Source organism: Ambystoma mexicanum, chromosome 8 (assembly GCF_040938575.1).
Source record: "Ambystoma mexicanum isolate Mex_15411 chromosome 8, UKY_AmexF1_1, whole genome shotgun sequence".
Lineage (NCBI taxonomy): Eukaryota > Metazoa > Chordata > Amphibia > Caudata > Ambystomatidae > Ambystoma > Ambystoma mexicanum.
Window position 1 is genome coordinate 1059246576 of NC_090929.1, and position 576716 is coordinate 1059823291.

Here is a 576716-nt window from a genome sequence, read left to right on the forward strand (position 1 = left end):
CAGCCAATGATGTTATTAACATTTATACATACTATAGGTATATATGTTCCCTTAACCAATCTCTCCCTTCAATAGGTTTTACAGTTTGCCATGTAGGATGACATCATAGCTGACGTATATTGAAGTATAAAACCTTTGTATAGTCAAGTTTGAGTTTTAGTGCGTGGAGTACAGCTTGTTGTTCGCCAGATTGTCCTACTTTATTTTATGCTGATAATAAAGTAGTACTTAGCCATATGATATGATATGATATGATACGTTATTTATAACACGCTTAATACCCATAGGTTTCTAAGCGCGGACCCGGGTATCGAACACGTGGTGCTCCGTGTCGTCTTGCTTCCAAGGCGAGCTTGTTGCCCCTGAGCTATCCTTCTGAGATTTTCTCTGAGTCTGTCCGGTTATTTGGGTCTGAGACCGATATTGGTAATTCCATCTAGTACATGAGACACTTCAAGGTGCTAGAGAACAATGTGGAGATACTCTGGTGTAGCAGTCATTGTGGGAGTGCAGGTGTTAGTGATAACAAGAAGTGAAGGTTGAGGGGCATGAGAGTCAAAGTGGTCAGTGATGTAAGAAGCCTTGTTGCAGAGGGATTTGTGCATTTCAGAGCCCTAGTGAAAGAGTGACAGGAGGTGGGGGAAAGGAGCAGATGTTGTGTGGGAGGTGAGGGGGATAGAGGTTGGAGATTCTGAGAGTATGGGGGAAGGATGGAGAGTCTGGAGGCTGATACAGAAGTAACACTGAGGTGAGGAGGAAGGTTATGAGAGAACAGAAGGAGAAGAGTGAGTAGAAGGAGGAATGGAGCGAAATCAAGATGCATGATGGAGGGTTGAAGAAACAGGCAAGTGAAGACATTGTAGAAAGTGTGCAGTCCCAGAAAGATGGAGGGTAGGTGGGTGATTGGAAAGGGAAGGGTTGGATAGTTGGCTAAGCATAAGCAGGTGTAAGTTCTGAGTTGGGCTTGAACCGGGCTATAGGTAAGAAAAAGACAGTTAACAGACCCAAAACAGCAAGTTTCCTCAGTTCTATGAGGTAAAGGAAGCTCTGCAATGAATGCATAGTAAATGGGTGGAAGGATCCCTATTTGTGGAAGCAGAGGGTCAGGTAAAGGGTGAGCTTGGTGAAGTCCTGTCTTGAACAGGGATTCTGGTCTGAGTTTCTTTCCAACCCCAACAGGTCCAAGCAGGGACCTGCTCTTTGCTGCTTTTGGCCCCTGGCCCGCAGACTCTGGGGCTGGATGCCCAGGGGAGACTAAAGAAGGGAGGCAGTGTGTCATATGTCCTCCTGGGAGCCAATCACAGTGTTCCAGATGTTTTCCATACTTGCAGGCTGAGTCATGAGTGTTGTAGGGCCAGGGAGATTCGTCATGCTTTCCCAACAGGAAGATTTGTTTTGTAGGCAGGATCCTCAGATGGTGCACATGGTCCTCTTGCAAAGCAGTATGCCGCCAAGGGAGAAAAAAATCATTCTTGAGAAATGTACCTCCAGACAGTCACATGTTCCACTGGTAGCCAGGCACAGTGTTCCAAAAATGCTTCCACGCTTGCAGGCAGAGTCCTGGGTGTTGTAGTCCCAGGCGACCTTATTTTGTAGGCAGGACTCTCAAATGTTGCAGAGGGTCCTTTGGTAAAGCAGGATGTGATCAAGGGAAAATCTATTTATGACTGAAGCATACCCAGCCATTGCTTGCTGTCATGCTGACTATTCACTTTACCTGGCAAATAGCTCTTGACCTTGCCTGCCACCCTCAAACAACTGACTGAGCCCATTGGACATGCCCTGCAGCCATGACCAGCTGCAACTTTGCGTGGGTAATGGCCTTAGACCATGCACCTCCAAGCCCCCATCTGTGGCCACCGATCAGGGCATGGCAGTTATGTTATATTAAGTTGTTTTATACCATGCAGCGTTAACATTGCATAGTCTCCAGGGCCTCGCGGGGCTCTGTAAGAAAGAGGATGGGGTAGCGAGGGAAGAGGGTTAGGATAGAAGTTGTGCTCTTCTGCTGATGCTTGAGGAACCAGTGGGAACTGGCATCCTGTGTGAGTTGGTTTTCTTAGTGAGTTGGTTATGTGAACTGGCTTGATGTATCCCGAGGGGTAAGGCCCAGTGTCAGGGATTGCTTGTTTGCAAATGTTTGTTATGTTAGATGAGTGTTTTGCGTGTGATTTGGCTGGGCCATAGGCATGTGTGGTACTTGGGAGGTATGCTGGAGAGGAGCAGGAGTAGGGTGGTTAATATTTTGGCTACTCTCAATGTTTCAATATATCTGTTACCTTCACAATACTTCTGAGTTGTTATAGATGGGCTAACTGTCATAATTCTTCTAGGTTAAATACATTGGCTAATCTTCACAGTTCTAATTGTAATACGTTGGCTATCCTCGAGAGTTCTCTTAAGTGCCATGCATAGGCTAATTTTACAACTCTTGTAAGTGCTACACATTGGCTAGCTTTGCAATTCGTCCGGGTGCAACACATTGGCCACCCTCAAAAAACCTTTAAGTGCAATAGATTGTCTATCTTTACATTTAATGTAAGTGCAGTGTAATGAGATCCTCATAATCTATTGTGTGCAAAGCACAGCCTAGCTTTACCATTCTTTTTAAGTGCAACATATTGGCTACCCTCAAAAATCCTTTAAGTGCAATACATTGCATATCTACACATTTCATGTAAGTGCACTTTAATGAGACCCTCGTAATCTACTGTGTTCAATGCACAGGCTAGCTTCACCATTCTCCTAAGTGAAAAATATTGGCTACCCTCAAAAATCCTTTAAGTGCAATAAAATACATCTATCTTCACATTTAATGTAAGTGCAGTGTAATGAGATCCTCCTAATCTATTGGGTGGGACACATAGGCTACCTTTACCATTCTTCTAAGTGCAACATATTGGCTACCCTCAAAAACCCTCCAAGTGCAATACATGAGCTATTTTCACATTTATCTACGTGCGGTCTGTTTCAGATCTTCATAATTGTATTGTTGCAATGCATAGACGCATAGGCTAGCTTCACCATCTTCTAAGTGCAATACATGGCTACCCTGTACATTTCTTCTGGCATTTGCCAGTGTTCCTTGGATATCTCCGTCAGCCTTGCCCTGGCACTACCAAACAACCCACTGTGTCCACTGAGCATGGTATGTGGGCATGCCCAGCTGCTTCTTTGCCCAGGGGACGCCTATGTAACCTGCCGAGCCTACTAAGCAAGGCCGGTGGCCATTCCCTGTGGCCACTTTGCCTCCTCCACACCAACCCTTCAGCTGTGGCTTCTGTACATAACCAGTTTCCAATTTGTCCATGAGCATGGCATCAGCCATACCCAATTAACCTGCTTGTTGCCTTTATAATTTATTTATGTATTATTATTTATCTGTTTCTCCTTTGCTCCGCACTTTCCACTTCTCCACCCTTCCATGCACTTTTCCCCTCCCCCTCTCCCATGCACTTGCACGTTCTCAATGTCACTGGGCCTAGTAAGATCGTTGTTTTGTTTTCCCCTGTTCCCCTCCCTTGCCTTGTTGCGCTCTGAAACACTTGTGTAGGAGCACGATAGAAATAAAATCTCAATTCAATTCAATTCCAAAGGCAACCTGAGTTGGCCATGTCTTTGTGGTAATGGTCTGGAACACCATAGCAGCAGCTACTTCAGCAATGTTTCACTAACAATTGTCTACAGTGCATCCAGTGTTTCTGTCAGACACACATTTCATTGATGGCAACGTCCATTATCCGTTGCAGAGAATGTGTACTCTTGCATACGAGTCATCAGAAATATAGGAATAACTACTGTATTCCGCTTTTGCACTTGCTTGTAAATCCTATAGATTTGTAAGCAATATACTCCGTATACTATAAAATGCAGCATTTATTGGCGGTAAAAGTCCCCAACACCTTGCGTGGGGATCACGCTTCCTCACTTTAATTCTGGTGGGTGTTTTACCCCACTTTGTAGTACACCAGCCGCCGCTCAGAGGTGGGAGGGGGACGGTGAAAAGTAAAGAGGAAGGAGGTATAGAGGATGGGAGTGGGGTGATAGGGAAGGAAGAAGAGAGAGAGGGGGAGCGTAGGATGAATGAAAGGGAACGAGGCAGATGAGAGCAAGAAAGAAAGAAAAGGAGGGGTGTATAAAACATGTGCGAGTTGAAGCTTCCCCCCATTATCTTGTAACGGCCTCTCCCGCCTTTGATTGATCGGCTATGTCCTTGGACGCACGGTGATTTTGGGGCGTCACATCGAGCACCGCTTTCCAGTATTCGTCCATTTCCAGGCAGGATTGAGCTCCCGCCTTCACCTTCTGGCGAGGGTCCTTCAGGATATTCCGAGTTCTTTCTTACCTTCCTGTCAAAACTGATCTCATCCCCGTCTAATTAGAGGATGACATCAACCCCAGGCAGGCCGATAAAACGCGAGGAGCTCGCAAACCCATCGACCCCTCCGCTACCTAGAAATGCTCGCCCCATCTCTTGCACGGCGCCGCCTCCACATCCCCCCTATTCTCGGAGCTGGACTCACATCACGCCTGTGTTCTTCTGGATCAGTGATATAGGGGATGATTGTGACTCAGTGCGGGGTATTCCTTTGCAAGTACCCCATGTGCCGTAATTCTTCAATGCATGCAGCATTTCACTGGCCAAGGACCCAATAAATTGACACTATGGGGATAAAATCATCCCAGGTGTGTGTTTTTAAGTACAGCCCGTGCGAAATATATTACCGCATATATGGCCTGGTTAATGGCATTTTTAGCGCAGTTCCAAGTCACTTTGCACTGCCAAAAACACGTTGCACTGCTCGAATGTGTTTGTTGGCAGTGCAAAGCGACTTTGCAGTGTGCAAACAATTCCACGAATCACCCCATAGCCAGGTTTCCAAAATTTAAAAATATATATCTCTACCCCTGTGGGAAGGGTGAAAATGCGTGTGGGAGAGAAGAGGTTCACATCACTCCTGTCTGTGGAAAAACGATGAGCGGTCTGGGTACTGGGCCTTGTTTCAAAGAGGCAGAAGGAAATGCTTGCCTTTACCAGACATGATCATGCATAACCTGGATGTGTGTGTTCAAATGTAACGAGATGGCCCTCCCACCCTTCATTAACCACAAATATACAGAGGGGTTTAACAAGGGCATCAGACTGCGCATGTTTGATGCCATAGGAAGTCAACTTTTTGGGAGAAAGTGAAGGGGGGTCTGCTAACAGGTATCCTGCTTCTTTTGGGTGAAATTATGGGCCCAATTCATGGAAATGTGTGTAGAAATCCTGCAAGGGCCGCGCACCGAGAAGGACACCTCGCAAGCCTGTGTGCAGAATAAAAAATGCTGCCCCACATAGTCATGGAATTCACTGTGCAAGGTAACCGTATTCGCATGGTGTGGCTGAAAGGCCCCCGATACACATAAGCATAAAGAGCCAGAACAGCTACCCTTGCGTTCTCCCTGGGCGCGAATACACGCATTCAACGATTGCGTGTGGATCCCCCCAAGCAGGTCTGCATCTCGCGGACCCTCTGCAGGGAGCCCCGTAACTGTTGCTGGCACCCCAACAACATGCGTAAGAAAAATAATTGCTGGGTAAAAACTGAGAAAATCTGCGTGCAAACCCCTGTAAACCGTTTGTGCACCCCGCCACACTGCGTTTGCGCACCCTTAAGTTAGATCGGAACCCTGGTTGTGTACACACACCCCTATATCCGACATGCAAACCCACTTCCATGCTGCGATTCCTACGGGCAAGTGTACTTATGTCGGCCTTCGGGTGGCATAGAGATTGAGGGATTTGCGTGGCCATTACTAAGCAGTGCGGGTGGTTCCATGAATATGTGTCGTTTGGCGCAATTGTGGGCATGCGAGGGATAGCCTGCAGGCCGTCCCTCTGAATGCCCACTTTTTCGCATGTTCTTCCCCATTTTCTGTATTCCGCCCCCTTCCCAGCTCTCTGCGAAAGCCATGCGCATGCTCTGCGTGGTGTATCGCCTAGGGTGTTCAATGGATCGCAGACACATGCCGAGCCTGCGCGAACTCCACCCGAGTCCAGGAAAAGTTCTGCATAGTCGATTCCATAAATCGATAAACAGGGATTTGCGTGCAGAATGGCAAGCAAAACCCAGATTGTACATGCAACCATTTCAATGGATCGTGCCCAAAACATTCAGGTAATAGTGCTGATTCAATCCCTAATCAAGCAGCATTTATTCGTTATAGTATTTCCAAAAGACTGGTATTTCTAAAATACCATATAGAGCAAATACGTAATTAACGTGAATAGGTAAAAAGAGGAGGCTTCAAGGGACACCTGCCGCTTTAATCAGGAACCACAGAGAGATCAGTTAAGCAGAGAGACTCTTTGATCAGCAACAGACTGGAAGATGGGTGGGACTTAGTCTCACAAGTTTTCACCCATTTACCTTTCCTGTTGCAAAGCACTCTGGTTTTGACCTCATGCAAACAGGAGCTTGTGGTAAGGTAGGCTTAGCCTACATCAATCACTGTGGCCCACTTGGCTTTAAAAGAATGCCGAACCGCTCTTTTGGCAGATTATCTTATACTCCACTTGAAGTAACAAATAAGAACTCAACCTTGGACCCTGGCTGAAGGTACAGTCTGCATTACATCTTTCGATAGTGTGGGAAGACCAGGATATCCAAAGTGGGTAGCAAGATACCTCCTCTAAACTTCTCTCAGGGAACAGAGGGAGAAACAGAACTCAGAGGACCCTCCAGCCGCTCCGAACCGGTACCCAGCCAGCACATATTGTGCCCTGCTAGGCTCTGCAGCAAGCTTCCTGGATAGGAAGTGCCAGATGTTCTCTGAACCTACAACAAAGGACAAGGCAGCTGCCTGCACCACACTGCTCAGCTTTGGGCCATCCACCTTAAAGAACGACACAAGCCCATTGACGGAGATGGGAGAAGTGCCTGGACGACCATCTACTGACATCCGCCTTAAAGGACATTTTCAAGTCAGTCGAGTTCCTCCATCTGCAACCGACTTCAATGCTGACCGTTGTAAAACAGCGGTCAATTTAAGACATTTGTGGTTATTAAACATACTGACTACCCTCTTGTCAGTATTCAGAGGGCATCCCTTTTACTTCTTTGAAAATGACTGCCCTCTGCATTCCTATACAGGGGGAGTTGTATTTTGTAGTGTTGCTAGAACTGTCTGTTGCAATATAAAGTCAATATTTTTGATGCGACCTGGATAGTCCCTTTTATCATTAGGTAATAATTGTATTTTTGCTGTGTTGCAACTAACCAACGACCCACAACCTTTCAGAGATAAGCCTGCCATTCTGTCCACGTTTACAAAATTGGACAAGGAGTTTTATCATTTGCTTCTTATAACAATCTGTTTGGATCCCTTCTGGTGTATTAGAGGTGTATGACTGATTGATGGTTTAGAAATTGATATTCACCCCTGCACCACTGGTACCCCGGAAGTTGATTTGTCGCATTGGTGGCAGGCAGTCAGATCTAGTTGGAGACTTGCACACTGCTTAGTTACCCACGATAAAAGTACTGTTGCAGGCAACGTTTAGACACTGCTAGGTATTTGGTAATAATCAAAATCTTGACATAGAGACTGTGAAAGTGATGAGTTAAGAGTGGACTTCCCCACAGCACAATGATTAATAAACCTGAGCTGCTGATCAGCCTCCAAGCTATGGTAGAAGTGAGGGCGGCTGGGGAAGTGACCCCAGGGGACGTGCAAGGCACCTATGTACACAAATGAAGAAGGCTTTCCAGAAGGTGTTGTGGAAGATGGTGAGGAAAACAACATGAGTAGTGTTTCTCACCGACCATCCCTCGGGGGCAAGTGTGGTTATCCAACACTCCAGAGTGTCAGTGAGGTCATCGGCTAGTGTGGCATCCCGCAGGTCTCAGCACAGCCTTGAACCCTTATGGTTCTTTTAATTGAGGTAACACATTGTACGATGGATGGGATGCAGAATAACTCTTATACCAAATAATAAGACCTACTCAGGAAGTTTGCAAAATGTCCCATCAGACTGTTTTATTTTCAAATGTCTAAAACAGGGAGTTACAACCGACATCAACAGACGTTGCACAGCTTGCTCAACATATTTCATAAAAATCCATTCTTATATAACAAAAATGTGTCATTTGTGATATCATACTACGTGGCAAACGATAAAACTATGTGGGATTGTGGTTGGCCTAAAGGGAACATCTAAGCATACTTTCTATCCTGGGTGGGATTGTGATTGGGTCTCTACAGTCAGATGAACAACTTATGCCCACCACTAGTGATATTATATTTTATTTCTATTGCGCTCATACACAAGTGTTGCTAGTGCAAGTCATCTTTGACTGTTATTAGATACACGGTACATCATTGGCTATCAAACTATAAGGCCCTTCGTTATAGGGCCTTCTACAATTGGTTGGCATTCTTGTAGCCTTCTAGAACATTAAATTCACTAGCAGCATGTAAGCTAGCACCCGAGGTGTCAGTGGGTGAACTTGATGGTGTCTCTCCACCCAATTAGCCCCATATCTCTCATCGCTCATGCCTTCTACCATTCAAGTTGTCTTTGAACTTGGCCTTGCAGTTGCTTCTTTCTCCTGGCAATACAAGGGAGTATGGGCACCTCTTATCACAGTTCTGGTCTGTGTGCCCCAACTCCTATTTCCATCCTTGCTCACATGACAGTAGACCGTGAATTGGTCCATTTCATAGCATTTAATTGTCTTGAATTAATAAACTTGCCACTCATGATATTCTCTCTTTGCAACTTAACAAGGGATGCCTCGGCTTCTCAGATTCACTGTGATTCAAGGACTGATAACCAGTTTTGATGCTTCAGCCTTTGACAACATGCCAGACAGCCTTCTTGGTCTTGCTCTGAGCACCAGCTAATTCTCTGCTGCTAAATAGGCATAGCTATCCATCCTTCTTTCTCCATGGGTTAAAACGTACTAAAATGTGACATCGAATATCCAGAATATGTATATATAGTGGTGGTACTGCCTGCAGTCCATTTCACTACATATAGCCAGCCTTATGGCTACTTAGTCTACTTGCCTTGCTGCATCTGTACAGTTATAAAACGGCTGGCATTTTCTGCAGTGCTCTTCACACGTGCAATCTTCACTCCGCATATGAAAGTTCACTTGATTCTTTACTTCGTCATCAGATTCTATAAGGTCTATACATCTTCTTCTTTGACCATCCTTCTTAGTGCGTCATGCTCACTTCTTGTGATGCAACCAACTCCTTATTGCTCTTATTTTCATATTTCTTCGGGCACTTCCTCCAGGAGACTATCAGTTCTCCAGGATACTTCAGGTAATGTTTTCTTAAAGGATACTTTGTCTCAAAGACTCTCCTCTGAATAGTTACAGTTACTGGTATTAAACTTGGCATGACTTCTGATTCCAAGCATACAGGTAGCATAGGGGTGGGACTTCCTGTAGAGGCATTCGGCTCCTCCTCTACACTCCACCCTCTGGCTCATCCATCAACCACACCTTCATTGGTCTTCACATCCAGACATCCTCTTCTGAAGAAGTGCTTCTTCAGTGTCCAGATCTTTACTACTCCCTTCAGGGATTCTGCTGATTTCATGTGTTCATCAACACTCCAGGTCATGTAGCTGCAGTGTCTATTCTGATTACAGTAGACTCATCGGCCTACATACTCCTTGTGATTCTTTGGATACAGGAACTTCATTCCCTCAGGTACTACGATGCTGGTCTCTATGCACTTTCTAATTTCTTCATCTGTCAATTCCTTGGGTCCAAACCCTCATTAAAAATCGATCATGATCTTCATTCCTACAGCCTTCTTCGTTGTCTTTTTACACTGCGAGATTTTTATCCTAATCATGCAGAATCCAAACATGATAATCACCAAGATTGCTCCAAGAAACTTGAAGATACTCGCCATCCAGTGTGGAATCCACCAGAAGATAGATGCAAACCAGCTGTCGTCTGCAATATCTTCTGTCTCATCTTCCATCTTGTTGTGCAAGTTCTTCAGCAACGTTACGGCCTCTGTCAGGGTCCCATTCACGTCATTGCAAGAAGGTGTGAATGTGCAACATGATGGCCCAATTTTGGCGCAAACACCTCCTTCCATAACTGTAATCAGGTCAAGGATATTGCTCTTAATTCTTCTCTGATAGCATTGAATTCCTTTATGGTAGGGTTGATCATCTGCAGGAGCTCCCAGTGAGTGATTTGCAACCACATTTGCCATCGTCTAGATCCCTGGCATAAAGATAGTTGTGAGGATCGAAGCAGTTTTCCTGAACAAACTATGCTCATATGGAATAGCATCAAAAGCTTCTATTGATTTCGCAGAGAAGTAATTCTCCCTTTTTGTTTGATTGAGGAATCGCGCAATCTCCTTCTCCTCAAAAGGCATCTGCCTTTGGAAAGTCACCAATGTTCAGGTCCCTTTGAGGAATCACTAACGGCGGAACATGAATGATCACAATGGAACATGTTCCTGCCCAATCTTTGGGCGGCTTAATTTATGCTCTAGATCCACAAGCCCAATATCAATCCATTAAGTCGGCTGTCCCTGCTCCCATCTTGGAGACATCAACTGTTGTTTTTACAGCCTCTGTTAGTTCCCACATGCTTCATTCCTTCTCTTCGGAAACACAATGTTGCATTCAACAACGGGATAACCAACCTTTGACCTTATTCATCTTCTACCCATATCAGCAGTTTAGCATGTAAGTCCTATGATTTCAAGCACTCATCATTCACCTTTTCCACTTCTTGTACGTATTCTGACTTCAATAGTTGAGCTGCACAGGACATCAGTCGTCCTTTCTATCCTTTCTTGGTTTTCAGTTATACATAGACTAATGTCTGAGATCATTCCCAGCATCCAGATGCCCAAGGTGTTTCTATTTATAAGGACAGACCATCCTCTTCATCTATGTTATGACCACTGTGTCCTGTACTGCCCTAGGATATGCAATCATCTTGCTTTTCGTTGCAGGCTTCTTCTCCATTTGCATAGTTTTTATACAATCCTCCTGGAATGGGAATGACCATTTCGACCTCCATCGTAGAGTTGCCCAACTTTCTTGGAACTGTCCTTGATTCATACATGCAGCAAGGTGAGCAAGACATCTAGCATCATGCTCTGAAATTTCTTTAGCAATAAAATTACGAGCAGCATTCATGGCATAAGGTATGAGAGCTCAAACATACCAAGTCTCTTTTGATGTTCTCTCCCCCACCTGTTTCATGTGCTAGTAGCACATGCTATGACCCAAATGTGCTGTGCTGTCTAAATAATTACGTATCCCATCAATGTCTTCCTCTGCACGTCTCTTGTGCCTTCCCCTTAAAATGTTATCAGCCCATGGAAACAATTATAAAGCAGCTTTGATATGGGAAGATAACACAAAGGACTTTGACTCCTTGTAACTGGGTAAATCAATATTAGTTGCTGGAGTGGGGACTTCTGCCTCTTTTGAATCATAATAATAGAAAATATGAATCATAAGAAACAAAAGGGCAAAAAGCATAAATGTGCATATGTATATTGCAAACCAAAATAATAGTCCCCACCATTTGTGCCACTCTGGAATCTCTTGAGCTTGCTCATTTTCTGAAATAGTACCATTTTCAACATTTCTCATGTTTGCTGCACTCAATTAAGGAAGGAAAAACACTGTTTATATAAGGCTTACCTCTGGTGCCATGCAGGAGTGCCTGGTCTGGACTGTTAGGAGTATTGCCCTCAAGGTATGGACTGGATATGATGGGTTCCCAAACCACTCCTTCCCAGCTGAACCACTGAAGAGCCGTAGCCCTGTGACCAGTGTAGTTGGGAGTGGCCTTGTAGGGTTTGGAGCCTCTGGCAAGGTGTATGCGGGACATGGATGAGGACCTATAGGTGAACAAGTGGAAGTATTTAGTATATGTTCCCCTGCATTACCCCCATCTGCCCTCTATGCTTCCCCTAGATTTGCTGACTGACATGCAGGCGGTTTTGCTCACCATTTTGTATGGAGCTAAAGACTGAAGGTACCAGGTAGTGGCCCAGGCCAGCTGCGGTGCACATGATGCCCTGGAAAGGTGGAGGTAAGTGTTCATATAGCGCTGCTTGTGTTCTTCTTGAGTTCCTGCATCTTGCGGCGCAAAGCGTGGCTTGGTTTGTATAGTTCACTCTTGTGTCCTTGTTTGTTGGTGGCGCTGAGCGCGTTTAATGCAAATAATGTCTTGTTTTCCTTTATTTCTTCAGATGCGGAATACGCGAAATACTGTGCCAAATTGGAGCCGCTACAGGAGGGATGATTGGAGCACAGCTGATGAGATTTCCAGCTGATGGGCAATGTGCGCAGGTAAGCGAGTTCTCGGGGAGAGGTTCAAGTGGGTGTTGTTAATATGAGGCTCATACTGCACCTATTTCTCGTTTCAGAAGCTGGAGCCACTTTAGAGCTCCATCGGTGAAGCCTTCAAGTAAGTATCGACATCGGAACGGTTTTGGTGCACAGAGGAGCTTCAGGAGTACACTGGTTAGGTTGCAGGAAGCAGCAGGAAGGCTGGAAGTCTCTGTGTATGTGGAAACAGGAGCGGTAAGCATTACACTGCTTCCACAGGTAGCAGAAGAAACACTAAACACAGGGTGCGGCTCAAGGCATGGTTTTATAGCCCCGGCCTGCAACCTGTAACACTAGACGACCAGGAATTCCAGATACAGTTCTGCTCGAAGTCCTGTCTTGGAGGCCATGTTGGTGGGGGTTAAGGCTACCTATGCTCTTTAATGAACGCCAGCGCCAGCCAGCTACTCTCAATGGCCAGTGCTTCCCCACGCTGCCCTGTGAAGGTGTGCCCTGTGTTTCCAATGGGTCATGATAGTTTTATCAGACAATTATGGTAGGTCTGGTAGTTGCAGTATTTCTTCTACTATTGCTACAAGTAGTTTCCTAATCATAGGACCCTTCTTAGGATCATGTAAGAAAGTATGAATGTCCACATCTCTTCTAACAAGGGTAGGATAAGCTTGAAGAATGAACACAAAGACAGCAAGTAGAAGTCTATGGGCATCTCCATTGGTCAGAACCATAGGGCTGGTTACATAAATGCCTAGTGAAAAACAAGTCGGGGTACTGCTCACGCTTACAGTTATCGAATCTGAACTCAAAATCTAGTTCTGGCATATTCGTGATACATCAGCAACTTTCTAAAGTTAATTTCCAAAGATTCCTGTGGCTCAAGCAAAGAATTGCCCTCCTGCTAAAATATCTATAAAGAGTGTCAAAGCCACCGTCCAAATGCAATCTGCATTTATTTATCAGTAACGTTATCGTCCTTCTTCTGTGTCATCGATCGAGTTGGCACACGCTGAAGTTCTTCTTCTTGTCATGCTTCTGATTCGATTGTTGGGGGTACTGCAGCCTCGCCGGTGTAGAGCTTTGCATCATTCAGATGGATCCAGGCTTGTCTGCCTTGGACTTTAACTGCTGAAGGAGTAATGTTCTCAACGACAAAAGGACCAACAAACCTCGGCTCGTGCCAATTCCTAGTGAAGTTTCTAATCAGCATGGTGTCACCGGGAAACAATCTTGGAGTTGATTAAAGTTCAGAAAATCCAGTTGCTGAATGGTCTTCATCTGTGTTCTTAGACCGACCCCCCTGGCGCTTGAGTTGATCTGAAATGACAGTGATACTAGCGGTCATAGATGTCAATTACACACATAGCTCATTTTCTAACAGTTCCGCAGTATTCTGGGTATCACTTCTAATCCTCGATGGAGGAATCAAAGGCGTTCTCATTCGCCTTCCTACCACTAGTTCATGGGGTGTGAGGTGGTGGTCTGAGCCAGGCTGATTCCTTAGGGCATACAGAGCTAGGGGCAGGCAATATAGCCATCCCTTCTTCAGAGTTAACTTGAGCTTGGCAATTCTCTCTTTAGGAGATCATTGAGTCTCTCACATATCCTGTTCGCTTGCGGGTGATATGCAGAAGAAAACTTGTGTTTAATATTTAATAACAAACATATCTGCTCAAATATTTCATTGACAAAATGAGGCTCAACATCGGATCCCAGTACCTCACACACACCTCATCTTGGGAAGACTTCACATACTAAAAACTTCACTGCACAAGTGGCATCAGGGTGTCTACATGGACCTGCTTCGATCCACCTGGAAAAGGGACACACCTCCACTATCAGATACCTGTATTCATACATACTTGCAGCATATCAACATAATCGATATGTAAATGCTGAAAAGGACCATTCAGTCAAGGAATTTCTCCTCTAATCGTTCGCAGTGTATGCCCAGCAGTAAACATTTGACATACGATGCAATTTACTACATAAAATGCAATGTGTTCTAACAAATTTGGCACAAACCAGTCTTCTGCAGTTGTTGCAGCAAGACTTTCCCTAATTACATGTACAGGGTAGTGCAGCTGTTCAAGTGCTACCTTTAACAATGCTACTGGCATTACAGTTTTTCCAGTGTTGTCCTGTTGCCATAATGCTTCTGTGGGGGATCAAGAACACCCCCTTTGTTTTCACAATTCCTGCTTTTCCTGTGGTGCACTGCCTTGAATCTCCATTAACTGGGATCTTGATAAATGATTACATCCTTCTGTGACTACCATAATTGTGACAACTTTCTCCTTTACATCTGGAGTATCAAAACTTGAAATATCTGGTGAATATGCAACCCTCTTGGCCTCTTGGCCTCTGTGTCTGCGGCTTTGTTCCCGTAAATGATAAAATCAGTTCGCTTAGTATGTGCTGCGCGTTTAACTATTGCTATGGCTACTGGGAGTTGTAGTGCCTTAATAAGCATGTCCAATAAGGATGCGTGCTGCACTGGGGTGCCGTCCGCTTGGAGGTAGCCCCTCCTTTTCCAACACGCTAGCCCTGCGTGTATGGTTGATGTCACATAGGTGGAGTCCCTGTACATCGTCACTTCCTGACCTGCATGGATCTCGAGTGTGACAATAAGCGCTACCAATTCAGCTGCTTGCGCTGAAAAGTGTGATATAGTTTTGCACTTGCTACAATCTCAAACTCGCCATTTGCTCTATGCCTCACTACAGCTGCTCCAGAATGCCTTTCTCCACTTGTTTGATCAATTTTCAAAGAACCATCAATAAAGAGAATCTCCCCTCCTGCTAATGCATTTTCTCTGATGCGCGGTATATCATCATAAAACTCTACATAATTAGGGCAGTCATGCACGTGCTCACCTTCAGCTGCTGGCTCAGCTACAAATGTGGCGGGATATACTATTTTACATCTGACAACTTGAATCGCTAGGTTTGAGATTATTACTTTGTACACAGAAGCTCTCTGAGATGTCAAGGTGCCTTTGGCTTTCTCTAATATGGCAAATAAAGCATGTTCTACAAAGAGCGTCATAGAGCAGCCCATTCCAATACTTGCAGATTTCTCAATTGCGAACGCAGCAGCTGCCAATGACTGTTCACACAGAAAGTGTCCTTTCATAACTGGGTCTTATATCCCACTGTAATATGCTAGAGGGGTGTACCCTAATGTAGTCCTCTGTGTAAGCACTGCAGTCATGACTGTCCCATTTGTGTGCAAAAACAGGAAAAACTCCTCAGCATGATTGGGAATTCCTAAAATAGGAAGTGTACAAATTTCCTTCTTCAATTCTTTAAACCCTTCCTCCATTTCCTCAGTCCATTCTATTTTCTCTTTGTTCACTTCTGCTTTCTTTAGAGCCGGCAAAGGGGTCTTGTGTACCGACTATAGTCAAACACCCATACTGCCACATAATTACACAATCCCAAAAATTGTTGCATTTGCTTCACCGTGTGCGGTTTTGCAGTTTTCATGATCGCCTCAGCCCTTTTCAGGAGTCACTTTCTTTCCCTCATGCAAGATCAACTGTCCTATGTATAATACCTCTTCCTGACAATACTGTGACTTCTCTTTGCATACTTTGTATCCAATGTCTGCTAGGATAGTCATCAACTAAATCGAGTCTTGTCTACACTCATCTACTGTCGTACTACAAATCAAAATGTCATCTACGTACTGTATCACAGTGCTTTTCAAATCAATATTGCCTAGGTCCATCTGTAGGACTCTGTTAAATATTGATGGAGACTCGTAGTACCCTTGGGGCAGCCTTGTATGTTTCAGACGAGTCTGGAAAAATGTAAATGATGTAAAGTCCTGTGAGTCTTTGTATAACGGGATTGAGAAAAACACATTTTACAAATCAATCACAGTGAAATATCAAGCTTCCACTGGGATACTGCATAGTATCATCGCAGGATAAGGAACTAAAGGAAACTCTGCATTTACAATCTGGTTGATCAGTCTCATATTTTGTATGAATCTCCACGACCCTCCCTTTGATTTCTTCAAAAGGTACACTGCATTATTACACAAGGATTCTGATGGTACCAGAATAGCTTGTTCAATCAGTGCTGAAATAGTCTTGAAAATTCCCTCATCCGCCTCTCAAGACATTGGGTACTGTCTTACTCGAGGTAAAATTGCTCCTGGTTTCAGCATTATCTTGATCTCGCCTATTCCCTTTAATAGGCCTACGTCATAAGGGCCTGTAGTCCATAAAGCGCTTGGCACTTTCCCCAAGTTTTCCTCAAAAAAATGGTTGACACTGCCATACTATCGTCATTCACTGTGGGATCTCCCTTTTCTCTTTTCTGATCCAGTATGTAATGCTCATGAAGAACACCACATCTGTTGGGTCATCCCTAAACATGTCATTATCAGTGACGTCAGTCAATCTATACCCTTCCCCAATGGCAATCACTGTTCTCCATGGCCTACCCTCATCATCTGTCCCTTCAAGCATTACTGTGAAAGCAAAAAAAGAAGATATCAAGGCTGAGTACCCCAAAAGGAAATACATCAAACGCGGGTTCAAAAGATACACAGATCTTTATTCTACAACTGAACAGTTTCAAAGGACAAAGCAACAGATAGCTATCAGGCCCTCAGTACAACACAGCGAATACCAGCCCTGTCCGATGTGTTCAGTGAGTGGGGCTGTACAGTAAAATAGTTGTGCCTTTTATACAGTATATAATCTGATGTTCAGCCCACTTGCAGGTTAATGAATCTCGGATCTAGGGTTCGTGCCGAGTTTGTTCCTAATTTATGCATCTATACATTTAGAGGTTATCCTTAATACATTCACCAACAAGTTACAATATCAACAGTGTGTCTTTGGATTTCACGTTGAGCCTTCGCACATATCTTTATACAATATAGTAAAACAAGTGTTCATATAAGATGCTCAAACAGTATTGTGCACAATATTTGTTCATGGATTAGCTTTGTTGGCACAGGTAATCCTCTATACAAAGGTCAACGAAGGACAAGGTCTCAGTACATGCAGGCAGTTTATACATTAACTTGTACACAGAGGTCAAGACGGCCATGTTACATTCAAAACGACACTGTCCACCATCTTAGAACACAGGGTGACTTAAGAGAGAGAATCTAAAATGGCGGATGAACCTAAAATGGCGGCTATACTGATCTAAGGTCAGGACCTTGCAACGTGGATTTCTTCGCAGAGCGACTGGTTTTAGGCCAATAAATACAATAAAGGTGGCATGATATGATTTCTCATTCGACAAACCCTCCTTTTGGCCTAAGCCAATCACTAAACTACTTCTAGTCACTCTACGAATAACTCCACGTCTCAACGTCCATACACCCTGAATCACCATCGGAGATATCAATTGCCATTAGATCGGTGACTAGAATTTCCTTCAGCACATATTCATTAGAGTTCTTGTCTGGGGCGTATACCTTGTGTCCTAATGTACCCATTGCCTGTGCACAACATCCTCCTAACATCGAACATATACCAGGAAGACACTGTATACAGCAGCAAAGAAACAGCAGGATTCCTAAAATAATCAACAAGACCGAGAGTAGCTTCCAACCCCAAAATCGCAAGAAGTTCCAGAACCAGACGCTAAGATCCCAGTTCCCTTCAGGAACATGCACTTCTGAATTTAAGACATGCAAATTCTGTATTGCTTTGAAAATAGTTGGGGAGGAGTCGGGAACGGAAACACAGCAGGCGGACCCCACTAATTTATATACCCCCGCCCACGTTCAGCCAGTATGACATCTAATGCCATCCTGTTCTGAAGTGCTACCAACGTTATTGCTTTATGTTCTAACGTCATATTATAGAGTATGTCAGTGGTCCGGTTTATGGTTCTCTCCAGCATTCTCGCTAGTCTCCTGATATCTTCAGAATTCATTATTTGTCCCCAAAATGGCACAAAGGACTTAGCTACATCACCCAGAATTTGCGCTGAAGTGTCACCATCCTCGTCCCACTGTGGACGAGCCTTTGAAACCTCTACAGTACCGGCTATGAATACCCCGGGTAACAGGATCCCTAAATAACAAGTTCCCTGCCAATCCCTGGGTAATCATGGAAATGCTACATTACCGCAAACAAAGTAGACATGTTCGCCTACATACAAAGGTCTGTCTTCCCCAGCCAAACTCGCAATGTTGGCGCAACCTTTAAAATCACCCATTGACTGAGTACCATTCCTCTGTATGCAGAAAGAAACTGAATAGGGGCTATGGTTAACAGTGTTGGAATGAGGCATGGCATCCTTATTGCCTATAGGAGCCATTTTGAAAGAGATCAAGGATTGAAATGGATGAGACAGTCTATCAGCAGGCCTAATAGAAGCAACATTAGGCTTACTCCTATTTGCGAAGAGCGTGCATCCCAGGGGAGTCAGAACACGTTTTTCAAACTGATTCAAATTAGTCCCATCAAAGTTCGCTGAGAAGCTATTGTTCCAGCGACCAAAGAATAGTGCTCTAAGAGAAGCATAGCATTCAGTTGTCAAAGGTAGAGGATGAATATACCAACCTAGTCCCTTATCTCCATGTTGTGGTAAATGTGAGCAGACCCAACATTTGGACTTATTAAAGATGGCATGTGTAGCATTCACAATGAGTAATAGCGTATTGTCATGATATCTGTGTCTATGCTGAGAGTCCCTAGGAGATAGAGTGTGCAAATCCACGAAAGGAGTAGAAAGAGTAGGTACATTTTCAGTCGGCAACAAATTCTCAAGCAGATGTACTTCTTCTAGATACCAGAAGCCTAAAACAATGACTATTATAAAACCAATTAACATTCTCACAAGGCAGCAGTACGTTTTCTAGGCCCACACAGTTAAATGTTCATTCCCGTAGCTGGTCACACAGTCTTTTCCCTTCTCCATATGAGCGGAAGCGGTTGCAGGCATTGTAGTCTTCAAATGAAAAACACCAATGTTTTTAGCTGGCGACCTCCAGGCCGAGCGTCTACTTAGTCCTTCCACAAACCCTAGCCAATAGAATCCCCCTTTCAAACAATTGATCAGGCCAAAAAGCAAGCCCTTTATGACTTTCTTCTTCTCCGAGTGCACAGCCGAACCATGCCGTAAGTCTATTTCCTTGGACGCAGATCGTACCGTACGACCCCTGGTACTAATTGATCCATGAACAATGTGTCGTCACTTCCCACTGGAAGCGGCGAATGAAGTGGCGAATGAACGAAAGTAAGGTTAGAGGCACAATTGGGGATCGCCTCTGGAAACAAAATGGTTGAAGAGTGTGGGGATGGAATGGCTGTTTCCCCAGACCTCAAAGGATCAGGGAGAATCCCTGACACACTTTCGATGCCAGTTAATGCTTTGGTTGCAGTACTGGTGAGGGGTTCTGCTTCTTCTGTATCGTATTGCACTGGATGTGGAATTTTCTTGGTGTGTGTCGCATGGATCCAATTTTTTTCTGGCCTGACACTTGCACCGCCGTCTGTGTGACCAGTAGGACCTGGAACGGGCCCCGCCAATGAGGTGCAAGGCAAGATGATTGCTCAAAGGACTTTACAAGGATCCACTCCCCAGGTCATATGCTGTGACCGGGGCCCTCGTATCGTACAGGTAAAGCCTCTCGCACCTGGTGATAAATCAAATACAAATTTTTAGTCAACTGGCTACAGTAATCTGAAAGAAGTACATTTTCAACATTTCTCAAGGAACAACATTTTCGAATGTTCCAGATATTAGCAGGCCTCCCCATTACCACCTCAAAGGGAGAGAGCCCAGTCTTAGTTTGCGGGGTTGGACACATCGATAACAACATGATCGGTAAGGTGTCCGGCCATTTTAGTTTGGTGCCGGCACACGTCTTAGCGAGCTTGTTTTGATGATGCCATTATGTCTTTCCACTAGTCCGGCACTCTGAGCGTGTCTGGCCGAATGGAAACGCTTATCGATCTGTAATCCCACGCATATCTGCAGAATTACAGCAGCAATAAAATGTGGACCATTGTCCGACCAGATGACTCTAGGTAGCCCAAACCTTGGGAAGTACTCTTTTAACATCGTCTTTGCAGTAGTCATGGCTGTAGCGTCTTTAACAGGAAAAGCCTCAACCCATTGCTAAAAGCACAGATGACAACTAACATGTACTTCAGGTTGTTACATTGTTCCATTTCAATAAAATCAAAGTGTATAACCTCGAAGGAGACAGAAGGTAGACCAAAACTTCCCCTAGGAGTTGATGTGCCCTTTCCCACATTATGCTGCAAACAGATTATACACCTCTGAATGAAGCGTTCAGCTACTTTAGAGATTTTATCATTTACCCATACTTTTTCCAACATCTTTTTGATCTTGCGGGCACATATATGTGTGGGACCATGAGCCATAACAACCATCATCATATTGTACGCGTCAGGAAGTAGCCATTTCCCTTCAATTCTGTCCACCCAACACCCAACATCATTGAGTTTCCCCAAGCCCTCAGCCCATTTTTTTGATTCTTCTAACGAGGCATCGGCTTGGATATCCCTTACGGAAACAACACCCTCATCCATTGTACAGGAATTTGTGGCTTCCCTCGAAGTATACATGTCTGAAGAGAGCTCAGTGGCAGTCTGTTTAGCTATCTGATCAGCGAAAGCGTTCCCTTTTCCTACATTATCTATAATCTTTTGATGCGCTGCACATTTTACAACAGCTAACTGAGTAGGGAGTGTAAGTGCTGAGAGTAGTCGTACTATCAGGGAGCCATGCTGGATCTTTGTACCATGTGAAGTTAAGAACCCTCTCTCTGACCAAAGTTTCCCAAAGTTGTGAACAACCCCAAAGGCATACTGACTGTCAGTGTATATATTCATGGTAAGCCCTTCCGAAAGTTCACAAGCTCGGGTCAATGCTATAATCTCTGCGGCCTGCGCGGAGTTATGCGTGATTCTCTTGGTTTCCACGACCGTGCTCAACGTAGTGATTGCATAAGCAGCTGTGGATGTACCATCCGGAAGTTTGAATCAGGAGCCATCACAAAACAGCTCCCCTTGTGGACTATTGAAAGAGTATCTTTTAGATCAATTCTACCCTTTGTCTCTTGTTCGGTAGTGTCAAGGCAGTAGTGTGACTCTTCGTCACTGCAAGCAGTACCTTGTGGGAAAGGTAAGAGTTCAGCCAGATTAAGAACACAACACCTCTTAATTTGAATGTGTGGTGCAATTCATATCTCGTCAACCGTGCGGAAGTGAGGTGTTGCGTTTGAGTTCTGTTCAGTAGAGCATCCACAGAGTGAGGTACAGTCAGGGTTAAAGCATGGCCTAGGACCATTCCCTCACTCTGTTTTACAGATGCAGCAGCAGCAGCGAGAGTTAGCAAACATCTTGGCAAAGCGCATGCTACAGGATCAAGGGCAGAAGAAAAGTAACCACATGGCCTATTCTTCCCTCCATGTTCCTGCATTAATACAGCCAAAGCACATCCATCACATTCATGCACAAGCAACACAAAGGCCTTTTCATAATTTGGTGTGCCCAAAACCGGTGCCGAGCACAATGCAGTCCTTAGCAAATCAAATGCATGCTGGTGCACCATGTTCCACGGCAATGGCGAAAAAATGCCCTTCTTCGTCAGAGCCAACATCGGCTTAATCGTTAACGAAAAGTTGGGGATCCACTGCCTACAGTAAGAAGCCATACCTATCAAGGCTCTAACTTCTTTCTGCGTATTTGGGACAGACATGCCAGAAATGAGTTTTATCTGTTCATGCGTTAATCTTCTTCCCTCCTTTGCCAGCAGATAGCCTAAATAGGCGACCTCCTGACAACAATATTGACATTTTTTAAGCGAAGCTTTGTGTCCATATTTAGCCAGGTGAATAAGCAACAACACAGTGCCCTCCTTACAAGCGCTCTCTGAGTCAGTGGCTAACAACAAGTCATCAACATACTTGAGCAGTGTACAAGTAGAGGGCAACTCAAGGGTATCGAGCTGCTCTTTCAAAGCCCTACTATAGATGCTAGGACTTTCTGTGTAACCTTGTGGTGCACAAGTAAATGTGAAGGAGTGTCTCCCTAAGGTGAACGCGAACAAGTATCTACTGTCCTTGTGTATAGGAATACTAAAGAAAGCATTCTTTAGATACACAACACTAAAGTGAGTAGCTGAAGCCGGGATCATAGTTAATATTGTTGTCACATCAGGCACAATTGGAAATTGTGGAGCGACAATCTTATTGATGGCACGTAAATCAATTATGAAACGAAAAGGAATTGCATTATTGCCGTTTTTGTACACGGGCAAAATCGGACTATTGCATAAACTACCTGCAATTTCCTCAATCACCCCTTGATGCACAAAAACGGAGACAATGCATTTCAAAGCTTGCTCACCCTCGACTAAAATCTTATACTGTGAAATACGTGGCAGCTTTACTCCATGTTTCAAGACAATTTTAACAGGCTCAGGTTGCAAAACACTGACATCATTGTCGTCAATTGCCCACAAACACTGCGGAACATCACTAAATTCCGGCAGAAAAGGTCTAGTCAAGAATTGAGAGACAGAAAGTTGCTGTGGTGAAATCGTCAAACGCACTCCATCAGAGGAACAATGAATTACCGCATTTAATTCCTCAACAGATTCAACCCTAGCAAATTTTCTCCACAATTCGAAGTCAAAAGGAATGGACAATGCTCCGTAAATGGACCCAAGGAAATAGGTACCGGTGAAGAAACCGGACAGACAACTGGTGTGCCAGAAAACCCTACAGAAACGTTAGTTTGCCCTGACAGTGGAATGTTTGGAACCCGAGAATGATCAATGGAGCACTTCTTTGCCCCTGTATCTATCAAGAATAGATGTTTCCTATTTCCAACTATCATTTCAACGTAGGGACCTTTCTAATTAACGGGAATAGGCATCGGTTCCAAACCCTGCTTCGGGCAATCCTAATGAAACAGAATGTCGTCAAAAGGAAGTACTTCAGAGAGGTAAGCGGCAGAAGGATCATCGAATATGTTTCTTGTATCCACACTTGGTGCCTGATTATCCTGTGAAAAAGGTTGCTGTGAATCTTGTGTAAACTGACCTCTACCAGGGCCCCCTACACCCGGGTGAACTCTGGGTTGTCTACCCATATTCCCAAATGTGTTATTTGACCTCTGTCGGAGGATCGGGCATTGTGCACGCCAATGACCCTCTTGCCTACAATAGGAACACTGGTTAATGTTTACAGGACCCAAGGGCACATTTCCTTGTGGAAAATACTGACCTCTAATTTATGAACTACCCCCTCTAGGGCTTCTAACGATTTGCTGTAATAATACTTTTGTCTTCAAATTGCCTTTTCACTTTTCGACCCTTTCCTTTTCATTATTGACTCAATTCTCATAGTACTGAGCCATGTGCAGTACTTCTGATTGAACCTTCGCTTGCAAATCGCTCTCAGAAGACATAATTGGCTACTGGATGTCAGGCAGCAATCCACGCACAAATTTGTCTATGAATAATCTTTTCCCAGACTCTATGCCTGGGTCTTGTCCACTGAAATACGAGAATACCTGTTCGAACCGATTAAAGAACTCCGTAGCACACTCAGATTTCCCTTGGACACAGGCCGTAAGCTTGTCCCAGATCATTCTCTTTTTGGGAATTATAGTTTTTAATTTCGCAACGATTCTGTCAGGTAAAGTTAATATTACCTGAGGCGGTCTTTCGCCAGTTGGCCTTTCCCCATCGAGTCTAATTATGTTAGCCCATGTATCTCCTAACCCTGCTACATCGTCTATAGTTCTAACCTGTTTCCACAGATCTACGGGCAGGAGTACGGGAAATAACAGATCAATATCACCTAAAGTGAATACTGAGGATTGCAAGACAGACGCTATTTCTTTACAGAACCCTGTTGGATTTTTCCTAATGTCGGGAATAGATTGCCTAATGGTGTTCACTCCCTGTCTTGCGAACGGGACGTGAACAAACTGCGACACATAATGTGCAGGAATATCCTGAGGAGCTACACCCGTTGCAAGATTAGCTGGAATCTCAACTTTTGGGACAAATGTCAGAGTAACCTCTCGCATAGATAACTGAGAAGTAGGCAACTCCGAACGCTTACTAAGCAACAAAGCCAAATCGAGCACTAAAGCAGCTGAAGAAGTGTCAAGTGAAAAAGCTCTCTTGTAAATACTCAATAACTCTGCGGGACAACACATTTTTCTTTTTACGCACACATCCTGTAGGTATTCTACCATTACCTGTATCACTTTCCTCTGCATTTCTGGTGTATACTGACTATATGTGTCATATACTTTGACAGGAGTTATCGACGTGTCTGAGATCCATCTAATAGCGTCTTTCGTGCAAATTCGCATTTCCTCAGATATCGATTTACGACAAGGAAGGAATCATTTCTGCACATACATAATGTCCAAACTATCCCCATATTCATCCTCATTCTGTAGTCTATCCAACTCCTTTCTATACTCAAATACCCTCTCAACATGCTCTTGTACTTTCTCTGCAATGTCTCTAGAGAATGCTAAAGTGTTCAGATCCCTCAACCCTTGTGGGAGATCTGTATAGTTTAATCGGTCCCACATTACACACAAATTAATCCCTAATCCCTCAATAAAAACATTTTTCTCAGGAAAATTGTCCATATTAGAAATTGAGGCAAAAACATTAGCTCGATCACCCTTCTGTCACGACCCGTGACCCAGAACCCCACTGGCATGGTCACATGCCAGGTAGGGGTAGGGCTCAGGGTTAATTTGGGGCCACAAGGGCTTTGCATTTTCACCGGAGACTCTCCTGGAGTCAGTCCTGGCACCTTTGGCACCCCGCTCATATTTGGAATGGGGCTTGAAGGGACTACTTTTTATATGGAGGCCTGCAGCCAACATGGAGGCACCCACACAGTCTAGTCCCTAAGAACCAGACTGTGCGGTGCATTGTTTTAGGGTGTGATAGCCCGGACTACTTTACCTGGACTACTTTGCAGGGTAGGCTATATAAACCACACCCAAGCTAAAGAACGTGCTTCGCGTTATTCTGCAGCCAGCAGTGTAACGCTCACCGTGTTCAGAGACCAGCACCCGGCGTTCCTGGAATCGCGGACCTGCAGAGGAGACAAAAGAACATCATTAGCAGTTCCAGGTTACCTGCAGTCTTCCATCCTAAGATCCCAGCTGTTTGCGGTCTTCCATTCCGTTGGCAGCCTCTTCAGGACATCGCGCTCGCTCCAGAACGAAGAACCTGTGGAGGAGAGACAAAGGGACAACGTTAAACAGGTTACTCATGGCAATCTGAGCAGCAACCAAAATCTCCTCACCTGGCTGGGCATATCTTGACCGGTTCTGCTCCAGAAATCACTGCACGCCCAGAAAGACCATTGTAACCTGAAAAGGAATAAAGAATACAGGTTAACCCAAAAAGACATTAGCGCGTCGCACTTCCCGCTGAACCTTTCTTCATACGCTCCGCCTCCATAAATCACAGCAGGAGCCGAACCCAAGCAGCGCACCCAGCGAACCTCCATGTACCTAAGGGGGAAACAATCAGGGAAAGACATTAATAGCCCGAAAGAAAGCAAAGGCCCTCAAGGACTACTATAATCGAACTTACCTCTTTAAAGACACTTGAATGGGTTGGCATCAGTGAAGTTAACCCGGTCGCTTCAACCCGCAGAAACTACGTGCCCCTGTGCAGAAAGCAGGACGGAGAGCACGTCAGAAATCATAACAAGGTGAGGAAGGGGGCCTTCAGGTCGAGTATGCCTCCTGAACTCAATTATGCCATTACCGATAAGGAGCTGCTTGCTATAAAATCCACCTTCACAGCATGGCGGCATTATCTCTTAGGGGCCAGGCATACGGTCACTGTAATTACGGACCATCAGAACTTACAATATTTAAAAACAGCAAAGGCGAAATCCTCACGCCAATTACGATGGGCCCTTTTCTTCACCGAATATGACTATATAATCACTTATTGTCCAGGCGTAAGAAATGGGAAAGCTGACGCTCACTATCTCGCATGGGCATCGATGAAAGAGAATATGCAACTCCAGATCCAGTGGCCATTATACCTGAGGACAAGCTTTTCGGCCTCACCACAGCTTTAACACAAACTGAACTTAGAAATGCGATCCAACAGGAAATAATCCCAAGTGAGTTACTGGAATGGCATACCAAAGGAAAACAATGCGTTGTCAAAAATCAACTGCCTTATTTTGGCGAACGCCTGTACGTGCCTAAGACCGAGCTACAACAACAAATCATATCAGAATATCACGACTCTTTGATGGAAGGTCATCCCGGAATCGCCAAACCCTTAGCCAAAGTAAAATGCTATTATTGGTGGCCCACTTGGCGTCAAGACGTCATCCGATACGTTCAGTCATGTGGAGTGTGTGCACAAAACAAGTAATTGAAACAAAGACCAGCTGGCCTCCTGCATCCATTAGAAAAACCTCCGGCACCATGGCACACACTCTCTCTTAATTTCATTACTGATTTACCTCCCAGCCAAGGGTTCAATACCATTTTAGTTGTAGTGGACCTATTTTCTAAAATGGCACACTTTATCCCTTTCAAAGGCCTTCCAGATGCTTCGCAGCTAGCAAAGGTGTTTTTAGAAAACATTATCAAACTGCATGGATTCCATTCAGTCCTGGTCTCTGATCGAGGGAGCCAATTTGTATTAAACTTCTGGAAAAAGTGCTGCGCTATAGATCACATCGACATACGGCTATCCATCAGCCATCACCCCCAAACGAATGGTCAAACATAGAGGACCAACCAGACTCTCGAACAATACCTGCGATGCATGCTGCATCAAGTTGAGGGAACCTGGAGAGATCTATTATGGATAGCCGAATATGCTTATAACAATTCTGTGCATTCCAGTACTGGGCAAACACAATTTTTCACCCTCTACGGCAGACATCCAGATACTTCTGAACTTGACAGCCCTCCCAGCCTCGAAACACCGGCTGTAATTATGCTTCATGCAAACATCACTCAGACCTTTAAAAGAGCAACAGAACAATTCTTCCAAGCCAAAAGTAGGCAAAAAAGGTTTGCAGACCAACATCGAAAAAAGACTCCTAACTATCAGATAGCAGACAAAGTTTGGCTAGCAACAAAGTACATACCACTAAAGGGAACCCAAACTTTTCGTCCTCGCTATTTGGGGACTTATCCTGTTCAAGCCATCATCAACCCGGCAGCAGTTAAACTAACATTGCCAGCTAACGTGTGAATTCATCCAGTGTTCCATGTCTCACTGCTAAAACCAGTACAACCCGGTACACGAGTTAAACCACCACCTGAACCCATCATGATCGATGGAGAACCCGAATACGAAGTGAAATAAATCCTAGACTCCAAATATACCAGATCCAAACTATACTATCTAGTTGATTGGAAGGGTTATGGCCCTCAAGACAGATCATGGGAACCTAGTGAGAACATTCATGCACCACGTCTAATTAGAACATTTCATCAGAACTTGCCAGACAAGCCTGGACCAGGCAGAAGAATCACCTTAGGAGGGGCCTTGGGAGGGAGTGCTGTCATGACCCGTGACCCAGAACCCCACTGGCATGGTCACATGCCGGGTAGGGTTAGGGCTCGGGGTTCATTTGGGGCCCCAAGGGCCTTGCATTTTCACCAGAGACTCTCCTGGAGCCAGTCCTGGTGCCTTTGGTGCCAGGCTCATATTTGGAATGGGACTTGAAGGGACTACTTTTTATATGGAGGCCTGCAGCCAACATGGAGGCACCCACACAGTCTAGTCCCTAAGAACCAGACTGTCCGATGCAGTGTTTTAGGGTATGGTAGCCCAGACTACTTTACCTGGACTACTTTACAGGGTAGGCTATATAAACCACACCCAAGCTAAAGAACGTGCTTCACGTTATTCTGCAGCCAGCAGCGTAACGCTCACCGTGTTTAGAGACCAGCACCCGGCATTCCTGGAATCGCGGACCTGCAGAGGAGACAAAAGAACATCATTAGCAGTTCCAGCTTACCTGCAGTCTTCCATCTTTCGATCCCAGCTGCTCGCAGTCTTCCATTCCGTTGCCAGCATCTTCAGGACATCGTGCTCGCACCGGAATGAAGCACCTGGGGAGGAGAGAAAAAGGGACAACGTTAAACAGGTTACTCTCTGCAATCTCAGCAGCAACCAAAATCTCCTCACCTGGCTGGGCATATCTTGGCCGGTTCCGCTCTGGAAATCACTGCACGCCCAGAAAGACCATCGTAACCACCCAGCGAACCTCCGCATACCTAAGGAAGAAACAATCAGGGAAAGACATTAATAGCCCGAAAGAAAGCAAAGGCCCTCAAGGACTACTATAATCGAACTTACCTCTTTAAAGACACTTGAATGGGTTGGCATCAGTGAAGTTAACTCGGTCGCTTCAACCCGCAGAAACTAAGCGCCCCTGCGCAGAAAGCAGGACGGAGAGCACGCCAGACATCATAACAAGGTGAGGAAGGGGGCCTTCAGGTCGAGTCCAAGGGGCCGGTGGGAGGAAACGAGATCTGAACCTAAACCCAGTCCTCCTATGTTTTCAGGCCCACCTGCCATAGAAGACATCATCCCGAATTGAGTACATCTGGGGGGAATCCGGCAACCAGGGCATACAGGCGTCCCCGTGGATATCAGGTGAGCGTAATACCTTCTCCGTACAATGCTTAGCCCACGCAATCAACTCACATTTCTTCTCTGGAGGTACAGTATTGCGAGTAACAACCCTCGATCCCACTCCCTGATCTACTACAAGCGGTGCAGGACCACTTGGCAGAGGGAGAGTAGGCAAGTTCAGTGGAGGAGTTAACACCGGTGCAACGGAAAAAAGTGGAGGAGCAACTATGAAAGGAGGACCAGCAACTGGAGGAAGAGGAACAGCAGGAGGAACGATAGGAGCAGCAGGAGGAGCAGGAGGAGGAACAACAGCAGGAAGAGGCAAATCAGCAGGATGAGGAACATACGGAGGTGGCGCAGTGGCACCAGGCCTTCGTTCATTTAACAATTTATCGATAAGTTCATCGGAAACATGAAAGTCTTTAGAAGGATAGATTTTCTGGATACCAAGTGAGAAAGCCCTATCCATATTCCTAGCTGACTCCCACTGTTTATCTTGGTCATATATCAACGCTTTTTCGGCGTTCGTTTTATGACGGCGTGCATGTTTTTCTCTACTCTTAAGCTGCTGTAAAGCTTCATTTTTCCAATTCTGTAATAAATCAAACGCTGCAGGTATAGTCTTTTTCTTTAATAAAATGGATTCTAAGTATTAAATACAAGGAATTTCAAAACTACCATTGATTGGCCACTGAAGTTCGGAAGCATGTCTAGTTTGTCTGTGCCAAATATCATTAAACATTATACTACCAATGGCATGCTTACAGTACATAGTACATAGTACATACAGTACATAGTACAAGCCTGCGACCCCTCCTGTGGCGCCGGGTGGCTAAATTCCAAAGATTGTCGCTGCGGAATAACGCCCTGAAGCAGGTAGACAATTTCCCAGGCATATATGAGAATCCTGGTGTTACCTGGTCAGTAATTGAACTCGCGAGTGCAATGCACCAAAACAAATTATCAGGATACTTAAGAATCGGGTCACGACTCACCTGATCAAGCCTAAGGAGGTCCGATCGGATTTCAAAGTTTTCTCTAACAAATGTTACCTCGTGTTTGGTGATTTCGGCAAATCTGCCCGCCTCGATAAGTGGACCCTTGTCAAGATGCTGACTAGGACCACGTGCTCACCGTCCAGGGATCGGGCCACGCGCAGTACTGCTGAGGTGTCACTTCTCATTCAGGAAAGGGGCCCCTTTTACACCATCCAATCCCGGTCCGATAGCCGCGTCAACCTTAAACGAGCTGGCTCAATCTTGAGGGTCCCTATTCGGGCACCATCTGTGAAAGCAAAAAAAGAAGATATCGAGGCTGAGTACCCCAAAAGGAAATACACCAAACGCGGGTTCAAAAGATACACAGATCTTTATTCTACAACTGAACAGTTTCAAAGGACAAAGCAACAGATAGCTATCAGGCCCTCAGTACAACACAGCGAATACCAGCCCTGTTCGGTGTGTTCAGTGAGTGGGCTGTACAGTAAAATAGTCGTGCCTTTTATACAGTATATAATCTGATGTTCAGCCCACTTGCAGGTTAATGAATCTTGGATCTAGGGTTTGTGCCGAGTTCATTCCTAATTTATGCATCTATACATTTAGAGGTTATCCTTAATACATTTGCCAACAAGTTACAATAGCAACAGTGTCTCTTTGGATTTCACGTTGAGCCTTCGCACATATCTTTATACAATATAGTAAAACAAGGGTTCACATAAGATGCTCAAACAGTATTGTGCACAATATATGTTCATGGATCAGCTTTGTTGGCACAGGTAATCCTCTATACACAGGTCAACGAAGGACAAGGTCTCAGTACATGACCCTAACATTTGGCCTGCAGGCAGTTTATACATTAACTTGTACACAGAGGTCAAGACAGCCATGTTACATTCAAAACAACACTGTCCACCATCTTAGAACACAGGGTGCCTTTAGAGAGAGAATCTAAAATGGCAGATGAACCTAAAATGGCGGCTATACTGATCTAAAGTCAGGACCTTGCAACGCGGATTTCTTCACAGAGAGACTGGGCTTAGGCCAATATATACAATAAATGTGGCATGATATGATTTCTCGTTCGACATTACCATTTCCCCTCGTACTATGGCTGCATCTAATTCTAGGGGGATAGTCTGTCCCCCCTCTTTGTCCATAGGTATCTGTGGTCTAAACAAGAATTAATCAGGTTTACTCATAGTTCTTCCACTAAGCCTGGAAGCCATGTTAACAGAATACTCACCCCATGAAGGAAAACTTCTGGCTCTATCCATACACCTCACAGAGCCACTTGCCCAGTGAATGCCAACATAAATTCACCCACATTCATGTAATGTATTCCAGGAGTGGAACACACTATGCCTTCGTCAGTGAAAGAAATCGTCATGTTAAGCTTTTCATTAAGTCTCTTCCCAAAATATGAACTGGTGTCTGCCGTGAATACAACAATGGAACCGACATGTCACATTCTCCTATAGAGACTTGTAATTCATCAGCAAAAGGACCTCGACTCGTAGCTTCAGAGAACCTTTGAGGATTCATGGCAATTCCCGACATCGGATATTTTCCCTCTCGTATATGTGTAACTCCAATGTCTTCTAGAAACGCAAAAAATCTGCCTCCTATCGTTACATCGACCCTTGGTTCCTCTTGGGGGTCTGGTGTCACAGATAGTACTGAACACATCAAGTCGTCCTGTGAGCTGTCCTATTGTGGATACATGCATACCCCTGTACTCGTGAAAGGATTTCCTCCCACCAGTGAAACCCTCATTCTAGGTGTCACTAATTGTTCCATGTTCATTCTGCTGCATCTGCATAGGGGCATGCTGTGACTGCCCTTACGGTGGATTTAATGGTGCTTGCTGTGGTTGCTGTGCCTGTTGCATTTGCGGCGCTTGTGCCTGATACACTGTTTGACCTTGGGCAAAACCTTCCCTAGCTTGTGAGCTATCTGCAGGAGGGTAATCTGTCCCCCCTCGTGAGAATCGGCCATTCTGTACGTACCCTTGGCTCCGACATGTGTGCGCAATGTGCCCTGTCATCCCACATTTCCAACATATAGGAAAAGCCCATTTGATTAGTCCCCCTTGGTTGAACCCTCCTTGCACATTCTGATTCTCATTCTGCGTGTTCTGAAACCCGCCTTGATTATTTTGGAATCCACCCCTGCCTCTGTAACCGCTGATTATTTGCCTATGATGTACCCACTGCTTGCTTCAATACCAATCCTTCCCACTTGTCCATACCGCCCCCTTCTATGGCATATTTTGACAATTTCTTCTGAACTAACTTGGCGTCCTCAGTTTTTCTAGCCTCGTCTTTCTTCTTATTTTTCTCCTGCAACAGCCGACATCGATGCACAATAGACAACTGTATCTCAGCCCATGGTTTCGCTTCCATTCACACTAATTTCTTGAGTTGCCTCTGTACCCACTTGGCAATCCTTGACATAAAATGTGGTAAAATACTGCCACTGTTTTCCCCACGGCTCAAGTTTTTCAAGAGTCCAGTGCTCTTGAATATCCTAAATATAAGCAAGAGGATCCTCGTCTTCTTTCATTTTACGTGCCATAATTGCACCCGTATCTGACGTGTCAGGATACTGTACTCTGAGAGCCCTCCAGACATCTGCTCTGCATTCATTAAATGGCGCTCATTCATGTGCTATGTTTTGTGCTGTCACACTCGAATAGCCTGCTCTCTTCAAAATGTCATCAGCTCTTTCCCCAAGAATGGCTGCTAGGAGACCCCTTATGTCCCCTATTGCCAAGGTATTTCCTCCTGTCATTTTTTCTAATGCATAAATCCATTTTGCCACACCCGCCATTAAACTCGGGAGCTTGTACCTTACATTATCCTTGTCCATTTGCAGACATAGAATATACTGTGGTCTCGCTCCTCCGTTTTCCAATAAGGGAACTCTGTAAATCCTGACTCACGATCAGCTCCCATCGTCTGCCTATCCATAGTTGGGACAATAGTAACTTATCGTCTCCTTCCAGGCAATAATCTTAGCCTATTCACATATGGTGATGATTCTCCCTTCTCACTATACAATCGTCCTTTGGGATGCTCTGGATATGCTATAGGGTCTGGTGTCCTATACTTAGGTTGCTCTAGATCGGACGATCTTACTTCCTTGTCCACTTGCAGGCTTTCTTCTGGGGCACATGCCCCTCCTCCCTCTTCCTCACGGAAGGATTCTCTCTCTTCAACTGACATATCTAGTCCCCAACTAGTGTGGCTCTCGTCCCAGATACCCTGATCTAAGGTTAGTCTGCTTATGGATAAGGCTCTATGCTCAAGACTGAATGGGTTTTCCCCTTCACCTTGTGATTGGAAGACCAAAATGTGATCCTCCTTCCCTTGGGCTCCTGATTTACCTTGTTCCTTTAACTCTTGATAGGCTTTATCAAGCCTGTCTCCCATGCTTCCTATGTCAGAATTATCTTCTAGGGTTACTCTAGATGGTCCTGATGTTGCTCCCTGTAAAAGGCGGAACTCCTCTATACTGCCCCATGTTATTGCTGGACTTGATTCCATTAACTCCTTTTGAATAAGATTGATGTCATGTTCTAGCTGTCTCCTCTTACGTGCTAATTCTTCATCTAAATTTCTTTGCTTCCTTGCTTGCCATCTAACTCTTTACTCTTCTTGTCTTATCTCTTCTCTCCTTGCCCCTGCTCTCCTTTCTTCCTCTTCCTTTCACCTCTGTATTCTTTTGTTTCTTAATTTCTGCACTTCCTCTGCTTCTCTTTTCCTTTCTTGCCTATCCTCTTCTTCTATTTTTCTATGTCTGTTATTATACCTTCTTTGCTCCTCTGCCCTTTCTTCTTTCCTTTGATGCTCCTCCTGATACATCCGTGCTCGTTGCTGCCCACTCTTTCTTTAGATTCACCTTCCTTCAATCTTTATTCTCATTACCTGTCCTTTCTTTCTTGTTCGTCCTTATCTTTCTTTTGCCTTACTTCCTCTATCCTTTTCCCATCTAGCTTGAGTAATATCTGCCCTTGCATCCATTCGTTCTGTATGAGCGTTACCTCGTCAGCTTTATGCTTTTCTTCTTTCCACCTCCTGATTTCTCGTTCTATCTCTGTCGATATATTTGATTGTTCACCTTTCTCCTCTCTATCTTCTGTGATCTTAAATGTCTCCTCTTTTTTCTTATTCTCCCCTGGACTATTGTCACTGCTCTAAGCGGGCGGTTCGCATATCGGATTACTATACCGAGTCGCTGCTTTCTGTTCCCTTAAGGGGTACAACCCTTCATCTTCCGTACGAGCGTCTTTCACTTCATCTGAGGTAAGGGGAGCAGAAGGCTCAACACCTCCCTCCTTATACTGATTAAGCTTCCATTCCTCAGGTGGCAGATCCTCTCTCTTCTGCAGTCTATTTCACTACATATAGCCATGCTTATGATTACTTAGTCTACTTCCGTTGCTGCATCTGTACAGTTATAAAACGGCTTGCTTTTTCTGCAGTGCTCTTCACATGTGCAATCATCAATCCACACATGAAAGTTCACTTGATTCTTTACTTTGTCATCAGATTCTATAAGGTCTAAGCATCTTCTTCTTTGACCATCCTTCTTAGTGTGTCATGCTTACTTCTTGTGATGTCACCAACTACTTATTTCTCTTATTTTTATATTCCTTTGGGGACTTCCTCCAGGAGACTATTAGTTCACCGGGATACATCAGACAGGGTTTTCTTAATGGATAATTCGTCTCGAACATTCTCCTCAGAATGGTCACAGTTACTGGAATTAGACTTGGCACAACTTCTGATTCCCTATCATACAGGTAGCATAGGGGCGGGACTTCCTGTAGAGGCATTTGGCTCCTCCTCTACAGCCTCAAAGTGGCCTAGTAATTGTTCTGGCTGTTAACGATGTAGCGGCTAAAAAGCTCCTGCTGGAGGAGAGGAGACAAGCGCTGGAGGAACAAAAAGAGCAGAACAAGGTCACCATAGAACTTTGCAAGCTTGCGCTAGAAGAGAAGGAGGCCAACAGATTCATCTCTAGCGAAAGTAATGGTGGAGGATCAAACCAGGGTGCCCGGGATAAGCACCGGCACCACATCCCCAAAGGTTTAGTGCACTTCATAGTTTGCCTATGAATGGGGAAGGATATTTTCGACTAGTTTGAATAGCTCAAGCTTGCTTTTCAGCTACAGGAGGTGGAAAAGGTAATGTGGGGTGCATCCCTGATGAGTCACTTACCGACCCAGAGGACTGATGCAATCCTTCATTTAACTCCTGAAGATAGGCCCATTTATGAGACCATGAAGGCGGCCCTTCTTGGGAAGTTCCTTAAGAACCCATAACAGTATCTCAAGAGCTTAAAAGAACTTGGAGAAAAGTGGGCAGACATTTGAAGCGTTAACACACTTGTCATTGAAATATCTGAGCAGGTGGGTGTCTGGTAACAAACTTAACACATTTAAAGGGATGTAGAATTTGATTGGGTGTGAGCATGTCTTGATGAATTGTGAGGTTGAGCATCATCAGCATCTTGTGGACAAGACTATTACACACCCTAGGGAGCTTGCAAATGCTGCCAATAAGATTGTAAGTACTCGAGTCCAGAAAAAGGCTCATGTGAGCCCACTTACTGAAAGAGAGATCTTTGGACAAAAAAGTTAACAAGGATGGGAAGGATAAAGGTCCCCAAAAGAATGACAAGAAATCGCACAACTCTAGCTCAACAGTGCACTCCAAAAAGCAGGGTGTAGGAATACCTAACACTGGGACACCTACCTTCTCACCACCAAAAGCTTGTTCCATATGTGAGGAGCTGGACCACCAGAAAGGGGAGGATCCTTGCAAAGGTTTGCCCAAGCAAACCATAGTGAATGTTGGACTTGTGGAAGAGGTCATCATTAGTGTCGGCCTCCTAGAGGAGAACTTCCCACTAGGCCAAGGAGTGGCTGAATGTGGATTGGTTACACTGAGTGAGAACAGTACCGGGTCTCCACAAGAGATCCCAGTTCCCAATAATACTCAACTCTATCCAGAATATGTGTATATCAATGGACAATAAACTCCTGCGGTCTGAGACAGTGTGGCTAGCCCCACTGATGCCCCGCTGGCAGTGGGTACAGCCAAGCAAGTATATTGATGGGCCTGATTGTAGCATCAGTGGGTTTGACGGAAAGAGTAAGTGCTTCTTGGCATTACGAGTGTTCAGCTGGTGAGGTGAAATGACCCAGCTCCGCGTAGTGGTGAAAGACTCCATCCCTGTCCCATGTCTGTTGGGTAACGATCTTCCTGACTCCGAGATTGTTGCGGCGGCTACCTGATCAAGGGCCAAAGAGGTTGCCTGATTAAACACTCTCAGAGCCTTAGGACCTGGAGTGCTTCTGGAGGGACTGGCGTGGACGGCAGCCTCTGTTCCAGTTTCACAGACTGCTGAGTTGACTACTCCTGCGGGAGAGGGGCCAATAGCCACTGAAGTCCCTTCTTTGGTAGCAGGGGACTCCGTGATTTCAGAATTGTCTGGCCCAGTGCAGGAATCTGGGATGGAGGACCAGGTGAGCACAAAACAGAGGGTTCTGCCCAAGCTGGATGAGTTTGCATCAGCTAGGGACCCAGATCAGCCTGACTGCTTTAAAGACCACAAAGAGAATCCCACTCTAGTGGGTCTGTGGAAGCAGGCTGAGGAGCAGGCTAAGGGCGAGGCCCCTGGACTGTTCAAAGTGTATTGGCAGGATGGACTCCTGTACAGTGAGCTAAAACACTCTGAGGGTGAGGGCACCAGAAGGTTGGTGATTCCTGAATGCCACAGAAAGTTCCTTTTGGACTTGGCTCACCAAATTCTTTTAGCGAGTCACTTGGGAGTGACTAAGACATTGGAACAGTTTTTTGTGTCCTTTTGCTGGACGCAGTTCGGCATGAAAGTTAAGGAATTTGTCCGGTGCTGCCCGACTTGTCAAGCGTCGGGCAAGTCAGGTGCACCCACAACGGCTCCCTTAATTCCACTACCTTTGGTTGGGAGCGGCCAGTCTAGTGAAGGAGGGATGGGAAAGCAAACCTTCATCCCGACACGAGATGGGGTGGCCTATGCACTGAGCCTTTGATCTAGAATGGCAAAGTGCATGGAACAGTTGACAAAAAACCTAAAGGCCAGCCAGGAGCTGATGAAGCACTGGTATGACCAGAAGGCCAGAGTGACAGTCTATTTTCCATGCCAGTGGGTGTCGATTATGGAGCCTGTCAAAACCAGTGCCCATCAAGACAAGTGGTTTGGGGCTTACTGTGTGCTGGAAAAGGTCAGTGAGGTGAATTATCTCATTGATGTGAAAGGACCTAAACAGGTGTGCTTGGTCTTTCATGTGAACTGACAACAACCCCATTATAGCTGGAATAACTTGGTTTTGGCATTAGTGACTGATGGAGAGACTGAGGAAACATATCCCCTCCCAGACCTCCTGCACACTGAAGCCAGAGATGGGTCAGTTGAAGGTGTCAACTTTGAAACAGATCTGTCAGAACAGCAACTGACAGATTGTCACAGTTAACTGGGACAGTTTGTCAGGCTGTTTTCACTGACTACAGGTTGCACATATTGGTGCACTCATGATGTGGAAACTGCAGCCAGTAAGCCAGTGAAGAGTTGGATTCACCGGATGTCCAATAAGGTTAGTGACATCAAAGAGGACGTTTCCAAGATGTTGTTCCTAGGAGTGATAGAGCCATCCCACAGCTCCTGGGTTAGCCCAGGATTACTGGTCCTTAAAATGACCAGTGGTGGGAAGACTGAAGTTCACTTTTGTGCGGACTACAGGAGCTCACTTCTGTCACAAAGACAGATGCTCACCCTATTCCTCAGACAGAGAGGCTCATTGACAGGCTCGATGCTGCCAATTACATGAGTACCTTTAACCTCACGTCAGGGTATTGGCAGGTTGGCTTAACAGATGGAGCGAGAGAGAGGTCAGCATTCTGAACCCCAGAAGGACATTATCAGTTCACTGTGATGTCCTTTAGATTCAAGAATGCCCCTGCCATTTTTCACCAATGGTTACCCAGGTTTTGTCTGGGCTCGAAAACTTCAGTGTAACCTACTTAGACAACATTGCTGTGTTCAGCCACAACTAGGAGGATCACTTATCCCACCTAAACAAATGCTTCAGGCACTGCAGAATGCAGGTCTGACTATTAAAGCCATGAAGGGCCAGATAGCGCAGGGAACAATGACTTACACAGGTCACCTGGTTGGCGGAGGTACGAAAAAACCTCTCAAAGCAAAGGTACAGGTTGTGAAGGATTGGGACATCCCCACCCCACAGACGCAGGCAAGAGTCTTTCTAGGTCTCACCGGGTACTACTGGTCCTTCATAAAGGGATATGCGACCATTGCCCTGCCCCTGAATGATGTAACTTCCAAGAAAATGCCAAAGAAGGCAACTTGGACCCCCGCCTGTCAAACCTCCTTTCAGGATTTAAAGGATGGATTGTGCAAAGGCCCCAGTTCTCATAGTGTCAGACCATGGTCGAAAATGCATTATTCAGACAAATGTCTGTGATTTTGGGATTGTAACAGTGTTAGCTCAACTGATTTCTCTTGGGGTAGAATAACCTGTCGCCTACATTAGCAAGCGATTGACAAAAAGGGAAAGGAACTGGGCCATAATTGAAAAAGAGGCTTATGCAGTCATGTGGGCCATAAAGAAGCTGAAACCCTACATCTTTGGGTCACACTTTATGATCCAGGCAGACCACCGGCCTCTTCGATGATTAATGGCGATGCAAATGGGAACCCTATACTTTTGCATTGGGCCATATTCCTACAAGGATTAGATATGTACATCCAGCACAAGTCAGGCTCCCAGCATGGAAATATAGATGGCCTCAGCTAGTACTTTTGTCTTGATGACGAACCAGACCCTCAGTATGGTGGTGGTTCACATGCTGAGGCTGGGGGGCATGTGAGGAATTCCACCATCCACAAAGTGGGTGTCCGCCCACCTTTTTTTTAAAAAAATGTTAAATAAAATTGAATGATGGAAGATCTACCTCCTGAAAATGTGTGTGGCTAATACACACACATTTTACTATGCTCATCGCACGACATACGCATAGACCTGTGTACTCTGGATGGACACAGCCTACAGGCACAGTCCCCACTGTCATATTTAGTTGAGATATGACAGCCAGGAAAACACCATGTCATCTCAGAAGGGGAAGGTCCAAATCTCCCCCCTGTCATGGCCAGCCTAATTAGCTAACAAAGTTTCCATGGATCTGTCCTGTCCTTTTATTGAGCCCTCCAAATGGTGGCACCATTAACATACTAACTTATACAAAGTATGGCATGCACACCTATATTAACGCCAATTAGATTTAGAATTAAAGATTATTTTATAAATTAAGGGTGCACAGGAGAAACATGTGACTCTGGCACACAAACTCCCTTACATAATTAACAAAGAAGAAGGAGTGTCCAAAACTCTGGGACACCCCCGTCCCATTGCGTACCTATGAAACTGTGGATAACCTCAGTCAATTTTTTAAGATACAGTAGAATAGTTTAAAGATCAATTTTAGTATAATAATTTTAAAGAACAATGCTTGGTTGTGAGTGTGAGTTAGATCATTTTTTTTGTTATATCGCAATCCATAAATTCTGACATAATGCATAAAAACAGAAAATAAATATTGTAAACAAAGAAGCTAATACAAAAGATGAGCTCTACGTGATATCCTGAAGCATGTAGAGCTCATATTTTGTATTAGCGTCTTTGTTTACCATATTTAATTTGTGTATGTATGCATTATGTCAAAATTGATAGATTGTGATATAATTAAAAAAAACTGATCTAACTCAGTACAACCAAGCATTTGTTCTTTAAAACTATTGTGCTAAAATTGATCTTCAAACTATACTACTGTATCTTAAACATTTGACTGAGGTTATCCACAGTTTGATAAGTGTTCATGGTACGGGAGTGTCCTAGCATTCACATAAGAATCAGAGTTTAATTCAAACAGGCCCACATGGGGCCTGGCTGTAGAGGCTAAAAAAGGAGACGGTTAACCCCCAACACCTTTTCATATGTACTGTGTCAACCTGATGCCAAGCTCCCGCCTTCAGTATCGATTGGCAGGTAAATGTCAGGTCTGGAACTGTATGTTTACAGTAGTGATCCCTGCAAGGATACCCCATTCAGAAGGTAGGAGTATGTGGTTTGATGGAGAAAGAAATTCTGGTCTCGCCACAGCTTTAAGGGAGACCTGCTGCTATAATCAGGAACCACAGAGAGCTCCATTAACCAGAGAAACCCTCTGATCCACCACAGACAGGAAGATGGGTGGGCCTTAGTATAAACATGTTATCACCCCTTTACCTTTTCTGTTGCAAAGCACTCTGGTTATGACCTCACACATACAGGAGATTGTTGGTGGTGACACAGGATTGGTCCATTAAGGAAGGCTTGGCCTACACCAATCACTGTGGCCAATTTGGCTTTAAAAGAGGGCTTAGTCCCTCTTTTGGCCGATCATCTGAAGGCTTCACCAGAAGCAGAAGGAAGAACTCATCATAGGACCCTAGCTGAGGGTGCAATCTGCCTGAGTCTTCCACAAGTGATGTAAAGCCAAGACCTCCAAGAGGGAAGCAAGATCCCTCCATTAAACGTGTGCCAGGGAACTGAGAGAGATACCAAATCTAGTGGACCCTCCAGCAAACTCCAGAGCTGGTATCCTGCCAGCAAACAGTGGGCCCTGCAAGGCTCTGCAGCAAGCGTCCTATGTAGGAAGTACCAGAAAGTCACTGAACCAAACCAAGGACAAGCCATCTGCCTACAACACTCTACTCAGCTTTGGGCCATCTGCCTTAAAGAACAACACAAGCCCAGTGAAGAAGCTAGGAGGAGTGCATCAACTAGCATATGCAGGTGTAGAGGAGGTCCCAAGCATGACCCACACTCCAGCCGTCCATTTTGAAGTGCCAGGAACGTTAACGCCAAAATATGTGATGTATGATGAGCAAAAAAACCAGCAGAGAGCTGCAGTGGGGCTCTGTCCAGGACCTATCAGAAGAACAACACTTGTTGAAGTACCGACATCTAAGAACACCTGGACAGTAAGGTACCCATTGAGAAAACCATATCGAAAAATGAAACAGAATGAAAATTGTCAGAATGCAGTCCCTGAAGAAGCTAAAAAGATACTGAAGGAAGACAAATGGTGACGTCACAAGAACCGGGACTGACTCACATACAGAAGATATGACTACCTGCGAATGATGAAAAGAGACGAAACACCATGGACAAGTGACATCATGAACCTAAAGGAAAATAACGATGTCAAATGTCAGAATCTTATGCCATGAACGCGATGAGGATATTCAGTTAGTTTACACATGTACATATGCATGGAACCGCAAGAAGCACAGAAATCGTGAGGCTTGCTTATGCTTAGTAGTAAAATACATTGCGGCAAGCGCCAACTATACATATCTACCTCAACTACCTCAAAAGGAGCACTTTATATAAGTATACTTCCACTATGCACAAAAGCAGAATCTACCAAAGGTTACAAATGGTCTCAAGAGGAGAGCTTCGCAAATGAACAAAACGAGAATTAAAGACAGAGAGAAACCCAGACTACGCAAATCGTGCCATGAAGCCAATCTCGTATTGGCTGAAATAGAACAACAGTGGATTCAATTTATGAAAGAAGAACCGAGTATCCTGTTCAGAAAGGTCAAGATAAGACGCAGAAGGCAGGTGGCTGGCAAAAACAAATCAAATACACGAATTGCATGAAGAATAAGACGATTTCACGGTGTCTGAATCACGTGACCAGCCAAGCAAAAAGGGATTAAACTTTCACACCTATGCCAGGCCTTGTGCCATGCACAGATATCGTAACTTTTCCAGACCAAGAAGCAGTCTCGAGGCCATCCACACAGAAATAATTGACACATGACCACTAAAGTGATGATTGATTGTAGCAATAATTGGAGAGAAGCTGGGGGTGCAGACAAGCTCCCTGCACCTTGCCGGCTATTCTGCACACTGCTAGGCAAGTGGAAAAGTATGAGTGGGACTGTTGCCAACCCAATCATAGTGGACCAAGTAATCTAGGGCCCTACAGTTAGTATAACCAATGAGACGTTGTACCTTTAGTGACGTCTACAGTAGCCATTTTGAAGGTAGGGCTTATATGCCCCATCTGAGAGTGTTTGTCCAACATTTTAAGCGTTACACGTCAGTGATGATGAGTTTTTAGTATAAATTGTGTGTTTTTTATGAAGTTCGTTGGAGTTGTTGAAGCGAGAAGGAAAATCGAGAGACTGCTGATATTTATGAACTCCCGTTTTTTGTACTTGTCATTAAATGGACTCCCTTTGCCAAACTGTTAATTTGTCATTATTGATTTGATGCTAGAGTATTAATCTGCATCCCCATCCATCTCACGGGTGCTGCTGCCTCATCTTAAAGTGCTATTGGGCAACCCCCAGCTTTATGGGCCGGTTGGGGTCCTTATGAACACTTGGTAGCAGAGGATGGTTTATCGACTATCGATTAGTTAAGACACCCATTGGCCGTCGACATAAGTAACTCTGAGTCCTCGGCAATATCATAAGATAGATAGTGGTTAGAATAAAGTGCAAAAACTGCAGGTTGAGGTCTGAAGGAACCTGTGCTTTCTCCCACGAACCCCTTCCCACTTCTACGAGCAGCCGATCGAGTGAAAAGCAGGAGAGTCGGTAACAAAAGTGGTGATCCCGAGCATCCAGAGAGGAAAAAATGCGAACAGTGAGTGGAATAGACTAAATGCTTTAGCAAAAAGTGCATGCCTTAGAACAAGTAAGGTAAGGCAATGGAGGGAGGTAGGGCAAAAATAATGTCAGAGGTAGAGTAGAATGTATATATATATATATAAGGAAAAAGAAATATTGACTCAAGGGGGGGTGGAGCTAAAGAGAGAATACTGGGAAGGGTACCCGAGCAACAGAGGATACCGGGAAAGGATACCCGAGTAGATACCAGAGGATACCTGAGCTAAGAGAGAGGATACATCCAGATACCTGCGCTTTAATATAGCACTAGAAGAAGCCTGCATTCAAAGTCCTGAAACATAAGGGCACACTAGGAAACCAGAGTCGATGAAAGAGGCAATCTGAAAGCGATGGGCTTACATTCCATGTCAGAATAACGATAGAGGACAGGAGATTAATGTAGCCGGCCAGAGTCTGTCTAGTCTGTCACGTCTGTCTTGTGTTTTTTTTGCTTTCTTTTCCTCTGACGTCATAAAAGTAAGAAATTGTTTGGAGGAATTAACATGAAAATTGTGCGATTGTTTAGCTAGGATGCTGTATAATATGAATTGATGGTTGTTGTGTGGAAAAGTAAAAATAAGTTTGGGTGAAAAAACGGGTTTGTAGCTTGCAACGAGTGGTACTCGCTCATATTGTTGGTTTTGTTTAAGAAATGTAAAAGCATAACTAAGTGTTATATGAGGAGAAGGTAAACAGATTTAAGCATGGAAGACGTTACACCAGTAATACACTTATGCAAACAGTTGCCAAAACATGCACCTAAACTGAAGAAGTACAGTGCAGAATGGGTTAAAGGAACCGCAAACAAAATGTTTATGCCATGGCCCCAGGGTCGATCGCTCTCTAAAACGATCCTGCAACACATGACAGCATATTTGCACACCACATACACAGGCAAAAAGTTGGACAAACACCTAGCTAGTTTAGAACTTTGGAAGATGTACCAAGAGGAGAAGGAGGAAGAGCCGCCGTTAGATTGGATAATTAAAGTATGCACGGGGGGGTGAGATGCCTTCCGCGCCACCCATCCCGTCTGAAACAAAAACTAAAGATGAGGGATTATACCCATTGAGGGAGCTATAACAACCGGCATATGAGTCGCCTACGCAAAGTAGTGATGAAAACCCAGACAAGGACAAAGACAGAGATATCACATCCAATGTCCCAAGGTACAGGGAGAGATCCAGAAAAGGAATGGAGACCATGCACGAGCAAGTACATCTCTAGATACAGATAAAGAGAGGGCAAGAGATGGAAAGGAGATGAGGACAGAACTGATGAGGTATCATTCACACAGAACAAATGGATGGGAGGTCAGATTCTATTGAGACTCGATGGTAAAGGCATTGAGGACATGAGACAAAAGGGGGAACTAGTCGATTCAAAAAGAAAAGAGAAGGAAAAGGAAAAAGGATTGAGAGACGAAAGAATAAGGAAAAAAAGAAGAAGATAGGGTCAGAGAGGAAGCGATGAAGCGCAGAGAATTTGATGATGACATAGAACGTAAGCGAAGACAGAGACCACATGATCTTGAATATCTGGAGAGAGAGGTTAAAAGACCCAATCAAGTAGTAGATTGGGAAGACATAGAAGAATTTTTTCCTGAGTATGATGCAGTACAAGGCACGTCTAGGGCAAACATGGAAGATTACTTTGACACCAGAAGCATCAGAGAGATGATCGTTAGAATATATGAGGAAATGGGGCTAGAACAAGTACCACAAGGGAAAAGAGATGACGGGTGTCTGGAGAGCACTCAGCTTTATGACACTGAGGACGCCTCCCGAAGTAGCAGAAATAGAGAGCTGTCCGTAGATAGGTTGACGCTAAATAGAAATGAGGAAGATGAGAGGAGTTGTACGAGTTGGGCACAGACAATATCAGATGCAGAAAGAAAGGAATGTGAGGAAAGAGACGATGAGAGAAGATGCGAAAAACACTTCTCTGGAGGAAAAGGGATAAGATGGTCAGATTCTAGTGAGTCTGCAGCCAAGGTATCAGAGTCAGCCACACAATCAGACCGACGCGAAGGAGTATCTTACGGTCAGAGGGTGGTGTCTCCACCACCCTATGTGAGCCAACTGAGGACATTGCCAGGTAGATGGCGATGCGGGAATATTACCCCTGCAGTGGATAGGAAAATGATGAGAGAAGAGAGGAGTGCCATGTGTTACAATTCCTGTTGCTCGAAAAAAGGAGGAACAAAGCCACAGTATATACCTTGGCCACACATGGATCGAGAAAATCTGAAAAATAAGCTTCCAATGTTAACATCAGGAGCCAGAAAATGGATACGTGAGCTAGAAAAAATGACGGGAGGAAACACATTAGCTATCGGGGATATTAAGGGGCTTTAAATCACTGTACTTGGTAATAGAGCTGACGATGTGTGGACACGGGCAGGTTATCCTGGCGTGACTACAGTTAACACTGCGCATGACGGAGCGCCATTTAACAATTGCAGAGCTGCGGTATGGAAAGCATTACGATTGATATACCCGGACACTTCAGACATGGGAGCTATAATGACACGTAAAATGAAGGAGTCGGAGGATCCTTTGCTTTACATTCAGATTTCCAAGACGCGTAGGTGCTTGAAACTTGTGAATCTTGGGAGAAATCTATACCCGTGTTTTACCATATATTATGTCAAGGGCTGCCAGACCAAGTGCAGAAGCAGCTCAAGAAATTGGTAGGAATCGAGGCCAAACCGTGGTCTGAAATACAGTTGACCATAGCTCACTATTGCAGGGAGGTTTCCAAGGTAATCAGGGAGGTTTTCAGATCATGCAAAATGGCAATCAGGATATGTCCACTGGGCATATAATCAGACCACTGCCGATATGTTGGACGTTTGAGATGACAGGGCATCTAGCGCGCACATGCAGAAGTCAAGGCATGATACAAAACAACCAAGGAACAAGAGTAGGAATGGTGAATCCATCTGTGTTTGTACAGCAGGGTGGAAATGGAGTTGGACAAAATCACACAGTGCAGCAGCGAGTGCCAGGAGCACATCAAAGCTTGCAACCTCAGAATATGATACATTTTCCACAAGGACAGTCTCAACAGTCGCCGATGCAACTTTCACAGATAGCAAGTACAGGACAAGTACAGAATTCTGGAATGGGAAATAACTCTGGTGATGGAGGAAACCATTCACTCAGCATGGGACAAAGTTATATGTGAATTAGGACAGCTCACTGGGTAACCTGATGTGTTCTATCTTATCAGTGACACTGAACCCTCACGAGAAACCAAGAGTGGATGTCGTTATAGGGGTAAAGAATATTCCTTCTTAGTTGACACAGGTGCAACACCCTCGTGTATACGTGAAGGCAAGTTTTCCTTGTTCGGTGATTCTATAAATACTCAGGGCTTTACAGGAGCAACAAGTTGTGTTCCTTTTACAAATGAACTTCCAGTCTCTAAAGGAGAATGTGACATGAATGGTTAACTATTGTATTCAATGCAAACCCCAGTGAATATATTGGGGCGTGACCTAATGATGAAGTTAAACATGATGATCTTGTTCACAGAGAAGGGCATAGTATATTTGCGTATGGAGTGCGAATATTAATGGCAGGGCTAACAGGCTTTGCAGACAAAAGCATGAGGACCCCCGATTCTATTCGGGCCAAGAATACCTATTCATGAAGAAAAGGGACAAGTATTTCTTTGGCAATATACACAGCCATAGTGCGAGGGAAAATGGCATTGATAGATGGTTGTGATGATGAAGGCAGACCATGGTGCACAGTAATCACCATTGAGGAAGGGTACAGATTGACTAACATCACTGATGACGATCTGTTTGACGAACAAACAGGTGTTGAGGAAACAACAGTTGAGGTGAATCTCATTTTCTGGGTGAGAATGATCAAAAGAGAGGTGCCCCAGAGAATGATGCTGGCACAAAACCGTCCTGAATATTTTGATGATGACATGGCCCAGGTGCCTGTCTCTGTGTGGACCACAGGCCCCTATGACATAGGCTTACTGAAAGGAGTCAGAGAAGTAAGGATTAAATTAACACCAGGAGCAATTTTATCAAAGGCACGACAATATTCCATGTCTAGGGAAGCAGATGAGGGGATTTTCAAGACAATCTCTGCCATGATGGAGCTGGGCATTTTGGTGACGTCAAGTCGACATGCAATACCGCAGTGTACCCTATCAAAAAATCAAAGGGAAGGTCATGGAGACTAATTCAAGATTTACGCCCGATAAATGATATTGTAGAGGCCGAGTTCCCTCTAGTCCCTAACCCGTCCCTAAGGCCAGCTGATCTCACATGAGGGGAAAAGGGTTACCCCTAAAAGGGCTGAGGCCATATTGAACACAGCCAAGCCACACATGATAAAACAGATGCAGAGTTTTCTAGGCCTATGTAATTATGTCAGGGCAGGGGATTTTGACTACAGCTCATATACCAAGCCCTTGTTACAGGCCCTAAAGAAAGCACAGGTGACAAAAGAAAAAATTAAATGGACTCAGACCATGGAAGAAGGGTTGTTGAACTAAAGAAAGCCATTTCCACGACACCAGTTTTAGGGATTCCCAATTATGAAGATGAATTCTACTTGTTTTCGCACACGAATTGCAGCGTTATGACAGCAGTACTCACACAGAGAACCACATTGGGCTACAGGCCCCTGGCATATTACAGTGGGAATTTAGACCCAGTAATGAGGGGTCACTTCCCGTGCAAACAAAGTTTAGCTGCCGCAGCATTCGCCATAGAGAAGGCTACAACCTTTGTGATGGGATGCTCAATGACGTTGTTCATCGAGCACGCATTATTTGCTATTCTAGAGAAACGAAAGGCACATTGATATCTCAGAGAGCTTCTGCTTATGAAGTGATCGTATTAAATCCATCAATTAAGATAATTCAATGTAAGATAGTGAACCCAGCTATGTTTATAGCAGAGCCAGTCACTGAAGGAGAGCCAATCCATGACTGCACAAACTATGAAGAATTCTATGATGTAATTCCCAGAGTGAAAGAGAATGCATTGGCATAAGGAGAAATTGTCTTCGTTGACGGTTCCTCCCAAATTGATCAAAGTGATGGGAAAAATATACAGACACTGTTCTGGTGAAGCACATAGCAAATTGAGAGTTTTGAGTACTCATTAGTGCATGATTACCTTCACATTATTCAGCGCAAGCTGCAGAATTATTGGCGCTGATACTCGCACTCGGGAATCATGCAGACCAGGAAGTGACAGTGTACAGCGACTCCGCCTATGTGATGTGGACAGTGCACGTAGGCCTAGCGTGCTGGAAAAGGAGGGGCTACCTCCGAGCGGACGGCACACCAGTGCATCACACAGCTGTATTGGACAGGCTCATTAAGGCACTACAGCTCCCAGTGGCCATAGCGGTTGTGAAATGCGTCGCCCACATGAAAGGGACAGATTTTATCTCAAGTGGAAATCAAGCAGCAGACACTGAAGCCAAGCGTATGGCATCCAAGGACGAAGAAATAATGAATGTGGAAATAACCAATGTACATGAAAAAATGTTTGTTGCACGAAGTGAACCTGAGGGTTATAATAACATGGGACAAACCCAGTTAATGGAACTCCAAAGGGAAGCACCACAGGAGGAAAAGAATCTTTGGAAGCGGTGAGGGTGTTCTTTAAACCCCTCCGAAAGCTTGTGGTGACAAGACAGCACTATTAAACCGGTGAAGCCAATAGCCCTATTGAAAATAGCATTGGAACAATAGCATTATCCAGCACACATGACAAAAGAGAATCTAGCAGCAACGATCGCTGAAGACTGGTTTACACCAAACTTAACAGAACACGTTGCATTTTCTATGGTGAACTGTAAAATCTGCCAACAGTTCACAGCTGGGCATACACTAAGAGTAAATAGAGGAGTCATCCCAAGGCCCAATGGGCCTTTTCAGCACTTGCATGTCGATTATGTCAATATGATTCAAGTATGTAACTGGTACAGGTATCTAATTGTTGTGGTGTGTCCATTCTCTAGAAGGATAGAAGCAGGTCCATGTACACACCCAGACTCTACCTGTGCGGCCAAATATCTGGTGAGAGAGGTATTTCCCAGGTGGGGAGTATGTGAGGTCATGAGGTCAAATAATGGTCCTCACTTTCTTAATGCAGTCTTTGAACAGATTAGCTTGCTGCTTGATATAAAGCACAAGTTCTCATTGGCATATCATCCGCAAGCTAATGGGATATGTGAGAAGCTCAACTGCTGGTTAAAGGAAGGATAGCCAAGTTGAAGCTTACTCTAAAGAAGGGATGGCTACACTGCCTTCCACTGGCAATGTATGCACTCAGAAACCAGCCTGGTTCTGACCATCATCTTACGCCACACGAAATAGCAACAGGCAGAAGGATGCACACTCCATTGACACCTCGAGCTAGATGGGATGCTCAGCCAACAGGGGAAGTTTTAGGATCAGAAATGCAAGATTACTTGAATTGCATGACATCTTGTCTTACTGTAATTTCAGGACAGCTGCAGCGACGACAAAAAGGGTGCAGGACAGCACAGAACACAGAAGGAGATACTATAACAGTCCTGATTCAAAGTTTACATCTATCACCAATCTTCCCTGGAGATACGGTCCTGGTGAGGAACCACACGAGAAAAAAGTGGGACGAGCCCAGGTTCAACTGACCCTTTACAGTGGAAGACGCCACTCCCTCTGCAGTCAAGCTACAAGGAAGAAGAGCTTGGATCTTCCTCTGTGACATCAAGCCATACAACGGAGAAGGCCCCCTGTCCACACCCCAATGCATAGAGACTACAGATGACTGGGAATAACCGCAGCATGTGCAGACGAGATCCATGACGAGGAAGAAGGACGCATGATCAGCAATGCAAAGACAAAGAACTTTTCTGCAAAGTTGTGGCTTAATTTTGGACATTTCCTCTGAGCAAAGAAGGGGATAAGGACATGAAAACGGGCACTCTGTGCATCCTAGTTGCAGGGTGAAAAATTACATGTGTGAGCCAAAACTTATGTTATTAACTTTGAACCTTGGACTGAGGCACATTGAAGCCTTGATAAGAAAAGGATATGCCAAATTTTGATCGAGGACACACAATTTGGAAGAGGATACAGTATCCAGACTCGTTTCAAATAGGAGCATTATTTGGACTCACTTATGGTGTCCCACAGCAGTGACATCACTAAAGACGTCTTAATTTACTTTGAACTAGTATTGAGATCATTCCCGTCGTTAGAGGCAAGGCTCATTAACATCATTGAATTTCTTGATGACCCTGAAAATTAAAAGACAATAAGAAGGCTGCTCACTGTGATCGCCAAGCAGTTCCTCCTGCTTCTGGAATACAGAGAGGAAAAAACAAATGTCCCAAGCGGAAGATGAAGCGAATAGGCTTGTCAGCATGCTATACTTTCATTTAATTGAAGACTGCCCAGATCTTGTCAGGAGACACACTGACGTCTTGACATTTCTGCGAGATCCAGCAAACACAGAACGTTTGAGTATAATCCTGAATGGAATCATAATAAAAGGTTGCTCTTCACACTCATCGAAATCACAGAAGCTGCTCACAGTGAGTGCAGAGCAGTTCCAGAAATCAGAAAGGACAGTACAAATGTCCCTGTCACCAGAAGATAGCAGACTAGCAAACAATGTCTTCTTTCGATTAATTGAGGACTTTCCAGAACTTGTGGGGAGGCCCGCCGGGGTTGATGTCCTCACTTACATCAGAGACCCAGCTAATTCTACACAGATGAGCATGCTCCTGCATGGCATAGTGATGCTGGTTGAACTTTCTAATCATCATCAGAATTTCCGGAGAAGGCTGTAAAACTTTCCGCCGAGGGACAGATCGAGAAAGTGTTGGAGAAGAAACCAACAGTGACAGCATTGATGAGCACCCCTGACCCAGCACTGACAGGGGCAAGCGCAAGTCCAGCAAAACTATCACGTGCACAGATGATAGCAGAATCAACATGGCCATCCATAGCCAGGGCCAGGAAAAGACAAAAGGACAAAGTAAAAATTGCCAGTCTTTCTCCTACTCAAATGGTACAGATGAAGAGACCTGAACCATGGATGAAAGTACCTGAGAATCCTCTTGAAAGAAGAAGCTACACAGACGTGTTCAAGGATGTGGTGATAACAAACTACATGAAAACATTGAGAATCAAGAGAAGCATACAAGGAGATGATAATGAGCTAAACAACTACCTGGACAGCACAGCACACTTTGGAAATAACATCTGGTACCAACATATGAAAGATTTGGACGACGAAACTCAGAGGAGGAATGTTTTGTTTGTGCACTCCTACCTTACAGCATGGGGAAATCGAAGATCTTTGTACCTGTTGAAATAGATGTGCAGGCAGCACACTGTCTATCACACATCACAATGTGCAAGACCAGAGGCCAATTCATGGGAAGTGAAGCCTCACTGAAATGGGCAAATGAAGAAACTGATCCAAATCAAGACGATTATGTCCAAAACATAACACCAGAAACAATGGAAAAACAAAGCATATTGTGATCAGATATGAGAAGCCTTGAGTGAAAGGAGCAGAGATCAGAAGAGAAGCAAATCAAAAACTGAACATTCAAGCAAAAACTCCAGAAGGAGCTTGGAGTTGTAAGAACAGAGGCCAAATGCAATTCTGGGGAACAGTGCTTTCACCAGACGGACGGGAAAATGGAGTAGTGATTTGCAGAGCATGGATGGTCATCGGTCGTTACCAGGGCACCATTGACATAGTACAAAATAGATGCAAGCCACTATAGCCAAAGCTTTCTAAACTATTTACATGGGTCAAGGACAGAGGAGGACCCTTGCCAATAGTTCCATTGGAGAGCCCAAAAATCTGCTTCAGGAATAATGGCACAAGGAAAATGGGGGAGAATCAGAACTGTGGCCGAGTATTTGACACCCCAGAAATGGTACATGGTACTGCATTGATCATGGATCATTATTGGGCATGTGGATCCAAAGCATATATCAGACTGCCGAGAAACTGGGGAGGTATATGCACAATTGTGAATGTCCATGTTCCAGCGTTGGTGATTCCAAAAAGTGATCTGAATATTGACAGTTTCCCGAAAGCAGATGCTCACCTTAGGAAGAAGAGATCTGTGGAACTGATGAATCGAATGAAGAGAGAGAATTACTTTTCTGCTAAATCAGAAGAAGTTTTTCATGCAATCCCATATGAACACAGACTGTTCATTCTAACCTCATCAGTGTTCACAACCATTTTTATGCCAAGAGTTCAGGTTGGAGCAAATAATAAATGGTTGCAGATAACCAGATGGGAGTTGCTGCAGATCATCAACACGACCATAAAGGGATTCAATGCAATCAAGGAAGAGTTAAGAGCAATCCGACTAATGACTCTCCAGAACAGATATGTCCTTGACATGATCACAGCTAAGGATGGATGTGTTTGTGCAAAAATCGGAGAATCATGTTGCACATTTATACCATCTCACGATGAAGAAAATGAAACTTTAACAGAGGCCATAGGTATGCTGATGAAACTACAGAATCCTGATTGATGAAACTGACGAAGTGGACGATGACAGCTGGTTTGGATCACTATTTTCATGGGTCCTACAATGGATGGCAGATGCATTCAAATTCTTATATATTTGCTCGGATTCTGTGTAATAAAGATAATAATCTCTCAGTGCCATAAAACTGCGAAAAAGTCCGCAGGGATGAAGATCATGATTGATGTTAAACCAGGATGGAAACCCAAGGACTTGACTGATGAAGAAATAAGAGACTTTGTAAAAGCCAGCATTTCTGCACCAGAAGGAACAAAGTTTTGATATCCCAGCAAACATAGAAAGTATGTGGGAAAATGGATCTACTGTAGTCCAAGTGGACAATGTCAACTAATGACATGGAACAAAGATGAACACATGAGAACAGCAGGAAGCCTGAAGGGAGTCATAAAAATATGGACCCCAAAGGTGTATTTCTTCAAACCTCTATGTGTGGATCGGGAGGGGGAAGTAAAAGTGGATCCAGAGGATGAAGTAAAAGTGGATACCAAGGAAGAAGTGAAAGTGGTCAATGAATCGCCCAGAGGGGCGAGTGTAGAGGACGTCCCAAGCATGACCGCACTCCAGCCGTCCATTTTGATGTGCCAGGAACGTTCACGCCGAAATATGTGATGTATGATGAGCAAATAAACCAGCAGAGAGCCGCAGTGGGGCGCTGTCCAGTACCTATCTGAAGAACAGCACCTGTTGAAGTACCGACACCTAAGAAAACCTGGACAGTAAGATACCCATTGAGAAAACCATATCAACCAATGAAACAGAATGAAAATTGTCAGATACTGAAGGAAGATGAATGGTGACATCACAAGAACCCGGACTGACTCATATATAGAAGATATGATGACCTGAGAATGATGAAAAGAGACGAAACACCATGGACAAGTGACATCATGAACCTAAAGGAAAATAACAATGTCAAATGTCAGAATCTTATGCCATGAGCACGATGAAGATATTCAGTTATGCTTAGTAGTCAAATAAATTGTGGCAAGTGCCAACTATACATATATACCTGAAAAGGAGCACTTTATATAGGTATACTTCCACTATGCACAAAAGCAGAATCTACCAAAGGTTACTAAAGTTCTCAAGAGGAGAGCTTCGCAAACGAACAAAACGAGAATTAAAGACAGAGAGAAACCCAGACTACGCAAATCGTGCCATGAAGCCAATCTCGTATCGGCTGAAATAGAACAACAGTGGATTCAATTTATGGAAGAAGAACCGAGTATCCTGTTCAGAAAGGTCAAGATAAGACGCGGAAGGCAGGTGGCTGGCAAAAACAAATCAAATACACGAATTGCATGAAGAATAAGACGATTTCACGGTGTCTGAATCACATGACCAGCCAAGCAAGAAGAGATGAAACTTTCACACCTACGCGTGGCCTTGTGCCATGCGCAGATATCGTAACTTTTCCAGACCAAGAAGCAGTCCCGAGGCCAACCACAACGAAATAATTGACACATGACTACTAAAGTGATGATTGATTGTAGCAATAATTGGAGAGAAGCTGGGAGTGCAGACAAGCTCCCTGCACCTAGTCGGCTATTCTGCACGCTGCTAGCCAAGTGAAAAAGTATGAGTGGACTGTTGCCAACCCAATCATAGTGGACCAAGTAATCTAGGATCCTATAGTTAGTAAAACTAATGAAACGTCTTACTTTTGGTGACGTCTACAGTAGCCATTTTGAAGGTAGGGCTTAGTGTTTGTCCAATCCCCTCATTCCGTTACCAAATACAGTTATAGTACCTATATTTAAGTTACCTTGCTAGAACCAATAGAATTGTATGCAACATGTTAAGCTTTACACATCAGTGATGATGAGTTTTTAGTATAAATGATGTGTTTTTTATGAAGTTCGTTGGAGTTGTTGAAGCGAGAAGGAAAATCGAGCGACTGATGAGATTCATGAACTCCCCGGTTTTTGTACTTGTCATTAAACAGACTCCCTTTGCCAAACCCTTGAGTTGTCATTATTGATTTGATGCTAGAGTATTAATCTGCATCCCCATCCATCTCACGGCTACTGCTGCCTCATCTTAAAGTGCTATAGGGCAACCCCCAGCTTTATGAGCTAGTTGGGGTCCTAGTGCACACAGGGTCTGTCTTAAAAGACATTTTCAAGCCAGTCGAGCCTCTCGAGCTACAACTGACTGCACCAGTGACTGTTGTTATGTTGCAGTTGCTAAAGCCAACTGAGACCCCACGACCAGTTCTTCAAAACCGCTGAACAGCACTGAGACAATGATTCCTGACCCTGAGCCGCCATGTGACAGCTTGCTGCCGGCCATCTGGCTTCACTCGCCAAACTGCATGTCTCCTGTTACCCGGAACTGTCTCCCATCTTTAACTCTGACGCAGAAGTTGCAAAGTGCCCTGAAACCGACTTGACCCTACCAAGGTCCAAGAACAGCTACAGACACAAGGTACTTTGTGGTTCTGTCCCCCTGGTCCTTCTCCAAAGGCCCATAGTGACATTTTATGACCCATTGCTCCCTTTGTGTTGAAACCAAATATCCTTGAACTATTGTGATGAATTACTATACCGACTACCCTCTTGTCAGCATCCAGAGGGCATCCCTTTTCCTTCTTTGAAACTGTCTTTCCTCTGCGTTCCTTTACAGGGTGGGTTGTATTTTTTATTGTGATAATATTAAAGTGAAAGTTGTATATAACCTTGACTGGACAGTGCCTTTTATCATTGGTTAATAATTGTATTTTTTGCTTTCGAAGATATGCCTGCTGCTCTGTCCACGTTACCAAAATTAGACAGGGAGGTTTATAGTTCACTTATGTTTCCAATCTGTTAAGATCCCCACTGGTGTGCTAGAGGTTTGGGGCTGATTGATGGTTTAGAAATTAATATTCATCCCTAGACCACTGGTGCCCCAGAAGTTGATTTGTCACACCATCTACCAGATGCACTCAGATATCAATAACTGATTTTGCCTACTTTTGAGCACTTTGAAAGGAAACCAACTGGATGAATTTTCACCCAACCACAGAAGGCTCACTTGTCAGCCCAGATGTAAGTGTGACGAATCAACTTCCGGGGTACAAGTGGTCCAGAGGTGAATGTTGTTTCTTAGCTTATGGCCCTTTGGAATGTGCATATGTAATGGATGGAGTTACACCAGAATAATTCTGAGTCCAAATAACTGGACAAACTCAAGAATATGGCAAGGTACTGTTTCATTTACAAGTATCTAAAATAGGGAGATTACAATGAACATCAACAGACATACACTCAGTCTCTCAATGATCTCCATAAAAAATACAATTCTTATACTTATTAAGATGTCAGAGTGGCGTGATACTATGTGGCAATAGTGAAAAACCTATCCAGGGTCAGGATTGGTTAAGGAAACATCTAGATATACACTTCTATAAGAGCTAGGATTGTTATTGGCTGCCCAGTATCAGGTGGACAACTTATGTCTACCTCTAAAAACACGTCATTTCAGAAACCTTTGATACCCAGTTTCTCATTGGTGTTACAAGCTATAAGGTCCTTAGTTATATGGATGAATGCAATGATTTGGCATGACTGTGCCATGTCTAGAACATTCTGTTAATTTAGCAGCACGTAAGCTCAGAACCAGGTGCATGGTAATAGGACATGAAGCTACCTCACCACCCAATTAGCCTAACATCTCTCATCACCCATGCCTTCTGCCATGAAATAGTCTTTGCACTTGGCCTTGCAGAGTATTCTTGGCTTTGTGAATGCACAGGGGTGAGGGCACTCGCTATCATGTCTGTAACTCCAAGTTCAAGCTCCATTTCCATCCTTTGCTCATGTGACACTCAGTTCTTTACTTTGCGATTAATTCATACATTATCTTCCATTAATATCTCAGGAAGTGGTTATGCTTTCTTATGATGTCATCAGTCATTTGCATGCTCTTTCTCATATTCCATCAGAGAGTTCCTCCTACAGGTTGTCATCACTTCTTCATTCCCCTCTCTGGTCGAGTCCTCGACCACCTCCTCAAGTGTTCCTGCTTCTTTGTATATTTTCTTGAAGAAGTATTTCTTGGGTGTCCATATCTTTGTCTTCTCCCTCAGACTGTCCACTGTTTTAACGTGTTAATCCACACTCCAGGTCATGTAGCTGCATTGTCCTTTCAAGTTGCAGTAGACCCAACGTCCTCCACAATTCTTATGATCCTTCGGATACCAGAATTTCATTCCTTCGGTGCCACAATACTCGCATTTATTTAGCCTCTGATGGCATCATCAGTCAGCACCTTGTCTTCCGGTTCATCCTTTGCATCAAACATGATCTTCATTCCAACTGCTTTCTTGACATTTTCTTACATTGTGCAATTATTATTTTGATCATACAGAATCCAAATATGATTATCAGCAATATTGCTCCAAGGAACTTGAATAGGATTGCCATCCAATACAGAATCCATGAGAACCGGAGCGCGAACCAACTATCATCTGCAATGGAATCTGTCTTATCCACCATTTTCATGTGTTTATCTGTCAACATAGATATGGCTCCATCAAGGTCCTGTTCTCACCGTCATGAGATGGTATTAATGTGCAACATGATAGCCTGATCTTGGCACAAACACTCCCATCCATTGCTGTAATCATGTTGAGAACATATCTATTCCGGAGGGTCATCCACTTTATGGCCCTCAACTCTTCTCTTATGGCATTAAATCCTTTTTAGTGCCATTGATTGTCTGAGGCAGCTCCCACCTGGTCATCTGTAGCCATTTGGCATTCATCGCTGTTTGGATTCCAGGCATGAACATAGATGTGAGCATCAATGAAGTTCTGCTGAAGAATTTGTGCTTGTCACAAATGTTTTTATAAGCCGTTAGTGATTTCGGTGAGAAATAATTTGTTCTCTTCATCCGCTGGAGTACTATGGACCTTTTTCCTCTCAGGTGTTCGTCCACCTTTGGAAATTCTTCAATCTTCGGGGTTTTTTTTGTAGAATCACCAATACTGGAACATGTATATACACCAAGGAACATACTCCATCCCAATTCCTGGGCAGTTTCATATATGCTCTTGATCTGCAGGTCCAATACTCATCCATTAGGACAGCCATCCCTCTCCTCATTCCTGGAATGTCAATTATGGTTTTGTACCCTTTATTATGTCCGACGTAGTTCTTTCCTTTGCTTTGGAAGCACATTGTTGCATTAATCCTTCCGACTACAGACACTGGACCTGCTTCATCTTCCACCCATATCAGCAGTTTGGAGTACTTGGCTCAAGACTTCAGACATTTTTCATTACTTTACTTTTACTTTAGCACACTTATATAGTGCAACCCTGAACCCATGGGCATCAGGGCACAGACAAAACACTCAACAAAAACACAAAGAGCTCTCAGAAGGGAAGATTCATCAGTCTAGATGGCCAGAATAAATCAAACAAAAAACATGTTTTCAGTGTTTTCTTGAAAAGGTCCAGAGAGTCCTGGCATCTAAGATCAAGGGGAAGTAAGTTCCAGGCTTTTGGGGCTGCGATAAAAAAAGTTCCACTTTCAGCCTTTTTAGTCCTACCTCTAGGGAGAGTTAAATAGTTCTGGTTACTGGACCTAAGCGATCTGCTGTTCACTTTATTAGAAATAAGGACTTGCAAATAAGAGGACATAAGGCCAAGTTTACATTTGAAAGTAATAACCAGAAGACGAAAGAGAGTACACGCCTCCACGGGAATCCAATGCAGAGATCGTCTGGCAGCCGATACATGGACGCAGTGATATAATCCTGCAACTACCCCAACAGCGCCAATTTTACCCACTTGTAGTCTATTAGTATCAGCTTTACTAAGACCGACCAACAAACTACTACAATATTCTATTTTTGAACAGCTAATTTCTCTAGCAATGCTCTCTGCGTTGGCCTGAGAAATGAAGTGTCTGAGGTGAGCTAAAAGCTTCATATAATAAGCTGCCAAGGAGACAAGGCTCCCAGCATGTGCTTTCATATTAAGCTGCTGATCAGAATCCACTCCCAGGGTTTAATCTTTCTTCAGGGGGATAATTTTTACCTCTCCAAGTAAAAAGCTATTATAGGGTGATCCCAACTTTGCCAGCATGGATGGAGTGCCCACAATCAGTAGCTGCGTATTAACACTATTGAATGCTAAGTTATTCCAAACCATCCAGTTCTCCACAATGGAATACACTCTATTCAGTTCTTCTTCGTCCTATGAGCGGGAACCTGCAATAGGGACGACACACTGTGTGTCATCTGCGTAGTTACTACATACAACCCCCTACTGCTCCAAGAGGGCAAAGAATGGAACCATAAATATGTTCTATAAACATGGGGCGATGCATGCACCCTGTGGTACTCCAAAGTTGACTGAGACAGGTTTGGCCTCCGCCTCCTCAGAGAAAACACAACTTTCTCTGTTGTCCAAAAAGGAACTGATCCATCAAACCGCCACCGGGGAAAAGTTAACCACTTCTTCCAGTCTGTTGACCAAAACGGAATGGTCGACCAAGTCGAAAGTGGCCGACAGATGAAGTAGCATAAGCACATAGGATAGGCCCTTGTCAACACGCTCCAAGAATCTCGATTTCAACTCTAACAGTGAGGTCTCAGTACCAAAGCCTTGTCTAAAGCCTGATTGGTGGCCGTTAACAATCGGATGCTGGTTCAGGCTTTGAGAACTCTGGCTATAAAATCCTTAGAAAGGGATGGCGGTCTATAAATTAAGAGAAAATTGAGAGTGGATTCAGCATTGAGACCCAACTTAACATGCAAAGACTCAATGCCATCCATAATTTGACTGTGTATTTCCCAAATACTCAGATCAGCCTTGGAAATTAGAGCTACACCGCCCCCCTCTGCCATCCGCTCTATTCTGCGGTAACATGACAGATCCCTCTGGAATAGCGAGATTAAGGGACAGGCCTGCTGCACTGGAACCCTCAAGTTTCACTCAGAGTACACTCATCAATGTTGTTATGTTCTATGTAGGTGTTCACCTCATGAGCATGTATTACCAAAGATCTTGTATTCAGCAACATACATGATAAATTCTGAACAGGGGTGATACAACGAATAGCAGGTAAAATAACTGCCACCCCCTCCTCCAGCTTTTGCGAGTTAGAGCTAGCAACAACATTAGCTGAATCAACAGCCTCCTTTTTCACCCTCCTAACAGGCCCATGTCTGTTGGGGAGATGGGGGATGGACGAGAAATGGCTCCTGCCTCCGACTCATAAGTCGTGCCTATGAGAGTCTCAGACATTTGTCTTGTTATATGAGTGAGATGCCCACTACATGAGAAAGCGTTACCCAATTGCACAGAACCTACTGTGTGCTCTGCAACTGGGCCGGAATCAGGGTTATTAAAAATGTTTCTTGCTGCCTCAATTCCTGCTAGTACTTCTGCAATCCCCATAACGGGTAAGTAAGGAGACACAATGTTTCTGTCCTCACAGCCCATTCACCTTCTGTACTCCTTGCACTGCTTCCTTCTTCAGCAGATGAGCTGCACAGGACATAATTTAATCTTCCCATCCTTTGTTTATACCCACTCGTCCATAGATCAGCAGCTGCGAACTTTCCCAGCATCCAGCCATCCCTGTCTTCTCTGTCATGTCAGGACAGTTATTCCTTTAATTTCTTCAACAATCACCTTGTCTTGTGCTGCTCTTTCTCCATTTTTGTTGTCTTGATGTAATCATCCTGGTGTGGAAACGATTGTCTTGATCTCCATAGCAAGGTTGCCCAGTTCCCTTGAAACTGTCCTCACGCAGAGAGATGACTGAGGCATTTTGCATTGTGCGCTGGCATATCCTTTGAAAGGAAGGTTTTTACTGTATGCATGGCATAGGGGATGAGAGAACAGACATGGCAATTCTCATCAGATGCTCTCTCCCCCACCTTTTCATGTACTGGTACCACATCTGATTCCCCAGGTGAGCTGCATTATCAAGATAGGTATTTATCCCATGGTTGACTTCTTCTGCATCCTTCTTATGTCATCTGACATGCCCACAGAGGTTAAATAAATTATCATCATTTGTACTCATACTAGGGAAAATCATAGGCACATTTTTTTTAATAGGACCATTCGGACAATAAAGACTTTGAAATGTACAGAAAGAAAAAGAGGATCATTAAACCTAGGCTCGTATCATTTTCTGGTGGAGTTTTTAACGACGATTAAGTCACCAACGTATAACTTTGGTGATGGCAATAGTTCACTTGGATTGATCACTGGACTGTCCTCTTCCTTGTTCCTTGACCCCTCCCTCCGATACTTGACTTGATCTGCAAGGAAAAAAACACTGGTAGTCATGTATGTCAAATAAACGTGCATCTCATCACCTAGAGCATTCGCTACACTCTGGGTATCACTCCTGACTCTGGATGGAGGCATAAGAGGCATTCTCATGTGACGCCCTATCACTAATTCATGGGGAGTTAGATGGTGGTCAGACCCTTAGAAAGGCATATAAGGCTAGGGATAGGCAATATAGTATTCATTCTTCAAAGATATTTTGATCTTGGCTATTCTCTCCTTGAAGAGACTTTTGCGTCTCTCACATATCCCTTTTGCTTATGGATGATAAGCAAAAGAAAATGTATGCTTTATGATCAATAGAAGACCTATTTGTTCAACTAGCTCATTAACAAAATGTGTACCATTATCGGACCTTAGTACTTCACACACACCCCTTCTTGGAAAGATTTTGAACACTAGAAACGTTGCTGCGCAAGTGGTATCAGGGTGTCTACACGGATCAGCTTTGATGATCCACCTAGAGAAGTGACACACCACCACTAATAGATACCTGTATCCATTACATGTTTGCAGCATATCAACGTAATCGATATGTAAATGTTGAAACAGACCATCCGGTTGAGGTATTAATCCTCTAATTGTTCTCAGTGTATGCCCAGCAGTAAACTTTTGACACACAATGCAATTCACCATGAACTGTGCAAAGTGCTCCAAAAAATTGGGAATAAACCAGTCTTCTGCAATTGTGGCAGCAAGACTTTCTCTGGTTACATGTGCAGGCTAATGCAGCTGCTCGAGTGCGACTTGTAACACTGCACAGGTATCACTGGCTTTCCAGTGCTTTCCCGCCTTCCTAATACTTCTGTGGGGGATAAAGAACACCTCTGCACTTCCATAGCTCTTGATCTTCCTCTGGGGCTCTTCCCTGAATCTCTATTAGTTGCGTTATTGGCAGCATATTAAACCCTTCTCATGCTAGCATGCTTCTATTCAAAATTTCTTTAGTATCTTCAGTATCAAAACTCGAAATTTCTGTAGAATATGCAAACCTTTTGGCTTCTATGCCTGTGGCTTTGTTTCCGTGAGAGATACAGTCTGTTTGTTTACTATGTGCTGCGCAATTTACGACTGATTTGGCCACTGGGAGTTGTAGTGCCTTAATGAGCCTGTTCAATAAAGATGCATGCTGCACTGGAGTGCCGTCTGTGTGGAGATAACCCCTCCTTTTCCAGCGTGATAGCCCTGCATGCACAGTTGATGTCACATAGGTGATGTCACTGTACAATGTCACTTCCTGCCCTTCATGTTTCTCGAGTGCAACAATAAGTGCTACCAATTCTCCCGCTTGTGCTGAAAAATTTGACGGTAGTCTTGCACTCGCTACTACCTCAAATTTGCCATTTAATGTGTCTTACAAATGCAGAGCCTGAATGCCTCTCCCTACTAGTCTGGTCAATTTTCAAAGGACAATCAATAAAAATAATTTCCCCTCCCTCTAAAGCATTTCTTTCACATGGGGTATATCATCATAGAATTCAAGAAAGTTTGAACAGTCATGCACATGATCACCTTCTTCTATAGGTTCAGCTACAAACATGGCTAGGTTCACTATTTTACACCTCACTATCTTAATCACTTGATTAGAATTCATTATTTCATATACTGAAGCTCTTTGTGAAGTCAATGTACCCCCTTGGGATTCTCTAAAGTGGCAAATAAGGCATGCACCATGTAGAGAGTTATGTTACAGCCCATAGTAATACTTGTGGATTTCTCAATTGCAAATGCAGGAGAAGCCAAAGATTGTTCACATGGAAAATTTCCTCTCATGACCTGGTCTAAAATCCCACTGCAGCATGCCAAAGGCTTATGCCCCAACGTTGTTCTTTGTTCTTTGTGTGAGTACTGCTGTCATTACTGACCCATTGGTGTGTCAAAACAAAATAAATTCCTCACTATAGTTGGGAATCACTAAAACTGGAGCTGTACATATTGCTCTTTTTAATTCCTCAAATCCTGCCTCCATTTCAACAGTCCATTCTATCTTTCCATAACCAGTGTACGCTTTATTTAGTGCAGTCGAACAGCCAGGCCCTGCAATAATTTCATAAACCCAGAAACTGCTACATTTGCCTCACTGTGTTTGGCTTTGGTGTCTTCATGATAGCCTGAGCTCTTTCAGGTTTCACTTTCTTTCTTCTTGCAAAATTAACTGGCCTATGTACAATCCCTCTTCCTGTCAATACTGTAATTTCTCCTTGTCTCCCTTGTATACTTTGTCTGCCAATATAGTCATTAACTGAGCACAGTCTTGTCTACACACATCATCTGTTCCAATGCAGACTAGTATGTCATCTACGTACTGAATTGCAGCACTCTTGAGTTCAATGTTACCTAGATCCATCTGTAGGACCCTGTTAAAAATCAATGGGGACTCACAATACCCTTGAGGTAAACAAGTATGTTTTAGTGTTTTTTGTCTGAATGTAAAGGAAGTAAGGTCTTGTGAGTCCTTGTGTAACGAGATTGAGAAAAATGCATTTTTCAAATCAATCACTGTGAAATACTTGGCTTCATCTGGGATACTACACACTATTGTTGCAGGATTAGGAACTAATTGAAACTCTGCTTCTACAATCTGATTAAAATGGTGCATAAATCTACATGACCCCCTTCTGTTTTTTTTTTTATCAGATACACAGCAGTATTGCATGGGGATTCCGATGGCACTAGGATTCCCCGATTCGTCAGTGCTGAAATAGTCTTGAATATGCCTTCATCAGCTTCTCGGGACATGGGGTGCTGTTTTCCTTGTGGTAAATTTGTTCCTGGCTTGAGTTTTATTTTAAACTCTCCTATTCCTTTCAATATGCTATGTCATATAGGACTGTAGACCCAAGGACACTTGACACCTTTTGTAGGTCTTCATGAAAGAGTGCTGGCCATTGCTACATTATTGCCATTCACTCCGAGACCTCTCTTTTCTCAATCTTTATCCAATATGTAATGCTTATTAAAAAAACTCCTTGTCATCGATATGTTCATCTCTGAACATAGCTTTGTCTGTTATGTCAGTCAATCTGTATCCCTCTTCAAGAGCTATCACTGTCCTCCATGCTCTGGCCTCATCATCCACTCCTTCAAGCATTGCTATTTCTCCTCATACTATAGCTGCTTCCAGTTTTATAGGAATAATCTGCCCTTCTTCCTCATCCATAGGTACTTGTAGTCTCAATAAAAACTCATCAGGTATCCTCACACTCTTCCCTGCTAGTCCAGGTAGCCATGTCAATACAATGCTCACCCCATACATGAAGAATTACTGATCTACCGCGACTCCATGTAGAGCCACTTGCCCTGAAAATGCCAGTAAAAACTCTCCCACGTTTGAATAGTGTATTCCCGGGTGGGGGCACACTATTCCTTGATCAGTGAATGAAATTGTCATGTTCAGTTTCGTCATTAAATCTCTACCCTGGATGTTCACTGGCATCTGTATTGAATATAGCAAGGGCAGAGGCATGTCACATTCCCCTATAGAAACAGGAAATTTATCAGTAAAAGGAACTAAATTCATAGCTCCAGAGAAACATTGAGCATTCATGGCAATACCTGACATTGTACATTTTCCATTTCTTCTACAAGAGCGAGTTGCCCCCTTGTCTACAAGAAACAAACAGGATTTGCCTCCTATTGTCATATCTACTCTTGGTTCCTCTTGGGGGTCTGGTGTCACAGATAATACTGAGCACATCAAGTCACCCTGTGAGATGTCCTATTGAGGGTACAAATTCAACCCTGTCCCCGTGAAAGGGTTTCCTCCTACCACAGTGATACCCCCTATCCTAGGTGTTAATATTTGTCCTGCATTTGCATTCTGTTGTGTTTGCATAGGTGCTTGTTCTGACTGCCCTTGCAGTGGGTGCATTTGTACTGACCCCTGCTCTTGTGCTTGCTGTACTTGTGGTGCCTGTGCCTGATAGGATTTGTGATCCTGGGCAAAATTCTCACGTGTTTTTTGTACTGTATGGTGGTGGATAAGCTGTCCCCCCTCTTCAAGGTTGTCCATTTTGTTGCACATTCCCTCGGCTTCTATATACATGTGCAACATGTCCTGTCATCCCACAATTCCAAAATACTGGGGGTGGCCCTCTGGCAAACCCTCCATTATATCCTCCTTGAATATTCTGACTTCTATTCTGAGCATTTTGAAATCCACCCTGGGCATTCTGAAATCCAGCTTGGGCATTCTGAAATTCACCTCCTCTTCCTCTGAATCCTACACTTCTACCTTGTGGCCAAAACCCATACCCACTTTGATCCATTGGGTGTGCATTATTCACATGTTATGTACCCATTATTTCTTGCACTCCCACTCCGGCTCCGCTTGTCAATACTGCCCCTTCTACAGCAAACTTTGACAGTTTCTTCTGAACTAACTTGGCTTCCTCAATCTTTCTACTCTCATCTTTCTTTTTATTCTTCTCTTGCAATAACCGACAATGATGCACAATAGTTATTTGTATCTCAAGCCATGGCTTCGCTTCCATCAACATTGTTTTTTCATGTGTCTCTGTACCGGTTCTGTCAATCCCTGACACAAAATATGATAGAATAGCGCCACTGTTTTTTTACATGGTTAATGTATTTCAAGCTGCCATCTCTCTAGAATATCCTTAATGTAAGCAATAAGGTCCTCATCTTGCACCCTTTCCCTCTGTCTCACGGCCTGACTCTCCTTCTTTGTCTGACATGGATGGACCCCGACTAATGTGACCATCATCCTTCTCATCCCTATCTAAATTTAATTGACTTAAAGGCAGTGCTCCGCGTTCATCACTAAACCTGTTTGCCCACTCAAACCGTGATTTAGGTACCAGGGATTGACTGACACTCCCTCGAGTTCCATACTCACCTCACTGTCCTGCCTTATTTGCTGATATATTTTTCAATCCGTTCTCCAATATTTATTGCATCATATCTTTCCTCTTCTAGTGCTACACCAGGTGTTTATAGCACTACTTCTTTTATCAGGGGAATTTCTCTTATTATATCTCATCGTATTTCCATGCTTGGCCTCATTCTTTCCTTGAGAATGACACTGGCATCCAGACCTCGCTGCCTTCTATTCTGTTATCTCTCCGTCCACTTCCCTTCGCTTTCTCACATCTCTTCTTACCCTCTCTTCTTCTTGCCTTTGTTCTTCCCTTCTCACTTCCTGTCTTCGATCTTATTCTTTTCTCCTTCTCTGTAATCTTGTGTCCTTTACTTTTTGTGCCTATTCTTCCTCTCTCTTCCTTTCTCCCCTGTCTCTTTCTTCTATCTATTTCTTTCTAATGTCGTACTTCCTTTGTTCTTCTGCCAGCTTTTCGTCTTTTTCTTGTTCTTCTCTATATATCTGTTCCTGTCTTTCCCTGCTTTTTCTTCCTTGCTCATCATCCCTTAGTCTCTTTTGTCATTGTCCTTCTTTTCTTGCTCGTCTTTGTCTTCTCTTTGCCTAACTTCTTGATGCTTTTCCCATGTAACTTAAGGAATATCTGTCCTCCCATCCATTCATTCTGTATGGTTGTTACCTCATCAGACCTATCCTTTTCTCCTTTCCACCTTTTCTCATATGGACTTGCAGGCATCTTCCTTCCTTATGCTCTCTTCTGGACTGTCATCACTACTGTAAGAGGGGGGTTCATATGTTGGGTTACTATACCCTGCCACTGCTTTCAATTCCTTTAGAGGATAAACCCCTATCTCATCTGTATCTGCGCTTTTAATTTCAGGCAAGGTAAGAGAAGCTCTTAATGCCTTCCCCTTTATGCTGTTTGAGCATCCACTCCTCTGGTGGCAAGTCCTCCTTCTCATCTTGGTACATTTTCCAAAGTTCTAAAACTGCCAATCGTTTCTTTAATTTCTTCCCTGTGTAAGCAGTGTGCACATATGTGGTCATATGTTGTAATACTGCTTTTGACAATGGTCCTCCTTGTGGCCATGGCATGAACATTTTATCAGCTGTACCCTTTACCCATTCTGCACTATACTGTTTTAGCTTGGCCATATGTCTTGGTAGTGTTTTACAAAGGTACATAAGAAGTGTGTCCTCCATAATGACAAATTGCAATTGTCTGTCGATACTCACCTGATCATTAAGTAAAATCTCTATCTCAAGGCTAATCGACCACCACTTTTAATCTCAAAACAACAAATATGAGCAGGTACCATCAATCTCAGCTCAATCCTTCTTTGTTTCAACAACAGATCTGTCTCCTGATTGGCACCAATCTTTTGCTGCACCTTAACTTCAAACAACGTCAATCCTAACCTTAATAGCTTGTTAATTATCAAAACTTCACACAACAAATAATACTCAAAATAATAACACACTACACTTTAATAACCCCTGTGATCACCTTCCCTTATTTTATAGCATTTTATAAGATGTATACTTCCAATGCCCCAATTATATTACCCCATAGAGGGTTTAAGACGTCGCCTTACACTGTCCTAACTGTGCGTATTCTCTTTCTTAATATTCAATTGGAATTTCATACTTCTTCTTCTATCTCCTTTGAAATAGAATTACTTAGGTGTTCCTTTATCTCCTAAAAATGGCCTGTTACTCAAAAATATCACAATCCCAACCCTTTATATTGCAATTTCCTTTAGTCTACTTAAATCCATTAATCAACTCGAGGCCTTCGGTATCGGCTGCCATCCAGCCACTTCATCTTCCGTCTGTGGAGCGCCCATGTAAACCGATTCTTCTTGCAAGTTTATTTCTATTGGCCGCTCTCCACAGGAATCTCCACGACCTTCCAGCTAATGGCAGAGGATGACCGATCGTCCGAAACTCTGGAGCGAAACTTGTTTGGATCTGAAACTATCCGCACTGCTACCATGTGAGTTTATGGCCCTTTGCAACAAGCATATGGTAATGGATGAGATTACACCAGAATAATTCTGAGTCCATATAACCGGACAAACTCTTGAATATGGCAAGGTACTGTTTCATTAACAAGTATCTAAAACAGGGAGGTTACAACAAACATCAACATACGTACGCTCAGTCTCTCAATGATCTCCACAAAAAAAACAATTCTTATAGTGACGTTTTACTACGTGGCAATAGTGAAAAACCTATCAAGGGTCGGGATTGGTTAAGGGAAACATCTACATATACACTTCTATAGGAGCTAGGATTGTTATTGGCTGTCCAATATCAGGTTGACAACTTATGCCTACCTCTAAAAACATGTCATTTCAGAAACATTAAATACAGTTTTTCATTGGTTTTACAAGCTTTAAGGTCCTTTTTTATATGGACTAATATAATTGGTTGGCATGCCTGTGCCATGTCTGGAACATTCGCTTCATTTAGCAGCACGTAAGCCCAGACCCAGATGCAGGGAGATAGGACCTGAAGCTACAACACCACCCAATCAACATTGCATCTCTCATCCCCCATGCCTTCTGCCATGAAAGTGTCTTTTTACTTGGCCTTGCAGAGTATTCTTTTCTTTGAGAATGCACAGGAGTGAGGGCATTCACTATCGTGTCTTGAACTCCAAGTTCAAGCTCTATTTCCATCCGTGGCTCACGTGACAGGAGACCAGGATATGGTCCATTTTGCAGCTTTTAAATGCTTTAAATGAATTAAAATGTGGCATCCACTGTGTTCTTTCTTGCACCTTAACCTCAGAAGATCCATCCTCTGCACACTCGTTCTTCTTCATAGTAGATTGCTGACCTCGATTTCTAGGATCTTGAATTCCGGCCAGGCAGCCTCGCCACACAGCTCCATGAGCCTATTGTTATGCTGCAACATAGTTTTCCACTCTCCCTTCATGGTTTCTGGCTTACTTAATTCATGATACCAATGTGCAGTTTCTGTATAATGACGGCTTCACCTGCATTCTATTCACTACTCATACCTATCTTCTATGAGGACTTGATCTACCTTGCGTTTCAGCGACTGTACATTCATTGAGCTTTTCGTTTTCTGCTGCACTTTGTGCACATGTAATCTTCTTCCTTTACAGTTGAGAGTTTACTCAGATCTTTACTTGGCAATTCATTTCTTTAGTATCCATACATTATCATCGTCAATATCTCAGGACGTTGTGAACACTTTCTTATGACATAATCCATCATTTGTGTAGCCGTTTCTCATATTCCTTCAGGGTGTTCCTCCTCCAGGTTATCGTCACTTCGAGGGTACATTCCATGGGGTTGTCTCAATGGGTATCTCCTTCCAAAGACTTGCTGCAGTATTGGCGCAATAGCTGGTGTAAGGCAAGGCACAGTCTCATCTGTATACAGAGGTATACAGCTGCTCATCTACATTTTCTAAACCGTCAATGAGCCCCGACACCAATACACCAGAAGGGATCCGAAGAGATTTGAATAGCATGCAAATTATAATCCTCCTTCTCTAATTTTGGTAACGTGGATGGAATGGCAGGCTTAAGTCCACAAAATTGTGGATTGTTGGTTAGTTGCAACACAGCGAAAATACAATTATTACCCAGTGATAAAAGGGATTTTCCAGTCAAGGTTGTATAGAAGTTTCTAATTTATTATTACTACAACAGACAGTTCTAGTACACTACAAAATACAACTCGCCCTGTTGAGGAATGCAGAGGACAAACAGTTTTAAATAAGGAAAAGGGATGCACTCTGGCCACTGACAGGATTAGTCAGTATGGTTAATAACCACAACAGTTTAAGGTTACTTGGCTTCAGCACAATGGGAGCAATGGGTCTCAATGTGTCTCTAGGGGTCTTCCGGGAAGGACCAGGGGACAGAACCACAATGTACTGTCTGCTGTAGGTGCATCTAGTAATGTGTAGAGGGGTTGATTAGCAGCTCCAGTTAAGACATGCACGTTCCAGAAGGACCATCAGTAAGCACAGGGGGAAAGGGGAAAGGGGGTAGTTCAAGAAGGTGTGGTGGCAGCTTGTGATGTGGACCAGACACTCTGGGAGCATATGCACACACCAGGAGTTAGGTCTAGGTATCAGCATAGCTGAAGAGGAGGAATGATACCACAGGGCGATAGGGGCCAGGGGGCCCCTACCTATAAAGGTAGTGGTACTGAGCCCTGTCAACTGCAGGGTGGCCCTGGGCAGCACCCCATACAGGTTATTTGAGGGTATGACAGCAACTGTCAAAGAGCCACCCAGACAGAGGAATGGTAATGTCAAAGGGCCACCTGGAATTGTCAGGGAGGTCCAGGGCCACCCAAAAGTGAGTATGGGATAATGGATGGGCATCTCTAACTATAGGGGGCAGTTGGGACTCCTCGACGTCTGCTAAACGGCCTGGGGCCCCACTCCATCCGGGATATGCAAGATTTTCTGGGAATGGTAAACGGATACCCAGAAGGAGGGAGGGTGAGTAGATTGGCCTGAAATGAGTGGGCGCATTGGTATGGGAGTGACTGACGTGGCATTCGGATAAGAGAGGTGGGCCATTCTTGCAACAACGGAAACAGGAGTGATCCATACAAAGGTTATGGGAGTGGCTGATCTGGCAGTCTGATACCAGAGAAGGTCCTTTCTCACTACAACGCAAACAGAAGTGATCCATAGGAAGGTTTTGAGAGTGACTGACCTGGCAGAAGGATACTAGAGGCTCTCAAGGCAGAAATGTGTGTTAACATATGGCACAAGGTTTTCCTTGTGGAGGTGTTCACATCTATAAAATGGGTAGGATATGCGTAAGAAGACATTGTGAGTATAGGTGCATGAAGATAAGGACTAAAGTAGGCTGGGCCATTGGGGGCAGCGGAGAGGCAACCTCCACAGCATGGCGGAGTTACAGGGCGGTTCTAGCCGGGGAGGAGTTTTCACTGCGGTTCCAACCAAAAGCGGTACCCAATGGCCACAGGTTTGGGGTTTGACGGGCACTGAGCCCCTCACGGACAGTTGAGATTCCTCGTCAACTGAATGTAGTGGTCCCAGGTTTATTCGGTCCAGGCTGGGCGCGGGAGCTACTGCCTGGCACTTTGCAACCAGAGGCGGACATCCGCTATGTAAAAAACGGAAGTGACACAGGTCACCCGAGGACAATAAAATACTGGTGAAAGCCAGGGAATTGAAAAGGGTCACATAAGAGGTGCTGTAGGCCATTACGATAAAGGAGGCTGGAACTGCCCCATTTTGTCTGTTGACTCCAATAAAAATGTGATCTGTTTGTTCCAAAAATATAATTGTCCCTGTGGTCTATTTTGTACGTGCATATTACCTTTGGGTCTGGGGCAGGTGGCCAAAGTAGGGGGTTGCCCCGCCACGTTAAAGCAGCACAGAATTTCTCATGAATCAATGCCCACAAGTGAAAAATATGGCGTAAGCCTGTGCAGTCCTTATAGTAAGCTAAAACAATTGCCTTTGTCAATGCCTCTTCCATACTGGTGTGACACAACTGTTTTCCTTATAGTGTGTCATGATGCTTTTATAATTTGCGAGCGGCCGCTGCGCTTATATTATGTCACCAGTACCTTTTTCTGAGAAACTGGTGCATTGTGTCCCCACCCAGTTTAACAAGACGCAGTTCACTGGCTTATTCTTTGAGCCCAGCCTTGCCTGTACGGCCTCGCTACCCTGTAGAGAGCAAAGCTCACTCCACCAAAGGTCTTCCAGGCGGTAAGGGCCTCCTGGCCAACCGGGTCTTTTCAGTACCTACTCGCGCACGCAGGCTCTTCATGGCCACCTATATTACTCTGTCAGTTCGCTACTCTGGTCCCACACTTTCTGCTCCATGGATTCATCGCCACGGGTCAAGTCCTAAAAATTAAAGTGCGGGGACTCATCAATAAACACAATGGGATGCGACGTCACCAGAAATTAACATATCAAGGTGAAATATTCACATTTCACTAAATTGGCTTTGCATAACCACCCAAATTGCACAGAACGAATGGCATTTGCCTTTCATAAAATCAACCCACACACAGAACAAAGAGAGGATATTTTCTTCAAATAGTGTTTTTGAAAACGTTAAAAGGTGTGCGTGTTTTAAACTCTCAGAACCAATACAAATGTTTTCCCTGGAACTTGCAGTACCGAAATGAGACATTTCACCTTTAGTTTATTTTCATCAGGTTATATAGCAGTGGTGAAGTGTCCGGCTTGCAAATCTGATGACTGTGGGTCGATCCCTGAGGTCGACTTTAATTCATAATTTCCAAGAGGACATTCAATGTTCTCATTTTAGCTGGGGGGACTGAGTACACCCTCTGAAAGAAGTGGGTGGACTCCGTCCACTCACGTGTACCCTCGACTTGAGCCCTGGTCGTCGCTATCTACGTCATCGAGCCATGTGCGGCGCAAAGCAAGTATTCGGGCGCAATGATGACAGGGGCAACCTCCGCCTCTATCAGTGCAACAGAGCGTTGGCAGCAGGGCGCTCTGCAGAGCCTGGCCCTTCTCTCTGCATCCTGGCAGAGCCGTACATGTTCCTTCGGCCACGGTTCAGCAGACCTCAACATCAGTACGGTTCCACTTGCACGCTGTTCCATTTCTCCTCCTCCCCCTCCTGCTCCCCCGCTCCTTCTCCAGTCCTCTTTGCTCCTGGCTGCAGTTTATTAATTAAACTGGGTGTAGCTGAGTGCCCATTTGCAGCTCTGGGGCGGGGTGTGGGTGGGGAGAGAGGAGGGGGTGTGGGGAGTGGTATCACAGACCCAGCACAGGAGGGGAGGAAGAGTCCGGTGGGCACTGGCCAGACTCAGTAGGACGGCTGCAGCGCGCCACTGGAGGGACCCAGGCACCTTAGCCACCAGGAGCAAGCAGAGCCCTCGGCACCTCGCCAGCTCAGAGGGACCAGCGCTAGCCAGTGCGTTATCCGTGCGCAGCACCTGCTTCCAAGCATCACCGCCGGCCTCGCATCACTCCGGGGAAGCCGTAGAAGGGGAAACTTGTTTCTGGAGAGCGCCTAGGCTAGGAGGGATAAGACCAGCTTACATTCTGCGCCCACTCTTAAAGTAGATCCTCATTTTGCTCGTTTTTGATTCCAGGTAAACAGCCAGAACATGGCATAAAATGGCATAAGAACACAACATCCTTGTTTCTCCTGTTGGATGTCCCAGGCGTGAGTCCAACCGCCAGTTCGCTGTGTCAGGTCCGGAGCCCAAGGAGGCAGGTCACAGCCCCATCACCCTCCCGAAGACGCCTGGCAGGTGTGGCCGGACCCCATAGCGACTCGTCCTAGACACACCTTGCCCGGAAGCGGCAGCCGTGGACAGAGAGGGCCATAGTCTCGGAGGAGAGCACAGCACATCCGATGTGAGCAGGTTCACGGCTCCACCCCGGCACCCTGCAGGGGACGCGGCTCATGCAGACGCACTGCCTGCCACACCATGGGGCCGCATCCCGGTTGAGGAGCGCACACGCGGAGCAAGAGATGGCGCGCAGCCTCAGCCTTCCCGTGAGAGAACCCTGCCATGACTTGAAGGCAGCGGGCCAGGGGGGAGTGGGCACTGCCGGGATGCCTTCCGCAAGGTGGACGCTCATGGCCTTGCTGCTCGTCTTTCAAGGTGAGTGTCTGCGTTTCCCTTCGGCCGGCCTTTGAGCCGTGCCCGGTTGTGTGTGGTGTACTTGTGTAGCGCTACGTGCGAATCGAAGCACTGCTTTGGAAAGTGTTCTAGCAACTTAAAAAGCCAACATACTCTATCACCACCGTTGACACACATGAAATAGTAGTGTAGTTCACAGCACACTTGCTGTCAGAGGTTTCGCTTTTCCGTGGCTTTGTGGGTAACCGGTGTCACTCTTGCCCTGTTTATTGAAACCATCACGGAGGCACGCGACCACCTCCTCTCCGTCTTTTATTGGCAACCCCATCATATGAGCTCGAATCTGCTTTTTCACTTAGACCACGTTTTGGAAGAACCCTGCTGTTGGGAATAATGTGCGGGCTTGGGTTGAGAAGGCTCGCGATGTTACATTGGCGCCCGGCTTCGGGGAACTTTGTGACCCAGATACAATCGATACAATAGCTGCCAACCATCCCCCCCGCCCCTGTTCCCTCGCCGGCCAATATTGAGAGTGCTTAAATCGGCCCCTTTGTCCCCAGAATGGACACATTAAAACCGGGCATAATAAATAAATAAATAACAAGGTGTGTGCCTTTCCCTTCGTCGTGAATTAATAGCGCATAGAGGAACAGAGTGCGGGGTATATTTTCATTTTTTCCGTATATAATGCACTTCGCTTTTTACCAAAATTAAAAAGAGCGCAAGGTGCGATGTCATTGGCTGAAGCCTCGGGGTGGAGTCCCGCGCAACTGGCCGCTTCTCAGTGTAAACACGCGGGGCTCTTTCTCTTATCGCCATCTGCCCGTGTTTGCTGAAAAGGTATGAGACGGCAGGTGAACACACCGGGCTCGTTATTTATATCTGGGGGACGGACACTACTCCCGCTCCATCCGTTCCAGGCTTTATGCGAGTGCGTGACCTTATGCAAAGCGGCCATGCACGCAGCACGGTACCCAGGGACCCGCAGGCGGCGCCCGAAAGGGCGATAACTGTTCGCAGTCGATGGTCGTGTCCGCTCCGTGACTGACAACCCTCCCGCCTTTTCGCACAATACCCAAGTATTCCAGTGGCCCCCCTATTATGCCTGTCATGTGTAATCTGTCATTTGTTTTTACAAACCACAAAAGGGGCCACGGATGCGGGGTCTCCTATCAGATCCCCACCCCACACAACCTTCCTCAAACTAAAATAATGATGTTTATTTAAAGCACTTCCGCGCCTCAAATGGCAGCAAAATAGCCCACTGGGTTATCCACCCGCTAGAGGGATCTTTAAGGACCGTCGGTTTGAGTGCCAGCAGGGAGCACTCCCCCTTTCATCTTAAGTCATCACAGCGATTTTCAGCCGACAATGCGCTCTGCCATAGGATGTTATGCAAGTGGGCTATATTCGCACACTTCCCTGGACTCTGTCCTGCTCTGCCATTGCTTGTCTTAAGTTGCACCCCCTTCGTTTACGTTTCCACAATTTTCCACGATGTTGTAGAATAAAGGATGGGCACCTTTTTATTCTGAAAAACACCCCCTGCATTTCACTTTCTGACATGTGCCATTTTTCGAGACGTGTAAGCTGTATATGCAGTTGTTCTGCAGCAAACAGGTTTTTACAGACCATGCCGATGAGAAACAGCACAGCCGCACCATGTGTTGCTGAGATCTGTGTTGGCAGAAGTGAGACGGGAGGAAGAGCGCGTGTAAACTTTAAATGCACATCTCACCCTAGTAAAGTGTGACCAACACACCAGATTATTCCTCCCGTGTAAATACCGCTATTCACGATATTTTGGGAAATGCATCGAATTCAAAGTGGTGCATGTTTTGGACGTCCAGAACTGAATGGAGCATGCCTGTGTCATTAATACCAGCTGGTTACACAGGCATGGGATCTACTTTCTTTTTAGAATTGAAGATATGGACACTGTGTGGGCTGTCGGTGGCCTTGAAGAGCTGTGGGCAGCATTAAAAAAAGAAGACCTCTGATTTACAATCGTGTTTTTCAATGCGGAAAAACGCTTGGTAAATCAGTCCCCTGGCCTCTACTGTGATCACCACTTGGGAAGACTGATATTGTGTGCAGTTCTAGGAGGTCCCATCGGGAGTATCGTTTGCAGTTCTGAAAAACACCTAGCATATTATGGCCGTTTCTGGGGGTCTCATCTGGAGTACCGTGTCCACAATACTGGAAGTCTAGAGTACTGTGTCCAGTCCTGGAGGCCCCTTCTGGTGTATTGTTTCTGGTTTTGGTGTGCGGTGTCCATTTATGTGTCTCGTATCTACCATACCGTGCCTAGTTCTGGAGTTCCCATCTGGCATATTGTGTCGGGTTCTGAGGACCCATCTGGCATACTGTGTCTAGTTCTGGAGTCCGTCTGGCATTTTGTGTCGGGTTCTGGAGTCCTCGTCTGGCATACTATGTCTAGTTTGAAATCCCCATCTGGCATACGGTGTCTAACTAGTTCTGGGGTCCCCGTCTGGCATACCGTGTCTAGTTCTGGGGTCCCCAACTGGCATATTGTGTTAGGGTTCTGGGGTCCCCATCTGGCATACTGTGTCTAGTTCTGAAATCCCCATCTGGCATACTGTATCTACCTACTTTTGGGGTCCAAGTCTGGAATGCTGTGCCCACTTCTGGGGTCCTTGTCTGGCATATTGTGTCCAGTTCTGGAGTCCCCATCTGGCATGCTGTGTCTAGTTCTGGAGTCCCCATTTGGCATATTTTTTCGGGTTCTGGAGTAAGGTGTAATTTTCGGGAGGTAGCGTGCTGGGAGGGGGGTGGTATCATCTATAGCTTCAAGCCCAGTTCCGGAGACTCCATTTGGAGTATTACATTTAGCCCTAGAGTACTGTTTCCATTTCTGGGGCTCTTATCTATAGTATAGTCTCCAATTTAGGTGGTTTTAAGTGGAATAATGTGCTCATTTCTACGGTTATATCCAGAGCAGTGTGTGTAATTCTGGTGGTCTCATGTGGATCACTCTGCCAGTTTAAGGGTCTCTTATGTATGGAGTCGTGCTTCCTTCTCTGGTGTTCTCTTTTTGAGTACAGTGTCCAATACCGGAGGTCTGATTTGGAATAGTGTATCCAATTCTGAGAATCTCTTTTGGAATAATGTGTCCATCTCTGGAGACCCCTTCTAGAGTCTTGTGCCCAGTTCCGGAGTGCTATTTCCAATTCTGGGGGTCTTATCGAGGGTATTGCTTCAGTTCCGGTTGCCCTATCTGGAGTATTTTGTCCAGTTGTGGAATAATGGCTCACGTTCTGTTGATCTGATCCAAACGATTGAGTGAATTTGCAGTATTGTGTTTATCCCTAGAGTACTGTTTCAATTTGGGGGGATGTGGGAGCTCTCATTTGTACCACCATGTTCAGTTCTGTGGAGTTCATCTCGAAAAATGTGTCAGGTTCTAGGCATCTCATTCAGTGTATTGTGTATAATTCCGCAGGTCTTGTGGAGCACTTTGCCTAATTCCTGGCTCTCTTAAGCCATTGAGTTTCCATTTTTGGGGGTCTCCTCTAGTTTCAGAGTCCAATTCTGGTGGTCTTCTCTGGAGTATCGTATTTTGTCTAGTTCTGGTGGTGCCATCTGGAGTATTTTGCCAAGTTCTAGATTAGTGTTTCAATTTCTGCGGGACACACCCAGAGTATTGTGTCCAGATGGAGTGACCTTATCATGAGAATTATGTGCAGTCAGAGTACTGTTCACATTTCTTGGGTCTCATGTAGAGCAATTTGTGCACTTTTGAGTGTCTGAACTTGAATAAAGTGTCCAGCTCTGGGGTTTAATGTGGATGATTTTGTTAAATTCCGGGGGTCTCATTTGGAGTATTGGTTAAACTATGTCAGTGGGATCTATACTGCACTCTGCTGCAATGTGCATGGTCTCCAGGTGCTCCTGGAATAATGTGTCCCCTTCTAGGGGTCTCACCTGGAGTATTGGGTTACACTATGTCAGTGGGATCTATACTGCACTCTGCTGCAATGTGCATGGTCTCCAGGTGCTCCTGGAATAATGTGTCCCCTTCTAGGGGTCTCACCTGGAGTATTGGGATACACTATGTCAGTGGGATCTATACTGCACTCTGCTGCAATGTGCATGGTCTCCAGGTGCTCCTGGAATAATGTGTCCCCTTCTAGGGGTCTCACCTGGAGTATTGGGTTACACTATGTCAGTGGGATCTATACTGCACTCTGCTGCAATGTGCATGGTCTCCAGGTGCTCCTGGAATAATGCGTCCCCTCCAGGGGTCTCACCTGGAGTATTGGGTTACACTATGTCAGTGGGATCTATACTGCACTCAGCTGCAATGTGCATGGTCTCCAGGTGCTCCTTTAATAATGTGTCCCCTTCTAGGGGTCTCGCCTGGAGTATTGGGATACACTATGTCAGTGGGATCTATACTGCACTCTGCTGCAATGTGCATGGTCTCCAGGTGCTCCTGGAATAATGTGTCCCCTTCTAGGGGTCTCACCTGGAGTATTGGGTTACACTATGTCAGTGGGATCTATACTGCACTCTGCTGCAATGTGCATGGTCTCCAGGTGCTCCTGGAATAATGTGTCCCCTTCTAGGGGTCTCGCCTGGAGTATTGGGATACACTATGTCAGTGGGATCTATACTGCACTCTGCTGCAATGTGCATGGTCTCCAGCTGCTCCTGGAATAATGTGTCCCCTTCTAGGGGTCTCACCTGGAGTCTTGGGTTACACTATGTCAGTGGGATCTATACTGCACTCTGCTGCAATGTGCATGGTCTCCAGGTGCTCCTGGAATAATGTGTCCCCTTCTAGGGGTCTCGCCTGGAGTATTGGGATACACTATGTCAGTGGGATCTATACTGCACTCTGCTGCAATGTGCATGGTCTCCAGGTGCTCCTGGAATAATGTGTCCCCTTCTAGGGGTCTCGCCTGGAGTATTGGGATACACTATGTCAGTGGGATCTATACTGCACTCTGCTGCAATGTGCATGGTCTCCAGGTGCTCCTGGAATAATGTGTCCCCTTCTAGGGGTCTCACCTGGAGTATTGGGATACACTATGTCAGTGGGATCTATACTGCACTCTGCTGCAATGTGCATGGTCTCCAGGTGCTCCTGGAATAATGTGTCCCCTTCTAGGGGTCTCACCTGGAGTATTGGGTTACACTATGTCAGTGGGATCTATACTGCACTCTGCTGCAATGTGCATGGTCTCCAGGTGCTCCTGGAATAATGTGTCCCCTTCTAGGGGTCTCACCTGGAGTATTGGGTTACACGATGTCAGTGGGATCTATACTGCACTCTGCTGCAATGTGCATGGTCTCCAGGTGCTCCTGGAATAATGTGTCCCCTTCTAGGGGTCTCACCTGGAGTATTGGGTTACACGATGTCAGTGGGATCTATACTGCACTCTGCTGCAATGTGCATGGTCTCCAGGTGCTCCTGGAATAATGTGTCCCCTTCTAGGGGTCTCACCTGGAGTATTGGGTTACACTATGTCAGTGGGATCTATACTGCACTCTGCTGCAATGTGCATGGTCTCCAGGTGCTCCTGGAATAATGTGTCCCCTTCTAGGGGTCTCACCTGGAGTATTGGGTTACACTATGTCAGTGGGATCTATACTGCACTCTGCTGCAATGTGCATGGTCTCCAGGTGCTCCTGGAATAATGTGTCCCCTTCTAGGGGTCTCACCTGGAGTATTGGGTTACACTATGTCAGTGGGATCTATACTGCACTCTGCTGCAATGTGCATGGTCTCCAGGTGCTCCTGGAATAATGTGTCCCCTTCTAGGGGTCTCACCTGGAGTATTGGGTTACACTATGTCAGTGGGATCTATACTGCACTCTGCTGCAATGTGCATGGTCTCCAGGTGCTCCTGGAATAATGTGTCCCCTTCTAGGGGTCTCACCTGGAGTATTGGGTTACACTATGTCAGTGGGATCTATACTGCACTCTGCTGCAATGTGCATGGTCTCCAGGTGCTCCTGGAATAATGTGTCCCCTTCTAGGGGTCTCACCTGGAGTATTGGGTTACACTATGTCAGTGGGATCTATACTGCACTCTGTTGCAATGTGCATGGTCTCCAGGTGCTCCTGGAATAATGCGTCCCCTCCAGGGGTCTCACCTGGAGTATTGGGTTACACTATGTCAGTCGGATCTATACTGCACTCTGCTGCAATGTGCATGGTCTCCAGGTGCTACTGGAATAATGTGTCCCCTTCTAGGGGTCTCACCTGGAGTATTGTGTCCGGTTCGAATGGGTACGTCCCCAAAATAATAGTCATTTAAGAGGCAGTCCACAGGTAGGATAATAACACGTTGCAACGTTTGCCAAACACCCCTTATTGAGATGAAATTCAAAGATGTCCATGCGTTCAGTCTGAAGGTGGGAGTAGGGAGGAGGAAGGGAGATTTAGGGCCAGATCCATGGAATGTTTTGCACGGTTCAAAGTGACTTTGCACGGCCAACACAAACCCTGATTCATGGAACTATGCAAAGTGTATTTTTGCAGTGCAAAGTCATTTTTGCAGTGCAAAATGACTTTGCACTGACTTTGCACTGTAAAAATACACTTTGCACGGTTCCATGAATCAGGATTTGTGTCGGCCGTGCAAAGTCACTTCTCAGCCGTGCAAAGTCACTTTGAACCGTGCAAAACAGTCCATTAATCAGGCCGGAAATGAGAGAGTAGATCGGTGCGAGCTCCATGAAAGGTGTGCGGTTACTATGATGTAATGTAAAGTAGATCTATATAGCACAACTGGGGCCAGATTACAGGAAATGTGCACCCGGGCAAGTGCAACGTGGCATGGTATTAGCACTAAGGCCACATTTGCCCTATTTCTAAAAACGCTTGGCTATTTTAGAAAACCATTGCACCATGAGCAGTGCAGCTTGGCACGTTATAAGCGCCAAGGCAAAAATTGCCCTTGTGCAAAAAAGATACATTTTCACTGCATTTTTACACGTGGGCAAAGTTTCCACTCCTGCTAATACGGAATGCTATTAGCACTAGGGCAAACTTTGCCCTGGTGCAAAAATGCAGCAAAAATGTACTTTTTTTATACCAAGACAATTTTTGCCCCAGTGCTAATACCATGCTAAACCACACCCGTCATGGAGCAATGGTTTTCTAATCTGCCCCAGTGTTTTCAGAAATAGTGCAAACTTTGCCCTAGTGCTAATACCGTGCAACTTTGCACTTACACCGGTGCAAAGTTTCTGCAGTCAGCCTCCCCATATGGCATCTTGGTGCGATGGTGAAGGATTAAGAAATGAACAGCCTATATTGAGGAAAGCCCATGGGCGTAATTTTAGGGGGGCACGGGGGTGTTTGTCCCCCCTAACTTTCATGGCACACTATTTTGTCCCCATTCATTTGAATGGGGCACCTTTTCTTCAGCGGTCATGTCCCCCCCAACATTTTCAGCAAAGTTTCTCCACTGGGCAAGCCGGCCACAAACGCAGGATGCCAAAGGGCGAGCTGCAGACCAGGTGGGGTGTGATCCACGCAGCAGGCAGGGGCATGGGCAGAGCACACCTGCGGGGCAGTTCCATCGTATATATGTATTAAGCATCATGTCATCGTCTTCCGCCCACAACCCCACACACGGCTAACAGCCTATGCATATTTCAGGGCACCCCGGCTTCCAGCGGTGCGTCGGGCGAGAAATCCCCCCGCACACCATGGCCTGGGCAAACGCTTAGCAGTTCTAGGCGAAGCAAGGCTCTGCAGACAGGCATCTGGGCAGGGCTCTCTCTCGGAAGGGTCGATATTATTTGAAGTTGCTGAAAGACGCTGCCGAGGGGCGCCTTAGAACGAGCCATGGTGCTGCGCTGCTGTTTCCCGTCAAACAAGAACCCCCACACCCTATAGACACCCAAAACGGAATCACAGTACAGGAGTCCAAAAGAAGACGTTTTTAAAAGAGATGGCGTGCCACAATCTAAAAAGCAGTCAAGGCGAGGAGCAAATCCATGTATAGCAATATGAAAGGAAATGATAACGCACGGTTGACCGAGAGTCCACATATATAAAGCACCTTGACAACCGTACACGGGTACTGGAGAAGAGGTGGACACAGCGTGGGAGCGTGCCCTGATCCTTTGCAAGCCTAACTGGGCACTGGAGAAGAGGTGGACACAGCGTGGGAGCGTGCCCTGATCCTTTGCAAGCTTACCTGGGCACTGGAGAAGAGGTGGACACAGCGTGGGAGCGTGCCCTGATCCTTTGCAAGCTTACCTGGGCACTGGAGAAGAGGTGGGAACAGCGGGGGAGCGTGCCCTGATCCTTTGCAAGCTTACCTGGGTGCTGGAGAAGAGGTGAACACAGCATGGGAGCGTGCCCTGATCCTTTGCAAGCTTACCTGGGCACTGGAGAAGAGGTGGACACAGCGGTGGAGCTTGCCCTGATCCTTTGCAAACTTACCTGGGTGCTGGAGAAGAGGTGGACACAGCGTGGGAGCGTGCCCTGATCCTTTGCAAGCTTACCTGTACACTGGAGAAGAGGTGGACACAGCGTGGGAGCGTGCCCTGATCCTTTGCAAGCTTACCTGTGCACTGGAGAAGAGGTGGACACAGCGTGGGAGCGTGCCCTGATCCTTTGCAAGCCTAACTGGGCACTGGAGAAGAGGTGGACACAGCGTGGGAGCGTGCCCTGATCCTTTGCAAGCTTACCTGGGCACTGGAGAAGAGGTGGACACAGCGTGGGAGCGTGCCCTGATCCTTTGCAAGCTTACCTGGGCACTGGAGAAGAGGTGGGAACAGCGGGGGAGCGTGCCCTGATCCTTTGCAAGCTTACCTGGGTGCTGGAGAAGAGGTGAACACAGCATGGGAGCGTGCCCTGATCCTTTGCAAGCTTACCTGGGCACTGGAGAAGAGGTGGACACAGCGGTGGAGCTTGCCCTGATCCTTTGCAAACTTACCTGGGTGCTGGAGAAGAGGTGGACACAGCGTGGGAGCGTGCCCTGATCCTTTGCAAGCTTACCTGTACACTGGAGAAGAGGTGGACACAGCGTGGGAGCGTGCCCTGATCCTTTGCAAGCTTACCTGTGCACTGGAGAAGAGGTGGACACAGCGTGGGAGCGTGCCCTGATCCTTTGCAAGCTTACCTGGGCACTGGAGAAGAGGTGGACACAGCGTGGGAGCGTGCCCTGATCCTTTGCAAGCTTACCTGGGCACTGGAGAAGAGGTGGGCACAGCGGGGGAGCGTGCCCTGATCCTTTGCAAGCTTACCTGGGTGCTGGAGAAGAGGTGAACACAGCATGGGAGCGTGCCCTGATCCTTTGCAAGCTTACGTGGGCACTGGAGAAGAGGTGGACACAGCGGTGGAGCTTGCCCTGATCCTTTGCAAACTTACCTGGGTGCTGGAGAAGAGGTGGACACAGCGTGGGCGCGTGCCCTGATCCTTTGCAAGCTTACCTGGGCGCTGGAGAAGAGGTGGACACAGTGCAGGAGCGTGCCCTGATCCTTTGCAAGCTTACCTGTGCACTGGAGAAGAGGTGGACACAGCGTGGGAGCGTGCCCTGATCCTTTGCAAGCTTACCTGGGTGCTTGAGAAGAGGTGAACACAGCATGGGAGCGTGCCCTGATCCTTTGCAAGCTTACACAGGTACTGGAGAAGAGGTGGACACAGCGTGGGAGCGTGCCCTGATCCTTTGCAAACTTACCTGGGTGCTGGAGAAGAGGTGGACACAGCGTGGGAGCGTGCCCTTATCTTTTGCAAACTTACCTGGGTGCTGGAGAATAGGTGGACACAGTGCAGGAGCGTGCTCTGATCCTTTGCAAGCTTACCTGGGCACTGGAGAAGAGGTGGACACAGCGTGGGAGCGTGCCCTGATCCTTTGCAAGCTTACCTGGGTGCTGGAGAAGAGGTGAACACAGCATGGGAGCGTGCCCTGATCCTTTGCAAGCTTACGTGGGCACTGGAGAAGAGGTGGACACAGCGGTGGAGCTTGCCCTGATCCTTTGCAAACTTACCTGGGTGCTGGAGAAGAGGTGGACACAGCGTGGGCGCGTGCCCTGATCCTTTGCAAGCTTACCTGGGCGCTGGAGAAGAGGTGGACACAGTGCAGGAGCGTGCCCTGATCCTTTGCAAGCTTACCTGTGCACTGGAGAAGAGGTGGACACAGCATGGGAGCGTGCCCTGATCCTTTGCAAGCTTACCTGGGTGCTTGAGAAGAGGTGAACACAGCATGGGAGCGTGCCCTGATCCTTTGCAAGCTTACACAGGTACTGGAGAAGAGGTGGACACAGCGTGGGAGCGTGCCCTGATCCTTTGCAAACTTACCTGGGTGCTGGAGAAGAGGTGGACACAGCGTGGGAGCGTGCCCTTATCTTTTGCAAACTTACCTGGGTGCTGGAGAATAGGTGGACACAGTGCAGGAGCGTGCTCTGATCCTTTGCAAGCTTACCTGGGCACTGGAGAAGAGGTGGACACAGCGTGGGAGCGTGCCCTGATCCTTTGCAAGCTTACACGGGTACTGGAGAAGAGGTGAACACAGCATTGGAGCATGCCTGATCTTTTGCAAACTTACCTGGGTGCTGGAGAAGAGGTGGACACAGTGCAGGAGCGTGCCCTGATCCTTTGCAAGCTTACCTGGGCACTGGAGAAGAGGTGGACACAGCGTGGGAGCGTGCCCTGATCCTTTGCAAGCTTACACGGGTACTGGAGAAGAGGTGAACACAGCGTGGGAGCGTGCCCTGATCTTTTGCAAGCTTACCTGGGTACGGGAGAAGAGGTGGACACAGCGTGGGAGCGTGCCCTGATCTTTTGCAAGCTTAACTGGGTACTGGAGAAAAGGTGAGCACAGCGTGGTAGCGTGCCCTGATCTTTTGCAAGCTTAACTGGGTACTGGAGAAGAGGTGGACACAGCGTGGGAGCATGCCCTGATCTTTTGCAAGCCTAACTAGGTACTGGGGAAGAGGTGGACACAGAGTGGGAGCTTGCCCTGATCTTTTGCAAGCTTAACTGGGTACTGGAGAAGAGGTGGACACAGCATTGGAGCATGCCCTGATCTTTTGCAAGCTTAACTGGGTTCTGGAGACGAGGAGGACACAGCATGGGAGTTTGCCCTGATCTTTTGCATGCTTATCTGGGCACTCTAGAAAAGGTGAACACAGTATGGGAGCGTGCCCTTATCTTTTGCAAGCTTAACTGGGTACTGGAGAAGAAGTGAACACAGCATGGGAGCGTGCCCTGAACTTTTGCAAGCTTAACTGGGTAGTAGAGAAGAGGTGGGCACAGTGTGGGAGCATGCCCTGCCCTGATCTTTTGCAAGCTTAACTGGGTACTGGAGAAGAAGTGAACACAGCGTGGGAGCGTGCCCTGAACTTTTGCAAGCTTAACTGGGTAGTAGAGAAGAGGTGGGCACAGTGTGGGAGCATGCCCTGCCCTGATCTTTTGCAAGTTAAACTGGGTACTGGAGAAGAGGTGGACACAGCATGGGAGCGTGCCCTGAACTTTTGCAAGCTTAACTGGGTAGTAGAGAAGAGGTGGGCACAGTGTGGGAGCATGCCCTGCCCTGATCTTTTGCAAGCTTAACTGGGTATTGGAGAAGAGGTGGACATAACATTGGAGCCTGCCCTGATCTTTTGTGAGCTTAACTGGCTACTGGAGAAGAGGAGGACACAGCATGGGAGCTTGCCCTGATCTTTTGCAAGCTTACCTGGCCACTCTAGAAGAGATGAACACAGTATGGGAGCGTGCCCTAATCTTTTGCAAGCTTACCTGGGCACTCTTGAAGAGGTGAACACAGTATGGGAGCGTGCCCCAATCTTTTGCAAGCTTACCTGGGCACTGGAGAAGAGGTGGGCACAGCGTAGGAGCTTGTCCTGATCCTTTGCAAACTTACCTGAGCACTGCAGAAGAGGTAACCACAGCATGGGATTGTGTCCTAATCTTTTACAAGCTTACCTGGGCACTCTAGAAGAGGTGGACACAGCATGGAAGCTTGACCTAATGTTTTGGAAACTTACCGGGGCACTGGAGAAGAGGTGGTCACAGCCTGGGCGCTTGCCCTAATCGTTCTCAAGCTGACCTCGGCACTGGCGAAAACGTGGCCAGAGCTTGCCCTAATCTTTCCCTGCTGGTGACCTGTGCAGTGTGCACAGGAACAGCGTATCTGCAGCGAAGAAAGCGTGTTTCGTCATGCGTACTTGACGATCATTTCTTGAGGTATTCAAAAAGTAATCAAATAGCTAATTGGGTTAGGATGCAGAGAATACTTTCCCTCATTTTCCCTCCAAGGATGCTGAAATGTGCACCGCTAAGTAGGGTTAGTTACACGTGCGACACCCACTGATTGGAGGTCTGGGGATAAACGATATTCGAATGTTAAGTTGTCTCAAAATTAATTTATCTAACATCCACAAAAGGAGAAGTGTACTCAGCCAAACAGGTGTCTGGAATCAGAGCTTGAAACTGCTTGTGTCAGCCTGGGTTATGCAGCCACCCTACTGGCCTCTTTTTTTGTACCATGGTCTCCTAGCCCCATCTTGTTCCTTCCCTCTGGCCCCTCCAGACTCCCAACCACCATGACATCTGGAACACCCAGGGCCCAGCACTTACTTGCTGGCTGGGGCTTTCACACCTGCCTGCTTCACTTCCTCGCTGTCTGCACCAGCCCGCAACCGAAATGTAAAAGGGAATCTGTCCCTTTTCTATTTACTGTGGTGGCGCATATTTTTTTGTTTTGAAAGGTGATTGGGCACGAGCAGATGCCACGCCCCAACCTTTCTCCCATCAAAATAAAACGTAAAATCATGTAGGGCCGGAAATGGTCCTGAGCCCCAACCAAGGCCTTCTTCACGCGGGTCTTCCTGTTCGTGGACTGGGGGGCATGTACGTTCCTAACGCCAAGGGATTGTTATATTCCTTTCTCCCCGTCTCTGTCTACCTCACTCTTCCCCACTCGCTCTGTTTCTTTCGTCCTTACAGTATAGCTTTTCAAAAGTTTCTTTTTCTCTCCAAAATGTATAGTCATTACACAAGCTCTTTCATGTTATAAATTAAAAGCGCGTTTGGATTTCTTTTCTCTTCCATTTGGACCGGCACACTCATGCACTGGGCAGGGTTTGAGTGCGGTTTTGAAAAATGTCCTGAGTCCTGGTCTGGCTGCTATACTTTACCCCCATTTCTTCCCCTGAATTTTTGCCTCAGGCCCTGCCATGCACTTTGCTGTATTCCTATTGGCCGCGCTTTTCAACGCTGAATACTGAGTGCCATTATTAGACCTTTCCAAGGAACCCCATGACCCCACCCACACACACCGGAAGTGGTTGAATACCTACTGCAAGGAAGGTGCACAAGGAAACAAGAATGCATGGCGTTCCTGCTGTGGTGAGCTTGACCACAACCGAGCAGGGCATCCAAAGCGCCAGGCACTTTCAAGGCGCATTCGGTTGCTTTGATTCCAGTTTTGGCGCGGAGTGAGGGGGTCAAATGTCCACGCGGAACATTTCACATCAGCAGCGCTGTGTTCATCGTGTATTCCTGCGCGCTATTTCTGTGGTTTTACCTCAATTGCTTTAACATGGTTTTCAGATGTGGTTTTACAAAAATCCGCTCCATTCTTGAATTGAAAATGAAATGGTAAGTTACATTGCGTGTAACAGAGCCCCGTGGCCAGGCCCACCCCACCCCACGGGTTCCTTCGGGAATATTACATTTCCTAACGGTGCTCTGTAGGCCCCCTTAGCCCTCAAAATGGGGTTTCCCAGAACACAGGTGACACATCCATATTTCTGTAGACGTGTACAATTGGGGGTGTACAGTCATATTTGGGGAAAGAAAGCCCAGGCCCAGGGGCTTTGCATATTTCTTAATATCCTGCGCTTTAGTCACTTTCTAAGCTCTCCCAGATGTGGCAGACGGCGGCACTGGAGCAGGGGAAGAAGCGACGCGAGTTTGCCACGATAAAACCATGTGAATAAGATGGGGAAGTCAGGATTCGAACCGCGGTCCTCTGGTCCGATAGTTCCCTGCTTAGCCACCATACAGCAACATTCAAAAGGGCATCTTGCGTGGTGGGTCACAGACTCCTGAAGGAGAGGTAGAATGTGGGATGAGACCATTATTTGAAGGTTCTAGTTGGGTGTGTGATTTGTTCTAGTTGGTTGTGTGATTGTGTTTGTGCAGGTCTTTGACAACCCGGTGAGCAGTTTTGAGAACAACCCTTCATGCAACTTTTAGCCAGTGCAGTTTCTTGCCCATTTCTGCCTCTTCCTTATCCGACCTGTTTTTTTAAGTACTTTGAACCAATGTTCTGGCAAAACTGATCACTCATGCCATGATGACTTTGCAGGTCTCTTCTTGAGGGGCTTTCAGAGTGGCTGTGTTGCGTGTCTTTGTTTTTTTGCTAATGCATGCTCTCTTTGGGGTCAAATAGATCTTGGGTCCAAATTTTATCTGAGATTGTGGGCCAACTAGCATAAGGGGCAACAGGCCGGTGTGTTTGACAAGATGTTACGCATGCTAAACCTACTTATGTTTGGTTGCAATTAGCATGCAGCCAGTTTTTGATGATCTCAGTATGGATGTCAAGTGTGGATGAGTTGGTGGACAGGTTCCCTGGTATTGCGTATAATATGTGTGCCTCACCTGCTTGTGCATGGACACCATTTGCTTATTGACAACAAATAAGCTGTGACCGGAGGTAATTTCCATGCAGTGATAGAACTTTTTAGAGAGTACAATTGCTCAAAATGTGTATTGGTATCCACCTTTATTTAGACAGATTTGTTCTACTCACCTCAATGTGAAAGCAGTCCACATTTATTTCCAGTCACTTTCCCAACACTCCTCATTAGAGAATTTGCTCCTCACTTGAAGACCTTGCATGTGCGGCTGCAGGAATATCTATTTCCCCCCTTCTTCCCTCTTCCATATTTTCTTTTGTGCTCCCCATGTTCACTTTTACGCAGGCAATTCTTGGCTCTATCACTTCTGTCAGTTGTTTTGTCAATCTAAGATTATTTCTCATAGGATTAGAAGGAGACACTTAAAACTCTAGTGGACAAATGTGCATTTGATAGTGCAGTGGCCAGACCGTGGAACACCCTGCCACCGGATCTGAGGAGTAGGTCCACGTTGGTTTCCTTTCAACGTAGCTTGCTTAATTGAATGGTTCATGTCACCGACCATGGACATGGCGATCATGTAGTACTGCTTGGCTGGCTTTTTACTTCTCCTTTGTTTGTGTGCTATGTGTAATTGCTGTATCGTGAGCACCCTCATGTCTATGGGCTCGTTTTGACGCAATACAAATAAATAAATAAATAAACATGCTACCTAGTAATCAAGCCTCCACACTTCCAGGGCACGCTTGAACACTGCGAGGTAATCATACAAATGTGTGCTAACTCATTCTCGCACCACCCTCCAAATGTTGGAAACTGCCTTCACTGGAAAATGCTTGTTACCACAAGATGTATATTTGCCCCCTTCTTTTGATGAGCACCCCCGCCGATTCACTTCCAGTGAGTACACATGTGCCCCGACTACTACAATCACATACCCTGTCCCGCATCCGCCATCTGTTAGTGGGTGTGTTTTCACCTACTGCCACTGCCCTCATTCTTCCACCCTTCTGCCTCTTCCTTTCCTCCGCAGTCAATGGTTTGGTTACCTCAGGCAGAATCACAATAGACCACTTTCTGGACAAGCCCTGGCTCCTTAAAACCACTATGGTGGTGATTGGCGCAGGAAAACATCCTATTAACGTAACATAACATAAACCCAACGAAGTTAACAGTAATTTAGGAAGAAAACCCTCACTGGGTCATCAATGTGATCTTAAGTGTTTCCAAACTGGTGGTTAGTAGAATGTCTTGATCTATGGAGTTGAACGTGGCTGATAGCTAGGCCCAGCAGTACTGCTGTGAGATGCTGCCCAAACAGGTGAGCAGTCCAGGTTGTTGCTGTCCATGTTCGGGTGTGGCATTTTATCTTCTTTGGGCTAGTGTTGATTTGCTTGGTTTGTTGAATGGAGGACACATTTTAGACTATGGTAGATGCCCAGGAGATCCTCATGTGGATGAAGGGTGCGCTGCTTCCTAGAATGGACTTCATCAGGAGGGGGGCTGGGGGTTCATACTTGGTTTTCTTTAGTGGGGCTTCTCTGAAGGAGAAGTAATTATTGTCTGGTTCTGTTACTGTTCATGCAGGTCTGGCTGCACACCCCTTGCTCACTTGTGCTAGGTTAAGGTGTCTGAAGGGCCGTCCATTGTGTTCACGTGGTACAGGGGTTTGGGTAAGTTTGACCGAATTCTATTTGCTTGTGGCAAACTGACCGTAAATCATTTTGGTCGGTGCCCAATTTAAACGCACATTGTTCTTTTTTTTGTCCCCCGCCTCCAATTTTAAAGAAGCGGGGGACACCCCTGCACCCTTAAAATTGCAAAATACGAACCCTGTATAGCGTGGGACACCCCTGCAAACCCTGCTCTCCGGGATTTGTTTTTTGCAATATATGCGACCAAACTGGCCCGAAGGCCAAATCACCCATGTAAAATTCAACCAAATTGGTCATTGGGTCAATTGTTTTCGGTCAGATAGGCTAATACCGGTACAGGGCATGTATTCCTTTCTGGGTATGAAGGTGAGCTCAGGGAGCTGCCTAATAAGCTTCATTTTGAGAAGTGTTGCTTGTGATGTCTGTTCCGATGGTTTGAATATAGAAATTTATTTACAAGGTCCTCGTGCAGCTCAGATGGTCATTCTCATTGTAGGGAGCAGGGCGTTCATTCTGTGGGCTTGGCATTGACGCAATGTTTTCCAGAGTCTTTGATGTTCCCTTGTTGGAGCGGTCCACTAATGACCCTTTAGGCTGTCAGTGGTGGCTATTTTGTCTGCTGAAGAGAGGTTTAGTAGTTTGTGTAATGTTCGGAGGAGTTGTGTTTACTTCAGACCGAAGTCCCTTTTTGCAAGGCATTTTCGCAATCCCACCTCTTTGCCCACCTACTGAACCATTGTTAGTAGCGTTTTTTAAGCCTCTGTGTGTTTTTTAAAATGGTGACATCTTGCTATTATTAATATTCTGAAAGGAGCCAACTGGATCAATTTGCACTGTTTCCACAATGTGCACAATTTATGGTACATTCATATTTGAGTCAAAATCTGTTTTCCCTAATTCCTTATTTCTTTGTATGCCAAAAACGTAAACAATCTGCTTTCCTATTTTTTGTCCAGTGTACGATTTTTTGGAAGTATGACATGTAATGTCTCTTTCTGAAATGCATTTTGACATGTTTATTTTTTCCACAAAAATCTCAAAGCTACGTTTGTCAAGACCAGCTTCAAACATGAAGGGAAGTTGGACTGTTCCTTTAAAACATTTTTATTTTTTTTAGGGTAGCAGCGTCAATGATTTTTAGCAGTGGCAACCGCAAAAATGATGTTGCAGAGGTCACAATAAAACAAGCGGACACCATAACATACAAGAGATTAGCAACCTAAATTCAAATTTAAATTGTTTTTAATGTCACGCTTCATGCCGCACGTCAGTCTTTAAGCACTGGACCTGTTATCGAATATCTGCTGCTCGGTGGTGTCTTGTTTCCAAGAAAAGCGCATCACCCCTGAACTACTCCCCCGACGTGTATGTTTCTGTCACGGGCAAAACCACACAAGGCTTCATAGCTAGACATAAATTCAGGTACATCTAGCCCAAATTACAGAGAGTTCTCATTTTGTTGATCTCGGATAAAAGACTATGGCCCTCATCACAAGTTGGGTGGTATCCCGGTGGTAAATGCGCCGGGATACCACCCAACGCTATTAGTGTTACCGCAACTTGGTCCAGTGCAATTTGTGCCAGATCCCGAGTTGCGGTGGCGTTCTTAATCCCCATTTATTTTGAGTCCACAGGACTCAATGGGGCTTTTTGGCACTATTACCGCTGGCGGTAATAGCACCGAAAATGGGTGGAAAGCTGGAGATTTTAAACTGAGGATTGGGCGGAGTGGTAATACGGCAGTAATAGCGTTACTGCCGCATTTGTACTGCTCCGCCCAACCTGTGATGAGGCCCTATGTAGGCTAATCAACAATTGGACATATGAACATATGGCCCCTTATTCTAAGTATGGCCTGGTGATAAACAAAGGCAGTGATGGAGTCACCTCTGTTTTTACCGCCCCCACCAAATTCCGAGGTTTGGGGGAAACGGGGGGAAATACCACCAGCCCATGCACAGAGCTATTTTCAGCAGAACAATTGAGGAATTATTGCAGACGGATTTACCTCTGGCAGGAATTCCTCCAAACCTTAATGGAATCCAACAGGTTAAAAAAAATGGGAGATAATGCCGCCTCCCCTGAGCTTGTAATATGACACATTTACCAGCAACACGTGTAGACCTATCAGTATACAGGTTCGGTGATTCCTCCAAACTTGCAGTGAGGCCCATGAGTGAGAGAGACTGCCTGTATAGCTCACACTGCTGACATGACTTTCTGCGTAGGTACACTAGAGGGGCAGCCCATAATGGCGGAACCAAAGGCAGAAGTAAGCAATGTGTCACATAAGGGGGTAGCCGCCTAACAAAGTTACACCATACTATGACTTATGTATGTGGTGGGTATTATAAAATTGGTGGTCTATGCAGAAATTAACCTTTGATTCATCCTAGTGATGTAATCTGACATCCCCTGGGGGTTGAAAACAAGACAATATAATTAGTATTGTATAGGCAAATTCTATTACAAGAAACAAGTTTTATATGGTGCAATTTTAAAAAAATGTTTATTGCACTCAATTTTCTTTAACAAAACAACAGAAACAGAAGAGGATTGTATCTCCCTGAAGCTTGGGTCCGGACGGGGAGAGGGAGAGAAGAGAAGGGCGGAGTGGAGAGTGCAGCAGTCCCGTCTCGAGAAGCTGTGGTAAATCAGTGGAAGGTTTCCAGTTTACACCATTTCAGATATCAAGTGGGGACCCCACTCAGGGACCACGGATCCTGCCGCCTTGCAGCCACTGATTTACCACGGCTTCTCGAGACGGGACTGCTACCCCCTTATGTGACACACCGACATGACTTAGTGGACCTGGAACATAGTTTTTTCTCTCCAGAATAAACATCTGATGGCTTTATCTGCTCAGGCAGCTCCCTGAGTAAGATTTAAACAGTGTTGCTATATTTTATCATGGTTGTTTAACCCATCACGGGTGCAATATGTTTTGTCAAGTTGCAAGGTCCTGCTGCACCACTGCTTTTGCATGGACATTTGGCACTTTTGGGTCCCACAGGTCAAGGTGGGGTTATTGGCGGGCTAGTGAAAGCAGATGGAGCAAAGCAGAGGTTGCTATTAGATCATCTGAGGGAGGCAGGGGGCACTCTAGTGCACCCTGCATGCAGGTGTGCATGTATTGTGTGTGCCCTACCTGTTAGTGTTTTGCTGAGTATTGGTGTTCGGCAAGGAAGAGACCACTCACTGCCTTTGTACGGGTCAGGCTTTGGCAATATACCAAGGGTGTGTGAAATGGTTGGGGAATCTAACAACTGCTGGAATCGTGTGGTGCTTTTTACTGTTAGTGGATGGAGGCAGGGATTCAATGCTATGGTGCAGTTTGGAAGATGTCGTTTAGGGCAGCAGGTTGAGAGTTAGCTGTTAGCAGCAGAATAGAATTGTTGAAGATCTTATAGAATACTTGCAATGTTGACTGAGTGCTTGTGTCCATACTTCAGCTCATTGCATCTTAGCTTCTCCTGGTGCATCGTGGTGCAGTCCGAGATAGCCCTTTAAAACGGAGTCATTACATGCATTGGATTATGGTATTATTAGTGTTATCGGTGTATTGTGATGTGTCACAGGGATCCTTGCTCTGACATACTTCTACAATCCTAAAGAGAACTCTGACTGTTTCTCCCAAGAAATGTGGGTGCCCATGTGGGTGTCATGCTATTTGCAGGGCACCTGCAAATCTGAATCCTGTTTCTCCTGGTGATTGGGCCGACCTGCTGTTTCCAGGCTATCTTTAATTGCATGTAACATAACTTTTAAAATCATTTTCCACATGAAAAGTAATCTTGATTGTAGTGTATTTTACTCTATATTTGGAAATGTATTGTACTCTCGGGTGCCATCTACTGGGAGTGACTTTCTCACTATTGCTCCTAAAAATAAATATTTTCTAAATTGCACCAAGCACTGATTGTTACTCACCAGTGCAGATTGCCCACAACAATTGCAGTACATTAAATGTGAAAGGATGATAATTAAATATTGATCGGGGAACTGTCGCTCCACTGATGATATATATGTATATATTTATCCATCCGATGAAGAGTATTGCTAAAAAAACCTAGTTTGACTTGGGCCAAGAACTCTTTTGCTATATCAATCCCTTCTTTATTTATTTTGAGGTGCACATTTTTATCATTTTTGACTGTCATTATTTTTCTTTTCGTCGTGTTTATAATGCTCTTGGTTTCTGTGAAAATAATTTGTTTTCCATTTGGAAGTATTCAGCACTACACTGAGGAAACAAATTCCCCGGGGCCCGAGATGTTATGAGAATGTCAAAGATGTAGGCTGGCACCATTGTTAATAGGTTTCATAAATGATCATTTCCCTTTTCCAATAGCGGGCATCTGGTCTTTCTGCCAGAGGAGCCATTTCCTCGTTAGAAGCAATTTGCAATATTTGTACATTTCTTGATACACGGTATCTGTGAAACCTTTTGTTCTGTTGGCTAAAGTTGGCAGTGTTTTGACTGTCTAGTTCTTTTCATTGACACATGCCTACAGGACATACTGACCTGAATGGTTGAATAGTTGTCAAAAATTGAGACATATTTGAAGCATGAGGTTTTTTAAAATGAGGTTTTTTAAAAATTGATTACTTTCCATCCTTTGAAGGAGATGTAGAACACAATGGACACTTTAGAGTAATGCACACTGAGGGTTGGTTTGCTTCTATTGAAAGATGGCTGCCTTACAAAGGACATCCTCTGTTGTGAAACTGCCTAGATCACTGAGTTCACCGGTTTATTAGTCGTCAAGAATTTGTGTCATAGGGTAAAGCACTTTATTGGTATCGTGGATTGGGTCCAGTGAAAAGCCCAGACAATAATGTACTCTACTGATGCACGTTGATTGCCATGGCTGAGGGTGGTTTTCTGTATTTGAAGAACCTATACCGAATCATAAAAAGAGGATCACTAAAAATAGATCTTTAAACATAAAAACGAAAGGACTGATGTGAATCACAAAGCCAAACATCTTTCTAGTAGTATCTAATTTCATCTATTGGGGACATTGAAATATACCCACTGCATGCCCTACCAAGAGAATCATCTTATCTTAGGTGTGATGCAAATTAAGCATACATCTAACATACATTCACAATGAACACCGTTTTGTTGTTAGGTTTACCAATATATGGAATGCATGCACAAATTGACCTCCACATACATGCTATGCAATGATCAAGTACATCAACGAACCATGTACAAGTAAACATATATAACTGGAAGGAGTGACATCAATTCTGAACTATCCCTAATCGTTGCATGAGCTGGTCACTAAATGTCCAGAAGATATTGATATGCTGGACATAGCTTTCAGCAATATGATTGCAGTTTATTTAGGTTGTATTTGGCATATGTTGATTTCCACACAATATTACAACCAATGATAGACCCAGATAGCAGGCCTCAGTTTAACTACACAAAGTGTATAGGCCACTGAAGAATGTAATTCAATAAATTAGTATAACTATACATCACCCAGAAAAGAATGGATCTATGGAGCGTTTTAATCATACATTGAAATAAGGTAGTAGTTTCTTTGTTTTTATGAACACGTTTAAGGTGATTTGGCTAATGGAAACTGCTATCAAATCACTACATATACCACACCAGTGGAGTTACCTGAATTAAATATGATGGGATGAAAGTCTAGTAAACCATGTAAACCAGGATTGAAACTGCATCAAAAGGAATGAGGATTAAAGTGAGGGGGTTGCTGCAGCAATTGAGGCATGTGATAAATACGTCAGTCAAGGGTAGAAAAAAATCATTGTCATTATCATTTTTGGAATGGAAAACCTAACTACAAGGCAGATGGTGCTAGAACAACGAATTAACCAGAACATCTATCATTTGAACTGATATGTCTTAGGAAGTTTGTATGTGGGAAAGTATTAGCATTGTACACATCCACTCTGGAAAAAAGGGGCCACCAGCAGAATAATAAGAAGAGCATGAGATGAGAAGTTAATATCCAGTGCAAGGAAAGAGGGAACGGCATGTCCATGATGTCCTAAGTTTGACTCATGAAAGAAGACATGTAAAGGTGTTGCTCAAAACTGAACTGTATGAGAAGGTTCCACTGGATTTTAATCTCCCGGCTGGAAAGGGGGGCCATTTCATGTTCACCATTCCATACAATAAATTAACAGAAACGCTTAGAATCGGTTCACACACTGCCAAAGACCCAGATCTAGTTGAAAACGGACTTCTTTTTTAGCCTTCTTAATAACATTTGTGAGAGCAGAAAGGTTAGACAATATATACAACATCGAAAACAGCAGATGTCGCTGGCAAAATGATTAGAGCATTGCTCTGAAAACAACATCACAAATTGCTCTGAAAGCCACCTTTTAAGTGCTCTTTGCAATTTTTAAGGGTTTTGTAACACATTATAAGTGCTTTCCTTTTTCTTGATCCCAAGGCGACAAACGCCTTCCCGTAAATCCTACCCTGTTTACAGATTCAAAATTTGCATGGACCTTTTGTCTCTACATTATTGTTTGGTTGTATTTTAACTAGCTACCGCATCCATGTTGATTGATAGTGCTTTTCTGACTGGCTGTGTCTTACAGACAGTAGGGCTGCACATTAACCAAGGTCTCTTTCACTCGGTCATATGATATTATAGGTTATTTATAACACGCTTAATACCTAGAGGTTTCTAAGCGGGGAGCTGGGGATCGAACCTTTGGTGCTGTGTGTCGTCTTGTTTCCAAGGCGAGCACATTGCCCTTGAGCTATCCTCCCGAGGCAATGTTTGAGTATGCATCGACTTCCTCCAAAATCTTTTTCTGCTGCCAGAATCAATACCTACATTCTTTCATTAACATTTTTTATTGCAGATGTCAAAAATATCATTTAATTTCCTGGCATGATAAAACGTTGTCAAAAATGTGCTTCTTTATAAGGAGAAGAAATTACAGTTTTTGGAATAACAGGGATCGAAATAAAAATTGTATAAGCAGGAGCCAAATGCAGCTCCTGGGTTTCCAACATTAAACAATTACCAGGAGCTACCACTGGGGATGGAGGAGCTAGCACCGCGTTCTGCAAATCTAACTTCCACATAAGATACAAACGAATCATGTTGTCCATATTGTATGACCTTGTGTGGTTAATATTCGGCTTTCGGGAATCCTCTCTTTGCATTACTACGTTTAACCAACACCATGGTACTTTTTGTATGTACTGGTGTTGTCATAATGAAATATTAGAACAAATGCAATGAATTTGTACCTATTGCCCCAGGACTCCCACCTTTCTCTTCAACAGGCGCATAAACCCACAGCACTGTTTTACCAGTTTAAAGAGACAGACTTGAGAGAGAAGTGTGCAGTCTTGGGGAGATGGACATTTTCTTGTTAGTTTCCTTTGATATGATATGGCATTTGTAAGGCGTCTATACACAAGTGTTTTAAGGCGCGACGAGGCAAGGAAGGGGGAACAGAGGGAGAACAGAGACAACAATTTTACCAGGCCAAGTGACATTGAGATCACACAAGTGAGAAGACCTTTTCATTAACTATCTATTAAGCAAAACTCAATCAGATCATTTCCAATTGCAATGATTCTTTCTGCCTGCTTCGGATCTCAGAACCACAATTTATTTCTTAGTTTGTGCAATATTTTCCACATTACCAATATCGCATTTCGAATGCTTTTAGGGAGAGTTTTCGGACTTTTGCTTTTAGTACATCATAAGGTCACAAGGTAAATCTGCAAAATCTGCACAGGAAATGTAATGATGCATGAATTCTGCATGTGTGTGCGATGCATTGGGCAATTGTGAATTCTGTTGCAGTTCTAAGAATCCAAAAGAGTGAGAGGAAGGGCTTTAAAAGAGACAGGTTATAATGATTGTTCTTTTCATTATTATAATTATGAGCATGGTTGTTATTAGTCTTGCTGGCAATTGCGCATGGCTAACGGAAATTCCTGATTAAAGATACGTTGCCGATTGGTGTTTCGGAAATTTACTTGGTACTGTAAAAAATGATTTTAGAAAATTATGAATATGTAGATTTGTTGTGGAGGGAGTGGGGAAAAGGGTAGGGAGGGCGGAAAAGCCATGTCAGTGCAGGCCTTTTTTGGAGCGGCACTGAGCAATGGGCTTAGCTTCAGAAAAACCTCTATGTTTACTTCTCGACAGAAGGATCATCTGTCATTCCAATCATCTTCATGGAATTTGCAGATGAAGTGTAGAAATTCCTCTTCAGCGCTAGATTCTTTGATTGAAAATCTCATTCCAGATGCATTTTCTGAGCTGAGGTTCATCTTCAAAGTCAGTCCGAGAGTTGTGGCAACTTTTTTGTCTTGTCAGGACCTGGAAAAATTGATTCTGGCCTTTGCGTGAGGATGACATTTGTACAATAGTGTCACTTAATAAGAATCCCTCACCATGGTAGTTCAGGCCACCTGCAGCTCAGATGCCGAGCGAGATCTCTGCCACTGAGCAAAGACCCCTACCCTGTATGACCTACTATGGTTACTTGGGCTCTAGCATGTTCTCTTTAGGGTGGCAGAGGTGATCTTTAAAGCTGTGAGGAGCTTTTATCCAAGCTATTTGTAGGTCTGGTTGGCTTGCCAGAGTGCTACCAAATATGGCATTGGTGACTTAGAGGAGGGCCTGGACCTTACCCCCCAGGGTAAGTACAGCATCTAGCACTGGCTAGCACTGGCCACAGCCTCAGAATCATGCAACTCCCGCTTTTAATAAGCGTACATCTAATCTCTGTCTGCCATGCCCTCATTTAAAGACCTTTTCTTTTCTTTCAGCTTTTCCCATTTGATATTTTGGTATGATTTCATTGTGTGTTTGGGTTCAACCCAATGTATTTGTTTCTGTTATTCTATTGTTTTTTTAGAATATATATGTAATATATGTAGCTTCCATCATAAGTGTGGTCTTGTTTTTACCCTAGGGAAGAAAGTAGAAATCAAACCATTAAAATTCCAGGGAACATGATTCCACAGCAGCTAATATCTTGGAGGATGTGGGGTCCAGGCAGACGTCCTTACAGAGTCTTGGTTCTTCAGCCAACATCCTGCTGCAGGGGGGGTTTGGCAAATGGTGGAGTCCAAATTCCACGTGCTTGTAACATGTTCAAGATTTTACCCCCAACCCCAGATGTAATATTTGGGACATCAAAGAAAATGCACAGTGGGATGAAACACCTTAATTATACCATGTGAATACCCCTATTCATAGGCTGTTCTTTTGCTGCTCTTCGCCACCCCACTACTCAAGGTACTCCATTGGAATAGTGACTACATACAGTGATAGAGATAGTGATTGTGGCAAAGGTTAGGCAGTGTTGCCAGGAAAAGTGTGTGAATGATGCAAAAATACCCTTGCCTGTGGGCAGAGATCTGAGCCAGATTACTGGCTACGTGGCTAACGCTGATAGCCGAGAGAGGGCAAATTATGCTTACTCTTGGTTGTAATCAGTCATTGAATGGTGGACCACATTTACATGACCCCCTACATATTCCAACTGGTGTTTGCTGGAACAAAAAACAGATGGAATTCTATGCAAATTCAAGCATCCCTCCTGGCAGGAATGCTTAAGGTGGGAAGTGACTTATGCACGTTTGCTGCATGGAATGGCTTGGAGTCGTGGATGCAGTCTTTACACTCTGCATTCCTTCTTCGTTCAGCAAATGCTTGAAAATTGCCTTGTTCCTAATCTCTCTGTCAGTAAATTGTGATCCGCGCAGCACTGCGCCATGATGAAAATTAGCCTAAAAGTTTAATCCTGGCCAGCTCTGCCACCCGCCATGCCTCTTTGACCAGCGGTAATTCATGGTATTCCCTGGAAACCTCCATTATCTTTATGTGTGGCCCGTTTTGGAAATTGAAATGTCTCTGTGACCTTATGCCAATAACATCTAAGGAATGTGTCAATTCTGCTCCTCCCCTCTGCTCCTCAGCAGCACTGGCCTGTCGGGAACTCTCTGAATTTCCCACCAGGACAGTCCGACTGTGCTGAAAATAGGCCACGTCTGGGAAATTGATTTCCAGGCAGTCGCACACCTTGGCCACTGTCTAATTTGCATATCTGTTATCCCAGAATGTTTCACTGTTAACAGTCACTGCTTGCACAATACATTTTCTTCTCTCTTTCTCGTAAGTTCTATAAATTTCTAAGAGAGTACTGGGAGTTGGCATCCATTTCACAGAGGAGGCAGAGGACAAATCCATTTCAGGCAGGCTGTGCGATATTCGCAGATAGAGCGAGATCGCCAACCAATCAGGCGGCCTGGCCCAAATGCAGGGAGACTTGGACTGTCAGGCCTGGGATCAATGCCAAGAACAGTGTGCACCACAGGGCTCCGGAAGCAACGAGAGGATGGTTACGGCCGCCTATGTTCCTTGCAAATCTGTCCCAGGATGATAGATGGAACAGTACATTTGGGATCAGGAATATTTTGTGATTAATTCCATTTGCTAGGCTTTCCTATTTTACTGTCAAATAAGATTATCATTTGGGAGCACTTTTCCAGATTAACATAATTCTTTACTACAACAGAGAAAATTGATGCCACATATGAGTTTGAACTCTTGACGAACACTGTTTCAACGGGTTAGCAGTATTGTTCTCTCACAGAGGATCCAATAAGATATTTGACAAACTGGCCAGCATAAATCTCTAATCGAGCTACCAGGCTCTTCTCTTTTCTCATATGACAGGTTTTGATTAAATGTTCGGTGAGATATTCCAGAATTACTATTTTGCATTTTAAGTATGTAAAATGATACTTAGATTTTCTTTACCAATACCCAACAGACCCTGCGTGCATCCATTCAACATTCATGCAGTGGTCACGTGGTGTATGTTATTGTTAAATCTTCCAGCCCATAGCATGTGGATTGATTGTGCTCCGATAGTATCTACAGTAAACTCCTGAATTTCAACTTTGAATTTTCAGTAATTTAATAGTTTTTTTATAACGTGCCTAATACCGTACCTGAGTTTGGTTTCTAAGCGCAGATCCAGGATTTGAACCTCTGCTGCTCCGCGTGGTCTTGTTTCCAAGACCAGCACGTTGCCCCTGTGCTATCCTCCGTTCGCTTTCCCTTTTATCGAAAGGGAAATTCCATTAGGTCCTTATGGTAGCATAGGCATCCTACAGAATGACTGTGCAAATGTCAGACCAGTGTACTGACATGGTTTGCAGGTATTTGGTAAGCAATATTCATTAAATGCTTGACCAAGCCAGGAATTCCTGCCGCAATGCAGGCCGCGCAATAAGTGGATGGCGCACGGACATGGACGGTCATGTCCCGGTCAATCCATAAGGAACGCTGAAGATGTGAATGGCGACGTCCTCTGAAATTAAGTTGTTAATGCTCATAAAGTAAACATGTAACAAGCGTAAATTCCAATTTTCAGATCTACTTCAAACAAATGTAAGAGATGCCAATTTTTAATTTTAAAACCTGCAACATCTTTTGCTTTTCCTGCATTGCATTTTAACTTCTGTGCTGAGTGCAAGTATTCCATGTTATTCCCAAATTCTCCTGTTAGACCAGACCCGGCATCCCCTTTATTTTAGCCAGGCCATTAAACAAAACTAGGACTGCAAGTGAGCATTCTCTCGGATATAAACTTGCATAGGAAGACTCTTTGCCACGCAACACTCTGCCCACAAAGGGCTCGTAGTTAAATAGGGAAATCAGTTAAAAAGGGCAAATAATTCTGCATTGTCCGGAAGTTAGATATCCCAGACTGCTGCCTCCAAACTCTGCAATTGGGTATCTCCAATGGTGCTGCCTCAAAGGCAGCCGTTCTTTGAAAGAAAGAAAGAAAGAAAGAAAGAAAGAAAGAAAGAAAGAAAGAAAGAAAGAAAGAAAGAAAGAAAGAAAGAAAGAAAGAAAGCCTGCTATAAAGAACAACACTCTGCTATTGTGAAATTTGGAGGAAGTAGATTGCAAACCAAAGATCTCGAGATCCTTACAAATTGAACTTTCCTCAAAGGGGCATAGGTCAGCTTAAAGGATGCTCAGTATTTGCATTTTAGGACGACTTGAAATGTGCCCAAACACAATGCTGAGGTTTTGAATACGTTGCTGAACTGGGGCCATGCACCAGGGTTGGTGAGGGAATTTGCCTTGCCTACGTGTATCCTGCTTGCTGTCTGTTTGAGACCCTGAGTGAACCCTGAGCGAGGCAGTAAGACATTCCATCCTTGAATCTCTTGCTCTTGGACCGGCTCTTTGAAGACTGCTAGAGATGTCATCATCTAGCATATTAAATGAAAGTAAGGGGTGGACTGTGTTGCTTGCGCTATCTGCCCCCAGTCCAAATGGTCTGTGTGATGAAACAAGGTGCAGCTCTAGTGGACACCAAGAAGTGTTCAGAATTTCTGTTAATGTATCTTGCTTTCAACAGGGCTGTTGTGGAGCATAGCGCTTTGGATATACTCACTAAAAACATGGGGAGTTTTTCATCTAATTATCAGTGGTAATTGCCTAAATAATTGCTATTATTTTTGCCAACTTGCTTTTAAACTCCCATTATATATTTTGTAACTGTAGTCCTTTTTGGGTAATCTTTCCTTTCTTTCTTACTCCAGCATTTCCCTCAGATTAAGCTTTGAGCTTGGCCCACGCTACCCAAGTGTGAGGCAAGGATACTTGCAAGGTGTTAGGTTCCTATGACCAGATTGTTGCAGAAACATTGTCGTCAGCAGAATCAAAGTCTCTTCCCACTTCTCCGCTCATCTGTCAAGTAGTCCAAGTGAGAAAACACATACTTATACATAGTCTTAGGCTAAGCATGACCATGCCAGACAGGCCCTTCCTATATATTGCTGACTCTAATCCACCCCTACCTGCCTCTTAGATTTGTAGGCATTCTGCCCCCCCCCCCCCCACCCCCCGGCCTGCTCAATGATTGGCGTGTTTCTGCTAAAGTTAGGCCAGCGGGTTGTATCATCTTGTTCATACTGCTGGTCCGTTTTGAAGATTTCTGTACAACCTTTACGTTTTGATACAAATGTATGTAGAAGGTTAACACTCTTGCTTTAATCATTTGTGTCACGGTGTCACGCTAGGTTTTAAAGGTTAACCGCAGACTTTGACACAAATAATGAGAGCGGAAGGCATCCTCGTTATCGTTATCGCTAAGTATGTCATTAAGGCACAGGAAAATCACTGGTCATTAAGTATTTTGTTTTTCAGTCTGCAGATGCCCTTTTGGGACATTAGTTAGACCTCAACAATTCTCCAACATTTAGAGCTGACGTACAGGACTGAACTTATATTACCGAAAAGAAAACAACAAATGAATTGTTACCAAAAAAACACTGAAACCTAAATATATAGGGGTTGGCGGTAAAGGGATAGAAGGTGTGGGGGTGGTTCGGGGTGGGGTTAGAAGCATGGGGAAACAGGGGATTTAGGGAAATGCCCCAATAAAAAAATTTAAATCGAGGGTTTTTTTCCCAGTAAAATTTAATTTGTTAAAATTGTTTTCGGTAAGATCATATTGAACCTATTTTTGTAAGCCTATTACGCACAAACCCATGTACATCATTGACGGATTCACAACTTCAAGCACAGCAGCAGTAGCTGTCAAGGAACCCATGTCATGTGTGACACTGTCAGCCAGTCGTAGCTCTCAGCCAGTAGCCCTTTCAATGCCCGCACTTGTAGGTCCTTTTTGTAATCGGAACAGTCAATTTACAATCCTGAAAAGTCAGGACTTGCTGAATGTGTGGACCCGCCGGGTCAATCACTGTGAATTAGGTTGGCTCTGGGCCACTTCTAGCTGGAGAAATGAAACAAGTGTTGAAACAGGCGCGTCCTCGGGTAGTTTCAGGAGGCAGGATGATATTCTGCCCCGTGGATGAGTGCAATGAACCCAGCACACCACTGAGCATCAGCACACTTGGCAAAGATACAGAGTAGGTCATGGATTCACTCCAGTCACTCCTGGTGTCAGGGCGCTGGAATGAATTTCTGACTCCTGCTTGTATTGCAGTTTCTTTAGATTTGCGAGAACCAGCTAGCTTCAGACCAACTGCTCACCAGTCATGAATATGAAAGATTACAGATCAGGTGGCTATCAGTCAGATGGGAGTCTCTGTCGAAGCCCTTAATCCAGGGGCCTACCACCTGTGGCTCTCTAGATGTTTTGGACTATGACTCCCATGGTCCCATGCCTTTAGCTTTGCTGTCTAGGGCTGATGGGAGTTGCAGTCCTAAGCAACGCAAGAGCCAAAGGTTGCAGACCTCTGCCCCTGTTCTGTTCGACGCCTATCAGGCTGGATCTCATGCCAGGTGAGGTGAGGTATGAAGTCTGTCCTGGTGATCAGTTCTGAACAACCATTAATGAAGGACCGATGGTGGAAATGTTCTCCCTCTTGTCCCACTAGACTTAGCAGCAGTCTTTGACCAGTCGACCGCTACATTGTAGTCCATGGCCTGGTCTGGCTTGGGCTGGGAGCCAGTTCTTTCCTGTGTAGTCCTTCCCAGACTGTGCGGCCTCACCTCCTCTGGCCTCCCAGTTTCTCCATTTGACACCTACAATCCCTTTGGGCTTGATTTTCCACTGCTTTAGTCTAGAACAGGTGATGCACTTGGTTTTGCATCGACGCGTGATGACACGCTGGTCCTGCTACGCTTGGATAGGATCCAGGTCAACTGCTGTAAGATTCTGCAAATGTGTGGTGGCTATTTGGAGCTGGATGTCCACCAACGCAAACTAAAACTCGTTGGAGATATCTGGGAAATAATATGTCAGTCAATAATAACCCTGACTTATAATAACGAGGACATATAAATAATATTGCATTCATGTTAATGTATATAGTAGAAGCAATGTTAAAATAAAGAGAGTCAAAATATTTACACTCACCATAGTGCTTTTATTTTTTCAAATAGTTTGAGCAGTATAATGATTTTTGTATAAAAAAAGTTGCTAACTTTTTTTTAACTATAACAACTCGACAGAAAACCAGTTGCCCCCACACTACTTTTCACCCCTCCAATAATGTTCTTCTTTTTGCTATACTGTTGGATACTTTGGGACTGTAAGGGGTACTACGAGATCTCCTAGAATAATGCATAACTTCCACATCCTTCCCCGCCATCTGTAGTAAACAGTGTTAACGCTACATTCATTTTGCTTTCCTCCTTTTTAGTTTTGGCTGATTAGTGGCATATGCACCAATTGCTACCTATGATCATGTACCCGGGAGGAGGCTGAGGAGATCCCTGGCACTAGAGACTAACATCCCATATTCCGTGTATCCTTCAGCAAGAAAAGTGGTGCCTTACAAAGTGATACACGCAACACACAATGTGTTGGAGTGGATAACAGGATGCACCCTGGCAGCGTAAGGATTCAGGTGTGGTGCAGCTGTGCAGCTCATGTTTCACTTCTCACCCCAATGTCCCAATACCTAGCCAATGATGGCAGTAACTGGGCATAAGATAGTAGTAGCTGTCACGTAGTCGCTGGCACATGGTGAATCCTTGCAAATGTCTATACAAACAATACACCTAAGCAACACTATAGGTTTTGTCAATGCTGGTTAGCTTAGTCATTTAGGCATTAGTTATTTTTTACTTTATTTTCATAATCATCATTTTTGTTGGCATTATATGTAATGTGTCCCAATAAGACTGAGAATATAGTTACGAGTGGTAGAAAGGACCTCAACTAATGGGTGGGTTCCATTGGAATACATTGTGCCACATTTCAGCGATTAACTACTTAAAGGCTTTAAGATGGACACTCATCTATCAAGGGACCTGCCCCCGTGGACTTGGTGAGTGGCTCTCTATCCATCCATGAAATGTTTTGAAGAAAGTGTTTGCTTTCCTGCCTTTGGACAGTCACATTTCATCACAAATTTTCTAAGATCATGCCCTTTCTGAAAGTGTGTCACAATACTTGATCAGCAAATCCTAAATGATCATTATTATTATTATTATTAGTATTAATATTAATATATTGTTTTTATTGAGCACAGACTTCGCTTCGGGAACCAACAGTGTGCTTTCAAGTTCTAGGGGGAAGTACACAGTAAGAAATGCAGGGATACACAGGAAAAGGGAGCTAACAACGAGGGGGTAGGGGAGTCAAGGACACAATAAGAAAACATGTCCAAACTGGCTCCAATGAAAGCCAGTCTAGATGCATCAGAACACTTATCATCCTTGCTTCTTCGTGGATGCTCAGTTAATAAAATGTCATGATAGAGGAAGAAATGTACAGGCCGCTACACCAAAACTCAATCTAGAGAGGTAATGCTACTTATCATGCTTGCTTCATCAAAGAGGATGAGTAATACATGCCATGCCACAGTAAGCAATGGCTAGACTGGTGTACCAAAATGGCAGTCTAGCCAGGTAATGACATACATGAACTTGGCTTTGCCCGAAAATACCAGTAAAAAATGCAAAGTCAATAAAGGATGTGTCAAAAATGCTCTAGTGATCCCCAGTTCCCCAGGGCCTTACACACACACACACGCGCAGGTATCCCTTTCACCCACCCATAAATCTCCTCTCACATTCATTCACACTGCATTCTCCACACAGAGATGCACCCACCCGCCCAGAACATTCACACACACAATCACATTCATACCCATTCACCCACCAGCCACTCGCCCATATACCTTCTGTCACATACACTTACACTGACACCAACCCACAACATTTACACACACACACTCACATTCCTACCCACTCACCCAACATTCACTCACCAATAAACCTCTCACGTATACTTGCCCTGCATTCTCCACACAAGAACGCACCGACCAAACCAGAACATTCAAACACACACTATCTCATTCCTACTCATTCACCCACCACTCACTGACACCACATACACCTTCTCTTGCATCCACTCACACTGCATTCTCCACACAGACATATACCAATCCAGAACATTGAAACACACTATAACATTCATACAAATTCACCCACCAGTCACTCACTCCTACACCTTCTCTACATCCACTCTCATTGCATTATCTACAGAGGTACACACCAACCCACCCAGAACATCCAAAAACACACACTACCACATTTTATCTCATTCACCCACCACTCATTGACCCATAGTACATACGTACATCTGACACGCACTTCACACATGCATTGATTTAAAATAAATCCTTACCTGTTTCTCCAGCTTTGGTCCGCCACTCCAGGCCACCCTCGGCTCCCCCGTGCTGCTCACAAACAGGAACCAGGAAACTGGGCTAGCTTCCTGGTTTCTGTATCTGAGCCGTGAGGAAGCCGGAGGAGAAGGGGTTGGAGCTGAACATGGCATGAGACATGTGCCACATGTCACGGTCAGCTCCAACCCCTCCTGAGCAGTTCCTTCTCGCGCTGCATGGGTGAAGGTGAGGGGTGCCCTGATGGGTGAAGACTGCACCAAGGCACCCCAATACCTGGTGTTGTGGGGGCCCCGCAACTCCAGGAGCTTCTGTTTAAAAAATATAAAATACAAAATAAAAGAAATTATTTTTTTTAGAGGGGTAGCTCGGGAGATTGCAGGGGTAGCAAGGGAGAACACAGCGGTCGTGGCTGCGAACCCTGGTGACCCCCCAAGGACCCCCTGTTATATACGTCACCATAACCATCTTCTGCTTTGACTTCAACAAGCTCCACATGTGGCTATTTGCCTCAATTTCCATCTTTTTACCTGTCTATCAGTGTATTACCTTTAAGATATTCTCCATGGTTTGGCTCTGTAATATCTTAAAGAGATAATTCAATGATACCAACCTTCTTGGCCCCTCAGATTGGTACAGCTACACCAACAGAGGAGGTCACTGATTATCTGTGATAGGACCTCACCTCTGGAAAAAATTCTCGTTCACCTTTGCTCACTGACCTGACTGTTAGGTTTTCAGTGAAATCTGAAAACTTTTATTTTTTCTTAATTCATCAATCCCTGCTTAATGTTCCAATCTTGCTCCTCTGTGCAATTACTCATCTTGATGTTATCTCTGCCCAGATGCAGAGAATTCTGCGACGTTACCCCATTTGTTTAAATTTGATTTATACTGAGCAGAACCCTGCTCATTATAAATCAAATAAAAACAAAATTTCCCACACTGACACTAGAAATGGTAACTGACCACCTCACCAGCACTCAAATTGGTACAACTCATCGACACCATACCTGACGCATGGCATTTTACACCAGTACCCAAGATGGTATTGGAATGTCCTGCATGCACTTGACAGCCGACTTGGTACAAAACTCCTTCTCACCTCGGCGACAAGCAACAGAATGTACAGAATTGATAGTTTCCCCATGTCTTAAATCAAGAAAAATAGTCATGGTTTTCTCGGTTCTTGAACCAGCCTTCTGGAACTCTGTCTCTGATATCTTGCAATGTTATAAAATCCTGTTTTATTTCAAGCTATCTGGCATTCTTCGATTGTGCAGTCAGTTAACCGCCCTGCTTCATCCGCAATTAAGTGCCCCCCAACAGGGCTCTATGAGTCAATCCAAAAGAAAAATGTTTAACTGGGTCCCCAGCGCTAACTAATATAGCTAATGATACAATTAAGTTATCGGACATCTCCTATGACTTTATGTATGTTAAACCTATGAGATGTTTAGAAACATGTCTGAAAAGGTAAGTGAGTGTTGCAGGAGTGCTTGAATTTGCTCACAAACATGCTGTACAGGCTTATAGGTTTGCATCAGTACAACAACCAGAGGATGCTTTGAAGAGTGGTGGCGTGTTTGCAGGCCTGGGTTCTGGAGAGGGGGAAGGGGAGTCTGAGAAACTTTTATATTTTGTAGAGCGAGGTTTGGACTGCCGATTTGAGGGGGTTGATTGAGTTGTTGGGCCTTGGGTTGAGTGTCAGGAAATTCCATTGGTGTAGGGAAAAGGCAAGAGAAAGAACAACAGGGACCACACCGAATCTAGGGTGTGCTGAAGCAAAGGGGATCACCGGGATGTTAGGAGGTGTGGACGAGGAGGGGTTCACATATCTAACAACTGTGTGGTAGCTCGAGCCAAAGGACAGATTTAAAAACGGGTCGTATTTTGGCTCTGCTCTTCAGCGAGACCTGGCACTGCCTGCCTGGTGATGGAAGGCGGAAGTGGTGTGATATGGAAGGACGCTAAAGTGTGGTCATGTAGGTGTGCTGAGGTTTTCTCATGGTGGGACTGCGGGAAGACCTAGGGATAGAATGCGTCGAAAAGCAAGCTTCCTGGTGGCTCGTGCATCGAACAGGGTTTCGTCCAAATGGAAAGTGAAATGGGGGTGAGTCATGAGGACTATTGAGGCTACCGGCAGTGCAGTCTTTTTGATAAAGGGGAACAATTGTAATTTCTCTAGTATGGGTGGACGATGCAGGTGTGGTGAGGTTGTTCAAGGGGGGGGATAAGTTGGTTTTAGGTGCTTTAGATAAGGGGGCATACATAAGCGAATGTGGGCCTCTGTTGAGCAACTGGCAAGGCAAGACCATCTAACGCTAGTAGGGATGCCACCAAGGGGTGGCCAAGGGGGGAGGGGGTCACGGCCAACCTTAGAAAAAGCGCTGGCTCCCCCACCGGCCCATTCAGTTATGTATGTTTGTTTTGGTGTGCCACCCCAAGATTTCCAGTATGGCCACCCTATGAAAAATGTATGGGGCACCACTGATTACACTAGATGCCAATGAGCCAGTTGGTAAGACCCAACGGAAGCGAGCGGGTGAGGGATGTGATTGGGAAAGTGTGTGACTTAGCAGCAAAGAGGTCGCATGAGAGGTTGAATGAGATTATGTCAGAGAGGCGGTGAAGACCTGAGAAACGAAGTGAGAGCCTTGCGGATGCCCACGGGGAAATCAAGGCTGGGGAGGTTGTGGTGTAACAAGGCATTGAGTTTGATCCGTAGGCAGTGACATCAGAGTGCTGAGACAATGAGGCCTAAGTTGGTAGCGGGAAGCGTGACATCGAAGTTGGAGATTTGCACCAGGGCGGTTTCGCAGGATTGGCTGTTATGTAGCTTTGCATGCTGTGGTTGTACAGTTTCCAGGGTAGTAGAGGTTGGACAGTCAAATGGAGTGTTTGAAGAAGATGAAGAGGTAGGAGAGAGAGGTTGGCGGCTGGATCAAGCGAAGGGGTCAGATGCTGCTTTTTGAGCACGGGAACAAATAGTTCTGTTTTGAAGCATAAAGCGTAGCATCAGGGTGCCTGTCCCAAAGTCGGGAAAAGGGGAGCCAAAAGAGGCCCTGGAAATCATTTTCAAAGTGCCCCCATATTACGCATTTTGAGCCAGCCCAAACCTTTTCCTATGAGAACATTTTGAAATAAAATAGGTAACCACACAAAAGATGCCCAGGGTGCGGAGGCCTACCAGGAAATCTCCTGAGTTCTACAAAGGCCAGTCCACCCACGGGTGGGAGCAAGGAATGGGGCAGTGCAGATCTGCACGCGATCCATGGAAACCAGGGAGAGATGGCAGAGCAAATTATGAGCAATATTCTTTGGCTGCCATGTTCGTTTTGGTCATGTCAGACTTTAGGCCAACTGAGGGTCTCTCTTCTCTACAAAGAGCAGAGGCGAGAGGCCAAGGTCACAGGATAAAGGGGGGTGGGGGGTCTGAAGAGAATACAGATCATCCATCCCTGAAAGTAGCTAGAATTAAAAACAATCAGCTGCCGCTGTTGTTTACGCAGAGATAATCCATGTTATTGCAAACCGAAGATGTGAAAATGGTATGAGAACGAATTATTGGGTGACAAAGTTAAAACCTAAATGTTAAACGTTCAGGTATCGGGTGGATAGCTCATGAGTTAAGCTTTGGTCTCTCACATGGTGCCAGCCTGTACCTTGTAAGTTTGTTTCCTACGGCAGAGCTGACTCAGCCCTTCATCCTTCAGAGGTTGATAAACCTAGTGCTACCAACCATTAATACAGCGCTTAGAAGCAGGAGGAATTCGCCATTAAGTGATATATTAGAACACACATCATTTTATGTTTGTACGGTTATGATGTGATATATTTCTAGATGCTGACACTAGAATTACTTAAATGATTGCCTTCAAATAGCTCATGGTACAACAGTTTCCCGACCTGCATCATGTTTGTGGTAAGCTGGTTTGTCAGCAGAGGTGAGTCAGAATGCCTGCGTTGTTGACTCTGCCCATGACATCATCAGCCTACTAGCTGTGCCGTTGACTCCTGATGTCATGAGCAAAATAAGTACAGCCTGAGCGAGGCAGTCCATTATCATTCTTTCCCAGCGATGACAGATAGTCGGAGAGTGGGTTTCAGCAGAGACATTAGCGGACCATTCCTGGAACACATCCAAGGCTGGGCTGATTGATCTCACGGCAGCCTCGCCCACCTGCAGCCATTAGCATCAGAGAAAAGAGACTTTAAAATCAACGCGGCTGCCCTTCTCCGGTTCAAGCCTCGTCCACCTGCAGCCATTTGCATCAGAGAACGGGGACTTTAAAATCAACATGGCTGCCCTTCTCCGGTTCAAGCCTCGCCTACCTGCAGCCATTAGCATCAGAGAATGGGGACTTTAAAATCAACAGGGCTGCCCATCTCAGGTTCAAGCCTCGGCTACCTGCAGCCATTAGCATCAGAGAAAGGAGACTTTAAAGTCAACCTGGCTTCCCTTCTATGGTTCAAGCCTCGCCTACCTGCAGTCATTAGCATCAGAGAAAGGAGACTTTAAAATCAACATAGCTGCCATTTTTAAAAATTGGTGACAAGGCAGGCGCTCTGTTGCCAGTCAAGTTTTCCTGCATTAGATTCTCCTCCAAACGCACGTTTTCATGACTCCATCAATCTTCAGGGAGGCTGTTTCTTTGCTTTTTCAGGCGTGTCTTCATTTCCTTTTGAGGTGTGGCAAGTTAATTGACTCTAAGGATTCTGGTACTCGTATTTTTCACACTTAATTTTTCTTACAGGTGGCTGGAAACAACTCCCTCCATAGCACAAATCTTCCCCTTGATGGGGGGACAGGGAAAGCCATGGTTGTGGCTCTCCATTGTAAGGCATGGTGGCCCTGCTGCTGCTGCCTTTTGAGCCCGGGACTCCTGGAACAATGTTTAAAAATTGGTGACAAGGCAGGCGCTCTGTTGCCAGTCAAGTTTTCCTGCATTAGATTCTCCTCCAAACGCACGTTTTCATGACTCCATCAATCTTCTTTGCTTTTTTTTAGCATCAGAGCGAAGGAACTTTAACATCAAAATGTCTGCTATTCTCTGGTGCAGGAAATCTGGAAGCGCTGTTTTCAGAAGAATGGAGCAGGAGCTAGAACATGAGCCAAACTTGCTTGCTCCCAGCAACAAACATAGTCAGAAACAGACCTTTGAAGAGTGGATAGGTATTGGGGTACCCCTCAGACTTTCTCTATGCCCGACGAGAACACTGCCTAAATCCTGACAACTTTTAACTCACCAACTCTCAAGCTTTACCTGGGTTTTTGAATTATATGTTTTTGGTGGCCCACGTCCTGTATTTTATGGGACTGTCCCAAATGTATAGGTTGTGTCCTGCAGCCTGCACACACACTATCCGGGTGTGGAAAAGTCCTGATTTTGGTTCTGGTGGATGGGATCAAAGCCTTCCCAGTGAAACATTTAACATGTTGTGCTCTGTGCCAACGGAGGACTATAACAGGAGCATTGATGGGGGAAGGGTGGGTGGCTATTTAGAGGGACTATTGTCCCTTAAGAAGTGTGAATGGTGGGTGATAAGAAATAAGAATGGTGCATAATGCTTCATATGATATAAAATAAGGACTACAGTTTTACAGCCATGTGAGATTTTATTTACGCTCCGATTATTTTGCATCAGTACAGTGACCTTCCATTCAGGATATGGAAAATTAAGCTCCACATGTTTCTATGATAATTTATATTGGGTAATGTTTATTTATTTATGAAACATTTGTAAGGCGCTTATACAACGTGTGGCGTTTCATGATGCCACAACACAAAAAAGAGCGGGAACAAGGGAGAAAGATAACAATAACGGTCCTACTAGGCCTTGTGACATTCGGATCATGCAAGTGCAGTAAGAAGAAGTGCGAGGGGTGGGGGGGAAGGCAGGGGTGGACTGGCCTATAGGGAACTCTGGAGATTTCTGGGCCTCTTTTGTGTGGCATTTCCAAATGTTCTCATAGGAAAAGCACTGGGCTTGCTGGAAATGTGTCATATCGGGCCACTTTGAACTTTATTTCCAGGGCCTCTTTTGGACCCCAGTAATTTTTTCCAGGGCCTTTTTTAGTTCCCAGTCCAGCCCTGGGGGAAGGCCATCTGCGCAAAATGCAAAGTGCTAGGGTGGGAGGGAAAATGCAGGGTAAAGAGGAGAGAGTGCAAGTGAGGAGGGGACGGAGAGGGCAACAGGGGTTTAGCAAGTGCTAAGGGGAGGCCAGGAGATCAAGTGCCAGGGATTGCATGGGGTGCAAGGGGTAAGGGTCCACATGCTAAGTGTGAGGAGGGAGGTAGACTGGGTGGGGTGCCTGGTGCTCTATAGGACTCAGAGGGAACCTGGCAGCCAATCACTGTGGCAGAAGGGAGTGCTAGCATGGGAGGGGGAGAGGGAAGGTAGAAGAGAAAAGGTGGTTCTTGAGGAGCTTCCGGAATTTAAGGAGATCGAGCTCAAGCCTGAGAGGGGCAGAGAGACTATTCCAGAAGGAGTCTCCTGTGGAGGAGAGATCTACCGCCCATTCTCAGCTTAGAGAAGCATCTGATCTGCAGAGAGTTGGAGCTAGAAGACCGAAGGGCTCTAGCAGCTAGGTATTTAGGGAGAAAGAGTTGGATGTAGTGGGGTCCCAGACCCCAGAAAGCCGTGTGCATGATGCAGAGGGTCTTGAACTTGATCCTTGCAGCAACCAGGAGCCAGTGGAGAGAGTTTAGGGCTAGAGAGATGCATCCCCTGGGCTTGAGACCAGGGCAAAGGGAAGATAAAGGAAGAGTGAGGAAGGGGATGTTACAGTAGTCCAGCATAGAGAGGACCAGAGCTCTGGAGACATTGAGTTTCTGGGGGAAGGTGAGGAAAGGGAGAATGCCTCTGAGGGGTGCAGCTAATAGTGGGCCTTCCTGGCAAGGTCTGTGGTGTGAGGAGAGAGGGGAGTCAAAGATGAATCCAAGGTTTTTGGCCTCACAAGAGGGGAGGGTGGGGAAGGGATCCATAGAGGGCAGCCAGAGAGCAGGAGGGACGGGAGTCCCAATGAGAAGGATTTCAGTCTTAGTGGCATTAAGGCAGAGATCATTGGCAGCACACTATGACTGAATAGCTGTCAGACAGGGATGAGAGAGGAGGAAGAGGATGCAGTAGAGGGAAGATTGAATCAGGGCTGCGTGTTGTATGCATAACACTGGAAATGAGGTGAGAAGAAGGAGATCAGGTGGACCAGCGGGGCAAGGTAGATGTTGAAGAGCCATGGTGAGAGGATAGAGCCTTCGGGGACGCTGCAGGTGGAGAGTGTGATAGGAGAGAGAAAGGGGTCCGTTGAACCTGGGAAGGTCAGTCAGAGAGGAATTAGGTCAACCATTCCAGTGCCAAGCCTGTGATGCCAAGGGTGTCACAGAGCTGATTTGTCAGGGTGGCATGAGTTATCACGCTGAAGGCAGAGGAAAGATCCAGGTGGATACGAACCGATGGAGTGTTGAAATTGAGATTTGAGAGCAAGTCTACACGTTTGTTCAGTAGAGCATCTTTCGTGCCTCTGGCAGCTCTAAAGCCAGACTGGTAGTCGTGGAGACAGCCGACAGATTCGGTATGCTGAGGCAGTTGGGAGATGACCAGCTTCTCCAGGAGTTTGCCCAGGGAGGGGGCACTGGAGATAGGCAGTAGTTAGCGGGGCAAGAGGGGTCGGCAGAGGGCTATTTTAGGAGAGAATGCACAAGGGAGTGCTTGAGGGCTAGCGGGAAAGAGCCAGTTGCAAAGCAGTGATTGCAGAAATCAGCCAAGACTGGAGCAAGGGAGGCAATGTTGTCCTTGATAGTTCTGGAGGAGTAGGGGAGCACCTGTTTGGAGGAGACTTTCCTAGAAAGGACTTGTCTAGTGACCTCATCCGATGCAATTGGCGAGAAAGAGGAGAATATGAGGAAAGGGGAGAGGGGGGCCAATGTAAGTCTGAGAGCTGGGGAGGGAGGATGGAGGGGAGTAGAAGACAGTGAGTACAGGATGTCCTGAGTTTTGGTTAAGAAGTGGGAGGTCAGTAAAGAACAGGGGGCCTGGGATGGCCGGCGAAAAGTGGAGACTGCAGTAGGATTGGCGAGTCCCTTGCAGATTTTCAAACGTTTGCCCATCTTTTTGGTGGCCCCAGAGATTGGGCTTGGATATGTGCCCTCTTCTTCGAGCGGCTGCAGTTTGTTTATTATGCAAGGTTAGTTTATTAAGTAATGTGTGTTAGTTTGACGACATTTCTAAAATATTATTATTTAAGCACATGAAACTGAAACCGTAACAAAACTTGATATGAACTAAACCTGGGGCGATATGTGATCAAGAACTTAAATCACATACATCTCGGCTTCACCACTTAACCAGTGATCCTTGGCTAATTATTTAGTCTCACAAGTTCATAACTGGAGGAAATTTAAAAGAAGCAGTTCACAGTTTATTACATATGCAATTAAACAAAATGCCTCATTCAAGGATTACTTGACAGTACAGTTGCTTCATATAAAATAAGTGACCTTTCATATATTGCAAACCATAACTATATTTGTCTCTCCGCTTACACATGGTAACTTCCTGCAATGCCATTTCCCATGGTGCCTCTAAATATTGATGGTGTTCAATGCAACGCCCCTTTCTGTGAAGTCACTTATGCTGGTGTCAATGCCTATGACAATTTGGAGGTTTGCATGTCTTTTGCCCACACTGCCTGGGCCAACCTCTAACAGGTGTGTGTTCTGCATGCATAGTGGTCCTTCAGTTTTGGTATTTTCTGTGTTTTGTATGTGTTAAAACATCATCTGCTACTAAAGTTACCAAACACGTGATAGGGGAGGGGAGATGGGGCAAATGGCAAACCCCACTGACTGCAGGCAGCTTCTGACGTGCTACCTCAGTGGCCTGCAAAACTATTACATAAAGTGCCACCCTAAACAGACCTTTTTTTTGAAATATCAATGTGGCTTCTACCACTCCTACTAAGAACCTAACACAAGCCTTAATTGCACTTATTGTAACACGAATAATCCTATATCCTGTTGCGCCCAGTCTTGTGGCATGAGTTGGAATCATTTCTACGCGCACTTTTGGTTGGTCTCTTGTACGGAGTACTCTGTTTATTCCTCTAATGAATATGGACATTCCAGTCATGTCCCCTTCTCCCCCCTGCATTCTATGCACACATATTTACATTTTTGAATACCCCTCATATATGTTGGTGAGAATGGGAGCCCAATAGGGGAAGGACTGACTGCAGCAGTGAGAGTTGCATGGGGCAGAAAGATCAGCACAGGGCAGAACTTGGAAAGGGAGAGCAACATGGGGCGTAATTGTGGTAATAAGAAGCCTGGACATGTGCTTTACAGTGTCAACGCTGGCAGATATTGTTGAGACACGTCTCATGGTTTTCTCTGGGCACAATAAGCATGAACCTGTGCTTTACAGTGTCAACGCTGACAGATATTGTTGAGACACGTCTCATGGTTTTCTCTGGGCACAAGCAGCATGAACCTGTGCTTTACAGTGTCAACGCTGGCAGATATTGTTGGGACACGTCTCGTAGTTTGCTTTGGGCACAAGCAGCATGAGCCTCTGTGCTTTACAGTGTTAATACTGGCAGATATTCTTGAGACAGGTCTCATGGTTCTCTTTGGGCTGAGTCAGCATAAACATATGTTGACAAATTCCCTGTGTAATGTTGACGAACTGGCATCAATTGGATGCATTCATGTGTACCCCTAGATAACTGATAATACATTATTTTGCTTTATATGAAATGTATTTGAAAAGTGTTCTGTGAAATGCACTATTTGCACCATTATTTAAAATACATTGGGGGTAAGGGAGAAACACCACAAACCACCACATTTGGTTTGGGCTCTCTCCGCACTTATTTTGACCAATTAGAGGAGCACATTTGTGCCCACCATTTTACAAATTCCTCAGCTGCCACCGGTGTGATGTGAATAGTGACATCATAGCCTGTATTTTCTGAAGGTTATGCTCTTCTTAGCCTTCAGGTCTTCCTTAGCTCTGAAGATGACTCCAATGGTGGGGGCTCCGAGTCCTCCGCTTTCGGGCAAAGTGCACTGCAGTCATGTGAGGTTTCTCAACTGAGTGATATACAGGGCCCTCCAGGACAAGCTGTCCTTTGAGGCCCGAGCACTAGGCTTAAGCACCTCGAAATGGGGGAAGGTCTTTATATTGGGACTACTGTACTGGGTGTGGCCGAGTGCATTTTGGGATAAGTCGTCCTGCACATCCTTCTGCTCAACATCACTTGTCAGGATGCTCATTTCAATTTATAAAACACTCCTCCTAATATTCATGTGTTTGTAACCTTGAACCATATATACTTATTCAGGCAGTCTTCAGAATTGGATTTGAAGATGACATGTTTGTGATACCAGTACTCTCTATTCAGTGACAAGGGTCAAATCCCTATGTTGGGATGCCATTTCTTATGACATCTTTGATGTCCTGGTTCTGCATGTCGGTGGCGTGAGTTGTGGTTGCTTAGCATGCAATAACTTGCGCATTTCTTTGGTTTTTCGATTTACCTTGCAACTAAGGTCCCTTTAACAACGTTTTCAAAGAATTCAATATGTTTTTATTAGTGCAACTTAACTATAACGTCCCTTTATCATCACAGTTTTTTCAGTGAATGTATATATATGTATGAAAAACAAAACTGACACCATGGTCGCACTAACAAGGGTTTTGAATGAGAAAGAACAAAACAAGTAAAAGTTCCTTGAAACTATGTTCTTTAATGATAGAAAAGACATAGAAACTAAGCAAGGGAAACAAACAGCAACGCGTTTCGAGCACTCATGAGCCCTTGATCACACTTTGAATCAAATTTGCGAATTTGTTTGGTTTTTCGATTTTATCTTGTAACTAAGGTAAGGTCCCTTTAGCAAAGTTTTCAAAGAATGACACATGTTTTTGTTAGTGCAACTTAACAATAAAGTCCCTTTATCACAGTTTTTTCAGTGAACACACAGATATATATATATATTCAGTAAAAAAACTTTGTTAAAGGGACGTTATGGTTAAGTTGCGCTACTAAAAACTTATGAAATTCAGTGAAAAAACTTTGTTAAAGGGACGTTATGGTTCAAAGTAAAACCGAAAAACCCCTGAAATTCGGCAGTTATGGTAACATAAGCAACCATAACTCGCGCCACCGTGCACTGCTAACACTAACACCCAGGACATCAAAGATGACATCACAAATGTCATTGATGACATCACTGATGACATCACATGTGCATTTACTTTTCATAAAAACTCTGTACAAGGGGTTCTTATAATGCTGACCAAAAACTGTCAAGGATGATTGGGATAAATATCATAAGCTAATTAGTGCATTAAGCAATGCATTGATATAAATAGCCTTCTATTATGAAGTTCTATCCAGTATACTAAGCTACTCATGCAGAAACATAGGCAGTGTGTGCAGCTTACATGATGAAGGTGCCATATTCATAATCTTGCCATGTTGAATACTGAAATGACAACTGCTTTCTTATTAGAGTTTTGCGTACTGTGAAACATGTAATAGGTAGATAATAAAACCCACTTAATACATAATTATTACAGACAAAACACAAAGAGACAACAACCAGAGACATACAAATATGAGTATATACAGGGACAGTGAAGTAAACAAAAAAGCAGAAGTAGTAGCAGAAAGAGTTCATAACCTAACTGATTGTCTTTATGCAGAGAAACTATTGCTCTGTTTCAAAGCGGCTACTTACCATATGTATGTGTATCACATGATGTGACTGCACCCAAAGGAAAGGAGAGTGAGTATAATGTATACAAATATGAGCATATACAGGGAAGGTAGAGTAATAAAAATAAAACTATGAGAAAGTGCTGATAACCCTAATGATTATCTTCATGCACAGAAAGGATTGCTCTCTTTCAAGCCTGTGTCTTCCGCTATGTATATGTTTCATATGATGTGACTTGACCCTAAGTCTACAAATATAGTACCTTTTCAATTTTTACTTCCTGACTGTTACTGAAGAAAACTATGTGGCTTCGATATGTCAGTAAAGGATAAAAAGGGAGAGCCAGCATGTGATGTCATCAGTGATGTCATCAATGACATTTGTGATGTCATCTTTGATGTCCTGGGTGTTAGTGTTAGCAGTGCACAGTGGTGCGAATTATGGTTGCTTATGTTACCATAACTGCCGAATTTCAGGGGGTTTTAGGTTTTACTTTGAACCATAACGTCCCTTTAACAAAGTTTTTTCACTGAATTTCATAGGTTTTTAGTAGCGCAACTTAACCATAACGTCCCTTTAACAAAGTTTTTTTACTGAATTTCATAGGTTTTTAGTAGCGCAACTTAACCATAACGTCCCTTTAACAAAGTTTTTTCACTGAATTTCATAGGTTTTTAGTAGCACAACTTAACCATAATATCCCTGACTTCATATACATGTAACATAGAACATACTAACCCCCTCGTACTGATTTTCATGTCCGCGGACTACCGCCATGTCCGCGGACATATCAAAAATCTGAGCGTGGTGAATGTAAATTTAAATAGTGTGCCTCATTTCCCCTTTGAAGTTGGCTCTGAAAAGAGCCGTTTTTTTTTTGTTTTTTTGACAGATGCTGGACAGACACCTGTTATTTTGCATTTTTTTTCTTGTTTTTCTTTCTTACTTTACTCCTAAAATCTTCACATAACCTTCTCCAAAGCAACCCTTACATTCCAAAATAGAAAGGCATTTCCCGTAAAAGATAAAGAAATGCCATCTTCTTTAAAATTAACCGCATTACTGGCATCAATATTCTCATTATTACAGAAGAACATACCAGCTCTAAGCATGAAGGCACACATGCCTCGGTTGATGACACACCTAGCAATGTTTTGCTGAGGACAAAAAACTGAACTATTGTCCCATATTGCCCTAGGTAGTAATCCAGAAAAAATTACTTTCGCATTTGGAAGGATCTTCATTACGGCTTGAACCAAGCATTCCAAATCAGCAAACAAAGTAGGGGCACTGACGTTGCCCAAATGGAAAGCACCATAGTGCAAAACTACCACATGCGGATTGTTCATCGTGGCCATATCCTCACAAACTTGTACAATTCCCTGTACATTGCAATCAGGCACAGTGCTCCACACCACCTCCACTCCTTTCACATCAAAGTTCTTTGCAACATGCCTGCATTGAGCGTACAGTTGTAAACCATACACAAACATATCTCCAAGCACCAACATCCTGACTTTCTCTACTTCTGCCATCTTCACCACACACAGTCTATTTCAACACAAATCCACAACCTCGACATCTGATTGGCTGATCCGTACAGTCTTCTTACCATGTTGGATTTCCTGGAAAAACCCGGATGTAGCACGCCCTGTCCACCAACAGCCGCGGTGTCCGCGGACGGCGTCCACTTTACTCTCTGTGCCATTCCCTCATTGCATACAGCTAAGCAATCACACAATACGAATAACGTCCTCAGAACACCCCAATTTTGTGAATTTTCGAACATTTCAGGACAATTATCATTTCATTATTCAACATATTAACATTACAAATATTATACTTTCATCTTGTACTCTGCACACAATGCTATGTTTCTCCATTAGTAGCTCAGTATACTAGATAGAATCCCATAATACAATGCTATTTATATCAATGCATTGTTCAAAGCACTAGTAACGGTATGATATTTATTGCAATATCCTTGACACTTTTTTCGCAACATTATAATAAAAATCCCTAGTACACAAATTCCATGAAAAGTACATACACATGTGATGTCATCAGTGATTTCATCAATGACATTTGCGATGTCATCTTTGATGTCCTGGGTGTTAGTCTTAGCAGTGCACGGTGGTGGCGCGAGTTATTTTTCATAGCTTACCATAACTTGCGATTTTCAGGGGTCTTTCGGCTGTACTTAGAACCATAACATCCCTTAAACAAACTTTTTTTAATATCACGCAAACAATATACAAACATGGCGTGCAAAAACCAACTTCTCACAGATGGCTTTACACAGAATGTTGCAAAGTAAGAATTTATGCTCGTTCACAGTGAAGGTCAGCTGCTTCCATTTTTTTCTCGGGCCCCGGAGAGGCTCACGAAGCGGACTATAAGGTTGTATTGTGTTTTGACCTTGACAGACAGAGATTGTGATGAAAGACTTCTCTTGAAGGAGTGTTGCTAAAATGTAAGAGAAGATAAGGATGACATTTCTGAAACGAAACCACTTTTATATATTATATCACTATGCGAAAGATCGTTCGCACACGCGGAGTCGTATTTTGGGACTGCACTACTCGTAGACAATGGAAATTGCAATTGTACTGTAAGTAACCCTTTAGATTATTTTATACCAAATATAATTACAATAGCGTAGCATTAAAGACCGCTCAAGTTGAACTTGTTTGTTGAAAGTGGCATAATGTTTTCTACCGCGCACTATCACCGCCGAATTGATCCCCTGTCGTTTAGAGGGCTCTGAAAAAGGCAGATGACACAGGGTGGGTTAATAGAAATAATTTAACCGGTCTATAGGCAGTCAAGCGCTCTACTCGCTGTGCCACTTCACTGTAGCCTGTCAAGTGGCACAGCGAGTACAACGCTCGCTTTGACATCCGTGCACAGCTTGCTAACGCAAGTTCGAATCCCAGCAAGGCCAAACTCAGCCTTTCATCCTTCCGTGGTCAATAAATGAGCACCACACACTGTGGTTAATAATAAGCACTGCTTAGACACCTCACGGTTCTTAGCGCTATATGAATGGGAAAATATTATTATTTTATTATTAACATACTCCGTTGCACTATCTTCGATAGCAAATAGTTTCACGCCCTAATAAATAAAATGATAATTTTTAATGAAGATCGGCTGGTGAGACTAATTTATGTTTTTTAAAACAGGTATGTGGCCCCATTTTGCCTATGTCACGATTTACAGACTCCAGCGGATGGGGTCTTCAACTGCCAGGTGCAGGTCCAAATATGCAACTACATGACCCTCACCATTTTATGGGACAATCGCCAAGGACCAATATGCCCTTACGCAGTACTAGCGGCTACAAACAACATACCAACCAATAGGGTGGTCTAATGGCTCGTTGTTGGAGCAACCTTCCGATTATCAGAGCGACCATTCACTGCTTTTATCATAAACCAACAGCCTATCTACCGCAAAGGAACAACGCGTGGCTCAAAATAAACTTTTGCTGATCGACAACAGAGACAATAGCAAATCGCTGAATATTCACTAAACATTTCATGTGAAATAAATGTACTTTACCAAATGTACAATCCTGCTGTTTACTTTTAAACCACAGTTTCATATTCCGAATTGTGGCGCACTGAGTTGTAAGCTGATCTAACACCCTCTGTACCGCAAAGGAACATCGCGTGCCTCAACATGAACTTTTGCGGATCGACAACAAAGACAAATGCAAATTGCTGAATATTCTCTACACATTTGATGTCAAATAAATGTACTTTACAAAATTTACAATCTTGCTGTTTGCTTTTAAATCACTGTTTCATATTGCGAATTGTGGCGCGCTGTGTTGTGACATAATATGTGTTGTCTTCCGGGTTCTGTGTAAAGTCACTTAGGACTGCAGAGGACTGGGCGCGTTTGATGACGCACCCTGTAACGTCACGGAGAGAGGCGGGGAATATGAATGCTTTGATAATATCAGGCTTAGGGGCGGGAGATATGATTTAGTGTCGCAAAAGCAAGTCAGCCAGGTCAATAGCGCCAGTCATAGGATTATCACATAATGTCGGCGCACACCAGCCGGATTTATCGTTTCTTTAGTGGACAAAAAGTCGGTTGACGCCCATAGGAAATTAGACTATTAGCGGACAAAAGGAGTGGTTTTAAAACACTTTCACCCTGACAACGAACAATACAAACAACGTTCTCAGAACACCCCCATTTTGTGTAATTGCAACCATTTCAGGACACCGCGAGTGTTCTTAGAACACATTCAACTAGACAGATTACAATACGGACAGCGTCCTGAGGACACCCCCTGTTTGTGTATTTATGAACAATTAAGTACACCGCGAGTGTTCATAGCTAATTTTTACCTTCCTTGTGAACAAAAATGACACATACTCCGTCCTCTAAACACCCCACCATTTAGTTTATTTACAAAATGTCAGAACAGCCGTGTTCTCCGCAGACAAATCGAACGCAACAAAAACGTCTAGCACATAAAAAAACAAAACATTGAACCTATCTCATACTCCCCCACCCTCCCCAAACACTCTTAGACACCAACACACGGCACTAAATACAATTTTTTATCCACGTTTCACCGCGCTGTACGCGGTCGACGGCGAATACAAGATGGCGGGCGCCACAGAAAATCTGACTATATCCACGCCCCTCGCCGTCCAATCAGCGAACACGTCGCATGTCCGCGGACATGACGCAAGGCCATGGGCCAATCGGGGTGCTGTCCGCGGAGCGAACAGGGAAGTCCGTCCGCGAAGCGAACACAGATATCACTAATTTATTTGCTTTACGTTTTGGTCATTTTATAAATAACTACTGGACGGATTTACACCAAATTTGCAAAAGCATGCTTTCGGGACCAAGCCCTCGCTCCTGCCGCAAATTTGGTGTAAATCCGTCCAGCGGTTTGGCCTGTGGCCGTGCGCAAAGTTTTTTCCCATTATGTCTATAGGAAAAAACACAAGTTTTGGGACCTCCCTTATAACTTTTCCCCCCCTCGACGAATCCTCACCAAACTCTGCAAAAAAATTTAGAGGGCCATGTACTTTTTTTGCAAAGTTTGGTGAGGATTCGTCCAGAGGGAGCGAAGTTATAAGCCACCCAAAAAATGCTCTTCCTATGGAAACACCAACTTAACCATAACTACATGGACGCTACTGCGTCCATGTAATATATAAAAAAACTTTGTTAAAGGGACGTTATGGTTAAGTTGTGTACCAAAAACCTATCAAATTCAGTGAGAAAACTTTGTTATAGGGACGTTATGGTTACAAGTAAAACCGAAAACTCCCTGAAATTCATCAGTTGTGGTAAGCTAAGCAACCATAACTCGCGTCACCACCGTGCACTGCTAAGAATAACACCCATGACAACAAAGATGACATCACAAATATGATTGATGACATCACTGATGACATCACATGTGCATTTACTTTTCCTAGGAAGTCCCTACAAGGGGTTGTGAATGTAATGTTGGCAAAAAATTCAGGGGTCATCTGGAGATGTGTGATGAACTACATACTTGACTGTGCAATGTATTGCTCCAAAGAACCTTCCATTGCAGTGTTGTTTCTAGTACAGGAACCTACTGATACAGAAACATAGGCATTGGCTGCAGCATACACCATAGAGATGTAATATTTCTAATTTTCCAATGTTGGATAGTAAAACGGTGAATGCTTCTGTATCACACTTTTGCGTACTGTGAAACATATAGTAAGCAGGTAATAATGCACCGCTTACTACATACTTGTACTACTACACACAAAACATTAAGAGACCACAATGTATACAAATATTGGGCTTACACAGGGAGAGTAAAGTAAGTAAACAAGAGGCAGTATAATGAGCCACTGTGTATAACCAACATGATTATCTTTACGCATATAAATGACTGCTGTGTTTCAGGCCTGCTTCTTCCCCTATGTATGTGCATCATAAGATGAGATTGAATTCTAATGAAAGTACTATAAGAAAATGTGAGAATAGCAACGTCTACAAATGTAATACCTTTCGAATTTTAAGTTTTTGACTGTCAGTGAATAAACTCACCTGGCCTAGATATGTCAGTGAACAAAAAAGAAGGGGCTAGACTTGTGATGTCATCAGTGATGTCATCAATCATATATGTGATGTCATCTTTGATGTCATGGGTGTTATTCTTAGCAGTGCACTGTGGTGGCGCAAGTTATGGTTGCTTAGTTTACCATAACTGGCGAATTTCAGAGGGGTTTCGGTTTTACTTGTAACCATAATAATTCATTGAATTTGATAGGTTTTTAGTAGTGCAACTTAACCATAACGTCCCTTTAACAACGTTTTTTCATAGAATTACGTAGGTTTTTATTACTGCAACTTAACCATAACGTCCCCTTAACAAACTTTCTTCACTGAATTTCATAGGTTTTTATTAGTGCGACTTAACCATAACGTCCCCTTAACAAAGTTTTTTCATTGAATTTCATAGGTTTTTATGAATCCAACTTAACCATAATGTCCCTTTAACAAAGTTTTTTCAGTGAATTTCATAGGTTTTTATTAGTCCAACTTAACCAAAACATCCCTTTAACAAAGTTTGTTCAGTGAATTTCATGGGTTTTTACCAGCGCATGCTATTTTCCTACAACTTACTAATATCAAGTATACCAGCAACTTATAATATTATAACACTTTGTAATAATAACAAATTTCCCAATATAGCAATATTTGTGTCCAATTTACAAAGTGTCACCTTAAAACTTTGCCATTTCCCACCTTCTAGAATCATTTTTAACACTTCTATACACATTTTGCAACAATTTCAACTAGTTTTGCATCCGTAGACGTCTACAAACATCTGACTTCATTGCGGACCTTCCGGACAGTGCCACATGACCATACGCTGGCACGCAGCATGATGACATGTCCGAGAAGCCATCCGCACTTCACGATAAGATCTGTACTTCGCGGACAGTTCGGAACTGCATTTTCTACTGATCTAGGAACTTTCAACTTCAAAATTTCCCTTGCACAGCTCCAACACCTATTCCTACTCATCCATTAACAATCTAGTAGACAGTACATACTTTTAGCAAAACTGCTATTTATCTTAAAATGGAATCAGCTAATGCCATCCATCCTCCCCAAGAGACGCTGCCACTGCTGTAATCAAGGAGCATGAGAAACACTGCCCCCTACCTTAGAAATAACACATGTGCAACATTTTCCCCTGTCCACCTGCCCCTCCATATTAGTGTTTGGTGCCTCTTCCGTCATTTCCCTTCCCACCTTTTGTTCTAAGTTCTCCTGCCAAAAAAAAAGAATACATCCAAAAACAATTAAAGAAATGTTCCTTTAGGAACCACCTTTCACAGTTAAAAAATAGAACTAAAGAAATATCTTATAGACTCCATCGACTTTATATTTCTCGGTAAAGTACATAGACTCAATAAGATTTTCCAACATTTCCATTTGCATTTTGTGTTATGCTAATGGAAATATTGTGGCATTTATCCCCCGTTCCAGGGACTGGAATGGTGGATACCGGCCTGTCAGCCCAAGTTATCAGCCCAAGCAAAGCAAGGGTGGATAAGGAGGTCTCCGGACCATTATCCCCCATTCCAGCCCCTGTAATGGGGGATGAAAGCCATTAGCACCCTAGGTTCCCAAAGCGGGAAGCCAGGGTGCTAAAAAAGATTTTTTTCTTCCTACACCGGGACTCCTGTGGTATCTCGGTGTAGGAAGGAAAATCCTTTTCCAAGATGGGCACCATGGAAATGGAAGTCGGGGTTCCGTGCAGTGCCCCTCTTCGCTTTCCATGGCAGCCTGCAGAAGGCGAAAAGAGATCCCTATGACCATATTACCACGTGCACATCTTTCTTCCCTTTCAAACCTATCCCAATTTCGAATAACTTTACCACAAAGCCAGTCCCAGGTGGACATGGCCACTTTAACCCCATATGTTGTCACTCATGGTCATGGCCAGTAGCCAGATTGTCCGGATCATTACCTTATTCCCAGACCCGGACAATCTGGCCACTGCCCATGGCCACAGGTTACACCTCAGTCACCAAAGGTATATCACCATTTTTTGTACCTACATTATGACACTTGCCAAAAAACAAAATCCATTCAGACTTTACAAAAACCTTTATATCTAGATCTATAATCTTTTTGCAAACCTTTGTGTAGATTTGTCAAATGGCAACACATTTATAAGCCTTTACAATATTGTGGGATCCCTCCTTTAAGTTTGCTCCCTCTTGACAAAATCCCACCAAACTTCACAAAAACATTTATATCTAGATCTATTATCAGTTTGCCAAATTAAATGTAGATTTGTCAAATGGCACCTCATTTATAAGCCTTTACATTATTCTGGGACCCCCCTCTAATTTTGCCCTCTCTTGATAGAATCCCACCAAACTTTGCAACCTCATTCAGAATCAGTTCAGGTATAAAATTGCAAAATGTCATACAGTTTCATTAAGTGGCCCCAAAGTTATAAGCCATCCAAGAACTGCTTTTCACAAACCCTGTAATGCAGAGGTGTCCGCGAACTTCAAAGGTCTGTGAAGAGTTGGCTTCAGGGTGCTTTGTAGGCTTCTGTGACAGAGTTCGAGACAGGAGTCAGTGCTGGGTATCAGGCGGCAAGACAGTTTGGCGAGCCAAGCCTGCCGAACGGCTTCAGGCTGGCCTTCACGGCGATTCGGAGTTAGGAAGCATTGATTCAGTGCTGATTGGCAGATCTGAAGCACCGTTCGAGACATCTCGTGATCTTTCAGTGACTGCGGCTTGATGGCAGTCAGCGTTTCAGGCGAGACTGCCCTTTAAGGTGGACGCCTGTAGGTGCTTGTCATTGCACTTCTCCCAGCTTCTTCAATGGGCTTGCATTGACCTTATTATGTTGGATGGTCCAGAACAAATGGGCCACAGTGATTTATGTAGGCTCAGCCTACTTTAGTGAACCAATCCTGGGGTCCCTTTAAACAAATTTCAGTATGTGTGAGGTCATAACCAGAGTGCTTTGCAAACGGGAAAACATAAAGGGGTGAAACAGGAACAAGGGATGTCCTGGAACCAATATGGTGGAACCCTCCTCTCAACAGAAAGAGCTCTGGGCTCACTCCCTTGCCATACAGGGTCTCACCCATCTTCTTGTCTGCTGTGATCAAAGAGTCCGTCTGGCTTATGGATCTCCCTGTGTGGTTCCTTTTTAAAGTGCCAGGTCTCCCTTCAAGCATCTCAGAGACCAGACTCTCTGGCTTCTGCAAACCACGTTCTGGTATTTTAGGAATGCGGTCCATCTAGCGAGGGTGGCCTACTGCACACTAGACCCAGACATGTCAATTAATTGATACTGACGGGAGAGCTGGCTTCAGGTTGATACAGTTACATATGAAAGGTTTGTTGGGTTTGTTTCATGTCTCCTTTGTTATCCTCTGCATTCAGGCCCCCCTAGGGGCCTCTTTGAAGTACCTTCTATTGGTATGTTAATCGCTACCACCGGCTGCAGGGCCTACCAAAAAGGAGGTTCCATGGAGCCTTTGTTCATTAATCAAGCTGTCCATTGCAGGGCAAAGTTTGTCCTCACTCTTCCTTAGAATGGCATTATGCCCTTCTCTGCTGTCACATTCTAACTAAATAAGACAGGGATGGACTGTACCTGTAGGCGGTGCCCAGCCCGGAGTACACAGGCCCTTGCGTTTGTCGTGGTGTGAGCATAGGAAAAGGTGAGTGGATTAGCCCCACACATTTTCATGAGTTCGGTCTACTGTCATCCATTTGGCTAGAAGACCCACAGCTCAGTGTCACCATAACATAGTCAGTTCCCATCTAATGAACAAGACATCTGTGCCTTTAGCTGCTTTTGAGCACACGCTCCTTTCATAGAGGGCCATTCTCCTTGCTCTGATTCCTGCCACCGCCAGACACGCCAGTGAGCTTCAGGCCTGGCCTGCCTCAAAAACATAAACAGACTTTCACCAAGATACAGTGACCCTCAAATCAAATCCCTGCTTTATGCCAGGGGTCTCATGCCACTGTACTTCTCCCCATTCAATACTGCTTCAATCAAACCAACCATCTACATTTGCGGCAAAAAAGCGGTAAAATATTATACAGTGAAACAAACCTTGGTGAATATTGGTTGGTAAAAATGACTGTGTACCGCGGTGGTGGTTGCCTTCACGCATCTGAGCAAATGTGATTTCCCAATGTCCTAAGTACACACCCTTCTTCCTGTTCCTGGCCAACTTTTGGAAAACTCAGTGGCTCAGATCCAGGATAAACTGCTTCAAAATCTACAATCACGAGATATATGAATGGTTGCACCCAGAATTGCACCAGTCTTCTCACCTCCAGAGATGATCAATCTTCACTGCAACAAGCTAAGGCAGCATCTGTTGTGTTCTCTGTACATGTCCCGATCAGGGACTTCTGAAGGACAGCTGAACTGGCCAGACCATAAGCTTTCTGCACAGAACTATCCACCTGACGCACCCTTCACTGGTGATGAAGAATTTGACCAATATGCCTTATGGAACAGGTTTGTTTAAATGATTTGCAGCCCAATGCTGCTTTTATCCAATTCGACTTTTTCTTTCTCCAATACTCGAAAATATGCACACATGTTTGGAATGGTACAGATCCGGGTTATGGTAGTGCAGTACTCTAAAGTTACCTTTCACTGCACTTGGCTCCCATTTTACTGAATATTCGTGTAACATCAAATTTTCCATCACCAGTCAAATGAGCAATGAGGATTGGCTTCAAAGAAGGGAAATGTGCGCCGCAGAGGATTTGGGCATGCGCACATTGCTTGTGTGCTGTGTTGTTTTGTTTAAACAGATCCTTGAAGCAGGTCCCATTGATGAAGTATAGGTGGAGTAGCAAAGATGACTACAGCCTAAGCACCCCGAGATAATCACTGTTTCAAACTCTACACCGCCTCCCTTGTGACCAGCGCGCCTGCTGCTGTCCTTTTAATTGTATTCAGGTTAACGACCAATTACCTTTGTGTGCCGCCTCCCTGTCCGGCAGAGCGCCAGGTGGAGCAGGCCCCCGGTAAACAATGGGAGTATGTTTTGCAGGTGAACAGTTCGAATTTAAATGATGTGCGCAGACAGTATTTGTGTGCGGAGAACTGTGATGGTCTGCTGAGATGGTTAATGGCGAGTGAGAGAAAAAGAGGAATGTTGATAGAAATGTATAACTTAGGGGAAATAAAAATAAGTACATACAAATCAATTTAAAAAAAAACAGACAAATACTGCGAACGCTGGAACTTTGGAGCTTGCACAGCTTCAAGTAAGGAAAATAAACACGCAAAGATGGCTGCCACGGAAAAGCAAAACCCTCCAAGAAAGGCCGAGCGCCTTTTCAACGCAGACATGCCTGCAAGAGAAGAGTGGGTGGGGTAATGGATGGCAAAGGGTGGCCTCCAAAGTGAAAAAGAAGCCAAGGGGCGCTGCGAAGAAGGCATGTGGATGGAGGAATATCGGGGTACGCAGAGCTGCTTTGAGGGCTGGGAATTCAAGCTTACAGCTCCAGTGTTCCTGCCCACTTCCCCACCCATTTCATTGGCTGCACTGCCCGGAGCAAGCAAGAACTAATTTTCATCGTAATGCAGAGATGTAGAGGTTCGTCAGGCCATGCAAATGGCCATGACACGCCCACTGTAAAATTTAAATCATTGCATTGAATCCCTCAGAAAGAGCCCCGTCGCTTACACAGAGATTGTGTCCTGAGGAGGGCGTTTAGAACCGCATGCAAGAATGCACATTTAAATGAAGGCCAATCAGATGGTGAGAATGTATAATGAAACGCCACTTTCTCAGGTGTAAATTACCCACTCCTCCTCCACAGAACCACCAACAACTCCAGCCTAGGCATACAAGTGGCAGGGAAGCAGCACCAGTTTGAAAAGGCCCCAATACGAAGAACACATTTATTTTCACTAATGACTTATTTTTCGATAACCTGTGAGCACTTTGCATGTTTTTCGCAGAAAGTTCAGGGATTATTATTGCTTGCAGATTCAGTAAATGTTTTACATACATTCAAGTGTTCCGTGAGGTTGTCTCTGGGTTTCCTCTGGGGTTTTCCCACCGAATTCTGCTTCTCGTCTTCCAAGGATTGGATAAATTGACCCCCTACAAAGACAATGGAAGAAAAGCCATATTAACACGCACAGCCAACACCACACGGGCTAAACACCCTACAACTGCACTCATGCCTTTCCCGGGCAGGCAATGATCCTGCAATTACACATTTCGTAGAGCCAATCCATTTAAAGCGCACAAGTAACTGTGATTGGAGACAGCGCAGAACAGGCTCATGGCCAGATTATCCAATGGACATCCGGCGCTCACTCCTGGGAACCCAAGGTGGGGTGCAGCCAGCATCGGTCATTGGCTTGAGATCAGTGCTTCATTTGTAAGAAAATACGTGCCAGGGCCCACATATGTTCTAGCAAGCTTGTGACACAGCAGGCAAGCAGTTTCCCACCATTGCTGCCACCACCCACATCTGCTCCCCAGAGTGTCGACACATTTGGTGTTAAACTACATCTCACACCTGCTCATTGGGGTTGATGGATGCTCTGGGGTGTCATTACCTCATATTCAATCACAGTCTGAGACAATAAGTGCTGGGGCTCAGAAATAGTGCCAGGGCTGAGCCCTAGCTAACACCCCCACAAATTAGGCACTGCTTCTGATCTGGCAAAATATGTCTCCCAGCATCTCGGAAAAACCATTTTCACCCTAGAACGGGTTTTAATGTTCTTGATGTGTTGTGTTGCTGAAACCAGGATTCCAACATACAGCCTGACCATAAAAGTCGAGAGACTTACCCACTACACCACTTGAACATCTGGCCAGAACACATGCAAATATGCTTGCTAGGATTGCAACCTGCAGAACATATTGCAAGCTCTGTAGGCATAAAAGGTGTGCACCTTTTATTCTTTGCTGGCAGCATCATTGAAATAACTCCTCCACTCTTTTGTTATTTTCCAGGTGATAATAATTAATGAATCTCCTAACATAGTTTTTTTTTATTTATGGGGTGTGGGTGGGCTTAGAAAAATCTCCTGCGTTCTCCAACTCCCCTCCCACGCCCACCCCGGCCTGCCGCCACTGATGTAATCGCATAGTTAATATTTTCAATTTCCAGCACTGAACGTCGCAGCCCTTACCTCTAGAGCCGGCCTTAGGGAAGGGCGAGCCAGGCAACTGCCCGGGGTGCCTTAGTCTGCTAGGGTGCCATTAACCCCCCAAGAGCGCCAGCTCGGGGAACCTTTCAAGGGCTACCCGGAGCTGGTGTGGTTGGAGAAGTGTCATTTTGAAATTAAATGCGCTCGCAGGAGCGGGCACATTTAACAACAAAAGGGTGCTGGCACCCTATTGAGATAATACCACCCTGCTCCGGCGAAGGAGTGGGGCAATAATCATCTTAATAGGGCGCCGCAGCACCCTATTGTTGTTAATTGCGCGGGCCCCCACGAGCACACTTAATTTTAAAATACATTTCTACCACCACAAAATGAAACATTTCGCCCCCCCCCCCCCCCTATTGACCAGGGGCGCATAGGGAGGGGACTGGGGTAGGCGCCAACCTGTTCTTTCTCTGCTCGGGGCGCAGCTGCCTCTAAGGCCGCCGCTGCTTGCACCTATTTGTTCCTTGAAAGTTGTGACGCAGCAGCACACTCTGCAGGCTGCACGAGCCGCACTGAGAGGCTCAGGGCTGTGATGCTGCCGCTGCATCAATGGAAACCAGCGGGGGTGCGCGCGGAGGGCAGTTGTTACAGGGCGGGTGGATGCGCGCTTTCAGCAGCCTAGACAATCTAAACCTATGGAAACGCTTTGACTTGCTAGCTTATGTAAACGCTAAAAAGCAACGTATTTTCAACGGGAAAAAAAAGTACTATTTAAAGAAAATGGGCTGGTTTACAAAAGCATTTTACAATGGCGCAATGCCATTCAAAAACCTTTTGTAAATTAGGTCCACTGTCTTTTCAGTACAGTGCCAACGTTTTTTGTAAATAATAATCGTGCCTAGAGGCCCCAGAAGTTCTTATCCCGTCACTGGCAATAACAGGTGCAAGCAAATATGTTGCTTAGACATACAGCCTTATCAGTTACCTATGCAAACCACGCTATCTATGCAACTGCTACAGCTGTGTAATTATGAGTGTAAGGCGCCATCACTTATTTAATAGAAGGCCGGTTCGTGGCTATGTTTTTGCTGATCACTTAATGAGAAAATAAATAAGGCAGCGGATCATTCTGGATTCGACAAAAAACACACCCGCTATTACTTAGCTTCAAGAGACAGTCAAACATGCATTTGCAGTAATGTTTTTTTTTATCGCACTGACAGCTGCACGTTTGGCATCCATGTTGCTCTAGGCAACAGATGTCGCCAGTGCCCATCTCTCTGCTTCCTACTTTAGCGGCCTGGCCCACAGCTCATCGGTACAGTTTACTAGCCAGGGCACACCCATGGCCACCTTACACGCTTTATTAAAAAAGCGGGCAGGAAGAGACAGTCAAACATGCATTTGCAGTAATGTTTTTTTTATCGCACTGACAGCTGCACGTTTGGCATCCATGTTGCTCTAGGCAACAGATGTCGCCAGTGCCCATCTTTCTGCTTCCTACTTTAGCGGCCTGGCGCACAGCTCATTGGTACAGTCTACTAGCCAGGGCACACCCATGGCCACCTTACACGCTTTATTAAAAAAGCGGGCAGGAAGAGACAGTCAAACATGCATTTGCAGTAATGTTTTTTTTATCGCACTGACAGCTGCACGTTTGGCATCCATGTTGCTCTAGGCAACAGATGTCGCCAGTGCCCATCTTTCTGCTTCCTACTTTAGCGGCCTGGCCCACAGCTCATTGGTACAGTCTACTAGCCAGGGCACACCCATGGCCACCTTACACGCTTTATTAAAGAAGCGGGCAGGAAGAGACAGTCAAACATGCATTTGCAGTAATGTTTTTTTTATCGCACTGACAGCTGCACGTTTGGCATCCATGTTGCTCTGGGCAACAGATGTCGCCAGTGCCCATCTCTCTGCTTCCTACTTTAGCGGCCTGGCCCACAGCTCATCGGTACAGTCTACTAGCCAGGGCACACCCATGGCCACCTTACACGCTTTATTAAAGAAGCGGGCAGAAAGAGTTACCATTCTCTGAAAGGTTCATTATCTCCTCATGTGAAGCTCACGTTTATTCTGCATGTTAGACAAAACATGCATGTATTTTGCTCTTTTGTTCAGACGCCCAGCACTGTTATAATTAATAAAATACTGTGTATCTCATGATTGGTACCACAGTTAAGTAAAAAGCACAGTTACTGCTGAGGATGCACAGTTTCTGTTTTTTTCTGCAAAACTTTTGATTCTGCCCTTTTTGCAACAAAACTCAAGAACTCTGGGGTGGGGTTTTGGACTATTTGAGACATTGACGCGGTTTACTCAGAAGGATATTTTCCATGTGAAATGCTGCAGAACTCGTTTTATTTCCTAGAAATGTATGGAATTGGGGTTTTGACTCCTGTATATTTAATGTTGCTGGGTCTGTGGCTCAAGAGTCCTAGGCCCTGATTCATGGAATTATCTGTGCGGAAAATAGGGTACTTGCGTGCGCCACTGCGCACAAATCCGCCTTCGTCGATTAATGGAATCGATTGCGCAGTACTTTTTCCGGACTTGCGTGGAGTTCGCCCTGGCTTGGCACATCTGTGCGAGCCGTCGAGGGCCTTGGCAAGACTCCAAGCAGAGCGTTGGCGTGGCTTGCGCAGAGGGTTGGGAAGGGGGAGGAACACAAAAATGTGGAAGAACTTTTTAAAAAGTGGGCATTCCGAGGGACAGCCTGCAGGCAGTTCCTCGCACCCCACAATTGCACGGCACGAGACGTATTAATGGATTTGATCATGCAACGTCTGCTGGGAAATGGTTACTCGAGTCCGTCATACAATACGCCACCTGAAGGCAGGCATAAGCACACATGCGCATAGGATTTGCAGTGCGCAGGTGGGTTTGCATGTCAGATTTCGTGGTGCGTGTACTCAATCGGAGTTCCGATGTAACTTAGCGGTGCGCGTAAGCAGTGTAGGGGGGTGCAGGAACGTTTTATGGGGTTCACACGCAGATTTCCTGAGTTATTGCAGAGTTACAATTTTGTAGACGCATGTTGTCGGGTTGCCAGATAGAGTTATGGGGTAGCATGCGCAGGGCCCCGGGTCGCATGTCTGCTCATTGGGGACCCCATGCACTGTTTGAAGGGTGCATGTATTCGTGCCCACGGAGCACGCAAAGGTAGCTGGATTGACTGTTTATGCTTTGCGTGTACGCATGGAGGCGTGCCAGGGGGTTCTGGGCGTGACTTGAAAATACGGTTACTTTGCGCTGTAAATTCCATGAATACATGGGCATTTTTCTTTCTGGGCGCAGGTTCGCGCAGCATCCTTCTTGGCACACAGCCCTTGCAGGATTTCTGTGCACATTAATCGGGCCCCTAGTGTATGCATTAGACTCATCTGAATTTGGTCTTTTGGTCACAGGTTTGCATTTGGGTAGGCCCACTCAGACGTAAGCATTCTGAAGTCAGTAATAGGTTTGTTATTGATCTTGGGTACAACACACATCTGTTGTTAGCACCTAGATACACTTCCGACTCTATATGTGCACATGTTATGTTAAGATTTAAATATTTGCTGGTTCAACCTAAAGTTCAAATATTTTGTAGAAATTGAAGGCGTTCCCAAAATTAGATGTGAAGGCTGCTTTTAGTTTAGAAAATTGATGGACTCTTGATTCTCTCTTTGAAAAATATAAATAAATATAAATAACCGGGGTCCCGATTTACAAAAGCATTGTACTTTTGTGCAATCCCATTGAAAAACGCGTTGTAAATCAGGCCCAGGGTCTCTTGTATTGGTAATACCATTTTTAAGCTGACTGGTGTATGGTTTCTTGATATCAAGACTGTACAGATAGATCTCTTTCTCGGTTTGAGGCAGGGACCATATTGGTCTTTCAATCAAGCATTTGCTTATTGGAGGCAACATCCCCGGAAGAAGTTCTGGGCAAACTAGTTTGGGGCTAAATCAAACCATCTGAATGTCGAGTCATTCAAGGTTTCATGAATTTTTAAACTTTTTGGGATATTATATTCATCCAGAAAAGTTTGTGATTTACCGATCTATTAGTGCTTTGATGTACTGTGCCCTCAGATGCTCCTGCAGGCAGTAGAGCACACTAAACCTTTTTTTTTTCGGGTTCAAGTGCTCTTGTGCAGAAAAGAGAGAAAAGGTATAACAATTCTTGTGGTGCTGTGCGGCGTGAGGCCAACAAGTGCAGTTAGGGAGTTGCCATAGGGCTGCTTTGGGGATTGATTAGTTGCTGGTTTGTCCCCCAAAAGTGATCTTAGAATGTAGGTGGGCCCCTGATCATGCACAAAATTCCATGTTTATTACATTTGACGTTGTGTCTATCCAACACTACAGGGATCCTGCTATTAGAAAATGGAATAAGTCCACAGCTACTATAGCCAGAATTTCTACGAACAAATGTAAAATGTCTGCATTTTTTAAAATAATACTTTGTGTATTATGTGTTTCTGCAAATGATCTAAATCTTTGCCAGACACACTTAATAGATGGTTTATATGCACGGGCAGAACTCCAACAAGATTACATTAAAGATCCTCCATGACTCATTGCCCAATGGTCAATCAATCTGTCACGGTGCATCTCTCTGGGTCTTCTGCAGACACAATTACAGATCCCAGGCATAAAAGCTACATTTCAGGGAATTCAAGGGAGATTTCATTTGCCCGTGGAACATTTTATGATTTAGATTGATTGCTGTGATAACCACAGAAATAAGAAACACCTTTAACCCTTTCACTGCCCTTAGGATTTATATAATATATATATATATATATATTTATATATATGTTCCGATTTCCACAGGAAAGCATTAAAGCCCCATCAGTTTAAGGGTTAAGACCACTACACAATTCAAATAAAACCTGTGAACAGCCTTTCTGCTTCCTTTATTGCAAACCAATTTTTAGAGTACGACAGATAATACAATATTTCCGTACATGCCCTAACGAATCGAAACCGGCTTAAAGCTCAAAATCTGTATCGGACAAATTGTCAGAAGTAGTTTGTGGGCTGATCAGATTTTGACTATTACTTGTGTAGGCTTATGCTATGGTGGCACCGGGAGGATTTTCCAACTATAGGCCATACGAGCTGGGGGAAAAGTCTGACACTTGCTAGAAGAGCAGTAGCATCGTAGGGAACGCTTGGCCACCTCCCCACAACCGAGCAGTACATTTAGTTCAGTTCAAGGCGGGTAGGCTGCCAGGTGATCGACTTTAATGGGCCCATGCCAGGATGTATCTGCATTCCTTAATGCACAACATTGGGCCTGTGAATTGTGAACCCAGCGGCTATGTAAGCTAAATTGTGCCCTGTTAGCCCATCAGAGCGGCGGGGCACCCCTTCACAAACCCCCCGCCTGCGCAGCCCTTCTGCAGAGGCATTGTTTTGGTAGTGTGGCCAACAAGTCTCCATATTGAGACCGCAAACACACAAAAGCTTCTGGCTTCCTAATTACTTAGCGCTGTACATATCCCCAGAAGTGTATTCGCTGTTAATGCATACTCATAAAGAAATGCCGTAAACTAGGTAATAGGGCGGGAAGTAATCCACTGGCTAGTGTTAAAAGATATTTATTGTAGTTAGTTTAGATTGCGACTTTCTATATACATTTATTTATTTTCTTGGATTTAAGCTCAGATCTTTATGGCACTTAACAATATGTCAATAATTCTGCATGATTGTGTACAGGAGAGGGCTATGTCCTGAGTATTGGACAGATTTTAGTATTGTTATCCCGAGGCTTGTTTTTGGGAAAAATAGACTATTTCTGGGTCTTAGCTCCGATTTGTATCTTCTTATGTATTTTAGGAATACCAGCTATATATTGCATAAACCATTACTACCAACATATGCACCTACTTTATAATCAATAGGTAGATAGTTTTGATTCCTGTTATCAGCCCATTTGAGTTATTAGTCACTTCCCTACATTTTGCATATTTCTTGGTATGTCTTATACAAAGAACACACTACATTGGCAATGGTCACATATAAATAGGCTGATACCTACACAAATACCCGAGATTGCTTCAACCCCTCCATATCTTCCCGCTTAGTCATTTCTTTTCAGACACCGATGCTCATTTCTGCCGCACTACATGGCTCGTAGTGTGTCCTTCACCATTCATGTTATGGGAAGCGCTTGATATGTTCATGTGTCAGGCATTCACTTTTTCTGTTTAGAAGACGATATGGAATATGTTTTCTGTTATTAACCATGCAGCCTTGAAAAAGCATCTGTGCTGTGAAACACGTGTTAGCAGCACGGCTCAAAGACAATATGTAGACCACCTTCATAATGATTATTTTGATGGCACGAGCCAGTCCTTCTGCTTTTCTGAATAGAGGTTGTTTTTAGTTTTTGAACCTTCCCCTCCCTTTTCACCTGGGCACCACGGGGCCCCTTCAAACTGCTTTGCCCTGTCAAAGTTGCTCCCCTTTGCGGTTTGCAGTGAAGCAACCACAGTGAATTGGGCTGGTACCGTGGTGCTTTGCTGCTAACCATGTTCCTGTCATGACCACCCAATAGATCTATGACTTCTGCAGGGCACGCCTTTTACACGAGTCAGGAAATGGGCACTACCTAATTGTGGGGCGTGTTGGTACCGCCCAACAGCTATTTCAATATAACCTTAGATAAGGATTACCAAACCGAAAAGAGGGTCTTGGTCTAAAGTGATGCTTTCATTATTGACATTGTGTGCAGGTTCTGACTTGCAGGTCAGTTTAGTCTGGCCACCTATTTGCCTCCTGTGACGTAATTGACGCTTAGGCTCCAGCTCTGTGTTTGCTCTCGTGCTACCCTTGCTACCTTGTGTGTGTCCATTGATGCAGTGGTTTTGCCCCTGCAGTTGAGGCAACTTCAGGAAAAAAATCTCAGAGGTGCTCATTTATTACATCAAGAAAGAAACCCGGAAAGGTCAGGAATAAAGGGCCTAATTCACAGAAGCGTTTTATAATGGCAAACCCCCATTGGAAAACACTCTGTGAATCACGACCTAAGAACGGTCTATGCATTGCCAGGACCGCTCACTTCATTGATCCTACAAAACTATACTGTGGGGTCCCAGCCAGGGTTCTATGTGATTATGCCAACATTTTTTTATTTGAGGTTTTTTTTTACCGAGACATTTCTACAGAAAAAATACAGATTTTTAATTTCAGGGCTCACCCCACCACCCCCAAACACCCTGTTTCCACATGCTTTAACCCCGTCCCCCCAACCCCTCCCCCACCTGTTTAAACCCCTTACCCCCATATATATATATATATTTTTTAATCTGTATTTTTTCGGTAAAAAATACCTTGAATAAAAAATTCTCGTTAAAAATCACTGGATACCCCATCCATCAGTGATCATGGGCACGGCAGAGGTACGCTTTATAATTCGTTAGCAACATAACAAAAGTGTGTCATCTCTCATACTACGAATGACTACATTATTTCATTACATTGCCAGGCGGGATCAGGTTTGGCAATTCCTCCGGGCATGTCTTTCGCTCTTTGGCAAATCAGTTTATCTCCCTGGGCGTTAACTATTCAGTTGTAAAATTAGATAATGGAAGACACTGTGTCTGCAGGGGTGGGGTGGGGGTATGGCGAGGGGGGCGGGGCAGGAGGGGCTAGATACGAGCTTCCGAAAGCACGTTACCAAGGTTCGGACGAAGCTCCCACAATATCCATGCAAGCAAACCCTGTGGCTGATATCCGACTGCGGGACCGCGCACCTATAATAACCATAGCAGGCTGGTTCTCAGCATCTTCAGCTTGGAAACTGGAGAGGAAGCGGGGCAGCATGGTCAGGATTTGGACCAGCCAACGACAGCGCTGCACAGATGTCAAAAGGTCAATAACTTAGACACCCGAGATCCCTTTGAGGGTCACATGCGGCATCAGACTACCAGTCTATTGATCTCTGGGCAGATGGGGCAGGCAGGCCATGGATTTCTCTGTCCGTGTCCAGTCTGACATGTCCGTCTGGAAGTGTCAGGTTATCCCAGGATCCTGGGCTTGGGCAAAGTCTTCCACTGTGTGTGCTGTGTCCGGCACCAAGGTCACATTTGGATCAGTCGAGCTGGTTTAGCGGACAGCTCCCCTTCAACCCAAACAGCTCCCCTTCAACCCAAACAGCTCCCGTTCAACCCAAGCAGCTCCCCTTCAACCCAAACAGCTCCCGTTCAACCCAAACAGCTCCCCTTCAACACAAGCAGCTCCCCTTCAACCCAAACAGCTCCCCTTCAACCCAAACAGCTCCCCTTCAACCCAAACAGCTCCCGTTCAATCCAAACAGCTCCCCTTCAACCCAAACAGCTCCCCTTCAACCCAAACAGCTCCCGTTCAACCCAAACAGCTCCCCTTCAACACAAGCAGCTCCCCTTCAACCCAAACAGCTCCCGTTCAACCCAAACAGCACCCCTTCAACACAAGCAGCTCCCCTTCAACCCAAACAGCTCCCATTCAACCCAAACAGCTCCACTTCAACCCAAACAGCTCCCGTTCAACCCAAACAGCTCCCCTTCAGCACAAGCAGCTCCCCTTCAACCCAAACAGCTCCCATTCAACCCAAACAGCTCCCTTTCAACACAAACAGGTAGCACCCTTTAAACCCAAACAGCTCCCTTTCAACCCAACCAGCTCCCTTTCAACACAAACAGGCAGCGCCCTTTAAACACAAACCAATTCCTTTTAACCCAAACAGACCCCCCCCTTTAAGCCCAAGCAGCTTCCTTTAAATCTCCAAATATGGCTGCAGTACACTGATGGTGAGGGGCCAATCATTACGCATTTAATGATATTGTATTAATGTGCAAAGCAAGTGAAAGCAAATGAGTATATATGTTTTGGTTTCATTCGTTTTTAATTGTAAATTAGTGTAGAAAGTTTATGAAATGTAACTGTATGACCATTTTAAAAATAAGAATAATTAAGCATTCAATTAGGAAAGGCGAAGAACAGAACATATTTTTTAATAGAATGCATGTATGTATTATTAAAATAAATGATGGAACGCCCAAACCTTTACATTGAAAATTAAATGAAAATCGTTTAATAAGTACTAATCCGTGTTAGGTTGCTTATAAGTCGCTTAGAGGATGTTCTAAACTTCAATTGGGTCAGAAAGAAAGTGCAACTGGATAAAGCAAAGAAGGTAGCACGAGAGGGGCAGGGTGAAGTTAGTGAGCGTATACAGCCTGCAGCAGCAGTGGAATTCACAGCAGTTTCAAAGGCCTCGAGGGTGAGCTGGCAACCATCAATAACCGTCATAAAGGTACAGCTACCGCCTTGGAAAGGTTGTCTTGTTCTCAGTCAAGCTCACACCCAAGCCTTTACTGTCTGTGGAGCACAGCCCCAAGTGGTAGCGTGAAAACCAAGGCCTCTCTCTGGCACAAGATGGCTGACTGACTCTGCTGCCTGTGAGGCCTGTGACACTGGAAAGCCCATGACCAATCAGTCCCTGCTCCATTATTGTGCTCACAGACTGTTGGGCTGACGTCAAAGAGAGAGCGTCTCCATTTCTAAAATTCAAGAATCTAGATTAATAAATAGCTAGGAGAAACGTCGGGTTCTAGTTTTGGAACTCTACTGTGCTAAATTCTGTTTGTTGGTGTACTAGTCCTGTTTTTAATGTGTGCAAGGTCACAAGTAGGTAGGGGTTAACTCACACATCTGGAAAAGTTAAACGAAACAATCCTGGTTACCTCGCAGTTCCACACTTGAGAAACATGTGTATACATTAGTTCCCACGCTTGTTGCAGTGTTTTACAGTGACATTTTTATTGTAGTGTAGACACATAGTCTCATGGTGGTCCGCCAACACGTGTTTTGACCTCAAGGGGTCTTTATCAAGGCAAGAAATAGGATGTAAGATGGGGGAATTTTAGCCCCTGGTCGAGCCCGAGTGATTCAGATTAATTCCCAGTTTTGGGTCTTGAGATTATAGCTCGGACATGTCCAAGCATGCAGTTAGGATGAGGCAGTCCGCCTGGACGTGTCAAATGGAGAAGCTCTTTCCACATCACCTTTACTCCATGTTCAAGTTGGTCTCAAGGAGCTTAGATCAATTCCTAAAACAGTTAGTGAACCCTGAAAGTGTCAATTTCGGCATCACACTGAGCGCACATACACTGCGTGCCAAAGACTCTCCCTGGAACAGGCTACAATGTTTTTCCTCCACAAACCACAGTTTGGATTCCTCAGGCAGGGACACAGTACACACCTTTGCCGACAAGCCTTGGTGATGTGAGAGCACTCTGGTGGTAACGGGCGCAGTGTACACGTCAGTGCCAGATGCCTCTGAAGATGGTGGCAAAGAATCCTGTGCATCGTATTACACAAGACTAATTAATACGTGTGGATGCTTCACTGGGCAGTTGCATTACGGGAAAACCAGCTGCAGACACGAGAATGGCTATTCCATGGTCAGGAGCAAAGGATCCACTCTCACCCAGGACGAAAATCCAGGAAAATATGCATCCAAATCTGGTGATGGCTCCATGGGCCGATGGATGAACCACAATCAGACACCTTTATCGGTGGGGGAGTTGAGAATGCAGACCTTTCTTCTTGGAATTCACAGGAATGGTCAATAGTACTGAGGAGTGATCTTAAAACAAAGGCCAAAGGGATTCTCAACAGAGGTCCACCATTTTACTCCAATGGTGAAAAACACAGGTATTCTGATTCACTCATATTTACCCCGTTGCCTACAAACCCGCTGTGATGGATCCCACTCCTGACCCGTGCAACTCTTGTACTTTAGCCACAGCACCCATCAGACAACCACTGAGAAAAGCACCCCCCTCCAGACCTGCAAGATACTGGCACCATAGCCTCAATGCATCTCATGTTAGACTTGCAGCACCCACAGCACCAGACCACAGGTCCCCCAATGTGCCTCCCTCCAATCCTGCCTCAGCTCTGCCAGTTCTTCTTACAATTCCACCAATGCACCTCACTCTTGACGTAGACGTGCCTGTTTTTCCACGGCTCCACCAATGCACCTCACTCTTGACATAGACGTGCCTGTTTTCCCACAGCTCCACCAATGCACCTCACTCTTGACATAGACGTGCCTGTCTTTCCACGGCTCCACCAATGCACCTCACTCTTGACCTAGACGTGCCTGTTTTAACACAGCTCCGCCATTGCACCTCACTCTTGACCTCCACTTGCCTGTTTATCCACAGATCCACCAATGCACGTCGCTCTTGACCTCCCCTTACCTGTTTTTCTACAGCTCCACCAATGAACCTCGTTCCTGGCCTGCTTTCTCCTACTGCTAAATTCACAGCACATCGCATATCTGCGCAAAACATTGCACTCCTGCCCGTGTTACATTGCTTCTTTCATCCAACGCCACTCCTGTGCACGCACGCACGCACGCACGCACGCACGCACGCACACACACACACACACACACACACACACCACCCCCCCCCCCCGTTCGTTCTAAACTCATTATTTCCTGTCAAAGAGATACAAGATGGGTACATATTTCTAGAATGCTTCGTTATTGTGTATCCTTGATGAATTCAGGAAAAAGTACAACTAGTTGAAATGTCAAGCGTTGTTGACAAAACTTGGTGAGATGCCAAAGTACCAGCCACAACTCCTTTCTACTACCTCCTTTCTTCCTCATCTAACACGAGAGCTTTGTAGTCCCCAGGCTGTACGGTTGGGATTTCAATAGGCATTTGATGAAAACGGGGGGAAAGGTAAGGCAATCAGGGAAGAGTTCACACGAAAGGGGAAGGGACATTTACATCTCACAGGACATTCCATCAGGGCAAATGCAGCGGCATGTCCATAAACTGCCGGCCATATACTCACTGGGTTTCAGCAGGTTTCATGCGTTACCGTCAATGCTTACAGGTAATTATCGTGTGGAAAGATGGCGAGTGTTTTGTTTCCATTCATGTGCCATTATTTTTTCTTTCGATATGTTGTTTGAAGTGGTGGCGCGAGCGGCCCATAGGGGATGGCGAGATCTCTAGCTTGGCCCCTGATTAGGAAAAGCTGATTTGGAATACCCAGTCCCTTTTCATAGAAGTCTCTGAAAGCCATTGGGGTATGGGGCCATGACGTGTCAGGTGAGCCCCTGGAAAGTCGATGTGGTTGGAGCGGCAGCAGTCACTTGTTTGGCTGACATATTCCTTAGATATTTCCTGGCTCGATAGAGGGCACTCTTTCACAAGATTCCATTTCATGTTGGGGGAAACCAGCCTCGTTTTTGACAGCTTCTTTCCTCATTCAGCTAGTTTTTACAGAAGTAAAAGATGGCAGGGGATCTTGCGATGTGGAAAGCCGTCTCTGTGTTTGAGATAAAGAACAAGGTCAACCTAAAGTGAATAGTTCAGGCAGCAATAAACCCATACCCTCCCCTTGCCTCTGCCCGGTCGTATCCTCCAATATTCTGCGAATTAGCACACATGCTCTGTCACACTCCCAGGAGAACCTTTAAGTGATGTATCCCACCCCTGCCACCAGTTATGTAATATTCTGAAAGGATGGGGCATTCTGGATATCATTTACAGGATGCACGCTTCACGCAACAGACTTTTTCTATTACAGTGGTGAGAACATGCTACTATTAGCCGTCTTCTATAGTATTCCTGTCTCTCACAGTTCCAGAATGACAATGTGCCACTGATTCATGCTGCTCAGGAGGGTGGACATGGCTGGTAACGGCCCGCCAGCCTGAGCAAAGGCAGGCAAGAAGCAAAGCGAGGGCCTCCGTTCAGGCTGTGGGCAGTTACCGGTCATGTTCGCCCTCCTGAACGGGCATTTATTTATTTATTTTTATTTCCATTTGTAAAGCGCACAAACGGCCCTTAGGCATCATGGCGCTGTTGCAGTGGGCTTACTTAGTTACAAAAGCGATACAGAAATGACAGCCATTCGCATCCCGGGGTTCATCCGGGGGGTGCGAATTGCTTTCATTATGTTTCCTTGGGAGATTTGCGCTGTTTGCTCAGGTGATTGTTTTAAAAAGATGGCCGCTGCCATTTTGAAAAGAGATGAAGTCCCTTCTCTATGTCTATGGCGGCCGCCGTGAGACAGGAGTGCCAGGACTGGAGCACAGAGCTCCGGTCCCGCAGGTAAGTGGGGATGGAGGGAAGAGGTGGGAAGGGGGATCAGGATTTTTTGGGAGGAGGGTGGGGTGCTAGGCAACAGGGAGAGGCTCGCTGGTGCTGCCCCACATTAACTTATAATGTTTGTACTACGTTCGTGGTGGCAGAGGTTTTCCTTTGCAAAAGATTCTAAGAGACTGAGGAGAACTTGTCATATTTTGGAGGCATCAATGTTGCTTCCTCTGTATGGCAGCACATTTTCATCACTATGTTATAGATATATCACAAATGGATAAATATAACAGGGGTACGAACTCCATCTGTTAATTTTTCAGAATCCACTTCGCAACCACTGATTTGGGGAAACGATTGCATCAAACCCCATCACTGTTGAGGAGTAAACATGTTTCCACTGTCTGGGAAATATCCCCTTCCATGATAAAGGTTATGCTGAGCTTGATTTAACAATTGTTTTCCAGGTGTTGGGAAATATCAGTGTTATGAACCAGAGACCCTGGGTGTAGGTGCGTACACAGTCCTAGACATATGTCAATAGGTCATTTCTGATAGTTGACTTTGGGCCCAATTCAAGGATTTTTTTGCACAGTTCAAAATGACTTTTCACTGCTGAAAAGTGACTGCACTGCCGACACAACCCCTGATTCATGCAACTGTGCAAAGTGTATATTTCCAGTGCAAAGTCAGTGCAGTCATTTTGTACTGCAAAAACGGCTATGCACTGACTTTGCCCTGCAAAAATACACTTTGCGCAGTTGCATGAATTAGGGTTTGTGTTTGCAGTGCAAAGTCCATTTTCAGCAGTGCAAAGTCAATTTGAAGCGTGCAAAAAATTCCATGAATCAGGCCCTATGTGAGCAGAAGAAATTAAGGTAATATTTCCTTACAACTGACATAACTAAGAAGGAAATGCCGGTTAGATATCGGCAACCCGGGTGTCAACATTTGTGTTTGTATTTGTATTTGTTTATTTATATTGCGCACCTTGCCCTAGGGCATCTGGGCGCACATTTTACAAGTTAATGGTTACATACACGTTGTTTTCCCAGGAGGGAGGCAAGTCATATTTATCTAGGAGCAGTCATGCTGGTAGGGTTGAGGTAAAAGTTTGCCCAGGACATGGAGATTGCTGTCCACTTATTGGCTTTTGGGGATGCTCTCTCTCTACTGGCCCCACTCTCACCCCCTAATTGATAGCAGTGTGTTCGTATTCTGGGATGGTTGGGGAGTCCTTAAAAGTTTCTGTAAATGGAGACACTTGTGAGGAAGCCACTCAGATGAATGTACTCCTACCGAACAGGCAGTGCGAGCCAATGGCCTGTCACTCAGTTACATGGCTTTTGGCACAATGCGATGCCCTTGGCGATCAGAGACACACATCCCAAAATAAAGGCTATGAACGGATGGTGGTGCGTTCTGCTCTGGTAGCTCTGGGAAGATACCCCCAACTGTGAGATGATCGGCAACTTCACTCCCACAGAGATTGGCTGGGTACTCTCGTGCTCCATGATATTGAGTGATCCTGAGATGGACACGGTAAGGCCTTCTGAACTCTAACTCGTGGTGTGGCCCGGTCATCAGACTTTGGCAAGCCGACCAGCCCTCACTGAGAAGCGGGCACCTGAGAATGTTTGGAATGGATGGGTAAACAAAGAAAAGAGCAGGAGCATGACAGGGCTGGTGGGACCTAAACAGTGGAACCTTACATCAGACCGCGGCTGAGAGCTGCTTATTTAGGAAATGGGCCGCTAACGTTTGATGGTTCTGATGGTTGAGGAGCAGACTGTGCAGCCATGGAAGAGGGTGGGCTATTCCGCGGCATGGTAGTCAGTATAGGACAGAATGATCCTCCTTCTATAGGGTTGATGATGTAATATATGTGGACGTATCAGTAGAACGAGGAGGACAGACAGCGGACGGCACACTGAAGCAGGGGAAGTTACTCAGAGTGACCGTGGCTAATTGATGCATGATCCCAATTACAGGAAGTAAGGGTAGGGGGTATTGCTCAAAGGTCAATTGCCAAATGGGAACTGCGCCAAGCATTCGTGCAGCCTATTTGGACCCCCATGACCTTCATGAAGCACCAGCCTAGACATAAGTGGGATTGCACATGGTAATCCATGTCAGCATCTGTGTTGTGATAAGGGGACACGTTGGTCTTTCTGGTGGCTTTGCATGCAGCAGGCTCAGTAGTGGATATAGGCACCCCCCCATTCAGGAAACCCACAGGGACTCTAGCTCAGCCCCCTCTCCCTCGATAGGTCCCCAGTGTGGGCTGGTATGGGAACAGTGCAAACATGAGGATGTCAAGGTTCAGCCTTCCTATGATGGATATCTGAAGCATCATACAGGCATCTTGCTCACCACACGCTCATAAATTATCTTGGTAAGGACACGCTTCCATGCTTTTCTACACCGCACTGTAAAGATCTCAGTAAAGCATTCCGAGGGCTGCTTTGCAGGACTGTGGGTCTTCGTTGCAGAATTTATAGAGATGTTAATGTAATATGTAGCCATGGGAATTGCTATGAATACTACAGCCATTTTTACATAGCACTATGAGTACTGCTTCATAGCACTATGGAGGATTGATGTGGAGCTCTATGAGGGATTTCCATGCAACACTATGCGGACAGCTATGCAGCACAGAAGTTGAGTGCTATGCAGCAAAATAGGAAATTGCTATGTAGCACTAAGGCGGATTTAACACTGCAGGTATTGCTATGTCGCACAACAGGGAATATTGTATTTTAGCCCCATGGGGCCTGAGGGACTGGTGTGCAGCGCTATATAGCTTGCTACATAGCACTATGGTGTGATTGCCATGTAGCATCATAGGCAAAACTGTCTAGTCTAGAAAAGTCTGTGATGCAGCATTGTTGTGATTGCTTTGTTACACAATGGGGAGCACTATCCAGTTCTATGGGTATTTCTATGCATCGCTATGGGTGTACTATGCATTTCTATGGGGTTCTCTGTGTCACCGTGAGGGTGCTAGGCAGTTCCATAGGGATTTTCATGTATCACTTTGGGGATGCTATGCAGTACTATGTGGATTGCTTTGTAACTCATTGAGCGTGCATGCAGTTCTATGAGGAGTCCTATGTATTACTATGGGGAGAGCTTTGCGATTCAATAGGGATTTCTATGTATCGCTATGGGGAGTGCAATGCGGTTCTATGAGGAATTCTAAGTATCACTCTGGGGAGTGGTATATGATTCTATGGAATTCTATGAATCACCGGGAGGAGTGCTGTGTGGTTCTATGGGGAATGATATGAATCACTATGGGAAGTGCTATGCAGTTATATGGGGATTTCCATCTTTCACTATGGGTAGTGCTATGCACTTATACAGGGTCGGGCTGGGGCATAGAATTGTGTCGGGAAAAATTAAAAAGTGGCTCATATTTGCAAATGGCATTTTATTGCTGTTGTAACAGACTGTTTGGATAGTACCCAAGGGGGATTTTCTTGATATAATGAAATACAACCTGTGAAATGTAACGAATAGTTATTGAGCAACAATGGTCAAAACGAATAGCCACATCTTGAAGTAACTCTTCTAAGTGGCCCAAATTGGCCAAAAAATAGGCCGACTTTGAACAAGAAAATTGACACACACTAGCATTTTGCATTTTTGTTTTTGGCATTGCCCTATAGGCAAGCCATTTTGTTGGAATTTCTAACTTTCTCTATGGGGAGTGCTATGCAGTTATATGGGGATTTCTATCTTTCACGATGGGGAGTGCTATGCATTTATATGTGGATTTCTATCTTTCACTATGTGGTTCCATGGGGAATTATATGAATCACTATGGGAAAAGCTCTGCCGTTATATAAGGTGTAAGTTGTCTATGTACCTGCAAATGCAGGTGAATCGAAGCCGATACATGCACCGGAGGATTACAGGTATTTATGTCTTCTGAGGCTTGTGGTTCTGCTTTGAATCGGATGCTGTACTTAGACTAGCAATCAGTACCTTCAGAAGGAAGTGGGTTGTTAGAAGGTACAGGCACAAAAATATGCCTCAACACCGCTTGACCCACTTGGGAATCTGATCTCGTATTCACAGTAGTGCATTGTGACTGGAACTCCATGTAGCTGCTTTGCAAATTGCTTCTAAGGATACCTTTTGTACTGAATGCTAGAGTAGCCTCAGTTCTTCGAGTCGAGCTTTGTGTGTGAATGGTAATGATTTCATTGAATAAAAATGGCAGAGTTGAGTCCATCGGGAAATAGCTGATTTAGAGATTCAGAATGTACCTGATTTCCTTACTGGTTTTGTTTGGTCTAGCTAGTACTGATCTGACCCTAGAGAACTGTGCTATGTGCTGCCGCCTACCACCTTCCTGACTGTGACTTTTGCCTCATGCAGCATATGATCACGTTCCTCACCTATTTGACTTGAATCTCGCGCCTTGAATCACTTGTGTATAGGTGCGTTATAAATGTCATATCATATCATAATCTTGCCTTGCGTTATCTCCCCAATACTGCCCACCTGATGTAGACCCCGCACCATGAGGTGAGGCTTTGCCAGGTTGTGTTCACCTTACCTATTGTGATCTCTGTCAAACACGCAAAAAAACAAGCTCAATTGCCCCTCTTTTAGTTCACCTCGGACTTGGGTCTGGGAAAAGGAGATAAGGATAGATTATCTATTTCATCCATCTGAGAGACACATAGAACAAATGTTGTTTTCAAAATAGTAAGCAGAGTGCGAAACACATTTTTAATCACATCAATTTAGTAACACAAAAAACATGATGGGTGCTTTCCACAAGACACCTCACAAGTTTAAAACACATTCAAAGAACTTAGAAATTAAGAGGTCCAGCATAAACACATTTTTTTCTACTGTTGTAACAGATCACCTTGCTAAACTGTTTTCAAAATGTTGGTTATCTCACACCATTTTTTAGGGGAACAAACTAAATATACACAGCTTGACAGTTCTAATGCTGTAGGGGAGAGACACATAGATTGTAGTGTCTACAGGATGTCTACATATGTTTCGGCCCACAGATTTACATCTGTGAGGTGTCTTGTGGAAAGCACCCATCATGTTTTTTGTGTTACTAAATTGATGTGATTAAAAATAATCTATCCTTATCTCCTTTTCCCAGACCCAAGTCCGAGGTGGACTAAAAGAGGGGTAATTGAGCTTGTTTTTTTTGCGTGTTTGACACTCTATAACCAGTCCCTACTTTAGCTCAATCCCCCTGTAACAAAAAATTGGGACTCACCCTTTGCTTACGCCTATTGTGATCTCTGACTAATGTAATACGTTGTATTTTACTAATGTAATACGTTGCATTTTACTAATGTAATATGTTGCATTTTACCTACCTAGTTCTGCACACTTGATATTGCCCCCCCCGCACAATGAGTTGAGGCTTTGCAAGGTTGTGTTTACCTTACCTATTGTGATCTCTGGCTAATGCAATGCCTTGCATTTTACCTACCTAATGCTGCATACCTGATATTACCCGTCTACCATGAGGTGAGGCGTTGCTAGTATGCTGACCCACACCTATCATGGTGTCTGTAACCATAACCCGTATTCCTGCACTTCTCTGCTGTACCTTGCACTTTCTGTTACTAGCGCTTAGATGCCTGAGGGCTTGGTGTGCTGAAATAAATGCTAAATAAATAAATAAGCAAATCACCATGGGAAGTGATATATTCTACTTTGGGGGTGCTTTATAGCACTATGTGGGGTGTTATACAGCATTACTAGGACCTACCTAGCATCATGGAGGAAAACCACATAGCTCCCATTCTGCTCTTCACCCATGGCCAGAGACCACGCCCATTGGTTCCCAGACGTATATTTGTTCAAACCCTTACACGTCCGTCCGGTGCTCCCGGGAAAGGCTGAGGGTACTGTTTCAGTGGACGGCATTTCTCATTCGCCCCAAGCCTGTATAGTGTTAAAGCAGGGTGACCCTTCGGGTCAAAGGTCCCTTGACCTGAAGCCAATCTATTGAGCCGTTCAGTCCCACGTAATCGTATCCTACACAAGCGCACTTACATGAGATTGCCAGGCACAGGGAAATGTGGTTAACTCAATACAATTGACATGTGTTTCCCGTATAATATTATTATGTCATGGTGCATCTGTGCCTCATTACACGCATAACTATGAGTACCCCACATGCACACAGAAAACGATTAACAAATTAACAAAGCAGTTTTACTCTTCAAAAACATATTGTAACCTATACATTTAAAAAATAAATAAATAAGTGAATGAATCACACATGAACCAGGCAGACATATATCATCTCCGATCTATTATCCCACGGGCGACGTGAAGCACTATGAATAGACACATTTATGTGTGTAGAATTATGATGTATTTAAAATCATATTCCATTGTACATGGGAGAGGAGTCCTTTTTTGCATCTTTTTATGACTTGTTCATTTGGTGCTGATATTAGATGAAGGAGTTTTGTGATCTGCAGTATGTTGATGTCGATGAGGATTTCATACTCTTTCCTAATGCTGAGAGTAGCAGGCGTTACTCGTATCCAACGGTACTCGTTGTATCAGATACTTTGACACGTTGTTGAAGGGGTGATTTAGAGTTCACACACGAATCTCAGAAAAGAACGCCGCAACTCACCGAGATGCGTCACCAGAGGCGGTGGTAACCCCACTCACATGCCGCTTACAGTAGCACACGCGAGGAGTGAGCGAGCGGCCCGCCCTGCAGAGCTCACAATCATGGTACGGGCCACACTGGGAGCACTCTAAAAACATCATCCAGGTGGTCAGGATGTGAAGAGGGACCCCGCAGAGCTCACACTGGTACGGGGCAGACTGGGAGCACTCTGAAAACATCATCTAGGTTGTCAGGATGTGAAGGAGGACCCCGCAGAGCTCATAATGGTACGGGCAGCCACTGGGAGCACTCTGAAAACATCATCCGGGTGGTCAGGATGTGAAGGAGGACCCCGCAGAGCTCATAATGGTACGGGCAGCCACTAGGAGCACTCTGAAAACATCATCCGGGTGGTCAGGATGTGAAGAGGGACCCCGCAGAGCTCATAATGGTACGGGCAGCCACTAGGAGCACTCTGAAAACATCATCCGGTGGTCAGGATGTGAAGAGGGACCCCGCAGAGCTCATAATGGTACGGGCAGCCACTAGGAGCACTCTGAAAACATCATCCGGGTGGTCAGGATGTAAAGAGGGACCCCGCAGAGCTCACAATGGTACGGGCAGCCACTGGGAGCATTCTGAAAACATCATCCAGGTGGTCAGGATGTGAAGATGGACCCTGCAGAGCTTAGACTAACACTTGCCATATGGGCGCCTGGCATAAGAGCGGGGAATACACATATATGGTATCGGATCATATAGTGAACTGGTGTAAGTTGCTTCTCCACATTGTACAGGGACGTGAGCAGCCCCCACACAGGGTGTGGTCATTGATTGCAAATATGCGGTGCCCGATTTCAGAATGGCCACTGTAGCTTACCATTCAGAGCCACAAAGCTCATTTCCCCTCCATCTTCAAGGTCTTGCCTGGTATACGAATGGCCTTGCCTTACAAACACATAGAACAGCACAGAAGGCTTTATCATTGACTCAGGCAATTCAGAATTTCACCCCGGAATCTACATGGGAGCCAACTTACCCCCTTAACTGCCAGGCTATTATGCAAGTCTATGCAAAAAGGACGAGCATACTCGCCCTTGGCACTTACCTTCTATTAAAGTCAGAGACATAAACAGGCAGCTGCACTCCCAGTGCTGGACTGGACTACAGGGTACACAGGGGGTTTCCCGGTGGTCTTCAGCAACATGAGCCTCTCTTGAGTGGGATGAAATGAATACTTTGCTACAGAGCTGCCAGTGTATGTTACCATAGGGCCACTTTGAAAACATGCTCAGGGCCTTGTTAGGTACCCAGTCCAGCCCTATGCACGCCTGCACTCAAACAGAATAAATGTGATTACCAAATGCCTTTAAATAGGATAATACAGTAGTCCAATGGAGATTTAGATTAATGAATTACTAAATTAATCTTGTATATCACGCTCAATACCGGAGGCCAGTCTCTAAGCACGGGACTGGGATTTGACCATGTGTTGCTCTGCGTTGTCTTGCTTCCAAAACAAACGTATTGCCCCATAACCATACTCCTGATGGGGTGCCACTTACAGCAGGCCCCAATGATGTGGGAATAAAAGGGTACATCTTAAAAGGGAAAGTTGGCGGCAAATCCTCTGTCAGCAATTCAGAACTCACTGATTCTTATGTTTCTGCACCCTATTGTTCCATTCCACTGAGTGTTTGAAGCCTGTGACTTTGCTCAACGTCACACGCCCATCTGTGTGATGCACCACGTCTTCTACACAGTTGCAAGTCACACTGCTAGCATGACCAGCCCATCCCTCTTACAAATGTGATAAACACACACTCTATCCCAAAAACAACAACCCCAGAGTGCAACTCATTTAAGATCAACAAAGAGTGTCACCCCAGACTGCATTAAAAAGTCCCTTGAACTCAACATCCCCATCTCTGCTCCACACCATAGCAAGCATCAAATATGCTCAAAATACTTGCCAAAGGAGCACCCCTTCAAATGAGCAAACAGAAATCCAATGGCAAAGTCGCCAGCATTGATTTCTTCCTGACCTCCCCATAAAGTGAGCTGCTGAAACTGGGTAGGGCAGCAGTGAAAAAAAGCAATTCTAAGAAGGCTTTCATTCCTTGTAAGTGAAAACATGCAAATTAACAGAGAGCGGTATAAAGGACACACAACTCTACAGCAAAACCCAAATCAATGAAATATCAAATGAAACCCAAGAGGTCTACTGCCAAATCCGCAAACAACTACATTTACAAAACTGTGGGCCCGATTCATGGAATTTTTGGCACAGTTCAAAGTGACTTTGCACTGCTGAAAAGTGACTTTGCACTGCTGACACAAACCCTGATTCATGGGCCTGTGCAAAGTGTATTTTTGCAGTGCAAAGTCAGTGCACATTCATGTTTGCAGTACAAAATGACTTTGCAGTAACTTTGTACTGCAAAAATACACTTTGCCCAGTTCCATGAATAAGGTTTGTGTCGGCAGTGCAAAGTCACTTTTCAGCAGTGCAAAGTCACTTTGAACCGTGCAAAACATTCCATGAATCGGTCCCTGTGAGCGCAAAGGGAAGTGGATACTGTCCATCGTGACACTCAGCCGGGTGCCGGGACTGCAGAAGGATGGGAGAATACACTGGCTGATATCAAAGAGGATTGCATGCGTCCTAAGAGAGGGGCACTACCCCGGTGCTGATTCCCCAGAACGTTTCTCCCTATGCACACTGTTGGACTGCATGGCCAGGCTGCATGGCTCTATGCTGACCTGTATGCAAACATTCCTCAACAATCATCCCTGCGAGATATGGATAAGCACGGAACACTCCTACATGGTGGAAGATTGCCAAGGGCATCACAGTATCATTTCTTTCGTGCAACATCACTGGCCAACGTGGTAGAACAGAACCACATCACACACCCACATCTTAAATGCAATATTCGCCTCCAAGCCATTAGCAGAGGCTACATTTGTCATGTAATGGTGTTCTGTCCTGCCCATAAGGAGAAACATTGAGAAGCCTGTTTGCACTGCTCAAGTGTGCGTGTCTAACTGTTGAATTGCCCTGAGACTGTTGGGTTGAACCTGCTGAGGGGAGGAGTAGGAAGACATTCACTGAAACTGAGAACGGGGCCACATACTATAATGATGTTGGTTCCTTGCATAGCCCCGAAATGCAGAGGTCTTCAACCTGCACCACTCCAGATGTTTTGCACTACAAATCCCATGATTCCTCACTATTGACTCTGCTGGCTAAGAGCGAAGGGAGTTGTAGTCCAAAAAGCTTGGGAGACAAAGGTTACTGTCCCATGCTAAATGCCCTTCGGCCGTCTCAGAGCACTGTAGGGTAAAGTGAAGAAGGGGACAGAATTGAGTCCATATCAAAGGCATTTGTACAGATGGTAGAAATTGCATATGAGGAAGGACACACGGCGTGTAGGTGTTGTTTGGTTATTTGCCCACCCATTGACTGCCCATGGCCATACTAATCCCTATGGCCATTCTCACCCAGTTCCTGCCCCTCTCCACCAAAAACACCTCCTCGTGAAAACCCTTTGAGCTCGCTTTCATCAAGCCTTACTATCATATTTTGCAATCAAAGTGCCGGACAGTATTTTTTCAAAGCAGTCTTCTTAGAGTTAATGACTTAATTTGAGTTGTAAACCCACTACTGGTGTAATAGAAATGTCTTGACCAGGTCTGTCGACAGCCACTAGATTTATAGGCACTATGCGTGCCCTTCACTGAAGTCCTGTTAAAACCAAACAATAGCAAAGCCAACTGTTTTGGCTTGTGTTTAAATATTAGGCATCTGCCAGGAACTGCAGTTATATGCCCAGGTACTCTCTCCATTTTGCCCCTGCTACATTCGATGACCATTTAATACCACTATGGCAGTGGCTGACGAATGCCTTTCCAATGCCTACACAAAAGCCCAACATGTTGGAATTGGCAATGCTTGTTTTTTTTCTTACTGCTTTAGTCACCACAGTAATGGTCTAACAGTGCTATGCCCTATAGTGCAGCTCCCAAAGGTACAAAGCAGTACAAATACTCCACACTGACCCCTAACTGTTCAGCTGCTGCACATGCGCTATGGTACAGCACCCGAAAGCACAGAACAGTACAAATACCCCACAATCATTACTAACGGTGAAGCTGCCGTGTGTGACCTGTGGTATAGTGCCCTCAAGCATAGCGAAATACCGCACCAATACTCCACAATGATCCCTAACTGTGCAGATACTATATGTGACCTGTGGTGTAGCACCCAGAAGCACAAGCTAGTATAAGTGCCTCACGCTCACCCTCAACGGTGCAGCTTCTGTAGGTGCTGCCTGTGACCACAAACACAAAACAACATTGCCCTTTGTTGTGCCATGCTAAAAAAGCTGAGAAACTTAAAAGCAGAGAAGAACAAGTTTGCAACTCCCTGTAAACTGCGCAAAACAGCTTCACTATGTTTCCAACGTGTGTGACCTTGGACATTTCCCGTTGGATTTTGGAACTGTTAGTAAAGCATCATTGCTGGATCAAAGTGCTCTCATTGGCTGGTCGTGGGCGCCCATCATGGTTCCCAGGTTTCTGACAGATGTTGTGGACAGGAGGCTGGCCAGAGGACTGCTGGAGGATTTGGTGGTGTTGTGCCGCAGTTCATGCGCTCTATTTTGGTTGGTTTAGGTTTAAGTCTGTTTGTAGTTATCCAAGAGTTCACATGTGCAAGACATGCGCTGAGGTCCGCTGTGTTCATTGTAGTCATTAGTTAGCTTGTAACGGATGTGCGGGACCAACACATCAGAGATTTGCTATCCCAAGCTGGACACAATACTGAAGCTGTGTCAACTGGACACAATCCTGCAGATGTGTCAGCTGGACACAATAATTTAAATGGGCACCTCAAAGCTGGACACAGTACCCCACGTATGCTCTAGGGGATTGGCTAAAACCCCACAAAAAAGCAGAGACCTCACAGAGCAATGTTTTCATTGAACTAATGTTCAGAGCCTCTTTTTTGACTGCCGTTCCTACCTTTCTATGTGCACCCCATCAGGCAGACTACTTTCCCCCCCAACCCTGCTATTTATCATAGCCATTTTTTCGTTTACTGAGCATGAGAACCAAAGACCAGCTTCCTGTATGTTGGAGAGAAATGTTATGCTTTTGTCTAAGCAGGGCCTACCTTAGAGCAGGGCCAGCTAAGCATCCGCCTGGGGCGTCATTAGCCTCCCGCCACGCCAAAGACTCCCCGGGCTGGCGTGGTAGGAGAAGGCGTGGCATGCGTCCTATCGGGAGCAGGTGTATTTAATAACAGTAGAGCGCTGATGCTTTTGTATTGGCTCCTATTGAAAAATGTGCCCTTACTCCCCCTGCATGACCAGGGGCGCACGTGGGGAGGGGGAGCACTATATTTTTGTTTTGCAGCCTGAGACGCTGCTGCCGCTATGGCCCACCCTGCTTCTAGGGCTGTCTTTTTTATCCTACAGGCAGCTTTGCTATCAGGAGACATGCCAAAGCCGGGTGGGTTAAAAATTATCTGTCTGGGGACTTTGGCGTATACTATAGTGGCTACTATATGCGATTAAGAAGTTCTTCTGCAGTGACAGTTTATTTCTGACTTTTGCATGATGGGATAGCGTGGGAAACCACAAGACAAACACAGAACATCATTTCCTAGCATGTGCAAAGAAAGGGGCAAAAACATGCGAGGGGCAAGTGCAGGGACCAGCCCAATAGGTGCCGAGGGACTGGTTTGGTGATGGGCGTGGCTGCTCCCCAGATAACCCTCAATAAACCATCTAAAAATAAGGCTGCAGAGTGTAAGTGGATTTACACTAATTCCGACTAACTTAATGCAGGGTGATGTCATTTCTCCGCTCCGGTAACTTTGTTAGGCGGTCGACGGAAGTCTGCGCGGGCGATGCCTGAATGTGCCTCTTTCTTCAAACTCTTCATACACTAGAAGAACGCCTGCTGGCATGTTCCCTCGGGCAGTAATGCACATGTTTATGCACAGGAGAGCGCGCCCACCCTCCTTCAATGTATGTACAAGGTTATATGTTGTTACATTAGCAGTTATTTTCTCAATGACTTTTCTGCCGAATTTCTTTTCTCTAAAAAACTCATCAACATTTTTTTATATATTTGTGTGGGTCACCCCTAACCCTGTCTCTCCTATTATTTACTCTCTAGTCCCTACCCCCTTTACCCAATATTTCCGCTTGCCCACCCCCTATATTCTTCAACCAGTTTTTTCATTGCACATTTTTGGCAAACAACTCATCGAAAAATATACTGGCGATGTAACAACATACACATACACATAAAAATAGAAAATAAGCATTTATTTGAAGATTTGCGTAGTGAAACACTGGTGAGACAGGTCTATAGTATATAGCAGTAAACATATTGATTTTCGAAAGATGGTTTCAGAAGGTGCCACTCATCAAAAAAAATATCCCTAACCTCGAATGCATGCCAACTATACAATCAAGTTGATAAATGCTAGTGATATGCTGTTAGAAAGTAACCTAGGCAGAGCTTCTCCGAGGGCGTTGCATGTGACGTCATCCACGGGAATTGTGATGCAGTGTTCTAGTTCTGTACTTATGAATATATGAGATTTCTGTGTTGGGGCCCTAGGTTTGGAACTGTCCTTGCTAAACTCTGTTACTTGTTATGGTGTCCTTATTGTTAAAGGCAAGGTCACAGGATGTGTTTTTGAGCTGAAGACCACACCTCCTTTGTTGTATTGTCAGGGATTATCCTGGATACCTCGCTGTTCGCTTGTTTTTACAGAAATAGATTTTCCACAACGTTTATCATTTGGTGATAAGTGTAAAAAGAAAATGTTTATTCATCAATTTGTTTGTTGCGTGGGCTCATGGTCGCAGTTATGGTCAGCCTGAATATATGGACTAGATGACCAGCTTCTGTTCTGACATAAGCAACGCTGTTATCATACTCTACACGCTTTCTTGCAGGCCACCTTCTCTGCTATTGTGTTGTCTTCTATGCAAACAAACATAAAGAGCCTGCCATTATGTAAGTGATGCCACGAATGGTGTTCTATTTGGTATCTCACGTTATGTATTTTGTGAACATACTGTTAATATAACTTGTCTCGTCCTGTCTGGTCATCAGACAAGCAAGCGATGGAAGAAGGAGTGTTCTCGGGTATCCAGTAATATGGTCGCCGACAAATTGCTGTTTTTACAAATAATCGCAACAAAAACGCTGTGGTGTGACCAAGTAAAAATGTTTGCATTATACCACACAAGGGGAGCGAGGGGCACCCCCGCTCCCTTTGTGCGGTATAATGGGTCCAGAGGTTGCGGGGGTGACCCCCGCATCCATTACATGGGTTAAAAACCTGCAATTTTTGCGGCAACATTATTGCAAGGAACCTGGAGAATAGCAATAGACTGTACGTAAATTACTCAAATCAGTTTGCCCCATCATAAGCCATCAAATCGACTCCTCTCGGGCGCTGTCAAAAGCCATTATACAATGATTCTTTGCCACTCTGAACCAAATATTAAAAAGTAGAAAATATAGACTGATGACTGGAAGCCTGACCTCGTTCAGCTCACATCGGAGCATGTCTGAAACGGTCACATTTTATCACTGAGCAGAACAATAGACCAGGGGTCTGCAACCTTTGGCTCACCAGATGTTTAGAAGTACAATTCTCAACAGCCCCATCCAAGCTAGCCAATAGTAAGGGATTGTGAGAGATACAGCCCATAACTGAGAGCCACAGGTTGCACTGTGTAGGTGTCTCTATCCATCTCCGGCTGTTGGAGAGCCTGATCAGAGGTGTATGCATGCACACAGAGGTTAGAGAGCGCATATAGAGGTGTGTGAGCACATACATGCAGTGTCAGACCACCGAGGATGAACACACACACACACACACACACACAGACTCAAAACCTGGCTATTTGCTCAAGCACCAGAAGGAAACCACTAGGAACCACAAACCCATCTGGAAACTAGACTCCCAATGTGGAACCCACAACTTCACTTAATCTTCCCAATCCAGTGGGCAGGAGGAGGATACACTTTCAACCCATGTCCACATACCGCTAACACTTAGTGGAAACCTAGATAGGTAAGAACCCCCACACTGATGGGCAGGGAAGGACCAAAATCCTCTGACCTAAACCACGAATCCACTTAATCCTCCCTAACCGGAGGTCGGGAGGGCATGGGGGGTTGAATACCCCGTGAACCCTTGTCCTCATTGCAGCTATCTCTCAGAGGAACTTAGAAAAGTAAAGACCCCTCACTGGATGGGCAGGGAGAATAACCCAAGCTAAATCGCGCTATCCCTGGACGAGGGAACTCACCAGGACCAGCCAGGTACACATCCCGCTAGAATAATACAAAGGAACCCAAAGAATCCACTTAATCCTCCCTAACCGCAGATCCCGGGGGGAGGGAGGGTTGGATACCCTGTGAACCCTTGTCCTCATTGCGGCTATCTCTCAGAGGAACATATAAAAGTGTAAACCCCACACTGGGGGAGAATAACCCAAGCTAAATCGCACTATCCCTGGATGAGGGATCTCACCAGGACCAGCCAGGTACACATCCCACTCGAATAATACAAAGGAAATTGCCACTCTGCAACATGCATGCTAACTAGACGAACAATTTACACATGCCAGACACACAGGATAACCATACATGCTGAACGCAGAAACGCAAAGAAAAAGGTAAGACAAGCCAGCTAACCAAAACTTTCCGCTTACACTCCTCATACTGAAACTCACACAACCACTTCTCTGCACAGCAATATGCACATACTTGACCACATTGCAACAACAGGCGACCAACACATAACCCAGAACAACAGCAAATAGGAATTTTCACCAACCAGAAAACACACTTAAACTCGGCGAATGGTGTAAACCGAACCAAAGCAGCCAACAGAACATCACTACTCTCACTATCCTATTCCCACTACACCCTACTAACCACTCCCTCCCTTTTCAGAACTGCCAGAGCACGTGGGGACCACTTCCGGTGGTCCAGGTGCGGTATAAGTACCTTTAACATTAACAGCGCAAACACCTACTGCCAGAGAACAACATAGACTCGGAAATGTGCAGTTATATTGACTATTGTGTAGAGCAGTCATACGGTGTGGCCATATGCTCCATTTCAGACAGGATGTGCCCCAGCTGAACAATGTCAGGCCTCCACTCACCATTCCATTCTTGCCACTTTGTTACATTTGCTTTAGAGTGCAAAGATTCATTCAGAAAGCAGGATTTAATGTGCACACTCATTTTGGGGGCTCATTTACACACTTGAACACAGCAGACTGCTACTCTCCAACGTGCGCTGTTGATTACTTCAATGGTCAATAAAGACATCAAGCAACCCCTTTGTATTATACAGTAGCATCCACAGATCTCACCCTTGATTTGCTTGAGGGGTGCCTTCAATATCACACTCGCTGAAACGATTGGAATGAACGTAGGTGTTGTAGTTTCATGGTTTGTGTTTTATTTATAAAAACATAAACATACACCAATATGTCTCCAGAGAAAGGATTTGTGGCGCACTGTTAAAAAGGAAGTAGCGGTCATCAACCCACCAATTAATATATCATTAACTTGATTTCAATAATGGGAACACACAATTAGAAAATGAGAAGCGGAAAGAGGAAGACTCTGTCCTAATTTACGTAGAGGTCAAATCGAGGTGCCCTTGGATGTCAATTATCCAATCTTTGCAAAGAAAAATGGAAGCGGATTAAAATTTCCACGTGACTTCCTGCCTGCTGTTTACATGTTTTTTGCAGCTTCTGGATTTCCCATTACGTTTTGCTGGGGATTTGATGTTTGTGGCAAGGAAGAGCAAGGACGTCTCCCGGTGCTCCTGCTTCGAAATTGGCTTGGGTGGAGATGAAAATGGTGATCCTAGGCAGCCTGGCAGGAGAACTCACTTTCGACTTCAGGAGTGCTGGGTTTGCAGCAGGCCAGTGCCAGGATTCATGCTGCCTAGTCATCTTGGGCCCACTTCTGTGATGTAAACGCATAGTTTGGCAGGAGCGGTAAAACACCCAGTAACTGCCATTATCAGGTTTATAACCACTCTGCCAAATTCCGAGTTTCATTTCCAAAACTCTTATTTAAAGCTGTTTTTATGTGGAGCTACTTACCACCAAACCAAAACAGTACCAAATGTGGTAATTACTGGTTGTGGTAATTACCACATGCAGTAATTACCGGCCCATATAGAGTCTCATGGTACTCCAAAATGGGGAATAAAGGAAAGGTCTGCAACACTTGGAATCATAGAGACCTTTCTGGGCATCCAGTAATTACGGCACGTGACAACGGTCACCGAGTTTAGCGATAATACCAAAGGTAATATAGTCCAAATTCATAATCAGGCCCCGGATGTTCCAAATTCCTGCTACCTCTGATTATCAGAAAAGGATCTATTGAGCTCTGGGTGGACGCTTCCACTCCTACGCTGGGCACCATCGTTTCCGGTGGAGACCGCAAGGCGCACCTTGTGGTGACAAAGCTTTAGGTAAAATACTTTGTTCTAATGTGAAGTTAAAGGTAGAATCTTCAATGCACCTATCTCCACTTCTGCAAGGTAGCACAGTCTATATCATCTGACCACTATAAACGTGGTGTCACAATTGGACTTTCACATTTAAAGTACCCTAATCGCAAAAAAATGCCCACAAAAACTGGTGAAAATACACAACCAAGCAGCAATACTATTCTTCCTGAAGTTGAAGGGTTGAAAAAATATATTTACCGCAGACCAACCCTGAATCAGTAAACTGGATGACAGTGGAATACATGTTCAAATTCAGAACATTATTCACCAGGCACAAAGCATTAGGGAGAACAGGAGTAGTACGAGTGTTTACCTACATTCATACCCTTCCAAGTAGGGCTGTACCGAACTTCGGCTTCGAGTCCCTATTCTGCCGAAGTTCGGCTGAAATACAGCTATCCGGCTTCGGCAGAATAGTTTCTGTTTAGGGACTCGAAGCCGAAGTCCACTTTCTATGATTAGCTGCCCTCTCCCTGTTTGGGAGATGACAGCCAATCATAGAATGTTTGACAGTGTTCAGGCTGCAGAAGCCAAACAAGCTGTTTGCCTATTGGCTTCTGCAGTCTGACCACAGAGGAACCAGCCTAACGTGTTGAAATAGGAAGCGAGGGAAGGGAACAGTTCTTCCCGTCCCTCACTTCCTATGCCAGCACCCGGACTCAATCACCAGGTAAGTGACGCCCCCCCCCCATACCCCCTCATCACGGTGAGGCCGCGGGGCCTCAGGGAACCCCCGCGGCCTCACCGCAATAATGTTCTGTTTGTCGGGCCACCGGTGCAAAGCCGGTGGCCCGACGTTTATTTTGCATTGGGGGGCCGCTCCTACAGGAGCGGCCCCCCCAGACTCATGAGGCCGCCGGGGCACTTTGCCGACCCCGGCGGCCTCGGTGCCCCCCATCCCCCTCACCACGGTGAGGCCGCGGGGCTTCAGGGAACCCCCGCGGCCTCACCGCAATAATGTTTTGTTTGTCGGGCCACCGGTGCAAAGCCGGTGGCCCGACGTTTATTTTGCATTGGGGGGCCGCTCCTACAGGAGCGGCCCCCCCAGACTCATGAGGCCGCCGGGGCACTTTGCCGACCCCGGCGGCCTCGGTGCCCCCCATCCCCCTCACCACGGTGAGGCCGCGGGGCCTCAGGGAACCCCCGCGGCCTCACCGCAATAATGTTCTGTTTGTCGGGCCACCGGTGCAAAGCCGGTGGCCCGACGTTTATTTTGCATTGGGGGGCCGCTCCTACAAGAGCGGCCCCCCCAGACTCATGAGGCCGCCGGGGCACTTTGCCGACCCCGGCGGCCTCGGTGCCCCCCATCCCCCTCACCACGGTGAGGCCGCGGGGCTTCAGGGAACCCCCGCGGCCTCACCGCAATAATGTTTTGTTTGTCGGGCCACCGGTGCAAAGCCGGTGGCCCGACGTTTATTTTGCATTGGGGGGCCGCTCCTACAGGAGCGGCCCCCCCAGACTCATGAGGCCGCCGGGGCACTTTGCCGACCCCGGCGGCCTCGGTGCCCCCCATCCCCCTCACCACGGTGAGGCCGCGGGGCCTCAGGGAACCCCCGCGGCCTCACCGCAATAATGTTCTGTTTGTCGGGCCACCGGTGCAAAGCCGGTGGCCCGACGTTTATTTTGCATTGGGGGGCCGCTCCTACAAGAGCGGCCCCCCCAGACTCATGAGGCCGCCGGGGCACTTTGCCGACCCCGGCGGCCTCGGTGCCCCCCATCCCCCTCACCACGGTGAGGCCGCGGGGCCTCAGGGAACCCCCGCGGCCTCACCGCAATAATGTTTTGTTTGTCGGGCCACCGGTGCAAAGCCGGTGGCCTGATGTTTATTTTGCATTGGGGGGCCGCTCCTACAGGAGCGGCCCCCCCAGACTCATGAGGCCGCCGGGGCACTTTGCCGACCCCGGCGGCCTCGCTGTGAAATGTGCCTCACCCCTTGAGCACGGTGAGGCCGCGGGGCCACAGGGAACCCCCGCGGCCTCACTGCAATAATGTTCTGTTTGTCGGGCCACCGGTGCAAAGCCGGTGGCCCGACGTTTATTTTGCATTGGGGGGCCGCTCCTACAAGAGCGGCCCCCCCAGACTCATGAGGCCGCCGGGGCACTTTGCCGACCCCGGCGGCCTCGGTGCCCCCCATCCCCCTCACCACGGTGAGGCCGCGGGGCCTCAGGGAACCCCCGCGGCCTCACCGCAATAATGTTTTGTTTGTCGGGCCACCGGTGCAAAGCCGGTGGCCTGATGTTTATTTTGCATTGGGGGGCCGCTCCTACAGGAGCGGCCCCCCCAGACTCATGAGGCCGCCGGGGCACTTTGCCGACCCCGGCGGCCTCGCTGTGAAATGTGCCTCACCCCTTGAGCACGGTGAGGCCGCGGGGCCACAGGGAACCCCCGCGGCCTCACCGCAATAATGTTCTGTTTGTCGGGCCACCGGTGCAAAGCCGGTGGCCCGACGTTTATTTTGCATTGGGGGGCCGCTCCTACAAGAGCGGCCCCCCCAGACTCATGAGGCCGCCGGCGCACTTTGCCGACCCCGGCGGCTTCGGTGCCCCCCATCCCCCTCACCACGGTGAGGCCGCGGGGCTTCAGGGAACCCCCGCGGCCTCACCGCAATAATGTTTTGTTTGTCGGGCCACCGGTGCAAAGCCGGTGGCCCGACGTTTATTTTGCATTGGGGGGCCGCTCCTACAGGAGCGGCCCCCCCAGACTCATGAGGCCGCCGGGGCACTTTGCCGACCCCGGCGGCCTCGGTGCCCCCCATCCCCCTCACCACGGTGAGGCCGCGGGGCCTCAGGGAACCCCCGCGGCCTCACCGCAATAATGTTCTGTTTGTCGGGCCACCGGTGCAAAGCCGGTGGCCCGACGTTTATTTTGCATTGGGGGGCCGCTCCTACAAGAGCGGCCCCCCCAGACTCATGAGGCCGCCGGGGCACTTTGCCGACCCCGGCGGCCTCGGTGCCCCCCATCCCCCTCACCACGGTGAGGCCGCGGGGCCTCAGGGAACCCCTGCGGCCTCACCGCAATAATGTTTTGTTTGTCGGGCCACCGGTGCAAAGCCGGTGGCCTGATGTTTATTTTGCATTGGGGGGCCGCTCCTACAGGAGCGGCCCCCCCAGACTCATGAGGCCGCCGGGGCACTTTGCCGACCCCGGCGGCCTCGCTGTGAAATGTGCCTCACCCCTTGAGCACGGTGAGGCCGCGGGGCCACAGGGAACCCCCGCGGCCTCACCGCAATAATGTTCTGTTTGTCGGGCCACCGGTGCAAAGCCGGTGGCCCGACGTTTATTTTGCATTGGGGGGCCGCTCCTACAAGAGCGGCCCCCCCAGACTCATGAGGCCGCCGGGGCACTTTGCCGACCCCGGCGGCCTCGGTGCCCCCCATCCCCCTCACCACGGTGAGGCCGCGGGGCCTCAGGGAACCCCCGCGGCCTCACCGCAATAATGTTGTGTTTGTCGGGCCACCGGGCCAAAGCTGGTGGCCCGAGATTGTATTGCATAGGGGGGCCTAAAAAAAAAAACTATTCGGCTCACTATTCGGCTCCGGCCGAATAGTTGACAAACTATTTGGTATCCGGCCGAATACTAAATATGCTATTCGGTACAGCCCTACTTCCAAGACAGAATTCCTACTTCTCACGGACACCACTGAACATCCAGGCATCCAGGCCTAGCCCTCTGCCATGAACCGTGAGTGCTTCATAGACAAGCGGACTACCTGCGCCAAGCTTCTTGGATTCAACATCGACAGCCAGCTCTCTTTCAAGACACACATAACTAGAAAGACTCAAATGGTATGGTTCACCTCTCTGAGGAAAATCATACCCTTCATGCCAACAAGCAACTTTAGATCGAGTCTCCATGAACTCATCCACTCCAACCTGGAACGGGTCAATGCTCTTCATGAAGACTCCATAACGACAATTCTAGCTTCCCTGAGAAGTATTCTACATGTGGCAGCAGGTCTCATGAAAGGACTCTGCAAATTTATGATCACACAGGCCCTTATCAATCCGCACTGAGTCCCACTGCACGCACGGATCCTAATGAAATCCTGCTGTAGCAACTATGCAGCAGTCATCCGCAAGTGTCACAGCTACCTCGCCACAAAGCTCAGGATCTCTGAGGGCCACCAATCAACCAGAAGCCGGGATTTGAGCAGACTAGAATAACGCCACTATAGGAAGGGAAGGACCAGAAGACAGGACTTCTCTTCACCAGCAGACTCTGGAGCCTCCTCCCAATCAACATCAGACTCATCCTGATTCTTCTGTAATTCAGGGAAGAGCTCAAGACCTTCTTCTTCAATGACTTGTTTCTCTGCAGCATATAGGGCTTCACTCCTGCACTCCCCATGGTCAGGATCCCTGTGGCCGTTTTATGTACCCCCCACCTTGTATTAGCCCCTCCCTCCTTTCCCGCTCCAGGCGGCTGGTGCAAGCACTCACCCCATCACTGCTGTGATCCCTGATCGTTACATCCACTGCTACTGTACCCACTTCTATAATAACACCCCCCTCGAGTGCTAATACTTTTCCCTATGTCCAGATCTTTGGATTGCCACTCTTTCCACTTCATCGCTCCGTCCCTGCCCCTATGCTACACCCCCTATTATTTTCCCCATCTTGTAGTTTCCCCTATTACTCTGCAAAGCGTTCCATTGCTTTCAGAAGCTAGGTTTGCACTCAGTAAATACCCACACATAATTATTGTAACAATAATACAATTAATAATTATAAAAATTCTACTACTTATAATAATTATTATAATAACAGTAATAATAATACTAATATTACACCTCATTATCATATCCGTCTCCTCATTTCATCTAGCAGTAGCAGCAGCCGTTTTCAAGAACAGTTTATTGTTGAAGCTCCTCTCCCTATCAAAATAAATGCAAATGTAATAAAAAAATACAATGGCTTTATACCCTGCTAGTAAATGAAACATACATGATCTTCCCAGAGACCTACCTATACAGGTCGGCATACAGAACTCAGAAATGGATACCAAGACAGCATGACAGAACGTTAATCAGTATAGAGTTATGTAACAATACCTTTCAATGTGTAATACAAATATGCTGAACATTAGTTACGCAGTAAAAGTCTTTTCAGTGTGTGTATCTGTTTAGAATCGCATGCAATGCATGTTCTGTTATCTAACATTGGTATGGAATATTGCAGGTGTCTATGGGAGCAAAGTAAAACCAAAGGATTTAATTGTTGCACCTTACAGTACTCAAGTTTGAGCTAAAAAAGATGGCTTGTGTGATCTGCCCAACTCCCTGGAGCTCAAGTCGGGGTTTAACCTCTCCCGGAAAAAGCCACTAGAAAATAATTTGAGCCCCCACCTACAATCTACTGTAGCTTTCTAAGCCTGCAGCTAAGTCCAAGAAATAAGATTCAACACAGGGGGATTCCCTAGCTCTGCCCAGCGCAGGGATCCACCTCAACCAGCAACAGAGCACCTTCAGCCCTGCATTAGAAGGAGAAATCTGCCCAGATTTTCCAACCTTCGCTACCAGCCTGGGCTAGTATTGCCACACTCATTTGCCCAGTATGACATGTGTGGCCCAACATCAACTCTCACTTCTTCACCCCGAAGCGCAAATACACAGACAATCTATGCCAATGACAAGTAGCAATATAGCCTCTCTCCCTACAGACATCAAGCACCAGAACTCTACACCGTAACTCCCAAAAGGCACGCAGGGCTCCCATCTGGAAACAAATGGCTCTGTGTGTAATGGACACACACCTCTTAGAAGCAGACCCCCACACAGAGTCCGGGTACTTCCAAGCAGCACGCATGAACACAGCAGCTAAACAGTCTTGCATTTCCCAAGGCTCCCCAAAACTCAAACCACCACCCTTTTCCTTTCCACCAGAGTGCCTGGAAACCTTGCAAAGGGCAGTTGTGTGCAGATTATACCTCACTAACATAACATGTGCGTAAAATGGAGTGTGAGCTATGAAAGACTCCTGCCGGCTTAATTGAAATGGGGGCTTATAGTACGGGCATTGCACATGGCCCCCAGTAGCAATAGCATGGTCATTGTGTTTAATGGTTAGCAAATGCAGCTGCATGTGAATACACGGGCATACATGTGGAAGTGAGTGTACACGTGAACTTCATGGTGATACATGCAGAGGAGCCGTAGAAACCAAGGTTAATGGCCGGTCAGGATAAAGAGGCGTTGCTAGGGGAGGCTTTGGTGGCTGTAACCCCCCCATCTTTTTGTTGTAGCCCCTTTGTTAGGACACTTACCTGGCCCTCTCGTCACGTCCGTCCCCGGACCTGGCAGTTGTACCCATATTACCGGCTTGGGAAGCGTGGCTGTTGGCAGCGGGCCGGCGCTCGGCATCCTCGCTTGCATGCGCGGACCTCGCGGGTAACCAGGAATGGGCAGACAAGCTTGTGTTCCAAGCCTCGTTCTGGTGCCCGCTCGGCCGCCACGCATGCGCAGCCCCGCTAGCGCTCCGAGCCTCGCTTTCGTGCCGGACGCTGTAAATAGCGTCCGGCCCTCTACAGATCGCGTCTTAACGCGGTTTGTTCCCACTTACCGTCGCTTGGTGCCTTGCATCAGGTTCCTGCTCCTTGGCTCCTGCTTCCTTGTCCTCTGCCTCCCGGGCTGCCTTAGCTCCTGTTGGGTCCCTTCCAGTCTCCCCTCTCTTCCGGGGTTCTTTTCTGCTGGGATTAGTTTCCCCTGGCTCGGTGGCCCCTTAGAGGGTGTGGGTCCCCCTTCCCGGCCCTTTCCCCTCTCCTTGGGCCTTCCTGTTCCCTGGGTACCACTCTCTTCCTGATCTCCTTGTTTGCCTGGATTTTCCTTGCCTGTTTGGCTCTGGGTCCCAGCCCTCCTGACTATCAACAGCCTTGGAGGATCGTGCCTGGACATCTTGAAGACCTTCTCCATCCTCCTGCTTGTGAACCTCGACCAGCTCAATACCTCATCACCTCCCTGTCAGTGCTTGCACTGTCCCGACGTCACTTTAATCCACAGGGAGGTGAGCCAGTGGCGTTGGGAGGTGATTCCTATCCATCCCTGTTCCATTAGGGTTGGGTCGGGGTCACTTCCTAGCGTTACAATTTCTGCATTCTATTTGAAGGTCTACCAGTCTGGCGTCACCGGCGAGACCAGCGACTGAAACTTCAGGTACGCAGCGCTCCAGAGACGCGCAGCTTAACAGATTAAGACGCCTAACAACCGGTTCCGATTCTGAAATGGAGGATTCTGAGGAATTGAGGAATGAGATCAGGGCCCTATGCGCCGAGATGACAGTATCGCATCAGGAGAATTTGGCCTTACGTCAGCTGGTAGCTCAAGGGACTAACCCCAGTATCTCTGCAGAGTCTGTGATGGCTCAGACCAGTCCAATAAAGTTTGACGGAGATCCTAGACAGTGGCAGAATTTTGCAATCATTGTAGAATACATTTTCTGTGCCGCCCTACGCATTTCAACCTGGATAAGGCCAAGATTGGGTACGTTTTGGGAAATCTAACCGGAAACGCATTGGCCTGGGCCACTCCTTTGGTAGCTGCCAAGAATCCGGTTCTGGAGGATTTTGTGGCCTTTGAGAAGGCTTTTCTGGAGGTCTTCCAGTCTCCCAACCTCGCCGCTGCTGCGCAGAATCAGCTCATGGACCTGAAGCAAGGATCCAGTGATATAATCACCTACATCAGCCGTTTTCGTCAGCTGGCCACAGATTCACAATGGCCTGAGATTACTCAGAAAACCCTTTTTCGCAGGGGGTTGAGAGAGGAATATAAGGATGAACTTCTCCATATTCCAGAACCTGAAACCCTGCAAGCATTGCAAGAACAAGTGATGCGGATCGATCACAGGTTGTCTGAGAGAAGGGGTGAGAGGCGCCGTTTGGAAAGGTCAATTCCAAGATTCATTCCAGTGCCAGCCAAAGCATCTACCTCGTCTGAACCAACTCCTGAACCTATGCAATTGGGAGCGGTCAGAGGTCCCCTATCTGATGCCGAGAAGAAACGTAGACGTGACCTACGGTTGTGCCTGTATTGCGGGGCCTCCGGCCATTATCTCGGTACTTGTCCATTAAGACCTCTACGGAAGTCGGAAAACTGAATGGCCTATCGTTTAGGGGAAAGGCGACGATGGGCCTCTCTTCTTCTACAGTCCTTCCCGATTCAGCACAGGCCCGACAACCCATGCAACCAGTCGTGCTTATGGTCTTAACACTCAAGGTCTCTTGGTCAGGAAAAGAACTCATTAAGGTACTGGGATTATTGGATTGTGGAGCCTCTGGAAATTATATGGACGCAGATTTCGCCATCAGGAATGGTATTGCCTTGATTGAAAAGAATTGTGCTTCAGTGGTGGAAGTTATTGACGGCACCCCGTTGTCTTCGGGTCCGGTCCATCAACACTCCGAGACACTGAGTTTGTGGATTGAAGAACATCACGAACAGATCTCTCTGGATGTCATCAAGACTCCCTCTTATCCGATCATTTTGGGATTGCCTTGGTTGTTACACCATAACCCCAACATCAACTGGCAGACTCGGACCTTGGTTTTCAGTTCTGACCGTTGTATGCAGGACTGTTGCCATATCGGTTCCTCTTCAACACATTCATCGATTGCCACCCAGACTGAAGGGGTTGGTGTGCCACACTTACTCTCTGTTTCTTCAGTTCCCTCTGAATATGCTAAATTTCATGAGGTTTCTTCTGAACCTAAGGACATTCCCTTACCTCCTCACAGATCTTTTGATTGTACCATCGACCTATTGCCCGACGCTGTGATTCCACATGGCAAGGTGTACTCCCTGACCGCTCAAGAAAAGGAGGTCTTGCAGGAGTATCTTGAAGAATGTCTTCAGAAAGGGTATGTGGCTCCTTCTAATTCACCGGCAGGATTCCCATTGTTTTTTGTAAAGAAGAAGGAGGGTACCCTGCGCCCGTGTGTTGATTATCGCCAACTAAACGACATCACTAGAAAGGATAGATTCCCACTTCCCTTGATTCGATCCATATTGGAATCTTTACGTGAGTCAAGAATATTTTCCAAGTTCGATCTCCGCGGAGCCTACCATTTGGTACGGATAAAGGCCGGAGATGAATGGAAGACGGCCTTCAAGACTCCAAGCGGGCACTATGAATACAGAGTCATGCCTTTTGGGCTATGTAATGCCCCTGCTGTTTTTCAGCGTCTAATGGATCATATATTTTCTGATTTAATTGGAACCTCAGTCTGGGTTTATTTGGATGACATATTGGTGTTTTCAAGTAGTCTCGAAGAGCACATAGTACATGTAAAAGAGGTGCTTCGGCGGCTACATGTGAATAACCTTTATGCTAAGCTGGAAAAATGTCTTTTTCACCAAGACCACATTGAATTTCTTGGGTATGTAATCAGTGCGTCGGGTATACACATGGATCCAGCCAAGGTTCGTGCAATCCTAGAATGGAAAGTTCCCAGCGAAAGAAATTCTCTTCAACGTTTTCTTGGATTCATTAATTTCTACCAGAGATTCATTCCATCTTTTTCGCAGTTATCTGCCCCCTTAACCTGTTTGACCAGCAGTAAGAGAATCTTTGTTTGGGGGCATGATGCTGCCGCCTCTTTTGAGCAATTAAAGAAGGCCTTTAGTTCCGCGCCTATTTTACATCATCCCCAAGACGACCAGCCGTTTATCGTGGAAGCCGACTCTTCGGATTTTGCTGTGGGAGCCGTTCTACTTCAGATGGATTCGAGCATTGGAATGGAGTTCCCTGTAGCCTACTACTCCAGAAAACTTACGGCTAGTGAACGGAACTATCCCATTATCGAAAAAGAACTACTGGCCATCAAGACCGCCTTTGAAGAATGGCGCCATCATCTTCTCGGAGGACGCTTTCCGGTGGAGGTACGCACTGACCATCGAAACTTGCAATTTCTACGCTCTCTGCAGTGTCGGACCTCCCGCCAAGCTCAATGGGCCTTTTTTTTCTCCCAGTATGATTTCCATATCACCTATGTACCCAGTAGCAGTAATGTGAAGGCGGATGCTCTTTCCCGTTCTTTGGCTGATGACGTGCGACGTGAAGGACGAGACCAGCCTGTGATTGCTCCCAAGCATTTTCTACTGGCTTTGCCATCATTTTTGCATAGGGTGGTACAAGCTACCTTGTCTGATTCTTCTCGGGATACGTTGCTGAGAGGTCACCAGTTGAGGGAGAAGGACGGATTGCTTTTTTTCCAGAATAGGTTATATCTACCCACGGATGAGCTTCGCAAGACAATCCTACAAAGCTTTCACGACTCCAAGATAGGGGGTCACCGTGGTATTCGGTCTACGCAAGAACTCATTTCTCGACATTTTTGGTGGCCTAAATGGGCCTTACAGGTCAGACGTTATGTGGAATGCTGCCCCATCTGTGCCCAGATCAAGGTTCCACGCATGAAGTCTGTAGGTCTTTTACATCCCATGGAAACACCGCCTTTTCCTTGGCATACGATCGCCACTGATTTCATTGTCGACCTTCCGCCCTCCGAAGGTCATACCTGTATCATGGTTATCGTCGACTGTTTCACCAAGATGGCCCACTTCATTCCCTTCCCAGGAATCCCCACAGCTGCTCTAGTAGCGAGTGCCTTTTTGCACAATGTATTTCGTCTTCATGGATTACCTGTCAAGATAATATCTGACCGTGGTTCTCAGTTCATCTCTTCCTTTTGGGGTCAATTGTGCCAGCATTTAGGCATCCATAGGGCACTCAGTTCGGGCTATCATCCACAGACCAACGGACAGACAGAAAGGACAAACCAAACGTTAGAACAATACCTCCATTGTTTTGCCAATGCCTCTCAAACAAATTGGATGTCGCATCTCGATTTGGCCGAAGTCGCGTATAACAATTCAGTTCATTCTGCAACCGGACTGAGTCCCTTTTTCTGTACCTTTGGCCTCCATCCCAGATTGCTGCCTTTTACGCCAGTACAAACAAGTAATGTTCCTTCGGCGGATCACCTTGTCACCGATGTCCAGAATCTGCAGCGTCGAGTGGCTGGTACCCTGGCCAAGGCACGTGAGACCATGAAGAGACAGGCCGATAAACATCGGAGCCCTGAGCCACCATTCCGGGTGGGAGATCTTGTATGGTTATCTTCCAGATATTTACCTGCACGGAACGTACCCTTGAAATTAGCTCCCAAGTTTTTAGGCCCCTTTCCGATTGTCAAGAGGGTGTCTTCAGTTGCTTTTGAACTTCGGTTGCCAGAAACCTGGAGGGTCCACCCTGTTTTTCATGTATCTCTTTTAAAGGCTTATCGTTCAGATCCCTTCCATCTTGCCTGCCCCCGACCCGCTGCCATTGACGTTGAAGGTTTCCCTGAATTTGAGGTGCAGGAAATATGTGATTCCCGTCTCTTTAGGGGTAAATTGCAGTATTTGATTGACTGGAAGGGCTATCCTGCCTGTGATCGCACTTGGGAACCTGTTGAAAACGTTCATGCCCCTCGTTTGGTTAGGGAATTTTATGCCCGTTTTCCTTGGAAGCCGGGTTCTTCCGGTCTTTCCAGAGGGGGGTATGGTGTTAGGACACTTACCTGGCCCTCTCGTCACGTCCGTCCCCGGACCTGGCAGTTGTACCTATATTACCGGCTTGGGAAGCATGGCTGTTGGCAGCGGGCCGGCGCTCGGCATCCTCGCTTGCATGCGCGGACCTCGCGGGTAACCAGGAACGGGCAGACAAGCTTGTGTTCCAAGCCTCGTTCTGGTGCCCGCTCGGCCGCCACGCATGCGCAGCCCCGCTAGCGTTCCGAGCCTCGCTTTCGTGCCGGACGCTGTAAATAGCGTCCGGCCCTCTACAGATCGCGTCTTAACGCGGTTTGTTCCCACTTACCGTCGCTTGGTGCCTTGCATCAGGTTCCTGCTCCTTGGCTCCTGCTTCCTTGTCCTCTGCCTCCCGGGCTGCCTTAGCTCCTGTTGGGTCCCTTCCAGTCTCCCCTCTCTTCCGGGGTTCTTTTCTGCTGGGATTAGTTTCCCCTGGCTCGGTGGCCCCTTAGAGGGTGTGGGTCCCCCTTCCCGGCCCTTTCCCCTCTCCTTGGGCCTTCCTGTTCCCTGGGTACCACTCTCTTCCTGATCTCCTTGTTTGCCTGAATTTTCCTTGCCTGTTTGGCTCTGGGTCCCAGCCCTCCTGACTATCAACAGCCTTGGAGGATCGTGCCTGGACATCTTGAAGACCTTCTCCATCCTCCTGCTTGTGAACCTCGACCAGCTCAATACTTCATCACCTCCCTGTCAGTGCTTGCACTGTCCCGACGTCACTTTAATCCACAGGGAGGTGAGCCAGTGGCGTTGGGAGGTGATTCCTATCCATCCCTGTTCCATTAGGGTTGGGTCGGGGTCACTTCCTAGCGTTACAATTTCTGCATTCTATTTGAAGGTCTACCAGTCTGGCGTCACCGGCGAGACCAGCGACTGAAACTTCAGGTACGCAGCGCTCCAGAGACGCGCAGCTTAACACCCTTATAGAAGCTTGAGGGATACAACCAAATGGCTAGCGAGCCTATAGACCCGACAGTCGCGACAGTAGCGTAGCACCAGATTTTTTGGTTGTAGACCCGGATAGAAGCATGGGGAACACAACCAAAAGGCTAGCTATCCCAGAGACCCGACAGTCGCGACATTAGCGTAGCCCCGGGTCTTTTCAAGAACTAGTAACACCCCTGTCGGGGAACATTGGATCTTTTTTTAGGGAAGAAGGATTGTATGTAGGTGTTCCAAAAAAAGGGGGTTTCCCTAGCTCTGTGGAGATCTCTCCTCGATCTCTCAGCTGCCTTTGACACTGTCGATCATCCCCTCTTTCTCCACACTCTTTCCTCCTTTGGGTTCAAAGGCTCTGTTCTCAACTGGTTATCCTCTTACCTCTCTTCCCGCTCCTTTACTGTCTCCTGGGGTGGCCGGTCCTCTCCTACCCATCCTCTTGAATACGGCGTAACCCAAGGTTCGGTGCTTGGTCCTTTCCTCTTCTCTCTTTACACCTCCCTCCTTGCCCCTGTTATCTCCTCGTTTGGCATCTCCCAACATTTCTATGCCGACGACACTCAACTCTTTCTCTCTTTCTCCTCCTTCTCAACTGACCTTCACCAAAAACTCTCTTCCTGCCTTACTGCCATTAAGAACTGGATGTCTTCCCGCTTTCTCTCTCTTAACACTGACAAGACCGAAGTCGTATTCTTTCCCTCCAACTCTCTTCCCTCTACCTCTCCTCCCCCATTCATTCACTTTCCTCCTCTAATCTCCCTATCTCTCTCCATGCTCGTAATTTAGGCGTTCACTTTGTCTCCTCTCTCTCCTTCTCCCAACATATTTCTCTCACTTCTCGCACCTGTCGCTACCACCTCTTCAATATTCGTAAAATCCGTCCCTCTCTCACCTTCCATGCTACCAAACTCTTAATCTCCTCTCTCATCTTCTCCCACCTCTTCTACTGCTCATCCCTACTCTTTGGACTACCTACTTCTCATCTTGCCCCCCTCAAATCCATCTACCACTCTGCTGTTCGTACCCTCTGTCTCCTTACCTCCCGTGACTCCATCTCTATTTCCCAATCTCTTACCTTGGCTGGCTTCCATTTCACTCCCAACTTAAATTTCACTTTCTCTGCCTTGTCTTCAAATCCATCCATGGTCTTGCTCCCCCTTATCTCTCCTCCCTTCTCTCTTTCTACTCCCCCTCCAGTTCCCTTCGGTCCACTGACCATTTCCTTCTCACTGTACCTCCGTCCCCCTGTGCCTCCTCCCGTTTCCGCTCCTTCCAACTCCTAGCGCCTCTGCACTGGAACTCCCTTCCTCTTGCAATCCGCTCTACCCCTACCTTCACCTCATTCCGGACTTTGCTTAAACTATATTTGAGGAATACTTAGTTCCTCATACGAAAATTCCCCCCATTTCCCAGAGTACGCAAGAAACTTACAGAAGTAAAAAAAATACATATTTTCCCCAAAAGGCAACCCCGGATTACCCCCCAAACCAAATACCCTCATCCTCGCCCATCACCCTCTTTATAAATTTAGGAGTTGTACAAACCATTTGTAAAAAAAAAATAAAACGGTTACCTGATCGCGTTTCGATGAGGGGAGGTGTAGAGCATGGGAGTGCGTGTCAGAATAGACCGTTTTGGCAAATGATGGTCAAAGCGAACACACGACCCGAGCAGGAAAGCAGTCACACCAAAAAAGAGGTAGCGTTTGTGTTAGAAAGATTCATTAAGTGATGTATATGGCGCGGCTTTGATCCGATCTATGCGTCTCATCGAAGCGCAACTCTACCAATTGTATTTCTTTCCAATATGTTTTACAGATTATTCTACCACCAAATGTGGGGAGAGACCCCACCACCCTACCCCACTCCCCTCCCCCTGACCCATCTCCACATCCCGAACCCAATATTGCCTGCCCCCAACTCACCATTTATCTTTCGGTGTTAAAAATGGTAAAATAATGTAAATAATAAAGAAAAACACATAATCTCCTTTATCTTCTCTTCTTTATAATTGTTCGTGACTCAAACCAACCAATTGCCACCACATGTTCCATGGACCTGACCTGGTGATAAGCGGAGGTTTCTCAATGGACTCACACATGGGTAGCGGGTGGCTTGAAGTGTCACACCTCGAGCAATGAATAAAGCAGTGTGGTTACACAGACACAACACTTGTGACTGAATCACGGTTCAAACCTGTAACACAATTAGTCACCTGCCCAGCACCTTGTTCATGCACACAGGTGTGCCTTATTGGTTTCATGACCCAATGTAGGGAGTAACCTAGTTATCTATGCAGAATTCAATGTTACACCGTACAGGTCATGTGGGGTACCCACATTAAAACCGGTGAGGGGGACGGGGGGTGCGGAGGGGGGGAGTTGAGGGACACTGTTGAGTCCCAATGTTCTTGTTTAAAACAAAATGCCAATAAAAACATTTTTTTTTAAAAACGGGGAAATTGCGATATCTTTGTATGCTATCATAAAGTTTGAATTACAAGATTTGTTTTCATGAGCTGCAAATGTACGATTACTTTGACAACCGTTCATATCAATAAATGCCAGTCACTTGTGCAAAATGTGCATGGCTTTCCAGGTCCCTTCCTGTACTTAAGTTACAAAAAGCGAGTAATGGTAACCAGAAATATAGCCTGAATTGTCCTGGGTGTGAGCATGTCCCTGCCACGCTCCTGCACAAGTGGTGGACCTCCCTATCGTTATACACAATAATTATGGATTGGAGTGGCATGACAATTTTTCTGACTTGACGCTGACGCCACCAACATACTGTGTCTCCTGTTTTATGCCACCTGTCAGAAAGAAAAGTCAAGTACTAATTCAATGCTCTGGGACTGATGTTAGATAAATGATATATTACTTTAAATTGTAAATTAGCAAACGTATTCCCCTAGGATGCATGGCGTAGAGCCCTGAGGAAGTGTGCCTCCGTAGAGAGTGATTCCAGGATCGAAAAAAAGAAAATCTGGGAAGATCAGCTAGACACAACCTAGGATATTTTTCTGGATGACTCTGGTGGCATGGTGTGGAACACAGAGGTAGTGTGCCTCCCTACAGAGTGACTCCAGGATCCATAAGAGGGAATTCTTGGAAGATCAGCTATACTCAACCTAGGATATTTTTCTGGATGCCTCTGGCGGCATGGTATAGAGACCTGAGGAAGTGCACCTCCTTGGAGAGTGATTCCAGGATCTGAAAGAGGGAACTTTGGGGTGGCTAGCAATACTAACCTTGGGATCATTTTCAGGATGATTATGGAGCCATTGTGTAGATCCCTGAGGAAGTGTGCCTGCCTTGAGAGTGACTCCATCATCTGAAAGACAAAACGCTGGGACGGTCAGCAATACTTACCCTAGGATCATTTTCAGGATGATTATCTAGGCATGGAGTAGAGCCCTGAGGAAGTGTGCCTCTCTGAAGAGTGACTTCAAGATCCGAAAGAGGGAATTCTGGGAAGATCAGCAAAACTCAACCTAGGACATTTTTCTGGATGACTCTGGACACATGATTTAGAGCCCTGAGGAAGTTTGCCTCCCTGGAGAGTGATTCCAGGATCTGAAAGAGGAAACTCTGTGGCAGTCAGCAATACTTACCATAGGATCATTTTCTGGATGATTCTGTGAGCATGGAGTGGAGCCCTGAGGAAGTGTGCCTCCCTAGAGAGTGACTCCAGGATACGAAAGAGGCAATTCTGGGAAGATCAGCTATACTCCATCTAGGATATTTTTCTGGATGACTCTGGAGACATGATTTAGAACCCTAGCTCCTCCCTGGAGAGTGATTCCAGGATCTGAAATACAGAACTCTGGGGTGGTCGGCTATACTCATAGTAGGATATTTTTCCGGATGACTCTGAAGGCATGATTTAGAGCCTTGAGGAAGTATGCCTCTGTGGAGAGGGATTCCTGAATCTGAAAGAATACACTCTGGGAAGGTCATCTACACTCAACGTAGGACATTTTTCTGGATGAATCTGGAGTCATGGTGTAGAGCCCTGAGGATGTGTGCCTCCCTACAGGGTGATTCCAAGATTTGAAAGAGGGAACTCCCCGGAAGATCATCTATACTCAACCTTGGACATTTTTCCATAGAACTCTGATCAAGCATGGAATCCTTCACCACTGTGAATTGGACATTGAATAATAGATGCTTGCCCAACCTGGACTTTTCCAGAGTCACCACAGATGAAAGGACAATGGGTCCCTACAATGTAGCCTTACATTTAATGCTGTAACAAGTATGGCACCTGTGAGGTTGTCATACTTGTGTGTCACTAACCGGATGCTTTGTCACTTGCAGTGTGGTATGAAAGTAAAGTGGTGACATAATTTCTGGGTCACCTTGCACCCATCTTGGGACCTAATGGATGCAATACCCTTCCATGCATCACTATTATACTCCTATCAAAATGTATGCCACGCCTGAAAGTGACACAGTGAATGGTTGCACTATTTTCACAAGGCAAAGCTCCCTTAAAACCAGGGCGACAGTGGGATTTAAAACAATGTTTATTGCTTCAAAGTCACAGACAGTGACTATGAGAGAGTTCCATCTCATGATGGCTGGGTAGCCTGATATATTTTGATTTTTAATAATATAAAATATTGAGCAATTTTGTTGCTGAAAGTGGGGTCTGCTGATCAGACCCCACTTTAATAATGCTCCAGGCCAAAAAGCATAATTCATATATGTACCTTGCTGCAACCATCTCCTGTCATCCTCAGCAGCTGCCCTGCAGTGGTAGCAAGGAAGGTTCAAATGTCACTCATGCATTCCTAAACATAGCTGCTGTACGTCTGAGTTCCAGTAGGCAGATGTGGCTCTTTAAGCATCTGCACCACTGGCTCAAAACATCATAATTGTGTACCCTAGCAGATTTGTGGCATTGTGGCAAGTGAGATTACTCAATTAAACTCCTACAACCATTGGATGTCATATTTTCATCTGGATGAGCACAGACTCATACATGGCAGTGCCCGGTGTGTTAGCTGTCTGTCCAGGCAAGCCAAGCAAGACAAGCAAGCCTCCTATGATCCTTTTGAAGAGGGGTGACATCTTCCTCTAGGAAACAGGGAGCCTCCCCAAGAGGTCCCCTAGTGAACAGTGTTTAAACAAAGACAGTCCAGTCATTGCAATGGCCACCTCACAACAGGATGCTATTACTGGAGACCTGTTGATATAGGCATAAAGAGGAAAGGGGCTGGGGAGTTGTTCAGTCCACAGTCGTTCATCACCAACTTGGATTTTGCAATTGCTCCCAAACTTCCTGTGCCCCCAAACAGCCTCCTGCATACAAGGCGCTCTGGGTATGACAACAGCAGACAAAGGATACTTGTTACAGCAGCCAGGATTGGACCCTAACAACAGGCTTGTGGTGGACCCATCTGCTATATCATTTTGTTTATATAAGGGAGTGATTCCTCCTTTTAGTTGCTTCATCTGTAGAACACATTTGAAGGATTCTTCTGAACGTTAGTTGGGCATTCTTTTATTGTGGTGCCACACTACTATTTTTATTTGGATTGCTTCTGTACCAGATCACACCTCTCCTGAAAAGTATAGCCTGCCCTTGGCCCCATGAAGGAGGTATAGCTGTCAGGCTGCCACTGTTTACATTTTATGACTGGGATCACTGCTGGTTTAATACTAGTGTGGGGCTGAATGAGAGCTTTAGAAGGAGATTTACCTGTGAGGTGGTGCTTGTTTCACCTTTATTATTGAGATCATTGCTGGTTAAGTAATATTGACTTCAGAGCATCAGTCATTTCGTCACAGCGACCCTTATGATGCATAACATTTTAAGTCACATGGGATGGAACCGAGTACTTATAAAGGAATCTTTGCAAATTTGCTATTTTTCTATGATAAACCGATTATCTAAATATGCATTGTGATACAGAGAAAGTGAATAGATTTTGTAAAATTATTTCTGAGTGCATCTGTAATTCGCTATCATAATGTCCCTGCAAGTATAATTGATCATTTCTTATTTTATAATGTTCAAACACTCGGAATAATATGAATACCAATGCCTCAGCATCAATTAAAAGGCATAGTCTAAAATTGATTACTTAGGAAAATGGATTCAGCATGTGACCCTGATATAAAGGGCACCCTTTCTCTGATCTCCAGCTACACTTTTCTCCCTGGGCCTGTCTCCTACTTCCCCCCATTCACAAATTAAAATTACAAATTACTCAAATGTTTATTCTCACTTTTGCTAATGGCCCTTATAATGAACTACTCAGTGGCTTGAAATGCTTAATTACATACTTTGCACAAGACCGTTTCATGACTAGAAAGAACTAAGCCCTGACATGCAAGGTGGGTCTATGAGATTAAGGGCCCGATTCGTCGAATATTTGCTCGGTTCATTGGAATTTGCACTGCTGAAAAGTGACTTTGCACTGCCGACACAAACTCTGATCCATGGAACTGAGCAAAGTGTATTTTTGCAGGGCAAAGTCTGGGAAAGTTTAGCACATAGTCATTTTTGCAGTTCAAAATGACTTTGCTCGGACTTTGCCTGGCAAAAATACACTTTGCACGGTTCCATGAATCAGGGTCTTTGTCGGCAGTGTGAAGTCACTTTTCAGCAGTGCAAATATTCCATGAATCGGGCCCTAAATGTCCAGTTCATAGCAGAAACACATTCGGAGTCATGCACATAGAGAAATACCTCCTCCACAGTGAATACTATATTTGTACAATTCAAGAAGTACATCGTTGTTTTTGAGCTAGAATGACTCTGGTGTGCTTTGTTTTGGAGGCTCTTCGTGTGAGTCGAGGCTCTCAAATAAAATATGCGTGAATTATATTTGAGGAAAGGACCCATAATGACCCGTAACAAAGGTGAAAGGGACGACCACATCACTTAGAATGAATACAAATGTACTACTTAATATCTCTTTTAGAAAAGTAAGCACTTCTGAGTGGCTTTGGCTCAAAAAGACTGTAACGTTTTACACCAATTGACCTAAAAATACTTATTCATGAAAGTACCAACAGACCGCAAAAGGTCTTGTGTGATATTGTGCAAATCTTTTGATGTCGAAGCCAAACACATATTCACCTGGAAGAGGTAAACTGTTTAAGAAGTTAAAAAGCTTAACCAATCTTTATCAAGTTTGATGTACCTAAAGATTGCAGAACAAAGAACCTGTGTTTCAAACCCATACAAGTTTGATACTCTTTAGGAAGTGTTAGGGGTAAATGAAAGTACGCAGTGCCCAAATAACCTCAATGGAAGCCTTACATTCTAGTCAGAAGCAGGGGTGTTGCTACATAAATACTAATTTCAGCAAGGAAAAAAAAAACAACCAAAACTATGAAAAGTAATATTAAGAGCCCTGTTCATGGACTTTTTAGCGTGGTGCAAAGTGAATTTGCACTGCCAACATAACCATGATTCTCAGAGCAGTGCAAAGTGTATTTGTGCACTGCAAATTGACTTTGCACCACTTCTGCACCAGTGCAATGCAAAATGCACTTTGCTTTGCTCTGTAAATCAGGGGGTTTGTTGGCAGTGCAAAGTCACTTTGCACCACGCTAAAAGTTCCATGAATCAGGCCCAAAGTTTAAAACTGCAAAATGAAGTAATTCTATTTTTTTAAAAGAATAATGTCGTTGAACCATTGAATTTAAAGTTAAATTAAGTCTTGCCAGGCACAATAAAGTCATGAATTCAAATGTTCAGATGTTACGTAAGTAACCCTGTAGCAGCCCATCCCCAATACTATGGTGATGCCATCCCTCACGGCACAACCAATTACATCACCAATTGCATCATTCATGACCTCACACAGATAGGACAACATACATGTATTAATTCTCCACTCGGAGAAGTAGGTGGTAAAGAATTATATAAACAGTTATTTATGATGTATTATTATGCGTATTAGGCTTATAATTATTGTTATTATTAATATTCCTACGTGTACTAATGTATAATATGCTGATCTAGAGATCTCTCTCGGAATCACCTTTGTTCTCTGTCTCACTGCACTCTCTTTTTCCCTCTCTCTCTTAGTCTCTCTCCCCAGCTGTTGCTGAAAGCAGAATCAAAGTGTCTATCTTGATGGGTGGGAGAGCTGTGTTTTTATAGTTAAATGGCAAGCGAGAGCAGCAGAGACAGAGGCATCCCCATTGGTGGGGACCGGCCGGTTATTTGAGACATATATTGGCAGTGTGTGTTTTGCAGGAATGTCGCTATTACACTGAGTGTGCATTGTACTTACGGGGAGGGGTCAGGGAGAAGGTTCAGCTCTGCGGGGGGGATTTGGGGGGGGGGAGTGCTGCAATTCTGACAGACCTTGTAATGATCACAGAATGAGGCTGCAGTGTCTTAAATTGTGTTTATTTTTTTTATTTTTTGCAAATTATAAACGCCGGTGCATAATGTAACAAATGCAAAGGTTCAGCACCATACCCAGCCAATTACTGCCCAGCATGCAACATTAAAGGGTGCCTTTGTGCTCACAGAAGTAACAGATCATTTATTCTAATCTGAGTGTGACACTTTCCAAGGAGAAGGAACATTTTGAGATACAAAATGTTGCGTATTCTTGGCAAAAGACGTGATTTAAATAGGGGCATTGAGCCTCATTCCGAGTTTGGTGCTAGTCATGGCGCTATTAGCCATGACTAGCACCAATACTGGTCCCGCCACCGACTTGGTGGTATGGGGATTTACCGGTCTATTCCGACCATTGCGGGACCGGTAAACCCCCATTTGATAAGCCATTCCCCATTCCCATTCGAGCCTCCATAGGACTCAATGGGAATGGGGAAGGCGGCAATAACGGTACCGTAAATTACGGTACCGTTATTGACCCCGGTATCCCTTTGCGGGTCCCGTCCTTAACGCCTACTAAAACCAGGTGGTAAGGAAGGACCCGCAAAGGGACCTCGGAAAAGGGCACAAAGGGATTACCGGCACCAGTGTCATTACCGGTGCCCGGTATCCCTTTGCGCCCAGCTTGTAATGAGGGCCATTATGTAATTGCACTAAAATTGACAAAGGTAATGGGGATAAATGCCACTAGTGAGGGTTCCTAGCTCTTTCATATAAAATCAAAGAGCATTTTGGGTACTATTAGGTCAAACACTGGGGTCAACAGACATGACTGTCAATTATAATGTGTATGAAGGATCTTTTTGTGAATATGATTGAATTGGGGTCAAAATAACTAACGTGGTGGATGAAAGGATCTTCCTCCTACAGCCTCCTGGAATGAGTGTTCACCTTTGTACATTGCTCAGTGCAGGTTTGCTTGGGATGGTCTTAAAACCCCGATTTCCTTGTGTTGTCTACACGTAGTGGGGGAACCATCCTTGCTCTATGGTAGTCTCTCGTCATCGGGGTAGAGGTGCTGACTGGCTGCGTCCTTGGTCATGTCTGTCAAGTGTGTTTGAGTGAGGTCTCCAGGGTGGCAGAGTGTGGGTGGCCCGTTGATAGGCCCAACCCCATGGCCCCCACGGCCTAGGGAGTACAACAGAGCCTCAGTTGGTCCTGTGCTCCTCGTCAACATGCCACCTGCTTGTGCCCCCTCCAAAATTCCAAAGGGGCATTCATAGGCGGCTCCTGCCCTTCACATTGGGGCCTCAGACCTAAACCAGCCCCTCTCCTATTTGGTTTGCACTCGCAAGCGCTTCCCACCTCCTCTTGGAGTATTTAACCTCCCGCTGTGGTTCCTTCCCAAACTCCCCTCTCTGACAACACTGTCTCCTTCTGTTGCAATTCTCCAACTTACACCTTAAACTCTTCAACCACCTCCTTAGGTTCCACACCATCATCCAGTAACTTTCCCTCCATACATTCTCTTCCTTCAACCCTCAACCACCTTTTTAACTCTGCAGCCTCATTCATCAATTCTTCTCTAACCCCTGTTTGTGAGGTTACCAGTTCCCCACCACACACTGCTGCTCTAGCCCCCTTCTCTCTGCTCCACACTGCCTATTTGCTCCTTCTCTAACACTCTCCATTTGCTATCTGCACTCCTTTGCAGCAACCCAAAAACTGCCTGGGTTTGGGGCTGTTTTTATAGTGCCCTGGCCCTTGCTTTTCAAGACAACAGGCTGCAGCTGTGACTTTAGAGGAGGGCTATCCCAGGATAGGCTGCAGCGTCTTCCTTCCTGTAGGTGGTTTGGAGGTGGGCTCAGTGAGACCGACGTTATGGGAGCCATCTTAATTGCACTTATCTTTCCTTCCTCTTACTGTCTACCTACTGCCTGCTCCCACTCCTGGAAGGGTTCTGGAAGGCTCTTTTTGTCTGAAGCTGGTTTGGGCCATCTCCTGATTTCCTCAGGTTGCTAGGTATATGAACAATTCCAATAGAGAGTAAGCAAGGATGTAATTTCGTGTGTCCCCTTTGTTGTTAAGAGGGGTGAGGGTACACTTTCTCCTAGTGTATGGGCGTGGGCCTGGGTCACCCTGTGGTATGTTCCCCAGGGTTTGGAAAGTATATCTGTGAGTTGGCCCAATCTCCCTCACAGGTCTGCTGGCTCTTTGACAATGCATGTGGTTTCCTGATTTGTTCCAGTCTGGGGTTTTCTTTAGGAAACCAGGGGGATCATGAGAGATCGAGTCCTCTTCTCACTCGGTAGACACGCCCTTGGTGATCTGGCTACTTGGGGTTCTTTAAATTGGTCATTTGCTATGATGCGAGTCACGTGACTGCCTCCTCCCATGAGGAGAGGGTGCTGTGGAGGTGATGCAGAGGGTTTTACCATCACCCCGCTAGGCACACCGAAATCCCAGCAAGAGACACTGTCATACAGCGTAAGAATGTCCACAAATCTTTAAATTTGTCCAACGTGTCTTGCATCACTGAGAACATAATGTACACTGGGCTTGGTGCTCACATCATTTTTTCACCACTCTCATTAAAGTGTGTGTAATCATATATACTCATTCAGATAGTCTCTGTGGGCAGATGTGAGGATGAAATGGCAGTGCTCTCCGGAACATCATGGGGGTCTGAGGGCCGTCCTACTTCTTACCAGAGATAGCATCTCGCTGGATTTTGGAGCCTTGCAGACATTTAGAAGAGGAGAGGCTGGGTCTATGGCTAAGGATATCTATGCCTATGGGGCGGTGTGCATGCCCTGTCCCCAATGCACATCATCCTTAGAGAATGATATATGTGAGATTATGCAGTGAACTATCTTACGAGTGACATCATTGACACCACTGATTACCAAGAAGGGAAAGCATTGTTCCAAAGCTAGATTTCATTAGACACTTTGAAAAGGGTGAACAGCACCATCGCCTTTGTGTCGCCTGTAATTCCGCGTATCGCAACCCCTCCGCTTCTCTAACATTTTTGGTCACATGTTCTAGTTTTCATTCGGGACCAGTTGTCAATTATGATTTGATCCCGGTTCTAATGAACTTTTATTTTTATTTTTACAAAGACCCTTTAGTCCCACAAGCCCTTCGAGAAGTCGCTGCCCGTTCTTCACCCTTAATTCTGTTGAGTCATCGATGCTGGGATAAAAGAGCTTCCTGCACTTCGGCTGCACTTAGTGTGCACTTGTATGAGGCATACTTCTATTTTCTTTTATGTTACAACTTTCTCTGCACCAACTCTTTTTTTCCCCCTAATGACATTTGTTTTTGTACTGGGCACTTTCTTCCCGCATCTTGAAAGTCCCTTGCTTGCCATATATAACGGCGTTTAGGGGTTGTCTTCTATGCCGTCATGCACACCTCAATAGCACTCTCTATCCCCACTGTGCCTTTTATAAACGTGCAATCACAAAAGCATGTGATCTCATTTTAAGCAGACATGGCATTAGCGTATCCTTCCCGTGCGGCCGCGCAGACTTCTGTCTCGCCCTCACTCGCTTTATCAGCCTTGCTTCAGCCTCTGATTCTCAGCAGTGTATGTGGGCCATAACGTTTCAGAGGCTGCTGGTGTTCATTGTGGGAGGAGTTGCCATTGCACTGCTGATACCACTCAAATAGTGATGCTTTTAATATCGTTAGGGATGTGACACTATTGGCATCCGTCTCGGGAGGATAGCTCAGGGCCAACGTGCAAAACGACACAGGGAACCACAGGTTCGATCCCTGGGTCCGCGCTTAGAAACCTCTGTGTATTAAGCGCGTTATTAATAACCTGTAATATCATATCCGTGATGTTGCCGGTTTAGTGATGCTGTTTGGTGATAGCACATATGCTGTCATTTGTGTGTCATGTGTGCTAACATGTGTGGAAAACCAAACTACCCTGGTCATCATTGATGTTTATCTCATTAATAGCTGCGTGTGGGTATTTTCTTTTGTGAATGACCTATGGGGATTTTATAAAATCTTTGAAATCCGTTGCTTCTCTCAACTGGTGCTGCTCTGTGACCTGCAGGGCGAGAGCACTCACTAAGCACTCGCCTTGGGCAGCAGTGAATGTGGGCCATAACGTTTCAGAGGCTGCTGGTGTTCATTGTGGGAGGAGTTGCCATTGCACTGCTGATACCACTCAAATAGTGATGCTTTTAATATCGTTAGGGATGTGACACTATTGGCATCCGTCTCGGGAGGATAGCTCAGGGCCAACGTGCAAAACGACACAGAGAACCACAGGTTCGATCCCTGGGTCCGCGCTTAGAAACCTCTGTGTATTAAGCGCGTTATTAATAACCTGTAATATCATATCAGTGATGTTGCCGGTTTAGTGATGCTGTTGCATGATAGCACATATGCTGTCATGTGTGCTAGCATGTGTGGAAAACCAAAGTAACCTGGTCATCATTGATGTTTATCTCATTAATAGCTGCGCGTGGGTATTTTCTTTTGTGAATGACCTATGGGGATTTTATAAAATCTTTGAAATCCGTTGCTTCTCTCAACTGGTGCTGCTCTGTGACCTGCAGGGCGAGAGCACTCACTAAGCACTCGCCTTGGGCAGCAGTGAATGTGGGGCCCTGCCAATGCATTGCAAGGCCATACCACCCGTGCCACTATCGTGGGACCATTTTAAAATGGCACTCTGATTGCTCTGGGATCAGTGGCCTTTGATTGGCCTATGTTGGTCACCTGAGAGCAGACCAGCGTGCATGCTGGAGTTGTGTCAGAAGTCGGCTCACCTGCAGTCATCCACGCCAATGATGCACCCCTTGTCCCTAAGACCTCTGAAATGGCCCGGTCACTCATGATTATAGCATCTATTGTCATCAAACCACCTAGCCTTTACCTGCCGAAAGTCAGAATACCATCACGTGGCTTGCTATTGCTCATACGCCTCTTGTTTTAGACTCTATTCACATGGTCTTGGCTCCTACAGGCTGCCTTTTAAGGCAACTAGGCAGCACACATAGGGTTTGAATTCAGTAATGTTATACATGCTCACTACTTAAACATAAAGGCAAGTTTACATGTTCTCTTCACACGTGACATCGCTCTAATTTTGCTCGCTAAAAAATGGCTAACAGATTCCATGGGACCTGATCTTTCTCAAGCTAGTCCGGCTGGCTACAAAATTATCTGGTTAACTCGTCCTTCTCTATCTGCGTAACTCGTCCTTCTCCCCGGGGTGATGACGTTGCCATAGTGTTTAGAGAGAACTTGAGCAGAAATAGAATTCCATGTAAGCGTTTTCCATATGTAGAACTGGGGTTGTTAAATTAATCTGGTAGCTCACCTTCTTGGACACAATTCTGATAACCTATTGTCCTCTCAGAAATCTAGATCATTTCGGTCAATTCTTGATTCTTGCTGGCCTGCTGTGGTGGCCAGAGACTAAGTTCTGGGCTGGGGATTCTTCATTGACTCTGGAATCCAGTTTTCTCAAGAGTTGCAAGGCCTTTGGACTCTCCCAAAAAACGATTGGCCATACTTATATCAAAAGACATTGGGCCTCATTACACGGTAGTCGGTAAACCATGGCGCTATTAGCGCCATGGTTCATGCCGGTAAAATACCGGCACCGCCTTGGTGGAAAAGGGAATTACCGTCCTATTCCAAGGTTGGTGGAGTTGTAATTCCCCCTTCCGCCATTGCCCTTCCCCATTCCCATTTTTGCCCCATAGGGCTCTATGGGAATGGGGAAGGCGCTAATTACGGTACCGCAGATTGCGGTACCATAATTAGCTCCACTGGTCCCTTTGCGGGTTGGTTTTCAACATCTGCAAAAAGCAGGCGTTAAATTCCCCAACCAGCAAAGGGACCTCGTAGTAAGGCGGTAAGGATTTACCGGTACCGGTAAATTACCGGTACCCATAAACCCTTACCGCCTACTGTGTAATGAGGCCCATTTACTTGATTTAATCTTTGCCTCCCTGAGCCTTATTGAGAAAGTCACTCCTTATCCCCTGGTTTGCTCGGACCACTTTGAAATCATCTTTAAAGTTTCCCTTCCTTCCTCCCACCCTCAGAAAACCTTTCCCAGTTTCTTGTCCCGCAATGTCCAGGAACTGGAAACACTTTGGCAATAGCAAATTTGAAGAAGCCTGGTAATTTTCAACACCTCAGGAGGATAGCTCAGGTGCAACGTGCAAGACGACACAGCACAACACAAGTTCGATCCCGAGGTCCGCGTTTAGAAACCTCTGGGTGTTAAGTGCATTATAAATAACCTATCATAGCATATCACCTCTGACTGGCCCTTCCTGAGCGTCTCATCGGCTCTCTGCCTGAATTCCGGATAACGTAGAAATAACTGCACCTTATGGTACCATTAATCCCAAGAGTTCCCCTGAAATGGCACCATTTTTTTACATCTCACCTTCAGGGATAGACTGGGACCCAAAATAGGCCCTGGAAATAATTTTTAAAGTGATATTACAAATTTTCAGCAAGCCCAACCTTTTTCCTAGGAGAACATTTGGAAATATAATAGGATTCTACATAAAAGAAGCCTAGTGCTCAGAGGCCTACCGGGAATTCTCCAGAGTTCCCTGTAGGCCAGTCCGCCCCTGCTCACCTTAACGAAATGAAGAGAATGAAACGCTGGTTGGAAAGCAAATGGCGACAACATTATGACAGCCAAGCTAACGTGGATGATAGTATCCAGCTTTCCATCTTCAAACAGGTGTCTTCACACACAAAATGCGCCTATATTTCTAAAAGAATTGGCAAAGGTGCCACTAGTTATAAAGAGGCGTTTGTGATCTCTCGTGCGCTTCCCCGTCCCCCAGCACTGACCTCAACTGTCGCTCCGTCGCAAGGACAGGTGATTTTTTTCTTAATATAATCCCAACTCAGAGAATAGATCTGTCAAATGAATACAAATCTCCCAGCTACCTCTTTGGCTGTAAATATCATTTCAACAATGCTATCATGTCCAGAGGTCACTAGCCTAATTAGCCAAATTAGGAGTGGTTCGCCAATTGACCCCTGTCCACTTTCCATTGTGAAAAAGCATCCGTAAACCCTGCTGCCTTTTGTAACCTCTACGGTAAATGCCTCATTATCTTCAGGTGTAGTACTGCATGATTTCAAGTGCTCGAGAGTAATAACAATTCAAAATAAATCCTTGGCCGCTACTAACCCTAGCAACCGTAACCCAATTTCTCTCCTTCCATTTATTTCTAAAATAAAGGATCATGCTGGGACCATCAAACTCTTTGACCACCAGCAGGAACTGACTCTGTCTTGACCTCAGGGTTGGATGACCTCTGCCTGGTAATCGATGGTGGCCACCCAAATGCTAAGCCATTCCTTTAAATTAAAAGGAGCATGCTAGTTCTTTTTAGACGGCTGGCCTTCAAAACACCCAAGGGGAGGCAGCTTTCACCCTCCGATCATGGTGGCTGGATGCTGTCGATCCGTGTGTCACGTGCCACTCTAGGTGTGTTCCTTATAACCAGACAGCCTGCAATGCAGGAGCATTGCTAGGAGGGGCTCGAGGGGTGGGGGGATGAAAACCCAGGTCTTTTGGTTGTGGCCCCGGATAGAAGCTCAGGGGCTACAACCCAAAGGCTAGCTAGCCCCGAGTCCCGAAAGTCCCAACATTAGCCTAAACCGGGATCTTTTCCAGACCTAGCAACACCCCTGCTTCTGTTCTTCCTTTCAGGAATACTTTTGTGACCTGTTCTGAGTGATGGGGACTTGCAGTGCTGTGGTGAATGCTATTCTTATTAGAAGAAGCGTATGTAGCTATGCCCCAGGATGTCCCGCTCTGTGGGAAGGAAGCATGCACTCTCATGTCCCATAACGACCTATTCAGAGGTAAAGCTTCAATTGATGCACTCTATGCTGTCCTTTTGTGAACAGTGGAGGTTAGGGGAGCTCGCACTGCTTACTACTCTCCCCATGCCACACAACCTTCTATTAAGGATGTTTGCTTTGATGCCGCAACCAATGCTTTCCTGTTTTTCCATTTTGACTGCTAAGCCTTAATGCTGCCCTCCTTCCGATTAAGGATGTTAGCTTTCCTGTAACCGCCCTCACCACCCTACATTGGGTGAAAGAATCTGGAGCTGCTTGGGCCCATGTGTTTTACTACTGGATGAAGGAGTCACGCACAGCTGCGAGATTGCGACCATTCTCATTATTTCGCAGAGCTGTTTCACTTGCTAATGAGTTATGGGTGAAGGAACCACCTTGCCCTACTGCACAACCCTACTCTTGAAAAGATCCCTGTGTTATGGAAGCTTGCATCACTGCTGCCATGCTTGTGTGAAGCTTGATCTGCTGTCCCATGTGCACGACCTCTTCTCTTGGGTGGGGGCTGAGGGGGCTCGGGTGGGGGGCTTGACCATGCCGTGCATGTCCTGTGGATGGCAGAGGTTAGGCTGCTGCTTTTTATGAATGTGTTCTTTATATAGGAAGGTTATATGTCTAGTGGGGGTTTCTTTGCACTGCTGCTGCCCATGAGGTAACCTCTCTGTTTACGCAAGAAGAGCTGCATTGCTCTTGCTCTTCTTGTGCCTATTATATGGGTGAAAAGAAGCTTGCAGAGCTGTTGCATGTACTGGGTTGGTTCAGAGCTGTTGCATGTACTGTTGTGGTTATTTGCGAGGGAATTTAAAGTGTTGATGCACGTGCTGTATTGTCTGTGTGTCGGTGAATCTTACATTTCGTACACGAATTTGACCAGTTCAAATAGAAGATGTCCATTCATTTCAAACGTCTTCCAGCCCTTCCACACACATGTGACTGATTGGCATAAGTGTGTGGTGTAAGTGTACGTGTGGCGGAAGCGTGCTTCGCTTGTAAGTGTTTGGCATGTAGATATGCGTATAAATAGTGTTTAGTGTGAAGTCGTATGAAATACACATGTCCTGAATGTTTCATACAAATATGAAAACTAACATTAAAGTGAGGTATGACTGTGATGTGAGTTTATGTACATTTAGGAGGCATATAAAAGTTCTACAGTTTGTACATGATCACAATGTACATCTCCTTTATGTTGTATATACGCATGAAAAATGACTCCAAAGTCTGTCCTGTCTTTGATGTGAGTTTTGATATCTACATTAGTGTGCATGAACCAAATGTACATCTCCTGAATGTATGGGCACAGTTTGAATAGAATATGTACATTGATTGTGAACGTGTGTCTTATTAGCGTGTGTTGTAAGAGACTATGCCATAGATCTGTGACATGGCTTTAGAGCCCATGGATTAAGAGGCTGTGCTGTAAGAGTGTATGTCTTAAAAGCAAGTGGCATAGGAGTGTGTCATAAGAGTGTGTTGTAAGAATGTCGGTAACAAGTGCACGCAGCATAAGTGTTTGTGTTGTAAGAGTCAGTAGTGTGTCTGACATAAGAGCATGTGTTGTGAGAGTGTATGTCTTAAGAGCAAGTGGCATATGGGCGTGTCATAAGAGTGTGGTGTAAGTGTGTGTGTCACAAGTGCACATGGCATAAGTGTTTGTGTTGTAAGAGTGTCATATGTTTGTCTGACATAAGAGCATGTGTTGTAAGATTGCGTCATTAGAGTGTGTGACATAAGAGTTTGTGTTACGTAAATGTGTGTTGTACGTTTTTGTGTTGTAAGATGATCTGCCATAAGTGTGGATGTCATTCGGAATGTGTTGTAAGAGTGAGCTTGGTAAGAGTGTGTGTCATAAGAGTTTGTTGTAAGAGTGTCTCATAAGTGTGTGTGTTATAACAGTGTTTGCCTTAAGGGTGCGATATCTAAGAGTGATTGTCGTACGTGTGCATGCCGTGTGTGTGTGTGTGTGTGTGTATCGAAAGTGTGTGTATCATAAGTGTACATGTTGTGTGAGCATATGTTCTAAGAGTGTATGGTGTAAGGTATTTGAGGGTTTGGTGTATACTTGTCTACCATAGAAGTAGCATATGATTGTTTGGTGTAAAATCATGCCATGCACATGACCTATATGCCTCCGTTAAATATGAAACCTCACATTAAGGTGAGGTTTGATTTGCATGTGAATTTTTCAAGGCGTATTACAGTTGTACAGTTTGTGCAAGAATGCAATGTACATTTCCTACACGTCTCGTATACATATGAAAACTGACATCAAGTTAGTCCTGAGTGTTCATGCATATCATAGTGAACATGTACAAAGTGAATATCTTCTACACATAGGTGTACAGTTCATATAAATGATGCACATTCGTTCTGCGCATGCATGATATATAGATAAGTTGAATATCTCAATTTGCCAAAGGTTTTTTTCAGTGCATCAATTCCAGATAATATTTAGGTGCATGCCACAAATCTTGAAAATTGAATTGCCCAATTTTGTGATATCTTGGCAGAATGTGTTTTCCTGTGAGAAAACCCTTTAATAAAAGCTGTCCAAAACGCAATAAAAAGAATATTTTTTACACGTCAATCTAGCATGCAATGTTCCTCCACAATTGCACCTTCTTTTGGCTCCTGAATTAACAGTTCAAAATTAAACAATCATGGGACACAATCTTGCACTTTTTTTATCATCATGTGGCCTTCCAGATGCTTTGGAGTTTAATTCTCGTCAGCCCTAGCAAGCATAACCAGTGGTGAAGGATCATGGGAATTGTAGTCTAAAACGTCTGGAGGGAAACATAAATTAAGCCATTATATGTTGCTCGGATGATTCTGTTAACACTGACAACCCGGGCCAAGATGAAACAACTTCATTGTTAAGTTCAGCATGCAGCCATGAAGCCATGCACCCATGCAGCCATGCTGCCTCTGCTCCAGTTGTCTTGCCATTCCCGAGCTTTAAATCTTTCAAGTCTGTTCCAGACATTGGTTCCAGTGGTTGAGCTTCTGGACAGCCTTGCGGGACAAAGGTCTTTTTGTTCAGGAGCTGTCAGCTTCCGCCTCCTGCTCTCTGGGGCTCTGTGTCTTAGATCAGTGGCTTGGAACAGGGATCAGCGCAGCAAGTGTATGTTCCTTTTCTGAAGAGCTGTATAGTTTGGGATTGAGTCACAGGGCGATGCTCAGACGAATTCCCTGTGGTTTAAAGATGTTCGGAGAAACATTTCCACTAAATGTCTTGTTTCCTGTCGAGCCTCACTTAGTGAAGTGGTCATGTTCACACGTGGACCCCTCGCTTGCTGTGCCTAGAGACTCAAGCTGCGCCTCGCTGGGGAGCTCCAATCGGCTCTAAGAACCGGTGGAATTGCTGCCTGCATCATGCAGGATAAGGTGTGGCTTAGTGTTCATGGCAAAATGCCTCTTTTGGGGAGATATATCACAAATAAACATGTATTGGCGATGGATCAGAAGATGCCAGGGCTTTCTAGGTTATCCAGTCCTCTTTCTGCTGCCATGGTACAGCTTGTCCTTAGTATCCAGCTTGGTCTGCGCTCATGAACTGTGGATCCGCTGTGTTCGTCCCATCATCACCCCAGCATGCATTTTCATCCTACCAATGTACAAGCATGCTTATGTTTTTGAAAGACTTCAAACACGTGTTTTGGCCATTAGACACAAGAGCACCCCAAAAACAAGCCTGGGCTCAGAAAGTTTTTTTAAGCAGCATTTGAGCTCAAAGTACAATTTGAAAGTTATTTTTTTTTTCATTGGATAACTTTTATATTTGTCTTTCTTTCTTTAAAAATGTTTTATTATTTTTTGACAATATTATGCATGCACCTTGCTTTCTCTGGGCCAACCATGAGTTAGCTTACTCCTTTCAAGCCATCCATTTCTGTTGCTATTTATTTCACTCTTTCTGTGTTTTTTCTGGGCTCAAGTTGAATTTGACCAAGGAAATTACAATGTATTCCCAAACCACATCTTTTTTCCTTTATTTTATTAATGGCTGCAAATGTCGCTCTCACCCCCAGGTCGCATTTGGATTCATAGAAGCATCTGCCATATACAGTTTATGAATGTAGGCGGCGTTGCTACCAGTTAGCAAATTGTATATGTATATATTTATTTATTTCATTGCTTTATAAAGCATGAACCAGGTCCCCAAAGCAACGGAGCTGTATGAAAGAAGTGTTGGAGGCATGCATACATCTATAAAGGGCTCATTGGGATCAAAGACCTTAATGGAGAATAAAGCAATGCATTAGAAGCATTAAGGGACTTTAATTATGCAGGAAATGTTCAGTAGATGTATGCATAGGGGGCTGTTCATATGAAGACTGTGACGAATCAACTTCCAGGGCACCAGTGGTCCAGGGATGAATATCGGTTTCTAAACCATCAATCAGCCCCATGCCTCCAAGACCAACAGAAGGGATCAGAACAAATTGGAAAAACAAATCAAATATAAAGGTGTGGGTTTACAGGAAGTGGAGTTGGCTTACAGAGGGGAAGAAGATGGAGAAGGAGGTGTACATATTACCATTGAAGCCAATACATGTAAAGCTGGGGGGATGAAGGACAGGGGAGGCTGGCTGACAGACCCTTTCTGGATGGGAGTGGGAGGTCTTGCGGTGGGTCTTGACGGTGGGGAGGGTTTATGGAGGATGGGTGATGGGGGTAGAGCATGCACATAGTGACACCATGAACATGTAACATGACATAATTGAAGGTGCCATGGAGCGGGAACAGGAGTATAGGCCGCGGCTGGAACATGGAGGGACGTTTGAAACATGATAGAGCATCTGTAATCTGGGTGGTTAGTGGGAAATGAGCATGCACGCAAAAAGCCATAGACATAGAAAGAGGCGAGAGAGTAGGCTGCACTGAAGCCATATTCCTAAGGGGAGGAGGGTGAGGTCTGATTGGGCTGGAGGATGACTGACAGGTCCTAGTTGCAGGAGGCAGGAGGTGAGAGAAGAAGGGCAGAAGGGCAGGTTTGAGGATGAATTCTCAGATGGCAGATGCTTTCCATGGAGAGGAGAGTTGCACAAGGGTGGTCGTGAGGTGCGGTGAGAAAGGAAGTTTTTGAGCAACAGCGATATTTGCACAGGGTGATGGGGCAGGAGTGTAACACAGTGCAAAGAGTAAAGCGTTTTGCTTCTCGTGATTGTCCAGAGAACCCTTAGTTCAAAATGTACCTCTTCTTAAATCTGGTAATAGCAATGGAGCTGCGGTCCCCTTAACACAGCCCAGGCTCTTCCACAGGCTCGACAGCAGAAGGGAGATGGATGTATGAAGCTCGCCTGGACACACTGCACTGCAATTCTGCTCCCTTTCAGAAAGCGTGAACTCAGAAGAAAATAATGGCTGGCAAGCGGAAAGCTAATGGAAGGCATACATATTTAAAATGAAGAAGTACATTTGAAATATGCGAACCACGGCGATTAAAATACAAATGATGGAGTGCCTGTTTACAAAATAAATGAAAATCGATCATGTCACATGTCGATCTGCTAACACAATTCCCAATTAATAACTCTCACCATTAAAAGCATCCCATATTTGAATTCGAAGCTGCTATCTCTACCATTCTTGGGCAGAGTGCGTTTATGGTCAGTACCGAGCAGGGATAAAGTAGGAGTGTTTCCAAAACAGGCTCAAGAATCAAGCAAAACCACTTGTATTGCCTGGTTCTTCCTGGATATCATCCTTAAGATGTCAAGCCCCTGTAGAGTCTGCCTTTATGTTGCAAAGTAAGAAGGCTGGATACAGTGATATCCCTGCTGATCCCAAACTCAGGAGGAGCATGCCCCTCCCATGCAGTGACACGTGAGAAGGCAGGCTGCAATGTTACAGCTGTGGACCTGAACTTTTAAATCAGGGTTAGTCATTAGGTGTCCCTTCAGATGTTTTTTACTTCAACTTCCATGAGCACCAACAAACTCACTGCTATGATGGGGATTTGGGTCAGTATAAAAGCCTGTTAACAAAAGAGTACATAACATTTGAAAAAGATCGCCATCGCAGGTTAGTCACTTCGCTGGTGGAAGGTGACAGGGCCTATGATTCGGCTTTGGTCCAGAGTCACGCCTCTTCCAGGGTCAGCAGACCTGTGCAAAAGACTCCCTCAGTGAAGAGGTCGAGATCACAAGAGGACACTTCCCTGGGGAAGAAACCTAAAAGGGGACATAGGTTGCACGCTTTGGCTACCCCCATCTACGACAGCGGCAGCTGCCAGGGCACCACCTATGTCATCTGTTTCTCCGACAGCCCCGCCCCCAACCAATATTCCTACAGCCAAGTCAACATCCATGCCACCCATGACCAAATCATCGTATTTGCAATTTTCAGAGAAAAGACATCCCTCAACATCAACGACTATGAAACTGTTCACAAAAAACACTCAGTTGAAACATAAATTGTCATCGACTCCATCTTCTTCATCAATGGCAATACCAGCGACGACCCCGCCGATGACCCGTAGGCCCAAATATACCCCCTCCTTGTCGACAACTGCACTGTCCATGATTTGCTCATTGACGACCTCGTCGACAATTGCTACTATTGTTTTAAAGGTTGTGTTGCCTCCCAGACCAGTGTCTACGGCACTGTTGACAATTTCAGAGCTCCTGTACTCGCTTCATTTCCGAGAGAGGCCAGGGGGGAAAAGGTGATACCATTTTACCAAGGCTCACAAAGGCAAAGCCACTTTTTACCCTGGTGCCTTCAGCCACTGAGACACCACCTGTCCAGGTGCTGCAGAAAGGTAGCATGCCAGAGGATGCGGATGGGGAACCTCACCCAATTCAATGGCACCTCACCAGCCAGTGCCACCACTAGTTCCACCCACTGCTGTGCCACGGCTTGTTCCAACCACTGCTATGCCTACAGTTCCCTTGAGATCTGTCATTAGACATCTTATCAACTTCACAGACTTTAGTCAGAGAACTGTAGCAGCGACTACCTCCTCAGGCCCCTCAATGGGCCCCTGGTAGTAGCCCTCCAGCGTTGCCTTCACATGGGGATGTAATCTTGCTGTTTCGACCTCCTCAACCAGCACCTCAGTTGTTCTCAGTGCCAGTCACTGCTCTTACGGACACAAACAATGTCCGTAAGAGCAACTCTTCAAGAAGGGGGACTATCGAAGACATGCCATTGCAGCTCTGGGGCTCTGGAGTGTACTAAAGATACTTCCTAGTGAGAAAGACGTCCAGTGGGTGGAGGTGCATCCTCGACCTCAGCCAACAAGTACCTAAAATCGCACATTTTCATCATGGTCACAGTACAACCTATTCTCGATCAGGTGGAACAGGGAGACTTCCTCTCCTCTCTGGACTTGGAGGATGCCTACTTCCACATCCCCATACAGACACTTTCTTCATTTTGTGGTGCAGAGCAAGTATTACCAGTTCAAAGCTCTGCTCATCGGCCTAAAATCAGCCCCAAGATTCTTCACACAATTCCTAGAACCGTTGGCTGCCCATTTCCGCTGTGCAGACATTTACATCTTCCCCTACCTAAACAACTGGCTAATACACACCCCCTGACAGGCCCTATCCCTGCAGCACACTTAAGAGACCATGTGATGCCTGACTTCTCTGGGATTCTCCATCATCTTTCCAATGACATGCATATCGCTTTCTCAGAATGCTCTGTTCCTAGGCTCACGCCTGGACACACTGCAATGTCTAGCGACTCCCTCTGAGGAGAGAGTCCAAGCCATTCGCCACAAGTTCTAGCAGCTGTCCTCTCTCCAGCTGACAACAGTTCACTCCATCAAGTCGCAAATGGGAATGATGTCTTCCTGCATTCTTCTAGTACCTCACTGCAGGTTGCATCTGAGAACTCTTCAGGAGTTCCTAGATGCCAGGTGGAAAAAGGTGTCAGGCTCTTGTAGTGACAAATTCAAGCTCAGCCCCGCATTCCGCTGAGCTCTGCATTGGTGGGGTCATTGACAAAACCTCCCTGGAAAGTTGGAGAGCACACACATAAACATTCCACGCCAGAGGCCTCTGGCAGCTGGAGGACAAGTTGCTTCACATCATATGTTGGACCTACAAGTCATTCAGACCCCAGCTACAAGGCAAGGGGGCACCACCATCATGTTCTACCTCAAGAAGCAAGGATGTACCTTCTCTATCATTTTCTCCAAGGAAACGCAAAGGCTGTGGAACTGGGCGATCTGGCACAATACATTCCTCATTTTGTTTCATCTGACTTGGATCCACAACACCATTGTAGATTTCTTCAGCAGGGAACTGCTATCATGCCATGAACGGGAACTCTGTCAAGACCAGGTTCTCCATCTTGTCTCAACATGGGTCCAGCCAGACCTATTCACCACAGAAGCCAACTCAAAGTCTTCCCAGTTCGCTAGCAGGTATCCTCAAAGGAGGAGGAGTCTGGGGAACGCCTTCTCCATTCCATGGGAGGGCATGTTCATCTATGCATACCCTCCAATCCAGCTCCTTCTACGAGTAATCAAGACACACAAACAGAGCCAACACAAGATGATCCTCACTGCTCCAGAGTGGACACACCAAATTGGGTACTCCAACCTTCTTCATCTGTTGGTAGCACCTTACATCAGACAGCCTCCTATTCAAGACCTGCTCTCTAGAAAAAAAGGATCTGCGCTGCACCACGATCCAGCATCTCTCAAAATGACGGCTTCGCTCGTGCAGCCATAGAGATTGCACATTTTGAATTGCCTTTGGAATGCTATGCAATTCTGGCACAGGCTAGAGCTCCATCCACTCTATCATGCTACAAGCACCATTGGAAGCGTTATACTATATGGTATCATTCGCAACAGCTCGACCGTCTTCGGATCAAATCTTTTCAGATTCTGCCTTATCTGTATCATTAGCAAAGGCAGGCTTATGACACACATCTATGAAAGTCCATCTGGCTGCTATCTCTGGTTACACTAGCACAACAGGCAGGCCATCTCTCTGGTCTCATCGACTGGACAAAGAATTCCTAAAGTGCCAGATTCAGGCTTTCCCGCCAGTAAAGGCACCTGCCCCAGCTTGGGAACTGGGTGTGGTCCTCTCCAAATTAATGGACACGTCCTTTGAACCTCTGCACCAGGCTCCTCTGAAGTTTCTTTCATGGAAAACTGCCTTTCTATTGGCTATTACTTCTGCCAGACATGTCATAGAGTTACAAGCTATTTGCTGCAAGCCACCGTATTTAAAGTCCCTCAATCCAGGGTGGTGCTGCACACTCATCCCTCATTTATGCCAAAGATACTGTCAACTTTTCATCTTAACGAACCTTTGGTCCTATCTGTGTTCTTTGGCTCTCCCACGTCTCTGGCAGAGAAGGCACTACATTCACTGGACGTTACCATTTCTAAGTTCTCTTTAAAAACTATACTTGTGTTGATATTAAACTACAAGGATTCAAAATGTCCCCCTAATACCACAATTGGGCGCTCTCTCCTTCAATCCCTGTGTTCCTATACAATTGTTTGTTCATTCCTACCCTACCCCCGTGGTATGTAGATTCTCATATCATTGCCCTCTCACATTGACCCATAGGCCACTGTTGGGTAACATCTGGCAAGGGCACAACATGCCACTATCTGGACAATCCGCAGCACTATGAAAGCGCAGCAGTAGTGATTGCGACAGTAAAGCTAACATGAAAGAAAATAATATACTTAAGCGCACTACAAGATTACAAAGTGATGTAATGATCCAATGATTGGCTAATTATTTTGTCTCCCAGTACCTGAGTATCTTATTTGCATACATTGAGACATCTTAGATGAAGTCTAACCTCCAACTTCTGTTTTCTTGGAGTAAAGAATTAAGTGATATCTCCCACCAAATATGCATAATTCTTGATGGGACAAACATTAAATGTGGCATTCCTATCATATATGAAAACATACATAAAATAGAGCAATTTCTCTTGAACAGTAGTGTAAAGGGATCTGGAACTGTTAGGTGAAAATCACACTGAGGTAAGAAATGTCAAGTCCACCAATGGCGGCCCTCCATGAAGCAGAACTTTCATATTTTGTCATTTTAAAAAGAAACACACACTTGCATTGTGCCAGAAGGCAATACCGATTCTTGTGCAGAGAACATTATGCCATTTCCTCAATAGATTAAAAGGAAAATAGAGAGTGTGTGAGTAATATAAAATTGGCATAGTGCTGCATAGGATCAGGCTCGTAAGTATGGTTAATGGTCCAAAAAGTGTCAAGGGGCTGGGTTTATTATACGGTTCAAACTGCAGGAGCTCCCCACTGTGCTGGTCTCTTCTCTAACTTCTTTTTCCTGCATTAAGAGCAGTACCGTTGGCCCTTGCAGTGAGCTTTGTTCTCCTTTGAATGGGTTTGGGGTGATTACATTGAATACATTTGGTTGAATTAGAACTGGGCACATTGTGTTTTGTCAATGGTTTGACTTTGCCAAATTTATATGCAGGAGAAGACCCCCCACATCCCACTCTTAACACCCCTACAGTAATTATTTCCCTAAACCCACCACTCTCATATATATGCAGCAACATTCATCAAATGAATTTCAAACAATTCTCATTCAACCTAATCTGCAGCGCAAATAATCTGCCATTCCCCTTTGAATGACATCCACATGGTAGACAACCTTTTGGCTTGGATATTGGTTGTTTGATCTAAAAAAATTTACCAACTGCCCATTTGACCACATTTTTTTCAATACAGGAGGACACACCCCACAACCCTCCTGACTTCCCCCCACCTCAATCTATCCCCTTACCCCACCCCACATCTATTTCTTAATTAAAGTGTATAATTTGTCCTACCGAATTAGGCAAAAAAGATGTGGTCAAATGTTAGTAGGTCAAATTGGCATTAGCTCAAATTGGACAATACCTTTGGCTTTCTGGGACGCTGATACATGTGTCACGTAATATTGCAGAATTCATTCTCCCAGTTCTGCTTTCCATTTGAAACAAGACTGTAACAGCTAAGGAAGCAACCAAACCTTTGAGATTGGTTTGATAGAAAGCATGGAATCTGTGCATGCATTTGCTTCTCTGGCTTTAAACACACCTAGGAGATTTCAGGTGCACAAAACAGACACTATGATGACAAGAGCTGATCTAATAGCAGCAGCAACAACAGGCAGAACAAAGGCATTCTATTGGTTTAAATTGAAATGGCAAGGATGGCCTAGTGGAGATTGCCCGGTCCTTGAGCCTGTTGGGCGTCAGATAGAGAATACATGGGCAAGCCATGAAAGAGGATCCACTCCTGGAGCGTAGGGGGCGGGTGGGTGGGGGGGTTCGGTTGAAGCCCCGAGGGACTGGTGCAACATTTAAACCATCCTAACCATTTTTCACATTACCAAATTTCTTTCAAAAAGTATGGAACTCGCCTCTCACAGTACAGCACATTATGTAAAATAAGAAATGACATTAAATACCAATAATAATCAAAACAAGAACTTGCCTTGAATTCCTCCACAGAATTTCTCATTCAAAGATGTTCTAATTAAACATACATTTTTAAATAAGTAGACAAAATGATTTACTAAATGTTCACAAACCAGCCCAGGCATACTGCCGATTATGGGAGGTGGTTCTGTTGGTGTTGTTCAAGACCACGCTTGCTTCATATTGCATTTGGTGTTGGCGTTTGCCCTGTTTCTCAACACTTCCAATTTTGGCATTTGAATGAAATGAGGAGCTGGGAGTTAAATCCATTTGCGTGGGACAGCACAGTTTGTCCGAAAGCAGAAACCAGAGCTAGAACCCAGGTTTCTGGCTCCATGCTACAAATAAGGACCATTGCACAACATTGCGAAGAGGTGTTGGAAGGGTATCGCGTTGTTGCAACGTGGACATTTACTTTCACACAATTATTTCGATGGGCGATGGAATATATGTGCGTTTGTATGCCTGGGTGTAAAGGTGGGTTGGGGGGGGGCGTTGGTGGTGGCAGTAGGAGTGGTGCAGAAAAGGGGGTGTGTGGAGGGGAAACCCTCCCATTTTGTCGAAAGTAAATGACCACGTTGTAATTTATTTCGAAAAAAGAACATGAAACAGTGCTGCGTTGTCTTGTGAGTCATAAGGGAGTGTGCTATCGCCCAGTTCTCACACTTTTCACTCGCCACACAATAAGCTATGATATGGTACTTTACTCTACAAGGCCCTCTCGTGCTATTTGCATGGTCCCTTGGCACTTTCACAGATCTGAAAGAGGGGGGGTGGGATAGGTTTCACAGATCTGAAAGAGGGGGGTGGGTTACGTCATTAGGGACAGAGGAAAATACATTGGCCCTCATTACGAGTTCGGCGGTTTGGTGGCATGGCTGCCACCGAAATGGCGTTGGGGTCCTGGTCCTCGGAATGAGGATTTACTGGCCCATTCCGAGTTCGGAAGGCCCGGTAATTCCTCCCTCTAAGGACCCAGACCTTCCCCATTCCCATTTCAGCCCCCATAGGGCTGAATGGGAATGGGAGAGGGAGCAAACAACGGGCCATTACGAGTTGGCCCATTGTTTGCTCCCTCTTCCCCTTGCGGGACCCGGTAAGCACGCCTGGTTTTGCCAGGCGTGCTTACCGTGTCCCGCGAGGGGACCTCGTGATGCGGCGGTACGGAGTGAACGGCGCCGTTCACTCCGTACCGCCAGGGTCGTAATGAGGCCCATTGTCTTTAGTCTTGATGTGTGCAGTATGGAACCTGGGTACCTTCTGCAAGTCCATTTCTGGTTGTTTTGTGTCGAGGGCATAGAGTCATTTGTGCACAGAGGGGCGCCTCGTGAACCTGTGGTGCCAGGATGCATCAGTCAGAAATGTGGCATCTAAGTTGGTTGGTGAGGTTTAGCTTAGAGCTATTTTTACTTCTGTTGCGAGGAGTGTGCTCTTGGGTATACAGTCTTTATAACTAACATTTTATATAGAATGAATATATAGCGAAAATTATATAATGAAAAACATAACGAAAATATATGTGGGGGTGGGGTAAAGGGTTACATCGTCTGGGGAAACGGTGGGGTGGGTTTTTAGGGGTGGGAAAATGAGGTTTAGCGAGGGGCCCCCCAAAAAAGACAAAATAAAATAATGTATGTTTTGTCGTTATGAAATTTGTGTTAAATGTGCATTCATCATAACATTATTCGTCATAAAGACGTGTAACCATGCCCTTGCTGTGTGATTGGCTTAGTTTGATTGCGTATAGTGTCGTGAACGTTAAAGTTGGGAATGTCAGTGCCTTGAAAGCTTAAGTATGTAGCTGGTTTGGCCATGATGACATCTCATTAAGGGTGACCATCAGGTAAGATAATTAAGAGCTGACTTTCGGAGGCACAATTGGATGGGTTGCCAGCTCTGGCAGGGGAGAGTGTGCAGGGTCGTACTGGGACATAAAAGTGTGTCGGGCACAGGCAAAAGGTGGCCCACAGTTGCAAATGTCTATTCATTCCTTTTGTGACACTGTTTAATGCCCAAGGGGGAGTTTTTTGAAAAAATGTGATGATTGTGCATTTGAAAGAATATTGATTCAGCAACACTGGACAAAACTATTAGCTGCCTAGTGAAGTAACTGATCAAACTGGCCCACATTGGTCAGAAAAAGTGGCCCACTTTGACCAAAAGAACTGGCCCACGCCAGCATTTTGTGTTTTTGGTTACACCATGGGCCTATTGCCCTACATGCCAGTCCCAACCTGGCAGTGTATAATGACTAGTCCTGAATAAGGGAAATGAGAAGGGTGGGATTAGATACCCATGAGCAGACAGTAGTGGATACTAAGAAAACAGTGGCATAAACTACTTCCAGTGGGAGCTCTCAGTAGGTACACCCAGTGGTAAGTAATAGAGGGTACTGGTGGTGTCCTAGGAGCAACACACAGTGATCATGGTCACAGTGATCTGAAAGCAATTTACATGATTGAAATCAATTGCATTGGGACACTTGGGAGCCAATCACAGTAGGGAACACGTTATTTTGGGATACATATGGAAGAATCACAGCAATGCTTACATTAAATTGTTAAACCTATTAGAGAAATCACTGCAGGATATGAATAACATTGCAGCAAATCAGAGTATTGCACAAGTTATACTGGGGTCCCTGGTAGGAAAATCACATTAGAGCATGAAATCACGTTGGGACATCGAGAAGCATAATCATGTTAGGACACACATTACATTTGGGCACCTAGGACCAAAAGCACAGTAAAGCACAAATTGCATTGTGGCACTGTCCCTAATCTGATCATAAACTGTTCTGAGTCTGGATCATTGGTGTGGCGGTTCAAGGTGAAAAAGCAAATAAGCGTCACCTTTTGCCTTTTCCCTTCCCTGGCTGCCTGGGCAAGGCTGCTCTGAGGGTTTGGGATGTGTGCGGATTGACCATGCAGCATAACAGGTTGGACCCTGTTACTTCAGATACAGCCTGCAATGGAACAGAAATGAGTGCAGGTGTAGGGGTTGGGGGAGAAAGAGGCTTGTTTAGTCCTGCCCACGTGACCTGTTGAGCAGACGATAATGGGTGTAGGGAGGTTGTGAGAAGGTTGGTGGAAATGCACAACAAAATCAAAGATACATCAACGATGTTAAAGGGCTTTACCGGGTTGGTCATTGCTCCATCAAGCTCAGCCTGCAATGGAGCTGGAATCACCGCGGGCACAGCAGGTTTAAAGGCACTATAAACATTGTGATTCGCAGTGGTACTTACGAATCGCAATGTCCAGTTTTTGCACATTGCAAATTTTGGGCTTGCATTTTCAACCAGTGCATTTGCTCTCCACTTGTTTTGCAAGTTTAAATGCACCTTATCAATGTGCCACCTTGTCTCTTATCCGCTCACTGCATTCTGCACGGTTGGCCAATCAGCCATAATTAGTGGGCAGTGGGGCTTTTCATCCCAGAGCTGCTGCATATGCGCCCCTGAGTTTACAGAGCGCCTAGGTCTTCCATTTAGAGGATAGGCTTTCAGTTTCCTTTACCTAATGCTGTCCTTGTGCTTTCAGGGGTCATGCTCTTGGCTCCAGTGCTATCTGTGGATTCTCATTGCCTGCCCTGCGCTTGTTTCCTCGGTTTCCCGGCGTACGCGCGGGCGATCGATCCATTCTGGGCAGCCGCAGGTGGCTCCTTTTATGAAGTCAGGAGTGTCAATAATGGTGTTTGTTTTTTATTCTCAGCCCTATATTTAGACAGATTTAGAGGTGAGCCTTCCCACGACTGATGGGCCGCAAAGCACCGCAAAGGGCACCCGCTTCCCGAGGCTCCACTGGTACCAGCCTGATTGAATTTAATGCGCGCCTGAGTGCATTAAACAGCCTTCAGGTCTGAGATTTTCTGAAGGCCAATTTGCTAAATCTAGTTCTTTGTATGATGACAGGCGCAAAAGTGCTATAATCGGACGGTGTGGATCCCAGTGAACCGCATATCCCATGTTGCACTTTGCTCTGTTGGAATCTGTTTTCTGATGGTGTCTAGCCTCTGTATAATCACCGGCTTTAGAGGCAGGAGCGGGGGCTAATGGCGCCCCGGCGGTCCCCTGGGCGGCCCTGCCCAAAGGCCAGCCCGCTTACCATTAAGTCCCATTTTAAAATTCCTAAAGGTAAATTTGTGAAATTTAGATCTTAAATCAGTGCATTGAGACTTTGGAGAACACATTCATCCCCCTCTCTCTTGCTACTTTGCCAGCAACCAGCAGCACAAACATCTACAGCTTAACACTCTTTGCAATGTTTTTAGTAACTCTGCTTTTATAAATGCACCAAATCACCAACATAATAATTTCAAAGCACCTGGTCCTCGTCCATGGCGAATTGGGCCCCCTCCCAGGCGTATCCAGACGTAGTCTGCTGGACGGAGGGGTGAGGGAGGGGCAAGTAATAGGGAAACTGAAAGAGAAGGAAGAAGAGAAGGGAAGAGATCAGTGGGTCGATTCGGCAAGGGAAACAGCTTTGTTTAAGGGTGGTTGCATGTTAGTCCATCCCGTGTGGATTGTCTGAGGGAGAAGATTGGCCACGAGATATATATGTTGAGTTGGCATTAGGATTCCCAGGCAGATTTTGAGAATTATAAATTAAAGTAGTGTTGCGTGCCCAATGGAATCGAGAAGGTGCTGGGGCACCCTCGGTAGGTTTCTACATACATTATTTTCGTAACATTTACTGTGTCTCGTGCAGGAGTGTGGCAAGTTGGCTGCCGTTCGGGACAGGGTTGATAGCTCATGAGTTAAGGGCTCACCTCTCACTTGGGGCCAGCATACACTTTGAAATTTTAAATCCTACGGCAGGGCCGACTCCGCCTTTCATACTTCCAAGTTTGATCAATTGAATACCATGAAATGGGGTCCTCATAACATTTGTTAATAGAGTGCTTGGAAGAGGGGGAAATCAACATGAAGCACTATATAAGAACACACATATATTTGGGTGTCCTGGTTATCAGGACTTTGGAAGGCAACAATAATCGCATGTAGACTTGGTCCTCTGTAAGCTGGGGTTGAGGGATACAGCCTAATTGCTGCTGTGGCCGTGAGAGCCTCTGCCTCAGAGGGGATAATAATAATAATAATAATAATAATAATAATGTATTTCTTATATGGCGCTACACACCCAGAGGCCTCAGAGCGCTCAAATAACAGAAGACATTATTATACACTACCACCCCCACCTGTCGAGGAGCAGGGACAGTTCAATAGGGGAACCGCTGGCCTTCTTAGAAGGAAGGTCAATGCCTGCTTCTCACCACCTTAATTAAGTTTGAAATTCCTTGGGTGCTGCCCTGGCACTTGCTTGCAGAAATACATACATATGGGGTATGCTGTGATGAAGCGTTATGGCAGCAGCATATACAGGCATAGAGAAAGAGGGGATTAATGTCTGTGATTCCAGAAAGGGGGGCTAAGGTGATCCAAAACTCTCCTCCCTGATTGGCTGCATGGCCCTGCAGCTAACTCAGAGGCACCCGCGACAGCCTTGGATGCTACTGCAGAATGTTTTTGTTCTGCTTTGAAAGGGCACAAGAATCGTGGAAAGCGACAGAGGTTCGCAGAGGTTGGATAACCTCAGGGACATTTGGGGTTGCCAGGGGTCGCAACTGCGACCCCTGAGGTTTCCCTTGCTATCCCTGTGGTCTTCCTTGCTACCCCTAAAAAAAAAAAAGAAAATAATTTTTTTTTTTTTTACATTGAAGCTCCTGGGCTGTGGCCAGTGACATGTGGCTATTTATTTTTTGGAGAGGCTGGAATTTATGGTGCAGCCTCTTTAAAAAAAACAGGGGGTTCCACAAGTGTAACACTTTGTGCAATTACCCTAAATAAGAAAGCGTAGGAATAACAAATACTTTGTCTTTCTGGAATTCTATACAATAATTGCTAGTCTCATTAAAGCAGTGAAAGGTCATTTTCTACTGCTTCCCATGATGTCACTTCGGGGTAGGGTCAAATGACATCACTTCCCGTGATGTCATCAGAGGTCAAGGGTCATGTGATGTTAGTACTGCTACCCCTGGCATTTTGGTGAAATGAGGTCCCTGGATAGCCTCTTCGAGTCCAAGGACATGAGATCCAGGAGAAACATTCATCCATTCATCCCGTCAGGGAATGTATGTTTAACGCTTGAAATAAGAGTGGGCGTGTAATAACTGCACAGCAAAAAACGGTGAAAGCAAGCACTTCCTTATGAAAACATTTTAGCAGGGAATATAGACAGCTTGAAGCATCTAGGCCCTGTTACAAGCTCCCTTTTGGGATCAGACACCCTGCATCTCTTACTCCAGAAGAGAGCCTACTAACACCGGCCTCTCCAATAGCTGGTCAGCAGACCCTGTCTGGAGGCAGCACGCAGCAATGCAGCGCCAGCCTCTGATAATCACCCATGTGTGGTTCACCAGCCAGTGCGCTGACCTAGACACAGGATCTAGGCGAGACACAATGCCTTAAGCAAGTACGAGATATAGAGAAACAAGGCTAAAGTAACACGCAAGCATGATGTAACAACTGCCGTACAATTGACACACAAGACCCAGCAGCCAGATCTGCCTCCTATGTAATTCCCAGCGTGATTACTGCAATGGCCTTCTTGCAGGTAGTCCATCAAAACAGGCTCCGCGGTTGCAAAGAGCGCAAAATGCCGCAGTGAGATTGAGATTTAGAGTGAGGAAGTCTTCTATCTGAAATCTGCGGTGATCTTTACACCGGCTTACTGTAAAGGACAGGATAGCATTTAAAAAAATCCTCTGTTTACTTTTCAAATATAACCTGGCACCACTATACCTGTCGAATAAAATGTGTAGCTACCAACCTACTCATTGGTGCGTTGAGGGGACACATTGCTGTTGGTAATCCCTTCCTCGAACTGTGCTTTTAGGGGTGACCAAAGATGCCGAGTTTATGGGACCAAATTGTGTAACAGTCTTCCAGTGGAGATTCGTGCTCTGAAATCCCTTTCTTCAAAATCTGCAAAAAGCCCTAAAAACATAGCCGTTCAAGGGATTGACAGGCGGTCATTTTATCAGGGCTGGGTTCTGATTGCCGTCACGGTTTCTTAGTCTGCTTTCCTTTCATTGCCTATTGCTTAGAGCTACTTCAATCTGCGCCTAGATACGATTTAGTTTGTTTAGTGCGCTATACGAATGCTACAAATCACAAACCAAATGCGGAAAAGCATTCCCTTCTGATTGGTCCATCACCGATGATTTCTAAAATAATTAAACCTGCAGGCGTGCTGCGCAGCAAATATAGGCATTCGTTTTGAGGTGAATTCTGGGAGAAATACCTAGTGAATTCAGGGAATGAGCATAAAACCTGCTTGCATTGATAAAGCACGAACCCGGATTCAAACATGTGACCATGGGGAACCCACAGATAACGTGGACACTGATTCAGCATGCAAACGTATTCATCCCTGTGTAATTCAACTCTCTAAAGGTAGAGCAATTCCACCTTAATACACCAAGGTCACACCCGGTGGATCGCACCGCTTCCAATCAGCAGATATGATCCTCCTTCGATTTCCAAAGCACTACTCTGTCATTGCTCCGCAGTGTTGATGGGGATGAGTGTAAAGGGGGAAACATACTGAGATCTCTAGTAAGACCTAATGCATCCTAGTTCCTTAGATCTGAGCAGATGCAATGATGCCTCTACCTTCAGAAAACGGTGCAGAAACAATATTGGCATCCCCTTAAAAGCACAGCCCTAGCTCACAGAGAACTCAGGGGCGGGTGTTTTTGGGGCAGGATGGGAAGGTTGTGTGTCGGAAAGGCCACAGGGACTAGTATGACAATGTGCAGTCAGTGGGTAGGTAAAATGCCATACAACGCCAACAGGGGGTGTGTCCCTCATCACATCCTATCGCTCTTCTATATTCACTTCCCATGCTAATAGTTTCTGTTTCTAGGCAGCGATCCTAGCACTGCTTATTAGTCCAACTAAAAATGACACAGCACATGACAAAAGCAGGACAGCCAAAACCCAACTGAAAGCAAAATCTTATCAAGTGGACTCTCAATAAAACATACAAAGACACTAAGCAGAAAAACCAGGTGAAGAACACTAAAAGTGCAAGTCAAAAGGCGCCCAGAAGAGTTTTTTGACCAGATAGGCACTAGAAGTTACAGTGCCCGAAATGCAACAAAGCCTGTGGGTGTTTGTGTCAAAATCGTAGACTTTTGACGTTTCCTGCCCTCCCTTTCTGCACCCCTCTCCCTCACCTTTTGTTCCTGCCCTCCCTTTCTGCACCCTCTCCCTCACCTTTTGTTTTCTTCTATGCACTTACTCTATAAGATTTGTCCCTGGCCCTAGTATGATAGCAACCTCGCCTGTCTCCTCCCTTTACTTGTCCCCCTCACCCCCCCAGCACCATCTGAAATGTCGTCAGGCCTAGTACGATAGTCGCTTGTTTTGTTCCTGTCTTCCCTTTCTGCACCTCTATCCCTCACCTTTTGTTTTCTCCGGCTCTAGCAGAAATGTTGTCAGGCCTAGTACGGTAGTCACCTGTCTGTTTCCATTTCCTTCTCACTCTCCCCCTCCCTTCCTTATCTATGTCTTAGCTCTTGAACTATCTGAAATGTTGTCAGACCGAGTATGATAGTTAATTTCACATCGTTACTGTTCATGGCCTGTAAGAATGTCATTGTATTTTCTCTTGTTCCCTCCCTTGCCTCAAAGCGGTTTTAAAAACCTTGTGTATAGGCGCTATATAAATAAACTATCATATCACATCAAGGCACTCATAGAAACTCCTGATAGCCAAGACATAACTGGTGTTCCGCCAGGTAACAGGTTACATCTGATAATCCAAACAGGGTCATTTGCCAGGTCCGTCTTCATTGCTTCCCATAGCCATCAGATGCAGCAAAGCTGCTGAGTGCATGAAAGGGAAAGAGGTGCTGGTGCAGAATCAGTGTACAGAATGAATTGGGAGTCCCTCCGCTGTTCTATTCTAGCTCTTGGGGAGATCTGAGGCTGCAGCTCCTGCTCCAAGCTGCTGCATCCTAGCAGTGGGCATGTCTGTCACGCCCCTGCGAAGACCATGGTCACTGTGGCATAGATGTTCTATTAGACGGATTGCGGCCATCTTTACTACCAAGATGGCCGCCGCTACAGAGGGTGTGGGTCTAGACGTACACCATGGCCCCGCGGTGGAAGGACCGCCCCCCGACGCCGGAGCCGGTTCATCTGATCCTGCGGACAACGCGCGGATGCGTTGCTACTCCTCCACAACAACGCTTCGTGAGTTCGATACTAGGATCTATTGCTTACCAGAGTGTGTGTCATTCCTTCTGCGTAACTCTACCCCTTTTTACTCACCTGTTTTCAGACCTGAATCCTTCTCTCAACTTTTGCACAACATCTAAGACTCGAGCGGATTTCCTCAGCCCCATTCGTTTCGAGCTGAACCTCACTGATCGGTTCGCTAGTGAGACTCCCTCCCTGGCGTGCGGTACGTGAAGATAGATATTCAGTCCCTAGTATACCCGGGGATAGATATAGATCAGAATTGACACCTAACCTTGTTTTACCTATGCAGAAGCAGGGAAAAGCAGGGTACGATCTGCAGCATTGAGATATGAGAACAATTCTCTTCCTGGGACGCCCCCGAGGTTACTCCTGTCCGCGTCTCATCGGGAGAGCTGCAATCTAGCTTGATAAGTGGTTTCCCCATTTCAATCAGGTACTCCTCATTTCCTCTACCCATATTCTGCCTTCTAATATCCTTGCCTCAACTTACCACTTTCCTCTGTCTTTATTCAGACGGCTCACCTTCAGCGGATATTCTGGGTACCAAGAACCTCGCCAGACAGACAACATCTATCCAGGGGCCATCAACACAGGGTTTTCTTCCCCAGAGGGTTTCCCTGGAGTCCTTCCCCTCCTTAATCTTTGTATTTGAGGCGGAGGAAGGGTCTCAGGGAGGCACTCATTTTCTACCCCTGTTGGAAACCATTTCCGAAGAAGGAAGCGTAGGAGAGATAACGACTGGTGTTTCTCTAAGGTAACCCTTTGGTCATTTCAATTCTCGTAATTAATCTAAATCATTACAGTTAGCAACGCCAAAGAAAAGGAAAATACTGGGTCTTCCCAGGTGCTGAACGGTTGCCTTTAAGAACTCGATAGTTCTAGGAGATACCATGGACGCAGCCCAACAGCAGCAATTAGTTTCTGCTGTCCAGTCTTTGACTGCGGAAGTGCAGGCATTAAAGCAGGAAAATGCATTTTTGAGACAACAGGTTGGAAGGGTACCTAGTTGTTCAGAATTACCTCCCGGTCCTATTCCAGGGGGTTTATATGATGGGAATCCCCACAAACTTAAAGCCTTTATCGAAGCATGTACTGTCCAGTTTTCATTTAAAACGGCCTTCTTTCAGAATGATCGTGACAAGGTGGGACATATGATAGCTAACTTGACTGGACCGGCATTGGCATGGGCTACACCTCTGGTTGTGACAAACAACGCTCTGCTTGACTCCTATCCCGCCTTTCTGAACAGTCTTAGGTCCATGTTTAGCAGACAAGAGATCACTGTTTCTTCCCAAGAGCAATTATTAGACTTCAAACAGGGATCACAGGATCTACTGTCATATATCACCTCTTTTAAACAGCTTGCTGCTGGAACCTCTTGGGCTGATGATGCTCTGATAACACTATTTCGTAGGGGTTTGAATGAGGAACTTAAAGACGAGGTGTCTAGGGTGTCTCGACCTCCCAACCTAGCGGAAATGATTACATTAGTGATGCAAATGGACTACAGTCTACAGGAAAGGCTCAGAGAGCGACGTCGAAACCGTTCTGTGAGACCATTTACTATGCACCCTTCTAGTCCTATGAAAACCCCAATTGATGAACCTATGCAAATAGGGATCACAAGAGGAAGAGGTAGACTCACCTTGGAAGAACGTAATCGACGGAGGGCTAAGGGCTTGTGTATGTATTGTGGGTCCAAGGACCACCCAGTACAGGATTGCCCCCTCACCCCTACCAAACGACAGGGAAACGCTTCCTCCCAACCGCTTGGGGAACCGCGGCTAGGGGGCAAATAACAGGTTCCTCATCCATGTCAGTAACTTCTCAAGTCACAGACACTCCCGATCCTCCCATGATTGCCATACAGGTTTCATTGGAATGGGGCACTTCCGAGCCAATATTGGTTCCTGCATTGATTGATTGCGGAGCCGCGGGAAATTATGTAGACACCCATTGGAAGAATGACAAGAATATACCATGCTCCCTTAAAACCATTGCTGTTCCAGTAGAATCTGTTGATGGAAGTCCACTGACTTCCGGTCCTATCCGGGAACAAACAAGACCTATTCAAATGAAGATTGCTTCTCATCAAGAGACTATCGTATTCGATGTCATTCGCACTGCACATTATCCCTTGATATTGGGATTACCGTGGCTCAGAGCCCATAATCCATACATCAATTGGAAGGCCGGCACAATTTTTTTAGGATCGGAACATTGCCTTACTCACTGCCTTTCTGGTGGAGCGTTGGGGTTTTGTTCTACACACTCCGTCCAAGAAAGGAATTGCACTACTTCGGTGTTACATAACATCCAGGAAATACCTCCTGACTACCAAGAATTTCAAGTAGTATTTTCCAATTCTGAGTTCGCCGAATTACCTCCCCATCGTAGAGATGATTGCGCCCTAGAGCTAGATCCGGGTGTTCCAATCCCCTTTGGGCGCATGTATATACTTTCAACACGCGAACGGGAAGTCCTAAAAGAGTATCTCCAGAAGAATTTACATAACGGCCTCATTCAGGAATCCACTTCTCCTGCCGGCGCCTCACTGTTCTTTATCCCCAAGAAGGATTCGACAGAACTCAGACCATGTGTAGACTATCGGGGTTTGAACAAGATCACCACTCCGGATCGCTACCCGATGCCACTAATCCCAGATATTCTAGAGGCAGTAAAGGGTGCCAAGATATTTACCAAGCTAGACCTACGCGGAGCTTACCATCTTATCCGAATCCGCGCAGGGGATGAATGGAAAACCGCCTTTCGTACTCCCTTGGGCCACTATGAATACAAAGTGATGCCATTCGGACTTTCCAATGCACCAGCTGTTTTCCAACGTTTTATGGATCACATATTCTCGGATATCCTTCTACATACCGTTATAGTCTATTTGGACGACATACTGGTCTTCTCAGTTTCCATATCGGACCATATCCGACATGTGAAGGAAGTATTACAGAGACTGGAGGAGAATCATCTTTTTTGCAAACTAGACAAATGTGAATTCCACAAGGACAGAGTGGCTTATCTGGGTTATATACTATCCACCGAAGGAGTTGCCATGGATCCCAGAAAGGTCTCTGCTATAACGGAATGGCCAGTTCCACAGTGCGTTAAAGACCTGCAGAGATTCTTAGGTTTCGCCAACTTTTATAGGCGTTTCATTCCCCACTATTCAGAGAAGATTCTCCCTATGACGGCTCTCCTTAAGAAAAATGCAAAGTTCTTTTGGTCAGACAAGGCTCAAATAGCCTTTGAGAGTCTCAAGGAAGATTTCACCAAGGAACCTATACTCCTGACCCCAGACCAAAACAAGAAGTTCATTGTAGAATCGGATGCCTCGCATCATGCTGTAGGTGCCGTACTACTGCAAGAAAATGAACAAGGAGAGGAGTGCCCTGTGGCCTATCTATCTAAGACACTCTCACCTTCAGAGATTAATTACTCGGTCCTCGAAAAGGAATTATTAGCTATTAAGAGAGCCTTTGAGGAGTGGCGCCATCTGTTACTAGGGGCCAAATTTGCCATCGAAGTACGGACCGATCACAGCAATCTCCGAGCCTTACAATACTCTCAAACCCGAAATAGTCGCCAAGCTCGTTGGGCCCATTTTTTTTCGCCCTATGATATCATCTTCTCCTTCATACCGGGAAGAGTTAACCTCAAGGCAGATGCATTGTCCAGAAAGGATTACAACTCTACCACTCCTTTCCGTTCCGAACCCTTGTTTCCCAAAGCCAGATTTTTGCAGGAAATCACCACCTTTCTTCAACTGGTAGCTATGGATACCTCTCGATTTATACAGGCCAATCCACGGTTTGCCGCTCTCTGGAGGCTTAACTCCTCTCAAGGAAGCCTCTATAGAAACAAACAGTTATTCATTCCCTCCGAAGAATTAAGAAGAGTGGTACTTCAACTCTGTCATGATTCTCCGATGGCAGGACATCGCGGTATGACTAATACCAAGGATTTGATTCAACGCCATTTCTGGTGGCCAAAGATGAGCAGAGATATCAGAGACTATGTGTCGGCATGTGCCATGTGTTTACAAACAAAGACCCCTCGGTCGGGCCCAGTGGGTCTTCTATCATTGATGCCGATTCCTGATCGACCTTGGCAGATAATTTCGACAGATTTTATAGTCGAACTCCCTATCTCAGATGGTTGTACGGTAATCATGGTTACAATCGACTACTTTACGAAGATGGCACACTTTATTCCTCTACCTTGCATTCCCACTGCAGCCCAGATGGCGAAAGTTTTCCTTTCACGCATCTTCACGCTCCATGGGCTTCCAGAAACTATCATCTCCGATCGTGGTTCCCAATATACTTCACGTTATTGGCAACAGATATGTAAAAGTCTCAAGATCTCCCGAGCATTGAGTTCTGGCTTCCATCCTCAAACCAACGGCCAGACGGAACGACTGAACCAGACATTGGAGGGCTATTTGCGCTGCTACATCTCAGCCTCACAGGACAACTGGGTTTCTCTATTACCATTGGCGGAGTTTGCCTATAATAATTCCCGTCATTCCGCTCTGGGTTCCAGTCCTTTTTTTTGCTCATATGGATTTCACCCTTCTTGTTTTCCTACTGGCCTTCCTTCTTCGTCTCGATTTCCAGATGTGGATAACCTACTTCAAGCTATCCAGTCAGGTCATTTGGCGGCCAAATCCTCGCTACTTGAAGCTCAGGATAGAGTCAAACGGTTTGCAGACAAACACCGTTCTCCAGCACCCTCCCTGAAGGCGGGTGATTTGGTATGGCTGGCCTCTCGTTTCTTACCACGGCATCTGGTCCCATCCAAACTGTCTCCTAAATATTTCGGACCTTTTCCCATTCTGCGGAAGTTGGGTTCCTCTGCTTTCAAACTCAGGCTTCCTCCTTCTTGGTCCCGGATTCATCCCGTGTTTCATGTGTCCCAACTAAAGAAGGATGTGTGTGATCGATTTTCAAGATTGAAGAATACTCACCCTCCTCCGGTGTCTACCCCGTCGGGTCCTGAATATGAGGTGGCGGATATTTGTGACTCTCGCATCTTTCGAGGTCGCCTTCAGTTTTTGGTTGATTGGCAGGGTTATTCTCCTGCTGACCGTTCCTGGGAACCTGCATCTGCAGTGCATGCACCAGCTCTTATTCGCCGATTCTTCCGTAACCATCCGGGAAAGCCGGGGGCCCCTGCCCTTCGGAGGGGGCATACTGTCACGCCCCTGCGAAGACCATGGTCACTGTGGCATAGATGTTCTATTAGACGGATTGCGGCCATCTTTACTACCAAGATGGCCGCCGCTACAGAGGGTGTGGGTCTAGACGTACACCATGGCCCCGCGGTGGAAGGACCGCCCCCCGACGCCGGAGCCGGTTCATCTGATCCTGCGGACAACGCGCGGATGCGTTGCTACTCCTCCACAACAACGCTTCGTGAGTTCGATACTAGGATCTATTGCTTACCAGAGTGTGTGTCATTCCTTCTGCGTAACTCTACCCCTTTTTACTCACCTGTTTTCAGACCTGAATCCTTCTCTCAACTTTTGCACAACATCTAAGACTCGAGCGGATTTCCTCAGCCCCATTCGTTTCGAGCTGAACCTCACTGATCGGTTCGCTAGTGAGACTCCCTCCCTGGCGTGCGGTACGTGAAGATAGATATTCAGTCCCTAGTATACCCGGGGATAGATATAGATCAGAATTGACACCTAACCTTGTTTTACCTATGCAGAAGCAGGGAAAAGCAGGGTACGATCTGCAGCATTGAGATATGAGAACAATTCTCTTCCTGGGACGCCCCCGAGGTTACTCCTGTCCGCGTCTCATCGGGAGAGCTGCAATCTAGCTTGATAAGTGGTTTCCCCATTTCAATCAGGTACTCCTCATTTCCTCTACCCATATTCTGCCTTCTAATATCCTTGCCTCAACTTACCACTTTCCTCTGTCTTTATTCAGACGGCTCACCTTCAGCGGATATTCTGGGTACCAAGAACCTCGCCAGACAGACAACATCTATCCAGGGGCCATCAACACAGGGTTTTCTTCCCCAGAGGGTTTCCCTGGAGTCCTTCCCCTCCTTAATCTTTGTATTTGAGGCGGAGGAAGGGTCTCAGGGAGGCACTCATTTTCTACCCCTGTTGGAAACCATTTCCGAAGAAGGAAGCGTAGGAGAGATAACGACTGGTGTTTCTCTAAGGTAACCCTTTGGTCATTTCAATTCTCGTAATTAATCTAAATCATTACAATGTCTAAGTCCCACCCTCAGGGTGACAGAGGCGGGATATCCAGAGGTATTGTGCTATCACTTTTGAAAGTCTCGGAAAGCAAGAGCTCCTGGGATATGTAACATGCGGCCATCATTTAAACAAATTACAGTACATTCATCAGACAATTAAATTAGATTAAATAAGCAGCAAACATTGCAGTCAAAAGCTACCAGAACAGGAAATGTAATAATAGAGTCGGAACATTCCATACTGAAAACGAACCCAAGCTCACCCTTACGATTGGAGCTGGAGCTGCACACATCAAGCATAGGCCAATGGCAGCCAGAGTTGAAAGCCTTGCAGCTCAGTCCCAATTCCCGTTGAGCATCAGCTCTTCTGCTGCACAGCAAAGCCTATAACATAGAGCGCTTGTTTGTACCATGTCAACAGTTTGTAGCTTGTAAATAATGGTGCACAGTGGGGGACACAGAGAGGGTGCGATAATGTGGTGTGGTTACATGGGGCGCTGCGCCTCTAGAGCGCGCCGCCATCCCACACAATGTAAAGTGACACTTTACATTGTGTGAGCCAGCATCACCCTTTACATGACACTGTCACTCACTAACAGAACGCCATTGAGTGACAGGCACGGCACCAGCGCCGATTCAACCATCACGCCGCGCCGGGCGAACAGTAGGGGGCTCGCCCTGTGTGGAAGATCTCGCACAGGACGCTCATAGACCGGTGGCCGGCTTGGAGGTGGAAATATGGCTGGACTGGAGAAGAACTCTGTTGGTATTGATTCACTGGTTTAGGACACAACACATTTGGCTTACAGATTTCACCAAGGAGATGGGGAGAGGTCACTGAAGACCAGGTGGCAGGATCAGCAATGACAATGGATAGATTAGTGGAGAGGCCTGTGAAAGGTGGATATAAAGTGTGCCATTATTTGCATGTTCCATGCGTGAATGAATGAATGAATGAATGAATGAATGAATGAATGAATGAATGAATGAATGAATGAATGAATGGATGACCTTTGTGACGCACTGACCTATGAAGTCATGCATACGCCTCTAGGAGCGCAAGTCTCAACAAACCCCTATCTCGTACTGACACTCTCCCCAGAGCTAGGTCTATCACGACCTCGCTTCTTTATGTCCTTGCCTACTTTCTGTCTGTTTTTCTGTATTTTCTGTTTTCAATCTGTCTTCCTATGGCCCGCTTTCCTTTTCTCCATCTGATGCATGTGTCCCCTACTATTGTCACAGTTCCTATACATTCATGTATGTCTGTCTCTTTTGATATATTTCTCGTTTTCTCTCTCCCTTTTTCTTTCATGCTTTTGTTATGTAATTTGATTAGTATCCTTTTGCCTGCTTCGTCTTTTTTTCACTCGTGTCTCTTTTTTTAGTTGTATTTCTGGTGTACTTTATTTTATTTTGTTTCACACTTTTTTGTATTCTTTTCCACCTTTCCATAGTGTCTAGCAGAGCACAATTCCAGAAAAATAGTAAAATCAGGGGGACTCAGAAATAATTGTTTGTTGTCTTCGGTTGAACGTATGTTTTGGTGGATTGCAAAGCCACGATTCAATCTTTTCTTGCTTGGCTCTGAGTCCTATTACCCACAATTCCTGGTGAACGTTTGCTCATGGGGCATGTGAAATGTCTCATGTTGGAATTTTGCTTGAGATGAGATATTACGGTTTAAAAGATGAGCACCTTTTTATACATTGCCAGCAAAGTTACTGCAAAGTCTCGTCCCTCGAGTAATTTTCCGTGTGCTCTTGATCAATCTTCTGAGAGGCAAATTCTAATTTTTCCTGTGGACTTTCTCTGATTGCAAAAGACCAATTGAATTAAATTTGCATATTTCACTTTAAGGTATGTTCACTTCCTGTGACATCACTTCCCATTGTGAATGTTAGAGTTTCTCCACTTTTTTTAGGACTGGCGCCCTGATCAACCACAAAAAATAACCCGAGAGAGGTGATTTTCTCATGACAATGCTTGCAAAGCGTACAAAGGCACCCATCTTCTAAACCCAGTAATCTGCTTGGAAATATTCCCTTCCCAGCTAAATCAAAACATCACATTCCACACGCTATCTAATCGCAGTTCCATGTGCTCTCAGTGTGTTTTTCGTCTGGGAACTTGGCGACCTGGTGTTTAATCTTGGCACTGGACTTAATACACACTAACCTCTTTATAAAAATTACAGGAGTACCCCACGTTTTTTTATTCTCGCCCTCAAAAACACCTAAGAGGATGGCTTCTGCTCTCTGAAAAAAGTGGGCATACGCCATCCACCGCGTGTATCCGCAACTTGTGCCCTGTTATCTAGCTCTTTCTTCCTGCCAGGGGTGTTGCTAGGTCTGAAAAAGATCCAGGGCTACGCTAATGTCAGGACTGGTGGGACTCGGGGCTGGCAAGTCATTTGGTGGTAGCCTCTGAGCTTCTAGCTGGGGCTACAACCAAAAGACCCGGGCTATGCCCCCCATACTCCCTGCACATCCCGGCGAAGCCTCTGCTTCCTGCCTCTTCTGCCTGTTCTGTTTCAGTCTCCCCCTGAAGGGAGCCACCTCCACTCTATCGATCCCTCTATCTCTGTATCTAGCATTCAGTACAAATGTAGCCCTTCAGAAGTACAAGCTTGCATGAACATTATGTGGCCTGTCATGTAAATAACGCTGGAGTGTGGACTGATCGCCCTCTGGAGAGTCCACGGGAGAAGCGCAGGTCTGAGCGATAAAAGCACTTTCCTCACAGTGCTGCGCCTTCGTGGAATTGCCGCCCGCCATTTGTCTAGCAACCTGCATCTATCCCAGAGAGCTGGAGGGGGCTGGCTCTGCGAGCATCCATTACTGGATCAGGAAGGGGAGGAGGTCTATGGGGGAATCTTTATTTGCTAAAAAAGAAAACCAAGAATGCTTGCAGGTGAACCTGAATGGACTGAGATGATTGTTGCATGTCACCCCCCCCTGGGGAGAATGGTAGCTCCCAAGATATGCATCATGGGGGGGAGACAGTACTGTGAGGGGAATGATGTTATAATTACTTTTCACGTTTTCGACACAGGTTCGAATCTTTTCTGATCGTGCATTTGTGAAAAAAAATGAAACCGATAGTTTAAAAAAAATCTATTGATTTTTTATATCACGCTGGACTCCATCATCTAAGAGCGGGACTACTCAATAGCAAAGCCGTGTTTCTCAGAAAAGTTTTGTTTCCCAGACGGGTGCGTTGCCCCTGACCTATCCTGCTGGCTCAGTTGCAAGTAATATGTGAAATGAGTTATGTGCTCTCAGTGAAGGCCGTGGTGGGCGACCGCTCAGTCTGCCTGGCATTAAATAGGTCAGAGGGCTCACAAAATCACCACCACCTAATTGGCACTTCTGGCAATGAGTTATCGCCTGATGTATTTCAGAAAATCTCATGAAGTATTTGACATTTTAATGTATTCACTTCCACCCCGGGTTTCGAGGTAGTGAATGGATTGTGTATAGAGGTGGGTGACATCACTACCGTACACTTGGGATCATTACGAGTTTGCTGGTATCTCGGCGATAAATCAGGCGAGATACCACCAAATGTAATGTTAGCGCCACTTGGTCGGGCGGTGTTACTGCCGTATTACAAGTGACGGTGGCGGTGTTAGTCCCCATTTAATTGGAGTCTATTGGACCCCATGCAGCATTTTGGTGGAATTACCACAGCGGTAATTCCGCCAATGGTAGCTCAGCCCAAAATCAGGCGGAATGTTGACAAATTGACCTCTAGCTCCTGGCTGTGTGGTAAAGCAGTGGTGTACAGTAACACTGCTGCATTTAACTGGCACCGCCCAACTTGTAATGAAGCCCAATGTAAAATGATGCAGGGAAGGGTCAATGTGTGTCTGTCTCTCAGCTGCCCCCATTTTGACATCCTTTGGGGGGGGGGGCCTAAAAATGTTTCCCAAGAAGTTGAAGGAATTTCTTCTCTGACTTTGTTGAAATGTTTTCTTCCACATTGTGCTTAGCAATGAAGCCTGCGTGAAGTCAGGTCTGTATTGTACATTATCATGCCATTTAAAACAAAAACAGGCGGTATTTGAAATACTACGGGCCTCATTACACTGTAGGCGGTAAGGGTTTACCTGTACCAGTATTTTACCGGTACCGGTAAATCCTTACCGCCTTACTACGAGGTCCCTTTGCGGGTTGGAGAATTTAACGCCTGCTTTTTTCAGGCGTTAAAAACCAACCCGCAAAGGGACCAGGGAGCTAATTACGGTACCGCAATTTGCGGTGCCGTAATTAGCACCTTCCCCATTCCCATTATGCCCTATGGGGCAAAAACGGGAATGGGGAAGGGCAATGGGGGAAGGGGGAATTACCGCCCCACCAACCTTGAAATAGGGCGGTAATTCCCCTTTCCACGAAGGCGGTGCCGGTATTTTACCGGCATGGACCAAGGTGCTAATAGCACCTAGGTCCACCGCCGTCCGTGTAATGAGGCCCACATGGCCAAACTCATAATGAACCTCCAGCCCCTCTTCCAGAAAATAAAAATATACTTTTTATAAATTTTTTTTTTGTTAGGGACATCTATCCTGTGTAATAAAAGAGTCTTCTCTGTAGAACATGCGGGGAACACAGCTGACCCATATAACAATTTCGTATTGATTTTCTTATATAGATTTGATCAGAATCTTATAAGTTCTTGCAGAAGCCCTACTTCAAACTTATAAGATGTATAAGAATTCAAAAAGTATTTCTGTGTCATATATGTTCTTCTAAAGTTCGCATTATTGTTCCCTAAATCCCACTAGTGTCCCATCAAGTTTGTATATGCTACTTATAAGAATCGTATAAGGCATTTTTGTATGGGGATTGATGCCATACGCCCATGTGGGCCCTTGTACCCAGTGCAGCATTATTTACTGTGTGCATTGCATGATGTGGATGCTATGCACTTATCTTACTGCAACATTACAGTAGCACTCTCAATGATTGCACACCCCGGGAACAAAACGTTATGGAGCCCGAGCCCTTTCCTTTAATTCTACCATCGTGTCGTTTTATTTAGGCTCAAGTAGTCCCTTTTCGATACCTCAATTCTTATGGCGCCACTGTGTAATACATTACCTCCTGCCAATACATTCGATGACTGCCCAATAGAGCATGTCTCCTGGCACTCTGACGCCCTACTGTGACAAAAAATGCTTGCTTGCTTAAATGGTACCCAGTGATTATGACTAATAGAAAATAAAGAATTACATTTTAGCAAATAAAAAAACAACGAAAACATATCGATTTTTAAAAAGATATATATGTGGGGGTGAGGTAAGGGATCAAAACAGGTGGGGAGAGGGTTGGGTTTGGTTTTAAACATGGGGGGTTGCCACCCCAAAAAAAGAACATTTTGATATTTTTTCATTTTAGATTTGTTAAAAATGCATTCTTTATTTTTCAATTCGTTAAAATCACATGTAACCGCTTAAACATAACCCTTTTAGAATGCACTTTCTACCACCACAAATTATCTACTAAATTGTAAACAGGAGAGGGGGGATCATTTACCCACCTAACCCAACTGCTGATGCCTTCCCTGCACGTCTCCTTTTTCCTTGTTGAGTTTGTGCCTGCTCTTGCTACAATGTGAGTTTGTTTCTCAGTGGCCAGTGCCAGTGTTGGGGGCTTGCTTGTGAGAAACTGGAGGTTGTTGGGAGGACAGAACATGGGGTGGACTGGCCTACAGGGAACTCTGGAGATTTCCTGGTACGCCCCTGCATCATTGGCCTCTTTTGTGTGGTTACCCAGGGGTGGAATGGCCTAAGGGGAACTCTAGAGATTTCCCGGTGGGCCTCTGCACCATGGGCCTCTTTTGTACGGTTATCTAGTGGTGAACTGGCTTAAAGGGACCCCTGGAGATTTCCTGGTGGGCCTCTGCATCATTGCTCTCTTCTGTGTTGTTACCCATTTTGTTTCCAGATTTTCCTATGGGAAAGGTTTGGGTTCACCTGCGTAATGGGGGTCCCCCGCATTTCCCGCGGGGGCCCTGCCACCACATGTCCTGGGAGCCCCCTTGGACTTTTTTCTTTTGAAGTCTGAGGGTTCCCCTACCCCATGACATGAAAGCCTCCATGTCATGGGGTAGTTTATTTATGAAGTCACTCTGCCTTCATAAAGAAATTATTTCCATTATGGTTCGGTCCTTAACGAAAATAATTTCTTTATGAAGTCGGAGTGACTTCAAAAAGAAACCATTTCTTTTTGAAGCAATAGGGCTCCCCTCAACCCCATGACGTGTGCGTGGGTAGTGTATGGTGAAAGTACGCACACTTAAATGTATGGGTGGCTGCATGGGTGTGTCTGTATGGTGAAAGGGTACACACTTAAATGTTTGTGTGTCTGGGTGTGCGTGTGGGTGTGTGTATGGTGGATGGTGTGTGTGCTTGTGGCCAGGAGCACAACAAAACCTACATTTTGGGTGGCGGGGGGCTAAGCCTTCAAATGTTGGGAGAGGTGCTAACTTCATGGGCGGTGGGGGACCGGCACACCTATTTGTGTGGGGGCCTCTAACATCTTTATGCATTCTAATGAGACTATTCTAGTGCAGCTTCAATGTTACAAGCAGTTAACTCTCGCCTTTAAGTCTGAAAGCACCCACTTATGGACTGCTGTGAGCATAAGCAGTCTCCTGTCCCCTCTCTACCCTTCCATTCACTTCCCTGTCATGCAAGTACTAAACCCACATCATTGCCCAAAGAATTATGTATTTGAATGCAGATACTAACAGTGAAATGCGTTAGTAATTGGCAGGACGTTGTTAACAGTGAAACCCAGGTGCCATTTAACATCTGTGTCCTGTTCTGTCTGGCAACAGCTCTGCAGGTCAGCAAGGTAGAGTCAACATAGCCCAAAATTCACGGGGTGGGGATGGAGGGGAGTTCTGAAGCCCAGTCAGCTCAATGGTGTTTTGCGCCACTACCTGTGTTTAATCCCTTGGTTACTTATTGGTAATCTTCATTACTCAGAGCTCTACTCTTCGTCGTCCCAGTACTTGTGTATGAGACACTTTGCCTCATACAGAAGTAATGGGATGAGGTAGAGGGACATGGAGGTAATGCCTGGCTTAGTTACCTGAAATCTTCATTACTCCTTGTGTCACTTTTCCTCATCCCAGTACTTACCTATTTGAGGCAAGGAGCCTCATATGTAAGCACAGGCACAAGAAAAAGGGACCTGGAGGTAATTTGGGACCTGAGAAACTGATTTTGGGTGGAGGGGGAGGGGATGTGTGGGGCGGGTGTGACCCCTGATTGGTTGCAGAGTTGGGAGGGGGGGCCTAAGCATGGCTCGCAGGGGGGGGCCCCCAAATTTTGTAGTTATTCCACTGGTTGGGTTTGCCTAAAATGCATAATATAGGGCCACTTTGAAAATTCTTTCGAGGGCCTCTTTTGGCTCCCAGTTCACTCCTGGACAGAACATTTAGAATGTGTTGTCTGCTAAGCACTGACAGGATATCCTTAATGCAGGGTTGATACAAGGCTAGTTGGCATGGGAACTCAAGAGGAACTGACTCCTAGCTTTCAATTCTTTTGTATTTTGTAAATTCTGCCTATGTTTTATCTATAATGAACAATTATGTCCGTGCGTCTGCACGGGAGGCCTTTTTTGCAGAATAAAGTTTCTTTGTTGCGGTCACAATTAATTGCTGATATATAGATCACGGTTTTTTGCTTCCACACCTGCATCACGAAGCAAGTTCAGCTTGCTGGGTCTTGCCGTTTAATCTGAAAATAGGTAGTGGGTGGTTGTAGATTTATTTGTGTTGCTGGGGGTTGAAGCTCTTTCTATTGTTTGTATCTTTGCTCCAGGAAGAAACATGCTCCTGCAGAGGGACCTTCTGGTGAAGCGAATGTAGGTTCGGAAGGTGTGTGGGTCCCAATGAAAAACTTTGTGTGACGCATACCCATCCGTGCATATGAGGAAAGTGCCACTTGTGCAATAGAATTGGGTCGCTTTTTGTTTAGGTGCTGTTTCAGAATGTCCTCTCTCTGATCACTCGCAAAGGGAAATTGGCGATTTTGCCTTCAGTTTTGCTACACCCGTTCTGTGAAAACCATGGAATCTGCTGGTTAAAACTGTGCCACCCAAAAACTATAAGAGATGTATTTCACTCATTAATTATTTGCAGCTTTTGCTGTCATTTCGGCTGGGAAATTCACCCCAAAATTGCAAAATCGCCAATGTTTGACATGTGAAGTGGTGCTTTTTCGGTGTGGTGAAATTTCAAGTGAATTCTTGTGAAAATATCATGGACATTTTATGGAATTCGCAGACTTAGGGCCTGATTTACAGACCATTTTCCATTGGATTACATAATTATATATAGCTTCTGTGAATGAGGCCCTTAGACCGCACTTGGGACCTGATTCATGGAATTTTTTGCACAGTGCAAAGTGACTTTGCACTGCCAACAAACACCATGATTCATAGGGCAGTGCAAAAATACACTTTTCACTGCTCCGCCCTGATTCATGGAACAGTGCCAAGTGTATTTTTCCAAAAATACACTTTGCACTGCTCCATGAATCAGGGTGTTTGCTGGCAGTGCAAAGTCACCTTGCACCAGTGAAAAGTCACTTTGCACCGTGCAAAGAATTCCATGAACCAGGCCCTTGGAGTCTTGGTTCAGACACCGTTCTGGGCTTGTGACTTTACACATTGGGAAAAAAGCTGGAGACTTTGAATGCCACTAAACTGATGAGCTAAGAAGATCAGTAATGGGAGAAATCAACAAGATCAAAAAAACAGCAATAGTCTTGAATTAAATGTAGTGCCTGGATGTTAGCTTTTCAGCTCGTTGGCTTCCTAAACACTCCTCTGCACCAGCAGGCAGTGCACAAAAGGGGAATTGATTGCAGAAATTTGATGCAGGCCTGGAAATGTTGGATTATTAATAGACAGCTCCCTTGTTTGTCTGCTAATATCATTAGCCTCCCACCTAACGAATGTTCTGTCTATTAGTGCAGAAAGCGATAGGTATATCATTACATTAATAACATGCAGATCTTGGTTTTTTTCCAGTAAGGCCCACAGCTAATTGTGCGAGATGGATTTCACGCTCAGAAGGGAAAGATCCATTCCTTATGATGGTAACTCTATCCGCGGAAAAACAATCTGCGAGAGGAGGCTCAAGGGCAATTAGCTGAAAAACGCGCATTCTTTTCATGCATATTTGGTGCAGTGATGCACACAAAAGTGTTTGATTGGCTGTATGTGAATATCTGTATATATATATATATATATATATATATATATATATATTGCGCCCGGTTGCCTCCGGGCCTGGTCTGCGCTATACAAATAAAATAAAATGAATACAAATACAAATATATATATATATATATATATATATATATATATATGTGCAGTATACACACTTTTTACCATAATATAGATATATTATAGAGGTGGTGATAGCACTGCTGTAGTTATGGTTATGTTGAAGTACCTAGTAACATGACAATTTGGAAAGATTTTTTTAAAAAATATTGATGCTTCTGGACGAAAGCGCACAAATCTTTCCACACAAAAAAAAATGCCCATTCCTATCTAAATGTATTTGGCAAGTTTCATAGAGCTCTCTGCAGTGGGTCAACGTGTTCAGAAGTTCCTAAAAAATATGCAATGTGCATATATATTGCTTTGTGTTATGGTTAGGGTTTAATAATAGCTTAAACTGTAAAGTTGGCAATCTCAACATTTGTAGACGGTACACGTGTATAGGTAGTAACCGCAACTGCACATATACATCCCTTTTTCAGGCAACGTTACATACTAATAATGAAACGCACAGTCAAATATTTCACTCTGAGTGCGGCAGACAGCGTATATTGGGTGTATATTCACACTATGTTCAAAGGCTGTACCTTCATCATATTTTAAACTGACCATACATTTCTTCATGTTGTGATTACATAAATATACAAATATATAAAAGTGCAAAGCAAAATAGGGCACCCGGCCGTTCAGTGTTTTACAGCGGGTGGTAGTACTACTTTGTTCGCCACTTGATTTTAATTATATTTAAAGCAGAAGGCACTGCCCTGCCATTTTAGGTAGCACTCCTGGATTCCAGAAACTACAAGTTAGGCAGGTGTATGGAGTTAAAATCAAAATACCGTATTATATCAAAGGCATATTGAAAAGCACACCAGAGATGACAGATTTCGTACAAACCAGAGGTGTTTGATCACATGAAATACGAGTACGGTAAACAACTTAAATAGGGCCACCGCCATTCTAAATATGTTTAGTCCTATGTTGCTTTCCATGGTATGTGTATGTCAATAAGAATTGAAATGTGCCTGTTGGCGGCCCTGTTGAAATTCTATTCCAACAAGGAAATAATGGTATTACAGTGTACATTTTTCACATGCGTGTCACCAAAGCAGTTTAATTTGCATTCTTTCTAATACTTGCCATAATGGAACAAATGCCCCATTTTAAATCCTATTTTGTATCACAAGTTTGGCAATGTCATTAAAGTTCCGCCTGAACCTCTGGCCAACCCTAGACGTTTTGGTTCGTAGAAAGCAAATTCCAAAGGCTGAAAACCAATGTTGATTTTGTAAAAACTCTGCTCAAATAGAAACATTGGAACATTGCTTAATCTATTGTCCACAATTGTCTACTATTCGGAAGAAGTGTTTTAGAAATTTTTTTGAAGATCAGAATGTGTACACTCAGAAAAATAGAGCATCTTTTCGTCTGCTTCGCTATCAATGAAGATAGCTACTGTACCGTTTTTGGATGCAGTTTTTCCCGACTAGCAGTAGTATTGAATCGTGCTTATTCTAGAACTAGTACCTTGCTTGTGACATGAATGTAGTGAGTCTTGAGGTGAAACTGCCACCGATGCAATTTTACAGCAATAGTCAAAATCCACATTTTGTGTTTTTCTTTTCATATTTTTTTCTTTTTTTTTTCTTTTCCCTTTTTTTTCCTCCTTTTCTTTTAAATTGTGTGACTTTGTTGTACATGCATAACCAATTATGTAAGCCAATTTTAACAAATTGTATTGTATTGTTTTGGACATGTTGTGAAATTTGAAAGGTTGATTTTATCAACCATACAAATAAAAATATTTTTAAAAAAAAGTAATGCAACTAAAAATCTTGGCTAGTGCTCAATCAATTTATCATCATTGTATTGATTATGTTGATTGATCAAATTCCACAGGATCTACCTTCAAAAGCATGTCATTTAATAGCCTAATAAAGTGCTTTCAAAATGCTGATCGCCAAATGACAAAGTCTAAAGTATCTAATTTGCTATTATTTTCCTCTCTTTATCGGCAGTGTCACGCATACACACACGCAAACATTCACATAGTTTGTAATAGATTATTACATTTATCACTGATGTTTAACTTCTTTTTGGCAACAGTTGTGACCCTTTCTCGCACATTTAACTTGTCATATTACAAGGTATTGTGTTGAGTGCCCTTCTGCAGGTATTTTGAAACTACAGGAATTTTAAAACTTCTTTAGTACTTTACACACAATTGAACCACTTCTAACTACTTCAACAATGTGTGTAACTAACCAACAAAATGTTTTTTTTAAATATTGCCTCTCCTTTCTCACAGAGGTGTGGTCAAAATGGCTGACGAGCTTTACCTACATTCCTGAATGGTTTAATGCAACCCAGATTCTCCCCTCACGGCCTCCACAGAGTCTGGGACATGTATATCACTGAAAACAGCAATGTTTGCTATATTCTGAAATAATCCTAGCATGCTCAGTGTGTGTTTGTATATTAGCAGCCAGGGCAGGGGGCACAGCCAATCATGTTGCACGGATTGCGTGCTGAAACCTCTAATCTCAACTCGTGTTCCATGGAACCCGCAGGCTGCAACCCTCTCCATGGGCCACCATCTTCTTCCCACACTTTCCCTTTTAAAAAAAAAAAGTTTCCCTCCCTCCCTCCCAAGCCCCACTTCCCTAATTCTGGCAACGCCTGGCGCCGCATCAGCTTCCCTCCTTCTCGGTTTGTGGCTGCAATGGAAATGGAAGAGGGGCTCTGTATGGAGCCCCACATTCCATAACTATGGTGGCCATCTTTGAACAGTATTTTTATTCAATGAACCAGGCTGACCCGTTCTTTGAATCAAAATACTTCTTTTTTTAACACCCCTGGTTACCGCTTTGGTAACCCGGAGTGCTAATAGCATTAGCACCATGTTCCAAGGGCTGGAAGTGGGGGTGATAATGCTATATTACAAAAACAATCTACAGAATTATCTCAGTATTTAGTAAAGCATGCAAGGTCGCGCTGTTCTTTTATGATTTTCGATGAAGACTAGAATGTCCTCATATGCCAGGCGATTCTTTCCTTTTCAGCTGGAGAATATAGTCCCTGTCTTGCTTATGTTTTTTAATTGGCCTCCCTTCTTGGAAATCATATTCTCTTGTAAGTAAGGAGCATATTCTGCTGGGTACCTTTCGAATCAATGCACAATTAAAAGCTCAAAGCTTACAACTTGGAGAATAAGAGGCAGTGGTTGTCTTTCTTTTTCTCCTGCATGATAAGGGCGCATGATACCAGCTAAAGTAACACAGTTTTTTGCTTCTTGGAAAATAGTTGTGCTGCAGTATCTGAGTGACCCATAAAAGCTTTGAAACCAGAGGCTTCAAATGGACTTGACGCATTGCTTATTCATGTTCTCATATGCCTCCTTTACTGACGTCAAAGTGATGTTGCTTGCTGCCCCATTTCTTCAAAAAGTTGTTACAGCTCTTATTCTTGGCCCCAAACCTTCTCCACTGTAGTATCCACTGCCCCTCATTAATAAGCAATTTATAAAACAAGACCCAAATGAAACCAAAACCAAAAAGATGCCGTGCACACCTACTTTATTAGTGAAGTAAGGCCCCACAGTGCACGACTACATAACATCTCTCTGTGGCTTTCATCCTGGTCTAGACCACCTTATTTACAAGGGCCACCAGTTTGCCTGGCAAAATCCCATGTCCTAACTAAAAGAAAATACCAACTCATTCTGACGCATGTATATCATTGGAGGACCGCCCACTCTCACCATTGCCAAAAGTTCCCACGTCTAGTTCTAAGAACATCACTTGATTAATACCACATGATACTTTCACAATTCACGGCATGCAACTTCTCTATAATATTCCATGTTCTGTGCCATCTTGCCAAGACGCTTGGGAAATGTTCACCATCATCTGAAGAAGAGCTTCACGATCCAGTCCACAGCTTTTTTATTTATTTATTTATATTGCGCCGAAACCCGCAGGCATCAGGGCGCATACATTTAGACAAGGACGACATAGTATTTGATGAGACAACTGGGTGCTATTTAGTTATACTGAGAATCGGCTATAGCTATTTAAAGATGGCTGTCTTCTGCGCTTTCCTAAAGACTAGATAGTTGCTCTCTAGTATGACTGCCTTTGGCAATCCATTCCATGTTTGGGCAGCTTTTACTGGAAATTATCTACATAGCCCGTTTGATCCCTTGAAAGATGGGCAGACAATCTGTCCCAAAGATTCGGATCTCGACAAGCGGCCGGGTGTGTAGTGGCATTTCTGTTCCCTCAGGTAAGCAGGGGACTGTCCACAAAGGCATTGATGGACTATGGTCATGGCCTTGAATGTGATGCGTTCCTTGAGTGTCAGCCATTGCAGGTCTTTTCTGTCCGAGGTAATATGGTGCATTCTGGTTTTCTTCTTGACAATTCTTACAGCACTGTTATGAATAATCTGACATCGGGCAACGCACCCATTGTTTGCTCCTATCATCAGAGTGTTTTCATAATCAAGCCTAGATAGAATCGTGGCCCTTGCTATAGTGGCACTATTTCTTTCATTAAAAAAAGATTGATATGATTTAGCAGACATAGGTAGTATTGGCAGCTTCTGTTCATGTTACTTACATGGGATTCAGTTCTCAATGATGCCTCCAGAAAAATACCAAGCGTCTTTACTTTTTCAAAAACCCGTATAGGAGAGTTTCTGATCTGAAAGGTCTCATATTCCTTGCCTAATTTGGCACGTGCCTGTCATGATCCAAAGATCATTAACTTTGTCTTAGTCCCATTTAGACATATCCAATTGGCTGTCATCCAGGCCTCTATGATGTTATACATTGTCTCAAGTTTATGGGCATCTGTGTCGTAATTACCAGTCAGCTCCATCACCAGCTGAGTGTCATCTGCATAGTTTGTAAAGAATGCTCCAGTGTTATTAAGCACTGTACAGAGACATCTGAGATATAAATTGAAAAGCAGCCATTTATCTGACATGTCCCAACACTAGGGTCAGGCAAAGTCAGGCAATTGACCAGAACCGCACACACCTGACAGCCCTTTGCCTTCCCAAAGGGATAAAAGTTGGAGTACAGAAGCACAATACGATCAAAGCAGACCGCATGTCCAGGGAGCTAACTCAGCACAGTAGTTCCAGAGGATGAGAAAGGGCACACACCGAGAGGGTGACAAGGAGAGAAGTGACCTTGCCCTTTCCGACCAAGGCCTGTGAGACCTCTGCCAAAGGAATCGTAAAACCATGAACAATAGCCAGCGTGTGTTGCAGCAGATGTCTACGGTACACGAGACCCTCCTCCGCTGATAACCAAGCTGGGGAGAGACGAGTATCTCCATGGTACCAACCTTGACTCCGAGGAGAAAGAAAACCACGCGGATCATCACAGCTGGTGAGTCGAAGGAGAGTCGATAAGTAACCAAACTGTGTTGAATGAAAAGTAGCAAACGGCTAATTGAACTTTGAAAGCAAAAAGAGCAATTAATGTAAATGGGGGAAAATGAGCAACAGAGAAGTCCGGCACCACGTGGATGTTCACTCAGGAAACTCTGAGCAATTCCCAAACTATTGAATCTACCGTAACCAGAAGGCCTGCAGGCAGGCAAGAAGAGGGGTCAAAGTGGTCAAACAGGAGTCTTGTAAAATCCTCTGTAAAGTCGAAAGTCTTTGACTGACAGATGATTGTAAAGCTAAGGGAAGTGAATCCCACATTGTAAGAGTTGAATGTAAAAGACAAGATTGGCAAGAGTGAACCTGAACGAGGGATGCCGATAAAGAGGGGGCGAAGTCTAAAGTCCCGAAATGCAGTGTGTTGACAACAGTGAATCCAACTGAGGCATGCCCACAGGGGACTGTTTAAAAAGACATTAAGATCTGTGAAAGGCACAAAGAAGATGGATTTATGTAATGTGTACCATCAAATTAACCTCACAGAAGATTGCAGGAGCCTGACAACTTTCATCACACCTTTTGGCATGTACCGCTACAAAAGAATGCTATTTGGACTGGCATCTGCCACTGCAGTATTGCAGAGGGCCATGACTCAAGTGTTCAAGGTTTTAAAGGGGACTTTAGTCTACTGAGACAACATCATTGTGTTTGAAAAAGTGGAGTGTGGGCATGATGGAAGGTTGCGTGATGTGATTAAGTGAGAAGGGTTTGAAAGTGGGGCAACAGAAATGTGGGGTTAAAGAGCCTGAAGTGGAATATTTGGGCCATGTAGTCAATGGTGACAGTTATAAACCCAAGGTTGATGCTATGAGAACCATCGAGAGTGTGCCGATCCCAAGAATAAAGAGGATCTCTGTTCATTTTGAGGACTTTGTTAATTTTATAAGTTTGTGCAGGATTTTGCTAGCTTGACAGAGCCTATGAGAAGATTACGCTAGAAGGATATTACATTTGAATGGGATGCAGAATGCAAGAAATCAGCTGAATGTATAAAGAACAGTTTGTGTGAGTCTATGAATCTCTGAGGATTTGTGATTGGAAACAAAACCAAGCTGACTGTGGATGCGAGTGAAATCCCATTGAGGCAGTTTTGAAACAGGTGATGGCGGAAGGACATTAGAGAATCATATGTGATGCATCCAGGGCAGTAACTGAAATAGAGAGAAGATACTCGGTAATTGAGAGAGACCTGTTGACCTGCATTTGGCCAGTTAGCTCTTTAAGAAAGTATGTGTGGGGAAATAGGTTTACAGTCTGTACTGATCACAAGCCTCTTATTGAGGTCCTGTCAGTTTGGGACATGTATAAGGCGATGCCCAGACTTGCAAGGCTGAGCTGGAGGTTACAGTATTACCATTTTGAGGTCAAATATGTGCCAGGAAATAGGAATAAGGTGGCTGATGTCCTTTCCAGGTTGCCCCTGAAGTTGGAGGGAGAGGGGCAAGTAGGAGGTTGTTGTGGTAGTACTGGATGTGTTCCCAAGAGAGAAGCGTATTCAGGAGTTGCAGAGTGATGTGGTGTTGTGCAAGGTCATGGAGTATACTGTAACAAGCTGGCACAATAAAGGTTTGATGGATGAGGGATGTCTTCTGTTTTGCGAAGGTAGGGATGAGTGCTCTATTGAAGACAATTTATTGGTGAGGGGGACAAGTTGATACCACCCCAGAGTGTTAGAGAATGTTTAATTGAGAGGATGCATATGGGACACCCATGTTCGACAGAAACCAAGCATAATGCAGAATGTTTGGTCTAAATATTGGTGGCCTGGTGTAAATCTTAAAGTTGAAAGGTTTTTGAGATGTTGTTGGCCTTGTCAGAACTCTTACAAAAGTTGTAGAGTCAGTAAATGCGAACCAGTAACTATGTGCAGGCCAGAGGAACCATGGGAACAGATTGAAATTGACATTGTGAGCCCATATAGTAATCTGTGTAGGGAGAATAGATTTTTGATTGGCATGGTGGATTATTATTCTAAATGGCCTGAGATGATGATGGTATGCAGCCTAGGAACGTCTGATGTCATAACCTCTTTTGAGCATGTGTTTAGAAGAGAAGGTTATCCTAAGACAATCATTAGTGAAAATGGTGTGCCGTTTAGGAGTAATGAGATGGCGAAGTGCGCTGGGTTTGTTGGCACTGAGTGTAGGATCTTGGCTAATTATCACCCACAAACAAATGGATTAGTGGAAAGATGTAATAGGGTAATTTTTGAGGCTATAGAGCAAACTGTAAGAAATAACATGTCAGAAGAATGGGCGATAGAAGAAAATCTGTGGAGTAGTAGGACGTCTGTTTGAGCTGACTCTGAAAAATCCCTGTTTGTGTTAATGAGAGGCAGAGAGCCAAATACAGCATTAAATCCTGTGTTGATGAATGGAAGGAAGACAAGGAGTGAGTGCAATGGTGATTTGAGTAAATATGTGATTGGCAGTCCAGTGCAAAGACGTGTGGCACCTGGTGATTTGGTCAGGATAAAGAAAGGTTGATTAGTGAGGAAGGGAGAATCGAAATATTCCAAGCCTGTGAGAGTCAGGGATGTCTTCCACAATTCTGTCAGAGTGCAGGATGGGTCGATTTGGAATATGAATCATGTGAGTAGATGGGGATGGAAAAGTGTGAGTTTGGGCGTTGAGAGATTTAGCGATGTGTAGCTAAATGGTAATAGGTTGTTTGATATGGATGCGGTATAGGAAGCAGGATGGTAGAAGACACTATTACCAATTCAAGAGAAGAGGAGGATGACAGTACTACAAGTCAAAAGCGTGTTTCTGAAGGCAGAAAGAGGAAGCCTCTGGTGTTGTCAAAAGACTATTTCATGAGATGACACTTAAGTGCTGGTTCCCTATAGTGTGTCTTGGAACACTCTTTCAAGGACAATTGTCCTGTGTTGTATTCTGGTTTTATCATAATACGTTTTCTTGTTCATTTGCTTTTTGTTTGGATGGAGGGGGGATGTGTAGTGTATTATACAGCTGTGCGTCCATGTGAGTGTTCCTGGTGAATGGTAAGTGCGTGAGGTGTGGAATGTTTGATCTGGGGTGTGTCAAGAATGTTGGGGAGTTCGGTGGGAAGGCGGTTGTAGTGGTGGATGTCGGAAGGGAGTGCAGGGTCGTTGGGAAATTAAGAAAGGATTTTTTTTATTATTTAGTACTGGCTCCTGTGTCCATGTATTGAATGCAAGACACACCTCTTCCTGTGCCGGCCCCAATTTGATTGCTGCGCTGTGATTCAGTGATAACATAGTGAGAATCCTGTGCCACGCTAAGTCACAGGCCTCCTGCATTGGCTCATTCTGGAACACCAACAAGATGGTGTGCTTCTTCAAAATGCTCTTATTCTCCTGTCACAAGGCATGGACCCAGCCTATGAAAACTGGAAACTTTGAAGAAATCCAGTTACCACAACCTCTGTCAAATCACCTGTGTCTCCAGAGAGCCGCCAGTACATATTGCAGATTTTCTGTGGTTATGGGGCTAATTATGCAGTTCGGGGCTCTTTACAACTTTAACCAGCCTTGATGAACCTTCATAGCACTTTCCTCAAGGGCCCAACGCTGAACACTTTTAGAACAGTTCATTCAGAGTGCTCTAATGGAGAATGATTTTAGGGGCTAACAGTGGTGTCCCAAAAGTTGTACATACAATTCAAACTCCCATACAAACGTATTTACTCACCACTAGTGCAAAATAATCTGCCCAGACAGACACCAGATCTACCACTAATTGGCTGCACCAACATGAAATCATTTAAAGCTTGGAGAAAATGTGTCCAGTGAAAAAAGACTATAAAGCTATGTTGATTGGTGTGTCCGTGCCACAAGTGGTGGCTTGCATACCATTCTGCATAGCCTTGCAAGCCCGGGGTAACCAAATAATGTCCTGATATTACCACTTACGCATAGATGGCTTTAGAAATGCCAGTTTTGATAAATCTATTGATGACATCACTTATCACATAATCTGTGTAATTATTGCAGCTATGCCAGATGGTTAATGAGCATGAGGTAAACCCCACATCCATGCTACATGTGCCACTGTCATGGACATGATACCCACAATGCAGCCCACAGTACACACAAGGCTTGACCTGCAGCCATTTCCACTGTATACTGTCTGCAAAGCATGACCTGCAGCCATTTCCCCTGTATACTGTCCGGAGGCATGACTTCAGCCATACCCACTATATCCTGTCCACAAGGCTTGACTGCAGCCATTTCCACTGTATACTGTCCACAAAGCATGGTCTGCTTTATATCCACTGAATAATGTATGCAATGCATGACCTGAAGCCCTTTGCTCTGTATACTGTACACAAGGAATGGCCTCTAGCCAAGTCCACTGTATACTTTCCACAATGCATAACCTGCAGCCATTTCCCCTGTATACTGTCCGCAAGGCATGAGTGCAGCCATGTACACTGTATACTGTCAGCAAGGCATGACTGCAGCCATGTCCACAGTATACTGTCAGCAAGGCATGGTCTGCAGCCATATCCACTGTAAACCTCCGCAAGGCATGACCTGCAGCCATGTCCCCAGGATTCTGTCTGCAAGGCATGACTGCAGTCATATCTACTGTATACTGTCAGCCAGGAATGACTGCAGCCATGTCCACTGTATACTGTCTACAAGGCATGACTGCAACCATTTCCCCTGTATACTCGTGCCTAGAAACACTTGTGTACAGGTGAATTATGAATTACTTATCATATAATATTATACTGTCCGCAAGGCATGACTGTGACGAATCAACTTCCGGCACCAGTGGTCCAGGGATGAATATCGTTTTCTAAACCATCAATCAGCTCCACACCTCTAGTACACCAGAAGGGATCCAAACAGATTGGAATACAAGTCAATTATAAACCTCCTTGTCCTATTTTGGTAATGTTGACGGAATGACAGACTTATCTCCACAAGGTCGTGGATCGTTGGTTTGTTGCAACACAGCAAACATTCAATTATTACCCAATGATAAAAGGGACGGTCCAGTCAAGTTTGTATAAAAAATATCTACATTATTATTATTATTACAACAGACAGTTCTAGCACATTACAAAATACAACCCACATTTTAAAGGAACACAAAGGGCGGACGGTTTCACGAAGGAAAGGGATGCACTCTGAATACTGACAAGAGGGTAATCGGTAAAGCAATCAGTATGAACTGTTAAAGATTATTTGGTTTCAGCACCAAGGGAGCAACAGGTCATAAAAGTCACTAGGGGCCTTTGGAGAAGGACGAGGGGGACAGAACCACAATGTACCTGGTGCTTGAGATGTTCTTGATGCTCAACAGCGTCAAGTTGGTTCCAGGATGTTTTGCAGCTCCTGCAACAGAGTTCAAGATGGGAGACAGCTGTGGGTATCAGGCGGCAGACAGGTCGTAAGCAAGGCTAGAGGGACGGCTGCAGGTTGGTCTACATGGCAGCTCGGGGTCAATAATCGTTGTCTTTGTGCTGGTTGGCGAATCTGGAACTCTGGTCGAGGTGTCTGGGACTGCTTGAGTGACTGCAGCGTAACAACAGTCAGTGGTGCAGTCAGTCACGGTTCGAGGGCTCGACTGCCTTGAAAATGTCCTTGAATGATGGGCGCTGCTTGATGCTTGTGCCGCATTCCTCCTAGCTTCTTCGAAGGGCTCATTGCGTCCTTTCAAGGTGGACTGCCCAAAGCTGAGGAGAGTGATTGCAGGCAACAGCCTTGTCCTTTGTTCAGAGGCTCTCTGGCACTTCCCACCTAGGAGGTTTGCTGGCCTTCCTTCGCTGGTGGAAGCTGTAAGGTAGACTGTACCTTCAGCCAGGGTCCAAAGCTGAGTTCTTCTTTCCTGCTTCTGGTGAAGCCTTCAGATGATCTCCTAAGTGAGGGGCTCAGCTCTCTTTTAAAGCCAAATGGGCCCCAGTGATTGGTGCAGGCTAAGCCTACCTTACAAAACCAATCCAGTGTCCCCACCAACAATCTTCTGTTATGCGTGAGGTCTGGACCAGAGTGTTTTACAACAGGAAAGTTACGAGTTGGCAACATGTACTCCTAAATCCCACCCATCTTCGTATCTGTTGTAGATCAAAGTGTCTCCCTCGTTAACTGAGCTCTCTGTCGCTCTTGATTAAGGAGAAGGCCTCCCTTGACGTTTGTGGTGAGAACAGACTTCTGTCTACCTCAAATCACATACTTCATCCCTCTAAAAGGTGTTCGCTCTGCAGTGGTTGCCTACGGTAAACAGTGGACCCAGACATGCCATTCACTGTCCTTCATACAGAGGGGTGGGAGCTAGCTTCAAGGTGACACATTGCATATTAAAGAGATGTTAGTTTTCCTGGCCAGTGTTACATTCTGTAAACAGGCCCATTCGCAGACCTACTTCAATTAACTGTCATCAGTAAGTGCTGTCACCACACAGACCTTAGTTAATAAAACGGGGCGGTTTCATAGAGCATTTGATATTTAATTCGGCTGGCCATTGGAGGAGGAAGGTGTTGCCCTTCTCTGGATGTTTTTATGCACCCCTCGGTGTCACCTGTCAAATAAATGTGACAGAGAGGACTGCGTCTGTATGCTGTGTCCCCCAGAGTACACTGGACTATGTGATTGTTGTGCGGCGAGCATCAGAAAATGTGTGCGGATTAGCCCCACACATTTTCAGATGTTGATCTCCCATCATTCCATTTCCAAAAAATATTCACAAAAAGCCCAGGCGAGCGCACACTCCTCGGATGGTCGCATCCCTTCAGCCATGTCCACTGTATACTCTCTGCAAGGCATGACTGCAGCCATGTCCACTGTATACTGTCCGCAAGGCATGGCCAGCAGCTAAGTCCCCTACGCCTTATCCCCCTACCAGAAATACCTACAGGGTACGGTACGGGGCTGTGCCGATGATCGCTTGCTTACCCTGTGTGTACTGCATAAACTGCAGGACCTGAGAACCTTCTCCATTTCCACTACTTCTCCCCAGAATGTCCACTGTTCCCAACTAAAATGACATTAGTAAGGGCAATGGTAAAGTCAAGGTTGTTGACATTTGTGATGTCATCTGTGCTGTCGTGTTTGAGGCCGTGAACCGTGTATGCCAGGGGATGGAGTTATGATTACACAGCTAATGTTTTTTTAAACATTTCAATCAAAGTCATGACCTCCCTTCAACTGCATTATTTTAATAATTTAGGTCAGAATCTTAGCGAAGACCCAGAGTTTTTCTTCACCAGATAATGCTTTGCTAACAGTTACTGTTTGTAATCAATGTTCCATGTTTTAGGTTTGTGGGTGTTGAATCTGAACAACAGTGTAAAAAGTATGTTGTTCACATGTGTGCATGTTGCTTCGTATATGTGAAGTGAATGGGTGTATCATATCTGTAACGTCTGTATGCTTCATTTTAGATTTCAACGTCTATTCTAATTCACTTCTGGGTTGTCTTACATGTTTGCGTGCTATTCATGTTAATGCACGGGCATCCATTTTGAGCCCTGGCCCAGCTCACATTTCCGTTTCGTCACTCGGGTCTCTTTCACTCCCCTCCCAGTTGCAGCTCGTATTTCTCGTCTCGGTTCGGTATTATTGTCCCAGATCGATATTCTCCCATCGGGGATGTCATCCATTGACATCACGTCAGTTTCCATATCTCTGATGATGATGTGCTCTTCAGAGGCGGCCCAAGGGCCCGGGGCGGTTTCGCTGCTGACTGCTCGTCTCTCTAATGTGAGAACTGTGATATGACTGCACGGGAACTTCTGCCGCTTCAAATGAATACGACAGAAGCCGGATCGATCATGCGGAAGCAAGAGCTGTGGGGCGGTCAAGTGGCGATGACCTCTGTGATTTCTCTTCTATCCGTTTCTCTATGGTTTTTACTCTCTCGGGAGGGCCCCCGCGCGCTGAACAACATCCTTTGAGCACTTCCGGCATTGACGGACGGTTGGGCTTTGGAACTCCGTAGCGCATAATATTAACGTTCACCAGTTAGCGCACACCGGAATTCACCGCTAAAATAACAGGCGTTATTATTATTACCAAAATAATAGAGACTCGTTTTATCAGCTGTGCTGGGCTGTTATGACCCTGTTCGGATTTAATCTCTGACCTACAAAGATCAAAGACCCCTCTGGCAGGCACTTGGCCGTCAGCTCACGCCAAGTGTAAAGGTTAGTCACAGGGTCATATCAATGTTGAGCTGGATCCTGGTGCACGCAATGAACATGTGTCCCTATTCATTACGCCTGCATCATCTTATCATGTCTCACCCACATCCCATCGACTCTGGTACAAGTGAAGGGGGAACTCATTCCCTTCAAACAGAAACCAGACCCTGCTGTTGGCTTATGTTCTCTGGGCTGAGGCATAAGCATAGCAGGGGCCTCCACTATGCGGGGGTCTCGCCAACCTATGTCCTAGTGGGGATCTCCATAGACTTAAAAAATAAATAATTTCTTTCTGACGTCACTCCTACTTCAGAAAGACATTATTTCTGTCTGAAATTATTTCTTTTTTTAACCAAAACAGAAACAATTTGTGTGTAAGTCCGAGTGACTTCAGAAGACATTCTTTCTGTGCCGGTTGACATGAGATGGAGGCCTCATGCTCCTCTGCTCTGCGCATGAGAGGAACCAGAAGCTCTCCCTGCTTCCTCGTTCCTGTCTGCGTGTAGCACGAAGCCAGAGACCTGACTGTAGAGGAGTCCCTCAGAGCGGCAGATACAAAGGCATACTTTTTTATGTGGCTAGTTTGGCATTTTGGTACAACAAGTGTAGACATATCTTACTGTGGCATGAAATTTTATTTACTGGGCAACTATAATAAAGTAAGCATGATAAGTGTGTATACCTGGCTAGACTGGCATTTGTGTGGCCAGTGTAGACTTTTCTTACTGCATTGTGTATTTTTCTGGGCATCTCTGATAAAGTAAGCATGATAAGTGTAATTATGTGGCTAGACTGGCATTGTAGTAAAGCCAGTCTAGCTATGGCTTACTGTGGCATGGCATTTTTTACTGGTCATTATTAAGGGTAAAGCGAACATGATAAGTGTTACTACATTTCTAAACTGGCCTACATTGGGCGGCCAGTTTGGAAATGTTTTCTTATTGTGGCATTACATTTTTAATGGCAAAAACATCACATTAATTAAAGCATTAATCCTCGTGTGTATTGTTGACTTGCAGCTATTGGATTTTTGGATTGAGTAACCCTACAAAATCAATTCAAACCATCTGGCTTTGACCCAATTATTCCCTGAAAAAATGGGCTATATAATGCACGATTATAACCCATTGTTCTGGCATTTTTCACAGTGGGGAAACACCCCTGAATCCCATTTGGTTGGTTCGAGCTCCCTCGCTGCGCTCGTTCATCATGGCATATCTGTGGAAAATGTTTATGCCCATTCAATTAAGAAATTCACCTGCTGCAACTGGGTTTGTGACTGGTGGGTGAATGAGTATACATGTTTGTGTGAGGATGTATACGAATTGTTCGAACTACAATTGTTCGAATCACAATTGACCTTTGCACAATTGACCGAATTGTGAAGGTCAATTGTTACATATCTGCGGGGGGAAACCCCCCGCAACCCCCCGTTATATATATATATATATATATATATATACATATATGTATATATATATATATATATATAAAACCAAAGCAATATATATATATATATTTATATATATATATATATAATATATATATATATATATATATACGGTAACTTGTGCAAAGGTCAATTCGGACCCTTGACTTTCGATCAATTGGGTCATTCGAACAATTGTGTTCGAACAATTTGGGTAATACCGTGTGTGCAAGGTTGAGGCCCGGGCAAAAGGCATTGGAACTTAGATGTTTTCTTACATGTTTTACTGACATTTTTGGACAAAGACAACTTGATGAATGTTATTACATGGAGGAGGAGCTGGGAGAGAGGGTTTATAGCACAAGGTGCGGGAAGACTGGACATTTTCAGTGGCATGGCATTTTATATTCACATAAGGGGCAAGACCACTATGATGCATGTTCTTAGGTGGAGCCAAACAAGGAAATGTTTCCTTCTGTACCATTGCATGTTTTACTGGCATTGAGGGCAATGTCAACATGAAGAGTATTCTTACATGGTGATGGGAGAGTTGGGCAAGCATTTCTGCCGCCACACAATAACAGGTTTCTTTCATGTGGCAAGAGATTTTTACTGCCATTAAGAGCAAATTCAACAAGGGGATGGTCGTACATGGGGATACTGGCATATACTGGCAGAGTTAGCATGAACATGTTTTCTTTTGGTATCATTATTGTGCGAAATATTACTCGTCGTGCACATAATTGACTGGTAGATTTGGGTGCCCGGAGCCTGGCACAGCCGCCTTGTTTCAATGTTAGGTGGAATATTTAAGGTTTGATTAAAACACATATTTATATCTGTAGCCTAGTGCAATCCCTGGCGTTCCCCTGCAGCAGCAGCACGATCATCATGATGAGTATTCGTCGTGGTTCAGGCCGGCCCGAAGTGTGGTGCAGCCTGTGCTTTGCTGCCGAGCGTGGGGCCCCTCATCTTTGCTTGCAGTGGAGCGGGGGCTCATTTACGTGAGTATAGCCAGCTAGATACATGGACAACATTGATGGGGACTTTAGAACAAGCACAAAATGATATACAGAGCAGCAGTAACCATAGCATGCCCAAAGCACAAACAAAACGATACGTTCTTGGAATTTCTACTGAGCGCGGCTGCCATTTCCATCATATCAAAGCACTCCCAGAATGCAATTAAAGAACAGTGCTGGATGAGCTTTTCCCTCATGATATTGGGCATGTTAGCATCTATATGGTATTTCCCATCAAAATGAGATGCACTGGAAACAATAAGGATACATAGTGCTTAGAAATATCTGTGATTACCAAGGCACTATGGCCCCTTCTTCTTTGTCATGCAAAGATGGCATTGGACCTTTTTGTTCAATAGCATGACTGCCATTTTAGTTTATGTTTTCTTCTTATTGTAAGGATTCTATATAAAACTATCAGGATTATCTTTTTTAGTCTCGGGAGGATAGCTCACGGGCAACACGCTCGCCTTGGAAGCAAGATGACACAGTGCAACACAGGTTCGATCCCCGGGTCCGCGCTCAAAAACCTCTGGGTATTAAGCATGTTATAAATAAACAATTACAATGGGCCTCATTACGATCCTGGCGGTACGGTATGGATGGTGCCGGTATGGCACCGGCACCCTCCATACCGTATTGCCTTATTCTGAGGTTCCCTCGCGGGTCACTGACAGCCCACCAGGTGTTACCTGGTGGGCTCTGCGGCACCCACAAGCAGAACTCGTGATTGCACGGGCACCGTTATCAACAGTGCCGGTGAAACCATGCTCCCGATCCCCATTCTGCCCTGTGGGGCAGAATGGGGATCGGGAGCCCGGCATTACCCCCTCCCGTGAATGGGCAATTACCGGCCCCTTCAGCTCGTAATGGGCTGGTTATTGCCCAATCGCGGGAGGCGGTGCCGGTAGCGAGCATGGCGGTAGCCGTGCCTGCCATACAGGCACGGCTACCGCCATGCTCGTAATGAAGCCCAATGTGTGTTATATCCACTTTCCACATGGTAGTACATCACACTAACTTACATGAAGGGATTGTCTGTATTGTATCAGAATTATGTTTACCAAATTACTCTGTGCCACTGGCACACAACTCACCCGGTAATGTTTTTTTCAATGTACAAATCATTGTAATCAGGTTTTTTAGTCCTATTGTTTAAAGCGATGTGAACCAAGGCTACTCTTCCCCAGAATGAATGTGTTTGTTAAATGGAAGCCCATGCATAGAGAGGTGTCCTAATAACATGGATCCATCCAAAGTCATCGGCCTCTGTATATAAAAGGTGAGCCTAAACAATGATGATAGAAGCTGTACTTTCCAAGCAACTGGCATTTTAAGAATGTCGCAATAGCTCTGATCCTTTAACTGTGATGTAGCGCAGAGATGACAGATGTCACCTGATATCATATCCATCATTCATTCTCTGCAATTCGTGTGGCATCAAATCTATATACTCCTATCAGCAATAAGCATGTGCATAAATGATACATTCATCATGAGTCGGTCCTTCCATGACACAGGAGACCAATACCTTGAACAAAGACATTTTAAAATGGTTATGTCCTGGATCTAGTGTAAAGAATGAATGAATATCTAAGTACATGAATTAAGTGATTAATAATTAAGACATCAGGTTAAACGATTTTTATTGCAAGGGCTTTATCAATCAGCAATAAAATATAAAAATTGCAAACATTAATTTCCACAACACATGTAAATACATTATTTAGCCACATAAAATAAATGTGTATTCCACTATAGAACATAGTACAAATAGTTTTAAGGGCCCATTTAAAACATATTTTCCTAACATTGAGGAACTTTTTTGAGATGTCATAGGCCTGTACCTTTGCGACCAAATCGGGGTAACTTGGTGATTATTGGCCTTTTTAGGGTTTTTGTCTTTTGTGGTTGGTTCTTTGTCGCATGAGTGTAGGTCACTACGGAGACACTGAGTTCCTCTTCTCCGTTTGTAAACTGTAGGAAAAGTTGCAACTGTGCCTGCACTTATTTGTGCCAAGATAAATTACTGGTTTATTTCCTTTTGCTATGAATGACAAATCCAAATGTTCCGTTGTATTTGATAAAGTTTTTTATTTTGAATTTTCAGCCCCCATAACAGAGCAAATAGTTTTGACTCTTGCTGATATTGATAAACGAAACATATGTTATTAAGGATGCATGAATATGGATCATTTTTTGCAAAAATTGTAACACAAGTCAAATGAAAAAAAAATTCTAAAAACATATTCAAGGAATTAGGGTAAAGTAAATCACAAATAACCCCAATTTGAGTCAAAAGATGACCTTAGTTAAAAGTCTTCATCATATATAGGAGGTAGGATGCATCCCTATACTTATAAAGAAATGAATAAGAACAGAAGCAATCGATGTTAGTGGGCTGCACAGAGACCACTGTACAGTTTGTATTACTGTGTACGAGGTGGTTCATTTTAAATCCGGAAAGGACCACATCACTGAAAGTGTTTTCTGAAAAGTACCAGCTTAGAACTGGCTGAACTAAGAGAATAAATGTAAAATAGCTTTATATGCTGATGGATCTTTTGATCATTGCAAACACACGCCTGCTGACAAGGGAGAGTCCAGTGTCTGTCCAGGCCACAGAAAGTATAAGTGAAACTGCTAAATAATGCTACTTATTTGTCAAATAAAATGTATAATCTATTACTACATACAACAAAGTATTCCAGTTGTCAGCCCATTAAGTCAGGCAGGGTCCCCCGAGCCCTGGCTAGCTTTGTATGGAGCGCAGCTCAGAAAGTGGGCAATCAGTACCTGCTGCTGTGCTTGTCTGACTGTGACAGTGAAATTGATCTTTGAATGGCCTGGCAGGATGGTCTCTTCTCTATGATCATACAGTGATGCAAATCAGTCTCGGGCTCTCAATTAAGAACAAATATACCAAGAATAGCAAAGTTAAAATGTTTGAAGAACCCGGAGGGCAATCTACAGTTACCTTGGGACTGGGTGTGTCTCTCTGTGCACAATATGTCGTACAAGATGGCACAGAGGAATATTTAGAAATAACTTTCCAGGGCTGTGAGCATTTACTGGGCGAGCAGAGAAGTACCACGTACATTTATTGAGCGACTCAGGCTGGACTCTCCTCCCCCAACTCCTGTGCCCTATTGCTACAGCATTAGTTCCACCAATTGTAGGTATGTTCCTGATATGTTACATATGAGCTGGACTGGAACTTCTTGGTCCCTTGTGTGCAGATACAAGAATCTGAAGACTGAATGCCCACCTTGTAGTGTAAAGTACATCTTGCTAGACAAGTGAAAGGTAGAGGATTGAGAGCAGCAATGCTATAACTCCTGACAATGTTCAGGAGGCCTCCTCTAACAGACGAGCAGCCATTAAAGCACAATGGATCTAAATCTACAGCACTGGGTTCATATGTGGACCCTCTTATTGTTTTTAGTAATTGGACCGAACACACAAGTGCACAATACCAGCATATAACAGTCTAAGGAAACAAGCACAGACAAAGCCAGTCGTTTTGGTTTTGTATCGGCACTCTCTGTGGACCAGCTACTGCCAACAAATACTCTTCTTGCGAGATACGTATTTAAAATAAGGCTAACTTGGCCCTGGCCTATGGCAGCAGATTGCCAGAAGAGTGGAATTTTATAGCAGTTTATCTTCAATGCTTTTTAAACATGAAGTTAATTTTGTTTTGTTTGTTGATCCACAACAATGCATGAGTTATTTCAAGCTGTTAGCAGTAATTGAATTTTGACTGCTGAAGTTTACGCTGGCCAAACTTGTATATGTTTGATATTTACAAATGTTGTATTGTTAGGGCTACTTATGTTAAACAAAAAAGGAAAATGCTTACAAAACCAGCGTGCATTCGTTTTTTTGTGATTCAGTCATACACCTCTCACAGACATATATGACAGAAATAAAGGTCTTTGGTTATTCTTATGTTCCCAGCATGCTCTTTAAAATGCAAAACAACTAGAACCTCATTGGTTTTATTGGTGCAACTCCCCATTATAATTGGATTTTGTTCTAATCAACACACACATACACAGTGGTAAGAAATCACTTTATTTGTTCAAATACACATGATATGCATCTTTTAAACTGTTGCAAAAATTAGGGGTTTTCCCTGCAGAAAAGTAAAGGTTAAAAATTATGCATCATTTTACAGTATTAAATATGTGTCTCTGCTTAAGTCAAGCACAGACTTCCCAAAGTTGGGTACTAAAATGATGTTCAGAAGCAAGTTCTCTCTGGACCCACATTTCATAAACATGATAAATGCTATTACTTGGCAGATGGCATTTTGGGTGCAGCCAGTCTAGCCTTTTACAAACTGTGTCATTGCATATTTTTTCTGTGCATCTATGATAAAGTAAACATATGTGGTATTATATGGCCAGACAGGCATTTTGGTGCAGTCAGTCTAGCCTTCTCTTACTGTGGTACTCCATTTTATTTCTGAGCATCTATGATGAAGTAAGCATGTTGAGTGTTATTACGTGGCTAGACTGGCATTTTGTTTCAGCCAGTATAGCTATGTCTTACTGTGGCTGCCCAAAAAGTGCAACCATAAAGAGATCATACAGAAGTTGAAATAGCGAAGAGTAAATCTAAATGCGCAAGGGCATCAAGAAACCTGTGAAAGCCATAGATGGGTGACAGAGATCAAAATCTGTGTGCCGAAGATACACACTGTTTCACAGCTGCAAAGAAGAAAATTCTGTGGTATCCGTCAAGATATTCATCCTGCTATTTTTACAGAAGCTGTTCAGTGCTAAGCAGGAGAATAGCATCCCTGCTGGGTTTATCATGTGTCTTTGATGACATTCAGCTGCACACTCAGCACTACCAGGAGAACCAACTGTAAAGTATGCCACACAATGCATAATGGTTACATTTATAAGTAACCTTTACATTCATTAGATTTTAAATACAAGGTTAGACTTTTACTGTGAAACAGTACCTCAAACAACAGTAGGACATCTATATCTATAACCCACAAATCTCAAAATGTTCTTATGTATTGTACAGTCCAAACAATGGCAGACAATTAGCAAACACCCAAACCATTACTCTTCACTTTCTGGCAAAAGCACAAACAGCAATCATGTAAACAGTATGTACCAGTACATTTGTTGATAAAAGATGTCTGCAATGTGCACCGATGAGGAATGCTCGTGCTTACCACCCATGAACGTTCAGAGTCACCCTTACTCTTATTACTCCACTATGAGAATGCACAGCCAAAGGTTCCAAGAACCTTTTCCAAATGTTTTTACTCCCTTGAAGTATTTATGCCCAGGCAGAGTTTAAATATTTCACTTGTGATGTTGCCATCTTTTAATGGTGTTCCAGCCCAAGGGATTAGAGGTACATGGGCTGCAGGTCGTGACTTAAATGTTTTTCAAATTTGCCACATGCTGACACCACAGCTGTAACCATGAAAAGGGGGTTGAGTTCTTTTTTAACCAACATTCTAATAAGATGCACCTGTACCACTTGCATATATTTCATATGTAAAGTTTACCATTTGGCAAGGCTGCACGTAGAAATGTAGTAATGTTGCTTGAAACATTCATATTACAGACAAGTCTGAATGCCTCTCATGCGGTGACAGCAGGCAACTCGTGAGAAACCAGATATTAGCATTAAAACCAAAATTCCTTGTTTCAACCTTCCCTCACTGATATGATATGATATGATATGATAAGGCATTTGTAACGCGCCTATACACAAGTGTTTCAAGGCGCGACGAGGCAGGGAGGGGGGAACAAGGGGAAGACAGACAACAATCCTACTAGGCCAGGTGTCATTCAGATCGCGCAAGTGCAGGGGTAGGGGGAAGGGAGAGGTGCATGGGGAAGGGGAGGGGGTAAGTGCAGTACAAGGTAAGTAGAATAAATAAATAAAAGGGCCAGCTGGTGGCAAGTGCAAGGTAAGTGCAGAACAAGTGCTGGGAAGGGGGGGCTGTAGGGATACAGAGACAGTCCCGCAGTGCAGGGGTTGCCAGGGAGGCAGTGCAAGTGGAGAGTGGCTGGGCCCAGGACCGAGGTCGGTGAGAGTGGCCCAGTTGCAGATTCAGTGCAGTTTCAGCAAAGAATTAGCAGGGGAGAGGGAGAGAGAAAGCAGAAGCAAAGAGGAAGGTTTTGAGGTGCTTCCGGAACCGGAGATGGTTCTCCTCAAGAGGAGTTCCAGTGTCCAGTTGGCAGACAGCTGATGTTCTGATGGCACCCCCTAAAAACTGTTTTCTAACCTAACCTAAGGAGACAGTAAATATCTCTGATACTCACTTCTTTCCTAACAGATCACAAGGTCAGAGGAAAGATAGATCAGTTTTAGTCTAAGGCATGCTCCTTAGATAGTGGAGGGCCTGCGGGGGTTTGCTTGTCCCCTTTGCTATTTACTGTCTGCCTAAAACCGTTGCATGATTGGCTCGATCCTGATGCCATTTTACAGAATTATGCTGATGATACCCTTCTAATCTTTCCTATGCTCCCATTATGCATCTATATTGTGAAAGTCACAGCACACATTTTATTTTTTGTTGTTAATTTATAATGCGCTTAATACCAGCGAATTGTTTGTAAGTGCGGGATCGGGATTCAAACCTGTGTTGCGCCGCGTTGTCTTGCTTTCAAGACAAATGCGTTACCCCTGAGCTATCCTTCCTCCCCAAGTTATCTTACAGTTGATCCGTTTCTCCACCACACCTCAGGAATATTCTATGCTGGCTGTGGCTTCTTAAGCAGCTCTCCCACTCATCAGTGTCCACATGACACTGCCGGGTAGACCCCTCCCTCCCTAGTCATCCCCTCTCTAGAGGTATTCTTCCCTTCCTCTCCTTCCCCCAGAAGCTCACTGTCTCCCGAGCCCTGGTTCTCTCGAAGCTGGACTACTGTAACAGCCTCTATCTTAATCTGCCTGCCTCCACTCTCCGCCCTCTGCAACTCATCCAGAACAGAACTGCGAGACTTGTCATTGGCCTCAAGCCCAGGGACCGTATCTCTCCAGGACTGAAATCTCTACACTGGCTCCCAGTGGCTGCGAGGATAAAGTTCAAAACCCTCTGCATTGTCCACAAGGCCTTCTGGGGCCTGGGTCCTAAATACCTTCAACTCTCTCTTCCTAAATATCTTCCTTCCCGAGCCCTTCGCTCATCCGCCTCCAACTCCCTCAGGGTTAGCCGCTTCTCGAAGCAACGAGCTGGGGGTAGATCTCTCTCCGCGGCAGGGGCCTCCCTCTGGAACAGCCTTCCTGCCTCCCTGAAACTTGAGGAGAACCATCTCCGGTTCCGGAAGCACCTCAAAACCTTCCTCTTTGCTTATGTTTTCTCTCTCCCTCTCCCCTGCTGAACAGCTAATTAATTCTTCACTGAAACTGCACTGATCCTGCAACTGGACCACTCTAAACGGCCTCGGTCCTGGGCCCAGCCACTCTCCACTTGCACTGATGCCCGGGAACCCCTCTGCACTGCGGGACTGTCTCTGTATCCCTACAGCCCCCCCCCTTCCCCAGCACTTGTTCTGCACTTATCTTGCACTTGCCACCAGCTGGCCCTGTTTATTTATTACTTTACGCCACTTACCTTGTACTGCACTTCCCCACCTCCCCTTCCCCTTGCACTTTTCCCCCTCCCTCACCCCTGCACTTGCGCGATCTGAATGACACCTGGCCTAGTAGGATCGTTGTCTGTCTCCCCTTGTTCCTCCCCTCCCTGCCTCGTCGCGCCTTGAAACACCTGTGTATAGGCACGTTACAAATACCATATCATATCATATCATATCTCTCTACCCATGGCCATTTCTTTACTTATTTTTATTTTTTTTATTTTCTTTTTCTTCTTTGTTTCTATTCATGAATTTTCTCGTCACATTCTATCCTTCTATTGATTCATTCTTTCTTCACATTCTTTCCTTCTATTTCTATTCATTAGTTTCTTTCTTCACATTCTACTCTTCTTTCATTGGTTGTCTTACTGCTCTTTCTATTTCCCCATTTCTTTCTTTCCCCCACTAGGTGCCCCTTCCACCCATCTAACCCATCCCCCTTCCGCCATTCCGAGTCTCTTCTCACTTCCCCAGTGAAGAAGTATGACTAGTCTTTCCAACTACATCAGTGAATCTATAGTTATTTCAAATGCAATTGACAGGAAGCCACTGATCAGTAAAATTCCTACACTCTCTGTCTCGCATCAGGTACCCCAACATGTGTGAGCAAGGGCACAGCTCACCTTCTTCAGAACACAGTGAATGCAGAAGGCAGGTGTTACTCTGACAATGCTCGCCATAGAGCGTGCTTATGTTGACGTAGTGTCACTAAGAGTGCTCTGTCCATGCACTCGACTCTTCAGCACAGCCTCAACCCTTAGGAAAAGAAACCACAGACCCTTTGAGATCAGCAGAAACAAGCGTCAGGGTTTACACATGGGTTAGTCTTCCGCATTCCACCCTTATGCTATTGCAATACAGCCGGAGTCCGCTATCCAGGGCAGGATTTGCGAGGCCCTCTGCAAAAAGACAGGCTTATAGTCTTGACCTCACAAAAGGGAAATCACGGGGATGACGTCACAGGGAGTCTTTGATACTGAAGAACATCACAGAAATGTACATTTCAAGAAGTTGGCATGAGTAAGCCAAGAAGTAAATAGTGTTGTGTCATGTAGAAATGGTCACTATTTTTATTGTAGATAATAATATTAATAATAATGTATGTACAATTCTTCTTCCTATTATTAGTAGTATTAGAAGTAGTGGTAACAGCAGTAGGAGAAGCATTGCTATCATTACTGCTATTACTATATATGGAGCAGTACCTTGAGTTGGACCTTTTTGGAATAGCATACATTGTGAACTGAATCTCTTCTAGTGACTTCCAATTTTGTCAGATTGGGACAGGATAGATCAAATGATTTGCCCAGGTTCTCACACTTTAGCAAACTGGTGAAGCCGGGATTTGAGACTAGTTTCACTTAAAAATCATTATGTTATGCTATGCTACAATATGTTTTGCTACAGGGCCTTTATAGTGGTCCTGATCCCCACTACAGTGATCCCAGATCCTTTACGGGTGTCTGCAATTTGGCATGCTTTGCCCCCTCACCCTCAGGTTACTCATATCTGAGTCTGTGGAGGAAATTGAGTCGGGAGAAGGTAAGAGGGAAGGAAATGAAAATGCAAAGGCCACAGTCACAAGGAAGGAGTTAAGGCATGCTTTTTGACAGCTGGGGGCATGTTACAGAATTACTGCAACTTTTTTAAAGCACAGCCCAAACTAGTAATGAGGCCTATGTTTAAGTGCATGTAAAGATATGTACTAAGGGCCATGCAACATGGCGACAAGAGAAGCGTATGCACCGTGGTGGGAGATGAGGGACGGGCTATCAATATGTTGAAGGCTGTGGTGATACTTGTGAGTATGGTTAAGCGGTAATGGGAGAGGTGGTAGACAGAAGGATCTGGAAGTGGGTTGTCCAAGACCAACCAAGGAAAGAGGTCAAACAGGGGGCAGAAAGGCGGGAGTGATTACAGTAGAGCATTTGACAGGGAGGGAAAGAAAATTAGCTGTGGGCGAGGTCACGTGACACCATAGACACGTGGACGAGAGGCTATTGAAGTGAGTGAGAGAGGACAGAGCTTGGAAAACAGCAATATGGATCACGCGCCCGGAAACAAACACATGTGACAAGGGGTTAAAGTGTACAACAAAAGTAGTGGAACTATGTTCCAACTCTTCCCCGTCCCTCAGCATCCCCTGCTCCTCACTGAATCCATACCCACCATCTCTGCCCCCCACAAACAGAAACCCAATACCTGGCTCCCGTCTTTCTGACCATTCTACACTTTGTATTAAAACTGCTTTATGCACCCTGCCCTTTCCAAGCTCACACCATTATCACCTCTTATGGGACATGCCCAGGACTGTAGCCACCCCCAACCATTACCTGCATTCACAGCTGTGCCTGCAGCCACTTCTCCTTAATCGTGCTTAGTTCTAGAAAACAAACGCTGATTACTGAGTGGGGGCCCAGGGATATGTGTTATGTCCCGAGTAGGCTGTTCACATAAACAAAAGCAATTCAGCACCTGTGAGATAGCTGAGCAAGTGTCACACTATAGTGTTGCCAACCGGACCCAGGTTTGAAACCCCCGTTAGAGGGGAATGGGGGAAAAGGTGCCCTTCGCTGTCATCCAGGGACACTTCTCCAGATGAAATAAAGTAAGACAACAATGGCAGATTATCCCAAAAAGTAGAGGAACGCTGTACCAGTTAGTTGCCACCTACTTCGACCTCTGCATGTGACAGTAGAGAGCAAGAGAGGAGTGAAGGTTCTGGACATGCTGATCAAAAAGAGCCTGCTCTGATTGGGGTGGTCGGGAAGGAAAGTGGCCTTCAGATTCAGAGGAAAATGGCCAAAGATGGGTGAAAGGGGACGAGGAAGTGGATGTCAGCAGATGTAACAGCAAGGGGAAGGGAGCCGACATCAAAGCGGACGGGGGGAAGTGTGATGAAATGTCGAAGAGTAGAAACAGGAAATCGTAAATGGAGTAAAAAATGCAGAGCAGGGTGGAAGGAAAGCAGCAGGAGTTTTATGAAAAGTGATTTATTGAGCGGGCAAACGTGAGAGTGCACGGCTAAGAGCATTACACCTGCTCTATATTCCTTTGTTCCTTGTGGCCGCCATTGAACTAAAGTGCGAACCTAGAACAGAGCATGAGGGAGAGTATCCATTAGCAACAAACAACGATGGTTTGAGGAAACAAACGTGGCGCTTTCTTGCAATCTGCTTGACATGAAATGGTGCAAATGACAGCTCGTATACCAACAGCTTGCCGTAGATGGTTGCCTCTGTTCTGCCATTCCGTGGGTGCTCTAGGCTTTGCAAGAACTCGGCGGACCAATCAGACGCGGCCCTGATTGTTCTGTGCAGTGTGCGAATGGCGCATGCGTCTTCGACCTAGGAAGGTCCAGGCCGTCATGTGACGCAGGAGGCATGCGCAGCATTCACAAGCGTGAAATTGACTTTTGGATTTCTGTGCAGGGTGAGCAAGTGCATAGGTTCAGTGCAGCCCTCCTCGCGGCCAAGACGTGAAGGCCTTTCCTACACCAAAGAACGGACCTTCCCAACTGTGGCTAAGGTAGAGGATGGCCTAAAACTAGATGGATTTATGAGCGAAGGGGATAAAAGGAATGGATGAGGGGGCAGGTTGCTGAGGTGATTAGGAGGGGGAATGAAGTCACAAGGGGGAATGAAGTATGCAAGGTGTGAAGTAAGCAGGGCCTGCCGGCCAGGGTCGCTGGGGCGACTACCCAGGGTGCCATATGTCCCCGCTATGCCAAGGGCTCCCCCGAGCTGGCGTGATGGGAGAACGCATGGCTGGCTCCCTATTGAAATGAAATGCGACCCGTTCTTGTGCTGGTGCCAGGCTTTCCAGCACGGGAAAGGGGTGCATTTAGTAACTATTGGGAGCGGGGAGTTAAGGCCGGTCCTGGAAGTAAGGGACGATGCAGACTGTGCCTGAAGAGACACAAGGAGACACAAAAGTCTAAGTAGTGGGGTCAGAAAGAAAGGCTGCCAAAGGACCAGCAGGAAAATGATTGCCTGCGGACGGTCTGTCCAGAGTCTGCAAGTCAAGGATGAAAGAATTACCAGAATGCATGGAAATTGCCAACGAGGGATACCCTATACAGCTTGTGCTCTATAGGGACAGCGTGGCAGTCATTTTAAAGCTGGAAGAACAACACAGCAAGAGCAAAACCCAGCAGCCTCATATTAAGAAAAAATGTTAATTGCATGCTCAGGCCACCAGTGTTAGTGCTTACATGTTGCTGGGTTCCCTGCATGCATGCTCAGGCCACCAATGTTAGCCCTTACATGCTGCTGGGTTCCCTGCATGCATTCTCGGGCCACCAATTTTAGCCCTTACATGCTGCTGCCCCCCCTGCATGCACGCTTGGGCCACCAATGTTAGCCCTTACATGCTGCTGGGTTCCCTGCATGCATTCTCGGGCCACCAATGTTAGCCCTTACATGCTGCTGGCCCCCCTGCATGCACGCTCGGGCCACCAATGTTAGCCCTTAAATGCTGCTGGGTTCCCTGCATGCATTCTCGGGCCACCAATGTTAGCCCTTACATGCTGCTGGCCCCCCCCTGCACGCATGCTCTGAACACCAATGTTAGCACTTGCACACTGCTGGATCCCCTGCATGCATGCTCGGGCCACCAATGTTAGCACTTACATGCTGCTGGGTCCCCTGCATGTATGTTCAGGCCACCAATATTAGGACTTACAAACTGCTGGGTCCCCTGCATGCATAGTTGGGCCAACAGTGCTAGCACTTGCACGCTGCTGGGTCCCTTGCATGCATGCTCGGGCCACCAATATTAGGACTTACATGCTGCTGGGTCCCCTGCATGCATGCTCGGGCCACCAATCTTAACACTAATATGCTTACGGGCCCCCTGCATGCATGCTCTGAACACCAATCTTAGCACTTACATGCTTTCTGGCTTCCCTGCATGCATGCTCGGGCCGCCAGTACTAGCAGTTGCATGCTGCTGGGTCCCCTGCATGCATGCTCGGGACACCAATGTTAGCACTTGCACACTGCGGGGTCCCCTGCATGCATGCTCGGGCCACCAGTGCTAGCACTTGCATGCTGCTGGATCCCCTGCATGCACACTGCTGGGACCCCTGAATGCATGCTCTGAACACCAGTGCTAGCACTTGCATGCTGCTGGGTTCCCTGCATTCATGCTCCGTACACCAATGTTAGCACTTGCACACTGCTGGGTCCCCTGAATGCATGCTCCGTACACCAGTGCTAGCACTTACATGCTGCTGGGTCCCCTGTAGGAAATTTGAACTGTTCAAAAGGAGTAGAGGCCAAGGAAAGAGTAAAAGTGAAGTGAACTTGCTTTGCTCTTCCTTTTCCTCCCAGACCCATGAACAAGTAGACACTGCTTGCAAATTCCGCTTTGCAGACAGCACTTTCTAATGGTCTCCTATGCAACATGCCTGGTTTGGAGCAGGTGCTAAACCAGGCAGGTTTCACAGGAAACCATTAGTTTCACCCTTCCATGAACATCTTATGCAGGCATTGAACAAAACGTTCACACGAGACGTAGGACACCACAGTGGACATCTTATCACCACTCGGTGTCTGCCTCCCCCACCCCCATTTGTATCAGCACAAAAATGAGCTGGAGGCTGAAATGAAGGTGAAAAAGCAAAATGCCTTGTTTTTACGCCTCCATTTTACAAAGTGTCTGGAAATGTTTTTTGAAAAGAGCGGTTTTGAAGAAGGTGAGGCAGAGGGGAAAAACAGCTGCCCAAGATCCAGAAAGACTAGGGGACAGAAAGCATGTCTCTAAAACCTGAGGGTGTGTGTGTGCACGTGCCTGTCACATACAATGGAAAGGGGGCGAGAGCAAAGGGACAGTGTGATGTTCTGATGAAACAGTAAGACCATCTCTTTGTTTCCCTAATGTAGAGTGGAATCTAAAGTTGAAATATTTCAACAGGGGGGTGGCTCAAAGATTAGACTAGTAAGGGTGCTGGACAGGAGTGGGTCATTGATAATGGGGGACGGGGTGCCGACCCACTACTGTCAGCCATATGGACAAGCTACCAGTGCCAGCCCAGTGAAAAGACTGAGAACTCCCAAGCACCCATGATCTGGCATCAACTAACAAAGGGAAACATTGCTTCCCTTTGACAATTTAAGTTCCCCAGTGCGCATGTCCTATAGGCCATATAAAGCTGGGGGTGGGGGTTTGCTTTCCCAGCCTCCCACAATCCATTGGGCATGCAGGCGGGAGAACTGCAGGCATACATGTGCTTAGCTGGCAATCCTGCTCCTCCCCGCACATGTAGGTTTCATGATGGTGGTGCTCTGTCTGTAAAGTGTGCTGTACAATGCACAAATTTAACCAATTCTTTCAACATTTTTCTTGGGGGAGAAATCCCCCCACCCAGCCAAATTCACCTTCATTGGTTGGCGGCTCTGGCGATACTCTTAGTCACTATTGAATATTTGTGGGAAATATATATTCCCCTCCAAATACAAAATTTACCAGCCCCACTGGTCCTGGGAACAAAAAGATGTGGGTCCAAGAAGTGCATAGGTGCTAGTCAACCTGAATAATGACTGATGAGAGCTCAGAGTGGGTGTGGTCAAAAAAGGAAGGGAAGTGTCTGACCCCAGTGATACTCCTATATGGGGGCGGGAGGGGCAGGGTGGGGTCAGTACACTTTCTAATGAGAGGGTATTCGAAAATTGATTGGGAATTTCATATGAAAAATTGGGGGTGTGGTAAAGGAAAGAGGAAACATAAAACATGAAACAGACATGCCTTCCCTAAGAGCAGAATACCAGAGGTTTCCGGCTACATGGTAGGAAAGTGACACAGCTAAATATCACACCTGTTTGCAGGTGGAAGGACAGAGCAGGAGCAAAAGCATGCAATGCACCAAAGGTATGGAGGATGAGCGATGTTACACCAATAAGACGAGAGGACATAGAACCAAAAAGGACTAGCCAGACATGGTGGCAGACAACAGACAAGGCTGAGACGTCTGTGAGAACCCTCCCACTGACATCTGAGGTTGAGCAACACTTCACCAAAATAAGGCATAATAACGCACCGTGACCTGCATAAAAAAGGAATACATTGTCCCTTGCCTTCACGCTGCAGCTTTCCCATAGCAAGTCTGCACAGTAACTTTGCTGAAAATGTTGGGGGGGACATGACCTCTAAATGAAAGGGGCCTCTGCCAAATGAGAGGGACAAAATGGTGTGCCACAAAAGGTGGGAGGATGAACACCTGTGCCCCCCCCCTATTATTACGCCATGACAGTTACCCATGTTCCATGGACATCCGGGCAAAGACTGCAGGGAAGCAGCCAAATGTCTCCAGGTACAGGACTGACATGGGTATGTCCCAGGCATAGCAATGTCATAGGAAAAAGACAAGTGCTGCTGGCCTTGTTGCTCCCACCTCCCTGAAATGCCCACCCAGGGATGTCTAAACAGGCATTGAGGAGGTCTGATCATACCATCCACCTTCATGCACCCCAGAAGTCACAAAGGAGAGGGAGCAACAGCATGTGAGTCCAAAAGAAGAGGAGAAATGGGGAGCTCCCCATGGCCCATACCCGCTCCAAAAACATAACGCTCAGTAGGAGAGAGGCTGCCCCTAGACCCCAGTAGACAGACCAGGAGAGAGGATGTGCAAGGACCAATCCTTGCCTCAGCCCGTTTTCCCTCCATCTGGCACGATGAGAGGGTGTTCACAATACTCCAGGGTGCGCAGCATGCCAGGAGCCCACACCATACACCCCCGGGGCTTTACATACACCAGCTCTAATTTCGGTCTGCTGGCCCATCCTGCCCAACCCTCAAATCCCTCTCCACAGTCTCCCAAACTAAGGTACCAACCCCTGTCCTCCTCCTTCTCCCCCTCCGGATAAATCCTGAACCCCAATCCCACCACCCTAATGCTGCGACTGGGACCGTGTCATAGGAATATACCAGCTCCAAGTGCCAAAATGCCAAGTAAAGTGAGATGAAGAAAAAAAGCTTCCGGTTTATGAAAATGTACTTTCAACAATCAAAAAAGCATTGTAAATGATATTGTGTGGAAAACTCACCTGTTTGTAGTCATTGGTTTTGCAGGCATGGATGAAGAAAATATGATTGTCCGCAAAAAAAAAAAAAACACTTCTTGTGTGTGTGTGTGCAAATAAGCACACATCATGAAAATTAGAGAGGCAGTTTAAAAAGTGATTTAGGTGTGCGACCCAGTTTAATTCTCTTGAAAGAATGTGCTTATTTGGGTAGTGAACTGAACCTCTGTTTGGGCTTTTCGGAAGAAAAGTTGTTAGCATCCATTATTACCCAAGCATTAACACTTATTAGCCTCCTGTTATAAGCAATGGTTACTTCAATGATCCGGCGCTAGCCAAATACATTAAGAGTGGGAGGCTGCGGCGGGAATCCGTGCTGTATTTGCAGCAGGGGTGCTGTCCGTCAACCTGTCTACCACAGGTGTCGTCTCGGCACGGCACTGGTTACAGATGGTGAGTGCAGACTACGTGACCTTCGTTAGGGTGAGGCCCTGTGCTACCACCCAGGCCGCCTGCACTCTATACTGGCCCGCCATCTACGGTTCCACTGCCACATTAGGCCTAGAAACAAAGATATGGCAGAAGCCGTCCCCATCCCTTTTGCTGCTGAATAAGCAGAAGTCCCCAGACTCTGTTTCCATTGGTCCTACAACTTTAGCCTGCCCATGAGGGCCAGCCCTTTCTACCTGAGAATTAAGGAGCCAGGAGACGCAGATGTGGGTTCTCACCTGTCTTCCTGATCACTGGCAATGACGCGGTTCTGAAACGTCAAACTGTTGCAATGAATGTCCAGCAATAATACCCACAATGCATGCCGGCAGTGGCTCGCGCGTGTTAAGCATCCACTGTCAGGACCGGGTCACTCCAGGCCTTTGCAAGACAAGTTCATTGTTCACCTAATGTTTAGGCAACTCATTGTGTAGAGCAGGCCTGTTCTGGAGAACTCAAACCCCTTCTTGATGTGGCTGAATTTGACACTTTTTGGTCGGAGTGTACAAAAAGAAGTAGTGGAACCATGTTCCCTGAGGGCCTGTCCCCGCCCCGCTCAAACCCTATCACCATGCCCCCGTCCACGCCAAAACAAATCCCCGAACAAACGTGCCTGCTATTAAAGTTAATTTAAAAATGTAGAGGAGCACAGCTCCCAACCCCTCCCGCCCACTTTATTTTCGATGATAGAAAATTTTCATTTCATGTTATTATCAAAGCATGAACGAGTTTAAAAAGACTGAACCTCGAGGTGCAGGAGATGGGAAGGGATCTTGGTGTCTGGCAGTCTCTGCTGCATTGCTTGTGATGGTGCAGGTCGTGGGAATGGGCTGTGGCGTCTGGAAGCCTCTGCTGCATTGCTTGTGATGGTGCAGGCCGTGGGAAGGGGTCGTGGTGTCTGGCACACTCTGCTGCATTGCTTGTGATGGTGCAGGCCGTGGGAAGGGGTCATGGCGTCTAGCAGTCTCTGTTGCATTGCTTGTGATGGTGCAGGCCGTGGGAAGGGGTTGTGGCGTCTGGCAGTCTCTGCTGCATTGCTTGTGATGGTGCAGGCCGTGGGAAGGGGTCGTGGCGTCTGGCAGTCTCTGCTGTATTGCTTGTGATGGTGCAGGTCGTGGGAAGGGCTGTGGCGTCTGGAAGCCTCTGCTGCATTGCTTGTGATGATGCAGGCCGTGGGAAGGGGTTGTGGCGTCTGGAAGCCTCTGCTGCATTGCTTGTGATGGTGCAGGCCGTGGGAAGGTGGTGCGGCACCTGGAAGGCTCTGATGCATTGCTTGTGATGGTGCAGGCCATGGGAAGAGGTTGTGGCGTCTGGCAGTCTCTGCTGCATTGCTTGTGATGGTGCGGGTCGTGGGAAGGGGCTGTGGCGTCTGGAAGCCTCTGCTGCATTGCTAGTGATGGTGCAGGTTGTGGGAAGGGGCCATGGCGTCTGGCAGTCTCTGCTGCATTACTTGTGATGGTGCAGGCCGTGGGAAGGGGTCGTGGTGTCTGGCAGTCTCTGCTGCATTGCTTGTGATGGTGCAGGCCGTGGGAAGGGGTCATGGCGTCTGGCAGTCTCTGCTGCATTGCTTGTGATGGTGCAGGTCGTGGGAAGGGGCTGTGGCATCTGGAAGCCTCTGCTGCATGCTTGTGATGGTGGAGGTTGTGGGAAGGGGCCATGGCGTCTGGCAGTCTCTGCTGCATTACTTGTGATGGTGCAGGCCGTGGGAAGGGGTCGTGGTGTCTGGCAGTCTCTGCTGCATTGCATGTGATGGTGCAGGCCGTGGGAAGGGGTTGTGGCGTCTGGAAGCCTCTGCTGCATTGCTTGTGATGGTGGAGGTTGTGGGAAGGGGCCATGACGTCTGGCAGTCTCTGCTGCATTACTTGTGATGGTGCAGGCCGTGGGAAGGGGTTGTGGTGTCTGGCAGTCTCTGCTGCATTGCTTGTGATGGTGCAGGCCGTGGGAAGGGGTCATGGCGTCTGGCAGTCTCTGCTGCATTGCTTGTGATGGTGCAGGTCTTGGGAAGGGGCTGTGGCGTCTGGAAGCCTCTGCTGCATTGCTTGTGATAGTGCAGGCCGTGGGAAGGGGTCATGGCGTCTGGTAGTCTCTGCTGCATTGCTTGTGATAGTGCAGGCCGTGGGAAGTGCTTGTGGTGTCTGGCAGTCTCTGCTGCATTGCTTGTGATGGTGCAGGCCGTGGGAAGGGGTTGTGGCATCTGGAAGCCTCTGCTGCATTGCTTGTGATGGTGCAGGCCGTGGGAAGGGGTTGTGGCATCTGGCAGTCTCTGCTGCATTGCTTGTGATGGTGCAGGCCATGGGAAGGTGGTGCGGCACCTGGAAGGCTCTGATGCATTTCTTGTGATGGTGCAGGCCGTGGGAAGGGGTTGTGGCGTCTGGCAGTTTCTGCTGCATTGCTTGTGATGGTGCAGGGCGTGGGAAGGGGACGTGGCATCTGGCAGTCTCTGCTGCATTGCTTGTGATGGTGCAGGCCGTGGGAAGGGGTTGTGGCGTCTAGGAGCCTCTGCTGCATTGCTTGTGATGATGCAGGCCGTGGGATGGGGTTGTGGCGCCTAGAAGCCTCTGCTGCATTGCTTGTGATGGTGCAGGCTGTGGGAAAGGGTTTTGGCGTCTGGAAGCCTCTGCTCCATTGCTTGTGATGGCGCCTGGAAGGCACCTCTGGATTGCTTGTGATGGTGCAGGCCATGCGAAGGGGCAGTGGCATCTGGCAGTCTCTGCTGCATTGCTTGTGATTGTGCAGTGCGTGGGAAGGGGTCGTGGCATCTGTCAGTCTCTGCTGCATTGCTTGTGATGGTGCAGGCCGTGGGAAGGGGTTGTGGCGTCTAGAAGCCTCTGCTGCATTGCTTGTGATGATGCAGGCCGTGGGATGGGGTTGTGGCGTCTAGAAGCCTCTGCTGCATTGCTTGTGATGGTGCAGGCTGTGGGAAAGGGTTGTGGCGTCTGGAAGCCTCTGCTGCATTGCTTGTGATGGCGCCTGGAAGGCACCTCTGGATTGCTTGTGATGGTGCAGACCATGCGAAGGGGCAGTGGCATCTGGCAGTCTCTGCTGCATTGCTTGTGATGATGCAGGCTGTGGGATGGGGTTGTGGCGTCTAGAAGCCTCTGCTGCATTGCTTGTGATGGTGCAGGCTGTGGGAAAGGGTTGTGGCGTCTGGAAGCCTCTGCTGCATTGCTTGTGATGGCGCCTGGAAGGCACCTCTGGATTGCTTGTGATGGTGCAGGCCATGCGAAGGGGCAGTGGCATCCGGCAGTCTCTGCTGCATTGCTTGTGATGATGCAGGCCGTGGGATGGGGTTGTGGCGTCTAGAAGCCTCTGCTGCATTGCTTGTGATGGTGCAGGCTGTGGGAAAGGGTTGTGGCGTCTGGAAGCCTCTGCTGCATTGCTTGTGATGGCGCCTGAAAGGCACCTCTGGATTGCTTGTGATGGTGCAGGCCATGCGAAGGGGCAGTTGCATCTGGCAGTCTCTGCTGCATTGCTTGTGATGATGCAGGCCGTGGGATGGGGTTGTGGCGTCTAGAAGCCTCTGCTGCATTGCTTGTGATGGTGGAGGTTGTGGGAAGGGGCCGTTGCATCTGGCAGTCTCTGCTGCATTGCTTGTGATGATGCAGGCCGTGGGATGGGGTTGTGGCGTCTAGACGCCTCTGCTGCATTGCTTGTGATGGTGCAGGCTGTGGGAAAGGGTTGGGGCCTCTGGAAGCCTCTGCTGCATTGCTTGTGATGGCGCCTGGAAGGCACCTCTGCATTGCTTGTGATGGTGCAGGCCATGCGAAGGGGCAGTGGCATTTGGCAGTCTCTGCTGCATTGCTTGTGATGATGCAGGCCGTGGGATGGGGTTGTGGCGTCTAGAAGCCTCTGCTGCATTGCTTGTGATGGTGCAGGCTGTGGGAAAGAGTTGTGGCGTCTGGAAGCCTCTGCTGCATTGCTTGTGATGGCGCCTTGAAGGCACCTCTGCATTGCTTGTGATGGTGCAGGCCATGCGAAGGGGCAGTGGCATCTGTCAGTCTCTGCTGCTTTGCTTGTGATTGTGCAGGGCGTGGGAAGGGGTCGTGGCATCTGTCAGTCTCTGCTGCATTGCTTGTGATGGTGCAGGCCGTGGGAAGGGGCAGTGGCATCTGCCAGTCTCTGCCGCATTGCTTGTGATGATGCAGGCCGTGGGATGGGGTTGTGGCATCTAGAAGCCTCTGCTGCATTGCTTGTGATGGTGCAGGCTGTGGGAAAGGGTTGTGGCGTCTGGAAGCCTCTGCTGCATTGCTTGTGATGGCGCCTGGAAGGCACCTCTGCATTGCTTGTGATGGTGCAGGCCATGCGAAGGGGCAGTGGCATCTGGCAGTCTCTGCTGCATTGTTTGTGATAGGAAAATGTGATGTGCGCCTGAGCATGGAATAAATCACACCTGCTCAATTTCTGTGCACTGCTTGAGTCACTTTAGCTCTTTGGCCACGGCCAGCCATTGTCTTTTATGACTCTCAAGGGCTCTTCCCACCAGGAAATAAATACACACCTTCGCGGGACTCCATCAATTACCACAGAATTGGCTGCATTCAGTGAGAAAACACCGCTCCCTGCTCGATTCTTCCAGAAATCGTGTTGATTGGGCGTCTTGTTTAATTACACTGTGTTTTTGATTCATTAAAGAAAAACAGACCAAAGGTTCACCCCAATATTTCTTCTGCCATACAAGTTGTATGTTCACTTAACAAATACAAAACAGAGCAACAGTCATGGATGCAGTCGTGCTAGGCTCCAGTAAATCTTATGAGCACACATGTCTGCATTGTTTGTCAGAACGGACATGCGAACCTCAATGCCAGCAGCCTGGCTCCTCGAAATCCCTGCAGATCAGCATATGCTGCCCAGATTAACTTAAATTTGATATCCTGTCCACAGTATCTACACACTGCTTTCCCACTTGTTAAAGTGCTCATCACCGAGTTACGTCTTCCAACTCACGGCGCGCAGTCGAGTTCATCATCTCAGAATGATTTATTGAGTCAACATGGCCACCAGTCTGAACCAGCCTCTGTGTCTGAGATGGGTGCCACTCAGCCCGCGTCTCCTCCAAACTCACAAGTAAAAAGAATTTGAAAGCGCAGGACCTCATTCATGCGGGTGCTAAACTTTTCCGAGAGTGGTCTTAAATTCTCCACCTCCAAAGCATACGCAGCGGCGCTCCTGTGGCGTGCCGACGGTCCTACCATGTGTGCGAGCTGCACAAACCTTCCCTGAACATTCTCTCAGGGGTCCAGTACGTGTGTTGCAGGATTTTAGTCTGACAAGTCATGACAGCTCAATCCATCAATGCTATCTTGAAGATACCATACCATGAACTCTACTCCTTCCATGAACTCTACTCCTGAAGCATCAACCCTCTGCCCAAGTCATCCAATCAGGCTACAGTCCATCGCTCATCAGCATCTTTGTCCTTCATTAGTAAGGAGTGGATCAAAGCAGAGGAATGAGCTTTGTCCTCACGTGCCTCGAGCGAAGCCCAACACCCGTCGGTGGAGCAGTATTCTGGTGCTTCTCTAATCACCCCTTCCAGCACTTTCTGCATTTTTCTATTTTCACTGCATGTGTAGTCAATCAGGCCTGTCACCCACGGTAGTTCCTCAAATACCTCCCATCCTACTCAATTTGGGGATGTTTCATCCAAAGCATTGGTTTCCAGTCAATAGTTGTGGAGGCTTCAACCAATTAGAGGACTTCAGGGCTAAGAATGGCTCGCGTCCCCATGCGGCACATCCTCCTCCAGTTCCTCAAGAACTCTATGAGCGCGTCCTTTCCACTCTTTTCCAGGCTGACAGTGACGCTTGGCCGAATAGGGGCGGTATAGGCCTCCCTTGTGCCAAACCAAAGCCACACACCATCCTTCTCATCCTTTGCTGTGGTCCATCAGCAGAGGTGTCAGACTCTGCATGCAATATGATCATTCCCAAAATCTGGCAGGCCCATTTACCAATGCACTGTTGGCAGCTGGGGTTGCCCCAGTGCAATGGGGCCTGGTCTCCTATCCCATATGACGTCTCTCATTCGCTTGGTCATTGGTTGAAATGTTTCTCCTGGCACTGTGAGCAGGATCTTGAACAGAGCATAGTTCACCCTCAAATTGAATTGATGGTGAATTGATAAACCTGATAATGGTCCATCTTGCAAATAGGTTTCTCACCTGCACCAACAGATTACCTATGTCCAATCCCCAGATGCATGACATATCTCACTATATCCACATCCCTGGGTGTTTTTGTCTTCCTGAGGCATCCTGAAAACTAGGCCTGTCCAGACAGTGACCGGGACAGCTCGGGGAGACCAGCAGAACTACAGACTTGGACCAGTTAATTTGGTAGCCCTATACAAGTCCAACCTCGTTTGATGGTGCTTAGTAGTGCATTCAGTGATAACAATATATTCTTTGAAACCAGTTAGCACCCGTGGAGAGACGTCCGTCTATCGGGTAGCCAGGGATATGGCTATTATCTGCCTGTATTCACCCCCTCTGCTTCTCCCCTGAGTCTGCCATCTTGTTTTTGTTCAGAGTCTGCCTGGCCCTTCTTTGCTCATCTTGCATCACTCCACGTCCCTTGCTGCCTTAATAACCCCACCAGCCTGGTGTCTCCCCTCCTGTTACTTGTCAGTGCTAGCCAGAAATCTCTTTTTTCAGGTTCACCCCACTCTAATCACAACCACTAAAGTAGTAAAGGGACTTACACCCTTTACTATTTCAAGTGCCGGACATCTTGCCCTGTAGTTTTATTAGTTAAATCAGACTCACCCTATATGCACAGAGACCATTTCCCATATGTTCTTTAACACAATTAGCATCGCAGATGATAGCCTTGTGGTGTTAATAGCAATAGCTTCTGTGCTCAGTGGGTCAGTGCCGGTAATGGCCCAGAGCCCTCGCCGCGGCCCACTGACTTGCTGTAGAAAACAAAGGCAGTGAAAAACTCTGCAGCGCACACACAGACTTGAAGACTGACTAGCACATTGGGGAAAGTGTCCACTATCTATTGAACATCAACTTAAGCATTATCACCTAGTGCACTGGAAGACGGGTGGTATATGTGGTGTCTAACCTTTCTTCCAAAAATATTGTCCATACACCATATCAAATAAAGTTTTATGGGATTAGTTCAGAGATTGCGGTAGTCATGCCTAGCACTTCAATGCACTAAGACCTCCGTATATTTAATGCTGATAGACTCTTGAAGAAGTTCCTTCAGCACCGCCAGGGAACGAAACATGTTCATATACTGTATACACCACAGATAAGATCTTTTATATATATCGGAATATGTTCATACAAATGTGCAAGAATAAGGTACATTTTACATTTGTACATGTCTATTTAAGTACTGGATACTAATAGGTGAGTTTATGTTATTTCAAAGGGTGTAAATACTTTTCATATGTTATGTGGATATATGAATTGTTTATATAAAAATAAAATGTAATAATTGGAGACCAAAAAATGTATGTTCTTGGGGGACAGTTTACTTGTAGGTGGGAAACTGCAGCTTTAGTAACAGGGTACTAAGTAAGATAGACAAGGCAATCCTCCTATCTCGGGAGGATAGCTCAGGGGCAATGTGCTCACCTTGAAATCAAGACGACACGGAGCAGCACAGGTTTGATCCCCAGGTCCACGCTCAGAAACCTCTGGGTGTTGAACGTGTTATAAATAACCTATCATTTCAATAATATATAGGAGGCCACTGTGTTTTGTTAGGCATCGGCTGCTTCGCCATTACCTGCCCTGCCTCCTCCCACCCCCGAATTTGCAGGAAATCACTATGTTATGTTATTGGGATTTATACTGCACACCTATGAGGAAGTTGTTGGCGTAAAACCATACTTTTTTGCAAGGCCCTCATTGCAGCACACACCCTCGATGGCCTAGGTAGCTCTGATTTTGGCCGCTACAACCCCCACATCCAGCATGACAAGAAGGGTGGAGAGCAACCATCTTACCTCCTGCTTCTCATTTGAGGTCAGGCAAGCCATTTTATCTGCTATACAAATGTGGGACTTACCGTCAGCTTTGGGGTGGAACTATTTTTTTGCCCATCTTTTATCCTTTCCCCCCGCTTTCTTTCCTAAGAAGACTAACGTCTGGAAATCCTGGGTGGGGGCCCAAAGTGCTGCTCTCCAGGCAAGCTTCGATGCTGTAAAACCAGTACAGTGGTGATTGGTGCAGTACAAAAGCTGAGCAACATAACGTAACATAGTGATGCCATGCAGGGGGAGAGCTTGAGATGTGGGACCTCCAACGTGCCTATATTTCCAGAAACTGTCTTCATATGTGGGAAAATCGGGACAAACTCAGCCAATTTAAAAGAGTTTCACTTCATGCTAAGTAATTTGTTTTCAGGTGTGGCAGAGAGGACATTGTATTCTGCAAGAAGAAGTTATGTAACACAACTGCCTATATAAATGGGTATCCAATCAAGCAATTCATTGATTCCATGTACAAAAAATACACATTTTATTAATCACACTAAAGAAAAATTATTTGCTTATTTCTGATGCGGGAGAATGGCTGATAATTCTTATTTGCTTGCAAAGTATGTTAATATTTAGCGTATTCATTTGTACAGGCTGCAGTGCGTAGCTCAGGATTACTCTCACTAAAAGCCTGCAGCAATTCTCCGGTGATTAACTGGGGCCCCGTCATAAAATAATTAATTATTGGAAAAGCTGCAGTGAAAATATTCGATTTCCTGCTGGGAATAAGAATCTGCTATCTCGACGGCAGGGTTTGAGTCTTGCCTGCAGCCCTTTACCAACCTTTTTGGGCTCCGCCTTTTCTAGAATGTCAAATTTCTGGGTTTCCTGCACTTTCCAATATGCGCGTTCTCACAGAAACGCTCCCCGTGCTGTGGTTTCATTGGTTCTCTGTCCAGTCATTTCTCCTCCGTTCTTTTCACAGTGACAAGATGGAGTGCCCTTTCCGTAGACTATTCTGATACAGCAGCCTCTGCCATATTCTGAATAGCCACCTGGTGTCGCTGCTGTACTAATGTCTGCTTCTGTAACCCAGGACTTTGCTAAAGCTCACGCTATCAACAGCTTGCCTTGTTTGGGCAAAACGCTCACCAATAACGCATCTTCCCTAGTAAACCATATACATTATGTAGCCAGCGCTCCTCGCCTCTCCAATGCCACTAATTGGCACCTCTGCTAGCAACCTCAACAGAGGCCAAGCAAGGAATGAGCATGCAATCTGACTACTCCTCGCATCCGCCTGTGCAGCTTTTATATGAACTGACAGGCAGAAGGGGGTCATTACTGTGCCGTCCAGGGCACCAGTCGCTCGTGATATCCTCATGGCACATTTCACGAGCGTACATGTGTCGATTTGATTCATTAAAAAGCGCAATGCAAGAAACACATGAATTCTCTTAGCTTATTCCAGGATGCTGCAATGTCATTTAGTGCTTTCCTTTATAATTCTGTGGTTGTGTTTTGACTTTATGTATCCGCTGAAAATAAAGCATACAATGGCCTCAATATCGATTTCTGAGAAGGGACTGGAGTTCAACATGGGGGACCGCATGAGCCTTTTCATATGTTTCCCTTCCTAGCCCCCCGAGCCACATGTGCTTAGCAGTCGATGGGCGTATGAACGACCTGAGGAAACGGGTTCCATGTGATAATGTTGCCAGACAGGTGACTTTTTTTCCCCTGAGCCCTAAAATTCAGTCACCAAAATACAGCATATAGTCCACCGCGAAGGACACCCGCCCAGGAGTCGCGGAAGGAGCTTTTCGGAGCGGTCAAAAGGGCACCGTGTTGCCGGAGGAAGAAGATAGCAGAAGCAAGCTCCAACTCCGTCGGGAGGAGGAGAAGACGCCCGGGCTGCTGGCTGCAGTGGAGCATCAATGAGGACACCTTGCTGCTAGAGGGACCACTGCAGCAGGGGTGAGGAGCCGCAGAGTGCCACGGGAAGCGGGACGAGCGAATAGTCTCTTGGACGCCGGCGGAACACAGCTGTTCCTTCTTCAACAACCAGAACCGCGCTGCGAAGCCGCGGCGGCCCACGGAAGGGAAGCCACATCATCCGGCACCTGGTACGGGAGTAGAGAGACCTGGGAACGCCAAGGGGAAGGAGGCAGAACAAGACAGTGCAGCAACTCCCGGCGAGCTGAGCACAGACGAAGGAAACGGCCAGGTGCATGCATTTTGGACACGGAACAGTCGCCGCACCCGGCAAGGAGCTGCTCTCGCTGAGTCAGCAGCAGAGTGGTAACTTTTGGGACAAGGGCGAGGAGTTGTGTAGCAAAGGACACCGGTGGTGCTGCAAATAACATTAAAACAGACATTTCGCTTTCCGGACCCGCGGGGCTGGGAAAACACGTGTGCAACGGGGCAGCACCGCACAAGCAAACCCGTTTCTCTTTGCCGTCAGGAAACACGGGCGGACAGAGCGCATAGCTCCAGACAGCCAGGAAGAACAAGCAAGCATTGCCTAAAAATCAGCCCACGGCAAAACATACAACAACAGCATGGATATGGAGACTTTTGTCTCAATGGCCAAACTGGTGGTAGCCAAGCATGGCTGCAATTGGATGGAGGCTTTGGCTGCGCAGCCTGATGAGGAGCAGCCAGGGAGAAGTGAGTGCCCTGAATCCCCATTGATGTTCCAGAATGAGGAAGATATGCAGGAACACGAAGGAGAGGGGCACGAGGAGGAAGCAGAGGAGCCAACTGGAAAGAGGAGGAGAGTTATGACTCAAAGGGCCTTGGTGAGCAAAGAGCAAGCAGCCAAGAACAAGAAAGCTGGAGTTTCCGGGGCAAGAAGCAAGGGAAGGACACAGGCGGCTGTGGCCGTACCGGCGCCTGAACCAGTGGAAGCACCAAGGAAACAGGGAGTACCCAGCACGCCTGCAACCAGACCGGTGGCTGCGAGGGACGAAGGTCCCACATCCTTGGAAGCTGTGAAAGGTATGGTGATGCAATGTATGCAAGCTTGGGGGAGCGGGGGCAATGGCCAATTGTTGAGTGGGAACATCAATGCATTTAACCAGATGGGAAATGGGGCAGCTGTATTACAACAAAGAGGGTTGGCAACGGGTCTGGGGGTTGGGGGCACGGGGGGTTACCAGCAGTCGGGGAGCCTCTCCAGCATGGTGGTTCCAGGGTCAGGGAGCCAAGGGCCAGGAGTGTGGCCCGCGCCAACAACTTTGAATGGGGGAATGCAGCAGCCACTCAATACAGGGGTCGGCACTTTGGCTAATAGCAATGTTGGGGACCCCAGTTCTTTGCAAGCTCCACAAATACAACAACCCATACCGGTGACCGGCGCAGGCTCAATAATTGGGGGTGGCCCGGGGAATCAGTTGGGGTTAGCAGCAGGGGGTGCAGCTCAGCCACCCACATGGTGGGGGCAAGGGGTGGCTAACACAGGGTTACCTGCGGGCCTAGTTCCATTGTCGGTCAGGACGGAGTGTGGGGTACAATGACGCAATATGGGAGAACAATGCCAGGGTTTGCCCCGGTTAGGGTGGCAGTCAATTCTTTATCTTGGCACATACCAATATCAGCCAAGGAGAGGGTATGGAGGAAGGAATTTATAGAAATCCTTGAACTGGTGGGGATGGAGCCTCTGGGAAATGGGTTAAAAGAATTATCTGAGAAGGAAAAGCAAAAGAGGGATAAGGAGACACCCAAAACGGAGGCTACCATGCATAATTGGTAAAAGGCTTTTTTGGTATATACTTCAATAATGATAGAGAAATACCCCCAGGACGCTTTAGCAATGCTGGCATATGGGGTGGTGAAGGTTGGCTACAATATGATCGTGCATTCCGCTTGAAAATGCAGGTATGGCCAGCTCTATCTTGGGACGAAATGGATGTGGGCGGGTTTTTGGATAAGTTGGTGCTCACAGGAGAAGGAAGCGAAAAAGCCACAGTAGAGAAGCCCCAGGTTTGGAGGGGCAGGGGGGTTTCACCCGGCGGGGGAGGGCGTCCTTTTGCGGGCACTCCTCCTGGAACAGCAGAGGCAGCTACCAGGGGGAGCAAGCTGGATGCTGGAGGGTCAATTCAGAAGAAGCTTGCCCCTTTGGTAAATCTTGCTGATTTAGGCACCCTCGTGGAGGCAGCGGCAAGGAACGCAGCACCTCTTCTAGCGAAGGGAAGCGCAGGAGTAGTCCAAAAGGGAAAGATAAGGTCAAGAAAGAATGAGGTGGAAAACATGATGTCAAAAACGGCCCCGAAACAAAGATGTAATGGGTAATGGTTTGATTAAAATTGGGCTGCCAACCCCAATTAATTTGCAAGCAATGACTCAGTGGTTAAATATTTATCATAACTGTAATGATGCCAGAAGGTTGTGGGAAGGTTTCAAGTGGGGGTTCAGGATCCCATGTACAGAAGTAAGAAAGGGCACAGAGACGCGCAACCTGCGTTCGGCGCTAGGGATGCCGGAAGTGGTGGTGCAGAAAGTAGCCAAATAAGTGGCCCTGGGCAGAGGGGCGGGGCCTTTCAGGCAACCACCAATGCCAAACCTAATAGTATCACCGCTAGGGCTGGTGCCCAAGAAGGAGGAAGGGCAATATCGGTTGATCCATCACCTCATCGTTTCCAGAAGGGGAGTCAGTCAATGATGGGATTAGCGAGGAGAGGTCCAGAGTGCATTATACTTCTTTTGAGGATGCAGTGGAAGTGGTGAAAGCGGCTGGGAGGGGAGCCCTTATGGGAAAGTCTGACATTGAATCAGCATTTCGGTTCCTACCCATTCATGCTGAAAGTCAACATTTGTTGGCTTTTAAGGTGCAAAACCTTTACTATTATGATAAGTGTTTACCGATTGGGTGCGCCATCTCCTGTGCCTATTTTGAAGCATTTAGCGCCTTTCTGGAGTTCACAGTGAAGCAAGAATGCCCGGAGGGGGCAGTGGTCCATTACCTCGATGATTTTTTGTTTATCAGGGCGGAGGGGTCTAAAGAGTGTAAAAACCTCATGGGCACATTTGAGAGGCTGATTAAGGTAATGGGGGTTCCTCTAGCCAGGGAGAAAACATTGGGCCCAGTGACCTGTCTTACCTTTTTGGGGATAGAGATTGATTCTGTGAAAGGGGAATGCTGTCTGCCACAGGACGAGGTGGCTAAGCTGAAAGGGATCATCAAGGGTCTAAGAGGGAAGAAGAAGGCAAGCCTGAGGGAACTCCAGGTCCTGGCAGGCTCCCTCAATTTTGCAGGGAAAGTCATCCCGTTGGGCAAAACATTCGCAAGGAGTGTGGAACTGAAAATAGTCGGCCTGCAACATTCAGGACAACTCGTCAGGCTAGGGTCTGAGGTGCGGGATGACCTAGCCATGTGGGACAGCTTTTTGGATGACTTTAATGCAGTGTTAATATGGCGTAGCAAAGGGAACAGTGAGGACAGGCGCAAATTGTTCACTGATTCATCTGGAGCATTGGGGTTCGGGGCAATCCTTGGCAGCAAGTGGTGTGGAGTGGCATGGCCGAAGGAATGGCATCGGAAAGGGGTCACTAAGGACATCACGCTTTGGAGCTCTTCCCCATTGTGGTAGCATTTAAACTGTGGGGGGAACAGCTGGCGAACAGCAGAATCATGCTCTGGTCGGACAATTTAGCGGTGGTCCAAATCATTAACCTAGGTTCCACCAGTGGCAGAAGGGTTCTGCGTCTGTTAAGGGAGCTTCAGAGATGCATGCTAGTGAGAAATATAGAAGTGCGAGCCAGGCACATTCCGGGGGTACAGAACACGGCAGCTGATGCTCTCTCTCGTTTACAGTGGGAGAAATTCAGAGAGAGTTGCCCGGGAGCGGAGAAGGTGATATCCCCGTTCAAAACTCAGTGGTGGGACAGGATTGGGGTAATCTGAGTACCCTCATCCAGACGGCTCTGGCTCCAGGCACAACAAGGAGGCATAAGGCTTGCTAGGAGCGATACCTGAATTTCAGACGAGAGGTACTAGGAGGAAACCAGCAAGAGTCGCCGGTAAGGGCCTTTGTGGGCTGGGGCTGGCATGAGGGGAAAACCAGGTCTTGGATGGCTCACCATCTAGCAGCTATCGCCCACATCTGTAAACTGAGGCAGGAGAACGACCCTACTAAAGAACACTATATTGGTATGGCGATGAAAGGGTGAGCCAAACAAGTAAAATCTAGAGGGGATGAAAGGAGGCCCATTGACGGGGTCAAGCTGCAGAAGGTGGTGGTTTGTCTAGGGCAAATCTGCCAGGGGGATTACGAAGCGGCATTATTCAGAGCTGCTTTTACCTTAGCTTTCTTTGGGGCATTCAGGGCAAGTGAACTGGTACCAGAGAACAAAGGTGCAAAGGGGACGAGATTTTTACAAATACAGGATGTGCACTGTTCAGAGCTTCAAGTGACTTTATGGCTAAAAAGCTCAAAGACGGATCAGGAAGGCAAAGGGTGCACGGTGTCATTACAGCTCATCTCAGGGAGCATGATATGCCCAGTCAGGACGGTGTCAAGGTACCTCAAGCTGACACCTCCATTGGTAAAGGAGGCGCCACTACTCATCCACCAGGATGGTTCAGCTCTAAGTCGCTTCCAGTTTAAAAGAGTGCTGGAGCTGGCATTAGAAGGAATTGGGGAGTTGGAAGGGGTCTTTGGGACAAACTCATTCCGGATAGGGGCTGCCACATCCGCAGCAGCTGTTGGCATGGGGGAAGTGGCAATCAAGCAGATTGGGAGGTAGAAATCTGGTTGCTTCAAAAGATATATCAGACCCGATAAAATGTGAGGTTTAAGTGTTTTCCTTCTTTTTTCACCAGCGCCTGCTCGAAGAAGGAAGAGATCGGTATGGGTGGTAGGACACTCTTTTGTGTCTAGAGCAGGGGCAAGCTGGACAGAGGAACAAGAAAAGCAGACGGCAGGCGAGTTCAGGATAGGTTGGCACAGGGTGCCGGGTATGAAATGGGTACAATTGCAGAGGCAGGTGCACAGATTATTGAGCATTGAGCAAAAGCCTGACATACTGGTTATCCACTTGGGGGTAACGATCTGACAAGCTTGGGGAGGGGGCTCTGATGCGTGCAATGATGTGCTCATTGCAGGAACTAGCAGGAGAACTGGGGGAAACAGAAATTGTTTGGTCTGAGATCATCCCAAGGCTGGAATGGAGAGGTGCAGATAATCACGCAGCGGCGGAGAAATCCAGGAGGAAGCTGAACTGCGCAATGGCAAAGTTCTGCAGGGGCAGGGGCTTTGGGCAGATCAGGCATGGCGTGATCAATCTGAAATCCCTGGAGTACTTCCTCAAGGATGGGGTGCACTTGACCTCATTGGGCATGGATCTGTTCTTTTGTAATATCTGCACAAAAATTCTAGAAATGTAGGAAGAAGGGGGGGGGCACGGTGGGTGGCAACCCACTCGTGGCGTGGCAGTGTTTGGCCAGACAAACACGTGAGGCATACTCCGGATGAGCCAGGAGAAAGCAAAAAGGGTCTTCGCTCTTCTCAGACCCAGCACCCCTTGGGAGCCTAAGCGGCAGGGGCGTCTGGGAGGAACAACTAGGGCTCAGCTTCCCCCAAGGAAACGGCACTCTCCCCGCCCATGAGCGCCTGCAGGGGCAGGAGAGGCTCGGACGCAAAGGTTGGGAGAGTTGGGCCTATTCTGGACGCTTGGGGAAGGAAAGGGGGAAGCAGGTTATTTTGGACACCGAGCAGTCGCCGCATTTTATGAGTATTTTTTCTACAAATGTGTGCAGTGTGGTTTTGGTTTGGTGTTATTGTGGAATAAATCTGCGTCCCTTTATGCCAAAAACAAACAGGTCTCATTCTACACTTTTCTGGGGGGAAAAGGGAATGAGCTATGGATATGTTTGAATACGAATAGACGGATGCCTGGGTTATGAAGGTGATGACGAAGGCACCACAAAATGGAGGAGGCACCCCCGATAACCCGGGCAGTGGCCCCTCCTGACTTCCCTCTCTCTGGAGAAAGGGGAGGCGCTGTGCCCAGCACAGCAAAACTCTGGCAAAGCCCGCAAAAACAAGAAAGAGTGGCGAAACTCAGGGAAAGCCCACGAAGGGCAGAGAAAGGAAAGGGGAGGGGTCTCCCTCTTTATAACGGGCAGGATCTGCAAGGAAAGCAGCATCCAGCCACCGTGAAGGGACACCCGCCCAGGAGTAGCGGAAAGAGCTTTTCGTTTTCCCACCCACCAACCCTACGGACAGGACAAGCAGAAGTGCCTGGTCTTCCACGTCGCAGGACGACAAGGCAGTGTGACGGTGTTTGGCCGGACAAACACATGAGACAGACTCCGAATGAGCCAGGAGAAATCAAGAAGGGTCTTCGCTCTTCTCAGACCCAGCACCCCTTGGGAGCCTAAGCGGCAGGGGCGTCTGGGAGGAACAACTAGGGCTCGGCTTCCCCCAAGGAAACGGCACTCTCCCCGCCCATGAGCACCTGCAGGGGCAGGAGAGGCTCAGACGCAAAGGTTGGGAGAGTTGGGCCTATTCTGGACGCTTGGGGAAGGAAAGGGGGAAGCAGGTTATTTTGGACACCGAGCAGTCGCCGCATTTTATGAGTATTTTTTCTACAAATGTGTGCAGTGTGGTTTTGGTTTGGTGTTATTGTGGAATAAATCTGCGTCCCTTTATGCCAAAAACAAACAGGTCTCATTCTACACTTTTCTTGGGGGAAAAGGGAATGAACTATGGATATGTTTGGATACGAATGGACGGATGCCTGGGTTATGAAGGTGACGACGAAGGCACCACAAAATGGAGGAGGCACCCCCGATAACCCGGGCAGTGTCCCCCTCCTGACCTCCCTCTCTCTGGAGAAAGGGGAGGCGCCGTGCCCAGCGTGGCAAAACGCTGGCAAAGCCTGCAAAAACAAGAAAGCGCGGCGAAACTCAGGGAAAGCCCACGAAGGGCAGACAAAGGAAAGGGGAGGGGTCTCCCTCTTTATAACGGGCAGGATCTGCAAGGAAAGCAGCATCCAGCCACCGCGAAGGGACACCCGCCCAGGAGTCACGGAAGGAGCTTTTCGTTTTCCCACCCACCAACCCTATGGACAGGACAAGCAGAAGTGCCTGTTCGTCCACGTCGCAGGACGACAAGGCAGTGTGGCGGTGTTTGGCCAGACAAACACATGAGACAGACTCCGAATGAGCCAGGAGAAATCAAGAAGGGTCTTCGCTCTTCTCAGACCCAGCACCCCTTGGGAGCCTAAGCGGCAGGGGCGTCTGGGAGGAACAACTAGGGCTCGGCTTCCCCCAAGGAAACGGCACTCTCCCCGCCCATGAGCACCTGCAGGGGCAGGAGAGGCTCAGACGCAAAGGTTGGGAGAGTTGGGCCTATTCTGGACGCTTGGGGAAGGAAAGGGGGAAGCAGGTTATTTTGGACACCGAGCAGTCGCCGCATTTTATGAGTATTTTTTCTACAAATGTGTGCAGTGTGGTTTTGGTTTGGTGTTATTGTGGAATAAATCTGCGTCCCTTTATGCCAAAAACAAACAGGTCTCATTCTACACTTTTCTTGGGGGAAAAGGGAATGAACTATGGATATGTTTGGATACGAATGGACGGATGCCTGGGTTATGAAGGTGACGACGAAGGCACCACAAAATGGAGGAGGCACCCCCGATAACCCGGGCAGTGTCCCCCTCCTGACCTCCCTCTCTCTGGAGAAAGGGGAGGCGCCGTGCCCAGCGTGGCAAAACGCTGGCAAAGCCTGCAAAAACAAGAAAGCGCGGCGAAACTCAGGGAAAGCCCACGAAGGGCAGACAAAGGAAAGGGGAGGGGTCTCCCTCTTTATAACGGGCAGGATCTGCAAGGAAAGCAGCATCCAGCCACCGCGAAGGGACACCCGCCCAGGAGTCACGGAAGGAGCTTTTCGTTTTCCCACCCACCAACCCTATGGACAGGACAAGCAGAAGTGCCTGTTCGTCCACGTCGCAGGACGACAAGGCAGTGTGGCGGTGTTTGGCCAGACAAACACATGAGACAGACTCCGAATGAGCCAGGAGAAAGCAAGAAGGGTTTTCGCTCTTCTCAGACCCAGCACCCCTTGGGAGCATTGAGAACTGGGGGAAACAGAAATTGTTTGGTCTGAGATCATCCTAAGCGGCAGGGGTGTCTGGGAGGAACAACTAGGGCTCAGCTTCCCCCAAGGGAACAGCACTCTCCCTGCCCATGAGCGCCTGCAGGGGCAGGAGAGGCTCGGACGCAAAGGTTGGCAGAGTTGGGCCTATTCTGGACGCTTGGTGAAGGAAAGGGGGAAGCAGGTTATTTTGGACACGGAGCAGTCTCCGCATCTTATGAGTATTTTTTCCACAAATGTGTGCAGTGTGGTTTTGGTTTGGTGTTATTGTGGAATAAATCTGCGGCCTTGGGTAAGGGTAAGGGTGTCCTTGGGTATGTAGGAGCCCTTTTTTGGAGAGTATGCTGAGGATGTTACCCAAGCATTCATTGGGTACTAAAACCAACATATGGTTGCAGCTGGTTTTTTGAAGGATGGGCCTCTCTTAAGCAGTTGATGAGCCTTTAATATACAATATAATAAAAGGGCAGATGTATGTTTGTCCGATCACCTGTTGTCACCGCTAGAGGGAGCTGTTGCCTTAGGAATAATTCTGAAAATGTCTCTCCACACACACTTTGGCCCGTGTGCACATGTGCTTTCAAACTAGTAAGAAATAACCTTCATGCATACCACCCCTTCCCAGCCTTTTCTCTGTGCTGCAGTTGACCACTTAGGTCAGTAGGTGGCAACAGCAAGAACCCAGATAGCTTTAGGCAAAGGGCTCTCAGTTTACTCGACTATGTTTTCTTTGTACAGCACTGTCATGGGGCGACACAGTTCCCCAGTTGCTAGAGCAAGCAAACGTTTGCTGCATTCAGGAACCATAGCTGTATGATGCTACTATGTTATGTTTGTTATAGCGCATCCAGTAACTTTGGTGGAGTCTAGATGCATAATGTAGGTGTTTATGGCTATTGAGATGACTTTGCATCTTATCTTTTTTTTTCTGCAGCCACCTTCGGGCTCTATGTTCCAAGACGAACTTACTCAGAAGACGTGTACATGGACCAGGCGGAGAGAAGCCCCCTTGTTTACATCCGTGCCATCCGGGAGGCGCCCGGGGAAGTGCCTCACTTCCTGCTGTGCCAGAGCCGCTCCATACCCAGTGACTGGTTTCAAATTGAAGAAAGAACTGGCGTCCTCTACCTCAACAGGAGCCTGGATTGGAAAGACTTCAACTCGCTATGTGAGTGGTTCTCATCTACCATATTGCAACAGCACCCTCTGGTGAACATTGACAGTACTAACGTTATCAGCCATTTTGACGTCATCATCAAGCGGGAATGTTGGCATTTACCCTTTCTAGTTTTTTATTTTATTTTATTAAAAGGAAACAAGCAACCTCTTGCACATGTTTTAGCAGAAGGTTATTCAGTACTATTAAACTTAAAAAAAGCTACACTATAGGGATAAAAAACAAAATGTAAATATTTTAAATAATGAAAATCCTCTCTGTGTCTGCAAACTCCTTTCTCGCTTTTCGTCTCTCTTGCTTCAAACCTTCTCATGATATTCTTCCCGCAGAGTAGGTTCTGTTGACCCCGTGTAGTGCCCACTACACCTTGGACAAGGATTTGGCGCCTTGAAACTACTAGAGTGGTGATTCGGCTCTTTTCGAAAGCAAAGTGGCATAACATAATAATGATTTCGGTGTTTGCATAGGATCCAAAGTGATTGTGTCCAAGTAAAGAACAATAAAACAATTGGAGTAATAAACATTTTCATTTTTATTGAAACAGAATAAGGGAAGAGTGGAGCAGGGATATACAGTAGGAAAGGAGGAGGCGGCAAAGAGAAACAAAACAATAGTGCCTGATCAAGGGGAGTCTCACTCTGTAATGCAATCAACTAAATGAAACGTTTCTATATCTGATCAAACTTAAACTGCATTCACGTCCACAGTAGGAGTAGGCCATTGCCCTTTTAAATTAGAGTGTTATTAAGTCTCAGAGACATGTTTTCGCTTATGAGGAAAATTAATGATTACCAATATCTAAAATGGTGTTTCGTTGGGGGAATCTAGGGACCTGTTCTCCTGCTTCTTCATTGGCACCTAAATATGCAAAATAGATGAACATCAACCAATAAAACACAGTAGAAGACCTTGAGGTATTCTTACATCAAACGCCATTTCCATGCATTATGAAATCTCACCCTGCTAAAGATCAGACCCTCTCACGGGCCTTACACATCTATGTGTTTGCAGTTGCACAAATATTCTTCTAGAATAATCCTTTCTCTGGACTGTGCTGTACACTCTCCTGCTCCTGCCCAATGTGTTATGAAACAATTACCCGCAGAACCTATCAAAATGTTAACCAAGGAACCTTTGGTTGGAGGTCATTTCCCTACACAGGGCCACAGACTTGTTGATTCTGCCATACTCACTTGCCTCTCTCTGAATTAAGCGCCATCTCCACAGCTCTCATTGTCTGCTGCTGGCATGTGCAGTATTCTGTTCTCTTCACTTGAGAGAATGTATGTGTAATAGCTCCTTTGTGCCTATTCTCTTTTTCCAGCCCCCGCTTCAGATTCTGATTTTTGTAACAACCAAATTGCATTGATCCTCTGCAACACGCCCAGAAATAACACCTCTCTGCATCTAATATGCATAATGTGCAATATTTCGGACCCAATTCCTTTCCTACTCTTCTCAATGAAGGCTACACTATAGGGATAAAAAACAAAATGTAAATATTTTAAATAATGAAAATCCTCTCTGTGTCTGCAAACTCCTTTCTCGCTTTTCGTCTCTCTTGCTTCAAACCTTCTCATAATATTCTTCCCGCAGACCTGTGTAGTGCACACTACACCTTGGACAAGGATTTGGCGCCTTTAAACTACTAGAGTGGTGATTCGGCTCTTTTCGAAAGCAAAGTGACATAACATAATAATGATTTCGGTGTTTGCATAGGATCCAAAGTGATTGTGTCCAAGTAAAGAACAATAAAACAATTGGAGTAATAAACATTTTCATTTTTATTGAAACAGAATAAGGGAAGAGTGGAGCAGGGATATACAGTAGGAAATAAAATGAAAACTGTATTCCTCTGTCTATGTCATTTTTTTTAACAACTGGCAGTGTCTCCTCGCGAGAGTGCAGATACTGTAAGTAACAGGGTTGGCTCGTCATACAGCAAACACATATAAATTGAGTCTCCTCTAGTCACATTGGCACCCCCAAAAGTATGATTCAAATTGTTTTTAAAATGTGGGATTTCCCTGTTGTATAGTATGCCAGAGGACTGGGGGGGTTCGCATTTATATTATCACAAACCAGCAGAATGTCTAGGGCCCATCAGAGCCTCCGCTGGCAATAACAGAAGACTCAACCATCGGGCAAGGTTTTTCTGTCTTTCTTTTCCAATAGACAGGGATCATACAGGAAATCATACATTTATTTATTTATTCATTTATTTAAATCTCCGCAATCACAGCTCCTGAGCTCGTGTCACCCGGTTTTATACTCTAGTGACATCACAAACATCAACACCAGTCCCAAAAACATACAGGACATCCTAATTGGTTAGCTTGGGTTTATTACCTATGGAACCAGTATACATTTGGAATCGCACTGGGCTGGCATGTTAGGTGGCTTCGCCGGAGACTTCCCCAAAAAACTATCTATAACTCGGTTGCAGAGTCGCACGAAGACCTTTGACCTGTGTAACATTCTACACCTCCCCATAATCAGAGCATCTGGATTGCCTATAGTGGGTCCTCCCAGGCCTGGGACCCTGTTCTGTTCACAGCACATGGTGCATGTTTTCATGGTAATGGGAAGGGCTATGTATCCCCATTGTTGCCATTGGTCTGATCACCTAGCCTGAGAGAGTGCCTGCAGATTGCAGTTTTGGTGGGCAATGCATGTATTCATCTTCTCTGCTTCACTGGGAACTTCTTCTCTTCTCACCACGAGTGAATAGCCATTGTTCAACTCTGCTGGGTCACGTGTGTGACGTCTGCAAAATGAAGCCTTCCTGTCTGCAATTATGAGAATTTGATATTAAATTCTCGCAGGTGGCTCACTGCCACGGGAATCAGGAATACTCCACCCGCCCTTGTCCTTGGCTGTGAACGCTGTCTCTGTGCTTCGTACTGCAGAGCCTGCATCTCTTCCTCGACATATTTGAGGCCTGTGGTCTTGTGTGTATTCACTACAGTCATTCTATACTTTCTCTATGTGTTCTAATATCTTCTTAGAGGTTAGTCGCGATAGAGCCCTATAGGTTCTTTATACATTCCTGTAGCTCCTTATGATAAGGTGCAATAAAGCAGTTGCAAACATGGTACACGCATATTTGGCTTTCTTGCATTTATGCATTTGACTAAACAGAAGAAAAGTTTTTGGCAGCGTGTAAATATATTTGTCCTCTATGTACAGAGGGTGTAAGCCTGTACTTTATACGTGTGTGTGTGTGTCTGTGTATCTTCATGCAGGAGTGCAAATTTGCTTCATGACTAACGCTGCTATGTGGTGTTCTCACTAGTTATGTCATCACTGCTGGACTTTGTCATCAGTCAATTTGATAAATCGGTGAGGCACTTGTCTGCACAAAGTCGTCAATTGGATATGGTATGAAGGGCTGTCTAAGAGAACATCTCTTGTCATATCTCTGATATAGTGGTGCACCTGGTGGCTGACTGAGCAACGAGTTACACCTTTCATTCTCCATTCTGCGGGTTGGCATTTGTATAGGGGAGGGAACATGAGGGCCATTCCAGGGACCCTCTCTTCACTGTCATCTTGCCGGGTTAAGCTTTCTGTAAGCCAAGCTATTCATTAAGTTATTTTTTAATTGTGAACTATTGACAACTAGTTATGATAATCCTATTATGGCCACCTAAAATTGTGAAATATATATTTGTAATGAATTGTTCAGACCTGCGATGATAGTGTTGGGGCTTTCTCTGTAGCATCCTGAAGTGCCAGTTGAAGTTACGTAAAATAACTACAATTGGTATCTGGCGAGGGACAATCAGATTGGCCCTCGCCAGGGCTTTACCCGACCAGGAATCCCTCTCAGCCTTGTTTTTCTTTGTCCCCGGTGAAGGGAGCGGAGGGGTAAGCCCCTCAGCCAATGAGGAGGCTCAAAGCAGAGTCATCCCCGTCCCGAGCCACCACATGGCTGGAGGCTGCCATCGTCCCCCGCCGGGGATTCAGATAAGTGTTTTGTGCCTCCCTGCCTCACTCTCCCCACCCCCTCCATCCAAACAATCTCCCCCCTGCCCTTCCACCCCCACTTACCTTCTTTTTGGTACTTTTTCGGGAGCAAATGCACTGGGAACACTTTTGTCCCCAGCGCGTCTGCTCCTGATGGATGCCATGGAAAGGGAAAATAGACTCTGTTTTCCCTCCCCTGGTGGACATTTTTTGTTTACATATTTGTTTTTCTGTTCCGAAATGCTGCAGCGTTTGGGAACAGAAAAACAATGCTATTAGTACCCCAATGTGCCCGGGGCACTACCTGACTCGGTAATGCCCCCGCAGCTCGGGCCTTGTTGCCAAATTGAATCCAAAAATCGGTTTGATATAAGCGCAAAGTAACTTTAAAGTAGTCCTCGTCTGTCATCTAGCGTTCACACTTTGGAAGACATGAATGTGAGGGGATACGAAGACTGTGGTGAGGGAGAGATTTCCGCGTAATCACACATTTCGTTTCATCGCTGGATCGTTTGTTAATTAGGATAAGCTTGACGGAGACGAAGCTCCGGCGTTGTATGCTTTTATTAACCACAGCTGTTTTAATACAATAACAATGTGTTTTGTTTTTCACCCACAGCATCAGGAAAACCCGCTCTGTTCTGGCAGTTAAAACTTAAAGTTATTGTCTTGCCCAGGCCCTTCCAGGAAACAGACTGTTCTCTGGACCCTACGGCCATGGTTACTCTCACCATCAAGAATGCCACTGTGCCTGTCTGTAGCGCTCTGAAGCCAGAAGAACTTTGCTTCACTAAAACAGACCTCTCCTTCATCATCAAAGAGAACAGACCGGCCAGCATATTTCACAAGTTCCAGCTGCTCCCCATCCAGGCCCAGTGCTCGAATGCCAGTCTGTCTTACATCCTTGTAATTGGTAGGTGCCAAATGTACACTCTAATATGTATGTTTCATGGACTAACCCATACCTGGCAACCACTCTGTCTTAGATTCGAAAGCAAGTCGGCTCATTGTGTCGTGCGAAATCTTCACACCTGCGCACATATTGAGACACATTCGTTGTTGTCAGTGATGTACTGACCAGATGGCACTGATGAGTCGATGGAACGTGTTGGTGTTTGTGCACTCTCCTTAGGGAGAAGGATGCACTGTGCACTCTCCTTAGGGAGAAGGATGCACGTACAGACGAATGTTGTGCAGCTCCGCTTGGATTGCTGTTTGTAGCTGTTCGTACACCCCACATAAAGCCAAAAAGTGGTCGGTGTAACTCAGATGTACCTCTTTTCGGGTGCCAGAAAAATCTTATGTTACAACCCCAGTAGAAGGGCGAGGTTTGTGTAACTCAAAAAATAGCTGGGAACAGTAGGTGTAACTAGAAAGTACCTGGCACAGGAAGGTGCAACTAGAAAGTACCTGGGAGAGGTATGTGTAACTAGGAAGTACCTGGAAGCAGTATGTGTAAATAGAAAGTACCTAGGACAGGTATGTGTAACTAAAAAGTGCCTGGTAGCGGTATGTGGAACTAGGAAGTACCTGGGAGCAGTATGTGTAAATAGAAAGTACCTAGGACAGGTATGTGTAACTAAAAAGTGCCTGTGAGAGGTATGTGTAACTAGGAAGTACCTGGGAGCAGTATGTGTAAATAGAAAGCCTGGGAGAGATAGATGCAACTAGAAAGTACCTGGGAGAGGTAGGTGTAACTAGAAAGTACTGGGGAGAGATTTGTGCAACTAGAAAGTACCTGGGAGAGGTAGGTGTAAGTAGAAAGTACTGTGGAGAGCTATGTGCAACTAGAAAGTACCTGGGAGAGGTATGTGTAACTAGAAAGTGCCTGCGAGAGGTATGTGTAACTAGAAAGTGCCTGGTAGAGGTATGTGTAACTCGTAAGTGCCTGCGAGCGGTATGTGCAACTAGGAAATGACTGGTAGAGGTGTGTGCAACTAGGAAGTACCTGGGAGCATTATGTGTAAATAGAAAGTACCCGGGAGATGTATGTGTAAATAGAAAGTACCCGGGAGATGAATGTGTAACTAGTAAGTACCTGGGAGATGCATATATAACTAGAAAGCGCTTGTGAGAGATATCTGTAACTGGAGAGGTATGTGTAAATAGAAAGTGCCTGGATGGGGTGTGTGTAACTAGGAAGTACCTGGGAGAATTATGTGTAAATAGAAAGTAGCCGGGAGAGGTATGTGTAACTAGAAATTACCTGGGAGAGGTATGTGTAACTAGAAAGTGCCTGTGAGAGGTATCTGTAACTGGAGAGGTATGTGTAAATAGAGAGTGCCTGGATGGGGTGTGTGTAACTAGGAAGTACCTGGGAGAATTATGTGTAAATAGAAAGTAGCCGGGAGAGGTATGTGTAACTAGAAAGTACCTGGGAGAGGTATGTGTAACTAGAAAGTGCCTGTGAGAGGTATCTGTAACTGGAGAGGTATGTGTAAATAGAAAGTGCCTGGATGGGGTATGTGTAACTAGGAAGTACCTGGGAGCGGTATGTGTAAATAGAAAGTGCCCTGCAGTGGTAGGTGTAACTAGAAAGTACCGCTAGTGGTGTGGGTAACTATAATGTACCTGGAAGAGGTATTTGTAGCTAGAGAGTAGCTCTTGAAGAAAGCTTTTGATGCACTTGCATACAGGTGATGTAAGACATACATGACGGAGATGTGTATGTCTGCCTGCCTGTGAGGGACACATTTGAGACATCCCTAACACAGGCGAAAAGAACTGTGCACCTGTAAAATAAAGTTTCTGTTACCAGGAGATGGAATACACATTGAGTTCTTACCATACACCTCTATCTGACACAGGCACCAGGGCAGATTTGATAGGGATTCTAATGGTGACCCCTCCTTATTTATAAAAACACATTTGAACCCTTTAAAATAAGCACTACTATCATCTACCTCCTATTTCCACTCTAATGCCTCCTGTTGTGAATTTGGTCAAAAGGATCTGGCCCCATCAGCACCACTTCCTTGGAGGTGTCACAGGGACACCCAATGGGTGAGACTGACAGAACAGACCCTTGGCCAATACCTGGTAGCCCCCACTGATGCATGAGGCCAGAGTTTGACCTCCATGGTTGGTCCCATCTCCATGGCACCCTCAGGCAGGCCGCCACTTCCACCACCTATGCTAGGGACCACATCCCTCTAACCCTTTTCACCGAATCCTAAAATCCTACATCTACATAATTCCTACATAACATTTCCCCTAACAACCTTTTCCCCACACTTCAATACCTCCACATAACACTTAACCTACATCTAAATCTTGCCCATTCACACCACTGTGGCCCCATGGCACAAACTGATCTTCTTGGTGGCCCTAGTGGCCGGGGGTGCTGCCCGGCATCACTGCCATAACCTGCTGCCACTTTCATGACTTCAGAGTGGCCTCACCCACACCACTTCACTGTGCCATTCCAGGACTTTTCTTCACATAGGCTGACATGACGAAGCAGCTCGGGACTTCTCTGGCCTCCAGTTCCTCACACATGCTACCTTAGGGGCAGCTTGGGACTTCTCTTCACTATCCTGCCTTCTGAGGCAGAGCAGACATATCTGCTCTTCTCCTCCTGGGCCACCTGGCATGTATAGACCCAGAGGACTTCCATGCAGGGCACGCTTTGCCAGCCGTGAGGCAGGCCGTCAATGGGCATGACTATGCTACTCTGTCTGCAGCCTGTCCTTGGGAGTCTTACCCCGCCCCTCAGCCACCTCTGTGCAAACACCGGGGGAATTTATTTGATTGGGCCCCTCTGGTCTGGCCCCCAGGCAGGTCAACACCCAGCACGACTCATAGGTGCCCAGGCTGCTCCTGTCCCCCAGGGCACATGTCCCAGGCACACCATATCCTATGCCCTCAGAGTTTGCTCGGGGTTGCTCCTCCCACAAGGGAGGGTCTTACTTTTCTTCTTTCTCCCCCTTTCTTTTTTCTCACCTACTCCTAGTTCGCCCTCTCCATTCCTCTCTCAACCACTCCATAACTTTATTTTCCAAACCATGCTTTTGTCACCTGCCCAGCCCATTCTTGGGCAGAGGAGTTCTGTCCCTTTGTTTCTTTTTTTTGTTTACTTTTCAACATTCCAAACAGCCCGATGGTGGGGTAGTTGGACTAGTCCAACACACTTACACACAACCATACATACACCAGATGTAATAAAGTATTTTATTCACAACCCTGGTGTCTATGTCTTTATTTCTAGGTTTCCCCTTAGTGGACAGCATGTAGCCCATTCTAGCTGGGCCCCATTTGGGTCACAGCCTACATGTATGCCCTGCCAGGGTCTGTAACTGAGGACAATATCTGATTAATGCTGCAGGCTGTGCTCCTTTTTGCCCACATGCAATGAAAAGTGTGATATATCTTGACTCAGAGTGCAATAGGGTATTTTTCTGGATCCCTATTACCCTACATGAATTGCAGGCACTCTACTGTGTAGCTGCCCTCCTTCTTATTTTACCCGGCCCACCTTCCAAGAACCCAAGGCAAAGATATGAGAGAATTGTTTGGGTGATATAAGAATGAGGCAAGGAGGATTCAGGAGCAGAAAGAGCTCTCATGATGTATCTTGTGGGATCCATTGCAAAGCGTGCTTGGAAGGCGGTGCAGGGATGGCCACTGAACTATGACAAGCCTCTTATTAATGGTATGTGCAGAAGCATGTGTCTAAGACACACGCCCTAGATGCATAGCTTTAGTGCAGCCAAATTATGCTGCCGCGCGTTGTTGCTACCAAATGGATGCCCTTGCATTACCTCCGATTGACATCGGAACTGCTTCTGCTTTTGTTTGCCCTGGATCTGTAATGAGTTTGCTCTCCCACGGCAACATGCCCACTTCCCCCCATAACTGCGGTTTATAGTGATTGCATCGAAAACAAAGGGTTGACACAACAAGGCATTGAAAACAAAGCATCTAATGCCAAAGCATCAACAGTCTATCTTTAACATGGAAAAGTACCTTTCCACCTAAACTAGTCCATCAAATATAAATGGACTGGTTTCAATGGAAATGCACTTTTACATGTAAAAGATAGTATTTCAATGCATTTTTTCGTAACGTTAAAACGTTACATGAAGCTGTCCAGTGCTGAAATTTCGGCAGTGGCCAGCTCCTTGTAACGTTTTATGTTTTTTTGTATATTGGGGGGGTTCTCCCCCACCCCCTATGCCCCATGCCCACCCGCCAACCTTAACCTTAACCCTAAGGCAGTGGTCTTCAAACTTTTTTGGCCTGGCCCCCCTGAGCAAAATTTGGGCATGTCGGGACCCCCCAGAAATGCCAAATGGACAGTATATATTGCGCGCCGTCACCTGCTCCCATCAAAGTCGCTGGGCTCCCTCATCCCACTCCTACCCAGTCGCTGGTCTCTCCCCACCCCATCACACACCCAGGGCTCTCCCCACTCTGCTCCCATCACTATCCCATGGTTCCCGCCCATTGTGCTCCCACCATAGTCCCTCGGTTCCCCCATCCCGTTCCCAACACAGTCTGAGGGCCAGTGGCGGCTGGTGAATCTTTTTTAAGTGGAGGGGCATTAAGGGGAGGTTCGGGGGGGTTTCCCCCTGTGAATTTTTTTTTAAATAATAGGTTAAAATGTTGCATTGTAGAGCATACTTTTAACAAAAAATGGGTAAATAGACAAACAGTTTGCAATTGTTGCTGGGAGTCCAGGGGGCAGGCATTGATATTTTATTTCTATCGCGCTCGTACACAAGTGTTTCAGAGCGTGACAAGGCAAGGGAGGGGAACAGAGGAGAATAAAACAGCGATCTTACTAGGCCCAGTGACATTGAGAACGCGCAAGTGTGAGGGGAAAAGTGCATGGAAGGGGGGAGAAGTGGAAAGTGCGAAGCAGAGGAGAAACAGATAAATAACAATAAATAAATAATAAAGGCAACAAACAGTGGTAGTGCAGCCAGCAATTTGAAAGTGCTACGTTTAAGGCAGCAGACATGGTAGGTCTGATAAGTGCAGGAAGAAAGATGGTTCTCCTCAAGTTTTAGAGTGGCAGGGCGCTGTTCCAGAGGGAGGCCCCAGCCGAAGACGGAGATCTACCCCCAGCTCGTTTCTTTGATAAACGACTGACCCTGAGGGAGTTGGAGGTAGAGGAGTGAAGAGCTCGAGAGGGGAGGTATTTGCGGAGGAATAGCTGAAGGTATTTTGGACCCAGGCCCCAGAAAGCCTTGTGGACAAGGCAGAGGGTTTTGAATGATAGATGTCCGGTAAAAAGATACCATCCCTGTCCCCTGGGCCCCACTGGTCCTAACACAATGAACATGATTATGTGTATATGCAAGGCGCTGCACATTCATACAGCAATCACTCTATCATTCACATGAGCATCCATCACCATACACTCACTCATAACGCATCCATACACATGTTTAAATAAAAACAATGAACATAAACGTACCTTCTGCATTGGCCTGTGTGTGGGTGCTGAAACGGCCTGCTCCAGCTGCTCTGTCCGTATGTGCGAGGAGGCGCAGGAGCTCCCCCTCGGACATACAGACATGCAGTGCCCCAGCCAGCATTTCCAATGAGCTATGCAATGCTGGCGAAGCAAAACGCCCCAGCACTTGCATGGCTCAGTGAGCATGTGCGGCTGGGGAACTAAACTGAACTGTCAAAGGGAAACAGTGTTTCCCTTTGACAGTTCAGCCAGCCCAGGAGCACTCCATTAGCTGGATAAAGCAGCTGAGGGAGTGCTCACTGTTTCACTGGGCTGGCTCCTTAGCTCCTCCATAATGGGTGAGGGGCCACTGGGTGGGCGCCTCTTGCCATTATGGATGAGCCGCCAGGCTCGGACAGGCCTATAGGGCAATGCCTGTACCAAAAATGTAAAATGCTAGTTTGGGCCAATCAAAATGGGCCACCATTTTGGCCAATGTGGACCATTTTGATGAGTTACTTAACTATGCAGTTAGTAATGTTGACCATTGTTGCTGAATATATCACAATTTACTTACATTTTAACACAAAGCACCCCTTTGGGTACTATTGAAACAGTGGGCTTCATAACTACTCTGGCGGTAGCTGTGCCGGTAAAACCGGCACGGCTGCCACTGGAGTTGCATCCGGGTCTGGCACCCGCGAATGGGCAATTACTAGGTCATGCCGAGTTAGGCGGACATGATAATTGCCCTTTCGAAGGTGCCGGTAGATCCCCATTCCCATTTGAGCCCCATATGGCTCAAATGGGAATGGGGAGCTCGGATGCACCGGCACCGTTAATAACGGTGCTGGTGCATCCGACGAGCTGAGGTCTGGGGTCTGTGACTAAAGGAATGAATATCCATTTACAACTGTGGGCCACTTTTTCATTGTTGCCTGAGACAGTTTCATGCTTCAGCCCGCCCATGTGGGCCACCCCTGCCCATTTCTTCCAATCTAAAATAAAAAAAAAAAATCTTTTTTCATGCTGAGCTCTCAGGGCCCCCCTGGGATGCACCCGCGGACCCCTAGGGGGTCGCGACCCACAGTTTGAATACCACTGCCCTAAGGTAACCCTAACCCTAATGTAACCCTAACCCTAACGTAACCCTTAATCTAACCCCAGCCCCAACCCTAACCCTAATGTAACCCTTAATCTAACCCTAGCCCCAACCCTAACACCCAACCCTAACCCTAATGTAACCCTAACCCTAATGTAACCCTAACCCTAACGTAACCCTTAATCTAATCCCAGCCCCAACCCTAACCCTAATGTAACCCTTAATCTTACCCTAGCCCCAACCCTAACCCCCAACAATAACCCTAATGTAACCCTTAAACTAACCCTAGTCCCAACCCCAACCCTAACCCTAACCCTAATGTAACCCTTAATCTAACCCTAGCCCCAACCCTAACCCAACCCTAACCCCTAATCTTAACATTACATTTCGATGGATCCATCGAATTTTATTCAACGAAATGGCCATTCTATGGAATGGTATTTCGATGGAAAAAATGTGATGGTTTGGTGTTTGATGGTTTGGTTGTCTTGCCCTTAGTTATTGGGTGAAATCCTTGTAATGCGACATCGCGGCTCCCATGTTATACGCCGTTGGATGCTGCATGTTTACATGAACATATTGCGTTCGCCCTGATCATCCACCGGCCCCCATGCTGCCCAGCAGGGTGCAGGGGGCATTGGCGTGGGGGGGGGCGCTCAGCAGGGCTTGCAGGGGGTCCCACATGTTGTTTTGCGACAGTGTGATCATCGTTATTGTTTTTCCTTTTTCATGAACATGGGTGACCTTTGGTTGTTTTGTTGTCTCAAGCATTTTGTAACGTCTAGAGGCACCCAGAATTTGGGCGTATCTGTGAGTAAAATGAAGAAACGATGATGATAGCAATGCTCCGAGAATCGGGTAATGTTTAATCTGTTCTCTCTGCTGATTTTTAGAGGAAGGGTTCCCATTTTCCTACAACGAGGAGACCTCCGAGGTCAGAGTGTCACAGACTTTGGACCGGGAGCAACGAGAGAGATACGAGATGCTTGTGAAGTGCACAGTCCAGGTGGGCTCCATGCAGACTGAGGTCATGCAACCCTTCCTGGTCAATGTCTACGATGAAGACGACACCCCTCCATTCCTTCCTAATGGCACAAACACAGCAGAAGCTGTTGTGGAGTTCAAGAGGAAAGAGGTAGGCGTGCTGCTTAAATCTACCGTTCTAGGTCAAAAGACTTTTTAAACAAAATGGAAATTAAAAAAAAAAGATTTGAAAAGACCGCTCGGTGACCGCACAAAGCAGTCTTTCTAAATCAAAATGTCAGCCCCTGCAATGCACACGACTGTGCGCAGGCGCTGACAGGCGCGCCAGGACACGGAAGCGCCACGAAGGAGAACAGTAAGTTCATGTGTGCGTGTGTGTTTTTGTGTGTGTATAGTGTGGAGTCTTGGGAGTGGAGGGAGGCAGCATGGGCTGATGGAGGGGCAAGAGAGGGTGGGGGGTGTCGGTGTGATTTGGGGGGTTAAGAAATGTTTTTTTTTCTATTTTTGTTCAGAATATGTGTGTTTCTTAAACCTGTAGATTTGGTTCTGTGTCATTTTTTCGATTTTTGTAGGCACCTAACCAAAAGACCAATTTCTTTCAGCCGATTTTAAGCGGCCTACAAAAATCGAAAAAATGACACAGAACCAAATCTACAGGGTTAAGAAACACACATATTCTGTAGAAATGTGTGTCCAATTCAGGTCCCAGATTTGAATCTCGGTTGGGATGATTCAGTCTTTTGAGGCCAATAAATTGACTACCACTGAGTTGGGAAAAAAAATACATATCCGTTAGTGTTGCGCAGAGCCTCCAAACCCTTGTGTAAGTGCTATAAGATAAGCAAATGACTACTACTAATGCTATTATTTACGCAATAAACCCTGAGGGGCCAGGCCAGTTAGAAGCCCAAGCGAAGCGAGGGCTTTAATGTTAGCCCGGGCATTACCTGCCCCGGTAAAGCACCCGGCCGGTGGGGGTTTATTGCTGTTAGCACCCCGGCATGTTTTCACACAGCGGGACAGATTTCTAGCATTGCAAAACACACATCTACAATCTAACACTGAGCAGTCTCTGGGAATTTAGTCACATCTATGGGTCACATATAACGACAATACCGCCCTGCATGTAAATAATATTGCCCAAACATATGTCATAAATTATTATTTTCATCTCAGACTTGTAGTCATTCCACTAGAGCATTATTGTATTATATTGTATTACATTTGTATTGATTGATGTACGTATAATGCAGGTAGTGGAAGTATCGAGAACGGCACGTAGCGACCCTGCATTTCTATTTTTAACCACTAGGGAGCAGGGTTGTCTCTTATTTATGCATTCAGCAAATCATTTTAAATCGAAGAACATGAATGATTGGAGAATATTTTCCTTGTAAAATTCAGCAAGGTTAATAAACGTACTACGATTCCACTTTTGAATTGTACTATATTGCGGACTTTTAAAATAAAATAATGTATGTATTTGTACAAAAAACACCGTTTATCAGCATGTTAGACCCTTGCAGTCATTACTTCACATTACAGCTGTTTATAGTCCGAAAAATATTAAAAACATATTTTCAATCTCAAAATCATTTCAATTTTCAATTTACATTACTTTTATTTTAAAGCTGCATATTTTAAAACTTGAATGCTAAATATGTTTTTAACAAGAAATTAAAGTGTTCAAATTCTTCTACAATTCTCAGTTTTTACAATTCTCAGTTTTAAATTTAGAATAACCTAAAATTAAATATTAATGGTATTCCCTAATTTGTTGTTGAAGCATAAATTAGGTTTTAAATAACAGAGAGCGCCTAAATGTGTTAAGACTGACTCTTGCCGCCCCCCCTCCCCTGCCCCCGAGTGGCAAGTAAGGTGGCAGCGCGCGACCCAAGCATGTCGCGGGCTGGGCTGAAGGTGAGACTGGAGTGAGGTGGCAAATAGGCGATTCTGGGAAGATACTTGGTTCAGTGGGTGCTGGCGGAGTCACTGGGGTGTCTGAGAGAGAGAGAGAAGGTGAAAGGTGATGAGAGAAGGTTGAAAAAAACATAGGATTATTAAGGAGAGAAGGCGCTTAAAACGTGGGAAAGAAGAGTAATGCTGTGGGGAACTCACGTTTCCTTTAACTTCTTAAAAGGTGTTCATAAATGTTTTTGGGCTTTTCTATAATTTTATGTGTACATTTTTTATGCGGAATTTGCAACTAATTCTTAGGGCAACCCATTTACCAACGGAAGCTTGTTTAAATGAATTTCACTTGACAACATGTATTCAGAACACAGATATTTGCCACTTAATGTAGCGTAGTGACTTTCAGGCAGATCCAGATGACCTGCCATAGGCAGCAATCACGTGCTTGGTTCGGTGGGACATCCATCTATTCTGTCTGAGATCCATGCTATAGAGTCTGCTTGAGCCGCATCAGCATTCCAGAGACCGGCCTGTGGCTGAGGAAGGACAGGCCTTCACTCACTCTTCCAGATTCATCACCGTCTCTCTCTCTCTCTCTCTCTCTCTCTCTCTCTCTCTCTCTCTCTCTCTCTCTCTCTCTCTCTCTCTCTCTTTCTCCCTCTCTACCTCTCTCTTTCTCTCTCTTTCTCTCTCTTTCTCTCTCTTTCTCTCTTTCTCTCTTCTCTCTCTCTCTCTCACACACTCTCCTCCTTTCCATCTATGTCTCTCTTTTTCTCATGCTCTCTCTCTTCCCTCTCCCTCTCTCTCTTGCTCTTTCTCTATCTCTCCTTTCTTCGCTCTCTGCTCTCTGTCTTTCCCTTTCTATCTCTCTATCTCCGATCTATCTCTCGCTTCCCTCTCCTCTCTCTCGCTCTTTCTTCTGCACTCTTTCTCGTCCCCCTCTCTCTGTTTCTCTCTCTATTTCCTCTTTCTTCCCTCCTCCTCTCTCTCCACTTTCTCCCTCTGTGTATGTGTCTCGCGCTCTAATCTCTATCCCTCTCCTCCTACTCTCTTTCCCTCACCTCTCCCCACTCTCGCTTTCTCTTGCATGCTCTCTCTGCCCCTCTCTCTTTCCTCCTCTCTCATCTTCTGTGTCCCTCCCCTGTCTGCCTCGTCTCTCTCTCTCTGCTTTCCTGTCCCTCCTCTCTATACCTCTCCTCCTTCTTCTCGCTCTCTCTTTTTCTCTTGCACTCACTCTCTGCCCCGTATCTTTCATTCTCTCTCTCTACTTACTCTCTCTTCTCTCTCCTCTTCTGACTCTTTCACCTGTCTCCGCCTCGTCTTTCTATCTTTCTATCGCTGCCTCCCTCTCTGTCCTCTCTATACCTCTCCTCCTTCTCTCTATTTCTCTCTCTCTTTGTCTTTCCCCCTTTCTCTCTCACTCTCTCTCTCTCTCTCTCTCCTTTTTTCTCCCCCCCTATCTCGTGCAGGGAACAGTCCTGGCACACTTGACAGTGTGTGACGCCGACACCACATCCGCCGTGTCAATGGACAAAGGGAAAAAATACACCAGCGTCATCGACAGCAATGACTCGTGGATCAATGAAGCCTTCCGGGTTGAGCACACCTTCCAGGAAACAAAATTCAGCCCGAACGGCAGTCTGGTGCGGGGAACGCTGCATGTGTACAGTAAGGGCTTTGCTTTACAACTCGTTGTGATCCTTATTCCCTCAGCTCCACCAACACCCCATCACTTCCCAAACACAAAACCTATTTATTCCTTGAATGCTTTCAGATGTTATGTTATTTGAAATTTGCATAGCGCCTACTGCCATATGTGCAGGTATGCAATGACTTCCCTGACCGCGCGACGATGTTTGACGTTGTTGCCGGAAGTCAAGATGGAAGTGTAATAAAGCTCACTGGTACGCCGTACCACTAGTTCTTTATATTTTTACATAGCGTTCCTCTAGCTCAAATGCTCAAGAAACACGTACTTGAAGTTGTGTCTTTCCCGAGGCAAACATAGAATCGGCTCGGGACGAGCATTCAAGCACTGCAGTTTCACAAGTCTCAGACACACACACACACACACAGCGCCCTGACTCTCAGGTCGTTAAGGTGCTCAGGTTGCAAGCAGCACATCTCTTCTATCAGTGGCAGAGCCTTGCATATGCATGATGGAACCTTTCCAACTCAAAGAGCTCGCAAAGCAAATATGTGCCTGTTAAAGGGAGCAACACAAAGCACCCATTTAAATATTTGTTTATATCCATGAATTTAGAAATGTTCCTAATAGCCTCGCTGGAAAACTGAATTTGGAAGTATCCCCAATAGCCTCGCTGGAAAATGAAGTTAATAGTGCGCCCAGTAGCCTCTCTGTGGAAAATTGAATTTAGATATGGGCCCAATATCCTCTGTGAAAGCTGCATCTAGAAGTGTGCCCATTAGCCACACTGTGAAAGCTGCATTTAGAAGTGCTACCAATAGCATCCGTGAAAGTTAATTATAGAAGTGTATCCAATAGACACCCTGGAAAGTCTCAAGTAGAAGTTTGCCCAATAACCTCTCTGAAAAATTGAACTTAGAAATGTAGCCCAGTAGACGCTCTGTGAAAATTTGCATTTAGAAGTGTACCCAATAGCCTCCGCGAGTGTTACACTTAGAAGTGTGCCTAGTAGCCTCGCTGATAAACTGAATTTAGAAACGTCCCCAATAGCCTCTGTATGGAAAATTATACTTAGAAGTTCGCCCGGTAGCCTCTCTGTGAAAGTGATTTTAGAAGTTTGCACATTGAAAGAGCATATAACCATTCTTACCACACCCCACGCTTACTCTCTCCTTTACATCACCACTCAACTAGAACACAGAGATACTATGACACCATTCGGTATAACTGTTCCCATACGAACATCCACCGCTTACTCCACATCATTCTATGTAAACACTGCTGGTCTCACACCCCCAGCCAGGCGTTCTCCTCAGGCCTAACGCAGCCACATCCGTTCCGGATAAATCCTGCCAGAACGAACACATTCTCCCGATCTCTCAACCACCACACCTACCAATAAGAATCAGCTATTACTTTGTGTACCGCACGAGCTGCACACATATCCGGTGCACACACGCACCTTTTGACTCTCCCTACTCTCTATACTGATCTGAACTTCGGTTCCCAAGGGCGTTCAACCTACCAGCGCCTTCAGACCATACCAATGGTATATAAGGCGCTATATAAGTGCAAAATAACAATAACAATAACAATGTCTACTATCTTGATATGCACATCAAAAAAATTGCTTTAAGTCACTAATTAAATGTTTTGAACATCATGAATAACAACGTGCTGGATGTTTGTGACAAGGAATCTGCATATATATATATCTTTGTTTATTACACAGCTTCTTTTAATGCATGTCTTAAATCACTGAAAGTACCGCGGGGTAAACTAGATTTTTCAGGTTGGCATTATCTTGCACTCTGGGACTTATAGTTTATCAATCAGGATGTGAAAATTAAAGCAACAATGATATTTGTTTAGCTGAACATGTTGCTATAAGGATTTACATGCTGTCATGTGGCTTTCTTATGCATTTTATGTGTAGGTAAACTGCCCCCCCGCCAACTAGACCCCCGTCCCACCCCTAACCCGGCCCTCCCGGCCATCTTTGCAACCATCCCCCTCCTTCCTTTGTGGATGCAGCCAGAGTACCACTCCCCTACCCCTGGGGCTGCAGAGTCAGTATATGCTCACAATGGTAAGCAGAAGGCAATCTTAAAATGCAAATGTAACATCAGTATTAAAGCCGGGCCCATCACAGCAACTAAGGCCAATCCTTGACCCCAAAAGTCTTCATTTCATATGACTATATGGCAGAGACATCTAGAGCATTTAAAAAATGTGAAGAAATATCCAGCGACAAATCTAGTACAACATACTAAATTTACAACATTGCGATATTATGGTGAATTAAAAAGTAATCATAAACTCTCCACGTTAGTGAACAACTGGAAAACAATACTGGAAAGAAATATGCATATAGCACACACGCCCGGCAGCCAGGCGTATAGCACACACGCCCCTGAAGGCAGGCATTTATTTTATTGTTCATTTATAACGCGATTAATAGCACTGAGTGGTTTCTAAGCACGGGATCGGGATTCAAACCTGTGTTGCGCTGCATTGTTTTGCTTCCAAGACAAACGCGGAGCCCCTGAGCTATCCTTCTATATAGTGCAGCCATGCATATAGCACACACGCCCCTGCAGTCGGTCATATAGCGCACATGCCCCTGTAGCCAGGCATGTAGCACACACGCCCCTGCAGCTAGGCATATGGCACACACGCCCCTACAGCCAGGCATATAGCACACACGCCCCTGCAGTCGGTCATATAGCGCACATGCCCCTGTAGCCAGGCATGTAGCACACACGCCCCTGCAGCTAGGCATATGGCACACACGACCCTACAGCCAGGCATATAGTGCACACGCCTCTGCAGCCAGGCGTATAGCACACACGCCTCTGAAGCCAGGCATTTATTTTATTGTTCATTCATTACACGGTTAATACCAGCGAGTGGTTTCTAAGCGTGGGATCGGGATTCAAACCTGTGTTGCGCTGTGTCGTTTTTCTTCCAAGAAAAATGCGTTGCTCCTGACCTATCTTCCATACAGCACACATGCCCATGCATATAGCTCACACACACACATGAAGTCGGTCATATAGCGCACATGCCCTTGTAGCCAGCATATAGCACACACACCCCTGCAGTCGGTCATATAGTGCACATGCCCCTGCAGCCAGACATATAGCACACACACCCCTGCAGTCGACCATATAGTGCACATGCTCCTGCAGCCAGGCATATAGCACACACACCCCTGCAGTCGGTCATATAGTGCACATGCCCTTGTAGCCAGCATATAGCACACACTCCCCTGTAGCCAGGCATATAGCGCACACTCCCTTGCAGCCAGGCATATAGCGCACACTCCCTTGCAGCCAGGCATATAGTGCACATGCCCCTGCAGCCAGGCATATAGCACACACACCCCTGCAGTCGGCCATATAGTGCACATGCTCCTGCAGCCAGGCATATAGCACACAAACCCCTGCAGTCGGTCATATAGTGCACATGCTCCTGCAGCCAGGCACATATCGCACACTCCCCTGCAGCCAGGCATATAGCGCACACTGCCCTGCAGCCAGGCATATAGCACACACACCCCTGCAGCCAGGCATATAGCACACACACCCCTGCAGTCGGTCATGTAGCGCACATGCCCCTGCAGCCAGGCATATAGCACACACACCCCTGTAGTCGGCCATATAGTGCACATGCTCCTGCAGCCAGACATATAGCACACACACCCCTGCAGTCGGTCATATAGTGCACATGCTCCTGCAGCCAGGCATATAGCACACACACCCCTGCAGTCGGTCATGTAGTGCACATGCCCTTGTAGCCAGCATATAGCACACACTCCCCTGTAGCCAGGCACATATCGCACACTCCCCTGCAGCCAGGCATATAGCGCACACTCCCTTGCAGCCAGGCATATAGCGCACACTCCCTTGCAGCCAGGCATATAGTGCACATGCCCCTACAGCCAGGCATATAGCACACACACCCCTGCAGTCGGCCATATAGTGCACATGCTCCTGCAGCCAGGCATATAGCACACACACCCCTGCAGTCAACCATATAGTGCACATGCTCCTGCAGCCAGGCATATGGCACACACACCCCTGCAGTCGGTCATATAGTGCACATGCCCTTGTAGCCAGCATATAGCACACACTCCCCTCTAGCCAGGCATATAGTGCACACTCCCTTGCAGCCAGGCATATAGCGCACACACCCCTGCAGTCGGTCATATAGTGCACATGCTCCTGCAGCCATGCATACCTGTTGGATTGTTGCAGGGGAATTGAGGCGAAGATGGCGAGTGCAGGTATATTGTTTTGCTGTGAGAAAGCTCACCTTTTTGCTTTAAAGTTTCAAGACAGTGCTCTGGACAATGCAATCATGCACTCACAAGAACACTTACATGGTATTGTATTTAATAGCCACCCTTGAACCACATGACCTTTGAAGTATCCTGATGAAAATAGAACATAATAAGACTTTCACTGTTGTATGTGTTTGATAATTCTCACTCCAGCTCTACATTAAATCAAGGGACGTAACTAACAAAACCCCAAACATTCCAGCCTCATTTTAAATGTGGCGCTTTAAAAACAGGCGTCATAACGAGGCATAACGCGTTTACACTTCCTTTTTAACTTTGTGCCCTTTTGGGAGCACTGACAAGATGGAGGAGGGGCACAGGGAGGAGAACATTAACGCGTTGCGTGGTACACCTGCAGAAGAGGCAGGCCTACAAACAATGGATTCCATTGCAACCTGCCTCAGTTTTGCACCTGGTCAAGGACCAGGCAGATTCCACAGAAATCCATTCATAAATGCTGCCTGCAAAGCATATGTATTCATGTGGCATTTACTTTTCCACCAGACAGGGTGTAGATATAAGTGCTAACATTGTCGTTCCTCGACCTGCAATTCAGATTTTATGTAAAACTACCCCGTTAAGCAGAATATTAACACGCAAATTGGAACAATTTTTGTTGATAGTTTAAGTTCTCTAGATGCTTTTTCAATACACACCAGATCATGGCCTTAAAACAAAAAAAGTTTAACTCACTACCTGATCACTGTTGCTTGTGCTGTCGTTGAAAAACACACTTCCCTCCAGCCTAAGTACTTAACTGTGAGATTCCAAACCCAGTGCCAACACTAGAATTGTGTTTTAATAAGGTCATTGTGTAAAGAGAGCATTTTCTTTGCGGCAGAGCTCGTCCTTAAAAGAACCTTGGCAACCAAAGAAAGCATCTCCGTGAAAGTGGATGTGCTGGTGAACGACACAGAGTTTCAAGGCCCGGATGGCGTAGTCCGACTCCATTTTGACGTCATCATCCTCCCCATCAGCATTCAGTTTCCTAACATGACGTACCTCTTCGCGGTCAACAGGAACGCAGACCGCTTCGCTCAGGTGAGAGAACACTCCCTCATTCGTACAAGAGCCTGACGTGGCTTCCGCACAGGCCATAAGTAGAGCACTTTGGACCTCATTACCAGTTCGGTGGTATTCCAGCGGTAAATCCACCAGAATACTGGCAAACTCAATTACCATTACCGCTGCTTGGTCCTGTGAAGTTATCATGGGATTACAAGTGGTGGTAATTCCCCATTTGTGGAGTTCATAGGACTCCACAGAGATGTTTGGCAGATTTACCATTATTGGAATTACCAAGTGGTAAACCAGCCATTTTTTGGAAGCAAAGTGGAGGAATTACCTCCAGCAACACGCTGGAGGTGAAGCTGGCACATTTCCTCTGAAAATCGGTGGATTTACCTTGTGCTAATTCCTCCAGTGGTAGATACACAAACAATTTGTAATTTGGCTGTGCTGGAAAAGTGTCGGTAACTGAATTATTGCTAATTTTTTCCCCACACCTCCAAACTTGTAATGAGGCCCAGAATTTGATTTTTCCCTGTTGCCACACTGAAAAGAGAGAAATAATTTGGGGCAAAATATTTATGCTGTATTCTGTTGACAAAATGTATGTATGATTTAAAAAATCAGAAGCTAGAAGAGAAACCACAGGTAACACAAAATGTTTTCTTATGTTTTCTATGTTCTATTTGAATCTCTTAAGATACGTTTATTTCTAACCTAGTCCTTTAGTTCTACTGCTTGATTCTTTCTTGTGTCCGAAACATAATAGTAAAGGGGATTGACTAATAAGTGTTTCATGCCAAACTGGTGCATTTCTAAGGCTGGGTGAGGTATGCTTAACATTTTGCACCAGTGTGCATGCAATTATCGCATTGCCCTAGTGCAAAAACATGTTCATTCAATGAAAGTTTACAAAATGGCCATGTTGGCCCCACTCCTGCCACCAGAGTGAATTTTGCCCCGCTGCAAACATGTATTGGGCCAGTGTGTTTTTGCACAAGGCAATGTTTTACTAGGGTGCAAATTGATCTGCACCTATTCAAATTTTGTTTAATATGGGTATATTATTTTCAAACATTCCACTATTAAATCGTCATGAACTCAAATGTTTTGCTCATTGGTGCTCATGTGGTAGCTGTGGTGTTCAGAGTGAATTTCCTGTGAGAACTGCTGCTCGGTCAGACGTTTTTGGAAGCACCAATTTGGTGTAAATCACGCATTGGCTAATTCCTTTTTTGATAAATTTATCTTGTACTGATGGCCATTAAGCAATGAAAGAGGGGCAACAAAGCACGTTAACAAAATAAATGACCATATTCGAGTTAACATCATCAAATACAACCTTACAACCTTAAGCCTGCATGCTGTGGCACCTTGGAGACATTTTAATCCAGAAACTGATTTTGCAGATCACACTCGTTGGTGCAGAATGGGGGTGCCTTTTTAGGAATCTTTCCCCCATCCCTTAGCCACCAAAACAATTCATGAAGTCCAGTGATGCGAGCCTCCTACCCTTACGTTTTCCAGTACGTTCAGTTGCAAAAGTGTCGCTTTCTTTTTGTCACGGTTGCATATTTAGGGAACAAACTACAGGCATTCAATGAATGGAAAAATCCAGGGTCCATCATGCTGCATGTTTTAGGTCAAGGGTCTGCGACCTTTGGCTGTCCATATGTTTGGGACTACATCTATCAACAGCCCTAGCCAGCAGAGTCAATGGAGAGGGATCATTGGAGTTGTAGTCCAAAACATCTGGAGAACCAAAGGTTGCACACTATGATTTGTGTTCCAATATAACAATGTTCTCCAGTTTGTCCACTTAAATGAAAGGGGCACAATGCATGAACAAGCCTCCGTGGGTTTTAAGCTCTGAATGAGTGATACCTTTTCATCATGGATCAATCCTTTTAGTAAACACATTTTACACAATCCTCACTCAGTGTGGCACTAAACAAAATGTCCTTGCAAAACTTGTTAAAAGGCAATTTACGGAGGTCACCAGGGGGTGCAGGCAAGATGGCTGCTGAAAGTCGTACTCCTTCGAGAAGCAGCTGCCTCAAAGCAGTAGCAGAGAGATCCCCTTAAACCCAGAGAACCCGCTATGCCAGGAAGAATCGCTTGAAGTGTCACTGGAGTCCGACTTGGGCAATTAAGCCTTACAAATCCTTACAGTCAGCCTTCCCTGGAAATAAATATGCACCATGCAATAAAGAGACACACAGGTAGCTGGTTGAGAACATCTTGTTTAATCGTCTGTCTCACAGGCTTGAAATATATATCACTGCATTTCTGCATCCATCATGGTTTTACATATTTTAAAATATTACATCAGTTCTGTTCTAATATGAACCTTATAATGCAATTGGTCACATTTCTACAAACAACTTCCTGAAACACATGATCATTTTCTGTCACACTGACCTCATTTATGGTAATCATCATGACTGGTTGTTTTTCCAAATTTCACAAAACCACACAATATTTTTCACAACCTTAAAACTGTAAAAAGCAGGTTTTGAAAATTATGCATTGCTTCAAACTTCTTAGCACACTGTGTCCGAGACATAGACTATCTGCCTAGGTTCTTATTGGCTAATCCCCCCTTTGTATCCTTTCTCTGATTTTATGCCTGCTTCATTTGTAAGGAGCCCTTTTAAAACCCATCTTTTCTGCTATTTAAACTGCTGAATCACTGCATATTGGCTTCTACCCGATGCAATCCCTTTTTGCACGCAGCACCATATTTTCTTTTTGCTCAACAATGCTAAATCTTCATGGGGCTTTGAGGCCTGTAGCCATTTATAATACATGATGTGGCATTCATTTTGAAAGGAAAGGATCCTTTTGCTGACCTGTATTCTATTTCAGACATCTATATTCTGTGTTAATTATGTTGGGCACAATGTAAGCATTCCTTTGTTAATGTTGTCCTAAATAAATGTGTGCAGTGTCACCTATTTTCTAATGTACCAGCCAATAATAAGGGAAGCCTGCCTCCTCAATGAACAATGTTTCTGGCTTTTACAATGTTGGACAGGAGGGCGCGACACATGCCCTTGAATTACATTTTCACCTGTCTATTACCAGAGAGAGGGAGGATCTACTCCTCTTCAAATCTGTTAAATCCGGAAGGCTGAATGAGTCGAGAGGGTGCGCTGCAAGTGAGTGGCGGCACCAGCTCACACTGAAGTAGAGGCAGAGGGAGGAGAGCACAGAGGGAGTTGCAGACCCACCGGGGGCTCAGATTTCCCTGTTCCACTCAGGTGTGTCTTAGCAGGGAGGATCCCGTGCCGATGGAGTTTGAAATACGAGAAGGAGTGAAAAGTGGAGGTAGATCAGCCCCCAACTTGGAAGTAGTGACAGAAGCGGACCCAGGAAGGAGCAGACCCGTGGCCTCTGGCAGTAATGAAGGCCGACGCTTTTGGCACAGAGGTAAGGGTGGAGGCTGGGAGTTGAGGCCAGAATCTGTTGGAAGTCAGCTGATCTGAGGACAACAATGAAATTGGCTCAGCGACTGTGCGGTAAAAGAGCATAGAGCGAGCGTGCTGGGTCCGGCGCTCCCAGCTGGGGAGGGTTTATGCAGCTTTGAGTCTTGGTGGATTATGAAGGGTGGCCTGCTAATACCAGAGAAGGGAAGTATAATAGGGTGCTGTGACTGCAGGTGGAACCATACCCACAGGAGTTTGGTGTGAGGAAGGTGCCTGTGAAGCAAAAAGCCATGGAATCCTCAGTGTGTTCACCAATTCTGCAATCAACGGGAGACCAAATAGTCACAAAAGCAGATATAAACACCCTGCTAAATGAAATAAAATTCATGCAAGGAGACATTCATGCTTCATTGAGTGCTCTGAAAGGCATGGTTGAGATATTAGAGTGAAAAGTGAAAGCGCTGAAAAATAACCAACTGACGGCTGATGTTCTGGAGATGAGGATAGACATGAGGACTCAGGAACTGGAAGTCAGAGAGTATGGCATATCCCTGAAAATTGACGACCTGGAAAACAGGGAAAGGAGAGCCAATATAGATATGCTTGGCATTCGGGAGGGAGAGGGTTTGAGCTTGCAAAGTCTGGAGCAGAAAGTCAGACTGATACTGAGATCCCTCTTCGTGGAAGAGGGAAAAGATATCGTGCCTTTAGCTTTGATAGAATTCACCCTGCGGAAGGACTGCCAGGGGGCCCGCGCTCCATTCTAGCAAAGTGTCATAACCACACAGATAAGGTGGCTGAATTGGACAGAGCAAGGAAGCAACTGGATTTAACCATTGACGGTTCGATGGTCAATACATTTCAGGACTTTTCCTCCTTCACACTGGTGAGGTGGAGGGACTGTGGAGGGACCTTACTGAGTGACAGAGAGAGCGGGAGGTGAAATGCAGTTGGGGGTTCCCATTCTCTCTGACCTTTGGTGTAGGAAAAGAGGACTTTCACATCACGACTAAAGAGGAAGTGGAAGGGGCTCTGATTTACCTTGAAGAGAACCAACATGAAATGGTACCCATCGAAGAACAGCTGAGAGGCACCAGCAGACCGGTGGGACCAAATGGCTCAGGAGGAAGGGGAAAAGGAAACGCGGTCCATCATAGTGAGATTGTTCTTACGGGAATGGCGAAAGGTGCTCTTTCTGCAATAAACATTAAGCATTCCACGGCATTGGAGCAGAGTATTAACAAGCAAAATGTGTACAATATGTCCCCACCCGGGCTCTTCGCTCCCACTCTGCCCTCCTGATAGCTGTTCCTCGGTTTAGGCGCACCCACATAGGCAGTCGCGCCTTCTCTGTTGTGGCAGCCAGAACCTGGAATGAACTCCCTATTGGTCTACGGAGGGGTGTCAATCACCTTGCCTTTGGGCGTAAACTGAAAACTCTGCTGTTCTAGAACACATTCTTTTGCTGGTGCGAAACTGGACTGGTTACTCTAGCGCCAAGATGCCTTCGGGCGGGCGTCCGCTCTACAAATTCCACTAACATAACATAACAAGAAACAAGGTATAGGAGAGGTGAGGGATTTGTAATTGGGGGGCCCCAATATGGAGAGACAATATGGGCATCAGGCTAAACGAAAAAAGTGGGAGTTGATATATTATATAAATAAATCCCTAGGATTGACAATGAAAGAGGTCAAATAGGACCAGGGGGTAGATCGGTAGTGGTGAAGGGTAAGAGGGGAAACCAGGTGTTGACAATATGTGTGATATATACGCCCCAAACACAGTGCTGGTGGGGTTGGCATGGCCATGCTCAAATAAATTGAGACCAAAATGTGGGGCTGCTGATATGTGGGCGAGATTTCAATATGGCTATGTACCCATCTAAAGACTGGTGTTCAGTTAAGGAAGAGATTTGTCATGTGGGTGCCAGACCACGATGCACATTAGCTACATTGATGCAATATAATTTTCTGTGACATACCTGGAGGACAGTGAATCCCAAGAAAGAGGGATATTCATTTCATTCATTCCCACACAAAAAATACATGTTTATAGACCACATCTTCGTGGAAGCAGGACAGGAATACATGATAAGAGAAGCCTCTATTCTCCTGGCAGCATGGCTCAAGCATGATCTGGTGGTGACCTCGCTAGCACTGGGGGTTAAGATATAGCGGGAAAGGAAGTCAATTTCCAATGACACATTGTTCAGCTACAGGGTCTTTGATGAAGAAATGAGAGCTCACATAAAAAAGTTACTTTCAGATAAATGACACAGGCGAACCGTGGTTAAGCATGGTGTGGGAAGCAGGGAAAGCCACCCTGAGAGGGATAATAATTGCAGACGGAGCAACGAAGAAAAGAGAACGTGCACTAAGAGGGGCGAAATTGAAAGAGGAAATCAGAGCATTAGAGGGATGGTTGAGGAGACGAGAATTAGAGGAAGACACCCTAGCTCAGGAGATGCTGGCCAAACGGCGAGCCCTGAAAGACTTATGGTAAGACAAGATACTTGCTAAGTTTAGGTTTTGTAAGCAGTTTAGGTTTTGTAAGCAAGCCTTCTTTGAAAGGGGTGTAAAGCAAACATGATGTTGGTAAACAGGCTGAAGTGGCAAAAGAAATAAATAGGAGTGAGCGGGTGAAAGATGAAAAGGGAGGGTTCTTGACACTGAATAAGGACATAACGGGTAACTCTGGCAGGTTACATAAAGGATTATATAATGTGGAGGAGGAGGTGGATATGAGTGAGGTAATGACCTGTTTAGGCAGTTTAGAACTGCAGACACTGAGCATAGATGATCAAGCTTTACGAGAACCACTTATATCGCTCCTTGAAGTGTCCAGAGCCATTATGTCAATGAAAATATGGAAAGCCCCAGGATCTGACACATTCAAAACCAGTTTTTACAAAAGATATGTAGATATACTAGCGCCCTTCTTGCACAGGTTATTCAATTTCATTATGGGGGGAGCAGAGGCACCCCAATCATTCCTGCAAGCCGGGATAACAGTATTTCACAAGGCTCATGTAGACCAAGTTTCCTTCTGAACTGTGACACTAACATCTTTACCAGTGTTCTAGCAAAGAGGTTGGGTGGTGTCCTACCTACGTTGGCTCGCACAGATGAGGTGGGATTTGTTTGTGACTGGTGGGGTGCACACAATATTATAAAATCTCTAGACTTGATGTCTTTCCTGTGAGGAGACATAAAAGATCTAATGCTGTTGTCCCTAGATGCAAAAAAAACCTTTGACAGGATGGAGTGGGGTTCACGGTTCCCCACACTGAGGAAAATGGAATTTGGAAGGAACTAGATGAGGTGAATGGAAGCATTGTACCATTGGCCTGCGGTGGATGCATCAGTGAATGGAGTGGCCTCAGAAATGGTCCCGTTGGTAGGAGTAGAAGAGGGATGGCCACTCTTTACACTGTTGTTTGCCCTATCGATATAACCATTGGCCATGGAGGATTCACAGTAGGGGGTAAGACACATAAAGTGGCAGCAGCAAAGGAGTATGAACGTGGTTACATCATGGTCATCACCATTGAGTTGTATTTGGGCACCCCGATCAGAGACCTTAGTCATGAACCATTGCGTTTCCAATCTTGGTATGAACAAGGTCTGGTAATGGCAGGCCAATTATGGAAGGAGGCAAAGCTTAATGGAAAAGATCAACTACAACTTCTGCTGAGGATACCAAAGCTGTCACCCTTTATGTCCTATTAGATCCCAAATGCAAGGGAACTTACGGACGCTGCTACCTAGTTTTAAACAGGTACAAGACAAGCAGCCAACATCGAAGGGACTGGTGTCTAATATATATAGGGTGTTGATGGACACTGGAGGCGAGGAGAGACATAACACTATACAATGATTGGAGAAAGACATGGGGAAGGAAATAAGAGACCAGGATTGGGGACAAATATGTACGAGGACTCTAAGGTTTCGCTATGCATCTAATACAAAATTCACAATTACCGTCTTTTGAACAGATGGCAGTTCGATCCCCAGAAGCTACTGGAAAGAGGTCCTTGGTGGATAAAAGAGGTGGAAGGAGTGGAGAGAACTCCAGAGCCCCTATTGTTACTGTTTGGATTGGAAATGGACAGAAAACATCTATGTTGGCTGAGGCATATGCCTAAGAACTTGATGCTTGCAGCTAGGGTGTGCCTTACCATACACTGGAAGAGACCAAGGTTGCCTACGTATCGGGAACGGGTGGATAAAGTGAAAGAGATTTACGAGATGGAACGCACTATGAATTGAATGGACAAGCACTTAGGAAGGCATAAGAAAGAGGGAGGGAGTAGGTCAGAAGAGCAAATTGATTGATTTTGGACTTCATGGGGGTTAATAGAGTCAGTAGTCTCTTACGGGGAGAAGCAAGGAGTAAATGTGAGGTTGAGAAGCAAGGAGGAAATGAGAGGTTGTGGAGGGAGGCACAGGTGAGGGAGTATGAGGATGTGGGGAGCTAAGGCGCGTTTTGTTTTAATCACCGGAAAGGATGGAAGGATCAAAAGTTGAAGAAACACTATGTATTGGAAACTTTGCATGTTTTCTCATGGGGTTCATTGTATGATGTAATTATGTGATTATGTATGTGACGTTCAGCCTATCTAGTCTATAGATAAAAAAGTCAACATTTGTTTGTGGCGGGATTTGTGTCGAAGCGGTGTTCCTTATAAAGTTCCACGCCATTTCACCAATCTTCACCACATTTTGCATAGTTGTCTGTTAGGACCCTGCAGCCATTACACCCCACTACTTTAGTCAGATTTTAGCAAAAGTCAAAGTTTGTGGGTTTGTGGCTTGGTGAAGTAATGTTCCTTATACAATTCAATTCTGTTTCACGTATCTGCCCCAAATTTAACATAGTTGCCTTTTAGGACCCTCTGGACATTAATAGCGACATGACGTGTGGACATCCCACCACTTTCCCCAGATTTCAGCACCTTCACGCATGAGACAGCTGCTGGAAATCGGCAAAACATCAATGTGATTGTAGACGAACCGGTCCCGACACGAGGAACAAAACTCAAGTCCAGAACCTAGGATGCACACTTTCCAAGATATTTCCATCACAATGCACCACAATGAACTGTGCCATGCTAGGGTGAGGCGACAGGTGGGGAGAGAGCACAGAAGGTACCAGTATACAGCAACACATCAACACTCTCCTTCCTCCAATGCCTGCTCTGGGGTATGCCAGCCACATACGCCCATTCTTAGTGCAGTTTACTTCAGGGTGCAAAGCACATCAAGCAATAAGCGAATCGGAACAGCGACCTACAGGATCATTGTTATCATGTCTGTCTACAGAACCCATTCGGAGAGCGGGTACTTCTGCTAGTTACTTATCAAATCTGAATAAAAAATATTTGAAAAGAAAAGCAATTTACGATTGAATTCATTAATAATATACTACTACAATCTATTTTCTTTCGATTGCAAAAGCTGTGTAAATGTCAATGTTTTTTAATAGCGCGTAATAATGAGGATCAGCCTCTTTCAATGCACTCCCAATTTTGGATGATAGGAAAGCCAAGGAATAATAATATAGAGTAATATCGTAATATCTTTCAGTTTGGTCAAGTGAAAAAGCCAACACCTTGGCTTAGTAACTAGTCTTCTCCTTACACTGCCAGCAACCTCACCATTGCAATGGTATTGCAGAGCATTGCAGGAAATCAGGTTGAGAACCATTGCATATTTCCAAGGTGAATGAATTGTACACTGATTTCCTCACCTTTGATCTTGCATCCAGATTGGAAAGGTCTGCATTGAGAACTGCATGAAGTTTGCCGGGATAAATATCACCTACAGGTTGCTGCCCTCAAACGTCACCCTTGTGGCCCTTGCTCAGGAGAACACTTTTGGGACACTCTACGTGAATGACTCTGCGGCACTGCTCAACTTCGGAGGATCCGAAGTGCAGTATGTGGTCCAGGCTAACGACAAATCGACCAAAAGACATGTCAAAACCCTGATAACAATCCTGCTGGAGGGAACACGTATGTATTCACAATTCTCTTGCATTCAGAATTCTCTTGCATTCAGATTTGTTGTGTGTGTTTCTACTCTCTCCTGCTTTAGGGTTTCAATTATCAGTGACGCTTTGCATCTTTCTCCCATTCGATTTAGGTTTAACATTGAAAATCCTATGCACTGTATTAGAATAGCAAGTGAGCACAAACGTATTATCAGGTGATCAAGGGGTAGTGGAATGGGTGTCCATCGGGTACGCCTTGGAGTCTAATGGGAAGAGAAGGGATAAATAAATGTTTTGAAGATTGGAAATGGTTAAGGTTGTCCCTTCCTGGGGAAGTAACTACACTAAGAAGTAGCACAGTACTCTGCCAAGGGTTGCAACAGAGCAATGCAATATGCCTTTAGATTGCAAAGCATATCTGTTTACGCATTTTCACCATATTCTTCCTAAATTCTGCAAACATTTCCCTTTTAGTTTCTTGATGTGATGTTTTGCTCAGGGCAGGAGGGAGTATTTTGGAATACTCTCGCGAGGATAGCTCAGGGGCAATGTCATGGGAGTAGGGGAAACATGAACCAGTGGAGAGATAGGTGTGCAGCATTAGCACACCAAGAAACCTGGGGTGCAGGAAGAGGGGGTCAGAAACTGTTTAGAGGGGGCTCGGAAGGGGATATTCCGCCAAGGGGTTTGAAGCGACATCTGTTTGACGACAGGAGTGGAGCTCGAGATGTCACACGGAACTCCGAGATGAAATGCACCCCATGGTTGTACTTTACCCTTCTATAATTAATACTGCAAAGGGGAATATATTCTTTACCTTTGGATTTATGCTTTTAACTTTGTAGATTTAAATATATAAGAGGACAGGATCAAATTGTTGTCCTGTCACCAGTGCACCATGTCTCGGGAGGATCGCTCAGGGGCAACGTGCTCGCCTTGGAAGCAAGACGACATGCAGCAACACAGGTTCGATCGCAGGGTCTGCGTTTTTAGAAACCTCTGGGTATTAAGCGCATTATAAATAACCTATTATATCATATCATGTAGGATTTTAAAGTGGTAATAATGTACTAACTGTTTTTAATAATAGGTCATAAAATGATTTCCGGGAGTAAAAAAGTTATTCCCTTTCCCATTGGGAGTATTTGTATAAGCGATCAAACGTGTTTTAACTACAAAACAAATATTTCTTTGCACCTAGTTATTCATGCACATTAAAAATGAATGTTTACCTCTTCAGATCCGACAGTAATAATAGGCGTTTCTTCGTGAGGCACAACGTGTACTACTGGTCCGAACTTATCCATGGAGCTGTGCGGGTGAATGCAGAGGGACAAGCTCCTATAAGTCAGTTTCCTGTTTTTGTTGGGAGTATTGGTACTCCCTATTTTTCTTTTTAGGGGCATTTGTCAGTTTTTAGGGAGAAAAAGTGGACGAGACGCTCCTCATAGGTAGGACTCCCGTTTCTAGGACCAGTCTCACCTGAATAGACCTCCCAGCCCACCAATGTTGACTAAATAATTGATAAGGCAGTGTAGCCCAACAACATGTTTGGGTGTCGAACGTAGGAACCTATTAGGAACACCGTAGGGTGAATGCTGGGCTGACTTACACAATAGCATGGCTCTGTTGTCTAGAATTGGGAGCTACTGGTTTCCATAGAGATCCTAAAGATGTGCCACTCTTCCCACAGCTACGAATAAGGATGAAGGCTGTCCTAACTCTTGCTCAATAAGCAAGCACCGCGGCGAGTGTGAGGAGTGCGGAGCGTTCGGGGCACTCACCGGGAGTTGCCGGTGGAGGCAGGGGGATGGCAAAGGTAAGAACCCAGATCAGGTAGCATGCTCCTCTGCAGAGATTCCTTCATAAACCATAATGTATTGTCATGCAAGTGTTTCATGATTTTTAACAATGTTGTGCCATGGTGCAAACAAGACCTCGGCGTGTGTCAAATAGAGTCCTCTGTGGGCAGTATAAATCACTTTGTTGGGGAAAAGTGGCTGTTGAATGCTGTCCATCACAGTGTCCATGCATGTGAACCTGGTTGGTGAAACATGAAGCACTTCCTGTGTCGCCACCTGCTTATCCCACCACTTTACTGCACATTCGTTCAGCCCTTCCTGTTGCAGTCCTTTGGCGGACGCAACTTGGCAGACATCTTGCGGCCATCCCATTGGATCGCCCAAGTTCTGGCTGTGCCCATTTGTCTGTGTTTCCCTCAGCATAGTTTTCCACTCACCCTAGATAGCGCCAATACCACAGTTTCAGCACTATGTGGAGTACTTGGGGGATGCCCAAAGTTATAACAGCAGCAAAATAACTCTAGAATACTAGCGCAACAGGGGTTAAGAGTGATGTGCATTAAATGAAGACTGCGTTGTTGTCACTGGTATCACTGAGTCCTACTTGTACTGCTTCGATGTGACACTGTCAGTGAGTGTATACTGGTATTGTTATGCTGTCACACTTATCACCCAATCTTGATCAGTTGTGTACATATGTCATCGACTTTCCTGAGAACAGATTGACAATGATCAATTTTGAATGAATTAATTAATAGTGCTCCATTGGCACCGATGTCCCTGAGTGTCATTTAATAGTGCTTTATTGTCACTGCTGTCCCTGGCTTTGTTTTCACAGTGATCTCTGATCCATTGCCACTGGTGATTCCAGATTGGCGATTAGGTTTCCATAGCCACTGATGTCCATTGATCTAGATTAAAATTACTCTATTGAGCATCAACACATGCCTTTACCAAATTATTTAGGCAGCACCTGTTTGAAAGTGGAAGAACTTGTCCACTGAGGGGTGCCCGCTCTCGTTTCATGCCTGTGTATGGCACGCAACTCATGTATGGGCGGACTAGACTGCTCTCGTTTCATGCCTGTGTATGGCACGCAACTCATGTATGGGCGGACCAGATATTCAAGACAAAAAACCGGGATGGCCAACAACATAAAAGAAGGACTACCCTAATCACACCTCATTGCCCCCACTTCATTCCTGCACACCCACCCACCTTAACCCGAACCACCTCAACACTTCATCCCACCCCCCACCACCGGCCCACCTCTTCCACAGTATTTCCAGCACTGTTCCTAAATAATATTGCGTGATTTTGACTGTGGAGTTCAGCACCTTAATACCAAAGGAGCTACTGCTCGAATTGATATTTGATGCTTTGGTATTTGCTTGTTTCGCAGTCAGTCTCTGTGGTGCAAGCAGACAATGCATGTGAATGGGATCTGGAAGGTTGGTGGTTCGAGCTCATCCTGAGATGTTAAAATTCTAGCGTTATGATATTTATTTAGTTTATAATTGTTGCCTGATCAAGAAGTCCCCCTCCCTTTCCCCAAAACTGGGATAGGGGGGGCCAGAGCACTGAATACCAGGACAGCCCCTGCAAAACCTGGACGTCTTCTCACCCTGCTCATCCAGATGTTACCACACCTTCCCTTATTTAGGTGTCATTGCATTCTCCATTTACAGGAATCAGCAGAAATTATTCTACCTGCACACCGGACCTGCGGACGTGCCCCGACGGGATCTGTGACGCTGTTGAGAGAAAAGATCCCGCCATATGCCCACAGGATTGTACAAGTACGTGGATTAAACAACATTGGCCTTGAGGGGTTCTTGTTACACTGGGTATGGTGGAAGGTGTTGAGGTGCGGTTGTGGGTCTCCTGCATGCTCCCACTAAACAAATGCTTGCAGGTTTTTGTCTCCCAGGCCCTAATAAACTTATTTCAAATGACTTATTTCAAATCAACTCCAAACCATTGTCCCAGGTAGTTATTGAGAAGAAGGGGACAAAGGACAGTAGCAACCAGAGGTATGTTTCCTATGCTGTTGAGTTGAACCCCTGTCCAATGCCCTAATGGTCCTACCCTTAGTTCACCCCCAATGCTTGCAGCTTTCTGGTACCTGCAGCATTTCAAGACACCTGTGGCTTAGGCAAGGGCGCTTCGATGGGCTTTCCAAGCATGGCCTTCCTTCACCCATAGGGAACTTTCCAACCAGGCAGCAACACGAGGGAGTTGGCTTGCACTCCCTTGAGTTTGTGGCAGGCAAAGCATGAGAATCCCCATGTCCCTCACTCACTGTTGGATATTGAGCACCAGCCAATAAGATCAGTCTGATATTTCCTGTTGAGCTGGTTATTTGCATACCATCATGCAAACAGACCCGGGTGCAGGGTGCAAGCGCAAATAAATAATGTTCAAATAATTTTGGATCCCATGCTCGAAAACAATATGTCTTTGGTATTTCTTCCTATAACTTGTTTATTAAATTAAGTAAAGTAGGTAAGTCAACTTCCAAAAACGGCTAATACTTTATGAACATTACAGCCATTGCCTCCTCTGGGTGCACAGGGATATGGACATAGTCGCTGAGAAATACTGCCTATCATTATTACTATGCAGCAGTGGGGGTGTGGCAGTCTCCCAGATAATGAAGAGGCTAGGAACGGGGTCTTAACACACAAGGAAAGACCACGCTCTAGGCCTCCTTCCACTGCTTCATTAAAAGCCCATCTTATGCAGATGTGTCTCAACCATAAAAGGTTTTCGTAGATCCAACGCATTGGTACAGTGTGTGCCTGCCCTGATTGCATAAACCCTGTCCTGAGACCTCTTACACTGCGAAGAAAATTAAAGCCGAGCCCATAGTGCTGGCACAAATCATTGAAGTGCCACAGTCCTTCTTTTTACTAGCTGTGCCTACTTCCACGAGTGGTATATTCCTTCATTTTTTCTGATCAAATATCTAGAGCGAAGTGCTTCATATCTCCAGTGCTGGATCATTTTGCTGCCATTTGCCTGAAAATTCCCAAACTCATTGTGCGCAAATGACCGCAAATTCAAAATGTTGTTGCAAGGTTTTCGAGGCCATGTCTCACGGCTGCTTGCCTGGATCTGCTGTCTTCTGGTAGCAAAAGTGGGAGAAGCCTAATGTTTTCTGTACGGTATTGGAAGGTGGGATCAACATAACGCCTTTGTTTTTGATCTTCTAAATGTGCTTGCTATTGTCCACCTTTCTCCTAAACTCTTCCATAATATATGTTGGTCTCTTGGAGATGGGGCTCGCACTCTGGTTCCCAGTCAGATTTACCTGCTAAAGCAACAGTTAGTCTTCTCCTCCAAATGTTTTCTTGACTCTATCAATCATCAGGGAGGCTGTTTTCCTTTTCCTTTTCAGGTGTGTCTGGTTAATTCTCATTAAGGTCTCTAAGGATTCTGGTACATGTAGTCGCACACTTTTCTCGATGCAGGTGACTAGGAACCAACTCACCTCCACCTTCTTCACATCAGAATGCAAAATTGTGGGGCCCAATGTCCCAGACGTTCAAAGGGTCCAACACCTTTTAAAGGTTGGGCGGGTTGTCAAGGCATTACTCTTTCCCAAGTAATGCAACATCCATTTTTGCCTGTCATACCGTTTTTTTTTTCTTTTCATGATAAGCTACCAACTATACTGAATATGGCACGTTGTAGAAATAATTAAATGAAAATAGAATTCACAAATGCACTCCCCAAATCCTAAAAGAATTGCCCACCTGTTGACTTAATTTTATTTCAAGCATCTCCTCACGTGGCTGTCAGACAGTGGTCATATCTTTGCATGTATTCCTGCACTGTCAGCCATGCTCACATCACATAATTGCAAAAGGTTGGACATAGGTGCACACCTATAGTTCATAGAAAATTGTTAAACAATTCAAGAATTAATTTTAATAACTTTTAGGTGCGGGGGGGGACTGGGGTCATGGAACAAAACCCCAACACTGAACAATGAAAAGGAAGAGGATTCAACCTGGGAATCCTCCCGTCCCCTGCAAACTTTCAAATGTTTGGACAAGTCCAATACTGTTATTTAAACAATGGTGCAGAAAAAATAGTAATATAGATTCTGTTTGTGAAAAATGTAAACACACATAGTTGTGTAAGGCAAAAGATATTCATATCAAAGCAATGTAGTCCAAAAATGTTTTTTCTCAAACAAGATTATTTACCAAACGAAGAAACAAGACAGTATCAATAGATGACACCAAATTTGAAGAAATAGTGAATTCCAAATCAATTAACAACGCGTTTCGAGGATGATCTCCTCTTCTTCTTATGGCTAGAGTTGGACTCTTAATACAAAAGAAAAAACATTGGTTCAAAAACTTTTTTGTTGACACAAATTTCATTCTTTATATACTATATTCTGTAAATTCAACTGTAATATCAGTTTTCCATATTGTACCTAACGTGATCCCCTCAGATATAGGGGCAAAGGTTCAACTTCATGTGCATTGTCATCAATTATACACCCTTAGCTTAACCAAAGCAACTATGTTCGAAGATATGCAAAGTCACTAAGTAGTCACCATCCTGTAGTCTTGACAACGTTAGATCACCAGTGTTGCTGTTAAGTTTGCAGATTCAATTTCTCGAGTTGGCAAATAGGACCCAAACGTTGAGTACAAACTTAAGATCTTAAGGATGCCTACCAGTTAACAGACTCTATTATTCTGGTACTTAAGTAAGAGGCAATATAGATATAGATAGTTACCCTTATGAACACAAATCCAAATCACGTAGTGCAGAAATGTTGAGAAGAAATAGAAGGCGTGTCACTGAACATCGGGAGGTACATTCCTCAATACTAAGCGTATGCGATTATAGTTTCTATAAAATCAAAAAAGACAGGTAGATTTGGGCACACAACTAAATACAGATAATTGGAAGTAGTAGAAATAAATTCTGAGTAACATACCTAACGTGAGTATATATAATAGTGGATAATAGGGAGAAAATATCCAAACAATGGATGAAGACCTCTTGTCTCAGTCTGAGGCCTGCAATCGGCTGAGGCACTCGTTACTTCAGCATGCAGATGTAAACTAATAGAAAAACAAAGTTGGATCCAACTGTAAGCAACAGTCTAATAATAATAAAGGCATTGTGAAATAGTTGAGTATTAAATAGCTGTGGAAGATTACCTTAGTAAGGTTACATGCACGATGAGAATGCAGAAGCCAGTTATAGTCAAAGTTTGTAATACAAGCACGATCGGGCATGCAAATGCACGAGTGCTGGTCTGTGTAATCTTTCGACTGTGAAACGAAAAAAAATGGAAGAGCAAGGCTTAAAAAAAGGAACTTTCTACCAAGTCCCTAAAGGCGAGTAATGTGAATTAACACGCGCATACCTGAAGAGCGGGGGGGACAGCTCTTAACAGGGTCTGCTCCGCTGCTATGCGTCTTCCACTGGAACCATGGAAATGCTACGGGCCTTGTGGAATCTAATTAGAGGCTAGTACGGGACACGAAATGAAGGTAGGACTTAAGAACGAATGCTGGAGAATCGGCCATTTTAGCGTGGTTAACTCAAATATTGACGTGCTATGTAATGGGTGCCAGAAAAGGCGGTAGATAAGAATGAAGTGTTGATCTCAAATGGGGGTCAAGATTTATCGAATATGCTGACTAAAGGGCAATCTAGATGGAAACGTAAAGAGCACACCGTAAAAATGACCAAAAAAAGCATGTGAAGCATATGTAGAAAGGTGCTAATGCCACTCCGCTAACGATTAGAGAAGAGACAGATAGAAGTAAGTGGCTGTAGAGTATGATATTGACATGGATGCCAGAAATGGTCATCAATGATGACTCCTAGGTTAAAGTCAATTAAGTCAAAAGGTAGGCAAGAACAAGTATATGTCTATGTTGTCAAGCCATCAGGGTGAAGAGTACTGAGGCTATTATTCAACCAAAAGATGGCAGCATTAAGCCTCAAAATCCCTGATTGGTAAAATGAGGTAATTCTCATTATGCAATATGTAGTGAAAGTGACCATAAAACCATACACATCATATGAATAACCTAGTGCAGCGGTTCCTATCAAAATATGTACAAATAGTTAAGCATGTAATAAATGGACATCAAGGTGAGTACAATTATTTCTTACAATTCACAAGGTGGCGTAAAAACGTGCAAACTTTGAAATAGGCTTAATTCTATAGAAACAAATTAGGCTCTCCCTACATTACAGATCAGACACAAACATTGTGGTACAATCATCGGGTTTCTGTTATTCTTTAAAATCAAACATTCCCTATTGAATAATTCAAGATCATAAGAAGCAGTTCAAGGTTAAATCCTCATTAAGGCCCCAAGGCTGTAGAGAACTCGTTTTGTCAATCCAGTGTGCCTCTCTTTGCAGTAGGAGGGATTGGTAATCACCTCCTCTTGTAGGTCATTTGACAACTTCAAGTACCTGAAATTTTAATTGTGCAAGCCACTGGTGATTGTTGGTTATTGCATCTTATGTTTGACTTGTGTTCAGTCAATCTCGATTTGATGGGTCTTTTCGTCTGCCCTACATATGCTTTTCCACATGGGCACTTCAACAGCTAGATGACTCCCGATGATAAGCAAGTAGAGTAATCTCTAAGTTTAATCTTTTGACCATTTCTCGGGTGAGTAACCACATTGCCTTTAATTACATTATTACAATGTGTGCACCCTAAACAGGGAAAGGTACCCACATTTTTGGTAGCTAGAAAAAGTGGTTTCTCCTTTGGTATTTTTTCGGCCTTCAGCAACTTGTCTCTTATGTTTTTACCCCTATTAAAACACATCATCGGTGGGGTGGGAAACAGATTTAGAAGAGTTTGATCATTGTCAAGAATATTCCAGTGTTTTTTTATACTTCTTGAAATTTGAAAACTCTGTATTTAAAATTTCGATATAAATAACAGTGGGGTATCTTTCACATTTTATTTGGTTCTTAATAAATCAGTGCGTGTGGTCTCTGAGGCTCTGTTTTTTGCTACTTCTATGATCTCCGGAGGGTAACTTCTGTTCTGATATTTGTCGACAAGGTTTATACATTCCTTGTCGAGATCTTCTGGGTCATAAATTATTCTCTTGAGTCGCAAAATTTGGCTGTAAGGTAAGCTTTGAAGCATTGCCGTTGGGTGGAAACTTGAATAATGTAACAGGTTCTTAGCATCGGTTAGTTTGTGATACACTGATGTTGCAATTTTGTTGTTGACAATACTCAAATTGACATCCAGAAAATGTAGGTAAGGGTTACCAATCTCAATGGTAAACTTAATTCTGGGGTGCACAGGGTTGAGCTATTCACAAAACTGATTTAAGTCTTCTCGTGTGCCACACCAGACACAGAAAATATCATCAATAAACCTCGTCCATGTGAGGATATATGATGACCATGTGGGGTGTTCCAGTACATGTTGACTTTCAAATTGAAACATAAAGGTATTGGCATAAACGGGTGCCATCGATGACCCCATCGAGTTACCGGAGGTTTGTAGGATATATTTACCCTAATGTCTGAAGAAGCTGTTGTACAAAATCAAGTTTAGTAGTTCCAAAATGAACTGTGGGGTACCTTTAACACCTGAGCTGTTAAGAAGCAAACATTCGACAGAATCTATACCTTCGCTATGAGGGATTGAGGTGTGTAAACTGCAGACGTCAAGACTAAATAATATGCAGTCTTGACTGATGGCTGAAAAATTTATAAAACCATTCAAGAAATCTATTGTATCCTTCAAATAGGTAGATGATGCCTGTATAAGTGATTGTAATAGTCTGTCTACATAGACTGCCAGAGGGTCAAAGACACTCTCTGTTCCAGCAACAATAGGTCTAAGGGGTGGATTTTGTTTGTCCTTATGAATTTTGGGGAGCCCATAAAAAACTAGTGTGATCGGAGGGGAATTAATTAGATACTCATATGTTTTATCATTAATCCATTTGTTCTCCTTTGCTTTAAGTAATGTCTTATTAATCAGTTCTCTAATTTCTGGTAATAAGTCCCTGTCTAATGTTGCATAGGTGTCTGTGTCACTAAGAAGTTCAGTGCATCTCTTCTTATAGAAGGACGTGCCCATGATTACTATTGCACCGCCCTTATCAGCCGGTTTGATAGTAATGTCTTCACTTTTGGCTAGGTCATCTATTAGATCTAATTGATGGTTCTTGATATTAATAGGTGTTTTCCTCTTGTAGTCAATTCTACTTAGGTCTTGTAAGACACCTTTCTCAAACAGATTCAAGATTGAGTTTTGTACATGAGAGTCAAATGTACTCTTAGGACGTATTTCCAACATATCCTCTTGGGTTCATTTAGGTTCCATTTCAGGTTGTGAATCAAAAAAGATCTTCGACCTTCGTTTCCTCAACACTCTGTGTAAGAAGACTTTTTCTTGAAACAACAAGGTATTACACGTTGGAACAAAAAATAGTCCTTTGTTAAGTATATTAAGTTGTTCTGCTGAGAGAATCGTACTAGAGATGTTCACCACCAAGTTGTTGTCCTTTATTTGTTTTTCTTTTTTGTTTGTGGCTTTCTTCCCTCTCCTGGTCTTTCTCTTGTACCTAAAAAAAACCCGGTGGAGGTATTAGGTTCAGTTTCTTTATTAGCTGGGGATGTTGGTACTCGTGGTCTGTTGGTGTCCTCAGTTGACTCGCGTTCACTAATGTGTTCTGAGGGAGGCCTCTGTATTGGTTCCCCAACACTGCTGTCATTGCTATTGCCTGAAATTGTTGAGGCAGTATTTTGTTGTCTGTTGTCTCACACATCATATAACTGGACAGGTTTTGTGTCACACCATAAACGTACGGTTTGCTTTACCATGCATTGATTTTGTGTCACGCAATGATGACATTTCAAGTGCTGGGCTTTCCTGCGCAATTATTATAAAGAGGCCAAATAGTCAGCGTGTGCCACAAAAGGTTTTGGCGTGGTGTGTTACATTAATCTTTGCAGGCGTAGAAAATAATTCCAGAGTTGTATGTTTACCAAAACTCCCAACTACGTGGACAGGCAGGCAAGCATTGACCTTCAAGCAGAGGCCTGCAAATGGACAGTTCTCCCTTTACCTCATGGGTACTCATGGGTACTTTTTTAGAGAGTGCCTTTTTTCTTTTTCCTTCAAGGAATGTAAATAAATTCCATATAGCAATGATAATTCACTGATGCTAGACTTCCTTAGGGTTTGTAGAGCGATTCAGGGGTAGGAATTGCCATTCCATTCAAGTATCTGGAGTCTATGGCATTGATCAGGAGTAAGATTACATTGAAGTCTATGGTGAGTGAGCCAAGTGTAAGAGTCCAATCTTAACTGCAAGGCAATTGAGGTCGCCCAATCTGGGATTTCCTTCTGCCCCAATTCAGCTTTGCTTCAGTGGCAGGAACACATAGGGCCTGATTCACAGAACGTTTTCCTATGGCACTGAGCCAATATAAAACACTTACATGAATCAGGCCCATAATGTTCAATTATCTGTCATTTAGCATGTTTACACCATACTCCCTCACACTGAGACACAACACACTGTTTGGAATCATGGCTATCATTACAAGAAGGCCAAAGCCTAGTGTATCCCATTCGCTGTGATGGGGGTTGCATTGCCTCTGGCAAGCGTTCTCTAAAGTAAGTCTACAAATTCCTCCCACTTATGCCACCATGTAAATCTGCCTGTCTAACACCATCCCTGGCAACCCTCCCAATTCCTCCCGCTGATGCCTACCTGTAAATCTACCTCTGTAACACCATCCCCCGGCAACCCTCCCAATTCCTCCCACTGATGCCTCCCTGTAAATCTGCCTGTGTAACACCATCCCCCGGCAACCCTCCCAATTCCTCCCGCTGATGCCTCCATGTAAATCTGCCTCTGCAACACCATTCCCCGGCAACCTTCCCAATTCCTCCCGCTGATGCCTCCCTGTAAATCTGCCTCTGTAACACAATCCTCCGGCAACCCCCCCAATTCCTCCGGCTGATGTCTCCCTGTAAATCTGCCTCTGTAACACCATCCCCCAGCAACCCTGCCAATTCCTCCCGCTGATGCCTCCCTGTAAATCTGCTTGTGTAACACCATCCCCCGGCAACCCTCCCAATTCCTCCTGCTGACGCCTCCCTGTAAATCTGCCTCTGCAACACCATCCCCCAGCAACCTTCCCAATTCCTCCCGCTGATGCCTCCCTGTAAATCTGCTTGTGTAACACCATCCCCCGGCAACCCTCCCAATTCCTCCCTCTGATGCCTCCCTGTAAATCTGCCTCTTTAACACCATCCCCTGGCAACCCTCCCAATTTCTCCAGCTGATGCCTCCCTGTAAATCTGCCTCTATAACACCATCTCAGGAGGATAGCTAAGGCGCAACGTGCCTTGGAAGCAAGACGACACGAAGCACCACAGGTTTGATCTGCACTTAGAAACCTCTGGGTTTTAAGCACGTTATAAATAACCTATCATAACATCCCCTGGCAACCCTCCCAATTGAAACAACACTAAGTGACCTTTCCAAGAACGTGCCATTTGATGTGCAGCATTCGGAACAAAGGCTTATTGAAGCCCATTGAAGGAAGATATCTGTCTGGTTTAGCTTTAGGTTACTCTAGTAGTTGTGACCATGGTTATTTCCTAATTTGGAGGGGGCATTGCCGGTGAACCACCCGATAGCATGGATCATTTAATTTAATAAACACCCTTCCCAAGTTCCTTTATACACTTGTTTGATATACTCTATAGCATTGCCATGGACCATATTCTTGATAGTTCTTTATGAATCCATATTTAAGCACTTTGAAACACATTGTGTATAGGCGCTATACAAATAAACAATCAATTCAATCAATCAATTCAATTAAATTCTGCTCCCACAGAGAATCCAGCTCATTGGAATGTTCAGTCCAAGGTTCCAAGACTACTTTCACCATTACCACAAAACCACAGTGCATCCTCTGGATAATTAAGTGAGTGCCATTTCCCCTCAATTTCTCTGTGTAGCTGACAATGTGTTTTTGTCTTTCCTTAGAAGAGGAGATCATTGGCGGCCATGAGAGAGGCATGGATTCATTGGGAATCAAGGCCGGACACGGGACCTGCTCCTGCAGCATAGGGAAAAACTGCTACTGCGAGGTGAATGACATTGAAGGTATGTGTCCTCCAATAACCCCTTGGCAACCCTCGGGCAACCGGCTGGGATTGTTTTTTTTTCAGTTTAAATTGAGTGGGTAACTGGAACAGCATCAATAATGACTACATGAAGGTTAGAATTTCAGATTTTAAATGTGCCCGAGTCAGTCAAGGGGGAGACTATTGCATAGGGTGCTAAAGTCACTCTATTGCAGAGGCTCCAGCCAATCCTCGAACAGATTTCCAATGATGAGTGACTGTGCAAACTGAATTTAAAAGTGTCTTGATCAAAATACCTATCTAAGTTTAGTGTGTGAAAGAGACATGTTTTTTTAATTTCAATCCTTTGCTTTACATTCCTGTGGTGGGCAATAACGAAAGCAGCGGACCTCATTACGAGCTTGGTTGTAATTCGGCAGTGAATCTGCCAAATTACCACCAAACCCAATTTCCATTACTGCCATTTGGTCCCATGGATTTACCATGGGAATACCAGTGGTGGTAATTCCCCATTTTTGTAGTCCATGGGACTCGATGGCGATTGTTGGCAGATCTACGACCAGCGGAAAAACCATGCAGTAATTCTGCCCATTTTTGGCAGTAAAGTAGTGGTGGCGGATTCACCTCCAGTTTGTTGCTGGAGTTAAACCCTGCACTTCTCTGTTACTGTCAAAAAAATAGCAGTAACAGAATTAAGACCTTTTATGTGCACTGCTGAAATTTTAATGAGGCCCAACTGCTTGCATCCCTTGATTCCAACACCCCTGCTGTCCTCATCCTCCTTGATCTCTCTTCTGCATTTGACACAGTGAACCATTTCATCCTCATAAAAAGGCTCCATGACACCCTTGGTATCTCGGAGCGGGCACTGGACTGGTTTACCTCCTTCCTCACTGACTGCTCTACCAAAGTCATACTGGGCACCTTCCCCTCCCCTACTTCCTCCTCCACCTGTGTGCATCCCGCAGGGCTTCATTCTTTTGCCTTGGCTCTTTAACATCTACCTTACTCTGCTGGCACGCCTCATTTCTTCCTTCTCCCCCAACTTCCAGTGCTATGCTGACACAACTCTTCTTCAAACTTCCTACAAATGCACTTGCACCCTCCTTCATCCCTGACTGCCTCTCAGCAATCCAGGTCTGGTGTACTTCTAATCATCTTTGCCTCAACACCAGCAAACAGAGATCCTCCCTCTTGGGACCCCTTCACCCAATGTCTTCCCTTCACTCTTGCCTTCTCCCAAGGGTTCTCCCCCTGCTCCTTCCTTAGAAGCCAGAAACGTCTGAGTAATCTTCATCTCCTCTCTTCCCTCCCTCAAAGTCAGGATATTGCCAAGAAGTCCCACTTTCAGCTTTTCCTTCTGAAAGGAATTCTACCTTTCCTTGCCTTCTCCCAGAGACTCAATGTTACCCGGTCTATGGTTCGCTCTAGGTTTGACTATTGCGATAGCCTACTTCTTAATCTACCTTTGTCCACTCTGCGACCACTCCAGTTAATCCAGAATAGGGCAGCAAGTCCTATCCTTGGCCTCAAGCCTAGGGACTGCATCTCTCCTGCCCTACAAAGTCTCCACTGGCTCCCGATCGCAGCACGGATTAAATTCAAATCCCTCTGCATCATCCACAAGGCTGTCTGGGTCCAGGAACCACTCTATCTGCAACTCTTTCTGACCAAATACTCCCCCTCTAGACACCTGCGTTCCACTGGCACCAACTCCTTTCATGTGAATCGGTTTGCTAAACAGAGTGCAGGTGGTTGATCGCTTTCCTCAGCGGGCTCCCTTCTCTGGAACAGCCTCCCTCACCCTCTTTGTCTTGAGCAGGACCTCCTTAAATTCCAGAAAGCCCTCATGATGTTCCTTTTTACCTCTTCCTTCCCCCCTCTCCCCTGCTAATCGCACATTAGTTTGACTGGTGTGCAGGGCCCTTATGCATCCTCTAAGCCCTAACCTCCCACATCTTATCATCCCAGCTGCTCTAACCTCTGCACTTGACTCGGCTCAGCCTCCACCACTGGAGGTTGCACTTACTTTTCTTCATAGCACTTCACCTGCTGCTCTCCTTGAAAACCACAGCACCTATCCCATACCCCACTACCCTCTGCACTTGCATGTCCTGAACACTCGCGAGGCATAGCAGGTTCGTCTTCCCCCTCCCTCTTATCTCTTCTTTTACTTGTATTTAATTATTTAACATTGTTGTAATTGTAATTGCATTGTCTATCATCCCATGTCCCCTTCTTGTTGCCCTGTGGGCGCTTTGAAACAGTGTTTGCTTCCTGTATAAGCACCTAACAAGTGAACAGTAAATAAATAAATATACCAAAGAGAATGGCTCATCAAATATATATTATTTCAGATTTGGGAAAATGTAATCATAAATATGGACCATTGACATATCACATGTATTCCAATTGTGGAGTAAGGTGCAGGGTCATCTCTCACCAAGTATCCATGTCCCCTCCCCTTGATCGCCTACGGCAATATGTGATGATTTAAAGATTAAAACCCCACCATTACTTAGATAAAGTATGGTCTGCAAATTATTGCAATATGGTTACTGGTCCTGTTAATTGCAAAATATTCTCGCAATTATATTATGCATTTGGAGCCGTGTGGTGGCTGAGGGGTGAGGGGTGAGGGTTTGCGATGGTGGAGGAGGTGTGTGTGTGGAACACCATCACTGTTACAATGGGTTTACAAATGCCTGAATCTCGGGAAGTTTACCTCCAGTTCCGAACCATTGAGCAATGCATATTGCTTTATAAAATTGTTTGGGTACCACAATGCTGTGTGAGGCTTGTTAGCTGAAATTGCTATGAATATATAATCTTGAATAGATTTGTCCTAATTTACCTCTATTTTGTTTAGTAAAAAATCAGAGTGACTCTCTGATCTGTGTGTGTTCGCTTGCACAATGAAAATGCATGCAAGAATATTTATTTAAGACATATCGGAAACTGTGAGAATGGGATCTAGCAAGATATTATGAAAGATTAAATTGGATAGTAGTCCTCTTGATGAGCTACTACAAATAGTGAAACACGTGTACAAAATGTAAACAAGGATAGGTTAACAAGGAAAAGAATAAGAGAACAAGGATTCTTAATGAAGAGGACAGGATAATAAATAATCTTAAGGATGAAGACTAAGTTATTGAACACCAAGGAAAACTTAACAAGAGAAACATTAAACACGGGCACTAAACAAATGGAGGTCAAGACCCATTAGGATTAATTGGATACCAAAAGATCATTTGGACTTTAAAAAAATAAATGTATGAGACCATATCAAAGGAAGAACTAAAGAATTACAAAGCTGCAAGACATTATCTCTTCAAATATACATGCTTTCTAATTTCTACATATTGTTAATATAAAAATAAACATTATTTTTACTCTTACAAGCACAATAATATTTCCTTATTTTTGATAAACTACAACAAGCAAACGACTAAGCAGATTTAGCTTAAAAGGAAGTACATTTGGCTAACTATCTGTATTATCTTCAATTCTGGGTGGAAGTTTATCTGGACAATTGCCAGAAAGCCCTAAGAATTCAAATGCATGATCGTGTTCACACTGACAGGGGCCTTGAACAGACATCATGGTTTCATGAGTCATTATTGCAACTAACAAACTTTCACTTTTCCCATAGAAATACAGTGATACCAACATCCAGACCTGACACTTTGCATCATTTTTCCAAAGCCGTTTACAGATATTCAACTGGCACTGCACTGCCGGACTCCCTCCAACCCAGCCCCATCTGCCCCAGCTGAAAAGCTTCCAGGAGACTAGTCAGGTCACCTCTCCCTAGTCAAACCCCACCTTTCCCATTGGCTGTGATGTAACACAATCCAGAAATGGTCTTTGACACAAGGTTACCGTGCCTGGCATCCATGATTTACAGGCCTAACACATAAACTGGCTGTGTATCCCCTCTTTCAGACTTCTAGAGGGACAACCCTGCTATGTTCATGATTGTTCTACCACCGATCTTGTAAAGGGTCAGACCTGACATACAGAGCTTCAACTGGACTGCACGCACAATAACTGACCCTTAACCAACCCCTCCTGCCTTCCTGAGGGCCCTGTAAAAGGGCATGCTGTTTTTTCTTTCCCTGCTCTTCAATTTCACTTCCCCCTTCCCCACTTAACACAGAGTACCATTTACACCTTCAAGATAGCAATGTGTGGGGGAGTTAAACATCCAATACATGCCTCTCTCAGCAAAACTGCAAATCAGGTGCAGACAGGCACAGAAAACCTGGCATGTGCAGGAGTGGCTATGTAAGCTGTGATGCTTTGATGTTTTTCAAAGGTTTCACTCCCTCTCTGCCTGAGGAAGTGGGGACATTCCATGAAAACTCACAAATAAGCAAAATGCATGACTTTTTTTTGCCTAATTGAGGTATCGACTGATTGAACATTCTAGTCAACCCTTGGCTAACACAGTACAAGCGAACAGAACTATATGTATATACATTATTTATATATGTGTATATGTGTATAGTTACCAACTCCTTCCAGGCAACGCTAAACATGTTCACGCATCCTGAAGGAAAAATAATTCACGGCACTCCAATGATCGTAAAATTGTTAGGGTTTAATGGATTCTATGTAATTGTATCAACAAACCATGGCAGAATGAAAAGCATTAATTGTGCAAAAAAAGGCCATTCGTTCCACCCCTGCCCTGGCTTCATCAGGCTGCTATTACAAAGTGATTAACAAGCATTCTATTCAAACTTCATGATGTCCGAATGCACGTTCAAACAAACCCAACATAGAGAAAGGACTGGTACATTACACTGGTTCCCACTACTCACATGAGTGCCATTTTAACCTAATGTTCATTACACAGGGTACATTTTAATATGACCCAGCTGTTCATCAGCAAGTATACCACAGTCCCTTACATGCGCAATTAATTACACTAAATATACAAATTACTTTACGCTTTAATGTGCAAGATATTGCAAACAAAATTAAAATCTAGGCTATGGGCCTCATTCCGAGTAGGGCGGTAAGGGTTAGCGGTCACCAGTAACGAGACCCGTGCCTTTAAACCCTTACCGCCCTACTACGAGTTCCCTTTGCGGGTCCTTCCTTAATGCCTGCTTTTAGCAGGCGTTAAAGACGGGACCCACAAAGGGACTCTGAGGTCAATAACTGTACCGTAAATTACGGTACCGTTATTGCCGCCTTCCCATTGAGCCCTATGGGAGCTCAAATAGGAATGGGGAATGGCCCTTGTGAATGGGGAATTACCGGTCCCTCCGACCTCGGAATGGACCGGTAATTACTCCATTCACCAGGCCGGAGTTTGGACGAGTTCGGAGGCAGCCATGCCGCAAATAGCAGCGTGGTTACCTCCGAACTCTGAATGAGGCCCAATGTCTCATAATATATGCGGCAAGCCATAGTATAAAAGCCCAATATTTTTCGCAGACAGCACACTGCAGGCAGTACATGTATATGCTTATTTAATGATTATTTATTTATATAGCAAGACAATCAATTCAGCTTCATGTTCATTCTCCCTGTTTTTGGACAAATGGGGGGGGGTCATGAAACAGACGAAGGAGGGTATGACACTTGCTACTGGCGTGCATTGTTTTTCTAAAATGTGTTATACTATATTGAGAATGTATGGAATAGAACTTTGTCTTGATTTACACATGTACGGAGGTGCATTTGTTTTCACTTGCCTGGCGTAAATATAGATAACCCTCCTTCCTGCTAACGCCATCTATTGCTGCCTCTCTATTCTCAGATAGGTTATGCGACGATGTCTGTAAGACGGTCATCGCCGGCGGGGTCCTGCTTTCCTTCATCATCTCCATCCTCCTCTCCTCGTATTTCATCCACCGCTATCACAAGAACTCACCCAAACCACCCATTGCCTCAGCGGAGATGACCTTCCGGCGCCCAGCGCAGTCCTACCCCATCAATTACTCATCCACCAACGTCCGCCGGCCTTCGTTGGACTCCATGGAGAACCAGATCTCTGTTGACACATTCAAGATACCCGTGAGATTCATTTGCCTTCTACAGAAATTTCAGCTAGGGATTTAATACTGTTTGTATTGTCTCCATGCATTGCCCTTGAGTGCGTGAAATCACCTGAATTGGAGCAAAAATAAAAAGGGGATGTGAGTAAAAAAGATGCACAGCATTAGGGACAACGGTATTTAGGAAAATCAAGATAAATGGTGACCAGAAGTTTAGTACCTACTTGCTTCGGGTCGGACAAGTCTCTTTGTGTAACCTGAGGGAAAAAAAACAGGGAACTGTAGCTGACTGCACCCAATGATTAAACAATATGGCATAGTGGGATTTCATGCTCAGTGAAACGCCAGGCAAGTCTAAATATTCATAAGAAGTATTCAGTAAATACAAGGGTCAAGTAGAATATGGCTCCCCATTGCCAGGCCTCTTTCAGGTGATGTTCAGTGCATATGTGATAAGTAAATAGAGCTGTTAGAGATAGTGGACCGTGAAAATAAACCCTTCTAGGACATAGTAAAAGCAATATAATTGTTAGACGAAACGAGCCATAGCGACGATATTTCATGAGCACTGTATTCACAAAGTATAGCAAAATTACCACCATTCCTATAGGACCATTTGTTAAGCCATTAAACGCCCAAAACAGCCTGTCACACAGATATACATCTACATACGAAATGGCGGGCCATGTAATATGGGTAAAACTATTCAAAATGGAAGACTGTTTCTATGGCATATCGGAAGCACTCCTTAGTTCATTGACACCCTTTATTTTATAAGAACGTGTCCTAAAAGGGATGAATCTTCATTGACTGCACTGTCAACATTGAACATTACTGTTTTGTTTTTAAAAGCGCCTGTTGCTCTCTGTTTAAAATAGGAAGATCCAAAATGGGAATTCCCCCGGAAGAACCTGGTCCTGGGAAAAACGCTTGGAGAAGGAGAGTTTGGCAAAGTCGTGAAGGCCACCGCCTTTAGGCTGAAGGGAAAAGCTGGCTACACCACGGTGGCTGTGAAAATGCTGAAAGGTACTACCACAGCTCATGGAATGGGGATTACAAAGATGTCAAAGGATATTGTGGAAGTGCACGGAAGCATTAGAGCCTGCTTCAGAGGGTTCTATTGAGATGCCCTGCCCGAAGCAGCCCTTAAATTGGACAGTGCGCTGTTTCTGGCCCGGCCGGCCCACTGCCGAGGGTCACATCGCCAGGGGGACTCACAAAACTTAACACCGGTGTTGATGGCTGAAATATATAAAAATTAAAAGAAAGTCTCACCATCTGCCCGGTGACATCAGATCTCTGACAGAGAATACGTTTTCAATGTTGATCACGTTGACATAATCAATACTGAAAACAGACTCCCTCTCAAAGAAGTGGAGTCACCGGACAAAAGGTAAGTCCGTTTATCTTTTTTACTTTTAATTTATTGTAGCCTTTATCACCTGCATGTGCTTTTTCGCAGGTGGTAAAGGCACTGTAGAGTTTTGAGAGTGGCGTGGACAGGTGAAGCACAGGGGTGAGTGGCACACTACGTGGGCTTGGAATGTGGGTTTATACCAATGAAAACAATTGATGTTCTGAGATCCCTGATTGGCTAGCACTCCAGCCCATGGTGCTAATGTTGTAGTAGGTGATCACTTTCCAACTTAATGGTCCCATGTGAAAGGTGAGGACCACCAAAAGGGGTGAAGGTCCTCCAACACACAAGAGAGCCTGATGGTTTGGGCTTTAGTGCCATTAACACTTCCGAAGGGCTAAAAAGGGTGCCCTCATCTGAGGTTTCCTGTAACCCAGCTTGTGCGTGTCTACTTGACCAATGCCTAGCGTGTACACATCAAAAATGAAAGCATGGTATGGAGAGCCTCCACTCCAAGCTTGCTGATTGGCTAGTTAGCTTGAAGCTGTGAGAAGACCTAATGAGAAGCACAGAATGCAAGCTTCTTCTGTGGTTGGAGCCTTATTCCACACTTTCTGATTGGCTACAGGGAAGGAAACATTCTGTAATGGCTGATAGGGAACTGGTGAGATGTATGTACATGTGGGTGGTTATAAAGTGCAAAACTAGCTAGGAAAAATATAAGTGCAGCACTTAGTACGACGAGCAAATGTATACAAGGACTCTCAGGGCTTTGAAAATACGTGTCCTTTCCTCGCTAACTCGTCTAATTCATTAAGAAGCCCTTCACTGCACAGTAGCATGAGGACATCCATGGCGATAAGAATTCAAAAGAAGTCCTACTCCAGTGTCCCCACTAATTGAAAACGAGCACTCACCATAATGGGAGAGTTACCGGATGGTTCTGGGTGATCACTGGATCAACGTGTCACTGTCAGTGGCTTGCCTTTCACAATCAGTTGCCTTCGTCGAGCTGTATTCTAGCTTCATCTTAATTGAACAATTCAGAATAGGGCACAGAATGCAGTAATTGGGAAAGGAAAGAGCCGGACTGGAACGTGGTATCCTCGATTTATGGGGGCATGTGGTAAGTCTACTAACAGATGCCCAATCATTGCCGCCATTTTGAATACAGAGCCCTTTCTATAGTTTCTATTTGTACTTTCAGTACTGTACATTTGTAGTATAGGAGTATATACTTGTAACATCTGCTCTGTTGGCTTCTTAATGGGTCAGAGTAGGGTTTAGTAGCAATCACTGCACTTTGGTCAAAGTGTGTGCATCCCCAGAGTGTGGTGTGCTTTAAGGGGGAGTTACAAATATTATTATTTTTTTTTTATTTATTTTTTTTATTACGAGTATATAATCACCGAAGTGATTTTTACAAGAAGATGAAGAAGGTAACGTAAGATTTCAAAAGTAAAAGCGAAGGTAAAAGCAAAAATAGTAGTAGAAAAAGTAAAGATAGAAGATGAAACTGAAGAACTGGTTAACAATGAAAGCCAGAGTGGAAACACAGATGGTAAAAGTGAGGACGAAGGCAAACAGAACAGGACAGAAGAGGATCACTCCCCACAATCTGTTTGTGTTAACCCATTCTGGGGAGGCTGTAGTGGTGCTTGTAGAAAGATCTGGTCCAAAATGTTTGTGGCTGCTATGGTCCAGGAAGGTCTCAAGCCTCCTATTAAGCGCTCCCACCAAAGATCTTCTTCCCGCAGGTAGGCATTCTTTAGATGGTGCAATATATATGGGGATCTAAATATGCAGCTTGAGTCAATAAGAGGCACATACTTGATGACCTATGAAGCCAACAACAGGTAGGCTTCACGGATACTCATGGTTTTGGATCCCACCAGGAACTATCAGAAATGATTGCAACAGTATTGCGTGAAAGAGCTGTGTAGCTCTGATTATACCGATGATATTTAACCAGGCCTAACTCAAACGCACAGAAATTTCAATTATTGAAGAGATGGAGGTCAGTTATGCCTGTCGGTCGAACCTGCCTCTGACTCTCTTTTCTACTGGACACCAAAATAGAATGGTAACCATAACAAGGAACCCCATAACAATTGGTTATTTATTTATTTTATAATTGGTTGTTTGTAACATACTTAATACCCAGAGGTTTCTTAGCACGGACACAGCGATCGAACCTGTGTTGCACCGCGTCATCTTGCTTCCAAGGCAAGCACGTTGCCCCTGAGCTATCCTCCCAAGACATGCTCTGCTTAAACAATCAAATGGCCAGAAAAGATAGGAACAGTACGGTTAAACTGTAATATATGTGGCTAAGAACCATCTAGCTAAGTATCCTTAAAGAAAGTCCAAAACATGGCTTACGGTTTGATCTGAGACCACCAGTAAAGTGCCCATTGCAACAGCCACCTTCTGGGCTTGGATCTTACTGGAGGGTTAAATAACACGCTTCATGCCAGACTTCAGCCTCTAAGTGCAGGACCTGGTATCAAACACGCATGTTTGGCACAGTCTTAGTTCCTAGGTAAGCGCGTTTCCCCTGAGCTATCCTCCCTCCAGGAAAGAAAGGCGTCCATTCCTCAGGTATAGAGGAACTTCTGAATTCAATTGATTGGTGCTGCAGAGGAACCACAGTCACAATATTCAACACATTTACTCACTAAACAAAGACCTACTACATGGAAACTCAAGTTTCAGCCTCAGGTGAACTAGTCAACAGATTAACAGCCCATCTCTACCGAAAGGTGCCTAAAATAAGAGCTACGGGGTAAAGCTCCCATGCAGGGCCATCCGCTTGAACGCCTGGGATACTATTGAAAGAAGCGTTGACTTAAAATCTGTCCATGAAACTCACCAGCACGGGTGCATCACCCTTCCCATTGGACCCGTACCCATTGTTCATGACAAGAGTATTGAATTATTCACTGCAGGAACCCACAGGCCCTCTGAAAATAAGAAATGCAGTGGTGACACCCTTCCTAAGGTATTTTGACCAATATCGAACACCCCAACTCCCCCAAGTTTGGCGGTAAAGTTTTGGCGGTTCCGACATATGGGCTACCAATCATTCTGGTGCTCACCAATATTGGGGACTGAGACATCCCTGCTTGACATCAGTCAGAAATTGGTGCGGGTGCAGCATATCCCGCTGCTAATGGTACTAAGCATGATGGATCAGTCCACAGTCTTCTATATGGGGGACCCTTCGCTACTGGTCAAACCGCTAAAAGGTAATGTAGGCCTCCTGGACATCGCCTTAAAGGGATCATTTGTACAGGATGTTCCAGCAATCAAATTAAGTTCCCGCTTGCCAAATAGAACAATTCTGAACTGTGGAGTCCCACCGGGGTCTATCCACTCTTCAGATCTTTTCAATAAAAAAGTCAAGCAGCGGGTGTAATAAGGGTGTTCCACCTGGATGCCTAAATGTGCACAGGTGATACACAGCTAGTGGTTAAAGTGAGATGTGGGGGAGGCTTCACAGCCACCTGATGGAGATCGATAGTTGGATCTGGCAAAGCAAATTAGCCCTATCAAGGGCGTAGTCATCTATAGCAGGCTGACGAGTATGCCTTCCAGATCACAAGGCATTCACAAGGGGTTCACCACGCTCCACCTGTATCTAAGTGATAGAGCTGGGGTTCAACATTTTAATGTCAGAAGTGGAACAAATATCCAATACTTCGAAGGTTGCTTATTTTATTAATTTATTTTTTCTGTAACGTGTTGAGTACCGTAGTGACTCCACTTAAGAGGGGCCCGGGAAAAGAGCAATTGGGAGCAGAGGATAGGGATGTGCTTGTGCAAAGTCCATGTACTCGGGCATGAATGAGCCATTGTCAGTCTTCGAGGCGCTAGAATAAGGAAGTCGGGGCCCTGTAAATAGAGGGCAACATGTAATTCCAAAGCTGGCAAATCTTTACTGCTTACCTGATGCCAAGTTAATTCATTTTAAAGCTCTCTGCTTGGCTCATGAAGTATTCTGAGGCGACTGTGTTCCTCACTGTGGGGGCATGTTCAGGGGAAGCAGCCCAGCTTGCAATCTCAAATAAAGCAAAGTAGGCCAGCAGGGCTCCCCAAAACATAAAACGACTGGTCTAGGTGCCAACGTCTTACAGCCCGGCTTCAGAGTGCACAGGCAGCCTCGCACCACTAAGCAAGAGTACTTACAGCTGGTAAGATAGCTCAGCGGAGTGAGCGCTCGCTGCTGCGATCTGAGTGTGATCTGCAGGTCGCAGATTCGAATCCCGGCAAGGCCAACTCAGCATTTCATCCTTCCGAGGTTGATAAATGAGTACCAATTTTGGTTGGGTGATATTGTATGTAAATATGTGCTCTGTAAAGCGCTTTGGATTAAGGCGCTATATAAATAACACATCATTATCATTACCTGACAATTTCAGAACACGCTGTAAGTGTGATTAGTACCCAGCGACGGGGGTGTGGTAGTCTCCCAGCCAACGAGGAGGCACAGAATGGGGTCTTTACCTCGCTCCGATCCTCGATATGATATGATATGGCATTTATAACGCACCTATACACAAGTGTTTCAAGGTGCGAAAAAGTGTTTCATAGCGGGAGGCAACCATTTTCGCTCACCAGGAATCAGGTAAGTGCGCAACCTTTGAAAGGTGTAAGCCACAGCCGAGTATCGTTTGCTTTGCTACTCTGCTGAAAGCAAAACATATATTTTTAGGCACGCATGGAGCTAACAAATCCTAGGTTTTTATCAAAAGGACTCGCTGGGTTGGTAAATGCTCTGCTGATGTTTTCTTTCCCTGCGTGTTACTGTGTGGGAGGGAATTGTAATTGGCTATTTATAACCCACTTAATTTCTCGAATTTTCTAAGCGCGGACCTGGGGATCGAACCTGTGCGTTACTCTGTGTCCTCTTTCTTCCAAGACAAGCATGTTGCCTTGAGCTATCCTCCCAAATGGGTCGAATGTTGTTCAAGGATTTCTCCAAATATTTCTTTAGGGTAGTTTCTAGGTGAGTCATACTAGAGTTGGACGTTTGAAATCAATAGGGCGCTGAAAAGAAATGTCTAGGGCATTGGCAGAGATCGTCCCCGACTCCCCGCCCATGTCTATAGATAGAATGAATTGAAGTGTAGCTTTCCCTTTCAGCCAGAAGGTGACACTGTTGGTATATAATTCATTTTTTTTCCAGATGCACACAGAGAAGCAGGCCGTTTTGCCGCGGCCGGCAGGGCGCAAGGCTTTATCGTCGCAGGCAAAATGGGCGAAAAATCCAGGTATATGTAAAAAATAAAAAAATAAAATAAGGAACTGCACTTGAAATACAGATCCAGATCTCGTGTTTTCAACGCTCGGCACATTGCCACAAGTCCAAACGAAGCTTATAGTTTGGTAATGCACACGTGTTAAGTCCCAGGAGGATAGCTCGGAAACAACGTGTTCACTTTGGAAACAAAACGACACGAAACAACACAGATTTGATCCCCGGGTCTGGGCTTAGAAACCTCTGGGTATTTAAGCGTGTTGTAAATACACAACTAAGACAAAACAAAACAATTACGCAACTAAAAAAAACAACAATTCCTGTAACAGCGCCTCGATACCTGCGGGCTGTGTGAGTGCTTTAAAAATGCAAAATAAAATATGTACGCTGCAACCATATATATATATATATATATATATAGTTGCAGGTTCAGTATGAAATGTGTGCCTTCAAACCATGAGCCCTGTTTGGACTTGTGGCAAAGTGCCAAGCCTTGAAAACCAGCAACGATGGTTCAAAAACTACTGAGTGCAGCTGCATTTTCTTTTTATTTACACCTGATTATGCCTAAATTTGGAGCGAGGGTGCTTTAAACACAGCTGTTAAATATCAGCAGCTGCGCCTAAATCACTCTCTCGCCGAATGAGCAGCGCTGAGTTGGCTGTCGCACCTTTGTGGCCGAGTCGAAAATGCGGATCTGCGGCCACAGTGTTGCAGCAAAATGGCCTGTGACAAAACAGGGTGCCGCGCAATAGCTAGATGGTGCTGTCCTCTGAAAAGCAGCCCCTCTGTTCTTCTGTCCCTTTCAATCAGGCGCATGCTCCACATCACACGCTGTAAAAACAAGTTTGTTGGCCGCTTCACTCTCACTTGCCATCATTAGATTTGTACTCATTGTCCGCATTATATCAATTAATAATGAGGAGAAAGGCTCTTTTGTGATAGCAAAAACATTTTGCATTCAAATAACATAAGGCTGGGTTTGAGATGTTTTTTTAAAGTCTGTTATTGGCGCTTTCAGTTATCGAATGCCCCTCAATATTGCGGTTCGAGGGGCCCCGCTTTGTCTAGTGTCTCAGTCCATCCACACCTCACCATAAAATACATTTCCTGAAATGCTTTTCTAACAGTTGTAAGGCAGTATTTTAAAATGCTCTACTGATGGCTGGCTTTTCCTCTATGCCACCTGCCATCAAACGCGTGGGCTAGCGTGTTTGGGGAAGAGTATCACTCGCTCCTGTGACTATAGCTGTTTTGCAACAGTGCCCAGACCATATATCCCGACCAGTCCACCAGTGTTCCCCCAGGGCTCAGTATCTGTGCCACCTGCATTCCTTCCAAGTGTGCCTTAGAACCCTCTCCACCCTCGTGTCATGCCTAGTGTCCCCCAAGGCCCAGTATGGCTGCCGCCTGCTCCCTCAGGCTGTCGTGTCTATTGTACCCCCACTTCTACCACTCCTGGCTGATTCAGAAAACTGCAGTTGCATGCAAATCATGCATAGATTTCATCAATAGTGTTGCACAACTTCTATACTTATCATATATATATAGGAAAATCCATTTGAGCCGAGTCACACACTGCACAGCGCCCCTAGTAGCCATCGCTGGAAGTTCACCTCCAGTTCTGAGCCACAACTGTAAGGCATTGTGGGTATGCAAATTAGCCCAAATGCCAACCTTTTCTACAGGAAATTGTCTTTGTCTAAGAGGGCAGAGCTACTTTATACTTAGCTTAATCAACCCAAGACACATTTTGCAAGGCTGTCAGGACAACTACATACCGGGATCATCAGTGAAATATAATGTTTCACAACACCAATAAAGTTAATCACAGGATAAGTATAAAAGTTATATAAATATCATGGCAGGGGAAGCACAACTTTTCTACTTATGCTGCAATGACATCTAATTGGACAGGAAGAACAACTATATAAATATTCACTAAAAGGTGCAGTAAAGTTGTGCAGATTTAATGCAACAAACCCTTGAACTTCAGCGGATGTGGGAAGTCATGACCAGCTCAACTTGGCGCACTCCCGTTGATGTACCCCATAATGCCATTTTGTAAATCATTGTCCCTTCTCTAATAATATGTATGTGCTAATGGGCTTTGCAATGGGAACGCACTGAATTACGCTGGTCATGACTTCCAACATTCGCTGAATTTCAAGGTTTTCTTGCATTAAATCTGTGCAACTGAACTTCACCTTAACTAAGGCTTTTCAGTGAATTTCAAGGGTTTTCTTATACTACAGTTTTTTTACAGGCCATGGCCAGTGTACATGTTCCCCAATATGTTTCATTTGGAACCACTAGGTGGCCACGTCCAACATGTCTTTCGGGGCTACTAGACATCCTTCAGCCGTGCCACTGTATAGTTTAAAATACTACCGAGCCACTAGCCATGGCCTTTAGCAGTGTCCACTGTACATGTTCTTCCATGTTTTTTTTGGACCGGCCGTGGCCACTATACATGTCTTTCAGGCATGAGGCCAGAAGCCATGTACACTATACATGTTTCCCCAATATGTCTCTTTTGGACCCACTAGGTGGCCACAGCCTTTGGCCATGCCCCTATACATGTCTTTCAGGCAATCTAGCCAGGGTTTTCGGACCTGGCCAGTGAGCACAGCCTTTGACTGTGCCCACTGCATGTTTTGAAACACTACCGGGCCACTATGGCCAGTGGCCATGGCTTTCAGCTGCGGCCACTGTACGTGTTCCATCAACATGTTTCTTTTGGACCCACTAGGTGGCCACAGCCTTTGGCTAATATACATGTCGTTCGGGCCCACTAGCCAGGCCGATATATTTTAAAACAATAACTTGCCATTAGCCATAGCCTTCGGCCATGGAGAGTGGCCACAGCATTCGGACGTGTCCACTGAACATGTCCCCCAATATCTTTCTTTTGGAGCCAATAGGTAGCAACGGCATTCGCTTGTGGCCACTATACATGTCTTTATGGACAACTAGCCAGGGCCTTTGGCCCTGGCCAGTGAGCAGGACCTTTGACCGTGCTCACTTTATATTTTAAAACACTGAAGGGCCACCAGCCATGGCCCTTTAGTGTGTGGCCGTGTTCACTGTACATGTTCCCCCAATGTGTTCCTTTGGACCAACTAGGTGGCCGCAGCATTCAGCCATGACCAATATACATTTCTTTTGGGGCTCACTAGCCAGGGCCTTCGGCCGTGTCCACTTTCCATATTGCACCCCTTGACATGTTGCCTCAATAGGTTTCGTTGGGGCCAACTGGCCAGTGTCCACGGCCTTCAGCCATGTCCACTTTCCATGTTGCACCACTCGGTTCCTTAAAGTAACCCAGTACCCGTATGGTTTGGCCACATCCATCACTCTCCATCTCACTGCAGCTGTACAATTCTTCTTTTTTTTATATTAATCTAATTTTCTATACTCCTATAACCATGGTTATACTTGCAGTGTACTACAAATAACCATGGTTATCCGTAAACACCCACAAATAACCATGGATATTTTCATGTGATGCACTTTTAATACTGATCAAGTGTTCTAGTATTACCATGGTTATCCTCAGGATAACCCCGGTATTGCGGAAATGTTTGGGCTCAGTCTGCCCCCATCTAAATCCCCAATTTCACATGGTGTCCTCTTTTCCCCTCTCCACCCCTAGCTTGATGCCATTTCATCCTTTTTTCTCCTCCAAATGGCATTTTTCCACTTTTTATTTCCGGCTAACCCCGGTTCTTCCCTTTTTGTTTTCGGCTAACTCTGGGTATTGCCATTAAACCCCGGTTCTCTCTTGATGAGAGGTGGATTTAAAAGAAAAAACATGGCAGGACAGTCCCAGCAAAACTATGAAATCTTGTCACAAGTTCTTCCTGGCCCCTTATAAGAGGATCAGTTATTCCCTAATTTAATGTCACTGCATTCATTGATCGTCCTGGAAAGCACGAAGGGGTTAGTTGGCTCCGCAAGGATGTGAATCTATAACTGTAGATCACACACAGATGTTATGTTATGCTGTGTTATATTTTCTTTGGTTAAATTATGTTATGTTGCTGTGCTTTGTACCGTGCACCGCTACCATTTGCATGGATCTCAGGCGCTCTGTCCAAGGTAAGCGCGCAACTCTTTCAGCTACTTTTTTGGAATAGTAAGCACGAAATGAAACCAAACACTTAAAGATGTGACTCAGTTGCTGTAGGGCTCTTACCATCTGCTATCTACGAAGAGCAAGTGTTTTTTGGGGAGAGCGCCTTGTGTTTTTCTGTATTACAGTAATTTTGCTAAATTCCATCTCGGTTTGTGTTTTTTTCTGCAGAGAACGCTTCCCACAGTGAGCTGAGGGACCTTCTCTCCGAATTCACGCTCCTCAAGCAGGTCAATCACCCCCATGTCATCAAACTCTATGGCGCGTGCAGTCAGGATGGTGAGTGTCTTCTACATAGCAGAAGCTATTGAAGTGTACCATGGAAGACCCTGCAGTAGGTACACAGGTGTTCCATTCGATTGTTAATTTGAGATGTTGACCAGTTCCATCCAGGTATTGAACAGTGCTATAATTAACCCAATGCAAGCTCTTGAAAAGATTACAGTGAACTGGAGGTAATTGGCAGTATATTGATGATCAAATAAGAGTATATTAAAAATCCAATAAGGCTATTGAACAACACCATAGATGAGCCTGTATTAGACTTTAACCAGAATGTACAAGAGCCAATCAGGTGTTGGGGTATGCAACCTGTGGTTTTGCAATGTTTTGGACTACGACCCCCCATGATATCGCGCTCTGAAACACTTGTGTATGAGCTCGATAGAAATAAAATGTCAATTCAATTCATCATTGAGTATGCTGCATAGGGTTCTTAGGAGTTGCAGTTCAAAACATCTGGAGAGCCAAAGGTTCCAGACCATTGTTAAAGAGTAATATAGGAGTTGAAACAGGAGGCTTTGAAAGGCAGCATTAAAGAGCCAGTAGGTATTAACAAACAGGACTTTGATAATTCAGCAGCTCCACAATGATGAGCCAATCTGTTGTGTGCACAGAGCTATTGGCAATATTGAAAATGGCTCTAGAAATCTTCTGTTGTGGCAATGATTTTTCTTGCATGGTTTGACCTTCTACTTAATGATTTTTTAGCTGCTCCATATCACAGTGCAGAAAATTGGGTGGTGAGGTGTAAGGAGGGTGAACGTCTCGTAACACCTGCCTTGCAGAATTCTAGGTTTGTGTTTGGGAATGAACACAGTCTTTGAGAGGTTTCAGGGCGATGGTCGATTTAGTTGCTGTTTAGAAAACTGTGTCAAAGCACATGACCTGGAGTAATTTTAATTGAATTTAATTTTAATTGCTTTTTTATAACGTGCCTAATACCGGACCTGAGTTCTAAGCACGGATCCGGGATTCGAACCTCTGTTGCTCTGCGTGGCCTTGCTTCCAAGACCAGTGTTTTGCCCCTGTGCTATCATCATAAAAAGGTGCATCACTGTTTGCCCTCTTCCCATCAGGACCGCTTTATCTGATCGTGGAGTACGCCAAGTATGGCTCGCTGCGCAGCTTCCTGAGGGAGAGCCGGAAAGTGGGGCCAAGTTACATGAGCAACGACAGTAACCGCAATTCTAGCTACCTGGACAACCCGGATGAGAGGGCACTGACCATGGGAGACCTCATCTCATTCGCCTGGCAGATATCTCGAGGAATGCTGTACCTCGCCGAAATGAAGGTAATAGCCTATTTGGGCATGGGTGGCAATGCTTGGTGCACAAGGTCCACCATAGGTACACTGTGCAATGCCAGGGTGAAAAGTTAATTTCAGACATCAGTGTTCCTTTTCATAATTTAGTAAATGACCAATTGCACATTTCTTATGAAATACAAACTACTTTCAGATCACATGAGTTCACAAAAGGGAAGAGAAAAAGGTAGCTCTGTGTTTTCTTTGGACATGACAATATGGCGTGGTGTTGATCAGATAGGCTTAGTCTTTTTGCATCAACCATCTGTTGTTGTTTTCATAACTGGGCCTGGCTACCCCGACTTGCCGCTGCATACAATTCAACAGGGCCACAGCAGAGGCATGTCGTAGTTTACCACAGCCCCTGCCATGCAGGGGAAGTCCCCACCTCGACCCACGTCATCTGTATGTTTCGACGCGGTAGCATCCTAAGGGGCACCCTCAGCACTTTTTTCAGAGCGACGCTGTCATTTTGTCTCGTGTCACTGACCCTTAGGGTTATCCATAAGAGCTTGTAAAATTCTGTTTGCATAGAGAGAGGGAAAAACATATGGCTGTGGGTGTGACATGAAACCAGCCACTTCTTAAATTACTCAATTACGCATGCATTTATTTAGTAATATGGCACTAACACATCTAGACAAATGTATACAAGTATCCTCCAGCACGAGCGACAAATAAACGTATATGCAGTGCTGCAATTGGGGCGGATTTCCCTAGATTCGGAATCTGGCAAAAATTGTCTCCACGGATTCTAGATCCAGGTGAAACAAAAACACAAAAAGACCATGGGCTTTCTGAGCCGCCGATGCTGTGCAGACAGTGTACTCGCAGTGATCTGCTGCTGCCGGCACGCGGGAGCATGCTGAGCTCAAAGGAGCTATCCTCCATCTTGCCTTCTTTTATCGTAAGCCCATTAATCTGCCCACAGGAAATTATAGGTTTTCTTTCCGTATGGGGAAATCAAAATGATACACATACTCATTTTGCACGACGACTGTGTGTCAGGTTGGTTTATTGTTCTACTTGTGCACGTTGGTTCTATGATGTTTGCTCGAGAAAATTAGCTTGTGGTCCATTTGACCGCAATTTGTTTTTTTATACACATTTTCTCACAACAAAGGTATGGGGTAAGACCCCCTGCAATCCTCCACATCCCCCACCATAATTAAATACCTAAACACAACCCGCATCCATATTTGCGAGCAAATGTGTTACAAAAGGAGAACAATTAGCCCTGAGCAAATGAGCCTGCAAACAAATGGGCCTGGAAGCAAATGAGCCTGCAAGCAAATGGGCCTGCAAGCAAATGAGCCTGCAAGCAAAAGGGCTAGATCGGTGCATGTTTCAAGTCATCTCTTTAAAACATAATATTTTAGACTTTTATTTCTAGACTTTTTAGAAGCCTGCCATTTGCCAGCCACAAATCCACCCTTAGCTGTGCCCCCATCACTTCCAACCACTGTAACCCTCACATTGGAATCCCAAGGAAAATGTATTCCATGTCTAGCACTGCTTATATGGTCAATAAAAGCACAGTCTTTGAAGAATAGATAATAGAACAGAGCCCTGTCGAGAAACACTTCCAAGCTCGCAACATTTCCTGAATCCACACTGCATGAGGGTCCATGGGAAACCGCTCCATTGCACAATTGCATTTTCAGGACAGAAACACACGAAGGAGTGTTCAGCAGTAGGGCTGGGATTCTCATTAATCACATTTATTTACAAGAAAATACCTCCATGCATTGATTAATCACCAAATAAAGTGATCACTTTTTAAGAAACTTCAGCAGGTCATTTTGATAACCCCCAAAAGCTGGAAAAATCACAAGGGACAATTTCCTTGTTGAGTCTTACATTGGCGCACTGTGTTTCTTGTAGGGTATTTCTATACACCTAGAAGGAAGACATTAAGTCAAGAAAACAAGATTTTTTTTGTGTGTGGAATTTGAAATTGATAATGTTCACAAAATGCCATGTCATTGTTTGGAGATATTTGTCATAAAAACTGGAACCATTTATCAGCATATGTTGAGGCTCAGTGGAAATGACCTATGATTGACTTTCATTTTGGTTAATGTTTCTAATATGTCTATGTAGACAAGTTTCTGCTCTTTGATTTAATTAAATTGAGATCACGGTTTGTAGTGTGCGGATTACTAACTTTGATGTCAGGGCTTCTAATCTCCCATTGACTTGCATTAGGTTCACAGATTTGAATCTCCCATTGACTTTAATTGGGTTGCATTGTATTGTATCTTGTTATTTATATAGCGCTCTTTCCCCATTTGTATGGCCTCAATGTTCTTCGTGGTTGGAACGCCCTCTGTGACTGTAGCTAAATGTGCTGGAGGCTCTAAGGGTTTTAGATTAGGAGCTGCGTGCATGCATTTTCACCGGTCTAAGGCTTAGGTGGCCGGCAAGGCTCGACTAAGCAGCCCAAAGGTCAAGCACATGGGTGGGCGCTGTCAGTGGATTGCAATAGAGTGCTATTGTTCAGAGAGTCGAATGTGTGGCCTCTATACCGAATTTCTTTTGTTGGTAGTCACTGTATGCTAGTGGCAGAGGTGTTGAGGGACGTCAGGTGTTTCAGTGTGGACGGCTATATGTGCTGTTAGACTGGATGAGCATAGCCATAGCTGCATTCTATGGTGCATGGGTTCACAGATTCTAATTTCCCATTGACTTGCACTGCAATGAAGATTTCTAGTGTTGTGTTGACTCCCATTAATCTCAGAGTGATAAAGAAAGTGGTGCCAATCCTATGACAGGCATGCAGAACAAACTAGCTGACTTGGAAGAAGGGGTTATTCCCTCAACAGATGTCAGCAGGCGAATTAACATTTTCCAGCAAATCTACCCCAGAAACAGGAGATTGGATGATGGTTCACATTGGGGCGGGGCTTATCAAGCCATTGAACATTAACATCCGGCTAGGCTTTCTAGATATGCATAATGCATATGCAGGAGAAAACAGTGTTATCTTCCACTTCATGGATGATTATTTGCACATATGTTGTTCATTATGGGCATGCACTGTTGTTTCGTCAAAGTAAATTACCCTGTGGTAACTTACTCTGCCAAAATGACCTTGGGCCTGATTCAGCGGTACGTGTTCAAATGGAAACGCTGTGTGTCTCTGCTAAGGGACACTTTTCCATGAAGTCATGGATTCTGATGTAATCCGAGAGTGGCGATAATAAATCAAGTCTGCTACTCCTGCAAAGCCGTGATTTACGGCATGGCAACAACCCTGCCAACCGCCGCACGTGTAAGGGGCTGGCAAGGACTGTATTCTGAGGGGCCTATTCTCAATTTAGCACAGTGAAGATGCCAAATAGCACGATTCACTGGGCCAAAAGAGGACGCCCAGGCTCCGCTGCTATTCTCAAGTGGGCCTGGGCGACCTCGTAGAGCACGACAGTGCTCTGTGTGGATTGCGCCTGTTCTAATGTGTTCCGGGTGCAATCCAATCTTGGCAGCATTTTTGTAAATTAACGACATATTCGTTATTTTACAAAAATGCTGCAGTGAACACAGTTCCTATACACCAAAGTGAGCAGCTTCAACATTGCAGGATGTTGAAGCTGCTTACTTTGGTGTATAGGAAAGTGTTCATATACACCCGTGTGGTGTATATGAACACTTTCATTTAAAGCAAGCAGCTTCAACGTTGCATTCTGCAACGTTGAAGCTGCTGGCTTTGGTGTAAATGAAAGTGTACATATACACAAGTGCGGTGTATATGAACACTTTCATTTACTCCAAAGCCAGCAGCTTCAGCGTTACAGAATTCAACGTTGAAGCTGCTCGCATTGGTTTAAATAAAAGTGTTCCTATACAACCGTGCGGTGTATATGAAAACTTTCATTTAAAGCGAGCAGGTGCTCGCTTCGGTGTATATGAAAGTGTTCATATACAACACGAGTGTATGCACACTTCCATTTACACCAAACACGGCTTCTTGTGGCACTCCTCCAGTTTAACGGCACCAAAAGGGTACCGTAAATGTAGGCTACTTTAGCGCACCTATTCAACAGGAGGAGTGCCACAAGAATAGGCTTCCAAAAAGCCAGTTTACAAATGTGGCGGTTGCTAGGTTGGTTTCCAACCCATCCTAGCAACCGCCACATGTATTCCGAAAGTGGCACATTCCTTCCGACTTAGGAAGAATGCGCCACCTTCAGAATAGGTCTTCAGTACCGAAAAGGTTGTTAAGCCTTTTAACGTCCTTTTCGGTACTTAACACCTGGATGAGAATAGGGCCCTGAAGCTTGGAGCACCCTTTCTGCAGCAGCCTAAAGAGGCGTTAATTAAGGGCACACTGGAGGTATGGCAAACAGGCGGTATTCATTTACATTTGATCTTTTTCAGGAAAAAAGAAAGTTTGTACAAATAATATGTTCCAAAGCTACTGCACTAAGAGACCACAAGATGGCAGACTGCACATGTAGTAAGCAAACAGTCTCAATGCCAGGACTGTCTGAAATATGTTCCTTATCACATTGTCAGCGCCGCCTTTCTACATTACAGAAAGTGCTACCAAGGATCTGCAAGCTCGCTGACACTTTCGCAGAAATGTGTCTTTGCTTTTTGTATTCCGGCCATAGGTGTTCTGCACACGTTAACGCTGCAGTGCTTCATCTGCACATGTGTTACATTTATTTTCTTGGCTGCAGCCATGACCTCTCTCCCCCACTCCTCCCATCACCCTCATAATTAAGGTGGGAGGATTTGGAGGGGGAAAGTGCTTCTATGTTGCATTTACCACCTTGTGTAAGTAACACAAATATGTTTAGGGGTAGGGGATATGGACGAAGCGCTAGGAGAAGGGTGGGTAGAAGAGGTATGGAGGACCCCAATTCTAGAAAAAATGCAACACAGTAATTTCAGTGAAGGAAATTACCACAATGTAATTTACTTTGATGAACCCTCATAGAACTCATTATGAAAACCGATAGGATTCTATGATTTGGAGGGCGACCAGCCCAGCCCTTGTTAATATTCGATCACACTGCCTGTAAGACAAACACCCTTTTAAAGGAAGCTGAAACAATCCCCTTTGGACAGAAAAGAGTTAACCAAACAGCCACTGTCAGTGCTAGTGGCATGAACAACCCGTATACGTGACAGCAGGACAGGGTTCAGGGTCACAGGTAGTTAGTTCTGTTTGCTCTGCTCAGACCCTGAATGTTGTAAAATGGCCGAGTAGGTAAACAGTCCACATGATCAGATCTCCATTTTAAAGTATTTCTTCTATTTCTTCTTTTTCTTCCACCCAAGCTCGTGCATCGGGATCTGGCTGCCAGGAACGTCCTGGTGGCTGAGGGCCGCAAGATGAAAATCTCTGACTTTGGCCTGTCCAGGGATGTCTACGAAGAGGATTCCTATGTCAAGAGGAGCAAGGTATGTTGACTTGTGATGGAAGGAGGGAAAGAAAGGGGTATATTTCCTTGTTCAAGGAAGAGCTCACATTTTGCGTGTACAGTAGGATGCTGATTTTCTCCTCAGGTCATTAAATTCTCTAAGGACTATTCACCGTCAGCAAAGCAGTGATTGCCCAGTGCTGCTCTACACAAGCGTGATGCCACTACTATAATGGGAATGATAGAGTTCCACTGAGTTTGTTCTAACTGAATATTCCCGTGGGCATGTGGGACCCTGTTTTCTAGCTCATTGGAACTCATGGACCAAAGTGTGGGTGTTAAAATCACCATAGGCTGTGTTGGGTAACATTTCCATGCCAGAGCAGAATAGAACTAGTTCCACAATATGCCACCCCCATATGCCGGTCGTCTGCCCATTCTACAGGGACTTTTCCTTCACAGCCGATTGTGAAGACATGAGCCCCACCAACTCTGCAGTTTGGTCCTTGCGACCATGAGCTGTACTACACTCTTCCTGGCTCTGCCAAAGAACAGACATACATAATGGCAGAATCTGGCATTTGCATCCACCTTTTAAGCAAAATCTGTTTCCTGAGCATTCAGCAGTGCTTAATTTGTGGGGGTGTTTGCCAGGGCCAAGCGCCATGGTGCTTATTTTTGAGCCCTGCCACTTATTGTCTCAGAATTACTTTAATTATGAAGTGGTAATAGTCAGTGCCTCCATCAACCACTAAGGGCAGGTGCGAGCTGCAGTGTAATCCCAAATATGTCGACACTGTGGGGAGCAGCTATGGGTGATGGCAGCAGTGGGGCCCGCCCGCAGTGTCACAGGAGTGCTAGAAAATATTTTGTTTACAAACTAAGCACTGGTATTCAGCAACATATTCAGGGAAGTGTGTTTTGTCAATTTCACATGACCCTAGAGAAGACTCGAGAACACACCAACCGATTAAGTTAAAAGTATCAGGTCCCAGAACGAACTGTGGAGCTTCAGTGTTGCACTCTCGAAGGAAACTCCCAAACATTTGTCCTAATCTTTGATCAACAGAAATATAATTTGAACCACTAGGACTACGTTCATTTCCCAAGAATCATTTACAAGAAATAATTTAATTTTCGGTTTTCAATTCAGAAATGACCGACGTAGCAGTGCAGTTTAATTATCCTTGCTGCTACATTTTGCACCGCTTACACTGCAACACTGACTCTACATGTTCAGTGCAGGCCTTGGCGTGTACTACTGATTAGTAGGGTCTAACGCTCGAGAACCTCAGGGGGTTAGAAGTGAGGTGCACCTGATCGAATTTCAGCAAAATATTGCACTTTGTTGGTACGTTGAAGTGCAGTCCAGTCTACACTACACATAGAATGCATGCACTGCACCATTTATATACTCATCCAGAAGAAAGTAACTTTTCAAGCTGACCCTGCACCCACACATAACATGGGGAGCTCAAGAAAAGGCTTCCACAGTAAAAGCATGACATAACATTTCCTAATCAAAGCACCCCATTATCAACATCAGATACCCCAAAATGACTGAATAGGTACACCCAGGCGCAGCTAATTGCCACGCTTACCAAGTATTGGCATGTCAGTACTCTTACACATCTTGCCTGCCAGAGGCGTGGTGGACGGGGCTATGGTCCTAGGTCTTCTAGTTGTAGCCTTGGATAGAGGTTCAGGGGTTCTAACCAAAAGGCTAGCTAGCCCTGAGTCCTGGCAGTCGCGACATTAGAGTAGCCTCTGATCTTTTCCAGACCTAGCAACACCCCTGTTGCCTGCAAACACTTACCATCACTGACAGAGAGAGTGCTGCCTATCACTGCCAAAATATGTTGCCATGCCACCGAGGATTGCCCTCATCTTGCCACCGATTCTCGCCATTGTTAACTGGGAAAGGATGCAGACCGCAGGTGTTGCAAACACATCATTGTATCTTCAAAAGACACTCAGCAGAATGGTCCAAAAAGGAAACAATGTCATGATATGACTTTCTCGAGGTCATCCAGTTTCGGGGGCCAGCTGCAAGTGAGACAGAAGTGTCCTCCATTTTGTATTTAAAAAAGTCACACTGGTAAATTAAAATAAGCTATGCAGTAGTGCCATTTGTGGCTCTCCAGATGCCTTGGACTACACTCTCATGATGCTTCACCTCGTTAGGACGGAAGGGAGTTGTGCTGCAAAACATATGGAGAGCCAAACGGTGCAGACCTCTGCATTAGGGAATAGTGGTACCACACTAGAAGCCGCCATGTCTGTACTTACTCCTCTGGCCAATTTACAGTGGTGCCACAAGCTGATTAAACCAGTTCTGCTAATCAGTAGTAAGTCAAAATCTTTTGTAGCAACCGTTTGCAACAAATGTTTGTTTAAAATGGAATTGCATCTTTATAAAAGCAACAAAATTTAAGGTGTGCTCACATGCAATTATAAGAAGGGTTCAGGGTGAATTCGGATGTGCTATAAAGACATTATTACATTAGCAGCAGGTGAAAGCAATCACATGCAAAACGTTGCATGGCGATGAACATCTCCTACCTTTCTTAGAGTGAAAATCATTTTGAACCCAATGTAAGCATTCCTCGCTATTATCAAGGATGAGCCACAAAAAGAGCCTAGGCCTAGATTAGAGGTGATAGGCTCTTTGGCACTAAGCAGTTTCTTTTCCATGTCTGTAGGTGTCTTAAGCAGCAGAAAGTGCCTAGGCCTAGATGGGAGGTGATAGGCTCTTTGGCAGGAAGAAGTTTCTTTTCCATGTCTGGAGGTGTCTTAAGCAACAGAAAGTGCCTAGGCCTTACTGTGAGGTGATAGGTTATTTGGCCGGAAGCAGTTTCTTTTCTATGTCCTTCGGATTCTTAGGCAACAGAAAGTGCCTAGGCCTAGCTGAGAGGTGCTAAGTTCTTTGGCAGGAAGACTTTTCTTTTCTATGTCCTTAGGAGTCTTAGGCAACATAAAGAAACTGCTTAGTGCCAAAGAGCCTATCACCTCTTAAGGTGATAGGCTCTTTGGCACTAAGCAGTTTCTTTTCCATGTCTGTAGGTGTCTTAAGCAGCAGAAAGTGCCTAGGCCTAGATGGGAGGTGATAGGCTCTTTGGCAGGAAGCAGTTTCTTTTCCATGTCTGTAGGTGTCTTAAGCAACAGAAAGTGCCTAGGCCTAGATGTGAGGTGATAGGCTCTTTAGCAGGAAGCTATTTCATTTCTATGACCTTAGGAATCTTAGGCAACAGAAAGTGTGTAGGCCTTGCTGTGAGGTGATAGGCTCTTTGCAGGAAGCAGTTTCTTTTCCAGGTCTATAGGTGTCTTAAGCAACGGAAAGTGCCTAGGCCTAGATGTGAGGTGATAGGCTCTTTAGCAGGAAGCTATTTCATTTCTATGTCCTTAGGATTCTAAGGCAGCGGAAAGTGCCTTGGCCTAGCGGAGAGGTGTTAAGCTCTTTGTCAGCAAATTGTTTCTTTTCTATGTCCTGAGTAGGCTTATGAAGCCATCTTAAGGAAACATCTCAGGGCATTCTGCATGGAATACAGCGCACTGCCTTCTGCTTCATTTCCCAATATAGATTTCAACTACTGTGAAGCACATCTTGTTGGATTTTTTCAGCATCACTAGTCAATATATGTGAGTGCTCACTCTGCAGTGGTTTTTCAGTTTGTCTCTCTTGTGAAAAGCTTTTATAATGTCTAGTAGAGACAGTGGTAGAAGTGTAACGAAAGAAGTAGTGGAACTGTGTTGTCGGCTGAGGAGAGGGTAGGTGGAAGCATAGCACAACATATGACAAGGTGTTGCAGCTGGGGCATTTCAATACTCTAAATGACTGGTAACTAAGGCTCCTATCACAACTTTACACTTGCACAGGGTCATGAATGGACAAATCCTATGTATAGAATGGTGAATATGGTCATAAAAAGTAGAGGAATGGTAAACAGAAAAAATAAAAGTAGTGGAACACCGCTCCTGACCGTTCCTGCTCACTTCGATCACTGTGGGGAGAAAGTAGGCACAAATAATGCAGGCAAAATCTGCAACCCCCTTGTATTTTTACAGACAATTCTGTGAAAAGTACACAGCCATATTTGCTAAGCTGTGTAATTATTTGCTAGGGTGTGTAAATGGCACAGCCTCTTACAAGTGACAAAGCCATTTGAAAATCCATCTTATCCAAGGGGGACAGGAAACTTTCGATTGCTCTCAGACAAATCACTGCTGTTAGTAAAGGTCCTTAAAGAAAATAGTGACCTGTAGCTGGATGTGTAGTTGTTTACATTAGCACATCAGTGGCTTCTGTGCTGCAACTATAAATAGTTGGGATTGTAGAAGTAATTACGCGATAAATAAAGTGTATGATATATGCAAAACTTGCCTCATACCACCCGGGAGATGCTAGTGCAGTCCTCCTTTTTTCATTGCCTTTTGTGACTTGTAGTCATGTATTGATAATGGGGAAATCGAGGACTACAAGTCCCAGAATCGCAATACAATATAAAAGCCAGGACTGAACTAGCATTTCCCTGAAGGAATGCAGCATGTTAGGACGCATACCACAGAAGGAAGATGGTGTGTCTCAGCACAACTCAGGTTCTCTGTATGGCTAGTCTGCAGGCTAAGGAGATAGCTAAAGGATGATGGAACATGGCTCTCCATGGAGCAAGGGAATGCCAAATGTGCCTCTTCAGATATTTTGAACTACAAATATTGTCAGCCCCAACCAGCATAGTCAATGGAGAGGGATCATGGTAGTCGTAGTCTCAAATATCTGCAGAGCCTCAGGGTGCAGTCCCCTGCTGTAGAAGAACACTACATTATAAAGTAGAGGACAGTGGGCATTTGTAACATCACTGGTGATATAGTCATGCCAACTCGCATGATATGCCACATCTCATTATTTTCCTATGAGAGACTATTACTTTGCGATGGTAGTGTTGGAGGCGTAAAATCCGCCGTTCAGGTTGCACATAACATGCTGGACATATATTTTTGTTTTACTCATTGCCAATATACTTTAGTCTACATGGTTACAGTTTGCAACTAAACAGGGATCTGGGACTTATATCCACGAAAGGGAATCGTACAGAGGGTGCCTGCGCACATATGCAATATCTATTATTAAATGTAGTGCATATCCGGGGGGTAGATTTGCCATCCTGATTTCTCATAAGGAATCACTGTAGGCTCCACCCACTTCCACACTTAAATATATGCAAAGTCAATGACTTGTGCGGTGCACCTCTTCAGCAAAACTTCCACCAGCAGTCAAACCCTGCAGCAGAGAGTGCGCAGGGTCACTCTGAGAGCGCATGTTTAGACATGCAGGAGGCTAGCACGCAACAGGAAGTGAAGACGTCTGGCAGTGCTGTGCTAGCAATTCTTGGCATGAGCCCCTAATCACAGTACAGAGCTTAGGGTAATTAAAGGGCGTGGGCAGGGCTACTGATGCCTTCTGTAATGGTTTGGGAAAAGCAACTGTTGACAGTGGTAGGAGTGTACGAAAAGAAGTAGTGGAACTATGTTCCCTCCTAACCTGCCCCACTCCCCACAAACCCCATCACCACACACCTTCCCACATACAATCCAAATCCCAAGCACATGCACCTGCTGTTTAAGGGAATGTTCAGTGCAGTGCACTGAAAGTGCAAGTTTCAACTTCTTCCTACACTTTTATTTTAAAACGAAACCATTTCGGAATGGTTTCTTTTTTAAATAAAAGTATAGGAACAGTAAAACCTAATAAAGAAAAGTAGATGAGCACCGCTCCCAACCGCTCCCGCTCACTTTGACCACTGACTGTTGAGCAGAATGTATTGGGTTCTCTTCAAACATGCAACATAGGACCCTTTCCTGCCACTTCAAGTCCATTGCTTCGTCAAAAAAAGACATGTATAATAGATACAAGCAGAATGGGATGGCAACATTTTGCACAAATATTGACACAAAGGGTCCGATTCATGGTATTATTTGTGCAGTAAATAGGGAATTTGCACTCCAAACTGTGTGCAAAATCACGTTTGTTGATTCATGGAATCGACTTCATTGCACTTTTTCGTACATTGAGTGTACTTCGCGCAGGCTCGTCACATCTCTGCGAGCGGCCAGTGCCTTGCGCGAGACACCACGCAGAGCGTGGGCGTGGCTTGCGCAGAGGGCAGGGAAGAGAGCAGAACTTGTAAAATGAGAAAGAACCAGAGAAAATGTGGGCGTTACAAGAGGTGGGCCACAGGCAGTCCATTGCACACCCACTATTGGGCGGAATGATATGTATTCATGGATCTGACCGTGCAACCTCTTGGCAGGGAAATGGTCACGCGAAGCCCTCATACTATACGCCACCCGAAGGTAGGCATACAGACACTTGCGCATAGGATTCACTGAGCAGAGGTAATATCAGGTGTCGGATTCAAGGGTGCGTGTATGCCCAGGCTTATGATCTAACTTAGGGGGGCATGTACGCAGTGTAGCTGTGTGCAGGAATGGTTTACGGGGTTCACAGGCAATTTTCTGAGTTGTATCCAAGTTACGATAAATCGTATGCATGTTGGCGGGGTGCCGGTAACAGTTACGGGGACCCCGCACAGAGTCCCTGAAATGCAGGCCTGCTTGCGGGGGGACCCCACACACTGTTTTAAGGGTGCATGTATTCGCACCCAGGGAGCATGCAAAGGTAGCTGCTTCTGTCTGTTTTTGCTTAGCGTGGGGGCATGTCAGGAGTGTTCCAGCCGCAACTTGCATATACGGTTACTTTGCGCAAACAATTCCATGAATATGCTGAGCGCGCAGAAAGAATTCAACGTGCAGGCTCACGCAGAGTCGTTCTCGGCACGTGGGCTTTGCGGGTTCTCTGTGCGATTTTCCATTAATCAAACCTAAAATGTCCTCTATTTTGGAGTTCTAAGCACCTCTGGACCAGTTTCCTTCTCGAGGGAGCCAGGGTTCATTTAAGGGCACTGATCGCAATGTGGCATCATGGATAAGCGGTGGATCATTTGCTTCTAAATTATTTTAGAAAAAAAAGATCAAGATATCCTGAGTATAAGGCTTGATTCACTAAATTAAATTAAATTAAAGAAAATTGTCATGAAATACTTCTATCAACTTGTTGAAAAATACACTAGGACCGTACTTATAGATTGCAGTGACGAGGTGTAAAATTGTCCCCACCGCATCGTGAAATTGCCAAGCCATGAGCATGGAGTTACACCCACACTAGTTGTGGTGCAGAGTCTACTTGTGCAAAGCAGAAAGGTAACATGTTGAATGTTTTGGATGAATCATAAACTCTGGCAACCCCCTACAGACCATCACTTTTCAGACAGATATGTCAATCCGGCTCAGTCTTACAACAAAAATAGCAGTCCGGCCCAAACTGCTAGGCCACATTCTTTCTGCATATGACTACAAGCAACGACCAACATGTTTCAGCACATTGGCCATCATCAGTAAGGTGTAGCTTGGGTCTCTGCCCATGGAACGGTTGGGGCCAGTTTGGGCATACCCATCCCGCTCGGGATGATGTGGGCTGTGAGCCTGCTGTGCCTAGATACGCAAGCTCCACCTTGCAGCTGCCATTCAACGGGCCTCATTATGAGGCTGGCAGCCGGTATTTTTTTTTTCGGCACCCAGAAATGGGCATTTACCGTGTCATTATGGCCTTGCCGGACCCGGTATTTGCCCATTCCTGGGCACCAAAAAACATTCTTCCCCATTCCCATTTGAGCCCCATAGGGCACAATGGGAATGGGGAAGCTGGATGCACCGGCACCGTTGTCAACGGTGCCAGCGCATCCGACATGCTCTGCTCGCAGGTGCCGTTATGGCCGCCAGGTCAGACCTGGCGGCCGCAATGGCACCCACAACCAGAACTCGCCGGTCCGGTAACTATGGTACTGGCATGTTTACCAGCAGGGATGTCATTTCACCAAAATGCCAGGGGTAGCAGAAGTGACATCATACGCCCCTTGACATCTGATGACATCACAGGAAGTGATGTCATTTGACCCCATCCTGAAGTAATATCACAGGAAGTGATGGAACACAACCTTTCACCCCTTGACAAAACAGGAAGTGGCATCCCATAGCATTGCTCTTAAGCACACTACAAAAAGTATGGTTACAATATCACTATAATATGATATACATTTCATACAAGAATGGATCGCCTTATGTATCATTAAGATCAGTTTGTATATGCCCATTAAACCAGATTACTGTGATTGCAAGCAGACGTCCATGACCAAATGATGATGTGCTATTATATAGCACTTATGCTTAAGTGCTTTATATAGAACAAATATACATACATACAATATCACCCAACCTGTGTTGGTACTCATTTTTCGACCTCAGTAGGATGAAAGGCTGAGTTGAGGTGTTGAACAGACTAAATCTGTGACTCGTCCCCTGAAGTGTGCCTGAAATAAACCTTTCATGAGTCTAGCAGTTATTGTATAGAATTCTAGAAAGACAAATGATTTGGTATTCCCATTCTTTCTTATTTAGGGTCGCTGCTGAAAGTGCTAGACTTGTGGAACCTCTGTTCGTTTTAAAAATAAAATGTTAAGAGGCCTGAACAAGAAAGCCGGCCACCTCAGAAGCAAAGAGCCACATGGTGCTGGCCACAGCCCAGGACCATGCAAGGGAGACCACAGTGGTAGCAAGGGAGACCTCAGGGGTCGCTGTTGCGACTCCTGGTGATCACTAAATGGCAACCCTGGTTACCGGTACCATAGTTCCCGGACCAGCAAACTTATAATGAGGCTCAATGTGTCTAAAACGTTTCTGGGGTTGCTTGTTGTCTTGTGCAAAATGGATGTGACCAAGCAATTCGGGGTGGACTGCCCCTTTAGAGGTGGGGCCAAGCCTGATTTGCATATGATCGTCCCTGTTCAGTAATAGCCTGGCAGGCTAAAGAGCAGTGGTCTGGAGGCTATCCAGAGCAATTCCCAGTGGTGAAGATCCATTCATAGCCTTCCAGTTGCCAACCTTCAGTTTTGCATTGTGCTATTTGTGCCACAATGCGTTCCTCACATGAGTGCATGCTTGCTTCTATAATGGCATTGGCTTTCCTGCGTGAGCATTATAAAAAGCTCTTACCTACGAATTAATTTGTATTGTAAATTAAATTGCTCCCAAATTTGTTATGTGAGGGCACGCCAATGACATGACATTGCCCTCTTGTTTATTTTGCAAATGCATCATTTAAGTGTGAACACATGCACCGGCCAAAAAACAAGTACACATGGTGCATGCTTCCCAAAAGTTCGTTTGTGCAGTGGCCACTGGGCCGTAAGCTTCAGCAACCACAGAGGAGCGCCAGCAATGGAAGCAGAGAGATTGTGGCAGAGTTGGTGTTGCTCCAGAGAAATCTTGCTTGTGGTTGGTTGTGTGTGATTGACAGCATCGTGAACGGCATACAGTTCCGGTATTCATGCGGCGCATGCGCAACTTCCACTGCCGTATCCACAGCAACTTGTGTCTTTCTTCACCATTCTCAGGGCCGCATACCAGTGAAATGGATGGCGATCGAATCGTTATTTGACCACATCTACACAACACAGAGCGATGTGTAAGTCTCTTTGCAGGCAAATTCTGTGCAATGATTTTGTTGTTCGAAAGTTGGCTTCCAAAATACATCATTCAGCACATGAGAATGACATTGTAGAGTGTGCTTACAATACAGACCCCCAGACACTTCTAGGACCCCACAGGGTTTTTGCATGGCACAAATGTGATAGATAAATAAATAAAAACAGGAGATGCACTCTGATTGCTTTACAGAGCTCATTGCAACTCTTTTTCTATTGTGTTTGAAGCCCCTCTTGCTGTTCATTGTAGATGAATCCATTGGCCTGTCTCAAGCGCCGCACAAAGAGATCTTGTCAACCCCCTTACTCACGCCACCCACCATCACCAATACCAAGAATCTGGGTCGGACGGAAATTGGTAGCATTCTACCAATGGACTGTTTGTAACTTTCAGAAGGTTTAGTTGATAATCCAATTGACCATCTGGGATGTAAAACTGGATTTCAGCGCATCAGCATACATGAGAATGCTAGTGGCCTTTAGTCTAGTTGGGAGCCATTACCTGGAAGTGGCTATATCCTGGAAAACAGCAATCCGGATCCGGATTGGCAATTTGTGACCTGGAGTGCAAGCAGGCCAGTTGCCAGATTGGGACCTTGCTCTGCTTAATACTAAGTTATAGGAAAACTGACGACTTAGCTGGGTTCTGATGAAAAGCTGGGCACTGCCAGTATCTTTCCAGCCTTGCTGTGTCTGCAGAGCCACCCTGCCTCCCCCCTCTTGATATTCTGAATGGGCTCTTGGGATATTTGGGTTGTCCATGCCAGATGGATCTGTCTTCACAGCAGAGGAGGGCACCTGCAGCTGTACGCCCGTCCCTCTGTACTACATCTATATGTACATTGTATACATGTGCCTCGTCATGCTCTCCTCTCCTCCCCCACTTCCGGTCTGCTCTGACCTCATCCAAACATTTCTTGTGACATTTATTATTATTGTTGCTGTGTTTATTGGGTGCGGACCTGGCTTGGGGGTCACAGTACAAGTCCTAGGAGGAAGTACAAAGTGCGGGGAAGCAGATTGCAAGGGATCACTACAAGGGAGTGGGGAGCAAACAGCAGGGGAGGGGGAGGGTTAGCAATTTGGCAGAATGGTACCTGCAAGCTACCAGGTGAGGACACAGAGGGAGCCATTAAATTATAGGTTTCTTTGAAATGAGTCTTTGAAATGAGTCTATGTTGCAGGCAGCATGTTTAGAATGTTTCCAGAATACGGGGGAGGGGGGGTGTGGAGGGGGACCATTCGGCCCGCCTCACTGCTTGTTCTTTGTTTACAGCTGGTCCTTTGGAGTTCTCCTATGGGAGATCGTTACTCTGGGAGGAAACCCTTACCCCGGCATTGCCCCCGAAAGGCTCTTCAACCTTCTGAAAACTGGTTACAGGATGGAGCGGCCGGAGAACTGCAGTGAGGAGATGTAAGTCCTGCAAGACATTTATTTGGCAGAGCAAAGTGGATGTTTGGGGCCAGTAGAGGCCAGAAAGGGATGCTTCATATTAGCCGGTGGGTTATACGCTTTGTGGAGACCAGCATTTCACACTATAATCCCAACATATACTAAGCCATTTGAAAAACTATTGGATATCCTTCTGGATTTGGATATGGAGAGGGAACAAAGATGGCTGTTACTCTGCTTTTTGGCGTCCAGAGAAGGCTTGCCCTAATGGTGAGTTTTGAAAGAGGTCTTCTGCAGATCCTGATGCACCAGTGGAGTGAATATCTGCACACGTTTTTCGTGCATGTCCCAAAATGATGCACAATCTCACAGTTCATTGTCCACTGATTATCAATTGGGAGCTCCCCATTTTCATTTTAATGGAGCCTTGTGAAAGCAGCTACATTCCAGCTACAGCAACACATAGGGCCTCATTACACGGAAGGCGGTGAACCATGGCGCTATTAGCGCCATGGTTCATGCCGGTAAAATACCGGCACCGCCTTGGTGGAAAGGGGAATTACCGCCCTATTCCAAGGTTGGCAGGGAGGTAATTCCCCCTTCCACCATTGCCCTTCCCCATTCCCATTTTTGCCCCATAGGGCATAATGGGAATGGGGAAGGTGCTAATTACGGCACTGCATAATTAGCTCCCTGGTCCCTTTGCAGGTTGGTTTTAACGCCTGCAAAAAGCAGGCGTTAAATTCCCCAACCCGCAAAGGGACCTTGTAGTACGGCAGTAAGGGTTAACGGTCACCGTTGCCATTAACGGTGACCGTTAACCCTTACCGCCGTCCGTGTAATGAGGCCCATAGTCCTTTATTCTAAGTTTACTGGTATCCCGACGGTGTTACCGGTGCCAGTCATTGCAGCATTTCTTTGCCAGTAGGGGCCTAATCTACTGGAAGATCAGGCCTGCCGGGAGATCTGTGGCCCCCATCAGCAAACTTGAAATTTGCTGGTCCGTAAAAAATGCCACCAACGAGAATTACCATCATTTATTCTGGACGGCACACTTGTAACGAGCCCCATAGTCTGAAGTGATGTACCTTCTTAGGAGACTATCATGGTGTCATCCTGCTAGGGGCATGGAACCTACTCCTATGGACCCCAGGGTTAGATGTATCTGGGTGTCAAAAGAGGGAAGAGCACCCAAGTTTATTATTTAGGAATTCCATCCAGCCCTCAACTTACATGACCACACCCCCCTCTCTAGACTGTCTTAAGTAACTGGGAGCTGATGACAATGGGTGCTGATGACATTGCGAAGTCTGGTCGCACTGTCTGGAGGGGTCTACAAACCTTTTTGCTCTCTAGATGTTTTGGACTACAGCTACCATTAGACCTAACCAGCACAGTCAATAATGAGGAAGCATGGTAGTCATAGTCCATAGCTTCTCGGGAGCCATAGGTTGGAATCCCCTGTTATAGATAATTATGCTTGGGTGCCCAAGGTGGAATTCATGGTGCCCTCTTATCATCTTAATATGCAAAGTCCCACAGAGCCTACAGTATTCCCTATGGCACCCAATGATTTTGACTTGCCACCATATGGCCTTCTGGGTGAGATCAGCGTAGAGGTTCCTACAACCGAGTGTGACACTCAACTCTATGTTACAAAAGTCCAACATTCTAGATTGCCACCTTAGTTCTGCCTTCTCACACTCAGACAAGGCCCAGTTATGCTTCTGGAAGTTATTTAGGTGCCCCAAAAATGACTCTCAGCGATCGGTATGGTCAATCAGTCATATGCTGGTAAGGACTCATATCATGACACCATTAACACTTTCTCTGGGTGACCACCCATGCGCCAACTGGTAGCACTTAAAAAGCGGACATTATGCTATTAATGCTAATATTCTAGACTGGATGGTTGAGACAGAAAACTATCCATACCTTCTCGTTTCTAAAGAAATTCTGCCTTGAAAAACCCCACTATCTCAATAAGCAACACTTTGGGCACTTGGCAGCCCAAGTCTTGGACTCATCAAAAGTGTCCATCCTTTGCTCCACTCACCTGAGATTCTACACAATTCGTGGGTTTGGATCCTCAGTCCTAGCACCGGGTCTATGTGGAAATATAGACTACAAAAATAAATAATGCAAAACATTCTGCTCCCTAAAAAATCAAAGGCTTGTATTCTCCCAGTACCCTTCTGCCAGCCATCTTCCAACCTTCTCTGCCCCAGCCCAGCTTATCCAAACCGCATAAGAGCCCTTACTATGACTTTTATCCAACGAATCTTCTACTAAGCAAACTTCCCACTCCTCCCAGGATACCATTTCTTCCACTCTTTGCAATGGGGTTCGATACTCACCTCTAAATTCTTTCAAATCCTTACTTTACATCATTGGTGGCCCACATCCAGTGTGGTGTCTATCAGGTAGACCTCTTGCACTTTGTCTGCCCAGACATTGTTAGAACGTATTGTAAAATTTGCTGCACTCATGGCACTTCTTGAAACCTTCGAGGATCTCTGTGCTGCACCTCTAGTTTAACTTACCCAACTACGTATCGCTTAAATGTAAGTACACTTTTGAAAACTATATTAGCTGGAATGTTTTGAGCCTGTTAATAACCATTATGTTCAGTAGAAACATTATTTAGAGAATAATGTTTCCATGGCCTGTCATTAGGCACCAAAGATTGCCATGATTTGATATCCTGAAATGTTATCCGGACTAATGAGTGCATGCTGTCACATCCACACCACCCTCTGATGTTGATGCAATAACGCCAGTGCTTTCAAAATGGCTGCCCAGAACTTCTTTACCTCAGGTAAAAGGCCCCATGGAAAGGTGTCGCCAGAGCCATCAGAGACCAGCTCTTCCATCTCGTGTTGACATGCTGCATGGGTGCTATTGCAAGATCTGTGCAAGGGTGCCCGGCCCTCCGAAAGTGTAAAGAAATTGAAACTATGTTGACGCTGAGACCTTACAGGAAGCGCTCTTTGTTTCACAGGTACAACCTGATGCTGCGCTGCTGGAAACAGGAACCCGACAAGCGATCGACGTTTGCAGAGATCAGTAAAGAACTAGAGAAGATGATGGTGAAGAGCAGGGTAAGAGGGGCTGACAAGCCAAGTATGGTGTTGGGAGGGGTCCCTCAAGGACCCGACGGTGGAGCATGTGAGACTTCGCCGTCTTCTCACGCAAGCCTTCCAGTGGTCATCGTGAAGAGATTGCAACCTGTATGCCTTCCTCTTGTCTGCATTTCTGTCCATAGAGCTGTGGGACTTTATATAAAAATGATCTGATTTAATGCACAGGGGTGATCATGGACCTTTAAGTGAGCAGACTGTTGTATGCTATGCAGGGGTGTTGGTAGGTCTGGAAAAGATCCGGGACTACGCTAATGTCGTCATTGTTGGGACTCAGGGCTAGCTAGCCTTTTGGTTTTGACCCCTGAGCTTCTATCCGTGGTTCCAACCAAAAGACTATAGCCCCCTCATTACCCCCACCCCGCCTAGCAACGCCTCTGATGCTATGGGTAGGAATGGACGCTGTTTGACAGGATAGAGTGTGATAGGAAGAGTCAGCAAACTTGGGAAGGGGGACAGGACATTTTGGAATGTGGTCAGGCAAGAGGGGATCCCAAAGAATACTAAAGATACTGGTAAACACGGTGAGCAAAGCAGAATGTTGCAAGACATCAAATAAAGTAGCATGACTGGTGGGAACCGAAAACCTGGCAAGAAGCATGCAGGGTTAGATAGGGAGAATCTGGCAAGACACATGCGGGGGTAGACAGGGAGACTCTGGCAAGAAGCCTGCAAGGATCAATAGAGAAATCTGTCAAGAAGAGTGCAGGGGAAGGCAGGGAGAATATGGCAAGGAGCGTGCAGGGGTAGACGGGCAGAATCTGGCAAGAGGAGTGCAGGGGAAGGCAGGGAGAATCTGGAAAGGAGCGTGCAGGGATAGATAGGTAGAATCTGGCAAGGAGATTGCAGGGGTAGGGAGGGAGATTCTGGCAGTAAGAGTGCAGGGGTAGACAGGGAGAATCTGGCAAGGAGCGTGCAGGGATAGATAGGTAGAATCTGGCAAGGAGATTGCAGGGGTAGGGAGGGAGATTCTGGCAGGAAGAGTGCAGTGGTAGGCAGGGAGAATCTGGCAAGAAGCGTGCAGGGGTAGATATGCAGAATCTGGCAAGAGGAGTGCAGGGGAAGGCAGGAAGAATCTGGCAAGGAGCGTGCAGGGGTAGAAAAGCAGAATCTGGCAAAGGAGTGCAGGGGAAGGCAGGGAGAATCTGGCAAGAAGCATGCAGGGGTAGATAGGCAGAATCTGGCAAGACACATGCAGGGGTAGACAGGGAGAATGTGGCAAGAAGCCTGCAAGGGTCGATAGGGACATCTGGCAAGAAGAGTGCAGGGGAAGGCAGGGAGAATCTGGCAAGGAGCGTGCAGGGGTAGATAGGCAGAATCTGGCAAGAGGAGTGCAGGGGTAGACAGGGAGAATGTGGCAAGAAGCCTGCAAGGGTCGATAGGAAAATCTGCCAAGAAGAGTGCAGCGGAAGGCAGGGAGAATCTGGCAAGGAGCGTGCAGGGGTAGATAGATAGAATCTGGCAAGGAGATTGCAGGGGTAGGCAGGGAGATTCTGGCAAGAATTGTGCTGGGGTAGATTGGGCATGGGGCAGATGTTTGACATCACAGTCGACAGGTAGTGAAGGACCAAGGAGAAGATCAGTGGCCACCTGGCCTCTGCCCAGGCCACTGAAGGCAGATTGCCACAGGAGGAGGCGCTGACTCCATTTGAAGAGGTTGCCACTGCATCAGCAGTGCAGAGGTGGCATTCTGCACTGCATACTCATCACACAGCCCCTCATGTCAAGGTCGTCTTCACTACAAATCCCAGACGAAATCATAGTCAACCTGAGGCAGTAGCTTTAAATTGGTATGGGACTAGAACACACATTTGCACAATGAATGCCTCAAAAAAAACATTTGAAACACAGATATTGGATTGTCTATTGCTGTTGCTCAGTGTCTCAGAACCTGACCTAAAACTGTTTAAGGTGAGTCGATGGAAGACAGGTTATCTGGTAAAAATAAATGAATGGTGTTCTCTAACGAGGAGACATGGGTAAGAGGAAGCTTTCAAGGGAAGATACCAGGGCTGTATAAAACCCTGACATGCAACTTCCATGGAAGCTGAGGGACAGATTGGGCATGCACAGCTGCCAAGCGACTACATGTCACGTGCAACACTGTGAGCCAGTCCTGGCCTTTCATTTTTCTTACTGAAACGTGTACGCCAGCTCTTAAAATAGAAATAAACTAGCAGTGCCAGCATGCATCGGGAAAAAGCAGGAAAAGTGTCACGTGTCACATGCAGCCGCGTGGCAGCAATGGTCATGAAAGTACCGATCGCAGTTGGCATGCAGCAAAATAACAGGGCAGTGTCTCAGTTCAAAACAGTAGCTGTTTTTATAATATGACCAGTGTGCAATGCAGCGATTGGATAGTCGCTCTTTTTTCTGTCTGGAAAACCTTTTCTACTCTCTTTGAATATCAAAGCTTTATTAGTAATATTAGGGTGTTTATTGAGCGCCGACCTAGCTTCGAGAAGAACAGAGTGCTTTACAATCATTGGGGGAACAACATGGTTTGGGTTGCAAGGAAACAAGGGAGTGGGGAGCTAACAACCGGGGAGGTGTAAAGTAGGCAATTTGTCAGCAAGGGATGTACAGGTAAACATGGTAGGAAAAAGTGGCAATCAGATCACTCAGTCTCATTTAGGCTGGAGAGTGGAGGGTGTGTGGACACAGGTGTAAGGGAGGAGCCATTCCTTGAAGAGGAGGATCTTGAGCTCCTCCATAAACTGTAGAAGCGAGAGCCGAGTCTGATGTTGACGGGGAGGAGGTTCCAGAGTCTTGGGGGCAAAGACAGACAAGGCCTGTCTTCTGGTTCTTTCAAGGCTCTTGTTATAATTCCCTGGTGAAAGATTCTATAGCTTAATGCTGGCCGCCCTTGGTTGCCAATGGCTTTCAAATTCCTAATACCATCTCGAGGGTTTGGAAATTGTCTGGGGCCAGACTTCTGAAAGGTGCTCTACAACTGACACAACCTCTATTCCGTTGCAGTTATCTTTGGTCACAATTTGAGTTGTTAATGGAGATTGAAAAATGTAACTTAATGTGAGAAAATGAAATTGTGGAAATATTCAAGTTCTAAAATACAATAAAATGTCTGACAATACAATATACATTTGAAAGTGATCTGCAGCACAGAGTAAAGGAGTTGGTAGGACTTAAAAAGGGGGCAGCAGGTGACTTTGAGGCGAGAGATGTGAAGGGTCAGGGATGTGGCTTTGCCTAATGGGTGGTGGGCCCCCATTAAAAACACCAAAAATAAAACAAGTGGGGTGGAACACATAGATATGAGATATTTGGCGCATGTATGGTTTAATTTTTCAGTACAGGATTACAACCTGAGTTAATATCTCCTTCATTATTTCACCTGGAAGAATGTGTGTCTAATTATTATCTCAGAATTAATTTCAAAGTTAATAACTTGAAAATGAACATATTTGCCGGGAAAAATAATATAGAATTTAAAATAGTCTATGCAATTCAATACTTCAGTTAACATCATAACCTGGTTACAGCCTTACCTCGCACCAATCTTGCACCGAATTAAAAAATAAAATAAAGTTTGATTTCAGTGGACTTTGAATTATTTAGGATTTTATAAAGATATTCTGGCCATGACATGATCACTGGATACCGTTATGTTATATGATTTGTTAATTGTGCTACAAAGCACTTGTAGCCTTTTCAGAGTGCAGGATGGTCAGAAGAAAAACAACAAATAGATTTGAAACTAGGCCTGCCGTGGACCAATGAGGGCAGCATTATTGGCTAAGTCCAATAGGAAGAGCAGGAGACATTATTATGTCTGCATTGGAGTACGTGAAGCAAATAAAAGAAACATTTAAACATATCTAAAACAAGCTTTTGCAAAGCCAATAGTGTTGCCTATTGTGTACGCAAGGGGTAGGCATTTTCCAAGCACTGCTATAATGGTATTACATACCATTAAAGGGCAACAGCCTGCAAACAGTGTTAGTACCTGGGCATATCATAGCAGTGCCTGACAAATGCTTACCTAATGCCCAAAGGAGAGCCATTACTATTGGCTTTTGTTTTTTAACAGGAATGTGATGCAAGGACACACATATTGCTAAGATGCCTGAATGCTTATAAATCAAGTGCCTGAAGGCACACTTCGTTAATAATTTTTATTACACCAGGAGCTGCTTTGCAGCTGCAATTCAGTCATTAATGTTCCGAAGACTGCTTAGATATGCTAACGGCATCCCCTTAAAAGCATAGATCTAGTGTGAAGAGATTGTCGAGGTAAGGTTTGTGCGCGGAGGGGCAAGTGGGAATGGCCATAGAGACTAACATATCCATGGGTGGTCAATGGGTTAGGAAACAGACAAACAACACCCACAGGGTGTGTGTCCCCCCTCACATCCAGTGTGTCTCTTGTCTACATTTCCACATGTCAATTGCTTTTACTTACAGCACCACCGAATAGTCAAAACTAATCAGCTCCAATGACTCTAACTACTTGCAGCTGAAAGTTGAAATGATTTAAAAGATGTGAATCCCATTTTGAGTTGCTCGACTACATAAAAGTAGCACGTGGCTCAACCTAGTTGAAATGTTAGCATTTTATGTGTTCTTTTTATTTTTTATTTAACTTCATTTTTCTCTGGTTCGGTTTCATTTAAGTTTGATTTAATTTTGATAGTGGCCCTTTTATTTAGATTATAATCGATTCAAGCTGTTTCATACTCATAAGTGCCTTTATTTCATACTGGTCAGAATGGATTCAAACCACAAACAAAGCGAATTGAGATTTTTAGGGCTCGTTATTCGTCAATTTACAAGTCAGTTCTATAGGGTTTCACCTATAGGGTTTCAAACTGTATTGACGAGACAGGCTATGTGTGTCATCTAATCCCGACGTTTTACATTGTTGGAGCAGGTGGTTTACATTTGAAAAACAAGCATTGGCTATGCCACCTGTGTAGGCTCTGGATGGGCCTATGCCAGGCATTAACACAATGGTGCAACCTGTCCATAAAATGGGAACAGCTGGAAAATGGTGTCATTATGTGTGCATGCTATACCAGTGCCTGGCAAATGCCCAATATCTGTCTTTGCACAATCCAAAAGATTTGAGAAAACAAAAACTGGTTGTTCCTAGAGATGTAGGAACTCCCGTCCCCTACACTATCTAATATCTGTGGAGCAGATCAGTAATTCAGTGTTATTTATATATAATTTCACATTAACAATTTGATGCATTAAATGCAGTCCATAGTTCAGTTGGTGGGGCAGTAGGAGTAAATACCCAGCTCACAAGATTTCATGTAAAAAACAATTCACAAATTTATTTATACAGTGTTTTTAGGCCCAACTCGTTTCAAGTATAAACTCTTCTTCAGGGGCAGAATCATATTTCACAACATTCTAGAAAAAGGAAGAAAAAGGTGCATCTTAGTATAGCTGCATATGTAGTATGCATTACAATTTCATTACGATCATTATTTATTCAATACAAAACAACAACTAATTAAATGTCAGATGTATTCAACAAGTATGGTAAAGCTAGTGAGATATAGTCAGCTATTTCTAACTGCAGTAGGATTCGATAATCCTGTTAAGAGGATTTTAGACATAGCTTCTAACCAATCTAGTCTGTAAAAAAGGGGGTCCTAGGAAGGCAGAAAGAGCAATTTGACAAAATGGAGGAAAGATTGAGCAACGTAACTTACCAACTATGGTGGTCACATAGTTGAAAAGAAGTATCAAATGGAACATAAAGTGGAAGCTCTGGAATTATCTTTCGTCTCAACGCTAAAGAAATGAAACATGTATAAACCCTAAGTATTGAGAGGAGTAACGCGAAGGAGAGAGAAGAGAAGCAAAGTCTCTACTTACAACAAGTTCAGAAAAAGTCCTGACGGACGAATTCATGCAATATAAAGAGGGATCTTTCAAAAGATAACACTCAGTAGACGGTACTTCAAATGAGTAAAGTCATCTAAAAGGGGAGAGAAGGATAAGCCAAGCTTATTAAGATGAAAAGAACGTACTGGTAAGACCAACAGAATCAGTCATTGCACTTACTTGATACTGTTCAGAGAGTCCGTGCAAGCGATCATGGTGTGCCTCGTCCCACCGAAGGAGGATGCGGTACACTCAATGAGCGCCTTCTTAAATACCTGATACTTGAATGACGTATGCACAAAACATGCGCGTAGGGAACCGTCTCTACGCGCATGCGTAACACCAAAACTAAATGATTGGGCCACGTCATGCATCTGACGACAAGGAAAAGTCGGCGTCAGAATTCCATGACAACGCGAGTTGGAGAATAAACTGATTTTGGAGAAAGGACAATGTAAAGACGTATTTTTAACAATGGGAGAAGATTTGTGTAAATCAGCATAAATATGTGAGTGAAAGTAGAGATACGTCATGAATCTGACGACACGGAATGGCTGTCGTCTAAATTTATGTAGACAAAATCACCGCTCATGCGCGGAATATGATGAGGAAAGTAGAGGAAAGAATAAGTACCCATACTCATATGAGTGTGAAGAAAGTTTGCATGAGCGGAGATATGGTGGAGTCTAGTCCGTAGAAACTACCAGTCCTCTAGGTGTACATTGGCTTTAGAGTAACAGACGTCTGTTTGCATAATTAACACTTATCTAACATGCAAAAAACAAATGACACCTTTTTCACAAATATATTCCACCGTATGTGGTAACATTTTAAACATTTCCAAATCAGATATAGCATATCTCCACAAGGTGACCTTAATGTTAACAATTTTTGTCAAAACAATAACAACCTCCACCATGTTAGGTGTCATTTGTAAAAACCAATTGTAAGCGCAGATTACACAGGGATTTGGTCATAGCAAAGGGAATGCAATCCTAAACAACATCATCCACTAAATGAGGTGTATTTTATAAAACATATGCAGGTGAGTTTAACACCGAAATTTCACCATAGCAGAGGGTAATGTAATCCTAATGAGTGATCATGGGAACTTGTGATAAAATGGAATATTCATCACAGGTAGGGTCCTAGATAGTAGTCCTCATTCATACCAAGGGGAGTGAGTGAGTCTAGGCAATGTATCCAAAAAAGTTCTCTCTGTGAAAGCAGTCTTTGTAGATCTCCACCTCTGGGAAGTGGGTGTACTACTTCTAGTATTACCATCCTCATTTGAGCCACTGTATGTTGGTGGTCTCTAAAATGTCTATACACTGGGGATTTGATGTTTTTGGTGCGAATATTAGACTTGTGCTCAATCCATCGTTCCTTGGCCTTTCTGGTAGACTTCCCTACGTAGTATTTCCCATAGGGACAGCACAGAGCATGAATTACATTTTTGGAATCACAAGTTGCAAATTGTTTAAGATGGATTTTCTTCCCGGTATTGCCATGTCGAATATGATCTCCTTTTATTACATTAGAGCAATGTTGGCAATTGAGACAAGGGTAAGTACCATTTTTGGGTTTGGACATGAGTGGTTGGTTATTTGGTTTCTGTTTTTCTGCTTTGATCAGTTTGTCACGAAAGTTTTTTTCCTCGTTTGTATGCTAGCATCGGGGGTTCCGGGAACAACCACTTTTTGTTCTCTCATTTATCCAACCTAGTTGCCAAGGTTGAGTTTTGCTCCCCCACACCTCAAACAAACCCTAATCTCTAAAAGGTTACCATAAACCCATCGTGTTAGTTTTTTTCCAAAACATAGGTGTGCCCTGGTGTTTGTGCTCATTTACAATCCAAAAGATTTGTCATTGTTAATGCTTGTTTTTAACGTGGATTCAGTGCAATGAACATATATAATTCAAGTGGTTGAAGGCACACTTGGTTAAGACATTTTATTATACCTGCAGCACAGTTGAAGCTGCAATTAAGCCATTAACTCTCAGAAAACCACTCATAAATAACAACGGCAGGCCAAAGTTTCATGTTACTGCTTGAGAGAGCTAGCTCAAAGAGGTACCATGACGATGTGTTTTGGGCAGCGACGGTCAGGTAATGGAGGGTATGGCGATGGGAAGTCAATAGGTGCGTAAATACCCATGAACACCCAAAAGCTGTGTGGCCTTTGTGACATGTCATTTCACTCAAAGCTGTACTGCAATGCAATACTTTTGACTCAGAGGTGGTGCTTAAGCGCCACTTAATAGCCAAAACTGCAGAGGTGTTCTGAACTGTATCAATGATGAATGCAGATCCATGCCTGGCCCTAACCAAACTATTTCTTTTCATTTCTCATCTGCCAGGACTACTTGGACCTTGCCGCATCCACACCTGCCGACTCCTTACTCTACGACGACGGGCTCTCTGAAGAGGACACGCCCCTGGTGGATTGTAATAACGCTCCCCTCCCTCGAACTCTCCCCTCCACCTGGATTGAAAACAAACTCTATGGTAGAATTTCACATGCCTTTACTCGATTCTAGCCACGCACACACACACACGCACGCGCACACAAAGTGATTTTTCCTCTGCACTGTCCTTCCACTCTGCCAGCTCTTTTCCTGTCTGAATGAAAACCAATCAAACGTCTGCTTGGGTGCCTTTTAATTTGTAACTGGCGAACTTCGCTTCAGATTTCTATGCTCAAATCTATAAATACTTTTTTTGCAGTTGTGTTTAAAAAAAGGATGTGAAAATAAGGTAAATTATGAAACACATACATATGCGGATATGCATATATTCGCACACATATGTAATTAACGTATTGAAGCAAAAATCCAAACTTGCATCAGGGAAGTACTCAGGGGAAACTGCAAAGTAAAAGCAAAAAATAGCGAGTACAGCTTTTCATGGGGGTAAGGGAGAACAGACAGATACGCAATGGGGCAATTATTTAAATGATGCATTATGTATATATTATTTAATTTTTTATAACACGCTTAATACCAGAGACTAGTCTCTAAGGGTGGGACTGGGATTAGAACCTGTGTTGCTCTGCGTTATCTTGCTTCCAAGACAAACGCGTTACCCCTGAGCTTCCTCTTGGCCCATATATAGGAAGGGTTTTATGTGACTCTCTTCTTAATTTAAGGGTAGGACTTTAACACATGCTCTCTGCCCTTATTAACGGGTATAGCGCCTATATAACTATTTTGCCATCTGAGCAAACATTTCCTTGGAAATGAGGGCAGGATAGTCGAAACAATCGGGTAATCAGGGCCAGACAGGCATATGTGATGATCTCAACTCTTTTTTTCGCATCCTTTGTGTGATAGAACATGATAAAACTGTCAGTCGTGGACTCTTGATTGAAAGCTGTGGCAAATGGTTTGAGGGTGAAACATACTCTTTTCTCATGTATTGGTGAATGGTGGGTGAAATGGGACAGTGATTGTGGCGCTTGGCAAAACTCCTACCCTCTGCTACTGGTTCAGCGGGGCCTTTGCTCCATTATGTTAATTGTACCACAGTTGTATTATTGGTAGTACTTTCATTGTGCAGAATCACCTTAAACAAGCATTGGGAAAGCCAATATGTTTTGAATGTTTTATGTCAAGTTCAGCCTCAATTCATCCTCAAAAGTCCCAATAAATCTCATTCCATATCGAAGAGAGTGCAATATCATTTTAACCATTAAAATGTGATATTAATTAAAGTACTTAACACAAAACAGACACACACTTCAAATAAAAACATACATAAAACAGACGCCTTCTGAAACCTCGGAATTCAAAATCTCCTTTTCACTAAAAGCTGAGGCAACAAATTGCAAATACGGCACAAATGATTCACCTTTCTGAGAAAAGCAATGCTAGACATCCACACACCGACGGAATAATGTGGCATTAGTAAGGATGTTGTGCATGCATGTAAATGTGCCATCTACAATAGTATGTACAGACAGTTTTTGCTGAGGAGGAACCTCTGTCACAGAACCTAACTGATGCCATTAGAATAATCCTCCCCTCGAATATAGCAAGCTAATTATGTTTCCAGTGCAATCTAGAAGGTTCTGCAACACTCCCAGACTACTAGTGAACATTAATATAAACCTCACTAAGCAATGTTGCAGGTTTGTCCATAGTATGTGTACTGCTTATCAAGGCCTTACTTGCTGCAGAAAAAAAACACTTGGTTCTTTATTATTCTATTAAAAATCCCCACCTATTTGTGCCGGATTTTAAGTAAATTGTAACCTAGTGAGCTTTGGTCCTTTGCTTACAACTGTTGCAAGAATGCTGACACAGCTGCTAAATCACAGTTGTGTGCCAGTATCTGTTGCAGGAATGCTGACAAGCTGTAACATTACAGTTGGTGTTTGTCGGTATCTGTTGCAGTAATGTCGGCAAAGCTGCAGCATTACCTTTGTTGTTTGTCAATAACTGTTGCAAGCATGCTGACAAAGCAGCAACATTACAGTTGGAGTTTGTCAGTATCTGTTGCAAGAATGCTGACAAAGTTACAACATTACAGTTGTTGTTTGTCAGTATCTGCTGTAGGAATGGTGACAAAACTGCAACATTACAGTTGGTGTTTGTCAGTATCTTTTGCAGGAATGTTGATCAAGGTGCCACATTTCCTGTGTTGTTCTTTGTTTGTAACGGTTTCAAGAACACTATGCAAGTTGTGATAGTGTAGGCATTCTTCCTTGCTCAGATCAACAGCAAGAATGGTAGGATAGCAACGGTAGGGAGACCATTGTTTTTTTGCATGCATCCATTTCAAGAATTATTTGAAAACCTTTCAAATATTCGTCAGCAAATATACTGGTCAAGCTGTCATGGAGCAGACGCATGCAGGCGTCATGATCTCCCATCTTTGTCTCCATCTGCATTTTCACAAATGTAGGTCAGGATAATGATTGTCCTGCCATTCCATCCTAATATGGGGCTTCTCTCATGCCCCCTGTTTTTCCCCAACCCCACACCTCTACACCCTTATCCCAGAAAGCTGATTGTGGACAGCAATGCTATGCAATTCAGAAGATAGGTATGCCTGAAATGCCACCGCCTGTCAAGTATACAAATGTGGTTGTAGATGTGGATAGGAACACTGCAAGACAAGCATATTATTAAGAGAAAACATAAACAAAAAGTGAGAAAGAGATTTTGGGTCTCCAGGTTACTTTTAAGAATATGAAGGGCCTCCAATAGATGCAGGCTTTGTTGGAGAGGATTGCTGGAGCCTATTGGTCTAAAGATGTTTTGTCATGAGCTCCCACTAGTGTTAGAAGAAAAAGCTGCAGGTACCAACAATAGATATCCCACATGTTAAAGCTTAGCCATTGGCAGGATAGCTGAATCTTGAGTGACCAATCAGACTACTCAACTAGTTCTGACTGACCTGCAGTCTCGCTGGTAGCCAGCTCCCTCACTGGCAACCTGTTATAATCTGTGGGCTAGTGCCACAAAGTATTGCCCTGCCCGTGCTGTTGAGCGTGTCTTTTTGTTAGCAGTCATTGTCACCATTTGCCACCCTTAGACATATTAGGAGAAAGACAATGACAATGCTACTCATAACTTGGATATGACTGGATAGAATTGACCCAGTTGCCAAGTGGGTGCATTCGATTGATTGGTCATGGGAAGTTTAGATTTTTAAACTGACTTGTAAATCACCAACTGGTGCACCTGCAATGAGAGGTCCCTTTATTTCAGTATCAACTGAGCTGTGTGATGCTGCGTTGATGCTCTCTGAATGTTCATGCTTATGAAATATAGATGATGGTATAAAAACAAGACTTTTACACAAAGTCTATGTTTCAATCTATCTATCTCTAGTTGATGACACACACACAAACACCAACACACCACACCACCCCCCCCCCACACACACACAGTGTCATCATATGACTCACATCGAACCATCAGTGTTGCCTAAGGGAACATAACATCCTGGCAGCTAGTGCCGATCATAGCCTGACAGGTTTGCAGCTACAAGATATAGCCGTCAAAAGCAGAATATTGGTACGCCCTGCGATGAGAGCAGGCATGGCCGTGTTGTCTAATGAAATACACGGATACATACATTAATTCAGCTCTCGAAAGGCCATAAGCCATTCAAACTCTGTGAGTGTTGTGGTTTGTGGCTGCGCAGCCACTCGAGTTAAGCGTGCCCCGATAGTTAATGGAAAATACATAATGTTCATTGTTTTTTAAAACAGTCTTGTCACAATTTGTGTGTATTTATTTATTTATTTTTAGAGGTTTTTCTTTGTAAGGGGCAGAAGGCTGCTGGGGCAAAGCGTCATGAAGGAGGAAATAGGTGTGAGTAGGAGTATGGTGGAAAAAGATAGAAATATTAGGAAGAAAGAGAAGAGAGATGGAAAAACCTTTTGAGGGAGAGCCACATTTTAGACCACATGCTAATTGGGAGCTAGTGGGCACTGGCCGGCCCTTAGGTTTCCGACTCATCAACCGTATCAGATGACAAGGTTACTGCTGAACAAAATATCATGAATTTTACATTGTGCTAAAAGATTTTGTAAAATGTGAAATGTCCCAAGAATTATATTATTATTATGTCATAATAATAATATTAATAACAATCCTGATGATAATGATAATTATAATTGTGATTGCAATTGGGTCCGCCTGGTCAGAAACTCTGCTTCCATTTTGTTTTTGCAGCATAGTACATGTTTTCTCCAGCAGGTGGCGTCCAAAGCGCCCATGCAAAATATGTAATAGACCTCCTTGGCCCATGGAATAAATGAGATTTGTGGGAGTTTTGCCAATTGCCTTACTGTCTGCACATGACGTGTTCGGGTTTTTCGGTGCAGAAAAAATTATCTGTTTTCGTTTTTAGGCATGCCCCACCCGAACTGGCCAGAGGAGAGCCACGTCTCGCCCACAAGATTCGATGGCACTAATTCTGTCTTTTCAAGATATGCAAATGATAGTGTTTATGCTAACTGGATGGTTTCACCGTCAGCGGCGAAATTCATGGACAAGTTTGATAGTTAGCTATTCCCTGTTGGACGGTAATGAACTTGCAACGGCAGCAGGGGGTTACGGGGAGGGGGTGGCGGGGTTTTTGGAAATGCAAAAGAACGGAAATTGGGCTTGGTTCCATCGTTGAGCATTAAAGGAAAGTTGAAGTGATGCTGGCTTTTAGGCCAACTCTTTATTTTTGATAGTTTTGTTTTAAAGATTTTCTACATGCCGAGACTGGTCCTTGTGTTTTACCCCCGTACTCAACATATCACACTGGGTACGGCGGATGCCCGGCACCTTCCCCTATTTGCCACGTAGGATTCTAGACTGAACAATTCTCTGGGTTCACAGCACTGCCTATGTCTCTGGGATCATCTTCCCTCCGATGAGGACCTTCCGGGCTGCCGAACGACGAGAAGCACCGCAGAATAGGACTGTGGGGAAGTGTGGGGGGGGGGCTTGTTCTCAACTGACCCTTTGTAGAAAGCACCAATGAACAGGCTTTGAAATACCATCGGTCCAATATCCAGCTGACCTTCAATGGCATCATAATGATTGTGGAGAAAATACAATGGCTCGGACACATGAGTTAAAAATGGCACTTGGAAGACTGCATTGGCAAAGGGACACCAAAGACCTTCTGTTCAAGCTAGAGCTTTCCATGTCTTTACAGAGCAGCTCTGGTCCGCAGAACGAACAGAAAATGGAGGCTCAATTCTTCTTGACAAAGCCTCTTTGATATCGAAACCTGAGATGTGGCCAGCTGCTCCACCGATCAAACAATGCCATGTCACTGCTCACAACTGGACTTTGGTGGCACCCATCCTCTCCTGCCCTCTGCCTCATGGTTGGATGCAAGTGGACCAACTGTGTCAACAGGCAAGGCCCCATCAACCTACAGGAGCTCAGAGACCCTTAAATGCCAGAGCAGGATGCGAGAACGAGCCGCCTCAGCAGGACTCTGCAACTGGGTCCCTCCTCCCCAAAGAACCCAAGACAACAAAATGACACTTCTGTACCCTAAAGCCAATGTGCAGGCCTCTCTCATTGGTGTCCCTTTTGCTTATGTTTGAAAAATTCCACGCAAGTGTCCACTTGTAAAGCTGGCCATTAACATGGGCATCTTGATGTGGTATTTCTTTGAGCTAAATAACTCTTATAGAGCTGCTATATTTTGGTAAGATTGGGTGGTGCAACCTTTCCTACTTTCTCTCTACGTCATTATTGTTGCGGAGTGAAACTAGTGTATGCTGCAAGAAGACATGATGGGGTTGGTCATTACCCCTGTCCTTCTTGTTCTGTCTCATCCATTTTGGAAATGTGGCCCTGCGAGGCTTCGGCCGACCGAATACATGAGACAGCGGCTAGTCGCTCATAGCCCCTAGCGGATATAGGTACCCTGGGGCTCTGTCTGTGTCTGCCTTGCGTGCTGCCTTCAATAAAAAGAGATAATTTCTTACATGAAAAAATGTGGTGTTGCTAAATATTATCCGCTAAGTTAGATCCAATAAAGCTGCCTGTGTGGTAATATTATGGCTGGGCATTACAACTTTCTGTGGCAGAATTACACAGTTGTGTATATGTGTATATATGTACGTATATATAAATATATGGATAGAACCAGTAAGGAATGTCTATGTATTTATATATACACTCCCTGAGGCACTGTCGGTGTAGTCGATGTATAAAGGTGTACATTTTATGATCTGTAAAATCAAAATGTCAATTGTATGCATATACAGTCACAAAATTAGTTTTCTGTTTATATCCCATAAAGATCTGACTGTAATAAGACATGAATTCTACTGTGGAACTGCTTTTAATACTCTTTTTTATCATTTGCAATGAGTCAATGAGTAAATATACATATATACTTTATATATATTTGTATATATATATATATATATATATATATATATATATACATATGTGAGAGAGAGCAAGCGAGAAAGGGCAGGGGGTTCTGTCTTGAATTGAAAAATGCTATGTATGAAATAGAACTGCCCTACAGACAAAGATATGTTTCTGGAACAAGGGTTTCACATGTGGGCTGATTTGCCTACCCACAATGCATTGCCCATCTGCCAGTGAACTGGAGTCAAAGTTCTAGTGATGGCTTCTGGGTGGCGCTGTGCTGTGTTTCTCTTGGCTGAAATGGTTAATTCTGTTTTAACATCTCTGGTAGAAAGGATTTGTATTAAGCCTTGTAAGAATTATGCTGGTGACACACTGAGATTGCAAGAGCGGGAGCACAATGTATCATTTTGTTCCTGACTCGTATTTGTTCTTGTCTTTATCTACTCCTGTTTGCTGGTCACCTGTGATTTGGATGAACAAATCTAAGTTGCATTGAATTGGTTTAGCAAGTGCTTTGCACAAGAGGAACCCGACAACTAGTTTCCAAGAGTTAACCTTGTAGAGTTACACACATGTACAATACATAAAAAAAGCACAGCTGACAAATGGAGATAACTTAGAAGTAAGACAACCACATCTGTTTTGTTACTGTCAAGAGTGAAAATAGTTACATAATTTTCAAAGACAATCTGTGGCGCCTGTGTGGAAAACACTCAACTCTGTACGTCGCTAATATTTTGAGACAGAATTAAGGTGGCCAGAGGGGCCTCAGCCATCAATTGGACCCTGCTTGCCAACTGAGTAAAGCCAAGACGTCAAAATGGCGACCCATGTCCACGGCAACCCACATAGAGTCCATGTGTCTGCATTTCTATAATCTGAACGTCAGACTCATTCACAATCCTGCATTGGAGGATCATTCTGAGGCGAATTGACACAGTCCAAGAGATTGGCTACCCGTCCAGGGAAGAGTCATTGAAACTAACCAAAAATAAGAATCCCCACACGCACTGTAATGTCTCTGCGAAGGTGTGTGCCTTACCCATGATTCTGTCACACAGTGTCAAGGTGTTAGCATTGCAAGGGTGCCTTTCTGTTTTATTTTGGTGAGTGTGCACCCCCTTCACATTACTTGCTTGATGTCCTGTGTTTTCGACTCCTAGTCGTACACCAAGCCTAACCTAACACTCCCCCCACCTTTGTTCTCTTTTTCTTTCCCTTGCATTTCTCGTCTTGTTCAACCTTTACCCTGATCGCCCCCTTCAAATTACTTATCTTTCCCTTGTCTACAATGCTTCATTCATTGGTTCTTTTGGTCATTTGTCAACAATGGTATTTTTGTTTTCTCCAAAAGATATTCATGAAAATGACAGAATAATGAACTGGGTTATTATCATTAGATTTTATTTCACTTGGTGCAACGTTATTCTGCCTCCCGTTACATGCAATCCCCAACAGTGTGTGTAATATCCTGAGTAGTGTGTCATCAGGTGTGTGCAAAATGTAAATTCCTCCTGCATAAGCGGTCGAAGTTAACAGTGAAATTGTCATTTTTCCCCAATTACTCCTCTGATGAAACTGGGCTAGAAAAAGTCCAGCAAAAGGCACTTTGCAAGATATGTGGGCAAACCAAGGGGGAAACGCTAGTAAAGAGATACCACACGTGTTATCATTCAAAAACAGGGGGAAATGTGCACAAAGTGTTGATTTCACTTGCTGGAATAATCAGCAGCAAATATTTAACTCCAGATTTCTTTCCAGCAAAGACACTGAAAACTCAATTAATTGGCTACAAAAAATTCTTGTATTCTCTACTTAATTTGCTGGAGAAAGAAACTGAAAATCAACCGTTGCTGGAGTTACTTAGCAATCTATGTGAACAGCTTTCTCATAGTTTGCTGAGAAAATATCCAGCATCAACCACTTTGCTATCTTGTTTTTCAGCAATTTGTTGGAGTTCTGAAAAGCGGAAAAAAAACATGTGTTTACTGTCTTCATCCTAAGCGCACGGATTATATTTTTTTAATTTCACAAGATATTGCAGATTTTCTGAAATAGGTCACATTAAATTCACCTGCGCTGAAAACAACCAGTTCATTGCAAAAAGAAGCAACCCTATGGAGAAAGACTTGAAATACATTATGAGCATGATTCATGGAATTCAATGACTTTGTGCTGACTTGGCACTGCAAAAATACACTTTGCACAGTTCCATGAATCAGGGTTTGTGTCGACAGTGCAAAATCACTTTTCAGCAGTGCAAAGTCACTTTGAACCATGCAAAACATTCCATGAACTGGGCCATGGGCCTTCTTATTTTGGTATTTATTGAAGGTTGGGTGTCATTTCAACCAGAAATGAAGTCCATGTGAAGCAACAGAGGAGGCTCTACCAGTCACGGGATAGAACCTGCTTTACAATAGATTGAGCATATCTGGGGATGGGTAGTCATTTATTACGGAGGACATGTAACGGATACAGCAATCTGGGCATCGCCAAGGTAGCAGACATAGCGAGCATACAGTATATAAAGATACATATTCATATCTTTGCAACCAAACATGTACATTGGTTACAGTGTCCAGGATGGATTGGAGTCAAATGATGAACATGCGGGGAAGCCACTTCTTAGGCTAGAAGGTGGAATGTGAGTCTGGTTTTAAAGCATTCAAGAAATTGGATAGTTTTGAAGTCTGGGGTGCATTCCAGTGGAGTTGGACAGGTAAGGAGAAGTAGAAAGACAATAAGTGGGTGGAGTCACAGACGGGTGGGGACAGAGAGGTTAAGGAGAATGAAAGTAGAGTGCATAAGGGAGTGTACAGAGAGATGCAGCCACCAAATTAGCACGGAAGTGGGGCAAGACCATGGATGGATTTGAAGAAAAGAAGAAGGAGCTTAAAGAGAGAGATGTTGCATTCAGAGTCATCTGGCATAGTGTCGGTGTGCAAAGGCGGGGGAGAACTGGGATAGGTGGTAAAGGGTGCAAGAAGTTTAGAACTTCATTAAGGGGAGACTAGGAGTGGAAGGGAGAGGGAGGAGCATGTTTGATCAGTAGTCAAGTTGACTGAGCACAAGTGTAGAGAAGTGTTTTGCCCGATTGGTGGGTGAGGTGGATGAGCACTTTTCTAAAGGTGAGTAGATTAAACCTTGCAGCCCTGGCAGTGCCCACATTGAATATTTGAAGTGGAAAATAAAAATAACTGTCAACGATGACCCCAAGGTTGTGAGCCTTCTGGGATGGAGTGACGATGTCCAGTGGGAAGGAGATGGGAGTGTGGGTTTAGCACTGGAGGAAGGGAGAAACATAACTTCTGTTTTTGATGAGCCCAACATCAGGATGCACGATGTCACCCAGCGACAGATTGCTGTGGGGCACTTGCTGATGTTTTATCGGGGGACTTTGGTGATGGATGGAAAAGAGAAGATGCTCTTGGTGTCATCAGCAAAGACATGGTCGTAAAAGCCAAAGGAGGTGATGAGCTTACGCAGGGAGGTGGTGTAGAGTGTGAACAGGAGTAGGATAAGGAGACTTGGGTGAAACCACAGGAATGGAAGTGGGGAGGAGGTGGAGAATGAGTGGTTGGAGCAGTAGACGACAACCCAGAAGAGTATGGTGCTCTAAAATCCAAGGAAGGAGAGGGTTTGTAGGAGGGAGTGCATAGGGTTAAAGAAGAGATTGAGTAAGATGAGAATGAAAGAGAGGGGGCAGCGAAGGGCTGTGGTTTGAAATGTGGTGTCATAGATAAGTGTTCTTTTGTTGGAGTGTTTTCTCCGGAAAACAGATTGAAAGGGGTCACAAAGAGAATGGTCATTAATGTAGCTGATAATGTAGCTGAAGATTACTTTCTTTAGGACTACGGAGTAGTGAGTCAGAAGAGAGGCGAGTGTGAGAAACCTGAGGGTGCTCTCACATCTACTCCCCTTGGATCCTCTATACAGGTGGCCATGGAAAGGCCATCACTTTTGCATCCTGCCACTGGGGGCGGACAAGTGACGGAGGACGTCCTGGATGGAGGCTCCTTGGTGATAGGAAGTGGGATGCCCTAAGGTAAGACACAGTAACCCCATATCCCAGAAGTGGTTATGAGATACTGTTCACCATGTTCCCTTTGTAAAGGAGTGGCAGAGGCTCTCTAGCAGTCCCCCCCGATTACCAGCAGTGAGATCCTCGGGCCCATCAAATCTCCCTGCCGCAAGCACGGAAGTCAAAGCCATAGGGCAAAAATTACTGTCTTTGTTATCTAACAAATGACAGTAATCACACTAGAAAAACATGCGCTCTCCAGAGCTCTTGTCTTCTGAGCATGTGTCACCTTGTTTTATCCAGGAGTGACGTCACAAAACCAAGTTCCATCCCTGAAACCTATAGGGCATGCAGATTGGTCAGTTTACGCGAAACATATTTGTTCTATAAGGTTTAGTTCTACTATTGGGTAGCCATAACTGGTGCCTCCTTCTGGGACCACCTCCACCTGTAACAAATACAAAGTTGCAGGGTCGTGAGGGAACTATTGGCTCCTGCAACATATTATGTCTTCATGTGAAAGGTGACTCCGGATTGGGCAGAATGTGTCCTCCCAGCCCTTGACCCTGGACAGTTACCAGGCTTAGTGTACCTTTTCAAGGCAATGGGAATGAGCATGGAGGTGCTGTGTGTTCCCTAATGTAGCCATCTCTGATCACCTAAGCCTGAGAGAGTGCATTCAGTTGTTAATTTTCAAGCAACATTTGTATCCTTCCACCTCTGGTTCAATGGGAACAGCTTCACTCCGTCTACCCTGAGTGAATGGGCATTGTGCTGCTCTTCTAGGTCACGTGTGTCGAGACCACAAAATGGAGCTTTGCTGCTTGCAATTATGAGGATTTTAGCCTGGATTTCTTGCAGGTGACTTATTGTCTTGGTAACTGGAACGTTCCATCTCCACTCGTCCATGGCTGGTGGTGTACCGTGTCTGTGTTGAGGGCTATTGCACACCTATCGGTTCCATATCTGTCCTTATGGCTTCCCAATCAAGGATGTGCAAGCTAGGTATACAGTTAAACAACACATTACAAACATTCCAAAATAAAAGTTATAAAAGGAAACAAACAAAAAATACAAGGAGAGCTAGGCTTGCAGACATGAAAAACAATAAATCTGCTTATCTGGGTTATAAAATAACTAGATCAAGGATTTCTTTCTTGACAGCCATGCACTATGGGTATACTGAGCAGTTGCAAATGTAACATTGGGATACAGACACTGTATTAAGTAAATAAAAGCAGCATCTAAAGTACAGATCCCTGTATATCTTAAAATTGCTTTAGGCCCAGGTATTTTCACATATCAATAAAAAGTGGAGCACTGTTTCTCTGGCAATCCCACACATTGGACACATTTCAGATGTTGCGTCCTTCCACGAATGAGTAAAGATTGCTGCTGGAAACATCCCAAGCCTCCGGTGCATATATAAACATCTTTCAAACTGGGGAAGAGATTGTATCCACTTATTGCTTTAAGCCAGGCTCAGTGTTGAAAGCTCAATAATTGTGAACCAGTCTGTGCCTGCGTGCATCTGACCATAGTTGTTCACGGGCAATCAAACCTGCTGTTAATTTTTGCTTTGCTCAAGGCTGAGTGGTTACTATCACTTGACTTGACCTATAGCTCGCCCATGCCCAGAACATACAACATTTTCTTTAAATGAGCAAACCACTTAAGGCTTTTTCCACTGTCTAGAGACATTAAATGTGACAACCCCCCTTGCACCTATCCAGTCCTGTTTGATACCAAACTCTCAACCAGAGAAAAGCAGGGCTAAACATAGCCTCAGTGCTTATAGGAATTATATCATACTCCATATGAGTAGGGGTTGAAGAGGCACTAATTGGAAGTAACAACAGTTGTTTAAAATATCTGTTTTACTTGATATTCATTTCTCCAACCTAACATGCCCCCAGAGCTCAGACCCATACAGAGCAGCTGGCATAACCTGCGTACTATATATAGGTTTAATGCGGAGGACACAGCGCCACTACCATGGCTAACAAAGTAAGACTTAATAGCTCCACCTAGCTTTCCCAGAGTTACCCCCACCTTATCAATCTGTGACACCCTTTCTAGATACTCCTGGAACCTTATCCCATGATAGTTGAAGTAATCCACTTGTTCAATTGGAACCTCTTCCACGTTTAGCCTAATCAATTTATGTTTAGAATGATAGGGACTGAAAACCATCAACTTGGTTTAATCAACGGTCGCCATCAGTCTGAGATCATTGCATTTGGCCAAAAAAGTGGATAAGGATTTCTCTAATCCCCGCAGAGTAGTTGAGATCAGGACTGCATCATCTGCAGAAAAGAAGGTCGGGTATTTACTGACAGCCATTTCTCGGGCAGTCTTGGCACCCATTTACTAATGCGCTAATTATCTCCTGAATGTATGTATTAAAAAGGAGCGGGTCCAAGACACACCCCTGTCTGACTCCCATAGAAATCTCAAATGGGTCAGTTAACTCACCTCCAAACCCGTAACAAACTCATGCACTCGTCTTTGAGTAAAGTTGAACAAGACTAGAAATCAAGTTAGCAGGAGCCCCACAAGCTGATAGTATCTTCCACAGCAGTGCTCTCAATACGGAATCAAATGCATTTTTTAGGTACAGACATACCACATACAGGTTCCTTTTCTGTAAAACAGTGTACTTTTGGATTAAAAGGGGGAGTATTAGACACTGATCCAGTATGCCTCTATTTTTCTCAAACCCGGCCAAATTGTCATTGATTATGTTGTTTTTATCCACCCAATCTTGCAGACATATCAGTGCAATTTTTGCCCAACTAGCTTGCCTACACCATCCTACAACGAGATGGGTTGGTCATTTTAGAGATTGTCCCTAACTCAATTTTTATAAATTGTGACAATCACCGCTTTATTACAGGAGGTGGAGATTATCCCAAGAGTAGAAATAGTAATAAGAACCTCTGACAGGACCGGAGCCCAAAGTTGGACCTCGTTTTTTAATAGATCTATTGGTATAAAGTCAGGACTAGAGGCCTTGCCATTTTTTAAGGAACTCAAAGCAACCTCAACCTCTTCCACAGTAGTGTATAACGACACATAACCAGAAGCAGTAGGTGAAGCACCAAGCATTGAGGAGGGGGGGGGGCACAATATAAGCCCGCAAAGTGTTGCCTTCAGGATTCTACACTAATGTAACACAAGGGAGACTGATCCCTACCAGAAACCTACTTCCAAAAAAGAGAGTTGTCCCCTCAATTAAGGGCATTATACAGTACCCCCCATCTTTCTTCATGAAACCCTTTCTTTTTGGTATTTAGCATGCCCTTATAGTTGGCTATAAGGTTGCAGAGTTTGATCCTATCCAAAACCAAACTTGAGCTAACACAATTTTCTATTTCTCTTTTGCTAATCGGCATTCATCATCGTACCAATTAACCTGGGCTATTTTCCCTTTCTTTATTATTTTAAGGCGGCACCGTTACAAGGGGAACACTTTTTGCTTTCAGTGTTTCAAACTCGGCCAACAAAGTTACTTCAGAAATATCAACTGCTAATTTGTTTTTCAAATGTAATAAAATTGAGTCTTAAATACAGGATTTATGGTCACAATCTAAAATAGGTGACCAACAGGCCTAGCATACTGCAATCAGTTGACTACTGAAGAGGACATCAGCTATAGAGCGTCTAAAATGAGAACCTAAAATACATGCTGAAAGAGGAGAATGGTCACTATCAGCTCTCTGGTGGATCTCAAACTTACCAACTCTATACCACTCATTTCCAGATATAAAAATATAATCGATAAGTAAGCTCCCATTTTGACCTTCAAATGTATGTTGTGCAGGCTGGTCATTCTTCAAGAATCTCCCATAACATGCCCTTGCATTTAAATTGAACAAGATATAGGCAGATTCTATGGCTGAGCAATGTCTCCTAGCAGGGGGGACAGAATCCAAAGGCGGGATGTCCCATGCTAAATCCTGGTCGTCACACAGACCTGGTAACTCTTTTAAAGGTTCCAAATGAAGGTTGAAATACCCGGCAAGAATTATATATTTGTCCTTCACAGATAGCGGAATAAACCTGGTGTTAATTAGAGCTTGAACACACTCCAAGGTTGCCACACCATTGGGATTCCAAGGCCTATTGTAGATGTTACATAAGCAAATCATTTCCTCCTTACTGAGTCAAATCAACAACATTCAGAGGTCAAGACAGTTAGTATATACCGCCTCAATCTCCCATTTTAAAGATACATCAATCCAAAATGATAAACCACCAGATGGTCGACCTTTAAGACCCTTAATGGCTGGTCCAGGAAACGTTTGAAAACCCTGGAACAGAACTGGCTCAACTGCCCAGGTTCCCTGTGACACAATCATATGGAACCCACGAACAAAGGAGCACCAGTCCTGGACAACCAACCATTTGCTTATTCCTGCGATGTTCCCTGATCATATTTTATGGCATTGGACAGCCACATCATTTTCATTTCTCCCTTGCAGCAGTCAATCAACTGCCTCCAATTCATTGCTGTTCCCAACACACACCGAGGGGGACCTTTATTACTCATGCTAGGGACGGGGAATACCCCATGTGTGTTTGCAGGTTGGGTCCTAATGTTATTATTCCCAATACACACCTGAATGGAGCCTTTATTACTCTTGCACAAAGCAGATAACCCATGTGTGGTTGCAGTTTGTGCCCTGGTGTCACCAGGCCCAACGGCACCCGTTTATTGAGAGTGGAAAAAATCAAAAGACCTAATTGAGAACTTAATTACATTTCCTGCATAACACCTATAATCAATGCTCAACAAGCCCTTTGCTAAGAACTCTGATGACAAAATAATTGGAATAAAGTTGAAACCTGAGCTGGAATCATGCACTGTGAGCATCTCATAATGTCATCCCATTTAACTGAAAGGTATCCGTTTGAGTGTCGAATCTAATGAAAGCATTTGTTTTCAGGGACTCAGAGGACTCATGTGCACCACTCGCCAACCTAGGGACATTCACCATAAAAACAGAGCTACTCTGCTCAATTTCTGCTGAATAAATAAATGGCTGAGAGAGGTTAGAATCCAGCATGCCCCTATAAGAGAGAGCCTCACAGGCCCTCAGACATGATGTCTCTGGGTTTCACACAATTAGAGTACATAGATGTCACCATTGCCTTAGTCTCCTTTAACTCCCTGGATACTCTGTCCAACTCACTCATCCAGAAGAATCAGCTCCTTTAGATCTGACAAAACATTTTCAACTCCAGGGGACAACGCTGACTTTTCCACATGCTCTGACCATGCTCTATCTCATCAGCAAAAATCTGGGTGCCCATATTTTGCAGTCATTTCCCCTTCAATGTCGGGGGCATACACAGGCATAACTTTTTTGAAGCCAGTTTCACTGTAGCCTTCCTTTTCTTCCAGTAATTTACGGCCTGCAATGTCGGAGCTCCACAGGAGGAATTTGGCAAGATGGGATCTGGCATGCCTTCAGTCAGACATTCAAAGCAGTTTGTAAAACCGAGATCGGATGCTAGGCGCTAGTCAATGTCCTTACAATAGTTGGCTCCACAACTCCCCCGGCATCACCGGTACAGGTACAGAGACCGCTAACAGCAACTGGGACAGAGGTGAGCCCCATAATGCCCACTTCACAAGTCACAAGCACAGGCTAAGGGACAGGCTCCAGCAAAGTCAGGCTTAAGTGGGGTTCATCCATCAAGTATGTTTCAATAATGTTACTTCCACTGACCCCAGATGCCAAACCATTTATATTTACTGGGATAGTAAAATCCATCCCTGCCTCTTGACCGGGTTGGAGCACTGTTTCAAATGGTCCTCTTTTTCCTTGACATGATTACATAAACCCTTCATTTATTGAGGGTTGAACAGGTTCACAGAAAGAAATAAGATCAATGTCCACTAAACAGGAAACACAATTGAAGCTCAGACTGCAAACTATAGACTGATCTTGAGCTGCCTGCAGGGGGCCCCCCACAACATCCATGGAATTCTAACTGGCCATGCCATCAATGTAAGTTGGTAAATCCTTTATTTCCACAATCAAGGTATTTACCTCCTGTATGGGTTTAAATATTCTAGAAATCTTATTCTAGCTCCCTCCAGATGGCAACCCCCCTTCATCTTTCCCTTTGCCCATAATACAGTAAAAAGGGGTTGCATACACACTGAGAAAACTGGTGGACTAACGTTACAGAGACTGAAAGCACTTCTCCCAGCCTTCACAATTTGTCTCACTTATAGCAATAGTGCTAATATCTTGGTAAGGCATAGTCATAGTCATCGGGTGGCCTCCAGTGTTCATCAAGGAAATCCAAAAACCAAATGCAGGTGCTGGGACACCAACACCCGCACCCTTTGCTCCCCACAGGCTAGGTATACGTATTCTTGCAATCTTGCGGTTTGGCTTTAGCAAAGGATATAGATTTCTGTTAGTGTATCCGTCATCTAACTGCATGAGTCATAAACATGTGTTTCATGTCTATATGCAATAAGCTAATGTATGTTCAAGTAACTTTCGTGAGAGGATGCCTATGTACTTCATCTCCACGGGCGCCAACATCGTGATGTCAGTGATGGCATCATTGATTTCTCGATTTACGGCCAGTCGACTTGTTCGATTGATGACACCTCCATCTCCTCCATATCATCAACTGTATATGGCTGAATGGCTGTCCAAGAGAGTAAAGTTTCTCAAATCTGCGATACATTGATGGTGGCGATGAAGGGTCTAAGAGTGAGATGCATCTTTCGTTTCTCTGTCTTCGGGCCGAGAGTTGTGGGAGGGTCATGAGGGCCATGCTGGAACCTCCGTCTTCACCCTGTCTCTGAGAAATTCAGGAGATATTATCATACCAGACATATTAGAAAGAAGAGGAGAAATAATGGGGATGTGGTTCCTTGGGACAAAACACAATGGGTCTCATTACAACCCAGGTGGTAAGTTCCCTACTTTACCATTTACCGCCCCATTCCAAGGTGAGTGGGGCGGTAAATCCCCATTCCCCATTTACCCTTCCCCATTCCCATTTTTGCCCCATAGGGCATAATGGGAGTGGGGAAGGCGCTAATTAAGTAATTAGCACCAAGCCGGGTTAGCGCCTTGCATTTTAACGCCTTCTAAAAGCAGGCGTTAAAATGGTAATCAGGCGTTAAGGGTTAACGGCGCCGAGGGCGCCGTTAAACCCTTAACGCCTGGGTTGTAATGAGGCCCAATATCCCCCTTATCCTCATGACAACTAGCCTAACCCTCCACCGACCTTTATGGGTCATTATAAGGTATTTCACCTTTATTCCCCTCTTGGGGTACCTAACAGTACTGAGACGAGGAAGAAACAACTGAGATTTATGAACATTGCACACTTTCCCCACTCTAGTGCTGAGATGAGGAAAACGCAAATGAGAGTAACAGTCACCACTTACTCTCACCACTTTGGTGTTGGGACGAAAAAGATGCATGAAGGTCAAGCATGTCCTTGTAATCAAAGCCAAGCAGCATTAATTAATGGAATACACCTGCAACCCATTAAAGGACCACATATGTATAAGAGGTGGGATGCAGAAGCATAAGGGAGCAGCAGGGGAAGAGGAAGACACAGCAGAAGAATCCGAGCAGGTGCACGAGAAGCAGAGATACAGAGACACCAACTAAGATCCAGGGAGTCCTGTTGGTGGGACTGTGCAGAACAGAGGACCCTCAGAAGGGAAGGCGGGCAGCAGGAGCTGCAGTGGAACGGAGGTGGAGCTGTGCACAGGAGCTGGCGTGTGCTGTACGAAGCACTGAGCGAACAGGCTTTCCCGCTTGGGGAGAAGCCACCAAGAGAAGCTGCTGGGTCCTGGTAAGTGTCGGGGACACTGGAATCACCCGGGCACTCCAAGGGACCGTGAATATAGTAGTGGTCCGTGAAAGTAAGGAAGAGTTACCTTTACTGAATACTGGATTGAATGAAACGAGCAAAGTTGCACTTATTGAATACCAAATTGTGTGAAACAAGCAAAGTTGCATTTATTGAATACCGAATTGAATGAAACAAGCAAAGATGCATTTATTGAATACCAAATTGAATTAAACAGGCAAAGTTGCATTTATTGAATACCAAATTGTGTGAAACAAGCAAAGTTGCATTTATTGAATACCGAATTGAATGAAACAAGCAAAGATGCATTTATTGAATACCGAATTGAATTAAACAGGCAAAGCTGCATTTATTGAATACCGAATTGAATTGAACAGGCAAAGTTGCATTTATTGAATGCCGAATTTAATGAAAAAAGCTAAGCTACCTTTATTAAATACCGAACTGAATGAAATAAGCAAAACCTGCACATATTGAATACCGAAGTGAAAGGAAAGGCAAAACCTATTCATTTTGAATACTGAACTGCACGAAACAGCAGAACTGCTAACACTGAATGGCAAATTTATTGCAACAAACAAACCTGCTAAATATTGAACAATGAACAGAAAGCAAATAGGAAAAGTTGAGAAACCTGTTGTATATTAAATTTGTGGAGCTACATTTGAGAAACGCAATTGGATATGAGACCAACCATGTACGCGCTGTATACTTGAGGAATTGTCTCTTGTATTATTGTAATTGAAACCTCTTTTAGTCATGCTCGAGAAATCATGTATTGGATTTCAAAAAGGTTTCTTTCATTGTGATTTGCTGACATGTTTTTCGACCTTCCAGGTCATTTTCAAGGCCACGAGATCTGGTAAGTTCCTGTAGCTTATTCTGCAGTGGATGGAGGCGGCCCCAATGTACAATAAAGTTGTGTAATCCACAGCCAGGCTGGAGTGACAGAGACACTGTTCAGTTGAACCTACTGACACAGACTTTCCTTAGTTTCTTTAGGTAGGGAAATCCTGGCAAGTTAGACCTTCAAACATCCTGACATTTTCTTTGATAAAAAACCTTTGTTATACATTGAATCTATTGTCTGTGTCTCCTTCCACAATGCCAATCTCACACAATTCTCTAAAAGAAGGGATTATTGGGTGACAGCAGTAGGTTTTGGTTTCATAAGAATGGCAATAAAGGTGGCTACTTAAAAACAGACAGGAAAAATGCCAGTGGAGTCGAGAGGTACTAGGAGGAGATAGGTGCAAGTATTTTCATTGTTTGAGGTGCAAAGGGTCAGTCTGCACACAAGACGGTTTTGCCGAGCAGATTATCAATTGGAGTTCAATGGGGACAGTCAGGGAAATGAGATATGGAAGAGAGGGTGGGGATTACAGGAGGTAGAAAGACAGATGTGGGAGGGATGGAAGGGTTAAAAAGGTATCACTTGTTTTTGTGACTTTGGAGGAGAAGTAGGAGACAAAGTTCTCCGGCATGAGAGAAGGGTATTGGAAAATCATTTTAGTATGCAAGCGTATGGTGTGCAGAGAGAAGACATGTGTTTGGCAGAGTCATGTGCGGTAGAACAGGCGACGAGAGAGTTTTTGTAGACTGCAAGGAGAGTGGGGCAGTGATGCTGCCACCATGGGCATAGGTGGAGGTGCCTGGATGGTCTTAATTGTTGGAAGGCTGGGGTTATCCATGTTTGGGGGTGAGATGGGTTAAAAGAGCGAGCAGGATTGTAATGGCCAAAGGACGTGGCAAGCGTGTCATTGAACTCAGTGAAGGAGAGTACAATGGAGTGGGCAAGGGGAAAAAGGGGGCTTGGAGGGAGGATTGGACTTAGTCCACTTAAGGAACAAAGGAACTAAGCTTGAATTTCCTCTTAGTGATAGGGGAGAGGGAGATGGTTGCGAGTGGGATGGGTATCGGGATAGTAAAGTGAATATGTGAATGATCAGAGAAAGATGGATCAATTGAGAGGGCGAAGGAGTGCAAGGTGGAGGATAGGACATCAAGATAAAGAGACTTCCCACCAGATTGAGTTTGGAGGTGGTAGAGGCTCACAGGTGAGTAGCCAGAGAGCGTGGGGACAAATTGTAATTTATGAGCCTTATACAGGATGTGTAGGTTGAAGATGCCTATCATGGCCAGTGGGGGCGTTGGATGATAAAACTCGAGTGGTTTAAGAAGAAGTGATTGGAGTGGTGAGTGGGCAATAACACATGTGATGACATAATAGGAACATCAACCCTATCTTCTGTGCTTTAGCATCTATCAACCTTACCCAGCCTTTCACTATCTCTGACTTATCCCTCAACTATTGCTCCTCTTAGTGCATCACAGGCATGTTGAAATAGTGTTTTATTCCCATCAAGACGAATGGAAGGTTCCTTTGTTTTAGCACAGGATGGGAAGCCTGTGGAGAAGAAAGGACGCATTTTCATCCAAAGCGTTTTCTCACCTGATGTCTTCTAATCTTTACCTCGGCCTTGAGACCTATTCAAGCACCCAGAGTTAACACAAAGTGAACTATCCCCTTTCCACTGTAGCACTCAAGGCATCTGTGGCCTTTGCCACAACTGGGCTGTCCTCTAGAAATGCAAGGGTAACGCTTGGAACAGGTTAGCGATGTCCATGGGGATACTGCTGCATTTTAGCCTTGAGACCGCTCCTAGCACGCTGCCTAGCCCTTTCAGAACCCTCCCCTTCCATACCTTATGAGTAATTATAATTGATTATTTATAACGTGCTTAATACCCAGAGGTTTCTAAGCACGACCCAGGGATCGAATCTTTGATGCTCCATGACATCTTGCTTCCAAGGCAAACACGTTGCCCCTGAGCTATCCTCCCCAGACCTTACACGCCACACCCTTCACTGCAATGCCATGTTCAGTTGTGTCACACAAGTATCTTTAAGGGGAGAACTTGATCTTAGCTATTGTGGAAAAGGAAGTGGCAAATACCCTGTGGCCACGGCTAACAAGATGGCGATTTTAGAGAATGGAAGTGGAAGACATGAGGTAAGCTGCTGGGGATGAACCAGGAAACTAACTGGCTTTTCCAATTTGGGGTGGAATAAAAAAAAGATGCCTACTCCCCGAGAGCCATAGTCATACAAGCTAGCTAACAGCAACTTACATTTTCCTGCAGGTATGTATGTTATGAATAGTCTTGAACCTACGTAGTTTGCAAACCAAGCATTGACCCTAAATGACCTATTCACTGGCTGAGGCGACCTGCAGTCAAAACAGTGGAAGCAAATGAAGAACACGATTTTCACCCCGCTATTCTCATGAAATGTCCATACTGACCGTGCACATTTATGGTTGGCAAGTAAAGTTAGGAAAACAGGAAAAACAGAGAAAAAGGGGAACAATGGAAATCGGATGTAAGTACGGTGACCAGATGTCCCGGTTTTGCTGGGACTGTCCAGGTATTTGGTGTTCTGTCCCCCTTCTCAAGATTCTGTTCCCATTGGAAAATGAAGTGGTCCCGGTTTTTTGTAGTAGATCTTCATAGCTGGCAGGTAGGAATGCACAATCTCGCACAGAAGAAATGCTACATTGTACAATTTAAGATAGTGTTAGTTTGTGTAAAATTAAGTATACTATGTTTTTCTTTGAGCAGCAACACTTAAGCCCCCTTCTCCTCCAAATGCTACTGACGTGTAGTACCTTGACAGCCACTTTCAAGAGTTAGTCCTACTTTTATGTTAGTTGCCCTGTCCTGGTTTTTTACTTTTTAAATCTGGTCACCCTAGATGTAAAGATAAGAAGGCTGTGGCTGAAGAGAATCAGGGGTTGAAACCCCCATAAAGAAAACGTAGAAACAAAGTGAAAGAAAAGTCAATTTTACTCATTTTCAGAGAGTTTGTGGAAAGAGGTAAGTCAGAAACAATCCATGGATCTAATGATACCTTTTATATCAAACCCCCACTAACTCAAATCAACAGAGCATTGGAGTTGTATAGCTTCCCGAAGGATATTTAAAGGACACATGATGACATTTTGTGATTCTGAGCTATAATTTGATCCAGACTCAATGCAGGTAATGGGCGGGAACAAGAAGGAGCAGGACAACATGCCTTTCCAAAGCCCCACTCATTCACACAGACCCAGAGACAGCTCTGCAAGATCCTGTGCCTCATCAAACACTGCATGCATAGAGAAACTTCTGAAGTCTCACATACAGTACTGCAGCTGTTTTCTTCTTCTTCTAAATAACTGAATGCGTGGGCAGACCCACGCAGGTGCTTCAAACTGGTATATATGTCCTGCATTTTAAAGACATCTCTTTATTAGGGTGAATATTGTGACCAATCAAAACAAAAGTGTCCATTATTTGCTTAAAAGGTTTTCTTAATGACTCGCTGCAAGACATGTTTAACATTTACAATTGTGGACATTATGTTGTTCCCATAATGCCCTTTGCTTTTATGCAAATCGCCAGGATTGGGTTCGATATAGGATACTGTGTTGCGCAACCTGGCCGGGGTTCACGCCCCTTGAACCCGCCACCTTACCAAAGCCCCAGTTCCGCCTATAAATGTTTTCCATTTCCAGCACTGGATCCAGCTGTGCAAATCCGATGCTAAACAGTACAGTGGCACACAAACACTTCTTTGCTGCTTTCTTTAATTTGCAATTGTTTCTTTTTTAATGTTCACATGTGTTTCTGTTTTTTGGCGGGGTCTGCACTTAAGAGCTTCCACTTCAGTGGCTGAACTAGACCAAAACTTGGGCTCTTCCTTCACACTCAGCGCTACTTCTTGAGCGCAACAGCAGTACTGGACTGACTGACATCACCCACTGCCAGCCAATGAGCTCTCAGTCGCTAATGTGTTTGGAAGAGTATAACAGCAGGACTGGACTGCCTGACATCACCCACTGCCAGCCAAGGACCTAGCAGTCGCTAATGTGTTTGGGTGAGTATAACATCAGGACTGGACTGCCTGACATCTCCCACTGCCAGCCAAGGACCTAGCAGTCGCTAATGTGTTTGGGTGAGTATAACATCAGGACTGGACTGCCTGACATCACCCACTGCCAGCCAAGGACCTAGCAGTCGCTAATGTGTTTGGATGAGTATAACATCAGGACTGGACTGCCTGACATCACCCACTGCCAGCCAAGGACCTAGCAGTCGCTAATGTGTTTGGATGAGTATAACATCAGGACTGGACTGCCTGACATCACCCACTGCCAGCCAAGGACCTAGCAGTCGCTAATGTGTTTGGATGAGTATAACATCAGGACTGGACTGCCTGACATCACCCACTGCCAGCCAAGGACCTAGCAGTCGCTAATGTGTTTGGATGAGTATAACATCAGGACTGGACTGCCTGACATCACCCACTGCCAGCCAAGGACCTAGCAGTCGCTAATGTGTTTGGATGAGTATAACATCAGGACTGGACTGCCTGACATCACCCACTGCCAGCCAAGGACCTAGCAGTCGCTAATGTGTTTGGAAGAGTATAACATCAGGACTGGACTGCCTGACATCACCCACTGCCAGCCAAGGACCTAGCAGTCGCTAATGTGTTTGGAGGATCATCGTTTAGTGGGAAAAAGGAGGCTATGAACCTGTGCAAAACGCAAATTGTTGGCATGGCCTGAGGAAGCCACGCTAGTGGGCGAGAGATTTGGAGGGGCAACGCAAACAGGATTGATGGGCAACTGCAGATCATGCTTGCAAGGAAAACACAACTACAGTAAAAGCCAGTGCTAACACACTAGAGCCTCATTCCGAGTTAGGTGGTAATTCTGGGATAAATCCGCCGAAAATGAATTACCGTTACCACGAGGGGGTACGAGGGGGTCTAAAAAAAAAAGTCTGCATTTTCACCCATCGTAATTGTGAGGACGACATTTTGGTACGGATCCGATTCAGTCTGCATTTTTATATAAACAGAATAATGCAGCTTCTTTTTCTGCTGCCTATTTGAAATGCCCCAAAATTAACCCTGCAAACCTAAAAGCAGTACAAACCACTTGTAACTGGTGAAGTGATCCCCGCCCTGCGGAATTTGGTCACTCAAAAAATACATTTTTGGGACGTGCTCTTTAAAAGCTACATTTAATTTTCCATAGTTTGGGGAACGTCGGCAACCGCCGTACACGTACCGGAAGGTGCATCGATATATTTTTTAGAAAGATGCATGAGTATATATACTAATAATTGAACACATTAATGAAAGGTGAAGTCATGATGTAATGAAGGAAAGGTCCACTCTTTTCGTTGAAGGCCATTTTATATCCGATAGCAGTCTGGTGCTACAAAAGTGCATATTTGTGTACAATACTGAGTTTAACCCTCATAAGTATATTTACATGTTCCTGTGCTTATATGTTTTAGGGAATTTGGACAGTATTGCCTAGTGAGGCTTAAATAAACGGAACATAACCCTAAAAACCTACCAATTTTTTTTTTTTAGAGTTAGACAATTAACAGAAAACAAAAACACGGACCAAATCAGAACCAGTTTCCAGGATTCATAAAACAGGAGCGCTTCGAGGCCATTCCAACGATAGCCAAGCATTGTCCAATCCCCACATTACTTAACATCACATGGCATGGCAACATACCAACACGTTCCCACTCTCCAAGCCCCCACCTGGTCTCTGCACCTCTCACGTGGAGCGGGTGCGTGAGGGGCTGTGGGCAGTAACTACATCTTAAATGCTGTAGGCTCCCGGATAACATAGACGAACAGATTAACATGCACAGGATTCTTGAGCTCACACTGTGATTGACTATAAACTCGAAATGTAAATTCTCCCCACACATTGGGTCCTCGTTTATATTCAAGAAACGGGGTTCCGCATTAGGAGAGGTGTGCAAGAGAATTAAATGTCGAATGCAGGTTTTTATCCTCTGTAGGTGCCTCCCTCTGGAACAGCCTGCCTGCCTCTCTCCATCTTGAGCTGGAGCACCTTAAGTTCCGGAAACTCCTCATGACCTTCCTCTTCTCTTCCTCCTTCTCTCTCCCTCTCCCCTGCTAACCTCCGTTCGTTTTCTCTCCACCCTCCTTCTCCTCCCTAACTCTGTTCGGTATTTGCTGACTGGTTGCCTGATTCACCTCCAGAGCCTTAGAGGTTCCAGGCTCCCCCGCCAGTCTTTTGCACTTGCCTCTGGGCCGCCGCACTATGTTCAGCAACACTGCACCCAGGGCCCTTTAGGACTGGACTCGCACCTCTGTCTGTATGCATGCTTGACCTAAAACGTACTAGGACTACTTAGCTTGTTTGTCCGGTCGCCCCCTAACCCTGTTCATCCCCCTTCCCTAGCTTGTTCGCAACTGTGAGACTTCATACACTTGCACTAAAAGAAATGCCTCAGGCCTAGTCTGCTAGTTCTTTGTCAGATCATTCGGAAACTTCAAGGCCTAAGAATGATTACTGTATTCCCTTGTTCCCTTCCTGTCTTGGAGCACTTTGAAGCACTCCACCTGTGTATAAGCGCTGTATAAATAAACAATTACAAATTCAATGATAGAATTGATGCTACTTTAAAAGTAAAATACATTCGGACATTTCAGATTCAGTGTTTAAAACACTTGCAGAAAAAAACATGTGTCCAGTTTTTTAAAACAAGTAAAGTTTAAACTTTTTCTTAAATACTAAACAAGGGACTGTAGCCCTGTTGGTGGGGGTGTGACTGGGGTGCTAAAAGAGCTGTAACAGCCCCCCATGGGAAATGCTGGACACATGAATTTACAAAGCCTAGACCCAAGGCGAGGGTAAAGCTTGAGACTGCATAGCCTGGGGAAGAGGAGCAGGTGGCAGCTCTTGACGGTTCCATGTGTTAAAATTGCAGCAAAAATGGCCGTTTACACAAAAAATTGCGGCAACAGGGCAGTGGTTTTGCTGTGCCATTCATGTAAAGGATGCGGGGGGACCCCCGCAAACCCCAGACCCATTATACCATTTAAAAGGAGCAGGGGACACCCCCACAGCCCCCGCTCCCCTTAAATAGTATAATGGGGTACACCTTTACCAGGTCAAACTACAGCATTTTTGCCACGATTTTTTGTAAAGGCGACATTTTTGCTGCGATTTTATTACTGCATACCCCCTTGACTGCCAACATCTATATTTATGGGACCATCTAATAAGGAGGGCCAAAACCCAAGATTCTTTAAGGGGCTACACATAACACATGTGGGAACTACTTTTTTTCCATGCCTCTCCTTTTCATAGAAGAGCCCGGGCGATCAAGAGAAGCGCAGCCCTGCAGGTCTCCCTCTCTGTGCACACTCAACATAGGGCACCTGGGCCCAAGGGGGTGCTAATGACCTGCAAATGGCTTACACCCTTTGGGGCACCTCCAGGTGATACACTCCAGCGCAGGGGGAATTGTGCCTAGGGATGTCAGGAGTCCACGAGGAGCGGGGGTGACGATGTGGTCACCCCACTTCTTGCAGCTTGTTGTGAGTAACTGCTGGTCTAGCCCATGAGAAAACTCCTCCGACATGGCAGTAACTTGTCTCTCCCAGGGTGTGTTGAGTCTGTCCAGCAGCAAGTAGTGCTTGGAGTGCAGGAGCCCCAGTGGAGGGCGGGCTTTTCTTGGAGATTTTTTTGTAGAAGCTTTTGTTGTGCTCTCTTTGTCCGCTGCCGCAGTCTGACGTCCACCAAGCCACACCACACCACACAGGGATGTCTCATGATCATCTTGGCTGTCAGGATCTGACCCATAATATCAGGCCGCTTTTTTGTTGATTTGGCATGGCAACTGCACTGCCCTGCTCCACTCTGCTCTACACCACAGGTTCCCCAATGATCCCCGTATCCGCTGTGATTTTCCTCAGGCTCAGTGATCGCTGCTGCCACTTCCTCTCTTTACAAGATACAAAATGGCTGTCCTCGCGCAGTCGCGTGAAGGGAGGCCTGAGATCACTCTGCTGCGTTGATAGTCAGACAGACATGTGACAGTAATCCTGATTGAGAGAAAATACGTTAAATAAGCCACTATTTGAATACATCCGTGTGCTGCTAGAGGAATTAACACTTTGTGCACCAGTATTCGTATTGCAAAGCATTTCCAGTTGCATGCGGGTGATATAACGGGACCTGATACTCACTCTTTGTGAGCACAGGTAAGTGGCAGGCACGAAATACACGCTTCTACCGTGAATAGCGGTAGCGTAAGCAATATGGTAAAACCTCATTTCCACTATTTTTACTTGAAAAGCCACACTTCCATTTTAGACTTTCGGCCTCATTGGCCCTCATTTAACTTTACATTTGAATTATTTTGGAACAGGTCTAGGGTGGTGATCTCTCAGCACCATTGATGTTGTTTTTGTTGCATAGATGAAGGTGATTTAGATGGTATCCTCACTATCAAGCAGGACCAGTGTAAACACAGGGGAATACACAGCATGTTATTGTTTTGAAGGAGTTTTTCTAGATCATTGGGCAGAATGGAGATCTAACTGGAGGCTACTTGATGTTTTTCTTCCCATGTAGTTTGAACCAGGAGTGGTTGTTGATATATGGCGTTGCACAAAGCCTTTGAAAACGTTTGTGAATATTGTGTTGATGTGAATATCCTTTTTTAAATAACTAATATTATTTTCATAATTTTGTCTTTATATTTTCGTGCTGTACTGTGTGCCTATTTGTTTTTGCTTTTTAATTAATGATGAAACACATTGTTACCCAAGTGTTCAGCCCGGAAGACGGATCTCATCCAAAATGCATAGGCAACTTTGAACCCATGCATCAGCACTGACTCAATTTGACATTAAAAACGAACTGTGTTACATACATGATGTGATATTCCCCATAAGAGAATAACCCATTACAGAATGATTCTTTAGTTACATATTTAAGTATTTGAATTAAATGCAGCTCACCTCCTGAGCTAAGCGAGAGCGCGTGGTTCATGCAGGGGCAAGCCTGGAGGTCTATGTGTGAAAGCATTTCCAGTTGTCATGCCAACTACAAAGACTGCTTCTTGGACCCCCTTCCTTCTTGTAGCAATTGTTTTGGGGATATTGTGGTGGCTTACACCACCAAAAAGTGCAAAAACCAAAAAGCACACTTTTTGGGCAAAGGAGACTCAGAATGTTGAAACCAACCCCTGATTCGTAAGGGAAAAAGAAGGTTAGTAATTACGAGAAGCACTCTTGCGGACACCAGCTATTGCACCCATGCACAAGTACCTAAACTTGGCTGTCGAAGGTCACGGAGTAAAGATAAATATCCTGACTTCTGGAATTTAGAGAGGAAGTACTTGTGCGCTAGCACCTGGAGTGTATCTGATGCACAGAATGGATTTACCATAATAATTGATCTCATACCCAAATAACTGGACAGACTCACAGAATATGGCAAAGTACTACTTTATTGTCAGCTCAGATAAAGTAGGGAAACCTGGTGATCATACACAATGCAGCTCACTCACTGTTGTCTAATTCTTATTTACACAAAGACTTTATACTTCAATATACGTTAGCTATGATATCATCCTGCATGGCAGACAGCAAAACAATATGTATACTACTGATTATAAAAAAATACTAACAATGGATTGGCTTTTTCAACACTGTATAGCATGCTGCTCTATAACCACTCATGATTGGTTGGCAGAGTTACCCAACCTGGGACATGCGGCTCACTAGCAGCTGCAGCACATGAACAAAATTAAACCCAGGTGCAGAGAACAGCGTCAGTTCCCTGCCCACCTTGGTCAATTAGCCTACCATCTCTCATCAGTTAGGCCACAAGCCAAGGAGGAAAAAAATAAATAAATAGCACTTACCGAGATTCAGCTGCAGCTTTCTGCTCTGGTCTCCGGTCCCCGTTCTCTGCCTACAGCACTAATGAAGGGAAAGCCACCCAGCGGTAGACTTTGTTTACTGCAGCTGGCTGGCTTTTCCTTCATTAGTGCCGCAAAAGCAAAAGCCAGCACAGGAGGGCCTCCATTTCACAAAATGGATGCGCCCATGTGCTTGCTTTTGCGAATTTTGAGCTTGAATAGCTCAAAATTTTACATAGGAAGTTTTAAAAACGGAGAATGCTAGTATTTTTTTTTATGTTGCCTATCTATTTTTTAAATAAAAATGTTTACTAGACCATCCCTTTAATTGTGCTGGGTGCTATTACTCGTCTTGGCCTCTGCAGACTTGGTCGTTGCACCATACATATGCTTTTTGCATCTTTAATTGTCCATTATTTGGCACTTTCAGGTGTTTTGCTTCTGCTTAGGAGAAATGTGCCCTTCGTTCTTAGCTTATCCTGGTTAACTCCCTTTGTACTTTCCTTTTATGTCCTGCTGCACCATCCTCAGTCTTAGTAAAACAGATATTCTTTGTTCTTCGCACTAAGCTGTTTCTGCAGCGTCTCCCAGTCCTGCAGCCTCGGTTTGTCTCTGAGGTAGTTTCAACATGATCCGACGTCCATCTTTCCATCATGGATGCTCTATTTATGTTAAAGTTTCAATTGCAGCATGTTCTGTATGTCTGATCTGCCTTGTGTTTCTGCATATGTACATTAGTTGAACTTCATCTCACTCATCTTTTCAACATAGAATATTTCTTAACTTCTTTACACTTGATTACTTGGTTACTTCAATTGCACCTTCATTCTTTAAGTATCGGCATATCGTTTCTATATGTCCTTGTGTCTTTCCTGTATGACGTCACTTTACTTGTGTCAGTTTGCACTTACAGCTCTTCTATGTCTAATGGTGTATGTGGACATCCTTCACTACATCAGTACATTTGATGCAGCCGTCTGAGTGCAAAACGTCGCTCATATCTCCAGTGCTGTATTGGGATGATATTTGGCATCACACACAGTGCTCTCTGGCTGTTCTTCCAATGTGCTGGAGGTGAGGGGACGGCAATTAAAAATGACATCTCCTGCTCCTCAACATTCATTACAGTGTGGAGTCCTGGCATAAATATAGATGTAAATATAATTGCTGTTTTGCCAAATAGTGTATGCTCTTCTGGAATATTATCATAAGCTTTTATCAGTTTTGCTGAGAAATAGTTCTCCATCTTCAGCCAGAGGAGGTTAAGCGACCTCTTATTTCTCTGGTGTACATCCATTTTAGAAAATTCTTCAATATGGAGATCACTCTGGGGAATCATTAATGCAGGAACATGTATGACCACATGTATGACTACAAAGGAGCATATTCCTCCCCAATTTTTAGGCAGCTTCATGTAAGCTCTGGATCCACAAGCCCAATAGTGAACCTTTGGCACAGCAGTTCCTCCATTAATTCCTGGCACTTTGAATCTCTGCTTACATCCATTTTTTCCAACTAGAATCAGGCCTTCTTTCCTGAAGCATGCTGTCTCATTCTTTATTGATATTATGGACACCAGTCCTACTTCATCTTCAACCCATGTTAGTATCTTTGCATACTTGGCCCATGAGTTTAGGCATATGTTATATGCTTACTGAGTCCTTCTTCAATAAGTGTGCAGCGAACAATAACATTCCTTCTTCTCCTCCTGTACTGGTGGCAACTCGTCCACATACCAATATCTGAGGTCTCTCCCAGTATCCTGGTACTCCTGGTGTTTCCTGTATGCCTGAACATCCCAGCCTCTTAATTTCAACAACCTTTACTTGTTCTCCAGTCAGGGATCAATATTTAAGCATCTTACTTGACCAGCCTATCTCTTTCTACATCTTTTGTTTTCACATAAGCATCTTAATTTGGAAATGATCTCCTTGATCGCCATCGTAGGGTTCTCCATCTTTCTTCGAATTGTCCTCTTGTTGTGCACGCTGCTAGATGGCTGAGGCTCTTCACATTGTGTGCAGGTATTTCACTTGCAATTAATGTTCTGGTTGCGTTCATGGCATAAGGGATGAGAGAACACACGTAACAGCTTTCCTCTAACATTCTCTTTCCCACCGCTCTCATGTGCTGATTCAATATATTATGAGTTTACATCCTCGTTATCTTCTTCAGCATCTCTTTTTCCTTGAATAATTTGTTCAGAAGTGTTAAGGAAAATATTGTTCGTACCTTTGCAAGAGATAATCAAGGAAGTATCATTACCTAACATTTCATCAGCATTAGTAACGATTATCTGTCTGAATGCCACAATAATTAAAAAAGAAAAGACACATCATGGTACAGAATGATAATACAATAATCAGTCCAAATGAACTTATTGATCTTCGTCTCACAAGCATAGTGCCTCTTGTACTGCGAAATAGTCTCATTCTCTTCTGTTCTTTCAATATGTGCTTAAATCACCTTTAAACAATGTCTTCCTATTTTCATAACAAATATTGCAGAATAATTGCAATGACAATTCTGAGAATGATGGGACCATTTTTAGGATCACCAAAAAATTTGATTGTCTCCACATTTTATCATATTGAACCTGGGTAAGACTGGAGAATATAGGTAAACAGAGCAGTTAACAATTTGGGTACTGTTATAGTTATTGAAGGAAAAGTTTTGGCTTGTAGGGTCCGGTCTGCCAAAGCGACGCTAATTAAAGCAATGTGTCAATAAAAATTGTTCTAAGTACCTGTCATGCCTGCGCCATGGGCGCATCCATTTACGCTCAATTTGGACTATATGTTTATCATTTAGTTACAACAGACTCTTGGATCCATCTATATTTACTTTGGGAACTTTATTTCTCATTTGCGAGACTTTGGTGCTTTATTATTATTTCCAACAAACTACGCATACCATAATGCACCTGGCTACAAGCATCGATTCCTGGCTGTTCCTATTGGTTATCGAAGGAACTACACCCCCCAGAAGCCCTAGGGACTTGCCCTGCTTCCACCAGCCCAGGAACAGAAAGGGAGGTGGCCGATTGCCTGCAGGTGTGCTTCGCCAGGTGCAACCAATTAGCCTGCCCCTGTGCTGGGCTAGGCAGTATAAAGGCTGCTGCCTGCAGAGGCTCAGCCTCTTGCATCTGAGAGTCCTTCCTCCACCTTTTGCATCTTCCTACGGATCTTGTATGCTGCTTACCTTCACTCCTGCTTGGACGCTGCCTTGTTGCTTGCTCCACCCTGCTGCCTTCAGCCATAGCCTTCCAGGCTCCCTGCCTCACAGCCCTGCTCCTCTGGGCTCTCCACACTGCAGCTGATCACGCTCTGCTGCCTTCCAGCCTCCGCCCTTGCCCTGCCGGGCTCTCCACACTGCAGCTGATCACGCTCTGCTGCCTTCCAGCCTCTGCCCTTGCCCTGCCGGGCTCTCCTCATTGCAGCCGATCACGCTCTGCTGCCTTCCAGCCTCCGCCCTTGCCCTGCCGGGCTCTCCACATTGCAGCCGATCACGCTCTGCTGCCTTCCAGCCTCCGCCCTTGCCCTGCCGGGCTCTCCACATTGCAGCCGATCACGCTCTGCTGCCTTCCAGCCTCCGCCCTTGCCCTGCCGGGCTCTCCACATTGCAGCCGATCACGCTCTGCTGCCTTCCAGCCTCCGCCCTTGCCTTGCTGGGCTCTCCACATTGCAGCCGATCACGCTCTGCTGCCTTCCAGCCTCCGCCCTTGCCCTGTGGGCCCTCTACATTGCAGCTGATCACGCTCTGCTGCTTCCCAGCCTCAGCCCTTGTCCTCTGGGCTCCCTGCACTGCAGCCTGCCTCACTCCGGCTGCCTTCAGCCCTTGTCTTCTGGGCCCCCTGCTCTGCAGCCTGCCTCACTCCGGCTGCCTTAGCCCTTGTCCTCTGGGGCTCCCTGCTCTGCAGCCTACCTCACTCTGACTACCTACAGCCCTTGTCCTCTGGGCCTTCCTACTTTGCAGCTTATCACGCTCCGCTGCCTACTACCTACCTTTTCCGCTGGGTTCTCGGCCTAGCAGCCTCTACAGTCCTCTGCTACCTTCTACGTTCAGCGGCCCTGTCTCTCAGGGTTCACTCCTTACTGCCCGGCCCTTACGGGATCCTTGCCGTGCAGTCTTCTTTACTCTGCTGCCCTAAGCCCTTTTCCTTTGGGCGTTTTACCTTACAGTCCTACTCCTGTGGGCTTACTCATTGCTTTCCTGCTCCTCTGAGCTCTCAACCTTGTTCCTTACTGTCCTCTGCTATCCTATCCTGTTACACGACTTTCCTTTCATTTCCTTCTGCTAGTTTGCTATCACCTCCTTTCCTGGATTTGTCTGTAGTATCTTCTCTTGTACTGTTTGTAGACCCTTTTGTACAGAGCTTGTCTGTTGGTTCCCATCAGTCAACCTCTGCCCCTTCCCTTGTCCTGTTTCTACATTACAGACACCCAGAGCTGCTGTTCCAAGTCATGAGCAAACAGCGTGGGCCTCTGTTATAGCAAACTGTGCAGAAGGCTAGAGTATTTCCAAGGTTCGTGGAATACTCTTTTCCTATATCTGCATACACCCCAAGAGGGTATTCATTCTGTATCTTTTCCCTTGCTACTCTTGCTTACTCTTCGTTCTCTTTCCTTTCCGCTGTGTGTGTTCTTATCTGTCCACTTTATTTGGCACAACCACCCAAACCCTTTCTGGGTGTCCTGTGCCACTCTTAATAGAGTGCCACTCCTGACAGAATGCAAGAGCCAAAAATTTCTTGTTCCATAGGCCGGAAAGGCACACACAGAACAAAGATGCTTTCCTTTCGGATTAAGAAACCTTTGCATAAACCTATGGTTTCCCTAAAGACAGCAAACAAGAACCTTAGTCTAAAGGACAGTCTCGCCTCAGTAAACAAAGATTTACAAGCACGGTACTATACTCACTGGCTAGCTGACCCTTCTTCCATGTACAATTATTATGACATTTGCGACTATGACCCGCAGTCCTTATCTGTTGCAGAGCTACAGCAAGATAATGAATTCTTACAGATCTTGTTAAACCAAACAGTGACAAAACACTACTGTGTCTTCTGACAAGCCTTCTAACACCGCAACAGCCAAGGATATAGCACTCATTGTGGGAGACTCTAAACCAGAATACGCTGTTGCCAGAGTGTTATGCGCAAGATCGGCTTGGCAAGCTCCCCAGAATGCTGGAAACCCTTATTTGACAGGACAAGGCAGTCATTATCCTGAGGTTTGTGCATCTGGTCCTGGGTACAAAAGACCTATAGTAACCATCGGTTGTCTTAATGCTTCCACTGTATCTACTAACCACAATAACCCTAAGGTCAGTCTTCCCATTGCTACAACCGAATTCTCTGCCACACCAGCTTCTGAAGCTTTAGATCAAACTAATGATACTTACCTGCTACACGAACAACTCCTACGCCTTAAAAGAAAGACCGAAGACCTCTATGATGACTTTGTTTATTTGTATTATAAGAATCTTATGAAGGGACACAAGTCACCAGACCATCTGACACTATGTCCAACACCTGACATCTTATCTTTAGAGATCGACATGATAAGGCCTGGAATTGCCATACAGAAAAGTATACAGACTTATACCAAGCAGATGGAAGACCTAAATATAGCATATGTATCCCTTCTAGAGACTGACACAGCTCTTTCACCTTCCAGCCACAGAAACTCAGGTTGTTGTACTATCCTATCTCACCCTATCGGGATTGAACCCTTTCATTTGCCCAACTCACTAATATACAGCACAATGGGGACATACATCCTAAGGTAATATGGATATGTAGTTTCAAATGATTATCATATCAAATCTACTGGGTGTATATCGATCTAACTAATTATGAGTTATGCTTGTACCCCCATGTTTCTCTCCATCTCTCTGTGTTTTGTTTATCTTTTTTTTTTGTCTTTTGTTTCTTCAAAAATGTATTTTCCAACCCTAACACTCCTCCCCGTTACCAACCCTTACTTTCTGTGATTAATCACTTCACATGAATATGAATGGATACTTTGTTTGCTTTGCTGTTTCTTACTGCATAATGACCTGAAATATGCAATTTTTAATTCTTTAATTTGACATTTGATTTTGATTTGATTTTTTTTTTTGGTCCATGTATACATTGTCAACAAATATTTTGAACTTGTACTTATTATATTATTTTGATTAAGAAATTACACTAAGGCCATGATTTGAAAAAGGCTTACAAGAAAAGCCGAAACACGTGTCATCATTAAGGGCAATTAAGTTTGAATAAATCTAATCTTCAAGCAAAAATTTTTGGCGCTGTCTGATTCCAGAGTATTTTTTGTTATAATTATGGGTTTCATGAAGTGATATTTGTATATGTGTTATTAGTTTAGTTTCTGGCACATTCTTCTAAAATTGCTATCATGTTTTAAGCTGCATACAATATGTTATGCTCCCTTTGTCTCACTTTGAAAATGTATGATCTGTTTTTAGTTCAGCTGAAATAGCTTCTGGAACAGCAGCAAGTCCATTTACTTTCTATCAAGCTCTAGGTAGTGTCACTTAGTTCCAGAATATTTTTTAATTTATCAGTTCTTTGTCCATGCCCTTGGTAGTCAATCTGGTCTGCATGCTTGGAACTTCTTCTCTTGCTTCTCTGCCATCAGTTGCTGGAGGGATTTGGGTCTCTCCTTTGTAGTGCATCACATCATTCAGGTGCAGCTATGCTCTTCCACCTTTCTGTTTAGCAGCTGTAGGTCTAACCTCCTCTACTAGGTATGGTCCTTCAAAACAGGCCTTATTCAAAGTGTGCACAAATCTTTGTGCTAACCACTGGTCCCCCGGGTACAAACTAGGCTGTTATCACGGTTTACTAAGATCACTGGTTTGGCTGTCTTCTTCAATCTTCTTTGACACTTCCCTCTGACGTTTGATCTGTTGAGAAATAAAATAAAGACTAGTAGTCATATTTGTCAAATAAACATGCATCGCATCACCTAAGGCCTGATGAAAATGTGTATTTTTTATCTAATAAAAGGGAGACCTGCTCCAATAGTTAATTTACTAAGTGCGGTCCATTGTCAGACCGCTGGACTTCGCACACACCCCATCTCGGAAACACCTCACATACAAGGAACCTGGTAGCGCATGTGGCATCGGGGTGCGTTTATGGACCTGCCTCAATCCATCTGGAAAAGGGAGAAACTACCACTAACATGCACCTATATCCATTGCATACTTGCAACATATCCACATAATGGTAAGAAAAAAAGAGGAGATGGCGAGGCACGCCTCGCCATCTCCCCTTTTTTTCTTACCATGTTGGAGTCCCGGGCTCCAGAGGCAGCAGCACCTGGGTTACAGTGCCCCACTTTAGAGAACCACACTGATGGTTTTCTCCCCTCCCCCAAATTTGGGAATCCTGGGATTCAACCCTGTTACTATTGCATATTGTTGGGATTTAACCCAGTTACTATTTGCATTAAGAATTTTTGACTGGGAACTAGAGTGCGCGCCTGACCTTCTTTTTTCATATCCACATGATCTATGTGTAGATGCTTAAAAGGACCATGAGCGCCGGTGCCGCTCCGGTGGTGATGGTGCATGGTACAAATACCTTTAACATTAACATTAGGCCTTGGAACTGCTCCTCTCACTGTTCTCAAAGTGTGTTCTGCTGTGAACTTCTGACATATAATGCAATTCACAATAAACTGTGCCACATGTTCTAATAAACTTGGTGAGAACCAGTCTTCTGCAATCGTGGCAGCAATACTCCCTCTTGTCGTGTGCGCTGGGTAGTGAAGCTGCTCCAGTGCCATCTTAAATAATGCTTGAGGCATAACTGGCTTTCCAGTGCTTTCCTGTCTCCATAAAGCCTCAGTGGTGGATAAAGAACACCCCGTTTTTTCCAAAGATCCTGTTCTTCCTGTGCTGCTCTACCTTGCAGCTCAATTAATTGTACAATGGATAACATACTAAACACTTCCTTCATCACTTCCTTCATCATCATGCATCTCCCTGACAATTGTTTAACACTCTCTACATCAAAATCAGAAATGTTAGGTAAATACGCTGCCCGTTTGACATCTACATCTGTGGCTTCATTACTGCAAGAAATAAAATCTGCCCTTTTAGTATTGACTGCGCATTTTATGACTGCAATAGCCAATGGAAGCTTTACTACTTTAATAAGCTTGTCCAATAGCGGTGCATGTTGCACTTGTGAGTCGTCTGCACAGAGGAAACCCCTCCTTTTCCAGCATGACAATACTGCGTGTACGGTTGATGTCGCATAGGCGGAGTCAGAGTGCACTATTAATTCCTCACCCTCGTATCTCTGGACTGCAGCGATAAGCACCACTAACTAACTCTGAAGCCTCTGCTGAACAATACAAGGACAGTCTCGCACTTGTCACTATATCAAATTCACCTTCACGGTTCAGCTTTAGTACTGCTGATCCAGTACATCTTTCACCAGTCATTTGGCCAATTTTCGAGGAATCATCAATAAAGAGAACCTCCCCCCTGCGAGAGAATGTTCTCTAACATGGGAAATATCATCATACAATTCAGCATATGCTGTGCAAACATGCACATAGTCTTCTTTTCCTACCAATTCTGCTGCAAATGTCGCTGGATTCACTGCTCTGCATCTAACAATTGAAATTGCTGGATTCAAAATAATCACCTCATATCCTGATGCTCTTTCTGTAGTCAATGCCCTTTTAGGTTTCTCTAGTGTGGCAAATGAGGCATGCTCGACAAATAACGTCATTGAGCACCCCATTGTAATACTTGCAGCCTTTTCAATCACAAATGCGTCAGCAGCTAAAGCTTATTTGCAAGGCAAGTGTCCTTGCATTACTGGGTCTAAAATCCCACTATTATATGCTAATGGTTTGTGCTCATGTCCTAAAGTCATTTTCTGTGTAAGGACTGCTGTCATCACTACTCCATTTGAATGTGAGAATAAATAAATCTCCTGATTATAATCTGGTATTCCTAACATAGGAGCTGTGCAAATTGCTCTTTTTAATTATTCAAATCCTTCAGTCATTTCCTCAGTCAACATTATCTTTATCTTGTCCACCTGTGCTTCCTTTAGTCCTTTAAAAGCGGTCGACTATATGTACGAATATAGGTACTGTAGTCAAAAACCCAGGTCCTACAATAATTACATAGTACTAGAAATTGTTGCATCTCTTTTACTGTCTCTGGTTTAGGAGTCTTTTGAATCATTTCCACTCTCTCAGGTGTCACTTTTCTCCCCTCTTGAGAAATCAACTGTGCTACGTACAGGACCTCTTCCTGGCAATATTGTAACTTTTCTTTGTCTACCTTATGTAATTTATCTGCCAACATCCATCTCAGTGCATACTAAGATATCATCTACCTAGCTCCATCTGAAAAACTACATTAAATATTGAGGGGGGCTCACAGTACCCCTGGGGCAAAAGAGTGTGTTTTAGAAGCTGATGTCTATACAAAAAATAAGTCAAATCCCGTGAGTCCTTGTGAAGGGGAATTGAGAAGAACACATTTTTTGTATCTATTACTGTAAAATACTTGGCTGTAGATGGAATATTACACAATATTTTGGCTGGATGCGGGACCAGAAGAAACTCTGCTTCAACAATATCCTTAAGAGGGCCGAGATCCTGAATAAATCTCCAACATCGATTTTCTGGTGACAAATGTACTGTAGCATAAACTACATTGAGGGTACGAGCCCATTTGTATATTAGGCATTTACTCAGCTATCATTTAAGTATAGCTTCTCAAAGAGATCTAATTTATTTATTATTTATTTATTTATTTATTTATTTATTTATTTATTTATTTATTTATATAGCGCGCAAGCAGCCCAGGGGCATTGAGGGGCTGTTACTTGTAATAACTTGGTTACAGGGTACAGGCATGATAAACACATTATGAATACTACAAAACTTCATACTGTTGTTACAGATATAGCATTTGGTCATATATTACAACTAATCCTCTACTACTGTTAACATTTCTTGATTTAGATCCAGTTACAGACCAAGCTGGTGAGTCGGTATTTAATCCGGTGGGTAATGGCTAGATGCATGGGACTTTACACCGAGTCGACACCTGGTCATCTCCTCACTTATCTCCATCAGTTAACACTGCCACCTGGGGTATAGGCCATGGGACTGCATGTGACACGCATAGCAATTACAACAAGTGATGCATCACTACACAAGCGTAAGCACAAACCCATCTCATAGGAAGCTGGCATCTCACACTTGCTGTACCTTGAATTATTCACTCATGTAATTATTCGATATTGGAAATGAATTTATGTTCTCAGGATTATCTTATCACGTGGAAAGCAACTGTATGGCATGGGGCTTTACAATGGAGGCCGTTAGTAAATGTAAGCACTGACCATTGCCTTTTGATTTTCTTTTTATCCCTCTGTACCTGTTCACCCTGCCTGACACTGATTGATATCATGGAATGTAACAACCATTGCTTGATATTATACTATTACTATCTGTGTAATATATATCAATTGCAATGTAAATCTATAATGTATGGATTATTTAAATCTTTGTAATTTGTACTTTTGAGGCAACAATAGCCTTGAGGAGGACTAACTGGTCGTAACACGTGTCGGCTGTTGATTTGTTGGAGCTTGTCAATAAATCAAAATATATGCAAAGGACAATTTTTGGATCTAATTAATAAGGACTTTGAGCACTATAGATTACGAATTGATGAATCAAATCTAGGGTCATTCTGCAGATTTACAACATACAATTTTCTTTTATGCTCACTAAAGGAGGCTTAGGGGGGCCTTTTATGCTGTTAATGCTGCACTTGGCCGTCTGTTAGAATTTAGCAGACTAGCGCACCTACCTGTTACTCGCCATAGTGTCTTTACAATTCACTGTCCTACGTACAGGACCTCTACCTGAGAATATTCTGACCAGAAGAAACTCTGCTTCAACAATGTCCTTAAGAGGGCAGAGATCCTGACTAAATCTCGATGACACCCCTTTTGATTTCTTTACAGGGTACACAGCCATGTTGCATGAGGAATCAGATGGCACCAATATCCCTTGCTTCATTAAAGCGAAAATGGTTTCAAATATCCCCTCCTTCGCTTCTCTTGAAATGGGATACTGCTTTTCTCATGGCAGAATAGCTCCAGGGTTAAGCTTGATTTTAACTACCCCTAAAACTTTTTAGTAGACCTACGCGATAGGGACTATTGGTCCACAAAATGCTTGCCACTTTCTCTAAGTGTTCCTTGAACAATGACGGTTTCATTTGCACTAATACCATTCTCTGTGGGATATCTCTATTTTCTATTTTAATCAATAGTGAGACTTATGAAAAACACTAATTCATCAACTGAATAGCCATCTCTCAACAGTTCCTCATCTGTCAAATCTGTCAGTCTGTATCCTTCACCAAGGGCTATCACTGTTCTACATCCTCTTCCCTCATCATCTGTCCCATAACAAACCACCCTCTCTTCTCTTCTAACTACTGCTGCTCTTAACTCTAGGGAAATTACCTCTCTGTGTTCATTCAATCACCTGGTACCCAAACTATTTTACCTACTAATCTGGGGAGCCATGATAACAAAATATTTACTACGTATACGAATACTTCTGGGTATAAAGGGACACCTTGCAATGCCTTATGTTTTGCAAATGCTAATATTAACTCTCTTACAATAAATAAATGTATTCCTGGAGCGGAACACACAATCCACTTGTCAGTGAAAGATATCATCATATTTAATTTTGTCATCAAATCTTGTCCTAACATGTTAACTGGTGTCTGTCGAGAGAACAATAGTGGCATAGGTACACCATGTTCTCCTATAGAAATTGGTAACTCAACAGTAAAAGGAACTAAAGTCTTTGCCCCAGAGAATTCCTGTACATTCATGACAATGCCAGACATTGGGTATTTTCCCTCTCGAACACAGGAACAAGTCACTCCAGTATCTACAAGAAATGAAACGTCTTGCCTCCTATCATCACCTTGACTCTTGGTTCCTCTTGTGGGTATGGTGTCACTGATAGCACTGGACAAATCACATCGCTCTGTAGCTGTCCTTTTGCAGGTATAAACTAATTTCAGTACCCATGAAAGGATTTCCTCCTATCACGGTCACACTACCTATCTTGGGTGTAGGTGCCTGTGGGACTCCTGTATTTGTATTCCATTGCAGTGCTGCTTCTTACTGTGTCTGTACTTGGTGTGCTTGAATAGGCGCTTGCTGTAGATACCCTTTTGGCATCTGTTCTTGTGCTGGACCTTGCTGGCCTTGATTTATTTGCAGCGCATGCGTCTAATTCTGCGTGTGATCGTGGGCATGATACTCCTTGGGTGTGAACTTGGGCATAATACTCCTGTGGGTCATAAAGCATTTGGCTGTTAGTACCTGCATTCAAACACCACATTTGTTAGGTAATTTAAATCATGATGTGGGTTTAGTACTTGCATGCCAGGGGAGTGATTGGAAGGGTAGAGAGGGAACAGGAGACCGCTCATTCTGACAGCAGTCCATAAGTGGGTTTTTTCAGACTTAAAGGAGAGAGTTAACTGCTTGTAACATTGAAGTTGCACTAGAATAGTCTCATTAGTCCCCACACAAATATGTTTGCCTCTCCTCCACCACCCGTGAAGTAAGCGCCTCTCCCAACATTTGAAGGATCAGCCACCTCGAAATGTAGGATTTGTTGCGCCCCTGAGCACACAGACACACACACCATTCACCACATACACGAATGCACACTCAGCCATCCATACATTTAAGTGTGCACTCTTTCATCATACAGGCACACCCAGTGTGCGCCCTTTCACCATACAGGCACACCCAAGCAGCCACCCGTACATTTAAGTGCACCCCATTTTGCCATAGAGGCACACACACCCAGGCACCCACCATGCATTTAAATGTGCACCCTTTCACCATGCACTCACACAGGCAGCCACCTCCACATTTAAGTTTACACCCTTTCAAAATACACACACACACCATGGGGTTGAGGGGTGCCCTATTACTTCAAAAAGAAATCGTTTCTTTTTCAAGTCATTATGACTTCATAAAGAAATTATTTCTGTTAAGGACCGAACCATAACGGAAATCATTTCTTTATGAAGGCAGAGGGACTTCAAAAATAAACTATTTCTTTTTAAGGTCATAGGGCTCCACCCACCACAGCCTGGGGTCTTCCATGTCATAGTGTGAGGGGAGCCCTCAGACTTAAAAAGAAAGTTTCTTTTTGTAGACGCTCTGCCTTCATTAAAATAAAATATTTCTGTTACAGAAATTATGTCTTTATGAATGCAGAGTGAACTCCCAGAAAATATATAAAAAAAGAAAATTGAAGAAATATTTTTATTCATTTTTTTCCCCCCAAGTGGGGCCCCCTCCCAGGACATGTGCTAGCGGGAGCCCCAGCACTGCAGGGGCTTCGGGGTCCCTGTTACGCCAGTGACTGGACAGCTTATTGTATGGGAGGGAGGGGGAAAGTAAAAGAGGTACTTTGTTATTTCATCCAGGCAGATGTAGAAGGGACAGAGACTAGGGCCCTCTCAACTCCTCCCCACCTCTGGGGCATGACTGGCTTTGTCAAGCACCCCAGTAGGATTCCTGATCCAGCTTCTAAAGGGTCCCCATCTCCTCTTGACAAGGTCAGACATTTGACCCTGTCCCAGCACCCATGAATCAAATTATTTTTAACTGCATATTCTCATGGCTTGGTATTAGGCCTTTGGTTAAATAAATAAATATATATTATAGTGGCATATGTATTGGATGAGGTACCCCTTCCGTACATTGTTAAGATATTGCAAGTCACAGAGGAGATCTGTGATGAAATAGAGGAATGAGGCGAAGGCAGAGATCCTGTATAAGATCACGGAACTCTGAGGGTACTTGCAATATGCTTGTGACATATGGTTGAGGGTAGTGAATTCCCTATAATAAATGGCCTTACCCTCTCACTCCCTTTAAAACATGGACTATTGCTTAATGTAATGTAAGAGATCTTCCATTTGCTGACACATTTTGAATGAGGAATTACTGGGTCCTCCAAGGTTGGAATGGCCCGGTAATTCCTCATTCAATGAACCCGGACCCGGTATGCGGTATGGGGGTAGCCATGGCGCTAATAGCACCATGGCTACCTCCATAATCGTAATGACCCCCACTGTCTGTTAAGTGTCACAGAAAGCTATATTATAAACAAAGAATTTAAAAAGCGTGTTACAGCTGGAATTCTGTTCTGTGCTGGCTTAAGAAGTAGGCATTGTCACTTCAAAAATGAAGCTTTATAACTGATAATAGAACAGTAAGATGTCATTTTCCCATTACAGGTCAGTACTGATGTCACAACTTGCCTGTAATAAGAGCATTCTTTACATGCCTTTATACCTGCAGGTTGCCATGTATTATCGGGAGATACGGTTAAAAATGTCAAAACAGTACGATGTAATTTTATAATTTCCATTTGCTTTCCGCTTACCTACAGCTCCATGGCCATTTGTATATTAGCATCTGGACCTGCAAGTCGCACCCAGATCAAATGGTGGGCCTGGCCCAGGAAGCTCTCTGTTCTCTGCAGGGAAGGCTTGACACTTTCCTGGCACCGCAGGCATACCTCCCTCAGGAAAGGAGTGAGGGCTGGGAGCTTCAAAGGGACCTCTGCAAAAGAAATCAGAAGTCACACCACAGAGATAATTACTGCTGATCTCAGGCAAACGAGAGGGGGGAAGTATACATGACCTCCACAAAGGAGAAGGACCCAGCCATCTTGAAATGTGCAGGACACACTTCCTTCATAACACCCCCACCCCAACTTCCTGCATACAAGATAACCCAGGAGCTGACATCACAAGGAATAAGCATTGTTACAACAGCAAACATTGGCCCTTTACAGAAGGCTTAGAACGGAACAACCCACTGTGACAAAAAGACTATATAAGTGGAGGCAACCCCACTCTTACTGTAATTTTCCTTGAACCATCTTCGTGTAAAATGTCTTCTAGAAACCTCACTAGAGCCTTGGAGCAGAGTGCCTTGGCCGCTTGTGAGTTACTGGATCCCGTCACCCAGATCGGGATCTCAAACCTGATTCAATGAGCTGTAATGCGCCTAGAAACCCAGCTTGATGGTGTCGAACTCCTGAAAGAAGACAAGAGATATAACTCAGTGTTTCTGTCCTGGATTTGTTCTATGGGCTTTGGCAACATTTACAGGTGTGGGATTTTAGTGTTGTAGTTTAAAGTCATATTTATCTATGGAGACTTGATTGGACAGTTCTTTTGTTTTGGCACCTACCCACTATTGATGTTTTGGATGCTTTCATGCTGGCTCACACCCTCTTTGAAATTATAGGCTGCCCTCGGCCCGTGCTACCTTAAGTGGCAAAGGAAGTGTACCATTCAGGATCTGCCACTTTCACCTTTATGATTGAGACCACTGCTTACAAGGGGCCGAGTAGGAGGTTCAAAACCTTCTCTCTTCCCTGCATTCCTGCAGAGTGGTATCCCTTTCATCACTCACAACACCCTGGCTGCCAGGGGTGTTGCTAGGTCTGGAAAAGATCAGGGGCGAAGCTAATGGCAGGTTTCAGGGCTAGCTAGCATTTTGGTTGTAGCACCTGAGCTTCTATCCGGGGCTACAACCAAAAGACCCGGGGCTATAGCACCCGTAGCTCGCGTACCCCCAGTAACGTCTCTGCTGGCTGCCCTACAAGCATGGGGTTATGCAGAACATGTGGCCTTCCATTCCAATTCATCACTTTGGCTCACATGGTTCTTAAGTGCTTAAGCGTCCGCTCAGCTGTTCACCTCAAATAAATAGACTTTAGGCCATCCAGGCCACTTAGACCATTATTTGCTGTTCACAGTGAGAGGTCTTCACCAGTGCAAGCAGCTTAAAATATGCATGAGCTCTCACTAGCTGGACTCAGGAGAGAGGGTGTTTACAATAAATCTAGCTATCTACTCCCCATTAGTAGGTAATATCCCATGTAATGTTTATGCATGTGTTTGCTTTCAGCTTGAGCATTACTCCTGGCGCCTTACGGGCAGGAGAACAGTTCCTGCAAGAATCTGAAAAAAATCCAATTTCTAGGGTGAAAACCATCAAAAAACACAAACATTTGATTATTCAAGGTTGCGAGTTCAGCCTCGCCTTTTAATTTGTTCGTATTCTTTTTTTTACAAAAAGTTCTCTTTGAGATGATAGGTCCCCAATGAGCAGTGCTGACATTTATAAAAAAATATTTAAAACATTTAGTGCAATGTTGTTTGAAAAGTTTTCTGTCCTTCCGGTTCGACACTAAAAACATAGATGAAGCACTTTATTCTTCTGTGTTCAGCATGTGGGTATCAAAAGTGTATACTTCTATGATGTTAGCATAAAATAAGACTACCCTCTGTTATCTATACATGCATAGCCCAATTTGAAGCTAGCACCAGAAACATTAGATAGATTGTGAATAGCTCAGAATGTATGCTTGGACATAAAGTACTATGCCACGATGTCTTCGGGCTGTTGTGCGCTATATAAATGCGAATAAAACAAATAAAACAAACTATTAAAAGACGATTGTGTTTTGAATATAATAGAATGATTACCTTCAGCCATGTTCATGGCATGTAGATAGTGGACGCTCTTCTTTCTTCTGCACAAAAATAGAAGAAAGACTGCCTTCTGCCAGGGGCGGTTGGTCCATTGAGGGCAATTGGGAACAATACCTCTACTTTTTGGGACCTTGTGGGTTCCGCAAAGTGACAAAGGGATTACAGAGCAATTGCCTTTCACTCAATGTAGTCTTTATATTTGCAAAAATCACAAAATATTTAGATTCTCTACAAATGCAAAGATTGATCCTCCTAATGCCCTGAAAAGTGTTTGGCGAATGCTAGCGCCAGGGATACCAGCAGCCCTGGTGGTGACACATGGACAGCACTGGCTATGGGTTTGGGACTACCAGGAGTCCACTGACATGATGTCTTGGCCTGGACTGTACTCGATGGATGTTGGAAAATACTGTGTTTGAGCACAAGGAATAGCATCTATGAATCTCTCCTTCTCCAGGCCTGCCTGGAACAGAATGCTGACTCCACCCCTGGTTTGATTCTGGAGCGGAGACTGGGAAGGGGGAATGGAGACTGCTAAGTCCTGCCCTGCTGCTGCTATCTGTCAAGGCAAGACGGAGACTGTGGGGCCGGGGATTGGAGGAGGACATCATCACCACCAGGACCCAAGTGACGTGTGTGTTTTAAAAAAGATGTATATGTGTGGGTGCATGTTTGTATGAACGTATGTATCTGCGTGTGATATAGAGTTTGTTTAACAAAGGTTTGTGTGTGAGTAAGAAGGTGTGTGTGTGTGTTTTTAATGAGTGTGTAAAATGAGCGAGTGGGCCTCATTACAAGGTTGCCGGTTCGGTAACAACGGTACCGGTAAGCTTGCCGGTACCATTGTTATCGGAGCGGCAAACTACGAGGGCTGCGAGCACGTGCCTTTCAGCCCAGCAGGTCTGACCTGCCGGGCGGAACAGCACCCGCTCGCAGACCATGTCGGATGCACCGGCACCATTCACGAATGGTGCCGGTGCATCCAGCCTTCCCCATTCCCATTGTGTAATTACCGGCACGGCTACTGCCGTAGTCGTAATGAGGCACAGTGTCTCTAACTGTGTGTGTGCTTTCCATGGCATGACAGGACCCTCTCCCCTACTCCCCTTGTCTGACGAGGGAGTAGTGTTCTTGCACATATGATGGAACTGTTTTTGCAGTGCAATTCTGGCAGATGTGGGTTCATTTGGCACCAGCAGAATGTACATGTTTTTACAGATGATAATATCTTCTTACAGTGGCAATGCTGGTATATGTTGTGGTCACAGGAATCATGAATATATGCCATGAATATAAACAACATTTACAAAAGGGTGGGTGCACCTCTACTGAGAACAAACATGGCCCACACAACATGTTTTGTGGGATGTTTCCCACTTAGGAGGATCTATTACCATATTTTTGCTCATTGTGTCCTACGCAGAAGTAGGATCCCACCGCAAAGGGCATTCCTCCACTGAAATGCTAGGCAATTATCCTTGGAACAAGAGTACAATCAGCATCCCCAGACAAGTGTTTCAGCCTTGTTGGGCTTCATCAGTGAGGCTAAGCTGAGCCTCACTACGGTACAGTGAGCAAGAGATCCATGTCTGTATTATCCATAGTAACTTGTGGTAAAACCATGAGCTTTACAAAATGTACCAAAGTGTGTGACTGCACCGAGAACAAACATGGCTCAAATTAGTTGTTTTATGGGATGTATCCCACCTAGGCGGCTCTCCCGCCACATTTTAATTCACTATTCCCTTTCACAGAGGAGAAATATTCAATTGCATATCAGTTTGGTCCCATCCAAAAGGGCAATCCAGCACCGAAACGCTAGGTAATTCTTCTGTGAAGAAAGTACCATTAGCAACACCAGACACATATTTCGGCCTTGTTGGGTCTCATCTGGAAGTCACTCTCTACGGCACATTGAGCAAGGGCTCCACGTCTGGATTACTCTTAGTAATTTAGGGTAAAGCCCTGGTGCTCATTTTTAAGTTGAACACAGACATGATATGGTTGTTCCGGTGCAATGCTAGAATATATTCCATTTTGCTCATAATTATCCATGTTAACTTTTTGTTTTATTTTGGTAGATATTATTATTCCTAGTACATTCTGCTAAAATGTATCTTCATTTAAATGTATTTTTCAAGTATTCATACTTGCATTGTCTTTTTCTGATGTGTACTACTGTTTGTAGATACAATGTTCCTTGTAACATGTTGTAATTACTTTTTTAATGAAGTGTGTTTTATGTCTATGTTTATGGATTGATTCAAAATAAATATTGTGTTTAACAGTGGCAATGCTAGCATAAATTGTGGCAAAGCTGTCATCAAGAACATGTGATCAGTCGCGGTTCTGTAATATATAGTTGCCACAGGTATCATGATGGATGCTTTATAGTGGTGGTTCAGTTGTGACGTGTTTTTATGATGGCAATGCTGGAATATATTGTGGGCACAAGCCTCATGAACATGTGCTGTACAGTTACAGCACTAGCACACATTGTGTTCACAGTATATATAAGGTGTTTAACAGTGGTAATGCTAGTAGAGCAGCCATCATCAAATATATTGTAGCCTTTCTAGGATATCAAGTCCAGGGTTGGAAACTAAATCAGATGCCCTAAGTCTTTTCATCCTACTCATCCTATACAAACTCTCCCATCTTGACACCTAGATAACACCCTCAAATCTCCACCTCAATGGTCTCATACTCACAAGGAGGCCATGGTGGCCTTTAGAGGATAGTGATTGCATTATTTCACCCTTGCAGCTTTCCTTGTGTGTACCCTGCATTCTCCTTTCACACAACCAAGTCTTGGCTCTGCTACCTCTTACGATTGGCCAGGCCGACCACTCTTTACATATCTGGGACAGCACAAGCTGCCTAGCAATGCTACCTGACAAACATTGGCCAACACATAATATGGGTGACAGAGAAATTCTAAGGTCCATCAGGCACCCATGCTTCGCTAATTTCCCCCAAAAACTCTCCATAAAGTCTCAGAAAATCTATCTTCATGAGAAAATATTTTGTCTTCCTGAGAAATGATATTTTCCTGGTCTTTCATCATGATCATTCTTCCAACATCACACAGTAAATGTACACATACGCATAATGACAACAAAACTTCCCTCATCCCCATCGTTCTCATTCCTTTGTGTCGTAACGTATGTTGCCACCTCTTTACTCTTGTCTCTATTATTTGTTGGACAAGAACTCAGCACCATAAGACGGCTATGGTGGTGATTGGCGCAAAGGCTTTTAGCATAACATAACATAACACATATTGCTAGTGCAAGCAGCATGGAGTACAAGCTTCATGATTGTAACACCTCTACTTGTCCAATACAATACAATATATCCTCACCCTGCCTTGTCTGTTCATTGTAAGCAAATTTCAGTATGAGCATGCAGGATGTTTTTTCACAGGGTTTTTTACTGCAGATTTTTTAACAAAAAGAAAATTCATCAAATTTTTGGGGGGTTAGAAAAATATATATTTGGAGAGTGATTGTTTGGGAACATACAAAAAATAAAAGGGGATGGGGGTTTGGGCTGGGGGGACCCCCCAAAAATAAAAAATAAAAATTAGATGAGTTTTTTCATTGAAAAATCCACTGTAAAAAAAACTGCGGAAAAACATCCTGCGATGAAGTGACATAGAACCGCTCGCAGATAGTGTTGGTTATAGTGCCTCTACTTCTCTAATAAAATACAATACAATACTAAAGGTCACATTTAAAAATGGCCTCCCAGTGGAGGAAGCATGAGGGTCTAGCATACCAGATCAGTGATGACCGAGGAAAAAGAACAGCAACATCGATTATCAGAGAGACTCTCCGCAGCCAAAATACCCAGATTACGAGTCAGCCATGGAAAAACAGCACATATCACATCACAAGCTGAACCCGGTCAAGACTGGGAGGATAGCTCAGGGGCAACGTGTTTGTCTTTGTAGCAAGACACCACAGGTTTGAGTCCTGGTTCAGAGCTAAGAGACTGGTGTATGGTATTGAGTGCCTTATAAAAGATTAATTCATTAAGTCACACATAGGCCTATTCAGAATATTTTGTTTCACATGAAATTATTGGGTTTGGAATGCCCCCCTAAAAAATGGCAGACAGGAAATGTGGCTCTGCCTGGACATCGGTGGCAGACAACACTGTGCAGAACATCAGAGGGTGCGGAGGTGAGACACTTTGCACTATGCATTTAAACAAAGGTGCAAAAAGAGGCAAAATTGCCTTTACAATTTCTTTTTGCATTTCATACTGCAAAAAGTGTAAATGCAGCCTGCAATTAAACATGGCAGACAGCATTTACAATGGATTCCTATGGAATCTGCCTGCTTTCAGAAGGTGCTAAAATTAGCAGATTGCATACAAATCAATTGGTTGGATGCCTGTATTAACATGTCACGCTGGCGTACAATCAAGTGGTTTTAAAAAACACAGCAGGAATGAAAGGTGAAACTGGTACATCCGTTCTATGTGCCCACTCCAGATCAAAAAAACAAGGACCTAGCGCAGAGTATGAATAAAGGCATACACCTTGTGTAACACTTACACGCAATGTGTTAACACATTTGTGAGGCCCATGGGACTTGGAAACCAATGCCTAAGCTGTTTTTTGAGTGGGGTCGGTGGCCCATAACAATATATTCAGCAGCTATGAGAAGGAAATGGATTTCATCATGAAATGATGGGGGCTTCACAGGGACAAGAATAGGGAACAGGTTTGAGGGCGAAGTGGAAGAGCAAGAAAGTGAAGTTTAGGGAGTAAGAGAATTTGGGGATGAGGGCTTCCTGAATTAGTACGATATAGTCTAGGTCACTCAGTCGGCATGTCTTTTTCCTTGGCGTTGGCACGCAACGTTGACCTGCGTGCCGATGGTTCTTCGTAGACACTGCAGTTGAACAGCAAGGACTTATTGCACAGCATTTGGCCAACAGCGTTTAAAGGGTGGAGTATCGAATACACATTATGAAATAGAGCAAATATTTATGGTTCCCTTTAAGAAATAGGAACTGTGCTGTTGGCCCCTCTTTGGGCCCTACCACGCACATCAAACGATTACACAGGAGCCAGTCTCCATTCCACCGTCCCTTTATTCCTCCGTTACACAACTGAACTCCCTCTTCCCTTGCCCCTCCCTTTCCTCCAGCTTCCCACTCCTTCCCATAGTAGTCTGGAGCCCTTTCCCTTAAAGCGGCTCTGTCCTTATTCCCTCACAACATGTGCAGCACACATCAATGAAAGAAAAAAACATTTTAATACGTAATTTATGTTATTTTATTGGGTTTAATATCTTGCACTGTTGCCATTTCCCTGGTCTTAGACCCCCTGGCAGATCTGAAAGAGAACGGGGTGATTACGTTACTGGGGAGAGAGGAAAAATGCAGGATAGCATTACTGTTGCATGGATACGTGAAGAGAGGAAGCACCCTGAGCTCTGCGTGCAGGTCTGTTTTTAAGTCTTATGTGATGAGAGCGTAGAGGTATGTGTGTCCAGAGCTTAGCCTTGCGTGCTCGTTCTGCCAGGAAGCATTAGCTGGGACTGCGATGTGTATGTTGATTGCAGAGGTGTAGCATTCTGTTGTTTCATGTCTATGAGGAGGGTCGTCCTAGAGCAGTGGTCTGCAAACCTTTCTGGCCTTGCCCCCCTGAGCAAAACGTGGGCAGACCAGGCCCCCAAGAAAATGCCGAATGGCCAGTAAGTCCAAATGGCTATGAACTATTGCGGCCCGTCACCACACCCCGCTGTCAGTATAGTCCTTGGGCTACCCCACCTGCTCCCATCACAGTCTCTGGACTCTCTCAACCCACTCCTAGCCCAGCCGCTGGGCTCTTGCTACCCTACCACAGTCCCTGGACTCTCCCCACCCCACTCGCAGCACAGTCCTTGGGATCCCCCATCCCGCTCCCAGCTCAGTCCCAGGCCACATCACCCTACCCCCCGCCGCTGCCCCGCTCCTCCTACCCTATTCCCTGCATAGTCCCTGGGCTCCAGCTACCCCACACTGTGCAAAGTCCCAGGACCCCATCCTCTCCAAAAACAACCCCAGGACTCCCCCACCCACTCCAAAAACAACCTCAGGGCCCCCTCCTTACTTCATATAATCCTGGTCCCGATTTGTGACTGCAACTACATTCAAACACCCTAGAAGCGTGCTTTCTGGAAAGGGACAGAGATCGTACTTCCAGGGTGTCTATTTCCTGGGTCAGCCACTCCCACTGACCCTAGTCTCTGTCGCACTGAGCATGTGTGTTGGGGGCCATATTTAGATGGCATATGCTCCCTTTTTTGTGGTCATTTCAGGCTGGGGTCCCACGCCATCTGGGAAATAGGAAATGCCAACCCCCCCCAGAGTGGGAGAATTCCTACCAGTTTGAAGACCCCTGTCCTAGCGCCTCTAAGTGACTCAGGTTCACAGCTGGTGCCTTACAAATCGACTATAAGCAAATAAATACTGCTCAATTGCCATGCGTGAGTTGCTTAGTTGGTATGCAAACAGTGGGTGTGAGCCTAGATTTAGAGAATGTTAGTACAGGGAGGTTAGTGGAGAGCCCGATGGGTAGGGCAACTTTTACCATCCATGGCGACATCTTGGATAGAGGCCCTTTGGGCGATGTCTCAACATCAAGAGAAAGTCATACAAGCATATTAACTATTTAATCACAATATTTGAAACTTTCCTCCCACAATAAAATGTTATCATACTTATGTTAAACATCCACTGAAGGAGCATAAGCTTCTGTGTCTGGTACTCATTGGTCCGGCGATAAACTCTGCCCCTGCACCAGCAACGTTCTTTAATAGGATTCTAGTGAAATATGCGCCCACGGTACATGAGTCGGCCATATTTGCTTATCTTATGAGCCCTCTCAACCACCTTGACCAAAGACAGGAGTACCACTGGCCACACAGCCAAAACATGGAGGTGTGTTGGAAATATAAATATTATATTAACAAACACACTTAAAAAGGGATTTGCCCCTCCAGGGGCACTGACAAAGACACTTGATTAAAACTAAATGCAGATGTCCTCAACAGTCTACAGAGTTAAATGAGATTGACGCCCTGGCATTACTTGCATAACTTTTTTCTCTGGGTACAGAATAAGACCTACAGTGCAAGGGGATAACAGTAAAAATGTGGTATTTCAAATAAGTATAATTGTTTCAAATACCACCTAATTATGAGTTGGGGGTCACATGGGAAATGTACTAAATGGGTTACATGCAAAGCACTGCGTGGGGTAAAAATCATATATTCACTATATATAGGATGCAGTACATATTTCAATTGATCTGACATCATAAGGTGGTATTTTAAAAGTAGGAGACATATGAAATGACATATTTTTACCCCATGAAGAACTTTCCTTGTTCTCCTTGCCTTAACTATCCCATGTGATTCCAACTCATGAATAGTTGATATTTTATAAATATAAGGTCTTTAATATATAGCATCCATGTTTTACTGGTTCCACCACCCTTATAACAAGGCCAGTGTAAGCCCATGACACAAAACGTGCTTGAAGCAGAATGCGATGAGCTGTGTCCACTGGGATGTACGCATAGTTCTCCTGACTCAAAGGGGGAGGGCTGAGGGGGGGGGGGGCGTGGAGGGGGGCATGCAGTGGGAGGGCAATGCTATGTATAGCTGAGGGAATGGCACGTGTCAACTCCAAAGACACGCATTGGAGGAGGGCTGACAACTGACCAAGAGAGTGCTTCAGCCCGCCACCCTAGCACGCCCTCCAGAAATATATGTTTATATTTACTCCCCTATTTACCCCTTAAGTGCCAAGGACGAGTGTGCGCGTCCTTTTTGCATAGACTCGCATGATAGCCTGGCAGTTAGGCCTGGCAATGTTAAACAGAAAAGAAACAGTCAAGCTGTTCCAATGAAATTTTAGGTCTGGCTAGAGAAAGTTTTAGCTTTCCACCAGTGCTTTCTACGGGCCTTCGTGCCAATCAGTTCTTCTGCATCATGCAGAAATCATTGTTATAGTGCCAGCCATTCTGCAGGAGCTAGTGCACCTATGCAAGTTGGGGTGGGGACAATTGTTGACTGCTGTGTTTAAGTGTTTCTTTTGTTTCCATGATGACACATTGATGGTTTGTTTTCCTTCTTTTTGGTGCAGCATTGCAGTGTGACTGAAGAAAACAATAACCAGGATTCCAAAGCATAACAACAGCTGTTCCGTGATGTAGAGAGTGATTTCACTGGGGTCACTGCATCTTCACCAAAGCACTATTTTTACAGATGCCATCTTGTTACGTAAAACGAGCCCGATGATGTCACTGTTACTTGTGTGTGTCAGCTCTGTGATGTTGTTTCTACTCTGTGTCAGCTATTGAAAACATTGAACTGTGCCATGTAATGATGTACCCCTATAAAATATTGCATGTGAGCATTATACCTGCGTGCATTTTAAGTGTGCGCTGTGCAATGCAATGCATAATGTAATGATACATTATGGCGAGTGAATCTCTGCATTATATTATAAGAGAACACTTGTTTTTGAAAGATGCTGTCGTAATTAGCGGTACACAACATAATGTCCACAGGCCAGATGTGGCCTGTGGGGGCATGGTGCATGGCCCTCTGAATCAATGGAAGGTTTGCAATGAAATTAAACCTGCATCTGAGTGTTTGACTCCGAACATTACAGACAAAACAAATTAAGAATGGTACTAAAACAGTTTGGTGTATCTCTATTGACTATTTATTTGCATAGGAAGAGGAGCAAAATCAGCCAACCAAAACATACAAAACATAAACTTAAAAGTTAAAGAGCAAATGTGGCTTCATCGGTCACTATCCACTTATCTACATACAGAATTCATTGAGCAAATTACAAAATCATTTTCCGGTTGAGGTTATCAAACTGAATAACAGAAGATGGACATTGAAAATGTTATTGTTTCAGTTCAATTTTAATGTAAGGCTATCTTTATTCATAAAACCTCCCAAAAATATAAATAGGCTTTTGTAGTAACAGCTGAATTAGAGCGAAGAACAGGGCTCCAATTTCACAACTTTTACAATAAAAAATGCAATTTCACAATTCATTTAAAGCACAGTGAGGCAGGCATTACAATATGATTGTGCCATAGTGGCTGAGTTGTTTTAACTCTAGTAGGTTGTCCCTTACTTTGGGAAATTCATGTATGGAAAGATTGTGCATTGATGGGAAGGAAAGGGAATGATAATCAACACATGGAGTTGGAAAGATGCAATGCAGTGCAGCTGTGTGATCTTGGTCAAGCAGTATATCGTTTAGCCTTGTTGCCCATGGGGAGCAAAGACAATTAAGCAGTACAGAGAACTGAAAGGATTTAATGGGGTGCAGCATTCTGATCTTCTGAGCACCCATGTTACACATGTGAGGTAGAAAGCAACCAGCACAGCGGTCAGTACTCTAGCTGCAGGAATTCATTACTGTGCAGCCTACTCTTCTTGGGTAAATACTACATTACATTAGGGTTTTGCAACCTCTGGCTCTCCAGAAGTTTCGGACTACGATTCCCATCAGTCCCAACCAGCCAATGGGGAGGTATCATGGTCCAAAACATCTGGAGAGTCTCAGGTTGCATGTACTAGGTCCAATCGTCTTGTGTTGAAACCAACAGGAGAACTACAAGCAATGAACACAATAAAGTAAATGTGTTATTGCACAGGAGCCTTGTGGTCATGGGCAAAGCGTACATTGTGATCTCCTATTCTTCATTATGAAACATGACACACACCAGTGTGCAGGAACCTTGCTTCCTGTCCCTTGCTTGCCGATCATTCCCAATAGCCCATCCTGCAACTGGGGCCCAGCTTCTCCTATCATCGTCTGAACCCTCCGTTATTGCCTCGGGGGCAGCTCAACCCCCCAGGGGCTCGTGCGCTGGGCTGAGGGGGTTTGTGGCCCCTTAATCTATAACCGAAACAAGGCCCAAGCACCCCATACCTGACACCTTCCTGCTTTCTGAAAGCTGACAAAGGGAGGTTTTGGACTTTCACCTGGCTATAGAACATTTTAAACTTGGATGTAATGTAAATAGCAAGAATTTCTGTTGACCATAGGCTCTAAGTACTTTCCTGCAACCGACAGCGGGTAATCATTTCAAAATGTTGGTATAAATATTACACCAATTTCTCAGAAAATACTGCATTTGTAGTAAAACGAAATAAAAAATGATAGGCAAATATAGAGCAATTAAGAAGCACACTTACGCCTACAGATCAACATCATACCATCCACCGTCTGTCACTAAAATCAGGCAAATACTCCTCGAAAAATAAAATAACAAATAAACTCCCCCCCCCCCCACCTACGAAAGAATTGAAATAACAGACACACAGGGCCTGATTCGCAAAGCATTTTTCAATGGGATTGCACCATTATAAAAGGCTTCTGTGAATCAGGTCTATAGTGTCTGCCTCCTGCCTCCACCAACAACACATCGCCTCGGATAAATTCAGCTAAATCCTACCAGCAGAGAAGGGCCAGCAGAGGGAGCTCTAAGATTATTACTGACTGATCTGAAGAAGAACTTTAAGTGCCAAAGGGGAGTATGCACGTCCCTTGTGCATAGACTTCCATAATAGCCTGGCAGTTAAGGGATTAAGTAGAAAATGCACTGGTTAATTTTCATGAATTACTAGGTGCAATGAAGTAGGGAGTACAAAAAGAAATTGATTTTAGAATTGAAATATATTTTTGCACTGCAGAAAACACCTTGTTACCACTCAACAATAGGGAGTAAAATGCTACCACTTCAAATTCACGTCATGAGCTCTGGGTACTTTAGAAATATGTGTTATATTCTTTGGTTTAAAAGCAAGCCTTTACAATTATATAAAACACATCAAATACTTATTTCATTACAATATAACAAATCCCATAATACACTATTTAAATATCACAATAAAATACAACTATCATGAAACAAGAAATAAACTCACGTCATCACACCCATCACTTCACAACAAATGAAAACGGAGATCAAAGACAGTGACTGCCCACCCTTGGGGTTTTCAGGACAGCCAACTGAGCCACACAGCTAGTGTTGCCCGCAGACCATCCAGCAGGGAAGAAACCACAGCAAAGAAGACAGCAAAGAAGACATCTCCCCACAGCCAGAGTGAGCGCCTTAGATTTACCACCCAACATGTACCACAAGTTCTCAGATTCCACAAATACCAACCTATGTACACATTTACCAACATAGGAGATATGCAAGAGCAATAGCTAGGGACTATGTAGTAGCAAGTGAATACAATTGTGTCTCCTTAGTACACAGGTTTCAATAAGATCTACAAAAATGCAGCTCCTCTGGGATTCGACTACAGAGGCGTACTATTTAATTGGTTAAAAGTACATTAAAACGGACCCGAATACAATTATTTCTAAAACCTCTATCCGGAAATGCCATCAAAGGGAATTCCACAACACCCACTCTCTTATGACTAAAAATAAGACGAGCATGTAAACTTGTCTCCCCACGTCCTCACACGTGCCTGCAGGGGTGTTGCTAGGTCTGGAAAAGAAAAGGGGCTAAGCTAATGTCAGGACTGGCGGTACTCGGGGCTAGCTAGCCTTTTGGTTGTAGTCCCTGAACTTCTATCCTGGGCTGCAACCAAAAGGTTATAGCCCCCTCAGCCCCCCTAGCAACGCCTCTGCGTGCCTGTCTAATCTCCCTGCGACGTGATGCACTTCATTTTCATAGGATTGTCAAGCAGCATCGCAGCATACGCGTCCATCTCCTTGAGCTGGCTTTTACAAGAATCCGAGAAATCCCCGGGCAGAGGCCTCGCATTCACCAACCCCATTCTGCCCAGAACAGCTTTAATGAGCAGGAGGAGGGAGAGCTTCGAAACTTGCAGTCCACAGCCACTAGTTCCCACAAAACCCTACTACGTAGGAACTGGAGTCCCAGCTCTTGGCGTATCATCGAAATCGGGACACAGGCTGGGATAAAATACAGAACCCACCTCCATATCACAGCTTCTAAGAGGTCCACCTCCATAAACCAAAGAGGTAGAAGGCCCAGCCCATAGAGAAGTTTAGGAACCACTTCCCCAGTAGCGGGAATCAAGGGAAACTTGCCATATTTGGCATCAGTCTTTACCAGCTGGGCGGCTAGCAACTTGGCTTAACTTTTAAAAAAGGACTTATGCTATTAAGAAACAATGCAACACTACAGTTCTTTCCTTTACCACAGAATTTCATTATTTGCGTTTTAGCAGGCTGACATTTCAGCTTGTTACAGTCCATATAATGGGTGGAACAAGTAATTAGTCGCTGCGGGCCAATAACAGTATGATCAAACACATGAACATTTATCGGCATGAGCCCACCACGTTAACCGAACCTCTCCCACCTTAGGGAAAATGGCTGTCGCCTTCAATAGGGCCTCACCGATATCTGCCACATATAGGTTGAAAAGGCACGGGGCCAAAATGCACCCCTGCCGAAGGCCATTATTATTTCTGTCGCCCCCGTTATTGCACAGAGGTCCCTTCGTGAAGGTAAATCAATATTTTTAACAAACCAAGCGGCAGACACCACTTCTCCAATTTGGTCCACAAAAGTGCATGATCTACCAAATTGAAGGCTTTGGATACGTCAGTCGAGGCTACGTGAATAAGATAAGCATTCTTACGCCATTGCTATCAGTACCGATAGTATGCCTAAATCCTATTTGGAATTTATCAAGGATCCCGTTACCCACAACACAATCCTCCACTTTCTCCAAGGCTGCAACGATTTTAGAGTCAGCATCTATTTCTAGGGGAAAAGTCCTGCTGGCCCACCATTTGTATTTTCTTGTGGCGAGAGAATCTCGGGAGACCCCGCGTGCAAAGCATTCTCGCGAGACGCAGCAGGCACAGAGCCCTAGGGGATTTAGGAGCCCTGATTGCAGATAAGGAGCTCAGCCGGAGCAGCAGGGTCTGTTGGCACTCTTCTTTAAAGACCATTGCAGGACTAATCTTTTAAAATGGAGGCTCCTTTTCAAAGACTATGGCAGATCTTAATGAGCAGGGATGCAACTGCTCCTTGTATATAGTTATCCTTGCACAATAAACCCAGTGATCAAAGTGAGTTGGAAAGGTCGGGAGCAATGTTCCACTATTTTATTTTTTTCTGTTTACCATTCCTCTCCTCTACTTTTTAGGACCATATTCATTAGTCTATATATGGGATTTGTCCATTTGTGTTCCTGTGCTCTATCACCTTGAAGTGTCTTTTGTGCTAGATGGAATTACAATAATGGTCACAAACCAAATAACTGGACAGACTCAAGGAATATAGCAAAGCACTACTTTATTATCAATTCAATAGACCAGGGTCAACTGGTACACATCAGACTGGGGCTTGCACACTCACACAGCATCTTGATTACATAGAGGTTGTATACCTGAATATGCATCATCTATGTTGTCATTCGACATGGCAAAATACAAAACCTATCAAGGGTAGGTATTGGTGAAGGGAACATATCTACTTATAGAACGTATAAGGATTAGTGCATCATTGGCTACCCCTTATCTGTAGAGCATGCCTCGAACTACCTCTAACACATATAGTACTGATTATAATGGACATAACAACAGTGGATTGGTTCCTGCAATATTGTATGTTAGGTTGTCCCACAACCAAACTGATTGGTTGCATACTATCACAACCTTGGACTTTTGGCTCTTTAGCAGCACGTGCGTGAAACGAAACCTAGGTGTTTGAATCCCGTCAGACTAATCCCCATTATCCCAATTAGCTAATCATCTCTCATCAGTAGGCCGCCAGCCAAAGTCTTCCTTTTGTAGTTGGCCTTGTTGCTGCTCACTGACCTGGAACATTCAAGGGAGTGTGAGCACGCCACCATTTTAGCTTAAGGCTCTAATGAATAGCCTTTGTTCTGAGTCACATTTGAAAAGACCACAAATGTGTCAATTTCAGCCTTTCATTTATTGCTATTTGATTTAATTACGTAGGGTGCTGTTGCTCCTCTTGGCCTCTATAGACTAGCTCACTCTATCTCATATGAGGTTTGTACACTTTTAATAGACCAGCAGTTTGGATCTCACAGATGTTTTCATCTTCCTTCATTTGTATAGGATGTCCCACATTCAGAGCTTATCCATGTACTCCCTTTGCGCTTTGCGCTTATCCCTCAAAATAGCATCTTCGCTTTGGGCCAACCTTGACTCCTAGTCGGGTCTGCTCACAAGGTTGTTTTCCCTGCGTCTCCTAATTTTTGCAGCCTCAGCCTGTGTGAGGTAGCTTGATTGATTTCAACGTGAGCCAGCATCCATTTTCCCACGTTATATATTCCTCTATAGCAAGCTTCTATGCGTTATCTTTCTAGCTTGCTTTACAGTTATTGATCAGTAAATTGTGTCATCTTATTTAGATGCATGATTACTTTAGCCTTAGGTTCATGTTACCCTTAATGCTCCAGTTACATTGTTATATAGCATTTTCATATTGTTTCAACTTAGGTTCATATAGCTTCTTTGTGACGTCCCTTTGTCCTCATCAGTTCATTTTAACGTCCGTCCACGATTTCCATCGATGCATTCTGACACCCTGGCATGCAAAATCCTTCCATGTGACATCCTTATGGCTGTCTGAGTGCATAACGTCTCTCATATAGTCGATGCGGTATAGGAACGATGCAGGGGGCCCAATTTATGACTCTTCTTTGACTGTTCCAATATGACGGCAGTAAGGGGGCAGGAGCTGACAAGAAAGCGTTTACCTGCTCCTCTAAGTTCCCCCTCTGGAATATATTCGACCAAATTCTCATCTTCCATGATCTTTATCTCCTCTTCATCATTTATAAGCATCTCTTCATACTGCTTCTTTTTTACGATCCAAATCTTTCTCACCCACCCTCAGGTGGCCTGCATTTTTTATGTGTACATCCACACTCCAGGTCATATGACAGCACTCTCCAGATGGTGAACTGAATATCCAACATCCTACATATATTTTCCGATCCTTGGGGTATTGAGGCTTGGTTCCTGGAGGTGCAACAGTACTTTTCTTTATATTCTCACGGGTACGGGCTTCATTTTACATCTGTTCACCTGTTCCAGCATCGATATCAGTCATTATCTTCATCCCAATAGCTTTCTTAGATGTCTTCTTGCATTGTCCCCGTGATGATCCTTATGAGACAGAATCCTAGGACTACAAAAGCTAGTATTGCTCCAAGCATTTTGAAAGCATTTGCTAGCTAGGTTGGAATCCATGAGAACAGAGATCTAAATCAATCATCATCTTCAATTTCGTCTACTTTCTCCACCATCTTTGTGTGCATAGTTGACAACGTAGTTATTGCTTCTGTCAAAGTTCCATTGTCTTCATCATGGGCGGTATACAAATGTACGGCAAGAAGGTCCGATCTTGGTGTATACGCCTCCTTCCATTGCTGTAATCAAGTCCAGGACATACCTGTTCTTAAGGGCCATAAGTCTGATCGCCCTCATTTCTTCTCAAACTGTATCAAATCCTTTTATTGTGATGTTTATCATCTGCAGCAGCTTCCACCTGGTTATTTGTAGCCATTTGCATTTGTGGCAGCCTGGAGTCCTGGCAGGAATATAAATATAAATATCACTGCTGTCTTGCTAAACAGTTTATGTTCATCTGAAATGTCATAATATTCATCATCTGATTTTGCTGAAAAATAATTCTCTCTTTTTTTCAGTGTTTGTTAACCCCTTAAGTGCCACGGATGAAGTATCTCGTCCTTGGGATTACCTCCAGGATGCCAAGGACGAGATAGCTTGTCCTTTTTGGCACTCTGTTTTGAGCGATCCCTGCAAAGCAGGGATCGCTCAAAACAGTAATCCAACCCCCTGGCTATGTGAGGTGGAGGTCCCCCCTCACTGCCCAGGGGCTGGATTACCTTCAGTTTCACGTCAGCGTGCGTAATACACGCCGGTGTAAAAGTGAAAATAATTTCACTCCTGCAGCCATTTCGGGCTGCCGCAGTGAAAAGACAAGGTGAGTGCCCGACACCTGACAGCATTGCTGGTCATGGAACGGCGCAGAACGCTCGATCCGTAGCTAGCTATGCCATTAGACACCAGGGATGTCTTTTTAAGGCGGGGGAGGTGGGGGCTGCTTACAGTAAACATGGGGGCACATATGGATAACCCTGGGGGCAGATGGCCAATCATATGCCCCCAGGGAAGGGGGCAAATTCAAAAAAACATATAAAAAATAAAAAAATGCAACGGGGTGGGGGAAAGTGGAAAGGGGGGGTACCCCTGGTAGCCCACCGTGGTAGCAAATTTCTGCCCCAGGCAGGAGTACATGAGGTGGACCCCCATCCAATTGGAGGGGGGGCACCAGGAATAAGTGTGCAGGGCCCCCAAAGGATGGGACCTGCAGGTTAGGGGCCCCCTGGGGGCAGATGGCTGATCATTTGCCCCCAGGGAAGGGGGCAAAATGAAAAAAGATCAAACAAAAAAACAAAAACAAAAGGGAGATTTGGGTGGGGGTGGGGGGGCACTAGCCACCAGGGGTTCATTTTACAGAAAAGGGAGGTGGCCCTCTCCCCCTCACCCCAAGGGGAAATGGGGGCACCCCTTGTAGCCCTCCCTGGGGGCAGAATCCGCTCCTAGAAAGGGGCATCTGACCTCAGGGAGGGCTGCATGAGATGCCCCCCTTGTATCCGCCCCCAGGGAGGGCTGATTGAGATGGCCCCCCTTTCATTTGCTGTAGGGGGGAGAGGGCCACCCCCCTTTACATTGAAACATTCCCAAAGAGGTTTAGGGTGCCCCTCAGCCCACCCTAAATTGTAATTTAAATGTTTTTCTTTGTTTACCAAACTTCCCTTCGCGCATATTGGCACATTAGAGTGCCAATCTGCCCCGAGGGTGCCCAAACCTTACTGCCCCACCCACTGGGGGGGGCCTGTCAAACATTTTTTGGTGGCCCTCTCCTCCCCCACCCCAAATGGAGGGGGTTGTACCTCACAAAGCCATTTGAAGGAGGCCAAGTGAGGCCTGCTTGAGGTGACCCCGCCAACCATTTGGGGTGAAGGGGGAGAGGGCCCCCACAAAATGTCAGATAGGCCCCCCATTTGGTGGGGCAGTAGGTTTTTTGGCACCCTGGGGGCAGAATGGCACACTATTGGGCCCATCTGCGCCAAGGGGAGTTGGGTAACCAAAGGAAAAAAAGTGAAAATGGTAGACAGCATTTTAGGGGGGCTGTAGGGCACCCCAAACTGATGAGGAATTTTCTAATGTGCAGGGGTGGTGGCCCCCTCTCCCCCACCCACAATGGAGTGGGGGCCATGTCATGCAGCCCTCCCTGGGGGCAGATATCTGCTCCTAGGAAGGGACACCTGGACCCAGGGAAGAGTGCAGGACAGCCCCCCCTTATCTGCCCCAAGGGAGGGCTACATGAGATGCACCGCCCCTCTAATTGGGGTGGGGGTGGAGAGGTGCACCTTCCTTTACATTACAAAATTCCCTGGCGGTCTAGGGTGCCCCTCAGCCCCCCTAAAGTGCAGCCTGCCGATCTGCCCCCAGGGTGCCCAATCCCTACTGCCCCATCTATTGGGGGACCTGTTCCACATTTTGGAGTGGGTTTCACCCCCCACCCCAAATGGAGTGTGGGGGGGCACCTAATGCAGCCCTCCCTGGGGGCAGATATCTGCCCGCAGGAAGGGGAAAATGTGTTTTTACTGGGGGGGGGGGGTGAGGTACAGTAGACCACCAGGGATGGCTTGCAAGGGGGGCATGCTTGGGAAGTATAATTGTAGATTTGTTTTTGCTGGGGTGACCGTAGGTAACACATGTTTTTTGTGTTGTTTACAGCTTTTTCTAGGTGAGCAGCTGCAACATTATGTGAGTACTGTTTTTTATATTATTCTATGGTTAGGGCCCACTGTCTGGGCAGATATTTTGGTGGGCTGGGACACAATTGCAGGGGCAGGCCACAAATTGCCCCCCATGCCAGCAGAACATTGGTGTTTCCCTGGGAGCGGATGCCTCCCATGTGGGTTATGCATGTGCAAGCCCAGGCTGCACCTCTGGCTATGCTACATTACAGGTATCACCTCCGGGGAGGAATGGGGATCCTGCCGGGACTCCCTGGAGCTGCCGTTGTGCTTAGAGGACGGTACACCCACATGGTACATGGATGTCCAAGGCCAGGGACATCACCTCCAACTGTCCTGGAGTTGCGGCTGGGCTGCATTACAGCTTTTCCCTTCAGGGAGGTATTGGCACACTGCCGAGACTCCCTAGTGGGGAGAAGCTATAACGCAGGACATCCAGAGCTCCAGCAAAATCGGCGGTAATATCCCTGGCCTTGGGCACCCTTCTCCCATGTGGGTCTTTGCCGGGGGTTCTGGGTAATACATTCTGGGCCACTTTGCGCAAGTCAGAACTCTGTGGACTCCCACGGGTGTCCTCATTTTGGGAAATGCATGGGGTTCCCTGTTTTCCTTGCTGGCTTCGACACCCTAGGCCCAAATCTGTAGGTTTCCCACATGAACAAAATGTGCTGTGCTGAAATGTTTGGGGTTACCAGTGGGTTATCCTTTTCCATTTGTGCCCCGGTAGGTGCACCAACACATGTGAGGTACCGTTTTCGTCGGGACACCTGTGGGAATGCAGGAAGGTATGACATCTGTAGTTGGCGACGTGTTTCAGTGAGTGGACAGAGGGAAACGTCTCTGAAATTGGCTGGAAATAAATACAATTCTCAGACATTTTGCTCTGGCCACCCACCGAAACACACCGCCAACAACACATGGCCTACCTTCACATGTCCCCACATGTGTCCTGAAGCAAACGGTACCTCACATGTGTGGTTGCACCTACATGGGCGCCAAGGGGAAAGCCTAAAACACGGCTAACCCCAAGTCATTTCCGACAGCTGAATTTCAAGATTTTTTCAGAAGGGCACTCCATATAAGTATGGGCCTACGGTGTCCAATCACCTAGGAAAACTGGGAACCCCATGCATTTCTGAAAAGAGGACACCCGTGGGAATCCACAGAGGTCTGACTTGCGCAAATCGTCCCAGAATCTACTACCCAGAACCCGTGGCAAAATCCAAATTTGGGGGTAAAAAACACTATTTTCAGATATTTTACTCTGCTCACCCACCGAAACACACCACCAATGCCACATGGCCTACCTTCCCGCGTTCCCACAGGTGTCCCAATGAAAAAGGTTCCTCACATGTGTGGGTTCACCTACCGGGGTGCAAAAGGAAAAAGGCTACACCACTTGTAACCCCCAAAGGGTTTGGAGAGACAACCTACAGATTTGGGCCTAGGGTGTCGAAGCCATCAAGGAAAACAGGGAAACCCATGCATTTCCCAAAATTGGACACCAGTGGGAATCCACAGAGGTCTGACTTGCGCAAATCGCCCCAGAATTTATTACCCAGAACCCCAGGCAAATTCCAAATTTTGGGGTAAAAAACACAATTTCCGCACATTTTACTCTGGTCACCCACTGAAACACGCTGCCAACAACACATGGCCTACTGTTCAGCGTTCCCACAGATGTCCTGATAAAAACAGTACCTCACATGTATGGGTGCACCTACCGGGGCGCAAAGGGCAAAGTCAAAAACACTGGTAACCCCAATTCTTTTCGCACAGCAGGATTGCAGGATTTTGACTCATGTGCACACCATACAGATTTGGGCAAGGGTGTTCAAGCCACCAAGAAAAACTGGGAACACCATGCATTTCTGAAAAGAGGACACCCATGGGAATGCACAGAGGTCTGACTTGCGCGAAGCGGCCCAGAATTTATTACTCACAATCCCCGACAAAGTGTGATATTTGGTGGGGAAACAAACACAAAGTTCACTTTGTCGGGGTTTCTGGGTAATACATTCTGGGCCGATTTGCGCAAGTCAGACCTCTGCGGATTCCCACGGGTGTCCTTATTTCGGAAATGCATGGGGTTCCCTGTTATCCTTGGAGGCTTGGACACCCTAGGCCCATATCTGTATGGTGTGCCCTTCTGAAAAAATCGTGAAATTCAGCTGTCGGAAAAGACTTGGGGTTAGCCGTGTTTTATGCTTTCCATTTGTGCCCGGGTAGGTGCACTCACACATGTGAGGTACCGTTTTCGTCGGGACATATGTGGGAACGCGGGAAGGTAGGCCATGTGTTGTTGGCGGCGTGTTTTGGTGGTTGACCCAAGTGAAATGTGCGGAAATTGAGTTTTTTTCACCACATTTCGGACATTGTTGGGCTTTCTGGGTAATAAATTCTGGGCCGATTTGCGCAAGTCAGACCTCTGCGGATTCCCAGGGGTGTCCTCTTTTCAGAAATACATGGGGTTCCCTGTTTTCCTTGGTGGTTTGGACACCCTAGGCCATATCTGCATGGTGTGCCCTTCTGAAAAATTCATGACATTCAGCTGTCGGAAAAGACTTGGGGTTAGCCGTGTTTTAGGCTTTTCCCTTGGCACCAGGGTAGCTGCACCCACACATGTGAGGTACCGTTTTCGTAGGGACACATATGGGAACACGGGAAGGTAGGCCATGTGTTGTTGGCGGCGTGTTTCTGTGGGTGAGCCGAGTGAAATGTGCGCAAATTGGGTGTTTTTTGCCACATTTCAGACTTTGTCGGGCTTTCTGGGTAATACATTCCGGGCCGATTTGTGCAGGTCAGACCTCTGTGGATTCCCATGGGTGTCCTGTTTTTGGAAATGCATGGGATTCCCTGTTTTCCTTGGTGGCTTGGACACCCTAGGCCCATATCTGTATGGTGCGCCCTTCTGAAAAATCGTGCAATTCATCTGTCGGAAAAGACTTGGGGTTAGCCGTGTTTTAGGCTTTCCCCTTCGCGCCCAGGTAGGTGCACCCACACATGTGAGGTGCCGTTTTCGTCAGGACACGTGTGGGAACGCGGGAAGGTAGGCCATGTGTTGTTGGCAGCGTGTTTCGGTGGCTGAGCCGAGTGAAATATGCGGAAATTGGGGTCTTTTCGTCACATTTCGTACTTTGCCGTGCTTTCTGTGTAATAAATTCTGGGCCGATTTGCGCAAGTCAGACCCCTGCGGATTCCCACGGGTGTCCTCTTTTCAGAAATGCATGGGGTTCCCTGTTTCCTTGGTGGCTTGGACACCCTAGGCCATATCTGCATGGTGTGCCCTTCTGAAAAATTCATGAAATTCAGCTGTCGGAAAAGACTTGGGGTTAGCCGTGTTTTAGGCTTTTCCCTTGGCACCAGGGTAGCTGCACCCAGACATGTGAAGTACAGTTTTTGTTGGGACACATATGGGAACATGGGAAGGTAGGCCATGTGTTGTTGACGGCGTGTTTCTGTGGGTGAGCCGAGTGAAATGTGCGCAAATTGGGTGTTTTTTGCCACATTTCGGACTTTGTCGGGCTTTCTGGGTAATACATTCCGGGCCGATTTGTGCAAGTCAGACCTCTGCTGATTCCCATGGGTGTCCTCTTTTCGGAATTGCATGGGGTTCCCTTATTTCCTTGGTGGCTTGGACACCCTAGGCCCATATCTGTATGGTGCGCCCTTCTGAAAAAATCATGAAATTCAGCTGTCGGAAAAGACTTGGGGTAAGCCGTGTTTTAGGCTTTCCCTTTGGCGCCCGGGTAGGTGCACCCACACATGTCAGGTACCGTTTTTGTCGGGACACGTGTGGGAATGTGGGACAGTAGGCCATGTGTTGTGGCAGTGTGTTTCGGTGGGTGAGTCGAGTGAAATGTGTGAAAATTGGGGTTTTTTTGCAACATTTTGGACTTTGCTGGGCTTTCTGGGTAATACATTCTGGGCCGATTTGCGCACGTCAGACCTCTGCGGATTCCCATGGGTGTCCTGTTTTTGGAAATGCATGGGATTCCCTGTTTTCCTTGGTGGCTTGGACACCCTAAGTCCATATCTGTATGGTGCGCCCTTCTGAAAAAATCGTGCAATTCATCTGTCGGAAAAGACTTGGGGTTAGCCGTGTTTTAGGCTTTCCCCTTCGCGCCCAGGTAGGTGCACCCACACATGTGAGGTGCCGTTTTCGTCGGGACACGTGTGGGAACACGGGAAGGTAGGCCATGTGTTGTTGGTGGTGTGTTTCGGTGGGTGAGCCGAGTGAAATGTGCAGAAATTGTGGGTTTTTCGCCACACTTCAGACTTTGCCGGGCTTTATAGGTAATACATTCTGGGCCGATTTGTGCAAGTCAGACCTCTGCGGATTTCCACAGGAGTCCTCTTTTCGGAAATGCATGGGGTTCCATGTTTTCCTTGGTGGCTTGCCACCGTAGGCCCATATCTGCATGGTGTTCCCTTCTGAAAAAATTGCCAAATTCAGCTGTCAGTAAAGACTTGGGGTTAGCCGTGTTTTAGGCTTTCCCCTTGGCGCTCGGGTAGGTGCACCCACACATGTGAGGTACCGTTTTTGTCGGGACATGAGTGGGAATGCGGGAAGGTAGGCCATGTGTTGTTGGCGGTGTGTTTCGGTGGCTGAGCCAAGTGAAATGTGCGGAAATTGGGTTTTTTTCGGCACATTTCGTACTTTGCCGGGCTTTCTGTGTAATACATTCTGGGCCGATTTGCGCAAGTCAGACCTCTGCGGAATCCCACGGGTGTCCTCTTTTCGGAAATGCATGGAGTTCCCTGTTTTCCTTGTTGGCTTGGACACCCTAGGCCCATGTCTGTATGGTGTGCCCTTCTGAATAAATCGTTAAATTCAGCTGTCGGAAAAGACTTGGGGTTGGCCGTGTTTTAGGCTTTCCCCTTGGTGCCCAGGTAGGTGCACCCACACATGTGAGGTATCATTTTCGTTGGGACATGTGTGGGAATGCGGGAAGGTAGGCCATGTGTTGTTGGCGGCGTGTTGCCGTGGGTGAGCCGAGTGAAATGTGCCAAAATTGGCGCTTTTTTGCCACATTTTGGACTTTGCTGGGCTTTCTGGGTAATAAATTCTGGGCCGATTTGCAGAAGTCCAACTTTTGAGGATTCCCACGGGTGTCCTCTTTTCAGAAATGCATGCGGTCACCTGTTTTCCTTGGTGGCTTGGACACCCTAGGCCCATATCTGTATGGGGGGCCCTTCTGAAAAAATTGTGAAATTCAGCTGTCGGAAAAGACTTGGGGTTAGCCGTGTTTTAGGCTTTCCCCTTGGCGCCCAGGTAGGTTCACCCACACACACGAGGTAACGTTTTCATTGGAACACATGTGGAAACACGGCAAGATATGACATTTGTTGTGTTTGTTTGGTTTTCATAACGTTTCGACCCATTTGCTGGTGTCCTTTGTCACACAACCCTTTCATTTCCCAAATGTGCCCTACATTTAGTCGCTGCTTCAGGTACCATACACTTTTGCAACCTGCACAAGTCACCTACCCTTGAAAAGGTCTGCCTGTGCTCTTTCAAAAGATGTATGCTTGCCGTTCCTCACCACATTGATTTTCCTGATTTGCACATGCTAAGTACGCCTGTTCAGGCCGTAAGTGTAAAACTCCTATATACCATGGCTCAGTGTTTGGCTTGTGGTACTGCTTGTTTTGTGAAACACTACACAAAATGTGTAATTTCCTAACTGCACGAGTAGGGGGAATGTAGCAGAGCATTGTTTTTCTCAAAATTCATAGAAGCCAATGCCATACCAGCCAACCATGTCCACTACAACATACCTTTTTTTCTGTCATTGTCCCGCTTTTTCCCCAAACTATGGAATTTTCCCCAACCTAGTTGTTGCCTGACCTGCACAAATCACCACTTCCTAAACTTGGAATTTTGTCTACTTTTCTGGAATGTATGCCTTTCTGTCCTCGAATTCGGCTTTCCTACCCTTTTCTTCCATTGCGTCCACGCATGTCCAATTGGCAAAAATGGTCAAAATCGCCTACCTCTCTCCAAACGGTTGATAACCACATCAAAATATTTTTTTTTTGTATCCACTCACCCTGTTCTTGAAAGCCAGGAAGTTGGGGAATTCAGCACAGCAAACCATTTGTTCCTAGCTCTTACAAGGAAAAAAACACAAGCTTCTTTGTACATCATTTTAGTGGCATATTTTTAAAAAACCCAACATTTTCACACTTTTTGCTTATTTTCTCTCACCCCCTACAGCAGCCTAGGATTCTTGGGTGGCGTTAATGGGCGCCTACATGTGGGAAAATAAGGGGCCAATTTTGGCCGAGATACCTCATGTAACAAAAAAGTTACAAGGCATTTAATGGCGACATACCGAAATCACCAAAAAAGGCCTTGGCACTGGGGGGAAAAACCCATGGCACTTAAAGGGTTAAACGATCTTCTCTTCCTCATGTGTACATCCTTTTTCGGGAAATGTATTGTCTGCAAGTCGCTTTGTGGTACTACCAAGGCTTGTATACTTATTAGTACTAAAGTACTAATGAGCACACTCGTCCCCACTTTAGCGGTAACTTCATATATGCTATGGATCCGCAGGACCAATAGTGATTCATTAGCACTGCTGTTCCTTCCTTCATGCATGGAACATCAAAAACTCAACCACACTTGATATTTTCTCCTACTTCTATTGTGCCATTGTTTCTGAAACATAAAGATGCATTTTTCAAAGGTAGTATTTGCAGAGGTCCCCTCTCATCATCAACCCATGTCAACAATCTTAGGCCACTGGTCTTTACATTCTTTTTCTGCATTCATCACGACTGCTTCTCATTGTCTGGTTAATGCTAGTGCTTTGCACACAACCAATCCTTCAGCCCATCCTTCAGGAGTAAGCACTGTTCCTTTAATTCACAGCTGGCCTTCTTCCCAGCATTCTCGTCTTTCCTCTCCAGTCTTGTCTTCACATTTGAGCACCTTTTTTTTCTTCTGTCTTAATTCCTGCTCCATTTATTCCAGGCTGTTCATATTTTATTATTCAGTGCTTCATTTCTTGTTTTTGTCTTGAGTTTATATCTTGCACATAATTGTCTTCTCTTGACAGTGTTGCTTTATTCACCCACACTATGGATGCTGTCCTGCCTTGGAATTGCCTTCTGGTTAGGCACAGTGCAAGGTGTGTCAGGCAATGTGCCTTTTTCACTGAAACCTCTGTAGCTATGAATATTTTAGATGTTCCCAAAGCATAAGGTATAAGGGAACACACATAACAACTTTGTCTGACGCCTCCTTCCCACCTCTTTCATGTGCTGGTGCCATAGGTTATTTTTTAAATCAGTCAAATTATCAAGGTATGTATTTATATCCTCCTGGTTTTTCTCAACATCCCTTTTAAATAGAAATAAACTCTTAGTTATATTGTAAAACAGGCTGTCTATGCCTGTATTGGGAACAATAATAAATGTTTCATTAATACCTTCTTTATTTGACCGCAACAACAAACACACCACACAGATCCCCACACAACAGCACACGACGGACTCAGAACCAAATACCACACCATTATGCTCAACAAACGGTGTTAACCGAGCTGAAGCTGCCAAGAGCGCTTGACAGCTCCCGTGCTCTTCTCCAAGCGTTGTCCTACTAACTCGCCTAACCTACCCACCTTTTATTTCAGATCCGCCAGAGCACCATGGGACCACTCCGGTGGTGATAGTGCGCGGTGCAAATATCCTTTAACATTAACGTTTGTACTGCCTTTTGCCACATTTCAAACTGCCATAATAATAAGGAGAAAAACACAAATCATAATACCAACTGATATCATCATCAATATTCCATGAAAACCTATTGTCTTTCTGGATATGATATATGATATGATATGGCATTTGTAACGTGCCTATACACAAGTGTTTCAAGGCGCGACAAGGCAAGGAAGGAGGAACAGAGGGAGGACAGAGACAACGATCTTACAAAGCCAAGTGACATTGAGATCGCGCAAGTGCAGGGGAGGGGGCAAGGGGAAAAGTGCCAGGGGAAAGGGGAGGGGGCAGTGCTGTACATGGGAACAAAACAATAACAAGAAGTGTGGCCAGCAGGTGGCAGGTGCAAAGGTAAGTGTAGACAGCGGATGTCCAAAAGTGCAGGTACGGGGACTGTAGGGTTACAGATACAGACCCAACTGCAAGGGTTGCTGGGAGGTAATGCGGATGTGCAACTGGCGAGTAGGGACCTCGGACCGAAATCAGAGGGCAGCCAGGTGACCAGTGCAGTATCAGACAGGGAAATCAGCAGGGAAGAGGAAGAGAGAAGGCAGAAGCAAAGAGGAAGGTCTTGAGGTGCTTCCGTAACCGGAGATGGTTCTCCTTGAGTTTCAGAGAGGCAGGGAGACTGTTCCAGAGGGAGGTCCCAGCCAAAGAAAGAGATCTAACACCAACTCATTGCTTGGAGAAGCGACTGACCCTGAGAGAGTTGGAGGTGGAGGAGCGAAGAGCTTGGGTAGGAAGGTATTTACGAAGAGAGAGTTGGAGGTATTGAGGAACTGGGCCCCAGAAGGCCTTGTGAACAATGCAGAGGGTCTTGAACATAATCCTTGCAGCCACTGGAAGGTAAAGCAGAGATTTCAGTGCTGGAGAGATACAATCTCTGGGCTTGAGGCCAAGGACGAGTCTTGCAGTCTTGTTCTGGGTGAGTTGCAGAGGGTGGAGAGTAGAAGCAGGCAGATTTAGAAAGAGGCTGTTGCAGTAGTCCAGCCTAGAGAGAACCAGAGCGCTAGAGACATTGAGCTTCTGGGGGAAGAAGAGGAAAGGAAGAATACCTCTGAGGAGGTGCAGTTGGTAGTTTAACTTCTTAGAGACGTCAGAGATGTGAGGAGAAAAAGAGAGTGTGGAGTCGAAGATGACCACAAGGTTCTTAGCCTCACAGCTGGGAGCAGGAAGAGGGCCAAGGGAGGCCGGCCAGAGAGAGACAGGAAAAGAGGGTGCAGGTGTGCCGATGAGGAGAATCTCTGTCTTACTGGCATTAAGGCAGAGATCATTGGTGGCACACCACTCCTGGATAGCAGACAGTCAGAGATGAGAGAAGGAGAAGAGGTGGCAGAGGGGAGCCTGAAAATGAGCTGAATGTCATCCGCATAGCACTGAAAGTTGAAGCAGAGAGCTGCAATGCGGTGGGTGAGAGGTACCAGGTATTGGTTGAACAGCCAGAGAGAGAGGTTAGACCCCTGGGGAACACCACAGGTAGAGAGTGAGATAGAGCAAAGGAAGGATCCAAGTTGGACCTAGGAGGGTCAATCAGAGAGGAATAAGGTCAGCCAGGCCAGTGCCTTATCGGTGATACCCAGGTCCTCATGGAGACGATTGAGCAGGATGGCATGGTTGACCATGTCAAAGGCAGAATAGAGAACGAGTAAAACGAGGACAGGGGGGAGATTAGAATCAAGGTTAGAGAGCAGGTCTTTGCGGATGTTCAGGAGAGCAGTTTCTGTGCTTCTGGCTGCTCTGAAGCCAGACTGATGGTCATGGAGACAACCAACAGACTCAGTGTGAAGATTAAGCTGGGAGATTGTAATGCTCACCTGACTCCCACGGAGGCGCTGGCCTGGTTTGCGCTGCTGTGACCTCTTGTAAAGTGATGCGCAGGGTTCGGAAGACGGACTGGACCGGGCCCCCAAATCTGGCTTGTCTGGCTCGCAGAAGTATCCTTCTGTAGGCGAAAATAGGGGATTAACTGTCTGCGGGGTAATGCAATCAGCCTCCCACTTTCCCCTCTCACCCTCCTCGAAACCCTTCTGTGATTCCTCGTAGCGTCTCACCTTAGGGTCTGGAAAGACGAGCTCTCCATCCTGCTTCTGATGCAGGGGCGCGTTGGTATCCAGTTACTTCACTGGATTTTCGGATTGGTGAGAACCAAACTTGCTTGGCTTCCAGGTAAGTTTTTTGATAAGAGGTTCCCCTTGTGTCCATGCATTATTGTACTAATGCTAGTGTCTTTTTCCCCATCGGGGCCGGGGTACGGAATGCCGGGGAACAGGCACCGACCCGAGATGAGAGGTGAAATCCTTGTAGAAATCAGGTAAGTCTTTAATGAGCGTTTTTTTGGTAATGTCTTTTCATTCGCTCATTAACGCTGATGTCTCTTTTTCCCCTTAGGGGCCGGGGTCCGGAAATGCAAGGATGCGGCGCGGACCCGAAATGAAGAGGGAATGAATCAACAGGTAAGTCTTAACATGGAGATTTAGCTTTCCTTATTCCCTTCTCTCTCTCACCTTTTGTTCTGGTCTTTTTCTCCCTAGGCGCTGGGGCGTGACTGCGAATCCGGATGATTGCTGCTGAACATGGAGGCGCACAGTAAAGGTGAGTGGAATGCGTCGCTGCAGCGATCGACGCGATGAGCTTTTAAATAAAAGTCTTCCTTTTCAGGATTGTCGGCGAGATGTCTCCGGGATGCGGATTTAGCAGGTAAGGACTTTTCCTTCTTCTGTTCTCTTCTTCTCTTCCTTTGCAGGTGATCCAGGATGCTGGCAGGCGTGGGAGAAGTCAGGATGCAGGAGCAGACACGGTGAGCGTCCAGCTGCTAGATGCAGAACAACGCGAAGCACGTGTGGCTGTTCGGGTGGGGTTTAAATAGCCTTGGAAAAAGTTCCAGGTATGTATCCTTCCTCCAATCAGGTATGTATCCTTCCCCGACCACGTCCGGAAGGTAAATTAGTCCCACAGGTAAAGTAGTTCCTTTCAGGCCTCAAGGAGGCCGGGATCCTGCAGCATGGTCTGCATCAGGTAAGTGCACCCACGCACATTCATAATGAGCCTGGCGCCTATGGCGCCAGGACTGATGTCTTTTATGAGCCTGGCGCCATAGGCGCCAGGACACTGTCCAAAGGGCCCCTATATGGGGTTGCTGGGTCCTTCCTTGGGGACTGGATGTCCGCTTTTGGGGAGCGGGCATCATGACAGAGATGGCCAGCTTGGAGATCGGACGATAGTTAGCTGGGCAGGAGGGGTCAGCTGAGTGGTTCTTGAGAAGAGGATGCACACAAGAGTGCTTCAGGGGGGAAGGGAAGACTCCAGTGGTGAAGGAGTAGTTGCAGAAATCAGCCAGGCCAGGAGCAAGGGTGTCAATGTGGTCCTTGATGGTTTGGAAGAACAGGGAAGAACCTGTTTTGAAAATACTTTCATAGATCAGACTTGTCTAGAAACCTCGTCAGGGGAGAACAGTGGAAAGTAACAGTAATAAGGAGGAGAGGTGGCCACAGGGGGGCCAGAGGTAGATGATAGGGTAGAGAGAGGAGGAGGAGAGGACGAGAGGGTGGAGAGGATGTCCTGGGTTTTAGAGATGAAATTAGAAGCCAGGGCCGTGCAGAGGGCCTGGGAGGGGACAGGAGAGGTAGAGACTGCAGCATGATTGGCCAGCTCCTTGCAGATATTAAAGAGTTCAGCCGAGTTGTTAGATGCTGCAGAGACGTGGTCTTGGATGTGGGCTCTCTTCTTAGTGCGGACAGAGAGCCGGTATTGCCTTTGGAGTAGGTGGCATGCCAGTTTGTCAGAGCATGCGCAAGAAGCTAGCCATTTCCTCTCAGCCACCCTGCACTTGCGTTTAAGGGTGACAAAGTCAGAGTCATACCAGGAGTTGCACTTGGCTACGGGCTTCAAGTGGATCCTCATGCCAGGGGCAAGAACATCAAGAGTATCAGAGAACAGTGGAGCATGGAAAGGGCTGTGTAAGGATGTGAGTTAGCCAGAGGAGGAGGAGGGGGAGAGAAAGTGGCAACGAAAGCCTCAAATGACACACGCTTCATGGGTCGGACGACTGAGAAGGTAGGTAGCAGCGATGGAGTTTGATTAGCCAGTTAGCCAGAGCAGGAGGAGGGGGAGAGAAAGTGGCAGCAAAAGCACTGATGGCTATGAATCTCTAAAATGTTGAAGTCTCTTAATCTTGTATTTACTTTAATATGCAAATCTATTATCTCCTTTGTAATCACTTCTATATAAAAAAAAACTGGAGTATTATTGCAATTATCACTCTGCAGACAATACAGTTGTTCTTAGGGTCCTCCAAAAATGTAATAATATGTAATCTTCTTCGTATTAGGGCTGGATATGTTTGCACTATGTAGGAAAAAAGAACAGATAAGATTGTATATACTAGTGTGACGATGGGTATCATAAACGATAGTCGTTGTTCTTTCTTCTTCAAAGTCCAAACTCTTCTCTCATTGTCTCTTGAGCATGTCTAAAAGGAGCGTTCCAAGATAGCAACAAGTCTATTTTGGAAACCAATGATGTTTAGTTGGTTTTGAAAAACATTGGGCCTCATTACAAGTATGGCGGTTCGTAAATAAGGGTGCCAGTAGCAACGTACCGGCACCCTTTCTGGACCGTTGTACTATGAGAATGTCAGCAAGGGCACAGATCCCCCAGCAGGTCTGACTTGCCGGGAAATCCTGCCCCTACCGACATGTCTCTCATGGAAGTACCAGAACTGTTAGCAACAGTGCCAGCGCTTACGTGTCCCCATTCCCATCGAGTCCAATGGGACTCTAAGGGAATGTGGATTTACACTTTCCACCGCCTGATATCCCAGGCCACCAGGACTTGGAATGTCACAGTGGCACCGGGATATCAGGCGGCGGAAACAGTGTTATGAGTCCAGCATCAACCCACCTGTAGCACCTGCGGATTACTGTCGGACTTGTAATGAGGCCCATTGAACTCTAATCTATAGTGCTTGTGTGCACTTTATTCTCCTTATTCTCATTCCTAGCCATTTGGCGAGTCTGCATGTGCGAAACTACTTCTCTTGCTTTGTTTGGATGGATCAGCACACAGAGAACTACTTCTCTTGCTTCTCTTTGATATCTTCGAGAGGGGCCGATGTTTTGCCTTTATACGGTTTGAGGTCGTGTAGATATAGCCACACTCTTCGCTCCTTCAATTTCACTGCAGTGGGGCTAGCTTCCTCTACTTCATGGGGACCATCAAAGTGGGGTGCACTACAGGTGCGTATGAATTTGCACACTAACACCTTGTCTCCAGGATACAGCCTAGGAGGTTTCAACAAATCTATTTCACGAGATTGATTGTCTAAAGCCCTCCAGATAAGGGGCATATGATGCCTTTTTATGCACTTAAAATACGTTAATACGATAAATTCCATTTTCTACTCTGTAACACTTAGGCAACTCTTCATAGCATTTCTTTATGAATGAATTCCCTATTTTTCCACTAGATGGCACTGCAGCAATCCTTTAACAGATTCTGAAGTGGCACATTCACTGTTGGGCCAGGTCTTTATAGGGTAGGTATTTACTGGTGGCTGCAGACAAGGGAGCAATTCCGGGGGACTGGGCCCCTTGTTCTTCAAGTTCTGAGGCAATGTGAAGCTGATAATTTTAGAGTCGATGGCTGTGACTCCTATTTTATGCAAACAAAGCATGGCCCAATGTGAAGATGCCAGTATGTAGGGCAGACTCCAGCGTGACACTGCATGAATTGTGTGGAATCATGATTATCTTAATTTGCATAAACAAGCCCAGCTGAAAGGTCCCATGTTTGCAGTGCTACTTTGCATTTCGGGCGGAGTGGACAGCCCAAATTCAGTTAATCTGCTGAGCTGTGGCTGAGACTTAATACTCTGCTAAAAAAGACAAAGCACTGATGACCCTCTGGCCTAGTCTCCCACCAAAAATCTGTTTTAGAGATCCATCTGCAAGCTGTGATGGGAAGGTGGCAGTAACATGAGCAGAGAGGTCAGACCAGAAAGACCATGGGCCTCATTAGGAGTGTTGCGGTAAGGCAACAACGGCACCAGTAGTACTACCAGCGCCGTTGTTACCACGCCGCAACATTCCGAGTTTGCTCACAGGTGCCGCTCTGGATGCCTGGTCAGACCAGGCGTGCAGAGTGGCACACGCGAGCAGAATAGGATGGTAGCAGCGGTACCGTTATTAACGGTACCGCTGCTACCATCCTCCCCATTCTCATTGAGCCCTATGGGGGCTGAAATGGGAATGCGGACGTACCGGGTCTGGGTCCGGGTCCCACGAATGGGAATTACTGGGCGCCCCAAGGTCAGAATGGCCTGGTAAGTCCCCTTTTGCGGGACCCGGACCCGAGTTTGTTACTAGTGATTGTTCATGAAGCGTTTAAAGTCCACTCATAAAAAAACACGAATACCACTGTGCAGTGATCTGTGGCATTACATCCAGACCCCACGCCCCCAACATTCCTTTGCATTAATCAGAAAGAAGAATCTACATATTGTTGCAACAATTGCTTTTTTAAACATGTTAATAGTGTTAGGTTGCTGCTTTCACGATGGAACGCTGGCAAACTGCTGACGTTGAGATGTTTTTTCTGATATGGTACTGGGAAATCATTTGTATTATGTACCCTCATTCACAAAAACAGGTTTTCGCACATTTAAAAGGACCCTCAGTTTTCAAGTGGAACCGTTTTCTTACATGCAAAAGGGATTTAAAAAAAATGTTTTTCAGGATTTAGTATTGCTAAGGCTACTGCCAGAGGAAGGGTATCTCAGAACCTAAAGAGATATACATGGCACTGAAGAAGGGAGAGTGGGGCAGAGATGACAGTGAACGTAATAGCCAAGAGGTACCGCAAGACCAGAGGGAGAGAGACCAGGGAGCTACAGGAGGGAGAAAGCTAGTAAGAGTAAAGAAATGAAGGTGAGGGTCACACACAGAAGTGTCTACTCTCAATAGGTTTGAGTATTAGAAGCAAAGCAGAAATTGAGACACAGGACAATTGGGAAAAACCAACAGCTGATTGGAGGGATGGAAAAGGAAAAAATGAGAACAGAGGCAGGCGAATGACATGTGACAAAGGAAAAAGATCATGAACTGGAGACAGACCATAATGGGAAAGTTTAGAGTGGAAAAAGAGAGCCAGAGTACTAACGAAAACGCGAAGGGAGATTAACGCGGGAGGGAGAGGAAATTGATATGGAAATGGGGTTAATGGGAGAGAGAAAGTATTTACAGCAAGTGAGACTGCAACACAGGAAAATAGCAGCAATCAGATGTATTCTTTTTTGTTACTGATATCTTATACACAATTTGAAATTTACGCACGCAATGGAGGAAAATACTTTTTACTCTTGCGAAAGAGAAAACTAATTTGTATTCTCTTGAAATTGGATTTTTGATAAGAAAACGTTTACCTGATCCTCTACATCCCAATGCAAGTGTAAAGTTGTTACAGGATCCTACTAGTCACTTAGACTATTACAATGCCCCAGCTGCAACACCATGTTACATGTTGCACTATGCTTCCGTCTACCCTCTCCCTTGCCGAGACTACAGTTCCACTACATTTTTCGGTACTCTTCTACCACTGACTAAACCACTGTGCAAATTGAATACACTGGGCCTCATTACGACTCAGGCGGTAAGGGGTTTACGGCGGCGTAAACAGCGCCGACCCTTACCGCCTGATTCCGAGGTCCCTTAGCGCCATGGAGGTTTTAACACCGCAGGTGTTAAAATCCATGGCGCTAAGGGACCTTGATGTTAATTACGCCACCGTAATTTACGGTGGCGTAATTAACGCCTTCCCCACTCCCATTATGCCCTTTGGGGCAAAAATGGGAATGGGGAAGGGTAAATGGGGATTGGGGACTTACCGCCCCACCAACCTCGGAATGGGGCGGTAAGTCCGCCAACCACCATGGCGTAAACGTAGTTTACGCCATGGTGGTAAAGGTACGACCCAGGCGGTAACTTACCGCCTGGGTCGTAATGAGGCCCACTGTCCGCAGTCATCTTTTGTACCAGAATTCTAGCATGGGCGGATACATTCGGCCATTCCGAAAAAGCCCTTGCATGCTTCTTATAATAAGGCATCATAATTTGCGCTAATGTTTTTCAAAGATCTGGGAAAGACAGGGGGTAGGAATGAGGTGTGCATACATTTTTACCAAAGCGGCTTATGACGATTCACACTAGTGTAGTGTACTGAACATATTTTGCTAAAGTAGAACAAATTGATGTACATAGCACCATTTCTGAAAATGTCAAAATTGAGGTGGATATTTTCATTCTCAAATCACTGTCCTTTCAGTCAACACTTTCTTCTAAACCATTTGTCATCCATCTTTTGTGAAAATATATTTTTTACAGCAAGAAAGTAGCAGTGTCTCTATTCTCAAGCAAGCCTTATTGGGTATGGCAGTGAGGCCTATCTCAGATCTGGAGCATGCCTGATAGCTGGGGGTTAGAGAAATTAAAACACAAATAAGGCTGCAGATAATAAGAAGGGAAAGCTTTGTGAATTCCTTTCAAGGGCAAATCTAAAATAATGAGAACGAAAAAGTCAATAGGTCTGGCCCCGCTTATTTAGAGAAATAACCTGTCCTTTGTAGGCCTTACAGAGTGCTACAAGGCATATTTGCTATGTCAGTGATGGTTATTACTGGCACCACAAGGCAGCAAGGGGTGTATAAAGACTTCGCCCTTTCTTGCCTTTTCCTTGAACAAGACCTGCTCCAGGTCAGATTGGACACAGATTTATGGTCGAGGAAAAGTGAATGCACATATTGATTTGTAATGAAACATACAAATCACTCTGAGCCCAGGCCCAAGATCTAACTCTGGAAGCCAAACTGCTGCAACAGGAAAAGTGGCATTTATTTACACCTATTAGGATATATTCTTCATATGGTGCATTTCCATAGAAGACTAGATTGGTGGTAACACTTATCAGTCCAAGACTGCTTTTCTGTTTCGTGGGCCGGCAAATCATCAGACTCTTTTTTGCTTGCTCATGGCGTTCCATAAGGGTCTGTTTTAGGCCTTTTTCTGTTCTCCCTTTATACTTCCCCTCTTGCTGCGGTTATTTCTCCATTTGGTCTTTCTCACCAACTTCTGTTGATGACACTTAATGTTTTCTTTATTTCTCTTCCTTATCCTCTGATATTCACCACACTGCTTGTTTGTCAGCTATGAAATCATGGATGTCTTCTCGCTATCTCACACTCAATGCTGGGAAACAGAGTTTCTCTTTTTCCCTGCTAATATTCTTCCCCCCTCTCTTCCTCAGTCTTTTATTTTGTTTACCCCATCTCAGCTTCCAATTTCCCCCACGGCTCGAAACCTGGGACTTTATCTCGGCTCTACTCTATCCTTGTCTCACCATATTTCTGTAGCATCACGCACCTGTCACTATCATCTATATAATATCCTCGAGGGTCGCCCATTTTTGTACTTTCAAGCTTCAAAACTGCTGATTTCTTCCCTGATCTTTTCCCGACTCCTCTATTGTTCTACTGCTCTTTTTGGTCTCCCAATCTCTCGTTTTACTGCTCTGAAATCTGTCTTTAATTCATCTATTCACCTTCTCTGTAAAGAGTTGGAAATGGGAACCAAAGGGTTTTAGTGAGTGGGTGCGTATGAAGGGAAGAAGGGAGAAGCTTGAGACATAGGTTAGATAGGAAATATGGCCAGATGAGAAAGGGAATTGTAGGGAGTAGACTGGGTGGGAAGGTAAAGGAAGTAGAAGGTCGTGGAGATTTAGCTGTGTGAGGGTTGATGATAGTTTGGAGGTAAAATGGTAGAAGGGAAGAGGAGTGGGATGGGTGATGAATTGGAAGAGGTAGGTAGGTAAGTAAGTAGGGTGTGGTGGGATAATGGGGAGGAGCAGTGGATGTAGATTGATTTGGGTGAAATGTTGGAGTGAGGGAGGGAGGTGAATTGATAGGTTGTGACAGGTGTATGATGTCAGGTAAGGGAGGGATGAGGGAGGTGGCTGAGGTGACAGGTATGTGGGTGTATTTGGTGAGGCACTAAGTGGGCGTTTGCAGGTGTGGTGGCTGGAAGGCTGGAGAAGGCAGTAGGGACAAATGTGAAGGTACAGAAGAGTGTAGGGCAGTGGTCTTCAAACTTTTTTGGCCTGGGTCTCCCTGACCAAAATGTAGGCAGGCCGCCCCCGCCACCTCCAAAATGCCAAATGGACAGTACGTCCAAAAGGCTATGAACCATCTAGAGTCATCACCACACCCTCCTCTCACTATAGTGTCTGGGCTACCCCACCTGCTCCCATTACAGCCTCTGTGCTCCCTCATCCCACTCCTAACCAATCCCTGGACTCTCCCCACCTTGCTCCCACCACTATCCCATGGATCCCCCCCATCCTGTTCTCACCACAGTCCCTGGGCTTGCTCCACCATGCTCCCAGAACAGTCCTTGGGCCAGTGGCAGCTGGTGATTTTTTTTAAGTGGAGGGGCATAATTATTTCTCACCGATATGTCACTGCAACTGAGCATAGCGCAGGTGTCTGAGCCAATCAAGGGAGGTTCGGGGGTTTTTCTCTGTCGAATGTTTTTAAAATAATGGGTTGAATTTTAGAGCGTACTTTAAAAAAAACATTGGGTAAAAAGCAAAACAGTTTGCAAATGGTGCTGCGGGACGTAGGGGGCAGGCATGTTATTTTTTTACTGGACATCTATCGCAGATGTCCAGTAAAAAGATATCATCCCTGTCCCCTGTGCCTCACAGCGCCTAACACACGCACACAGTCTTGATTATGTGTGTATGCAAGTCTCTGAGTGGCTAAGGGGGAAAGCATAGTATTTTTGTATCTATTATAGATGTCCAGTAACAAAATACTACCCCTGTCCCATGGGTTCCCCAGCACTCCAGCTCCTGCATCATGAACAGGAATTGGGAAGCAAAAGCTTCCTGGTTCCTGCACATGTGTACAGGGGCCTGAGTGTGGGTGCTGAAACGTCCTGCTCCAGCCTGCCCTGTCTGTATGTGCGAGAAGGAGCAGGAGCTCGGCTCCTCTGTAGTAGGTAAGAGGGCCACTGGATTCACACCCCCTTACACGTTATGGATGAATCACACCTGCCCAGGGCTCCCTCCAGCCCTGCTTTTTCTTTCCTCCCTAAAAAATAAATAAAAACAATAAAACATGTTTTTTAAAAACTTTTTTCAGGCTAGTGCCTTGTATCCCTCCCCTGGGAATGCAGCCACGGTTTGAATACTTCTGGGGTAGGGATAGGTATGGGGTGCTGTAGTTCAACCAATTTCCTCTACATTTACTAGAGGAAGCCATTTGCAAATACGCTATAAGGGGATGGTTGGAACAGTCTAAGGCATGATGCTTGCTTAAAGTAAAGGTGAGGAATAATTGATATTGACCTCTCCCTGGGTGTATAAAATGTAAGAGAAAATGAGAAAGAGAACAGCTGAAACGTATTCAATCATCTTTAATGTGTGAACCTTGTTGTTATTTTAATTTAAATTTATTTTAGAATCGATCAAGATTGTGCAAAGCTAGCATAATAAAAATACACTTTAGTTTAGAGTAAATCATATATCTCAATGCAAATAACAAGGACCGCTTTTTAAAGAACAATTTGTAGCAATGTGTACGTTTTACTTTCAACACACTAGTACAATCCGAATTGCAACGTGAGAGTTAATGTCAGTTGCCTTCTTCATTTGTTGGGGTAAATTTGATTTGCTCTATTATGCATGACATGGGAAAGCTCGTTCTACATTTGCATGCATATACTCCCGCAGCGTTGAGTGGGAAACCCTGAATCGCCCCACCACCTCAAGCCTCAGAATGCCAATAGACCAGGCGTGTTTAGAAAAATAGGGCTTGCCCACAACCATCAATTTGGACTTCCTTATGTCAAATTTGGGGTCAAGAAAACTACAAAAATCCCCAAACAACTCAACAAATGCATTCAGAATATTTCCTATTGTGACAAAAAAGGGCATCTTAGCTAATATATCAAGCTTTATTTCGCTGCCGCAGATCTTAAACGCTCCAGGTGAAAAGAACTCTAAGGCTGGGACTATTCCATGAAATCAAATTGAGGCAAACTAGGAGGAAGCAGGATACACCCCTGGTCTGCCCACTTTCTCACAGGAAATGTCTTGTCTTAACATGATTTAAGTCTTAGTGCACCCTAGAACAATGATCTATATAGAGATCAGATATTGCCACAACCAAAGATGTATCTGCATGTAGATTTACCATTATGGGTCAGACAGTGTTATACGTCCCTCATTATACGTTTGATGGTATCCCGCTAGTAAATATGGCTGGATACCACCAAATGGAACTACCGTTGCTGGCGCCTGATATGCCAGAATTACCATATTACAGGTGCCAACAATGGTAGGTTAATCCCCATTCCATGGAGTCCACATGGGGGATTGCCAGTATTACCGGCACCGTTAATACTGGCAGCAGTGATACTGGCTGTTTTTTGCTGGTGGGGTGCCTGGGTTACCTCCAGCTCTTGGCTGGAGGTAAATCATGCCAACCCACCGGCAAACGTGTAGTTTGGCAGTGCGGGAAAAGTGGCAGAAAGGGAATTACTGCCACTTTTTTCTCACACTGCCAAACTTGTAGTGAGGCCCAGTGTCTTCAAGCACATATAGGTCATCAAGAGGTGTTGCTTTTTCGCGGCAAGACAGAGGAAGGACTCGGAGCAGAAGATATGATGTTCAAAGGATTTATTTAACCAAAAGAAAAGCTCCTTTCTAGCCCTACTGCTGAAAGGAGAGTTCCCTTCTATCAAACTATACTAAGGTGCATGTCAGTAGTGAAACTAACAAAAAGTGTCCTCTGTCCAAAACTAGCTTCTAAACTGGTGCTACCAATTAGGAAAACATAAAAGCAAGTTGGGCAGAATATCCTGCTTTCACAGTCATCCACTCCGACTTCCCTCAGAGTTCCTGTTACGCTCACCTGACTCCCACAGAGGCGTCGATCTGAACTGGACAGTTGCGGTCTCCACCAATGTGACGCGTAGGGTCGAGATGACAGACTGGACTGGCCCACCTAACTTCGTTTGCTTGGCCTGTAGGAATATTCTTCTGCAAATGGAGAAAGGGAATTAACCACCAGTGGAGTTGAGCGTAAATCCCCCCACCCCCGTTGTTCTCCCCACTGGTCACCTTTGATGTCCCCTCTTATAGTCTCACCTGATGGTTTGAAAAGATGAGCTCTCCATCCTACATTGAGCGCAGGGGCGCGTGATTAACCAGTTGCTTCACTGGCTCGGATGAATTGGTGAGTTCCAGAACAATATTGACTCCGAGATTCCCGGCAAGACGCCGTAAGTATGTAGTTCGTAAGAGTTCAAATACCTGACTTTCACTCTTGTCCGATTCCTTGCAGGTTGCAGCTTGACCCTAGTGAAGAGTTCCTCGTGGCAACCGGTAATATTCTGGTAAGGATTTGTATTATCCAACACAGTTTGATAAAATAATGTCAATATGTAACCTGTTGCTTTCTCCCTTATTCAGGCGCTGAGAGAAAGTATGAAGTCTCTGGGAATAATGCCTCCGGCGGTAAAATCAGGTAAGTCTATTGTGGTGAGGACGGTTCCCCTTGTTAGTCCCTTTGTTTCACCTTGCTGTCCTTTTATTTCCCCTTAGGGGCTGGGGTTCGGCGAAGATGCAGTGGAAGCTGCGCCGACCCGTGAAGTGGAATAGTACCCCCGTGGTAAAATCAGGTAAGTCTATGGGGGGTAACTAATATTCCTCTGTGTTTTCCCTTGGCTCACCTTGCTGTTCTTGTCTTCTCCTTAGGTGCCGGAGTGCGGTGAAACATGCAGGAGGATGCAGTGGAATGTGAAGATGCTGCGAATGCCGGTGAGTTCAGTGCTGCAGCATGCAAGGCGACGCGCATAAAATAACTTCTTTCTTCCAGCTCGAAGACGTGATGGATCGGGGATTCAGGTAAGGATCAAAGGTATTGCTCTTGTTCTAACCTTTTCCCCTTCTTTCTCCCTTTTTTTAGGAGCTCCAAACTCGAGGCGGGCGTGCCAGAAGACTAGATGCAGACTTGCAGGCACGGTGAGCGTTACGCTGCTGGATGCAGAATAACGTGAAGCGTGTGCTGCTCTTCGGGCGTGGTTTAAATAGCCTCCAAAATAGTCCCAGGTAAGTATTCCTCCCCAGCCCCACCCGAGTAAAAAATAGTCCCTAGTTAAAGTAGTCCCTTCCAAGCCTCTTTTGGCTTGGAGCTCTTGCAGCATGGTCTGCATCAGGTATGTTTGCAGCATGGTCTGCATCAGATAAGTTTTAATCTATGAGCCTGGCGCCTATGGCGCCAGGACTGACTCTCCATATGAGCCTGGCGCCATAGGCGCCAGGACTGCACCCAAATAGCCCCTAGCAGGGGTTGTTGGGCTTGCTTGGGATGACTTGATACCTGCTTCCGGGGTTGCTGGGCTTGGTCTGGGTCCCTGGGGGTAGGCATCATGACAGTTCCCCAGAAGTCTCTCCTGGTACCAGATTCAAGGTTTATCTGAGGTCTTATCAATGTTCAGCAAAAAGAAGAGTCTTTCCACTTTGACATTAAAAATCTCAAGTTCTTGAAAAGATTCAGGCCGATTCATGGAATAAATGTGCGCCAAAAATCCCGGCGCAGAGGGGCCAATACGTGCGCTGCGCCGAAAATAAGCGAAAAGCGCAGGGAAACCAGCGCACGTCGATTCATGGAAGTCCGTGCGCAAGAAAAGCAGAGGACGTGCGCTGAAAAAGCGCGCGGCGCAGGCCGGCGCACAGGTCAACCAACGTCGTGCGCCACGGCCACTGCGCTATCACTCCGAGCGCAGCGCACAGCTCTAAAGTAGGCGGAACACAGGGCGGGACACTCGGAATGGGGAATAAAATGGGGCACAACACTCGGAATGGGGAAGAATGTGGGCGGCACGGGGAAAGTATAGGAGGCAAGTGCGCGGAACGCCCACACGCTCGCATACAACACGTATTCATGGAATAGAATAGGGCAAAAAAGCGCACGCTCAAAGCAGCGCACAGGCACAAACAGGCACAAACACGACCGCCACAAGAAAGCAGGCGGTAGCGTCTCTGCGCCTGCAAGAAATGTGCGCTAAAAGGTGCGCCAACAAATAGCACCTATATACAGACATGATCAATGTCCAATACTGTGGCCCTCCAGGACAAATGACGTACAAAGGGGTACCCACAAACACAGACACGGGCTGAGAGAAAAAATAAACGTGTGCGTGCATATCGGGGTGCGCGGGAAGTTGCACACGCGATATGTCCGGGTACGTGGATTACAGGGGTGCGCGGGAAGTTCCACACGCGATTAGTCAGGGTACGTGGATTGCAGGGGTGCGCGGGAAGTACCACACGCGATATGGCAGGGTACGTGGATTTCAGGGGTGCGCGGGAAGTTCCACACGCGATATGGCCGGGTACGTGGATTTCAGGGGTGCGCGGGAAGTTCCACACGCGATATGGCCGGGTACGTGGATTTCAGGGGTGCGCAGGAAGTTCCACACGCGATATGGCCGGGTACGTGGATTTCAGGGGTGCGCGGGAAGTTCCACACGCGATATGGCCGGGTACGTGGATTGCAGGGGTGCGCGGGAAGTTCCACACGCGATATGGCCGGGTACGTGGATTGCAGGGGTGCGCGGGAAGTTCCACACGCGATATGGCCGGGTACGTGGATTTCAGGGGTGCGCGGGAAGTTCCACACGCGATATGGCCGGGTACGTGGATTTCAGGGGTGCGCGGGAAGTTCCACACGCGATATGGCCGGGTACGTGGATTTCAGGGGTGCGCGGGAAGTTCCACACGCGATATGGCCGGGTACGTGGATTGCAGGGGTGCGCGGGAAGTTCCACACGCGATATGGCCGGGTACGTAGATTTCAGGGGTGCGCGGGAAGTTCCACACGCGATATGGCCGGGTACGTGGATTGCAGGGGTGCGCGGGAAGTTCCACACGCGATATGGCCGGGTACGTTGATTTCAGGGGTGCGCGGGAAGTTCCACACGCGATATGGCCGGGTACGTGGATTTCAGGGGTGCGCGGGAAGTTCCACACGCGATATGGCCGGGTACGTGGATTGCAGGGGTGCGCGGGAAGTTCCACACGCGATTAGTCAGGGTACGTGGATTTCAGGGGTGCGCGGGAAGTTCCACACGCGATATGGCCGGGTACGTGGATTGCAGGGGTGCGCGGGAAGTTCCACACGCGATATGGCCGGGTACGTTGATTTCAGGGGTGCGTGGGAAGTTCCACACGCGATATGGCCGGGTACGTGGATTGCAGGGGTGCGCGGGAAGTTCCACACGCGATATGGCCGGGTACGTGGATTTCAGGGGTGCGCGGGAAGTTCCACACGCGATATGGCCGGGTACGTGGATTGCAGGGGTGCGCGGGAAGTTCCACACGCGATATGGCCGGGTACGTTGATTTCAGGGGTGCGCGGGAAGTTCCACACGCGATATGGCCGGGTACGTGGATTGCAGGGGTGCGCGGGAAGTTCCACACGCGATATGGCCGGGTACGTTGATTTCAGGGGTGCGCGGGAAGTTCCACACGCGATATGGCCGGGTACGTGGATTTCAGGGGTGCGCGGGAAGTTCCACACGCGATATGGCCGGGTACGTGGATTGCAGGGGTGCGCGGGAAGTTCCACACGCGATTAGTCAGGGTACGTGGATTTCAGGGGTGCGCGGGAAGTTCCACACGCGATATGGCCGGGTACGTGGATTGCAGGGGTGCGCGGGAAGTTCCACACGCGATATGGCCGGGTACGTTGATTTCAGGGGTGCGCGGGAAGTTCCACATGCAATATGGCCGGGTACGTGGATTTCAGGGGTGCGCGGGAAGTTCCACACGCGATATGGCTGTGTGCTCCCAGGCATTACCTGTACACCCTCCACGGCCCCTGCAGGCAGCACACACCACAGGGAACTACCCTGCACACCTGCTCATGTCTCCCACCACCCCCACCCCCCATCCACCAGGGACACCCTCCACCAGGCCCCCACCCATGTCTCCCACCACCCCCCATCCACCAGGGACACCCTCCACCAGGCCCCCACCCATGTCTCCCACCACCCCCAGCACTGTGGGGAACCTGCCAGCAGGCCCCCACCCATGTCCAACCCATGTCTCCCACCACCCCCACCCCCAGCACTGTGGGGAACCTGCCAGCAGGCCCCCACCCATGTCCAACCCATGTCTCCCACCACCCCCACCCCCAGCACTGTGGGGAACCTGCCAGCAGGCCCCCACCCATGTCCAACCCATGTCTCCCACCACCCCCACCCCCAGCACTGTGGGGAACCTGCCAGCAGGCCCCCACCCATGTCCAACCCATGTCTCCCACCACCCCCACCCCCCATCCACCAGGGACACCCTCTACCAGGCCCCCACCCATGTCTCCCACCACCCCCAGCACTGTGGGGAACCTGCCAGCAGGCCCCCACCCATGTCCAACCCATGTCTCCCACCACCCCCACCCCCAGCACTGTGGGGAACCTGCCAGCAGGCCCCCACCCATGTCCAACCCATGTCTCCCACCACCCCCACCCCCAGCACTGTGGGGAACCTGCCAGCAGGCCCCCACCCATGTCCAACCCATGTCTCCCACCACCCCCACCCCCAGCACTGTGGGGAACCTGCCAGCAGGCCCCCACCCATGTCCAACCCATGTCTCCCACCACCCCCACCCCCCATCCACCAGGGACACCCTCTACCAGGCCCCCACCCATGTCTCCCACCACCCCCAGCACTGTGGGGAACCTGCCAGCAGGCCCCCACCCATGTCCAACCCATGTCTCCCACCACCCCCACCCCCAGCACTGTGGGGAACCTGCCAGCAGGCCCCCACCCATGTCCAACCCATGTCTCCCACCACCCCCACCGACAGCACTGTGGGGAACCTGCCAGCAGGCCCCCACCCATGTCCAACCCATGTCTCCCACCACCCCCACCCCCCATCCACCAGGGACACCCTCTACCAGGCCCCCACCCATGTCTCCCACCACCCCCAGCACTGTGGGGAACCTGCCAGCAGGCCCCCACCCATGTCCCCCTGGCCCCAGGTCCTGACGATACACAATCATGGCAGTAATGGCCAGCATACCCAGCACAAACACCCAGGCAAGGATTGCATGCACCCACATAGTGAATGCAATCACATGACACAACCCCAAAGGCAAGTATGCAAAAGAACACATGTCTGTCACACACACATACACAATGGGTGCAAGTGAATGTCAAAACCCATATCATGACATGTAAGAAACCAAAGAGAAAATAACACAAGTGTAAGATAATATAAAAATGTATTAAAAACACAAATCAAGTAAACCAATAAAACATACAACTATGTGGCAAAGTAAATAAAAGGTCCATGTCCGATAACAAAAATGATAAACCAAAAAACAAAGGATTAAAAAATCAATATAATTTGTCCAAAGCAAAACCATGTAGTAGGAAATCAAAGAAAAACCATTACGTCATGGTGTAAACAATTAAAAAATCAAAAAATGTATCTCCCAAAATAAAACAATATATACAGGAATGTTCCAGGGTCCATGAGCCCAACAGCACAAATGAAACCTAATACTAACTAATAAAATAAATATGTACAAAAAAGTGGCCATTGTCCGAGCGGTCCAAAATAATAAAAATAAATAAAGGAAACCTAGCACTAACTAACTAAAAAACTATATACAAAGGCAGCGGGCTAGTCCTGCGGCTCACTTGGTGATGCTGGCCAGGGCATCCTCGAACTCCATGTCAATGTCCTGGAGGCGGGACTCTGTCCTGGCCCCGAGGTCTCGCAGGGACAACCCCATGTGCTCACCAAAATCCCTGCGAGCCTCCTCGAGGCACTCAGCCCGCCTCAATGCCCGATGCATGGAGATCTCCGCCCTGGCCATGGCGAGCCGCTCCTCTTCCGCCCGCTGCCGCTCCGCACCTATCCGCTGGCCAAACTCCTCCCACACGGAACACACCGCCATGCCAGGGTTGCCCTGCCCTCCGGCCGATGCCTGCCCCTCTGATCTTGATGGCCCTGAGCCATGATGCCTCCCACGTCGAGCCCGCTGCTGCCTCCGACGCCACTGCCTCTGCCAGCACGACGGCATCCAGGCTGATGGTAACCACCGACGCCGTCGTGCACGTGCCCTGCCCGATGATGCCGGCACATCTTCCATCTGCTGGGGTCCACTTGCTGTGTCGTCCACCCCTGCTGGACCTCCGACTCCCAACTGTGGCAGGGATGGGATCCCCACCGAGCTGGCTGCATTGGTCGGGGCAGGTCCACAGGGGGCCATGGTGGCATCTGGGCCGGAAGACGGCAAGGAGAACGACCGTTGGATAGCCTGCACAGAGGAGGAGAGGGCCGTCAGATTGGCCAACACATGCAGGAACCCCCCCAACATGGCCGATCCCAATTGGGCCACGTCGGCACGGTGCACTCCGTGATGACGTGCGTGCTCCTCCCGGGAAGCACGCACGTCATCACGAATCACAGCCGTGCGCATCGCAACCCCAATCAGGACCTGCTCCACGCGGCCAGGGGTTCCAATGGCCGCAGGTGGAGGGGAGTCAGTTGACATGGACATCCCCACTACCTGCGGACGTGCCTGGGACGGGGCATCCCTGCTGGTGCATGGTGGTGCACTCACAGGGTCAGGGACAGCGACATGCACAGGCACCTCCACGGTGACCTGTGCTGCCTCCTGCCCCTGGCCCTGGACTGCACCACTTGCACCAGCAGGGATGCTCCCACCAGGCCCCATGTGTGCACCAGTGTCGGCCTCCTCCTCCTCTGTGCAAACCACCAACCTGGATGGCTCCTCACCGTCTCCCGCCGTAGCAGGCCCCTGTGGGGGCTCACCCACCCCTTCCGCTGCAGCCGTGGGGGCATCCCCGCCGCCTTGCTCCACAGCGCCGTCTCCGCCCTCTTCTTCACTAGCCGCTGCGTAGAGGGAGACAAAGGACACAAGCATCAGGCTACTGTAAAATGGTCCCCTAGACAGGAAGCAATAGCAGATGAGCACCCCTGTCAAAGTACACTTCCATCATGTCCCTCCACAACACATGGGTCAGTCCAGGCAAAACACACACAGTAACAGGCATGGTGCATGCCATGCACATTTCCATGCATGTCCAATTGACTCTTGAAACATTCAATGATATGTGACTCACATGCATCATGGCTCATGCATATCACATGCACACACTTCACCTCAGTCACATCCATCTGGCCCCAAACACAACGAACACAGGCGAAACAAGGGTTAGTTGGGTGCGTCACAGAATCTGTGCATTGTCACACACATGTGTCATGCATCCATGGCATGCACAAGTCACAGACACGCAGGTCAGGCACACAGACATGGCTACCATATATGTACCTGGCATCAGCACCCATCCTTCACCCCCATCCATGTCCAGGTACAGAGACTGGCATGCTCTCATGTCCTAAATCTGCATAGGGCTCCCCATGCCACATTTCAACACTTGCAACAACCATGTGGGTCACACATCACTGGTCGCACATGCATTACCATGATGTCCCTGCACACATACATGCATACATGGCCCATGGCACACATACAGGCAAGTATCATAGAACCAGCACACCGCAACATGCCCTGTCTCACACAGTAATGCTTGCACACTTACCGCTCAACTCCAGACGGGCCTCCCTCTCAAGGACCTGGGCGTGGAGCGCTGGGCGTACGCGTTCCAGGACCCTCTTCTGGATGGAACTCATGCGGCCCCGGCCCCCCTCCACGAGGCGCCGGGCCTTCACAAGGGTCCTGGACCTCAAGTCCTCCCAGCGCTTCTTGATCTTCTGGACGTTGCGGGTTGCCACCCCCTCCGCGTTGATGGCAACCACACAGTCGGCCCAGATCCTCTCCCGTCCTTCCTTGCTGGCGCGGGACGATCCAAAGAGGGCATCATACTGCCCCAGGACATGCTCCACCAGGACACCAACTTCGGTGGCAGTGAAGCTGGTGCCCCTCTGCCCCTCTGGCCTGGGGTTGCCACTGGTGCCAGATGTCGAAGTGCCCGACATGGCAACCCCAGAGGCAGGTGTGGGTGGGCAACTGGGTCCTGGGGCTGGGCTGTGGAGCGATGTAATCCCAGTTGGGAGTCTTCAGTTCCAGCAGGGGTGGACACAGCAACTGGACCCCTGCAGATGGCTGATGTGCAGGCACCAAATGGCAGGGCACGGTGGCAGCAGGCAGGCAGGCAGGCAGCAGCAGATAGCACGTGGGAGGCTGCTCAGGGCACTGGGGGGGCAGTAACTCGGCCTTCTGGGCAGGAGCGTGGTGTTCCGTGTGTTTTCGGGTGGCCAGCTTGATACGGAGTGATTTGGCACGTGAAATTCCTGCACGTCAGCGTGAAATCCGAGGAAAGGCCCTTAGCGCGTAAGTGCATCAGCACGCATACACGATTCTATTGGACCAGAGTCCCTCACCGCGTAAGCGCGTCTGACGTGATCCGCACGGGCGTTCCCCACTCAGCACGTGATGACGGAGCACACGTGGAAATACTGCACGTCAGAGTGTCATCGCGTGTAATTGGCCAAAAGTGCGCGTACACGCGATTGGCCAATGTACGTGTATTACATCGCGTGTAATTGGCCAAAAGTGCGCGTACACGCGATTGGCCTATGTACGTGTATTACATCGCGTGTAATTGGCCAAAAGTGCGCGTACACGCGATTGGCCTATGTACGTGTATTACAGGGGTGCGCGGGCACTTACACACGCAAGTACGTCAGCGCACCTGTATGCCTGCTGCGTGGGAATTTCCACACGCTATTGGAGTGGGAACTAGATTCCAGGGGTGCGAGGGTCACACGCTCGCCTAGAACACGCGCAAGGCATTAATTTGCGCACTTATCAATAAACAAGCCAGATGCCAGGATGAACATACCGTTCCTAGCAGCAGTGGCAGTGGGCTACCAAAGGAGGAGGAGGAGGAGGAGAGTCAGGGCCAGAATATTCACACCCAGAACCAGCCTATTCGGGATGCCTGATGACCAGGTGTATGGGAGGTACAGGTTTCCAGCACACATCATACTGGACCTGGTCAGTGAGTGGGAGGATGACCTCACATCACCCACCCTGTGCTCCCAAGCACTCAGCCCCCTGCAGAAGGTCCTGAATGTACTGCACTTCTTGGCCACTGGATCCTTTCAGCGGACAAGTGCCATAGTGGGTGGTGTGTCACAGGCCACGCAGTCACGCTGCCTACACCAGGTCTTGAACATCATCACTGCACGGCCATCAGTCCGCAGGCACATATATCTCCCCAGGACTCATGCAGAAAGGCGGACGTGCATCCAGGAATTCTATGGTGTGGCTCAATTCCCCAAAGTGCTTGGTGCAATTGACTGCACACATGTGGCTCTACGTCCACCCAGGGCAACAGAGCACATCTATAGAAACCGCAAGCACTGGCATTCCATCAACGTGCAAGTTGTATGCAATGCCAAGGGAATAATCACATCAGTATATGCCAACTATCCCGGGTCCACCCACGACAGCTTCATCTACAGAATGTCTACACTATGCCGGGACCTGGAGGCTGGCCAGCATGGAGATACATGGCTGCTTGGTGAGCATGAATGCCACTGCACATGCATGCATGTCAGATACTGGGTCATGACACAACACCACTAATGATACCCATCACCACCTCCGCAGGGGACAGTGCCTACCCTATCAGCCCCCACATGATGACCCCAATCCGGAACCCCACCACGCCACCCGAGGTAAGGTACAACACAGCCCACATTGCAACACGGGGCATAGTGGAGCGCACATTCGGAGTGCTGAAGTCACGCTTTCGCTCCCTTGACCGTTCTGGCGGGCAGCTGTTATATGCTCCCCGAATAGTGTGCAGGATCATAGTGGCAGCATGTGTCCTGCACAACGTTGCAACACGCCGGGGCCTGCCCGTGGACATGGTGGTGCCCCCACATCCACAACCACATGCACGCCCGCTGCGCATGGGAGGGGAAAGGGCACGGGGGGTGGCAGCCCGTACGCAACTGGTGGCCAACTTCTTCACCTAGGAATCACAGTGCTGGCTAGTGCACACTGCTCTGGCACATATCATCTGACAATCAATGATGACACTACCTGACAATGTCACAAAATTACTCGACAATAAACTGTCAGATACACATCAGCCTGAGATTGTTAACATGGAAGTGTCACTATGTGTGCACCCCTACCTACACATACACCAGCAATGCATCACAACGAGAAGACACAACTCCATCAATCAAATATGCATTGCCACAGGCGATTCACTACATGACAACATTGCCATGTCACCCATTCCCTTCACAGTCCCGCCACTGAGGACACCATGTCATGGTATGTGAGAGCAAACAAACTGGCCATCACAACATGACACCGGTGTCACAAATAGCAGTGCCCCAAATGGAACATAGCCGCACTTGAACAGCTAACCGCGCTGGAGCCACTACTACACACCTGTGTAAGAGTAATTTCAATCAAATTACACACCAACCCACCTTGAAGCCCACCCAAACAAGACACAATGCATGTAATCAATGGTAGTCTCATTACCTGATTCTGCTGGTATGTCCTCACCGTCCAGATGTACAGTGATGGCGCCACGCAAAAGTGTCAGTGCACATCTACCGACATGTAGTCTGACTCCAGAGAGTATGCCCGTGTGAAGAACTGTGTGAAATACCTGCAAAACATGAGCAACATATGTAAGTAGAGGCACATATCAAACCATCATGCATAGTTAGGTGCAACAACAATGTACACTATGAATGTCTACACAGTATTGACTATGGACTGGCCAACAGCTCATGGGAGTCCAATGTCACCGTGTAATTTGCTGTCACTTGGGCACACCCTTTGCAAGCCCATGTAAACGGAAGCAGGAGGGGTGTGGATGTCTGCTACCCAAGCATCTAAACCAAACTCAGGACAAACCTGCATGTGCCCAGCCACAATACAGTGTATGCCCAGGTACCCACACAAGGCAACACTCTTGGAAAAGGAAAAAGAAAATTGAGAAAAAATGGCCATGAAAGGGCCGGCGGGGGGGGGGGCACCTATGAGGTCCGAGGACAGGATGCACGCCACAATCCACCTGTGTGGATCATGGGAAACTAAAACACCCCATAGGCTCGTGGCCCACACGGCTACTCTGTTGTGGGAGATGAGTCGCTATCGCTCTGGCCAGACCCTGCAGCTGACTCAGGAGGTGGGGGAGCTGCCTCAGAAGATGGTGTGACAATGGGAGGCAGCCCACGCAAAGCACGAATTTGCTCCTCCATGGCTGCAAGCAGGCAGGTCTGGTAGTTCTGGTTCTGGGTTATAATCATGCGGAGGTCCCCATGCAGTAACTCCCGGGATGACCTGACCTCCGCACGAGTTGCCTGCATCTCGGCCGAGAGCGTCCGTGTCAGACGCTCCAGCTGCTCCTCTGTCCTTCTATGGGATGAAGCCTCAAGCTCTAACAGGGTCGACCTGAGGTGACGGAATTCTTCCCTCAGGCCTTCCCTGTGGCGCTGGGACTCCATGGAAAGTGATTCCCGCAGAGTCGCCAGTGCCGCCCGCCTGTCCTTGTTGGACGCCAACATATCCTCCCTGTGTGCCTGGCTGATGGACTCTGTAGCCTGCTCCAGTCGCTCCATCAGCCTTTCTGGGGGGACAATGGAAGTGGCCACCCTATCCATGGCCTGTGCAATCATCTCGGATGATGCTGCCTGTTGGTTGGCCATACCGTAGATGGATTGCTCCCAAGCGGTATTGCCAGGTGGCATACGGCCACCACGTTGACGGGCACCACACCTGCCTGGGGCAAGGCGGACTGCGCCTTGCTGTGCCGGCAAGGCCTCAGGCTGCAGGACTGCATTCCCTCTCTGATCTGCAGCCCCAGGAACAGGATCAGAGATTGTGTGGTGTGGCCCTGCATCCGTAACCACCGGAGGCTGAGCTGCCGACACTGACATCCCCATTGAGGGCAATGGCCCGGCTGCAGGTGGGTCGGACAGAGGAGATTCTCTCCCAAGAACACTCACCTGCGACTGCACATAGGTGTCATCCTCCGAGTCTACACCTGAATACTGCTCGGGGGAGGAACCCCCAGAGACACCCCTCGACAGCACGACCTGCAGCACTTGTGGGTTTTCACCCACAAACACACCACGTCCCTCACTTGTGGAAGGTCGGCCCGGGTTGCCCTCCTGGGACGGCTCAACCACCACATCCCCAGCATCAACAAGTGCTTCGTCCCCTGCAAAGACATGAAAGAGAAAAATGGAAACAGGCATTAGCACCATGGCATGCAACAAGGGCTGATGAACAACAGAGGCAGTAGTTCTACGACACATGTCCCATATGACTGGGAGACCTCCTATGCATTCACCATCACTGGGTCTGTAGGGGAGGCTCTGGGCATACAATGTACAGATTGGAGAGCAACGCCTGCTCACCATGCTGCCTAGCACTGCCATCACACATTGGCCGGTGATTGCCATGTCAAAGGCACATGCCATCACACACATGGCATGTGACATAGCCACCAAGTGAAGAGGGAGAGGAGGGCAACTTTTTTGGATTTCTACCACTCTGGTCCTGACATTGCATCATCACATCAATAAGTTGACATGTTGTACATGGATCTGCTAGTCCAAATTGGCCACGATGCACAGTGCCTTGTCTACATCAACAAAATGCAGTAAACAATGAGATTCCACCTCCCCATCACCTGTAAAGGAATCATATAGCATTCGTGAAGCACCGGTCCAGAAATGTATGAAGGTACAGCGGAGCACTGAGGGGTGGTGGGGCAGTAGGGGATGCCAGTCAACAATCCTACTGGTGCTGGTGTCATTCATGTCACGCAAGTGCAGGGGTGGGTGGCACAATGATGTGCAAGGGGAAGTGGCGGCTGGAAGTGCTGTACAAGGTAAGTAGGACTTAACGTCAAGGGCAGATGGTGTTAGGCGCAGACAAGTGCTGGGGGGGTGGCCTATAGGGGTACAGAGACAATCATGCAGTGCTGTGGGCTCGGAGGGGACAGGGGAGGTACACACTGCATCTGGCTCGGCAAGGTCCTTGCAGATTTCTATCTGTCCTGCAGAGTTGTCACATGCCGCAGATATGTGCCCTTGGATTGGGGATCTCATCTTGGTGAGAAGGGTGAGGCGCTATTGCCTTTGGAGCATGTGGCAGGCCAGTTTGCCAGAGGATGAGCATGATGCAGGACATTCCCTCTCTGCCACCCGGCACCTGTGGTCTGGGTTCACATGATCCGAGTCATGCCAGGACTCTGCATTGGCATGGGGCTTCAGACAGGTGGTCATGACCGTGGCAAAGACATCCAGTGTACCTGACATAGAGTGGAGCATGGAGTGGGCCCTGTCAGGATGGGAGTGAGCCTAAGGGGGAGCTGGATGGGGGGGAGATTTTGGCAGCATGAGCCTCGACTGACACACACTTCATGGGTTGGAATACCAAGAAGGTGTGTGACAGTGGTGAGGGTGGCTTTGCCTGTGGTGTGGTGAGGGTGAGCTGGGAGGAGAGGAGAATGTGATCACTCCAGGAGAGAGGAGTGCAGAGATGGACGGAGAGGGGAAAGTCAGATGAGATCAGAGCATCAAGAGTGTGCCCTGCAGAATGAGTAGGGACAGACGGGAGTCTAGAGGGTGAGAGGGAGTTGCTGAGGTCACAGAAAGGTCACGTGGGGGGGTCAACAAGCATGCAGGTGGATGCGTACAGCAACAAGGAAGAGGATTTCTGTGTCTGGGGACATGAGTGAGGAGGACACTCAGAAAGGAAGTAGTACATTTGACCAGTTTTCCCAGACACAGTACGCACAGTTTGTGAATGTCAAGGTGTGGTAGAGAGAGACGTCACACAAGCCATTCCAGAGTGGAGTAGGTCTAAGTAGGAGTGACAGTGGCAGGAATACCCTCAGGGAAGCCAAGGGCACACCCCCCCTGCACAGTAGTGGCGGGCAAAGGAGAGGGTCTCCTGAACATCAGGTAGGAGTGTGTGAAGGATGCAGACAGAGCTGGCCGTCAGACATGTTTCCATGAGACCAAGGATGTCAAGGTGCATAACCTCATGTAAGTGACAGATATCGGAGGAATGCCTGATGCAGCCGCAGTGAAAGGAGTGTAATTGTGGAGGAGGTTGACAGCCTTGGAGGACTTACGGGGAGTGCTAGAGATCAGAGGTGCAGCATGTGTAGGAGTTGGAGTGGGAGGCGGAGAAGGATCATGGGAGGGTGCAGGGAGGCAGTGCAGGATTGATGAGGAGAGAGGAGGGGGGACAGCAGGAGAGGTAAGGAAGTTGATGAGATGTGGCTAGCATTTCTCAAGGAGAATGAGGTTGGCCTAAGGGCCTTGGACTGAGATGCTCCCATTACCATGCACATCAATTGTGGCCTCTGAGGGTTGGAAGGTGGCCAGGAGTACACCCCAATGGGTCCCACCATTGATGGTGGAAGAGGAGCAAGGAGAGAGGACAGGGACCATGTGAAGGGTCTATGGGACAGGCAAAGGCATGTATGAGCAGATGTCAGTGAGAGTTGGCTTTGAGTAGGCTCAGATGCACTTGTCAGCAATAGGGTGGGTCGCATTGGAGGGCAGGGTGCCCTCATTTGACTGTTAGCAAGCAGGTTTCGTGAGTAGGGCACGATGGTCTGAACTGTAGAAGTCAGGGAAGATAGACCATGAAGAGCAGCATGGAGTGTGAGGGAATGGGGCTCGAAACCAGACGGTACCAAAGCACACAGGTAGGAGGTGGATGTCGAGGCAACATCCACAGTATGACAGCATGTTGGTAGGCATTTATATACAGAGGACGCATTAGCATGTGGTATCATTGCATGTCAGGCATGTGAAGATGAAACTTGATTGGCTGGGGGAAAGTATAGGAATGGTATGTAAGACATCAGATGAATAGACAGGGGAGTATGAGCAACAATGTAGTGACAAAATGACAATTCAAGGGCAACTTCCATGGTGTAGGGCCATATGTGCACTGTTGCCAGTTGGGATAGTGCTGTGGGCAGATGGTGTTGCACTGAACATACTGGATGAGGCACATGGGTGCCACTATCTACTCTGCCACACACCCCCTTGACAGGCACCCAACATGAATGCTTCACACACACACCATGCACATGGATAATACACACATGCATGTGCACTCACCGGATGATGCCTCGTAATCAGGGAGATCTCCCACACCTTGGAGTTGTCCCTCGGTGACGTAGGATCCAGCTACGGACTCGTGTGGTGTGAGTTCTATTTCCTGTGCTGGGGACCCACCTCCAGTCACCAAGGTTGCGGCATGACTTGAGGCCAGCTTATCCTTTGCCCTGCGCTTAAGGTCATTCCAGCGCTTCTGGCAATCACTAGCTGTGCGCCTCACTACTCCAAGGGCACTTATTCTGTCAGCAATGGTCTGCCAGTGTGCCTGGCGTCTGGCATGTGTGGTCTTGGACCCTGCAACGATGACCATTTCCCTATCATGATCTGACACATACTGAACAAGTGCATTCAGTTCGGCGTCTGTGAAGCTTGGCTTCCTTGATGGGCCGGACTGTGCAGCCGTGCCTGGGGCATCAGCCTGTGCCGGACGTGCACTCTTCCTCTTGCGCTTGGAAGGGGGTGGGGATCCAGAGTGTCCTACGCCGCTGTGGACACTAGGGGCAGGAGCCGTGGTGGACTCAGTACTGGGTGTGTGGGATTGCACACTCAGCATGGGAGTAGGTGCAGGCATTGGGGGTAGTGGGATGGGGTCAGGCCTGATCTGAGGTGCATGAACTAGGACCGTCACAGTCTTGGCAGGGTGTATGAGAGGTGGGGTGGATGGAGCCACACCCTGGCTACGGGGGCCAGCAGATGACCTATCTGGCATAGATGCGCGTGCCCTGATGACACCAATGTGCACCGGTGCACGTGCAGTGGACCTGCTGACCTGGATGTCAGCGATGGGATCACCCTCGGACAGGTCTGCTGCCACAATGGGCTGGTCCAACAAGGGCTGATCAGGGTTGGTATCAGCCACATGACCCTCAACTGGGGGGGGGGGCATGGGTGTCCCTGACTGGTCCTCCAGACTGGGGGGGACAGGGGCACCCTGCAAGTCACAACCACGTCCCCTAGTGGATCCTCCACGGCCACCACGTGTGGCTCGGCCACCTTTGCCACCCTTACGGCTTGCACGCCTCCCAACCATGGCACTGATGTTATTGTGCGTATGGGAGTCGGTGTGCACAATTGTCCTGGGCAATTGGGTGTCAAAGGGGTTGGGTACCAGATGGTATTCGTACCCTAGTGCAGTGGCAAGGCTATATGACACCCCTGGGGAAAGATGACGGGTCACGCAACGCACAGGCACCCCAGAAAAGTTAAGGAACGTGCACAATACCCCTCCTAGACCACGTGTGCTGATGGAAAACCCTGCACTACGCTGTGGCATCCAGTAACACAATGAACGTATGCGTGTCACACGCAGCCTAGAATGACCTCTGAAGGGGTAGGCTACACACGGGGCAAGCACAGAAGTTAGATACGTGCGTGACTCACCGTCTGCCAGGTAAAAGAGCGTGAAAAATGAGCGCGTTTGGTTGGCAACACCCCCGCCAAAAGAAGATGTGTACGCTGTCTGAGGAGACAGGACAACAGTAGAAGGGGACACTGTTTGAGGGAACAGGCCCAGGTAAACCAGTACAAGAGGAAAAAGAGAAAAAGCTGTCAGAGGTAACAGGGAGTACGAACTGGAAACGCCGTGAAGTAAATCGCGTGTGAAACGACAAGAAGTACAGAATTCACCCACTCGCTCTCCACGAAAAGCACGTACAAGGAAATGGTGTTCAACACTACCTTATATACAGGCCCACACGTACAGCGTCACTTACGGCGTGTACGTGCTTGGCCCATGTTCACCAATCACACGCTTTGTCACTTCTGCGTGTGGATCCTTTTTCACCAATCACACGCTTTGACACTCCTGCGTGTAGCTCACTTTTCACCAATCACACGCTTTGTCACTCCTGCGTGTAGATCCATTTTCACCAATCACACGCTTTGTCACTCATGCGTGTAGATCCATTTTCACCAATCACACGCTTTGACACTGCACGTGCAGGTAACTATAGACGCACATATGCTGGTGACGGGTTTTCGCGCGATTCGCTGAGTGTGGGGTTTTCACGTGCAGATTCACTCCCTATCAGGCTGTCCACGCGTTCAAACACGAAAGACCACGCTCCTGGCCAGGAGGCAAAATTACAGTCCCCCAGAGCCCTGAGCACGCTCCCACCTGCCATCTGCTGCTGCCTGACTGCCTGCTGGCCACGTGCCCCACAGTGCTGGTGGGTGGGGGGGGTGGGAGACATGGGTGGGGGCCTGGTGGAGGGTGCCCCTGGTGGATGGGGGGTGGGGGTGGTGGGAGACATGGGTGGGGGCCTGGTGGAGGGTGCCCCTGGTGGATGGGGGTGCAGGGGGACATGATCAGGTGTGCAGGGTAGTCCCCTGTTTTGTGGGCTGCCTGCAGGGGCCGTGGAGGGTGTACAGGGTACACCTGTGAGGGCCCACCCAGCCTAATCGCGTGTGTAACTTCCCACGCACCCCTGTAATACACGTACCAAGCCAATTCGCGTGTGAGAATTCCCACGCACCCCTGAAATACACGTACCCTGCTGAAGTCGCGTGTAAAACTTCCCGCGCACCCCTGTAATACACGCGCCCAGCCTATTCGCGTGTGGAATTTCCCGCGCACCCCTGAAATACACGCGCACAGGCTATTCGCGTGTGAGAATTCCCGCGCACCCCTGAAATACACGCGCCCAGGCTATTCGCGTGTGGAAATTCCCGCGCACCCCTGAAATACACGCGCCCAGGCTATTCGCGTGTGGAACTTCCCGCGCACCCCTGAAATACAAGTACCCTGCTGTAATCGCGTGTGGGACTTCCCGCGCACCCCTGAAATACACGCGCCCAGGCTATTCGCGTGTGGGACTTCCCACGCACCCCTGAAATACACGCGGCCAGGCTATTCGCGTGTGGAACTTCCCGCGCACCCCTGAAATGGACGTAGCCTGGGATTTGACGTGTGAAACTTCCCGCGCACCCTTGAAAATCGCATGGGCCGCTTGCCGTGATGGTCCAGTGTTAGCGCAGCCCCTTGCGCTGGTTTGTGATTTTTATGAGATTTCACAGCGCAAGGGGCGTTCCTGGGGGCGTAACTGGCGCTGCAGCGAGTCGCTGCGCCACTGTGCGCCACGGCTGCCTGGGGAAGCTAAAATCCATGAATACGCTGTGCGCCGGATTCGGTTTTGGCGCACGCGGCTGGCGCAGACTATCGCAGGCGCACGCTGTGCGCCAGCCGCGTGCGCTACTTGTGCACTGGATTCTATGAATTACCCTGTCAATGTCCAAGGTGCCTTAGCTGGAGGGATACCGCCTTAATCCCTCTATACAACTTGGGTGGATTTCCTCTTACTAGGTTTCAGTACTCAGGTTTCTGGGGTACCTGTGCCCCTCACTGCTGCTTATTTCCTTCTTCCTCTTAGGACTATTTTGTCCCTGATGTGTATTTAAGGAGAATTGTCCTTCTTCTCCTTTCGTTCCCTGGTTTGTTTGCCTCCCTCCACTATGATCAACCAAGGTACCATCTTTGCAGTCAGGTCTGCTCCAAAGTGTTGGCGTCTGCTCAACAGTGGCGGCGTGCCCCACGCTTTTTGACTCCTTGCCTCTGGACAGGAGTGTGCTTTGCGGTCCGCTCGTCATGCCGTTTCTCTGTAGTTCATTCTCTTCTTTGTGAGCGGAGGACTTGTTCCTCCCTTGCGTTGTGGATTTGGCATAGTTTCTAGGGCCCGGTCCCACCATGGCTTTCCCGTGGTCACGCCTCCAGAAGAGGCCTTCTCTGCTCGGCCTTGGTTTCGCCAGCTCTACCCCGCTCTCTGCCTCCTCTGCGGCTTCTCCTTCCTCCTCCTTTCTCGTTCCACACAACAGCTGAGTTTGCTGTCAAGCGCTGTCCCGCCGCTCAGTTATGCGTTTCCATTGGGGGCTTGCCTCTGTGTACTGCTTCCTCTCCTCAATTCAAAGGCAATGATGCCTTTTTTCTCACTCCGGGATCCAGAGGGGACATGTTGTTGATCTGTGTTTGTTAAGCTCATGAAGAAACTTGCATTGTCTTGAGCCGTACAAGTAAATGGGATTATTGTGATTTTACTAAATGAAAAGTTAGAGAATTACATTTTAATGAATCATAAATAACGGTATAATCACTGGATACCAAGTAAAGGCCCTTTCAACATTGTTTTGGGTTTCACAGCTGAATGAAATATCATCTTTGTTGATCCCCATATATGTAGACACTGCTTTTATTGTAGGGCGTTCTCCATGGGAATGGGAGTCCTTGTCCCCCTGAGTGGAGTCATTTCTAGTGAGGTCCTGCTTTTACAAACCCCCAGAGACAGTTCTGCTTAGCATGCTCAGCTCCATAGCCTAGGGAGGGTGGCTCCCTCAAGGAAAGAAGGGACAAAAACGTCCAGATTCGTCACACTTCATAACAATAGCTTATTTTTAAATTATAGCACGTCGAAAGAAGGTTTGATAAGTAATACCCATTCGATGTTTGAAGCCAAAATGTAGTCGGAGCTTTTAAAGTTGGGCAAGAGACTATGACCTCTCTTGCAAGAGCTTTCATTAAAGCTGTTATGTTGATTCTAATAATAATATTGGACAATTAGCAGTAGCCACGCTCAAGTCACACTTCATAAAATGCAGAAGTATCTGGGTCTTTCTACATGAGTATGGTCCATCATCTGCTACAAAAAGAGAATTATGTAGGACCAACAAAAAAGGGTATCCCTATGGTTGAAGCTGACAGAAAGCAATGTTTGTGCTGGAACCTGGAAGTGAATAGTTGTCCCATGATCCCTCTTCTATACCAACGTAGATCAAAGAAAGTTCCAAGTCAACATTAATAATGGACAATGGGCCTGCATATTGGGAAGGAGACAGTGCCAAATTCCCAGCAATATTTCAAAAGTCCATTGTAGGGTCTGGTAGGAAACAAAGGTTTGGGGAAATTATCCCACATCGTTCCCATCAGTGAAACTTTAACGGGCACAAAGGTGCTTTTCCCCCCCAACGTTGGTGGCACACCAATGTATCCCCCTCATTTTATATGGAGGGGACAGGGGCCCACCACCCGGCCCAGTGCCCAGGCTGCCAGTCCTGGCCCGAGGTGCTGTGACGTTCATCTTTGGGCCCTGCGCCTCTGCCCTCATCCTGGTTTGCCTGACTAAAGTCAGAAGCCAGGATGCTGGACTGGGCGGTGGCAGGGCCCACTGCAGCTGGCTGCTGCTGGGCTGCTGTATTCCTGGCAGTTGCAGAGCAAGTCGCTCTATGGCTACACTGTATTGCTTGCGACAGAAACCAGGATGCTGTCCTCCAGAACATCCTGATTTCTGTGTGCATGGAGAGTGCGTGGAACTAGGGAGAGGAGGCCAATGAAGATGGAGCACTGCAGTAACAGCACTGGAAACTGAGGTATGTTTTTTTTATTTCTTTTTATTAAAATGTATGAAAATGTGTGTGTGTGTGTGTGTGTAATATGTTTGTGTATGTATATAAATATGCATATGTCGTGTGCACAGTGCATGTGAATGGTGGGTATGGGTCTGAGTGTGCAGTGCATATGTTTGATGTATCTGTGTGAATTAATGAAAATGCAATGTGTTGTTTGTATGTTCTGGTGCACAGTCAGTGTGTGGAGAATGAAGTGTGTGAATGTTATGTTGTGGCTTCTGGGTGCATGGGTGAGAGTCAGAGAAGGTCATACTCTTGTGTGACTGGGTGAATGGGTATGAATGGTGGTTAAATGTGTGTGTCTGGAAGAGGTGCTGGGGGCTCGTGCGTTTACAGGTATCTCTGATAAAGCAAGCATGATCATTGTTATTACATGGCTAGACTGGCATTTTGGTGCAGCCAGTCTCTAGCCATTCTTACTGTGGCATCATTACATTGTATGTTGGGCATCTATGATGAAGCAAGCATGATACATGTTATTGTGTAGCTAGAATGGCATTTTGGTGCAGCCAGTCTAGCAATTCTTACTGCGGCATGACATTTTACAGTGGGCATCTATGTTAAAGCAACCATAACACATGCTATTATGTGGCTAGACTGGCATTTTGGTGCAGCCATTCTAGCCATTATTAATTTGGCATGCCGTTTTATACTGGCTATGATAAAGCAAGCTTGATACATGTTATTATGTGGTTATACTGGCATTTTGGTGCAGCCAGTCTAGCCACCTCTTACTGTGTCACAGGCTGTAATGACATTGTGTACTGGGCATCATCAGTCAGCAACTCTGGGGGGAAGGGCAGTTCTCTGCCTTAAAGTGCTGGGTTGGAGGTAAATCATTAGACACTACATCTTCAAAGACCTCAGCACAGCAGCTTGCTCAGGGATTGTCAAACTGTTCTCCTCACAATCGGAATCACTACATTAAGTGATGGTATGTTGATAAAAATTAATCCCGTTCAGATCACTATCAAGGTGTGAACTGATTGGCTGCGCACAGCATGGTTCTTCTTCTTCGGTTTCTTCTTTGGGAGTAGGAGTTTAAAGAGTAGCTATTTTGTTTTCTCGTGCTGCACTGTTCTGCAGAGACAGTGATTTTATTCACCAAATAGTGGGTGTTCTCGATTAAAAGGCCATGAAACGAGCTCAGCTTGGTGCTTGGGCATCATAATCATGGCTGAAGACAGGCATTTTATTTTGCTTTTCCCATTGTATATTCTTGTTAGACGGTGTTGGTTAGTCCCTATTTTCTGGGAAGATAATTTCACAGCTTGCAACAAGGCAATACCCGACTTAATTAATTTGAATGGCCTATCAAATTTGTATCAATTGGCTATTTTCTTAAACATTGCTCTAAAATAAGAGGGGCAAAGATGCCTGAGTGATATACTAGCCCAACATACCGTTGTTCTGATCTTGTCTTCACATTTGAGCACCTTTTTTTCTTCTGTCTTAATTCCTGCTCCATTTATTCCAGGCTGTTCATATTTTATCATTCAGTGCTTCATTTCTTGTTTTTGTCTTGAGTTTATATCTAGCACATAATTGTCTTCTCTTGACAGTGTTGCTTTATTCACCCACACTATGGACGCTGTCCTGCCTTGGAATTGTCTTCTGGTTAGGCACAGTGCAAGGTGTGTCAGGCAATGTGCCTTTTTCACTGAAACCTCTGTAGCTATGAATATTTTAGATGTTCCCAAAGCATAAGGTATAAGGGAACACACATAACAACTTTGTCTGACGCCTCCTTCCCACCTCTTTCATGTGCTGGTGCCATAGGTTATTTTTTTAAATCAGTCGAATTATCAAGGTATGTATTTATATCCTCCTGGTTTTTCTCAACATCCCTTTTAAATAGAAATAAACTCTAGGGCCTCATTACACGGATGGCGGTGAACCATGGCGCTATTAGCGCCATGGTTCATGCTGGTAAAATACCGGCACCGCCTTGGTGGAAAGGGGAATTACCGCCCTATTCCAAGGTTGGCGGGGCGGTAATTCCCCCTTCCACCATTGCCCTTCCCCATTCCCATTTTTGCCCCATAGGGCTCTATGGGAATGGGGAAGGCGCTAATTACGGTACCGCAAGTTGCGGTACCGTAATTAGCTCCCTGGTCCCTTTGCGGGTTGGTTTTTACCGCCTGCAAAAAGCAGGCGTTAAATTCCCCAACCCGCAAAGGGACCTCGTAGTAAGGCGGTAAGGATTTACCGCCATCCGTGTAATGAGGCCCTTAGTTATATTGTAAAACAGGCTGTCTATGCCTGTATTGGGAACAATAATAAATGTTTCATTAATACCTTCTATATTTGACCGCAACAACAAACACACCACACAGACCCCCACACAACAGCACACGACGGACTCAGAACCAAATACCACACCATTATGCTCAGCAAACGGCGTTAACCAAACTGAAGCTGCCAACAGCGCTTGACAGCTCCCGTGCTCTTCTCCAAACGTTGTCCTACTAACTCGCCTAACCTACCCACCTTTTGTTTCAGATCAGCCAGATCACCATGGGACCACTCCGGTGGTGATAGTGTGCGGTACAAATATCCTTTAACATTAACGTTTGTACTGCCTTTTGCCACATTTCAAACTGCCATAATAATAAGGAGAAAAACACAAATCATAATACCAACTGATATCATCATCAATATTCCATGAAAACCTATTGTCTTTCTGGATATGATATATGATATGATATGGCATTTGTAACGTGCCTATACACAAGTGTTTCAAGGCGCGACAAGGCAAGGAAGGAGGAACAGAGGGAGGACAGAGACAACGATCTTACAAAGCCAAGTGACATTGAGATCGCGCAAGTGCAGGGGAGGGGGCAAGGGAAAAAGTGCCAGGGGAAAGGGGAGGGGGCAGTGCTGTACATGGGAACAAAACAATAACAAGAAGTGTGGCCAGCAGGTGGCAGGTGCAAGGGTAAGTGCAGACAGCAGATGTCCAAAAGTGCAGGTACGGGGACTGTAGGGTTACAGATACAGACCCAACTGCAAGGGTTGCTGGTAGGTAATGCGGATGTGCAACTGGCGAGTAGGGACCTCGGACCGAAATCAGAGGGCAGCCAGGTGACCAGTGCAGTATCGGACAGGGAAATCAGCAGGGGAGAGGAAGAGAGAAGGCAGAAGTAAAGAGGAAGGTCTTGAGGTGCTTCCGTAACCGGAGATGGTTCTCCTTGAGTTTCAGAGAGGCAGGGAGGCTGTTCCAGAGGGAGGTCCCAGCCAAAGAAAGAGATCTAACACCAACTCATTGCTTGGAGAAGTGACTGACCCTGAGGGAGTTGGAGGTGGAGGAGCGAAGAGCTCGGGTAGGAAGGTATTTACGAAGAGAGAGTTGGAGGTATTGAGGAACCGGGCCCCAGAAGGCCTTGTGAACAATGCAGAGGGTCTTGAACATAATCCTTGCAGCCACTGGAAGCTAATGCAGAGATTTCAGTGCTGGAGAGATACAATCCCTGGGCTTGAGGCCAAGGACGAGTCTTGCAGTCCTGTTCTGGGTGAGTTGCAGAGGGTGGAGAGTAGAAACAGGCAGATTTAGAAAGAGGCTGTTGCAGTAGTCCAGCCTAGAGAGAACCAGAGCTCTAGAGACATTGAGCTTCTGGGGGAAGAAGAGGAAAGGAAGAATACCTCTGAGGAGGTGCAGTTGGTAGTTTAACTTCTTAGAGATGTCAGAGATGTGAGGAGAAAAAGAGAGTGTGTAGTCGAAGATGACCCCGAGGTTCTTAGCCTCACAGCTGGGAGCAGGAAGAGGGCCAAGGGAGGCCGGTCAGAGAGAGACAGGAAAAGAGGGTTCAGGTGTGCCGATGAAGAGAATCTCTGTCTTACTGGCATTAAGGCAGAGATCATTGGTGGCACACCACTCCTGGATAGCAGACAGTCAGAGATGAGAGAAGGAGAAGAGGTGGCAGAGGGGAGCCTGAAAATGAGCTGAATGTCATCCGTATAGCACTGAAAGTTGAAGCAGAGAGCTGCAATGCGGTGGGTGAGAGGTACCAGGTATTGGTTGAACAGCCAGAGAAAGAGGTTAGACCCCTGGGGAACACCACAGGTAGAGAGTGAGATAGAGCAAAGGAAGGATCCAAGTTGGACCTAGGAGGGTCGATCAGAGAGGAACAAGGTCAGCCAGGCCAGTGCCTTATTGGTGATACCCAGGTCCTCACGGAGACGATTGAGCAGGATGGCATGGTTGACCATGTCAAAGGCAGAATAGAGAACGAGTAAAACGAGGACAGGGGGGAGATTAGAATCAAGGTTAGAGAGCAGGTCTTCACGGATGTCCAGGAGAGCAGTTTCTGTGCTTCTGGCTGCTCTGAAGCCAGACTGATGGTCATGGAGACAACCAACAGACTCAGTGTGATGATTAAGCTGGGAGATGGCCAGCTTGGAGATCGGACGATAGTTAGCTGGGCAGGAGGGGTCAGCTGAGTGGTTCTTGAGAAGAGGATGCACAAGAGAGTGCTTCAGGGGGGAAGGGAAGGCTCCAGTGGTGAAGGAGTGGTTGCAGAAATCAGCCAGGGCAGGAGCAAGGGTGTCAATGTGGTCCTTGATGGTTTTGGAAGAACAGGGAAGAACCTGTTTTGAAAATACTTTCATAGATCAGACTTGTCTAGAAACCTCGTCAGGGGAGAACAGAGGAAAGTAACAGTAATAAGGAGGAGAGGTGGCCACAGGGGGGCCAGAGGTAGATGATAGGGTAGAGAGAGGAGGAGGAGGAGAGGGCGAGAGGGTGGAGAGGATGTCCTGGGTTTTAGAGATGAAATTAGAAGCCAGGGCCGTGCAGAGGGCCTGGGAGGGGACAGGAGAGGTAGAGACTGCAGCATGATTGGCCAGCTCCTTGCAGATATTAAAGAGTTCAGCCGAGTTGTTAGATGCCGCAGAGACGTGGTCTTGGATGTGGGCTCTCTTCTTAGTGCGGACAGAGAGCCGGTATTGCCTTTGGAGTAAGTGGCATGCCAGTTTGTCAGTGCATGCGCAAGAAGCTAGCCATTTCCTCTCAGCCACCCTGCACTTGCGTTTAAGGGTGACAAAGTCAGAGTCATACCAGGAGTTGCACTTGGCTACGGGCCTCAAGCGGATCGTCATGACAGGGGCAAGAACATCAAGAGTATCAGAGAAGAGTGGAGCATGGAAAAGGCTGTGTAAGAATGTGAGTTAGCCAGAGGAGGAGGAGGGGGAGAGAAAGTGGCAACGAAAGCCTCAAATGACACACGCTTCATGGGTCGGACGACTGAGAAGGTAGGTAGCAGCGCTGGAGTTGGATTAGCCAGTTAGCCAAAGGAGGAGGAGGGGGAGAGAAAGTGGCAGCAAAAGCACTGATGGCAATGAATCTCTAAAATGTTGAAGTCTCTTAATCTTGTATTTACTTTAATATGCAAAATCTATTATCTCCTTTGTAATCACTTCTATATAAAAAACTGGAGTATTATTGCAATTATCACTCCGCAGACAATACAGTTGTTCTTAGGGCCCTCCAAAAATGTAATAATATTTAATCTTCTTCGTATTAGGGCTGGATATGTTTGCACTATGTAGGAAAAAAGAACAGATAAGATTGTATATACTAGTGTGACGATGGGTATCATAAACGATAGTCGTTGCTCTTCTTTCTTCTTCAAAGTCCAAACTCTTCTCTCATTGTCTCTTGAGCATGTCTAAAAGGAGCGTTCCAAGATGGCAACAAGTCTATTTTGGAAACCAATGATCTTTAGTTGGTTTTGAAAAACATTGGGCCTCATTACAAGTATGGTGGTTCGTAAATAAGGGTGCCAGTAGCAACGTACCGGCACCCTTTCCGGACCGCTGTACTATGAGAATGCTGGCAGGGGCACAGCTCCCCCAGCAGGTCTGACTTGCCCGGAAATCCTGCCCCTACCGACATGTCTCTCATGGAAGTACCAGAACTGTTAGCAACAGTGCCAGCGCTTACGTGTCCCCATTCCCATTGAGTCCCATGGGACTCTTAGGGAATGGGGACTTACACTTTCCACCGCCTGATATCCCGGGCCACCAGGACTTGGAATGTCACAGTGGCACCGGGATATCAGGCGGCGGAAACAGTGTTATGAGTCCAGCATCAACCCACCTGTAGCACCTGCGGATTACCGTCGGACTTATAAAGAGGCCCATTGAACTCTAATCTATAGTGCTTGTGTGCACTTTATTCTCCTTATTCTCATTCCTAGCCATTTGGCGAGTCTGCATGTGCGAAACTACTTCTCTTGCTTTGTTTGGATGGATCAGCACACAGAGAACTACTTCTCTTGCTTCTCTTTGATATCTTCGAGAGGGGCCGATGTTTCGCCTTTATACGGTTTGAGGTCGTGTAGATATAGCCACGCTCTTCGCTCCTTCAATTTCACTGCAGTGGGGCTAGCTTCCTCTACTTCATGAGGACCATCAGAGTGGGGTGCACTACAGGTGCGTATGAATTTGCACAATAACACCTTGTCTCCAGGATACAGCCTAGGAGGTTTCAACAAATCTATTTCACGAGATTGATTGTCTAAAGCCCTCCAGATAAGGGGTGTATGATGCCTTTTTATGCACTTAAAATACGTTAATACGATAAATTCCATTTTTTACTCTGTAACATTTAGGCAGCTCTTCATAGCATTTCTTTATGAATGAATTCCCTATTTTTCCAGTAGATGGCACTGCAGCAATCCTTTAACAGATTCTGAAGTGGCACATTCACTGTTGGGCCAGGTCTTTATAGGGTAGGTATTTACTAGTGGCTGCAGACAAGGGAGCAATTCCGGGGGACTAGGCCCCTTGTTCTTCAAGTTCTGAGGCAATGTGAAGCTGATAATTTTAGAGTCGATGGCTGTGACTCCTATTTTATGCAAACAAAGCATGGCCCAATGTGGAGATGCCAGTATGTAGGGCAGACTCCAGTGTGACACTGCATGAATTGTGTGGAATCATGATTATCTTAATTTGTATAAACAAGCCCAGCTGAAAGGTCCCATGTTTACAGTGCTACTTTGCATTTCGGGCGGAGTGGGCAGCCCAAATTCAGTTAATCTTCTGAGCTGTGGCTGAGACTTAATACTCTGCTAAAAAAGGCAGAGCACTGATGACCCTCTGGCCTAGTCTCCCACCGAAAATCTGTTTTAGAGATCCAGCTGCAAGCTGTGATGGGAAGGTGGCAGTAACATGAGCAGAGCGGTCAGACCAGAAAGACCATGGGCCTCATTAGGAGTGTTGCGGTAAGGCAACAACGGCACCGGTAGTGCTACCAGCGCTGTTGTTACCTTGCCGCAACATTCCGAGTTTGCTCACGGGTGCCGCTCTGGACGCCTGGTCAGACCAGGCGTGCAGAGTGGCACACGTGAGCAGAATAGGATGGTAGCAGCGGTACCGTTATTAACGGTACCGCTGCTACCATCCTCCCCATTCTCATTGAGCCCTATGTGGGCTCAAATGGGAATGCGGACGTACCGGGTCTGGGTCCGGGTCCCACGAATGGGAATTACTGGGCCCTCCAAGGTCAGAATAGCCTGGTAAGTCCCCTTTTGCGGGACCCGGACCCGAGTTTGGGGGTAGCCATGCCCTTGTTAAGGGCATGGCTACCCCCAAACTCGTAATGAGGCCCCATGTTACTAGTGATTGTTCATGAAGCGTTTAAAGTCCACTCATAAAAAACACGAATACCACCGTGCAGTGATCTGTGGCATTACATCCAGACCCCACGCCCCCAACACTCCTTTGCATTAATTAGAAAGAAGAATCTACATATTGTTGCAACAATTGCTTTTTTAAACATGTTAATAGTGTTAGGTTGCTGCTTTCACGATGGAACGCTGGCAAACTGCTGACATTGAGATGTTTTTTCTGATATGGTACTGGGAAATCATCTGTATTATGTACCCTCATTCACAAAAACAGGTTTTCGCACATTTAAAAGGACCCCCAGTTTTCAAGTGGAACCGTTTTCTTACATGCAAAAGGGATTTTTTAAAAATGTTTTTCAGGATTTAGTATTGCTAAGGCAACTGCCAGAGGAAGGGTATCTCAGAACCTAAAGAGATATACATGGCACTGAAGAAGGGAGAGTGGGGCAGAGATGACAGTGAACGTAATAGCCAAGAGGTACCGCAAGACCAGAGGGAGAGAGACCAGGGAGCTACAGGAGGGAGAAAGCTAGTAAGAGTAAAGAAATGAAGGTGAGGGTCACACACAGAAGTGTCTACTCTCAATAGGTTTGAGTATTAGAAGCAAAGCAGAAATTGAGACACAGGACAAATGGGAAAAACCAACAGCTGATTGGAGGGATGGAAAAGGAAAAAATGAGGAGAGAGGCAGGCGAATGACATGTGACAAAGGAAAAAGATCATGAACTGGAGACAGACCATAATGGGAAAGTTTAGAGTGGAAAAAGAGAGCCAGAGTACTAACGAAAACGCGAAGAGAGATTAACGCGGGAGGGAGAGGAAATTGATATGGAAATGGGGTTAATGGGAGAGAGAAAGTATTTACAGCAAGTGAGACTGCAACACAGGAAAATAGCAGCAATCAGATGTATTCTTTTTTGTTACTGATATCTTATACACAATTTGAAATTTACGCACGCAATGGAGGAAAATACTTTTTACTCTTGCGAAAGAGAAAACTAATTTGTATTCTCTTGAAATTGGATTTTTGGTAAGAAAACGTTTACCTGATCCTCTACATCCCTATGCAAGTGTAAAGTTGTAACAGGAGCCGACTAGTCACTTAGACTATTACAATGCCCCAGCTGCAACACCATGTTACATGTTGCACTATGCTTCCGTCTACCCTCTCCCTTGCCGAGACTACAGTTCCACTACATTTTTCGGTACTCTTCTACCACTGACTAAACCACTGTGCAAATTGAATACACTGGGCCTCATTACGACTCAGGCGGTAAGGGGTTTACGGCGGCGTAAACAGCGCCGACCCTTACCGCCTGATTCCGAGGTCCCTTAGCGCCATGGAGGTTTTAACACCTGCTTTTAGCAGGTGTTAAAATCCATGGCGCTAAGGGACCTTGATGTTAATTACGCCACCGTAATTTACGGTGGCGTAATTAACGCCTTCCCCACTCCCATTATGCCCTTTGGGGCAAAAATGGGAATGGGGAAGGGTAAATGGGGATTGGGGACTTACCGCCCCGCCAACCTCGGAATGGGGCGGTAAGTCCGCCAACCACCATGGCGTAAACGTAGTTTACGCCATGGTGGTAAAGGTACGACCCAGGCGGTAACTTACCGCCTGGGTCGTAATGAGGCCCACTGTCCGCAGTCATCTTTTGTACCAGAATTCTAGCATGGGCGGATACATTCGGCCATTCCGAAAAAGCCCTTGCATGCTTCTTATAATAAGGCATCATAATTTGCGCTAATGTTTTTCAAAGATCTGGGAAAGACAGGGGGTAGGAATGAGGTGTGCATACATTTTTACCAAAGCGGCTTATGACGATTCACACTAGTGTAGTGTACTGAACATATTTTGCTAAAGTAGAACAAATTGATGTACATAGCACCATTTCTGAAAATGTCAAAATTGAGGTGGATATTTTCATTCTCAAATCACTGTCCTTTCAGTCAACACTTTCTTCTAAACCATTTGTCATCCATCTTTTGTGAAAATATATTTTTTACAGCAAGAAAGTAGCAGTGTCTCTATTCTCAAGCAAGCCTTATTGGGTATGGCAGTGAGGCCTATCTCAGATCTGGAGCATGCCTGATAGCTGGGGGTTAGAGAAATTAAAACACAAATAAGGCTGCAGATAATAAGAAGGGAAAGCTTTGTGAATTCCTTTCAAGGGCAAATCTAAAATAATGAGAACGAAAAAGTCAATAGGTCTGGCCCTGCTTATTTAGAGAAATAACCTGTCCTTTGTAGGCCCTACAGAGTGCTACAAGGCATATTTGCTATGTCAGTGATGGTTATTACTGGCACCACAAGGCAGCAAGGGGTGTATAAAGACTTCGCCCTTTCTTGCCTTTTCCTTGAACAAGACCTGCTCCAGGTCAGATTGGACACAGATTTATGGTCGAGGAAAAGTGAATGCACATATTGATTTGTAATGAAACATACAAATCACTCTGAGCCCAGGCCCAAGATCTAACTCTGGAAGCCAAACTGCTGCAACAGGAAAAGTGGCATTTATTTACACCTATTAGGATATATTCTTCATATGGTGCATTTCCATAGAAGACTAGATTGGTGGTAACACTTATCAGTCCAAGACTGCTTTTCTGTTTCGTGGGCCGGCAAATCATCAGACTCTTTTTTGCTTGCTCATGGCGTTCCATAAGGGTCTGTTTTGGGCCTTTTTCTGTTCTCCCTTTATACTTCCCCTCTTGCTGCGGTTATTTCTCCATTTGGTCTTTCTCACCAACTTCTGTTGATGACACTTAATGTTTTCTTTATTTCTCTTCCTTATCCTCTGATATTCACCACACTGCTTGTTTGTCAGCTATGAAATCATGGATGTCTTCTCGCTATCTCACACTCAATGCTGGGAAACAGAGTTTCTCTTTTTCCCTGCTAATATTCTTCCCCCCTCTCTTCCTCAGTCTTTTATTTTGTTTACCCCATCTCAGCTTCCAATTTCCCCCACGGCTCGAAACCTGGGACTTTATCTCGGCTCTACTCTATCCTTGTCTCACCATATTTCTGTAGCATCACGCACCTGTCACTATCATCTATATAATATCCTCGAGGGTCGCCCATTTTTGTACTTTCAAGCTTCAAAACTGCTGATTTCTTCCCTGATCTTTTCCCGACTCCTCTATTGTTCTACTGCTCTTTTTGGTCTCCCAATCTCTCGTTTTACTGCTCTGAAATCTGTCTTTAATTCATCTATTCACCTTCTCTGTAAAGAGTTGGAAATGGGAACCAAAGGGTTTTAGTGAGTGGGTGCGTATGAAGGGAAGAAGGGAGAAGCTTGAGACATAGGTTAGATAGGAAATATGGCCAGATGAGAAAGGGAATTGTAGGGAGTAGACTGGGTGGGAAGGTAAAGGAAGTAGAAGGTCGTGGAGATTTAGCTGTGTGAGGGTTGATGATAGTTTGGAGGTAAAATGGTAGAAGGGAAGAGGAGTGGGATGGGTGATGAATTGGAAGGGGTAGGTAGGTAAGTAAGTAGGGTGTGTTGGGATAATGGGGAGGAGCAGTGGATGTAGATTGATTTGGGTGAAATGTTGGAGTGAGGGAAGGAGGTGAATTGATAGGTTGTGACAGGTGTATGATGTCAGGTAAGGGAGGGATGAGGGAGCTGGCTGAGGTGACAGGTATGTGGGTGTATTTGGTGAGGCACTAAGTGGGCGTTTGCAGGTGTGGTGGCTGGAAGGCTGGAGAAGGCAGTAGGGACAAATGTGAAGGTACAGAAGAGTGTAGGGCAGTGGTCTTCAAACTTTTTTGGCCTGGGTCTCCCTGACCAAAATGTAGGCAGGCCGCCCCCGCCACCTCCAAAATGCCAAATGGACAGTACGTCCAAAAGGCTATGAACCATCTAGAGTCATCACCACACCCTCCTCTCACTATAGTGTCTGGGCTACCCCACCTGCTCCCATTACAGCCTCTGTGCTCCCTCATCCCACTCCTAACCAATCCCTGGACTCTCCCCACCTTGCTCCCACCACTATCCCATGGATCCCCCCCATCCTGTTCTCACCACAGTCCCTGGGCTTGCTCCACCATGCTCCCAGAACAGTCCTTGGGCCAGTGGCAGCTGGTGATTTTTTTTAAGTGGAGGGGCATAATTATTTCTCACAGATATGTCACTGCAACTGAGCATAGTGCAGGTGTCCGAGCCAATCAAGGGAGGTTCGGGGGTTTTTCTCTGTCGAATGTTTTTAAAATAATGGGTTGAATTTTAGAGCGTACTTTAAAAAAACATTGGGTAAAAAGCAAAACAGTTTGCAAATGGTGCTGTGGGACGTAGGGGGCAGGCATGTTATTTTTTTACTGGACATCTATCACAGATGTCCAGTAAAAAGATATCATCCCTGTCCCCTGTGCCTCACAGCGGCTAACACACGCACACAGTCTTGATTATGTGTGTATGCAAGTCTCTGAGTGGCTAAGGGGGAAAGCATAGTATTTTGGTATCTATTATAGATGTCCAGTAACAAAATACTACCCCTGTCCCATGGGTTCCCCAGCACTCCAGCTCCTGCATCATGAACAGGAATTGGGAAGCAAAAGCTTCCTGGTTCCTGCACATGTGTACAGGGGCCTGAGTGTGGGTGCTGAAACGTCCTGCTCCAGCCTGCCCTGTCTGTATGTGCGAGAAGGAGCAGGAGCTCGGCTCCTCTGTAGTAGGTAAGAGGGCCACTGGATTCACACCCCCTTACACGTTATGGATGAATCACACCTGCCCAGGGCTCCCTCCAGCCCTGATTTTTGTTTCCTCCCTAAAAAATAAATAAAAACAATAAAACATGTTTTTTAAAAACTTTTTTCAGGCTAGTGCCTTGCATCCCTCCCCTGGGAATGCAGCCACGGTTTGAATATTTCTGGGGTAGGGATAGGTATGGGGTGCTGTAGTTGAACCAATTTCCTCTACATTTACTAGAGGAAGCCATTTGCAAATACGCTATAAGGGGATGGTTGGAACAGTCTAAGGCATGATGCTTGCTTAAAGTAAAGGTGAGGAATAATTGATATTGACCTCTCCCTGGGTGTATAAAATGTAAGAGAAAATGAGAAAGAGAACAGCTGAAACGTATTCAATCATCTTTAATGTGTGAACTTTGTTGTTATTTTAATTTAAATTTATTTTAGAATCGATCAAGATTGTGCAAAGCTAGCATAATAAAAATACACTTTAGTTTAGAGTAAATCATATATCTCAATGCAAATAACAAGGACCGCTTTTTAAAGAACAATTTGTAGCAATGTGTACGTTTTACTTTCAACACACTAGTACAATCCGAATTGCAACGTGAGAGTTAATGTCAGTTGCCTTCTTCATTTGTTGGGGTAAATTTGATTTGTTCTATTATGTATGACATGGGAAAGCTCGTTCTACATTTGCATGCATATACTCCCGCAGCGTTGAGTGGGAAACCCCGAATCGCCCCACCACCTCCAGCTTCAGAATGCCAATAGACCAGGCGTGTTTAGAAAAATAGGGCTTGCCCACAACCATCAATTTGGACTTCCTTATGTCAAATTTGGGGTCAAGAGAACTACAAAAATCCCCAAACAACTCAACAAATGCATTTAGAATATTTCCTATTGTGACAAAAAAGGACATCTTCTTAGCTAATATATCAAGCTTTATTTCGCTGCCACAGATCTTAAACGCTCCAGGTGAGAAGAACTCTAAGGCTGGGACTATTCCATGAAATCAAATTTAGGCAAGCTAGGAGGAAGCAGGATACACCCCTGGTCTGCCCACTTTCTCACAGGAAATGTCTTGTCTTAACATGATTTAAGTCTTAGTGCACCCTAGAACAATGATCTATATAGAGATCAGATATTGCCACAACCAAAGATGTATCTGCATGTACATTTACCATTATGGGTCAGACAGTGTTATACGTCCCTCATTATACGTTTGATGGTATCCCGCCAGTAAATCTGGCGGGATACCACCAAATGGAACTACCGTTGCTGGCGCCTGATATGCCAGAATTACCGGCATATTACAGGTGCCAGCAATGGTAGGTTAATCCCCATTCCATGGAGTCCACATGGGGGATTGCCAGTATTACCGGCACCGTTAATACTGGCAGCAGTGATACTGGCTGTTTTTTGCTGGTGGGGTGCCTGGGTTACCTCCAGCTCTTGGCTGGAGGTAAATCATGCCAACCCACCGGCAAACGTGTAGTTTGGCAGTGCGGGAAAAGTGGCAGAAAGGGAATTACTGCCACTTTTTTCTCACACTGCCAAACTTGTAATGAGGCCCATTGTCTTCAAGCACATATAGGTCATCAAGAGGTGTTGCTTTTTCGCGGCAAGACAGAGGAAGGACTCGGAGCAGAAGATATGATGTTCAAAGGATTTATTTAACCAAAAGAAAAGCTCCTTTCTAGCCCTACTGCTGAAAGGAGAGTTCCCTTCTATCAAACTATACTAAGGTGCATGTCAGTAGTGAAACTAACAAAAAGTGTCCTCTGTCCAAAACTAGCTTCTAAACTGGTGCTACCAATTAGGAAAACACAAAAGCAAGTTGGGCAGAATATCCTGCTTTCACAGTCATCCACTCCGACTTCCCTCAGAGTTCCTGTTACGCTCACCTGACTCCCACAGAGGCGTCGATCTGAACTGTACAGTTGCGGTCTCCACCAATGTGACGCGTAGGGTCGAGATGACAGACTGGACTGGCCCACCTAACTTCGTTTGCTTGGCCTGTAGGAATATTCTTCTGCAAATGGAGAAAGGGAATTAACCACCCATGGAGTTGAGCGTAAATCCCCCCACCCCCGTTGTTCTCCCCACTGGTCACCTTTGATGTCCCCTTATAGTCTCACCTGATGGTTTGAAAAGATGAGCTCTCCATCCTACATTGAGCGCAGGGGCGCGTAGATTAACCAGTTGCTTCACTGGCTCGGAGGAATTGGTGAGTTCCAGAACAATATTGACTCCGAGATTCCCGGCAAGACGCCGTAAGTATGTAGTTCGTAAGAGTTCAAATACCTGACTTTCACTCTTGTCCGATTCCTTGTAGGTTGCAGCTTGACCCTAGTGAAGAGTTCCTCGTGGCAACCGGTAATATTCTGGTAAGGATTTGTATTATCCAACACAGTTTTATAAAATAATGTCAATATGTAGCCTGTTGCTTTCTCCCTTATTCAGGCGCTGAGAGAAAGTATGAAGTCTCTGGGAATAATGCCTCCGGCGGTAAAATCAGGTAAGTCTATTGTGGTGAGGACGGTTCCCTTTGTTAGTCCCTTTGTTTCACCTTGCTGTCCTTTTATTTCCCCTTAGGGGCCGGGGTTCGGCGAAGATGCAGTGGAAGCTGCGCCGACCCGTGAAGTGGAATAGTACCCCCATGGTAAAATCAGGTAAGTCTATGGGGGGTAACTAATATTCCTCTGTGTTTTCCCTTGGCTCACCTTGCTGTTCTTGTCTTCTCCTTAGGTGCCGGAGTGCGGTGAAACATGCAGGAGGATGCAGTGGAATGTGAAGATGCTGCGAATGCCGGTGAGTTCAGCGCTGCAGCATGCGAGGCGACGCGCATAAAATAACTTCTTTCTTCTTTCTTCCAGCTCGAAGACGTGATGGATCGGGGATTCAGGTAAGGATCAAAGGTATTGCTCTTGTTCTAACCTTTTCCCCTTCTTTCTCCCTTTTTTTAGGAGCTCCAAACTCGAGGCGGGCGTGGCAGAAGACTAGATGCAGACTTGCAGGCACGGTGAGCGTTACGCTGCTGGATGCAGAATAACGTGAAGCGTGTGCTGCTCTTCAGGCGTGGTTTAAATAGCCTCCAAAATAGTCCCAGGTAAGTATTCCTCCCCAGCCCCACCCGAGTAAAAAATAGTGCCTAGTTAAAGTAGTCCCTGCCAAGCCTCTTTTGGCTTGGAGCTCTTGCAGCATGGTCTGCATCAGGTATGTTTGCAGCATGGTCTGCATCAGATAAGTTTTAACCTATGAGCCTGGCGCCTATGGCGCCAGGACTGACTCTCCATATGAGCCTGGCGCCATAGGCGCCAGGAATGCACCCAAATAGCCCCTAGCAGGGGTTGTTGGGCTTGCTTGGGATGACTTGATACCTGCTTCCGGGGTTGCTGGGCTTGGTCTGGGTCCCTGGGGGTAGGCATCATGACAGTTCCCCAGAAGTCTCTCCTGGTACCAGATTCAAGGTTTATCTGAGGTCTTATCAATGTTCAGCAAAAAGAAGAGTCTTTCCACTTTGACATTAAAAATCTCAAGTTCTTGAAAAGATTCAATGTCCAAGGTGCCTTAGCTGGAGGGATACCGCCTTAATCTCTCTATACAACTTGGGTGGATTTCCTCTTTCTGTGTTTCAATACTCACGTTTCTGGGGTACCTGTGCCCCTCACTGCTGCTTATTTCCTTCTTCCTCTTAGGACTATTTTGTCCCTGATGTGTATTTAAGGAGAATTGTCCTTCTTCTCCTTTCGTTCCCTGGTTTGTTTGCCTCCCTCCACTATGATCATCCAAGGTACCATCTTTGCAGTCAGGTCTGCTCCAAAGTGTTGGCGTCTGCTCAACAGTGGCAGCGTGCCCCACGCTTTTTGACTCCTTGCCTCTGGACAGGAGTGTGCTTTGCGGTCCGCTCGTCATGCCGTTTCTCTGTAGTTCGTTCTCTTCTTTGTGAGCGGAGGACTTGTTCCTCCCTTGCGTTGTGGATTTGCCATAGTTTCTAGGGCCCGGTCCCACCATGGCTTTCCCGTGGTCACGCCTCCAGAAGAGGCCTTCTCTGCTCGGCCTTGGTTTCGCCAGCTCTACCCCGCTCTCTGCCTCCCCTGCGGCTTCTCCTTCCTCCTCCTTTCTCGTTCCACGCAACAGCTGAGTTTGCTGTCAAGCGCTGTCCCGCCCCTCAGTTATGCGTTTCCATTGGGGGCTTGCCTCTGTGTACTGCTTCCTCTCCTCAATTCAAAGGCAATGATGCCTTTTTTCTCACTCCGGGATCCAGAGGGGACGTGTTGTTGATCTGTGTTTGTTAAGCTCATGAAGAAACTTGCATTGTCTTGAGCCGTACAAGTAAATGGGATTATTGTGATTTTACTAAATGAAAAGTTAGAGAATTACATTTTAATGAATCATAAATAACGGTATAATCACTGGATACCAAGTAAAGGCCTTTTCAACATTGTTTTGGGTTTCACAGCTGAATGAAATATCATCTTTGTTGATCCCCATATATGTAGACACTGCTTTCATTGTAGGGCGTTCTCCATGGGAATGGGAGTCCTTGTCCCCCTGAGTGGAGTCATTTCTAGTGAGGTCCTGCTTTTACAAACCCCCAGAGACAGTTCTGCTTAGCATGCTCAGCTCCATAGCCTAGGGAGGGTGGCTCCCTCAAGGGAAGAAGGGACAAAAACGTCCAGATTCGTCACACTTCATAACAATAGCTTATTTTTAAATTATAGCACGTCGAAAGAAGGTTTGATAAGTAATACCCATTCGATGTTTGAAGCCAAAATGTAGTCGGAGCTTTTAAAGTTGGGCAAGAGACTATGACCTCTCTTGCAAGAGCTTTCATTAAAGCTGTTATGTTGATTCTAATAATAATATTGGACAATTAGCAGTAGCCACGCTCAAGTCACACTTCATAAAATGCAGAAGTATCTGGGTCTTTCTACATGAGTATGGTCCATCATCTGCTACAAAAAGAGAATTATGTAGGACCAACAAAAAAGGGTATCCCTATGGTTGAAGCTGACAGAAAGCAATGTTTGTGCTGGAACCTGGAAGTGAATAGTTGTCCCATGATCCCTCTTCTATACCAACGTAGATCAAAGAAAGTTCCAAGTCAACATTAATAATGGACAATGGGCCTGCATATTGGGAAGGAGACAGTGCCAAATTCTCAGCAATATTTCAAAAGTCCATTGTAGGGTCTGGTAGGAAACAAAGGTTTGGGGAAATTATCCCACATCGTTCCCATCAGTGAAACTTTAACGGGCACAAAGGTGCTTTTCCCCCCCAACGTTGGTGGCACACCAATGTATCCCCCTCATTTTATATGGAGGGGACAGGGGCCCACCACCCGGCCCAGTGCCCAGGCTGCCAGTCCTGGCCCGAGGTGCTGTGACGTTCATCTTTGGGCCCTGCGCCTCTGCCCTCATCCTGGTTTGCCTGACTAAAGTCAGAAGCCAGGATGCTGGACTGGGCGGTGGCAGGGCCCACTGCAGCTGGCTGCTGCTGGGCTGCTGTATTCCTGGCAGTTGCAGAGCAAGTCGCTCTATGGCTACACTGTATTGCTTGCGACAGAAACCAGGATGCTGTCCTCCAGAACATCCTGATTTCTGTGTGCATGGAGAGTGCGTGGAACTAGGGAGAGGAGGCCAATGAAGATGGAGCACTGCAGTAACAGCACTGGAAACTGAGGTATGTTTTTTTTATTTCTTTTTAGTAAAATGTATGAAAATGTGTGTGTGTGTGTGTGTAATATGTTTGTGTATGTATATAAATATGCATGTGTCGTGTGCACAGTGCATGTGAATGGTGGGTATGGGTCTGAGTGTGCAGTGCATATGTTTGATGTATCTGTGTGAATTAATGAAAATGCAATGTGTTGTTTGTATGTTCTGGTGCACAGTCAGTGTGTGGAGAATGAAGTGTGTGAATGTTATGTTGTGGCTTCTGGGTGCATGGGTGAGAGTCAGAGAAGGTCATACTCTTGTGTGACTGGGTGAATGGGTATGAATGGTGGTTAAATGTGTGTGTCTGGAAGAGGTGCTGGGGGCTCGTGCGTTTACAGGTATCTCTGATAAAGCAAGCATGATCATTGTTATTACATGGCTAGACTGGCATTTTGGTGCAGCCAGTCTCTAGCCATTCTTACTGTGGCATCATTACATTGTATGTTGGGCATCTATGATGAAGCAAGCATGATACATGTTATTGTGTAGCTAGAATGGCATTTTGGTGCAGCCAGTCTAGCAATTCTTACTGCGGCATGACATTTTACAGTGGGCATCTATGTTAAAGCAACCATAACACATGCTATTATGTGGCTAGACTGGCATTTTGGTGCAGCCATTCTAGCCATTATTAATTTGGCATGCCGTTTTATACTGGCTATGATAAAGCAAGCTTGATACATGTTATTATGTGGTTATACTGGCATTTTGGTGCAGCCAGTCTAGCCACCTCTTACTGTGTCACAGGCTGTAATGACATTGTGTACTGGGCATCATCAGTCAGCAACTCTGGGGGGAAGGGCAGTTCTCTGCCTTAAAGTGCTGGGTTGGAGGTAAATCATTAGACACTACATCTTCAAAGACCTCAGCACAGCAGCTTGCTCAGGGATTGTCAAACTGTTCTCCTCACAATCGGAATCACTACATTAAGTGATGGTATGTTGATAAAAATTAATCCCGTTCAGATCACTATCAAGGTGTGAACTGATTGGCTGCGCACAGCATGGTTCTTCTTCTTCGGTTTCTTCTTTGGGAGTAGGAGTTTAAAGAGTAGCTATTTTGTTTTCTCGTGCTGCACTGTTCTGCAGAGACAGTGATTTTATTCACCAAATAGTGGGTGTTCTCGATTAAAAGGCCATGAAACGAGCTCAGCTTGGTGCTTGGGCATCATAATCATGGCTGAAGACAGGCATTTTATTTTGCTTTTCCCATTGTATATTCTTGTTAGACGGTGTTGGTTAGTCCCTATTTTCTGGGAAGATAATTTCACAGCTTGCAACAAGGCAATACCCGACTTAATTAATTTGAATGGCCTATCAAATTTGTATCAATTGGCTATTTTCTTAAACATTGCTCTAAAAATAAGAGGGGCAAAGATGCCTGAGTGATATACTAGCCCAACATACCGTTGTTCTGATCTGGTGGAATAATACCAGGCTGTTTTAGATCAAGAGATTGGGCCTCATTACGAGGTAGGAGGTAGCCATAGAGCTATTAGCACCATGGCTACCCCCTTACCGCATTCCGGGTCCGGGTTCCCGAAATAGGGACTTACCGGGTCATTCCAACCTTGGAGGACCCGGTAAGTCCCCATTCTGGGAACCATTCCCCTTTCCCATTTGAGCCCCCATGGGGCTCAATGGGAATGGGGATGGAGCTAATAACGGTACCGCAATTTGCGGTAAAATTATTAGATCTGAAGTCCCTTAATTGGTCCCTTCCATAACACCTGGTCAAACCAGGCGTTAAGGAAGGGACCCGCTAAGGGACCTCGGAATAGGGTGGTCAGGATTACCGGCACCGGTGTCCTTACCGGTGCCGGTAATCCCTTACCACCTACCTCGTAATGAGGCCCATTCGGTTGAGAGTTCAACAGCATGTAGGATTAGCACTGAATTGTGGCAAAAGCGTCAAAGACTAGCAATCCCCTCACTTTAACATGGTAATGGAATTTGAAGGCTACGTTCCAAATCTATTTTATAGCTGTAACCAGAGCCTAAAGTAGATGCATATTGTTTTGTTTATGGCACAAAGCTAACCAAAACTAAATTTGATGAACTTGATTATATTGAGTATGTAGTCCAAAGTAAATTTCGGATATAATTTTCTTTTTTAGATCAGTTTTATGTGTCGATACACTTGTATCTGAATGTAGAATTCTCATTGACAATACAATTTGGGCAAGGGGCAAGATGGCGGCATCCACAGATGTACACATGAAAACAAAAAAACACCCTGGAGCAGGAGCAGCAAAATGAGAAGGAGGACGATGTGGGAGGGAACTTCTACAGGTACTGATTTCTTCTCTGGGCTCCTCTCAATGTCAAGGAGAGCACTCATGGCCTTTATTTAAACATTAAGTGGTGTTTCATATCCGAAAATGCTATGGTTTGCTGCACTTTCTCTGATGGGAATCACAGTTTAGATAGAAGGAGCAGAAAGATTATCGTGCAGTGACACCTCTTGTACGGATGAACTAGATGGCCGCAACCTGAGGAGAGATTGTGTGGGAGACCATCTAATGGAAAAAGGATGCTCAGACAGTAATGGGTGCTGTAGCTCCTAAGTTGTTCGGGGGACGGGAGAATCTTAGGATTTAAACACTGAGCACAATCCAGCCATAGAGAGAAGGGAAAGGAACGGACAAACAATGGGTAATACATCTCATTGCTTGAGGATTGCAGAGTGCCACACTCCCAACAAATTCTAATACCAATAGCCTCTGAACAGACGAGGCTGCAAGTGGTAGTATTTTCTGAGGGCACGCAAGTGACTTAAATCAATTCAGTAGATTCCCAGAGCAGGCGTCTGCCAGAGGAATTGTGCCTGAGCAAAGCATGGCAACAATATCAACAACAATCACGGAGACACTGCATGCAGTTGCAAAGTGAGGAATGCTACAGAAGAGCCAGCAGGACAAGATGATTTATTTGTTTATTTTAATACTCAACATTCCTGAGGTTCACCTCACAACCAGCAAAGTAATCACTGGTGAAATAATACTCAATGTTATGTATCATTTTGAACAGGAGTGATATGAGAGGGAGTGACGAAAAAAGTCAAAAGAAACAAGAAAAGAGGACAAAGGAATCGAGGAAAATCAATTAGATGAGGCAATTTACCAGAAGACAGATTTTGAAGACGACCAATCTGGAAGCTGGTGCACAATGTAAATAACCCAATTGTAGGCTTTTAGAGACATGGACACTCAGCAGCAAATTTGATGGTGAGCATTACTCCACTGAGGCAAAAGATGGCAGCTTTATGATACCTGGTACACAACTGATACCCAGTTTCAGCAGTGCTGGGGATCACACTTCAAGAAGGCATACATTATTCAGAAAACAACTGTTGCCGGTGCTAAAGTCGAGGGTACAACGCGGGTGGATGTGTTTACTGTCTTTTATTTAACTTAGGAATTTTCGCTGTCCTCGAGATTCACCCGGTAAGCAGATGAGAACTGGCAAGCAACTATAGATGAAATATCACATTTCAGGACGTCATGTTCCAGGGAAAGCATTGTTCTTGATTCTATGAGTGCACACCTTTTAACATTTTGAAAACACTATTCGAGGAAAATATCCTTTCTTGGTTTTGTGTGTGTGTGTGGTTTTTATTTATTTTTTATTTATTTTTTATTTTATTCACATATTTATTAAATATGTACATAATACAGTCAAGACATTTTACCGAATACGAAAACAAAAAACAATCCCCCCCTTCTTCACAGTAATCGCTAATAAAGAGTATTAACAGCTCTCCAACCATATTAACACACATTAAACATGCATGCAGGGGGTGTTTCATTGGATGCCTGGATTACATTTCCATGCATCTTTCCCATATTTGCTCACAAAGGTTGCTTTTCTTATTCCTGTACATGATCACCCTCTCTATTGCAGATATGTGCTATAAATCTCTTAACCAAGCAGCAGCAGAAGGCACCTGCTCTTTCTTCTGTAGAGGAGGAGCCAAATACCCCTACCAAAAGCTCCGCCCCCATGTTGCCTATATGTTGGGAACTGGAAATTTCGACACATGCAGTACCAGTGAGGATGCCTATACCGCAAATAATTCTTGAGACAAGGTATTCATTGAGAAAACCCTATATGCATTCACGAAGAAATAATGTTCTTCTGGATGGAGTACCGGAAGAAGTGTGAAAATAAATGAGAAAGAAAACTGGTGACGTCATGCAAAGCAGAACTGACGCACCATGAGATGAGACACAAGACAAAAGAACTTAGACATTCTTTAAGATATGAAGAGGAGGTGTCGAGGATATGCTACATTTTGGGATTGAAATGAAGATACTTGTGCGAAGAAATGTTTAAGAAAATGCAAAGTCATTTTACTCTTGTACAGATGCTGTTACGCACGTAGACGAAGTGATCCTGAGGCTGGCTACGTAGTAAATCGATTGCGGTGATACACCAATGTATATACATAGGAAATGTATAGAACCTGGATGTTCCACAATGCACTATAGCAAGACCTGAACCCTGTGAATGAAGAGGGCTTAAGTGTGGCGCAGTTGGAAAATATTTAATGGCGATGGAGAATTCAAGAAAGGCTTGGCTGGCCAAGCACCAAGAGTCGAGGCCACCGTGAGCCTGGTTGTCTGTCAAGTAGCTACTTGAACGTGGGAAAGAAACACACTTCTGTTTGAAGCAGTATGAAAAAACACTGAAGGTGTCAAGGGTTCATCATTTAATAGTATTATATGCAACGGAGAGCTCGAAAACCTGGTCTCCAGTCACATGGTCAGATGAAAATAGGTTTTGGGTCGGGCTACACTGAAACCAGAAGATAAGACCATGCCACACTCCCTTTTATTCTCAGGCACAGAGAGCTTCTGCAATGCCAAGTTCAAAGCCTTAATTGAATGGCAGACTGCAAGAGTGATGATAGATGTTGGACTAATTGGGTGGGGAGGAATGACCAGGCCGACCCTCCCAGCTCCTGGGGTACCTGCATGCTGCTAGTGAGTGGAATATTCCAGAAGGGTACAAGAGTGCCAACCAATTATAGAGGGCCACGTAGCAAAGAGCCCTATAGTTTGAGAGCCAATTAAACGTTGTGTATTTGATGACAATGAAGATGACTTGCACTAGGGGTGTGCATAGTTGTCCACGTGACTATAGAGCCCCAATCAGAACCCCGTTAGTATGGAACATATACTTAGATGTTCCCCGCAAAACCAACCACAATCCCAGATAAGTTTTCTTAGTTTGCCACGTGGTGTGACATCAATGATTACAAATTTTGACAATAAAAGTTATGTTTTTTATTAAATTCATCGAGATCTTGCTTTGCGACGTCTGTAGCTGTCCGTTGTACTCCTTGCTTTAGATAATTGCAAATAAAACAGCACTGAGTTTTGCCATTTTCCTGAGTTGGTTTGATTATTGATGCATGAGTAAGTTCTGCATCCCCATCCATCTGTGAGTTTTGCTACCTCGTCCTAAAAGGCCCAGGTCTATGGGTTCACTTCCATTCCCACAGTATCATTTTTTCCCTGAAGAACCAACATTGTTGTGGGAAAGACAGATCTGCTATCAAAATCTCTTCCCCCAGGATAATACTTGTGAAATTATAATCCACATCACCCATCAGAACTCTCTGCATAATCAATGTGACATCTTTCGAGAATTCCCTTCAACTGCTGCATTCACATAGCATATGCTCAAACGATCCCACTATGTGTTTGCATCTCCAACATGCCTCTGACTCTAGAAGACCCCTTTCAAAGTGTTTTTGTGGTGTCCAGTACACTCTGTTCAAACTTTTGATCCGTCTAATCCTTTCTCCTAGGTTTAATGAAGTTCCTGCATATATTGTTCCATCTGCTCACACTCATTTCTTAATCTATTACTTCTGACCATTTATCCAGTAGCTTCCCAATAGTTTCTTTATATTTTGCCAGGTGTTTATAGACCTGTGAGTCCTTCTAACTTGAATTCTTGTAGTAACTCTGTCCAGTCTTTGTGCACTTCAGGGATTCTCTCACAAACAGCATTCTTCAGTCTTCGATATTCCCCAAATGTGCAATCCTTAAGATCCTTTTCGGTAATTAATCTTTTGAAAGTGATCCATTTTTTATCTTCAAAAAGATCTCCTAGCCATTGTATACCGCTCAGAAACTAATTTGGCCAGAACAGCGTTTTCCCTTCCAGCTTATCTCAGAGTTAAGCCATACCGATGAGTTGTGAGAGCAGGAGACATCTTCTTTGGTTTGTTTCAAAAGGCCATGGCAACATTCTCTCAATAATATCATTGGCACGTATGATTTACATCCAATAGCATCTTCTGATGTTAGCAGTCCCCTGGGTGATATTGGTCTACACCTGCTTGTCTCCACCTGGGTCCAAACATCTCTCGAATTCTCAATGAATGGGAGCAGATGTTTTGCTTATAACCCCTTGAGTCAAGGGATCTCCTCTGAACTTCGTGGCTAGTGGGGAGAGTGGACAACCTTGTCTCATTCCTCTTCCTTGTTCGAATCCTTCTGAAGACAGTCCATTTGTATTCACACTTGCTGGAGGTTTTGAATACAACAGCTTAATCCATTGCATTATATTTTCTCCCAATCGAAAACCTTCTAAGGCGGCCATGAGGTGCTCCCATTCTATACAATCAAAAGCCTTCTCCGCATCCAAGGACAGCAGTGCTACCTCTTTTGGTAATTTCCTGCTTCCATATTGGGTCAAGATCAATTGGCGCATGTTCTCCGGTGCATGTCTCCTTTTAACAAAACCTGCTTGTTCATGTTCAATAATCTTGGGTATGAGGTTCCCAAGTCTCATAGCCAAGGCCTTCGCGAAGATCTTATTATCAGTGTTAACCAGACTTATAGGTCAGTAGCTACTCAGATTAACCGAATGGTTTGCCTTTCTTTAGAAATAACAAAATCGTTTGCATGTCTGGTGGTTGAAGACAGCGAACCATTATTCTTTGAGGAATGCAACATAGCCAACATTAGATTAAATACTTAATCTGGCATAACCTTGTACAGTTCAGCTGGCAGACCGTCTGGATCCAGACATTTCCCTGTGTGCAGGTGGCACGCAGCTTTCTTAAGTTCATCTATGCTCATTTCCATCTCCAAGCGGAGTCTCCCCTTCAGTTTGAGTCCCTTCAAATGACATCCTTCAATGTATAACTTCATGGCGTCAGAATTCATTTGTACATCCAAAGTGAATAGTTTACCCTAATATTCTCTGAACTCCTTGATTTCGGTTGGTTCATAAGTAAGAACGCCATTCATGCTTTCAATTACACTAATTGATCTTTCATTTTCCATCACTCATAGACGGTGTTCTAGGAGACGATCACATCTTTCTCCACCCTCATGGTAGTTGCATCTTATTTTTAACAGGATCCTCTCCACCTTCTCTGTAAGTATCTTCCCTAGTTTATCTTTCTTGAATTTTACAGTTGAGCAAGCATCTACTGTATAATTTACCATTGTTTGCTTTTCGATTTCATTAATGTCCTCTTCAAGGTTCTTTACTTCCATCTGCTTTTCTTTTTTCTTTTTACTCCAGAGGGCGATCAACATACCCCTCATGTAGCATTTAAATGCCTCCAAGACACAGTCCACTGACACGTCATCCATCCAATTCATATCCACAAAAAAAGGTAGCTTCCTTCACAATCTTGTCCAATATCTCCACGTCGTCAAGAAGTGCAACATTCCTTTTCCAGACACTTGTCTTATGCATTGGAAATGTCAATGACATCTTAAGCGAGACTGTGACATGGTCAGAAATTAGAATAATGCCAATATCACCCCTCTTGTAATAATGTGTACATAATCCGGAAGTCATGAGAAGATCAATTCGCGAATACATTCTATGACGACCAGAATGAAATGTGTATTCATGGTCTTGTGGGTGTAGAAGTTTCCACATATCTTGTAGCCTGCACTCTTCCCTAAAGTCTACCAAGGCCCTGCAATTCACCATACTCTCATTACACATAGTACTTACACTTGTGTGCAGCATTGGGTCAAGAGTGATATTAAAATCCCCTGCCACTAAGAGGTTCGGTGGATTCACATTCTGCAAAAACTGTGCAAGGCTGATGAAAAATTGCCCATCACCCCCGTTTGGTGCATAAATATTGCAAACACAATATAATGCATTTTGTATATTCATAATGACACATACAATTCGCCCTAAATTGTCCTTCTTACATGTTCTTATGAGTATTGGCAAGTTCTTTCTTATCAATGTACAAACACCTCTAAAACCTGAGGTGAATGGAGAGCAAAAAACCTTTACCACCCAACCCCTTTTCATTTTCTCTCTGCTTCTAACAGTGTTTCCTGCAATAAGGCTACAACAGCCCCCAACTTGTTTTAACGATTCAAAATTCTCTTTCTTTTGTTTGCACAGTTTGCTCCATTAATATTCCCACAGACAACGTTCAAAACACTTTTACAAGAATTGACATTATTTGATTCCCACCCTGTGAAGAAATACAAAAACACACAGACAAACATACAACTCACAAACAGATACAACCAAACAAATAAGCACTTTATTTTGTCAATCCTAACCCAAGGACACCTCCTTTCCGTATTCCTGGAGACAGAACTCTGTTCCCCCCTTACCTATTAGTTCTGATTTGTTCTCATGTGCTACTATGTTGTGTGTGTGTGTGTTGATTTTATGAAAGGCAAATTGCATTTTTCCTGTAAAATTAGTATGGTTATGCAAAGCCAATTGAATTACATTTTCATATTTCCCCTAGATATGCTCATTTCTGGTGCCTTCACATCCAATTGCACATGTTATTGATTCCACCCTCCCCCCCTTTTTAGGACTTGACCCTTGATTGTTCCACATAATTTGTTCACAAAATTAGGTAAAAGCACCCTAAACATGAGACCCAGTAAGTTTGAAGAATGATCAATTGTATCCTAGAAACAAATTGAAATGAAGCATTCAAAAAAACACAATTTTAGAGGATGGTGTGATGCTTCACATCTAGTACTCAACATCTATGCTTAAAATGTCACTGTTGAAGTTAAACTTCAGTTCTTCTAAAAAAAAACATGCTAGATGCATCACCCTGGCAGACCCACCCATACAATCGCCTGTAGCCACTTCAATGTCCAAACAAACCTAAGAGCGACACAGAATCCTAATATGGCGTTCAGAACTGGGCATAAGATGGCCGGCAAAGTACACAGTGAGAAATCAGCCTATTGTCCCTTTTTCTGCAGGTGATACATACCAATGCACTCTAAAGGCCTCATTGAGAGTGAGGCAGTAATGGTAAAACAGGTGATATTTGGGAATACTGCTGGATTTACCATTATGCCTGAGCATGAGGTGTGAGGTATTTGGTGCATTCGTAAAAATACAATGCTGCCCACTGATTATGCATTGCAAATACCACAGAAACACCTAAATGTTTTACCTCCACGTAAGAGCTGGAGGTAAAAATTGTAAAAATAACCCAGTCGTTTTTTTTCCTTCATTGATAGTATGAACTGCTTTTGTGTACAAGCTATTTTCATTCTCAAAATGATGGGGAACTGATTTTGAAAAAAATAGACCAATATTGCATAAGGATTTCCAGATATACTGTATGTGGTATTTCAGGTCATTTGCATCCATTACCAGCAACCAAGTGATATTCTCATAATTAGGCATATTTTGGGAGATAGTTTTACCACATGTAACGTATCCAGTCGAAAATACAACTAACTATAAATCAGACTCTAAAACTCCTCTTAATATCTCTTAATTGCCCCATGGCTTTGTTACGTTGCTCCTGGGCACAGGGGTCGTTATTCGTTCAAAGAAAAACAACGTCCTGGACCTCCACAGGAAGGCCTTGGATGGACGGAGAAAGCAGTGGATGGCCAGACTCTTTTGACTGGGGTGGCCCAAGTGGGGCACTGACTTATGCAGGGTTGGCATTGTGGCCAGGACTGGGCCTGCTTGGATAGAATAAGGACGCGTAGCCGGAGGTACATTCAACACAACTTCTCTTTATTAACGGCACACAGGACCTGGCGCCTCAGGTGCGCGCGCACACACACGATAATGGGGTGGCACCTGTGATGGCCAATCAGATTCCAGGGGTAGTACGCACCCAATGCCACTCCCTGGAAATGCCTATCGGAGGAAGGGGAAACAAATGTGGAGGGGTTGCAAGCGTGATCTGCTGGTCAGGACTCAAGTCCAGGCCAAGCAGCAGTTTCGCCAGTGCTCCAAATTGAAAGATTCACCCGTGACGCTTCATGACCTCGATTGCCCAAGTTTACAGAGACAGCCCAGTGAAGGTTCAGGGTTTGGACCTGGTATTTTTGGGAAGCCTGTAAAAATATACAGTGGTGGGGCTGAATTTATGGTTTGGGGTTAGCAGTAGCGCCCGAGGGAGTCTGCCAGTCGTTCTGTGTTAAACTCAGTGTGTACATTGCAATAAAACTGCACCCAAATACTTTTATTCACAAAGATCAAGCGTGTTGACCCCTCCTTTCTTTGGGGAAGGATAAAGGACAGGGTTTTGCAAGCTATAAAGAAAAGAATATAATGTCGCTAAAATGTTTCCCCATAGCGCTACTTAGCACTTTTAGTGCAGTTAGATATGAACAATTCCTTTGGAAGTGACATTTACTAAAACGGGCACATTTCTGGCATGCAGTTACTCTCTGCAGGAGCTGTACTCATTAGTCAATTAGCAGGTTTCATCTTTTAGTGTGTACGAAGGGCAAACTGAATTCAACTGAACAAAGCAAATGCAGGATTGTCACGTTCCATACAAGTGCGTGGGCGGAAGCTTCCGGCTTTGTAGCTAGGTACCCAACATTCCCTGCACACACACACTCAGTCATCATGGTGACTGATGAGGCCTTTCATTATGTGTTCATAGTGGAACACCCTCAGGGTACCCACCCAGGGACAAAGTAGACAATCTCCCAGTGCCGTGAAAGGTCAACGGAAGGCCCAGGCAACAAGAGCTTTCCAGTGACTGCACAGACGCCCAAAAGATGAAAAACCGGAAAGGCATGAGCTGCCCAAGTTTACACTGACATAACAATCCAGAAATGGAGACAAGCGAAACATGTTGTGCTTTGCTCAAACATGTGCACAAATGTGTACATGTTTCCTTTCACTGAAGCCCACGGGTAATGTTTTAGGCGTTCCTTGTTTTATTGTGTAAGATCAATTTAAAAACACACAGTACCAAAAAAAAAAAATGACATCGTGAAATTAATACACGTTTTCTCGTACACTTTTTGGAATAAAAAAAAAGCACCAGAAGGTTTTTGCACAGAAAACAATTAGTCATATTCTGGAGCATCTCCAATTAGATCAGAACAGCTGTGGAGTCCCAGAGGCTGCCTGTATTCTACCTGCAGCTGCAGTGGTACATTTGTAAATATCCAAGAAGTAGTCGAGTTAAGGATTTTGTTTCCTCAATATTCTCCCGCTCTCTCCGCAGGGTCTTTTTCATTACTTGTTAAGAGTCCCACGCCTAAATTCTTTCCTCCTCTGACCTGTGCGTGGCAGGAATCTCCCATGCTTCTGGATGACCTTAGGACACCTACCCAGGGCTGTGTCCGCATACAGTTAGTAGCCAGGCCTGGCCTGTCTGTCACCGCGTCCGCCTGACTTATTGATGCGTTTGGCCGTAACATCACCATTGTAATTGCTTTCCTGGCAGCTGCATAAGGAAACCTAAATTGAGCCTTCGTTGTGCTGCTGGATGACTTTGGTTGGCAAAGCCCCAGGAATGGATGTTGCAAGCCCTGGCAAACACGCGTGCAGTGTTTCAACGCTTGCTTTCCCATTTCCCTCCCACCTGGCCTAAATGAGCATGCACAAGCAGAGGTGCTTGGAGACTACTATGGTGGTGATTTGGTGCAATATGAAAAACTTGTGCTCTAGCAACTTGAAGCGTCTCATGCGCTACATGGAATTACCAATAGCGATCTCTGACCCAAATAACCAGCCAGACAATAAATATGGCAAAGTACTACTTTATTATTAATATCCAAATTGTTGCCTTTGCTTTTAACGTGTTTGTATAATATTTCTATATGATGTACATTTTATGGATTTTATAATCCGAAATAAAGAAATGACTACTACTACTACATTATTAATAGCATAGAATAAAGTAGGGGAATCTGGCAAACAACAAGCAGTAGCTGACGCACTCACAACCAAATTTGATTATACAAAGGTTTTATACCTCAATATGCGTCATCTATGACGTCATCCTACGTGGCACACTATTAAACATATTGAAGGGAGGGATGGGTTAAGGGAACATATATACATAAATATTATGTAAGTACTAATAATATTACTGGATTCCCCTTATCTGGTGGGCATGCCATGAAGCACCTCTAAATACGCACAATACCAATTATAGCTGAAAAATGGCAGCAGGTTTACCTATACAACATTGTATAGCATGTTGCTACATAGACCACCTGATTGGTTGGCGTGCTTTCCCAACCTTGGACTTTCAGCTCGTTAGCAGCATGTAAGCAAAACGAAACTCAGGTACCCGGAGAAACGTCAGACTACTCCCCACTTTCCCAATTAGTCCATCATCTCTCATCGGTCAGGCCCCAAGCCAAGACTTCTCCTTTGTAGTTGACCTCAAAGCCTTTTCTCTGTTCTGGATATTCAAGGAGTATAGGCCCCCCATTATCTTCGTGTGGGCTTAATAAATAGCCCTTGTTTTCGAATTCTGAATCATGTGTGAGGACACCACAAATGTGTCCATTTTGACCTTCTATTTAATTCTATTTGATTCAATTGAGCTGGGTGTCATTACCCTTCTTCGCCTCTGGAGACTTGCTCACTTCATCTTGCATAGGTTTTCCACATCTTTAATTGTCTAATAATTCGCTCTTCTAGATGTTTTCTTCTTTGCTTAATCTAAGAGAAATATGTCTTACATACATGGCTTATCCTTTTGACTCCCTTGTGCCTTCCAATTATTCCTTGAAGTAGCATCCTTGATCCTCCTCTTTATTCCTCACACAGAGCTATTTTTCCAGCGTCTCCTGACTCTGCAGCCCTGGTCTGTCTCTGAGGTGGCTTGATTGGTTCCAATACGAGTCCGACGTCCATCTTTCCATCATGGCAGCTCTAGCCACGTTATGTTTTCCTCTGCAGCAAGCTTCTATAGGTCTCATCTACCTTGCATTTCTGCGTATAAACACTTATTAGTCAGCAGGTTACTTTTGGCCTCAACACAAGTTGAGCAGTAGCCCTTAAATACGGGGGTAACGGCGTTACAGCTGCATTCAAGGGTCCGCCCAATCTCCTGTCTGGCGTGTTTACCCCCAGCTCAGAGCTATGGGTAAACACGCCAGAAAAATGGCAATTTTCGGCGCAATTACCGCCCGGTTATGCACCAAACATTCCCTGTTGGGTCCAATGAACTCCTGATCCGGCAGTAATACCGCCTGACAGGTGGGCGCTAACCCTAATAGAGTTGGGCGGTATCCCAGCTGGGATACTGCCCAACTCGTGATCAGGCCCTTTAATTTCTTTGCATATATGATTTCTTTGTATCTTGATTACATGATTCTCTTGTTACTTCAGTTATATCTTTATTCTTTGAGTATGTGCATATTGTTTCAGTGCGTCTCAGTATCTTTCCTCCATGATGTCATTCTGCCCTTGTGTGATTTCACTTATAGCTCTATGATGTCTAATAGTGTGTTTAGACATCCTTCCACCCTCTCAGTGAAAGGGTACATTTGATACGGTTATCTGAGTGCATATCGTCTCTCATACACTTGATGACGCCTGGTATCCCACATAGGGCTCTTCTCTTGCTGTTCCAATATGACAGAGGTGAGGGTGCAGGAGCTAGGGATGACGTGTCCCCCTGCTCCCCTACACATTATTAACATAAAATAAATAGCACAGTAGGAGCCAATTTCTCTCTCTCCATGTGCCGTTCGGTCATCTGCACCAGAATTGAAAAGAATACAGAGTGAAACCTTAAAGGAATGGTTTGGTCAGAAATATTATTGTCCCTATGGTTCGGCCATGTGTTTTCAACCATAAATTGATCGATCGTACAAACGTTTCCTATGCACCTTACCAGAGTTTTCGTCTTTTGAACACAAGCGAAATCAGGCAGCAGGGCACGGACATCTTGTGATAATCTTATCAGTTGACGCATCGCCCTGGGTGAACTGCCTTTGCGGCACTAAATCATATCCCCTTCTCCTGAGCCTAACATCACCAAATCATTGATATTCTCTGCCTCTCTCCGTGACGTTACTGGGCAGCGTAGCCAAACGCGCCCAGTCGTCACCTAAGCAACTTGACGCAGAACCCGGAAAACAACACACATGGTCTCGCAACACAGCACGTCAAAATTCGAAATATGAAACTACTTTAAAAGGAAACAGCAAGACTGTACAATTGGTAAAGTACATTTATTTCACATAAAATGCTTCGAGAACATTCGGCGATTGACATATTCAATCAAAACAGAACTTTTTTCTCTGCTCTCGATACGCAAATGATACACAGGGTGTTCGTTTTGGGTAAAAGAAGCACTTTGGTCACAGGGTGAATTGCAAGGCTGGTGCATCAACTTGGCACTAGACCACCTTAAAGGTTATTATGTTGCTCCTAATCACTGGTACAGCGTAAGGGCATATCAGCCCTTGGCGATCGTCCCAAAAAAGAGTCAAATAAATCCAGTGATTGACATGTAGCTGCAGCTGGCGGTTGAAGAAACCATCGGTTGGGGTCTGGAATAGATGACAATTGCAGAATGGCAGGATGTACCTGTTTGCAAAACATAAAAATAGAAATGTGTCTCAGTAGCCGATCATTATTGCAATTAATCATTTTACTTATTAGCACAGATATGACACAATGTGAACCGAGAGAACACAACGTGGAAAGTACTCCACTATTTGCTTCCGAGGATAGTGCAATGGAGTATGTTCAGCTCTAAATGTAATGCGCAAACTGAGGCAACAATTTGAGGTGCACGAGTGGTGGTCTACATGCATGTCGATGCTGGACTGCCCACTTGCCCTGTAGAAAGACCAGCACACAAAGGTTGTACTTGCGCTTCATTGCAATATGCCACACAGAAAGAACAAGTACAATGTAACCGAGCAATAAGGGTCAGCTATTGATATTTGTACTAGTTCTGGTATAAAATCATCTAAAGTGAAACTTACATTATATTCAGCATTTCCATTCTTTTGGCGTAATTCAGACCGTAACGCAGACTCTGTTCGTGTCAACGATTTTTCATAAACTGAACTTACATGCAACTAAGTCCAGTTTTGCAATGAACAACCTTATCATATCTTACGTTATTACACTCCTCCTTCAATTCAATCCCTTTTGGAATGGTCCCTGTCTCTCAAGGTAAAAAAACAATAGAACCTTATACCGTGTGTTTGACGCCCGGGCCTCCTCAGCTCCCAAGCAAAAATTCAAAGCTGGTGACCTTCACTCACAATGAACATACATTCTTAGTTTGCAACATCTCGTGTCAACGCATTCATGATAACTGGAATTGTGAAGCACGGTCCCTGGAGGAATAATTTGGGGGCTGTCACTGCTCGCCGTTCGTGGTGCTGCTGAGGGGTAGGGGAAACTTGCCAATGACAGAATGCACCCTACTACAAAATTCTAGTCGAGGAAACACAAAAATGGTGTCAAAGTGTGTCTAGTAATAGCCCCACCTCTGCTTATCTCACGGCCTCCTACCCCATGGCATGTTTTCAAAGTCAGTACTTCTTGCGTGCCTAGTATCTTATGTAGCCTAGGTCTCATCCCTTTTGTGTGACAAGCAGATATTCAGCAGTTTGGGGAACTGGATGAAATGTGAAAGCACAGTCTTACATTGTATGGCAATCATAAACATTTTACTATTTTAAAAGAAAAGGACAAAGAGGATATATTTCAAAAGAGAAATTGTATACTTTGTGGGAACACTTTTTTAAATAAAATTTGGCAAAAATAAAAACAGATGGTAATCATTTATACCGGGATTTGAACTGTTCAATGAGCTCTGCTTTGGGCGGACATGGCATGTTGGCAATGCTTTGTGGCAATGTATGTGTGTTCTGAACAGATTTTCGTGCAATTCCATGAGTATGCATCTCTATGACATTAATAATAAGATATTTAACAAAATCGAATTCCATTTCCTCATATACTGGTTTGACCACCCATTTTCTGCTTCTTTTCGAAAGGCCATAGTGTAGCGAAGCATCCCTAGGTTTCCCACAGTCCTAGATTGTTCACGTCCTACATTCCCGTTATGCGCTAATACCGCTAATAATGTCCTAAAATTCATCCCTCCGATGCCGAAATGCAATCTCTTTGGCCTGTACCTTGGGCACATATTGTGCAACACCTCCAAATCTCCTGTGTGACAAAATTCTGTGAGTCCCTTCAGATCTCTTGATAGAGTTTTATCAAACACAATCTTCTCAAGGGCTTTGTGTGGAGGTGAAGATGGAATCAACCACTTCTTCTTCCGTGCCTGCTCCGGGGACAAAGGGCCATGTTCACATTGGTGGAAATGTTGGTTTTCTGTCCAGTGGTGAACCATGGAACAGTGGTGCATTAGCGACCGCCATTTTTCCAGAAGAATTTCCACAGACCCATCATATGTTTTGGAGCTCCACCAAAGATGGTTGCTGAAAGACTGGGACCACTGTGAAATACTTTCCAAACCTTTTTTTTTCCCTGCAGCCGAGATTTTTTTATTGATTGATTTGGCAACATGCAAAACATCAAATTGATGTTTAATATTTGAAACTGCTCTCTCATTGTCTTGGCTATTGAAATGTGTCTGTCCGTGGCCATGAGGTTGATTTGCATTCCCCTTGCTTGTCGATCTTACAGTGATTTTATAAAACCAAGTTTCTCCATGGCCACTTTCCATGTCCTGAAAGTGGTATGTGCAGTACTCCAGGGCTGTCACACTGTCCATCACCGTCGAGCCTGAACCGTTTGTCGGAGAATGTACTTTGAATAGACAATTGTTCAATTTTCCAAGCTTCACTAATGGCAGGGAATAGATAATCACGTTGATATTGGTAGTACTGCGTTTTAGAAATTAAATGGAGTCCAACAAACTGACAGAAACTGGATAACTTCCTGAAACTAGATCCACTGAAAAGTAAAGCTGCTACACACAGTAGATTGCCATCTGGCAGTTTCCCCCAGCATTGGTTGAGCGGGCCATGAAAATGTTTTATGTAACATTTCACAGGTGGCATGTATTTTGAGGTTACTGCCTTGTAATAGACGAGTCACATTCACCAATGGCTTCTCACATACTTCCCCTCTCACTGAATGGCCACATTTCAGCATATTTATAATCTCCATGAAGCGGCTGTCGAATACTATGTATTTGGCCTCCTTTATTAGACTGTCATCCTGCATTAATGTTGTTTTGGACTGAACCGTTGTGGATATATCAGCCAAACTGGACATTCTATAGTTGAGATCTTCGTCTAGTTCATCGGTCAATTGTGTTGATGCTTCAGTCTCTGTCATTTCAACATCTGTTACTTGACCGTGAATAGGAGAAAACATCAATGTCGACTGCTTTTTGGGGTGGCATTTTTTGGCGGGTGTCGATTGTGTCAAGTGCTCTGCGACTAATTCAAAAGTATCTTCAATACATTCAGTTTCATCTTCTTCTGGTGGTGCAGTTGCATTGTAGCAATGGTCCAAAAACACTTTGCTTGATTCGGCGGTCACATTAAATTCATTTTCTGCCCATTGGACAAAGGCATCTCAAGTCTGAACCCGCTGCGCCTCAATTAATATTTCCTCCATGGTGAAAACAGTTTGGCAAGCAGCATCTCTCATTTGTGTCGCTGTCTGTGTCTGCATAGTCCATACTCCATCGGGCAACTACAGGACAGATAGGAAAAGGGATGTTCAATGTAAATCCAACATACAGTATTGTACAATTTACATTAAAAAAGCATATAATGAATGCCTCAGCACTAAACAATTGCTAAAAATAGAAATTGTTTATAAATAACCTTATTTTTCTTTCTTTTCGTTGAAACCTTCTTTACTCTAACATCACCAACAGCAAGCTGGTGCACTGACTCGGCTCCACATGCCTCCCGTTCAATATACGGATCTTGTATACATCCCAAGAAAAGAGTATCCATTAAAAAATAAGTCATTTGTATTAGAAATAAAATGAGACCGACTTTCTTTCATTAGAGGGTACTGTCAGTACGCATACCTCTGGCTCCGGATCGACTACAAGGGATGATGTAATTGTAGAGGAAGCTCCAGCAACTCCCTGAAACACAGTACTTGCATTAGTATGGATGAAAATATTGGAAACTGAACACACACTTTGGGATGACGACAAAGGTACATATAAATATTAAACCACAAATGAAACGTTGTGTAAAAGAATTACACAGTATGTAAATATGATCAGATTATCTCGTTCGATGGAACTGTCAGTACACATACCTCTGGCTCTGGATCAACTACAAGGGATGATGTCATTGTAGTGGACGCTTCAGCATCTCCCTGAAAATCAGTACTTGCATTAGTAAGGATGAAAATATTGGAAATTGAACACACACATTGGGACGCGGACAAAGGTACATATCAATAGCAAACCACGAATGAAACATTGTGTAAACGAATGACACGGTATGTAAATATGATCAGATTATCTCATTCGATGGAACTGTAATGTACCCATACATCTGGAACAACTACAAGGGATGTTGTAATTGTAGAGGACGCTCCAGCATCTCCCTGAAACACAGTACTTGCATTAGTGTGGATGAAAATATTGTAAATTGAACACACACACATTGGGACGACGACAAAGGTACATATCAATAGCAAACCACAAATGAAACATGTGTAAACAAATGAAACGGTATGTAAATATGATCAGATTATCTCAAATTCCATGCATAAAACAATTCCGGAACTGAATAGCTAAGTAACACTACCTGATACGCGCTCAAAGTGGTTGTTGACTCCAGGCAAGACATGGATGCTGAATCTTGCTCCTTCATATTCAGTGCATAGTCATGGAGTTGTACAGGTGAAAATATTATTTGATTTAGAAATGCTAATCTTAACAATTGGCATGTAAGTAGCCAGATTACGAAAACATTATGCTTATTTCAAAGGACACTATAGCCTAGTTATTAGTGACATTTACACATAAAATACCAATCAATCCATTTGGTTACTTGCACACTACCGCAGGGCCTAAAGCTAAATCCGGAAGCGTGACTCAACTATGGCGGCATGTGAACGAATAAAGTCGGAATAGCGCTTGGGAGCAATTTTCGAGTCGTTCTCAGATGATTCTTCTTTGTGTACAAGGATGTGTCGTACATATTTGGGGTAAAGTGTAGGCTGCAGATGCGGTATCGATCACCCCTCTTGTCCTCCAAGACTTTTTTTACTCGACTTTCTAGCTCTGCCGTTGCATATCTTCAATATCTGACCCATTCTCTAATTTGATCTACAGTCTTAGGGAATACATGCATTGTAGTGCCTTCAGATTTGTCATGGGTCTTCGAAGGGCAACCGAAAAATCGAACATGCAGGCATTGTTGTAAATCAACATTATTCAAATTTTACTTTGCATAAAAATGTGAGAAAGAAGGAATTAGACCATACATTCTTCAATGCAAGCTTTGTTTTGGTCACCACAGCAAATCAGTGCAGCGTGGGCCGCTGTATTATAGGATATCTTTCATAAGCAATTCATTGATGTGACGAAAATCAGAACATGTTACTCGTCCCTTGAATGTACTATCGTGCATGAAAAGGAAACATGCTTATATTATAGACATGGTGCGCGAAGGATGCAATTTGATGCCAATTGACACTGATGAAAATTGATATATCGATAACATAACAAATGAAACTCAAGTCAATAGCAATGAGAAGAATGAACATAGCACTACTGAGTACGTTAGTTCGAAATAGCTAGAAATTTAAGATTAAGGAGATATGATTAGGATACATGCCCTTACCTTGACCAACAAACAGTTAGATTCAGCAAGCAGAGTAGTTAGTGGCAGGAGAACAGGTAGATGTTCACAGGAAGCACACTGATGAGTTGACTCGCAGCGGTCACAGAAGTTTGCAGATACCACGACGACGAGCAGATTAGCATCGGTCACCAGGGTTCTCAGGTAGCACGTTCACGAGTTGACTTGCGTGCTCAAAGATGTTCTCATGATAAATATCCAGTGGTTTATAAAGAATTACAAAAGGGGGCGTGTATATTCAGGATTCTCAAATTTAGGTGCGATTTCACCTGTTATGATAAGCACTGTCACTGTATTAAAATTGCTCTGTGAAACCTTGGCCTCTCTTTCTCTATTCCAGGATTCTTCTCTCCCTTCTAACCTGCGCATGATGTTAACTCCGTAAGTCTGAGTGCTGGCATCCTGTCACACTGCTCAACGTCCTGCCTCTCACTCCCGGCTTGCTGACTCTAGCATCCCCCTCCAGTACCTCCACCTCTCTCCTTCCCACCTACTCTATGGTGCTCTCTGTCTCTCCTATCTTCTCTAACTGCTTCTCTATTGACTATCCTGCCCTCCTAACCAAATCTGGTAGGAAGAAGTTTAAAAAGGACATCCTGGTCTCCAATCCAGGCCTCCCTATCGCCGACACCTACACCAGTGCTTCCCCTAAGGAACCTCTCACCGACATCCTCTTTGTCCTTCCTTCGCCAGAACAATGGACCCTTCATATGGTCTCTGTGCTCTCTCCTTTCTCCTCTTCTCCCATTAATGGTGGCACCCGTTGGGACGCCCTTCTGGCCTCCTTCCATTCCTCTAAGGTCATCATTAATGTTTACTTGAATGGGACCGTCTTGGTCCAAGGCCCTCAGGCCAACCTTCACCTCTTTGATCGAAGCATTCCGCGCCTCTTCAATTTCCTTTCTTCTCCTGCTGTCCCCTCCTCCCTTTCTATGGCTACCTCGCCTCCCTCTTCTGCCTCCAGCTTTGCAACTTTGCCTTCACTTTCCCTCTCTGCCCCCTCTTGGGCTCCTTCTACACCTCTGAAGGATGTACCTCTGATCTGTACCCCTCCTCGGAAGTCCTTCAAGGATGGCAACCTTCTCCATATTGCCACTCTAAACTCTTGCTCTGCTGTCAAACACTCCTCTGATATATGCCGCCTCCTGGAAGAACTTGACCTTGATGTCCTCGGTCTCACTGAGACATGGTTCACGGCCAGTTCTGTCACTAGCTTTGACACCCTCCTACCTAACAGCTACAAGATCCTCTCCGCGCCTAGGCCCAACCGCTCTGGAGGGGGTGCAGCCCTGATCTTCCCCGAGTGGATTCCTACCTCTGTCACTCCCATGCAGGCCTATTCCTCCTTTGAATGCCTCGTCTGCAGGCTCTCTCTCTCCCCTAGCCATTCCCTTACTGTGGCTACTATCTATCGGCCACCTGGTCAGATCTCCTCCTTCCTCTCTGAGTGGGCGGACATCTCCTCCTCACTCCTGGCCTCAACCACTTAACTCCTCCTTCTTGGAGACTTCAACATCCACCTGGATGCCTCCTGTCCTCCCTCTGGACTCTTTCGCGACCTTTGCGACTCTCTCTCACTCACTATTCTCCCCTCTGGCCCAACTCATTCTGCAGGACACACTCTGGATGTCATGATCACCTCAGTCCCTCTCTCCACTCCTCTCTCCTGTAGTGATCACTTTCTCCTCTCCTCCCACCTCACCCTCCCTACCCCCCAGGCCAAGCCACCTCCAGCACTGCCACCCACCTTCTCGTTCATCTGACCCATGAAGCGCATGTCAGTTGAGGCTTTCGCCGCCACCTTCTCACCTCCTCCTCCCCCTATGGCTGACTCTCACCCTGACACAGCCCTCTCCATGCTCCACTCTGCTATATCTGATACTCTTGATATCCTTGCCCCTGTCATGAGAATCCGCCTGAAGCCCAAAGCCAAGTGCAACTCATGGTACGACTCAGACCTCGTCACCCTAAAACGCAAGTGCAGGGTGGCCGAGAAGAAATGGCGTGCTTCGTGTGCATCCTCTGACAAACTGGCCTGCCGCCTGCTCCAAAGACAATACCGGCTCTCTGTCCTAACCAAGAAGAGAGCCCATATCCAAGCCTGCGTCTCTGTGGCATCAAACAACTCAGCTAAACTCTTTAAAATCTGCAAGGAACTGGCCAATCCTGCCGCAGTCTCTACCTCCCCTACCCCCTCCCAGGCCCTCTGTACGGCACTGGCTTCTCACTTCATCTCTAAAACTCAGGACATCCTGTCATCTCTCTCCTCCTATCCCCCACCTCCCCCCACTCTCTGTTCCTCCTCTGGCCTCTCTGCAGCCACCTCACCTCCCTCATTCTCTGCCTTTCCCATGTTCTCCGCAGACGAGGTTTCTAGACAAGTCCGATCTATGAAAGTCTTGTCGAAACAGGTTCACCCCTGTTCCTCCAAAACTATTAAGGACCACATCAACTCCCTGGCTCCTGCCCTGGCTGATTTCTGCAATCACTCCTTCGCCACTGGAGTCTTCCCATCCCTCTTGAAGCACTCCCTGGTGCACCCTCTTCTTACGAAACCCTCTGCCGACCCCTCCTGCCCGGCTAACTATTGCCCAATCTCCATCACCCCCTTCCTGGGCAAGCTCCTGGAGAAACTGGCCATCTCCCAGCTCAATCTCAACACTGAATCTGTTGGTTGTCTTCATGACCATCAGTCTGGCTTCAGAGCTGCCAGAAGCACGGAAACTGCTCTCCTGAACATCCGTGAAGACCTGCTCTCCAACCTTGACTCTAACACCCGGTGTGTTCTCATCTTACTTGATCTCTCCTCTGCCTTTGACACTGTCAACCATGCCATCCTGCTCAACCGTCTCCGTGATATCACTGGTCAGGCTCTGGCGTGGCTGACTTCTTTCCTCTCCGACCGACCCTCCCAGGTCCAACTTGGGTCTTTCCTCTCCCATATCTTTGTCTCTACCTGTGGTGTCCCCCAGGGATCTAACCTCTCTCCCTGGCTGTTCAAACAATACCTGGCACTCCTTGCCCACTGCATTGTCACTCTCTGCCCCAACTTCCATTGCTATGCGGACGATACTAAGCTCATTTTCAGGCTACCCTCGGTCTCCTCCTCTCCTTCCCTCATCTCTGTCTGTCTGCCATCTAAGAGTGGTTTGCCACCAATGACCTGCGCCTTAATGCCAGTAAGACTGAGATTCTACTCATCGGCACACTCACTCCCTCCTCCCCTGCAGGTCTCTGGCCGGCCGCTCTTGGCCCTCTTCCCGCTCCCACCTGCAAGGCGAAAAACCTTGGGGTCATCTTCAACTCCACACTCTCCTTCTCTCCTCACATCTCTGATGTCTCTAAGAAGTCACACTACCAGCTGCACCTCCTCAGAGGTATTCTTCCTTTCCTCTCCTTCCCCCAGAAGTTCACTGTCTCCAGAGCCCTGGTTCTCTCTAGGCTGGACTATTGAAACAGCCTCTATCTAAACATGCCTGCCTCTACTCTCCTCCCTCTGCAACTTATCCAGAACCGGACTCGAGACTTGTCCTTGGCCTCAATCCGAGGGATAGTATCTCTCCTGGACTGAAAGCTCCCAGTGGCTGCGAGGATTAAGTTCAAAACCCTCTGCATTGTCCACAAGGCCTTCTGGGGCCTGGGGCCGAAATACCTTCAACTCTCTCTTCCTAAATATCTTCCTTCTCGACCTCTTCGCTCATCCGGCTAGAACTCCCTTAGGGTCAGTCGCTTCTCCAAGCAACGAGTTGGTGGTAGATCTATCTCTTCGGCAGAGGCCTCCCTCTGGAACAGCCTTCCTGCCTCCCTGAAACTTGAGGAGAACCATCTCTGGTTCCGGAAGCACCTCAAAACCTTCCTCTTTGCTTCTGCTTTCACTTCCCCTCGCCCCGTTGAATGTCGTGACAGAAACTGCACTGGTTACCTGGCCTCCCTTCTGATCCCGGGCCCAGGCCCGCCAGTTGCCCACCTGCACTACCTCCCTCGCAACCCCTGCACCTGGGGACTGTTTTCTGTATCCTTACAGTCCCTCTACCAGCACTTATGTTCTGCACTTACCATACACTTGCCACTTGCCGGCCGTTTTTATTTATCTTATTTATTATACTATCCCTTGTACTGCACTTTCGCCACTCCCTTCCCCCTCACACTTTTCCCTTTCCCCCTTCCCATGCACTTGCACAGGATTGCTGTCTGTCTTCCCTTTGTTCCCCCTCCCTTGCCTCGTCGCGCCTTGAAACACTTGTGTATAGGTGCGTTATAAATACCATAGCATATCATATCATATCAATGAATGACATGTGTATGTCATGGTATTACTTGGATTGTGTGGGAGCAGCCTTCTTCCAGGGGAGCCTGCCTGGAGACACGGGGTCTGAGGAGGGCATGTGAACAATGACCCCTGCGTGAAAGGTAGGTTTGAAGTTTACATGGTGTTTGGCACCTTGGCCGTTCGCGCCCCTGAAAGCACCCCTTAGCAGCGCACATCCACTGGTGCCAACTGCCTTTGATAATGGAGGGAGGAGGGATGGGCCTGGGGCGTGTAGCCAAGGCACCAGAACACTGCTGAATGGATACACACTTATGTGGATTGCAGGGGCGTGGCCTGCTTCAAGGGGAGCCTGCCTGGAGACACATGGTCTGAGGAGGGCATGTGAACAATGACCCCTGCGCGAAAGATAGCTTTGAAGTGTACATGGTGTTTGGCACCTTGGCCGTTCGCGCCCCTGACAGCACCCCTTGGCAGCGCACATCCACTGGTGCCAACTGCGTTTGATAATGGATAGGGGATGGATGGGCCTGGGCGTGCAGACAAGGCACCGGAACACTGCTGAATGGAAACACACTTATGTGGATTGCAGGGGGCGTGGCCTGCTTCAAGGGGAGCCTGCCTGGAGACACAGGGTCTGAGGAGAGCATGTGAACAATGAACCATGCACGAAAGATAGCTTTGAAGTGTACATGGTGTTTGGCACCTTGGCCGTTCGCGCCCCTGACAGCACCCCTTGGCAGCGCACATCCACTGGGGCCAACTGCCTTTGATAATGGAGGGGGGTGGATGGGCCTGGGGCGTGCAGACAAGGGACCGGAACACTGCTGAATGGAGACACACTTGAGTCACTGAAAAACTGAAACAACCATTGATAAAAAATATGTTGTGTTTTATTTTGAGAGCATGCGAACAATGACCCCTGCACGAAAGACAGCTTTGAAGTGTACATGGTGTTTGGCACCTTGGCCGTTCGCGCCCCTGACAGCACCCCTTGGCAGCGCACATCCACTGGTGCCAACTGCCTTTGATAATGGAGGGGGGATGGATGGCCTGGGGCGTGCAGACAAGGGGCCGGAACACTGCTGAATGGAGACACACTTGAATCACTGAAAAACTGAAACAACCATTGATAAAAAATATGTTGTGTTTTATTTTGTTTCTTATTTTGATGGCACAAAACTACTACACATTGTAAAGGTCTGGTTGCAGCACAGTGAGGGAAAATCCCCTGTACTGACCGCTGTCACTAGGGAAAGTTTCTCTAATGGCACCAACGACACAGGCGGGTATTACTCATCGAACGCGGTGTCCAAGCCTCCCATGAAGCCACCATGTAAAAGAACGATAGGCCACCAGCCGTTACCACATGTGAAAGAGAAAGATACAAACTGTTTTTAAATGACCAAGATAAATGTATTAAACCTTAGTTGTCAATGACAATTCTTGTATCCAATGGCATTTTTGCCAGGACACTGCACAATATTGAACATTTTTTATACTACTATTACTAGAGAATTGCAAGACTAAATTGATATGACAATGATATATTGAAGTTACGAGAATATAGGAGACAACCGTGAAATAGTAGTGGCCTATCTAACATCACAACCAGAGTATACTTACTTGTTACTTGGATTACGAGGGCGAACTGTTGCGCGAAGTTCGTGCATAAGCAACATCAAAATCCTCAGCACGGACAGTGTGAGGCAGGCTGCCCTGAAGTCTGGCAGCTCAGTAACGCATTGCGGCCGAGACTCGCCTTGCGATATGTAGGACAAGCATCCTGAGTTTTCTCTGCAGCAGCAGTTCTCCAACTCTGTTGGCGTTAGGGTGCACCGATTGCAGGTACACCAGGTGGAGACGCCGTCCATGCGACTAGGCTCAGGCTCTTTATCTGTTGAATCGTCCTCCCAACTGTCATCCGAAGCCCCATCGTTTCCGCATCTTTCTCATTACAGTAATTCCGCCTCAGAATACTCCGGCTCATACTGCTAGGGCATTATTGTTGCCATTGTGGGGTAAACAAACGAAAATAATTTATAGCGATGATACTGGTATGTGTTAGCACGGGCTACAAGCAACAAAGGTAGCTGACCAGAGCACAGAAAAGAGTCACATAATACTCAAAGAAATTCAGTGAGAGGAATGGAATAGAAAATCTGCTGTTGTGTTTTGTGAAACGGTCTGTTTATACTTATTGAGGAAAGAGGCGTTCTGCCATTTCCATGGCGAAACGTCATTAGCTGAAGCGCAGAGAATGTTGACACGGGACGTGCTTTGGCGTTGTGAAATGGGAGGTATGCATCTAGTGATGTCTGGCTCATGGGCGGGGGATATGATTTAGTGCCACAAAGGCAGTTCACCCAGGGCGATGCATCAACTGATAAGATTATCACAAGATGGCCGCGCCCTGCTGCCTGATTTCGCTTGTGTTCAAAAGACGAAAACTCCGGTAAGGTGCATTGGAAATGTGTGTACGATCGATCAATTTATGGTTAAAAACACATGGCCGAACCATAGGGACAATAATATTTCTGACCGAACCATTCCTTTAATCTGCAAAGTAAAGGGTCAGAAATAGGGAACTAAGAACAGGAACATCCTAACCTAATGACCGGTGAGGGGGAAAGCCCTCCCCAAAGGTCCAAAATGATACATCAATCCTGTTCGAGGAAAGGTGAAGACACTGGCAAAAGCGAACCCTTTCCCCCAAATTCCACAGGGACAGCTATGTTGAAGCACGTATCTAACAAAGACATGTGGACAGTTTATTCTACTTTACTCTTGAACTTTTTTAACAGGACCGAATTATAGCATGCCATTTCGAAGCATCTGGGAAAAGGGAAGAGGGTTTACAAAAGAGACGTAGAGTTACCCAAAGCACTTCATTATTCACAATGCAAAAGAAATACTGTAATTCAAAGATGATACTTCATGCCAGATTACTCCTGCTTCTAAGAACTCTAATAACCAATAATCTGCCCATCGGGGGTATGGAACCCATGATTCATGGCATCATCCTTTCCACGAGTTAATCATGTTGTTCCTGAGCTACCTGACCAGCTCTGCTCCTTGCAGAGACTTTTAATAAGTGCATCATAAATTGCAGGTTTAATACACACTTAAGGATTCGATTCCAGCTTGCAAATAGCAATTCATCTATTACACCACAAAAGGGCTGGATAATATATGTGTCATTCGTACCGGGAAGGGTGTTCAGCCAATCAGGTGGCTGGAACAGCATGGGAAAATACACATTTTCCTACGGCTGTTCCAGCCAACCTAGCCCCTTCCCCGGGTGGTGCAATTTTTTGTTTCTTTTAATAATGTGGAGAGACAACAAGGAACCTCGCCCTGTTGCCTCCCCATAGCCCCAAAATAATTCCAACCCCTTTCCCACCCCCTCACTCGCTCCCCACTTACTGGCTGGACCAGAAGTTTGTGTTCCGGTCCTAAGGCTCCTCGTGCTCCTCCCGCTTCTGGCTGCTGCCATAGAAATGGAAAAAGGACTTGAAAGCCATATTGCTACTAAATGACATGAACCTGTGATAGAGGAAGCAACACAGATACAGTTAAGAAGAAAACACATCCAGTTAGTGACATGGAGCCAGGGGCTGTGAGGTCAAAAAATCGCTCTACAGACATAGGGCATGTTAGTAGCATATGGTTGGTTTGAGCAGCCAAGATCTGAATTCTATTTTGAATCTCTTGTGTACAGGATCTGATCTTATGTACAATGGTAGTTTATTCAAGTTTAAAGATTGAAAAACAGCAAAGGATTTTAATGAAAATGCAAGGCTCTGCAGTGAAAAGTCTCTGAGCTAATGGATGTTCCTCACTCTGCTACACCTCAACAGACAAGCAATGTACTGTCCACACTGAGCCAGAAACGCATGTCGGAACAGGCAGTGAGAGCAGGGACGTCATTTCATCAAAATGCCAGGGGTAGCGGTAGTGACAGCACACAACCCTTGACCGCTGATGACATCACAGGAAGTGTTGTCATTTGTCTCCACCCCAATGTGACATCACAGGAAGCAATGGAACATGACCTTTCACCCCACGACAAAACAGGAAGTGGCATCACATAGCATTGTTTCTGAGTACACTACGAAAAATATGGTTACAATATCAATGTAAAGTGATATACATTTCATACAAGACTGGATCACCATATGTATTGTTAATATCAGAGCGTATATGCCCATATTACCAAATCACTGTGAATACAAGCATACGTCCAAGGCCAAACAATAAGGATGTGTTATTATATAGCACTTATGCTTAAGCGCTTCATATAGAACAAATATGAATACAATATCACCCAACCTGTGTTGGTACTCATTTATCAACCTCAGCACTATGAAAGACTGAGTTGACCTTGCTGGGAGACGAACCTGCAACCAGCAGATAACACACACATTTCAGCAGCCAGCGCTCAACCCAATGAGCTATCTTACCGGCTATAGCCATCAGAAAACCAGCCACTCAAAAACAAAGAGACACATGCTGTTGGCCACAGCCCATGAGCCTCAATGTAAAAAAAAAATGTTTTAGGGTAGCAAGGGAGACCACAGGGGTAGCAAGGAAGACCTCAGGGGTCGCAATTACGACCCCTAAATGACATCCATGAGCGAGAGATGCTGCTCCTCGCCTCCTCCTTTATTTCCAGTCAGTCTATGGATAAAGTGTGCCTGCAGAGGATTTTCATTAGCCAAGGAACATTGGAACAGCTGAAATAAAGAAGTGCACTATGCTGGCCAGAGGGACTGGCTGAAGATAAACATAATAAAACAGACTCATCCTTTCCACAGAAGTGCTTGCCAGCAATGGGGGATGGGGGAATAGAAGATGCTTAAAAAGCTAAAATGCTACTTACCAGGGTGAAAGCGTGTGTAAAGAATATGCCAAAACAAATCCTAAGACAATGCTCAGCTGGTGAGGAATACATGGATGCAGAACACCTTAAGATACAGGAACGACAATAGAAACACAGGGCTTCCGAATCTAAACGTCTTTGCTATGAATATTACAGAGAAACCACAACTGCCTTAATTGCAATTAGGTGGATGGCTGAAAGCCAGTGTAAATCTATCCATGTACGTCAACCACCTCAGGTGGAGCAAATTCATTCAAAGTGTCAGATCATTAATTTATGGATGAACATTGAGCTTGCACTGCTCAGAGATTCAGGCGAACTAGCCACAGCCATCCCGAGGCTCTCTCTCGCTGAAGTCTCTGGGCCTCATTCCAAGTCTGGCAGTCTGGAAATAAGTAGCAACGTACCAGCACCCTTTCCGGACCGCCAGACTACGAGAATGCCTGCAGGAGCTGATGCTCCCGGCAGGTCTGACCTGCCAGGAGCACCGGCCCCTGCAGGCGGAGCCAGTACTACTGTATGCCATTGCCGTGAAGTCCTATGGGACTCCACAGGAATGGGGACTTACACTTGCAGCCGCCTGACATTCCGGTCCGCCATGACGTGTAATGTCCCGGTGGCACCGGGATATCAGGCGACGGGAACGGTGCTACCAGGTCAGCGGCAACTCGCTTGTCGCATCTGCTGACTTCGTCATGAGGCCCTCTCTCTCTCTCCACATTTGTTAATTCAATCACAATCACTGGCAATAGTTTTAACTCGTGTGAAAGAGTCAGATAGTTCAGGGTCTACAGGCAGGCACAAAAAGGTCTTAAAAACAGAACAAAACTGTACAAAGAAGCATGAGTTTCCATTAAGCAGATGACAGACTACGGATTCGTGTATGCTAAGTCTGTCACCAACTTCTGTCTTTGATCATTATAGATGCTTCCTGTGTCAATCCTTCATAAATAACAGTGAGCCAATACCTGGAAAACAATCTCTATTGCATTTATATATTTATTTTATGTGTATGGCTCACTGGGCTGCTGGGAGGAACTTTATTGATTTTATGGGAAGGTTTGCAAACACGAAGGCACATTTGAAGATGTCTCCTGCCTAACCTCTTTTGCCAATCTGGGGGTGATTCAGGGGGTCAGCCCCTGCCACACACTATGTGATGTGGTGCCTGGTAGCAGTAAGTGGAGGATGCCCTGGTCTACCCCGCAGCACAGAGATGGGCTGGCAGGGAATCGTCACATTAGCACTAGCAACCTTTAAAGGGGTACCTAAGAAAAGTGATTGACTGTTCCACAAGCATTTTTCTTCCACACTCGCATTATTGTTATCCTGCAGGATTTGTAGCTCCTAATGTGAGCTTATTCCAGGTTGCTGAGCAATTGCACAACAGAAGCAATGCCTTCCACCTCAGCTCCTAAATCTCTACAGTGAATGAATACCAGCAGGATCATTCACTGTGGTGAATAGCAGGAGCCTGCCGAAGAATTTTCGACATCTGAACTTTGCCTCCCCTGAGACGTCCTCTGGACTGTTCCACGACCTCTGAGACTCTCTTTCCATCTCCATTCATCCCTCCAGTCTGATGCACTCATTCAGACAGAACTTGGATGCTCTCATCTCAGCAGACATCACCATCTCCAACCCTCTCAGTACACCTCTCTCCTGGTCTGATCATGCTCTCCTGTCCTCTTTCCTGGACCTCTTGGGTTCCACCGGCTAAGCCCTCACCCGCACAGCCAGTCTCCTTCGCAGTCATTCAACCTATGAAGAGAGTGCCTGTTTCTGCTTTTGCTGCCACCTTCAATGCCACTCTCACTCCTGCCACTGACTCTCACTCTGACAAAGCCCTTACTAACCTTCAACCCTCCATCTCCAATGCGCTGGACATCCTTGGCCCTGCCATGCGGATCTGCATGAAGCCTGCCTCCAAACGCAAACATCTGGCATGACTCCGACCTGACCTCTCTCAAATGGAAGTGGCAGGCTTCAAGCACATCCTCTGACCAACTTGCCTGACGCTTGCTCCAAAGGCAATACAGACTATCTGCTCTAAGAAGAGGGTCTATATCGAAGCGGCCACTAACAACACGGCTGAACTTTTCAAAATCTGCAAGAAACTCACCAATCCTACTGCAGTCTCCATTTCTCCTCTGCCTTCCCAGGCTCTCCTCACTGCACTGGCTTCTTATTCACTACTAAAACTGAGGACATCCTGTCCTCATTCTGCTCTACACCAATCCCTTCCCCCTAACCCACTCTCATGCCTCCCTTAGCCCCCATTGCCCCTTCCCTCCTTCCCTCCTTCTCTCCTCTTTCTCTCCCATATCACCTGATGAGGTCTCTAGATAAGTCTGCGCTATGAAAATCTCATCCAAAGAGGTGCTCCCCTGCTCCTCCAGAACTATCAAGGACAAGATACCCTGCCTCGCTCCAGCCTTGCCTGATTTCTGCAATCATTCCTTTGCCACTGGATCCTTCCAGCTACTTCTCAAGCACCCCCTTGTGCACCCTCTCCTCAAAAAGCCTTCTGTCGACCCTTCCTTTCTGGCTAACTACTGCCCTATCTCCATTAACCCCTTCCTGGGCAAACTCTTGGAGAAGCTGGCCATCTCCCAGTTTATCCACCTCACTGAATCTGTTGGTTGTCATCACGACCACCAATCTGGCTTCAGAGCAGCAAGAGACGTTGAAACTGCACTCCTGAATACCTGTAAAGACTTTCTCTCTAATCTCGATTCCAAAGCGCCCAGATACCTCAGGGTGTGGCGCGCTGTACAAATAATAAACAAACTAACAAACAAACTCTCCTTCCATTCTCATCCTTCTTGACCTTTCTTCTGCCTTTGATAGGGTCAGTCATGCCACCCTTAGAATCAGCTCTGTGATACCCTTGGCATCACAGATCTGGCTCTGGACTGGTTGACCTCCTTATTCTCTGACCGACCTTCCCAGGTTCAACTGGGCCTTTTTTCTCCTCCAGCTCACTCGCTACATGTGGTGTCCCTCAGGGCTCTTTCTTCTCACCTTGGCTTTTCAACATCTACCTTGCCCCTCTAGCCCACTTGATCTCTGCCTTCTCTCATAACTTCCAGTGTTATACAGATGACACACAGCTCGCTTTCAAGCTTCCCTGCACTGCCTCCTCCTCATCCTCTCTCATTCTTGACTGTCTGTCTGCTATCCAGGCATGGTGCACTGCTAACGATATCTACCTTAATGCCAGTAAAACTGTGATCCTTCTCATTAGGAACCCAGATCCTTCCTTCCCTCCTACACTCTGACCGCCCTCCATGGACCCCCTCCCGTCACCCTCCTGTGAGGCAAAAAATGTGGGGTCATCTTCGACTCCTCTCTCCCCTTCTCTCCTCACATCACGGACTTTGCCAAGAAGGTCCACTTTCAGCTGCAACTCCTCAGAGGCAGTATCCCTTTCCTCGCCTTCCACCAGAAATTCAAGGTCTCCAGAGCTCTGCTCCTCTCCAGGTTGGACTACTGCAACAGCTTCTTCTTCAATCTGCCTAACTCCTCCCTTCGCTCCCTTCAACTAATCTGGAATAGGACTGTGAGACTTGCCCTTAGCCTCAAGCCCAAGGACTGCATCGCCCCAGCCCTAAAATCTCTCCACTGGCTCCCGGTTGCTGCAAGGATCAAGTTCAAGACCCTCTGAATCATCCATAAGGCTTTCTGGAGCCTGGGACCCCGCTACATCCATCTGTCTCTCCCTAAATACCTCTCTGCTAGAGCCCTTCGGTCTTCTAGCTCCAACTCTCTGCCGATTAGACGTTTTTCCAAGCAGAGAGCGGGGGGTAGATCTCAATCCTCCGCAGGTGCCTCCCTCTGGAATGTACTCCCTGCCCTTCTCGGACTTGAGTCGGATCTCAAGTTCTGGAAGCTTCTCAAGACCCTCCTGTTCTCTTCCTCCTTCCCTCTCACCTCCCCTGCTTATGTCCCCTTCTGCCTCTTAACTGGCTGCTTGTTCCTTCAGATTCTTACAGGGCATCAGGCCCTCCTCGACCAGTAAACTCCAGCACTGTCTTTCCCCTGAACCCACCACCAATCCAGCAACTGCCTTATTGTCTCCCTCCCCCAGGACTAGTCTGGCTGGGTTTGCATCCTTGAGCGCTTCCAGCCCCATCCTTCACACTTAGCACGTGGACCTTCTTTCCACTGCACACTTGTCCACCTAATATCCCCCTGGCCCTCGTATAACTGATGGGGCATTCCTCCCTGAAAAGCACTTCCCCCTACCCTTTCCCTCGCACTTCATGTTACTGCACTTGCACAATCTGAATGTCACAGGGCCAAGTAGGGCAGTTTTTGTTTGTCTTCATCCGTGACCCTGCCCCTCCTTCTTGTCTTGTTGTGCCTTGAAAAACCTTGGTGTATATGTGCATTATAAATGCCCAATAAATAAATAAAAGTAAACTGAGCATGCAGTTTATGTAGGCCTTGTAATCTAGTTAGCACCTCACAAGGATGAAAATCCTCACCCCCACAGCAGAAACTATCAACCGAACCTTTGCACTGTGAAAACAAGGAAATAATATGAGGCAGGGTAACCAAAAAGGAAACACACCAAACACAGGCTACAAAGGAACATTGTTACACCTTTCCGTCATCGCTGCTTTTTACATTTGCATAAGTGGAGACTGTGCAGTTCCGCGCTTTGTTGTACGGCAGCGCTGTCTATTCCTGTCAATGCTATCAGTTTTAGCGGTATTGTTGTTCCGCGTTGCCAGCGCACGTCAAGAATAGGTCACATGATTCATCCACGCAACCAGCTGACTCTTACGACAAGTCATGTGGCACTATTTCAGAACCGAAGGCTTTCGCCCTCTCGCGTCACTACTGACTTGCATGACGCTCCGTAAGTTCGAATTCTAGGTACTCCTTACTCTCGTGTATCCAAGCTATCCTGCCTGTGACTACTTATTCCTTTTTTCTCTCCTACCGTCTAGCGTTCCCTTCCAGCGCTCCCTCCCAGCTATTACTACCTTTCAGCCTGCATTTCCGGGAACCCGTTCGCTATCCTATCCCAAGCCTTTATTACAAAGTGAAAACAGCGGAATCCCAAGTCTTCCTGACTCGGTGAGTTCCTTCCCCGGTCCTCCGTTTCTTCTCCGTTCCTGGTTAGTTTTTTATCCGTTCTTTTCCGCTCCTGTTTAGTATTCTTTCCTCTCATTACTACAGAAGTTCCTGAAGGAACTAGAACTCCAGTCCTTACCTACATTTCACTCCGAGAAATCTCCACCTCTCATCAACAGCTAGAATCTACCAACACCATCCGTAAGAACATACTCACCTGTATTAATTCTGTTCTTCTATTCCGGTTTCCTCCTATATTTACCTGTTATTTTGTCCCGATAGAACCCGTGATACTGCCATCGAGCCAGGAGTTCTGTGCCTTGGATAGCCAACTTTCGGCAAGGATCTCCGACAACGCGTCCAGGTTTTTTCCCCTTTGAGGGTTTCCCAGGGGGTCTTGCCTCACCCTGTCGAGGTTTTCTTTCCTTCCGAAGGGGGCTCAGGACTCTCAGGGAGGCTCTTCATTTCCGCCGTTGCTGTCCCGGTTCCGGCGTTCTGACCAGGTTGGTGGAAACTTGTATGTACATTCACCCGCTTGTGGGTTTCATTTTGATTTGCCGGATTAGAGTGTCACAGTTAGTTAGCGACGCCCTGCTCATTAACCTGGTCGGAGCGGTAGGGCTGGGATGGAACAACAAATGCAGCAATTGATGGCTGCTATGCAGTCCATGTCTCTTGAAATGCAGAGTCTTAAACAGGTCAATGCACAGTTGAAGCAACAGTTTGCCCGGGCCTTTTCTGAAACCCCTCCCGTTACCCTCTCCACGGGCAAATATGATGGTGACCCTCATAGGTTAAAAGAATTTCTTGATAGTTGCACCATCCAGTTTACGTTTAAATCTCGATTCTTCCCCACCGATAAGGACAAAGTGGGCTTTCTTATTTCACACCTAACGGGCCCCGCCCTTGCTTGGGCTACTCCGTTAGTCACTTCCGGAAACGCTATATTGGATTCCTACCCAGCGTTCTCCAACAGTCTCAGGTCCATGTTTGGTCGGCAAGAGATTTCGGTAGCCACGCAGGAAAGGCTTTTAGATCTAAGGCAAGGTCATAAGGACCTTATGTCCTACATTACCCAATTCAAACAGTTATCTTACGAAACCGGTTGGCCTGATGACGGACTACTCACCCTTTTTCGACGAGGACTTGCTGAGGATTTGAAGGATGAGGTGTCCAAGATTCCACGGCCTGCAAACCTGGCTGAGAGGATATCCTTGACTATGCAAATAGACTACCGTCTCCAAGAGCGTTCAATAGAAAGGAAGAAGGGGAAAGGCCCTCGTCTTAACCCAGATCTCTTGACCCTTCCACATAAGACCATTCCTTCTGAGGAACCCATGCAGATAGGATCAGTTAGGGGTCCTATTTCAGCAATAGAGAGAGAACGAAGGAAAGCCTTAAATTTGTGTATGTATTGTGGGTCTTCTTCCCATTTGTTGCGAGATTGTCCAGTTGTTCCTCCTCGCAGATCCAGACCTTTGCCGTCGGGAAACGCCAAGCCCCTACCGTAAGGGGAACCACGGTAGGAGTCCAGCTTCAGGGTTCCCCGACCGAAGATGAGTCCACTTCTGAACCGTTGGCTCATAACCCATCCATGATTGTACTTTCATTAACCATCTTGTTGCCTGACCGGAACTTGATGGGTATACCGGCTCTGCTCGACTGCGGAGCCGCTGGAAACTTCATTGACGATAAATGGGCAGCCAAAAATGGGATAGACAGAACTCCTAAGTCCTTTACTAAACCCATCCTAGGGGTAGATGAAAGTCCATTAAGCTCGGGACCTATACGAGAACAAACCAAGCAGCTAACTTGTTTGATCGCCTCTCATAAAGAGACATTGGTGTTTGATTTAATCAGAGCGGCACACTTCCCCATAATTCTTGGTCTGCCTTGGCTGCGATTACACAACCCCTACATAAACTGGAAGGCAGGAACACTTTTTCTGGGTTCGGAGTACTGTGTCGCTCATTGTCTTTCACACAATTCTGTAGGCATCTATATTCCATCAGAGCCTTCTCCTACCACCGAGTTGCCTTCCATCGGTCACTTGGGTCTGATTCCCGAATGTCACCAGCAATTTCTCAGGGTTTTCTCTACTCCCCAGTTTCCAACACTTCCTCCTCATCGAAGAGATGATTGTCATATAAACCTGCTTCCAGATCAACCGATTCCGTTTGGACGCATGTATGTGTTGTCCCAACGTGAGAAGAGTGCCCTTCGAGAATACCTCCATGCTAATCTCCAGAACGGTCTCATTACCGAATCTAAGTCTCCTGCTGGAGCTTCCTTATTTTTTATTCCAAAGAAAGATACAGAAGAATTGAGACCGTGCATCGTTTACAGAGGACTTAATAAGATCACTATTCCTGACAAGTATCCGATGCCATTGATTAAAGACATTCTCGAAGCCGTCCGTGGAGCGGCACTTTACACTAAATTGGCCCTTAGGGGGGCCTATCACCTCATCCGAATCGCTCCTAATGACGAATGGAAGACGGCCTTTCGAACACCTTTTGGACACTTCCAATACCAAGTCATGCCCTTTGGTCTAGTTAATGCGCCTGCTGTGTTTCAGCGGTTTATGGATCACCTCTTCGCCGATTTGCTTCTTCACTGTGTCGTCATTTACCTCGATGACATTTTGATATTCTCAGCTACTCTTGAAGACCACATCCAGCACGTCAACCTAGTCCTGAGTCGCTTACAGACGAATCATTTGTATTGTAAGGCAGAGAAGTGTGAGTTCCATCAAACACAGATAACCTACCTAGGATTTGTCCTTTCAGCAAACGGGATCTCCATGGATCCAAGAAAAGTTTCTGCCGTGCTGGATTGGCCAGCACCTTCCACCGTAAAGGAGGTTCAGCGATTCCTCGGATTCGCAAATTTCTATCGGAAATTCATTCGCTGTTACTCTGAGACTATCCTACCTATTACTCGACTACTCAAGAAGGGGATCGCCTTCTCTTGGGACCCTTCAGCCCAACAAGCCTTTGAGACTTTAAACGGTTTATTCACCTCTGCCAGGGTTTTACTCAATCCGGATCAATCTCGTCAGTTCATCATTGAGACGGACGCTTCTCACCATGCTCTAGGAGCCGTCCTTCTACAAACAACAGATTCAGGGGAGGAGAGACCGGTGGCCTATCTGTCAAAAACGTTTAACTCCTCGGAACTACACTACTCGGTACTTGAAAAAGAGTTATTGGCCATTAAGAAGGCCTTCGAAGAATGGAGACATCTTCTACTAGGCTCTCCCCATGCCATAGTGGTCCGAACAGATCATCAGAACTTGAAAGTACTACAACAGGCTCAAACCACCAATAGTAGACAAGCACGGTGGGCGTATTTTTTTTTGCCTTATCGGATCGAATTCACCTTTCTCCCAGGAAGCCAGAACCTGGGAGCCGATGCCTTATCTCGAAAGAAACCACATGTTTCTCAATTCTGTTCAGAGAAGATGTTTCCTCAAGCGAGATTTGTGGCAGTCATTTCCGACTTTCTACATTTACTAAAGCAGGATACCATTAAGAATCAATCCAGATGTGAAAATCTTCTTTCTACTCACCATCTTACAAGGGTTCGAGGATTATATTTCCACGCAGAACAAGTACTAATTCCTTCCAGCGTTCTTCAATCTGAGGTTCTTCGGATGTGCCATGACTCTAGAGCGGCAGGGCACCGGGGAATACAGACTACTCTGGATTTGATAAAACGATATTTCTGGTGGCCAACTCTTCAGGTCGATGTTCATGATTATGTAAACTCTTGTGCAACATGTATCCAGTCTAAATCTTCACGAGCTCCTCCTTTTGGTTTACTTACCCGCATGCCTATACCAAAGAAACCTTGGCAAATCATCTCCACCGACTTTATAGTGGATCTTCCCCCTTCCTCAGGTTATACGACCATAATGGTCACCATAGACTACTTGACCAAGATGGCACACTTCATTCCCTTGGTCAAATTGCCAGGGACAGCCCAAATGGCTAGGATCTTCATTTCTGAAGTGTTTTCCAGACACGGACTACCTGAAGTCATAGTCTCTGACAGAGGGCCCCAATACACTTCACAATATTGGAAGGGAGTCTGTCACTTTTTGGGCATCAAGAGGGCACTCAGTTCGGGATATCATCCCCAGACCAACGGGCAGACGGAACGTCTTAACCAAACACTGGAGGGATACCTACGTTGTTACGTCTCAGCAGCTCAAGATAATTGGGCTGAACTGTTATCAATAGCAGAGTTTGCTTACAATAATGCCAAGCACACAGCTCTTAAGACTAGCCCCTTCTTCTGTTCATACGGATTTCACCCCTCTTTTGTCCCTACTGCTACTCCTTCCTCCTCTAAACTACCAGGGGTAGACTGTCTGATAGACAACATCCAGTCTGGCCAAAAGAAGGCTCGTTTGGCTCTTCAAGAAGCCCAGGATCGAGCCAAGCGATATGCAGACCGACATCGACGCAAATTTCCAGAACTACAAGTAGGAGACAAGGTTTGGTTGGCCTCTCGGTTTCTCCCAAGACACTTAGTCCCTTCTAAGTTATCTCCTAAGTTTTATGGTCCTTTCAAGTTGTTATCCAAAGTGGGCTCGGCAGCTATTCGACTGGCTCTCCCAGCTGCCTGGTCCCGCATTCACCCTGTTTTTCATCTATCTCAAGTGAAACCAACTGTAGCCGATCGTTTCCGACGCTCTACTAAGACCATTCCACCTCCGGTAATCACTGATACCGGGACAGAATATGAGGTGGCCGGTATCTGTGATTCCCGCTACCACAGGGGTCAGCTGCAATTTCTCATTGATTGGAAGGGGTATTCTCCGGCTGAAAGAACGTGGGAACCTGCTTCTGGTGTTCACTCTCCCCTTTTGGTTCGACGTTTTTTTCGTCTACACCCCGGGAAGCCCGGATCACCCCCCAGGAGGAGAGGGCATACTGTTACACCTTTCCGTCATCGCTGCTTTTTACATTTGCATAAGTGGAGACTGTGCAGTTCCGCGCTTTGTTGTACGGCAGCGCTGTCTATTCCTGTCAATGCTATCAGTTTTAGCGGTATTGTTGTTCCGCGTTGCCAGCGCACGTCAAGAATAGGTCACATGATTCATCCACGCAACCAGCTGACTCTTACGACAAGTCATGTGGCACTATTTCAGAACCGAAGGCTTTCGCCCTCTCGCGTCGCTACTGACTTGCATGACGCTCCGTAAGTTCGAATTCTAGGTACTCCTTACTCTCGTGTATCCAAGCTATCCTGCCTGTGACAACTTATTCCTTTTTTCTCTCCTACCGTCTAGCGTTCCCTTCCAGCGCTCCCTCCCAGCTATTACTACCTTTCAGCCTGCATTTCCGGGAACCCGTTCGCTATCCTATCCCAAGCCTTTATTACAAAGTGAAAACAGCGGAATCCCAAGTCTTCCTGACTCGGTGAGTTCCTTCCCCGGTCCTCCGTTTCTTCTCCGTTCCTGGTTCGTTTTTTATCCGTTCTTTTCCGCTCCTGTTTAGTATTCTTTCCTCTCATTACTACAGAAGTTCCTGAAGGAACTAGAACTCCAGTCCTTACCTACCTTTCACTCCGAGAAATGTCCACCTCTCATCAACAGCTAGAATCTACCAACACCATCCGTAAGAACATACTCACCTGTATTAATTCTGTTCTTCTATTCCGGTTTCCTCCTATATTTACCTGTTATTTTCTCCCGATAGAACCCGTGATACTGCCATCGAGCCAGGAGTTCTGTGCCTTGGATAGCCATCTTTCTGCAAGGATCTCCGACAACGCGTCCAGGGTTTTTCCCCTTTGAGGGTTTCCCTGGGGGTCCTGCCTCTCCCTGTCGAGGTTTTCTTTCCTTCCGAAGGGGGCTCAGGACTCTCAGGGAGGCTCTTCATTTCCGCCGTTGCTGTCCCGGTTCCGGCGTTCTGACCAGGTTGGTGGAAACTTGTATGTACATTCACCCGCTTGTGGGTTTCATTTTGATTTGCCGGATTAGAGTGTCACAGTTAGTTAGCGACGCCCTGCTCATTAACCTGGTCGGAGCGGTAGGGCTGGGATGGAACAACAAATGCAGCAATTGATGGCTGCTATGCAGTCCATGTCTCTTGAAATGCAGAGTCTTAAACAGGACAATGCAGAGTTGAAGCAACAGTTTGCCCGGGCCTTTTCTGAAACCCCTCCCGTTACCCTCTCCACGGGCAAATATGATGGTGACCCTCATAGGTTAAAAGAATTTCTTGATAGTTGCACCATCCAGTTTACGTTTAAATCTCGATTCTTCCCCACCGATAAGGACAAAGTGGGCTTTCTTATTTCACACCTAACGGGCCCCGCCCTTGCTTGGGCTACTCCGTTAGTCACTTCCGGAAACGCTATATTAGATTCCTACCCAGCGTTCTCCAACAGTCTCAGGTCCATGTTTGGTCGGCAAGAGATTTCGGTAGCCACGCAGGAAAGGCTTTTAGATCTAAGGCAAGGTTATAAGGACCTTATGTCCTACATTACCCAATTCAAACAGTTATCTTACGAAACCGGTTGGCCTGATGACGGACTACTCACCCTTTTTCGACGAGGACTTGCTGAGGATTTGAAGGATGAGGTGTCCAAGATTCCACGGCCTGCAAACCTGGCTGAGAGGATATCCTTGACTATGCAAATAGACTACCGTCTCCAAGAGCGTTCAATAGAAAGGAAGAAGGGGAAAGGCCCTCGTCTTAACCCAGATCTCTTGACCCTTCCACATAAGACCATTCCTTCTGAGGAACCCATGCAGATAGGATCAGTTAGGGGTCCTATTTCAGCAATAGAGAGAGAACCAAGGAAAGCCTTAAATTTGTGTATGTATTGTGGGTCTTCTTCCCATTTGTTGCGAGATTGTCCAGTTGTTCCTCCTCGCAGATCCAGACCTTTGCCGTCGGGAAACGCCAAGCCCCTACCGTAAGGGGAACCACGGTAGGAGTCCAGCTTCAGGGTTCCCCGACCGAAGATGAGTCCACTTCTGAACCGTTGGCTCATAACCCATCCATGATTGTACTTTCAATAACCATCTTGTTGCCTGACCGGAACTTGATGGGTATACCGGCTCTGCTCGACTGCGGAGCCGCTGGAAACTTCATTGACGATAAATGGGCAGCCAAAAATGGGATAGACAGAACTCCTAAGTCCTTTACTACACCCATCCTAGGGGTAGATGAAAGTCCATTAAGCTCGGGACCTATACGAGAACAAACCAAGCAGCTAACTTGTTTGATCGCCTCTCATAAAGAGACATTGGTGTTTGATTTAATCAGAGCGGCACACTTCCCCATAATTCTTGGTCTGCCTTGGCTGCGATTACACAACCCCTACATAAACTGGAAGGCAGGAACACTTTTTCTGGGTTCGGAGTACTGTGTCGCTCATTGTCTTTCACACAATTCTGTAGGCATCTATATTCCATCAGAGCCTTCTCCTACCACCGAGTTGCCTTCCATCGGTCACTTGGGTCTGATTCCCGAATGTCACCAGCAATTTCTCAGGGTTTTCTCTACTCCCCAGTTTCCAACACTTCCTCCTCATCGAAGAGATGATTGTCATATAAACCTGCTTCCAGATCAACCGATTCCGTTTGGACGCATGTATGTGTTGTCCCAACGTGAGAAGAGTGCCCTTCGAGAATACCTCCATGCTAATCTCCAGAACGGTCTCATTACCGAATCTAAGTCTCCTGCTGGAGCTTCCTTATTTTTTATTCCAAAGAAAGATACAGAAGAATTGAGACCGTGCATCGTTTACAGAGGACTTAATAAGATCACTATTCCTGACAAGTATCCGATGCCATTGATTAAAGACATTCTCGAAGCCGTCCGTGGAGCGGCACTTTACACTAAATTGGCCCTTAGGGGGGCCTATCACCTCATCCGAATCGCTCCTAATGACGAATGGAAGACGGCCTTTCGAACACCTTTTGGACACTTCCAATACCAAGTCATGCCCTTTGGTCTAGTTAATGCGCCTGCTGTGTTTCAGCGGTTTATGGATCACCTCTTCGCCGATTTGCTTCTTCACTGTGTCGTCATTTACCTCGATGACATTTTGATATTCTCAGCTACTCTTGAAGACCACATCCAGCACGTCAACCTAGTCCTGAGTCGCTTACAGACGAATCATTTGTATTGTAAGGCAGAGAAGTGTGAGTTCCATCAAACACAGATAACCTACCTAGGATTTGTCCTTTCAGCAAACGGGATCTCCATGGATCCAAGAAAAGTTTCTGCCGTGCTGGATTGGCCAGCACCTTCCACCGTAAAGGAGGTTCAGCGATTCCTCGGATTCACAAATTTCTATCGGAAATTCATTCGCTGTTACTCTGAGACTATCCTACCTATTACTCGACTACTCAAGAAGGGGATCGCCTTCTCTTGGGACCCTTCAGCCCAACAAGCCTTTGAGACTTTAAACGGTTTATTCACCTCTGCCAGGGTTTTACTCAATCCGGATCAATCTCGTCAGTTCATCATTGAGACGGACGCTTCTCACCATGCTCTAGGAGCCGTCCTTCTACAAACAACAGATTCAGGGGAGGAGAGACCGGTGGCCTATCTGTCAAAAACGTTTAACTCCTTGGAACTACACTACTCGGTACTTGAAAAAGAGTTATTGGCCATTAAGAAGGCCTTCGAAGAATGGAGACATCTTCTACTAGGCTCTCCCCATGCCATAGTGGTCCGAACAGATCATCAGAACTTGAAAGTACTACAACAGGCTCAAACCACCAATAGTAGACAAGCACGGTGGGCGTATTTTTTTTTGCCTTATCGGATCGAATTCACCTTTCTCCCAGGAAGCCAGAACCTGGGAGCCGATGCCTTATCTCGAAAGAAACCACATGTTTCTCAATTCTGTTCAGAGAAGATGTTTCCTCAAGCGAGATTTGTGGCAGTCATTTCCGACTTTCTACATTTACTAAAGCAGGATACCATTAAGAATCAATCCAGATGTGAAAATCTTCTTTCTACTCACCATCTTACAAGGGTTCGAGGATTATATTTCCACGCAGAACAAGTACTAATTCCTTCCAGCGTTCTTCAATCTGAGGTTCTTCGGATGTGCCATGACTCTAGAGCGGCAGGGCACCGGGGAATACAGACTACTCTGGATTTGATAAAACGATATTTCTGGTGGCCAACTCTTCAGGTCGATGTTCATGATTATGTAAACTCTTGTGCAACATGTATCCAGTCTAAATCTTCACGAGCTCCTCCTTTTGGTTTACTTACCCGCATGCCTATACCAAAGAAACCTTGGCAAATCATCTCCACCGACTTTATAGTGGATCTTCCCCCTTCCTCAGGTTATACGACCATAATGGTCACCATAGACTACTTGACCAAGATGGCACACTTCATTCCCTTGGTCAAATTGCCAGGGACAGCCCAAATGGCTAGGATCTTCATTTCTGAAGTGTTTTCCAGACACGGACTACCTGAAGTCATAGTCTCTGACAGAGGGCCCCAATACACTTCACAATATTGGAAGGGAGTCTGTCACTTTTTGTGCATCAAGAGGGCACTCAGTTCGGGATATCATCCCCAGACCAACGGGCAGACGGAACGTCTTAACCAAACACTGGAGGGATACCTACGTTGTTACGTCTCAGCAGCTCAAGATAATTGGGCTGAACTGTTATCAATAGCAGAGTTTGCTTACAATAATGCCAAGCACACAGCTCTTAAGACTAGCCCCTTCTTCTGTTCATACGGATTTCACCCCTCTTTTGTCCCTACTGCTACTCCTTCCTCCTCTAAACTACCAGGGGTAGACTGTCTGATAGACAACATCCAGTCTGGCCAAAAGAAGGCTCGTTTGGCTCTTCAAGAAGCCCAGGATCGAGCCAAGCGATATGCAGACCGACATCGACGCAAATTTCCAGAACTACAAGTAGGAGACAAGGTTTGGTTGGCCTCTCGGTTTCTCCCAAGACACTTAGTCCCTTCTAAGTTATCTCCTAAGTTTTATGGTCCTTTCAAGTTGTTATCCAAAGTGGGCTCGGCAGCTATTCGACTGGCTCTCCCAGCTGCCTGGTCCCGCATTCACCCTGTTTTTCATCTATCTCAAGTGAAACCAACTGTAGCCGATCGTTTCCGACGCTCTACTAAGACCATTCCACCTCCGGTAATCACTGATACCGGGACAGAATATGAGGTGGCCGGTATCTGTGATTCCCGCTACCACAGGGGTCAGCTGCAATTTCTCATTGATTGGAAGGGGTATTCTCCGGCTGAAAGAACGTGGGAACCTGCTTCTGGTGTTCACTCTCCCCTTTTGGTTCGACGTTTTTTTCGTCTACACCCCGGGAAGCCCGGATCACCCCCCAGGAGGAGAGGGCATACTGTTACACCTTTCCGTCATCGCTGCTTTTTACATTTGCATAAGTGGAGACTGTGCAGTTCCGCGCTTTGTTGTACGGCAGCGCTGTCTATTCCTGTCAATGCTATCAGTTTTAGCGGTATTGTTGTTCCGCGTTGCCAGCGCACGTCAAGAATAGGTCACATGATTCATCCACGCAACCAGCTGACTCTTACGACAAGTCATGTGGCACTATTTCAGAACCGAAGGCTTTCGCCCTCTCGCGTCGCTACTGACTTGCATGACGCTCCGTAAGTTCGAATTCTAGGTACTCCTTACTCTCGTGTATCCAAGCTATCCTGCCTGTGACAACTTATTCCTTTTTTCTCTCCTACCGTCTAGCGTTCCCTTCCAGCGCTCCCTCCCAGCTATTACTACCTTTCAGCCTGCATTCCGGGAACCCGTTCGCTATCCTATCCCAAGCCTTTATTACAAAGTGAAAACAGCGGAATCCCAAGTCTTCCTGACTCGGTGAGTTCCTTCCCCGGTCCTCCGTTTCTTCTCCGTTCCTGGTTCGTTTTTTATCCGTTCTTTTCCGCTCCTGTTTAGTATTCTTTCCTCTCATTACTACAGAAGTTCCTGAAGGAACTAGAACTCCAGTCCTTACCTACCTTTCACTCCGAGAAATCTCCACCTCTCATCAACAGCTAGAATCTACCAACACCATCCGTAAGAACATACTCACCTGTATTAATTCTGTTCTTCTATTCCGGTTTCCTCCTATATTTACCTGTTATTTTCTCCCGATAGAACCCGTGATACTGCCATCGAGCCAGGAGTTCTGTGCCTTGGATAGCCATCTTTCTGCAAGGATCTCCGACAACGCGTCCAGGGTTTTTCCCCTTTGAGGGTTTCCCTGGGGGTCCTGCCTCTCCCTGTCGAGGTTTTCTTTCCTTCCGAAGGGGGCTCAGGACTCTCAGGGAGGCTCTTCATTTCCGCCGTTGCTGTCCCGGTTCCGGCGTTCTGACCAGGTTGGTGGAAACTTGTATGTACATTCACCCGCTTGTGGGTTTCATTTTGATTTGCCGGATTAGAGTGTCACAGTTAGTTAGCGACGCCCTGCTCATTAACCTGGTCGGAGCGGTAGGGCTGGGATGGAACAACAAATGCAGCAATTGATGGCTGCTATGCAGTCCATGTCTCTTGAAATGCAGAGTCTTAAACAGGACAATGCACAGTTGAAGCAACAGTTTGCCCGGGCCTTTTCTGAAACCCCTCCCGTTACCCTCTCCACGGGCAAAAATGATGGTGACCCTCATAGGTTAAAAGAATTTCTTGATAGTTGCACCATCCAGTTTACGTTTAAATCTCGATTCTTCCCCACCGATAAGGACAAAGTGGGCTTTCTTATTTCACACCTAACGGGCCCCGCCCTTGCTTGGGCTACTCCGTTAGTCACTTCCGGAAACGCTATATTGGATTCCTACCCAGCATTCTCCAACAGTCTCAGGTCCATGTTTGGTCGGCAAGAGATTTCGGTAGCCACGCAGGAAAGGCTTTTAGATCTAAGGCAAGGTCATAAGGACCTTATGTCCTACATTACCCAATTCAAACAGTTATCTTACGAAACCGGTTGGCCTGATGACGGACTACTCACCCTTTTTCGACGAGGACTTGCTGAGGATTTGAAGGATGAGGTGTCCAAGATTCCACGGCCTGCAAACCTGGCTGAGATGATATTCTTGACTATGCAAATAGACTACCGTCTCCAAGAGCGTTCAATAGAAAGGAAGAAGGGGAAAGGCCCTCGTCTTAACCCAGATCTCTTGACCCTTCCACATAAGACCATTCCTTCTGAGGAACCCATGCAGATAGGATCAGTTAGGGGTCCTATTTCAGCAATAGAGAGAGAACGAAGGAAAGCCTTAAATTTGTGTATGTATTGTGGGTCTTCTTCCCATTTGTTGCGAGATTGTCCAGTTGTTCCTCCTCGCAGATCCAGACCTTTGCCGTCGGGAAACGCCAAGCCCCTACCGTAAGGGGAACCACGGTAGGAGTCCAGCTTCAGGGTTCCCCGACCGAAGATGAGTCCACTTCTGAACCGTTGGCTCATAACCCATCCATGATTGTACTTTCATTAACCATCTTGTTGCCTGACCGGAACTTGATGGGTATACCGGCTCTGCTCGACTGCGGAGCCGCTGGAAACTTCATTGACGATAAATGGGCAGCCAAAAATGGGATAGACAGAACTCCTAAGTCCTTTACTACACCCATCCTAGGGGTAGATGAAAGTCCATTAAGCTCGGGACCTATACGAGAACAAACCAAGCAGCTAACTTGTTTGATCGCCTCTCATAAAGAGACATTGGTGTTTGATTTAATCAGAGCGGCACACTTCCCCATAATTCTTGGTCTGCCTTGGCTGCGATTACACAACCCCTACATAAACTGGAAGGCAGGAACACTTTTTCTGGGTTCGGAGTACTGTGTCGCTCATTGTCTTTCACAGAATTCTGTAGGCATCTATATTCCATCAGAGCCTTCTCCTACCACCGAGTTGCCTTCCATCGGTCACTTGGGTCTGATTCCCGAATGTCACCAGCAATTTCTCAGGGTTTTCTCTACTCCCCAGTTTCCAACACTTCCTCCTCATCGAAGAGATGATTGTCATATAAACCTGCTTCCAGATCAACCGATTCCGTTTGGACGCATGTATGTGTTGTCCCAACGTGAGAAGAGTGCCCTTCGAGAATACCTCCATGCTAATCTCCAGAACGGTCTCATTACCGAATCTAAGTCTCCTGCTGGAGCTTCCTTATTTTTTATTCCAAAGAAAGATACAGAAGAATTGAGACCGTGCATCGTTTACAGAGGACTTAATAAGATCACTATTCCTGACAAGTATCCGATGCCATTGATTAAAGACATTCTCGAAGCCGTCCGTGGAGCGGCACTTTACACTAAATTGGCCCTTAGGGGGGCCTATCACCTCATCCGAATCGCTCCTAATGACGAATGGAAGACGGCCTTTCGAACACCTTTTGGACACTTCCAATACCAAGTCATGCCCTTTGGTCTAGTTAATGCGCCTGCTGTGTTTCAGCGGTTTATGGATCACCTCTTCGCCGATTTGCTTCTTCACTGTGTCGTCATTTACCTCGATGACATTTTGATATTCTCAGCTACTCTTGAAGACCACATCCAGCACGTCAACCTAGTCCTGAGTCGCTTACAGACGAATCATTTGTATTGTAAGGCAGAGAAGTGTGAGTTCCATCAAACACAGATAACCTACCTAGGATTTGTCCTTTCAGCAAACGGGATCTCCATGGATCCAAGAAAAGTTTCTGCCGTGCTGGATTGGCCAGCACCTTCCACCGTAAAGGAGGTTCAGCGATTCCTCGGATTCGCAAATTTCTATCGGAAATTCATTCGCTGTTACTCTGAGACTATCCTACCTATTACTCGACTACTCAAGAAGGGGATCGCCTTCTCTTGGGACCCTTCAGCCCAACAAGCCTTTGAGACTTTAAAGGGTTTATTCATCTCTGCCAGGGTTTTACTCAATCCGGATCAATCTCGTCAGTTCATCATTGAGACGGACGCTTCTCACCATGCTCTAGGAGCCGTCCTTCTACAAACAACAGATTCAGGGAAGGAGAGACCGGTGGCCTATCTGTCAAAAACGTTTAACTCCTCGGAACTACACTACTCGGTACTTGAAAAAGAGTTATTGGCCATTAAGAAGGCCTTCGAAGAATGGAGACATCTTCTACTAGGCTCTCCCCATGCCATAGTGGTCCGAACAGATCATCAGAACTTGAAAGTACTACAACAGGCTCAAACCACCAATAGTAGACAAGCACGGTGGGCGTATTTTTTTTTGCCTTATCGGATCGAATTCACCTTTCTCCCAGGAAGCCAGAACCTGGGAGCCGATGCCTTATCTCGAAAGAAACCACATGTTTCTCAATTCTGTTCAGAGAAGATGTTTCCTCAAACGAGATTTGTGGCAGTCATTTCCGACTTTCTACATTTACTAAAGCAGGATACCATTAAGAATCAATCCAGATGTGAAAATCTTCTTTCTACTCACCATCTTACAAGGGTTCGAGGATTATATTTCCACGCAGAACAAGTACTAATTCCTTCCAGCGTTCTTCAATCTGAGGTTCTTCGGATGTGCCATGACTCTAGAGCGGCAGGGCACCGGGGAATACAGACTACTCTGGATTTGATAAAACGATATTTCTGGTGGCCAACTCTTCAGGTCGATGTTCATGATTATGTAAACTCTTGTGCAACATGTATCCAGTCTAAATCTTCACGAGCTCCTCCTTTTGGTTTACTTACCCGCATGCCTATACCAAAGAAACCTTGGCAAATCATCTCCACCGACTTTATAGTGGATCTTCCCCCTTCCTCAGGTTATATGACCATAATGGTCACCATAGACTACTTGACCAAGATGGCACACTTCATTCCCTTGGTCAAATTGCCAGGGACAGCCCAAATGGCTAGGATCTTCATTTCTGAAGTGTTTTCCAGACACGGACTACCTGAAGTCATAGTCTCTGACAGAGGGCCCCAATACACTTCACAATATTGGAAGGGAGTCTGTCACTTTTTGGGCATCAAGAGGGCACTCAGTTCGGGATATCATCCCCAGACCAACGGGCAGACGGAACGTCTTAACCAAACACTGGAGGGATACCTACGTTGTTACGTCTCAGCAGCTCAAGATAATTGGGCTGAACTGTTATCAATAGCAGAGTTTGCTTACAATAATGCCAAGCACACAGCTCTTAAGACTAGCCCCTTCTTCTGTTCATACGGATTTCACCCCTCTTTTGTCCCTACTGCTACTCCTTCCTCCTCTAAACTACCAGGGGTAGACTGTCTCATAGACAACATCCAGTCTGGCCAAAAGAAGGCTCGTTTGGCTCTTCAAGAAGCCCAGGATCGAGCCAAGCGATATGCAGACCGACATCGACGCAAATTTCCAGAACTACAAGTAGGAGACAAGGTTTGGTTGGCCTCTCGGTTTCTCCCAAGACACTTAGTCCCTTCTAAGTTATCTCCTAAGTTTTATGGTCCTTTCAAGTTGTTATCCAAAGTGGGCTCGGCAGCTATTCGACTGGCTCTCCCAGCTGCCTGGTCCCGCATTCACCCTGTTTTTCATCTATCTCAAGTGAAACCAACTGTAGCCGATCGTTTCCGACGCTCTACTAAGACCATTCCACCTCCGGTAATCACTGATACCGGGACAGAATATGAGGTGGCCGGTATCTGTGATTCCCGCTACCACAGGGGTCAGCTGCAATTTCTCATTGATTGGAAGGGGTATTCTCCGGCTGAAAGAACGTGGGAACCTGCTTCTGGTGTTCACTCTCCCCTTTTGGTTCGACGTTTTTTTCGTCTACACCCCGGGAAGCCCGGATCACCCCCCAGGAGGAGAGGGCATACTGTTACACCTTTCCGTCATCGCTGCTTTTTACATTTGCATAAGTGGAGACTGTGCAGTTCCGCGCTTTGTTGTACGGCAGCGCTGTCTATTCCTGTCAATGCTATCAGTTTTAGCGGTATTGTTGTTCCGCGTTGCCAGCGCACGTCAAGAATAGGTCACATGATTCATCCACGCAACCAGCTGACTCTTACGACAAGTCATGTGGCACTATTTCAGAACCGAAGGCTTTCGCCCTCTCGCGTCGCTACTGACTTGCATGACGCTCCGTAAGTTCGAATTCTAGGTACTCCTTACTCTCGTGTATCCAAGCTATCCTGCCTGTGACTACTTATTCCTTTTTTCTCTCCTACCGTCTAGCGTTCCCTTCCAGCGCTCCCTCCCAGCTATTACTACCTTTCAGCCTGCATTTCCGGGAACCCGTTCGCTATCCTATCCCAAGCCTTTATTACAAAGTGAAAACAGCGGAATCCCAAGTCTTCCTGACTCGGTGAGTTCCTTCCCCGGTCCTCCGTTTCTTCTCCGTTCCTGGTTCGTTTTTTATCCGTTCTTTTCCGCTCCTGTTTAGTATTCTTTCCTCTCATTACTACAGAAGTTCCTGAAGGAACTAGAACTCCAGTCCTTACCTACCTTTCACTCCGAGAAATCTCCACCTCTCATCAACAGCTAGAATCTACCAACACCATCCGTAAGAACATACTCACCTGTATTAATTCTGTTCTTCTATTCTGGTTTCCTCCTATATTTACCTGTTATTTTCTCCCGATAGAACCCGTGATACTGCCATCGAGCCAGGAGTTCTGTGCCTTGGATAGCCATCTTTCTGCAAGGATCTCCGACAACGCGTCCAGGGTTTTTCCCCTTTGAGGGTTTCCCTGGGGGTCCTGCCTCTCCCTGTCGAGGTTTTCTTTCCTTCCGAAGGGGGCTCAGGACTCTCAGGGAGGCTCTTCATTTCCGCCGTTGCTGTCCCGGTTCCGGCGTTCTGACCAGGTTGGTGGAAACTTGTATGTACATTCACCCGCTTGTGGGTTTCATTTTGATTTGCCGGATTAGAGTGTCACAGTTAGTTAGCGACGCCCTGCTCATTAACCTGGTCGGAGCGGTAGGGCTGGGATGGAACAACAAATGCAGCAATTGATGGCTGCTATGCAGTCCATGTCTCTTGAAATGCAGAGTCTTAAACAGGACAATGCACAGTTGAAGCAACAGTTTGCCCGGGCCTTTTCTGAAACCCCTCCCGTTACCCTCTCCACGGGCAAATATGATGGTGACCCTCATAGGTTAAAAGAATTTCTTGATAGTTGCACCATCCAGTTTACGTTTAAATCTCGATTCTTCCCCACCGATAAGGACAAAGTGGGCTTTCTTATTTCACACCTAACGGGCCCCGCCCTTGCTTGGGCTACTCCGTTAGTCACTTCCGGAAACGCTATATTGGATTCCTACCCAGCGTTCTCCAACAGTCTCAGGTCCATGTTTGGTCGGCAAGAGATTTCGGTAGCCACGCAGGAAAGGCTTTTAGATCTAAGGCAAGGTCATAAGGACCTTATGTCCTACATTACCCAATTCAAACAGTTATCTTACGAAACCGGTTGGCCTGATGACGGACTACTCACCCTTTTTCGACGAGGACTTGCTGAGGATTTGAAGGATGAGGTGTCCAAGATTCCACGGCCTGCAAACCTGGCTGAGATGATATCCTTGACTATGCAAATAGACTACCGTCTCCAAGAGCGTTCAATAGAAAGGAAGAAGGGGAAAGGCCCTCGTCTTAACCCAGATCTCTTGACCCTTCCACATAAGACCATTCCTTCTGAGGAACCCATGCAGATAGGATCAGTTAGGGGTCCTATTTCAGCAATAGAGAGAGAACGAAGGAAAGCCTTAAATTTGTGTATGTATTGTGGGTCTTCTTCCCATTTGTTGCGAGATTGTCCAGTTGTTCCTCCTCGCAGATCCAGACCTTTGCCGTCGGGAAACGCCAAGCCCCTACCGTAAGGGGAACCACGGTAGGAGTCCAGCTTCAGGGTTCCCCGACCGAAGATGAGTCCACTTCTGAACCGTTGGCTCATAACCCATCCATGATTGTACTTTCATTAACCATCTTGTTGCCTGACCGGAACTTGATGGGTATACCGGCTCTGCTCGACTGCGGAGCCGCTGGAAACTTCATTGACGATAAATGGGCAGCCAAAAATGGGATAGACAGAACTCCTAAGTCCTTTACTACACCCATCCTAGGGGTAGATGAAAGTCCATTAAGCTCGGGACCTATACGAGAACAAACCAAGCAGCTAACTTGTTTGATCGCCTCTCATAAAGAGACATTGGTGTTTGATTTAATCAGAGCGGCACACTTCCCCATAATTCTTGGTCTGCCTTGGCTGCGATTACACAACCCCTACATAAACTGGAAGGCAGGAACACTTTTTCTGGGTTCGGAGTACTGTGTCGCTCATTGTCTTTCACACAATTCTGTAGGCATCTATATTCCATCAGAGCCTTCTCCTACCACCGAGTTGCCTTCCATCGGTCACTTGGGTCTGATTCCCGAATGTCACCAGCAATTTCTCAGGGTTTTCTCTACTCCCCAGTTTCCAACACTTCCTCCTCATCGAAGAGATGATTGTCATATAAACCTGCTTCCAGATCAACCGATTCCGTTTGGACGCATGTATGTGTTGTCCCAACGTGAGAAGAGTGCCCTTCGAGAATACCTCCATGCTAATCTCCAGAACGGTCTCATTACCGAATCTAAGTCTCCTGCTGGAGCTTCCTTATTTTTTATTCCAAAGAAAGATACAGAAGAATTGAGACCGTGCATCGATTACAGAGGACTTAATAAGATCACTTTTCCTGACAAGTATCCGATGCCATTGATTAAAGACATTCTCGAAGCCGTCCGTGGAGCGGCACTTTACACTAAATTGGACCTTAGGGGGGCCTATCACCTCATCCGAATCGCTCCTAATGACGAATGGAAGACGGCCTTTCGAACACCTTTTGGACACTTCCAATACCAAGTCATGCCCTTTGGTCTAGTTAATGCGCCTGCTGTGTTTCAGCGGTTTATGGATCACCTCTTCGCCGATTTGCTTCTTCACTGTGTCGTCATTTACCTCGATGACATTTTGATATTCTCAGCTACTCTTGAAGACCACATCCAGCACGTCAACCTAGTCCTGAGTCGCTTACAGACGAATCATTTGTATTGTAAGGCAGAGAAGTGTGAGTTCCATCAAACACAGATAACCTACCTAGGATTTGTCCTTTCAGCAAACGGGATCTCCATGGATCCAAGAAAAGTTTCTGCCGTGCTGGATTGGCCAGCACCTTCCACCGTAAAGGAGGTTCAGCGATTCCTCGGATTCGCAAATTTCTATCGGAAATTCATTCGCTGTTACTCTGAGACTATCCTACCTATTACTCGACTACTCAAGAAGGGGATCGCCTTCTCTTGGGACCCTTCAGCCCAACAAGCCTTTGAGACTTTAAAGGGTTTATTCATCTCTGCCAGGGTTTTACTCAATCCGGATCAATCTCGTCAGTTCATCATTGAGACGGACGCTTCTCACCATGCTCTAGGAGCCGTCCTTCTACAAACAACAGATTCAGGGGAGGAGAGACCGGTGGCCTATCTGTCAAAAACGTTTAACTCCTCGGAACTACACTACTCGGTACTTGAAAAAGAGTTATTGGCCATTAAGAAGGCCTTCGAAGAATGGAGACATCTTCTACTAGGCTCTCCCCATGCCATAGTGGTCCGAACAGATCATCAGAACTTGAAAGTACTACAACAGGCTCAAACCACCAATAGTAGACAAGCACGGTGGGCGTATTTTTTTTTGCCTTATCGGATCGAATTCACCTTTCTCCCAGGAAGCCAGAACCTGGGAGCCGATGCCTTATCTCGAAAGAAACCACATGTTTCTCAATTCTGTTCAGAGAAGATGTTTCCTCAAACGAGATTTGTGGCAGTCATTTCCGACTTTCTACATTTACTAAAGCAGGATACCATTAAGAATCAATCCAGATGTGAAAATCTTCTTTCTACTCACCATCTTACAAGGGTTCGAGGATTATATTTCCACGCAGAACAAGTACTAATTCCTTCCAGCGTTCTTCAATCTGAGGTTCTTCGGATGTGCCATGACTCTAGAGCGGCAGGGCACCGGGGAATACAGACTACTCTGGATTTGATAAAACGATATTTCTGGTGGCCAACTCTTCAGGTCGATGTTCATGATTATGTAAACTCTTGTGCAACATGTATCCAGTCTAAATCTTCACGAGCTCCTCCTTTTGGTTTACTTACCCGCATGCCTATACCAAAGAAACCTTGGCAAATCATCTCCACCGACTTTATAGTGGATCTTCCCCCTTCCTCAGGTTATATGACCATAATGGTCACCATAGACTACTTGACCAAGATGGCACACTTCATTCCCTTGGTCAAATTGCCAGGGACAGCCCAAATGGCTAGGATCTTCATTTCTGAAGTGTTTTCCAGACACGGACTACCTGAAGTCATAGTCTCTGACAGAGGGCCCCAATACACTTCACAATATTGGAAGGGAGTCTGTCACTTTTTGGGCATCAAGAGGGCACTCAGTTCGGGATATCATCCCCAGACCAACGGGCAGACGGAACGTCTTAACCAAACACTGGAGGGATACCTACGTTGTTACGTCTCAGCAGCTCAAGATAATTGGGCTGAACTGTTATCAATAGCAGAGTTTGCTTACAATAATGCCAAGCACACAGCTCTTAAGACTAGCCCCTTCTTCTGTTCATACGGATTTCACCCCTCTTTTGTCCCTACTGCTACTCCTTCCTCCTCTAAACTACCAGGGGTAGACTGTCTGATAGACAACATCCAGTCTGGCCAAAAGAAGGCTCGTTTGGCTCTTCAAGAAGCCCAGGATCGAGCCAAGCGATATGCAGACCGACATCGACGCAAATTTCCAGAACTACAAGTAGGAGACAAGGTTTGGTTGGCCTCTCGGTTTCTCCCAAGACACTTAGTCCCTTCTAAGTTATCTCCTAAGTTTTATGGTCCTTTCAAGTTGTTATCCAAAGTGGGCTCGGCAGCTGTTCGACTGGCTCTCCCAGCTGCCTGGTCCCGCATTCACCCTGTTTTTCATCTATCTCAAGTGAAACCAACTGTAGCCGATCGTTTCCGACGCTCTACTAAGACCATTCCACCTCCGGTAATCACTGATACCGGGACAGAATATGAGGTGGCCGGTATCTGTGATTCCCGCTACCACAGGGGTCAGCTGCAATTTCTCATTGATTGGAAGGGGTATTCTCCGGCTGAAAGAACGTGGGAACCTGCTTCTGGTGTTCACTCTCCCCTTTTGGTTCGACGTTTTTTTCGTCTACACCCCGGGAAGCCCGGATCACCCCCCAGGAGGAGAGGGCATACTGTTACACCTTTCCGTCATCGCTGCTTTTTACATTTGCATAAGTGGAGACTGTGCAGTTCCGCGCTTTGTTGTACGGCAGCGCTGTCTATTCCTGTCAATGCTATCAGTTTTAGCGGTATTGTTGTTCCGCGTTGCCAGCGCACGTCAAGAATAGGTCACATGATTCATCCACGCAACCAGCTGACTCTTACGACAAGTCATGTGGCACTATTTCAGAACCGAAGGCTTTCGCCCTCTCGCGTCGCTACTGACTTGCATGACGCTCCGTAAGTTCGAATTCTAGGTACTCCTTACTCTCGTGTATCCAAGCTATCCTGCCTGTGACTACTTATTCCTTTTTTCTCTCCTACCGTCTAGCGTTCCCTTCCAGTGCTCCCTCCCAGCTATTACTACCTTTCAGCCTGCATTTCCGGGAACCCGTTCGCTATCCTATCCCAAGCCTTTATTACAAAGTGAAAACAGCGGAATCCCAAGTCTTCCTGACTCGGTGAGTTCCTTCCCCGGTCCTCCGTTTCTTCTCCGTTCCTGGTTCGTTTTTTATCCGTTCTTTTCCGCTCCTGTTTAGTATTCTTTCCTCTCATTACTACAGAAGTTCCTGAAGGAACTAGAACTCCAGTCCTTACCTACCTTTCACTCCGAGAAATCTCCACCTCTCATCAACAGCTAGAATCTACCAACACCATCCGTAAGAACATACTCACCTGTATTAATTCTGTTCTTCTATTCCGGTTTCCTCCTATATTTACCTGTTATTTTCTCCCGATAGAACCCGTGATACTGCCATCGAGCCAGGAGTTCTGTGCCTTGGATAGCCATCTTTCTGCAAAGATATCCGACAACGCGTCCAGGGTTTTTTCCCCTTTGAGGGTTTCCCTGGGGGTCCTGCCTCTCTGTCATGCCGTCGGCGTCTAGTCGCCGGTGGAGACTATGGAACACCTGGCGTTGGCGGCGCCATTAGGTCGTCCATTGTTTTTCCCTGTCTGTTTCCATTTTTACCGCTCTAGTTTTTCTCTGTCTTCACGGCTCCACTACTTAAGCACCGCCCACTTCCGGACTCTGTGCGTTGCAACTTTGTTTCTTCCCTTGTTGCTTGCTCCGAGTGTTTTTTCCTGCGTGCTATTTCTTGCTACCCTTGGGCCTCCAGTCGGCGTCTCTTCGCCGTTCTCTCTCTCCCTTCCTTTTCCCTTTCTTGGAGCTCCTTCGCCGATCTGGTTCGCCTTTCTTCCTTCTCTTTTTTCCCTTTGCTTCTTGCTCTCGCTGACTCTCTCCAACGTCCTCCTCTCCTGGGTACTTCCAAGGACTCACCTTGCCTTCCGTCTCGTGCCCAGGATCCTTGCTCCAGTCATCCCCGGATCAGCTGAATTCCTTCGCACCGCTCTCCGGAACTACTGGACCGTAACTTTGTTCTCCGAGGGTTTTTTTGAGCATCCGCTTTTTTCCCTCGTTACCCGGTCCCTGCGGGAAGGAAGCCTCTTGCTTCCCTGCTTGGCAGGGAATCAGGGTGGCTTCTCACCGCGGACGACCCTAACTCTTCTCAAAGAAAAAGAAGATTGGAAAAAAGGTTTACCGCCGCGACACTTCGCCAGAAGACTCAGGTGAGGAGGAAGCGAAGGAGGTAGTGGATATAATTGAAAGGCCTTCCAAGGCTGCGGAGGTTGACAGTTTGCAACGCCTACAGTCAACAACCATGGCCTCACCCGAACAGGTGCAAGAACTGCTAACAGCTGTCCATAATCTCACTCAAGAGCTACAGGTGGTAAAAACGGAAAAGGGTAGTCCCTTAGACAGAGGTTGGACCGCTTTGAGCAGTCCCGCAGTGATCTTCCTCCTATGCTGTTATCCTGCGGCAAATACGACGGATCCCCTAACAAGTTTAAGGAATTCATGGAGGCTTGCGTGATCTATTTCACATTTAGACCTCAGTCTTACGCTTCAGACCAAGCCCGCATAGGGTTCCTCATCTCCAATTTGACCGGGAACGCCCTGTCTTGGGCAGCTCCTTTGGTAACCAGTGCCAGTCCTCTCCTTCAGGATTATGCTGGATTCACCGCCCAGTTCAAACTTGCGTTTGAACAACAAGAGACTACATTGGTGGCCAGTGAACAGCTACTAGATATCCGTCAGGGAAGCATGGACCTTTTGTCCTATATCTCCCGCTTTAAAAGGGTGGCTGCTGATGCAGGTTGGCAAGAGAACGCCCAGTACACTATTTTTCGTCGAGGCCTGAGAGAAGACCTTAAGGATGAACTTGCTAGGGTTAGCCGCCCTTCCACACTCTCGGAGCTTTGGGCCACGGTCCTCCAGCTCGATTTTCGGTTGTCCGAAAGACGGTCTGAGTGGCGGAGACAACGTGGGTTCCCCATTTCCGCTAACCCAGCTCCATCCTGCTCCGTTCCCTCGGGCTCCATAAAAGACGAGCCCATGCAGATCGGAACCACCAGGGGACCACTTACCCCCGAAGAACGGAAGCGGCGCAGAGACCTCAATCTATGCATGTACTGCGGTTCCAACACCCATGTCTTAAGAGACTGTCCTGGCGTACCTCCCCGCAGGTTGGGAAACGCCATACCTCGGAACTAGTAGGGACCAGTTACCGAGGGGGCTATTCCGGTCCCTATGTCTCTTTATCCATAACACCTACCAACACCTCCTCCGAAGACAATCGTCTCATAGTTATTGCTGTCCAGTTGAACCACTTACATCAGACATACGAAGTCCTAGCTCTACTGGACTGCGGGGCAGCTGGTTGTTTTATGGACGTCGTCTGGGCTGACAAGACTGGCATCAGTCGTCTGGAGAAGGAGGAAGACCAAAAGGTTGAGGGCGTTGATGGGACACCCCTAAGCTCCGGTCTTATTACTCATGCTACCTCCCCCATGATCATGAAGGTTCTCCATCATACTGAGACCATCCAATTCGACTTGATCCGAGCAGCTCACTTTCCCGTCATCCTGGGGATTTCCTGGCTCCGGAAGCATAACCCTACTATTGATTGGACCAAGAACCAACTGTCTTTTTCTTCTGGCTTTTGCAAGAAGTCCTGCTCAATACAATCCTTGGCTGTAACGATCCATACCCTTCCGGATCCTCATACCCAGACGGATGTTCGATCCGTGAACAATATCCCTAAGGAGTGTCTTTGTTATCAGGAAGTTTTTGAGGGTGAAGGTCCTCAAGAACTTCCCCCACATCGTCCTGAGGATTGCCATATCACCTTGGTGCCCAATGCGGTGGTACCCTTTGGCCGCATGTTTTCCCTTTCCCTCAAGGAGAAGAGAGTCCTCAAGGACTACCTGGACTCCAATTTACAACACAGTCTCATCCGACATTCCCATTCGCCTGCAGGGGCATCTCTGTTTTTTGTTCCGAAAAAAGGTTCGGATGAATTAAGACCATGCATTGACTACCGGGGTCTAAATCAAGTGACAGTGAGAGACTGTTACCCCATGCCTCTCATGAAGGATATCCTAGAGGCGGTGCAGGGAGCACAAGTCTTTACAAAGATCGACCTCCGAAGAGCCTACCATCTTCTACGCATCCATCCTGGGGACGAATGGAAGACTGCGTTCCGGACTCCGTTCGGTCATTACGAGTACCGTGTAATGCCGTTCGGCTTGGTTAATGCACCGTCTATCTTCCAGCACTTCATGGACAGAACATTCTCTGATCTTCTTTTTCACAGCGTCGTAGTCTACCTTGATGACATCTTAATATACTCAAAAACCGCACAGATCCATAGCACTCATCTCGTCCAAGTCCTTAAAAGGCTACAGGACCACCATCTCAAGGCCAATGTAGAGAAGTGTGTCTTTGGAGTTTCTCAGGTGATCTACCTCGGGTTTATCCTTTCTGCGGAAGGCATCCGCATGGACCCAGCTAAGACCGAAGCTATTTTGCATTGGCCTACTCTGGAATCAGTTAAGGAGATCCAAAGGTTCCTTGGGCTTGCGAACTTTTATCGCAAATTCATTCAGGGTTTCTCGGAGACGGTTCTCCCTATTACCAGGCTACTCAAGAAGACTTCCAAACCTTTTTTCTGGACTCGAGAAGCTGGTCTAGCCTTCTTGCTGTTAAAGGAAAAGTTTTGCTCTGCACCCATCCTCCGGCAACCGGACCAAGGATTAAGATTCATTGTGGAGACCGATGCCTCATCAGCTGCTTTGGGGGCAGTCCTCTTGCAGGAACATGCTGGACTCGAATACCCAATAGCCTATCTTTCCAAGACCTTGAATGATAGTCAATCACATTACTCCGTCATTGAGAAGGAGCTTCTGGCCATGAAGACCGCTTGCGAAGAATGGCGTCACCTACTGCAGGGGGGAATCCACCCTTTTGAGATAAGAACGATCACAAGAACCTCAAGGTCCTGCAGAAAATGGAGTGCATTAATTCACGCCAGGCCCGGTGGGCTCATTTCTTCTCCCAATACGACTTTCTCTTGACCTATCTCCCGGGATCTAAGAATATCCTAGCAGATGCCCTCTCTCGGAGGCCATACCCCGGTGGCGCGACCAGGGAACTTCCCAGTTTGCTTCTAACAGACGTAAAGTTCGTATATACCGTAGATGCCTTTTTGGAGAAGGTACGGAAAGGCACACTATCCGAGGGAATTCCCCATACCGTTCTCCGCTCAGATGACATCTCCATACAGGACGGACTGGGATTCAAGCGACAACGTCTCTATTTACCCGATTCCCAGACTCGACGCATCGCACTAAGATGGTGCCACGACGATCTTGTGGCTGGTCACCGAGGGGCGAAGAATACTCTGGAACTTCTTCGACTGAGTTTTTGGTGGCCAGAAATGTCGAAAGAGGTGGACTTGTATGTCCACTCATGCCCTGTATGCTGTAGATCTAAGCATTCTACCCAACGACCCATTGGTTACCTACAGCAGAGTGAGGCACCAAAGAGACCTTGGAGTATTGTCTCAACAGACTTCATCGTGGAATTGCCTGCTTCAGACGGATGTTCCTGTATTATGGTCACGGTTGATTGTTTCTCTAAAATGGCCCATTTTACACCCTTGGCGGGGTTACCCACGGCAGCGGAGATGGCAACCCTGTTTGCCAGAGAGATCTTCCGTCTACATGGCACCCCCAGTAGGATAATCTCGGACAGAGGTTCACAATATACGTCACGCTTCTGGAGAGAACTCTGTAAGAGGCTGGGTATTGATCGTGCCCTATCGTCTGGTTTCCATCCTCAAACCAATGGACAAACAGAAAGGACAAACGCTACTCTTGAGCAATATCTACGCTGCTTCATCAATAACCAGCAGGACAACTGGGTTAGTCTACTCCCGACTGCGGAATTTGCCTACAATAATGCTGTTCACAGTGCCACTGGTCTTAGTCCTTTCTACTGCTCTTATGGGTATCATCCCAGTTTCACTCCTTCCTTGTCTCTTGCTCCTTCTGCTGTCCCTTCTGTGGACTCTCTTCTCCTCACCTTGCAAGAAGCCCATAAGACTGCCATCGATAGTCTGCGGGCAAGTAGCCAACGCTATTGTAATCAGTCTAACCCCAAGCGCTTACCTTCCCCCACTTGGCAGAGGGGGACTAAGGTATGGTTATCCACCAAATACCTCCCGTGTTGGCTTCACCCCTCTAAGTTGTCTCCCAGATTCCTGGGTCCTTTTCCCATACTGCGCAGGATCAACCCTGTTGCCTATCGGCTTTCTTTGCCCAAACACATGCACCGTTTACATCCTGTTTTTCATTCATCTCTCTTGAGGGAGTTTAGACCAGATCCCTATCACCGCTCCATTCCGGCTGTACCGTCCCCGGTTGCTTTGCCCCTGGAGGAGTATGAGGTGGCCTCCGTTTTGGACTCCCGCTTGCGGGGCGGTCGCCTGGAATACCTCATCCATTGGAAAGGTTACCCCCACTCTGAGGACTCTTGGGAACCTGTCTCCCATGTCCATGCCCCGTCTTTGGTTCAGAGGTTCCACCGTCTCTTTCCGGGCAAGCCGGGTAGATTTCCCATTGGAAGGGGGCATACTGTCATGCCGTCGGCGTCTAGTCGCCGGTGGAGACTATGGAACACCTGGCGTTGGCGGCGCCATTAGGTTGTCCATTGTTTTTCCCTGTCCGTTTTCATTTTTACCGCTCTAGTTTTTCTCTGTCTTCACGGCTCCACTACTTAAGCACCGCCCACTTCCGGGCTCTGTGCGTTGCAACTTTGTTTCTTCCCTTGTTGCTTGCTCCGAGTGTTTTTTCCTCTGTGCTATTTCTTGCTACCCTTGGGCCTCCAGTCGGCGTCTCTTCGCCGTTCTCTCTCTCCCTTCCTTTTCCCTTTCTTGGCGCTCCTTCGCCGATCTGGTTCGCCTTTCTTCCTTCTCTTTTTTCCCTTTGCTTCTTGCTCTCGCTGACTCTCTCCAACGTCCTCCTCTCCTGGGTACTTCCAAGGACTCACCTTGCCTTCCGTCTCGTGCCCAGGATCCTTGCTCCAGTCATCCCCGGATCAGCTGAATTCCTTCGCACCGCTCTCCGGAACTACCGGACCGTAACTTTGTTCTCCGAGGGTTTTTTTGAGCATCCGCTTTTTTCCCTCGTTACCCGGTCCCTGCGGGAAGGAAGCCTCTTGCTTCCCTGCTTGGCAGGGAATCAGGGTGGCTTCTCACCGCGGGCGACCCTACCTCTTCTCAAAGAAAAAGAAGATTGGAAAAAAGGTTTACCGCCGCGACACTTCGCCAGAAGACTCAGGTGAGGAGGAAGCGAAGGAGGTAGTGGATATAATTGAAAGGCCTTCCAAGGCTGCGGAGGTTGACACTCTCCCTGTTGAGGTTTTCTTTCCTTCCGAAGGGGGCTCAGGACTCTCAGGGAGGCTCTTCATTTCCGCCGTTGCTGTCCCGGTTCCGGCGTTCTGACCAGGTTGGTGGAAACTTGTATGTACATTCACCCGCTTGTGAGTTTCATTTTGATTTGCCGGATTAGAGTGTCACAAACATACAAAGTACTTTATTTTATACTGAATCCAGTTACAAAAGAACAGAACAAAATTCAGATAGCTATCGACCCTCAGTACAACACAGCGAACTCCGGCGTGGTTCGGTGTGCTCAGTGAGTGCAAATATTCATCGAAACAGTCAGGCTTTTATACATTTCTCCAGCCTGTTGTCCAGCCTTTCTGCAGGTTAACCATTCCATAAATAAGTTACTGCTCTAGGGTCCCTTGCCTGGTCAAATCTAGTTCATCTTAGGTTTATACATTAACAAGAAGAAATGGTAATAATGTATGCTCTAGGCCTAACATTACAATGCAGGGTTTAATTTATACAATATAGTTAAGCAGGTGCTCTCATTCAATTATAGATCAGTTTCGGTGATACAGGTAATCCATTGCACACAGGTCAGCAGAAGGACAAGGTCTCAGCTCATGACCCTAACAAGTTGCCTGCAGGCAAGTTATACATTAGCTGTACAGAGGTCATGACAATCGAGTTCTGTTCTGAATAACATAGGCTACCATTTTAGCTCATATGGTGACTTTATAGAGCAAGAAAACCTAAAATGGCGGCTTGACCCAAAATGACAGTTTACATGGTTTCTAAGGTCAGGACCTTGCAATGCGAGTTTATTCACATGTAGTTTATAAGCAGCTTGTTAGCAGCTTGGCATAGGCCAATATACATATATTCATAGCAATAGGAGGCACAATATAATTTCTAGTTTGACAAACCCTCCTTTTGGCCTATGCCAATTGCTAAACTACTTCTGATCTCCCTGCAAATAACTCCATGTGTCATCGTCCATACACCCTGAATAGCTGTCAGAAATATCTATCGTCATTAGATCTTTTACTAAGATCTCTTTCAGTACATACTCCTTAGAGGTTTTATCCGGGGCATACACTTTATGTCCTATTGTACCTATCGCCTGAGCGCAACATCCCCCTAGCATTGAACATATACTTGGTAGACATTGGATACAACAACAAAGAAATAGCAGAATTCCCAAAATAATCAGCAAGACTGAAAGCACTTTCCAACTCCAAGACCGCAAGAAGTCGCAGAACCAAGCACTAAGATCCCAATTTCCCTCGGGAACATGCACTTCTGAACTAAGAATGTGCAGATTCTGTATTGCCTTAAAAATAGTTGGGGAGGAATCCGGTACGAAACCACAGCAAGCGGACCCCACTAGTTTACATACTCCACCACGTTCAGCCAGAATGACATCTAATGCCATCCGGTTCTGAAGCGCTACCAATCTGATCGCTTTTCTGCTCTAAAGTCATATTATAGAGTATATCTGTGGTCCGGTTGATGGTTCTCTCCAGTACTCTCGCTAGTTTCCTGATATCCTCGGAATTCGCTATCTGCCCAAAGAATGGAAGGAATGATTTTGCTACATCTCCTAAAACCTGTGCTGGAGTGTCGCCATTCTCGTCCCGCCGTGGACGAGCCTTCGAAACCTCTACAGTACTTGCTATAAACACCCCAGGTAACAGGATTCCTAGGTAACAAGTTCCCTGCCAATCCCTGGGCAACCATGGAAATGCTACATTACCGCAAACAAAATAGATAGGTTCGCCTACATACAAAGGTCTGTCTTCCCCAGTCAAATTTGCAACGTTGGCACAACCTTTAAAATCTCCCATTGACCGGGTGCCATTCCTCTGGATGCAGAAAGAAACTGAATCGGGGCTATCTTTGACAGTATAAGAAGGAGGCACGGCATCCTTATTGCCTATCGGAGCCATTTTAAAGGAAATCAAAGATCGAAAAGGACGAGACAGTCTATCAGAAGGCCTAATAGAAGCAATATTTAGCTTACTCCTATTTGCGAAAAGCGAGCATCCCAGGGGAGTCAGAACACGTTTCTCAAAACTATTCAAATTAGTGCCATCAAAGTTCCCCGAGATGCTATCGTTCCATCGGTCAAAGAACAGTGCTCTAAGTGAAGCATAACAAGCAGTTGTCAAAGGTAAAGGGTGAATATACCAACCTAGCCCCTTATCCCCATGTTGCGGTAAATGCGAGCAGACCCAACAATTAGTCTTATTAAAAATGGCATGTGTTGCATTCATTATAAGCAACAAGGTATTATTATGATACTTCTGTCTATGCTGTGAGTCCCTAGGTGACAGAGTATGCAAATGTACAAAAGCTGTAGGAACAGCGGGTACAATTTAAGTCGGCAGCAAAGACTCTAAAGGATGAGTTTCTTCAAAATACCAAAGGCCTAAGACAGTGACTATTATAAAACCAAATATTATCATAAAAACACAGCAATACGTTTTCGGGGCCCAGGCACATTGTTCATTGTCCGAGTTGGTCACGCCCTTATTTATAAGTCCAATACGAGCAGCAGCGGTGGCGGTAGCAGGCATTTTAGATTTTCAATCGACGACCCCAATGTTCGTTGCTGGCGACACTACGGTCGCGTGGCTTCTTAGTCCTTCCACAACCCCTAGCCAATAGAATCCCCTTCCTCAACTTTTTTGGGCAAAAGCAAGCCCTTGATGATCCTTTCCTTCCTTGAATGCACAGCTGAACCGTGCCGTATGTCTATCAGATGCACAGCAAAACCGTGTCGTATGTCTATCTTCATGGCCGGAAGTTGTATCTTGCTGTGCCAGGTATTGTTTGATCCGAGAACAAGATGTCGTCACTTCCCGTTGGAAGCAACGTATCAGAGGCAAGTGAAGTTGGAAGAGCAATTCCCGGGAGCAAAATTTTCGGAGAGTGCGGAGACAAAATGGCAGCTTCCCCAAGCCTCACAGGCTCAGAAAGATTCTCCGACGCACTCTCAGTGCTACTCACTGCTTTGGGATCATTGGTTACAGCGTTAGCGAGGGGTTCTGTTTCTTCTGTAACGTGTGGCACTGGGTGAGGAAGTTTCTTGACATGCATCGCGTGGATCCAATGCTTCCGGCCTGTGACACGCACCGCTGTTTGGGTGGGCCCTCGTATCGCGTGGGTAAAGCTTTCGTACCTGGTGATAAATGAAATAAAGGTTTTTAGTCAACTGGCTACAATAGTCTGAAAGCAATACATTTTCTACATTCCTCAATGCCCTAGGCTTCGGAAGACCCCAGATATTGGCAGGTCTCCCCATTACCACCTCAAGTGGAGAGAGCCCAGTCTTAGTTTGAGGGGTTGTGCGCATGGCTAGTAACACGATCGGTAAGGCGTCCGGCGATTTTAGTTTGGTGCCGGCACACGTCTTAGCGAGCTTGTTTTTTATACCATTGTGTCTTTCCACTAATCCGGCGCTCTGAGCATGTCTGGCCGAATGGAATCGTTTGTCAATTTGCAATGCCGTACATATCTGTAGAATTACAGCAGCGATAAAATGCGGACCATTATCCGACCAGATAACTCTCGGCAAACCGAACCGTGGGAAGAATTCCTTTAACATGGTCTTTGCAGTGGTCATGGCTGTAGCGTCTTTAACAGGGAAAGCCTCGACCCACTTACTAAAGGCGCAAATGACCACAAGGACATATTTTAGATTGTTACATCGCTCCATTTCAATAAAGTCAAAGTGAATCACTTCAAACGGGACAGAAGGAGGCCCAAAGCTACCTCTTGGAGTTGCTGTCCCCTTTCCCACATTGTGTTGTAGGCAAATCATGCAATTTTGGACATAATGCTGGGCAATTTTTGAAATCTTATCATTTACCCAGACTTTCTCTAATATTCTCGTGATCTGTTGAGCGCACACATGTGTGGGACAGTGTGCCATGGTAACCATCATTACTATATAGGCATTAGGAAGCAACCATTTCCCTTCAACCATGTCCACCCAACACCCATCATCATCGAGTTTCCCCAAGCCCCCAGCCCACCTCTTGGATTCTTCTAATGTGGCATCGGCTTGGATATCCCGTACAGACCCGACACCCTCATCCATTGCATAGGCATCTACAGTCTCCCTTGAAACATACATCTCCGTGAAGAGATCAGAGGCAGTTTGTCTAGCTATTTGATCAGCGAAAGCATTCCCTTTCCCTACATAATCTATAATCTTGCGATGTGCTGCGCACTTAATGATTGCTAACTGACTAGGGAGCGCTAGCTCTGAAAGCAATTGTACTATCAGGGAGCCATGTTGGATCTTGGTGCCATGCGAAGTTAAAAACACTCTCTCTGACCAAAGTCTCCCAAAGTTGTGAGCCACCCCAAAGGCATACTGGCTATCAGTATATATGTTTACTGTTAGCCCTTCGGAAAGCTCACAAGCTCGAGTCAATGCTATAATCTCTGCGGCCTGCGCAGAGTTATGCGTAATTCGCTTGGTCTCCACAACCGTACTCAATGTAGTGACTGCATAAGCAGCTGTGGATGTACCATCCAGTAATTTGAAGCAGGAGCCATCACAAAACAGCTCCCCTTGTGGGTTATCCAAAGGAGTGTCCCTCAAATCAACTCTGCCTTTTCTATCTTGTTCAGTAGTATACAGGCAGTCATGTGACTCTTCGTCACCGCAAACAGTATTTTGCGGGAAAGGTAGGAGTTCAGCCGGATTAAGAACGCAGCACCTCCTAATTTGAATGTGGGGAGCAAACAAGATTAATTCATATCTTGTCAGTCGTGCGGAAGTGAGGTGTTGCGTTTGGGTTTTGTTCAATAGAATATCTACAGAGTGAGGCACCATCAGGGTTAAATCATGGCCTAGGACCATTCCCTCACTCTGTTTTACAGACGCAGCAGCAGCAGCGACAGCGCGCAAACATCTTGGCAAAGCGCATGCAACAGGATCAAGGGCGGAAGAGTAGTAACCGCATGGCCTATTCTTCCCTCCATGTTCCTGCGTTAATACAGCCAAAGCACATCCATCACATTCATGCACAAACAACACAAAGGCCTTCTCATAGTTCGGTGTGCCCAAAACTGGCGCCGAACATAATGCAGTCTTGAGCAACTCGAATGAATGTTGATGCTCCGTATTCCATGGCAATGGCGAAGAAATACCCTTCTTCGTCAAGGCCAACATCGGTTTTATCACTAGTGAGAAGTTTGGGATCCATAACCTACAGTAAGAAGCCATACCTATCAAGGCTCTAACTTCCTTTTGTGTATTTGGGACAGACATGCCAGAAATGTGTTTTTTTCTTTCAGGTGTCAATCTTCTTCCCTCCTTTGACAGGAGATAGCCTAAATAGGCGACCTCCTGGCAACAATATTGAAACTTTTTAAGCGAAGCTTTGTGACCATGCTTAGCTAGATGGATGAGCAACAACACAGTGCCCTCTTTACAAGAGCTCTCAGAGTCAGCGGCTAAAAGCAAATCATCAACATATTGAAGCAACGTACAAGTAGGGGGCAATCCAAGGGTATCAAGCTGCTTTTTCAAAGCCCTACTATAAATACTAGGACTCTCAGTATAACCTTGAGGTGCACGAGTAAATGTGAATGAGCGTCCCCCTAAGGTGAACGCGAACAAGTATCTACTATCCTCATGTATAGGAATACTGAAGAAAGCATTCTTTAGGTCCACAACACTGAAGTGAGTAGCCGTACCTGGAATCATGGTTAATATTGTCGTCACATCAGGCACAATTGGAAATTGTGGAGCGACGACTTTATTAATGGCACGTAAATCAATTATAAAACGAAATGGAATTGCATTATCACCTTTTTTGTACACGGGCAAAATCGGACTATTGCACAAACTTCCTGCAATCTCCTCAATCACCCCACGATGCACAAAATCAGAAACAATGCCCTTCAAAGCTCGCTCGCCTTCAACTGAGATCTTATACTGTGGAATACGGGGCAGCTTAATTCCATGTTTCAAAACTATTTTAACAGGCTCAATCTGCAAAACACCGACATCATTGTCATCAACTGCCCACAAACACTCTGGTACATTACTGAATTCTGGCGGCAAAGGTCTAGTCAAGAATTGCGAAACAGAACATTGCTGTGGTGAAATCGTCAAACGCACTCCATCAGAAGAACAATGAATTACCGCATTTAATTCCTTCAACAGATTCAACCCCAGCAAATTCTCTCCACAATTCGAAGTCAAGAGAAATGGACAGTGGTCCGTAAAGGGAGCCAAAGAAATAGGTACCGGTGAAGAAACCGGACAAACAACTGGTGTGCCAGAAAACCCTACAGAAACATTGGTTTGCCCTGACAGTTGAATGTTTGGAACCCGAGAATGATCAATGGAGCACTTCTGTGCTCCAGTGTCTATCAAAAATTGATGTTTCCTATTTCCCACTACCATTTCAACGTAGGGACCTTTCTGATTAATGGGAATAGGTGTAGGTTCCAAACCCTGCTTCGGGCAATCCTAACGAAACAAAATATCATCAAAAGGAAGCTCTTCAGATAGATATGCAGCAGAAGGATGATCAAATATGTTTCTAGTATCCACACTCGAAGTCTGATTGTCCTGTGAAAAAGGTTGTTGGGGATCCTGCGAAAACTGGCCTCTACCAGGGCCCCCTACACCCGGGCGACCTCTGGATCGTCTACCCATATTTCCAAATGTGTTATTCGACCTCTGTCAAAGGACGGGGCATTGTGCACGCCAATGACCCTCCTGGCGACTATAGGCACACTGGTTAATATTCACAGGACCCAAGGGCACATTCCCTTGTGGAACATACTGACTTCTAATCTGCGAACTACCCCCTCTGGGGCCTCTAACAATTTGCTGTAGCAATACTTTAGTCTTCAAATCACCTTTTCTATTCTCGACTCTATCTTTTTCATTATTGACACGGTTCTCGTAGTACTGAGCCATGTGCAGTACTTCTGATTGGGATTTCGCCTGCCAAGCGCTCTCAGAAGACATAATTTGTGACTGGATGTCAGGCAGCAATCCACCTACAAATTTGTCCACAAATAATCTTTTCCCAGACTCTGTGCCTAAGTCTTGTCCACTGAAATCCGAGAATACCTGTTCGAACTGATTAAAGAACTCGGTAGTACCCTCAGATTTTCCTTGGACACAGGCTGTAAGCTTGTCCCAAATAATTCTCTTTTCGGGGATTATAGTTTTCAGTTTTGCAATGATTCTGTCAGGCAAAGTTAGTATCACCTGAGGTGGTCTCTCACCAGCTGGCCTTTCCCCATCAAGCCTAACTATGTTAGCCCATGTATCTCCCAACCCTGGTACATCGTCTATAGTTCTAACTTGTTTCCACAAATCTACAGGCAGGAGTACAGGGAATAGCAAATCAATGTCGCCTAGGGTAAACACTGAGGACTGCAAAACGGACTCTATCTCTTTATAGAACCCTGTCGGATTTTTCCTAATGTCAGGAATAGTTTGTCTAATAGTATTCACTTCCTGTCGTGAAAACGGGACGTGAACAAACTGCGATACATAATGTGCAGGAATGTCTACAGCAGGTGTACCTGCTGCAGCATTAGCAGGAATCTCAACCTTTGGGACAAATGTCGGAGGAACCTCTCTCATAGGCAACTGAGATGTAGGCAACTCCGAACGCTTACTAAGCAACAGAGCTAAGTCGAGCGCTAAAGCAGTTGAAGAAGTGTCAAGTGAAAAAGCTCTCTTATAAATGCTCAATAACTCTGTGGGACAACTAACCTTTCTCTTTAAACATTCATCCTGCAGGTACTCTACCATTACCTGTATCACTTTCCTCTGCATTTCTAGCGTATATTGACTGTATGTGTCATATAACTCAACTGGAGTTATCGATATGTCTGAAATCCATCTAATCACATCTTTTGTACAAATTCGCGCCTCCTCAGATGTCGATTTACGACACGGAAGAAATCGTTCCTGTACATACATACTTTCTTCTTCGTCATCCTCATTCCATAACCTTTCCAACTCCTTTCTATACTCAAATATCCTCTCAACATGCTCATGTACCTTCTCCACAGTGTCTCTTGAAAACGCTAAAGTATTCAGGTCCCTCAACCCTTGTGGGAGGTCTGCATTATTTAATTTACCCCACATTACACATAAATGAATCCCTAAACCTTCAATGAAAACATTTTTCTCAGGAAAATTATCCATATTAGAAAGTGTGGCAAGAACATTAGCTCGATCATCTCTCTCCATACAATGCTTAGCCCATGCAAACAAATCCTGTTTCTTTTCTGTAGGAACAGTATTACGAGTAACAATCCTCGACCCTGCACCCTGATCAACTACAAGCGGTACAGAACTACTTGGGAGTGAGGGTGCAGGCAAATTCAATGGAGGTACTATTACTGGTGCAATGGGAAGAGGCAGAGGAGCAGGTGGAGGAACAACAACCGGAGGAATAGGAACAAGAGGTTGAGCAGGAAAAGCAGGAATAACAGCAGGAAGAGGTACAGCAGGAGGAAGAGGAACATACGGAGGTGGTGCAGAGGCACCAGGCCTTCGTTCATTTAACAATTTGTCGATAAACTCATCAGAAACATGAAGATCTTTAGAAGGATAGATTTTCTGAATACCGAGTGAGAAAGCCCTGTCCATATTCCTAACCGACTCAGACTGTTTGTCCTGATCATATAACAACGCCTTTTCAGCATTTGTTTTATGACGGCGCACATGTTTTTCCCTACTTTTAAGCTGCTGCAGCGCTTCTCTTTTCCAATTTTGCAAAACATCAAAAGCTGCAGGTCTGGGTTCTTTTTTAACAAGACTGACTCTCAATATTCAATACGAGGGATCTCAAAACTACCATTGACTGGCCACTGAAGTTCGGAGGCATGTCTGGTTTGTCTGTGCCAAATTTTATTAAATACTACACTTCCAATGCCATGCTTACAGTACATAGTACATGCCGGTGACCCCTCCTGTGGTGCCGGATGGCTAAATTCCAAAGATTGTCTATCGCTGCGGAATAATGCCCTAAAGCAGCTAGACAATTTCCCAGGCATTTCTCAAATACTTGGTGTTACCTGGTCAATAATTGTGTCTGCAGATACAACGCGCCAAATTCAAATTGTTAGGGTTGAATTAAGAGTCGGGTAACGACTCACCTGACCAAACCTAAGGAGAACCGATCGGTTTACAAAGGACTTACCTAACGAATTTTACCTTGTGTATTGTGATTTCAGCAAATCTGCCCGCCTCAAAAAATTGACCCTCGTCAAGATGCCGTCTCAGACCACACGGCTATCGTCCAGGGAACGGATCATGCAGCGCTGTTGAGGTGTTGCGTCTCATTCAGTCGGGCCCATTATGTCACACCGTCCGATCCCGGTCCGATAGCATGCGTCAACCTTCAATAATCCGGCATCAATCTTGAGGGTCCCTATTCCGGGCGCCAACTGTGAAAACAAGGAAATAATATGAAGCAGGGTAACCAAAAAGGAAACACACCAAACACAGGTTACAAAGGAACATACAAAGTACTTTATTTTATACTGAATCCAGTTACAAAAGAACAGAACAAAATTCAGATAGCTATCGACCCTCAGTACAACACAGCGAACTCCGGCGTGGTTCGGTGTGCTCAGTGAGTGCAAATATTCATTGAAACAGTCAGGCTTTTATACATTTCTCCAGCCTGTTGTCCAGCCTTTCTGCAGGTTAACCATTCCATAAATAAGTTACTGCTCTAGGGTCCCTTGCCAGGTCAAATCTAGTTCATCTTAGGTTTATACATTAACAAGAAGAAATGGTAATAATGTATGCTCTAGGCCTAACATTACAATGCGGGACTTAATTTATACAATATAGTTAAGCAGGTGCTCTCATTCAATTATAGATCAGTTTCGGTGATACAGGTAATCCATTGCACACAGGTCAGCAGAAGGACAAGGTCTCAGCTCATGACCCTAACAAGTGGCCTGCAGGCAAGTTATACATTAGCTGTACAGAGGTCATGACAAGCGAGTTCTGTTCTGAATAACATAGGCTACCATTTTAGCTCACATGGTGACTTTATAGAGCAAGAAAACCTAAAATGGCACCTTGACCCAAAATGACAGTTTACATGGTTTCTAAGGTCAGGACCTTGCAATGCAAGTTTATTCACATGTAGTTAATAAGCAGCTTGTTAGCAGCTTGGCGTAGGCCAATATACATATATTCATAGCAATAGGAGGCACGATATAATTTCTAGTTTGACAGCAAGGAAGCATACACACATCTCAACTGTATCTTTCCGTAGCACACAGTTCAAGGCCGCACAATGATTGGCTAAGACTAGGGAGACGAACCAGGTCCCAGGTTTGAGATGCGGTAGTGAGGTCATAAGAAGAGCAACAAAGAGATAGCAGACCCCAATGCTAAAAGGACAGAATACTGCATACTGATTGGTGAAAGTATATTAGCCTAGTTGAGTTCCCAAGCAAGCAGTTGAAAGCCATATAATAAAATCGTGTTCCTGAACAGTATTTCAAAATGTAATACAATGAAGGTCATAAGCCTGTAAGAGAAGAGCAATAACTGGTGGAATATAAGTTTTTTAAGACAGAGTGAATAAGGCACAGCACTGCCATCGGCAGGATAAAGCGCAGCATTAAGGCTCCATGTGTTAAGAATTAAGTCATGCATAATGCCATTAGGAATAATTGATTTGATTCCTAGAAGCTCATACATGACCCTCACCAAATGTACATAATAGAAATAAAGACAACTTCATGAAGTCACACATTTTAAAGATGCACACACATATAAGCCTGTAAATATATACACATATCGTTGTCATTGTAAGAGAATCAAATTTGCATGCAGCTAAGTCACAGCATGAAATGTCAAGGACAGGATAGATGAAATCATGAGAAATGGAAGCCAAGTCAGTAATATTTCCAACGACGAGTTGCAAAGTTTACCAGGGATAAATGTTTAACAATGATGGGAACAGTAAGATGGTGCCCCACTGCTTAGGTCAACAGGGAAAGGATGTCAGGTTACAATCTCAATGCCACACTTCTCACCTCACATAGGGATTGGTTGAAATGTATGTAATCGTTTACTCTACTCACACTTCTTGTTAAGCAACCAATTGCAAATTGTGTTTGGCTGATACATGTTTAAAAGTGAGCCATCCAATTAGAAAGTGTGCAAATGGAGTTGAGCTCAATACATGAGTTACCCATTTTTAGTCACATGGTTAGATTGAACCAATAGAATTAGGCAATGTATGGAAATGCTTGTTGTGCAAATGATGCAAGCGGATCAGAATCCTGGAAAATGTAAATAGTTTGTAACATTTGCTGTCCTTTCCTTTCTGTAATAGACTATAATACTGACAGTTTTTCAGAATGTCTTTTAGATGTTTCCCTGCCTAGGCAGTTATAATACATTGTTGTTCTTCTCATATCTTGTGCATTCATTTCTTGGCTCTTTTGGATAGATTTTTGATACTTGGATCGGGACTTACACAACACTGGAATAATTTTTCTTCTGATATGGACCTCAGATTCTGAGGTAGGTTGTACTTTCCATAGGTATTTGAGGTCCTGAGCCCAATATTCCCTCTGAGTTAGCCATGCCCAAAGTTTGAAAGATGACGCTTTACTCAGGAGCCAGATTAGGGTTTGCAGTGCAAGGTGAATGTGGGCACATTTTTTCAAACCACAGATCTCTGGCTGCATTTTTTCAGACTTAGAGACTTATCCTTGCCTCAAGACCAGGGACCGCATCTCTCCTGCCCTACGAAGTCTCCACTGGCTCCCGATCACAGCACGGATTAAATTTAAATCCCTCTGCTTCATCCACAAGGCTGTCTGGGGCTTCTGACCAAATACTGCCCCTCTAGACATCTGTGTTCCTCAGGAAAAAATTCCTTGCGTGTGAAGGAGTTTGCTAAACAGAGAGCAGGTGGTTGCTCGCTTTCCTCAGTGGGCTCCCTTCTTTGGAACAGCCTCTCCATCCCTCTTCATCTTGAGCTGGACCTCCTTAAATTCTGTAAAGCCTCAAGACCTTCCTCTTTACCTCTTCATTCCCTCACCTCACCCTGTTAATCACACAGTAGCTTGACTGGTGTGCAGGGCCCTTATGCATCCTCGTGGCCCTGACCTCCCACATCTTATCATCCCAGCTGCTGCCTATCCTCTGCACTTGCCTCAGATTGCCCTCCACCACAGTAGGTTGCACTTACCTTTCTTCATAGCACTTCACTTGCTGCTCTCCATGAGCTCCACAGCACCTATCCCATACCCCTCACCCCTCTGCACTTGCATGTTCTGAACACTCACAAGGCATAGTAGGTGTGTCTTCCCCTCCCCATTGTCTCTTCTTTGTTGTATGTAATTATTTAACATTGCAGTAATTACATTGTCTATCATCCCATATCCCCTCCTGTTGCCCTTTGGATGCTCTGAGACAGTATTTGCTTCCTGCATAAGTGCCTAGCAAGTGAACAATAAACAATTAGGCATTCATATCTGACATCTGAGTGCAACCTAAAGGTACACATTTGAATTCTGACATGATGAACTTGGCCCTTAATCCTGCAAAGGCTGATAAGGTGAGTAACTTGAAGATCTTCCTTCACTTTTCATTCAACCAAACTATGAAACTCAGTGTCCAGGTGACTCTGCACAGAGGATGATCAAATAGTCTTTGTAAAATCTATCAAAAGCCTGACTGTTCACTAGACTGCTAAATACAAACTAGCACCCTGTAAAGACCGGATCAAGGAGCACTTTCAACCTCTAGCCACACCGGGCTGGGACTCGTATGATCCAGCAGAACCACCCAGATGAAACAGCAGGGTCCACCAACTCTCAAGGGATGGGCCACTTGGATTTTAACATCATAATAGCCATCACGAATATTGGACACAAAGGCAAGTGTGCCACCCCCTGAAACAGGAGCAAATAGAAACTGACCCATTCAGGCAAACCTCACTGACATGTGCAAAACACCTGTGCACAATACTTAAATCAAGAACACCTTGGAGATCGGAGCCTAGTCGGGTCACTCTCCCTAACCTTTTCTGTCCATGACACATATGACTCTGAGACCTCCCCCCAATCATCATCAAACGGAACCCAGAAACATAAGAACACCTAATCAAGATGGATAACATGAACTTGAACTCTACTGATTCAGCATAACCCTAAAATGGTAATAGACTCCTCAGGAGACCTAAAGCACCTGCCTCTTCCCCAGTCTTTCAATATACTAGCACCTTTAATCTCAGCAGAGCAACTTTAATATGTCAGATGTATCCATGCTAGCACCATCTCATCCACAAGAACCATGCAGAGCAGCCCAGGGCTAACAGCGCAGCCTGCTACATCTTCAACTCTATCACATGCTCTGCTCTGCCATAGGCTCTACCAGTGCCGTCAACTACTCCATCGTCAGTTTTTCCTTCTAGAAAGAAAACATACTCAAATGTCAATTCCACAAACAGCATTTAACCATACCAGCACTCAATGGCCTGACTCACACTCAACACATGTTTAGTACCTGCCTCTCCCTTATAACCACCCCTCTTTTTTTTAGCAAAACCATATGCCGCAATGCCACCACAAATTTCTGAGATGCACTGCACAAAACCACATTACACTATATCACATTCCTATTAATTTGGATAATTTTAACCCTTATTACTGCACTAGATAAAAAAGTGATTATTATTGTTAAACGGTTGGATTGAACATTGTTATGGTTTATCTGTTTAAAGCAGTGAGTGGGAACTTTAAGGAAGACAGTTGAACTGTCATGTTGGCGTTGTATTGTGTACGTTTGGCGGGGGTGCCATTCAAGGTGGTGTGGGTTGGATTGAAGGTACCTAATGAAAGGGAAGAGTAGGGGTGATTGCTGAGTGTTCATTTCTATTGTTATGTAATTTTTCATTAATTTATTTTAAAAGTAGAACAACAAATGATAACAAAATGTGTTCAAAAACACACTGTAAAAACGTATAGGACCAAATGCCTTTGGAAGTTTATTTGAGGGACTTTTTGCAAATGTTGAACATTACTTCTTCTTAGGTTGTATATTACCTTCAGTCAAAACTTGTATTATCTTAAACCAACCTTTAACTTGCATAATGTCACCCTTTTAATCAGCTTGGGAAAATAAATGTTTACTTAAAGCAGTTTGTCCTGCTAGACCCTTATTGATGTGTGACTGCCCCCATCCTCCTTGTTCTATTTTTGCCGCCTGGTTTGCCCCCGCTAATCTTGATTTCTAGAGGAGTCACGTGTACATCTGCTTTTACAGCGTATGAATTCCATTCGTGCTCAACCAGCATTGCAAGTAGCCATGGACATCATTTAGGGGTTGCCAGGGGACGAACCTGCGACCCCTAAGGTCTCCCTTGCTAACTCTAAAAAACATTTTTTAATAAAGGTTTTTTTAAACAGTTTTTTTATTGAGGCTTGTGGGCATAGGAGAGGATAACTGGCCCGGGGAAACGAGGGGGAGGAAAGCAACAGCATCGGGAGGAAGCCAGCAACCAACCTAGATGGAAGATGACAAGTCACCGGGGGAAACGTGATGGGGCAAGGGCAACGGGGGAATGAGGACAAGAAACTGAAAAATTGGCATGTGAGAGGGTAAGTCAACAAACCAATGGGGAACGGTGTAGAAGGTTAAGAGACCGGGCAAAAGAGTCAGAGGTTAAGGCACCAGGGGATTGGGTTAAGAGGTGAGAGAGTCCAAGAACTCCGGACCAAGGAATCAAGTAGAGAGAACAGGGACGTCATTTCACCAAAATGCCAGGGGTAGCAGAAGTGACATCACACGACCCTTGACCCCCTGATGACATCACAGGAAGTGATGTCATTTGACCCCACCCCAAAGTGATATCGCGGGAAGCGATGGAACACGACCTTTCACCCGTTGACAAAACAGGAAGTGCCATCCCATAGCATTGTACACTACGAAAAATATGGTTACGATATCACTATAATGTGATGTACATTTCATACAAGAATGGATCGCCATATGTATCATTAAGATAGTGTGTATAGGCCCATATTACCAAATTACTGTATTTGTATTTGTATTTATTTTATTTCTATAGCGCACCAGGCCCAGGGGCAACCGGGCGCATAACTTGGATACAACATGATGAAAGCATAACATGGCAGTATAAATGTTTTTACAGGAGAATTTCAAAAAGTACAAACAGGAGAATAGCAGTAAGAAGATAAGCAGAATGCATATACAAGAGTCTGTCAAAGTGCAAGTAGGGCAGTGAGCCAGTGTTAGATGTCTTGGGAGGACAGCCAGGCTTTGATAAGGTGTTTGAATTTCAGGAAGGAATGAATGCAAGCAGACGTCCATGACCAAATGATAATGATGTGCTATTATATAAAATAAACTATACACCCAATATCACCCAACCTGTGCTTGTATTCATTTTTCCACCTCAGAAGGATGAAAGGCTGAGTTGAGGCGTTTAAGAAGAGACTAAATAAGTGACTCACCCCCTGAAGTGTGCCTGAAATAAACCTTTAATGAGTCTAGCAATTATTGTATGGAATTCCAGAAACACACATTATTTGGTATTCCTATTCTTTCTTATTTAGGGTCAGTGCTGAAAGTGTTAGACTTGGCACTCGTGTTCTTATTGTTTTTCTTTTTTTAAGGAACCTGGACAAGAAAGCCAGCCACTCCAGAAGTAAAGAGCCACATGGTGCTAGCCACAGCCCAGGAGCTTGCATTACCAAAAAAGAACAAAAAAAGAACTTTTTTTTTAAAGAGGTCGCAAGGGAGACCTCTGACATCCCTGAGAGAGATGGAAACTGGGGGTCGGGGTACCAAGGGATTGGGTGAATTAAGAGGCAAAGAGCACAGGGCACCTGGGCAACCGGGAAGCATGGGAGTGGTCAGGCGACGGGGGAAAAGAACTGCTTAACGATCCTGCACCAGGGAAACGTCGAAATGTTGACGTTTGCTACCTGAAAAGCCATTGATCAAACTGGGGAGTGTTTGAAAGTTAGTAAAGTGTAAGGGCTTCAGCTCTGAACGAAACAGATGCTTCTCAGCCAAGTTAGAAATGTGTAAGGGCTTTCAGCTCAGCTAGAGCAGAACCCTGATGCTGCACTGCCAAAAGCAGAACACCTATAAGCTACCACCTGCCTAATAAAGCAACTGTGGCCTACCCGCCCACAATGAGAGTCTGCTTGTTATTTCAGGGGGGTGCTGGGGGACATGGTGCGAGAGGCTAATGCAGGGGAGGAATCGAGAGTGAGTGCAAAGTGAGCATGCAACAACGAGGCACAGGGGCCTAGTGTGGGCTGTTGTGGCTAAGCATGCAGTGCCGTACTTCAAAGGCTACACTTCCCATTCTTGGTATTGACTGTGCCGCGCGTGCCATTTGAAAGCGTCGCATTCCCGCCCCCAACATCCCCCTGATGGAAGGCAGAGTGACTCTATGTCTACCCTTTTTGGTCAAATATCCCCAGTGGCCTTGAAGACAACTTTGAGCGGTGGGATGCCAAAATAAAGTATTTTTCTGAAAGGGCATTTCCTTTTGTGTCTTTTTTAAAAAATCGAAACCTGTTTTTCATCTTGCCTGGAATCCGTGCCTTTGTTCGAGTCCATCACCATATGGCCACATCTTCCTGTGTTTACTAAGTTATCTCCAGGGCCGGAAACGGAAAGCTTCTGAATTACGTGCGTTAGGACAGTATGCAACGAACGATGACCTGCTGGGGGCCATACTGTAGACTGATGTTTTATCCATTATTCTGAGTAAGGAGCATGAAATGGGTCATCTGGGAGCGTCACTCCCGCGAAGAAAATGTCTGTCAGGAGACAGGAGATGGCCAGGAAACCATGTGGCTCGTCTCCACAACAGAACGCGAATGTTTCCGCGTGCTGTGTCATTGATGGGCCAGAATCAATGCGAGCACTGCTCAACCTGAGCTCTCTGACACCCGTCCATCAACGGATATTAACCCGCAGGCCAGAAAACACTTGCCATGCTCTACCAAGAACCCTAAGTAAAGCAGAAAAGGTGTCACCATGGCAACCCGCCCAATTTTCCCCAGCTCAAAAGGAAGCAAGAACTCCCTTCTGGGTCGTACTGGGTGGGCCTAGGACCTGAACTGGCACCAAAAAGTTCACACTGTTTCGATAGCAGCTGATGAACTACTTCTGGGGAAATGTGTGGCGCAGGGGGCGTTTAAAATGGCTCTCCCTGGACTTCTTTGTTCAGCACGAAGGACCGATGTTGGGATTGAGGCAGAGTCGACTCTAACTTTTTATTACGGTGTCTAGAAGCGGGAGGGTAGTGCATGTAACGCTGCTAAAAGCATACTATTAAATTGAATAGAATAACAATCAACGTTTTAAGCGGCACATGGGACCCTCAACAAGAGCAATTTTAAGAAAAGTTGTATCAGGAAAAGCTGCAGAAAATGTGTGGTTTGTAATGCATTGTGGGACAGTGATTTCTTCTCCCCATTCATATTTGAAAATGAAGTGGAAATTAGTGATGGTGTTGTATTACTATGTTACAAAAAGTACTTGAACTGAACAAGAAATGTCTTTGGACTACTGCATCAATGGCATCTGGATGGGCTTAAAGAGGGGCGTCTTTGGTAAAATATATGCTATTTGTGCACATCAAATCCATCTTACCACAAGAGGCCCAGTAGTCAGTGCCAGTGACCACTAGATCATGTGACATAACTCTTCCCAATCAGGAGTAAGTCCCCTAGTCACCCCAACTATCAATGCCAATCCCCTTTAGTGATATACAATGTCGCTTTAATGTGGCTTTTGGCCATAATCTGCTTGTCAGGCCATACGTCTACCACACTGGCATTTAAAATATCTGCCTGGATTTCTGGCAGTATTAGCGGCAAATAATATTGCTTATACCCGACACAAGGTTTCAGAGAGATTGCATAAAGTTATCTGGGCTAAAGAAAGTGAACCCCGCTGCTCTTGGAAACCTGACCGATTTACTATTTTTGAACAACATTTGTCCTCATGAGTTTTGCGGTCCGGAAACAAGGTTGCTGGTAAACTTATCGGCACCCTTGTTTCCGGACCGCCACATTACGGGTCTGCCTGCCAGGGCCACTGCAACTGACAGTTCTGACCCTGCTGGTCGCAGCAGCCTTGAGAGGCAGATTCTTCACGGAAGCGCTGGTACCATTAGCAACAGTGTCAGTGCTTCCATGAACCCATTCCTGCAGAGTCCCATGGGACTCCGCGGGAATGGCAACTAACATTTTCCGGCACGTAGCTTCCCCGTCCGCCGGGGCTTGTAATGTCCCGGTGGCACCGGAAAGCTAGGTGCTGGTAAAATGTTACGAGTCTGGCGACAACCCACCGGAAGCACCGGCAGGGTTACCACCGGACTCGTAATGATTGTCCTGGGCCTATTATTAGTACTCAGGAGCACTTACCCTGGTGGGCACCATTTACATTAGAATGTCCCAACATAGTTTTCATTAATCTAGCAAAAAAGCACTTATGTAACCTATATACAAGAAATGATTTTACATGCCTTGTTGATATATACGTATATAGATTTATGGTGCTATAAAAATATTATGGAAGCATTAGAAACAGAAAACAAAAAGCTATAAGTAATTCCTGTATGGTCAAGAGTATTCCTGGATACCTATCTAGCATTCCTACTCCTCATAACTAGTGTTGGGAAGGAAATGATCCTAAACCACCCCCCCCCCCCAGGCACATCTGAATTAAGTGAACTCCATAACGTAGACAAGAGAGGGGAACAGCTCCCACCCTCAGGGTGCAAATGAAGGCCCAATAGCGCATAGAAATAGGTGAATAGCACTAGCCATGCCCCGGCCCCATGACTCCATTTTGTATTAGGCCCAGAACAGACATACTGAGAACTGCAGCGGTGGCATCCCAAGTTCACACAGAGGTGCCAAGCCCTCGGCACATCAGGCTAGCTCCGCCCGAGCTCTGTTCCGCGGAAGTCCATTCCCCTTCTCTCCCTCCATTGTTGCAAATGTCTAGTATCACATTCAGGAATGTGCCTGGCACAGAGCGTGAGACAGTAGCAGGCCTGCGATGCACCCATCCATCTGCACTAAGCTGCCATTGAGCCTCTGACTCCCACCTAGCCAAGCCAGAGCCAGCCACCCTCCACTGACCCGAGCCCCAGGCCCTAACCTCCCCAAGGTGCCCACCACAGATCTACAAACGCGCACAACTGTAAACCTTCCCAATAGCAACACACAACCCATGTAACATGAGGTACCAGAGAGGATAAATCAGAGATCAATCCACTGGGGGGAGACCTTCAGTGAGGGAACTGTGGTATTAATGAAGCCCTTAATGTGGGGGTCAACATAACTATGTTTTATCCCCCATTCTCTGAGACGTCCCTTGCATATGATGTTCAGGCACCTGCCATGACGAATGAATAACTTGTTCCTGTTGTTTAGCTTAGATTAGATAGAATGTTTCTAATGTTTGCTCTGACTTTCACCGCGAGGATGAGCCCAGCTGACCCACGTGCACCAAGATCGACTGGGAAGAAACAGCCAATTAGCGCCTGGCATCCCCTATGGAGCAGGCTTTGATATATGTTCACGCCAATCAGCTTTGTGAATTTCTACCATACATGATTTCGTCATTAATAATGCGTTTGGCCTTTTTAGTGTGCTGTCCGTGTAATTTTTGGCAGAGCGCTCTCAGGCAGTAGAGTTCTTTGCTGGCATTATAATATATAAAACTTTGTTATCATTGTAAACTATCTCCTTGCTTTATTCCCTAGCGGGTTGTATTTACTTTGTAGTGTGTGTTCAGAGGTCTACACATTCATTTGGTGACCACTGTGACGTGATTCCTTGGCCCCCGTACTTGCAGTGAGATCTAAAGGGCCTCTCCGGAAAGGCCGTGCCCACCTACAGCTGACCAGTCCCCCAAAACACGTACACAGCAGAAGCGGTTCTTGTGGGTTTCGGCTTTTCAAATACCCAACCTGCTCGTAGGAGCCGGGTGCAGCCCCAGGGAGAGGCCCAGACGTGTTTTGGATTAACCGCAAACTGAGGCTTTTCGAAGAACACGGACACGTGAGTATAGACGGCAAGGGATAACAAAGTCTAGAGTAGTATGATTGACAGGAGCACGCTGTGACTGAAAGCAAATGAATGGTTTGATTATTTGAATGTGAAGAGTTTTTTAATGGCCATATATTATTATTTTTCCTAATTTTTAAGTTATACAGAGAATATAAAAGAGGAAGAAACTGGAACCTACACCCGCAAGGGGGTAGAAGATGGCAGCCACAGTGAACTGTCCAGACCAGCACAGAGATCTACAAATACAGAGACAAAGTAGGAGCCCGGCATAATTAGAGAGCTCAGGAACAAGTAGTGGTTGTTATTTTAACATATTATTGTAGCTTGTTATTTTCAGTGTTTTTCTTATATGCACGGAGGAGACCCAGGAGGGGCAAGTGTGATGTGAATGAGAAGTGAGTAAGTGAGGAATGGGAATGCTCAAAGGGGAAGGAAGGGGGGTGTTAAATATATGTTTTGTTTTTATGTGTCTTTGTTTCTTGGTTAAAACATTTTTGTGTCCACTTTTGTTTAATCACATGACAGATAGTGTTAACATATAGGTGACGGATATCAATTGACTGATATTGTGTGCCTTAATGGTCTAGACGGGTAGGGAAGGGGAACTCTGTACGAACATTTTTTGTGACCCACGCCTTAGAAAAAGTGACAAACCATGGGGATAGACACCTCACTATCCCACATATGTGAAAGACAATCCCTGAAAAGTGACAAAATTAAGAAATATCATGGACAGTGGGTAAAGGAGACAAAAGGGGAGGGACTTCCTTGCTCCTGGCCAGAGGACGGGTCCTTCGATAAGGGAACTTTAGATCAGATCACATGTCCACATATTTGACTGTTAAGTACAATGGGAAGCAGCTGCAAAACAGGAGAGAAATATTGTGTCTGTGGAAGATGTTTGAAGAAATGCCCATCACAGAAAAAAGGAAACAGTATTAGAAAACTTAACCGCGGGTGGTAGTAATGCAGGAGAAAACGAAAAGAGAGAAGAGGAACCGAAAATATTTACCCATTACGTACACGACCAGCAGAGTGGTACTCAAATCCAACCTATGTGTCAGGAGGAAGTGCTCAAGCAACTGCGAGTAGAACACCGCCCCACCATATGACCCACCAACCACAATCCCCACTCACACAGGAGTGAGTGCAAGGGATATTGAGGTAGCATTAACTTCTACCTACACAGAGTTGGCTCGATTACGGCCAGCATGTGAGGAAGTGAGAGGACCAGACAGTGGAGGCCACCAAGTTCCCCTCCTCCCCACCTGAAGATGAATGGAAGTCGGGAGACTTTCTCTTCAGGATTGATAGCGTGCCCATACGGGTCGTGCACATAGAAAAGTAAGGGGAAACAGATAGTTTGGGATATGAGAATGTGGAGTCAGTAAGGGATGAGGAGTACTGGAGTGACTTTGATGATGTGGAAGAAGGTGCAGTGGGAGGGGTCCAACAGGTACAGTTGAGCACACCAAGAGTAGAAGGGCTGTGGGAAGGGAGATTGAGAGAAAGGTTTGGGAGAATGGCCTTAGTAAAAAAGATAGGGAGTGATGTAAAAGGTGGGAAGGTAAAATCGAAACTGCAAATGCCCCTGATCCACAAAGGAGCAGGTCAGCCTCATTATGTCTCATGGGCACAGATGGATAAAAACAAACTCCTTAAATCCCTCCCCCCACTCACGGCAGGCGCAGGAAAATGGATCTATGCATTTGAGAAACAGACAGCGGTGGTGCCTCTCGCCATAGGAGACATTAAAAGCTTACTAGTATTTGCAGTGGGAGATCAGGCAGAATCAGTGTAGGTGAAAGCAGGGTACCCTGGGGTGACCATAAGCAAACGACTCCCATGATGGAGCATCACTTAACAACATCCGAGCACGAGTGTGGGATGCACTGTGGTGGGCCCTCTCAGATACTCCCGATTTACACTCCATGATGCAGTGCACTATGAAAGATGACAAAGATGCTGCACAGTTCATTCTTCAGGTCCAAGAGATGTGGAGGGCAGAGACGGGTACCTCGTGGGACCAATCAATGTTCCTATTTTACTTCATAATAAAGCAGGGACTCCCAAAGGAAGTACAGAATGCCCTTGATAAGATAGCAGGGATAGAAACAAAAGGTTGCACTAAAATTCAAAGCATCATAGTGCATAATTGTAGGAATATCAAAGAGAGGGAAAAGGCAACTATTCAGAGGAGGTTAGCAGAAGAAGCAAAACTAGTGCAGATGAAAATAGTGAAAGTGGCTGCTGTAGCAGCAGCACCGTCCCCAGAACAGATGGGGGACGAGGGAGGTGTCTCCATCGCCACACAGGCGAGGATGGCTGCACTGTGGGCAGATAATGGGCAAGAACAGTGGGGAGGAAATCAACAATATATGGGACTCCATTGGCAAGGAAGACTGGCGAGAGGATGAGGTGGGTGCCGGGGACAAAGAGGAGTGGTATTTGGAGGACAAGGACCCAGAGGGAACCAAGGGCAGTGTTGGTCATGCGGGAGGTGGGGGCACTTCACCCAGGAATGCTGCAGCAGGCAGGGAGAAAACTAGCCATATAACCAACCCTATTACAACCAACAACAATACGGGAACCCCCACCCCTGTAGCACGCAGGAGTCAGCACAGAGAGCATATGAGATACCCCTACCCTGCCCCCAGTTACCACCTCAGATGCCCGACCCCATTACCTACCGTCACCCCCTCACATGATGCAGATACAAAAGAACCGCCCAAACCAACAAGGAGGTAGCAACAGTAACCCGTTTGCCCCCGCCCAAAATGGCGCACCAGCACCATATCCACGTGCCTGTATGCTGGGAGGGTACCCCTTTTCTTGCCCTTGGACAGACACCTATCCCGACTAGGACAGCGCACAGAGAGCACTTACGTGTCCAGTGTAACGGCTATCTTGCATCCAGAAGGGAACCACTGGTGGGGGCAGAGATAGGAAACAAACAGTTCATCTTCATGGCGGACTCGGGGGCAGAAATGCCATGCATCTGTGAAGTTGACTTCCCGTTATCAGGACAAACTCTCGATATGCAAGGATTCTCTGAGGCTGTGGTCACTGTTCCTCACACAGAAGATTTAAATGTCAAGATAGGGGGAAAATTAGTGCAAGCAATTCTCCTTTATTACAAACGTTCCCCTGTAAACTTACTGGGAAGAGACCGCCTAAGCAAATAAAATATGACCATATCATTCACTGAAAGAGGGATTGTCTGTTCCACCCCCAGAATGTGCTCTCTCAGAGCAATGTTGGTAAACCATGCAATGGCAAATGAAATAATGGTAAGAGGGATAACAGTGAACCCCAACATGTTTGTCTATGGAATTTCAGTGTTAGCAAGAGAAGTACCTGAACTTACCAGGAAGGAATGCAGAATGCATGTAGATTTTGACTTTCACCCTGTAGCAACCCCTGAAATGGTTGCTGGTACCATCCTGTCCCTAGATATAGAAGAGGTGCAAGTGTCTGCTAAAAGAATTGTCGTAATTGGTACTGACAATCATAGATGTGTATCACACAGTGCTTTGAATCGATCCTAATATACGATTGCGTACATTTACTGATGAAGAGCTGTCTGCTGACCAC

At 45.7% G+C, this 576716-nt stretch overlaps 1 protein-coding gene across 1 annotated transcript; it reads left to right on the top strand.

The window, feature by feature from the left end:
- Positions 1-72209: 72209 nt before the first annotated feature.
- RET (ret proto-oncogene) lies at positions 72210-374169 on the top strand. Its single transcript, XM_069611035.1, has 20 exons — positions 72210-73073; positions 277689-277922; positions 282520-282813; positions 290296-290537; positions 293770-293968; positions 299135-299334; positions 308499-308745; positions 310417-310542; positions 312214-312324; positions 321568-321687; positions 327445-327701; positions 328561-328708; positions 338606-338713; positions 339793-340007; positions 345306-345428; positions 354895-354965; positions 356261-356398; positions 359379-359478; positions 367738-367885; positions 372242-374169. Exons 1-20 carry the CDS (start codon positions 72872-72874, stop codon positions 372397-372399), a joined length of 3441 nt encoding a protein of 1146 aa, XP_069467136.1. The 5' UTR covers positions 72210-72871; the 3' UTR covers positions 372400-374169.
- Positions 374170-576716: the final 202547 nt, after the last annotated feature.

What these genes read in the sequence shown, in the direction of transcription:
- RET (XM_069611035.1), top strand. Translation starts at nt 72,872, where the DNA reads ATGCAGACGCACTGCCTGCCACACCATGGGGCCGCATCCCGGTTGAGG. An exon ending in CCTATGTCAAGAGGAGCAAG is followed by an intron (nt 345,429 to 354,894) that starts GTATGTTGACTT and finishes CACCATTCTCAG; the next exon opens with GGCCGCATACCAGTGAAATG. An exon ending in GATTGAAAACAAACTCTATG is followed by an intron (nt 367,886 to 372,241) that starts GTAGAATTTCAC and finishes TTTCGTTTTTAG; the next exon opens with GCATGCCCCACCCGAACTGG.